The sequence below is a fragment of the Narcine bancroftii genome, chromosome 6 (assembly GCF_036971445.1).
Source record: "Narcine bancroftii isolate sNarBan1 chromosome 6, sNarBan1.hap1, whole genome shotgun sequence".
NCBI classification, from domain to species: Eukaryota; Metazoa; Chordata; class Chondrichthyes; order Torpediniformes; family Narcinidae; genus Narcine; species Narcine bancroftii.
Window position 1 is genome coordinate 2,706,938 of NC_091474.1, and position 576,716 is coordinate 3,283,653.

The 576,716-nt window shown below is 40.5% G+C and overlaps 7 protein-coding genes and 3 long non-coding RNA genes across 19 annotated transcripts; 4 read left to right on the plus strand and 6 right to left on the minus strand.

The window, feature by feature from the left end:
- Window positions 1–5,615: 5,615 nt before the first annotated feature.
- Window positions 5,616–27,166, plus strand: LOC138737404 (uncharacterized). Its single transcript, XR_011340885.1, has 3 exons — window positions 5,616–5,847; window positions 5,986–6,317; window positions 26,483–27,166. It is a non-coding gene; the product is annotated as an uncharacterized lncRNA (long non-coding RNA).
- Window positions 27,167–49,834: 22,668 nt separating this feature from the next.
- LOC138735609 (protein snail homolog Sna-like) lies at window positions 49,835–53,941 on the minus strand. The gene is made up of 3 exons (XM_069883673.1): window positions 53,036–53,941; window positions 52,382–52,894; window positions 49,835–50,765 (listed from the first exon to the last, which is right to left on the minus strand). Exons 1-3 carry the CDS (start codon window positions 53,112–53,114, stop codon window positions 50,584–50,586), a joined length of 774 nt encoding a protein of 257 aa, XP_069739774.1. The 5' UTR covers window positions 53,115–53,941; the 3' UTR covers window positions 49,835–50,583.
- Window positions 53,942–66,311: 12,370 nt separating this feature from the next.
- rnf114 (ring finger protein 114) lies at window positions 66,312–81,646 on the minus strand. Of its 2 annotated transcripts, none has more exons than XM_069883674.1 (6): window positions 81,440–81,637; window positions 77,401–77,551; window positions 76,303–76,409; window positions 74,579–74,690; window positions 71,793–71,900; window positions 66,312–69,149 (listed from the first exon to the last, which is right to left on the minus strand). In XM_069883674.1, exons 1-6 carry the CDS (start codon window positions 81,565–81,567, stop codon window positions 69,072–69,074), a joined length of 684 nt encoding a protein of 227 aa, XP_069739775.1. In that variant the 5' UTR covers window positions 81,568–81,637; the 3' UTR covers window positions 66,312–69,071. The 2 variants fall into 2 exon arrangements, with proteins under 2 accessions (XP_069739775.1, XP_069739776.1); XM_069883675.1 differs by lacking the exon at window positions 66,312–69,149 and adding an exon at window positions 69,156–70,623 and having other exon boundaries at window positions 81,440–81,646.
- A 4,070-nt stretch (window positions 81,647–85,716) lies between these two features.
- Window positions 85,717–100,713, plus strand: spata2 (spermatogenesis associated 2). 2 transcript variants are annotated; one of them, XM_069883676.1, is made up of 3 exons: window positions 85,717–85,869; window positions 93,822–94,251; window positions 98,944–100,713. In XM_069883676.1, exons 2-3 carry the CDS (start codon window positions 93,940–93,942, stop codon window positions 100,189–100,191), a joined length of 1,560 nt encoding a protein of 519 aa, XP_069739777.1. In that variant the 5' UTR covers window positions 85,717–85,869; window positions 93,822–93,939; the 3' UTR covers window positions 100,192–100,713. The 2 variants fall into 2 exon arrangements, with proteins under 2 accessions (XP_069739777.1, XP_069739778.1); XM_069883677.1 differs by lacking the exon at window positions 85,717–85,869 and adding an exon at window positions 85,936–86,158.
- Window positions 100,714–102,597: 1,884 nt separating this feature from the next.
- Window positions 102,598–108,203, minus strand: LOC138737405 (uncharacterized). The gene is made up of 3 exons (XR_011340886.1): window positions 108,023–108,203; window positions 104,554–104,619; window positions 102,598–103,031 (listed from the first exon to the last, which is right to left on the minus strand). It is a non-coding gene; the product is annotated as an uncharacterized lncRNA (long non-coding RNA).
- A 2,451-nt stretch (window positions 108,204–110,654) lies between these two features.
- Window positions 110,655–156,827, minus strand: slc9a8 (solute carrier family 9 member 8). Its single transcript, XM_069883678.1, has 16 exons — window positions 156,586–156,827; window positions 149,433–149,623; window positions 147,915–147,995; window positions 146,113–146,171; window positions 145,071–145,154; window positions 141,823–141,924; window positions 140,936–140,970; window positions 138,535–138,678; window positions 135,216–135,354; window positions 130,889–130,994; window positions 124,294–124,410; window positions 122,607–122,689; window positions 120,599–120,710; window positions 117,789–118,009; window positions 115,691–115,837; window positions 110,655–114,695 (listed from the first exon to the last, which is right to left on the minus strand). Exons 1-16 carry the CDS (start codon window positions 156,750–156,752, stop codon window positions 114,588–114,590), a joined length of 1,896 nt encoding a protein of 631 aa, XP_069739779.1. The 5' UTR covers window positions 156,753–156,827; the 3' UTR covers window positions 110,655–114,587.
- Window positions 156,828–163,847: 7,020 nt separating this feature from the next.
- Window positions 163,848–231,882, plus strand: LOC138735613 (beta-1,4-galactosyltransferase 5-like). Of its 3 annotated transcripts, none has more exons than XM_069883679.1 (9): window positions 163,848–164,151; window positions 188,477–188,611; window positions 192,837–192,950; window positions 201,862–201,986; window positions 207,689–207,805; window positions 218,269–218,456; window positions 218,742–218,864; window positions 223,568–223,669; window positions 229,069–231,882. In XM_069883679.1, exons 1-9 carry the CDS (start codon window positions 164,049–164,051, stop codon window positions 229,214–229,216), a joined length of 1,155 nt encoding a protein of 384 aa, XP_069739780.1. In that variant the 5' UTR covers window positions 163,848–164,048; the 3' UTR covers window positions 229,217–231,882. The 3 variants fall into 3 exon arrangements, with proteins under 3 accessions (XP_069739780.1, XP_069739782.1, XP_069739781.1); XM_069883680.1 differs by having other exon boundaries at window positions 163,849–164,151; window positions 188,477–188,605; XM_069883681.1 differs by lacking the exon at window positions 192,837–192,950 and having other exon boundaries at window positions 188,477–188,605.
- A 3,373-nt stretch (window positions 231,883–235,255) lies between these two features.
- On the plus strand, window positions 235,256–329,429 carry LOC138735615 (cadherin-like protein 26). Of its 6 annotated transcripts, none has more exons than XM_069883683.1 (16): window positions 235,256–235,468; window positions 245,237–245,364; window positions 248,743–248,865; window positions 249,815–249,973; window positions 253,629–253,776; window positions 254,975–255,141; window positions 255,461–255,589; window positions 256,862–257,047; window positions 257,918–258,186; window positions 260,702–260,844; window positions 261,076–261,309; window positions 263,780–264,001; window positions 267,742–267,857; window positions 269,355–269,465; window positions 272,277–272,360; window positions 279,564–280,217. In XM_069883683.1, exons 2-16 carry the CDS (start codon window positions 245,323–245,325, stop codon window positions 279,753–279,755), a joined length of 2,325 nt encoding a protein of 774 aa, XP_069739784.1. In that variant the 5' UTR covers window positions 235,256–235,468; window positions 245,237–245,322; the 3' UTR covers window positions 279,756–280,217. The 6 variants fall into 6 exon arrangements, 5 of the variants coding, with proteins under 5 accessions (XP_069739784.1, XP_069739785.1, XP_069739787.1 ...); XM_069883684.1 differs by lacking the exon at window positions 235,256–235,468 and adding an exon at window positions 244,691–244,775; XR_011339822.1 differs by lacking the exons at window positions 235,256–235,468; window positions 279,564–280,217 and adding exons at window positions 299,597–299,828; window positions 328,849–329,429 and having other exon boundaries at window positions 244,849–245,364.
- LOC138735616 (uncharacterized) lies at window positions 297,952–299,494 on the minus strand. Its single transcript, XR_011339823.1, has 3 exons — window positions 299,435–299,494; window positions 299,182–299,352; window positions 297,952–298,039 (listed from the first exon to the last, which is right to left on the minus strand). It is a non-coding gene; the product is annotated as an uncharacterized lncRNA (long non-coding RNA).
- Window positions 300,849–342,816, minus strand: LOC138737175 (sodium- and chloride-dependent neutral and basic amino acid transporter B(0+)-like). The gene is made up of 11 exons (XM_069887784.1): window positions 342,760–342,816; window positions 342,315–342,459; window positions 341,392–341,523; window positions 333,929–334,096; window positions 332,431–332,548; window positions 329,661–329,793; window positions 322,353–322,493; window positions 319,309–319,528; window positions 314,133–314,258; window positions 308,172–308,287; window positions 300,849–300,956 (listed from the first exon to the last, which is right to left on the minus strand). Exons 1-11 carry the CDS (start codon window positions 342,814–342,816, stop codon window positions 300,849–300,851), a joined length of 1,464 nt encoding a protein of 487 aa, XP_069743885.1.
- Window positions 342,817–576,716: the final 233,900 nt, after the last annotated feature.

The following is a 576,716-nucleotide window of genomic DNA, read 5'->3' on the forward strand; positions in this document are numbered from 1 at the left end:
ACCAGCAGCGCACATGACACAATGGCTTTTAATGCAGAGTATTAGAATAATAGCGGAAATGTTTTCAACATTTACAAGTTTGGTGGAGGAACTGAGGCATCAGCCATTAACAGTCATTAACTCGAGCTGCTGCAGTGAGTTTGACATTTTAACGACTGTTTCTTTTAAGCAGACCACATTATTTGCAAGTCTGCAGCCACCCAAAACAGGCACCTTGGAAGAAGTTAGCTGGCAAACTGAGGATATCAGGTTCATAGATGTTCTCAAAGCTATCTCCAAAATATACAGCATTCCTACTGAGTCCTGGAATCCTTGACCTCCTGATAAGTTGAAAGTTCAAATTAATGGTCAGAGTACATACATAACTTCACGCACAACCTTGAGATTCTTTTCCCGGCGGGCCAGGCCGAATTCTACTTATCATGTCATTAGCTGTAAAGTGTGCACAAGGAGAAAGTTATGGATACAAAAGAGAGAAATGAAAACAAACTGACTGTGCAGAAAAAATATATATTTTGAATATTTATTCAACAGTCTCTGATTGAGTCTGTTGTTTTGGAGTCTGATGATGTAGGGGTAGCAACTGTTCCTGAACCTGGTGGTATGTGTCTTACAGCACCTACACCTCTTTCCTGATGGGAACAGTGAGAACAGAGTGTGTGCTGGGTGCTGTGAATCCTTGATGATTGCTGCTCGGTGCATGTAGAAGCCCTCGATGGTGGGGAGAGATGTGCCTGTGATGTTCTGGGCTGTGTCCACTATCTTTTGGAGGGATTTCCACTCAGAGGTCTTGGTTCTCAAATACCAGGCGGTGATGCAGCTGGTCAGCACACTTTCGATTGCACATTTTTAGAACTTTGCCAGGGTTTCTGATGTCATACCAAACTTTCACAATCTCCTGAGGAAGTGGAGATGCTGACGTGCTTTCTTCATAATGACATTAATATGTTGGGTCCAGGAAAGATCCTCTGAGATAGTGACTCCCAGAAATTTAAATTTGCTTACCCTCTCTGATTGCCCCCCCTCTTAAAGTCTACAACCTTGGTTTTGGTGACATTGAGGGGGAGGTTGTTGTTAGTACTCTGTTTAACCAAGTTTTCAATCTCCTTCATGCATGCTGACTTATCATCCCTTACTGTTGTCATACCGAGACACGCAGTCGAAGGTGTAAAGTGAGTAGAGAAGTGGCCTATGGATGGTGGTGCTTTGATGCTGATGGAGATTATGGAGGAGATGTTCTTGTCAACCTATTCTAATTGGGGTCTGTAGGTGATGAAATCCAGAACCCAATTATACAGTGGGGGGATGAAAGCGCAGGTCTTGGAGTTTGCTGTTTACTTTTGAGGGTTTGATGATGTTGAATGCTGAACTATAGAAGCAACATTTGACATGATTCTGAGAAACTCATTCATTTAAAACATAAGCAGTAAAAAGATCACACCTTTCCTTCCTTCCTTCCTTTGGCTTGGCTTCGCGGACGAAGATTTATGGAGGGGGTAAAAAGTCCACGTCAGCTGCAGGCTCATTTGTGGCTGACAAGTCCGATGTGGGACAGGCAGACACGGTTGCAACGATTGCAAGGGAAAATTGGTGGGTTGGGGTTGGGTGTTGGGTTTTTCCTCCTTTGTCTTTTGTCAGTGAGGTGGGCTCTGCAGTCTTCTTCAAAGGAGGTTGCTGCCCACCGAACTGTGAGGTGCCAAGATGCACGGTTTGAGGCGATATCAGCCCACTGGTGATGGTCAATGTGGCAGGCACCAAGAGATTTCTTTAGGCAGTCCTTGTACCTCTTCTTTGGTGCACCTCTGTCTCGGTGGCCAGTGGAGAGCTCGCCATAGAACACGATCTTGGGAAGGCGATGGTCCTCCATTCTGGAGACATGACCTACCCAGCGCAGTTGGATCTTCAGCAGCGTGGATTCGATGCTGTCGACCTCTGCCATCTCGAGTACTTCGATGTTGGTGATGAAATCGCTCCAATGAATGTTGAGGATGGAGCAGAGACAACGCTGGTGGAAGCGTTCTAGGAGCCATAGATGATGCCGGTAGAGGACCCATGATTCGGAGCCGAACAGGAGTGTGGGTATGACAATGGCTCTGTATACGGTAATCTTTGTGAGGTTTTTCAGTTGGTTGTTTTTCCAGACTCTTTTGTGTAGTCTTTCAAAGGCACTATTTGCCTTGGCGAGTCTGTTGTCTATCTCGTTGTTGATCCTTGCATCCGATGAAATGGTGCAGCCGAGATAGGTAAACTGGTTGACCGTTTTGAGTTCTGTGTGCCAGATGGAAATGTGGGGGGGCTGTTGGTCATGGTGGGGAGCTGGCTGATGGAGGACCTCAGTTTTCTTCAGGCTGACTTCCAAGCCAAACATTTTGAAAAAGATCACACCACCTCACAAATATATAACCCTCCTCCCTGTTCCATCAAACATCTCTGATCTCATCTATAAAAGAGTCTGTTATTCTTATATCAACTTTAACAGTGAATTCAGATTCTGCAAGGCTGGAGAACAAATGAGTTATCCTTGATTCCAAAGAACTGTCTGAGTAGAATTTGGGTTCCATTCCTTCACTGTGTCTGGTACAGTAAGTTCTCCAAGTCCACATTTAACTGATGTAATGAACACTTTCTATTTAAACTGAAAAGAATGCAGCAAAAGGAAACAGAAGGGATTTTTATTATTTCTCTCTCTCTCTCTCTCTCTCTCTCTCTCTCTCTCTCTCTCTGTTACTGATCTGTTAACGAAGTAGAGACTACTTTTCATTAGTTCACTGGTGAAGTTTGTAGAATTTTCAGGACTGGGTAAACCATTATCTAAGAGAATTTGCAGAGTGATGATTTCATGTAATATCAAGGATCTGAAATTAGCTGGCAAGTAGCAGATATATTTTACATTATATTTTAAGGATTTGCAGCAATATGGAGATCAATTACAAATAACTCCAGTATTTTCTTTGTGAGTTTTTGAAGCCGTCACCTGATTGTAGAAGGTCAATCCAATGAAATACCGTTCTCCGGTCCTTGGTTGAAAACACCCAGACACACAACCAGATACAAGGTACATGTGGACAAACTATGCATATATAGTATTATATATACAAATAAATAAATATTGTTTCATAATTATGGAATCTCAGCTGATTAGTGTGAGGAGTTCCTTTGCTCATTTAGCGTTCTCACTGCCTGTGGGAAGAAGCTGTTCCTCAGCCTGGTGGTGCTGGCTCTGATGCTCCTGTATCTCTTCCCGAACAGGAGAAGCCAGAAGATGTTGTGTATGGGGCGGAAGGGGTCCTCAATGTTTTTGCGCACCCTCTTCAGACAGTGATCTCAGTAGATCAAGTTTTTTTTTGCCATACACTTCACTTTGGAGTGTTTTATCTGCTCTATCACTGGTCAACTGACCTTCCATGTTGGCCAATCAGTGGAGATCCAGTTCAAGCACTCAACGGGTATAGGGTTTCTCCATGTGGTGATCTCCGCGCTCCTAATCCACCGATGAAGCTGGCTAATACTAAGGTTATAAGGAATCCAGTCGGTGTGTCAGACCACAATGTTGTGTTTTCTGAAGTTCTCCTGCCTGGAAACACACTACTTTCTTAACCCAGAGGAAAACGTTCAGCAAAATATTCAACAAAGCAACGTTCCCCTGGAGTTAAACAAGAAAACCTGCAGATGCTGGGGTTGAGGGCACTTCACCAAAGTGCTGGAGAAACTCAGCAGGTCACGCAGCATCTACAGGAAGTAAAAGCTGAACCACGTTACGGGCCTGAGCCCTTTGTCACGAATCTGCACAAACAGGGAAAGGCTTGAATAAAAAGGCGGGGGGAGGAGCACAGGATAAAATGTCAGGGGTAATAGGTGGATCCACGTGGAAGGGGAGAAGAGAAAGAAGCTGAGAAGTGATGGGGCGAGGACAGAGGGACCAAGGAAGGTAGAGCTGACAGGAGACGAGAGGGAAGGGGCTGGGGAGTCGGAGGGAAAGAGAGAGAATGTTCCGGGACGTCAGTTCCCTTCACTCCCTCTGGATGCTGCGTGAGTTTCTACGGCGTTTCAGGTTCCAGCGGCTGCAGCTGCTTGGTAGATCAAGTTGATGGGGAGACGAGGAAGACTTCACTGATCCTCTCTGTCTCTCCTATGGTCCTGTGGATTTACTTCAGGTCCATTTCTCTGCAGCAACTGTACCACACTGTGCCGCCAGGACACTCTCGATATAACTCCTGTAGAAGGTTGACACAATGGTGCCCAGTAGCCTTTCCCACTTCAGTCTTTTCAGGAAGTCCAGTTGCTGTTGTGTCTTCCTGACAAGTGAGGAGATGTGAAATCCAAGGAACTTGGTGCCCTCCACTGCAGGGTTGTTGATGTGTAGAGGAGAGGTGGCCATTTCAGGTCCTCCTGAAGTCCATGATCATCTCCTTCATCTTGTCCATATTGAGACTCAGGTTATTACTCTTGCACCAGTCCACAAGATTTTCCACCTCTTCTCCATAGTGCAGCTCATCGTTGTTGCTGATGAGGCCAACTACTGTTGTGTCGTCTGCAAACTTGATGACACTGTTGGAGCTGGATCTGGTGATGCAGTCGCGAGTCAGTAGCGTGAACAGACGTGGGCTGAGCACATGGCCCTGAAGTGTGCCAGTGCTCAGCATGGAAGTGCTCAATGTTCTGCTACCAACCCAGACAGACCACAGTCTTTCCATTAGGAAGTCTAGAATCCTGTTACAGAGAGGGGTATTGAATTCCAGCAAGGACAGCTACTGCACTAGCCTCTGTGGAATGTTCGTATCAAACCACCAAGCTGTAGTTGATGAACATCAGCCCAGCATTTGAGGCATGGCATCATTCACTAGGTGAGTCAGGACGGAGTGAAGGGACAAGACTATGGCATCGTCTATGGAACAGTTTCTTCCGTAAGAAAATTAAAATGGGTCTGGCATCTCTGGGAGGTGTGCTTTAATGCATTCCATTGTGGTGGTCAGTGACATAGGGCAGTAGTTACTGAGGTTTGTTATCGTTACTCTGGTATCATCACCCTCCTACATTCCAGGATAATGTTGGCTGTCTTGTACTTGGCGGGAGTGGTGTACTGCTGCAGTGGTGTTGAAGATGTCTGTGAAGACCTCCGTCAATTTGTCTGCACAGCCCTTCAGTACCCAACCAAGTATGTTGTTTAGTCCTTATAGATGACACTTTCTTTATTCTATCCTAATTTCAAAGTATCATCTTCCAAAAGCATGAGCCACAATATTCTGAATTTCGATCTCTTTAATCCAATAAATCCAACTCTGTGACTGCTGCTTTACGTAGCTTTAACCCGATAATAAAACAGATAAACATTTTGTGTAGCTCCACATTAAGACTTTCATAATGATGAATAACAAAACATTTACTGTATAATAAAGATAAACAAATTTTAAAGAAATACCAAAGATACAGATAAACAAATTTAAAGAGACAAAAAAATTCAAAGAAAAATTTCTCATGCTCACGCTTCCTTCACATGTCATCGAATAATGAGCAAGTCATCAGTCTGGGGGATATTATGACCTATTATAGTCACTATGGTAACATTGCAAACAATAGCTCTCTTAAAGAGACAGACACAAAATTAACTAAGAGTTAAAAAACACATGGTTTTAACCTTTACAGTCCTGCCACCATGTGTGGATTCACCTTTAATAGGATTCTCCTCAGCTCGGTCACTGCTCTGCAGGGGGACACAGCTTTTCTCAGCGTTGTCATGTTCTTCTCATCAAACCATGCATTGAAGACGTTCAGTCTGTTTGGGAAGGAGGCTTTGTTGTCTTTACTTGGGATTTAATTAGAAAATGCCAGAAACTCTCAGCAGATCAGGTAACATCTGTGGAAAGACAGTTAACATTTCAAGTCAAAGATCTTTCATTAATTCAACTGTTCATTCAATTTATTTTTTTGCTCAGATGCTACCCAGCCTGTCCAAAGTGTCCAACATTTGCTTTTTTTTAATTTCAGATTTCAAGCAACTATATCTTTTTTGCATTTGGAGTATGGTTTCTCCCTGACTTCCGACGTCCATCTGCACATAAGAGTGAATTTTTTTCATGACCGCCATGTTGGCTGGTGGCTAACCTCTGATGAGAGCTGGCCTTGGTCGCCACCAAGTTGAGATATTTCTCTGGATTTTAACTCCTTGTGTCCTGTTATTTCTGATTCTGTTACTCAATATTCTGATAATCAGACAGATTTTAGAGGTCACTAGTGTGCACAGGGGGCTCAGGATCCACAGAAACAGAGAGAATGAGAAGGATTCAAAGAGAGAGAGATCAGAAGGACATCGATCACAGGTAGGGCAATTCCAACATAAACCCATTCCGAAGTATGACTGGTCATCCAGAATGGAGCACGGACATATGTTGGGGATTACTTATAGTCGCTATTATTTTTCTGCCTTGAGTATCTAATTTAACCATACCTGGCTTATGAACGAAACTTGATTCTCTTTTTATTTTGCAATATTTTACCCAAACTGGGAGTAACAAAATAATGTCAATTTTCACATAAATGCTGTTGACATCCAGATCTCTCTCACTGCCATTGTTTTCAATCCCTTCACTGCCTCTGGAGTATCATGTTACTTGACTGACATCCAGTTTTCATTGTTGAGTCTGGAGGGCTGTAATATACCTGATTGGAAGATTGACTATATCTTATTCTAAGTACTTCCAGCCTCTGCCTTTCTCTCCCCTTTAAACTACTGATAAAACAGCATTATAGAATGACAAAATAGTTACAGCATGCAGAAAAGCCATGTGGCCCGTTTATTCCATACTGGCTCAATCTAAGAGCAATTCAGCTAATTCCAGACCAACATCCTCTTCCCATAGAACTACACGTTCCTGCTTTCCAGTTGTCATTTGAAGACTGGTTGAACTTACTTCAGATCCTAACTACTTGCTGAATAGATCTCTCTTGGTCATATTTGATTTTTGTTAACCTTTCTTCCTTGTCCCTCATTCCTGACCCTCCTCCCTCCTTCTATCTATCTATCTTCCATGATTTTAAATAACTTTTTTGGACCCCCTTGCTACTTTGTTTGTTCCATTGAAAACAACCTATGCTATCCATTCTATCTAGAGTATTGTGTTCAGCTCTGGTCACCTCATTACAGGAAGGTTATGGAAGCTATGGAAAGAATACAGAGGAGATTTACCAGGACATTGCCTGGATTGGAGAATAAGTCTTATGAGGAAAGCAGAGCTAGGACATTTCTCTTTAGAGCAAAGAAGGATGAGAAGAGACTTACTAGAGGTCTATAAGATTATGAGAGGCATAGATAGGGTGGACATGCAGCACCTTTTTCCCAGGGCAGGATCAGCAAACACCAGAGGACATCTGTACAAAGCGAAAGGAGGAAGGTTTAGGGGAGACATCAGAGGTAAGTTTTTTTTTTACACAGAGAGTTGGGGGGTACCTGGAATGCCATGCCGGAGGCTGAAGCATTTGGCATTTTTACACAGAAACTGAAATTATTCCGAAAAAAACTAGCAAACTTACCTCCGGCGTGTCCCAACGTGGCTGTTTGCACAGGGGCACTTTTAGGGCACTTTTACACAACCTTCTTATATTGCAGAATATGTCAGAGAGGGAAAGTCGTATTCATTATGCCTCTTACTTATGGAGTGGTTGTGGTCATTTCACAGAGCTCCTGCTCCATAAAAATGTGTAGGGGTCCCAGTGGAAAGATTTCCTGAAATGTTCTGCTCTTCAGCGCCAATTAGGGGAATTAAGAGACTCTTAGACACGTAGATGAATGAAAAATAGAGGGTTACGAGGTAGGAAATTTTTATTTTTTTTGGTAGGAATATATCAGTCGGCAAAACATCAAGGGCCAAAGGGCCTGTACCGCACTCTAATGTTCTATGTTCTATCCACACAACTAAAGTCCTTCATTCTTGAACTCATGTTGGTTAATTACTTCTGCAAACTCTTCAGAGCCTTCATAATTTTCTTAAAATGTACCAACCTGATTTGATTTGTTTTGTTAATGTTCATCATGAATTCCTGCTCTTTGTAATATTTGCTTCTATTTATAAAGACTAGGCTTTGTCAACCACTTCCTCAACTTGCTCTAATACTTTCAATTAACTATGTCATTTGCCACCATCCACAATATCAGTTGTTCTGATCCCTGAGAAACTCTATGTTACACTTCCCTCTAATCCAAATGCAACAAGTCACTATTAGTCTCTGTTTCCTGTGACTTAGCATCTTTATCCATGATGTTACTGGCTTCTTTATTCCTTATACTTTAATATTTAGGACAGGCTCATTATTTAGATCCATCAAATGCTTTTTTTTTGAAATCCATAAATACAACAATTACATTTCACTCATCAAATTTTCTGCAACTTCGCTTGCGAGTGGATTCGCAAATCCAAATGGAGAGGGGAGATGTGGTTGTCCGACAAGGGATAAAGGACAACTCAGGAGGGGAAGGGGAGATTGGGGATAAAGAAGATAGAAATAGGAGAATAAGGAAAATGTTGGATGTTGTAGGAATGTTGTCTTATAAAGAGTTGAAAATAAGAAAACAGAAATGGAAAAGGAGGAAAGGTAATGATGGAAAAACGGAAAGAGAAGATAAACAAAATATAAAAGGGCTACGCTGAACTATATGACTTTAAATATTAATGGAATACATAACCAAATTAAAAGGAAGAAACTACTAAATTTAAATGAATAAATGTATTCCATTAGAAAAAATAACATATAGGTTAAGAAATAATATTGAAATATTCGAACAAGTATAGGAGCCTTACATTAAATACAATAGCGAAAACCTACCGGGGTCAAACATTACCTAAGTTGATGGAAGGAGAAGGAAAGAAAAGAATGGACTCAGTAGAATTTCTGGTGTATTTTTGTTGAATGACAACATTGTCTGACTGGCTTAATGCAACCTAGATTGTATACCTAAAATGGATGAGAGAGGGGGGTGGGGGAGTGGTTTGGGAGGAAAGGGGGGGGGGGAGAAAAAGTCACTGTATATGTGTGAAAAAGAAATAGTGTATATCATGGCTAATGTGATTTATGGTGTGAAAAAAAAAAAAAAAAATTTCTACAACTTCACAAAAAAGTATCTGTTAAGTTAAACATATTTTACCTCTTGATCTTCCCAGATCAATCACACTTAGTCATAGAGTCGTCGAGCTTTACAGCTTTGGCCCAACTTGTCCATGCTGACCACATTGTCTACCCAAGTTAATCCCAGTTGTCTGTATTCAGCCCATATTCCCCTAAATTTTCCTATCCATGTACTTGTCAAAATGTCTTTTAAATCTTAAAATTGAGCCTGCCTCTATCACTTTCTCTGGCAGTTCCATGTAAAATGTTCTCCTCTGGTCTCTATTAAATCTTGTTCCTCTCAGCTTGAATCTATGCCCTCGAGTTTTTAATTCCCCTACCCTGGGAACAAAAAGGCTATGACTTTATCTATGCCCCACATGATTTCATTAAGCACTACCATGATTTGGTTATAAGAATTGGGTTTATCCCTGCACTCTTTTGATACAGGGGTACATTTTTTACAGTCTTCAGGAATCTATGGTTGTTTGGAAGATTTTGAACAGGTCCCCTGCAATTCCTCCCATCCCTCATCCAAATTCCCACAGCATCCTCAATGTTTTCAGTCTGGAATAGATTTTAAAAAAAGGAATAAGGTAACAGGATAAGGTGGGGAATGTGAATACAGATAATGGACCTAGCACAGACGACGCACTTTTCCTTTCAGGTTTTTGCTTCTTTTCTCTTTTGAGTTTTATTTTATTCAGTTTTTTTTCTCTCTCTTTTTAGAGGCATTTTCATCGTTATTTATTTTTCTTTTTTGTGTTTTTGTCGGGGTTGTAGATAAACTTTTGTAGCGATGGGCGAGGGGGGGGGATAAATACAGACTCTGTGTGTGTGTGTGTGTGTGTGTGTGTGTGTGTGTGTGTGTGTGTGTGTGTGTGTGTGTGTGTGTTTATTCCAAGAATAAGAGCAATTCACAGAAACATTGTGAAAGGCAGAGGCTGGAATTACTTAAGGAAAGATTGAACTATTTGTTGAATTCTGTGAGTCTATAAAAAATTCAAAAATTAAATATTCAAAAAGCGTTTTCAGTCTGGGTGAGGCACATTATCACTTTTTGTGCAAATAGCTTTTCTGCCACCTCCTCTTTATTCATTTTAGTTCATTCAGAATCTCCCTTGTTGAAACTGCAGCATTATCTTCTTTATCAGTAAGAACTGATGTAAAGTCCTTCGGCCCCATGAGTACATTTCCTTTCTTGACCTCTTGACCTCTTTTTCCTGTTCACTTCTACAGAATATTCTCAGAGCACTTACATTTGTACTCAGTCTTTTCTTATGCACCCTCTTTGCCTTCTTCAATACTTGTCTTTTACCTTCCTTCTGAACAGTTATCTTTACTTGTCTTATGGCTTGGTATCAAACATGAATTGATACCTGGTGCAGGGACATAGCACTATGTCAAAGCTGCAAGTTGTAGCATCTCCATTGCCAATCTGGGAAGGAACAAAAATGGCCAAGAAAGGTTCAATCCACCAGAAATATGCACACCTCCTGAGAGCAGAATAATGATTGGTATGAAGGAATGCTTGGGACTGAAAGAACCAATTTGAATGAAAGTGGTTTTGGAATTGGTAAGAACAAGGGAAGCAAAACAAGCATAATTCATTCACTAAAACAGATCATAGGACTGTTCTTGCATTTGTAAATATTAAAGTACAGAACAAACAAAGGAAAAACAAATTTTATATTACTCTATAAAGAAATCTTGAAGTAAATGAAAAATGGAAAATTTGAGTTCAATTAATCTGCTGCAGGGCGGTCAAATGCTAAATGATATAGAGAGTGACGATCTAGTTCCATACCTTTATTGAAACTGGTGCTATTTTGTGGAAAGTAATGGCAATTAGACAATGACTTCCCATTCAACCTCCCCTATGTCAGGGATCATTTTCTCCAGTGTTTTGAGTGAAATCATGTAAGGTGTTGGAAAGACTTCTGAACTATTTTAAGGTAAACTTTAAATCTCAAGGGATGTAATGAACATCTGTGGTAAAAATCTGAATATTTTTAGCAGTTCGACAAGGTACCACTTAATCAGGAGGATAAATTTTAAAACATTGTGAACAATTATTTGATAAAAAACTATTTGATATACTAATTCCTGAACAATATTCTCTGGTTTCATGAGAATAATCTTACTTAGTCCACTTTTGCACATCTTATTGCACCCAGAACAAATTTTATTCATGTTTTTGGTCTCATACAGGGGTTCTCAACCTTTTTCTTTCCACTCACATCCCACTTAAAGTAATCCCTATGCCATCGGTGCTCTGTGATTGTAAGGGATTGCTTAAGGTGGCTGGGAAGGGAAGGTTGAGAATCACTGCTCTAGACCCAATTTTTGCTGTAATATTTTTCTTGAGAAAAATTGTCATTGGCCCATTTCCTTTGGAGTTATGAAACTGTGCACATAACGAGTTAATTAAGGACCATTAAAACACTGGTTTTCAAACTTTTTCTTTCCACCCACATATCACCTTAAGCAATCCCTTACTAATCACAGAGCACCAATGGCAGAGGGATTACTTAAAGTGGTATCTGAATGGAAAGAAAAAAGTTGAGAACCACTGTATTAGAACATCGCTGACAAGTCCAACATTCATTGTCCATCCTTAATCCCCTTGAAGAAGATGGTGGTGAACAGTCTTCTTCAACTTCTGCCGTCCTTCTTCTGAAGGTGGTCCCACACTGCTATAAGTAGGCTGAACCAGGATGAAGGTCAAGCAACAATGGTGATGTATTCCCCAATCAGGATGGTGTGAGATTTGGAGATAGAAACCGATAAGGACCAATGTTTCCCTGCACAGGTTGTACTTATCCTTCTTAGTGGTAGACATTTGGAGGTGATGTCAGAATAGCTGAAGTGAGCAACTGCAGGTTTTTGCAAGTGTTACAGCCACTGTATTGGCAGGAATTAATGTTTGGGGTTGTTAACAGTGTGTCAATGAATGGTGACTTGGTCCTTCTCTGACAATCCCCCATGAACATTCTGATGGATGTGATGCACTGACAAGCCCTTCTCTCCCTCCACCTCCTTCTCTTGTTTCCTGCAGTCTGCCCTGTTCACCCTTCTCCCTGCTTATTTTTCCAAGTTTGCTCTACTCCCATGTATGGAATTGATACTTTTGCAGTACGCTGAATCAGCAAAAGGTATATCAGCACTTACCAAACTATTCTCTGCAGACATAAAACACCAAGATATGTATGATCACATCAGCAGGCATAAAATATACAATTATTGACTGACCTTTAATTCGTGGATGACCTTTTCACATAGAACTGGCTCTGACTACAGGCTCAGCTGTGTCTATTCAAGGGAGGACATTAGCTGGATCAGTGTACTTCTAAATGAGAGCATAGCATCAAATCAGCCTTACATACCAACATCAAATCATTACCTTCCTACACACCATGATTTCAGGAAGCATTCAACAGAAATGTCCCTCAGCAAAATGGCTTGTGAACACTGTGGTCATTTTGATATCCAAAAGGCATCTATCATCCGTAAAATAGAGAATGCTGTAAGTTCTCAATAAACATGTAATACATATCAAACACCTAATTAAAAATAATTGGTCAATTCAAACCCAGCCTAATCGCAATACACCCCAACATTACAGGGGGACTGCATTCCTAGAAAGACCATCCACATCTTGATTTTTTGTAATACGAACCCTATAGAGGAAAATATGTCCTGGGTGGGGTAGGTCCTTTCATGCATTTGCAGCTCTTCTCAGTCTGCCGGAGGTATAGACAGAACTCATGGAGGGCAAGTTAGTTTGCGTGATGGCCTGAGCTGTGTTCACAACTCTCCGCAGTCGGGGATGTCAATACCTGTTCCAAATTGTGATGCATCTGGTCAGGATACTTTCTATGGTTCATCTATAAATATTAGTTAAAGAAAACTTTGGTGGCGGTAATGGGGTAGGTGAGGGGGGGGGGGGATATTTCCTTAGGCTTTATGGAAGTAAAATCTTTGATGTGCTTTCTTGGCCATCGCGTCACTGTGGTTAGTCCAGGGCAGGTTGTTGGTGACGTTTGCACTAAGGAACTTGAAGTGCTGCACCTAAGCAATGGTGAAGGAGGCAGAGACTTGAAACACTTGCCCTCCTCCTTAGCAAAGTCAATGGCTATTGCCTTCATACTGCTGTCATTGAGGGACAGATTGGTGTCCTAAAGCCTTGCCCCCAGACTCTCTATTTCTCCCTGTATTCCATCTCATTGTTGGTTGAAGTCCAACCTATGACAAAGTAAACATTTGGAATTTTATTTGGCCACTGCCATATGATTATAGGGAATGTGGATGGGGGATGAGTCTATTCAGGATTATTGTGGGGTAGATGTTGTCACCAATCCTATGATTGTGGCCTGCATCTCAGGAAGGTGAGGATCTATTTGCTTTGACCTTGGTCTTGAGTTTGAAAATTAACTTGTTTGGGACCATCAGCCAGCTCCCCACCATGACTACCAGCCCCCCCACATCTCCATCGGGCACACAAAACTCAAAACGGTCAACCAGTTTACCTATCTCGGCTGCACCATTTCATCAGATGCAAGGATCGACAATGAGATAGACAACAGACTCGCCAAGGCAAATAGCGCCTTTGGAAGACTACACAAAAGAGTCTGGAAAAACAACCACCTGAAAAACCTCACAAAGATAAGCGTATACAGAGCCGTTGTCATACCCACACTCCTGTTCGGCTCCGAATCATGGGTCCTCTACCGGCACCACCTACGGCTCCTAGAACGCTTCCACCAGCGTTGTCTCCGCTCCATCCTCAACATCCATTGGAGCGCTTACATCCCTAACGTCGAAGTACTCGAGATGGCAGAGGTCGACAGCATCGAGTCCACGCTGCTGAAGATCCAGCTGCGCTGGATGGGTCACGTCTCCAGAATGGAGGACCATCGCCTTCCCAAGATCGTGTTATATGGCGAGCTCTCCACTGGCCACCGTGACAGAGGTGCACCAAAGAAAAGGTACAAGGACTGCCTAAAGAAATCTCTTGGTGCCTGCCACATTGACCACCGCCAGTGGGCTGATATCGCCTCAAACCGTGCATCTTGGCGCCTCACAGTTTGGCGGGCAGCAACCTCCTTTGAAGAAGACCGCAGAGCCTACCTCACTGACAAAAGGCAAAGGAGGAAAAACCCAACACCCAACCCCAACCCACCAATTTTCCCCTGCAACCGCTGCAATCGTGTCTGCCTGTCCCGCATCGGACTTGTCAGCCACAAACGAGCCTGCAGCTGACGTGGACTTTTTACCCCCTCCATAAATCTTCGTCCGCGAAGCCAAGCCAAAGAAAAAAGATAATAAATAGGAGTCTGACATAGTGAAAACTCAATGTTGAACAAACTCAGCATTTATAGAGCAAAGATTTTTTTTAAATGTAGGCCATTTTGCTCATATCTTGAAGGGTTCAAGCCCTAAACGTTGGTTATGTATATTTTTTTAAATTGGATCTTTACTTCAATCATGGTGTCTGCAGACTTTCATGCATCCTTGCATTCTCCTGGCTGAGTGCAGGACCAGGGAGATTGCATCTGCCATGGATGTGCTGCCATAATAGGTGAATTATAGTGGATTGTTGCAATGAGAGAAATCAATGCTGATGTGAGCGCAGTCAGTGTCTTAAAAGCTCAAGCTCAACTATGATTCGCTTTCAATAATATTACCCATTATTAACCAAATATTAAAATACTGAAAGAAGATGTAATGCAAGAAACTGTTGTATTCAAAGGCAATGTTTTGAAGAAATGAGAGAAACAAGTCAGTTTACAAACTGCATGGCACCTGGTTTACAGGTGAACAGTGGGGCCTTCAGGAACCATGCATGGGACTTATCTCTCAAGCGGCAACGAATCACCTGAAGACTCCAAGATCAATTGTTTTGACTAATCAGTAGCCAAAACCAATTTCTAAATTTGTTCAGTTAGAAGTTTCCTCAGTGTGCTTGGCGAGTGTACTGGAGACTGTAACTGTAAATATAAGTTTGAAGAATTTTATTTATCAAAATTTGGAGCCAAGAAGATCTGGTGTGCCACTCTCCCTTCCCCATCAAAACTGGAGGCACTCTGATCATGATTCACTCTGGCTTTTTTGTACAGTGTATTTTATACCCTAACAATGAATCGTAGTTCTGCAGCACCCGCAGGAAAAAGGAATCTCAGGGTTGTATGTGATGTAATGTATGTTCCCTGACCATAAATCAGAAATCAACCTCTTTACTCCTATCACCCCCCATGTTCAATATTTTGTTTCATGTAGCAGGGTGTAATGATAGAGGTTGTTTTGTGAGCAGAAATGTAGACATCTCATTTACCACAAATAAGACAATTGACAGAGCATAAAAATGCAGAATTAAAGAGAGAAATCAGTTGGAATGGAGCATAATTCTATGATTTTAGGGTTTGGTTAATAGCAAGAAAAAAACTATCCTTTTGCCTGGTACTCATGCTCATGAATCTCTTCCTGTTGGGAGGGAGTGAAGAGAGTATGGTTGGGATGGGATGAGTCTTTTAATGTGGTGGCTACTTTTCCAAGGCAGGGGAGTTATAGATGGAGTCCATGGAGATGCGGGGGTTTTGTTTGATGGCCTGAGCTATGTTCACAACCCTCTGGATATTTGCATTCTTGGGCCATACAAGTTCCCAAACCACAAAGTGATATGATGATTTCAATTGTGCACCTGTGGTAGTTGTTAAGGAATGCTGGTGAAGTGCCAAATTACCTCAGGCTTTGGAGGAAGTAGAGGCGTAGGTGTGCTTTTTTGGCCGAAGTCACTGTAGATATTTACTCCTTGGAACTTAAAGCTGTCTATTATATATCCACCTCAGCATTGTTGTTGAGGACTAGAGAGTGAGCTCCATCCTTCCTCTGGATGTCAGTAACCAACTCCTTCATCTGGGTGACATCGAGGGAAAGATTGTTGTCCAAGAGCCAAGCTCCATCCCTCTATCTCTCTTCTGTACTCTGCTCCGATGTTAGATGGTGGCATCCTAGGTAGATGGAGCTGCGTTTGGCCACACAGTCATGGATGTATAGGGATTACAGTAGAGGAATCTGGACGCAGCCTTCTCTTCAATGCTTTGATTGCAGACTTGCACCTGTGATCCAGACATTACTAGTACTCTAGTAACAAAGCCAAGTAACTAACTGCTATTGTCCTTTAATCTGTCTCAATAGGAATAAATTGATGGAGCAATCCTGGGTCTTGATCCATTTAGCATAATCAATTTTCCAGGCTAAGTCCCCCCAAGGAAACAATCATGTGTGTCCTGTATTCACTGGAATCTTCCTCCACCACAACAGTTGGCTAACCGCAGTTGTTACACATGCTCATACAATGTTTAGTTTGAACAACTCTCAATTTCCAGCCTGTGTTCTGGATCTCAAAGATATGAAGATTGAATGTAATGCTTCCTGGAGCCCTCCATCACTAACATCTGAAAAAGTAAGGTGGCAGCAAGTGGGAAGTATCATGCGGCCAAGCGAACATCTGTATCAACAGAAGCCAAAATGTCACCAAAGATCATAGCAGCTGCAGTAATCAGACGGAGAATACCACAGCTCAAACAGCAGTACTCATGGTGGATGAAGTACATTAAGTAACATATGAGTCAGGTGATTAACAGGTTCAAACCCAAGCTAGTTTTCCCAAAATTTGAATTAAAATGTAATTGAAGCTTAAGGCGAGGAATAGCAGGATAGTTTCTCCTAGATTCCCAGCTGAATTAGTGAGAATCTCCTCTGACCATTACCTTTGTGTATTCCTGGAAACAAATCTAAGAGATCATTTTTAATATTGCCAGAGTAGAACATTTTTCACTTGTAAAATAGTCTTTGTTTGTGTAATGGAGTTCATTGTGTTGCAAATAATGATTAAGGTGACTTTTGCTGATATCCTACTCTCTCCTGTACTGTTTCGGAAATAGTAAGTGGAGCCACATGTGGACTATCCTTTATAGACCTCTGCTGGTGCAACCCACACAATCTGGAGAAACTAGCTTTGTGAAACAGAACGCACAGTTAAAGCCTTTAAATTTTCCTTTGAGAGCATGCAACAATTTGGACTATTCACCTTGCATTGAGGTTGGAGATCTTTGGTTCCAGTTTGGGAGAGTCTGCTCATGGTGCGGAGATGAAAACACCGCATTACTTTTTCTTCTCCTTTATATCTTGGAACTGTGTTTCATATCATTGTCCTTTTTGGGGGGGGTCAAATGGAAACCGAAGCGCAACCATTTAAAAATGATCTAGACATAAGCTTAACGCCTACTGGTATATAAATTAAAATTTTTAATTTAGACATACAGCACAGTAACAGGCCCACAAGTTCATGCTGCCCAGTTACACCCAATTACACCCTGGTACATTTCAAACAGTGGGAGGAAACCGGAACCCCTGGGGAAAACCCACACAAACACGGGGAGAATGTACAAACTCCTTATAGACAGCGCGGGATTTGAACCCAGGTCTTGATCGCTGGCGCGGTAACAGCATTGCGTTGACCACTAGGCTAATTGTGCTGCCCTATAGTTAGGAAAATCCTTGAAATTATCGTTAAGGAAGGAATAGTGAGACACCTGGATAGAAATAGTTCCATCAGGCAGAAACAGCATGGATTCAGGAAGGGCAGGTCATATTTAACAATTTTACCGGAGCTTTTGAGGATATATTGAGTGCAGTGGATTGAGGGGGAACAGGTGGATGTCGAATACTTGAATTATTCAATAAAATGCTGCAGAAAAAGAACTTCTGCATAAGGATGCATGGAGTTAAGGGGAATGTGCTGACATAGACAGAAGACAGGAAAACCAATAGAAGACAGGGAATTGGCATAAACAGGTGTTTCTCTGGTGTGCAGAGTATGGCATAGGTCACTACTGGGCCCGCAACTGTTCACAAAAATCAGAAATACTTGGAGGATGCGACCAATCATATCATATCCAAGTTTCCAATGACACTAAATTAAGTTGAAAAGAAAATTGTATTGAGGTCTCAGAGTGTCATTACAGAGATCTAGATAGTGTGTAAATGAGTGGGCAAGGATCCAGCAGATGGATTATAATGTTGGTAAATGCAAGATCATCTACTTTGGAAGAAAAAAATAGCAGATTGGATTATTATTTAAATGGTGAAGGCTGTAGCATGCTTTTGTGCAGAGAGACTTGGATCTGTTTGCACATAAATCACAAAAGGTTGTTTTGCAGGTGCAATGGGTAAAGGAGGCATATAGAATGTTGGCTCTCATTGCTAGAGATTAAATTCAAGAGCAGGGCAGTTCTGCTGGAACTAGTGAGGTTGCACCTGGAGAACTGTGTGCAGTTCTGGTCTCCTCGCTTGAGAAAGGCTTTGGAAGCAGACCAGAGGAAGAGGAAGTTCACCAGGTTGAATCCGGAGGTGAGGGGGTTGCCTGTAAGAGAGGTTAAGTCATTGAGACTATACTCAATGGAGTTTAGAGGAATGAGAGGGGTCTTGCAGAAATTTTAAATAGAGATAAGATAGAGGCAGGAAAGTTATTTCCACTGGTAGGTGAGACGAGAGCTAGGGGCACAGTGTCAAGAGTAGACTTAAGATGGAGATGAGGAGGAATTGTTTTTCTCCAGGAGTAATGAACCTGTGGAACTTTCTGTCAAAGGTGGGGGTCGAGGCTGCTTCATTGAATGTTATTGACATACGTAGATAGTTTTTTGCATAGGAGGGGAATGAAAAGTTTTGGGGTAAAGGTAAGTTGGTGAAGTTGATACCACTTTCAGATCAGCCGTCGTCTTGTTCAACGGCAGAGCCAGATGGCCACTTCTGCTCCAACTTCTCAGGTTCTTATGTAAACCGTAGCTGCTGAACAACTAAGATTCTGCAATTGATGGCGACCTCTTATTTTCACAAAAACTGTTGAATGGATATTTTTAGTCCACTTTAAACTACATGAAGGTGTAAAGAAAGTCATAGCAAATCAGGAAAGTTAATTTCACCAACACTAAATGTTTAGCTCATGTACCCCCATATATAGTAATGTGAAAAACTCCATAGACCACTATCTTTCTTAGTTCAAATTCAAGTTTATTGTCATCTGACTGTACATTTACAATGTGTCTATGTAAAAAATAATTTATGGGTTTCTAGGATGGTTCAGCAGTCTGGCTGCCTTGAGGAAGAAACTGTTTCCCAGCCTGGCAGCCCCGGTTTTTATGGTCCTGTTCCTCTTACTTGAAGATAGTGCCTCAAAGATACTGCGGTCTGGCAAGGAAAGGTCCTTGATGATTCTCTGAGCCCTCCTCAAGCACCGCTCCCTGCAGATGTTGTCGATAGAGGGAAGGGTGACCCCAGTGATCTTCTCAGCAGTTTTAATCTGTTTTACATTAGTAATGTAAAATAATATTTAAATGGTGATTTGAGTTACATTCTCTATCCTTGCTTTCAGATCACCTGCAGCATTCCAATCCTCCAGGATGTATATTTTCCTAAAATTCTGTCTCCTTGAGTATCCCAGATTTAACTGCTCCACCTCTACAATATCATTCCTTACACGAATGAAGATCCACTTTCTGAATTGCTTCCACAAAACATTTTGCATATCTACTCTTTTAAAGCATTTAAATTCTAGAGGGTAGTTAACACGACCGGCGACAGCACAGGCACCAGACCTCACTCCATCGAGGACATCTACACGAGGCGGTGTCTTAAGAATGCAGCCTCTATCCTCAAAAGACCCCCACCACCCAGGCCATGCCCTCTTCACTCTGCAACCATTAGGAAAAAGGTACTGGAGCCTAAAGACGAGCCCTCAGCGGCACAAGGACAGCTTCTTCCCCGCTGCCATCAGATTCCTGAATGATCAATGAATCAATGACACGGCCTTACTTTTCGTGCGCTCTCATTTTAATTTTTTTAAGGTAATATCATAAGATAGTTTTAATAGGAATATTTTCACGCTGACGCTGCCGCTAAACACTGAATTTCATGACTTGTTCGAGACAATAAAATCTGATTCTGATTTTGAAAGCCTATCTCTTTGACCTGGCATTGATATTTTGATTGATTTTACAGTTGTGGAGTAATTTGGGATGTTTTACAATATTATCAAATTTAAATGCTGATTTCATAAATTTCACCCAGAAATTATGAAAATCCTCAATCTTTACAACACAATTAATAGTTAATGATCTGGTCTCTTCACTCATTCTTTTCTCTTTACATCTCCTGACTCATGTTGTTCGCACCACTTTTCAATCTAATTAACTTCTCTCTCAACATGTGGAACTTCATTCTCTGAAGACTCACCCTGATAGTGTTAATAAACGCTGATGAATGGTGAAATAGTTATCATCATCTGGAACTCAATGTGTGAGAATGTATGTTTTGATGAAGGATCTGGCCTGAAACATTGACCATCTTTTTCTCCCAACGATCTGCTCGACCTGCTGAGTTCCTCCAGCAGATTATGTTTATCTTAACTTTAATTCGAGTACACTAGGAGTACTATATGCAGTTCTGAACACTTTATCTTAATAAAATGTGGAGATGTCGGAGAAGGTGCAGATTCAGAAATGTGAGGGCATATATTGGGGGGAAAAAAATGACACACGGAGTGAGCTTATTTTCACTTGAGAAAGGAATAATGAGGGCTACTCTATAGATGTGTTTAAAATTATTAAAGATTTTAGTAGAGTTAAGAAAGATAATCTCTCCACCTTGCATTGCCTCCCCATTCCATGTCTCCCCAACCCAATCTCCATTATTCGTTTGATGGACTTTGATAGAACCTTGCGGTGACTGTGTGGTTGACAAATGAGATTTGATTTATTTAACTATTTCTTTTTATTTAATGATATAGCCCTTCCGGCCCACAAGCCCAAGCCACCCCAATTAACAGACAAACCCTGTGCACTTCTGGAGGAACCCACGCAGTCACAGGAGAACATACATACTCCTTATGGACATCACCTGATTCGAATCCCCCCTGGTCGCTGGCGCTGTAATAATGTTACACTAACTGCTACACTAACCATGTCCCTGCACATAATATGAATCTTATTTATTATATAGCTTGCTTACAAAGGACAAAAATCAATTAAAGAGTTATATTTATATTTCACACCCCTTTCAGGATATCCCACAGTAGGTTCTTTTGAAGTGCAGTCATTCTTGTATTGTGGGAAAAACAGCTGCCAACTGCACACAGCATGCTCCCAACATCCAACATCCTGCAAAGATGGTTCACTGATTATTCAATACACAGATAATTATTTAAATAATAACATTTGGATCATTGCCACGTAGAGTCATCGAAAGATACAGCTTGGAAGATGGTCCTGCATCCCACCGAGTTGGCTCGCAAGCAGCTATTTTTACATAACTCTGCTCTAGGCCATTTTATTCGCCACACATCACATTCTCATCACTACCCACCCCCAGACTCTACCATTCACCAAAACACTAGGGACAATTTACATGTCAACTTGCATATTTTTGGCATGAGTTTAATTCTCTGGAGTAGTTATTGAATACAAAGCTTTCTGACTCAGATTCAAGAGGCCTGATAACTGAGCCAGGTAGAATTGTATCATTGTTCATGAGATTTAGAGACACATTTTCTGGGCAGCTAAAGATGTTTCTGTCTATTTATTTATGATTATAATTAAAGAGAGTCCCTTGAGAAGGAATGGAGTACTGCAGAGAACACTTTGGATTGCTTGGCTGGTGAAATTTATAGAATTAACAATGTAATTTTGTGAGTTTTCTCCCTGAATACTGAAAAGTAATATCACAAGGTATATGCATTTTATATTTAATCTTAAAGAATAAAATCCACTTAAACTAATTGATATGATATATTGTGAGTTCCAACATGCTTATTGAATAATGGGCAGCTTGGAATATCACACGGAGTACCCCGAGGCCATTCTAAGGAACTGAATCTGCTTCCTGCGTTAATACACCCAAAGTGTAATTTAACAATTCTCACTTTGCGGTGTTACATGCATTTTCAAACAGTCAAACAGCATTTCTTTCCTGATAGTTGTCTCAGTGCCATTCATTCTCTTAACTTCATTGACAGATCTGTCAAAATACACACAATGTTAAAGAAAGCTGGCAAATTGTATAAATCAGATCATATCACTCCGAACCAAAATTAACCTATTCAAAGCTGCTTCGTCAGGTGCACTTTGCAGGGCTAATTTTAGGGGTTCTGAAAACATCTTAGCATAATGTGAATTCACCTTTTGAAAAAAGAGCTGGCAACAGTAGGTGACTATGAAGTTGTCTGTCACAAATATTCATGTAGGAAGGAAATTGGGTCCTAACGCAGTTTGGCCCATGCATGAATGGATCCCACAGAAATGATTTCACTCTTAACAGCCTGGAGTTAAATTGTATCCGATCTGGACAACCAGGCACATGCAACAAATGTAAGTCTTGCCAATAACATTGATCTCAAGAATGAATAAGAAATGTAGGGCTAATAATAGACTAATGTCTAACGATGATATTTTCATCTACTGTGAGATACATTTCATTGTTGTAATTCAGTCTATCGATCACAGGGTTTCTTTAGCGGCTTGACTCCTTACAGCTCACTGGTTGTTCTGTTTTCTATATATAAAATGAACAAATGGGCTATAGCAATTGGAGACCGCAGCTTCAAACACTTACGGCTTCTTTCTCGACCTGTGTCCTCTATATTTTTGAGGACTGTCTTAGGAGACAATATCTATTTTCCGAAGTGACACTTGGGTCACTACTACCTTCTTTCTGAGGTTTTCTGATATTCATGCTCTACATTTTTTTAAAACAGCCCAGAGACATGCAAATCTCAAGTTGACAATGAGTGTACTGGTAAAATTGACAAGTACATACTTTCTGGAAAGGAATACTGGGACCTAAATCAAAGACAGCAGAATATGGTTAAAAACTCACCTAAGGTCATGGTCTTTTGCAGTTAAACACTTCTTCTGTTCAAATCCTCTTTGGGGAGTTAAGAAAGCTAAGTTGATTGAATTCTTTCTTTTATTAGGAGTGACAATCTAATCTTTAACAGATGTTTCCACAAGGTGGTCACAAAATGGGTCCCTTTGCTATTTACTAATCATGGGCTTACTCACAAATGGAAAACTCCTTTTACTTGAAGTAAAATGCAAGATATCAAAGGATCTCGATCATCTTTCAAGCTATTAAAATGACCTACAACGAAACATCAACCTTTTTCTCCTTTAAGTTGCAGTTCCCAACAAAACATTGCTGGTGCAGTCTATAGGTGAAGAGTGCATGATAGGTTTAATGTGAAACTTTATGCTCTAGCCAAGTAGGAGTGCTTATAAATGTAGTGGATTTGTTATCTTAAAGTCCAATATGTGCACATGTTAAGTCACATGAATAAACTACAAGTAAATACCTTTACCATTTCCATTCTCTGAATTCTCAGATTCCCATTGGGGAGCCGCTGTGGTTTTGCTTCTATTTAAATTTTAAATGTGATTTGCCTCCTTTGCTAATGTTAAAGTTAAAAGCTACCACTGTTAGTGCTTTCCTTGTACTTATTTTTGTTTGTGGATCCAAAATGGTGCAAGAGTGTGGTGACTTTTAACAAGCTGCCTGCAGTTTTTCACTATATCTTACTGTATGTGACAATAAACAATTCAATTCAAAACAAATGCCAGCAATTACAATCAAAAATTTCACAAGATAGACAATACTGCAGAACACAAAGCATGTGGATTGGGAGCAGAGGGGCTGACCACGTGTACTGTGTAATCGTCAAATATTTTGGACCATTTTTTCGGATTAAATTTGGGTGGGGGGGAGGTTGACTTTTATATGGGTCATATCTTTAACTCAGTAAATTGTTCAAGGCATCGGAAGCTCAGATGCCCGGGATCGGGTGGTGAGTCCGCGTTTGAGGCGTTGGGAACTTGGATGGGAGGGCAGCCAGAGTGAGGGTCTGTGGTCAGGAGCTCCAATGGATGGGAAGGTGGGCAAGGGTCTGTGATTGAGTTGTCAGGAGCTCTGGTGTGTGAGTGGCCAGGGTGAAGATCTGTGGTCAGAGCCTTGGGAACTCAAATGGATGGGCAGTTGTTGTGTTGGGAAGAGTATCAAGTTCGGTGGCTTCACAGAGAGACGAGTCTGGACTCAAGTGTTACAATCACAGGTAACTTTTATCAACACATGGGAAACAAACAAGGGAGAACATTAAACAGTGCTCGATCACTATTTCACTTAAGCGACGATATAGACATTCACCTAGGACTTCGGTTGCACTCTGACAGCAGTAAACCTATACTTGACCCACTCACACACTACAAACAGGGACTTTTACAACACAACTGGTTCGCTGAACCAACACCTTACCTGCAACATTTCCAGTGATGTCCACATTTCCTGGAGTGATGTCTGGGCCTTGGACCATAAGGCAGAGAGAAGGAACATGCTATGCATTGGTGTTATATACAGTGCTAATCTGTGCTGCTAGCCAATAATGACCCTAGACAATTTAAATTAGTCAGTGCCAAGGTGTTCTACGCTAATGACGCCCCGCCACCCCCCTCCCCCAATCTTTCAGTTGGACGTCTTACAATCTTCAAGTCTCAACTCAGCCATTTACCATGTATTCAGCTTTCAGGTTCAATCTTCTATTTGTGTGTGTGTGTGTGTGTGTGTGTGTGTGTGTGTGTGTGTGTGTGTGTGTGTGTGTGTGTGTGTGTGTGTGTGTGTGTGTGTGTGTGTGTGTGTGTGTGTGTGTGTGGGTGCGTGCATGCGTGTGTGTGTGTGTGTATGTGTGTGTGTGTGTGTGCGTGCGTGTGTGTGTGTGCGTGCATGCGCGTGTGTGTGTGTGCGTGCGTGCGTGCGTGTGTGTGTGTGCGTGTGTGTGTGTGTGTGTGTGTGTGTATGTGTGTGTGTGGGTGCGGTATCTGTAAGGAAATTGTATGTTGTCCTGTGTCTGCGTGGGGTTCCTCCAGGTGCTCCAGTTTCCTCCCACCTTTCAAATTGTACTGGGGTTGTTGGTCAAATAAATAATGTTAAATAAGCAGTGCAGAAGCTCTTCAGCACATTCTCAGAGCCTGTGGGTAAAAGCTGTTCCTCCGCCTGGTGTCTCAGGCTCTGATATGCCTGTTTTCCTTTCCTGATGGGAGTAGTTGGAAGATGTGTGCGAGGTGATGGGGTCCTCAATGATTTTGCGAGCCCTCTTCAGACCACAGTCCCAGTAGACCACGTTGATGGGGGATAGGAATGAGGGAGTCCCCATTGATCCTCTCTGCCACTCTGATGGTCCTGTGGATTGGCCTCCAGTCCAATTCTCTGCAGCAACCGTACCACAGTGTGATGCAGCCGGCCGGGATGCTCGCGATAGAGCTCCTGTAGAAGGTTGACGGGATGGTGCCCGGTTGCCTTTCCTGCCTCAGTCTTCTCAAGAAGTGGCAGTCGCTGTGGCGGCTTCCTGACAAGTTAAATTTATAAACTTCTAATTTAATTCAGCCTATCATATTCCGGAGAAAACAACACAAATTTGCATAGCGTATACACTCTCATCTGTTCAACATTGTGGTAAATTTCTTTTGTACCCTTTCCAAGACTCCCACACCCTTCCTGCAATGGACCAGCTCGAATTCCACACAAGGCACCAAGTGCAGCCGTACCACATTTTACACAGCTGCAACCTGCCTTCCTTACTCTGATGCACAATGTGGCGACTATTGAAGGCAAGTGTTCCATGCGCCTTCTTTATCTCCCTAGCTGCTCACATAGTTTCTTTCCAGGTCTTATGGACCTGGACTCCCAGATCTCTCTGCACATCGATGCTTTAGGGGATCCATCATTAAATACGTACTTTTCCCTTACATTTGACCTCCTAAGACTCTAAAGTTCAACACCTCAAACTTGACTGGATTAAATGTTAACAGTCATTTCTCTGCTCATTCCTGTAATTGATCGATGTCCGACTGTACTCTTTGCTAGTTCGTTTATCATCATCCAATTGTTCAAGTACAACCTGATGAAACAACGTTCTCCGGTCCTTGGTTCAAAATATGCAAACACACACACGGACAAATGATACATAAGCAGGATTAAGTATTCAAACATAAAAATAAATAAATAAATGTTGTTCCATAAATTTTAGAGTCTCGGATAGTTAGTGTGAGCAGATTCTTTATTCGTGGGAAGAAGCTGTTTCTCACCCTGGTGGTTTTGGCTCTGATTCTCCTGTATCTCTTTCCCAACAGGAATAGCTGTAAGATGCTGTGTGCAGGGTATATAATCAACGATATATAGCCCTCTATACCACCCACAAATGCATTAATCCTTGCATCATCTGCAACTTGCTAGCAAACCCACCTACTTTTTCTTCCAAGTAATTGATAACTATAACTTTCAACAGGAGTCTTCACACCAATCCCTGCAGAACAGGACTGGTTACCAACGGTCACAGACCTCCAGCCAGAATAAGACCCTTCCATCATGACTCTGTCTTCAATGGACAAACCAATTCCAAACCCTAACTGTCAACTCACCGTGGAGCTCATGCATCTGTATCTTCTGGGCAGCCTGAAGGACCTTCACAAACCCTTGGTAACTGCTGGAAGACTTATTGGATAGACTGATCATTTCCCCAACGGGAATGCATTAGAATCATGTAACCAATAGCTTTTCTTGTAATAGTAGTTATACTAATAATCAGTGATGGCTAAGATTGACAGAAATCTGGGCTGTGGAGTTAAAAGCACACTTGTTATATTACTGTGCATTCAAACAGGAAAGCAGAACTGGCACCTACGGGGGGATTTAAGAAGATAAACCCCGTGAAAAGAAAGACTTTAATAACAATTATTCTTGAAATTGTTTTATGGGGTCAGGAAATGGGTTTAACAAGAACAGAAGTGGAAGTCTTGTTTCTGTTAGCAGTCTAGATGCAGTGTGTATAATATAGATATTATATTTAAGGAAAAGTTAGTATCAACTCATTGCAATGTGGAGTATATAAACATGCTTTGGCATATATACACTCAGCTTGGGATCATAACCAGAGTGAGAGAGGGTGGAGCATTATAAGTGGTTACAGTAAGTGAGAATAAAAGCTGACTGTGATTATATGTTATGACTACTGCTGGTTCCAGTTGCATTTTTGGTGGTAATTGGATTGTAAGTTGACATTTCTGGGGAGAAAGATATTCCATTCCCCATGGGTGGTCTGAAAAGTCGAAGCAAAGTAACAGGCCACCCTTGGACTGGTCTTCAGTAGAAGCACCAGAGATGGAAGCACTGGCTCAGCTGCCTGCAGTTATTTTCAAAGATGAGTTCACTTCCAGATTTTCCAGAATCTCCACGTCCTTTGTTCGAGGGAGACAAACATCTCAAAAATGTCAATGAGAGTTCAAATTGCTAACTTGCATTTTGAAATCAACTGATTTTATTTTTAACTGCACTGAAGATCAAACAAGGTTTATAAATGTCAGTCAACATTTCAGGTACAAACACCTTTACGAGGGATGGATTTACATTGGTTGTCAGGCTTGCTCAGAGCAACATGCCCATTGCAAGTGAAGCACAGGGACGGTGGGAACCTGCCCACTGCAAGTGCAGCACAGGGACGGTGTGAACAGAGAATATGGAAGAGGAATGAAAGTTGAACACAAAAACTTTGTCACATTGAAGACCGATTTTCTGAATCTGTGCTCATATGGTCTTTAAAACTGCTGGAAGGAATTTTCTGGGATAAATTCCTGTTATTCTTTTTAATGGACCTCAGCATCATGAATGCACAATGGGCCTACATTTCAGGAAAACAAGCTGAATAAAATGTTTTGACCCTCAGGATAGCACCAAGTTGGGAGTTGGCTGCAACGAGGAAAATGCCACCCTCTCAAAATGTGAACAACATTGCACTGTGTTTGTTTACAAGGTGCCTGCAGCTGAATTTCAATGTTTTCAATTCAAGAAACATGACACAGGATTTCTAATTGAAGTACATACTTCATACTTCTGAGATTTGGCACATTGGTGGTGTGCTGAGTCAGGCTACACATCATGTTATGCTCATTTGGAGCCTGGCCAGTTGGAATTGGGACTGACAGGGTACTGCAAACCTGTGCCAACCAATCAGCTGGTGCGTCACGGACATTATCAATTCCTCATGGCTGCAGGCAGAGGGCATCAAAAGGGTATCAATCATCCCGGTGCCCAAGATGAGTAGGGTGAGCTGCCTCAATGACTATCACCCAGTAGCACTCACATCTATGCTTTGAGAGATTGGTCGTGGCCACGGAGGACCAGTGAGAGGCTTTGCAGGTGAAGAATACAAAGACATCGGGCTATTGGCGACTCGAGGCAAAGAAGCCATGCAGGCTGCAGGTTGCTGGCGACTGCAGTCAAAGGACTCTCACCAGGCTGGCCTGTAAGGGAGTGCTGGGGGTGATGAAGGCTTCCTGATTGTGGCAGACATTCGGATCTGGAGCTTGGGCTGCTGATGGTTTAGACTGGAGTCGGTGTGGCTGCGGAGGCAGATCCAAGGCCACTCTGGGGAGAGGGCCTCTCTTTTGCTTCTCTTTTTCTGAGAATAAGAGCTGCGAGGTAATTTCTGCTGATGGTGACTCGGGTTGCCTTACAGCTGACTAAAGCAATATGTAACATTACACCTGTTTTATTACTTGACCATAAAATAATCTTGAATCTTGAATTAATTCGTACCTAAGGAAAGCCCTGGGCCCCGCTGAAATTCACTAACTGCCACAAATGCCCTGCAGCACATCCATTCGCACGGGCTCTCCACTCAGCTCTGGATCACCCGGACAACAGTAACATGTACATCAGGCTGCTTTTCATTGGTTGCGGCTCAGCTTTCAACACCATCATCCCCCTCAGTACTGGCCAGCAAGCTTCAGACTCTAGGCCTCTGCAACTGGATCTTTGACTTCCTCGTCGGAAGACCACACTACCAGGGTGGCCACTGCTCGCTAATCATAATCTCATCGTCCTTCAGCAGATGCCATCAAGCTGAGCAGGGAGGTAGACTGATGAGGTTTGTAGCCTACACTTGAATAGAGACACCAAGGAGACTGCAGATGCTGGAATATGAAGCCATAAACGATCTGCCAGAAGAACCCGAGTTGAAATGTCCTTTTCCTCTATGAATGTTACTTAACTCACTGAAATATTCCACTCAAAATTACGCATTAACATTTTCTCCTTGATTGGTATCCATCTATGACCTGCCCCAGCATCTCTCAAAGAGGACTCAACAAATACTGAGTATCCCTGTTCAGGAATGTTCCAATTTCTATGTATTCTGCTGACCCCCTACATGGTTAACATAGCGGCATGGTTAACATAGCCAGCCACCGAGGCTCGAATCCAGCGCTATCTGTAAGGAATTTGTATGTTCTCCTGTGTCTGCGTGGGGTTCCTCTGGGTGCTCCAGTTTCCTCCCACCTTTCAAATTGTACTGGGGTTGTTGGTCAATTGGGTGTAATTGGGCGGCACGGGATCATGGGCTGAAAGGGCCTGTTACTGTGCTGTATGTCAAAATTTAAAAGGTTTTAAAAATTAAAATATATTCTCCAGATGAGGCAGCATCAATTTTCTTCCCAGACATTTTGTTCATTTTGGGTGCAAAACTACTATCAAAAAAGATGTAATGATGGAGGTTTGTCATTACCCAATTTTAGACTCTGTTATTGGGCAATAACTATAAGAAATAGGTTACAATTTGATAAAATAGCTGACCGCCCAAGAATATGGGTTCAATTCAGGATTCTTGGAATTTTTATTCACTAATCCGATTCCGTCTAATCATCTATTTCATCCCTCCATTTTAGATGCATTTAATGAAGATTGGAATCAGCTAGGAATTCAAAGTTTTAAAGATCTTTTTATTTAACAAATATTTTTTGCATCTTTACAACAATTGATGGCGGAATTTGCCAAATAGGCATTCTTTTGGGTATTAGCAAATGAAGCATTTTATTCAATCTAAACTTCCAGAATTTCCATGACTTGTCTGATTTAAATTTTATAGACGAACAATTTCAACTATATTATGTACATAATGGTATAATATCTGCTTTATACTATAAAATATTAAATATAAAGGCACTTTCCTTAATTGAGATCAAAACAATGGGAGAACCTTAATTTATCCTTCTCAGTGTTCACAATCCTAGACCTTATTAATAATTCTTCTCTATGTGTTGGACACAGTTTGATTCAATTTGAAGTGGTACATAGAGTGCATTTTCTAAAGTTAAACTATTTTAAATTTATCCTGATATCAATCCATTCGATGATAAATGGTAAGCCTCTTTGATACACATTTTGGTTATGTCCCAAATTAGGAAAATTTTGGACAGATATTATTAAAACCTTTTCGGATAGCTTCAGGATCAGTCTTGAACCCTGTCCATTTATAGCAATATTTGGTTTCTCCAGTGATGTGAATATAAATTTAAAGTCAAATCAAAGACAGTTTTAGCATTTCCTACAATGCTGGCCAGAAGAGAAGACATGCTGAAATGGAAAGATGATTTTCCACCTACCCGCATCCAATGGTTACCGAATACCATATCCTTTTTGAGTCTAGAGAATATTAGACAGAATGTCAGTGAAATTAAGGTCACATTTGATGAGACACATTTATGGCCATTTATGGTTTCTTACCACAATTTGAATAATTAAGGTACATGGATGTGGTAGATGGGTGGGCTTTGCTGGACCTCCAGAGGTCATCGCCTGGTTCCAAGGCTACTAATAATATTAATTCAACTTTGTTTAGTAGGAGGGGTTAGACCAACAGGTTTTTTTAATTTCTTCTCTTTTTCTTTTTTTTAGGACAATAAATATTTAAGGGGTTGATTGTGATTTCACGTATTATCATTAATGTTAATCGTTATCAATATATACTGGACAATATTGGACAATGTATATTGTATTTGATTCTTCAAGAATCTATTATGTTCTTGATGAAACTCAATAAAAGTATTTTAAAAATGAAAATGAAAACCTGAGTAGTTTAATTTCAAATCTGACCTTGTCTGCGAAAGTTATGGGGCCTCTGCATTTTGCTTTCACCTGAGACAAAAGAGAAGTCTTTGTGAGAATAATATGGATGCATCCCTTTCCCACTGGTACAGCAACATTCTGCACTACTGTGACTGAACAAAGAAGAGTCGATGTTATCAAAATAACAGGAAATACAGAAACAGCCTGACATGTAAGTTAAAAAGAGGACACGTTATTTACAGTTTGGAAACCAACTCAAGAGCATAGTTCAAGAAGATGACTTTGAGATTTCCACAATGAAAAAATATAATTTGAGGTCCAGTAGTTTAAAATCAATTACCTGGCTCTTGTGAAGTTAATCCATTCTCAGCTGAGGTGTGGATTGGCAGCGAAGTTTTCTCCCTGGAGGGAAGGTTTTGCTCTGTGTTTATGAAACAGGACAAGATTTTTTTTTTTTTAAATTTTTTTTTCACACTATGAACCATACCGACCAAAATACACACAAACATTTCCCTCTTGGATATACACAGTGTCTACCCTTTTCCCCCCTCCCTTCCCTTCCTCCTTAGGACAAGATTATTTTTCATGTAAGAATATACTTCCCCCTATCAGGGGAAAAGCTCATAATAAGGGGAGCAAAAACCAAGAAGAGAAAAGATCATGATGAAAAAAATTGAGAAATGTCAAATTAAAGTAAATAAATTAACAATTTAGGACATTGCCCCTGAATTGCTTGGCACAACAAGGAATGCTACTATTCTAATAATCAGTCCACAAGTTGAGGGATTGCTGGTTGGACCAGTTATTAATGAATTTCTATCTTATTTCATCCTCTTTAGCAGCGAAAGTCAAAATTATATCGGTCATACATTAAATCATTGAAAAGTTTTTAGTAATTATAGAATTGATAACATTGGACAATGAAGTTTCTCCTTCCTGAACACTTTTTTGTGTATTTTATGGATTTTGGGCTGCTGATCTCAAATCACCTTAAAATTTTCCTATCACCTACCTTTTGTTTGGATATAACTTATTTTTGTGATTTCCTGTCATACTTTGATGCTACTTCAAGCAGACAAAACCATGAATTGCAACATCATCGAAAATTCATTTTCTGCATTTCCATTTCCATTTGCAGTTATTGATGACCACGGTGAAAATTTGCAAACCCAGAAAAGTGGTATCAGGGCCACTGGAATCCATCAATGCCGGCTGACTATTGTTGGACACTGACACGAGAGGCATCAGATGCTGAGTACAAACGAAAATCCGCAGCAAAACATTTTTACATCAGCTGAACTAACCCAATGTGTCGGCATCATTATGCGATTAAACAGGCTAAATTCAATAAAAGTTAATTTAATATTTCTCTAACCTCCTACATGATTCAGCAATTCTGAAATTATCTTTGTGTTTAACTTGAAGTTGTCTATCGTAATCCCCAAGTTTTTTTCAGGAAGAAAACCCTTTGAAAATATTTGCTGTCCTGTGCAATGACATTAATAGTCAACATAAAATACATAGTACAACATTGGTGTCATCTTGGAAAAAGTGGGATAAATGGGTTAAATGTGCACACGTGGGTAACATTATCTGTGAAGAGAAAGACTGAACATTTCCAATCTGTAATAAATGTGTAATAGGTCTTCATTCTACATGGCTGGTAGTTTGTACTGATGTTGAACAAAGCATTCCAGTGTAGCCTGGAGCTTACATAGTTGAAATAGATTGATACCACAGACTAACAACTAATATGTTTTTCTGAGGATGGATCCAAAGAGCTGCCATGATTCTTTCATCCTGTTTTGTCAAAGATGTATCCCTCCATACGCCTCCAAACATCAAGGACTGGACACATCTGCCAGGGAAGACACTGATGCTTCAGACGAGAACCTGGGAGAAGCAGCAGATTTGTATAGCAATGATTTTGGTCCCTCTCTCGTTCAGATGCAAAGTAGACGAATATAGTGCAATAAGTGCTGAAGGAGTTGCTCCTCCAAGTTGCTCCCCTGATGTCTGGGGGTTTACTTGCCAGCTAGCAAAGGCTATTGTAGATGGAAGCCCCTTTAAACAACAAAAGAAAGCCTCCAGAAACCTAGCCTTGATTTATTCAAACTCCACACAATGGCTACTTGCCTTTCAATAAACATAATTATTGCATTCGGAACGTGGAGTCAAAAACATCTTTAATGAGTACAAACAACCAAAACAATAGCCTTAGAATTTTGTAAAATACTGACATGACTATTTCTTTGCCCTTCTTCACTACAAGGTCCAACACTTATGACTTCACCAAAGAATAAAAGAAGCTGCTCAGGTCTAACGTCTGGGAACTGAATTGTTCTAAACTCCATTCCTCTGGGTTATGCAGCTCACAAGAGTCCTTTCAATTGGAAAGAGGTACACCAGACCATCAAGACATTGGGAACCATACAGTATGTGGTTCAGGACTTTCAACTGTGCTCACTCGTGAATATTTTCTCATCATTATTACATTCCTGCACCATTGTCACATTGAGTTTTTTTAGCACCTTGTTTCTGGTTAGTGGGGGAAAAAGTGACCAACATCATGGTCTCTATCATCCTATTAAATGTGCATCTCATCATGTCCAAACCCTTTGTGATAGGTACATCATTCCAATAATTATCACATTGCTACTAAAAAGTGTAGCCACTCTCTCCATGGATCAAACATCACTGGAAAGCTCTGTGTTAAAGATCCGCCATTCATTCTGCAAGAGCAGCTGGGAGACCCACCAGCATCTCATACATTCATTGTTACTGCTTTAGAAGTACGGTGTCTATTGAAGACCTTTAAGATGCAACATCTGCACCCAGATGAGCCAAGATCGAAGGGCCCTCCAGCCTCTGATGTGGACTTGCTGCTGTTGTTCCCGTCGGCACATATGTGTAAAACCAACTTTCTGGTTTACTATGGAGATCAATATAAATGGGTGAGAGGCATAAGCTTTGTGAGGATACACCTTGCTGGAAACAGAAAGCACAAATTAAAACCATGTAGTAACAATTCCTGGAAATACAGCCCTGACCAGTAGAAAAATGCATGATCTCAACCCTGCCTCTAAAATGGCTTCCAGTTGAATAGATTCCATAGACAAATTTTTACTGAATGGTCCCTTTAATGATGGGTTGTGACAATAGTCACTTCATGTAACTGGAACCCAGACCAGATGAGGTGTTTAAACCTCAACTCCATGTCTTGAAAGCATATAAAATTCCATCATCAGTGGGGGAAGGAGCCCACCGCCTTACTCTGCCCATCTGCCTTTCCTACAAGACTCCTTACATTGAAATAAATGCAACTCAGAACAGAAAGATCTTGGGGTCCATGTCCATGTGACACTCAAAGATGCTGTGCAGGTTGATAGTGTTGTTGAGAAGGCCTATGGTGTCATTAACCATGGGATCAAGTTCAAGAGCCGTGAGGTAATGTTACGACTATCTAAAACCTTGGTTAGACCCCACTTGGAATATTGTGTTACCTCACCACAGGAATGATGTGGATGTGGAGAAGGTGCAGAGGAAAATTACAAGGATGTTGACTGGATTGGAGAACATGCCTTATGAGGGTAAGTAAGTGAACTTGGTCTTTTCTCCGTGGAGTGACAGAGGATGAGGAGTGATCTGATAGTGTGGTGCACAAGATGAGGCAGTGATCACGTGGATGGCCAGAAATTTTTTCCAAGGACTGAGAAGACTCGCATGAGGGGGCGTAGCTTTAAGGTGCTTGGGAGTAAGTGCGGGGGGTGGGTGCATGGAATGCACTGCTGGCAACAGTGGTGGAGGTAGGTACAATAGGATATTTTAAGAGACTATTAGATAAATACATGGAGGAGAGAAAAAGGAAAGGTTATGCAGAAAGTAAATTCCAGGCAGTTGGGAAAAGTAGGTTGTTATGTTGTCACAACACTCTGGGCTGAAGGGCCTGTACTGTGCTGTAGATTTCTGTGTTCCATGTCCCACCGTGCTCAACCTTGTTATTTCTGACTTTGTATGCAGGCTAAACATCGTCCTTTCCCACAAGCACTCCACTTTCTGCTCTGTAACTATGTTTCCCACCCTGCTGCATCAATCATTTAAAATTCATGGAGCAGGCACTAACAAACTTTCTGGTAAGGATTTTGGTCCCTCTATAGTTCAGGTGCGAACCATCCCACCGCTACAGGCCCACCTTCCCTGGATGAGAGGCCTATGATCTAAAGCTCTCCACACCTTCACCTTATCCATGCATTAAGCTGCATTATCCTCCTATTTCTAGACTTATTAGCATTCCTGAGATCATAACCCTGTTGATCCTTTCCTTTAACCTAGCACCTAATTTGCCGAACTCACTTTGCAGGTCTTCGTCACCAGGGAAGATGCTTGTGCATACTTATTTGCCCCATTGTGGCATGATGTCTAGCAAGTTGTCAGTGAATCGGATAGCTGATTTTTGCATATCTGCAGTGTGTTTCTCTCTTACCACTGACGTGACAGGCAACAAACGTCAGGCTTCCGGGATCCCTTAGGTAGGCATGCTGAAATTGATGCAGATACAGGCCATCATTCCTGCTCTTTCTGATTGGTTGAAGAAAGTGTTAAAGGATGTCTGTGTTAAAGTTGGTGCTGAAAAAAAGCGTTGGGACTTTTGACTGCTCCAGACACCCCCCTCTCTCAATGCATCTGGAAGTTAAATTTCCCCTTTTGACATCACTAAAGAAAGCAATGCAAAATGTCACAGTGATTAGAGAGCAGCAATTTTCAAAGGTAAGAGTAAAATTTCCTACTTTCCCATTAGTATATTTAAAGTGGATGTAATAAAAGAGTTAAGTACTGCACACAATCTGTCTTCAGTCTGAATGTAATTTTAAGGCACCATGCCCTTGCTTTAAAAGAGGTTATTTCCTTTTGCAGGTCATGCTTCTCAGAGTTCGCAATGAAGCCAAATTTTAGATTTATGTGTCTTCCATTCAGTTTGAATTTCCAAACATAGAGCTAAACTGTAAACAACAGCAGGGAGATGGTTTGCAGCTGATATGCAATGCACATGTGAATGAAACTAACGGGATGTTTCATTTATTTTGTACTAAACAGACTTGGAATAGAATTTTTATTTAAAGTTTTAAAAACCCTCAGGAATCTATTTAACTATTTTAATAATTGATTTAAATGGAGTAGACAGGTTTTCACTGACATTTTTAGGGAACAAATCGCTCTTTAGCCTTACACAGAGAGCCAAACATATCCTTCTGGCAACTTTGTTGAACTATTCAGATATTATTCTATCAAGAATATGTATTTTTTAAAATACACACAGTATTACAAAATATACAGATATCTAAATGATACATACACGGTGATCATGAACAAAGTTCTCAGTTCTCCCTTTCTCTTCTCTGAGTGCAACTTCACAGATCTGCAAAATTTGGTGTTACAAGCAACCAAATGATCAGTATCATTTGGGAGGCATTATTATTGGGATCATGCTTAACATCTCCACATCTTGACTCTTCAACTGTCATTAATGGATAGCAATGCAGAGTGGGATCCTGGCTGAGGTTCACCAAATCCCCACTCAGCCAGAATTCAGCTCAAACTCAGCATCTATGTCGAATTTGTTCGTTTCACTCCTGCAGAACACACTCCATAATTCATCCGCAACCTACTGGATAGAAGAGAGAGCATCAGTAGTCTTGATGCTACAGATGAGTAAATCCTAAATGATTTAATTGGGCAGCAACTTATTCCATGGAAGTGACAGCTATTGCAATTAAGAGAAACAAATCAATATGCTAATCGTTAAATAAATGAAAAAGAGTGGGGTCAACTGTTTTTATTTCCAGTTTTGCAAGAAATTGCATTTTTAAAAATGCAAACGTAGGTGATAAAAATGAAGTGAGTTCAAAGTAAGCTCATCCTCACACAGAACACGCATGGGATTGGATAATTGGTTCAAACCCAATCTCATCATGCATCTCCCCTTTGCTTGTAAACATGTGCAGATTTATTTGTGAAACAGACAAAAAGCATACTGTATAATGATTGTTTTGTTTTTCACAGTCGAACAGCAGGAATTCTTTGAGTCTGAGCCTTAGATTTAACCCCATTTAACTCTTCATTATGAACAGAATATTACTTTGTTTAGAACAGAGAAACATATTTCACAAACTTATTAACAGGTCAGCAGATTATTTTGAAGAATACCAATATTGTATCTCAAAACATTTTTCTGGAATTATTCTCTTTGTTGTTTAAGAAGAGGTGGTCAACTCATTTAAAATAAATGAATCAACATCTCAGTTAACAGGAAGGCAACAGGATGTTAAAAAAAAAAATCTTAGGCCAAAGACATCAGAACAAAAGAAAATATTGATCATATTGGAAAAAAATTTAAGTATTTTTGAAGGAAATCTTCAAAGGTGTAATTGTAAAATCCTCCAAGGTCCAAGTAGTTCTGTGTATCAATGGTCAAACCTAAATATGCATTTAAAAGCTATCAGAAGCCACACAGATTATATTTATTGGAAATTTAAAATTGGAATCTTAAATTATATGCTTCTATGCAAAGTTGGAAATTACAATTCCTTCCTTCCTGTGGTTTTGTAAATCAGTATCTGATGGCATTCAAATTCCTATCAATATACAGCATTTAAACATTAAAAAGAAATGTAAATGATTTGTAGGATGACAGAAGATTAATCCATCATACATCTTAGAATCTTTACAATGATTTATAACAGACCCAACTTATACTAAAAAACAAACAGAAGCATTTTCAATGCATTAATGTAAATTCATTTTTTGTTCCATTAAGCACCTCCTTGATGTGAGATGGAAAGTTTTTTGCAGTTCTTTATTCTCCTCCAGGTCAATTGCGTTATCCAAACATTCATCGCTCTGCCTTGGGTGGCACCAACTGCATTTGTGGCCCCTGAGGAACTCGGTCTCTCGCTATCACAGGCACTTCCTTTACTCTTTTCATGCTTTCTCTTCTCATCATTTTAAAACACAAGTTTTTATAACTTCTCCAGATGGAATGAACCAAAACATTGTCTTTGTTTCTTTCTCTACAGATACTACCTGAATTTTTCAATAGCTCCGGTAACTCCTGTGCTTATTTTAGAAATCCAGCATCTGCATTTCTGTTTTCACTTAGTAGATCTGCGGTCAAACAGGACAATCTGCAGATGCTGTGACTGTAGGGCGCACACAAAAGTGCTGGAGAAACTCATCAGGTCAAACAGTGTCTACAGGAAGGGAAGGAATAGAACCAGCTTTTCGGGCTTGAGCCCTTCGTCAAGGTAGGTAAACGTAAGCAGCACTTCGTCTTCAGTCTTCACCACAAAACTCAATATTGAATTAATAGGTACAGATTACTAGTGTCAGAATGGGCCAGTTCTGATGTTGTTATTTACCCTTAAAACTATCTGTTTTCTTCATGAATACGAGTTGATCTGCTGAGTACTTTTGGCATTCTCTTTTACTCCACATTATAACGGTGTCTGTGTTTTCATCGCAGTTTTAGCTTGTCTTCTTCTCTCTCTCTCTACTTACCTCATTTATCTCTCCCCCCACCTCCCCCCCCCCCCCCCCCCCCCCCCCCCCCGCTCCCGTGTATATACCTCAACAGACCTGCTGCAATTAGCAAGTACTCAGCACCCTCTCACCAGGCCCTTTCATGCCAGGCCTCTGCCTGGAGGCCGGCTGTAAGCGCGAAGGGAAAAATATAAACACCTTTCATGGAGCAGCCCTAAAAGGCTGCTCTTGCATCACATTCATGTCGAGTGGCATCTCATAGCGCCCTCCAGAGCCGATGGAGGCGGGACAACTGGTGCTGTAGTACTGCCAGTCAGAAACACACCGCAGAGCAATGGCCGAATATCCTACCCCTAATCAACACCAGTTGTTTCACCTGAGCACCTTGGATTTGACCCTATCCGAGTCATTGGCCGTTTCTTCCCTCCCCCGAACTTAAAACGTGCTTGCATTTCACTTTACCAGATCTGGTGGAGGATCATGTGACTGTTTCTCTCCACTAAATGTGCACATCCCCTTTTCAGTCGCTGTAGATTTATTTTCTTTTGGATCACAATTCTTTCCATTGCGCAACCTTTGTAAAATAATATTAATAAAAATACACCACCTGTGAATTGAGGACCAACACCTAATTTTCCATCTGGGCACTCTCCACCCAATGGCATTAGCATTGACTTCTCCAGTTTCTGTTAGCCCACTCCCCATTCATCCTCTCATTTCTCCATCCCTCTGTCTTCTTTCCTCCAGCTCTCCACCCCCTTTCTTCTACATTCACAGAGCCGTCCCTCCTCCCCTTGTTTGCTGGTGTGTCCTCCCTCCCTCATCCACCTGTTGAATAGAACATAGAACACTACAACACAGTGCAGGCCCTTCTGCCCTTGATGTTGTGGCAAACCATATATTCTGAAAAAAATACTAAATGCTCCATACCCTGTAACCCTCTATTTTTCTTCTATCCATGAGGCTGTCTCTTTTAAATGCCCCTAATGTCTCATCCTCCACCACCATCCCTGACAAGGCATTTCAGGCACACACCATTCTCTGTGTAAAACTTACCCCTGATGTCTCCCCTTAACTTTCCACTTTGTACACATGTCCTCTGGTATTTGCTGATCCTGCCCTAGGAAAAAGGTGCTGACTGTCCACCCTATCTATACCTCTCAGAATCTATCAAGTTTCCTCTCATCCTTCCACGCTCCAAAGAGAAGAGTCCCAGCTCTGTTAACCTTGCTTGCCTCATAGGATGTGTTTCCCAATCCAGGCAACATCCTGGTAAATCTCCTCTGCACTCTCTCCATAGCTTCCAAATCCTTCCTATAATGAAGTGACCAGAACTGAACACAATACTCTAAGTGTGGTCTCACCAGAGATTTGCAACGTGACCTCTCGACTCCTGAACTCAAACCCCCTATTAATGAAGCCCAACATCCCATAAGCCTTCTCAACTATCTTTTCAGCCTATGGATATATGGATTTGGACACCAAGGTCCCTCTGTTCCCAGTTTATTCATTTTTGATCCTAACATTGCAACTTTGACATAACAACAGCTATTCATACACATTGAGATTTTTCTTTGAATTCCTGGGATCTTTTTGAATTGTTCCAGTTTGGGTTCAATTGTGAAATACATAAAGCTGCAATAGTAAATATTGTTAATCAATCTGCTCTATGTAATTCCTAAAATTCCTAACTAAATTTCATTTTTTAACAGGGTAAGCAATTCTTGATTAAAATTAAATAGACTTATGTAATGATGCCATTTATCATTAAAGATGTCTTGTCCTCTTTATCGTTACCTGAGAATCACCATCTTAGTCAAGTACAGAATTTTTTTTATGGACAGGGAGATTCAGCAAAACTGAAACATTCTTCTAATACTGAAAATAAAGGAAAACTGCAGATGCTGAAAATTGGAAATGAAAACAGAAACTGCTGGAAACGCTCATCTGGTCAGGGAGCACCTATGGAAAGAGAAACAGTATGATCTCGGGCTTCAGCCCGAGACGTTGGTTTTGTATTTTTATCTTTGCTAGAAAAGGTACGCTGTTTGACCTGCTGTGTTTCTCCAACGTTGTGTTTTTACTTCAACCATGGTATCAACAGACTTCTGTGTTTTACTTTTTAGTAAGATTTCAGGTCAGGGATACTGTACTGCTAAACTGTTAACTTGACTTAGCCACTGAACAGCTGAAAATTTCTGCTCTGGAGGCCGTATAAAAATGTCGGGACGGAATTTTTTAAACAAATTCCATCCCGTAATTTTTTCCACTGGGACCCCAACACATTTTTACGGAATGGCTGCAGTCTAAATTCGCCGCAGCCACTCCGTAAGAAACAGGCCTAATGAATGTGACTTTCCCCCTCTGACAAACTCCGCAACACAGTAAGGCTATGTAAAAGTGCTCTAAACGTGCCCCTGTGTTAATGACCACATCGGGGCACACCGGAGGTACGTCTGCTCATTTTTCTCAGAATAACTCCTAAGTTTCTGTGTAAAAAAAGCCATTTGTCAGAAAGAGACGTGCTAATGACACTGAATCTGACCCAGTGAAAGAGGTAAAATATTATCAGGAGATATGTACGTCCATCAAGATGCTTCAGTCTTTGTTTTCTCAGCTGTGCATATTAATTCAGCTTTCTTACAGTGCCAAAGGGATGATGATGAGAGGTTATTGTCATATGGAAATGTACGGTCTACAGATACACCTGAATGTGTTCTTCCTGCAGCCAAGCAGGTGCAGGGATGCACCAGCTACAGTACAATAGTATTAATTAAATTAATATAACATGTTGCGACAGAAGAAGAAACAATAAATACAAAAGGACAGATAGATCAATATTCAAAGTCACAGTTAGTGCAAAGAAAAAGTGACATTTCAGTGGTGCAGGAAAATGTAATTAAAATTGAATGACAAATGGATTAATTTGCCTCTCTACTTCCATTGGCCTCTACGCACCTGCATGTGCTGATCACATGGTTTTACTTAGATTGACTTGACAGTGTTCCCAACTACTGCAAGTAACCCAATTAAGGGAAGATAAACCTGTCCTACAATCATATTAGCTCAATTCTACATTAATGTGCATTGTCTTATACCACGAATGATGGTCATTTTAACAAAGTCAGTTCCTTTGTTGGCAATTATTTTAACAGAAGAATTTAATTCCAACCGTAGACTCCAGAAATTCCAGGGACTTCCTGTTATCTGGGACAGGAAATTTCAAGTTTTCATCCCATACACCACTGTATTAAAATAAGCTATTATATTTACAGTATGAAACAAATATCAGAATTAATCTTCTTTGTACAGTATTCGTAGAGCAAAATACAATCCTTAAAGGCTTACCTGTTTTCTCAAGTCCCCAAGCTTTCATCACGTATCCGGCATCAGGGACTATGCCAATCAACTGAAAATGGTCTCTGAAAATTGGTGTGTAAATGAATAAAAGCTTAAATTCCACCACACATGCATTTTTGCTGTTACGACACGTTAAAAAATCTTCTTGAATTACCATAACGGGAACGACCAAAGCCAGGGCTCTTTGGATGACCAATGATATACAGATTAAAACATTAAACAAGGCTTACAAATACAGCCCAGCTCATAGCTCAGTGGAGATTAAACCTACAAATAGACCTGCTGAGAATTGAAGCAGGATAGAAAGAGTGTTTACAAGAATAGATTAAATGATGATTTAAACGGGAAACAACTTTTTAAAAGTGAATGTCAAATTGTGCGAGGAACGGGATAAGGTCAATAAGGAGTTTCATTTTGAAGTGGTTGTACTTCTAGGGATTACTAAGTGCTAAAGTAAAAAGTGAAATTTCAATTAATTTGGTTAGGTTAATAAGATAAAGATTAATTAAGTTAGAAATTGGCAATCTCCAAAGGAAACCAAGTCAGAAAGAATGCACCTTTGCTTCATGAGGGAAGTAATGATGGAGAAACTACCTATAGTCTTCCAAAGAATAGATTGTAGATTTCAGATTTATTGTCAGAGAATATATGTGACATCACACACAAACCTCAGATACTTTTTTCCTGTGGGTGAATTACCCCTTAGTGCAAAAAAAACTGTATTCAACGTATACATGTAAACAAATAAATAAATTATATACAACCTGATTCTGCGATACAGAAAAAAATCAATAAAGATTGAGTCTATAGGACTCAATAGAGTCCTAAAATCGGTCTCTGATTGAGTGCGTTGTTGAGGACTCTGATGGACCGAAAAACACTGTTTCAATGGGTTGTATTTGTGCAGAACAGAGGGTTGGTGCGAGAACACAGCCTTGCTTCACGCCATTGTTAATGGAGAAGGGTTCAGAGAGCTCATTGCTGTATCTGACCCGACCTTGTTGGTTTTCGTGCAGTTGGATAATCATGTTGAGGAACTTTGGGGGACATCCGATGCGCTCTAGTATTTGCCAAAGCCCTTTCCTGCTCACGGTGTCGAAGGCTTTGGTGAGGTCAACAAAGGTGATGTAGAGTCCTTTGTTTTGTTCTCTGCACTTTTCTTGGAGCTGTCTGAGGGCAAAGACCATGTCAGTGGTTCCTCTGTTTGCGCGAAAGCCGCACTGTGATTCTGGGAGAATATTCTCAGCGACACTAGGTATTATTCTATTTAGTAGAATCCTAGCGAAGATTTTGCCTGCAATGGAGAGCAACGTGATTCCCCTGTAGTTTGAGCAGTCTGATTTCTCGCCTTTGTTTTTGTACAGGGTGATGATGGTGGCATCACGAAGATCCTGAGGCAGTTTACCTTGGTCCCAACAAAGCTTGAAAAACTCATGCAGTTTGGCATGCAGAGTTTTGCCGCCAGCCTTCCAGACTTCTGGGGGGATTCCATGGCGAGCTCTCCACTGGCCACCGTGACAGAGGTGCACCAAAGAAAAGGTACAAGGACTGCCTAAAGAAATCTCTTGGTGCCTGCCACATTGACCACCGCCAGTGGGCTGATAACGCCTCAAACCGTGCATCTTGGCGCCTCACAGTTTGGCGGGCAGCAGCCTCCTTTGAAGAAGACCGCAGAGCCCACCTCACTGACAAAAGGCAAAGGAGGAAAAACCCAACACCCAACCCCAACCCACCAATTTTCCCTTGCAACCGCTGCAATCGTGTCTGCCTGTCCCGCATCGGACTGGTCAGCCACAAACGAGCCTGCAGCTGACGTGGACTTTTTACCCCCTCCATAAATCTTCGTCCGCGAAGCCAAGCCAAAGAAAAGATTTGTGCAACCAGATGACAATAAACTTGACGACTTTATGCTGATACAGCGCCCTTTTTTAGATACAACCCACAACTATGGTATCATCAGAAAATTTGTAGATAGTGTTGTTGTCATACCGAGCCACACAGTGTCTAACGAGTAGAGCAGGATACTAAGAACACAGCCCTGTGGTGCTTCCGAACTGATAGAGATTGTGAAGGAGATGTTCTTACCAAACCCCACTGATTGTGGACTGGAGGTGAATGGGATGTTGAGACCCAGGTCTTGGAGTTTGCTAATCAATTTTGAGGGGATGATGGAAGTAGTATTTACATCACCAGTGATGAAGTATTTTGAGAGGCTGGTGATGAAGCGTATCATCTCCTGTCTGAGTGGTGACATGGATACATTTCATTTCATCTATCGTAGTAACAGGTCTATGGTGGACGCCGTCTCACCGGCTCTATACAACCCCTGGAACACCTGGACAGCAAAGATGCATACATCAGGATGCTCTTTATCAACTACAGTTCGGCATTTAACGCCATCATCCCCTCAAAACTGATCAGCAAACTCCAAGACCTAGGAGTCAACACCCCACTGTGTAATTGGATCATGGATTTCCCCACCTCCAGACCACAATCAGTGAGGGTTGGTAAGAACCTCTCCTCCACAATCTCCATCAGTACCAGAGCACAACAGGGCTCTTCAATTTACACCTCGGTTCAATTTATAGCTCGGTACGACAATAACACCATCTACAAATTTACCGACGATACCACGGCGGTGGGTTGTATAAAGGAAGGGGATGAGTCAGCCTACAGGATGGAGATTGAAAACTTGGATGAATGGTGCAACAACAACCTCACACTCAATGTCACCAAAACCAAAGAGTTGATTGTTGACTTCAGGAAGAGAAAGCCAGAGGTTTAAAATCCAGTGATCATCGGGGGATCAGAGGTGGAGAACGTGGGCAAATTTAAGTTCTTGGGAGTCACTCTCTCAGAGGATCTTTCCTGGACCGAACCCACCAATGGCATCGTGAAGAAAGCACGTCAGCAACGCTACTTCCTCAGGAGTTTGCGGAGGTTTAATCTGACACCAGAAACCCTGGAAAATTTCTACAGATGTGCAGGAGAAAGTGTTCTGACCAGCTGCATCACAGTCTGGCATGGAAACACCAATACCCCTGAGCATAAAGCCCTCCAATAGGTAGTGGACATAGCCCAGGATAACAGGCAAAATCCTCCCCGCTATTAAGTGCATCTGCAGGGAATGCTGCAGGGAATGCTGCCATCAGAGAGCAGCAGCAATCATCCAAGACCCTCACCACCCAGCACACACTCTGTTTTCGCTGCTGCCATCTGGAAAGAGGTATAGGTGCCACAAGACTCGCCACCAGGTTCAGAAACAGCTGCTACCCCTCCAACATCAGACTCAACAACAAACTCAATCGGGCTCATTTACTTGTGCACTTTATTGACTTTCTTTGCTCCCCCTGTATTGCAGAGTCAGTTTGTTATGTTTACAGTTCTTTATTTGTCTGTACGCTGTACAGTTTATTTTTGCACTACCAATTAGAGGTCATTCTGCCACGCCTGCAGGGACAAGGAATCTCAGGGTTGCATGTGATGTCATGTATGCACTCTGGCAATAAATCTGAAATCTATATCTAGAGTAAGTCTCCAAGAATATCCTCTATTACTAAATCATACAGTTAATCAATGTAAGGTATTATCATTCACTGAACCAATTATGTCATTTGTTTCCATCCTATTCATTCTGTCAGTGAAAATCTGAGAGGTTATTGTACAGAGCCCAGCCACTCAAGTGTCCAGTGATGAGAGAACCATATACTATGCAAGTTTAGAAAAATGGATCAAGAGATAAACTGGAACCTCTAGGTCAGTCAATATTACGACGACGGTCAGTAGATTCTTGGAGGCAATAATAGAAATTAAAATTCAATTTTCACTTGAACATGATTGAAGTACTTTATGAAGTGATTGAGATTTTATTAAGGTGTTTAATGTTGTGTATACGCATTTTCAAAAGTCATATGGTAATCATTTGAATCACCCGGGAGAACCTGGAGCAATAGTGGCAGCACGGTTGGTGTGGCGGTCAGCGTAACGCTTTTCCAGCGCCAACAATCGGGACCAGACCAGGGTTCAAATCCCATGCTGTCTGTAAGAAGTTGGTACGTTCTCCCCATGTCTACGTGGGTTTTCTCCAGGGACTCCGGTTACCTTCCATCATTCAAAATCATACCGGGGGGTGTACGTTTAATTGGGAGGCACAGACTTGTGGGTCGAAATGGCCTGTTACCATCAAAGTAAAATTTGGAAAATTAAAATAAACAGCAAGAAATGTCCAGTAAAATTTCAGATGCAAGAGAAATCTAAAAGAACTGCTGAAAGTAGAGCAAACACAATCAATATCAATTCCCGTGTGCTGATGGATATTGTACTAGTGAAGGGAAACTTTTTGATCATATGAACAAACAAATGGGGACCAGGATCATCAAGTGAGATTTTCGGAACGTGGAGTAAATACTGGGAAGACTGATGCTTAATGCCAGGGTACCACGATGGTACAAATAGTGCCAGAACTGGTGTCTTTTTGTGACCAACTGTCCTAACATAACATCGTGAAGTTCATCAGAGAAGTTGGTTTAGAACAAATGTATGTACATTTTATTTGGTTAGGAGATTTGTATTAAAGTATACAGTAAAAGTCCAAAAATCCAGATGCCAGAAATCAGGACCACCTGAGAATGTGGACTTCTCCAAAACTCCCAAACTTTTTAAATTCAGCGGGCTTTTGTGTGCGTGCATACGTCAGCGCCACAGATGCATAGCAGCCACGCGGCAATCACGGAAATGTAAGAAAAAAATACTACTTGTACTTTGTGTTTTATATGTAAGAATGCTTCTTTAATAAACTATCAAAATTTACCTATTTATCTCTTCTTTATTCTCTCTAAATTTAAATTTTAAAAGTACTGCCCAAGAATCCGAAAACCCGGACTGACCCAATCCCCAAATATTCTGGGTTATAGGAGTGATGTACGATATATGTACATTTGGAGCACGATTTGGAAATTCTCAAGCCATGGATTTGGTTTCCATGGTGTTATTTTGCATGAATAGTGAAATCAAAGAAAAAAAATCAGCCGGGTGAACCCAATTGCTCATTTATCACTGCCCAATTTTGCTTGTTTTCTGCCCACCTCTCATAGACATAGCGTACAAAACTGCTCACAGAGAAGTCAAATCTTGTCACTTTGGAACGTGAAGAGACGACAATCGTTCTGAGCTCCATTCCGCAGCCCGCCTCCTTGGGCGGAGAAGGACCAGCAGGGAAGATCACAATTTTCACTTTTGAACTGAACTTATAAAACAATGGCTCCATGCTCTCTCCGATGGACATATTTCAATAATTTGGGCAACTTTAATCCTTAAAATAGATTTTATGGCTATTCACCTCATTGATACTTTTGAAATAACACTGGGGAAATGGACCAGACAATGTCACTTCAACAATACACCATTCCCAATGAGTTTGTTTGCAACGAATATACGCACAAATATCAAACGGATATTTTCTTCCAACATGAAAGAGGGCCATTCAGTCCATCAAGCCTATGCCATCTTTCAGAGCAATTCCATCAGTCCAATCTCCCATTTATTTCCTGTATCACAGGCCCATCAGCTCCATCCTGATTCTCCTTCCACCCACCTACATTTGGTCGATTAATTGACCGCTCAGCATGTCTTTGGGACGTAAGAGAAAACCAGAGCATCTTGAATGCCTTGGCGAAACCCATCGTCACAGGAAGAAGCTGGACAGATTATACTCACAATGTCCTCTGACATACAAACTGCAAAGGGCATGAAAATGAACACTTCGCCTCAACCTCACTTGTGCCTTTCAGTCACCCAAGATGTGCACCCATGCCAGGCAACTGGGACACAGAAAGAGGGAGTGGATGACAAAGACAGAGTGATGCATAATTCCATGGGCACAGCCTTCAGTTCAACTGCTACTACTCTGTGGTGAAGTCAGCATCTGCCCACACTGAAACCCTGGGCTGGTAACTTGCAGACAGTGCAGGTGGCAAGAACAACACTTGCAGCAGGCCACCCTATGTTCAAGTGCTAGCGTGCGCAAGCTCAGACTTCTGTCTCAGAAACTTGGATGCACATCGTCTATGGGCTTGGTGCCATGCAATCCTGGACTGCTGCCATTATGGCTGCACCTTTCAATGTTGTACGTGATTGGCAGTCTCTCTCAGCATTCCACAGGGCTACACTGCAAAGGTTTACCAGGATTTCTGGGGCAGTGGCTCCATGGAGCTCAGATGTGCTGTTCTCTCTCAGGAAGCAGCACTTATCCTCCAATCGTCGCCGATCCATCAATGCCCTGCCTGTTGTCAGCCAAGTAATGCAAGCTACTACTGCCCATGCTGAGATCATACAGTCTCGTACTGGGGCTCTAGTCTTCAAGCCATCTGAGGTCATTCTCCAAGGCTATTTATAGCATTCTAACTTTGAGGAATCAAAGCACAGACATCAGGCTTGAGCAAAGGTCAAGGTAATTAGTTGATTTATCTCGGCCAAAAAGCATGCTTTAATCAATTTGGTTTTGGAATGTGTGTGCTGTGGTGGCTGTTATTATTGTATTGAGGCCAAGCACACGCAATGATGGTGAGTGACAGAGTGAATAACTTGGTGAATGAGGAGTCAACAAATCTTCATGGGCTATCCAGGCTGAAATTGTCTATTCAGATTGCTTCTCCTCTAACCTCCTCTTTTACCACCTTCACTTCATATTCCTGGTCACCTAATATTCATTGTCAAGCAAATGGCAAGAACTCTCCCATCTAGAGAGTGAGGTTATGCAGCATGCAAAAGGCTCTCAAGTGATTGGGTTTTGTGCCCTGTGAACCCCATGATACCAGAGACGAAATTTGCCCGCAAATACCAGCACCTGGCGATCCTTTTCATTAGTGGCGAGTGCTCAGCTAGAAAACTAGCGGATGGTTATGGGCGGGAGTTACAGCTTTGTATTGGGCATCACGTCCAACCTGATAATCGTCCGGGGCGGCAACACTGTTACAGCAGCAGCAACTGGGGTTCGAATCCAGCACTGGCTGTAAAGAGTTTGCACGTTCTCCCCTTATCCGTGTGGGTTTCCTCTGGGTGCTCCTCTCCTCCCAACGTTCAAAATGTACGAGTTGTATGTTAATTGGGTGTAATTGTGCCACGTGGGCCGAAAGGGTCTGTATGTCTAGATTTGAAGAATTTAGTATTAAAAAATCAGTTGGCCATTCTTGATGTTTCTGGTGGATGTGTGTACAATCTCAGTCACGGAATGATAGGTTCATCAATTGCTGCAGGGAATAGATGGTTCTAATGGGATCTGTAGGGCCTATGGAAACAGGCACCAAAATCCCATTGGAGTTTTGATCTTCAATCAAGCCATGGGCAAAATTGGAAACAGCTTGTGCATTTTATAGTTCCAAGGCACTTCGAAGAGGTGAGAGAGAAGCAGCTGAAGAAAGAATGAGATTAAATGTACTGACGGACTAAAAGATCACCAGGAGAGCAAAGATAGGATTTGGGGGTCAGAGTTCCTGAGAATGGATGGTTTAAATCACAGCTCCCAGTGGCCAAGAAAAGAGATGCTTCAAGAGGACGGAGCCAAGATCTCCTGATGCTGGAGAAAGGGGAAGGCATGAAAGGATACAAATGTGAGCATTTCCTTTAATTTTTCTCAGTGAAACCTATTGAAATTAATGTCTTTTTCCAAGAAGCCATTTTGCTTTTTAATCAGTAAAATACTTGAATCCACAATGTCGAAAGCTTAATAACATAACACTAAAATATTATTTGGGTTGTTTCTAGCTTGGCTATGGCTTTATCCAAATTTAGCAGAAAGAGCGCCTACTGAATTACTTTTTTAATCAATGAATTACTTCACATTCCGTTGAATGTAAAAAATTTTATTATTCTTTATATAATGTACATGTTAAAGTCTTAGCAATACAAAACTGTCACGTGAAAAAATTACAGTATACAAAGAGCAATACCAGTGTACCCTTGTAATGTAAACAAATATATATGTGACAATTTGTGTACACTGTATAGAAAAAAAGATGCATTCACCAGGCACCTGTCAATAGCCATAAAAAGTCTTTTGGCACACACCTGTCAATAGTCAGGCATTGATCTAAGCCCTGCATTGTAGCATGTGACAACTGCTTGCCATTCGTTACACTTCCACTGAAAAGCAGTTGTTAAGGTTCCTATTAACAGGTGCTTCAGCACACAGCTCGCCTGTAAACAGGAATTTTGTTTCAAATAGCAAGCCGTGTCTGTTAAGCCCATTGCACAAATCATTGCAAGGCTTCATTGTTCCACTGAGAACATTTTATGTCAGCGGCCCTCATTTACCATTTTATTGCATAGTTACACCATAAAAACAGTCTCCCTGTTTGGTGGTTTAGACTGAAATGTTCTTGACATCGCTTAAGGTACCCCTAAAAGAGCCAGCCTGTTCTGTCCTCCCTCCCCAAAAGGTGGTAACTTTGATTTGTAAAACTGGAATGTTCATATCGATGTTGTAATCATAATAAATAAAAATCAGCACGAGAAGGCCAACATAAAAAGATTCAGTCTTTGACCAATGGGCCGAAATGCCACACAGAACATGTGGTTTTGAACGAGCCATCTTTCTCAGCGAGCTGCACAGCATCCTGTTTCTTCGTGTTTGTGAAGAAGGGACATTCTGGAGAAAGTCTTGGAGCAGTTTTTGCATTGGTACTTCTTCACATCTGAATGGGTCTGCAGATGGGCTCTGAGGTTGGATCGGTCTGCAAATGCTCTGTTGCAGTGAGGACAGGAAAAGGGCTTCTCTCCTTTTAATGTGGAAAAGACAACTGCGTGAGTTTTCAGAGAAAATTGGTGCTTCCAAGTGTTTCTTAACTTTATAACAATCTACTTGAAAAGCTCATTAATGACCTATCCCTTCTATTTTACTCATGATAAGTAATTCTTTTTTTTCAAAATGACAGGTGGCTGAAAGAGCAAAGAGGTCACGGAGTAGACACACAGTCTAAGAAGCACAGAACAGACTCCAAGAGTCCTGGGCTCAGCACATCCGGATTGTGGGGCACGTTGGACAATTTAACAGCACTTTGGCGAACCCACACTCAATGTTAAATCTACAAGCAACTTTCCTCAAGTAAGAAAAATGTTGGAACCAAACTAAGGGACTGACGAGGGAACCATTGACAAGCAAACGGGGGGGGGGGGGGGGGAGTGTTCTGTAATTCCTTTGAGGGTATTTGGCGTTCGTTAAGAAGGTGTGAAATCAACAACAAAAGTAGAAACGAACCGATGCCAAAGGCTGATCAATAGACGTGGAGAGGCTGCATTGTGAACAGTGATCCTTCTTGCATTTCAAACTGATGGCCCCGAAAGGTGACAGCTGGAGTCTGTCGCTGGGTCGTCTGCAATGCACTGTAACAGGTGCACTGGACAGAGCGCAGAGCTTCGTCAATGCACCTGCCCCGTCTCTGTCAGTCATTCACATGGCAGGACAACACCACCACTCAGAAAGAATTAAGTGGTGAAACGAAGATTCACAACAGGGTCTTTTTGTTTCCCACTAACAACATCCTCTTTGAGCTGGTGGGGAGGGGGGAGGGATGGGGGGGAGAGGGGAGGGGAGGGGGGTGGGGGGGAGGGATGGGGGGGGTGGGGGTGGGGGAGGGGTGGGGGGAGGGGGGAGGGGAGGGGAGGGGGTGGGGGGGAGGGGAGGGGGTGGGGGGGAGGGGAGGGGGTGGGGGGGAGGGGAGGGGGTGGGGGGGAGGGGAGAGGGGAGGGGGTGGTGGGGGGGAGGGATGGGGGGTGGAGGTGGGGAAGGAGAGGGGAGGGGGGTGGGGGTGGGGGAGGGTTGGGGGGTGGGGGGGAGGGGGTGGGGGGAGGGGAGGGGAGAGGGGAGGGGGTGGTGGGGGGAGGGGGTGGGGGGAGGGGAGGGGAGAGGGGAGGGGGTGGTGGGGGGAGGGGGTGGGGGGAGGGATGGGGGGGTGGGGGTGGGGAAGGAGAGGGGAGGGGGGTGGGGGTGGGGGAGGGTTGGGGGGTGGGGGGAGGGGAGGGGAGAGGGGAGGGGGTGGTGGGGGGAGGGGGTGGGGGGGAGGGATGGGGGGGTGGGGGTGGGGAAGGAGAGGGGATGGGGGGTGGGGGGGAGGTGGGGGGGTGGGGGGGGACACAGTCTGGGAAGCCACCAACCATGGAGGGCTTTTGTCCGGAATCAAGTTACCGACCAGAGCAAGTTTCCTTCACTTATGAGATTGGCCAATCTGACTTAAGCAGAGGGATGTTTCCCATCTATTATGAAAGATCCCCGAGACGTGGCGAAGATGAGCAGAGATTGGGAACATGCTGCCGGCTGGAGTGGTGCTGGTGCCCCCCCCCCCCCCCCCCCCCACCCCGCCCGCCCGCGCCGGTGCCCTCCTCGCCCTCCACTCACCGGTGTGGGTGCGGATGTGCCCCTGGAGCAGCCACGGCCTGGAGAAAGCCTTGCCGCAGATCTTGCAGACGCAGGGCAGCGTGTGACTCCTGATGTGCATCTTCAGCGCTCCCAGGCTGACATACTCCTTGTCGCAGTACTTGCAGTTGAAGGACTTCCTGGCCTGGAGGTCGCAGTGCAGCTGCTTGTGCTTGGACAGGCCGGCGAAAGTCGAGTAGGACTTGGTGCACTGGTGACACTGGAATTTCTCCGCCTCCGTGGCCGACGAGTCGGGGCTCGGAGGGTCCGAGGTCTTGCCGTCCTCCTCCTCGCTCGATAAGGATGCCAGGTCGTGAGGCTGGCGCCGTTTCGCGTTGTCCGCCGCCGGGGAATCGAGCTTCTCGCCCTGGATGCCAGCCGAGCAGAAGCCGGGGTCCCAGACGAGGGCGGGGTAATAGGCGGCGGAGCGGAGGATCTCGGGCTGAGGGATGGCGGGGACCGGGTACCTCTCATCCAGGAAGGGGGAGATGAGCACTGAAAGAAAGGGCAGAGTCGTTACGGAGACGAGCTGGTGCAGCGCCAGAGTGGGGAAAGGGACGCGTGCACGGTGGACCCCCCCCCCCCAACCCCGGCCGGACGTCCCGTCCCCGCCCCCCCGGCCGGGCGCTCCCTTACCTGTCTGGCTGTCCAGCTCGCCGTAATTGGGCTTCTTACTGGTGGAAAAATGCTTCTTGATCAGAAAGGACCGCGGCATCTTGACCGTCCGGCTGCCTGAAGACCCCCAAGTGCCGGCGGAGAGCGGAGTGTCCCTCCTCACGCAGGGAGTTCACGAGTGGAAAGGCTGCGCGATCTGGTGTAAATATTGGGGGCTGGAGCCGCTCGGAGGAGGAGGGCGAGCTCATGTCGGTCCCACCGCCGTCCAATCGGATCGAGGCACTGGGGAAGCGAGAGACGAGGAGGGGCTTCGGCGTCAGGCTCGGCTCCCCCCAGGGGTCTGCACAAAGCCGCCGAGCCCAGGACGGCGGTGGAGCCCGACGGGCCGAGCGAAGCCCACGGTTCTGCACCCGGGCCACGGGGCGAGAGTGAGAAGGAACTGCCCGCCACCTCAGCGAGGCCAAACCACGCGGAGCGGAGCTGAAAAGACCCCAAACCCCGCTGGGCTGGACTTTCTTTTGACATGGGAAGCGGTTAATGCGACCGGAAGGCTGCGGGCGAGCTGGAGCTCCGGGGATGAAGCAGCGCTCTTGTCTTGACCCGAGCCCCAGTTCGGCGGATCTCCCGGCCGGTCGGTCGTCCCTCGGGCTCCCACCGATGGCTGGGCGCCTCCAGCCTCGGTCCATGTCGGGGTGCAGGGCGCGACTTCAGCTGCCAATTCCCTCCTCTTCAAAGTGAGAGATTCTTCTCCAAGTGCTTCTTTTCGTTGCCTCTCAAACACGCGCAGCCACCAAACGGTCCGCGCTGGGGACAGAATCGCTCTCTTAACCAGGGCTCGGGACATGCAGTGACGGGACATGAAGGGCTCGGGACATGAAGGGCTCGGGACATGAACGGCTCAGGACATGAAGGGCTCGGGACATGAAGGGCTCGGGACATGAAGGGCTCGGGACATGCAGTGACGGGACATGAAGGGCTCGGGACATGAAGGGCTCAGGACATGCAGTGACGGGACATGCAGTGACGGGACATGAAGGGCTCGGGACATGAAGGGCTCAGGACATGCAGTGACGGGACATGCAGTGACGGGACATGAAGGGCTCGGGACATGAAGGGCTCAGGACATGCAGTGACGGGACATGCAGTGACGGGACATGAAGGGCTCGGGACATGCAGTGACGGGACATGAAGGGCTCGGGACATGAAGGGCTCAGGACATGCAGTGACGGGACATGAAGGGCTCGGGACATGAAGGGCTCGGGACATGCAGTGACGGGACATGAAGGGCTCGGGACATGAAGGGCTCGGGACATGCAGTGACGGGACATGCAGTGACGGGACATGAAGGGCTCGGGACATGAAGGGCTCAGGACATGCAGTGACGGGACATGAAGGGCTCGGGACATGAAGGGCTCGGGACATGCAGTGACGGGACATGAAGGGCTCGGGACATGAAGGGCTCAGGACATGCAGTGACGGGACATGAAGGGCTCGGGACATGAAGGGCTCAGGACATGCAGTGACGGGACATGAAGGGCTCGGGACATGAAGGGCTCGGGACATGCAGTGACGGGACATGAAGGGCTCGGGACATGAAGGGCTCGGGACATGAAGGGCTCGGGACATGCAGTGACGGGACATGCAGTGACGGGACATGAAGGGCTCGGGACATGAAGGGCTCAGGACATGCAGTGACGGGACATGAAGGGCTCGGGACATGAAGGGCTCGGGACATGCAGTGACGGGACATGAAGGGCTCGGGACATGAAGGGCTCAGGACATGCAGTGACGGGACATGAAGGGCTCGGGACATGAAGGGCTCAGGACATGCAGTGACGGGACATGAAGGGCTCGGGACATGAAGGGCTCGGGACATGCAGTGACGGGACATGAAGGGCTCGGGACATGAAGGGCTCAGGACATGCAGTGACGGGACATGAAGGGCTCGGGACATGAAGGGCTCGGGACATGCAGTGACGGGACATGAAGGGCTCGGGACATGAAGGGCTCGGGACATGAAGGGCTCGGGACATGCAGTGACGGGACATGAAGGGCTCGGGACATGAAGGGCTCGGGACATGCAGTGACGGGACATGAAGGGCTCGGGACATGAAGGGCTCGGGACATGAAGGGCTCAGGACATGCAGTGACGGGACATGAAGGGCTCGGGACATGAAGGGCTCGGGACATGCAGTGACGGGACATGAAGGGCTCGGGACATGAAGGGCTCAGGACATGCAGTAACGGGACATGAAGGGCTCGGGACATGAAGGGCTCAGGACATGCAGTGACGGGACATGAAGGGCTCGGGACATGAAGGGCTCAGGACATGCAGTGACGGGACATGAAGGGCTCGGGACATGAAGGGCTCGGGACATGCAGTGACGGGACATGAAGGGCTCGGGACATGCAGTGACGGGACATGAAGGGCTCGGGACATGAAGGGCTCAGGACATGCAGTGACGGGACATGAAGGGCTCGGGACATGAAGGGCTCGGGACATGCAGTGACGGGACATGAAGGGCTCGGGACATGAAGGGCTCGGGACATGGAGGGCTCGGGACATGCAGTGACGGGACATGAAGGGCTCGGGACATGGAGGGCTCGGGCCCGACGCGGGATCTTTATCTTTGCTGCGGAGTTTCTCCAGCATTGTTTCATCCCCCCCTTCCCTTTTTCCGCTCCATTGGGATGAGGCCAGTTTGCTCAAAGTCTCACATCAGATGAATTCGTTGTCAAATTGAAGGGGTCACGAATCCGACTTTTTGAGCATCGGTGTCCAAACTTTATAGATGATTTGGCTTGTTCTCTCTCTGCGCTTGCAGAGCGAATTCAAAGAGCAAAAGTGTGCCTCATACCAGGGATTCCATGCAAGTCGCTTCTTGCTCGTTTCAAGACCGTTTGGAGTCGTTGGCACGTCAAAAAAAGCCATGCAAAACAAAACATTGGTTTCTGACTCAGACATGGTCCCCTCCGGCTGCAAGGCACGTGTCAGGACAGGATGCACCTGCCTGGCGTTCTGCTGCCGTCGTCATCCAGGTGTGGTAGTGGTGGGGGGGGGGGGGGGGGGGGCAGATGTTTCAGCACAGGTGCAGACGGGGGACTTGGAGTGGAGTTCGGTCAATGCAAGTGCACAGGCAGTTCCTGCCTCCAGGGCAGATGGTTGAAGAGATTGCCCATTGATTCACGCCTCGCAAATGGTCGGCATGAAAGCACCTTCTTGCTTTTCATTCGTCTCGTCACAGAGGTTGATGCTCTGGCAGCGTCCAACAAAACACATCCACTCACTCACTCGTCATCTTGCTCACATTTGGAGCGTCCGCCTGTTCACGCGTCCACTTATTATTATTGACTGGTTGCAATAACATGGGGTGAAATTCTCCAAATATCGAACAGAGTACCAATAAAGATCATCGTTAAAAGGGAACCAGTTCCACGAAGTTACTTCATTCTGTAAAGATCAAGGTAATAGTCGCAATATCTAAACTACGACCAACTCCCTTCCACACCAACACACTTCAGTACCATCACTACTGTCTGTCACATAACCACACGACTATCTGCTTTATTCATTTCTTTGGCTAAAATACTGTCAATGTGTCATTAGGTTTCTATGAACCTTGCATCAACTTGATTGGAGAAGAGAGTTCCAATTTTTAACAATCAAGATGAACTTCTGAAAGGCTTGGCTTAACTTTTTTCAACCCACAATTCCTTATTTTAACTCCTCAATCAATCCTCTATCTTTTTGTTGAAATTGGTTCTCCCTGATATTTTGAAGAACTTACAGCCAATATCCTAAATTCCAAGTTCACGGCGTCACTTCTTATAATTGGACCAAGGTACCAAGTCATTGCACACTTCAAATCAGTGGCATGAGGCTTCGAACTGCTCACAGAATTGTGGTGTCATCTCACAAGGGAATTGATACGGTTCAGCTTTTCTTTACCCGAAGTGTCGAGAAATAAAACCAGAATTTCATCAGACCTTTCAACGATTTTTTGGGTACAATATGATATTTTAAGGATCTCCGGCTCTCTTTGGCAATTCTTGCTAGTTTCGCAAATTATTAAGTACATTTATTGAACTATTCTGTTTAATGAACATGATCTTATTTGCTTTGAAATCAATTTACCCCAATCACAAATTAATTAATACCTCTTTGTAATTGAATAATTTCATATATTTGTAATACAATTTATCTTTACTAATTGTTTCAAACCCGTATGTGGTCTGTCAGACTGGTAAAAAGCTGTGAAGAAGAAACTGGTGGTGAAAAGGAGGTGAAGTGGAGATTTTCCATATCCAATTAATCTCAGAACAGGATAAGAAGTCAGGGGAAGAACAGGTAGGTCACTGAGAATTCATTGTTCAGGCTGACAATGTTAAGACTGACCATTCATCGGGAGTATCCAAGGCTGGTCCCCAAGATTGGGCCTGAGCATCAATTTCATTGTTAAAGTGGATCAGGATTTCAAGTTACTCAGAGCTGGTTTCTTGCTATGAAGGAGACTTGGTTTCATTTTCATCTGACATTATACGATGAGACTTCCTCAGAAGAGTCTGAAATATGATCTGTGAATGCCATTTACAGGAATACTTGATACTGAAATGAATGGATCAATTGAATAACAATATTGCAGAATTTTATTCATAATTATGGTTCCAGATTCAGAGATTTTAAAATTGTAATAGTGGAAAATTCATAGAATAAATAAATTGATGAATGACTTGTTGTGCAAACAAAATAAATGTGTATTAACAGTGATTATTTAATGAATTTATGAAGGACGGGTTTTCAGTCGACACTGTAGAACACACATGTCAAACTCAGGCCCGCGGGCTAAATTTGGCCCGTGATATAATTATATTTGCCCCGCAAGATCATATCAAATATGTATTAGAGCTGGCCCGCTGGCCGCCGCGCCAGTATAACTCATGCACAGCTAATACTACAAATCCCAGAATACTTTGCAAATGCGTTGGCGCCGGCCCGTCAGCCCGCTAATCGCCCCACCTCCTCTCTTTACTTTTATAGCATCTGCGACCTGCCGCCTAACTCACATGTAATAAACCCCTTACGAAAAATGGCCAAACGAAAGACAGAAAACAGGACCTTTCAAGACAGGTGGGAGGCAAACTCTGACCCCAGAGTTTGATGAACTTGCATCTAAGAAGAGATGCCAAGTATCTGGTTTAGACCCAGGTGCATCAGAGTAAATCACAGTGGAGCAAGCTAAGCTTGGATTCATATTTTCTTTGGTTAACTTTGGACTGTTCCTAGTTGAAAGATTGGATTTTCATTGAAGCAAGTTGTTATTTTTTTGACTTGTTGGCTTGTGAAAAAAAAAACATTTAAAAGGAGCTTAAAGGCTAGAGAGAAATATTATTTATTGAATATTTTATTTCTCATTTGTTAATGCTTCTTCTGGAAAGAGTTTAACCAAAACTACTATTAAACATTTATTTTAATAAGAAAAAGTCTAACATTACATATGTTGAAAGAAGAGAAAACATGCAGATGTTGTTGAAAATTTTCAATAAATATTTAGTTTGGCCCACGACTTAGTCCAAGTTTTTAATTTTGGCCCTCTGTGAATTTGAGTTGGACACCCCTGTGCAAGTGTCGAGTATCTGGAATACTGGCAAGGGTGACGCCTGCTGGTTACATGTGGTATCACGTCTCTCCGTTAAATCTCAGTTTGAAATCTTGCAGTTCATGTTCCCCATAGTAAAATGAAATCATATATCTCATGAAATATGATGCTGTTTCTATATTATCATGCAGCAAACTTTCAAGACAGCACAGGCATATTACTGGTATCTAAAAGGATTTTAACACTTTTATACAAGTTTTATTTGCCACATTGTACCTAATAACAGTGCGAAGGTTTCTTCCACGAGCTGTCTTACACCTCCATTCTAACATTAATACAGTCGTACATAGAACAAGAATGCCATAATGGAGTATCGGGTTGTAATGGAAAAAGGATCAATTAGGATGAACTCTGGCAAATTTCGACAGAGGTGTGGTGGAAAGTGTGCTGACCAGCTCCATTGCGGTCGGGTATGGGGTCGCCAATACCCCTGAGCATAAAGCCCTCCAAAAGGTAATGGACTCAACCCAGGACATCACAGGCAAAACCCTTCTTGCCATCCAGAACATCTATGGGGAACACTGCCTTTGGAGAGCAGCAGAATACACACCACCCAGCACACGCTCTGTTCTCATTGTTGCCATCAAGAGGTCTAGGTGCCACAAGACTTGTGGCACCAGGTTCAGGAACAGCTGCTCCCCCCTCCACCATCAGACTCCACAACAACAAACTCAATCAGGGATTCATTTAAGGACTCTTACTTGTGACCTTTATTGAATAAGAATCAGATCAGAATTTAATGTCATGAACAAGTCGTGAAATTCGTTGTTTTGCAGCAGCGTCAGAGAGAAAACATTCATATTATAACCTTCTTACAACAATAAATATTAAAAATTAGTAGTGCACAAAAAGTAAGGACATGTCTTTGGTTCAAAGGTTATTCAAGAATCAGATGGCAGCGGGGAAGAAGCTGTCCTTGTGCCGCTGAGTACCTTTTCCCCAATGATAGCAGTGAAGAGAGCATGGCCTGGGTGGTGAGGATCTTTGAGGATAGTGGCTGATTTTTGTTTTAAGATGCCATCTCGTGTAGATGTCCTCAATGGAGTGAAGTTTGGTGCCTGTGATGTCGCCGGCCAAGTTAATAACCCTCTGGAGTTTATTCTAGTCCTGAGAATGGTCTCCATGGTACACCTATAGAAGTTTCCAAAAGTCTTCTGATCTCCCTCCTGTACATTTCCACAATGTCTGTCTGTAATTCTGCTGACAACCATGGTGTCATCAACAAATTTGTTGATGGCATTTCAATTGTGCCTGGTGCCACAGTCATGGGTGTAAAGGGAGTAGAGCAGCATCTGTACTACATTGCAAAGTACTTAGCAAATATGCTTTGGATGGTCATCTGTTGAAAGTGTTGTGGATTTTGGGTGACATACTGAATTTCCCCCAGTTCCCTATGAAAGTGGAGGCATTGGTGTGCTTTCTTGACCATTAAGGCCAGATCAGGTCAGAGGAGATGTATACTCCTTTTTTTTTAAACTTTATTTATTCGTTCAAAAAACAAATAATATGAATACACCAATTAAACTTGATCATGAACTTTTTTTATATAAAAGAAAAGACCCCCCCCCCCTTCATCCAACCCTCCCAAGGAGAGCCATAAAAAAGGAAAAAGAATATTAAAAAAAGGTTAAATATACATATTAAAATCTAATCAATATAAATTGAAAGGTAAATATTCTGAGTATAACAGCCACATTAATAAAAAAATTATAATTATCACATGAAACATATGTAATTTTTTCCATGATTAAACAATATTTCATCTCATTATGCCATCTATTAATATCAATCATATTTGTATCTTTCCACGTACTAGCAATACATTTTTTCGCTACGGATGAAGCTAAATATACAAAAGCAAGCTGGAACTTATCTAATCCCAAGCCTTTCAGAGGTTGCAAACTACCCAATAAAAATACTGTTGGATCTAAAACTATTTTAATATACAGGTATTCTAAAAACGATTGAATATTCTTCCAAAAAGATTGTATATGTATACATGACCAAACAGCATGAAAAAAAGTTCCAACCGTATCACCACATCTAAAAACACAAATCTGATTGATTAAAACCGTATTTTTTTAATTTTTCAGGTGTCAAATATAATTGATGTAAAAAATTGTAATTAATCATTGCATAGCGTACATTTATCAATCTAGTTACATTATCATAGATGTTTACTCCTTAAGAGATTGAAGCCATCTTCTCTTTCCAATTCATTGCCATTGATATAGACAGGGGTGTGGTCTTTGTCCCCTCCCAAAGTCAACGATCATTTTATTTAATTGATATTAAGAGACCGTTACCATGCCACAAGATTTTGAATCTCTTTCCTGTCTACTCTCGTCATTATTTGAATGCAGGACCAAAACTCGAGTTACGCTTACTTCCTGAATCCTTGGGATTCTTACTTGGGATCTTCCTCCAGTTAGACAAGTATGGAGATGCTGGAATCGAGTGTCAGTACAAACTGGCGCGCAGGGGAAACTGAGCAGGTCTTGCAATGGCCTTCCTTTTCTTCAACCTCCCCTCTTTTCTAATTTATCCAAATTCTGAGGAAAGCCCATAATGGGCTTTTCTCACCATAAATGTGGCTTGTGTGCATGGTATTTCCAGTCTTCTGTTTTTAAATCATTTTCAAGACTTCTTGCAGCTGGCAAACCAGAAAGAAAAATATACACATTTTAATTATTTTAACTATTTAATGTCAAATAATGATAATAAAGTTGAAATATCGCATTTAATTTAAAAGCTGTTTTAATTAATTATATTTGATGAAAATGTTAAAATCCACAATATTTGTGTGTGGTAATGTACTACACATTAAATTAGGGGAACCAAACACAACTGTTGTGAAGGGCACCTCCATTCAATCTGCAGGCATGACCTCAAGATTCCAATATGTTTTTACATATAACTTGTGGGTTTTTTTTCTCCCATTCAGTATTGTCTCACCTAACATCTAGAGTGACCATTCACACAAGAACGACCAAAACTCCAAATATCCGGATAGCACCGCGAGTTTAGAATGAATTCCTGAAGCGAGCTATTTGCGTAGGCTGGACATGGGACGCCACTGTGTCTGTGTCGATAGGAATAGGAATGGCGGTTTGGCCTTTCATACTAGACCACTCCTAACTGGGACCCTGAACGCTCGCACACTTGCAAGGATTTATCCCCGGTGTTTGTCTGTTCTACCTTTAAGAGGAAGTGCATGCAATGTTGCTGCCTGCTTCACTCTTGCCAGATGCTGGGGATTGTACTCGGGGTCGAGGCCAGCAATCCCCGGCGTGAGATGACATCATCTGATGCCAGTGTTGAGCAGATTTTGCTTTCACACTTGCCACTTTAAAGGCCGATTGGCATTCGATTCCTGGGATCACTGGCAAATATGAAAGGGGCTTATGTTTAAAGTAATAGGGACTAGTGCCTGAGATTTAACCTGCTCCCCTCTCCAACATCAGTGCTGCTCGGCCTGCCAGACTTCAGAAAATCCCCCGGTAATTCCCGGTATGTCGCAGTTGATGTCGACGCAGTGGCATTGCATATCCCGCCTCTTTACATAGTGCAATGTCGGTATGCTGTCTAAAATCGTGGACCAAAATGGACATTTGCAATTTTGCTGGAACATCAGAGACTCTGCGAAATCTCTGTAAAATATCATAAATGGTGGCCCTCTGAACTCCAAGATTTCACAATATCAGCATTCCAGCCTTTTTTTCTCAAAATTCCAGTTTTCTTCGTTTGTTTTGATTTCAGTTAATTAACCTCCATTTTCACCTCTTCTAAACTTGTTATCTTGCTCTATCACTACTGTTCTCATGATCTCCTTAATCTCTTCTGCCTTTCACCCTGTCACAGACTATGTCTTTTGTTCCCTCTGCCCTTCCAACTTTTCTTTGCTTCTTTACACTTGATTATTTTTTTAACTATTTCCAGTTCTGTTGAAAATTCACAATTTAAATTCTGTCTCACTTGCTGAGTATTTCCAGATTATTCTGTTTCTGTTCCCATTCTCCGTCTTCTACATTATTTTACTTGCATCCACGGAGAATTAATAATTTGGAGGATCTAATTATGATTCAGTACCTCACTAAAAGTCATCTTACAACTCCACCAAAGTTTAAGATTTGCAATGTAATTTACAGGATTAGCTCATAAAAAGCTGAAGTTCTTCCAGCAGTTTACATTTGTTGCAGAGATTGCCCGGTCACAAATGTGAGCCAGTAAATGGAGCATAATGTGGGAAAATGTTTTGTATTCGAATCAAAAACTAAAGAAAACAGAATTATTAAAACATTCCAGAAAGCTACATCACAACAGCGTTTGAGATTCTTATGCATGAAACATCGAACATTACAGCACAGTACAGGATTTTGGCCCTTTTATTATACTGACCGATAGAAACCTACTCAACAAACTAAACCTTCTCTTCCTTACACCCTTAACCCTCTGCTTCTTGTATTAATGTGCCTATTGTACCAGCCTCTACCACCCCCCTGGCAATGCATTCCAAGTGCCCACTAAAAAAAAAATCTTACCCCTGAAGTCTCCCTTAAACTTTACTCCCCTCACCTCGTACAGATGTCCTCTGGTGTTTGCTCTCTCACCCAGGAAAAAGGTGCTTGCTCTCCATCCTATCTATGCCTCTCATCATGAGTCATCTAGAAAAGTAGAAAGCTAACAAGTTCAGTGGGGAAATGTGAAGGTGAATTAAATGTTAACTCTTATTTCAAGGGGGTTGGAATACAAAAGTACACAAATCTTACTGCAAGTCTACACGGCACTAGTGATATCACACTAGAAGTATCGAGAACAATTTTAATCTCCATATTCAAGATCTCATTGAAGATAATTTGGGGAAGGTTCAGTTGGATGATTGTAGTTAGAGAGATGTCCCATGACAAAAGCTTCAATAGGTTGGGATCCTACTCATTGCAATTTGAAAGTATAGTAAAAGCTGAGTAGATGATTTCTCCAATAAAAGAATCTGGAGAAAGGAATGGTCCCAGAATAAGGGATGGCTAGTGGAGACTCACTGAGGAGCAACAGTTCATTCTAAAAATTATATGAAGCTCTTTGTCATGGGGAGCTGCAGTAGCAGTCATCGGGTTTTGTTAAGACTGTGATTGATTTCTGATCAGTAAGGGAATGAGGTATGAGGAGGAAAGGACATACAAGTGGAGTTGTTGGATCAGTCACGATTCTATTGAATAGTGGAGCAGATTCAGGGGCTGATAGAAGTACAAGTACACACAAACCTGGGCAAACTCAGCAGGTTAAACAGTATACTTCATATAGCAAAGAAAAAGATATTACCAACGACTTCAATGAAGGGCTTGACCCTGAAACGTTCGTTATGTATCTTTCTTTGCTGTATAAAGTTTGACCTGCTGAGATTCCCACCTCTGTGTTGTTAGATCCAGGGGCTGAATGGCCTATTTCTCTTCTTACCTCTTACAGTCTTCAAACAGGGAACTGGTGTTTTAAAACACCAGTTATCAACATTTCTATCTATAATTTATAAGAGTGAGGCATGATGAGCATAGGTGGCTGGCATAAAGTTATTACAGCACCAGTGACTGGGGTTGGAATCTGGTGTTGCTTCTAAAGAGTTTGTACATTCTTCCCATTGACCTGCATGGGTTTTCCCCGGGCGCTCCACCCTCCAAAAGGTGCGGGGTTGGAGGTTAATTGGGTGGGTTTCGAGGGCTAGAATTGGTTCCTACCATGTTGTAAATAAAATGCAAATTTAAAAATCTAAACTTGTGAAACAGTACAACTTAAGCCATCCTATTTAATACCAGTTTGACTAGTTGTATATTTTGCAGGAATATTCACTGTAACAAAACCCATTCAAGGATAATCTTAAATTTTAACTGATTTGCCACATTTGAAAAAAAAAAGAAGCACATAGAGTTCTTGGTGTTCAATGAAAGGCAGTGTAGACTGATTTTTATCGTTCACACTTGTCCCAATACACACTAATTTTCCATCTTGTTCATCAGTCCAAAGTGGGAAGGGAGAATATAAAGCACAGGTTATTTATCAATTGGATCTCACTGCATGCAGAGCTGGACGGAGTCTGTCCCTCTAGTGGGAGGCTGCAAGCAACGACATTCAGTTTAAAACGTGGCTTTTGGGGGAGAAAGCCTTTCTCAGATTCCTCCTCAATCAGCAGATTTCCACCATTTTCCACCTATTCTTTGTCACTCAGTCTATCTAACCTGATAACTCTGTCTATGCGGAGATAAATGTTTTAACTCTTCCATAATAAGAGCTGTCACCCACTCTATTCCACGGTTTGCTTTTATCCTACCTTCCTGACCACAATCCTCTCAGACCCTCATCAGGTCTAGTCTCTCACTGCTGTCCAGTACAGAGCACAGTCGAGGACTTTGGCCCTGACCGAGAGAAACCTACTCAACTCATAACCTCGGTGCATTCCTTTTTCTTCTGCACCCTTATCCCCGACGAACCTAACAGGCAGAATCCCCAGTGACACAGAGAACATGTGAAAAATACACCAAGTGACTGAAGACAACGGAGGCCACATAAAAGGTAAAACAAAGGTACAAGGCTTCTTTAAAATGGTCGTGGAAATGTTCAATGTGTTAACATAGTCATAAAAATGTCCTATCACAGGAAATTTCTTTTCACCTGATTGGCCACCAGCAGAAATCTGAGAGAACAGAAGAGTCCCGGAGATTCAGCTCCTGAACTTCCAATTCAAATCACTGACAACCTGAGCCTCCAACGTGGTCACGGCCCCTTCAGCCCCTCCTCGCATCCCGGTTCCGATCCCTAGAAGCACTCCCAGCCACTCAGCCTCCTGCCGTCTGCAGCCCACAGCTCCCGTGGGTTCCACGCCTGCACCGATCCCTAAGCCGCGGGGCGTCTCCTCCGCTTCTCCCCCTCAAACCGTGTCCTCAGCCGATTCAGACCCGCGGTCTCGGGATTTCAACTCGAACCACTGCTGGCTCTCTCAACGGGCCATTCAGTGCCAATGGCAGTCAACTGGGCGGCTGGAGCCCGCAGGAATGCCGGATCTCCGCTCCCTCGCTGCGGGTCCGCCCGCACCACCACCTTCAGTCTGAGCATCCAAAGGGTGGGCAAATCCAGACACTGCAGCAACTCGGCAGGTCAGGCTCCTTCGTGGAGGAAAAGGGCGTCTCCCTTCAAGGGCAGTAAATCACAAGGAAGGCAAAGGGTCTGCTGTCCTTTATTAGACTGGGATTTGACAAATGGAAAGAACTCATTCAAAGTGATATAAAACAGAGCACCCAAGGTATTGGGTCGAATACGCATCTTTTTTTCCCCAAATCAATGAACTCGAAGAAGCCATTCCCATGGGAATGACACATGTAAACATTCCTTTTGAACCACAGCTATTGATCAGCAATACAGATTAGAACACAATTTACACCTGATGACATTCGTTATATTTATTTCCAAAAACGAAACGAATTGATGTATTCTCTAAGCTCTCATCATTTCGATTTCTGCAGAAATGGAAGAATCTGCAACAGAGCAGGCCACACTGGTTGCAACTTTGGGAGTTTTCACTTGATGTGCTCCCAACCTAGTTCACTCTGTTCAGTGTCACCCATCCAACATTTGAGCGGTTCACATCATTCGAATGAGCTTGTAAATACACTTTATTGCCTTCATTTGACTTGTACAAGAGTGACCATACAGAACACTATCGTTTATTACATACACAACACAGAAATATTTCGATAATCCATTATCTTGTGGCTTTTCAAGATCAAAGGTAGCCTCGACGTGCAGCAATTACAAAACAGGAAATAACTACTATTGTAAAAAGATGCAATTTCATAATTTTCAATTTTTTTTTGCCTTTTTAAATTTATTTAGAAAAAATACTATACTTTGAGAGCAGTGTTTAATAGATCAATGAAGCAAAATAGATATTTATTGTTAGGGTTAATAGTTCTTTGATGAGAGTGTACGTATATCAGCATATGCAGTAACTCCTACATTATAAAAATCAATCTTCGTCTCTCTTCTTGTTCCTTACTTTTCCTCTATTGAATTAAGGAAATAACCTATATAGGGATAATATTCCTAAACATTGAACTCGAAAGCAACTGGGTCTCTTGAGCTGCCTGTAAACCAACAGAGGCCTTTAATTTCCTTCATTATTCCTAATTCTCTCCCATTCTGTCCTTAAACCCACGGGATCTCAATTTCCTGTCTTCCAATTAGGCTTCTGTCTCTTTAACTGTCCCTACACCCACGTCGTCTCCATTTTCTCCACTGCCTTTAAAGTTGTGGGGTTTTTTTTAGCAGTACTGAAACTCCTACCAGCAGCAACAAGCTACTGTAGCTCCCCAGTTGTGGTGTGAATCATATTCATCTTGATGCACAATGGCATAGCTTGATTGTGCACGATCTCAACAAAAATTCCATTTTGAATCCAGAGAAGCTTCTACCTTCATCAATCAAGTTGGGCTGTGGAGCATTCTTGTCCAATTGAGCTGCTTCTCCACCTTATACCTGGTGCATGAGTTTGCTCTGAATCACTGGCTTACAACAGAACCAATCTCACTGCAAAATTATGACAAGCAAGATTATGTCATTGCCCCAATCTTTCCTCAAGATTCTGCAATTTTAGTCACTGCAATGCTTCATAAAACAGATCCACCAGGATTCTTGCTGATCGACAGGATAAATTATGAAGGGACTAGATAGAGCTGATGTGAATAGACTTTCCCCTGAGGGTAGGGCAGATTGGAACAAGGGTTAAGGGGCAAAACTTTAGGAGTAATACAAGAGGATGCTTCTTCACTCAGAGAATGGTAGCTGAGTGGAATGACCTTCTGGAAGTAGTAGTTGTGGCAGGGTCAGTTTTGTCATTTAAGAGGTGAGGGGGTTGGAGGATTATGGACAAAGGAGTGGTTAGGTGGAACTAGTGGAGTTTCACATAAATCGGTGCGGACTCGAATGGCCGATATGGCCTGTTTCCATACTGTAAATTATTATATGGTTATATGGTTAAATGGAAATGGCTCAGCCTACATCACATTCACTCCAAACTACCTTCAATCAACAAGTTGCAGCACACGGATGATACATGGATATGCACATGATTGGGGACTGAGGACTCAGTTGAGGGAGAGAATAAAAAATGTGTGCTGCTAGATCCAGACAGACATGCAGAGAGCGAAGAAATTTCAAGTACTCCAAGACTTACGACCGTAAGCGGGACTGGAGGATCAGTCGTATCTTGAACTGGATGCAAGTCGGAATTTTGCCCACGTGTGGAGTGCTGAAGTCTTATAGCAAACTTTTTAATCAAAAGTTGTATTTGAGAAACTGCAACAGGGATACATGTAAGAGCCAAGATGTGCCTACTTACTTTTTTGTCTGTGTCCTGGGGTCCATAGGCTGGGCACGACCATCTTGATTCCTCTGCACATCCACAAATATTTGGTTGGCACGTGCACGGTGGATTTGTGTACTGGAGTTCGGTTGGCGCATGCACAAAAGATATTGAATTTGCACCCATAAATCTCGTACATGCGCCAACCGAACTCCAATATGTGGGCCCACCGCATGTGAATCAAGATGGCCACACTCAGCCTATGGACCCCAGGACGCCAACTAACAAAGTAACTACGTATATTTTGGCTCCTACATACCCTGCATTCCTGTTAAAGTTTGTCAAATATAACATAAACACATGTAAATAGATTTTTTCTTATATATTTTTAAAATGTGCGAATGGACACAAGCTGCATAGGTCGCAAGTCGGGGAGTACCTGTAGTGTGTAAATCCCAGCATGGTTTGGCTGGGAGACCAGAAGTTGTCATTGTTTATTCCCATGGAAATGTTCAGGTCAAGAGATAGTACCATAAATTTCTTTCCACTCAGAATCTGAGAAGGTCCAGTGAAGACGGCCATAATTCAGGATTTATAAAAATACTGATAAAATTATGGGAAAGTGCAACTTCTGTACATACAAACAGGAAGAATATGATTTTATTAGTAGCAATGAAGAAGCATTTGGCTAAATCATTACATACCTGAAATCAAACCAATAGTCTTTGAAAAGATTAATAAAATATTTTAAGCTGGCCATTAATACCATTTAAAAGGCTGGATAATTGGAATTTAATCAAAAGTAAACATACCCATTACCAAACATCAAGATTAAAGTGCTGTAATAACCTTCGGATAGATATTTATTCTATATAATGTTACCCTAGATTGTTAAGATTTATGATTCTGTAAATTTTTTTCTCATCTGGGCAAGTGTACCTCAAGAATCAACAAAAGTGCACAGGATAGATTGAAGCACATAGAAAACCTCTACATTAGCAGTATTCAGGGAATGAACTTCAGTGGTTGCCTTTGTGTGAGAAAAATTATTACTCTAAGATCTCACACTTCTATCTTGGAGTGAAAGTTCAATGGCTTCCTGAAGCATTTCATCTTCATCTACATTATAATCCTGTAAAACAAAAGTGCACTTTTATGTACAATCATTTCCTCAGCAACTTGGTAAAGATGAATGTTTCAGTCTGAGGAATTTGTTGGAAGAAAGATTACAAACAGATCCAGCAAAGCTGATGAACATTTTGAAGTTCATCAAAAGTAGCTCAGAAAACCAAACCTAATTAAAGAACAAACTTACAAACAGTGCCATTCAAATCAGGACACTCCCACATAGTTTACACCTCTTTTCAATTGCAATTGAAATAGCAAATTGCACATAAGAAGATAACAATATCATCAGATTTAGACTGCTGATTAAGGGCTAAATGCTGGCAAGATATCTGTCTCAGCTATCTTAATGTTCATTGAAGAAGCAGGCAGAGGTTCAGTCTTACATTTCATCTGAAAAGATGGTCTCCCTTTTCACACTGGCTAACTTGTAAATTGGCTGATCAATGAACCAGTTAAAGAAGCCCTTTTTGCCATTCACTCTGAACTGGTTCTCTGTGTCCTTTCACATTCACCACCAGGCATCCAAGGGGCGAGAAGACCTACCAGTGACATCTGAGTGATGCATCGAGTAATGGCGGACCTGCCCTTCCAGAATTCAGTGCAGCAGAGAAACCCCTCCATGAGTGCTCCATACATACAGCGCTTTCTCTCCCTTCCCTCTGTCTATTACAGACATATCTATCTATCCTTTGATTTTTGTTTGTACCCACTTCGTTAAGTGTGTGTGCTCGTGTATTTCATCCCCGCTGCAACTTGCCCACGATCTTTATAAATTGTGCATCTATGTGTTTAATTGCCTCTACCACTTTCCCATGGTCCTTTATAAATTTATAAAGGCTGAAATAGGTCGGCACAACAACAGGGGCTGAAGGGCTCATACTGTGCTTTACATAAAGCTTAATTATGTTATGTTAGGAATCCACGCTGCTGAAGATCCAACTGCGCTGGGTAGGTCACGTCTCCAGAATGGAGGACCGTCGCCTTCCCAAGATCGTGTTATATGGCGAGCTCTCCACTGGCCACCGTGACAGAGGTGCACCAAAGAAGAGGTACAAGGACTGCCTAAAGAAATCTTTTGGTGCCTGCCCCATTGACCACCGCCAGTGGGCTGATATCGCCTCAAACCGTGCATCTTGGCGCCTCACAGTTCGGCGGGCAGCAACCTCCTTTGAAGACGACCGCAGAGCCCACCTCACTGACAAAAGACAAAGGAGGAAAAACCCAACACCCAACCCCAACCAACCAATTTTCCCCGATGCCTGTCCCGCATCGGACTTGTCAGCCACAAATGAGCCTGCAGCTGACGTGGACATTTACCCCTCCATAAATCTTCGTCCGCGAAGCAAAGCCAAAGAAAATTATGTTATAATTAGGCATGAATCATTTTGTTTAAATACAAGATCATAATACATTGATCAGGATTTAATAAATTGAATACAACATTTTTACCTTTTTAATCTTTTGCTTCCTTCATGTTCCTGCACTCACACAAAACATCATCAATGCATCACTACTTGGTCCGTAATCGCCACGCAGACATCAGATGACCCTGGAAATGATGCACCCTACCAATGTGGTCCATCCCAGTGGTGATGTGATGCCTATGTGCCGATTCGCAAGTATTCATCCTGGCCCGTTACCCAGTATACTGGTCGTTAATTACTAGGATAAGATGCCAATGTGAAAGGAGCTCTACAGTGAAGCAATAGGCCCTGTCAGGTGGACCCTCCGCCTTGAAGGTGGCAGCAGGAGCGGATCTTAACCGGTAGTCTCACCTTTCAGGTGGCAACCCGAAAAGGCTGCTTGCAGCATTGCCTGGTCCAGCTGAAAGGGCTTATTCGTATCCAGAGGCACCTTAGAGCACCTCCGGATCTGATGGAGGCAAGGTGACTGGTGCCACAGTGCCACCTGTCATAAATATGCGGCATAGCAATGGCTGTCTTCCCTACCTATAATCCCCCAAGCAGCTGGAACCTGGGCCAGGGGTATTATGGGTAGGGAACACTGCCATTACTATGCCGCATTTTGAGCAGCAGAGAGTGGCCCCAGTGCAGGAGCGGCCAGCTGGGCTGTGACAGCCCACAGCGGCCGACGCCCCACCCAGTAGGATGGGGGGCTGTCAGGCACTTACAGCGGCTGCACATTCAGGTGCCTCGGCGGAGCCTGGCCCTCCGCCAATTATCTTTCCCAGAGGATTGGTGTCGGCACCTCGGAGGCACATTCGGAGCATTCAGGTGAGTACTTCCTTAGCCACATGGGGGGAGGATAAGCAGCTTTACAATGGTATGTTCAGGCCACCCGAAAGGGCCTAATGTTAAGCAGCATTGTAAGTGTGCTTGTTGTTCTTATAAGTTACATTGTGGTGAGAAACGAGTGTTCCCTGATCTCGAGGGGGAAGGGAAGAACCAACATTGTCATCATTCTGGTTTTCAATTTTCCATTAGATTTTACAGCCTCACTAACACGACCAACCTCCCAGATGCACCCCTGGATGGCATGAGTACCATCTAAACAGAGACCCTCACAACCAGGACATTTCACTAGAGTTGGAGTCTGGCATTCTTCTAGGTGTGGTCCACTGTAAGGGAGCTTTTCCTTCTTCTTTAATTAAACTGCAGTTTCCTGAAGCTAAAAAGTACATACATACCACAAAAGTATCATATGAAAATCTGTGACGAATTTTCAAATGTTGTATCAAGTCTGCACTTCTGAAGTTTGGGTCACCCCACGGCATGGAGGAACAAATTGGGCAAACCTGGTAAGGAACAGATTACAAAAGTAACTTGAAAGACCAAAGGCACAGGAGCTGCACAAAGCCTATATGAATGCGATCTTATCAAAAATTGTTTTCATAGTCCTTTAAAAGTCCATGGCAAAGGATCAGATTTACAGTAGTTCTAATACACTGATGTTATTACCTTCCAGAAATCTCCGCAAAACCCTGCTGCCACAGTAGCAAGGATATTTTTTCCAACACTGAGGTGTTCCCTGATAAAAAAATTGATTTGATCATGGCTGAGATTAATCTCTACCTATTTTTCTGTTGTCATTGAAGTTATTCCCAAATACCTAGCACTGACAACATTGAACAAAAAGGGTAAACCTACTTATGGTTTCCCCCCCCCCCCCCCCAAAATCAATTCTTTGATGGAACAGGTGCTCTGATTAGGCAGTTGTGACCCAAATATGTCTCCAGTCACCTCCTTTAACAATGCATCTTGGAAGGAAATTCAATTCCAGGTAATTCCAGATTTAATGAACCTGTTCCTGACTATACTACCCACTAATTATATGTGCTCAGTGCATAATGGAAACTGGTGGAAGAGCAATAGATATGGTTCATCTTGGAAAGTTAGTTACTTTGGGGGGGAGGCAGTTGTAAAATTCTCCACTTGACACCAACCAGGCCATTGGCATTTAGTCAGGATGGCACATACCCAGTAGATTCACATGGGGAATTTGCATAAACACAAGAACTTAGGAGCAGGAGTGGACCATCAGACTCATTAAACCATTTAATATGATCATGGCTAATCCATGCTGGCCTCAACACCTCTTCTCTGTCATTTCTCCTTCCCTTTTGTTCCTTGATCTATCAAATATTTATCCACTACCACTTTAAATATCTGTTATGATCTAGTTAACCTCACCCGCTGGAGCAGAAAATCACCATCCTATGCAAGAAGAAATTTGTATGTACTTCAATTTTAAGTGACTGGCACATTTCCTTGTAATTATGTCTCCTCGTTTGAGACTTTCCCACTGGTGAAAAATGACTAAACATCTACGTTGTAAAGTCCTCTCAAGATCTTGTACAGACTGTCGCTGGGTAACAAATGGATTCCATCTTTACAGATGTCCGCAAGTTGGATAATGCACAAAAACAGTAGTATGTTAACCATACTTCCACAGTATGCCAATGAATGTAATGAATGCCATTAAACACACACACACAGACAAGACTGATTGGGGTATTGCATGCATTAGTCCTGAGGGATTAAGACTAATTTCAAATAGATTACATAATGTTCATTCATTAATATGAATAAATTATTCTATCCTCATATCTGAGAAATGTTACCCTCTAACATTTATCAATTCTTCTTTGAAAATTGTTATTGCGTTTTCTACCTTTTCAAGTATGCATTTCTGATAACAACTGCTGGGTTGTTATCATTTCTTCCCCTTCAGCTTTACATAAATTGTGTCCTTCAGTTATCATCCCACTGCCTCCAGAGTTTCTCCTTCTTTATTCTAATAAAACCCTCTTTTTTTAAAAAATTTATCCTTCTCTGGGATATGGAAAACTAACTCCGCTACTTAGGTTTTTCCCCATAGAAATTTAAGAAATTCCTGGCACTGTGGTGCTATGTCTTGCAGTGGCCAATGTGAAGAGAGAGTTAGGCAAGATCAACCCACAGAAAGCTGCTGGACCGGATATCAATTCCCGGCAGAGTGTTCAGGGGATGTGCAGCTCAGCTAGATGTTCTCACCAACAAGCTAGGGATGCATCCCCTTCAGGCTAGCTATTAATTCTCATTTGAGCAATGTCAGTCGCTTTAAGTCCTTTTCACCTATTAACAATCTTCCTCTACTGTGACATTAACAGCAACCTGTGCTTTGCAGAAGACGGATAAAAAATGGCTTTCCCTTGCAGTATGCCTTCCAAATACCTTTCTTTTTTTGGGTCAACCCTTCCTACAAATACCCTTCTCTAAATATGATCATTACAAATTCTGTGAAGTAAAAAGAATCTATTTGTTTCCTGACTCTATTTAAGGTTTTGCAAAATATTAAAGAGGAAGAAAATAGAAGGTTCTGATTTTTTTTTTCCAAAATAACCTTCGTAACATAAATGCTTGAGAAGATTTTGGTCTGCAAGTTATAAATTTGCAAATTAAAATGTAACGGATAACAGAAGGTTGCAAATCGAATATCAACATTTAACAGTCAGTGAATTGCAGTAAATAGAAGGGAGGCACAGTTGAAATAATAATCTTGTCCACATTTAGGCAGAGAAAAATTCATCTGAATAATTGTATGAAAAAGATCAAATTTATTCTTATGCTCCCAGTGGAAAAGAGCATGGATCAAAAACAGTACCTTCAGCTGGCAATTCAAGGACAGGAAGAATGCTCTAAGTGAAGTAATCATAAATTTTCAAAAAAAGACTTAACATTTATTAAATAAATTAATAATGATTAATAATTACACAAGACTACTAAAATGTAGTTCATCTGATCACGGTGACTTAAAAGTATGTGGCCACAAATTACATCACCACAAGCGAAGGATATTTTCAATGTTCAATTTGACCATTGCAATTAAACTATATGTTCTAAAATAAGTTGGTGCTTTGTGGAAAAGGAATGCCATATTAGTGAAATATTGGGATTGGCCGACTCTATGCAATTTTTTTTTGTTAAATCTTACCTTTTTTGCATACTCTCCAGTGTGGCTTGAAATACAATGCTCAACCAAGCCATCCTGGTCCAGGTTTTTTGCATTGCAGAATGGACAAGTAAAAGTAAAGCGATTAGGCATGCTACAAAAAAAAAAGGCATAATATAAAATTTATTTTCATATTTGAAAAAGTATGCAATTTCAGAAAGGCATTCAGTAAAATCGTCAAGAGGAAAAGTACAAAGTAGTTTCCATTTGTCCAGCATTAAAAGATCTATGCAGAAACTGGATTGCTAGGTATTTTTATGATCTGAAGGAGTACAGTGTCTTATGCTACTTAACAACTCTTGAGCAATTGCTATTGCATCCAATTGGCTCCAATTCTGCCTGGTTTATGATCATTATAGCTGTATTTCTGAACTTTAATTTCCAGTGTGTTCTAAGCATTTAGTGAAATTTCAGAATTATTTTCCGTGGCATAATTTCCAGTTCAACTTCATTGCAATTTGCACAAATAACAATGCGCTATCCTCAATAACTCCATGTGGCATAGACAGCCCAATGTTCATACGAGTTACTCAACACAACTTCCAGGAGCTTTACATTTTTAAAAAAGCGCTCTACGCTTGAATGCAATTTCCATAGTTTTCTTCCCATTCCTGTGGTGCACAAGGCAATGCAGGCAATATGAAGAGCATGATGTAGTGCAATCAAAACCTGTTTTGAATTAAATTCATTTATTTAATTAAAGAGAAGTTCCGATGCATATATCTATCCTGTTCTGTGAATGGTTAAGACCATTTCAGCTCTGTGCTATTTAAATTACATTTTTAAACCTTGCAACAGCTCCCCCTCAGCACCACATACTGCATCTACATTCCAACTTGATCTGCAAGATCCATTTCTCCTCATGCATACTGAACGCCAAACCACAACTATCACCATGCCCCTTTATCCTTACCCAATTTTACTGTACCTCTCCCACCATTGTGGAATCCATGAAAGAAAAGTCTTTCAGAACCAATTTAAAGCCTACAATGCTTTGGGCTTCATAAACTAAAGAATTTGCAGCATTGAAATTTCAGCAAATTGTTTGACCATTCAAAAGTGATTTAAAATACTTTTCTAGGGGGTCAAACAGTTTCCAGCCCTACGTTTCTAAAAATCATGTAACGGAAATAAGAATTACATCGCAAAACCCTGTGTTGAACTTAATGTCATATTTTCACATCCCAGCTTTGATGCATTTTCTTTTCTTGCATTGATCTTTTCTCTTAAAGAACCTTGACCACAGCATTCCTGATTGAAGCAATATCCATGTGCACCATGTAAAATAAATATTTAAACTATTTCCTGAGCAATTTTAAATAATGTAATACACTAGAGACTTAGAAATCTTTGTTCCACAGCTATTTCCAGTACTAAAGTATACATTAACTGTAGATTCATAAAAGCCTGGAATGGCAACTGCACAGCCACAGAAAGAGATCTTGATTTGGGGCAATTGTAAAACAGGCAAGTCTTATGACACACAAGATGAACCGTTTATCTTCTTTACAAATGTAAGAAGAACAGTTGGCTCTTTCAAATAATGAAAGGACAAGTGCCCCCCAGTCAGAGAACATACATAAATGAATTAGATACCATTAAAAAGCATAACTGAAAGGGCAGAATAGAATACCAATGACCCAGATTATAATTTCATAGCTGTGACTTACAGAGATAAGGAAATCATACTTTAAAAAAAATGTCACCTAAGGCTAGGATGCTGATCCTTCATTGAAGCTTTCACCCCCTCAGAAATAAACTCTTGATATTTTGCACATGTTGCATTATGGGATCGCAATTTATTCATACATATCTGGAATAATATGAAACATTACAGTATTATAAATGGAAAATAATTGCTGAATTAAACTACAAGATATCAAAATTCATGCAAGTATTCTATTTCATTTTTGTTCTATATCTTTGACTATTTGCAAAGCTAAATTGCAAATTTACAAAAAAAAACAACTTTACAGTAAATACAAAGAAAGTTATGCAAGTTAGAGAAGCACTGGTTGGAGAACCATTTTATTGGTTGATGATACCAAAGATATTCAAGGCATTTTATGAATGCAAATGCACTCAAAATACTTATTTAAAAAACTATCAGAAGAGACAAGTGGTTGTCAACATGAATTGTTCATCTATGACATACATTGAAAAACTGTTTTGCGTGCTATCCAGGCAGGTCAACCTAACCTTCAGCACAATGGATGAAAATCACAACAGCTCAATGGCTTTGATATTTAGCAACATTTTCTGTTTGGTTGGAAAATAAAGGGTGCAGGACTTGAACAAAATTATACTTCTGTCGTCTTTCCATTGAAAGTTACATCTCTCCAATGTCCGCTGCAATATGGATAAAAGGAGTGGTGTGTTTAGCAGAGTGTTCTCATAATCTGCAACATGGAACAGACTAAGCCGTTCTTTATCGGATTTAAACAGATATTTATTTTTGCATTAAGGTTTGTTGCATGAGATGGTGGATGTGGATGTCCACAAACAGCAAATGTTAGGTTGCTAATCTCTTTAAAAGTGCTTTGAGTGCATTTGCATTCACGTAGTGCCTTTTTTTTTAAACAATCTGCCAGCCCTTTCTTTGATACAATGATTAGGAGATTCAGACATGTCTGTTTTCTGAAAATAACCTGACGAAATGAGCCCACATCCTGGGTTCAAAATAGAAGACCATCATCTTGTAACCCATTGAAATTCAACTTTGCTTCAAAGGTACGAACTATAAAAATAAAGTGGAACAGAATCATCAAATCTTTTAGTATTTATGCCAAGCAAGCACTACTGACCTGAGTTCCACAACCACTGCAGCTTGATGGAGTTACTTCTAATTTCTTCTCAATATCAATAGCTCTAATTGCACCTTTCAGAGGAAAGCGACAGACAGCACAAATCGGCTTTTTTGGCTTCTGTAGAGCAAGCAGGCAGCTACTGCAAAATCTGTTCAAAAAAGCTTAGATGTTATTCGAGTTTAAATATTGACGCAAGGTCAGAACCAGTTCTTCAATAAAGGTACTAAAACGTTGATAATGATAGATAATATTTATATCTTTAGAAAAACTAAATAGTGCAATTACCGGACATGGATCTAAAGTGATCCTAAATATGGTTACAAAAATTATCAAAATGTCAGTCTAATATTTTTGCAAATTAGGGGAAATCCAAAGCATATGGCAACAAAGAGCCATCAAATATTTTACATTTTCTAGTGTATGTGTTGCCGAAGCGAGCACAAATATTTTACATTTGTCACAAAGTGACGAATATCAGAATAAATTCTAGCAAGTTTGACTTTGGAGAAATGTACACGATGTAGCACTTTGTATTGAATATGCCTAGCCCACGAGGAATCGAAAATCAGGCCTAAAATTGAAGTCCATTCTTCTTCTGGGAAAGAGATATTCACATCATTCTCCCATTCAGTTTTAATTCCACTTAAAGAAATATAAAGAAGATGCCATGCCTTTATAACTAAATTGTAACTCGAAGTGTTCATCAATAAAATGTGGGTCAGAGTAGGAAATGTTAAAAGCTTTGAGCGAACAAAATGTTGAATTTGATAGGATCTGAAATAATATCTATTTCATAGGTTAAATATCAAGCCCAATTATTTTATCTTCTAATCAAAGACAGGTTATAGCATTCCCACTTTATTAGCAAAAAAGATAAATTCTGTTAAAATGGAAAGATGAGTTCCCACCTACACTTCATCAATGACAATATTATCTCCTTTTTAAATCTGGAGAAAATTAGGCATCACGTCACAAAAATCAAGATTTCTTTTGATAAGACTTGGAGCCCATTTATAGCTCACTTCCATCATTGGGTGAGAAGATGAATGTCGCTGGGCGTGCTGGTTTGGATCCCTTGAGGGCATTTGTTCAGATTTAACACGACATACAATGTGAATTTTAACCTTGATCACTGTGGGTTTTTAATTTTTTTTCTTACTTCTTTCTTACAATATTATATGTATTATTATTTATTGGATTCAGAATTAAATAGAAATGCTACTCTACCATACATTATTAGTTGTGAATCTGCAAAGGTTTCATTGCAATCGATTTACTGCTTTTTGTTTTTCTGATAAAACTCAATAAAAATTTTAAAAGAAAAAATTTATAGAATGCTAACAATCTTTGTTTTAAATGTAGATTATGAACAAGCAAACACAATTGTTGACAATTAAAGTCTAAGATCTTCACATTAAAAGGTCAACAAATTAAAAAGGGACAGTAGACAGCAGTAGTAGTTGTATAACAGCAAATATGAGGAAGACACACATGGTGGAAGGAGGGGCAAGAAGTAAAGTGTGGACAAGAAAGGGGAATGGCCCTGAATTCAGATAGGGGAGTGGAGAGCTGGAGGAATTGAGAGGGAGAGAGAATAGAGAGCAGGGAGAAATCCATGTTAATACCATCTGGTTGGAGAGTGCAGAGACAGAAAATTAAGTGTTGCTCCTCCAATTTACAGGTGGTCTTCGTAGGAGAGTACAAGGCCATGGACAGAATGTCACCGTGGATGTGGAGCACAGAATTTAAATAAGTCTTTCATGTTTTCCCAAACTGGAATGGTTAGCTACTGGGAGATATCTGTCACTGATGCAAACAGAGCGAAGATGCTCAGTGAAGCACTCTCCCAGTTTGCATCCAATCTCTCCAATGTAGAAAAGACCACAACGGGAGCACCGGATGCAGTAGATGGCTCCTGCGGATACACAAGTGTTGCTTCACTTGAAAGGGCTGTTTGGGGTCCGAATGGTGGTGAAGGAGGTGGTGTGGGCACAAGTGTGGCCCTTCCTGCAGCTGCAGGGGAAGGTGCCAAATAATAGGAAGGGATGAGTGGATAAGGGAGATACGGATGGAGCAGTCCCTATGGTAGGAGGAAAGGGGAAGATGTGTCTGAAGATGTGGTGGGATCATGTTGTAGCTGGCAGAAATTACAGAGTATAATGTGTTGAATGCAGAGGCTAGTAGGTGAGAACAAGGGGAATCCTGTATTTGTTATGTCTGAGGGCAGAGAGGGCCAGGGCAGGCGAGCAGGAAATGGAGGAGATGCGGGTAAAGGCTGAGTTGATGGTAGTGGAGAAGAAGCCATGCTTTGGAAGGAGGAGGACATTTTGGATTATCTGGACTGGAAGACCTGGCGACAGAAAGATCAAGAGATCAGCAACAAACATTTACTAGCCTTTATCATATTCATGCGATCATCAATTGAGGGTGATGTGTTTGTGATACAATCGTTGAAGAATAATAAAAACAATGTTTTCCCGTAGCACCAAGAATATTCAAGGAAGGTATAAAGGGAGTAAAAAAACATCCATGGGCCATCAATCAAGGGCAGTCTTGCAAATTTCCTTAAAATTTTAAAGAGAAGGAATAATTTCAAGAAACAAAAAATGTGGAGAAAATTACATTTAATTTTATTTTGATCACCCCCAGTTTTTTTCATTTTAGTTTTAAACTAGAACAGCAAAAAAGATACAAAAACCAAAATGCATAGAGAAATTTTCTTTTAAATACCCACACACCAGTAAACAGTTGGCAATATATTTTACAATGTCAATGAGGTGTTGATTTCAGAAAATAATTTGCATTGTGTGCAAACAATTTTATCTTATTTATTTGGACCAGCAATAGTATATAGATCAGTGAAGTGACAGGGTGTATTTAACACAGACTGGTACTTGATTAGTCAGGGCATCGAGGGTTACGGGAGAAAGCCAGGAAGTGAGGTTGAGCAGGTGTATGGATTGGCTCATGATTAGAATGGTGGAGCAGACTCGATGTGCCAATGGGCCTACTTCTGTTCCTGTACCTTGTGGTCAATCTTTTCTGGTGGTCAGGGATTTCTGGAGGAGGGAGTAAAAGCATGGGCGACAACAACTTGAATGCTTGGATTTTAAATGACCAAGTCATCCAGACTGTGCATTCTCAGAAAAACAAGTCCTTGAGTTGAGAGCTACTGTAATTTTAAGGCATCCTAATTGACATCTGTCCATCCAGTTGATTCTGCTGCCATGTATGGATTGCTGCAATCCTCAGCATCACATTGAAACACTGATCTTCCATCAACCTGGAGTGGTGAGTGATCAAAATCACATTAATCACCGCTTTGAAATACTGTATCGCAGTTTAGTTTAAGGTTGGTGTTGATAGGTTTTAATGAATAACTACTTGGTTTGGTAAGTTTTTTGATGATTTGCAACTTTAAAAGTTGACTTTAAATAGTTCTAAACAGGATTTTTGAAACGCGAATTGGCTGCACTGGTAGTGACAAAGTTCTACTTCCTGTAAAAAAGTTGTCAGGGCGTCCTGGATGTGAGCTTGTCTTCATACATCTTGGAGGCACAGTGCAGCCAATCCATGATCTCCCAGGCAAGGGAATCGAGCCAAATTCTGCCCCATCCGTGCCTGACATTATCACCCAGTTGGCTCCAATCATCGAAAACAAGTGGCACATTTTTAAACTAAAAGTAGCCCGGAATTTTCCAAACAGAGAAAGAATCCGGAATTGAAGGTCCACACACAGCACCCCAAATAATCCCCCCCCCCACCCACCCCCCCCACCGAGAAGTCCAGACGTTGGTGGAAAGGGGACCAACTTTTCACGGCCTCAAGTAACTAATTAATCCGGCCGCAGCCCCCAAGCCTCAGTGGTGGGGGGGGGGGGGAAAGAACACCAGCCCGTGACTGCAGGGCTCAGCGCCTTCGCTCTGGATTTCCCCTCACGACACAGGCCCGGGCCGGGTCGGGTCGGGTCGGGTCGGGTCGGGTCGGGTCGGGCCCACACACACACACACAGAGTAATGAAAACATCGCTTCTTACATATGGCTACATTCGATTCGCATTGGGTTCTCGTAAATTTCTAAGCAAACAGGGCAGGTTAAAGAGTCTTTGTCATCCCCTTCGGGATGGTGATAGCGTGAGACATTCTCCCCGAACTGCATCGCCATTGCTGCTGCTCCGTCTTCCCGAAAGTCGCCAACGTCACGGAGGTGGAGCCACTCCTGGTCACGTGAGGCCAAGAGCCGGCGCTGCTGACGTCATCGGCCGGGCTGAGGGGAGACGGCGCTGCTGACGTCGTCGGCCGGGCTGAGGGGAGAGACGGCGCTGCTGACGTCGTCGGCCGGGCTGAGGGGAGAGACGGCGCTGCTGACGTCGTCGGCCGGGCTGAGGGGAGACGGCGCTGCTGACGTCGTCGGCCGGGCTGAGGGGAGAGACGGCGCTGCTGACGTCGTCGGCCGGGCTGAGGGGAGACGGCGCTGCTGACGTCGTCGGCCGGGCTGAGGGGAGACGGCGCTGCTGACGTCGTCGGCCGGGCTGAGGGGAGACGGTCCCCAGGGTCCGGGCTGACGTCATCTCTCCTCGCCGACTGAAGACCAAGCATTTCAACCTCAATCCCAGCCTGACTTTACTCCCTGAATGCAATGGATGGCCCACTTGAACTAAAGCAAAGAATGTGATTAAACCAATCAGATCAGCAAACACTGGATGGCTGAAATTTAAAAAAAAGACACAGTAAATGGTGGTCCTGAAAAGTTAACAGTTTCTCAGGCCTGACCTGCCGAGTATTTCCAGCATTTATCCAAGAAATAAATGCACCTTTTTCGTAAAATCTGGAAAGGTGCTGGCTGATGAAACTTGGTGCCAAATAAAATGAAATAGCTGCATACCAGTCAGTAGCCTTTTGGTATGTCAGGGACATCAAGAACAAGCCAATTCCAGCCCCTTTTCAGGACTGTAGGCATACAATAATCCAGATTTATCTGTAGAATTATTAAATGCAGGTAGCTCTGTATCTCGGTCTGGTGTTACATAGTCCATAGCCTTTGCACAATAATGAAATCAGCCTACACCTTCATCAGAGCAACAGCGTCAGTGGATGGTTTTTTAAATACGGCAGCACGGGAGAAAGCCCTTCCTGCCTGTGAAACCTGAGCTGCCTGACTGCACCCAATTAACCTACCAACCCTGGACTCTTCGGAAGATTTATTCAAGAATTGCAATTCAGTTGCAATGACTGAATAATTCTACTTTTGGCTCGTCTTCAGCAACCTCTGGCGCACAGCAACATTGATGTTAACCTGATCAATCACACAGGATAGACGCTGACAGAAAGGTTGCAGAATCAGAATTTATTGGCATGAAGAGGTCAGAAAATATGTTGCTTTGCAGCAGCGTCACAGTTCAAACATTGAGATCAACTATAACCATAGAACCATCTACGGAGTGGAAACAGGCCATGTCGGCCTTTCGAGTCCGCAACGGTTCACTCGAACAACTCCACTAGCTCAAACCACCAGCTCACCGCCAATAACTCTCCAACCCCCTCACCTCCATGTGCACATCCAACCTTCTCTTAAATGACAGAAGGGACCCTGACGCAACCTTACAAAATAAATAAAAATAGGGCAAGAAAAAGATAAGGTGAGACAGTGTCTGTGATTCATTGTTCATTTAGGATTGGCAGAAGGAAAGAACTGTCCTTGTGCCGCTGAGTGCTTATCTTCAGGCTCCTGTTCCTTTTTCCTGATGGTAGCAGATTGAAGAGAGCATGCCCTGGGTGGGTGGTGGGGGTCAATGAAGATAGAGGCTAATTGCTTAAGACACTGTCTCTGGGAGATGTCCTCAATGGAGTGAAAACTGGTGCCTGTGATGTCACAGGCCGAGTTAACAGCCCTCTGGAGTTTTTTCTTGTCATGAGCATTGGCACCTCCATTCCAGATAGTGATGCAACCAGCTAAATGCTCTCCATGGTACACTTGTCGAAGTTTTTGAGTCTTTGGTGACCTACCAAATGTCCTCAAACTCCTCATAAAGTATAACCCTATGGTGAGCCTTCTTCACGATTGCATCAACGTGGAGACTCCAGCACAGATTCCTAGAGATGCTGACACCCAGGAATCTGAAGATCTTGACCCTCTCCACTGCTGAGCCCTCAGTGAGGACTGGCTGTGTTCCATCTCCTTGGTTTTGCTGTCGTTGAGTTCAAGCTTGTTGGTGTGACACCATTCAATGAGCTGATCTATCTCCCTCCCTTATATTTCCTCATTGCTGTTTGTGATTCTGCTGACAATTGTGGTGTCATCGGCATATTTGTAGATAGCATTGGAATTGTCCCTGGCCACACAGTCAAATTTTACAATAGGAAATAAAAATTGGGACATTCAATTAAGTAGAAGTTAAACAATAATAAACTAATACATATTTGTTTTAAAAAATGCAGTCCAACAAAGCTGCTCACTGTACCCTGTCTTGTTTAGATGTTGCATCAAACCTTTTGACAAAATTTTCTCCCAAAATAGACTTTATTCTCAATGAAATTATTCACAAAAAAAAGTTCAAATTCTTTTCCCCTCAAATCAATGTTTTAAATTTTACGATAATAAAGATTGGGACTTACAATTAAGGTAGAAGTTAAACAATATTTAAACTAATATTTTTAAATGTAAATATTTTATTTTGAAAGTTCTATGAGGAAATTATAACCTGTAAACATAGACTGTAATATCTTGTTTATATGTTCCGATGAGCTTTTGCCATTTTTTTCAAATATTCGCTATAAAATTGTTTACAAAATAAGCATTTAGTCTTGTCACATCATAATGTCAATCATTTATTTAAATTCCCATCAATATTCATTATTATTACATTTGTTCTCTAAATACACCATTTTCTTCCCTGTGGCACCTTGTTGCTTCTCTCTCTGGTGTTGATTGAAGGAATTCCCCTCAGTCTCAGCTCTTCATGCCCGGTAATGGAAGGACTTGAAGCTAGACTGTGGTCCTTCTCCACAGCGCCCTTGCAATAGTGTCCCTTATCACATACTCCAACAGCCTGGAATGTGCTAGTCAGCACCATTCCCTCACTGATATTTCTAAATCCATCATTAAGTGAGAACTACTGTTCGATTTCATCTTGAGATCCAAATGTTAGGGAGTGGTGTGCAGAGAAAGGGAGTAAAAACATACCTAATGTCACTTTCATTCTGAAGGTCACATTGGTATGAGGCTGCACCAAGCCGTTCTGAGATGCATTCACCAAGGGCTATCACATGCTGAGGTTCAACTGAAGTTCCCTGGCAGTGCAAAGGATTAGCTTGGCCTCCTTCTGGTGGGTCATTCTGTTTAGTTGACCTGTCCTTGTAAAGTTTCTTCCAAAAAAAAACACCTTTGACTTCAGGTTAATCAGGCAATGATTAACAAACTATGATCTGGAGGCTCTGTGGAAGAAGACAGGAGATCCTGTGGGATGGATCTCGAGTAGATGGTCAAAATAATGTGACAGAATACTGCCAAAGCTTGGTTGATGATGAGAAGGGCTTTCCCAGTCAGATCCTTTAGGTAGGAGTTTCAATTGCATCACAGGCTGCCTTCAAGGTGGCTGTAACGCACACAGGCCAACTGCCTCTTTGACAAGGTGCGGTCGGCTGCAGCTCAGGAATCTGTGCTCTACAAGATGCAAACTGAGATAAACATTGATTTCTGCTCCGAGACCATCATCTCACTGGAAGATGCATTTTGGGCTGCCTGAGACTTGGGCAAGAATGCTGCAGACCCGTATATTCCAAGGTGCTTGTCCAGAGAAGCACTGAAGGTTGGTGTGATCACCACAAAGGCTCACAGGAGAAGACCATATTCCTGGACACGAGGGGTTGGGCTCCTGATAACAGGGACATTAAATGTTTGGCTAACGTCAGGTTTAAAGAGGAAGCATTGGTGACATGGTTTGATTGCAATGGAAGTCCGCGGTACATTTGATGAAAAATGTACATGTTTGGGAGATGATTTGCGTTTTAATTTAAAAGAGGCATCTTCAGAAACCATCTGCTGGCGGCATGAAACGTCCATTAAAACGCTGCCCTTGATCAAATCGCGCGAAGATGCACGTTTTAAACTGAAGAAGACGCTGCGCAGTTGGACCTGGGGGAGCCCGTGGATGGAGCAGAACCCGACGGGGCTGGAGACGCTGTGTCCTTGATGCAGCCTCACGGAGCCTGAGCCCCGTTCATCAGCGCGTGAGGAAATGCCGCAGGCGTCGGTGAGGTCGGCCTCAAACCCTTCGGCCCCTTCCCCTGCAGCAGCCAGCACAGCGCAGGCGCGCAGCCTGGGCCGGCACATGCGCATTGGGCGCCGTCTGCCCTTCCCGGAGCTCGCGGCGGAGACGGAAATGGGCCGCAGCCAATGAGCGGCGAGCGGGTGCCGGTCGGTTGTTGGTGGCCTTGGCCGCGGTGACCCGATGGACGTGATGGAAGGGTGAGTGTGAGCTGCACCGGCTCGGATCGCTGCTGCTGCATGGCCGCAGGCGGGCAGGGCGAGGGGTCGGCCAGCAGAAGGGAGGAGCGAGGGATGAGGGCAAGATGGCGCCGTCACGGTGGAGGGCAGCCGGCCTCGCCCACGTCCCCGGGCCCGGGCCCCTGCAGCCGCGGTGTTGGGGGCCGGAGATCCCCACTTGCAGAATGGGCAAGGCGAGATGGCCAGACCTCCGCCAGTCGCCCAAAGCGTTCACCTCCGTGGAGGCTGCGGCTTCCTCGTCATGATCTTGGTGGGTAGGGGGGCTGTGAATCTGGTCAAAGCACCAAACTGCTGGGGGGGGGGGGGCTGGGGGAGGGGGGGGATCTGGGAGGGGGGGGATCTGGGAGGGGGGGGGCTGGGAGGGGGGCTGGGAGGGGGGGGGGCTGGGAGGGGGGGGGGCTGGGAGGAGGGGGGGCTGGGAGGGGGGGGGCGGGGGGGGGGGCGGGGGGGGGGGCGGGGGGGGGGGGGCGGGGAGGGGGGGCTGGTCACAAAGATCCAGACCAACATTTCGGGCCTGAGCAAAGAGCACAAAGTAGGTGGAAAGAGAGCCGATTTTTGCAGTGAGCATCACTCATTGCAACACTTGTTCTGTGTTGGTCCTTAAATGAAGGGGAAGACGTAGTACATGTCAACAAACGACCTTCTGGGACCCCCAAACCAACAGTTCATGACTTTAATTTTTAAAGGATAAGTAAAGAATGCAAAATGTCCTTTAACACGACAGTACTGTTAACTTCACTTCTCCAGATTTGGGAGATGTGCACAGTTGAACTGAATACCATCTATGTTTAAAGCAAACTCAAGGTTCAAAACAAAAGGAGAAAAGGACATGTAATTCATACATATTGTCTGGATAAGAATTGCAATGTAAAAATATCGATTTCAAGTTGCATGAGTTGGACTTTCATAGCTCATTTCTGATTTTACTTTCCAATGTGAGGAATTTTGTATTTTAAAATATTAGTTGATGTTTCTTGTCAGTTGTGATGGTTTTTGTTTGGCGTTTGTTAATAAAATGTTCAGTATCATTTACGTTGGTTACGACAAAAGTGAATATTGTGGTTTTGTGATGGGGAAACTACAGTGGTGACTAATCGTTGCTCGAGTTTTTTTTTTCGTGCACTATTATTTTTATTTTTTATAGTAATGTTATAAGATGATTATAATATGGAAGGTTGCACTGTGATGCTGTTTCCCAGCTTGGCTGGCCTGATTTTGATGCTTCTGTTCCTCTTTTTAAAATTTTTTTTATTTTTCACACTATAAACCATATTGATCAAGATACATACATTTTCCTTTTCAAATATATACAGTGTTGTTTTCTCCCCCCCTCCCTCTTCCCATCCCACCCTCCCTACCTCCCCTCCCATTCATTTAAAGTTCAGAATCTAAGATACATTAAACCTGTCAGACAATGCTGTCATTCAATAAAAATAAACAAGAAATTCCACTGAGTCAATTCTTTTCATTCCCTTCTCCTTCTGTCATTTTAGGTGGTAGATGTCCCCGGTAGGTTTTCTCTATTATGTTTCATGTATGGCTCCCATATTTGTTCAAATATTGTAATGTTATTTCTTAAATTATATGTTATTTTTTCTAATAGAATACATTTATTCATTTCTATATACCATTGTTGTATTCTCAAGTTATCTTCTAATTTCCAGGCTGACAAAATACATTTTTTGTTACAGCTAGGGCTATCCTAACAAATCTTTTTTGTGCCCCATCCAAATCAAGTCCAAATTCTTTGTTTTTTTTATGTTACTTAGGAGGAAGATCTCTGGGTTTTTTGGTATATTGCTTTTTGTGATTTTATTTAATATCTGGTTTAGATCTTCCCGAAATTTTTTCACTTTCTCACATGTCCAGATTGCATGAATTGTTGTTCCCATTTCCTTTTTACAGCGAAAACATCTGTCAGATACTGTTGGGTCCCATTTATTTAACTTTTGAGGTGTAATATATTGCTTGTGTATCCAGTTATATTGTATCATACGTAACCTCGTATTTATTGTATTTCTCATAGTTCCTGAGCATAACTTCTCCCATGTTTCCATCTTTATCTTTATGTTTAGATCTTGTTCCCATTTTTGTTTAGTTTTACCATTTGTTTCCTCATTCTCCTTTTCTTGTAGTTTAATATACATGTTTGTTATAAATTTTTTAATTATCATTGTGTCTGTAATCACATATTCAAAATTACTTCCCTCTGGTAACCTCAGATTGCTTCCCAATTTGTCCTTCAAGTAGGATTTCAGTTGGTAGTATGCCAACACTGTATCATGAGTTATATTTATCCTTCATTTGTTCAAAGGATAATAATTTATTTCCTGAAAAGCAATTTTCTATTTTTTTGATTCCTTTTTTCTCCCATTCTCTAAAGGAAAGGTTATCTATTGTAAAAGGGATTAACTGATTTTGCGTCAGTATTAGTTTTGGTAGTTGGTAATTTGTTTTATTCCTTTCTACATGAATCTTCTTCCAGTTATTGAGAAGATGATGTAATACTGGAGAATTCCTACGTTGTACCAATTTTTCATCCCATTTATATATGTTCAGGTATCTTCTCCCCCATTTTATCTAGTTCTAATCTAGTCCACTCTGGTTTTTCCCTTGTTTGATAAAAATCTGATAGGTATCTTAATTGTGCGGCTCTATAATAATTTTTAAAGTTTGGTAGTTGTAAGCCTCCTTGTTTATACCATTCTGTTAATTTATCTAGTGCTATCCTCAGTTTGCCCCCTTTCCATAAAAATTTCCTTATTATTTTCTTTAACTCCTTGAAGAATTTCTCCGTCAAGTGTATTGGCAATGCCTGAAATAGGTATTGTATCTTTGGGAAAATGTTCATTTTAATACAGTTTATCCTTCCTATTAGTGTTAGTGGTAAGTCTTTCCAATGCTCTAAGTCGTCCTGTAATTTTTTCATTAGTGGATAATAATTGAGTTTATATAGATGGCCGAGGTTTTTATTTATTTGTATATCTAGGTATCGTATTGCTTGCGTTTGCCATCTGAATGGTGATTCTTTCTTAAATTTTGAAAAATCCGCATTATTCATTGGCATTGCTTCACTTTTATTTGCGTTAATCTTGTATCCCGACACTTCTCCATATTCCTTCAATTTCTTATGTAATTCTTTGATTGATATTTCTGGTTCTGTTAAGTATACTATAACGTCATCTGCAAATAAACTGATTTTATATTCCTTGTCTTTTATTTTTATCCCTTTTATTTTATTTTCTGTTCTTACCAGTTCTGCTAGTGGTTCTATGGCTAACGCGAACAACAAGGGCGATAATGGGCATCCCTGCCTTGTTGATCTGCTTAAGTTAAATTGTTTTGATATATATCCATTTACTGTCACTTTCATCAATGGCCCCTTATATAATGCTTTAATCCAATTAATATATTTCTCTGGTAAACTGAATTTTTGTAGTACTTTGAATAAATAATTCCATTCTACTCTGTCAAAGGCCTTCTCTGCGTCTAAAGCAACCGCTACTGTTGGAGCTTTATTTCCTTCTACTGCATGAATTAAGTTAATAAATTTACAAATATTGTCTGTTGTTCGTCTTTTTTTAATAAATCCACTTTGGTCTAGATTTAGTATTTTTGGTACATAGTCGGCTAATCTGTTTGCTAATAGTTTAGCTATTATCTTATAATCTGTGTTAAGTAAAGATATTGGTCTATATGACGCTGGTGCGAGTGGATCTTTCCCTGTCTTTGGTATTACTGTAATTATTGCTGTTTTGCATGAATCTGGTAAGCTTTGTGTTTTATCAGTCTGGTTGATTACTTCCAGGAGGGGAGGAATTAATAAATCTTTAAATGTTTTATAGAATTCTATTGGAAATCCATCCTCTCCAGGTGTTTTATTATTCGGTAGTTTTTTTATTATCTCTTGTATTTCTACTATTTCAAATGGTTCTTTTAATTTATTTTGTTCTTCTATTTGTAATTTCGGTAGTTCAATTTTTGTTAAAAATTCATCTATTTTGTCTTCTTTCCCTTTGTTTTCAGTTTGGTATAATTGTTCGTAGAATTCTCTGAAGTTTTCATTAATCTCCATTGGATTATATGTGATTTGTTTGTCTTTTTTCCTTGATGCCAATAGCATTCTCTTAGTTTGTTCTGTCTTAAGCTGCCATGCTAGAATTTTGTGCGTTTTTTTCTCCTAGTTCATATTTCTGTTTTGTCTTCATTATGTTCTTTTTTATCTGCCAATTCTCTTCTTTTAGTTGTGTCTTCCTTCATTGCTAATTCTTTTTCTATATTTGCTATTTCCCTTTCCAACTGATCTGTTTCCTGATTGTAGTCCTTCTTCATCTTGGTTACATAACTTATTATTTGCCCTCTGATGAACGCTTTCATTGCGTCCCATAGTATAAACTTATCTTTCACTGATTCCGTATTTATTTCAAAGTACATTTTAATTTGTCTTTCAATTAATTCTCTAAAATCCTGCCTTTTAAGTAGCATGGAGTTTAATCTCCATCTATACATTCTTGGAGGGATGTCCTCTAACTCTATTGTCCATATCAGGGGTGAGTGGTCCGATAATATTCTAGCTTTTTATTCTGTTTTTCTAACTCTGTCTTGCATGCGAGCTGATAACAGGAATAGGTCTATTCTTGAATATGTTTTATGTCTACCCGAATAATATGAATATTCCTTTTCCTTTGGGTGTTGTTTCCTCCATATATCCAAAAGTTGCATTTCTTGCATCGATTTAATTATAAATTTGGTTACTTTGTTCTTTCTGTTGATTTTTTTTCCCAGTTTTATCCATGTTTGAATCCAAATTAAGGTTGAAATCCCCTCCTATTAGTATGTTCCCTTGCGTGTCTGCTATCTTCAAAAAAATATCTTGCATAAATTTTTGATCTTCTTCGTTAGGTGAATATACATTGAGTAAATTCCAAAACTCCGAATATATCTGACATTTTATCATTACATATCTCCCTGCTGGATCTATTATTTCTTCTTCTGTTTTAATTGGTACATTTTTACTGATTAATATAGCTACTCCTCTAGCTTTTGAATTATATGACGCTGCTGTTACATGTCCTATCCAATCTCTCTTTAATTTCTTGTGCTCCATTTCAGTTAAGTGTGTTTCTTGCACAAATGCTATATCAATTTTTTCTTTTTTTCAGTAAATTTAGCAGTTTCTTCCTTTTGATTTGGTTATGTATTCCGTTAATATTTAAAGTCATATAGTTCAACATAGCCATTTCATACTTTGCTTACCTTTCCTTTCCGTTTCCTCATCATCACCTTTCCTTCTTATCCATTTCTGCTTTCTTGTTTTGAACACTTTATAAGACAACATTTCTAAAACATCAAACATTTCCCTTATTCTCCTATCTAAAATTTCTTTAACCCCACTATCCCCTCCCCTTCCTGAATTGCCCTTTATCCCTTGTCGGGCAACCACATCTCCCCTCTCCATTTGGATTTGCGAATTCACTCGCAAGCGTCAACTGATTTCGCAGTGACCGTAACTCCTCCCCACCCAGCCCCCCCCAGAAGAGATTTTAATTTTCATATATAACAAAGGTCACTCTCTTAATTCCTTCCTTACTTCCTCTCTTCCCTTTCTTTCCCTTATTAATTCTTATCTATACTCTATATATTTTCTTTTAAATATGGATACACTCATGTACACACACACATATATATAGTTCGTGGTTATTTTTACTCTCGTTACATGTCTTCATCTCTCTGTCTATTTTGTAGTTGTTCTGCAAATTTTCGTGCTTCCTCCGGATCCGAGAATAGTCTGTTTTGCTGCCCTGGAATAACTATTTTAAGTACCGCTGGGTACTTTAGCATAAATTTATATCCTTTTTTCCATGGGATTGCTTTTGCAGTATTAAACTCCTTTCTCTTCTTCAGAAGTTCAAAACTTATGTCTGGATAGAAAAAAAATTTTTGACCTTTGTATTCCAGTGGCTTTTTGTCTTTAATTTTCTTCATTGCTTTCTCCAATATATTTTCTCTTGTTGTATATCTTAGGAATTTTACTAAAATGGATCTTGGTTTTTGTTGTGGCTGTGGTTTAGGGGCTAATGTTCTATGTGCCCTTTCTATTTCCATTTCTTCCTGTAATTCTGGTCTTCCTAGGTCCCTGGGGATCCAATCTTTTATAAATTCTCTCACATTCTTGCCTTCTTCATCTTCCTTAAGGCCCACTATCTTTATATTATTTCTTCTATTATAATTTTCCATTATATCTATCTTCTGAGCTAACAGCTCTTGTGTCTCTTTAACTTTTTTATTAGATTCTTCTAATTTCTTTTTTAAGTCCTCTACTTCCATTTCTACGGCTGTTTCTCGTTCTTCCACCTTGTCCACTCTTTTTCCTATATCTGACATGACCATCTCTAATCTATTCATTTTTTCTGCTGTACTTTTAATTCTTCTTTTTATTTCACTAAATTCTTGTGATTGCCATTCTTTTACTGATTCCATATATTCTTTAAAAAAAAATATATCCATTGTCTTGCCCTTCCCTTCTTCTTCCATTTCTCTATGTTCTTCTTCTTCTTCTTCCTCTGGGTTGGTCATCTGTTGTTTCCTTGATTTCTTTTTACTCTCTTCTTTCTTGTTCTCGTTGTTTTCTATGTTCTCTTCTTGTTGTTGTGCTGTGGCTGTCATTCTCAGCTGTGGAGATCGACTCCTCAGCTGGTCCCCCCTCCCGTCAGTGTTTTTTTTTGTCATGTGCATCGCACATATGCGACTCCTCGCGCATGTGCGGTTGCGCACTTTTGCTTCACTCCGCGAGCCATTTTTGTAGTCCCGAGCTCTGGACTTCGACTGACCTGAGAGAGCGGGCTTCTCTCTCCGCGGCGGACCTCCTTGGAGAGGTAAGGCCTTCACCTTCTTCCGATGTCTTTTCTTCTTCTCTTCTTCCCATTACTTTCGACTTTTCTTTCTTCGCTGCCATTTTCTTCCCACCTTTACTTTCACTTTATTTTAATTTTTGTGTTTGTGCCTTTGTGTTTTCTGTGTTTTAAAAACTTTTCCGGAGAGGGCTGGAGTTCCCCGACCGGCCACTACTCCGTCACGTGACTCCTCCGTTGCTCTAATGAGTTGATGTGTATAGTTAGGATTGGCATAGAATAACATTTTGTTTTCAACATTCCAAAATATGATTAACCAACAGTAGAAATTAAAACCTAAATTATAAATAGTGGGCTATTAGAGCTACATCTTATTACCTTTAGTGTATTGAAATTCTTTAAAATAAAATTAAAATGACTTATTTTGAGCAAAACATTAAATGACCAAAACAATATAATTTATAATTTTTGAATAGTTTCTAAACTTTAGAAAAAGAACTGGAACATTTTGACATGAGATTTGTGGCTTTTTTTGTGTTAGAGGTGAAAATTTTGGCAACTGAATTGTTGATTTTTGAGTATCCCTTGAGTATCCACTTTAGGAAATATGAAATGGTTTTGATTAAGAGTTAGGATTTGTTTTGTATAGAAAAATGTTGGCAAATCTCTGACTTTGTTTTCAATAAAATTGCATTTCAAATGGCATGGCATAAATGTTTGTAAGTACAAGGCTTGGGTTTTCCTCAAAATTGAATAGGAGCACCTGACTTTAATATTTGTCAAGAGTTGCTTCAAAGATTATCTGCAAGGTTAAGAATCATTTGAGTACTCTTTTATCCCAAAATAGTTTGGAAATTCTGTTGTAAATTGTCCAATTTCTTTATAAAAAAAATGAATTTTTTGTCATTTTACCCTGTAATGAAATCATATACTTATTGAGTTTAAAATGTATCTTGGCCTATTTTTGGTAATTTTCTGATTTTAAACAATTTCTGAAAACAAGATTTTTGTTATAAATTTCTTTTAATTTAATTTTTAAATCATCATCCTTCTGTCTTGCAGGTAGATCCATCACTATACTTTGAATCACAGTTATAATTTTGAACTCGCTCCTTATCTGAAAATCACACGAAAGCCATGGAAGAATTGTAGAAAACTTAATTCTCCACAACGGTTCCTAATGGATCCAAGTAAAATTAGAGACACTCTGTTTCGGAAATATGTTCAGATTTGTGAATTGAAATTGAGTGCTAAAGATCTCGTGTTGGAAGATGCAAGCCTTAAGAAGATGGCTATGTCCTTACTTGATTTGTATCGCCAAGAACCATTTGAAAGATTCAAGTTGTTCAGATTTTATGATATTGTGGAGAATTCTTTGAAGACGCTTAAAACATCAAGCTTAAATGCACTTCTTAATGCCTTTGGAATTCTGGAAACTTTCTGCATTAACCTATTTCTATATCCCTGGAAAAAAGAATTCAAAACTATAAAGGTATTGTATTAAATTCATAGCAACAAATTGATTGACAGAGAAGTAACACATTTTGTAGTTGTAAAGTTGAAATATTTTTGGCTACCTATCTTTTATAAGGGGAAGGAAAACTGCATCCAAACTGCATACAGGTTGATGTATGACTCCAGCTTATACCAGTGTAGCTGACTCCCTTGAAATGCCTGCAAAAGCCACCTGCTACGTGGGCGATTAGGAATTCATCATGTCTACATCTGTGAATGAATTAAGAAAATATATATTTATGCAATTCTCCATTCCTGAAGTATTATGTCTGTACAGAAAAACTGTGCTGAATTGCTGTTCGATGCAAACTGTTGCCATAGATCAGCTTTTTGCCCAGTCATTGAAACCTAATGTTGCCTCTAATATCCACAACATTATTTCTTGTGAGCTTTTGTTTGGAAACTCTGGAATGTCCTGATCTCTGGTAAAGGTCTGGAATTGTGTAAAGGTGACCTTTGTGTGCATGGTGTATTTGTCTCCTTGATTCCTCTGTTGCCTTTGACATTGCCTCCAATGCTATGCTCCATTGTCCATTTGGTGGAACTGCCTTCTATTGCTTTCACTCTGTATGATATTTACAATCATAATGAGGTCATCAGGCAGTAATTCTCTTCCAACCTTAATGATATTCCCCGGTTATCCCTTCTCCCTGTGATTTCTGTGTGCTAGCCCTTGTTAATATGATTTGAAAACCTAAGGTAAAGCTTCACATGTACAAATATCTGTGTAGTCTGACTACCCCTTCATTGCTTTTGTTCTGTAATTATTTGACATTTGAAACTTACACCTGTTAAATAATGGAGATTAGCAGCAAAGCAAATTGCGTAAGGAACTAATTTGATCAAGCAGGATCTGGGTGGGGTGCCTGGGAAAGAGCGAGAAATTGTTGGTGTTTCTGGTTGAAACCCTGCGTCAGTTTAAAAGGAAGATCGCATAATGAGGAGACGTGTCAGCAGGTGGTGGGTGGGCTGAGGAAAATGGACAAATGGAATTGGGTTGGGGAAGTTCAAGGAGTCAAGTTGAGAAATTGGCAAATGTGTACATTAAGGGAAGTTGTCTTTACTCAACCTTGCTACGAATTGAATTTCTTCTTGTTTCATGATCTGGGCATCACTGTTTGCAACCTCATCAACTTACTGGGCCATAAGCTAACCACTAATTAATTTTCTTAATCTCTAAATTTTGTTCCCTTTACTCTTCAACTCTTATCATCCAACCTTTGTCACCGACCAGCTCAAGCATTCCAGTGTTTCACTGGATTGATCTTGTTGACATTGATTTGTATAATTATAAACTTTATAATCTATGAAATTTCATTACTAACACCTTTGTTTTCTTAATTGGCCACCCATTAATTCAACTCAAATTTTAAGTTCTTTTTTATTCTCTCTCTCTCTCTCTCTCTCTCTCTCTCTCTCTCTCTCTCTCTCTGTATCTGCACCATTATAAATAGATTCTGCATTATTCGACTCCATTTGAAGAGCAAGTCAAATTGAGTGAAGAATCAGTGTTCCTGCAAAACTCTTAGAATCCAGTACCATTTGGAAGTTCATGGTCCTGGACTGATCAGTTTTCTGAATTTTTAGTTATTAGTTCTTTTGAAAACACTAGCACATTTTAATTTTTTAAAAAACGTTAGACAATGATAAATTTGTCTGCTTCATTGTAAAATGTAAAAGGAGAGCAGGAAAGGGTACTGGTGAATTGAAAAGCAGAAAGGGGTGGGGACTCTGTTTAAAGGGAATTTAAATGATTTTTTTCCTGCAATCTCACAAAATTCTCAAGCACATCTTTCTCCCTTTACATTGTCTTTGTAATTCATGTCCATCATCACCTCAGACAACATTCCAAATCCAACCCACTTCTAAGTCCAGTCCAACGAACTGCCAATTAAAGTTATTTAAGTTCTTCTCTTCAGAATGTGCAAGCACAGTTATCACCATACGTGTAGAGTGTTAGTAGAAGCTGAATTTGGGTGGAAGTGGACATTTAGACTCGTTTCCTTCTTCCCTTTTACCATCATTATAATCATCTGAAGATCATTAATGATTTTAATACTGCTACAATTTATTTAAAAACCATAGAACATTACAGCACAGAAAACTGGCCAGCCTGCTAGACTGTGCCAAACTATTATTGTCTAGTCTCACTGACCTCCACCCACTCCATATTTCTCCCATGCATGTACCTGTCCAAATTTTTTTAATGTTAAAATTGAGCCCACATCACCACTTCATTTGGCAGCTAGACACAATCTCCGTGTGAAGAAATTCCCCCTAATGTTCCTCCTAAACCTCTCCCCTATCACTCTTAACCCATGTCCTGTGTAACCCATGTATTTCTCATAACCTCCATTGAAAAACCTACTTGCATTTACTCTATCTATACCTTTCATAATTTTGTATACCTCTATCAAATCTCCCCTCATTCTTCTATGGTCTATGGAATAGTCCTAACCTATTTAATCTTTTCCTGTAACTCCATTCCTCAAGTCCTGGCAACATCATACTAAATTTTATCTGCACTCTTTCAATCTTAGTGATATCTTTCCTATAATTAGGTGATGAAAACTGCACAGTACTCCAAATTTGGCCTCACCAATGTCTTGTACAACTCTACAACAATATCTCAAATTGGTCAATGTACCATCAACTCTCTTTACGACCATGTCAATCTCTGACACCATTTTCAGGGAACTGTGTAATCTGTATTCCCAGATCCCCTACCTTTTCATGAGTATGTCCTACTTTGATTTGTTCTTTGAAAATCCAACCTCTCATACTTGTCTGCATTAAATTCCATCTGCCATTTTGCAGCCCATTTTTCCAGCTGCTCTAGATCCCTGTGCAAGCTTTGAAAGACTTTCTCGCTGTTCACTACACCTCCAAACTTTGTGACACCCGCAAACTTTGCTGATCCAATTGACCACATTATCTAGATAATTGATATAGATGATGATTTAGACCCAGTACCAATCCTTGAGGCATGCCACTAGTCACAGGCCTCCAGTCAGGGAGGCAATTATCCACTACCACTCTCTGTCTTCTCCCAGAAAGCCAAGGTCAAATCCAGTTTACCACCTCGCCAAGAATACTGAGCAACTGAATCTTCCTGACTAACCTGTGTGTAATCTTGTCAAAGGCCTTACTAATGTCTATGTAGACAACATCCACAGCCTTTCCTTCATCAACTTTCCTGGTAATCGCCACAGAAAAACCTACCACACACAGGGATGTTGTCTATCCCTAATCAGTTCCTGACAATCCAAATATTTTATATGATCCCTTAAAATCTTCCATTAACTTCTGATGTCAGGGTCACTGCCCTATTATTTCCTGAGTTATTTTTGGAGCCTTTTGAAGCAACAGAACAAAATGAGCTATCCTCTAATCTTCTGGGACCTCACATTTTAAATGTATCTGTCAGGGCCTCTGCAATTTCTACACTAACCTCCCTAAAGGTCCGAATGAATACCTTGTCAGGCCTGGGGATTTATCCACCTTTATTTGCTTTAAAACAGCAAGTGCCTCCTTATTAAATCTGTATGGGTTCCATGGCCTTGCTGCTTGTTTACCTCACTTGCCTAGACTCTGTGCCAGTTTCCTGAGTAAATACAGATGCAAAAAAAAGACATTTAAGATCTTCTCTTCCCCCCCCCCCCCCCCATCTCTTCTGGCTCCATACATAGCGAACACTGAGCATTTTAAGAGCAGAAGGAGAGATCACAAAATGACTATTCAAACCATCTACTTTGAAAACTTGCCACAACAATTTTATTAAATCTCAGCAGTTGTAATTGGAGTATATTCCTGTGTTATCAAAGTTCTTTATGGTATTTGACATTCTTAATCAAATTATCCTCTCCGACCTCGTAAGTTTTGCAAATTGATGTTGTATGTCTTCACTCTCCAAGTAGTTCCTCACCCATTCGTCGCACAAGAAAGTTACCTGAAAAGTTGTTCAAATGTACCTTTGCTTTCTTAGTTAAATAAAATCTTTTTGGGTATGTTATTCTTTAAACATAAGGTATGATATTCTGCAAGCCTGCAGTTTCTGTACAGATACTGATGATTCTCAACATCTTTTGATTCTCTACTTGTTTGCACATTGCCAAAATAATTACCAATAATTTTCAATCAGTCACAACATAGTATGACACAAAAACAAGTCCTTAAGCTGACTGCCTCCATGCCAACCCTCAAATATCCATTGTATTACTCTTGCACCTTCATTAAATTTCTTTGATTCTTTTATTACCCACCACCCACCTAAACTAGGGCTAGTAAATCCCAATATTGTGGGAGAAAACCAGAGAGGTAGGGGAAACGATGCATTCATAGAAAAATATGCAAACTCTGTGCAGACTTCTTTCCTTTTAGAGTTAACTGGTTATTTGAATATTTGTGCTTTGGGGACAAGATGTCCAAAATGTAGAAAAGGAATTGCCTAATTTGTTTTTATTGACTATAAAAATTGTTATTAGCTTACCAAATCTTCAAGTTCATAGTTGAATTTGTTTGATCCTGTACCCATCTAGTACCAGTGTGCAACTTTTATCAATTTATTCTTCTAATTAACTAAAGCTACAGGAAAATGAAAGATTACAGATGATGTTAACAATTATAAGGAGTTAAGAATATGATTCATCAACTTTTTTTCTGTTTATAGACTTTTACAGGACATTTTGTCTACTATATCAAATCTGCATTATGTGAAGATGACGTCTGGAATATCCTATATTTTATAGGATATCACTATGAAAAGGAAACCTATCAAATGAAAAACAAAGTAAACACTAATCATGTCAAATTTATTTCTTTTGAGCTTTTCTTGGCTGGAATGGAGTGTGAGAATTTACTTGAAATTTATTCACAAATTAAAGTTAAGGGTTATTCGGAGCTCAATGTAGTGCAAGAACGAAAGAACAGCACGGATGATGTGAAAGGCTGCATTGATGCCATGAAAAGGCAACGAAGGTCAGTGGAAGGCTTGCACACGTCAGTGGCTCAAATGGACTTCTGCCGAGCAGACAGCGAGCGGTTAACAAACAGTTTTGTGAAGCACTTGATGTACAAACATTCACCTGTAGATACTGATGAAACTTGTTTGGAAAAACAGCTAAATAAAGTGCATTTGACACCTGGACATTGTAAAAAGGAAGTGGTTTATGGCTCTTTTGAGGATATAGCTGATGAGATTTTTCGTCCTACACCTTCACTTCTTGCTATGTCAAGTTCCCCACGTGGAGGGTCAGAAGAATACTTGCAGAGTCCCAATGGAAGCTGGAGAGCAGAAACCAATCTTAACACTTCCTTCCATGCACTTGATAATTTGGATATTTATACAGCTGAGGATCCTAGAAGCATTTCATCACCGAGATGGACAGAAGCAACAAGCAGTCACAGTACAAGACAGACAAAAAGTAATGACATAAGAGCTTTGTACCATGAGACTCCACGTATTACCAAAGAAACTATATCAAGCACAGTTGCATTGAAGTGCCAGATGTGTGGGATATCCAGTGGAACCTCAAGTTGCCAAAAATGTGACAGTGTTCTTTGCAATCAGTGCCCGTGTAGACATGAATATCCAAGAGCAGTGAGTATCTTAACTCGTTCTGCATCTGTTCAAAATGATCTTTCTCCATGTTCTACTCCAAAAGAGAAATGTGCATATGCTACCACATCACAGTATCAAGAGCATTTGCCTGGTTCCAAGAGCACCAGTATACTACGCTGTGGATTTTGTGACAAAGCTGGTGCAAGGTTCACTTGTGTGAACTGTTCAAAGGTCTCCTGTAATGATTGTAAGAGTGATTATCATTTGGATCTGTGCAACAAGAATAAATATCACAGTTTCTTTCCAAACAGCCAGATCAATTTCAAATCTAGTAAAAATTATACTGTATACAAATAAATTGTGTAATCTGGGAAAATGATGCATGATCAGCCCTGGAAAAATCAATGCAAGGAATGTTTTGAAGGCTGGCAGATTGTAGATTGCTCACTGTGATCTTTTGTATTACAATATGCACCTTAAGGTATTTAATTTGCTGCTATATTTTTCAAGGGCTGATATATGTAAGTTAGAAGCTGCTTTAATCTATAGTTCATATCAGAGATGCAGAGGGGATACTTTTGAACATGGAGCAAATAAATTTATAACTACATGTGAATGGGAGAAAACCATTTGTTACAGTTGACGTTAAAAGGGTTTAATGGAAAGCTGACAAATGTTTATATACACAAGCCTTGGTATTGATGTGCAATTTTTCTCATTTTTTGAAAGTGGTTGTGTTTCTTAATTATTTTTTACTTGCAATGGGTGAGCAAGTGTGTTTTCAGAAGGAAATCCTGATCTTTTTGTTTATTCATGCCTTTTTGTTGAAAATGCAAATAATTTTGTTTGCTTGTATGAATAAAATACTGAACCGGTTAATGCTGAAGTCTGACTGTTTATTTCAGCCCAGGATACAATTGTGTGAGTTTGGTTTGAACACATACACTGAACTATTCTTTTGTGTTTTTGCAACATTGAGAGCTCTCTTTTCAGACAAGTTGTGAAATTTATGGATTTCCTGAGTTCTGGGCTAGAATCTTCTGGCACGGTGCTAAATGTAGTTAAACATAAAGTCTGCAGATGGTTGGGTTCAGGCCTGAAATGTTGGTTACCCATTACTTGGTCACCTTTTACTTCCTGTGGATTCTGTGTGAGCTCCTGAATTTCTCCAGCACACTTGTGTATTGGACTGTACTAAATAACACGCAGTTATAGGGCCTTCTGGCCCACAAGCCCATGTTGCCCAATTTACACCCAATTGACTTACAACCCATGGTATGTTTTGAACAGTGGGAGGAAACCAGAGTGCCAGAAGAAACTTGAGCAGACATGGTGGGGGGGGGGGGGGAAAGATATACAAACTCCTTACAGACAGCAACAGATTCAAACCCTAGTTGCTGGCACTATAACAGCATTATGCTAACTATGCCACCCACGTGTATTGTAATGTTTTCTATTTTGTACTGGTTCAATATGTCAAAATAAAAATTTGCCATTTAAGTTTTAAACCTTTTATCTACTAACCTGACTGTCAGGTCAATTTCTCAAGGATCAGTTGATCCACCATTTTCTGCTTTTATGTCTCTTATTGCATCTCATCTTTAAGATATTTGTAAAACTTATTTCTCTACTTTGAAAACCAGTGATTCCTCTTCAGGAAATCTTTGTCATTAATGGGAGTTTATACACAAATGATCCTGAGATTCATTAACACTTATTTGCATTATCTACAACATGACATTTGGATGTAATTAGTAGAATTGATAGGATGAATGGGCAATATTTGAATGTTATTTGGATGAGGGAATTAAATGTAACATTTACAAATTTGCTGGGGCCAAATGTGAGTTGTGAGGAGGGAGCAATTACGCTCCATTACGGGAACTTGAAGGGACAAATGCAGAGAGGTCAGAGTTTGAGGGGGAAAGAGTTAAAGTGACAGGCATCTGGAAACATCTCAGGATGTTACCGTGTAACTTGCAGTTGCAACACCAATTCTTTGCCTTGTGCCATCCAAGGGCCCAAACAGTTCTTCCAGGTGAAACAAAAATTGACTTGCATTTCTTTCAACTTCGAAACCAAACACAGATTGGTTGCTCACTTTGCAAAACATCTATTCAATCCACAGTAGCAGTTCTGAGCTTCCAGTTGCTTTCAACTTTGATTCTCCATCCCACCCTCACTCCAATGCCTCCATATTCAGGTTTTTACATTGCTCCAAAGAAGGCCACTCAGCAAAGTCAACTTTATTCATCTTGTTCTCTTAACATTACATACTATCATGTGATAGTATATTGTGCAGATTTTTGTATTTAAGCCATTTGTATAAAAATATAATTGGCAACCTAACAGTAGTTCTTCAGATTAAAACTTTCCCACACTACAATCTTTGATTTAGCATGGAATTAAATAGCTGTCAAAAATTCTCTTTTTTGTGTAACTGTGGATAAAATTTTCCAGTCATATTTAGATTGTACACTGACAGAAAATCTAAGAAATGAACATGGTAGCTTACCAGCATAACTCTTTTCTACTGCAATAGATTCTATAATGGTTAATACAAGACAGACACCCATTAATTTGGCCCGTCATTTATTATCAGGAAGGACCAATTCTGTACCAACATCTACAGCTGACATTGTTGAGGAAATGGCTTGAAGCAGTCAGATTGGTGTCACCCAGTGTGCTAACTCAGGGAGTCACCACCCCACACCTCAATCTCTCTTCCCCCCCCCTCCCCCCCACTATGGACCTCCTCCCATACCAGACCATAAAGAATCTTTAGTAATGTTTTTTGTAATAATGTTACTCGTAAATCATAATTTCCGAACATCACTGAATGTAGCGGCAATAGTAGTGAGATAAACAACTAGCAAAATTAAAATGACACCTTTAAATTACAATATCATACACACAGCCTCAATGTATTTACATTTACATAGTTTCATGTGGTTAAAGTGAAAATTCAGTAGGAAAACAATAGAATTTGAAATAAAAATGTTTAAAATCTACATCGAAATTATGTTGATTTTAACATTAAACTTTATTATGACATGAGATAAATTAATGGATTGGAAGTCCACAATCATCTTGGTTTTGTTGATGTTGAACGCAAGGTTGTTGTCATTACACCATTCAACGAGCTGATCCATCTCCCTCCTGTACACTTCCTCATCACTGCTTGTTTCTGCCAACACCTGTGATGTCATTGGCAAATGCATATAGAAATAGACTCATAAATGAAGTAATCCCATAAAAATCAATGGGAACAAATGCACAGGCAAATATAAAACTGAAGATTTGAAAACACTATTGATGGGCAAACCTGAGGAGCTGCAGAAAGGATGCTGAAAGGGAAATTCTTCACCAACCAGAACCAAAAATTTTATTTGCTGATAATTCATCAATATTAAATTAATCCTTGAAATTCAGTTGATCAGATCACCTTAAACAGTTGGGAATGATCTGAAAACATTCATTTCTTTAAAACTGCTGAGATTCTCTAATAAACAGAATAAATTGATTGCTGGGCAATGCTTGACACAGCTGAAAAATGTCTGAATACTGCCCTCTACTGGGTGCAGGATATAGCACCGTCAAAAACCATGCCTGACCTTTTCATGGAGACTGGACTCATCATAATACAACGATGCAAGCGCAATAATTTATCTGATCGCTAGTTCTGCAAAAGGTTAGACGTACAGCAGGGTGACAAACCCTTCTGGCCCACGAGCCGGTGCCCTTGCGTTGTGCGATTACTTTTTTAAAAGCAAATCTGACATGAAGGTTGGAGGATTTGTGGATGGAGCTGAAGGTTGCAAGAGGATGCAGAGTGGGCCAGAAAAGTGGCAGATGGATTTCAATCCAGATAAGTGTGAGGTGATGCACTTTGGAAGGATTAACGAGAAGGCTGAGTGTTGGGTTTATGGTCATAACTTTCCCCTGATGGGAAGCATTTGGACTTCTGGAGATCCCGGGAAGTCGTCAGTGCATATTCAGGAAGATCAGAGCACGTGACGTGTTTCTGAACTGTATTTTTGTTTTGAAGGGCAATTGCTCCCAGCAAAGTCTCACAGTCACTTCTGATCAATGCCAAGAGCATCCACTGCAGGCCTCTCCTGCTCTTCGGGTGTCACTTCAAGCCTTGGTATGTATATTAGACAGCAATACCCCTGGCATCCAGCACCTTTGGGGATGGGAGGATGCCGGATAAGTGAATTTGCAGGTTTCTTGAGATTGCGTAATTGGGGAACGAACCTTCATATTTTTCTCCCCATTTATTTTCTGCCGTTTTTTTGGCCGCTGCTCGAGGCTACAGGTTGCTTGAATTCTGGATAACAGGGATTTTACTGTCCTTGCGCTGAGTGACCAACAAAAGGATCCATGTGATCACATATCATGAATGCACAAGATGTAAAAATCCCAATGTAAATGGTATCACAAGCTCCTCGCGCATGCGCTAACCCAAACCCTCGCGCATGCGCCGACCCAAACTCTCGCGTGTCCGCCCACCCAAACCCTCGCGCATGCGCCGACCCAAACTCTCGCGTGTCCGCCCACCCAGGCCCTGGCGCGTGCGTACTGGACACGGCGGACTCCCTGCGGCTGAAGCGGCCACAATAAAGCGAGGAGCCTTTGGCTCTTCCACACGTCCGACTTGGGCATTATATATCGACGTGGGCCCTGTCAGCTTCCAGAATTGTGCTAATTGCAACTCACCTTTGGCCTGGGTCCATCTGATTATTTACCACGACGTCCATTGATGAGTCTTGTTGAAAACAGCACCTGACAATCAGAGAGTAAACAATCGGCTGATAAAGCTGCGACACCAGACTGTCAACGCAAAGCAACGAGCCCTAGTTATTATCTCATCAAATACAGTAAATTCCAATGTAGGCCAGAGGTTACCAGCACATAGCCTTGAAAAAAATGATCCTTACCACCATTCTGGACCATTAAAGTCTGTAACCTGTGTAGTGGGGAAGGGAAAGGTCCAAAAGCAACAAAAACAAAGTCCGCCACCTTTTGGGTTTCTTCCACCATCACATCGCAGAAGGACATTCGAATGCCACCAACAGACCTGTGGCCCTTTAACGGTATCATGTTATTCAAACAACTTTGTCAACTTTGGAAGTTGGTGACGACTGGAGCGCCACTTGGATCTGCTTTGGCACCTCTGCTCTTGGTGATTTTTTATAAATGACCTGGATGCAGGACCGGAGGGATAGGTCAGTAAGTTTGCAGATGACATGAAGGTTGGAGGATTTGTGGATGGAGCTGAAGGTTGCAAGAGGATGCAGAGTGGGCCAGAAAAGTGGCAGATGGATTTCAATCCAGATAAGTGTGAGGTGATGCACTTTGGAAGGATTAACGAGAAGGCTGAGTGTTGGGTTTATCGTCATTACTTAACAGTGTGGATGAACAGAGGGATCTTGGGGTTCAAATCCGTACATCCCTCAAAGTCGTCGCACAGGTTGATAGGAGGGTTAAGAAGGCCTACGGGATGCTGGGCTTCATGAATAGGAGGATTGAATTCAGAGGTCATGTTGAAACTCGACAAATTTGTTCAGTTCTGATCACCTCATTATCGGAAGGATGTGGAAGCTGTGGAGAGGGTGCAGAGGAGATTGATCAGAATGTTGCCTCGATTGGGAAACAAGTCTTTATGAGGCAAGGTTAGCAGAGCTGGGACTTGTCTCTTTGGAGCGTAGAAGGATGAGAGGAGACTTGATAGAGATCTATAAGACTGAGAGGCATAGCCAGTGCAGAATCAGCCAGAGGACCTATGTACAAAGTTAATGTAGGTTTAGGGGAGACATCAGGGGTGAGTTTTTTTTTACACAGATAGTGTGGGTGCCTGGAATGCCTTGCCGGATGGAGATAGTGATGGAGGCTGAAACATTGGGAGCGTTTAAGAGAATCTTAGATTCATGGATGAAAGAAAAATAGAGGGTTACAGGGTAGGGAGGGTTAAGAACTTTTTTTTGGAAGGAATATATGAGTTGGCACAATATCGAGGGCCGAAGAGCCTGTATTGTGCTGTTGTGTTCTAAGAAACTCTGTTTCAAGAACACTCTCTATTTGCATTCTAAATGTGTATTGGAATACTCATTGTGCTTCTGCAGGCTGAGACAGGCAGACACACAGAGAATCCAGCACTGTTCTGGCACAATGCTTCATTACCCCCAGAATTTTTGATCCACTGCAAGCCCAATCCCATAATGTAAATACAGTAGGTTGCCGGAGTGTTGTGCAGAGAACTGCAACTCTCTTGCACTTTATGGTCTAAAATGACTGGACATTCTTTCAGTGAATATCCCAGAAGATCCTCTTTGATTATTACCACAGTCACCCCAGCACATCCAATATTTTTCATACCACCAGCAAAATGCAAGCCAAACTTGTTTACATGCACTACCTTTGAAAGAAAAGTTGAGGATATGTCACAGACCAGAATAGTTCCCTTTATGTCTGGGATAAAGGGAAATTCCACACCAGACAAAAGGAAGAAGACTGAGAAACTCTTGACCTCCTGGAAAGACAGGACTTGTATGATCCCTATTATAGGAGATACACAACATAAGTGGCTTTTAAATAAGTAAGACCACTTCTGATTGTTCTTTTAAGAAAAGAGAGGCAGCCTCATTTGTACCCGGAAGATGGCCACTTCTGTTTAAGAAATAACTCATTGTGAGGATCACAGTTCTGCAAGCCTAACAAGATTGAGGGAAACTTGTGAAAACACGTGTGAAGAATATCTCTCTGAAAGACAGCTCATCAAGAGACGTGAGATCTGAAAATATAATGTTTAAAAGTACTTCATAATTACTTCTGAACTGTGATTTAAAAGGATCCTGAAGTCAACAAGATGTTTGAAACTGGACTTTAAAATCGTCTTTTTCAGAATCAAGCTTAAATTGTAATTATTGGTTGTCCTTTGGTTCAAAGAAGCATGCTGTTGTGCAGTCATCTGTGGACATGAAGGTCACTTTGCAGTCTCAATCTGGAAGCGCAAAGTCTAGCACAATGGGGGCATTGGAAGTCCATTTTTGTAATAACTGTTGCTGCTGCTTTGTTACGCTGTTCTTGATTTCCCATCAGTTTTTTGGCAGTGCCCGTCTTCAAAATGAGTGTAGGCTTCATAGCTAACTGGACCTGTCAGCAGCCACAGCTTCTAGCTCTCTTGGCAGGATGCCACAGAAGTGTAGGGTTTCCTTCACAGCATCTTCATTGCGGTTGAGTGGATGACCTTAGGTCTCCTACCGGTCTTCACTATAGAACAGCTGGCGAGGCATACAGTGGTCGTCCATTCTGATGATGTGTTCCCACCCACTGCATCTGGGCTCTGATGATCAGGGACTTCGTGTGACCCAAAATCCCAGGTTGGAGATATGGTCTTGCCAAAAGATGTCAAAGATGGAACGGGTGGCACACATGGAATTTCTCCAGTTGTTTGATGTGACGTCAGTACAGAGACCAGGTCTCACATCCATATAGGAGGGAAGGGACAACCACAGCTCTGTAGACTTTCAGCTTTGTGGAGATGTGGATGTTGGTTTGAATGAGCACTCTGGTACGCAGCCTCCCCAGAGCCTGGCTGGCCTTGCTGATTCTGGAGTTAATTTCTTTGTCCAAAGATCCATCACTGAAGATTATGCTCCCCAAATATTTGAAGCTGTTTACTTTTGTCAGCTGGGTGTTGTCAACAGTGATTCTTGGTGCTATGGTGTTGGTGTTTGGCACGGACTGATGGAATACTTCATTCATGTTTAGTTAATGGTCAGGCCAAAGAGCTTAGCAGCGTCTGAGAATTTGTTCAGCAGAGGTGCACCAAAGAAGAGGTACAAGGACTGCCTAAAAAAAGCTCTTGGTGCCTGCCCCATTGACCACCACCAGTGGGCTGATATCGCCTCAAACCGTGCATCTTGGCGCCTCACAGTTCGGCGGGCAGCAACCTCCTTTGAAGAAGACCGCAGAGCCCACCTCACTGACAAAAGACAAAGGAGGAAAGACCCAACACCCAACCCAACCCACCAATTTTCCCCTGCAACCGCTACAACTGTGTCTGCCTGTCCCACATTGGACTTGTCAGCCACAAACGAGCCTGCAGCTGACGTGGACATTACCCCTCCATAAATCTTCATCCGCGAAGCCAAGCCAAAGAAAGAAGAGAATTGTAAATCATTACCTTTGTGCGCCAAGAACAAAAAGGATTTATTGTAGAGGCACTTTGTCCGTGTATTCAAGCAGCGAAGGTCAAAGAGCCATCCAGTTGGGATGTGATGTACATTCCCTCCTCCAGACTTTGGACAGCATGTGACAACATGCAGGTGAAGAACAGGCTGAACAAGACTGGGGCTCGTACACAGCCCTGCTTCACCCCAGCAGAAATGGCAAATCCAGTTGATGTGTCACCACTGCAGAGGACCTGTCCTGTCATTCCATCGTGGAGCAGCTGAATCATATATGCAAATTTCCTTGGGCATCTGTAATGATTCAGGATCACCCAGAGAGCCTCCCTGTTTACAGTGTCAAATGTCTTTGTCAGGTCAATTAAGACAGAGTAAAGGGACTTGTTCTGCTCGATAAACTTCTGCCAAACTTGTCTCAGGGCAAATATCATGTCAATTGGACTCTGTTCTGGCTGAAAGCCACACTGTGCCTCCAGGAGATTCCTTTCCGAGACAGTGACATGTCTGTTCAGGAGGATGCGGCAAAATTCTTGCCTGCGAAGGTCAGCAGTGAGATACCCCTGTAGTTTCCAGTTTGATTTGCTTCCCTTATTTTTGTAGAGAGTCACGACGAGGGCATCATGGAAGTTGTCAGGCATCTCCTCTGTGATCCAGATGTCTTGGAATGTCAGTAGTACATTTAGGCTTAGAGCTTTATAGGTCTTGGCAGGAATACCATCCTACCCTGTTGCTTTATTTGAATTCATTGAATTCACCTGCGAGATCGCTTTATTGATCTCATCAGTAGAGGGCGACAGGTCTAGATCATCCAGGACTGGCTGCTGAGGGAATGTTTTGTAAGATATCAGGATCAACTGTGGACGGCCTATTGAATAGGTTGTAAAAATATTCAACCCTGCTGTTTTCCATTCCTTCTTGGTCTTTGATGAGCCTCGACCTATCTGATGACAGCAAGGGGTGGGGGTGGGGGGAGGAATCCTGACTTAGAAGGACCATAAACTGACTTTATGGCACTGAAAAACTCTCTGGTGGCATGGAAATCTGCATAGCGTTCCATCTGCTGTTTTTCTCTGCCACCACTTGTCCCTCATTTCTTGCAATTCTGCTGTACTTTGGATTGCACATGTTAGAACTCATGTTTCTTTGAGACAGATGACGAGTTATTTTGCTAATCTTTGCAAAGGCCTTGTCTTGGCCCTAAGGGCTTGCTGAAATTGTCTCGTGGTTTTCTCAAACCAATCTTGATGCACTCGGGTTTTCATTCAATTACAATGGTTTTGGATTTTAACACACACATATTTGCGCATTAAGTAAGAAATGTTATGTTATTAATAGTTTAATAAAAACTATTATTTTGAATTTACCACTGTCTGGTGAATTTTCCATTGCTGTTCCTTTGATTGTACTAATAAGGTTTGTTTGTTCATAACACATAAAAGACAAGGTAAAACTTCAGAGTGGCCAAAAACAAATATACCAGTCTTCCACCAAACATCTCCATTTATCTAGAGGTTCTGGAAAATTGATTAACAAAAAAATGTTCCAGTCACCAATCTGCTTCACCAATTCAAAAGCCCTTTCATGCAGAAAGTAGCAAATCTAGCAAAGTCCATCACAGGCCCTGACCTCCCACCCACTGAAAACATCTAACATGCAGCTTCAAGAAGGCAGCTCATCACCATCACCCTGGTCACAACCTCTTCTCTCTGCTAACTTTGGACCGAGGATACATAATCCAGAGACCATCACGACTAGGTTCAAGAATAGTTTCTTTTCAATGGCTATTGGACTCCCCCCTTATTACATGGATCATAGACTGCTCTAACACCACAATTGAAATGCCATGATTTTTTTGTCTTGCACTACTGTAACTGTGAATATTATCAATCTTCATCTCTTTAATTTAGTCTTTTTTTTAAATGGTGTACCTGTTTTTCTGCAACAAGCAAGAATTTCAGTGCACAGATATATTGTTAGTATTATCTAATTACAATTTCAGTGTATACAAGTATCGAGGGTTTCTCTCAATACAGCACCCCCCCCCCCCCCCTCAATCTTCTTCCAGGTCTGGCGTGATGCACTTCTTTCAGCAAGTGCAACAAAAGGAATGGAGGACTCAGAGGTTTGTTTCCTGTAACGTTTTTGCCCTCAAGCTTGGTGTGAAGTCAGACACCTCCATCGAGGATCAAGGAGGTTTGTTAGTGTATACTCCAATGCTACCCGATATAAAGCACTCACAAGAGTCTCCTCCTTTGTGGAAAACATGATCTCATCAGCATTAAGCTGCACCAGATCAGTCTTCACGTTGCACCATATTTTGGACCAATCACAGAGATGTAACCCTCTCCCCTTGGGTATCTTGGTTTTGTTTTGCCTAGTTCTTGAAAGTCACATGTTTTTAGAGAAATCAGCAGGGCTTGTGGAAATTTATCAGCTAAGCTAATAATGCCAGACATTTCATGTCATGGGGCCCTGGGACTGCCCCAGCAGGAGTTGTAGATAGAAAGAATTAATGTCACAGGAGGAAACCATAGAAAGTTGCATTTCTCTTTGAATCAAAAGTATTAAGAGTTTTGGATGGACCCATTTGGAGAAACCGGCAAATTTTCCAAAGTGAACCACACAGTCTTCATTATTAATTAAGCTTTTATTACACGAGACCCTGACTTAAACATCAGTCTCCTCTTTTTTTGCAAAAATAGCTCAATGTACATCACAGCACGACTGAGCTTTCAGGAAATGAGATAGTAAACAATGAGAAAATATTTGATTTTTCTTTAAATGGACCTTGAACTGAGAACGAGGTTGGATGATAATAAAGACTTTAAAAAAAAAGCAATACATTTCTGCCTGATACGGAACATTTAAATGTTCCGTACATCTTCAAAAATGACAAGATTTTTAAATCCACTTTATTTGGAAAATGTTTATGAATTTTACGTTGGGGATTCCCTATGGAATTGCTCATAGACCATTCTTCTTTCTGACAAATACTGTCCATTTAAGGTTTACTGCAAACAGACAGATCCAAGTGAATTTACTGGTTAAGATCAAAAATTAGATCTGTTCTAAAATATCATTCTCCAGATTATGATCCATAACAAAAAAGGTGTGCCATTTTCACAGACTTGATTTTATCAAAAAGAATTTAATATTTTAAACTGCTGTGGACACACATTAGTTGAATTAGTAATCAATTTAAAACTAACAGGTTTCTCATGGCATTACTCTCCCCAAGTCAAACACTTTGTCATGTTATAAATCAACAATTGTTTACCGTGCATTACATAGTGTATCTTCAATGATTAGATTGTTCTCCAGCTAAAACAGATGATGGAGGTAAAATAGTTTAATAATTTGACCATGCTGGAACGGTTTATTGAAATCCACAATGCCAATTTTAAAACTATTCTTTTTTTAATGATAAGTCAATGACCAAAAGCAATTCATTTCAAGTGAGCTAGCGAGTCATGAAAAATTAATCAAATAGTTATCACACAATTTTAAAATGAGCTCAAATTTCAAAATAGCAAACTGGAATTGTTTAATTTTTCCAATGTTTTTCAGGATTTAGATGAAACACAAAGATCTATGGAGAATATTATGATTCAGCAAACTAGCACCATCGAGGATAACTTTGAACCCAATGAGAATTTACTTCAAGATCTGTTTGAGGTGAAAATACTGACTCAGGTAAAATCTTCAAATCATGACAAAGTAATCATCCATCTTGCTGGATAATTTGTGGCCTTTCGTGATGCGCACCGTCACTAATTAGCCTGATAAGAGAAACTCCCTGTCGGGCGCCATCGCCACCTGCCCTCCCAGTTGGAACCCTCTGTGAAGCCTATGAACATGGCAAAGAGAGCTGCAGAGTCCCCTTTGGGTAGAAAAGGAGATTCAGAAAAGGAAGAGTTTTTCATTATCAATTGTGCAGAAGGTGGGAGTTATTGTGGAAGCTTGATAATGGCGTATTTGTGCGTCGTCTAACAGAAGATATATGATTTGAGGAAACAAAAATAACAGATGTTGAAGTTTAACAGTGAGAGTGATGTCCACCGACACGGCATAGGGCAAAAAGAACCAAAGATATAGACCAAGTGCTTACTGAGTGGATGCGAGAACAAAAAAGTGAACGCATGCCACTGACTGGTCTGCTTGTAATGAAACCAGCTTGAAAATTCCACAAAGAACTGAACCTTGAGGATGAATGTGAAAATTCACTTGGTTGGCTGCAAAAATTGAACAAGTGCCACGGAATAAAATATCTTAAAATCTGTGGTGAAAAAGCTGCAGATTATGGAACATTATATAGATGAATTTACCTAAATGATACATGATCAAAACCTTAGCCCAAAGCAAATTTACAATGCAGATGAAACAGCTGGCGTTACCTTCCAAGAAAGACATTAACAACCACTGATGAAAAAGCACCATCAGGTTTCAAGGATGCTAAGGACAGGGTGACTGTTCTTGGGTGTGCAAATGCTGCAGGCACACACAGGTTAAGGCAGTGGTTCTCAATCTTTTTCTTCCCACTCACATACCACTTTAAGTGTTCCCTATGTTGTAGGTGCTCTGTGATGAGTAAGGGATTGCTTAAGATGGTATGTGGGTGGAAATAAAAAGTTTGAAAACCATTATTTTTAATCATCCCTAATTGTCTCATTATGTGCACAGTTTCATAACTCCAAAGGAAATAAGCCAATGACAATTTTTCTCAAGCAAAATATTTCAGTGCCAATTGGGTCTAGAGCAGTGATTCTTAACCTTTCCTTCCCACTCACATCCCACCTTAAGTTATCCCTTACTAATCACTGAGCACTTATGGCATAGGGAATACTTAAAGTGGTGTGGGAGTGGAAAGAAAAAGATTGAGTACCACTGGGTTAAAGTTAGCAGCGTTTGGAAGAAGCCAACATTCTCGCTGCTTTAAGGTGTTACAAGGTTAACTCTGCATTATTATGCCAATAGGAAAGCATACATTTCGTGAGAAATTTTTACTGATTGCTTCAATAACCACTTCGTACTAACTGCACATGCACATGATAGAGGCTGGCCTGGAAGAAAACTGAAAAGTTTTATTGCTCCTGGACGATTGCTCTGCACATCCCCCTGCTGAAGTTCTTGTGAGAAATAATGTGTTCGGCATTTACCTTCCCCCTAATGTTACATCGTTAATACCGCCTTGAGACCAAGGAATTTTATGCTCAATGAAGAGCAACTACAAGGACATTTTTTCTGTGCGCTTGATGCAGTCAACAGAGGTATATGATTACAGACTTCTTGAAAACTTTCAGACTAAAGGATGGAATTTATACACGTTAATACATGGAGAAATCTAATTAAAGCAACATTAAAACATGCTTGGCATAGACTTTGGCCGTCAACAACGTTCGATGAAAGTGAGCCTACAGGTGAAAGACTTTGAAGGTTTTCATGTCAGTCATGAGAGAAGGATGATTGCTAACCTCTGCCTATGCCAGTGTGTTGCAGCAGAAAATGTAAACCCATCAGAGGCAGGTGACATTGAAGAAATGCTGAAGATTGACAATGATGCACTCCCGTTGTGTTTTCCTTGAGTGATGGGGAAATTGATGAAATGGTGTGACACACGGATAAGCATGAGGAGAGTAATGAGGGGGACGAAGACATGCCCATTGATGATATGGTTAAAAAATGTGAGATCAGTTAATTGGTGAAATGGAACTAGGTTCATTTATCAGTGAACATGGGATTATGACTTTTTCCAGTTCAAGAGAGACTGCTTAGACAGAAACCACTTAATGAAACACATGACACTGGAAGAAGAGTTAATTCTGACGCAATGTTTGAGCTGTTAAGTGGGTTTACTGCATTTGCACCGTTTGAGATATCTGCGATGTCTGAGCCAGTTTTATTTTGAAGTTTTACTTTAAAAGACAAAACTTGCAAGTGATATTATGGTTTTTTTTTATTTAAACCTCTGCACCCCCTGTTTAGTGAGATTTTGAAACTTTGCATTTGCTTAGAGGGACCACCATTTTAAAACGATTCTGAAAGATTCTGAACGACAGCAGAAAAGTTAGTCACCTGTATACTGTTCCAGCCTGGTCAAATATTTATTAAACTACTTTACCTCCATCTGTTTTAGCTTGAGAACAATCTAATCAAAGAGAGAATTCAAGAAAAGGCTACACCAAAGTAGTTTTCAGTAGCTACACAATAAATCAATGGCAAGTTTAAATCTCAGAGAAAGTGAATAGAATATAAAACTGTAATCTTGTTGACAAGAATGTAAAGTGCATAACCTAGTTTAATACAAGTCTTATCTACTTAAAAAAATAGATATTCCTTCAGTGTTAATTGGCCACTTTTATAATCACCTGAACATGCAAAATATTTTCACACAGATCATATACATTTTTTAAATATCAGAATATCCTGCAAATGCCACAAAGTGCACTTTAAGAACCTCAGAATGCAATGTCATGGATAAATGGAGTCTAACTTGTGTTAGCCCTTGTTCTTAATCTTCATGAGACCTCAAGCTGTGATGCAACATCTGCACAAATGCAAGTGCTAAAGCAGCTCTTGTTCATCATCTTCTGAGCCTGATGGTCCTTGACGCACTTCCTCGTACCATTTGTTGGTTAATGTTTTCATCTGTATTCTCCCATGATGGAGGTCCTAAAAAATTTAAGTAAAAGTCTAAGAAGAGGAAAACAGCATTCTATGTGTCTCTTTATAAACTTTGAATGAGTCTTGTTGCTAAGTGTTCCTGTCATTGTGATTTACAATTTATTATTATTAAAAAATAACATCTACTGTATTTGGATTTTTCTATATTTATGGTGAATTTATAAGGCAAGGGCACAATTGTATGAAAATGCACATTTTCCTCATTTAAATATGATACTACCTGACCATTAGCCTAAATATTTTATTTTTGCTGTTCACTCAAATGAACTTTGGAAAATATACTAAATTTTCCCTTCGAGCATCTACTTAATAGTTGATGACATCAACTTGCTACCCAAAAGTTTAAACGTGCAAATAACCACATGGGATTTGTGTGTGGAATTTTTGTGGCAACTGAAAAATGCAAAACAAGAATATGTCCTCCATTAAACATTGCCACAGAAGCATAGTAACTAAAATAACCTTATTCAAATAATCTTTCTTACAAAACTTAAATGTTCATTTTGGATCTCCCCTGCACAAAGCGACGCCATTTCTGATATTCCATGCTTTTTAAGAAATGTATGAATCCTATCCCCAAGAACCTTCCTCAATCATTTTACTACCACTGATGTAAAGTTCACCAGTTATAAATTCAATTCATTGATGTGCTAGAATGAGATAAGGAGGCCATAATGGATACAAAATTTCTCATAAGGTTCAAAAGGGATGTGATTTCACAGAGATATTAAAATGAGATGATTATAATTTAACCATACTGAGTTAATGATACAAATACAGGAATGTTGCTTCAGAATAAAAAAATAGATACAAGCATTAATGATCCTCATTAATTTACTAGGTTATGATGCAAGATATTATTATTTTTAACCTCCTGCAGGTTTAAAAAAGATATAGATACAGTAAACTTAATGTTGATAGGACCTACGATATATGCAAAGAAATACCGTAGCTTATTTCAATGTAAAATTAAAATGGCCAACCTCAGGAGTGAGTCTTCGTGTGAAGAACGGGTTAAAATATTTAGCGTCCAACCACATGAAACCTTTAAGGTCATGTCGTTTGATGTACTGGGCCTCATACTCCTCCTCTGTTAATTCTGATAAATGCTCAGATTCTATGGTGTTACCCTGGAAACAACAGAAACCAACGAGAATGACCAATCTTGGAAAACAGCAATACTATTTTCATTTCCAAATTGTATTATTTTTGAGTTAAATTTATGTAAAAAAAATACTGAATTCTGATAATTTCAGAAATTAGTTCATTCCAAATAGCCAAGGAAATTTTGAATTCCACATAGTTGCAAGCCTCACACATATAGCACTCACCATGATGTTTAGGACAAAGACACATTTTTCCTTTATTTGCCCACATGCTCCAGTTTAAATTTGTAATCAATCAATTCACAATTAACGTGCACATTCCAGATTTTATTCAAGCTTATTTGTATACATTTTGGACCATGTAGAAATTACAGCACTTTTTATACATCCATTCCTCATTTCAAGGCACCATCATATTTGGGACATAGGGTTACGGTTAAGGGTTAGGGTTAGGGTTTGGGTTTGGGTTTGGGTTAGGGTTAGGGCATATTAGTCATGTTGAGCATTCTGTTGCATATCCAGTGCATGGAATGACTGCTTGAAGTCTGATTCATCAACATCACCAGGTACTGAGCATCTTCTCTGGTGATGCTCTGCCAGGCCTCAAATGTAGTCAGCTTCAGCTCTTGCTTGTTCCTGCAGGTTTCTCTTCAGCATATGGAACGCACGCTCAATTGGATTTAGATCAAGTGACTGACTTGGCCATTCAAGGATTTTCCAGTTTTTACGCTTTGAAAATTTCCTTTGTTGCTTTAGCAGTATGTTTGGGATCATTGTCTTGCTGTAGGATGAAGCACCGACCAATTAATTTGATCTTGAGCAGATGTTTCTATACACTTCAGAATTCATTTTGCTACTGCCATCAGCATTTACATCATCAATGAAGATCAGTGCGTCAGTCCTAGCTGTACATGCCCAGGCCATAACACCCTCACCACCATATTTCACAGGTGAGGTGGGATGCTTTGGATCTTAGGCAGTTCCTTTATATCTCCACACTTTGCCCTCTGATACAGGTTAATCTTGGTCTCATCTGTCCACAAGACTTTTTTTTCCAGAATTCTGCAGGCTCTTTTAAATACTTCTTGGCAAACTGTAATCTGGCCATCCTGTTTCTGTGCTAACTAGTGGTTTGCATCTTGCAGCATAGCCTCTATATTTCTATTCATGAAGTCTTCTGCAGACAGGAGTCATAAGTCATTGACACATCCACACCTGCCTCCTGAAAAGTGTTTCTGATCTGTCGGACAAGCATTTGGGGATTTCTTCTTTATGATGAGAATTCTTCTGTCATCAGTAATGGAGTCTTCCTTGGGCTACCAGTCCCTTTGTGATTACTGAACTCACCAGTACACTCTTTCTTCTTAATGATGTTCTGAACAGTTGATTTTGGTAATTCTAAGGTTTGGGTGATGTCTCGGACTGTTTTATTCTTGTTTTTCAGCCTCGTAATGGGTTCTTTGACTTTCATTGGCGCCACTCTGGTCGTCAGGTTGAAAAATGATAATTACAAACTCCAAAGGTGATTAAAAGCTTAGAAGCAGCCTAGCTCTCTTATCCCTGCACCAATGAAGCAATTAAACATTCCCGAGTAATCACAAACACATATAAAGCTAAAGGTCCCAAACATTATGGTGCCTTGAAATGGGGGAACAATGTATAAAAACTGCTGTAGTTTCTACATGGTCAAATCAAAAATATATACAAATAACCTTGAATAAAATCTGGAATGTACACTTTAATCCCATGTGAATTGTTTGATTACAATTTTAAAACTGTGGAGCACAGGGGCAAATAAAGGAACAAAGTGTCTTTATCCCAAACAATATGGAGGGCACTGTACGTGTTCATGTACATTTTTATTAACTGTGCTCTTCTATTTGACCTTGGGCTGCCTCTAGCTTTCTGATCAAGGATTCCATCTCAAGACAGTGAGCACCATGGGATAGAAAGAGAAATAAGGCCATTCAAATACCATTTTTTCAGTTTTGCTGAGTGTAATATCTTTCTTATTTCTTCGACGGGTTTTGGGATCCTCAATATCCATCAGTCTGATCAGAGGCATTGTCCCGCCACCCAAAACCAGGATTGTGAAAAGCACAATGATTATGGTGGTTGTTCCAATCAACTGGCGCTTTGCGATTGGCTCCATCTCCAAATGCAGACTCAAAGCATAAGGAATGGCGCCACGAAGACCTAATAGGTTAAGAAAAAGTAAATTAAACACAAGTTTTTACACAGGAATCAAATCAGTGGTTACTGTATCTTTCAATTTTAAATGGAACTATTCAGAACAAATGAGAAATTAATCAGAATGGGAAAAAGGAGAACTTTACTTTGGCTTGAAAATTTTAGAACTTGAAAATTGCAATACAAACCCACACGAGTTCAAGTTTAGAAAATGCTCACATTAAAATCTTTGTCGAGAGTTATCAATATATAATGTACTTAATTAAGGTCTAATTGTTTGCTTTTGTTTCCACTTATATTGAAATCCAAGAATCAGCAAAATTGTGTTATTGGTGGGACATCTGAAGTTTACATAAGTAATGGTAAATTAACTGGGACTGGACCGGGGTTCGAGTCCCACGCTGTCTGTAAGAGGTTTGTATGTTCTCCGTGTCTATGTGGGTTTTATCTGGGGGCTCTGGTTTCCTCCCACCGTTCCAAACACACCAGAGGTGTAGGATAAACGGTCAAAATTGGGTGACACAGACCTGTGGACCAAAATGGCCTATTACTATGTTGTATGTATGTTTAAATTAATAGATGAAGTAATTCCACTCATCACAGGAAAGGATGAGTGTGGAATTTATACAGTACATCTTTCAACACATCATTGAATCCCAGAGCACTTTTCAATCATTTAGAAACATAGAAGATAGGAGCAGGACTAGGTCATCCAGCCCTTCGAGCCTGCTCAGCCATTCAATGAGATCATGGCTGATCTTAAAGTTCAGTACCCCATCCCTGCCTTCTCTCCGTAACCCCTAATTCCCTTATACTGAATAAATAGATCTAATTCCCTCTTAAATATATTCAATGAACCTGCCTCTACTGCCCTCTGTGGCAATGAATTCCACAGATTCACCACCCTCTGGGTAAATACTTATGAAAATTACTTAGATGTATCACAAGAAATACTAAAAATATTGGCACAGTCCCACTCATGGCAGTGAAGTAACTGCCCAAGAATTGTTTTAAAATGTTTAGGTTGAGGGATAAATGTACTTTGACAGCATTCCCGAACCGCTGTGGAATTTCTATTCCTCTTCTTAGAGTGCCAGGGAATCTTTCATGTTTACCCCACAGATAATCCAAAATAAAACACTTCCAACACTGTACAATGCATTAAGATATCTGGCGAGATTACCTGCTCAATTCTCTGGAGTGGACCTTGAATCCACAAAAAGCATTAATTTCAAACTGTCTGGTCTGATGAATTGCGCCCCCACCCACCCCAGGTGCTCATTCAAGACCTGATATTAATGAGTGTAGCTAAGCCATTTTAACTGCATTTTATTTGTAAGGTGAATAGGTAGAAGAACTATTCTTCTCAATCTGTTTCTTCTCTTCATTTAAAAACTTTCTCATACCCATTCAATTTGTCATGAATTTGGTTATCCTTCTTAATATTACCTCAATCTTTGTCCAAATGTATTTCTGTGAAACACCCCAAGATATTATATAAATGGCCTGAAACATTAATTTTGTGATCAATCTTGCTACTGTTTAGCGTAATAAAGCAAAAATGTTTGGAACTGACACTTTTCATAAGAACATCACCTATTCCTGCTCTTACGTTCTTGGATAAACATTCTAGCACTATCAAGCCATCTGCATCTGATGCTTCATGTTTGTATACTCTCCCTGTGTGCCTTAATACTCCAACAACACAGCAAAATCCCCATTATATGGAATTCAATCAACCTGAATCTCAAACAACCAGCAAAAAAAGGAAATAAATAACATTTCAAATAAACAGGACTAGGTGGATGGAAAAGGTGAGACATTGTTTGACATTTGCAGATTTTCCTTGATGAACAGCAATGTCCCTCAGTGAGCACCCATTCATTTCGCAGTCACCACTTGCATGGAGGTGAGTCGGGTTGTCAGTGTGAGGAAGGTGCATGGTGGGCCTGACCAGGAAATTTGTGTGGAGGTGAGTGGGGTTGCCAGTTTAACCAGGACATTAGCATGGAGATGAGTCAGATTGCCAGCGGTCAGAAGGTGCACCAAGAGCCTGACTGGGAAACTTGAGTGGAGGTGAGTCAAGTTGTCAGAACAAGGAAGGTGGGAAAGTTTCAATAAAGTTGCGTTGGAATGAAATGGCAGCACCCAGGATGAAGAGCCAGCTAATGTTGCTCGCAGCTGGGGAAACTCTTCCAAAGTGCCTTTCTATTTGTGCCCAGTAAGAGTCTTTATTAATATTATGTATGCTAGTAAGGCTTTATCTGTAAACTTGTGGACGGGTTCATTATGACGACGGCACAGTTAGCACGACCCTGTTACAGTGCTAGCGACTGGGGTTCGAATTTAAATTTTGTATGTTACAGGAATTACTTAACTTTACATAATTAAAGACGACATGCTGATTTTTTTTCAAATTACTTGACATTTTGCACTGTCTTTTGTCTTTTAAACAATGTATTGTTAATGCAGGTGCATTAGCTAGGCATTGGAAGAGTAAGTCTCAGTCAACTGGAAAATTTGCATATCCATCACCCGTGATCCCTCTGTGTTATATTTCAATTTTAATTAAAAATAATTTTGAAATCTACTTACCACTAAACCACATAACAAACATCATTTTAGGTGTAATTTTATGATCTCGAAAGAAGTTCAGAAGGAAGGAGAGGGGAAATATATTTACTGCTCGGCCAAATAAGACAAGAACCTGTAAATCAAATTTTTCATGGTGAAATTAACTATGGATAAGGAACAGTATTCTTTGCAAAAAAAAATAGTTCAATTCATTACCAAAATAGCTTTTGCATCCATTACAAAATTGATTAGTTTTGTTTTGGCACTTACAACTTTCTAATCAAAGTTTTAATTAAAGATCAAATAATGTTTAGTTTTGCAGTAGCAAGGACAGTTTTCCTTTATCCTAGATACACCAATTGGTAGGTTAATTAGCCCTGGTTCATCAATTATAGAATCTGGACCAACTGATGGGGAGTGGGAGAATAAAATGGGTATTTGCAACTTTATAAGTGCAGGATCTGCTCATAAATATAAAGAATCATGAATGGTTAATCTCACATGATTGAAATTGTTGCTTTCTTATAAAGAACCTGCAGTCCTGAACCATACTCATAGCGGGTGAATTTATGTTTCATCTAAAAGACATAGTATCCCTTCACTTCAATGCCATCAAAAATTGTGACCAATCTCTGAGGAATTTGAATTGCCATGCATGAGCACAGCTTGTGAATTAAACAACAATATTTGTAAAAAAAAGGAGTGATGTCTTGATTTGTGCACAGATCTGACAAATTGAAAGACTTGTTCATTCTGTCTTTAATTGACAGAGGGAAGTGAAGAGAGAATGTTTATTTAGAACCTAATGCTGCAGTGGAAAGTTGAGGGCACCGAGTGAAACAAGTCCAAATCGAATGTGCATCTTGAAATAGATTTGGGAGGAGACAATAAAGACATTAAATGCATCATGTTGAAAATCTGAAAATAGAATGTGCAAAATATTTAATGATGACAAATATTACAACCTTGCTCAAATAAAATAAAACAATAAGCCAGGTCATAGGTTTCTTCAATTATTTTAAAACTAAACACAGATGTTGAAAGGTAAGTGAATATTTAACAAGATCATTTGATTAAACATTTTTTAGAGTATCATATAAAAAATATAGGTCATATAATATTTATGGCACAATCATTTTGTGTCGATCCGATCAAGCAAATTGGTTCTTCTCACAAATGGATCAGATTGCAAAGACACTTCTCTTTTACTCTGAATTACTCAGATTTCTTTATTTACCCTGCCTTTATAATATTTTGACAATCACATTGGACAACAATTTTTTTCAAAAGGGTTACTTCCTGAAAAAAAGTTGATGAGCATCATAGCCAACTACAAGCTGAACACAAAGATAGTTTCAGATTTGCTGCATCAAGTAGGAAGGAGAAAAAACAATAAATTAACTTTTATTGAACTTAGCATGTTTAATCATATTTGATGCTGACACATTATGTTAGTTCAACTGACTTAAAAATGTTTTGCTGGTAGGAAAGCAGTTTTCATACAAGACAGAAACATTTGTACCTGGTGATAGCAAACCCTATCCTTGCAATATTGAACCAAGTAGTTCTGCTTTGGTTTTGACAAACCCAAGTCCCTGAATAGGTCATTTAATTCTGGCTGTGTTATCAGATGAGGATAACCAGGCATAAATGGTTCAACATCTGGATCAGTACCATTTTTCCACATCTGGTTCATGCATTGTGGCATCTTCATCTGCCTCATCTAGGCTCCACGTCTCTGGTGGCTTCCAAATAGCAAACTGTTGCATTGCGGCACTGGTCTCATGGCTGAAGGCAGATTGGGGTATCTTACAGAATGGCTTGCAATAGGAAAATTTTAAGGTGATTTTTGTGATCAGCAACCTAAATTTCACCTAAAATACACCCCAAAGTGTTCAGGAAGCAAAACCTTCATTGTCGAGTGCAATCCATTCTGTTCCAGTAAAACATCAAATAATTTCGTGAATAAGAAATTGTACTAAAATTAAGATTATTTTATCAAAAAGGGATATAAATATGATATACTCACAATGCACCAGATAACAAAGGAGATCTCAAATCTGTGAGGAAAACTGAATATTGCCAGCCCAATATAAGCAAAAACACAAGTTTCTGTAAAAACAAAGACTGGTTTTAGGACAATATAAAAAAGGATCCAAACATTAAGTTGGAGGCAATGAAATGCTCTTATGAATACAGTATACTTAATTTTTAACCATCTAATATCCAGTTCTATATCCACAAACCAGACAAATTAGTTTCTATAAATCTAGTTCTTAAAATCCAGATACATAATTTTTATACTTAAACTTTTTAATCCCAGGGAATAAAAGGATAATTTATGTAGCTCTCCTTGTGTCTTAACCTTGGAGCTTGAGAATCACACTGGTAAGTGTGCCCTGTGCTCCTCCATTATATGCAAAATGGTCAATGACTTGCAATGAAACAAAATTAATTAGACATTACAAACGTAAAATGACATTGTCATATTTGTTCCAGAAACTCTAGGACACCTATGGAAACTTAAATTTGAAATTTTGCACAATTTTATGATTTCCCATAAATTATGATTTAAAACTTTTAAAAAAAAATCATGGAAGTTAATGGGAAAGAAGAATTTTATTGGTAACAATACAAATCTCAGAATTTACAATCTACGTTTTAGTTTAGAATATATAGGAAAATCACTGCACATTGCTTAGGTATGCATTTTCGTGTGGCAAATGAGAATTTTCGGTCACTTCAAATTGCCAAACTTCCTCCACTATGGAGAATGGCCATCAGAGCTTCAAATAAGCAGTCAATCAAAAACTAGACTGGGTTTGTTCATTTAAGACTTCAAATTATTATCCACTTTATAAAAGCATCTCAAAAGATGAGCATGGGCAGCACCAATGGATTAGGATTGTGGACCATCGCTTTGAAGCTCAATGACTACACTTTCATTATTTGTAAAACCATTCCTATCACCACAGGTAGTCCCTGACTTATGATCGTAATCGGAACAGAGGGATCAGTCACATCTTGGAATAGAGGAAGTTGGAATTTTGCCCGTGTGTGTGGAATACCAGTCTTAAAGCAAACTCTTTCATCAAATCTTTTTTCATCTTAGATTTTTATTGTATTTGACCAACTGCAAGAGGGATATAATATTGGAGTTCGGTTGTCGCGAGTATGAGAGTTAAATGGCCTGACGATATTAAGTCTCACACGTACGTGAACCCACCGTGCATGCACACAGGAATCAACATGGCCTCGCCCAGCCTATGGACCCCGGGATGCTTATTAATAAGGCAAGTACACACATTTTGGCTCTTACATCCCTGTATCCCTATTATAGTTTGTCAAATACAACATAAACAGCATATATTTTATATTTTTTCCGATATATTGAAATAAACTTGGTTGTATGTGTGGATGGACGCAAGTCAAGTATGTCATAAGTCAGGGAGTACCTGTACTATCACTTTTGCAAATCAACTACATCTTTCTTTGAGAATTTTGAATGATATGCTGTCATTTTCCAAATTATACTAACCCTAAATGTTAATTCACTTTTCATGTTAGTTCTTTGACCTGAAACATTAACTGCATAGAAAGGCTGTTAATCTATTTCAGCACTTTTATTTTATTTTAGGTTTGCAGTATCTGGAACTTTGTTTTTCAAATTCAGGTTGTTTGTAATTTAAAAAGCTACACCCACGAAGAGTACATACCGCACATAAAGGCAACTGTTCGCAATGTCTGCTGCATAAGGATTTGAGTCACTGGGGAAAGGTTATGGTGAGCATAGTGTGACATTACTATGCCAGAAAACAGAATAGCCATGATTCCTGTAAAAAAAAGAGCAAATAAATGTTTGACATAGGAAGCTGTATGCATTAGTAACACTCTAAAATGACAGTCACTCAAGGTGGGGCAGGAATGGAATGATACATGTGGAGGAGAACATAACATTGCATCGATCAGATCCAATTATTCAGTTGTTGTGGCTGAGTGAAAAACAGTACAGGCACTCTTTCACTGGGATTTCATCACTGGGTATTTTGACAGGGCCCGAAATTAACGTCAATTGAGATCTCAAGGGATTTTCTGATTCGGAATGGTGACTTGAAGAGTTTGACATACCACTTCTATGCATTACCATTCCCACTAAATGCCAATCTGATCAGTATTGTTACACATCATTCTCAGCAATGTGGCATAATGCTGAGAGGCCCACAATTCTGAAAAAAACCCACACACGATGCTGGAGAAGCTCAGCAGGTCAAACCGTGTCCTTTATGCAGCGACGGTAAAGATACAGAACCGACGTTTCGGGCTTGAGTCCTTCAAAGTAGGAGAAAATGCCAGCATGCATCTGAACAACAGAGTGGCAGGGGGAGGGGGGAGTGGCAAAGGCAGGAGATGATAGGTGGAGAAAGGAGGGAGTAGACAGCAGGAATGAGGGGGAGGGGGATGACTGGGTGGTTAGAGGAACTGGAAAGACAGGAAAAGGGGAGGGGAAAAGAAAAGGCAAGCAGGTTTAGTGGAAGGCAGTGAAGTCAATGTTAATGCCATCTGGCTGGAGGGTGCCCAGATGGAAAACAAGGTGTTCAGTGGCCCGCAATGCTGAGCAGTTATCCACACAGATCACATTCATAAACAACATCTGGCCATGCAGACTGGAGCTATTTAGAGGAGAATGTCTCTTCTCTTTGGCTTGGCTTCGCAGACGAAGATTAATGGAGGGGTATGTCCACGTCTGCTGCAGGCTCATTGGTGACTGACAAGTCCGATGCGGGACAGGCAGGCACGGTTGCAGCGGTTGCAGGGGAAAATTGGTGGGTTGGGTGTTGGGTTTTTCCTCCTTTGTCTTTTGTCAGTGAGGTGGGCTCTGCAGTCTTCTTCAAAAGAGGTTGCTGCCCGCCGAACTGTGAGGCGCCAAGATGCACTGTAGGAGGCGAGATCAGCCCACTGGCGGTGGTCAATGGGGCAGGCACTACGAGATTTCTTTAAGCAGTCCATGTACCTCTTCTTTGGTGCACCTCTGTCTCGGTGGCCAGTGGAGAGCTCGCCATAAAACACGATATTGGGAAGGTGATGGTCCTCCATACTGGAGACGTGACCCACCCAGCGCAGTTGGGAGAATGTATATTGTGCAGAATTCATCATAACCCCCCCCCCCCTCCCCCAAGAGCAAGTTCGTGAAGATTTTAGATTCTGAAAAACTGAGGCTCAACTGCAACTTGTTGGTGCAGACCATCAGCACCCAGTGCCACACTTCTCACTTCTTCACATACTGATCTCTCCTTACTCCCACACACAAATCTCACTGTTCCAGTTTCATGCTCCAGATAGGAGGTAATTCTGAGGCAGTGGCTCCCATGGTCGCAGAGTGGGAAGGAAGACTGAAGCATTCTAGCAGAGGTCAGGGGCCAGCAACATAGCAGGTGAAACACTGGACATAACTCCAAGTCAGGGCAAACCTGTTAGAGATGGGCAGTCAGTGAGAGAGTACAACCTGTACCCAGTTCTGCTACAGGGAGGGTTGTGGAAAGAAACAAAGCAACCCCAACCATCACATCACTAGTATCCTGTGTAACCAATCCTTTTTAAATCTCTGGAGAAGGAATGCAGAGGGAGGACATTAACTCATTCTCAGAAAAGGTTTCAGGTCTAAATAGAATGTGTGTTCAGATAGTTTAAACCATTTCTCCTGTCCCAAAGAAATTAATGCACCTCTTGATTTTTGAAATTATCACTTAATAAAAGAGTCAGTGTTAGTTTTGTGTTCTTTTGTCTAAACTCAGTCACATAGGTTTGAAGATAATGCCATCCATTAAGGCTTTAGTAATAGGTTTATTGGTGACTTTTCACTAAAACAAACCAAAATAAAATGGACAGCATTCCTATTAAATCATTCTAGTTAATAGTCCCATCAAGTGTCACATTCAGTGCAGGAGATAAGGCAATTTCATGCAGCTTCTGGCTTTTTGGAGGCTTGTGCGGACTCAAAAGGCCAACGTGGCCTGTTTCCGCTCCGTAAATGGTTATATGGTAACTCGTGGTGTATTATTGTTGATGTAAGGAACTGCATACTCAGTGTGCATCAGACTTTATACACCATCCTGATCAAAACAGTTGAAACTCTGATCAGTCATTCTGTGGTACGGAAACTCTTATGGTCCTGCACTTTAAACTTGACTGACAGTGACTTCAGCTGACATTTCTAACTTATGAAAAATTTCTGACATGGAGAGTTCTTTAAACCCACGTGTACACTGAGGAGTATCTACACCGGGGAAGGTAATTCAGGGCAATTTCTGTGGTCCAGGTGGTTTGTGGTCAAGGTTGCTGGACTTGAGAGTTAACCTGCATAGCCTTTCTTAAAAGTCGTTAATATTTCACAGTCAATGACTGCCTCCTCAGCTCATAGGGAAGCTGTGGTTATGGGTCAAGAAACTCACTTCCTGGATAACTACATTTCCCTTATCTCTTCTTTCTTGTGCTGTTCTCCAGGATCATTCAGGCTCTGGACTTTCTTGCTGTTTTCCCCCTCTGCAGCAGTGAGCTGTCTTGGATTGATAGGCTGTGTCACCAACAGTGGACAGTTGAACATTTCTTTGGCACGTTTTTATCTTCAACCCCAAACTGATGCAGACATCAGTACCACATCTTTGGGGAACTTTGGCATTCTCTATTAGGAGATCTATTCATGTTCAGCTAGCTGGAGAATGAATTGGTGTTGTGCCAGGGAAATGGAGGATAGCCTTTGTTGCCTACAACTCAACCATTTGAAAATTGCTGGTTGTTGAAATTTCCAGCAATGTTTACTTCCTCAGGACCAATTGTTTGCATCAAACATAATATTAGTCATGTCCAAATTCTTGTCATAACCTACAATGAGGGAATTGAAAATTTCTTGGTGATGAAGAGTTCCAAGTTATTAAGGTGAGGGAGCTCTTATTGACAGGAATGCAGTCAGCAGCTACTAACACGGTTTTTTAAAAAAAAGGCAGCGCTATCACTGGTATGGACCTGTGGAGAGCAGGGTGCAGCGACACAACATTCCTCCGCAGGGTACTACCACCCAGTCCAACTAGGATTTAAACTGTGTGTAAATGGAGCCAATGGTGTTTTAAAATGGGTCCAAGACTTTGGCACCTGTGCTGGCTGCAGCCTCGAGGGGTTGCAGACTTTGGGGAAGCAGAGGACTGGCTAAGGGCACCATAAAATGGGGAGAACCCCCCCCGCCCCATTTTAGAAGGAGAAGCAGAGGAGATGATCCTATGGGACAGGACCTCAGCAGCAGACCAGTGAGGTGCTCTGTGGCTGAGGAGCACACAGGTGGTGGGCTGTTGGCGATTTGAGGCAAGGAACCCATACTGGCTACTGGCGACTCATGGTCAAAGGACTCACACCAGGCTGTGGACTGCTGGAGACTGGCTGAAAGGTACCAGATACCAGAACTGGGATGCGAGATGTTGCTGAGGGCAGGAGGGACTCCCAAAGGATCTCTGATGCTGAGGGCTTTCAGATCACGTCTGAGGTTTGGATATGGAGCTCAGGTTGCTAAATAATTTAACTAACTAGTTTTAAACCAATGAAGGCCTGAAAATTCATGCCGTTTTGGACTGAGAGGCAGGGAGGTGGTCAATCTTTACTTGCAAATGTTGATGGCAGGCACAGTCCCAATATTAATTTTTTGAGTCAGTCAATAGAGTTATTGTGCATAAGATAAGTGGTCCGTTGCTGGCACTGTAGGCATCGAGTGGGTGGAGCGTTATGGAGAGTGTAGGCATCGAGTGGGTGGAGCGTTATGGAGAGTGTAGGCATCGAGTGGGTGGAGCGTTATGGAGAGTGGCATCTTGCACTTGCAAACATGTATTTTAAAAAAATGTTTGGAAATTGTCACCAAACGGTCCCTTTGCTGACCAATTGTTTCCAAATGGTATCCTTTCATGCCACTGGTGGTGGCTGTATGGCCAATAATTGTCAAGTGTGCTAAGTGGTTGTTGGAACAAGCTTTGTAATCACGATCAAGTAACTTAAATGTTTGATCATTCACCTGCACTTTATTTTATAATACTTACCAAGCACTATTCTCATTTGTATTACCGTTGCTTTGTTAACCAATTGTTAGTCAGATGTATGAGACAGTCAGAAAACAATATGTATGAAGGGGTTCTTCTCAGATTGGCAGTCTATCATTTTAGTCCCACAGAACCATAGAATATTACAGCATAGAAAACAGCTCTTTGGCCGTTGTGGTCTCTCTCTCTATCTCGAATCTCCCTTCATTCTTCTATGGTCCAGGGAATAAACACGCTAGTAAATCTTGTCTGCACTCCTCCAGTTTTATCTTTCCACTAGCTCAGGGACCAAAACTACACAGTACTCTAAATTTGGCCTCACCAGTGTATCTGGATTCCTCTGCTCTAGAATACTCATCAATGCCCTACCATTTACTCTGCATATCTTACCTTGATCTATTCTTCCAAAATGCAACACCTAACACTTGTATGCGATAAATTCCATATTCCCGCAAGGATATTAGTTCCCTTCCAGTTCAGGTGCAGACCATCCTGTCGGAAAAGATCCCACCTTCCCTGGAAGAGAGCCAAATGATCCAGAAACTTGAAGCGTTCCCTCCTGCACCATGTCTTCAACCACATGTTAAGCTGGATCATCCTCCTATTTCTAACCTCTATAGAATGTGGTACAGGCAGCAATCTGGAGATCACAACTCTGAAGGTCCTTCAACTTCACACCTAAATCCCTGAACTCGCTTTGCAGGTCCTTATCACTCAGCTCCTCTCAGACTCCGCAGAAGGCCCACATTCATTTCAGAGTTTACTAATGAACAAAACTAGGCAAATGTAAGTGGTGATAATGATGCAAAAAGGCCCCAAGGAGATAACACGGCATGTAGAGTACAAAATGGAAACTTGTAAGGCTTTTGGTTCAAAGAATAGAAAGGCCAAATTTTTTTTTTGGCAAGAGCCTGGAAAACATTGATTCTCAAAACTGTACAAGCGTTCTTGTACAGAAAATACTCAGCAGTAACAGCTGGTAAATAATACAGAAATGTGTACATTGGCTAATATTACAAAAAGATTTGAGTACAATGGTAAGGATGTCTCAATGCATTTGCAAGGATTTACTGAAATCTGGAGTACTGTGTTCAGTTTTGGTCCCCTGAGAAAGCATAAAACTACTTTAGAGTGAGTACACAAAATATTCACCAGACTGTTGCCTGGGTGGCAGGTCTGTCATACAAGAAGAAATAGAGTAGAGTAGGCTTCTATTCTCTACATTTTAGAAGATCAAGAGGGGATCCATTTGAAACATCAAGATTCTCACTGCAGGATAGTTAGGGGAATAATATTTCCTCTGGCTACAGATCATAGACTCAAAATAAGGAGGACATTTAGGACTAAAAGAAGGAGAAACTCAGAGTAGAGCACCTTGAACCTCTACCCTGGTGTGTGATGGAGGCTCAGGATCCATTACAATGAAGACATTTCTACATATTAAGAAATCAGGGTATGGGAAATGGTGTTAAATCAAAAGATCAACATGATCTGCCTGAATTATGGAAGAGGCTGATGGGACTTAAAGATGAGTTCTTTTTCTTATATTATCTCCTTGTGCTCCAATTATTTGCATTGCAACCCAAAAGTTGCTTTATTAAAAATCTGTACCAAAACATACCATTGCAGTATTTTCATGGCAGTTATAATTTAGGTTCTAACTATGCAAACAAAGCTAATTCTCACTGAAAAGCAACATACCTGTACTATCCTACACATCTTTGTTAATCACTAAATTTCACAACCCGATTTTCAACTCTTTCATTCAACTTATTTACACTAAAACCTCTGGTATCCATCACCTATGAGGATTGATAATGCCGTATAAGTGAATTTTCCAGCTGCTTGAGACTGTGTGTTGCATGAATGGAGAACTAACAGCAAGGCACACCAATTTTAAACTTCCATATTTTTTTAGCCATTTATTTCCTATGAATTTTTTTTGCCAGTTGCCTGAATTCTGGAAACAGGGATTTCACTGTACAATAAAAAATTCAGAACTACATAGTTGATCAGACTATACACTAAGCTTACAAAATACAGAGGGAAATTTACATAATTGGAATAGTGACAAGGTTTATCTAAATATATGGATTTCAAAGTGCAGTCAAATTTAAACTAAACTTAATTCTTTAAAATAAACAAACTATGGAAATAAATTTACCTATCTTTTACAATATACTCATATTACTGGTATTAAGAAACATCCCAGAATACCAATTAAAAAACTACTTACCAGATAGCTTTATGCCCTCTGCAAGGCCATAAGGAAGATAGGCAAAGATTATCAACATTCCAAATTCAAGTGATGGTGTCTTTCTGAGGTCAATGTGCTTTAGCAGGTAAATACTTGTATGTTAAGAATAAATGCACGTTGGTACAAAATAATTCTTGCAAATTAATTCATTGTTCAGTTCTACACACCTGAAATGATCATTTCAAAAGTGAACAAGAGGGCAAAGGCAGAAGACAGTGGGGTGAAAAAACCCTCAATCTAATTTAGTGAAAGAAGCAGTCTGAGGTTACCAGAGGGAAGTAACTTTGAATATGTGATTACAGATACAATGATAATCAAAAGATTTATAACAAATATGTATATTAAACTGCAAGAAAAGGAGAATGAGGAAACAAATGGTAAAACTAAACAAAAATGGGAACAAGATTTAAATATAAAGATAAAAAGGGAAACAAGGGAGAAGTTATGTTCTGGAACGATGAGAAATACAATAAATACGAGGTTATGTATGATACAATATAACTGGATACACAGGCTATACATTACACCTCAAAAGTTAAATAAATGGGACCCAACAGTATCTGACAGATGTTTTCGATGTAAAAAAGAAAGGGGAACAACAATTCATGCAATCTGGACATGTAAGAAAGTAGAAAAATTTTGGGAAGATCTAAACCAAATATTAAATAAAATTACAGAAAACAATATACCAAAGAATCCAGAGATCTTTCTCCTAAGTAACATAAAAAACAAAGAATTTGGAATTGATTTGGAGGATGCACAAAAAAGATTTGTTAAGATAGCTCTAGCCGTAGCAAAAAAATGTATTATGTCAACCTGGAAATTGGAAGATAATTTGAAAATACAACAATGGTATATAGAAATGAATAAATGTATTCCATTAGAAAAAATAACATATAGTTTAAGAAATAATATTGAAAAATTTGAACAAATATGGGAGCCTTACATGAAACACAATAGTGAAAACCTACCGGGGACATTCACTACCTAAATTAATGAATGGAGAAGGAAATGAAAAGAATTGACTCAGTGGAATTTCTTGTTTATTTTTATTGAATGACAACATTGTTTGACTGGTTTAATGTATCCTAGATTTTGTACTTTAAATGGACGGGAGGGGGGAGGTAGGGAGGGTGGGATGGGAGGAGGGGGGGGGGGGGGGGAGAAAATGGCACTGTATATATTTGAAAAGGAAAAAGTATGTATCATGGTTAATGTGGTTTATGGTGTGAAAAATAAATAATTTTAAAAAAAATCTTATTTAGTGAAAGTATTACATTTTCATTTGACATCTGAGCAGATTTTCAGATGTCCCAAAATCACAAGTCTCCTGCTCTAGATTTTGGCATTAATTCCAGAGAAGATTCTGGACACAGCCTTCTGCCAGGAGGTTTATTGTCAACTCATTTGTTTAGACCAGAGCAGTGTAGTCCAGCACAGCACAGAGCCTCTCTCAGTTCAAGGACCCAAAACAGCTTTGATTACTGGGAAGGGCCTGTCAATATAGTGACCAGCTGTCAAAAGTTGCTAATGCCATAGAGCACACATGTCAAACTCTGGCCCGCGGGCCAAATTTGGCCCGCGATATAATTATATTTGGCCCGCAAGATCATATCAAAAATGTACTAGAGGTGGCCCGCTGGCCGCTGCGCCAGTATAGCGCATGCACAGTAACCGCTGTGTCCCAGGGTGAGAGAGAGAAAAATCCTGGTCCTTGAAAAGTAGTGGTGGGTGGTTTTATAAACACGCTGTCGTGTCCCCCCGCCCACTCCCCCACCGCAGCGCGGCCTGGCCTGGCCGGTGTCAGGGGAAGCCAAGGCCGCTTCTCAGCGCCCAGAACCCCAGTGGCACAGCGTTTCTTGGAGCTGCAGATGGAGTCGGGTCGCCGGAGGGAAGATTGGGGCTCCCCGCCGGGCGATGGGGGCGCCGGCCGCCCTGCGCCTTCCCACCGGACCAGCGGCGGGTGCCCGGAGTACACGTGGAGAGCGAGGCTGGTCGGGCAGGTAGGGTGGAATTCCCCGCCAATCTTCTCCACCGCTGACCGGGATCCCAGCGCGGTCCTGAGCGCGGAGACTGCCCTGGAAAGGTCCTGGGACACCGGCACGGAAAGAAGAGCAGGGTCCGTAGAACATTACAGATCAGAAACAGGCCCTTCGGCCCTTTGACTCTACCTCGTGAAAACCCAACACTGGAGAAACTCAGCGGGTTAAACCGTATCCTTTATCCAGCAGAGAGGTACCTGACAATGTTTGGCCCTTGATCCCCCTCATCAATGTATGAGCGAAAGTCTGTGGTTCTCGTAAAAACAACAGAAGGGAGAAACTCAGCAGGTCAAAGGGGGTCCGGGAGAAACTCAGCAGGTCAAGGGGGGTCCGGGAGAAATTCAGCAGGTCAAGGGGGGTCCGGGAGAAACTCAGCAGGTCAAGGGGGGTCCAGCAGAAACTCAGCAGGTCAAGGGGGGTCCGGGAGAAACTCAGCAGGTCAAGGGGGGTCCGGGAGAAACTCAGCAGGTCAAGGGGGGTCCGGGAGAAACTCAGCAGGTCAAGGGGGGTTCGGGAGAAACTCAGCAGGTCAAGGGGGGTCCGGCAGAAACTCAGCAGGTCAAGGGGGGTCCAGGAGAAACTCAGCAGGTCAAGGGGCGTCCGGCAGAAACTCAGGGGGGGCCTGACCTCGCCAGGACCGTTGCCCACTCCCCCTCCCTGCCGCAGGCCGACCCGCGACTCATGGTCACTCATGGTGACGGGGCCGCTGATCCGCCGAGATGCCGCCCTGCAGCAGGAGCTGATGCCCCCGCACTGTCATTGTCCAACCCGATCGCCCGCAAACCCCGCCCTCCCGCACACAGGCCTGAGTAAGGATTATGAACTTTAATCTCAGGATAAAACGATCTTCCAATAGTTTCATGTCACAGTGATCATTAGGCATAAAACTGGAAAAGTGTGTAAATCAAAGGATATCTGTATCAATGGAAAAAGGGCATGGCAAATAACCCTGCTAGAGTTCATGCCCACAATCAGTCACCCATTGGATTGTTTCAGGAATCATGTTATTCTCCCACATTCTCAATAGCCCTCAGATTTTACTATTCGACAGCACACTAGCAACATTTGACACATCCTCTATAGAGAAATATTATTGATTGAATATTTTATTTCTCATTTGTTAATGCTTCTGGAAAGAGTTTATCCAAAACTATTATTGATCATTTATTTTAATAAGAAAAAGTTTAACATTACATATGTTGAAGGAAGGAAACATGCAGATGTTGTTGAAAATTTTCAATAAATATTTAGTTCGGCCCTCGACTTAGTCGAAGTTTTTAATTTTGGCCCTCCGTGAATTTGAGTTTGACACCCCTGCCATAGAGTTTTCGATTTTCCCTGATATCCTGAAACATCCAAATCACTCAATAACTATTAAAAATAAAAGCATTATTAAAAATTAACTTAATCAAATCCAAAACACAAAACTCAATATATATTTCTCCTACTCAGTTCAATACATTATTAATGGCATCATTACCACATGCATTATCTGCTACCATCAGGGTAAAGGTACAGGAGCCTAAAGACGAGCACAAGGACAGCTTCTTCCCCTCCGCCATCAGATTCCTGAATAATCAATGAACCAAAGACACGGCCTCACTTTTCGTGCACTACTTTAAATAAAAATAACAATGTTGTAAGATGTTTATAACAGGAATATTTACAACTGTGATGCTGATGCAAAAAAATGTCATGACAGTAAATTCTGATCATGTTCACCATGGAGATTTCCCAGGCTGAGAGCCAAGAAATCTGTGGAAGCTCATCGTGTTCCATTGGAACTGTACAAAGGCAATACAGCTGCCTCAGAGCTAATGTTCCGCAGAGAAAAGAACGACTCTGTAGTAATAATTTAGTTATGGTTGATATGCAGATGGCTCTGTTTTGTTATGTGAAACCAACAAAATATGGTAAATGGAGATGGGTAGATTTATATTTTTGATATAGAGATTATTTGTACCAAATGTGCAAGTACTTAAATCTTATTGAAACTGCTTGGCAATTTTTGAGATAGAGTTTCGATTTATCCAGTTGAAGTGAGCTGAAGCCTGCAGTGAAAGATTTGAAAGTGGAACTTTGAGCAAACATTTAATTGATCCTACTTAAATATGTTAGAACTTTGAGGTGGATACTCTGTTACTCAAGATAACCCAACAGCAATATGTACCACAGATTTTCATTTCTATCAACATTCCTAAAATTTTGAGCACAAATAATAAAATTATATGAATTAGATCATATTCTCAGACCAAAAAAGATATCAAAGCAGAGATGAGACCAGTGAGCGTTCCAAGGGCAGCAGATCCAAAAAACATCTTGAGGAAGTAGCCGAGAGCCTGCAGAAACGTCTGCCATCCACTCACATCGGTCGCGTTCTCTCTGGCTAATCCTTCAGCTGTGCTAGAGTACAGCATTTGAACATGCAGTCACCACACATGAACTGGTTCATTAGTTGCACAATGTTGTCTGCTGAACAATCGGGAATCATAATCAATGGTAACACATTATTGATCAGGATCAGATTCAGGGAGAAATTAGCAGAGACAGTCCCTTTGCCCCCACGGATCTATGCCCATCATCAAACATCCATTTCTACATTTATCCTAACCTAACTCACATCCCAGTCACACATTCCACTCCACCCCCCACCCCCACCTAATTCTATCACTGTACACTCAGGCAATTTACAGCGGTCATTTAATGTACCAATTAACACATTGTTGGTTTTCTGGTGGAGAGTTAAGCACCTGGAGGAAACTCACATAATCATAGTGAGAAAATGCAAACTCGAAATAGCACGAAAGGGCAGGTTTGAGCCTCTGTAGATAGTTATGAGGCAACAGCTTTATAAACCAGGTCACTGTGCCACCAGTTACACCACTGTGCCAATTATATACAAAATGCAAACTGTAAATAGCATGAACAGAAATAGGATAATGGACAAATATCTAGTCAATGAAGACCAGTCAAATAGCTTATAGTATTATATGATTAAAAATTCTTAAAATTTACGAGAATTACTGTACGTTAAAAAATAACTGAACTGCTAAGTGAAATGATACACAATAGTACAGCACAGTAGGGGTCCCTTTGACCCATGAAATTGTGCTGAACTACGGTACCTAAACTTACTCCACATCAATCGAACCCTTCTTTGTCTCAGTCCATGATCCTCCATTTTTGTTACATTCATGTGACGATCTAAGAATCTTTTAAATGTCCCAATTATATCAGCCTCCACCACCACATCCAGCAATGTATTCCAGGTACAGACCACTCTCTGTATAAGAACCCTGTCTCTAACATTTGCTCTAAACTTTCCTCCACTCATCTTAAACAGATGTCCTCTGGTATTGGCTACTGCTGCCTTGGGAACAAGGCACTCTCTGTCTACCCTTTCTCCCACATTCTTGTACATCTCTATTAAATGGCCTAACATCCTCCATTACTCCAAAAAGAAAAGCCCTAGCTTCTGAGCCAAGGGGGGGCATCCATGGGAACCGCCCTCGCAAATGAGGTGCTGTGCCCCCCCCCATACGGTCACGGTCATTGCCAGCCGTCAGACCCGCCCTCACCCGCATCAATAGTGTCTAGGTTGGTGCATGCTAGCGACTCTCCACCCACCCCCAGCTGCGTCACTAGCGTACGTCAAACATCAGTAGCATCTAGTGACACTTGACACAATAAAAGAAGTGCTTTTGTCTCTTGTCAGAGGGGCAGATAGGTCCCTGCTAGCACCCCCTCACAACACCCCCCCCTCCCCAGGCAACAGGTAGGTCCTGGCTAGCATCCCCCTCCTCCCCTCTGCCAATCGAGCCGCCTCTAACATTTGTTCTGGTGCCGATCCTGCTTCTGAAGACATTCTCCAATCCAGGCAGCATTCTGGTAAATTTCCTCAGCATCCTCTCTAAAGCTTCCAGATCCTTCCTATAATGAGATGACCAGAACTGAACACAATACTCTAAGTATAGTTTAACAAGAGTTTGATGGAGCTGCAACATTACATTGTGGCTCTTGAACTCATTCCCTGAACTCATGAGGGCCAGCAACCCCACCCCCCACCTTTCTCATTTAAGCATCTGCCTGTTTTTCAGCACTCCTGAAAAAGGGCTCAGGCCTGAAATGTCAGCTGCCTTTTACTTTCCATGGATGCTGCATGCTGAATTTCTCCAGCATACCACACACCTTCGTAACTACTCTATCAACTTGTGAAGGATCTATGCACTTGGACCTCAAGATTCCTTGGTTCCGCCACACATCTTGTCATTAACCAGGCACTCTGTCTTCAAGTACGATCGACCAAAGTATACTACCTCATACTTTTCCCGAATAAACTCCATCTGCCACATTTCTGCTCAAGTCTGCATCCTGTCTTTGTCCTGTTATAACCTACGACAACCTTCTACACTATCCCTTTCTTTGGCTTGGCTTCGCGGACGAAGATTTATGGAGGGGTAATGTCCACGTCAGCTGCAGGCTCGTTTGCGGCTGACAAGTCCGATGCGGGACAGGCAGACACGGTTGCAAGAGAAAATTGGTGGGTTGAGGTTGGGTGTTGGGTTTTTCCTCCTTTGTCTTGTCAGTGAGGTGGTGAACCTCCACTTCAAAGGAGGTTGCTGCCTGCCGAACTGTGAGGCGCCAAGATGCACGGTTTGAGGCGATAGCAGCCCACTGGCGGTAGTCAGTGTGGCAGGCACCAAGAGATTTCTTTAGGCAGTCCTTGTACCTCTTCTTTGGTGCACCTCTGTCTCGGTGGCCAGTGGAGAGCTTGCCATGGAACACGATCTTGGGAAGGCGATGGTCCTCCATTCTGGAGACGTGACCTACCCAGCGCAGTTGGATCTTCAGCAGCGTGGATTAGATGCTGTCGGCCTCTGCCATCTCGAGTACTTCGATGTTGGAGATGAAGTCGCTCCAATGAATGTTGAGGATGGAGCGGAGACAACGCTGGTGGAAGCGTTCTAGGAGCCGTAGGTGATGCCGGTAGAGGACCCATGATTTGGAGCCGAACAAAAGAGTCTGGAAAAACAACCAACTGAAAAACCTCACAAAGATTAGCGTATACAGAGCCGTTGTCATACCCACACTCCTGTTCGGCTCCGAATCATGGGTCCTCTACCGGCATCACCTACGGCTCCTAGAACGCTTCCACCAGCGTTGTCTACACTATCCAGAACAGCCTTAACCGTCATGCAAACTTATTGACCTACACTTCCACTTCTGCAACAAGTCACTTGTGAAGATAACAAATTACAGGGGTTCCCAAACCAATCCCTGCAGAACATCACTAGTCACCCATCTCGCAGGCAGAATACACAGCCTCTACTACCACCAGCTAGCTTCTGAATCCCTGCAGCCAAGTTTCCATGGATCCTATGCCTCATGAATTTCTGCATGAGCCTACCATGGAGAACCTTGTCAAATGCCTTACTAAACTCTATGTACACATCCTTCAACTTCTTTTGTCACTCAATTACCATGCTTCTTCAAATACTAGTAAATCATGTCCATAAACATCTTCTCTAATAGAAGGGTTAGGGTTAAAATACATTAAGGAAGTGCATATAAAAGAAAGCTTACTTTGTAAGGACTATAGAAACTGCATCATTAAGAATGCTCTCTCCAAATACCAACATATTCAGAACAGGATCCACGTTCAGAGCATTAAAAATGGCAATCGTTGCTACTGGGTCAACAGCTGAGATAAGAGAGCCAAATGCGAAACTGCAAAATAAGACCAGTGGAGAACCATAGGTAAGATTCCACAAAATGCTTTAATTATTATCAATCACTTCAGATTTATTGTCAGAATACATACATGACATCACATACAACTTTGTCCTATGGGCAAGGCAGAAATTCTACTTAATGGTAGTGCAAAAAACTGTACTCAACGTACACATGTTAACAACTACAGAAATGTAAACAAACTGTGTGCACAAAAAAAATCACTAACGTACAAAACTCCTTAAATGAGTTCCGATTGAGTTTGTTGTTGAGGAGTCTGATGGTGGAGGGGGAGCAGCTGTTCCTGAACCTGGTGGTGCGAGTCTTGTGGCACCGATAACTTTTTTAAAAATAGTAGCTGCGAGAACAGAGCACGTGCTGGATGATGTGTATCCTTGATCATTGCTGATGCTCTCCTTGTATAGAACTTTTCATTCAATGGAGACACAAGGAGACTGCAGATGCTCAAATTTTGAGCAAAAGGAAGCAAACTACTGGAGAAACTCAGCAGATCATGCAGCATCCATGGAGGGAAAGTCGGTGTTGAGTCAATATCCTGATTTATGACGTAAAAAAGGAGAGGGAAGATAGACCATGATAAAAGGGTCAGTGGATGACTGGTGCACAGAGGAAGGATAGAGCCAGGTGGAACAGTTCAGACAATGATAGAAACAAAAAAAATGGAGGTGTGGGCAGATGGAGTCAGGAGGAGATTGGGGAGAGTGAAAGTGAATATAGTTGCTGAAGGAAGGAGATAATCAGAATGAAGCAATTCTAGCCTGAGGAGAACAGTGGAAAAGGGGAATATGGTAGGACAGGTGTGGAGAGATGGAGTAGGATCTGGGTAACAGATCTGGGTGAAAGTGTTTATGAGAGGACCTACGTAAATGAGAAGCAGAGAAAGATTAAGGGGGAGTGAGTTACTTGAAATTGGGGAAATTCAAGTTCTTACCATTGCATTGAAGACTAACCAGGCAAAATGGGAGTCTAGTTTTCAACCATCTTTCACACAATCTTTATTTTTGATCCTTGAAGGAAACATGTTGGTATTAACAGGCACCTTTCTTTTGCTTCACCACCCCATACCCCACTGGGAAAGGGAATTCCACAGATCTGCAAATATTCCTAGAATCTGATAATATTTTCCAGACATGGTACAAAAACATTCAGCCTTGACAATTCTATTGGCTGATTTTCAAGATTTTCTTAGACTGGCTGATTAAATATTCAAGAAACCTCTGCCTCAAGTTAGCCAGTCTGTGAAAATGGCATAATTTTAGAATTCCTGAACCATCAACCAAAAACTAGTTTAACAGTGGGCAGAAATGGAAAGTGGCTGCCAGAAAGCACAAGATAATTGTTGGGTGAAAGCCTCAGACACTCCTTGGAAAATATCTATGAAGGAAGGCCTCCCACTTTATCACCACATCACCATACTCTTAGAAACATATTAGTTGTCATCAGGAGATTCACATCAGAGTAAATGATATTCGAATATACAGAAGATCAGGGGACAAAGATTTACCAACAAACATAGAATTGCTTGAAGAACTCAGTAGGTCAGACAACAACCACAGGTAGAAGTGGTCAGTTCAGTTTGTTTGCTCAGAATTCCAACATCTGTAGCTTTTGTGTTGCTCTAAAGTTTTACCAATCATCCAAGATGGGATTGGCCAGCATAATTTCACATAAGCAAATGAATACCTTTCTAAAACTTGACCATGGCTGTGCATGGAACAGTCCTGTATTCTGTGCACACAAAGTGCAATTAAACTGCATTAACAATTGTATTTTCATTCAGTGGGAGATCTACAGCTGGACAACATGAGCCTCGTGAATTAGGCAGTTTTCTGCTTCAATTGCTGATTCAGATCGAATTGCCTTTTTGTACGTGGCTCTACTCTAGAGTGGCGACCCCTTAATGCTCATGTACATCAAAAGCAAAGTGCTTCGATGCAGTTGCAGTCAAAACATTTGACTACAATATATGGGCCTCACGCAAATTAGATAACGAACAAGCTGTGGGAGAGGAACAAGCTATGGGAGAGTAATAACAGTCTCAAACAAGATGAAGAAGAACATGAAAAAACTTTGTTAACAAGATCTGTGATAGGATGTACTTTGTTCATAGAATCTTTCATACAGGAATTATGTGGTCAAGAAACTGAGGATCATCAAATATGATTTTTGTTTCTGCAGAAACTATTAGAAAATCCCACATGTATTGAATTATGAATCATGTTGAAATAATCACCTGTCTGTCACTGTGAGTTTATGGATAACTTCAGCCTACAATGAGAAGCAAAAGAAACCCCATAAATATTAAAATAAATACAGGTCAACTTCAGAAGCATACTGACTTGTTAAAGCCAAACAACATAGGGAAATAGTGCAGTTAATATCTTAAATGAAGACTATTACATTTAATTTTTAGGTTTAGAAAAAAAAAAATCGCTGGAAAGCAATCCTGGATGATGACAATTAAATTGAGATGATGCATTTATCTGTGGCTCTCAAAGTAATTGTTAACTTGGCTTAGTAATGACATTCACTTCTAATTACATTCTGTCCCACAATGTTTATCAACATTTCTCCAATACAAAGTTCCATTTGTCCTGGAGCAGATGAAGCATCTTTGAGACCAAACATTACAGGGTTGAAAATAACTTGAGGACAGTTTCCTGATGGACTACAATTATGAACTGTTGTCTTTGAGTACTTGGCAAGTACCAATTCAATGCTGCATTTGTCAACATAATAATAATGGCAATATTTAAAACAGTTCACTGGTTTTAAAGCAGATTTAAAGCTGTGAAAGGGACCCTACACATTCAAGCATTCTTTCATTACACTCAAGGTTCAAAGGTGGAACATGAATACATAGACAAGAAGCTAAGGTCAAAAACCTATTTCCTCCATTTTCTCTTAATGGTCCATTGTTAATTGAACAAGATAGGCAAGAAATAACTCATGCCATAAATATCAACTTTGAACAATTGTAGTTTCCAGTTCCTCTGGTAATGTATAAGCATACAAAATAAATCAAGTCAACTCCGATGCATTTCTGGTCCATTTAAAGGACCAAGACCAAATAGACTGAGACATAATCAAGATCAAATATTTACATTGTGGTCAACTCACCTTACCAAGAAAGTACACTCCACCACCAACAATGAAAGCTGAAATTGCTGTGCCAAATACAGCAAAGAGGGTAATGGAGCCAATATTCTGGAAGAAATTGCCCTGAAATAAAAAAATAACCTTAAGATAATAAGCTGGACAGAAATAGAATTTCTGATGGAAAAATTCTACTTTCAAGCCGAATACTCAAAAATAAAGTAGAAAGAAAAGAGGAAAATCACATGCAGGAAGGTTTAGCTGGAAGCAAAAGAACAATTTCACCTTGTGCTTTGAATATTGCTTGCATTTTCAAGTTTTATATTTTTGTAAGGAGTAGAAATTTAGGCCTACCAACATTTCCTTGGAACAGAAAAAGAGCCATTCAGTACATGCTGGTTCACTGAGCAATTTAACTCCCCCAATACTATATTAAGTTCACCCAGATTTTGCTTCTTACCAACTTAATAAGGGCAATTTAGGCAATCCCTTTATATACATACAAATACACTTATCTTTGGGATGTAGGAAGAAACTAGGGCACCTGTATGGGCAAACAAGAACCTACAAAATTCAGTCTGCAAAATTATCTGTTTAAATTGAATTCTGCAGGTAATAGCCTTATTTTTTTCTTAAAATTAATCCAAAAAGCTAAAATGTTTAAAATGCAGTCAGTCTAAATCTACACTTTAAAGAACTTATAAAAAAAATTCTTCAAAAATCGTTTTGGGACGAAAAACATACACCCGTAATTTTAGTTATGTGCAATTCATCATCAAGAATTCTGTGAAAGTTTGAAGTGCTAGCACTTAAAGTTCCATCTGAAATTCAGATTTCATGACTCACATTACATTTCTTTCATAGATTGTTAACTCACTGATACAAAAAGGATCAAAAGTTGTAAGGGAAAGAATTGGTCCACTTGAAGATCAGGGATCACCTCTGCATGGAGCTCTATTTCTATTTACTTGGGAGACAGATACACGCTAATAAAGAGGGCCAAAACAGCAGTGAGATCACATACCCTACAGAGATTATAAAAGAAGACATGCTTGCTTTGTTGAGGCAAATATGGCTGACAAGATATTCCCTTAGACCTTGAGGGAGGCTTGTGCAGAAATTATAGGGGCTCTAGTAGAGATATTTAAGACATCCTGAGCCTAGGGTGAAATGCTGGATAGCTCACGGTGTTCTTTTGTTTAAAAAAAGGCTCTGAGAATAATCCAGGAAATTATAGTCTGGTGAGTTTGACATCAGTATTGGGCAAATTGTTTGGAAGGTATCCAAAGAGACCGGAATTCTAAGTAATTATATAGACAGGGACCGATTTGTGGTAGGTTATGTCTGACCAATCTTGTAGAGTTTTCAAAGAGGTAAATATGAAAGTTGATGATGGAAAAGCAATTAATCTTATCATACATGGATGTTAGTATGGCCTTTGACATGGGAGGTTGTCAAGAAGGTTCAATCGTTTGGCATTCAGGGAGAGGTAGTAAATTGGGTTTACAGAAGAAGCCAGAGAGGGGTCGAAAATGACTGCCTCTCTGACTAGAGGCCTGTAACTAGCGGTGTGCTTCAGCAATTAGTGCTGGGCCCACTGTGGTTTGTCATCTACATCAACGATCTGGATCGTGTAGTAAATTGGATCAACAAATTTGCAGATGACTCAGAGATGTGGGTGGGGGGGGGGGGATAGTGACAAAGCTCTCAAAACTTGCAGCGTGATCTGGGCCAGCTGGAAAAATGAGCTGTAAGGTGGCAGATGGAATTTAATGCAAATGTGTGAGGTGTTGTAGTTTAAGAAGATGAACCAAGGTAGGGGTTTCATATTAAATTCAAGGGACTTTGCTAATTTACGTGTTATGCCTTTGCAGACAGACAATATTGACAGAGAATACAGGATCCATACACTACATATCACAATCTATGGCTCACAATGGTCACTGTGGCAGTGGCTAGATCCCAGTCCTATTGTACAGATACCTTTATTACACAATAGATCATTTAACAACCCATCAATTTCCTTACTCTTCATGGCAGACCATATTGCCGTCATAGTGAATTAATTTTAACAATCTGCTTCCCAAAGCACGGTTAAAATATCAGTGGTGAACCCAGTTAACAGTTATGTTTTGGCATGTGGAAATCAGCTTCTCAAATTAGCAACAACCAATTGGCAATACAGCAAAATTTAGGTGCCTTTAGCACATCAGACATCATCGAATTCTACAGTAGTTGTGTAACTTCAAATCCAGGAGATTTGGTATGTCACCAAAGATTCTCATAAACTTCTACAGGTGTACCGTGGAGAGCATTCTGGCTGGTTGCATCACTGCCTGGTATGGAAGCACCAACTCTCAGGACAAGAATAAAATCCAGAGGGTTGTTACCTCTGCCTGCGACATCACAGGCACCAGACTTCACTCCATCGAGGACATCTACATGAGGCAGTGTCTTAAAAAAAAAAGCAGCTTCTGTCCTCAAAGAAAATCCCCACCATCCAGGCCATGCCCTCTTCACTCTGATACCATCAAGAAAAAGGTACAGGAGCCTAAAGAAGAGCACACAACAACACAAGGACAGCTTTTTCCCTGCTACTATCAGATAATCAATGAAGCAAAGACACGGCCTTACTTTTTGTGTACTATTATTGGTTTTTACTATATAAATAATAATGTTATAAGATGGTTATGATATGAATGTTTGCACGATGATCTGCAACAGACACCGAATTTCATGACTTGTTCATGATGGCATATTCAATCGATTCACAGGTTAACTAATAAACTAATTCTTTTCCTCCATTGAAAGACTCAGCTATCTTGCAAATGTTTTCCAGCTAACACGTAGGAAGTTTGTTCATGAAAACAAATGGTGACATTTAAAATTAACAAAAATAAATTGTTACTTTGACCGGTTCTCACTTTCTTTACATGTTCAAATCAAATCTAATGGCAACCATAAAGGTTCTACTGTTTTCTCCGAACCAGAACATTGGTTAAGGAATGAAGTCAGTCAAAATTACCATACACAATTATACTGGAGGAAAAAGTGCACAAGTAGGATGAAAACTACAATGCCCCAAAATCAAATATTAAACTTCACAAAGCGTCCTCCCGAACAATCACCATTATCAAATGATGCCAAAGTCCTTTTAAACAAGTTAAGATAAAGATTTTAAATCTAGCTGAAGGAAGAAATAATTACAAAGCAAAATACAATTTAAACAATTTGCCTTTCCATTCTTTAACCTCCTTCACTGCCCCACTTACCTTGTGTAGTGAGTAGCCAGACTCAAATATAATGGGTGGGAGTAACAAAAGAAAAAACATGTTTGGCCGAAACATTTCCTCTTCCTGTGGAATAAATAATATTTAGCTTTATTTTAAATGTTTGGCGCATGCAAGTTAACTTTTCATTAAATAAAACTGGGCATTACAAACTTCAATCTTAAATTTATCTTCAGCAGTTTTCCCATTTTACCAATTATAATTAAGAAAGATGCAATAACGACATTTTAAATAACCCACTACATAATGTAGGAGGGCACATGCTATTATACCTTCTAATTTAACCCCTCATTTTCTTTTGGGGAGCAAATAGAAAGCTTCCCAATGGGTAACAATTAAAAAAGAGCACTACTTTAGACTAAAATACCATTTTCAAGAAAGTTAATATAAAGGAGTGCACAGAATAGAAACGAAATAAATGTTACAACAAAATTAAAATTCTTCATTTAAAAAATTAGCAAACGTAAAATTTAAATATCAGGCAAGATCAATAATAAAAGTTTTTAGAACATTTAATGATCTGGGTAGAATTGTAGCAATGGGAGGTATCAAATAATATGATTGAAATTCAGTTTCTAAAATAAAAGGTTCAGGTGAAGCAAATAATATATTTAAAAAAATTTTTACTTTCAACCTTAAAGGGTTCTCATGAAAGAGTTCATAGGAATCTGTTTCCATGAGCAAAACCAAGAACTTGTACCTACAAAAATACATTCACTCCATTTTTGATTCATTCCATGACTTTGTGTGTATACAGTAATGCAAATTATATTTTTGTACCATTTATAGAATACTTTGAAATTTTTGAAGCTTGACAAAGAATAGATTGCCAAGGCATATTCACTGAACTCTAATACAAAAGTTAAAAACTAGAATATGAAAAGTTTGCTTAGTTTTGTTGTCACTACTGGTTCAGACTTTTATCATCTTTATAAAAAGGGGTTGAAGATCGATTGAAAACATGTTTTTCAGGGGAAGATATCAGGCTACGAAAGATATTCCTAATAGCATCTTGAAGACCTACCTTCCAGTTAGCCCAATGTTGCGATTCTATAATTTTTATTACAGCACCCATTAAAATTCCTATGAGAATAAAATGGAAAGAAAGGAATACATCAACAAAAAGTAAATGGAATTCTATACTCCCTTTATTTCATCCAAAATCTTAAGGTATGTCATGTGTGCATCATGCAAAAAAAGTCACCGAGCATTACAATCTCCTTTTGGTCTCCTTAGAAAATTCAAAAAGCTTTATGGTACAGTGTATTCCTAAAGGCAGAGATTGATGCAGTGTTGATGTATCAATAAATTCACTACATCTATGAATACCTGAAGATGGAATTATTAAATTTGGCATAATTAGACTAGAATTGAGACAGCAAAGGTATCTCCCAAAGATAAGAAACTAAAGCAATGAAAACAAGAAAGATAATTTTTAAAATGTGTTGTTGAAACTAGGAACTGGGGTAACTTGGGAGGCATAGAATGGGAAACCGGTCGGACTTAGTGAGAGTTAACAATCATTGATCAATTTTGTAAACCTTGGCTGAATGCTGTGCTGATAACAACCTCACACTGAACGTCACCAAAACCAAGGAGCTGTGGCAGACTTTAGGAAGGGAACCCACAGGTGTACAATCCAGTGATCATTGGGGGATTTCAGGTGGAGAGAGTGAGCAAGTTTAAATTCATAGGATTCACTAATTTGAAGGACCTTTCCTGGACCCAACATGCTAATGTCATCATGAAGAAAGCAGGTCAGCGCCTCAACTTCCTCAGGAATTTGCTAATGTTTGGCATGACATTGGAAACTTGGTAAACTTCTACAAATGTGTAGTGGAAAGTGTGCTGACTGGCTGCATCACAGCATTGTCTGAACAGAAGCCCTGCAAAAGGTAGTGAACACAGCTCAGTACATCACTGGCAAAACTCTCCCATGTCGAGAAAATCTACATGGAACGCTGCTGTAGGAGAGCAGCAGTGATCATCAAGGATCCACACCACCCAGGTCATACTCAGTTCTCACTGCTTTCCATACCAGGAAAGAGATATAGGTGCCACAAGACTAGCTGCTAATCCTCCACCATCAGCCTCCTAAACAACAAACTCAGACTCATTGAAGGACTCTGATTTTGTACATTTATTACCGATTTGCAGTTTGTTTGCTGAGATTTTTATCTCTCGTATACATATCTTTTTTTGAGTACAGTTGTTTTTGCACTCACGATAAGTATATATTCTGACTGGGCTGCAGGAAAAAGAATCTCAGGGTTCTATGTGATGTCATACATGGACTCTGACAATAAATATGATCTTTGAACTATGAGACTGACATTTCTGATTGAATGAGTTTTTATAAAAAAAAGCAAGTTACACATTTTTCCATTAGCATTTGTTTTAACATGGAAGGTTGTTAGCCTGAACATTCAATTGAGAAAGGTAATAGGGTCATTGTTCTACAGTCACAACATGGGTACAAATACAGTACTACAGAATCAATCACATTCACAAAATCTATAGTTTTATAATCAAGAAATATTTCACCCCCTAAAAAAAAGCTTAAAAATGCTCTTGAGTTCTGTTTGGTATGATGCCCGTTTCAGTGAATCAATTAGATTCCTCTACACCAAGAACACTGGCTCCAGCTGTGCACAGCATGTCGGTTCCAAAATGAATGAACCTTGATGCACCATCACATGATTGATTCTGACCTCTAGTTGCCAAGAAATGTGAACAGTAAATAAATTATGCCAACAGAAGTGTGGAAATGAAAACACGTCCCCAGAGCCAGAAAGACATACTAAATACAATTAATAGCAAGCTTACCTAAAGATACAACTGCCACACTTTCTGGAAGGAAATGCAGTTTATATTTAATTAACAGCCGTACCAATATGATGCAAATAGCTGAAAAATGGAAAAACAAAACAGGTTAAATGACATTGGTAGAAAATGAGGCAAAGATCAACTTCGGCATTTAAAAATCTGTGTGCAAAATCCCAATGCAACTTCCTTTCAATTATTTAAAACAGACATTCTAGACATTTTAAGACCTTGATCTAGTTTTCAGATTTGGGCAGTTTTGCAAATCATCCACAGTCGTGGTCAAATGTGCAATTACAATTTGTGTTCAACCACAAGCACACTACCACCATACATTAAACAAAAAGTGTAAAACACAAAATGGAGAAAAAATACTGCAGCAAATTTGGCACAATCAGTCAATTTATTTAAATTTCAAAGTTTGCAGTGGAAATTTTATTAAACTTGGATGCCAAACAAAAGACACATTTTAAACAAAGGAAACAACCCAGAGAAGTTGAGGATTTTAACATTAAAAAAATCAAGTAAATTGTTATGAACCAGATGGTGGCATTTGAAAATGCATCAGATACAGATTCAACTGCTGTTAAAAACTACATGTAAACCTAGGAAACATGAACACAAAATATTCACAAGGCAAAGAGCAGAGGGGAAATGAGAGAACTGGTTTACAAAGAGTCAGCACAGTTTTAATACATCAAATGGTCTCTTTCCATCTTGTGCAAATTCTGTTTTTTTGTGTATGAAACAAGCTTTTTCATAAAATTGAAGTGTTTATAGCCTATGCAATTTTTTAAAAAAAAGGTTAAGTATTTGGCACTACATTAATTTTACTAATATCTGAAAATAAATGATCTTCTTTGAGGGCAGTTAATGAAACTCAAAATGTGTTTGAGATGAAAAGTTTTGCTACACCATATTTATTCAGACAAATATTATTTCTGCATTAAACACAAACAAGAATTTCAGTCACAAATGTGCCCTCAAAGATGGCTAATGAAACAAAATTGGCCTGGTAACATATGAACTCGAGCCATTATTTTAACAGTTGAAGCTTTATGATGATGTAGAAAATAGCATTTTCAAATAAACTGCATGCAATATTTCATAAACAAGGTTGTCACCCAAAATGACACGTATGAACTGATGTTAGTTTGTGCATACATGAGTTTGACTTTTATACACATTCCGTGTCTGAAAAGCCTTTTGGTGAAATCTATTCCTTCTTTCTATAGCACAATAACTTTCTTTTAAAAAGGAAAGAGGAAAAGTTCAAAGAAGATAAATATTTTAAAAGTGAACAATCTTGGCTAATAAGAGAGAATGTACAAAAATCTCAAGTTAAATACTGTATTAAGCAGTTCCTATTATGGAAACTATGGAAATAAAATCACTTCAATCAGATGAAGCCATCTTATTAAACATCAACATTTAATTTTAATATTACATCTGAGAACAAAAATGGTAACTGTGAACCAGACTAAATAAGACTTGAAAATCAAGACTGCACTAATGGCTTACCTAATATAAGCAAACTGAAGAAGATAGTCATTCCACTTGATTGTTCTTCTTCTTGGGCTTCAACCCCCGTCTGTAGTGGCAGGATGGGTTTTGGTGGAGTTTCTGGAACTGGTACTGGAGTAGTGACTTTAATAATAGGGGTGGGGCTGGCTTGCAAAGTGCCATTTTGCTCCACAGTATTATTTGACAATCTGAAATGAATAAGACAGAAGACTACTGGTAAATGAATGATTCCTTATTTCTTAAGTTGATTGCCAAACAGTTTTATTATTCTTTGACCTCAACTTATTTAAATTAATTGGATGATCCATCAACATAATACAGTAAAACCCCTGGTATCTAGAATTCAAGTGCAGCCGGCAACCTCAAGCAGCCCGAAAAAAAATCAAACAGAAGGAATAAAAACATTAAAATAAATAAGAAATAGGTAAAAAGTGTGTTTAAAATGTGAAAAATTAAATGTTCTCTGAAGTAACACATAAATCTTTGTTGAAGATGGGAGCAAATATTCAGCCAGCGGAGGGAGGGCCTTGGTCGTGCTTTGCTCGTAGCAGCTGTTTGAATAAAGTTCTGTGAAACAGCAATGGTGTTGCCCAGGATGAAGAGCTGGTTGATACCACTCGCTGTTGGGGTGACTCTCTTAAAAGTGTCTCCTCATCCCTGCTTAGTAGAGACCATCCAGGTCAGAAGCAATATCTATAAACTTTGGTGGGGGGTGTAATTATCTTTCATGCTACTGCTAATCTTTCGTGAGAGTGGTAGGAACCTGCAATTGCAGCGACGGTTCATTGTTTTCAAAGAATGTGACTGAAAATAAACTAAAATGCTTCAAGATTTATATATTTATGCAAGCAAATTTTGTTCAGTGCAAGTATAGTATTTTTGTCTTTTAAACTGGTTACTAGTTACTATATAGTTTACTCTAATTACTAGTTACTATATAGTTACTATGAACCATTTTCACTTTCATGATCATCATTTTCCTTTTCTATTTTGTGATTGATTTTATTGCCTTTTTTACAAATAAATGTATTCACACATCATGACTTTGAAACTATTTTGTTACATGCAGCTTGATTATTAATTTTATTGTTGACTCTTACTAGGAAAAAGTCAGAAAGTTATGTTAGAGCCTAATGTGCTCTTCAAAGAACGTCAGAGTGTTCATGAATGGTAAAAATGAGATTGTCAACACAATTGAAAAGAAACTTCAGAAAATTACCTAATTCTACAAGCTTAGAAAAAGTTTTCATAACACCTTAATGTATAAGTAAATGGACACGAGAGTAATTTAACATATAATGTTTCCAACTAATCAAGATCAACACAAAGTTACCAGAGTGAAGCGTCAACGTGTGCTTGTTCTGAGTACTTTGCATCCATTTTCACAGAAAATAAAGAACATTTAATACAAGAAAGCCAAGTTATTAAGATAGGAGCTTCGTGGAGTTAACATGATGAAAAAAAAACTTTCACACAATGATTTAACGTCAACAATGAATCTGATGTTTCCATCTCTACAGACAAAAGTGACGTTTAAGGAAAGTGCCTATTCAAGTGGAAATACAAGTTTTTTTTAATATAACTGAAAAATTAAACCCAAGGCTTGCAAAATAACAGGAGGTGGAAGAAGAAAACATCCATCAACCTTGCATCAATGGTGGGGGAAAATCTATTTTTTAAAAAATCTATCAGACACAAAATGAATGCTTTTTGATGAATGCAAGCTATGAAATCAGATTGCAGGCAGGCTCTTCTTGACTATGGATGGGGGAACCAATAATAGATGCTGTCTAAACTTAAAAGCTATAATTAACAAAAATAAGTGTGCACAATAACAACCCAAACCAGAGCATGTTTAAATTTAGAAAAAAATTAGAAGTGGTACTGTTGACCCTTCAGTTAAATTTGAAGAAACATGGAGGCCATTTATTTAACATTTTCATATGATGTAAGTTGATCTTTTCCAAATCCTTTTCAACATTTTTTAAATAATTGGTCGCCCAGCTTTTGTTTTCTTTCGTGTTTCTTAATTTGGGGGATATTTTTTGTAATAAAATTTGATTCTGTTTCATGCTTGACCTTTAGGAGATTGGGAGGCTCAGTTTATACATGTTGCTCGATGTCTGTGTTTATATATTTTAATTGTTGTTAATGTATTATTCTTATGTTTATTAATCTGAAACTTAGATTGAAAAAGAGAATAACAACCTCAATCTATGCAATGCCTCATTTATTTTTAAATAGTAAGAAACTAGAAGTAGAACTATTGAAAATTAACATACAAATTCAACATGAGGAAGACAAATGATACAATGGCTTTATTGTAGGAGACAATAAGGAAAACAATAGAATTATTTTGCTCATTATGAAATTTTAATTTAAAAGGCATACAGCAGGGTAACAAACCATTTCGACTCACAAGTCCATGCGACTTGTGCTCTTGGGGGAAAACTCACACAGACACGGGGAGCATGTACAAACTCTTTACAGACAGCACAGAATTCGAACCCTGGTCCCGATTGCTGGCACTGTAAAGGTGCTGCACTAGCCGCTACACCAACCAGGTTGCCCCTGCCAAGGTGGTAGCTGGAACAGTGAGCACAGTTGTAATATCCCTTATCGAGCAAGGTTTTTCCTCTGAAGGGAGATTAAGCCAATATGGGTTGCTTTTTGGGGCAAAGGCAACTTGAATTTCTTATTGGGTCATATTGTGAAAAAGAATTACTTTGCTAGCAGTTCACCACAGTGGTTTCCTGTCACTTCTTCCTATACTGCCTCAAGTCTAGAAGAACGAAAGATCATCTTACTCCATCAGATCCTTAAAAAACTCGATAGAGCAAATGTGGAATTGATGTTTTTTCCTGGCTGGGATCTCTGAAACTAGGGACTAGGCTAGTTATTCAGAAAAGAGATAACAGGGAATTTCTGCATCCAGGGATAATGAATCTTTGGAACTTCTTAAGAAGCTAGCATCGGCTCAGCCACCCAGCAAATCCACACACACAGAGCAACAGATCTTTAGATATAAAAGGAACTAAGTGATTTGGGGTTAATGGAGCAAAGTGATGCAAAGCTAAAATTAAAGATAACCGAGGCAATAAGGGGCTGAATGGCCCACCCGTGTTCTTATCCTAATTTTCTTTGAAGGTACTCTTAAAAAAAAGCAGGATCAGAGAGAAGTATTGTGACAAGTGAATAAAAGCTTTTTTAAAAATACAAAGCTCGAAGTGTCTAAAATGGAGAAAAGCAAGGGAGATGCTGAGGAACATGAGAGCCCTGGGCCTTGACAGGCATGTCCACCAATGGAGTAGCAATTTAATTTTAGATGAAGGCTCGAATGAGAAATTTGCACATATTTGGAATGTAATTGGAGTGAAGGGAATCAGAAAGAAGGTGGAATAGGTGCATACAGGATTTCAAAATGAGAAAGATAAATTTAAATTTGATGGATTGTTTTTTATAAGAGAGCTAATATGGATCAGGAAAAAAGGTTTTAGTGATTGAAACAACAATGTAGATTTGTGGATGGCCTCGAGTTTGCGAACAGTAGAACAAGGAGAGCCAAACTGAATGGAGCTAAAATTGTTTAATACAGAATGACAAAGACATTTTTTGTAATAAAATTTGATTCTGTTTCATGCTTGACCTTTAGGAGATTGGAAGGCTCAGTTTATACATGTTGCTCGATGTCTGTGTTTATATATTTTAATTGTTGTTAATGTATTATTCTTATGTTTATTAATCTGAAACTTAGATTAAAAAAGAGAATAACAACTTCAATCTATGCAATGCCTCATTTATTTTTAAATAGTAAGAAACTAGAAGTAGAACTATTGAAAATTAACATACAAATTCAACATGAGGAAGACAAATGATACAATGGCTTTATTGTAGGAGACAATAAGGAAAACAATAGAACTATTTTGCTCATTATGAAATTTTAATTTAAAAGGCATACAGCAGGGTAACAAACCATTTCGACTCACAAGTGCAACCTAAGAATGGTGTTTCATTGGTTATGTGGAACTGTGATGTTAGGTCAAATACTAATGTTCAGACAAATGTGGCAGAACAGGAGCAGGGCAAAGAAATATGGAAGTAACCTCAATCCTTAAAGGCCCCCACCACCCAGGCCATGTCTTCTTCAATCTGCTACCATTGAGAAAAAGGTACAGGAGCCTGAAAACGAGCACTCAGTGGCATAAAGATCGCTTCTTCCCCGCTACCATCAGATTCATGAATGAACCATCTCACTTTGTTTTTTTCCTGCACTGTTTTTTTTAAAAAGGTTGTTTATAGAAATGTTTGCACTCTGACGCTGCCACAAAATAATGAATTTCGTGACATGTTCATGACAATAAATTCTAATTCTGAATAGAGGATACATTTCATCAAAAGAAATTACTTGTAAATGGAAACAAAATTTAGGACCATTAGAAGAACTGAGAGACAATAGTGGGGGCCACTTATCATGAAGGTAGCTATCCAATAAAAGTAGAACAATTCAACATCCAATTGTTTGGAAATCCTGACAATTGGAATGTGGGCCAGGAATTCAACTGGTATGGTGTGCATCCAAATCGGGGGATGATGTGCAGTTGGAGAAGTTGGAGTATGTGCACTAGGGATCCAGGTTGTGGGCGCATTTGTAGCTGCAGATATGGGATCTATCCCAAGTTATTAAGAGAAGCAATCAAGGAGATTGCCATGGGCTATTTAAAATTTTTCCCCCCAAAAAATATACATAATAAAATTTAATATCACATTATATTAATTTTTTTCTTACAGACAACAAACAAAAACAGTCCCTTCCCTCCTCCCTTCCGTACATGCGAATCTGCACATCATTAGAGCTTACATATCTTTTAAATATATAGAATAAAATTGGGGAAACCACATTTAAATATATATACAAGTTGCATTTATAGTCCTTTCCTATTTGGGCCCCTTTGTGATCCAGGTATGGCTGCCAGATCTTTACAAAAGTGTCACATTTATTCTTTAATTATATGTGAATTTTTCCATCGCTGTTCATTTCTACAGTCTATTGTGCTATGAGTCGAGGGGAGTCAGCCTTCCAAGTGATTGCAATACATTTTTTTGCTATAGCCAAATTAGGTTTGGCATTTATTCAATTTGTTGCTTCTTTCCATATAATTGCCTAGTAGCTATAGCTCTGAGTCGACTGTGAAGGTCAGAGATTGCCGTGGGCTTAACTGAACTTGAACAGGCTAGATCCCAGAGGACAGAATAGCCAATTTAGATCCTGTTTAAGGGAAGTGCAATACACTGATGAGGCTTACATCACTGGTAGGGAAATTATTGACATATTATCTAGGATAGGACTTACTCCTATCTGGAAAAATTATTTATTTGGGATAGTCAACATGGCTTCATGCATTGGAGGTGGTCTTACAGTCATTTTTTGAAGAGGTAGGGACAATGATTGATGATGGTTGAACAATCATAGGAGGGCAGAAATACAAAAATGTGTAAAACATTATGTGATCTCGACTCATAGCACAATAGACTGTAGAAATGAACAGCAATGGAAAAATTCACATATAATTAAAGAATAAATGTGACACTTTTGTAAAGATCTGGCAGCCATACCTGGATCACAAAGGGGCCCAAATAGGAAAGGACTATAAATGCAACTTATTTAAGTCAATGTTATTATTATCTGATTATACAAGTACAATGTGATGAAACAGCATTCTCCAGTTCTTGGGCTAAAACATGCAGACAATACACATGCAGGACAAGTATTCATATCTCCAAATTAATATTATTTTGTTAATAAGAGAGTATCGGAGGGTGAGAGTGAGCAGTTCTTTTGGTCGTTCAGCATTCTCACTGTCCTGTTTCTCAGCCTGGTCGGGCTGGGTCTGATCCTCCTGGATCTACACCAATCCCCAAGTAATTAAATAGTTTGAGATTGATTTGAATTTAGCAGCATGCAAAGTTTGATGACTATACTCTGTGATTGTGTGTTGTCAAAAAAGCATGGATCACTTTTTTTCTTTTCTTTGGCTTGGCTTCGCGGACGAAGATTTATGGAGGGGTAACGTCCACGTCAGCTGCAGGCTCGTTAGTGACTGACAAGTCCGATGCGGGACAGGCAGACACGGTTGCAGGGGAAAATTGGTGGGTTGGGGTTGGGTGATGGGTTTTTCCTCCTTTGTCTTTTGTCAGTGAGGTGGGCTCTGCGGTCTTCTTCAAAGGATGTTGCTGCCCGCCGAACTGTGAGGCGCCAAGATGCACGGTTGGAGGCGACATCAGCCCACTGGCGGTGGTCAATGTGGCAGGCCCCAAGAGGTCCTTGTACCTCTTCTTTGGTGCACCTCTGTCTCGGTGGCCAGTGGAGAGCTCGCCACTGCGCTGGATGGGCCACGTCTCCAGAATGGAGGACCATCGCCTTCCCAAGATCGTGTTATATGGCGAGCTCTCCTATGACATTAGTGCTCTGTGATTAGTAAGGGATTACTTAAGGTAGTACGTGAGTGGGAAGGGAAGGTGGACAATGGGGCAGGCACGTTAAATAACTACCCAACTTCAGCGACAAATGAAAGTTCTCTTTCAGATCAGCAGAAGAGAGAATGCAGGCGGACTGGAGAGTGGGACTGGAGCTCGGCAATGCAAAAGCCCCCTCACCTGCACGGTTTAAAGGGGCTGCATCGTCAGCAGGGACCTTGAAGAAGAGTTCCACGGCGTTCGCCGCCTTCCGAACCGCTTCCTAACATTCTCAATGCGGACACTCCCGAGGGCGCGGCCCCCCGGCCCCGCGGCCCCCCGGCCCCGCGGCCCCCCGGCCCCGCGGCCCCCCGGCCCCGCGGCCCCCCGGCCCCGCGGCCCCCCGGCCCCGCGGCCCCCCGGCCCCGCGGCCCCCCGGCCCCGCGGCCCCCCGGCCCCGCGGCCCCCCGGCCCCGCGGCCCCCCGGCCCCGCGGCCCCCCGGCCCCGCGGCCCCCCGGCCCCGCGGCCCCCCGGCCCCGCGGCCCCCCGGCCCCGCGGCCCCCCGGCCCCGCGGCCCCCCGGCCCCGCGGCCCCCCGGCCCCGCGGCCCCCCGGCCCCGCGGCCCCCCGGCCCCGCGGCCCCCCGGCCCCCCGGCCCCCCGGCCCCGCCATTTGGAGGTGGGCACCTTTCACCCACCTGCCGCGCTCCCCTTTGGCCACGTCACCTCCCCCAGCTTCGGAGTCGCCGTCCGCGCCCTCACTCGCCGCCGGGATGTGCTGGCAAAGCCCGCAGCCACCGAGCAGCAACAGGGTGAGCGCCGCGATCTCAGGGCACCACCTCGGCACGAAGACGCCGGGCCTCATCACCGGCTGCTCCGCGTTCGGGTGCGGAAACCACCGTCGCTCATCCCGGCGCGTCCCTTCCGGCGCGTCCCTTCCGGCGCGTCGGCCGCACTGCACGCTGGGTGATGGAGTTCACCGGGGGGGAGGAGGCGACGCCGACTCGCACTCCCAGCGCACATCGCGGCTCCTCGATGGCGGTCCTTGCAGTGGATGAGCCTGGAGCTCAGACAAATGCAATATTCCACCTCTCAGCCCCGTGCATCCATCATTTGGATTTGATGGAGCTTTTTCCCAATTGGTTCGTTCCAGTTTCTTTCAGAAAGGATGAATTGTGCTCTTTGTTGCTGTTGCCTCCCAATCAATCACCCACTTCCATTCCTCAGCCCTCTGACAGATGCCTCAAGCCTTGCTGGTGGAAGTGGTGGTCCATTTCAATTGGGCTGACCGTTCAATACCTTCTTTAACTGCTCCAGGTCAGTATTTTAGATTCCCATTCTCAGGTGGAATCTCCCACAACCAAAACTCTGGTGGTAACAGGAGCAAGGGAAAGTTCCATGCCAGTTAAAATGCAGAATATAAGCTGAAATTTGAAAGAAACAACCTTCTGGGAGAAACTCAGCAGGCCACAAATGCCTGCCTGTCCCGCTTCGGACTTGTCAGACACCAACGAGCCTGCAGCAGACGTGGACGTTACCCCTCCACGAATCTTTGTCCGCGAAGCCAAGCCAAAGAAGAAGAAGTGAAGATACATAACCAATGCTTCGGGCTTGAGCTTAGCAAAGTTAAGGGCTCATCAAGGAATCATTTTGTACCTTGATGAAGGCCTCAAGCCTGAAACGTTACTTCTGTATCGTTAACTTTTCCACATAAAGCACACCGTGTGTCCTGCTGAGTTTCTCCAGCATTGAGTTTTTACATCACTCAGTGTCGGCAGTCCTTCATGTTTGAATCCCATGAGAGATCCCTAAGTCATATGAAAATAATCGAATTGTGCATTTTTCTAAGGCCATACCAAACTATATATTAAAAATAGCTAGACAGCATGAGATCTGCAATTCCTTAATTTCTGAATGACCTTTTCAGTTGACAACTATAACTTTGTGAAATCATCTTTAATGCTATGAAGCATCCCAAAGCACTTTACAGAAGCTTGGTTTTTAGATTCCAGCAATGGTACCCTTTGTAGTTCTGCTTACACCTTCCAGCAGGTGATTCCACCTCGACCCTCCCTTTCATCTGCTTCTCTGTGACCTAACTCCACCCCTTCCCACCTTGATCCATCTGCCCATTACCTTTCATCCTCAGTCCTCCTCTCACCTCCTGGCTCCTGTTGCACCTCTTCTCTTTCGACTGGCTGTCATTTCTCTCAGTCCTAATGCAGGGTCTCAATAAAACATTGATAATTTCTCCCCCTTCCCCTCCCCCCAATCACTTTTATTTGATCCTCTCCACAAGTCAAGAAGTAAAGAAATATGGGAGCATGTGTGAAGGCAGAAATTGGAGAAAGAACAGTGATCTTAGTGAAAAATTATAACTAAAAACAGTGAATGGATGTTCCATGGAGGAACTAGAAAAAACTATTGAGAATTTCAAAATTGATGCATTGCAGCTTATTGAGCTTGTTCTGAACTAATTGGCTACTATACTTTCTATTTTAAAATAGTGACTACTTTATGAAACATACTTTATTGGCACTAATACACTTAATGTGCTTTCCATAAACATTAGACTGAGGTCCTCCATCAGCCAGCTCCCCACCATGACTACCAGCCCCCCCACATCTCCATCGGGCACACAAAACTCAAAACGGTCAACCAGTTTACCTATCTCGGCTGCACCATTTCATCAGATGCAAGGATCGACAATGAGATAGACAACAGACTCGCCAAGGCAAATAGCGCCTTTGGAAGACTACACAAAAGAGTCTGGAAAAACAACCAACTGAAAAACCTCACAAAGATAAGCGTATACAGAGCCGTTGTCATATCCACACTCCTGTTCGGCTCCGAATCATGGGTCCTCTACCGGCACCACCTACGGCTCCTAGAACGCTTCCACCAGCGTTGTCTCCGCTCCATCCTCAACATCCATTGAGCGCTTTCATCGCTAACGTCGAAGTACTCGAGATGGCAGAGGTCGACAGCATCGAGTCCACGCTGCTGAAGATCCAGCTGCGCTGGGTGGGTCACGTCTCCAGAATGGAGGACCATCGCCTTCCCAAGATCGTGTTATATGGCGAGCTCTCCACTGGCCACCGTGACAGAGGTGCACCAAAGAAAAGGTACAAGGACTGCCTAAAGAAATCTCTTGGTGCCTGCCACATTGACCACCGCCAGTGGGCTGATATCGCCTCAAACCGTGCATCTTGGCGCCTCACAGTTTGGCGGGCAGCAACCTCCTTTGAAGAAGACCGCAGAGCCCACCTCACTGACAAAAGGCAAAGGAGGAAAAACCCAACACCCAACCCCAACCAACCAATTTTCCCCTGCAGCCGCTGCAACCGTGCCTGCCTGTCCCGCATCGGACTTGTCAGCCACAAACGAGCCTGCAGCAGACGTGGATTTTTACCCCCTCCATAAATCTTCGTCCGCGAAGCCAAGCCAAATAAGAAGAAGACATTGGAGCAACCTTGAATAAATTAACTTCAGACATGGCCATAAAAATTAGAAGTTCATGGCAATATGTGATCTTTGGAGCAGCACTGCTCAGATCAAAATAAAGTTAGGATTGTTTCATCTTCTGTTTGAGAACTCATGGTCAATTGTTTTATATTTGGTATCTCATTAATCCAACATTTTCTACAGGTGTGCTAACATTGCTGGATGCTTAGTTTCTTGAAGTGTTGAATGTGGAATGCAGATGAATGTGAGTACCATCTTGATACACTTGCATCTGAGAATGGCAGTCTTTAATTAGTGATCTTGGGTCCAAGCAAGGAAATGGCTTGATGACAAAGACGCTGTGATGTTGCTCATAAGAGTGAAAGATATCTGATATAAATAAGGGATCTGAATCAGAATCTATTGTCATGAACACGGCACAAAAATTCATTGATTTGTGACAGCATCACAAATCAATGAAATAAACCACCTATCAAAATAAAATAGTGCAAGAAAAAGAAAAAAATCCAAGTAAGGCAGTGTCTGTGGTTCATTGATCATTCAGGAATCTGATGGCAGAGGGGAAGAAGCCGTCCTTGTGCTGCTTAATCTTCGTCTTCAGGCTCCTAATGGTAGCAGAGAGTGAAGAGGGCATGTTGGGGGACCTTGAGGACAGAGGCTGGTGTCTTAATATACCTCCTCTTGTAGACGTCCTCAATTGAGTGAAGATTACTGCCCGTGATATCGCAGGCTGAGTTAACAACCCTCTGGTTGATCTGGTCCTTTAACTGAGACAAAGTGTGGTGAGATGGCAAGAAATGAAGGTATGTGATCCATCAGGAAGCTGAAGTATGGAAGCACAATCATTTATGTGTATTATGTGGAGTTGTTCCTTTAAGCAAATCACATTGTTGACGTCCAAGAAAAAGACAAAGGGAGGACACGACAGCCAGTGAGGAGAGGAAGGTTCATTACAACAACAGTAGTGATAGATATCTGAGACATTAATGAGTCTACAGGTTCTGTAAATTCTTGACATGGTAATCACATGACCAATTGACATCATCCTAATATGTTGAGAGTATTGAGTAGACTCAATTAGCGTGTTTGATAGAACTTTCAATGTGGCATTACCTTGAAAAGGCATGTAGCCTGTGAGAGTGTGAGGTAGCTTAAGTCAAAGCACTCTTCTGGTTTGCAAGCAAGGAAAAGGCTCACTGAGTTGTGGCATGGTCTCCTTCAAGGCTAAGTCATATGAATGTTAGAAGTGTATTCAATTGACTGCTAAAGTTGGGGGGATGATGAATGGGTTATGTGGGTGCAAAAAAGAAGAGATCTTTGGCAATGGGAGATGTCTGCATTAGAAATCCCATGAAAAATGTCTTGAGTTTATGGTCACCTTTAAATTGAGAGCACTGTACAAAGGTGCATGTCGTTGAAGAAGCTAACCATTGTTAGAGAAAGTAGTCCCCAGACCCTTCACAGTTGGGGTGAGAGAAAATGGAGCATGCATGGTGAGATTCTATATATTCAGTGGAGACATGTTAAGGACAAAGAAATAGGAATGCTCAATGGTATTTATTGCATAGCTGAAAAAAATGATTAAAAGAAGCTAGGGGCCTCCAGTTTAATTTAGTAACAAACTCTAAATAGATATGCATGACAAATAATTCTCTGGTTGGATGTGTACTTGGATGATTTCCACTGCCTTTCTCTGAGGCAGACCAAGAAAATTTGCACATTGACTTGTGAGATTCCTTTGAAGCCATGGAATGTAGATTATTGGGCCCTGGGAATTACTCCAGCTCAAAGCCTCATTCCTATCCCTTGCACCATTTCTTTCTTGATATAAATTTCCATCATTCCAGAAATTTAGTCTCCTAACATATCCTTTTCAAAGATAGTTCCAAAATACGTTTAAGTTTTCTGCCATTTCTCTGTTCCCCATTATTTCTCCTGAATTTTTGACAGTTGGAAAGTTGATTTTTAAAAATTCCCAACTTTTCACTCTTCACATTTCATGGAAGCTTTTCAAAGCTATTATATTCACTGCAAGTCCACTCTTACACTCAGTCTTCATAAGATTCCTTTCTTGTCATGCACCTATTTAAAATTTGTCCTAAAGGTGCAGAAAGAGGCACCACCCATTCCATGCTCTCACCAAAGAGAGTCTTTTCAGAAACAGTCTTCACCCATACAGGTTCCAGCAGTGAACCCAAGCTCCTAGTTCTGATCCTCTGAGATCATGACCTCTTCTTGGCATCATCACCCTCACAGATCCTGGTCCCAGTACTTACTTAGCTTTCATGAGGCTGCCTCCAGCAGCCCCCAGCCTGCTTGGAGTCCCTCTCCGGTCCACTGATCCCTTGGAGTCTGCAACCCTCCCAAGTCTCTGACAAGCATCGCCATGGTTTGGCTAAGGTTAAAAAAATGCTGCAGACCCCTTTTTTCAGACTGTTGGCATATTGACCAGGCAGTAGGACCTCTCAGAGGAGCCCGAGGTCTTCCTCCCTGTGGTTCTGGGAAAACTTCCGGGACTTGGGCTTCCTCGAACAAGTCCTTTAAAGCATTGTAAAGCTTTCTACACAGAATACTCCAAATGACGAACCACAAGCCATCAGAAGGAGAACATTCAGCCCATCGAATCTGCTCCACCAATCAAATCACGCTTTCCCCTCTCGCCTCCGATCTGTGCGTTCCAGGGGAAGACTGGCCCGCCGGAGGCGAGGGACTGACTCGGGCGGGAATCGCTGGGCCAGCGAGGAGGAGGAACATTGGGTGTGGTTCTCAAGCAGCGCACGGAAACCGGTCCATTCTCCTCGAGCCCAATCAGGCTCAGCAGTTGCTTCAGAATCCCTCCCCAAACCCGAGGGGCTGCAGAAGCCTTTGCACTTCTGATTGGCCGAGTTAAAACTGCTGTGAGGAAATTTCAGCGCCGCCCGGTTCTCTGACTCATTTAATCCCACGGTTACTGTATTCCTCACCCCTTTTTAAATACCCTCAGGCAGATTTTCTCCGGGCTCCCTCGAGGGGGGGGGGGGGTGGGAGAGGGAGGGAGAGAGAGGGAGGGAGACCCCGGCCGTGGGGGAGGGAGGGAGGGAGGGAGACCCCGGCCGTGGGGGAGGGAGGGAGGGAGGGAGACCCCGGCCGTGGGGGAGGGAGGGAGGGAGGGAGACCCCGGCCGTGGGGGAGGGAGGGAGGGAGACCCCGGCCGTGGGGGAGGGAGGGAGACCCCGGCCGTGGGGGAGGGAGGGAGGGAGGGAGACCCCGGCCGTGGGGGAGGGAGGGAGACCCCGGCCGTGGGGGAGGGAGGGAGACCCCGGCCGTGGGGGAGGGAGGGAGACCCCGGCCGTGGGGGAGGGAGGGAGGGAGACCCCGGCCGTGGGGGGAGGGAGGGAGGGAGACCCCGGCCGTGGGGGAGGGAGGGAGGGAGGGAGGGAGGGAGACCCCGGCCGTGGGGGAGGGAGGGAGACCCCGGCCGTGGGGGAGGGAGGGAGACCCCGGCCGTGGGGGAGGGAGGGAGACCCCGGCCGTGGGGGAGGGAGGGAGACCCCGGCCGTGGGGGAGGGAGGGAGACCCCGGCCGTGGGGGAGGGAGGGAGACCCCGGCCGTGGGGAGGGAGGGAGGGAGGGAGGGAGGGAGGGAGGGAGGGAGGGAGACCCCGGCCGTGGGGGAGGGAGGGAGGGAGGGAGGGAGGGAGGGAGGGAGGGAGGGAGACAGGGAGACCCCGGCCGTGGGGGAGGGAGGGAGACCCCGGCCGTGGGGGAGGGAGGGAGACCCCGGCCGTGGGGGAGGGAGGGAGACCCCGGCCGTGGGGGAGGGAGGGAGACCCCGGCCGTGGGGGAGGGAGGGAGGGAGGGAGGGAGGGAGGGAGGGAGGGAGGGAGGGAGGGAGGGAGACCCCGGCCGTGGGGGGGGAGGGAGGGAGACCCCGGCCGTGGGGGGGGGAGGGAGGGAGACCCCGGCCGTGGGGGGGGAGGGAGGGAGACCCCGGCCGTGGGGGAGGGAGGGAGACCCCGGCCGTGGGGGAGGGAGGGAGACCCCGGCCGTGGGGGGGGGAGGGAGGGAGACCCCGGCCGTGGGGGGGGGAGGGAGGGAGACCCCGGCCGTGGGGGGGGGAGGGAGGGAGACCCCGGCCGTGGGGGGGGGAGGGAGGGAGACCCCGGCCGTGGGGGGGGAGGGAGACCCCGGCCGTGGGGGAGGGAGACCCCGGCCGTGGGGGAGGGCGACCCCGGCCGTGGGGGAGGGCGGGAGGGAGACCCCGGTGGGGACACCGGGATCCGCCCTGGGTTGGGCACCATGAGGCTTCCAGGGAAGCGGGCGCCTGATCCCCGGGAAGGTGGGGACGGACTGTCGAGCCCCGCCGGGCAGGGAGGCGCGAACGCAAAGACAGAGTCGGCCTCTGGGGGACTAATTTTGCGGGGCTTCGCCCTCCCGGCGAACGCAGGAGCGCGGCGGAATGGGGAGGGGAGGGGAGGGGAGGGGAGGGCGGCGGAGAACTCCCTCCCCCCCCCCCCCGTGAGAGGGCGGGTCTGCAGCCGGAAGCTGCCCCCTCTTTCCCCAGCCGAACTCTTCCGCGTTCATCAATGTGCTGCCCTTGGTCGCCGCTCATTCCTCCCCCCTCCTCCCGTCTCTGTCGGCACCCCTGACCGCAGCCTCTCTTCCCTCCAGCTGGCTCGGCCGCACATTTCTTCTCTCCATCAAGCCGAGGGCGTAATATGCGAAGTTTCCGCATCCCGAACCGCTCAGTGTTTGCGCTGCTCTTCCTCTTCTCCTTGTCGTCCTCGTTCCTCTACTTCATCTATGTAGCGCCTGGATTAGGTGAGTGCCACATGGTCGTGCTGGTCCCGCGAGGTGGGGCAGGGTCGCGTTGTCATTGCGGGGACACCATGGGACGCGGCTGCGGGAGTCGCCGGGCTTCCCGACAGCGAGTGGATGCTCGACGAGCGGAAGCGCTGCTCAGCCTGGCCGCGGGGGCCAGGAGAGACGCCCAAAGAAAATGCTTTGGATGTCCGGGGTGGATGCTTTGGCACACGATCCCCCCCCCACCCCCACCCCTTTCCTTTGCTCCTCGCCTTCATGTTGAGCGGGCGTGATTCCGGTTGGAGATGTTTCATCGTATCTCGAATCAAGACCCGGTGGCAACTCCAGCCACTTGGTGAATGTAACTTTTCCGTGAGTGGGAACGTGGACGTGAAACTCCTTCCACCCGACCTTCTGCAGCCCTTCATGTTCCCTGCAGTGGCAGAAAGTTGGCCAGTTCCATATTATAGGGTTGGCCAGGTCCATCATCTCCAAATGACTCTTGCAAATGGTAATTTCTCTCCAGGCTTGGGAATGAGGGACCAACTGGACAAGTCTTGGATGAGCATCGTTCCAACCTTCTTCACCAAGTTGGATCTTGTTCACCAAGTTATTCAACTCTTGGTTGCCCCAACCTGCAACCTTTTATCTCAGAGGGTTGCCTGTCCCTTCCAACCCTTGCAATCTCATCAAAATTTGACGGGAGTCCTTTTTTAAACAATAAATGGAGATGACTTTTAACCTTGACAAATAGGAAAGGAAACCTTTTCCATGATGTTATAGATAGAGAATTTGGGTTAAAAAGGGTTTAAGTTAAAATTCGTCATAAAAGGGGGCGAACCACTGGAGTTTAGCTGGAAAATGTTACAACAGACTTGCAACAGATTTAACGACAGGAGCCCAAGATTGATAAAGAGTGAAAAACAGGATTTGGTGTGAGCAGAGGTCACGAGGGATCGTGGCGTGCGTGACGAACAGTAATCAGGATGATTCTGCAAAAACGAACCAATTAAAGCAGCGTAGTGGAGATGCCGAAGGACAAGCAAATTGTATAAAAAAACAACGCACTGTATGTATCGGGGCTCGACTTGGCGAGAAGCCGGTTGAGTCCAACTCTGCAGACTTGTGAATAAAGCTTGTCGTGTCACCGATCTTAAAGAGACTCATTTGTGAGAATTTGTGTTTCTGACACATAATAGTGCAAAATGAGACTTGGAGCAGCCATTCTCAACTGAAATCATCAACCATTTTTATGTCGGGGAGAAGTTTGGAAGAAACCGACTAAATTTGACTGCTTCACTGGGAAGGGGACCAATAAAGTCTGAGCAGAATCCTGAGCAAAAAAAAACCTATTGAGAATGGCTGACTTAGAGGGTTATGAATGTTTAATCTTGTGACTAAAAGATACATAACTCAAAACCTATTTGGATAAGTATCCCAAAAGAAAGTACAGGATACAGAGAACGGGGACTGGATTAGTTGATCAAAGTTGCCTCGTTTAGTTCCGGCTGTGTGCCAGATGTTCACCACACTCTGTATGGGTTGCAAAAGGTGCTCTCCAGAACTTCACAAAGATGTGGTAGGAAACTGAACGCTTCACAAATTGTATTTTAATGTTTTCCTATTGTTGGCAGAATTCACAGAGAAATTGCCATCTGCTCCTAGTTCCAAGTTTCCTGTCAACAGTGGATCTGACAGAGTGATGGCACGTCATACACTTTTTATATTGGTTTTGTGAGCCTCAATCTTTATTCACCATGTATTTGGTGTTGGGGTAGCATGATTTAACCTTGTCATTGCCTCAGCATCACAGGCAAGTTCCACCATTACATATGGATCATTGTTTCACTTTTCTCAATTTTAATAGTTGAACTCCCATACACGTACAAAGAATCTCAGGGTTGTATGTGTCATGGATGTACTCTGACAATTTGAAATCTGAACTGTTATCCATACTTCAGTTGTTATCCAGCAAAACTGGGATTACTTTTTAAAGCTGTTAATTAAGATTGGCACCCCCCACTTAACAACTGTGGTATTATGCTTCCGAGGACATTTGCGAACTTGAGGAGTATTTTTCATGTTCCAGCTTTGGGACTGTTGGTGGTTAAGTTTAAAACCCCAAATATTGATTCATTGTTATTTGGATGAAAAGACTTGGCAATTAATTGTGTAGTTTTAATTAAATACTGTAGCGGCAGTAACACTGCTACTGAAAGAACACACAACCAGACGGGTTGAACTCAGTGAGCAGAAAACTGGTTTATTGCCGGCTGCCGGGCTGAACTTGTACTCTCAGCCCGGACCTGGCTGAGAACCATGCTGGGGGGGGGGGGGCAATGTCACTCGGGTCCCCCAGCGCAGGTTTCTGAGCCCAGTGCTGAGAAGAAGGGCCCCCGACGGCGTCATTTTGCCCGGCTGCCCCGCCACATGGATTACAAGTGGCATGCCGCTACAGTACTTATTTTTTTAGAAAGATCTGATATAATGGTTCATATTTTGCTTTCCTTCAGTCTTGATTAAACTTCATTCAGTTTAAATCTATTTGCCTTTGTTATTATGCTTGTGATGGGAAGCAAGTTCCATTTGAGTGTCTGTTGAAGCATGTTGAACCCAGTGATCCGTTAGATCACCAGTAATTTTAGTGTAGTTAATGGTTTGCTGTGTACTGGCAGCTCCATTTGGCATGCAATTTAATTTTAGAAAGATATGTTTGAAATTGGGTTGAGAACAGAAGAATTAGACAGTTTAAATGGTGCTTTTTATTTCACTTTCACCTCTACTCCTGGTCACATTTTTTCCAGACAAGATGACTAATGTGTGCAAATCTTTGCTCAGGTAAATTGCTTATGTTAGGTTATTTGTTTGCCAGTCTGGATATTGTGAAATTTTGCCTGTCTACAAACAACTCACCTTCTACCCTTTTCCTCTTCAAAGCCTTTTTTTTTGTTCCGTTAAAGGGAAATTTGGTAATTAAGAGCTGTGATGACTTGAACTCGTTGAATGATCAAGTACATGAAAGATTTTACTCACTGCAAATTAGGAGGATGGAACCCCAATTCAAGATGCTATTGTTAACATTTTACCATCTCCTCCCATCCACTGCAGATTTCATGTGAGGTACTGCCTTAAGGCAGCCAAAATCATAAAGGACCTCCACCACCCTGGTCATACCCTCTTCTCACTGGTACTTTTGGGCCTACAGATCTTTACAGAAGCTGAAAGATCAGCACATAGGCTCAAGAGCAGTTTATTTCCAACAGCTATCAGATGCTTGAACCTCCCCTGGACACTCCACAATGACTTGTTTGATCTTGTACTTAGCGTGAACCCATCCATTACCTCAAGGCTCCTTGCTTTTAAGCAAGTGGATGCTGGGTTGAAATATGAATTCCTCTGTAATTATTAGAAATTGGAAGTTTGAGGTTTTCTGTAAGAGATGAGAATCTTGCATGGATTGCATTTAATTAAAGAAAAATAATTCAACTGAAAACTCTAATTTATGAGAGATTAAATATTCCAAGGAACACTATAATATGCATCTGAGCTTGAAATTATATTTTTTAGGTTGATCTTAAAATAATATTCAGTGGGTGCTTTTGAGAAATTGATATTGAACTATGTTTGAATCAGTAGTTGAACTATTTTTCTGTTCTCTTGAACTGAACAGCCTTTTTGTTTCTGAGATGAATATAAAGCGATAAAAGTTTGATCCTGAGTTTCAAATGCTTTTGCACAATATTTCCCCAAGGAGCACATTTTAATAATTAACAGAATACAAGTTAAAGCATGAATGCAGGTTCTGGGATAAGTCAATAAAATGAATGGTACTTAAAATGGTTACAGAGTTCACAGATTAATGTGGTTTTTCTAGCCTTATAATCCTACACTTGTTGAGAAAATGTTGGAATTTGTTTTGAAATAGATTTAATGTTGAATTAAGGAAGGTTGAAGATGAGAATTCTGTTATTTTGGGAAAACTGGAAAGAAATTTCAACATGCCTAACTGGCTTACTCCATTATTAGAAGTTGCATTGTGTATTGTACAATGGTTTGAATTCAGTTATGACCCTCTCTACTGACACTGCAAAACCCTTTTTAAGCCTGAGAAACTCCTTTTTTTTTAAATTCCATTCACTTTCAAGAAATGAAAGGCCCTGCCAGATGTACTCACCTGGACCTGAGTTACACTTGTCATTTTGTTGGCAACCGGAACCTATTCTGGCTTTACTCGCAACTCTTTCTCTGTGTATAAATACCTTGCTGCACTTGTGGAGACATGACCAGTTTTATCCATGTCTTATCCAACAATCGGGATTACAGTGGTTGAATGATTAAACCATTTCCATCATCTGGATTCACGATGAAGATCGATGTCCAGCTTTGCACAGGGAGTCATTAAGATTTCAGCACCTTTATTTTTTTTTAAAAAAAAAAGGAAATTGGTGTGAAAATATGATCAAAGAAAATCTAGTTAATGTTCTTGATCTCCTGTTATTTCTAGTCCAGCAGGAATGAAAAATCTGTCCCTTGGTTGTGGCATCTATCTTTCAACTTTTTTTACTTGAATCTGAGGACTGAAACTAATTTAGGGATATGGTGGGGGGGGGGGGGGGGTGGTGGTCAAAGAGAAGCTCAACAGAGATTGAATGACTGAGATTAAATCTGTGTGGTTAGTTTCTCAGTGAAGGCCAGGGAACATTGGCACAGAAGCATTTAATCAAACACGTAACAACTGAGATCATTTATTTTATCCAGTCCTTTCCCACTGGGACATCACTCCCACTCTCCATCACCACTAAGAATTCTGGATCCCACCACCTTCTCTTCAGCAGGGTTGTACAATCCCTTTACATATCTAATCCCTATCAAGAAGACTTCAGGATTCTCTGCTTAACTGAATGCAGAGCCATTCAGTCCCCATTAAATAATGCTCTTCTCCACTCCACAAATTCAAGTCAAGTTTATTGTCTTCTGACTGTACAAGTATAACCTAACAAAACAGTGTTCTCCTGTCCTTGGTGCAAAACATGCAGACGCACAACCAGACATAACTCACATAAAGACACATATTACATATGCAGGACAAGGACTAGATCTTAAAAAATAAATAAATATTGTTTTGTACAAATGAGACTCTCGGATGGTTAGTGTGAGCTGTTCCTTTGGTCGTTCAGCGTTCTCACTGACAGTGGGAAGAAGCTATTTCTCAGCCTGGCGATGCTGGCGCTGATGCTCCTGTATCTCTTTCCCAATGGGAACAGCTGAAAGATGCTGTGTGTGGGGTGGAAGGGGTCTTCAGTGATTTTGCCCGCCCTCTTCAGACAATGATCCGAGTAGATCACATCAATAGAGGGAGGGAGATTTCATTAATCCTCTCCGCCTCTCTTCTGGTCCTGTGGATTGGCCTCCGATCTATTTCACCGCAGCGACCGTATCGCACTGTGATGCAGCCGGCTAGGACGTTCTTGATAGAGCTCCTATTGAAATTTGATATAATGGTGACTGTCTCCTTTAACTCTCCCAAGGTATTATGTACAAGATTTGTTTATTTTTGTTTGCCATAAAGACACAAAAAGAAGTGCCCCTAGCAAGAGAAAGAGAAGAGTCCCTGCAGAGACAGCGTCTGTGAATTCACCTCTTGTACTCCAGTAACCTCTGCAGTTGCACGGCCTCCTGAGGTCCTCGTTCCAAACCTCTGGTACAATCAGAAAGCTATCACACCCGAGGTCCTACAGGAGCCCTTCTCGCTCTCAGCACCTGCACAAATCACGGTCCTGATATCTGGCTACCATGAGCCGGACTCCAGATCCACGTTCATGTGTATGGGCCCCAGCTACATCTGCCCTTTTGCTGGGTATGTGGATCAGTCACTATTCCAATCCTATTCTGATACGACTCCTCAACTCATCCTCTGCTTCATTGATGACTGCATCTGTGCTGTTTCCTGTATCCCTACAGAAAATTTGACAATTTCATGAATTCCACTGTCAACTTCCATCCGGCTCTTAAAATTTACCTGAACTATTTCTGACAACTTTTCCCTACTTTGATCTCCATGTCTCCATCTTAGGGGGCAAACTATTTAGGACATCTATTACAAACCCACAGCCTCTCTGGGCTACCTGGATTATGCCTCTTCCCATCTTGTCCCTTGTAAGAACACCATCCAATGAGATTGAACACCTAAATTTTGATTATGGATCTAAATCTGATCTTCCTGTAGCTGACCATTTTAACTCTTTCCCCCGCCCCCCCCCTCCCACCCATTCCTACAAGGATGGGCATGTTCTTGGTATCATTCAATGTCAGGGCGAGGCCAAACGTAAACTTGACTGGACAGTCTTGAATGGTATGAATAGGGATTTTTCTAATTTTGGGTAACTCCCACCTGATCTGATTCCACCTTTTATTTTTAACTTACTCTTGTAGTTGGTCACCTCTAATGTTTCTTTTACACCCCCCCCCTTCCCCCTTCTAATGGTCCTTCTATCTGTCTCTCCACTCTCACTCTTTTTCCTTCTGTCCTGTCACCTCTGGGGCCTTTCCTCAGCTTCTTTCCCCCCCTTTGTATATGTTAATTCACCCAATTCTCTTTAGTCTTGATATAGGGCCCAGACCCACACTGTTGACTGACCAATAGACAATAGGAGCTGGAGTAGGCCATTTGGCCCGTCGGGCCAGCACCGCCATTTTAGATCATGGCTGATCATTACCATCAGCCATTTGTATCCCTGGATGCTGTCTTACTGTTGAGTTCATCCAGCAATTCTTTGCTGCTTTATTGTCTTCCCTGTTGGGGTTATTGCATGTTATTTAGTCATTGGTTTCTTTTTGTGTGCAGAAAAAAATGTACTTGAGAAATACTTGTAAGATGGGGTCAATCAAAAAATATAAGGAGTTTATTGAACCTTTTATGATCTTGAATGATTAATAGCTAATAAGTATCTTTCAGCCACTATTTTAATTAAGATCTAAGTTCAGATTTATTGTCAGAGGACAGTTTCTTTTATCTGTGGGCCAGGCAGAATTTCTATCTATCGATAGTGTAAGCTGTACTCAAGAGAAAGATGAGCACACAGAAAGAAACATAAACAAATTTGCGATCCAGAAAAACTATTTTGTAATAAATAATGTGCAAAATAAGAATCTTTAAATGAGTCTCTGAGTTGTTTTGGAGTTTGATAGTGGAGGGGCAGCAACTGTTTCTGAACATCTTGTGCACCTTTTCTGACTGCAGTTGCAAGAACAGATCATGTACTAGGTGGTGTGGATCCTTGATGATTGCTGCTGATCTCCCTCTTTCTTTTTTATTCTGTTTGTTGAAGAGGAGAATTGCATTACATTCATGGATTTACAAGTGTATAAGAAAAATAACATATTAATATTTAACAAATATAATTTAACCATAAATTTCTTCTCTTGTAAAACCAAAAGAAAAAGAGAGAAAAAAAGTTTTTATTACAAAATCCCCTCTAACTAATCAAACAAAAAGAGGGACAGGGCCATCCATTCCGCGAGTAAAGTAGGAAACCAAATTTACCAAAAGGAACTAGGAGAGAAACCAGTGTAAAATTATGATTCTTAAACTATATGAAAAAATTGAATAAACAGTCGCCAGACTTCTTCAAATTTAAAAGATGTGTCAAATGTCCAACTCCTGATTTTCTCCAAACTTAAACATGACATGACAGCAGAGGGCCATTGAAGTAGAGTTGGTGGGTTAGGATCATTCCATTTAAGTAATAGGGCTTTTCTAGCCAATAATGTTAAAAAGGTGATTATTTGCTGTGTGAACACAGGCACATGCCCAGTCTCTGCTGGTATTATTCCAAAAATTTGGTTGTAATTCTAATCCTAGAACTTTTGTTAGGGTTTCAAAGACACCTTTCCAGAAATGATCAAGTTTTGAACATGACCAGAACATAGGAGTTAAAGTGGCTATTTCAACTTTGCACCTCTCAAGTAGGGTTTGCATTGGGAAAAATATGGGCCAACTTTATCTTTTGACGTATGTGCCCGATGTACCACCATGAATTGATTCAAGGAATGACTGGCACAAATTGATAAAGTATTTACTAGTCGAAAAATATGATCCCATTGATCGTCTGGAAGGAATTCTTGGAATTCTGATTCCCAAGAACCTTTAATTTTATCATTGGATATCAGTCACAAATTAAGTCCTGATTATATATTGTAGCTATTAATCCTTTCTGAAGTGGAACACCTGAAAAAGATTGTCCATCATATTAGATGGGTAAGCAGAAGGATAGTTTGGAAGTAAAGCACACAGAAAGTCCCTTATTTGCAAATACCTAAAAAATGGTGCCTTTCTCAAATCCTATGTCTGCTTACTGATTGAAAGACATTAAGCAGTCTCCAGCAAAGAGGTCTGAAAACATTATTACTCCTTTAGTTTTCCATATTGAAAATGTCTGATCAAACAATGATTCTTCAAAAAAGAAATTAAGATGTATTTTTACTACATAAAACAAAATGATTAATCCCCAAAAAATTTACAAAACTGGAACCAAATCCTTATTATATGCTAAAGAGCTGGGTTAAGGTCTCGTCTATTAATTTTGGATAACGCAAAGGGTAGAGGAGCTCCCAGCAATGAGGCCAACGAGTACCCCCAACTGAATTCCTCTCCAAATCTCCCCGTAAAGAACATTCATATACATCTGAATAATAAATCCTAAAGGTAATATATTGGATATTAATAACCCATAGTAAAATCTAAAATTAAGGTGAGACATTCCTCCGTCTTTTGTTTTTGCAACGAAGGGTTGCTCAATTTAGGATTTTTATTTTTCCATATGTAAGAAGATAGTCTACCTTGTCAAAAAAATTTTTTAGGATTGAAGGAAGGTACTGCTTGAAAAGTATATAAAAACTTTGGTTAAATTATAATTTAACCAAATTATAATTCAACTTTAAAGGGTATTTGATCATGTAAATATTCCTGATTATTAATAGGAAAAAGTTCATTCTTATAAAGATTGAATTTGTATCCTGAAAAACTACTGAATTCAGAAAGTAGGGACAGAATAAAAGGAATAGATTTCTTGTGATCAGAAATATAAACTAATACATTGTCCAAGTTTAATGAAACCTTATCTATCGTTTCAGCCTTCTTGATATCTTGAATGTCATTGGACTCTCAAAGGGCAATAGCTAAAGGCCCAAGAGCCAAATGAAATACCAAAGGACAAAGAGGGCAGTCCTGCCAAGTGCCCCTAAACAGCCTAAAATAAATTTTTTATATCAAAACTACATGGGTTTATATGGGCCATTGACATTGCCAGTGTTGTTTTTATGTAGCTAGGATCCTTTGTTCCCTCTTTAGAACCTGTAATAGTGAAATCTGTGGCTGGAGTTCCTAACCAGCCCAAAATTTGGTTGTGTCTAAAAGTTAGCACTTGAACAACTGATAACTGTTAAGTAAAGCTGCCTTGTACAAATAAAAAGGGCTTATCTCAAAAAAAAATGCAGTCATGTTTCTTTAACATGCAAGTAAATATTGGAAAACGAAAGTTGCATCAGTGGAAGAGAAACGGCTAACTTTTTAAGTTGAAGGCATTCAAATAGGATTATCAATGTCGTATCATCTAACATCTGCATCTTATGGGTTACCATTGCATGGACACTTGCACAAATCCTTGATCTACAAGAAAAATAGCAAGCGATTCCTGATTTTTCCACTTCCTAGAAGATGCCCTATAGGAACACCACCGCTCTTTCCACTTCCTATAAGATGCCCTATAGGAACACCACCGCTCTTTTTGCTTGAATGAACGTAGAGACACTTGAAACTGAATGGGCATTCATGGCATATCATTTAGCATCTGAAATATTCACTCCGAAACTGCACAACTAATGAAATTGGAGCACAGTTTAATTAATTGAAAAATTTGAAGGATCACTGTATTTCCAGTGACCGACATCTGTATTAAATGCAGACACATTTGCGGCGTGTATATTCTGTGATCAGTGCTGCATCTGTCCTATTAAGTTTTGTATGATTAATTAAAATGTGCTTTTATGGAATGAATGCAGCAGAATGAGAACATTGCTTGTCATTTCTAAAATTTCACAACTGCTTCATTGCCCAAAGACTTTGTTTCTTTAATCTTTTGGGGAGCGTTGGGGGTGGGGTGGGGGGGGGGAGGCAGGGCACAGCAGAGTGTGTTTGAACAGTTGTGGATAATTTTATATGCTGCCCGTCGATTCTCAGATGTTTGACCAAATTTACTGAAAAGTTCAAGTAAGCAACCTTCCCATTTTAAAATATACATCCTTAAATTCAAAAATGTTCCCCAATTCTGGATATTCCTGCAATATTAAGGCATCTCGAGCAGTCTAATTTTTGAGCTCTCCATCGTGACTAGTTATGCCTCAGTAGCTAAAGTCCTAACGTTTGGGATACCCTTCCTGAAACCTTTCAGCCATCCCTGAAAACTTCTTTTGAGTTTGTTACACAGTGACACAAGTTTTATTCTTCTAATCATAACTAATAATAATTAGTAATCAGACAATATCTTTATGGCAGAAAATGAAACTTTATTTGTTTTATATTTAATAAATACGTTTCCTGTCAAGCACTGTGTAATGTTAACCTGATTGAGCTATTTCTTTCTTGGAAACTTGCTTTCAACTCTTATTTGCTTTACCTCCTGGACCTTCCCTGTTCTCAATAATATGCAAATAATATGCATTCTGCTGAATGATTTTGTGGTGCCATTTGTGATTCATACCAATCAATCTGCAGAGTAGATCATTCAATCTAGTGTGAAGCCACTTTATTTGTTATCAATTCCTTTATCCATATACATAATGTTTACTCCCACATAAAGTTATCACTGGATTACAACATTCTCTTTCTATTTCAGGTGATGTCTTCTTCACCCCCAACACCCCCTCACCCATCTTCCCACTATAATTTGGATTAGAAATGCAAAATAAATAAAAATTCAGTCCTCTATTTCGCACACTGTTAATTGAGGCTCTTGTTTCAGAGGATTTTTAAAATTTCAGCTCAATGAATGCTAAATAAAAATTAGTTGGGAGAACATTGTGGAAAATTACATTTGATCTTGAAGCAGATGAGTGCTTTTTTACCAATCTGTGCTGATCTTTGGTGAGTCGATACATTCTCAAAATAAACTTGATATCCTATGTTCAAGAACCACGCACTCTTTTAACTAATGCAAACTTCTGTATATTACTACTGATATCTGCTGTAACCAAGCCTCAGATGGAGCACAATTTTTCAAAAACAGTGGGCAAAATTTGTTCTCTTTTTGCAATTAATTTATTATCTCAATGATGGGTCTGTTCAAAGAACTGGAAAATGATTCAGGTGATCATAATTTTGAAAAGGAAATAAAACCTGTTGGCATACGCTGCTTATCCAGAAATGAAATGATCTGAAAAGTCAAAAACATTCCCAAGTTCCATGTTACAGAACTTATTAGAATGACCTTTTCCTTTCTTACTCTGCTCTAACACCTATCTGTCATTTTCATTCTTCCAAAGAAAAGTGCTGCTCTTGACGTTTCTGATAAGCACATGGTAAAACTGACTATGAAATGTAGATCTTTTGTACTTCCTCCAGAAATAGTTTTTGACAATTTAGCACAGATTTGCAGGATATCAGATTTGAGGGTATCAGTTGTGTTTCATGTGAATGACTATAGGAGAGAGGACCTTCCATAAATACTGTGCGAAAGATCAGACTTTGCATAATGTGCAATTGTTCTATTTGTCAGATCTTTCATTGTTGTTGCTTCATCGGTTTTCCTTTCAGGTCTTCCTTCCACATTGCCCATTTTGTTTCCCAAATCTTCCCTTTTCTATTAACTAGGATCAATCCACATTGCCATTTCATCAATTCCTGTCAAATGTTCATGCTTGGCCAGTTATTCTGCTTTCTTTTTTGTGTTCACACTTTTTTTCCGGCATGTTTAACATTTCTTTTTTTTTTAAACTTTATTTAAGATTTTATAACAATGATAACATATAGGATTACATTTAAAAAATAATTAAGAATAAAATAATAAAATTACAATACAGTATCAGTAATCTAAATAAACTATACCCTCCCCAATAATTATTACACATTAATAACCCAACTCAAATTAGTCCAACCCCCCTTTCCCCCCAAAATAAAAAGTGAAGAATTAATAAAGTTAATAATATATGTGAGAAAAATAACCCACTTACAAAAAAAAACAAAAACATAACCGATTAAAATACTAACAGAAAGAAAAGTAATTAATACTAAGATATCAGACTTAAAAAACATATTTAAATCAAACTTAAATGCATATATTTAACAAACGGAGTTAAGATGAAACATATATTTAACTCAAACTAAATATAAAAAATTAGTAAAGTTAGTAACATTATCTATCAAAAATTCTTAAACAATAATCAATTCTTAAAAAAAATTGTAGCATGAAAAAAAAGATTTAAAAAAATCTTTCTCTATAGAGATAAACCTTCACCAAATATCAACTAACTTCACATCTATCATCATATTAGTTACATAAACCACCATCTTAAAACAAAATTCAAACCTCATTAAACATTGTACAATTCAATTTTAGTACTCTTCCACCATTTTTCCCTTTTACTCTTGAATAGTTATCCAAATAAAAGCTCCAATACCACATTTAAATATCCCCAATCATTTCGTGAAAATTCAGATATCCAAATAATAAAAACACATCTACAACGAAATCTATATCTTCAACAAATGGAGCATAAACCACAAACAAAATTCAAGCCTCATTAAGAATTGTACAATTCAATTTATAACTTTCACCATTATTCCCTTAGGTCTATAACTAAAATAGCAAAATAATATACACCAGAATTACCACTCCTTTCACCTTAAAGTTAAAGAAAAAATATTAAAGAAAACTTATCCATCGCATTCACATTTAAATTTCAGATATTCCTTATCTACTGAATAAACTTTACAAAAAAAACCACATCAATTTTTAGTTTTTTTAAACAATCAAATACTTTCTTATGCTTTTTTTTAATATTTAAAAACAAAAAAACCCTTCACTCTTTAATCTAATAATACAAAAAAAAGGAAAAAAAACAGGTAGGAGGTTAAAAATACCCCCTTCCGTCTAAACCGTGCAATGCGGTAACTCCCAAAAAAAAGGGTGTGAGATAACTCACACGTAGCAGATGACTTTCAAGAAATAGTGCCTATCCAGTTCTCTCCCCCAACTCTCACTTCATCTTAAACTAACATCATCATTATTTAATATCCCTTTTTTTTTAAAAAAAAACATGAGAAAAAAAAAGGACAACTCTTCTTTTAATCAGCTCCAACTTCCGAGTCACCATTACAACCATTTCTTCTTGGAACACGGCTCTTTTCTTCCATCTCTTGTCTCCTTAGAGATCGCAGCAGACTATGTCTCTGTTGAAACTGAGTAATTGGCAGCTCTTGAGCAAATGCTATAGATTCCTTTGGAGAATCAAAGAACTTTAGTTGGCAACCATCTTGGAAAACCTTCAAAACAGCTGGATATCTAAAGGTTGCCTTGTAACCTTTCTTCCACAACAACTCTTTAGCAGGATTGAATTCCCGTCGTTGGAACATAACTTCTTGACTCAAATCCGCATAGAAGAAAACTCGATTATTTTGAATCATCAAGGGTGATTTTCTCTGTTGTGCATTTCTAATAGCCACTCGTAAAATTATTTCTCTGTCGTAATAGTTCAAGCAACGAACCAAAACAGGTCTTGGACTTTGACCTGAAATAGGTCTTCTACGCAAGGCTCTGTGAGCACGTTCCAGTATTATACCTTCCGGGAAATGTTCTTGACCCAGCACCTGCGGAATCCATTCAGTAAAAAATTTTCTTGGGTCCGGTCCCTCCATACCTTCCGGCAAACCAATAATCTTTATATTGTTCCGTCTGGATTGGTTTTCCAAATCTTTTTCACCAAATTTTTATTTTGAGTTTGTAAGTCTTCGACCATTTTGGTCACATCAAAAACTTGATCCCGTATTTCGTCTATATCTTCTTCTCACGAATTAAATTTATCTCTCACTTCAAGCTTAAAAGCTCCAAACTCAGCCATCTGTTGAGAATGTATTTTCACCAGAGTATTAAACCTAGTACCAAGTTCAGTCATAATCTTGGATAATCCCTGCATTGTATAAGATAATTTAGATTCAAGATTCACAAAAATCTTTTCAATTGGAAGAGATTTTGGCTCAACAGATTCCTGCTTCTTCTGCATAACCAAAGGATCTTCTGTTCCTTCCTTCATTCTGGTTGCCTTCCTTGTAGTATGACTGCGTGTGGAAACCCCAGCCACAGCCTCTCCAGCAATGACTGGAGGACGCTGGCCGGGGTTTTCTCCAGTCCATAATGTATTAAGTTCTCCCAGTACATCAAGTTGTATAGGTTCTTCTATCTCAAGAGATGCAGTTTGCAGCGCCACCTCTGCAGTTGACAAATGCCTTTGAGTAACTCTTTGTTCTAAAGGCTGTTTGGCGCCCTCTTTAGGGGGCTCTACCGATGTAACATAGAGCTCTACATCCGAACACTGTACCTCTCTCCTGGGATCCATTTCACGCTGAGTCCCGGTGTCTTTCCTGTAGGTAGGCTCCAAAACTTGAACTTTTGGAAAATGTAGTTTTTTGATGATCTGTTGTCAGGAGGTACTACGGACTTGTTTGGCGGGCAAGGAATGTCACATGGAATGTTCTGGTTATGATGGTCATAATTTATGGTGCTCCCCCAGAATACTATAACTGGATACAGATGATTATTTGATGTGTAACTGGATCTGCCAGTGGATTTACGTACATTTTGGGAGACTCCATGGAGAATTGATCCAGTTTCCAGTATTGCAAATTTTGTTCAATTTTTCCAGTCATGTAATTTTAAAAAACAAAATGCAGTTAATAATTGTGTGCAGATGATGGGAGATGAATAATTTATTTAAGGAACACTTTTTTTAACAGGCCATAATACAAGATTACACAATTGCAGAGGGAGATTACTGCTTTCTGGCATCTTTTTACAGGAAAGAAGAGAATATGGTTAGGATTTTCATTGTTTGCCTCATTCTGGATTTTATGTTATTTGGGATTTGAAAGCTGGTGTAAAATTATTTATTTAAAACTAGATTTATTTCCTTTCACAAAAACAATATTTTCCATGTTGCATTCCTTTTTAAATGACTTTTGGATAATATCTGATGCTGTCTGTAAGGAGTTTGTGTGTTCTCACGTCTGCGTGGGTTTCCTCCGGGTGCTCCGGTTTCCTCCCACCTTTCAATGCATACAGGGGTTGTAGGTTAATTGGGCAGCATGGGCTCGTGGGGTGGAAGGGCCTGTTACCATTGCTGTATGTCTAAATTTAAAATTAGAATATATTTGGTTATTTTATTTTAATGTCGTGTTTCCTCAGAGAGAAAATATTGTGCTTTATCATATCCCAATAGAGATGTGATGTTGAGGTTTTAAAAGGTACTTTGCTTCATTTCACAGAAGTTTTTTTAAATTGATGCAGTTTGCCAAAACCTTTTTGCTTTCTTGGCACCATTTTGGCATGAGTTTGTGTGAATAAGAAATCAATGTTGCTGAGCTCTTAAGTGAAGCATTCTAATTGGAAATTAGTAGGTAATGTTTTGAATTGCTTATGTATTTTTTGAAGTCTTAAATGTATCTCCCAGTTTCAATAATTTGTCTGTCTTAGCCTGCAACCATATTTTTTTTAAAAGATGCAATTGATTAGCTCCTCTGAATTTTTTTTGAGACAAATCAGATTCCCAAAATAGTTTGTGGAGCAGATTTTTACTTCACCTTGGATTGATCACTAGCTCAAATAAAGTAGCAATGCACAGTAGAACTTTGAAATAGGCTTCAGTGATATCAGCAAATAAATGTTATACTTTTTTTAGCACTAATTATACTGTCAGTTGTGAACTTAGTCATTATGTTTCGTTTCCATTGAAAACTCCGATTGAAGAAAAATCTTGTTCCTTCACATATCTCTCAAGTAGCATTCATTTGGAGCCCCAAGTGAAACACGAGCACTGCACATGCTGGATCCTTAAGCAAACAAAAGCCTCTTTCACACTTGCAAGTGATCCCAGGAATTAAACACCAATCGGCCTTTAAAGTGGCAAGTGTAAAAGCAAAATCAGCTCAACGCTGGTGTCAGATGAAGTCCTCTCACACCGGGGATTGATGGCCTTGACCCCTAATACAATCCTGGGCGTCTGCAGATGCCAGCGTTGCAGTCAGGCAAGTGTGAAAGGGGTAATTGCATTGTGGGATTGAAATGGAAGAAAAGATTAAAATGAAGATGTAAACTTTGCCGAGAGAAATTCGCAGTGAGAGAGAGAGGAAATAAATAACAATAGCGGACAATTTTTAAACAATGTGGAAAAATTGGTAGCTCAATAGTGCACAATTTATAAAGACTGGGGGGTGGGGGGGAAGCAGTGGTGGGCCTGACTTCCCAGAATGCTGTGTTGCAGAGAAACCCCTCTATGAATGCTTCATGTATGCAGCTATGAATACAGCCCTTTCTCTGCCACATGGAATTCTGGGGCAAAAGGTCTGCCATCTCTTTTTCCCCATGGTATTTATAAACTGTACGCGATAGCACTACCAACTTTCCCACACTGTATAAGTTGAGCACTATAGCGCAAGCAACTTTCTCACCCTGTTTAAAAATTATCTGCTATTTATTGCTTGCACTTTCCCTTATAAAGGTTTATACAGGATGACACAACAACAACAGGGGCTGAAGGGCTCCTACTGTGCTGTACATAAAGTTTAATTGTGTTATAATTAGGCATGATTAATTTTGTTCAAGTATAAGATCATAATACATTGATCAGGATTTAGGGCAGGTCCACCATCGCTCGATGTGTCATGACGTCACCCAGGAGAAAGTAGAACAGTCCTAACCCCACCCCAGGGATGGCTCCTTACAAGTGTGGAAGCATTCAGTGTCCCAGTTAGGAATGGTCTAGTGTGAAAAGCCAAACCCCCCCCCCCCCACCCTGCCCCAATTCATATCCCAGGTCACTGAAGGGCCAATTTAGTGGGATGCAAGTGTGAAAGGGGCTGGAGAGAAGCTGGAGGGACTCAGTAGGTCAGTCAGAAATACAGTCAAGTGGGTAGGAGAGTTAACAAGCTTTAAAAGGGAGGCTGGTGAAGGGTTGGGGGGGGGCAAGAAGGAATAGGACTTCAGACAGGTATTTCACTTTCTCACTTTAGCTTTGAAAAAGGGTCCTAACCTGAACCATTCTCCATTAATGCTGCCTGACCTGCTTTGCAGGAGGTTTGCTTATCTGTCCAATATGTCAACTTGTTCTTGACTTTTTGAGATATTAAGATGTTAATTTTTTTAAAAATGTATCCACTTCAGAAACTATTATAATTTGATTTTGCTACTGCTCTTGGTAGAACATGAAATTGAATCAAGATGTCAGAGCTGATTGCCTTTGGTTGTTTGAATTGGTCAGTGTTGGATTGTTCTATGAATCTTATCAAGGCTGCATCTTTTGCTAACCATCTTGTTGTCCAAGCTTGTCACTGGCCTCTCTTTGAACCACACTTTTTCTTCATTTGGTCCTGTATTCCATTTTCCTCTGCAAAGCCAGCTGGGATTTCCATTGGATGATGGGGCCCAGTGTAGTGTAATGTGAGCTGTACCAAGTGCATGTGGTAGTCTGCACAATTTTGAAGCTAGTGAGAACATGTCCTTGAGCTCACCAGGTGTCAAAGCTACCACTGTTTCTGGAATGTTTTTAGAATTTGCAAGTAAAAAATAAAGATGAACTATATTTTATTTCATTCTACACCAGTGTGGACAAGGTGGTCAAATTCTTGAGCTGTTATCCAGAGGTCCAGGAGACTGGTAGAAATCCCATCTTAGCAACATGGGAATTCAAATTCAAGTAATTAAACAAAAAGGGAGATATTAACTGATTATCAATAATGCTGACCATAAAACTAATGAATTATTGTAAAATTGCATCTGCATTGTCTGAGAGGGGGGAAAAAATTCCATTCCACTCTGGAGCTCTGCATCCAAGAACATGTATGATTTTACTCAGCTTTCTGAAGCTGAGCATTAACTGATGTGACTGTAAACAAATAAAGAAAAAAAACTCCCACCCTCTTTAACACAGTAGCTATATATAACCAGATAACAATTACAGCATGGAAACAGGCAAATTTGGCCCTTCTAGGCCGCACTGATCCAAGTACCCTCCTCTAATCCCACTTACCAGCACTCTGCCCATATCCCTCCATCCCCCTCCCATCCATATACTTATCCAACTCTTTATTAAATGACAACATTGACCCTGCTTCCACCACCTTTCCCGGAAGCCCATTCCACACAGTAACCACTCTCTGAGTAAAGAAGTTCCCCCTCATGTTACCCCTAAACCTTTGCCTGTCAACTCTCAATCCATGACCTCTTGTATCCATCTCTCCTACTCTCAATGGGAAAAGCCTTTCCACATCAACTCTATCTATCCCTCTCATCTTAATTACCTCGAACAAATCCCCTCTCAGCCTTCTACGTTCCAAGGAATAAAGACCTAATTTGCTGAATGAAATCAAATTTAAAGGTCCAATTGTACATCTATTTGTTTCTTCCCTTCTTAAGGAGCTGCTGTACCAGCATATTTTCCATGGTGATTACATTGGCGTAAAGGTATGTAATACCACATTTAGAATGTAACTTTCTCTATCATAAGGAAGACACAGATTCGCCACTTTGTTGTCAAGCCCCCCTCACAGAAATGAGGCCCCACTGAGGAACGAACTTGTGTCCCATGGTTTACAAGACCAGTGCTCTATCTGCTGAGCTATCGGAGACTCTAAGGGTGTTTTTCTATAGAGTGCCTCCATTTCGAGGCCAGCTCCATCTGTGGAGAAAACTCTGAACTTACTATTTTTATAGAGCAGCCCTAAAAGGCTGCTCCAGCATTACTTTTATGTGGCGCAGCGCCTCGGTGTGTCCTCCAGAGGGGTGGGGCGACTTGCCGTGGTGCTGCTGTCAATATGATGGCATAAATTCGTGGGAAGTAATGGCTGTTTTCATTACCCATAATGCCCCTCGCAACTGGAAGCGCCATTGATCATTCTGCCTGACCAAATCTCCAGCAGGGAATGGAGGAAGGGGTCGTTAGAGACCAGGACTGTGGGAGAGGTGAACTAGCACACCCTCTCACCGACCCCTTTGGAGACAGAATGACTGGTGGGAGAAGGAGCAAGGCACCCCCAACAAGATTTAGGCTGGTTGGTTGGTGGGTGGAAGCAGATTCATCTAAGAGCAAGGGAAGGCCATTTACCGCACCTCACCTTCCTCCTACCGCACCCCACCTTCCTCCTACCGCACCCCACCTTCCTCCTACCGCACCCCACCTTCCTCCTACCGCACCCCACCTTCCTCCTACCGCACCCCACCTTCCTCCTACCGCACCCCACCTTCCTCCTACCGCACCCCACCTTCCTCCTACCGCACCCCACCTTCCTCCTACCGCACCCCACCTTCCTCCTACCGCACCCCACCTTCCTCCTACCGCACCCCACCTTCCTCCTACCGCACCCCACCTTCCTCCTACCGCACCCCACCTTCCTCCTACCGCACCCCACCTTCCTCCTACCGCACCCCACCTTCCTCCTACCGCACCCCACCTTCCTCCTACCGCACCCCACCTTCCTCCTACCGCACCCCACCTTCCTCCTACCGCACCCCACCTTCCTCCTTCCGCACCCCACCTTCCTCCTACCGCACCCCACCTTCCTCCTACCGCACCCCACCTTCCTCCTACCGCACCCCACCTTCCTCCTACCGCACCCCACCTTCCTCCTACCGCACCCCACCTTCCTCCTACCGCACCCCACCTTCCTCCTACCGCACCCCACCTTCCTCCTACCGCACCCCACCTTCCTCCTACCGCACCCCACCTTCCTCCTACCGCACCCCACCTTCCTCCTACCGCACCCCACCTTCCTCCTACCGCACCCCACCTTCCTCCTACCGCACCCCACCTTCCTCCTACCGCACCCCACCTTCCTCCTACCGCACCCCACTTCCTCCTACCGCACCCCACTTCCTCCTACCGCACCCCACTTCCTCCTACCGCACCCCACTTCCTCCTACCGCACCCCACTTCCTCCTACCGCACCCCACTTCCTCCTACCGCACCCCACTTCCTCCTACCGCACCCCACTTCCTCCTACCGCACCCCACTTCCTCCTACCGCACCCCACCTTCCTCCTACCGCACCCCACCTTCCTCCTACCGCACCCCACCTTCCTCCTACCGCACCCCACCTTCCTCCTACCGCACCCCACCTTCCTCCTACCGCACCCCACCTTCCTCCTACCGCACCCCACCTTCCTCCTACCGCACCCCACCTTCCTCCTACCGCACCCCACCTTCCTCCTACCGCACCCCACCTTCCTCCTACCGCACCCCACCTTCCTCCTACCGCACCCCACCTTCCTCCTACCGCACCCCACCTTCCTCCTACCGCACCCCACCTTCCTCCTACCGCACCCCACCTTCCTCCTACCGCACCCCACCTTCCTCCTATCGCACCCCACCTTCCTCCTACCGCACCCCACCTTCCTCCTACCGCACCCCACCTTCCTCCTACCGCACCCCACCTTCCTCCTACCGCACCCCACCTTCCACCTTCCGCACCCCACTTCCTCCTACCGCACCCCACCTTCCTCCTACCGCACCCCAGCCCACAGGTGAAATGTTGCTGATGGGGGTGATGAAAATCCTGACCACGCGATTTTGGATGGTTGGGTTGGGGAAGGGGGGAGCAGATTCATACTTCAAGAACCACCAGCCAGAGCAGGAGAGTGGAGTGCTTGTGGTCCCTGAGGATATGTGCCAACTCCACCCTGTGTCCAGCACACCCTCTCAGGACCACCTCTCCAGCATGTGAAGCGGACAGGGTGGTCCTTCTCGGGCTTGCCTTCCATTTCCTCCTCTGACCCCCGACTGCAGAGTTCTCTCTTGGGGTGATTGGTGGGGAAGGGAGAGAATAGGGGAAGGAGAATCAGGAGGTGAACTTCCCTGTGTGCACGGTGTGGGGGGGGGGGGGGGTGGCAGGTGGGGCAAGGGGGGAGAACTCGCACAGGCAGCCGAGCGAGCAATGACCTCTGGGGAGGCTCATTATACAAATGTCTGCAGGAATTACCCAGGGTTCTGCCTGACACAAACTGTTTAGCGCAGATTCGCTAAATGGGTTTGTAGGTCGTGGAATGTGGGCTGATGGTGTCATTGCGATATCATCATCCTGGCCCTATTCAGCCACTTGCAGTAGCTGTACATTTATGAAGCAAGGTGGAGCACTCTGCTCTTGTTGGGACGACCCCCGGTAGGATAGGAGTCGGCATCTTGGAGCCGCTTCTGGAGCATTTATGAAGGTAGGGTCAGCGACGTGAAGGAGGAGAATCTCTACCTTTACAGTCGAATTTGGGCCTTCAGATGCTCTGTAGCTCAAGTGTCACAGGGCCAGGCTCAATAGAGCAGAGGATTTCACTTCAGTCTGTGCACAAAGTTCCTAAATTTCCACTTCAGTAGATCTGTGATTTGTGACAGTGCATGTTGCAATGAATGGACTGATCATACATCACACTGTCCAGCTGGAAGTCCGTATCTATCACTGTGGTTTGAGTCATAACCAGACTCAAAATTAGAAGCTCTTTCAATGATCTTATGTTCTCAATAATTTCTCTCATCTTTGGCATTTTATATCTGATGCATTTTATATCCTTGTATTTAAGACACTTGTCCTTTCTATTTATTGTAAATGTACTGCATCTTTGGTATTTTCTATTTGCTCCTGAAGTGTTTTTTTTTGTTGAAAATGTTATTTATAATTTGCATCAATACAGAACATTAATTCAATGAAATAATAGTTTGCAACAAAATACAAAAGAATACAATATTTTTTCTTCCATTTTCTTCCCAACCCACAAAGGAAGAAAAAAGAGGAAATGTAGAAAGAAGGAAAGAGCACCTAACTCTATATATTTAATATTATTGGTATATACTGTATTTATTGACTATTTTTCATAATTATTAACTGAGAGGAGTAGGTAAGGTGGAGGATGTGGATGGACTTACGTTCACAAAATCCATATCCAGCTCCCAAATTTTATAAAAACTCTGTTTGATTTCTTTGACTGTAATTTTTTTCTAAAGGTGTACACTTTTGCATTTCAATATGCATTTTTCAATATGCATTTTCTATCTATTTTTACATGATTCTCTGTTTTCCATGTTATTGCTACACATTTATTTGCTGGTTGCTATATCTAGACTCAGAAATTTTTCTTTATCCAATTCCAATTCATATTTGCTTCATATATATTTCCAAGTAAATATATTCTCAGATCTTTTTATCTTCATAATTTGGTTTAATAATACACTCAAATCCATCCAGAATTCTTCCATTTTTACACAGGCCCATACTGAATGTAAAAATGTCCCCATTTCCTGATTACACTGGAAACATTTATCTGAATAATTGGAGTTAAGTCTATTTAATTTAAATTGGAGTATAACATAATTGATTAGGAAAATTATATTGAACCATTTGGTATCGAACATTAACCATACTTGTAACACTCTCCCGACACAATTTAGACCATACTTCCTCTTGAATTTGTATATTTAAATCTTTTTCCCATTGTGCTTTTGATTTATAGAAATCCTTTTTTTAGTTAGTTTCTTGTAATTTTATATACATATTAGTAATAAATTTCTTAATAATAAAATATCTTACTCTATATTCAAATTGACTTTGTTCCAGGAGTCTCAAATTTGCTCCCAATTTTTTTTAAAATTGGATTTTAATTGCTAGTATGCAAAAATTGTATTATTTTGTTTGTTATATTTATCTTTTAATTGTTCAAAAGTCAAAAAAAAATCCTAAAAGGTCTTTTATCCTCTGCATGCCTTTACTGTACCCATTAAAATAAAGAATTGTTCAAAGTGAACGGAATAAGTTGATTTTGTTTTAACAACATTTTAGGTAATTGATAGTTTTTGATTCCTCTCTCCACGTTGATCCCATTCCATATTTTCAATAACTGCTTTAAAATTGGTATTCCCACTTTCCCGTTAAATAATTCACTGTTCCATTGAGACAAAATTGGTTCTGGGGTAGTTTCCCCAATCTTATTCATTTCAATCTGAACCCAAGCTGTTTTCTCATCAGTTTGAAAGTAGGAGGGACAAGAATCTTAATTCTGGAAGCTTGGTCTTTCCATTTATTCCAAATGTGGAAAAAAAATGTTGTTTCTTTAACCCTAATTTATGTATGTTCATGGTACAGTTTTCAATGTGTAATGTTACTCCTGCTTGTATTTTTTGTGAAAGCAAAGCCCATGGATTTGAACTTGAAAATGTGTCGTGTGGGCTTTGTACTGTGGAGTAATGCTTCATACACTTGTGGCAAAGAGCATCATGAAAAACTTTTATTTATTACAATAATTGGTATCCTTCTGTTAGAAGTCCAATCTAGGCAGTATTTAAATTGAGATTCATGTGGTTTAATGTAGTTATGACACCACCAACTTTAAAATGGCAATTAAACTTGGTGTTACCAGACAAATCCAATCTAAATATTTGATCTCTTAAAATGTCCTGGAAAGATTGGGAGTGAGGTATGACTGCTGCAGAGAAATGGATCAGAGGTCAATCCACAAGACCTTAACAGTGGCAAAGAGGATCACTGGAGTTTCTCTTTCTTCCCTCCCCACCGCACCAATCGACATGATCTAGCAGGATCGTTATTTGAAGAGGGCATGCAAAATCATTGAGAATCCCTTCCATCCTGCACACTGCATCTTTCAACTGCTCCAGTCAAGGAAGAGCCAGGCTGAGGAATAGCTTCTTCCCACAGGCAGTGATAATATTGAACGACCAAAAGAACTGCTCACACTAACCATCTGAGATGTTCATTTGTACAAAAAAACATTTGTTTATTTATTTTTGTAGCTGTAATACTTGTCCTGCATATGTATTATTTGTCTGTATGTGTGTTATGTCTGGTTGTGTGTCGCACTGAGAACCGGAGAACACTGTTTCGTTGAGTTGTACTTGTACAATCAGTGACAATAAACTTGATAAGTGAACCAGCGTGATCTGATAGACCTCAGCATTATCGGGAGAATAGGGACTTGGATCTTACTGATAAAGAATGTCAATACATTTCTGAGTCAGAATGGCGTGCGACTTAAAGGAAAATGTTCAGTTCACTTTTGAAGCATTTTTTAATTGTGCCTTTTTCTTTTCAGTAAACACTTACTTATTTATGGTGCAAGCCCAAGGCATCATGATCAGAGAGAGTGTGAAAACGATGGGATCCCAAATGTATGAGCAAGTGGTTCGAGGCACTTATGCCAAAATGAACAACAGTCTTAATGGTACAGGTATTTATACAGTCAACATGGTACCACTATTATATGAATATGTCTATTCTATAAGTACAGTAATGGGCTTCAGTGTAAAGTAAATAAACCTTGTATATTTATGAAAGTGAATACCTTTGCATAAAATTTCTATGTGCATATATTTTGAATATATCATCACCTTAAAATTTTTATTTTGTTCCAAAGTTCTCTGGAGATAATGCATTGATTCTGTGTTCATTTGTGCCATTCGAGAACCCTGTCTCTCCTTACTTTCACTTCTGTTTAATATTCTGGCATAATTCTCGTCTTCTGTTTTGAACCCTTGGGTACTCAGCCAGTCTCAAGTTCCTCCCTCAGATCTTCACTAGACATTGACCTTCCTTCCGGCAGTCCTGCATTTGCTTCAGGCTTGCCTCGTTGCTTTTATATTCTCATAACTTGAGTAATATCCTTCATTTAGGAACTCATTGCAGCTGCTTTGTAAGTGCCATCCCCATATATCTTGTCTTTCTTGCGTTTCCCTCGATATGGCTCACCCAGGGATGAATCTTCTTATCTTTTTTGTATCCTATTTCCCACACAGTGGATAATATATCATAGTCATTTATTACATTTCCCTGTTCACTTCAGTTCTTTGGGAGATAGGGATGGGATGTGGGAATTATGGTGGAACATTGCCTTCAAAGGATATTCTGGATGTTTGCATTCTTAAGTAGTTTTCTAATGGTAAGAGTGCAACCTCCTTCCAGTCCATTGTGGAGTTCTGAAGTAGATTGAGGCCAAAGGGAAAATGGTAGACTCTTCTCGAGATAGGGAAAGCTGTGGTTGATGGGATAAGTGACATTATTTCTCTGGTGCCTACCCAGGATCTCCCAGTATTCCTGATTGTGGACGAGATGTTCCCAGGGGTCACTGGGATGTTGTACTTCTTCAAAGAGGCATTGAGGATTTCCTTGAATCTTTTCCTTTTCCTGGTGATAGTTCCTCTTGACAGCTTTGGAAAGAATGGGCAACTGAATAAGTATTGTAAGAACCTGAATGACAGATGGTATCTTACACTTTTGCAAAATGATCTCCTCCCACCACACCAGCTATACATTCTAACCTCTTCCTTTCCAGGCCATTTTTGGTTCCTTATCAGCGGATAACACAGCTCAGTTGCTTGCTCCTCTGCTAATTTTTAACGACAGCTCCTCTCAGTCAAGAAAATTTAAGTTTGCAATTTTGAATATTTACTGATTTATTATTTCACTAATTGGAATGATTAGTTGTGTTTTTTGTAAATTTTGATTTAAAAATATTCACATGATCCAATTCTGTTTCATATCAAATTCCTTTATTCGTATTTTTTTTGGTGGATTCTACCTCAGCAGAAAATTTGTTGGTTGGAATATAAGAATTACCCCAGAATTTTTAAAAAAGTCTTAATTTATGAGAAAGTCAATTTGAGCAGCAAGAATGAACACTTGCTCCTTGTCTCGAGAAAGAGGACTTAAAATGCCAACAATGTCACAGTGAAATTTTGTCATGGCTTGAAATCTGCATTTTTTTTTTACATTTTAGTACATCAGATTGTTCCTCATCTTTAGTTCTGCAAGTTACAGATTATGTACTTTGTATTCAACTTTAAAAAAAAGATTATGTATTTTGCCTTTTACTTGGTGGGTGGGTGGTGTGTGGGATGGGAATCCCCAAACTAATTCACAGGATTATTGTAAAACAATTTGTTGCCAACTTAGAAAGCAAAACTAGAAATGGAGGTGACAAATTTAGGATACTAATGGAGAAGAATGTGAGACATATAGCGAAGGCATTTCCCACTGTATGACCTTGGCAACTGAAGGCATTGCTGACGATTGATGCCAACAAAGAGACTAGCATTTAAGGGCTCTGAATACAATGCATTGAAATATTCAAACTGGAGAGGTAGTATGGGAGGAGTTTTGGCAGTCGAGTGGATCAGTTGGGCAATGTAAGGAAAATGTTTTCTTTTGTCATAATGCTACTTTCTGATTGAAAGATTAGGTCAAGATTAACTCTGATGCAAAGGCCAAATGTCACATTTAGCCTCACAGATATAAGGGTAGACAATAGAAGATTGTTTAAGGATGTGTGGTTATGAAAGGTCACATAGAAGCAAATAAATGTATTGAGTCAGATTTTACACTTTAGTTTAACTCGTTTGAATCGGGAGTTGTTTCTTGATGAAGTTTCATGATGAGCTGGTTTCCCCTTAGTTATGTGTCTGGGTTTATTTTTATACCAGCAAGAATAACGCAATAAAAGATTTTCTTTTATTGCTTGAGTATTTGCGATTTGTTTTTGTGCACTGAGTTGTTCATTCTGGAACTGACTTATTTTTATTGTTCATCAAATTCCTTTTGGACCATTGAACGGGAAATTTGGTCAGAAGTATGTTGCTTTGAGTGGGCTGTAAATTAATAAAAGTAAATCGCTTTTTGCCTATAGGTCCTTTTATAGGAGGCTTAATTATTGGAATGTCAAACTAATCTTTTATTCCTATTTGTTGGTTTATTCCAAATTAGCTCACATACCAAATAAAATGGATTGACCACATACCAGTGGTTCTCAACCTTTTACTTTCCACTCACATCCCACTTCAAGTAAACCTTATGTGATTAGTAAGGGATTGCTTAAGGTGGGTAGGAAGGGAAGGTTGAGAATCACTGCTCTAGACCCAATTGTTACTGAAATATTTTGCTTGAGAAAAATTCATTGGTCTATTTCCTTTGCAGTTATGAAACTGTGAACTTAATGAGGTATGATTTTTAAAAAATGGTTTTCAACCTTTTTCTTCCCTCCCACATCCCACCTTAAGTAATCCCTGACTAATCACAGAGCACCAATGGCATAAGGATTACTTAAAGTGGAATGTGAGTGGAAAGAAAAAGGTTGAAAACCACTGCCATATATAGTCCCATGAACTGGAAACACCATTCATTTGATTCACAGGTTATCTGTTAGCTCTTTCATGCCAAGCCTCCAGCCTGGAGGCCGACAATAAGTGTGGAGGGAAAAATATAAACTTGCCTTTCATGGAGTAACCCTAAAGGCTGCTCGTGTTGCATTCATGTTGAGCGGTGCCTCATAGCGCCCTCCAGTGCTGATGGAGGTAGGGCAACTGGTGACTTAGTGCCACCCACAGGGCATCATTCATACGCGCCAAATTATCGCCATTTTAAAAATCTCATTCCTGCATCTCAGGTTGATGACATCACCACAACATCATCAGCCCGCCCCTAGCTGGCTGCTGGCAGCGGCAATAAGTTCATGCTAAGCTGCGGAGTGCAGCGCTCCGCTGCTGACCCTTCCCCCAAGAGGGATTGCAGTCGGCGCCTTGGAGCCGGCCATGACACATTCATGGGGGTAAGTCTCCCAATGCAAGGGTGGAGAATCTCCACCTTTACACAGGCTTTTTGACTGCCTTTTGCCTCATCCCATTTATCTGGCCACGATTCATGCACTTTGAAACTGTTAACAAAAAAAAATGACTATTGGTGTCTGTGTTATATTTTGGAGATTCGTCTATCAGATTTTTATTAGACTATGTATAAAATGCTTCCCATTCACCCTCTTGAATTACTTGGCTCAAAGTTTGATTATACTCTTGATTCTATCACAAAAAGAAAATAATTATATTTATCTCTTATGAACCCTTTGAGCCTTTTAAGCTATCTCGTGTTTGGCCTTCTGAATTACAGAGCAGAAACCAAGGTTGTGCAACTCTTGCATACTTTGTAATAAATCTATGCAATTTCCGGTTCAGTCCTTTGGTCTGGTGACCAAACTAAGTCAGGGTTTGACAAATGCTCTGCACAAATTAAATAAACCTTTTTTCTCATTCTAAACTTTGAATAATTAAACTTTTTGATTGCCTTGTGTCTTGTAGTATAAATTAATCTGTAAATGATCTTGTAGCTTTTTGTGGCACTATAATTTCTGGGTTCCCATTTGGAAAAAAACTTTGAATCTAAAGTGGATGATTTTTGCACTTTCTGATAATTGACTTCATTTGCTTCTGTTAGTCCACTCAATAACTTGCCTTTAATTTCTCGGTAATGTTCCTTTTTAATTTTACTTCGGCAACCCGTTTTGCAAAATGAGAAAGTTATTTTTAAACATAAAATCAAATAAAGGATTGAAATTTAGGAAGTCAGAATTTCATTCATGTGGATAACCTTTTGTAATCCACTCCCTTAAAGTGCTCTCACATCTCTCTCAGATTATCCAGATGATTTAAATCATAGCGAATCTTATCTGCAAGCTACAACGTTTCTTCCAGAAGATTTTACCTATCATGCAAATCTCGCTTGTCCTGAAAGGCTTCCTTCTATGAGTGAGTATATCACAGGTCAAATTTCGATAAATCCATTGAATGTTATTTAATATAATGCTTGAGCTAGATTTTCCACAATTAAAGATGTTCTACAGTTGTAGAATGGATTATACATTTTGAGTTTACAAATATGCAAGTCAATCTGCATATTGGACATTACCATTAGACAGGAATGGAATTGATTTGTCTCATTGCTTGTGTTGCCAGTGAACTGGAAATGGCAAATGTATGTGGTTCTTTGACGTATTCTGCATTTCCCGTTGTATAGGGGTGGCATGGTTGGCAACACCTTTACAGTGCCAGTGACCAGAATTTGAATCCTGCACTGTCTTTAAGAAGTTTGTACGTTCTCCCTGTGTCTGCGTGGGTTTTTCCACAGAGCCTCCAGTTTCCTTCCACCATTCCAAAACAAATCAGGGGTGTTGGCCAATCAGTGTTATTGGAAGGCATGGGATCATGGGCTGAAATGGCTTGTAACAGTGCTCTATGACTAAATTTTTCAAAAAAAATTAAATAATGGAGTATAAAATCAGTCTATTTGCAGATGACATCGTCGTATACTTAACAGAGCCAGAAATATCAATAAAAAAAACTACATAAGAAATTGAAGGAGTATGGAGAAATATCGAAGTACAAGATCAACAGAAATAAAAGTGAAGTGGTGCGAATGAGTAATGCGGATTATACAGAATTTTAAAAAGAATCACCATTTAAATGGCAAACAAAGCAATCCGATCCCTCAGTATTAGGTTAGATAATAACTTAAGCCACCTGTACAAATTAAATTATCAGCCACTAATAAAAAAATTGCAGGAAGACTTAGGACATTGGAAAGAATTACCGTAACTTTGATAGGGAGGGTAAATTGCATTAAAATGAACGTGTTCCCAAGGATACAATACTTATTTCAATTGTTACCAATTCCCTTAACAGAGAAATTCTTTAATGAACTAAAGAGAATAATAAGGAAATTCTTGTGGAAAGGGAGGAAGCCAAGGATAGCGTTAGATAAATTAACAGAGAGATACAACCAAGGTGATTTGCAGTTACCAAACTTTAAAAATTATTATAGAGCAGCACAATTAAGGTATTTATCAGATTTTTACCAGACAAGGGAAAAACTGGACTGGACTAAGATAGAACTAGATAAAATAGGGGAGAAGGTACCAGAACATATACTTTATAAGTGGGATGAAAAGCTGGTACAATATAAAAGCTCACTAGTACTGCATCATTTACTCAATATATGGAAGAAAATGAATTGCTAAATACCAAAATTACTATTGACGCAAAATCCGCTAATCCCTTTTACAATAGATAACCTTTCCTTTAGAGAATGGGAAAGAAAAGGAATAAAAAGAATAGAAAATTGTTTTTTGGGAAATAATTTATTAACATTTGAACAGTTGAAGTACAAATAGGGAATAACTCATGGTACAATGTTTACATATCATCAGCTGAAAGCTTATTTAAAGGATAAATTGGGAAACAGACTAAGATTACCAGAAGGAAGCAGCTTTGAATATGTGATTACAGACACAATGATAATTAAAAGATTTATAACGAACATGTACATTAAGCTGCAAGATGAGGAATGATGAAATGCTATAAACCCAAACAAAAGTGGGAAAAGGATTTAAACATAAAGATAAAAAAATGAAACATGGGAAAAGTTATGTTCTGGAACTATGAAGAATATAATAAACACGAGGTTACGCATGATGCAGTATAATTGGTTACACAGGGTATATATCCGCCCCAAAAGTTTAAAAAAAAAATGGGATCCAACATTATCAGATAGATATTTTTGCTGTAAGAAGGAAATGGGAACAACAGTACATGCAATTTGGGCATGTGAGAAAGTGAAAATGTTTTGGGAAGATCTAAATCAGATATTAAATAAAATCATAAAAAATAACACACCAAAAAATCCAGAAATCTTTCTTCTAAGTAATATAAGAAGTAAGGAGTTAGGCCTCAAATTGGATAAAGTGCAAAAAAGATTTATTATGATAGCCTTAGCAGTAGCAAAAAAATGTATGATGTCAACTTGGAAAATGGAAGAGAGCATGAGAATACAGCAATGGTGCATGGAAATGAATAATGTATTCCATTGGAAAAAGTAACTTATAATTTAAAAAATAAAGTTGCATAACTTGAACAAATTTGGGAACCATACATGGAACACAACAGAAAGAGCCTACCGCGGACCTCCACCCCCTAAAATGATAAGAAGACAAAACGACTTGATCCAGTGTGTAAAAGTGATGACACATTTTTCTTGTTTATTTCTCATTGTGTGATGACATTGTTTAATGGGTTTATTGAATTGTACAAGTTGAATATTTATTGGTTTTGGAGGGGGGTGGGAAGTGGGGGGGGGGGGGGCGGGAAGGTAGGAGGGAAAAAAGGGAGAAAATGCCACTGTGTATATTTAATGAGAAACGTTTGTATATATTTTGGTTGATATGGTTCACAGTATGAAAAATAAAAAAAAATGAAATAAAAATGAAATAAAGTGCAGGACAAGAAGAGGACTATTCCAAAGTTTAGGTAGTCTCAAATAAATTTGTGCTGCACTTTCTCAGTCAGTCTGTTGAAAAAGCTAGGAAAATCAAAACATACAGATGCTTCCACATAGCTACCTCAAAGTCCTTGAATTCTTGCATAGATGAGATGCCATAGAAGTTGGCCAAGTAGAAAGGTATAGTTGCTACATACTAATTTTCTGTGATTTTATTCTGAGGACAGAAAAATATTTGTTTTTCTCTCATTAAAAATACTGCTTGTATGTTCTTCTAACCACAAATTATTAACATGTTTGCCCACATTTTAATTCCATCTGAAAACTGTTTCCCTATGCATCTTTCTCTTGTCTCTTCTTGGATACGTGATCGTCATTAATGATTTTGTTGCAAATGTCTACGACTCATCCTTGTCTTTGAGGCATTTTACTAATTAAAGGTTGCCAACCTGAAAATGGTTCTGTTTACTCCCTTTATGCCTATGTGTCATCATGTGGGTCCTTCAATTATCTTTTAAAAAAAATCTGGGAATCACAAGATCACTAGATAAAGGAACAGAAGTAGGCCATTTGGCTTATCTAGTCTGTTCCACAACTCCACCCTGGGCTAAACCCTTCTCACATCTAGTTGCAAATTCTGGCCTTTCCTCCATATCCCTTGATACCCTGAATAATTAGATACCTCTCAATAATTGGGCCTTCACAGCTGTATGTGGCAACGAATTCCATAAATCCACTACCTTTTCGCAAAAGAAATTTCTCCTCATCTCTGTTTTAAATGGATCCCTTCTAATTCTAAGACCATGCCCTCTTGTCCTGGATTCACTCACCAAGGGAAACACCCTATTCACACCTACTCTGTCCAAATTCTTTCAGCATTCAAAATGTTTCTCGTGAGATCCCCTCTCATTCTTCTAGACTCTAATGAATAGAGTCCAAGAGCATCGTATGTTAGTCCTTGCATTCCAAAAATCATCCTGATACATTGTCTCTGTACTCTCTCCAACATCATTACATTCATTCTAAGATAAGGGGCCCAAAACTGCACACAGTTCTCCAGATGAGGTTTCACCAGTGCCCCAAAGAGCCTCATCAACACTTCTTTACTCTTGTACACTATTCCTCTTGAAATGAATGCCAATATAGCATTCACTTTCTTTACAGTTAAAGGGTATCCTTTAGGGTATCCTGCACAAGAACTCCCAAGTCCCTTTGCACTTCCTAATTTTGAATGTTCTCGCCATCCAAATAATAATCTGCCTGTTTATTTCTACTTCCTAAATGTTCAACCGTACATTTCTCAACATTGTATCTCATCTGCCATTTCTAAGCTGTCCAAGTCACTCTGCAACCTATCGGTTTCTTTAACATTTCCTGCTCCATCACCTATCTTGGTGTCATCTACAAACTTAGTCACAAACCCATTCAATTCATTATCTAAATCATCAATATACAATATCAAAAAGAAGCAGCCCCAACACTAACCCCTGCAGAACACCACTAGTAACTGGCAACCAACCAGAACAGGTTTACTTTCTGCTTATCAACCAATGCTCCACACAATCTAATATCTTTCCTGTAATTCCATGAGCTCTCATCTTATGAAGCAGCTTCTTCTGTGGCACCTTATCAAAGGCCTTTTGAAAATCGAAATACACAACATCCACAGCCTCTCCCTTGTCCATCCTACTTGAAATTACTACAAAAATTCTAATAGTTTGGTCAGGCAAGGTCTTCTCTTGAAACAATGCTGGCTTGGAGTTATCATGTCATGTACCTCGAGATATTTTATAACCTCGTCCTTGAGGATTGACTCCAATAACTTCCCATCAACAATGTCTGACTAATAGGCCTATAATTTCCTTTTTTTGCCTCCCTCCTTTCTAAAACAGCAGAATTGTTTAGTAGTTGCAACCTCTGGAACCATGCCAGAGTCTATTGATTTCTGGAAAATCCAATGCTTCCTCAATTGCCAAAGCTACCTCCTTCAGAACCCATGGTGCACCTCATCTGGTGTGGGAGACATCATCTTTAGTCCATTTAGCTTATTAAGCACAATCTCTCTAGTAATCTTCACTGTACTTAATTCTATTCCCTGAGACCTCTTACTATCAGGTATGTTGCAATTGTCTTCCTTAATGAAGACTGATGCAAAATATTCATTTAGTTCCTCTGCCATCTGTTACCCATTATAATTTTTCCAGCATCATTTTCAATCAGTCCTATATCTGTCTCTCTTTTACTCTTCATCTATTTAAAAAAATTCTAAGTATCCTTTTGTTAGTAATTTGCCAACTTCCTTTTGTAATTCACCTTTTCTTTTCTAATGACTTGTCTCTTTCTGTAAGTTTTTAAGTTTCCCAGTTCTGTGTTTCCACTAATTTTTGCTTCCTTGTCTGCCTTCCCTTTTGCTTTCATTTAAGCCTTGATCTCTCTTGTCAGCCGCATTTGTGCCATTTTTCCATAAGTTTTTTTTCTTGGAATATATCAAATTTTCTTTCATAATTTTCTTTGTTCTTGGAATATATCATTCCTGCACTTTATTTCTTGTAGAAATGCCATCCAATTCTGCTCTGCCATTCCTCCATCTAACTTACTTTTCCAGTCAATTTGGGCCAGTTCCCCTCTCATCCCACTGTAATTTCCTTTGTTCCACTGAAATAATGACACATCTGATAACAGGTTTTCCTTTTGCAAATTTGAAACTGAACTCAATTATGTTGTGATTATCACTTGCTAAGGGTTCCATTACCTTTAGTTTCCTAATCTCCTCAGGTTCATTACACATCACCCAATCCAAAACTGCCGATCCCTGGTGGGCTTATCACCAAGCTGTTCCAAAAAGCCTTCCCGTAGGCATTCTACAAACTCTCTCTCCGAAGATCCAGTACCTTCCTGACTTTCCCAATCCCCTTTTATGTTAAAACCCCCCCACAATTATTTTGACATTTTCCTTCTGACACGCTTTTTCTATTTCCAGCTGTAACTTGTAGTTCACTTCCCAGCTGCTGTTTGGGGGCCTGTATTGTTACAAACCACGCGTAACGAGCAGGAGTAGACAATGAACCAGATAGAGTTTAATTTTAAACCACTAATTTTATTTCTTACCCTAAGCTATAGTCTTAACTTCTAAACACTAAATCTATCTGCGTGTGTATGTCCCAAACCATTACAGTCCAGACCCAAATCTTCAAAGTTCACTGTTTTAAATTCAGTGTTGAAGTGTAGGCCTTGGAAATTTGATGCTCAGAATTAACGTTGAACTGATGGAAAGATTGGAGCCGTGGCTGCTACGGACTTACGAATTCTTCTTTGAAGCTATGTCCATCCACACGAGTTGTGGTCATAACACTCCTAGTCCTTTTGTAGGTAAGACTCAAAACGGGCGACCTCCACGAAGCTTCCAAGACCCTGGCACCAGTATCTCCAAGTAACATTCACTGTTAGTCACACTTAAAATGAAGCATTTTGCTTCCCTAAAGCTCCTCCTGGCACAGGTCAATCCACCAAAAAGGCCCAGTCATTCACAGGGCATGCTTTACCCTGAACTCCACAAAATGGCTGGCCACGAGCTACTTCAAAAAGCTGCTTTCTCTTCAGCCGTCAGAATGGTTCTCCCAAGCAAAATCACAATGTCTTTCCAAATGTATTGAATCTGGAACTGACTATGACAAACTTTCCCTCAATGGATTGAATTATCGCTAGGCTGTGACTTGTGATGGTGCTTGTGTGAAATGTTAGCTGTGACTATTCAGTCCCTCATGTCTATACTATCCCTTACTGTGATAATCCCATTTTACTAAAACGGGAGCTTGTAATAGTATATAACTGCTATCAGAGACCTTTTTCCTTTGCTTAACTCATTCCATAAGAATTCTACCACTTCTGATCCTATGTCCCTTCTTTCTAGTGTTTAATATCATTGCTTATCTTCAGGACCATGCCACCCCCTCTACCTACCTGCCTATCTTTCCTACACACTGTGTACCCTTGGACATTCAGCTCCCAATCACATCCATCATTAAGTCATGTCTTGGTGATGGCCACAATGTCATATCTTTTAATCTGTAGCTGTACAACAAAGTTATCTACTTTATCCCTAATGTTACGTGCATTTAAGTATAGTATCTACCCGTAGAGACCATTATCTGTACTGATTTTGCTGTATTTCTATTTTACAGAAAATTATTCTGTCTTTCCACCTGTCTGTCCTTTTTGTCAACTTTGCTGCACATTATCTTTGACTTCAACTCTAATCTCTGCATTCATATTCTGATTCCCACCCCCTCTGCCAAACTAGTTTAAACCCTCCCCAACAGCTCTACAAACCTGCCTGCCAGGATATTGGTCCCCCTCCAGTTCAGGTGCAGCCCACAATTTTTGTAGACGTTAGACCTTTCCCAGAAGACATCTCAAAGATCCAGCAATCTGTATTCTACCACCAGTACCAACTCTTCAGCTATGCATTCATCTGGCACAACTTCCTGTTCCTACCCTCTATGGCACCTGGCACAGGTAGCAATCCTGAGGTTATCACCCTTGCGGTCCTGCTTTTTAACTTTCCTAACTCTCAGTATTCCTTCTTCAGGACCTCATCCCTACTCCTATCTATGTTATTGGTCCCCACATGGACCACGACACCCAGCTGCTCACCCTCCCCTTCCAGAATGCTGTGAACTTGATCAGAGACATCCCTGACCCTGACACCTGTGAGGCAACATACCATCCAGGAGTCTCTATCTTGTTTATGGAGCCCCTATCCACTTGCCTAACCACTGAGACCCCAATCACCATCACTCTCTTCTTCTTCCCTCTGAGCCTGTGGGCCAGCCTATGTGCTGGAAATGTGATCACCTGGACGTCCCTGGTAGGTCGTTCCCACCAACAGTATTCAAAATGGTATATCTGATGTTGATGGGAACGGTCACAGGGGTATTCTGCACAATCTTTCATTTCCCTCTCCTGACAGTCACCCAGTTACCTGTTTCCTGCCTTTTAGGGGGTGACTGAAACTCCTCTACAACTGCCTCTGCCTCCCTCATCCAACACCAGCTCCAGTTCCCTAACAAGGTTTGTAAGGAGCTGTAGCTGGATGCACCTTCTGCAGCTGTAGTCTTCAGGGACAAGTACGCTGTCCTGGATTTCCCACATCCCATAACTGGAGCAATCCGCTGCCCGAGCTGACTCCATTATCTAAATTTAATTAAAGGATTTAAACTCCCTCACCTGGCCTTACCCCCCGTAGCAAGCAGGCTCTTTCCTCAGCCTCTGCTCTCTGAATCCTCAGAGCTCCGCTCTTTTCCTGTGCCACTCCTCGCTGGCCTGCTCCTTTAGCTACCCCTCCCTTTATTTGTCCTTGCCATTAATCTTAATTACTCAATTACTCACTCCCACAAATCAACACTCTGCTTAACCCTTCAGTTGCCTTTGACACTTTAAACGCTAACTTGGCTCACATCTCTCTCTCTCTGCCATTTGTAGCTCCTTCCTGCAACTCTGCTTGCTGCAAGTCAAATGGCACTAAGCCTTGTTTCTGACTCAACTTATTCCATTTATCTTTGCAAGCATTTGGACCTTCATATTTCAAAGAGCTAGTCATGGCAGGTTTGTGAGGTGTGGTTTGAAACAGCTGATGAGTTAACTGCAGTGCACATTGTTGAACAAATGGAGTGAGTGAATGAATGTTGAGGGTGATGAATAGGTGGATAATCAAGCAGGCTGCTTTGTTCTAGATGGTGTTATTTGCCATACCTGTAACCTGCTTTGGAGATGGTGGAAAGTCATTGGGAGTCAGGCACCAACTGCAGAACTTCCTGCCTCTGATCTCTTCTCTCAGCATTTCAGCATTAACATGGCTATTCCAAATAACAATCTTGTTAAAATTGCCAGGATGTTGAAGGGGTGGGGGGGGGGGGGAATACAAATTAATATCAATGGATGGAGATTTTGTCCTTAAAATTATTATTTGCTCTGCAGTCTACGTCAACATCTGGATTGCATGAGCATGATCTTTGGCTTCAGTGACCATTATTTTCCTCACTTAACATTTTATTAACAGCAAGAGGCATAGAGCCAGGGGAACTGGTGATGCTGATGGTTAGTGGATGTGTTTCTTTCTTTCATTGTAAAAACTATTTCCTATCCATTATGTGGCATGAACGTTGGCAGCCTCTTTCCAAGTTTTGTCAGACGCAAGCCTGACTGCTGGCTGATGCAGCTTCCATCCTCTGGGTGGAATTATAAATGAAGCTTAAAGTTTGTAGAGTTATCAATGAACTGTACCATTTCTAGGTGGAAGAGATGCTACTAACATGGTTGAAGATGGTTGGACCATTGTTGCATTTTCCTTTCCTTTGGAAATTAACTGTTTCCAATGTTCTCACACAGAGGGGCCAATAGATGTAAACATGACTGAAATTTCAATGGAAGAAATCCAGAAAATATTTAGGAAGGACCCTTACATGCAGATTGGTGGACATTGGAAACCAAGAGATTGCATACCACGTTGGAAGGTAAGCAACTAATTTGATTCAGCAATTATGAAGTTTTAAAATAAAAATAAAAAATCAATGCTGGAGAAACTCGGTAGGTCAAAATTTACTTGCATAATACAGCAAATTTTTTGCTGTATAAAGTACACTGTTCTCCAGAATTGGTTTTACTTCAATCACAGTGTCTGTAGACTTTTGTGTTTTACTTCTAATTATAAAGTTTTGCCTTGTTCATAGAAGCTCTCTTCCCAGACATTAGTAGAAGTAGCAGTAAAACCACTTGGACCGATCGCCTGATGAACAAGTTACTGTCAGGGCTCATCTTCGACTTCGTCTTTCCTTTGCTGAATGATGGTTATTGACACCATCCAAAAAATGTGTTGATCTATGACTTGAATGTACCAAAAGATGGAATATCCACAAGTCTGTTTTACACAGATTCAAAACCATCTGATCAAATTTGTTTTTTGTCACATATACCAAGATACTGTGAGAAAGTTTGTTTTAAATTTAGGTGTTCAGCACAGTTACAGGTCATTTCAGCCCATGAGCCCGTGCTACTGAATTACACCCAATTAACGTACAACCCCTAGTCCATTTTGAACAATGGAGCCCTCAAGGGGAAAACCCATGAATCCTTGTGCAGACGTGAGGAGAATGTACCAACAGCGTGGTATTCGCATTCCGATCACTGGTGTTGAGCTAACCACTACACTAACTGTGTCACCGCATTTCTGAGCAGTCCATCTGGACATCCAGTATATAATGGAACAAATAAGACACAGTCCAGAAGTGCAGAGATACAAGAGAAGTTCATTGTTACAGAGCAAATACCATATCATTTTACCGGTGAGGCTCATTGAGCATTCTCTGGTGGTGCAAAAAGCAGGACTGAAGAGAGTTTGGTCAGGTTATGATGAGTCTTTTAATTTGATTGCTTTTCTCAGACAGTGGGAAGTGTTGATGGAGGAGGGAGTTATGTGGTGGTTAAAGACATGTTCACTGTTCTCTGCAGTTTCTTGCATTCTCATGAAGGGCAGTTCCTGTACCACATCTAAACAGGATACTTCCAATAGAGCATCTGTAGTTATTAAGGAATACAGGTGACAAGTCAGGGTTCTGAGGAAGTAGAGGTGTTGGTGCACTTTCTTGGCCATTACATTAATGTGGGAGGTTTGGGACAGGTCACTGGGAATGTCTCCATTCTCCACCTTGGCACAAATGAGGTGGACTGTGAGTGAGCTCCACCCCACTTTCAGAAGTCTAGGGCCAGCTCCTTAGTCTTGCTAACATTGAGGGGGAAGTTATTTCCCTGTCAACAAGTCATTGGTCCCTCTTTCCCACCTATATTCCAATGTCATTTTTAGAGATTCTGCCGTCAAAAGTGAGGACAAAACTAAGGAACTGATGAATCAGTTGTAGAACTTGACCATGCCCGTCAAAAGTGAGGACAAAAGTAAGGAACTGATGAACCAGTTGTAGAACTTGACCATACCCGTGAACTCCTGCAGCCCTTTGAGATTGTCCGGATGTGGGAACTCCTTGATAGCGGTGACCTTTATAGTGGCGGGCATGGCTCCCTTGGCCGTATGGCGCAGGAACTTCATGGAGTCTTTCCCAAACTGGCACTTGGCTAGGTTGATGGTGAGGCCGAAGTCGGTCAGCCGTGAGAATAGGGTGCGCAGGTGGGCCTTGGGTGGTGCCTGATCCCTGCTGGCAATGAGGATGTCGTCTAAGTAAATGAAGACGAAATCCTGGTCCCTGCCCAAGTCCATGAGGTGCTGGAAGGTCTGAGTGGCGTTCTTTAGCCTGAATGGCATGCGAAGGAATTCAAACAAGCCTAAAGGGGTGATGAAGGCAGTCTTGGGTAATTCCTCAGGGTGCACCGGGATTTGGTGATACCCGCGCACCAGGTCAACCTTGGAGAAAACCCTCACTCCATGCAGGTTGGCCGTAAAGTCCTGGATGTGCGGAATGGGGTAACAGTCAGGAACTGTTGCCTCATTGAGCCGTCGATAATCTCTGCAGGGACGCCAGCCGCTGAGGCTTTCGGGACCAGGTGGAACAGCAAGGCCCACGGGCTGTCAGACTGCCGAATGATCTCCAGCTCCAAAAGATGCAAAAACTCCTCCTTCGCCATCTGGAGCTCGTCAGGCGGGAGCTGGCGATCCTTGGCGTGAACCGGAAGACCCTGGGTGGGGATGTGGTGGAACACCCTGTGGCGCGGCGAGGCAGCAGAGGACTGTGGCTTGAGGAGGGTTGGAAACTCATCCAGGACTCACTAGAACTAGTCTCTGGGCGTGCTAATTGTGGCCATATGTGGCTACTCTGTGCGGGAGGCGTCGAGGCGAACGGCCTGGAAAGTACGGGCGTCCACGAGGCGCCTACCCCGAATGTCCACCAGAAGCCCATGGGCGAGGAGGAAGTCGGCACCCAGGATGGCGGTCGGAAGGGACAAGACGGTGAACCTCAACTAGAACTTTCATCGGCCAATCTGGAAGTGGAATGTCTTGTCTCCATACGTCCGGATCTCTGATGCGTTGGCCGCACAGAGGGGAGGTCCTCGAGATCGGTTCCTGGACTCGATGGCCGCGGACAGGATGATGCTGATTTGGACCCCAATGTCGATGAGGAAGCGTCGGCCGCTGACTGAGTCCCACAGGTAGAGGAGGCTGTGTCCTTGGCCACCTGCCACAGCCATTAACAGTGGCCGGCCTGCTCGTTTCCCTGGAACGAGCAGGACTGATGACACTTCCGAGTCTTGGCTCCCCAGCGCTGGTGGTAGAAGCAGAGGCCTGGAGCGGATGCCGTGCCCCTGGTTATGCTCTTGGTGGCCCCTCCATGGGCTGGATGCTCTACCGCAGCGCTAGGGGCATGCTTGGCGTGGTCATGTCCGTGCCTCGTGACCTGCTGGACCGCCGAGCCCTCTGGGATTCACTCGAGCCATAGCCCTTGGGTCTCGGATCGGTAAAGCTCTCTTGGGCCAATAATGGCCAGATGTCCTTGGGCAGATGGTTGAGGTAAATGCGCTCAAAGAGTGGGCAGTTGGTGTGATCACCCATGAGCGCGAGCATCTCGTCCATCAGCTCCATCAGGGTCTTGATCCCAGGGCGTTGAGGTGCAGCATCCGAGCGGCACGCTGGCGCCTGGATAGTCCGAGGGATCTGGTGTGCACTCATTTGATGGTCTCTTATTTTTCTTCGGTGGGTGGGTGCTGAACAAGGTGTAGCGCGCACTTGGAGGTGGCCTGGTCCAGGGCGGTGACCACATGGTAGAATTTGGTCATGTCGGATGAAATCTGGCAGAGTTGAAACTGAGTCTCTGCGTGGCCGAACCAGATCTCCGGTTCCTGAACCCAGAATTCCGGCAGCTTGACAGCTATAACACTGATCCCAGGTTCGCTCATGATGGGTTCAAAGACGCTTGAACCATTCGGGGATACCAATTGTAGCGGCAGCTACACTGCTACTGAAAGAACACACAACCAGATGGGTTGAGCTCAGTGAGCAGAACTGATTGATTGCAGGCTGCTGGGCTGGACATACTCCCAGCCCGGACCTGGCTGAGAATCGTGCTGAGGGGGCGCTGACGACACCCGGGTGTCAGCGTGGGCTTTTGAGCCCCGTGCTGAGAAGGAGAAACCCCCCGACGGCGCCATTTTGGCTGGCTGCCCCACTGCGTGGATTACAAGTGGGGCCCGTTCGCCTGCCTGGTGGTGTGCCGCCACAAGTAAATGTATTAACTATCCCCACTAACTTAACATAAAATTAAAGTGACTAGTATTGACAAACAAACACTACTTCAGAACTTTACCCGCTAAAATAATGTAGATCTCTTTTGATCCATGTGTACACTTATTAATTCCCAATAGGACAGTTAATATGTGGAAGAGTTATTTTGGAGGTTATTATAGTTTGTGGAACAGTAATTTGAGCTTTATCTTTGATAAATCTGGAGCTTCTATTTGGAAATACTTGTGCAACATGGGAACTTTTCCTGCGGGCTAAATCAGATAGAAGCTTGATTACAAGCAAGTTCTTCTGCTTCACATTATGATGTAAATTTTTAACTCAGTTTTGTACAGCTTCTCTCTGCTCCTTCATATCCAGTCATGGCAAATCAATGTTGTGGATATTGCACAAGGGATCATATTGGGCTCTGCTCGTCTGCTGAAGCTGAGTCAGACAGAAGAATAACTGGTGATTCACGTTTGGGTTTAAAGAAATCAGATTATCACGGAGGATCATTCTATCTGGAATTTACTTTGCTACCATAGCAACAATTTTTTCAAAAAAAAGTACGATACCTCAGATTTATTTCCCATACTTGTTCTGAACAAATATGGGGTGGGATCTCTATTCTAATCTCACTTAAACCATTTTTCCTAAAATGGTGGAGACCCATTTTTAATGTATGTGCTCATAACCTCTGATTCGTGACTGTCAGCAAAAGATTGGCAATGGCTTAATTCATTTACTTTTGTTCAAGTCCTTTGTCTATTTTCATGTGCATGAATGTCATTTCCATTTATTTGAGGAGTGATTAATATCCAGTTTGGCTTTAGGCAGGATCCTTTTTTCCATGTTTTGTACACAAATATTTCTGCTTCATATGTCACAACAACCTTGCATTCAATGTAAGCAAAACTAAGGAACTGATTGTGAAGGGGAAACCAGAGAGTGCATTGAGACCTCAGAGAGGAGAGGTCAAATTCCTGTGTCAGCATCTCTGAAGATTTATCTGGGGGCCAAAATGTCAAAGCAATCATGAAGAAGGCTCTCCATCAGTTATATTTCATGTGAGTTTGAGGAGATTTGGTAGGTCACCAAAGAGATCATTCTGACTGGTTGCATCACGATCTGGTACAATGCACAGGACAGGAAAAGGCTACGGAGGGTTGTAAATGGTGGCAAATGCCATCATGGGCATTAGTCTACTCCATTAAGGACACCTTTAAGAGGAAATATCTCAAGAAAGCAGCCTCTATCATCTAAGGCCCTAACCACCCAGGCCATGCCCTCTTCTCACTGCTACCATCAGGAAGGAGGTACCAGAGCCTGAAGATGAACACCCCAACATTTGAAAAACAGCTTCTTCCCCTCTGCCATTTTGCAATCATTATTAATATTTAGTTAGTGTATTTAAGAAAATGTAATTCATAGCAATTTTTGTACCTGTAATGCACAATATCCCTGCTGAAAAACAAATTTTATGACAATAAACCTGATTCTGATTCTATTATTTTTAAAACTTAGATTTATTTTGGCTTCCAACTCTTGAATTTGATAGTGGGTCACAAAGTTTAGTCCTGGAGATTAAATTTCAGACAGTTTTCACAATCTGAAAAATACAAAACTATGATTTAAAAAGATTGGTGAAAAAAATATCTGGCATGTGATAATTTTAAGCACCTTTTAATCTTTTATTTTTTTCTGTTCTAATACACAAAGGTATTCCAAATTACTGTTTAACTTGCACTGTATGAAGGATAGTTCTTCATGGAAAGCACAGATGCTTGGCAGGCAACATATTTTAGATAGTTTACATTAGTTTTGATGTATACTTACAATTGTTCACTCCTTGGATTTACACCAGTTGCAGAATTATGTTCGAAGAACAACATGAAGCAATTTGTTTTCAGAATACTTGAAATCTAAATAAATTAACAATTATTAATCTTGCCTAATGACTATAATGTCGTAACCTGAATTGTCATGTTTCAGGTGGCTATTTTGATCCCTTTTCGTAATCGACATGAGCATCTCCCTATCCTCCTAAGGCATCTGATTCCATTGCTGCAGCATCAGCGTTTGCAGTTTGCTTTTTACGTCATCGAGCAGGTAAGTGTTAAAAAATAAAAATAAGGCTCATATTGAAAAGGCCAAGAAACTTTCAAAATGCACCTTCAAACATATTCATAGTCATAGCCCTGAATGGATAGAACATGGTTCATTCTTGCGGAGTGCGGGGGGAAGGTGGGTGGAAACATGGACAATCAAAAGTATTTATAGACACAATGCATACATTGTGTGAAGAGTTGTGGGCCTAGCACCGATCCATCCATTCCTCCACTTACCACTGCCAACTTGAGAAACACAACTTATCTCCAATCTCTTCCTTCAGTTAATCAACTCATCTTCTATCTATGCCAACACATTACCTCCAACGTCATGCATCCTTATGGAGGTCCTTTGTGTGACACCTTACTGAACATATTCTAGGAATCCAAGTGTACCACGTCCACCCGTGCCTCTTTATCCACTGCATTCATTGAACTCGGTAGGTTAGTGAACATGACCTGTCCTTCCTGAATCCATGCTGTACCTGCCTGATGGAACAATTTCTTTCCAGACATCCTTATTTCTTCCTTCATAATAGCTTCAAGTATTTCTTCAAGCGAACTGACCCATTGTTACCTGCCTTTTATTTACATCATTATTTTTTTAAAAATCTACAATCTGTCAGGATCTACCCAGAGTCTTGAGAATTATGGTAAATTAGCATAAATGCATCTGTGTTAACTTTCCCCATTTCTTTCAGTCCAAAATGTCCAGGGAACTTGTCTGTCTTTAGACCTATTAGTTTGCTTAGCAGTACCTCTTTAGTGATTGTGTCGTGATCCTCTCCTCCCATTGCTTCATTAACATCAATCTTTACCTTGCCTTCCATTGTGAAGGCAGACACAAAATAGTTGTTCATGGCTTTGGCCATTTCTGGACTACCCTCTGTCTGTAAGGAGATTCTACGTTGTACTAAGCGCGTAGCCAGGTTTTAAAGTTAGGGGGAGCGAGCACATTAAAAAAAAGGCACCATAACCACTGTTCCCTCAAAGCTGCGCGTGTGTTCACTCGTTTTACAACCAATGCGCAAAGGAAATTAATGTGGGCACATCCACGAAGCATACCAAATAATTTTAAATTCATTATACATTTTTATTTTGTATTTAACATGAAAATACAAGGAAATTAAGGAAAACACAGTTTTAAAGGAAGTACATAATTGTTATTTGAATTTCAAATCAAAATATAATAAAAATGTGTTATTTATCTATTTTACATTTTAAACGTAAAATGAAAACAAAACGAAGCAATATGAAAAATGTATGAATCAACTACAACAGCCTCTTTCGATTTGACTTCATTCTAGCAAATCTATTACTTTATTTATAATCAACCTCAGTAGCCAACTCTCTTTCAATGGAAACCAAAACTAACCCAGACAAGCTATCCTCGTCCATTGTAGAATGAAGGTAGGACTTTGTGTTTGATTTGGCTAAAGAATCATTCTGGAATCACGTTAATTATTGGTAAGGTCAGAAAAATGTGGTACAATATGGACAGGTTAGGATAAATGGAATACATGTCATTGGTCATCATGAATTTTAGAATATTCTTGATGGTCATTTTCTTGACACTTGAATTTATTATATCCTTGTAAATTTCTTTGAATGAAAGAATCTCTTAGACAATTTCAGTTTGACTCTTGATGATGTCTGAGTACATGTCTGCTAAAAATTCTAATTTCTTCATATTATCTGCATATTATATTGTCAAAATGCTTTGGATCGAAACCTCTAAATTTGGAAGCCATATTTTTAAGATGCTCAAATCTTGTGCTATTTATAACAGAATCTAAGGACACTATGTAGGATTCAACTAGGAATTGCTTTTGGGCATCAAATATTCCTTCGTCCTCTGCAATTTCTTCATGGAATCTTTTATGTTCTCTGTGCTGCTTGTATTCCATATTAATATCTTATTTTCCTCACCAACTTGGTTGCTTCATTCTCAATCTGTTTAAATTGAGATTCATTCTCATTTTGCATGTTTTTCATATCTTTTTCAAAAAGCTGAATCAAATGAGAAACCTTTACCAGATCTAGGCTACTTTTCTTTAAATAGATGGATAAATTGAAAGTCTTGTCTAGCACTTTACTCCAGAATTTAAGAACAACTAAGAACTTGTAAGTCCTTGAGTGTTTCAGTTTATCCTTTTCCTCAACGAGCTGTTTCGGAGTACAGTTTTTCATCTCGTCATCCAGAATTCTTTGCAGAGCAACTGCTAGTGCTCTACATTGGCCTTCTCTACATTGGAGACACTGGTCACAAACTGGGAGATCGCTTCACTCAGCATCTCTGCTCCATTTGCAACCACAGTATCCCCCCCACAACATGGCCAACCATTTCAATTCTGGATCTCACTCCTGTGCTCACATGTCTGCCCATGGCCTTGTGTACTGTCCCACCCTGACCACCTGCAGATTGGAGGAACAACACCTTATTTTCTGTCAAGGCACCCTCCAGCCAGATGACATGAACATTGACTTTACTGCTTTCCATTAAACCTGCTTGCCTTTTCTTTCCTTTTTCCCCATTTCCTGCCTTTCCAGTTTTCACCTACATAGCCCTGCTTTCCTTTCCTCCCCCCACCCCCCTCTCCCCCCATGCTCAGTGCTGCTGACCCCTCCCTCTCTTCATCTCCTGCCCTGTCACCCCCCCACTCTTGTTCGGATGCTTGCCGGCATTTTCTCATATCTTGGTGAAGGGCTCAAACGTCAGTTCTGTATCTCTTCCTTTGCTACCTAAAGGACACTGTTTGACCTTGGAGTCTCTCCAGCATTTTGTAATTTTACTTCAACCACGGTGTCCACAGAATTCTGTGATTTACTACTAGTGCTGGTAAATTCTCCAAGACTGTCTCTTCTTCTGTCTTAATGGACGCCTGTGAAATATTTGTTCTTCTTTGAGTACTGAAAGATGAGGTAAACTGCAAGAAAACAAAGGTCTCGGCAGTTTCTAGAGTTTAAAAAAAAACCTGGTTTGAATATTGGCACTTACTGCACCAATTTGAACCACATATAAATTCTGTGCACGGCAGGGTGTGAAGTGTGCATTTGGGGCAACTTCCCTCATCTTTGTTTGGAGATGAGATATTTCACCCGACATGGTGCTTGCTCCATCATGAGACTGACTGTAACACAGTTATTGACAGCCCTAAATTTTTGATTGGTGGAAGAAGAATATTGAAAAAATCTTCAGCCCTTGCTCCAGGTAATTCGCAGAATTGTATAAATCGTTCCACTGCTTCACTGTTTACTGTAACATATCATAAGGGTAAATAAAATTGATCAGTTCTGCTGATATCAATAGTAGAGTCAACAATTTGTCGCAAAGTCAACAATTATTACAAAGTACTTAGCCACCTTGATTTCGGCTATTTGAAAGAACCTGGATCGATAGGACTGTATCAGATCATTTTGTCTGTCAGGGCTGATATGTTGCATTTTGATCACTCAGTAATAAATGTTGGTCCAGTAAATGTATCATTTCTGGCAAACACCTTAATAAGTTCCAAAAAGTTGCCTTCATTTGGACTTGGGGAACATAAGCCTCGATACTAGCAATGACCACAGAACGCCAATCCCTATTTTCCCAAATAGAGAGATGCTTCTATAACACAGATTCTACATTTCTCCATCTCTTTCCTTTCTGACATTACAAGGCCAGCAAAGACCGTTCTGTTGTTGAACAAACAAAATTTGGTAAGGAAAAGAGTTTTCTCTGATCTGTTCCCCCTCCACCCCCACCCTTCCTTTCTCTTGCCTTTGCCTGTCTCCTACTCGTTTGTTCGAACGCTCTCTTGGGTAAACTTGTAGCTCTCACTTTGTTCGTTTTAGATTGGTCACAGTGTTCGAACTACCGAAAGAAAATAGACACACACGCCGAGAGCAGTTCAGTTTATACAAGTCTTTATTGCTAAATCTAAAGCTGAATTCACACTACAATATGCAAGTCCTTCCCAATTATACTTATCAACGCCTGGACTGGTCCCAACTGCCGAAGCGAGGCAACGACTGCACACTTGTAGTAGGTTGTCGGGGCGCAGGTAGCAGCTTCCCTACCTCCCTCGACCGGGACGTTAGCTGGACTCTTGAAGTTCTTCTTCTTGCTGAGAGATATAGCCACCTCTTCCAGAGTCTCTTCAGCAGTGGGACCAGGGCTTATATTACCTAAAAGTTGTTTACTTCAGATCCTATCTCTTTGAACAAATGGTTTATTATCTTCCTCTTGCTGAGAGATGTTGCCACCTCTTGGAGAGTCTCTCACTTCAGCAGTGGGACCATGGCTCATATCACCCCAAAAGTTGTTTACCTCAAATCCTATCTCTTTGAACAAATGGCTTAATTATCTTCGAGGTCTCCTGACAGTCTGCGACCAACAAATGTAAACTGCCCTGGGCCTCCTAAGTGTAAATTAGATAATGTCTTCCTATTCAACTGCACCCTGGGCCCCATGGTGGGTGTTTACTAAATATGCATCCTGGGCTCATGGTGGAATTTCGATTATGTCTGCTGATTCCAAACAGGTTCTCAGCCTTACAGAATCAAACACTGCAAAAGACACAGTTTAAATCTTCCATTACAGACACTTTCCGGCATTTTCTCATCCTTTGATGAAGGGTTCAAGCCCGAAACGTCAGTTCTGTATCTTTGCCTTTGCTACATGAAGGACACTGTTTGACCTGCTGAGGCTCTCCAGCACCTTGTGTTTTTACTTTGTTGTGGCTTTCATTTTTTCATGTTTTTCAATTTTATGTGTAACTTTAACAAAAATCTTGCAGCCAGTTTTTTTTGGATCTCTCCAACCATCTGACCAATTTTCAAAAATCCAACAAGCAAAACAAAGCATAGTGTTTGCTCTTGGTGTGTAAACCAGCCAGTGCCCATCTATTTCACAACTACTTTTAAATTATTCCTTGTACCAAGTTGCACTGAAATGACACCCAGTTTCATCTTTTGGAAAACTGTCAAAATTATCTTTAAGACCTGGCTGACAAAGGCCTAACTCAAGAAGAGCACAGACTAGATCAGGTGTTACAGATGTTTCACAAAACAGGTGTGGATCTGTTGGGTATTCTGAATGTGCGTCCATGATTGCACATAGTCTTAGGGGGTCATCTTTGTCCTCTGGACAAGAGTCCGCTGAAATGGTCATGTTTTTTCAGGGCCTACTTCCACCACCTGTGCAACTGCAGCAGCCAGGGCGCTGTCACCAGCCCTGAGGTTGAAAGAAGGTACCAGCGAGTCTTTAGAGGGTTTCACCTCTGGTGCAATCACAACGGCCTGGGCACCGTCTCCATCCCCTGGGCTGAAGGTAGATAGCAAGTCTTCAGAGGATTCCACCTCTGGCACAGTGGACGCTGTGCAATTGCCAAATGAAAAAAAGTTGTCCAATCTCTGACATTTTGACGATTCTTTTTCTTGATTTTCAATTTCTTTCTGTCTCACCCAGATAGTTTCTCTTCATAGTATTTTTCTCCTTGGCATTCCTCATCAGGAAAAAAAATCTATGATGATAACAGAGCAAGGAAAGTGCATTGGCTAGGGTAGGGGTGCCAAAGTGTTTTGGCTTGTAAACAACACAAAATTCACAGGTAGCCTAACTATAATTTGATGTTCTTTTCACTCTTCCAACATTGTATTATTTTTATTGCACTTGCTCCTTTTATTACTAACTTATAATTTTGAAAACCAAAGAGAAATACGTTTGGAGCTGTTCCTCTCCAGATGCTAGCGGCCAGACTGCTCCCCCAGACTGAGCACATTTGTTCAAAAGTGGCGCCGTTTTAAACTCTGCTCCCTACTGTGGGCCACCAGCGCACCACAGGAGACTCTGAGCAGCAGTGAACACTAGTGGTGGATTAACTACCACCTGGGCCCATAGGCTCTCCCTGACCTTTCCCACCTGCACCACCCTCCGTTGAATAGAATAAAGTGATGTTAAGTCTGTTAAATAATTTGTATCATTGTACTATGTATAATATCAGTTATATGAATCAATTCCAGCCCTTGTATTCATTTAATTTACATTTTCTTTACATTTGTACTTAAACAACTTCCATGTTTTTTTGGTTTACAAAAGTGTCAATAACAGTATGTAAATCAACAGATCGAAGCATTTCTGATTCAATTTGCATGAGTGCCAGATGACTGAGTTTCTCATCGCTCATTGTTGAGTGCAAATGGATCTTGATCTTCAGTGACGAAAATTAACGCTCACCTGAACAGTTAGTGATCCTTAAGGATAGATATATTCTAAAGCAAATGTATCTATTTGGATAGACCTCATGCAGTTGCTCTCTTGCCAGAGCTCAACACATCCCAGTTACCCACAAGTATTTCCCACCATTGGGTTGAAGCACTGAAGAGATTGTGCGATGCCCGACTCCGAACCCTCCCCTTGGCCTTGCACACCGGAGCTCCTGACTCTGAGCCCTCCGCTCAGGCTACCTGAACTGTGGGGCCCAATTTGCATCTAATGAATTCAGTTTTCAAATAAAGCATTTTACTCACAGCTCTCTGATTTACTTCGAACATAAATTGAATATCGTTTCACACCTTGGGTTCGCATGCTAATACCAAAACATGGTGATGTGGAAATGCTGATTCACAATAGACATATAAAGAAATTTATTTTGTCTACGTACACTTTATTCCAGAAGGTGGCTCCCAAATACGGAATACATAGGTCCAGACAGCGAAGGGAGACTGATTTAAATATTAACACCGATGAACAAAATTAATCAATTATGTTGTGATTGTATGACAGACAGATCTGAGGCATAAGGATATATTGAACTGAAGTTAAATAGATTGAAATCAGACTTTTATCAGACCAGTTTTTAAAATTCTACTTAGTCCTGTCCTAAAGTGAGACCCTGTTGGATAAATTTAGCAAATTTTTAAAAAACCGGTTACAGGAATTAAATTCCCACAAAACCCAGTGTTGTTTTTATTTGGTAATATTGAAGGGATAAGACCAAAATTGGAATATCTCAAAAAAAAATTGTAAAGATTGCCTTGGCAGTAGCAAGAAGACACTGGTATTCTTGATCAGAATTGCAATGCACAAATAGTCTGGAGGTACTCAGCAGGTCCTGCAACATCCACGGGAAGTGAAGGGAAACCAATTTTTCACATTCAGTTTCTCCAGCACATTTGACCTCAGAATCAACACTTCCTTGTTTAACTGTATGCTCAGTAAAATTTGGAGCTTTAAGTTGCTTATCTTGCTCCAGTCGTCCTATCTGAATTCCCCATGTGAATCACAATGCAATCCAATCATTTTGATGGATTTGCATTGTATTTCAAATAATGTTTACTCTGTTCTTAGCGGTACTGCCACTCCTTTTGTCACCTTTCCTGTTCTATTATTTTATACTTTTTTTGATACACCATTCTCTAGTCATTGGAATTCTGTTCCTTCCACTCTATCAGATATTCCCCTTTCTCCTCTTCTCTCTGCTGCAGAGTTGCTTTAAAATATTTTATCTCTGAACTTTTTCCATTTCTGCACTCTTTCCACTGCTGCCCCCTGAACTGACTAATTTTTTTGCATTTTCTGTTTTCCATCCAACATAATCTTTGTGTAATGATTCATTTGCTTCACTATCTGTAAAAATTGCCTCTTGCAGTATTTTTCTCATTTGCGAAGTAAACTTTGTAACCATTGTAAAGTAACTGCAATTTTCAAAGGATGAATCAAAATGTATGACATTGTTTTTTTTAAAAAAAATCCCATTACACGAGGAACTGAAGTACAAATAAAACAAAAATGATGCTCAAGGAATTGAGATTAAAAGATGATCAAGTTCAAAATTGCAGACCTGGAATTTTGTTTCCATTTGCAGGAAGAAAGGAGAACAAAAAGGGGGAACCTCAGACCTGTCAGTTGAACAACAGAGTAGGGAAATGGTTGGAATCAGAAACGAAGGATGGAATTACCAAACACCTAGAAAAATTAGATGATATTTAGAGAAGGAAATAACTTTTGCCCAATCTGTTGAAGTTCATTTAAGGATGTTAATAGTGGTAAGGATAAAGGGCAAAAAGTGGATATTGGGCATTAAAGTTTGCAGAGGCTTTTTGGAAGTCCCATATGGAATTGGGGCTAACAGGCTGACATGGATTGAAAGGTGGTTACAGACAGAAAACAAAGAATGGGAATAAAAGGATCTTTGGCAGACTGCAATGTAAATAATAAAGTACAAGAACTGCAGATGCTGAAACCTTCAGTGAGCAGGAGAAACTGGGAGATTTGGTGGACCAGGCAGTATTCATTGAGAGAAATAGCCAATATTTTTGGCCAGGACCCTTTGAGACTGATGGGGTTCCACAGGGATCATGCCCGAGTCTCATCTGTTCGTAACCTATAACAGTGGTTGGGCTGAAGAGATCAAATTTCATCTTTTCAGGCTTGCTGTTGATAAGAAACCAAGTGGCATGAGATGCAAGGAGGCTAAATAAAAAGCTTCAAGAGCACATTGATAAGTGACAGAGCTAGAAAACCACCTGTAATATGAGGAAAAATGAAGTCACCCACAAAGAGCACAATATAGACCAGCCATCCTTCAACTGTTTTTGGCTATGGCCCCCTTAGGACTCTGCTCAAAGTTTATACACCCCCCCCGCCCCCTCGCCTTCCCTGTGAAGCAGTCATTTTGGTTTATTTTTTTCTACTCTCCTACCAACTACATTTAAAAACAAATTGAGCAGTTACATGAGGTGAAAAGAAAACGAGGCTTTTATTTAAATGTGCTGTGGCCACTGGTGAGAGTGGGGGATTGCGGGAGGGTGTTGTAGGGCCCCTGGTGGGAGTGGGGGGTCGGGGAAGAGTGTCGTAGGGCCCCTGTTGAGAATGGCTGATATTGACAAGCAGAGTAGTTCTGAAATTTGGACATTCAAGTAGTCTACACAAATCAGAAGTGATTAGGAAGGTAAATGATTTGTAAAGGTGCCGTCCTTCAATCATGTAGGTATTTTGTGAGAACTGACCTGGAGTTTTGGTTTTTTTTGTACAGTTTTGGTCTTTGTTTTTTTTTAAAGTTGCACTTCCCTGTGAGGGAGTACAAGAATACAGGATTCTGGGAGGGCAGGTTTGCTGCATGAAGTAAAATTAGGTGGGATAGATCAGTATTCTCTAGGATTTGATAAGATGAGAAATTATCTCTTTTTGAAACTTAAATTTCTTACAGTGGATCCAGGCATTTCTCCAGTGTGGAGTCTAATGCCAGTAACTGTTGATACATTCTACGATGTTAAACAAAACCAATCTTACTTTGCAGTGAAATCTCTCTTGCCGTTCTGCGTAGGCAACAATGACTCTCCATCCATCACGGTCTTTGATCCTCCAAATTGTAGTTGTTGCCTCCTTCTGTTTCTAACCATGATGATAATCCACCTCACATTTTAATTCTCTGCCTGCCTCTGATTCATTTTCCTTCCAGTTTTCCAATTGTAACTAAATGTTCTAATGTATCTCTCTGCAAGATGTGTCCAAAGAATTTTGATTGCTATTTTCTGATTCTTTTAGGTAATGTACATTTTGTTTTCATTCTTTGTAGAACTTTGTTTATTATCCTGTCCATAGATGATATGCACAACATTCTTCTGAGAAACCACATCTCTACTGTTTGATTCCATTGCATTTGTGATGGTTCATGACTCACAGCCATACATCAATATAGGAAGAATATTAGCAGCTGAGAGTTTGAAGGCAGATGTCAATTGCAATTTTTTTGTTTGTTAGGATATTTCTCATTTCTACAAATGCTGTTCTTACCATTGCTATTCTTGCTTTTATGTCTATTTCGCATTTGCCATCAGATGTTCCCCATGATCCAAGGTACTTGAAGTTGTGAACTTGCTTCAGGATTTCATTTCCCAATACAATCCAAAAATTTGGAATATCTGGTTTCCTCGGTATTACCATTGCTTCAGTTTTCTTTTTGTTTAAAGTCAGGCCAAGTCTTTCTCCCTCTGTGTTGACAGCAGATACTAATTTTTGGAAATTTACTTCTCTGTTTGATATCAGTATTGTATCATGCGGTGAAATACTGTGGTTTTTTATTTTCTTATCAACGTCATAAAACAACGTTATTCAAGGACTTACTGTAGTCACAACCTCAATAAAATGTTGGATGTTTTGAAATGGGCTGAGAAATGTATTCACTCTCTCAAGTTTTTGAATCTTTGGCGTTTGTTAGTCTGGAAGATTTTGTGCGCTCAGTGATTTGTCTTCCTTTAAAATAAGGGATGGATTGATTTTTGAATATTGAGAAAATTAAAACGCATGGGGTGCGTGCTGGAAGATGGATACCAAGTAGTAGATCAACAATGACAATAAATCATGGAGCAGTCTTAAAGGCTCTGCCTTTAATCCTTGAATTTTTGTGTTAAAGGTATTGTGTGTTTGTTTCTCGCAAACAAAAGCTCATTCAAGACTGATTTTTTTTTAAAAATTAGGCTGGGTACCATCCATTTAACCGTGCAATGCTCTTCAATGTTGGATTCATGGAAGCTTTGAAAGATATGGACTGGGATTGCGTAGTTTTTCACGACGTGGATCATATACCTGAAAATGACCGCAACTATTATGGTTGTGGGGAGATGCCAAGACACTTTGCAGCCAAGTTAGATAAATACATGTACCTGTAAGTTCTGTGATTAATCTTTAATAGAAATGTTGAAGGCATTTGGGCAAATTTTTTTGTTAAATGAAATTTATAATTTTTTTGCTTCATCCCTCTTTGAGTTGTTCTCTGCTGCACTTTTCAGTCAAACCTCCAATCCAATTGTCCTGAAATAATTAGATTATTTCAGTATATAAAGTAGTTTGAAAATGTTTGTCAAACCTGATTAATTTTCTTCTTTAAAAATATATCTTTCTCACTGATCATAAAAGCCATTTTAGGTTATAGTTCATTTTCTTTTTGTAGGCTTCCTTACAATGAATTTTTTGGAGGAGTGAGTGGATTAACAGTAGAACAATTTAAGAAAATCAATGGATTCCCAAATGCGTTTTGGGGTTGGGGAGGTGAAGATGATGATCTCTGGAACAGGTTGGTTGAGTTTATGATGATGCAATTAGAATATATTAATGATTTTAATTTTATTTCGAGGTAGGGTGTGTACACTATACCTTCTAGCCCCGAGCCTGTGCTGTGCAAATACACCCATGTCACTAATTAACCTACTAAACCCCCTCATCTTTGAAATGCTTGAGGAAATTGTTCCTCACCCATTCAGACACAGGGGAAATGAACAAGCTCCATACAGACAGTAGTGGATTCGAACTTTACATTTTGCACTCAGTTCCTAGATTTTGCCACCATTGAGAACGAGTTTCCATACCACCCACCCGTCCTCTTCCTCTCAGTTTATTTAAGCAGTATCACTTGGATTGGGTGGAATTAATACAAATGTTTAGGTTTCTCATTAATCATTAAGGCTGAAAAATTCTGTTGGTCTGCTTTGCTAGTAGAAATGTAGTGACTAAAATTTCAAAAGCTAGCGGAGGACATTTAGAATGTCCTACATGGCACCCTGGAAGTCGATGCAAATTGTCTAAAGCATGTTGCAACAGGACAAATATTCTTTGCCCGTTAGCCTGCTGTGTGTAATTAAACTTGCAGGCTTCGAGGTGTAGATAATAATCAAGAGGGACTGTAGTTAGTAAATATTGCAATGGTAGCCACGCGCTACTCGAAAGGAGACACACACACATAGTGTAGTCAGGTTAAGCTCTGTGTTTAATTAGGGGCTCCGACCTGACTTTTATACTCTCACCATTCCCCCCGTTGCCCCCCTTCACTCATGTCATGACCCGCTTAACAAAAGTGCATTTCCCACGCGCGGTACTCTCCTCCATAACAATTTCCTTTCCTGCGCCCAGTCCCTGTCATCTGACTGTGCAGCAAGGCCAGTGCCATTTTGGGGTCGCTGGCCTTTAAGCTATCCTTGCCATTCACCCGCTGGTTCATTTGTTGGGGCCAATGTCGCTGCGTGGGCTACTGGCCTTTGGTTGCACTTGTGGAGTGCCAGCTTGATCACCGTGGCATGACCCCCACCCACCCAGAACCAGTGGTATTGTCCTTGGTGCCTAGAGGCAAAGTCTCTCCAGGCTTCGGTGGCCTGACTCTCCAACATGGTGCTGGTGTCTCAAAGGGGGCGCCGGGTCCAGGTGTGCTGGCTTTAGCCTGTCCATGGTGAAAACCACCTTCTTGCCTCCGACCTCCAGCTTGAATGTGGCTCTATTGTTACCGATGACCCAGAACGGACCCTCGTATGGCCTCTTCAGTGGTGGATGATGTGGATCCCTGAGAATGAAAACATACTCACAGTCTTGTTGGCCTTTGGGTATGTTGGTCCTCGCATATCTGTGCCTGGAAGGTGGGGTCGGGGTCAGGTTGCCGACTCTTTTCCTCAGCTTTCAGAAGAAAGCTGCCGAGTCGTCCTGCTGTTCTCCTGGGGACGGTACAAAAACTTCCGGGACCACTAGTGGAGCTCCATAGACAAGTTAGGCCGAAGAGGTTTTGAGGTCCTGGGTGGCTTGTCTACCCAGTTAGGTCCTTGGAGTCTGGTCATGAGTGCAGCCTTGAGGTGCCTGTGTAAGCACTCCACCAACCCATTTGACTGTGAGTGGTAGGCTGTTGTGTGATGCAACTGGGCACCCCACAGGCTGGTGAGGTCGGACCACAGACTGGAAGTTGACTGGGACCCTGTTGGATGTTATGTGGGACAATAACCCAAACCATGCCACCCAGGACGAGATGAGGGCCTTGGCGCACAAGGTCGTGGGTGTATCTACCAGCGTGACTGCTTCTGGCCACCTGGTAAAGTAGTGGACCATCGTGAACAGATAGCGGAAACCCTGGAATACAGGGAAGGGTCCTACTATGTCCATATGGATGTGGTTGAACCTTTGTTCTGCTAGCTCGAATTGCTGAGGTGGGGTTTTGGTATGCTGCTGTACCTTGGTTGTTTGGCACTGCATGCACGCCTTCACCCATCTGCTGACCTGCTTCCGCAATCCACACGACACGTATTTGCTGGCCCCCAGCCGGACCGTGGTCCTGATGGATGGGTGAGCCAGTCTATGGATGGAATCAAAAACCTGCCGTTTCCAAGCTGTCGGGACGATAGGTCTGACCTGGCCAGTGACCAGGTGCACAGGAGGATGGTGTTACCTGTGCCGACTGGGATATACTGGATGGCTGTACAATGCTGAGCTCCTCCAGTTTCCCGAATTCCTCCTTCGCCACTGGAGCTTCTCTGGAGAAAGGTGCCTTCTCGCGTGGAGTGGTGGGCCCTGGGTCATTATGTGATGCTGTACTCCATGTTGGGGCATCGCCGTGATGAATTGGGGGGGGTGAGCATTGCAGGGAACTTGGCCAGGACCCTGGCGTACTCCTTGTCTGATTTCTGTAAGGAGTCCAGGTGGAGTGCTGGGAGCTTGGCGTCTTTGAGGTGGAAGGTTTGAAAAGTTTTGGAGTGGACCAATCTCTGTCCCTTGAGGTCCCTTGCGCATACCCAAAAGCCTACAAGACTGTGAGTATGTTTTCATTCGCAGGGGTCCACATCATCCACCACTGAAGAGGCCATACGAGGGTCCATTCTGGGTCATCGGTAACAATGGAGCCACCTTCAAGCTGGAGGTCGGAGGCAAGAAGGTTTTCACCATGGACAGGCTAAAGCCCGCACACCTGGACCCAGCGCCCCCATTGAGACACCAGCACCATGCAGGAGAGGCAGGCCACCGAAGCCTGCATAGACTTTGCCTCTGGGCACCAAGGACAATACCACTGGTTCTGGGTGGGTGGGGGGAGGTCATGCCGCGGTGATCAAGCTGGCACTCCACAAGTGCAACCAAAGACCAGAAGCCCACACAGCGACATTGGCCCCAACAAACGAACCAGCGGGCGAACAGCAGGGGCAGGCTGTGGGTGAACAGGAAGTCAGCCCCGAGGAGGGGCTGTTCCACTGCGGCTAGCGTGAACATCCACGAGGAGAGGCTGCCTCAAAACTGCAATTGGGATACCATAGGTCCAGATCATGCTGTTGTTGGCAGCCCTCAGCGTGGGACCCGACTGCCTATTCCTGGTATCCTGTTCCGACGAGGGCAGGACGCTGACCTCTGCTCCTGTGTCCACAAGGAAGCATCGTCTGGCTTGGCGGTCCCAAACATATGACGGCGGACCCCAGCATTTCCTGAAACATGCATGGCGACCTGCACCGGCGGGCTCCGGTACCCCATCTCAGTAGAAACACCACTGTTTGTTGGGATCACCTCCTCTTTTGGGCTGCTGTTCCTTTGGCAGGTCTGCACAGGTCTGGCTTGTGCTGTGACTTTCCAGGGGTCACTGAAGTCTGCATCAACCAGGAGCAGTTGGATGACCTTGGGCAGTTGCTCCAGGAATGCCTGTTTGAACATGATGCAGGGCTCATGTTTGCCCGTGAGAGCCCAAAGGTCTTGATCAGCAAGTCCTTGAAGGCAGAGTATGCGCCTTCCAAAGGGAGTCCTGGATGAAGTTGGCCACTCGGCTCGCTATGTCCTGGTCCAGGGTGCTCACCACATGGTAGTACTGGGTGCATTCTGCTGTGATTTGCTGGATCTGGAACTGTGCCTGGTCAAACCACACAAGTAGTTGATTCGTTCAGAAGGTCGGTAGCTTGAGAGTGACTGCATGGATTGCTGCCTGTTCACTCATCGTTGGGTTTAGATGCTGTCTAAACGGTTAGGGTCACCAATTAAGCCATGCACTCCTCGAAAGAAGGCACACACACAGAGTCAGGTTAAGTTCTGTATTTTGTTAGGGGCTAAGGCCCGACTTTTATACTTGTGCCATTCCCGCTGTTTCCCCCCTTTACTGAAATCACGCCCACATAACAAAAGCGCATTTTCCACATATGGGTACTCTCCTGCATAACAATTCCCTTCCCCACGTGCTGTCTGTTGGTTGTGCAGCAAGGCCAGCCCCATTCTGGGGTTGCTGGCCTTTAAGCTGGCCTTTAAGCTGCCCTTGCCATTTGCCCACGATTCGTTTGTTGGGGCCAGTGTCACTGCGTGGGCTTCTGGCCTTTGGTTGCACTTGCCGTACGGAGCGGCGGCTCGATCGCCACCGTGGCAGGCCGCCACACAATAAGTATATTTGGTCTGGTTTAATATCTTTTTTTTAAAAAAAGAACTAGTTCAAAACATTTGATTTTGATGATGGGGAAAATGTCTCTCATTTGGTAATGTCAGTACAGTGGATACTATTATTAGATCACTGGGTGAATTTAGGTTTTCGTTTTGAAGCTTTGTATTGTTGCTTTGTGTAACATTTCCTTTTAATTATCTGTAACAGTCTTGCAAGTGTGTTACTGTACAGTAATTTTTGACTGAAGTTTCTTTCAAAAGTAGGACATGATATTTATAGCCATTTCAAGTCTGAGAAGAGGGAATCATGCTTATCTGGTTAGCAAACAATTTTAGATAATTTCTTTAACTGTTCTTCTCCCTTTCATTAAATTGGAGATATAAAGAGGATACTTTAATTTGATGAATTAGCAACTGTCTATGGTGAGTAACTAATTTTACTAATCTAGCCTTGAGATAAATTCAGCTGGCAAATTTGTTGAACAATGTTCATCACAACAAAACACTTCCCGAAGGTATATATTTTTTCAACTTTTGACGTAATGTCTAAATTTGCTCTTAATCAAAGACAACAATTTACATTGGGGTAAAATCTGAGTAAACCATTTTCTTTATTTTTTTTAGGGTGCAGTTTACAGGCCTTGCAGTAACAAGACCAGAGGGTGAATTGGGGAAATACAAATCTGTACCTCATCACCATCGGGGGGAAGTACAATTTCTCGGACGGTAAATACAAGTTTTGCATTTCTGCATGTGCTCGAATTTTGTATTTTGGAAAAGAAGATAGAAAATATTCTTGAATAGCGCATGTAATATATTTCAATTGAGTGAAACAATAATGAATTTTATGATGACTGGTTACGACTTTAGATGGCTTGTTAAGTAAAAATAAAAAGCATGACAATTTCTTGAGCTGTATGTACAATATTTGGCTGGCAGAAGAATGATATTCATAAAATTAAAAATATACTTGAAGATAGCACATATAAATACAAAATATTTTAATTACCATAGCAAATTGTATAGGAAAGAAAACTGCCCCTTTTAAAGTAATTTAATTTCAGGTATAGATTGAGTAATTCCAATATCTGAGCCACACTTTATTTGACTTGTGAAATTCCACAGAGCATGAATTTTGAAATATAAAGGCAAACTGCTCAAAGTCTAACTAAATTGCAGTAGTGAGAAAACAATTTGTATTGGGACTGATTTGTTTTTTAAATAAAGAGGGTATTAATGATCAATTTAAATAATTGTATTCAATTGTTTCAAAATTCACATCGATATGCAAACTGGAATTGGATTTGGTGTGTAGAAATCGTTCACTCCTAAAGCATTGCAACACGTAATGATCCATCAGAATTTAAAAGTTAGAGATATAAAGTTTTAAGTTTAATGGAGGATAGGTGGGGGGGGGGGGGTGTGGAAGAGAAGCAAAATAAGGGAACTTGAATGAAATTTTGAACAGTGTTCCATTTCCATATACAGCATTTGGTTTCCTTTAACACTGGGGGAAAATGCAGTGCCAATTGTTTGGCTGCTTTGCATAATACCCTAATGTAGTTGGAAGGCTGACTGACTTTCTGTTTCACGTCTTCACCCCCACTCTGAGTTCTGTTTTTTTGCTTACTACACTATGCAACAGGTGAAGGAACTACACTTTGTTGTCCAACGATTACAACTTTTAGGAATAAACATTGCACTTGCCAGAAATTCTGCCGTTTTTTGTACAGCATTTTTAAAAATTTCAGCCTCTATTAATTTTAAATGGCGTTGTCTCCACTGTAGATGTGCATTGTTTTTCATGGTCCTTCTTGATGCTATTACAGCTGAAACTTTCAAAATAAAAATAATTCATTTCTCAACCTCACACTATGACTGACTCTACTTTTAATGTTTTCTGCTCTTTTTTGAAACTTAAAACTTTTAGCTGACTTTATAGTAATGAAGTATCTTGATGGGCAATATGTATTGCTTCTCTCGTGCTGACCAGCATTTTCAATTTGTATTTCCTATTTTTAGTTTCTGTAGGATTTTATCTTTGAACAGTCCTAAATATTTTTCTTAACCAGCAATTGACAATACACAACAAAATACTCAATATGATTCAATTGATTATCACATCAGCATGAATGATAATTTCATATATGTGCAATGCAGTTCCATACCTGTTATAAGATGCTTTAAGAAAACACAATTTTTAGGTAACCTACCTCCAAGCAGTTTATCACCAGAAAAATTGCAGTGTGCTACATGTGCGAGCCCATATAACCCCAAAACCCAGCAGCAATAGATATTCACCAAGACAAATGGTTACATAAACAAAGGTAGCTTTTAATTATCTTTAAACATGAAAACAGGATCAAACTTTAACTTATCACTATTGTCTTAACTAACCTAACTTAACTCCCTTCTAATTCTAAGTACACGTGTATGTAATGAGTGTGTAAGTTCAGAAAAGTTCTTTGATTCACAATCCAATCTCACTTCTCATTCCTCTAAGTTTACTGGTTACAGGCAATTCTTGTACTGTGCACAGAATTTAACATTTATAAATTTCACCAGGCTCTGGTGCTTGAAAGGTAAATGGTTACCGCTCAGGAAGGTTCTTGTCGGTTTTCAGAGAGAGATTTGTTGTATGCTGGACACCCACAATTGATTCCTTTTTAATCTGTCACATCAGTGTCTTGCCGAAGAAACTTCCCTCATCAGGGTAATCCAGATGATAATCTCTTTCTTTCAGGTCACCAGAGTTCCTTTTTGTTTCTCATATTTCAAGTGAAACATTAGACAGCCAGACTTCTCCTCATGCATGAACCACAAGGGCTTTGACCAGGCTGAACTAAGCAGTCACAACTTGTCTTCAAATATGGTTTTCCACAAGCTTGCCTCCTTGTCCTGTTCCAGTCTCTGCTGCTGCTGTCTGTAAAACTGCAGAACTGAATTCTCTCTCTCTCTCTCTCTCTCTCTCTCTCTCTCTGCTTGCAAAACCACATGACCACAAGTTCCACTCCAGATGGCCTGCAGCTCCGATGAGTTCTTTCATCTGTTGCCTTTTTGTAAACAACAATTGATTAGTGAGGTCTCTTGGGCGCTCTCCAAAGCTTTTGCAAAGGCTCTTGGCGCCGGCCTGTCTAGCATGAGCTCCAGTATTTTCAATAAGATATGTTTTTAAATATTTGTATGTGACCCACACTAAAAAAACCCTGCCCCAATTTATCTCCCAAAGACATACCTATAATAAATACAAACACAACGTGTCACATACATCTTTTATTGTACTGGATAATGGCTATCACAAATAGAGCTTTCAGTGAACTTGAAGCAGTGGGTTTTATGTTTTGGAGTTGTTCTCAGCCAATTAACTAAAATGCAAATAGCAATTATTCATTTATGAAATATTGTCTGGGTTTTTAAAAATGGACTCTATGCAAACACTGATTGAGGCCAAAATACTTGTAACCTTGTGATTTTCTGCTGACTTCAGACTTGTTTCTACATTAAATGTGTTTAATATGTGTGGTTGATGGTTTAGTTTTTTTTAAATTTAATTTGAAATACATTTAATATCTGATCATCTGCTTTGTACCATTTGCTATGTGCACAATGTACTGTGCCTTCCATGCTTGGGACAAAGACACTTTGTTCCTTTATTTGTCCATGTGCTCCACAGTTTTAAATTTGTAATCAAACAATTCACACATGATTACTGTGCACAGTCCAGATTTTGTTCAAGGTTATTTGTGTACATTTTGGTTTGACCATGTAGCAATTATAGCACTTTCTAGATATTGTTCCGCCATTTCAGGGCACCATAATGTTTGGGACATATGGCTTTACAGGTGTTTGTGATCACATAGGTAGGTTTAATGACTTCTTTGGTGCAGGTATAAGAGAGCTAGGTAAAAACACAATGCTGGAGAAACTCAGCAGGTCAAACAGTGTCATTTACATAGCAAAGATAAATATACATAACCGACGTTTTGAGCTTGAGCCCTTCATCATTGTGTTTTTACTTCAACCAGGATATCTGCAGACTTTCGTGTTTTACTTCCTGAAGAGAGCTAGGCTTGCATCTAAGCTTTTGATTACCTTTGGAGTCTGTAGTTGCCATATTTCATGGACCAGAGTGACGCCAATAAAAGTCAAACAAGCCAATATGACGCTGAAAAGCAAGAAGAAAACAGTAAGTGACATCACCCAAACCTTAGAATTACCCTAATCAACTGTTTGGAACATCATGAAGCAGGAGTGTACTGGTGAGCTGTGATCGCAAAGCAACTAGTAGCCCGAGGAGGACCTCCACTGCTGACAAAAGAAGAATTCTCATCATAATGAAGAAAAATCCCCAAACGTCTGTCTAACAGATCGGAACCACTTTTTAGGAGGCAGGCGTGGATGTGTCAATACTACTGTCTGCAGAAGGCATCACGAACAGAAATACAGAGGCTGCACTGCAAGGTGCAAACCACTAGTTAGCACAGAAACTGGATGGCCAGATTACAGTTTGACAAGCAGCATTTAGAAGAGCCTGCAGAATTCTGGAAAAAGGTCTTGTGGACAGATGAGACCAAGATTAACCTGTAACAGAGTGATGGCAAGAGCAAAGTGGGGAGGAATAAAGGAACTGCCACCTCATCTGTGAAACGTGGTGGGGGTGTAATGGCCTGGGCATGTGTGGCTGCCACTGGTACTGGCGCACTTATATTTGTTTATTATGTAACTGCTGATGGGAGCAGTGAAATGAATTCTGAGGTTACAGAAACATCTGCTCAAGTTCGAGCAAATGCCTCCAAACTTATTGGACGGTGCTACAGCAAGAGAATGATCCCAAACATACTGCGAATGCAACAAAGGAGTTTTTCAAAGCTAAAAACTGGAATATTTTTGAATGGCGAAGTCAGTCACCTGATCTAAATCCAATTGAACAGACATTCCATATGCTGATGAGAAAACGTAAGGGGACAAACCCACAAAGAAGCAGGAGCTGAAGATGGCTGCATAACCAAGATGATTCTCAGCACCTGGTGATGTCTCTTATTCACAGACTTCAAACAGTCATTGCATGCAAGGGATATGCAATAAAGTACTAATCAAGATAAGTGTGGCAGCCATATGTGCCCAGGCCATAACACTCCCACCATCATGTTTCACAGAGGAGGTGGGATGCTTTGGATCTTGGGCAGTTCCTTTACACTTCCACACTTTGCTTTTACCGTCACTCGGATACAGGTTCATTTTGGTCTCATCTGTCCACAAGATCTTTTTTTAGAATTCTGCAGGCTTTACTAAATGCTTCTTGTCAAACTGTAATCTGATATAATATACATTCCATTGCTATGTTCCAAACATTATGGCATCCTGAAATGAGGGGCCTATGTATAAAAAATGCTGTAATTTCTACATGGTCAAAGCAAATGTATACAAAGGGAACTCCGGTTTCCTCCCACTTTTCCAAACGTACCAGTGGTGTAGGTTAATTGGGTGGCACAGACTCATGGGCCGAAATGGCCTGTTACAGTGTTGTATGTCTCCAAACAGAACGTTGAATAAAATGTGGAATGTGCACTTTAATTTGATTTGTTTGATTACAAATTTAAAACTGTGGAACACATGGAGAAATAAAGAAAAAAAAGTTTCTTTGTCCCAAACATTTTGGAGGGCTCTATAATTCCTCTTCAGAATGTTTTCTGAGCAATGTTTTGGGGATATGTTTTGAATTAAAATAAAACTTTTGGAAGTAGTCATTAAAAATTGACCAGACATTTTCTGGTCAATTATTAATTCAGACAAATTAAAGGTAAATTTAAAGCTGTGAAGACTGGATTAAACTTAGTTACTTTCATGTCATTGAAATGAGTTGATTTGACCAAAGTACCATCATTTATAAAGCACGATGTCCACTGAACAAATGAATATTTGGAATGTAATCCAGAAATTATTTATTGGAATCAACTTCACCTCTTTGAGCTGTCACTCTTTGAACCAAAATTTGCAAGAAAACCACATTTGGAATATCAGCAAATGGAATTGGTTATTAAGTGAGAAGGTTTGTTAGTTTTTTTTGGTGTACATGGGCAATAAAAGATTTGATGATGTACCATGATCCTTTTTTTGTTTTGCAGATATGCCCTCTTGAGACATTCAAAAGAAAGGCAGCAACTTGATGGTCTACACAACTTGAAGTACTTTCCAAATATCACAGTTGAAGTCTTGTATAAAAACATAACTGTAAACCTGACGCCGGAGCTGGCTCCAGTGATCGACCTTTAAAGTAATAACAGTCATAGCTGTTTGGTGAGGGTTAGGGTCCTTTTTCAAGAAAAAAATTACAATAAACTACAATAACAAAAAAACTACAATAACACAACACAGCACTGTGATCTTGAAGAACACATCAAAAGTTGGTTACAAAGAGATTGGTTCCCATTCAATAATAATGCAGAATGAGTTGATGGATATGAAACATCAAATTTGAAATTCATTATATCATGGACTCCAATGTAACCTCTTATTCTAATTTTTCCAATTGGATCAAAGGGGTCCGACCAGCCACTTTAGAAAAGTAGGATGATCTTTCCAAGTAACAGTTTAACAGTAATGAATCAAACTGAATTTTAAGACTGCAGAACTAGATGAAAACTATGGCATTGCAATGAGCAATGCAATCACTTTTCCAATCACTTGATTAAATTAGCTGGAAATCATATTCTTAGCATTTTTTTTATTCGCTAGCAGTTGTTACTTTACTTCTAGTGAGTGAAATTTGTGTAAATAAGCTGTGAATTGCCAGATATTTTTTTATTTATAGTCTACTAAACCACAAAGTTTACATGTTGAGATCAATGAATAAGTGTCTGATGCTGTTGTACAATTACGTACAGGATACTCTGGACATTTTCCCTTTAATTTTTAATGGAAGGGAATTTGATTCGTACCTGTTCATGTACATAGGATTGAAAGTGTTTTATCTCAATGGTCTTTATTGCTACACATTCACACTTGCTGAAATCCATGGATTGTTCTAAGAAAGCTTTTCTTTCCATAACATTATGTTTTGAGGGTCCAAATATCTTCTCTGATACCTGGCAGCTGATCACTTAGGTTTATCTGACTGACCAAATCAGGGATTTCGTTTGTCCCTTTTCCCAACTTCCCAACCACCATGTTTATGAAAGTCGGTTTGTCAAGTGGCAGCTAAAGTCTATTTAAATTAATAGGTTTATATTTGAAACACTTGTAGTATTAGATGTTGTAGCACAATGCTTTAGGGTATGGGAAGATATGGAGTTATAACTAAGATTCTCAAGTTGTGCCAAGGATAAATGAGCCATTTCTCCGTTTTGGTACAAATGATGAGTCTGTCTTTAGTGTTTGAACTCCTGCTGAAGGTCTTTTATACACACCAAGAGAAAGGATGAGGAAAAGAGAATGATTTTTTTTTTAAAGTGGAAAGTGAATATATCTGTATATTTTTCTATCCATCTTTGGTTTGCATCTTTTGTGGTTCATGACCTCATCCACCAATGAATGGTTGTGGCATAATAGAGACTCCATCCTCTACGATAAAGAACAATCCACATGAATTTACTTCTGCTCTTTTGTAAGGTCATGATCAGTCAATATGAGAGGACGTCTAGTGATGAAATTTTCCCTTTGTTTTTTTTTAAAACTAAAGATTGGTTTGAGTACATTTTTTTTGTATTCAGCTTTTTTTTGTTAACCTATCCAAGATAGAATTTCATTCAATTAGACTTCTGTCCTTGAAAGGCTGTTAGCCTTATTCACTTTGTTTGCATTTAAAGCTGATGTTTCACAGAGGAATACAAGCTTGAAAAAAATGATGTAGGTGGAGCGTGTGGCAATAAAGAGAAGGCTGACTGTTGTTGATAGTAGTTTAAAATGATAATGTATTGCTATTTCAGAATCCAGTTTATTGCTTTGAAGCAGAAAATAACCTTAAAGTTGTATTTCATTTTGATTATTGCTATATATATAACTATAATTCTCTCACCCAACCAAAATCATCCCTTCCAAATGGCTTTGAAGAAGCACTTAAATGTATACAGTTCATGTTTTGGTGTTTTCTCTGCTATATTTTTATGTATTTCTGAAAGAAGAAAATTTATTTGCATAACCCAACCTACTACAAAAAGCATCTTAAAAATGCAGTTACAGGTTGTGTGTTGGGAATGTGTAGTATGCCAGAGCACCCTCTAAACCAAGGGTGGCCAACCTTTTCATTTTCGATTTAGACTTGCATCACGGTAACAGGCTACTTTGGCCCACGAGTATGTACCAGGGATGTAGGTTAATTGGGCGGCATGGACTCCTAGGCCGAAATGACCTGTAACTGTGCTGTATGTCTAAATTAAAAATTAAAAGGTTGGTCCCCCCGCTCTAAACCATTGCTTGTGGTAATTTACAATTTTCATCATTCATGTGAATATAAAGTAATATGAACCATATAAAATTTTAGAGGTTAAACATTTCCATATATTTTATCTAAGAATCCATTTCCACAACAACCTTGGCACATCTTAGTTTGACAATTTAATCACTTTTATTGGTACACCACCTCAACTGTATGCCAATATCTGCTACAAATTTTCCTGGATAGAAAGTTGGCAAAAGGAAGCCAGGACTCAAATTTCGATAGAACACTGCAGGCGGTTGTACTAAACACCGATCAATGCAATCTTTTCTCTAATGTTGGCATGAATTCTTCATAAATTACTGTTTAAATTTGTGTTGAATCATCTAGTAATGCATGTTTCCAGGTAGAGCTGTAAAAATCAAAGTTCTCAACCTGTGCACTGAAATGTGTTTAAGTATTATTCACCTCAAAGCCTTCTGTCTTATTGTTCACATGTTTGATCATTGGTTTATACATTTTTGTATTAATTTATGGATGATTTTCAATAAAAAGTGACACATGTGATGAGTTTGTTTAGAATATCTAATTTATAATCGAATATTCAAAATAAGCAAACCAATATGTTCTCAGATTAAATTGTACTAAGAATAATAGTTTCTACAGAATGTAACAGAGGGTGAACCAGGTGAGCCATGTTTAATTGTAGGATCATGAACACTCAGATATAGTTTCCTTAGCAGCAATACAGAATCAAGGATTCATGTTGAGCCATTTTTGTCTGAAGCCACTTTGAACTGACTGACATCCTATTAAAGTCTGCCACAACCACACATCATCTAAAGAGGAATAATTGCACTGCAGCAAAATTATATTGGACTTGGATTGATAATTTAGGTGCATGGCTGTTTAGGAACTTGAGGTGAGAGACACGAGATTACAGATGCTGGAATGTGCAGTAAGAACATTGCTGGAAGTACACGGCATGTTAAGCAGCATCTGGCGGGACAAAGAGGTGATCAGCCTTTCAGATGAATACTGTGCATCCCAAATGTCGATCGTTCCTTTAGATGCTGCTTCACTCGCTGAGTATTTCTAGGTAGGAGCAGGTGTGTGCGTGTGTGTTTGTGTTTTCCCACCCACTGATTAAATAAGTTTCCTTTCTCCATTGTAATATATGGTCATCTCTCTCAAATCTGACATGAATCGACTTTTAAGGTAGATTATGCAGAGTATTGGGTTTTCCCCACAGAGATTTGGGGGCTAATAGATTTGTCAGGAAGTCTGAGAGTATCCACTTAAATTCCTTTCTTTCCTGCTGTGAGGCTTGTTTCATTCATTCCTGAGCTTCGAGTTAAGGTAGTTTTACACCAGTCCTTCCTTTTTTTTAGACTCTGCCTGTGCTCTTGATCCTGTTCCACAAAATTGCTGACATTCCACCTCCCTTTCTGCCCCTTTGACAGCTGACAAAGTGAATAGTTATTTTGTTACTTCATTTTGAATCCCATTTCCCAAAACTCTCTTTTGCTTCTGTTTCTCTGACTGTAAGAGACACTTTAGCCAATTTCTACCGATGGCAAAACAATTTTGTGTAATATGACACTTTTTAAATTACATGACAATATATTCAATCTTGAATCAAAAATCCAGCACTGATCCTTTGACTAAACTCTTGATTGTTCCTTCAAATGTCTGGTTTTCAATTGAACTCCAATTCTTTGGTGTATTTTCAAGAAACTCCAATGGGAATCTGTTATGAGGACGAATAAAGCAACTGAGTGGAGTGTTATGGACGTGGTTTTAAATAATTTGAATTTAATGTAGTCCTTGGTCCTCTGGCTGGCAATTCTACCATTTTAATTACAGAATTTAGGGAAGTACATTGATATCTAATAACAGGAATTGTACCATGGATAAAGTTCATTGATCATGTAAAATATTTAATAATACGTATGAGATTTAGTTAGTCCTTTTACTCATGTAAGACTGCTATTGTTTACATTTTACTGACCCAATTCTTTCTGAAACTTTTCAACATATTAAAATTGTTGTATCTCAAATTAGTATGAATTGTTAAAGCCTGTTAAATCCTTCAAATGTATAGGTGGGAAGTACTGAATTAAAGAATGCTCAATGGTCTAATCTAACCACTGAGAAAAAGGTGACAGACGTGGTGGGATGCAGAAGTTAACAATACTGGTGAGTTCTGGAACAAAAATGTAAAAGAGGATGAAAATGTTTCAATCTGCATGGACACCGACATTTGCTGATGTTGGTTTAAAGAGCCATTAATTCAGATTGAAGATAGCACAGTTAAATGTATTGCTAAGAGACTAGCGCAGGAGGGAGAACTTCAGATTCTTGGCCATTAGGCTCTCTTCTAGCAAAGGCAAGATTTGTACAAGGACAAATATCCTGGCGGGGAGATTTGGTAGTGTTAATTGAGGGGTTAGAAGCTAGTCTGACACAGGGGTGGGATCCAAAGCATTGATAAAAGCAGGTGCGAATTCAGTAGACTGTACGGACACAAGTCAGTCAAAGGATGTCTGACCGCATTTAATGGAAGAAATCTGACAGACAAGGTTGGCAAGGTTAGGTACATGGGACTGGAATATTATGGCTATGATATGAATGTGGCTGACGAGAGGTGGGGAGGTCAATGTTCCAGGCAAGATGGACATGGAGGGAGGAGAGTTGGGGTATTGAGTTTTTGATAAGCAGATCAAGCCAGTACTGAGAGAATATTCTTGGGCTATCATCTGGGAGGCTTGAGTGGAGTTTGGAAATATAGGGATAATTACTAACAATTATTCAAAAAATATTTTGTAAACATTTTTAATTGACAGAGGATTGAATAATCCATGACAACGCTGGCAGTGAACTCTGTCTTGTCGTATCTGTTCTCCAGTCACCCACTGATTTGTAAAATGTTTAGATGATTAAAAAATAGTATTGTTTTAGTGCCAGGTAGATTGTGGGATCTTGCTGTGCCAGAATTTTTCAGCAGTATTTCGGGTTAGTACAAGGGTCTGCAAATGTAGGAAGCTGGATAAAAAAAAACTAAACTGCTGGAATAATGCTGCAGCTTTCCGTGGAGAGAAATGGACACTTTAGTTTGCAACCCTTCTCTGGGTGGAAAGAGTAGAGGGGACAACAGAGGGAGATGAGGGGCTCAGATAGGGTGGACAGCCAGCATCCTTTCCCTGGGGCAATAATAGCAGATACTGGAGGACATCTATTTAAAGGCAGTGCTTCGCAACCTTTTTTTTTCACTCGTGATCCCTTTTGAGCCACGGAGCACCTATGGCATTCTATGCTGTGGGTGCTCTGTGGTTGGCGGGGGATTGCTTGGGGTGGTGTGTGAGTGGGGGAAAAGAACGACTTTTATTAAAGTTTAAGGAGATTCAGAGGTAAGTTTTTTTTACTCAGAATGGGGTTGGTGGTGGAGTCTGGTGCAATAGAGAATCAAAAGAACCTTGGATAGGCATATTGATACAATAAAAATAGAGGGTTATGGGAATGAGGTAGGGAAGGGTTAGATTATTGTGAAGTAGATTTCATAGCACAACATTGTGGGCTAAAGGGTCTGTACTGTGTTGTAATGTTCTAAGTTCCAAGGGTTTGGGAAGTTGTAACATGATGGCTATTAAGTCTTCATTGATAATTGGGGCTGCCAATGGTTTTAAATTCACATCCTGGATCTGGATGTTGCAAGCAAGATCAATGTTTATTGCAACTTCGCCAACTCCAAGGTCTTCCCCCTAACCCACCGCACCCCCCCCCCCACCATTCCTCTTTCAGCATTCATGATTCCTCGGTTCAAGCTACTCATTATCTTGTGGACACTTGCCCATAGATTTGCAACATTCTTTTCACTTCTTCCCAATGTGTGGGAGACACAGATTTCACAGTGAGCTAGTGATTCACTTGGACCTCGAGTCTAGGGATTATAATGTCGTCTACCTAGGAGGATCCAATTGAAGCTTCGATTAATGCTTTATGGAGCAGACATGCTCATCCTGTAGAAATGACAATGATCTAATTACATTAATTCTCCGTTCCTCTCTCAGCTTCTTGTCCGTGGTCCAATGCAAACTTAAGCAGTGACAATTCAGAATACCCAGCCTCCAACCTGCTCTCTCATTTATGTGGTGAGTTTCCAGTCATTGCAGTTCCCAGGATATTTATAGTGAGCTACTTAATTATAGTGACTTTAAATGTTAAAGGTATGTCAAAGATTAGACATTTTGCAATACAGTATATGTTGCTTGGCTCTTTTCTGACTCAATGTTAACCGTCGTGTATTCTGTACCTTGCTAAAATGGTGGAGTTTCTATTCAGATGGAGAAAATTATGTCATACAAAAATCAGAATTCCCTTTCTACTGCTGAGCTAATTTGTCCCCAACGTATGGATAAGAACAAACTCATTATTGGGGGAAGAAAACAGATTACTGCCTCTTTGCAACCATTTTGTGATCAACACTGAGTGACCAGTTCTTAAGATGCTGATGGGTCTTCACAGATTCTTGAAGAGTAGCATTCCATGTTTGCCTACGTATGCATAAACTCCGGAATGTCAATCTAATGCGCAATCTGAGAGGCTACCTGCTGTTCTCAATGCAACATCTGGCTGAATGTAGAACCCAAAAACGCCTGCATGCGATGTTGGCCACCCTTTACTTTCTATTGATGCTGAGTGACCTGTTGAGTTTCCCCAGCACTTTTTTGTATTGCAATGACAATCGCAGCATCTGCAGAGGGACAGGGATTACACCAGCTCCTCCAACACAGTCACCTCCCACCACCCCTGGATGCAGAGCTTGAGGCACTGTACCTGTATCAAGCTGCCAGTTCAGCCTATTTCCCAGGCAAGTGATATTTCATGATCGATTGATATCTGTTTATAATTTAGAAAATTTCCCATTGCTGGGAATTTGGACAACCAATGAAAACAGGGTCAAATTCTCCAGTAATTCCACTGAGACTCGCTTGGCATGCATTCTCATCTGAAATACTGACATGCAGTGCCCAAACGCTATTCTCCCCACCGGATCCAGAATTTCTTGTGTACCCTTTTAACTTCACAGCAAATATGCATCAAGGCTACGAGCCTAGTGGCTTATGGAGACAGCAGAATCCAGACCAGTGGTGCGGCCACAGTGTTTCGTACAAGGACGGCTCCATGTGTTAACCTTCTTCGTGGTCCGCAAGGACGTCATGCCTCTGCTCGGCCCCAGTGTGTGCATGGACATGGACATGGACATGGGCATGGACATGGGGCTTGTCTCATTCGGCACATCTGAGGATGATTTCTCACAGAAGATCTTTTCTGAGTCTGGTAACTTTTCAAAGAAGAGTTGGGGAGGCTGTCGGTGACGCACTCCATGTGGTTTGACCCAGTAAGACCCATTGTCTGGCCAGCGCACCGCATTTCAGTAGCAATAAAGGATAAAGTCAAGGCCGAGCTGGTCAGAATGCAGGACCTGGGCCTCATCACTCCAGTCTCAGAACCAACTGAATGGGCGTCCTTCATGGTGGCCACCAAGAAAAAAGATGGACAGGAAACTGAATTTGTATAAATCCGTGAGACCTCAATGCAGCCCTGAAAAGACCTCATTGCCCCATGCGCATCATGGAGGAAGATGTTGCACAAATGGTTGGTGCAACGGTGTTTTCAACCCTGGATGTGAAGAACTCATTCTTCTCTCTCGACTTCTGCTCACTGCTACTGACCACTTTCAGTACTATATTTGGTCAGTACAGGTTCCTGAAGATGCCATTTGGCATCAATTCAACCAGCGAGATATTCCAAAGGTCTATGGAACAAATTTTCATGGGGTACCCCTGTGCCATCATAGTCGATAACATACTAGTAGGTGACAGGACATTAGAAGAGCATGATGCCAACCTAAAGAAGGTCCTCGACCAGGCACAGAAGGTAAACATGTGGCTCAAACCCCGCAAGTGCTGGTTCCGTCTGAGTTGTCAGTTATGTGGACCACGTGATCACCAGCACGGGCCTAAAGACAGACCTGTCCAGAATGAGGGCCATCAGTGAAATGCTGTTGCCAGCCGATGTGGCTGTCCTGCAAAGGTTCCTGGGCATGGTGAATTATGTGGGCAAGTTCATCCCCATCTCCAGTGAACTGACAGCCCTGCTCAGACAGTTGACCCACAGGTGTTGAATGGACGGCACGAACAACAAAATGCCTTTGATGTCCTAAAGAAACACGTCTTGCCCACCATGACATATGTAGACCAGTGATACTGACCTGCAACACCTCACAGTACGACGGAGGGGCAGAATGCTTGCAGGACGGAAGACCAGTGGCGAACGCTTCCAGGTCACTTACAGACATGGAAACGATGTACATTCAGATTTGAAAAGAGCTGCTGGTGGTGGTTTTCACCTGCTTGAAATTCAATGTCTATGTCAAATGGCAGGCTGGTCACCATAGAAACCGACACATCCTCCCAGTAAGAGAGCCACCCCCATCTCAAACCAACCCAGACAAAATGGCATTTTTGGATTTGGAACATGAGCCCAGGGTCGACATGAGCCCCCCAGTAACCACAGGAGAGGCGATGGACAGTAGAGACAAAGAGGACTATTACAAAACGCGCACTGGGCATGTCTGTAAGCCAAACCCAAGATACCGGACTGAACTGGGTTGAATGTATACGTTGTTGTACCAGTGAAAGTTATAAATGTTGCTCAAGAAAAGGAATGTAGACAGCCACTGCCATCGGCTGTTCTGCACTCCCACTACAATAGCAGCCACAGTGATCTCAGCAGCGCGCAGCACCTGCACGAGTACTAGCAGGGGGCTCTCTCTCCCGACACTGTTTATCATATTTGGTTGTGGTCAGTAAAGTCTTTCATTTGGTTGACCTTCCCCGCCAACTCAACTCATTATTAAGCGCGCAATAACGAACACTGCTGTCCATGGCCTGTTGTTCAGCGCCTCTTGCGCATTGTTGTTGCAGGTGATGACGTCAGAACCACACGATGAAGCTTTCTCCCAGCCAGCACAGTCCCCCATAGTCTGCCCATATTGATTGGTATTACCATCTTCATTGCAAAGTACTTAAAAAATGTGAATGAATATTTTAATAATCGATCTGAGTTCTTATCAAAGGTGGGCTTATAGCTGTTGGAAAGGTTCTTATTTATTGCTTTCATACCTGATATACATGCTGAACTAAGTGCTCCCCCTTTGGACAGGCCAGGGCAGGGATCTTTGTCCATAAGCCCTTTCATACAGCCAAAAAGTTTCAATGTAAAGGCGGCGATTCTCCACCCTTGCATTGGGAGACTTACTTCCATGAATGAGCCATGGCCGGCTCCAAGGCGCCGACTGCAATCGCTCTCGGGGGAAGGGTCAGTGGCCGAGTGCTGTGCACCATTGCCCAGCACAAACGTAATGCCGCTGCAAGCGGCTAGCTCGGGGGCAGGCTGATGACATCACAGTGATATCATCAATCTGCGACCTATCTCATTCACCCCTCTCCCTCCGTGACCCCATCAGGGCAGAGGTGGCCAGCGGGCACCATCAGGAGGTGGCCATTGTGGGCTGCGTCGGCTCCGCTGGCCACTCCTGCACCTCACCGGGCCGCTTCGGTCTTCAGGGCTGCTCATCAGCGCTAGCGGCTTCATACACGGCAGACCAATGGCTGTCTTGACTCCCATAATCCCCCATGCAGCTGGAACTGTTCTGGGAAACACAGAGCGGTTCCAGCTGTGTGGTGGATTATGGGTAGTGAAGATGGCCATTGCTCTGCCGTGTATTCATGACGGGTGGCACCACAGGAACAGGCACTCTCCCCCCCCCCCCCCACCTCCATAGCAGCTCTGGACGATGCAGTGAGGTGTCATTCTGCATAAAAGCAGCACTGGAGCAGCCTTTTAGGGAGGCTCCATAAACAGGTAAGTTTTAAATTTTTAACTGCCTCTGCAGCCGGCCTCAAAGCAGAGGCCCAGCATGAAATCACCTCATGTTTTTCGCATTTCATCATTCTGCCCTGGAACACATGCACCATGTGTTCAGACGGCTGCAACTGGCTGGCATGTTTCACTCTATAAAATCATGTAAACCAATCCCGTGACCATGTTCTCTTTGCTTCAGGCATTGTTTTTGCACGCCACCTGAATGGGGAAGCTCCAGGCTGGTAGAAACTTCCAAGTTTGATATTTGTTGCTGGTGTTGCCCAGCATCAAATATCAAACCATTATCGCATGGCTCAGATTACAATCTTTTTTTAATTTTTAAAATATTTTTCACACTATGAACCATATTAACCAAAATACACAAACATTTCCCTCTTGAATATACACAGTGTCATTTTCTCCCCTTTTCCCCCCTTCCTCCTTCCCACCCCCCTCCAAATCCATTAAACGTTCAACATATACAATACAATAAACCCATTAAACAATGTCATCACACAATGAAAATAAACAAGAAATTTGTGTGATCTACTTTTACACACCGGGTCAGTTCATTTCGTCTTCTTCTCATTCTGTCATTTTAAGGGATGGAGGTCCGCAGTAGGACTTCTCTGTTGTGTTCCATGTACGGTTCCCAAATTTGTTCGAATACTGTGATGTTCTTTTTTAAATTACATGTTATTTTTTCCAATGGAATACATTTATTCATTTCTAGGTACCATTGCTGTATTCTCAGGCTATCTTCTGATTTCTAGGTTGACATTATACATTTTTTTGCGACAGCTAAGGCTATCGTAATAAATCTTTTTTGTGCTTCATCCAAATTGAGGTCTAGTTCTTTACTTCTTGATGACATTCCATTGTTCAGGCTCTTTTTTCTATAGCGTATCAGAGCCAGCCTCACCAAGCTGAGGAACGGCATCTTCCCACAGGCTGAGAGAATGCTGAACGACTGAAGGAACTGCTCACACTGACCCTCTGAGACTTGTTTCACAAAGATCACTAGATAAATGAACAAAGTAGGCCATTCAGCCTATTGAGTCTTCTCTGCAAATCCACCCTGGGCCAAACTGTTCTCACCTCTAGTTCCAAATTGTGGCCTTTTCCCCCATATCCCTTGATACACTAACTAATTAGATACCTGGCAATAATTGGGCTTCCACACCTGTATGTGGCAATGAATTCCACAAATCCACTACCTTCTCTAAAAAGAAATTTCTCCTCATCTCTGTTTTAAATGGGTCCCTTCTAATTCTAAGACCATGCCCTCTTGTCCTGGATTCACCTGCCAAGGGAAACATCTTATTCACCTCTACTCTGTTAAATCCTTTAAGCATTCAAAATGTTTCTATGAGATCTCCTCTCATTCTTCTTTACTTCAATGAATACAGTCCAAGAGCCGATGAACGTTCCTCATATGTTAGCCCTTGCATTCCAGGAATCAACTTGGTAAATCTTCTCTGAACTCTCTCCAACATCATTACACCCCTTCTAAGATAAGGGGCCCAAAATTGCACACAGTTCTCCAAATGAGGTCTCACCAGTGCCCCATAGAGCCTCATCAACACCTCTTTACTCTTATACGCTATTTCCCTTGAAATGATGCCAGTATAGCATTCACTTTCTTTACTGCCGATCCAACCTGGTGGGTATCCTGTACAAGGACCCCCAAGTCCTTTTGCACTTCCAAATTTTGAATTTTCTTCCCATCCAAATAATAATCTGCCTGTTTATTTCCACTTCCTAAATGTTCAACCGTACATTTCTCAACATTGTATCTCATCTGCCATTTCCTTGCCCTCTCTCCTAAACTGTCCAAGTCTCTCTGCCACCTATCGGTTTCTTCAACACTTCCCACTCCACTTCCTACTTGGTGTCTTCTGCAAACTTGGCCACAAACAATTCAATCCATAATTTAAATCATCAATATATATTGTAAAAAGTAGCAACCCCAACACCGACCCCTGCGGAACAGCACTAGTCACCGGCAACCAACCAGAACAGGATCCCTTTTCCCACCCTTTGCTTTCTGCCTATCAGCCAATGCTCCACCTAATCTAATATCTTTCCTGAAATTCCACGGGCTCTCATCCCGTTAAGCAGCCTCTTATGCAGCAAATTATCGAAGGACTTTTGAAAATCCAAATACACAACATCCACAATCTCTCCCTTGTCCATCCTCAAAGAATTCCAATAGGTTGGTCAGGCAGGATCTTCCCTTCATGAACCCGTACTGGCTTGGACCTATCATGTCATTCACCTCTGGGTATTTCGTTACCTCATCTTTGAGGATCGACTCCAATAACTTCCCATCGACAATGTCTGACTGATAGGCCTATAATTTCCTTTTTTTTTTGCCTCCCTCCTTTCTTAAACAGTGGAACTACATTTGTGACCTTCCAATCCTCCGGAACCATTGATTTCTGGAAAATTAATTCCAATGCCTCCACAATGTCCAAAGCCACCTCCTTCAGAATCTGTAGGTGCATCTCATCTGGTCCAGGGCACTTATCTATCTTTAGTCCATTCATCTTACTGAGCACTTTCTCTCTAGTAATCCTGACTGTACTTAATTCTATTCCCTGAGACCTCTGACTATCAGGTATATTGCGATTGTTTTCCACAGTGAAGACTGATGCAAAATGCTCATTTAGTTCCTCTTTCATCTCTTTGTTTCCCATTATAATTTCTTCAGCATCATTTTCAATCAGTTCTATATCTACCCGTGTCTCTCTTTTACCCTTTATATATTTAAAAAACCATTAGTATCCTTTTGTATGTTATTTGCCTTTCCTTTCATAATTCGTCTTTCCTAATAACTTAGTTTATTTCTGAAAGTTTTTAAAGGTTTCCCAGTTCTCTGTTTTTCGACTAATTTTTGCTTCCTTGTCTTCTCTCCCTTTTGTCTTCATTTAAGCCTTAAGCTCTCTTGTCAGCCACATTTGTGCCATTTTTCCATTCATAATTTTCTTTGTTCTTGGAATATATCATTCCTGCACTTTATTTCTTGTAGAAATGCCATCCAATTCTGCTCTGCCTTCCCTCCATCTAGCTTACTTTTCCAGTCAACTTGGGCCAGTTCCTGTCTCATCCCACTGTAATTTCCTTTGTTCCACTGAAATGTTGACGCATCTGATATCAGCTTCTCCTTTTCAAATTTGAAACTGAACTCAATCATATTATGGTCACTGCTTCCTAAGGGTTCCATTGCCTTTAATTCCCTAATCACCTCAGGTTCATTACACATCACTCAATCCAAAACCACTGGTCCCCTGGTGAGCTTATCCCCAAGCTATTCCAAAAAGCCTTCCCGTAGGCATTCTACAAACTCTCTCTCCGAAGATCCAGAACCTTTCTGGTTTTCCCCAATCCCCTTTCATGTTAAAATCCCCATAATTATTTTGACGTTTTCCTTCTGACATGCTTTTTCTATTTCCACCTGTTGTGGGCCGGAAGGACTGGCTACCATGCTGTGCCTCCTGTAACTTGTAGTCCACCTCCTGGCTGATGTTTTGGGGGCCTGTACTTACTTTGGCTTGGCTTCGCGGACGAAGATTTATGGAGGGGGTAAAAAGTCCACGTCAGCTGCAGGCTCGTTTGTGGCTGACCAGTCCGATGCGGGACAGGCAGACACGATTGCAGCGGTTGCAAGGGAAAATTGGTTGGTTGGGGTTGGGTGTTGGGTTTTTCCTCCTTTGCCTTTTGTCAGTGAGGTGGGCTCTGCGGTCTTCTTCAAAGGAGGCTGCTGCCCGCCAAACTGTGAGGCGCCAAGATGCACGGTTTGAGGCGTTATCAGCCCACTGGCGGTGGTCAATGTGGCAGGCACCAAGAGATTTCTTTAGGCAGTCCTTGTACCTTTTCTTTGGTGCACCTCTGTCACGGTGGCCAGTGGAGAGCTCGCCATATAATACGATCTTGGGAAGGCGATGGTCCTCCATTCTGAAGACGGGCCTGTATATAACTGCTAATAGGGTCCTTTTAGCCTTGCCATTTCTTAACTAAACACATAAAAATTCCACCACTTCTGACCCTATATTTACGAAATAATGTTTGTTTGTTTTTCTGTATGTGTGTAACGTCTAGTTGTGTGTCTGCATGTTTTGCACCAAAGAATGGAGAACATTATTTTCTTGGGTTGTACTTGTGCAATCAGATGACAGTAAACTTGACTGGACTTGACTTGAGTTCCTGAGAAGTGCAGAGTAATAAAGGAATTTGGAAAGCTTGTTAGCACATTCCTGATGGAGGCAGGACAATAAGGCCATAAAATAGCCCCACAGTATTGAAAATTAAAAAATAATGCTGGAAATCTGAATAAAAACAACTTGCAGGAAATACTCAGCAGGTCAACCAACCTTGATCAAAGAAGAGACACAATTGAAGTCCACTACCCTTGAGGATTGGCTGAAGAACAGAACACCTGAGCAGGGAAGTATTGTGAAGCTGCTCCCTTCCAGAGCTCGCTCTCCCAGACTACTCTTGCGTGGAAGCAAATCATTTTAATGTCTTTAAAGGACAACAAAGTTATGGCAGAACAGTAGCAAAGTATCCAACAACCCCCACGAACCCAGGCAATCTCCAAATCAACCAGACAAAATGCAACTCTCACAGGCATTGTTTGATCCCTTGAAATAGCACTTTACTCAAAGGAACTTGACTTCAGCTGTGTAAAGGAAAGGCAGTGAGGATCTCGAAAAAGTATCCTGCAGTGGAAAAATGGGCGATTTTTATTGACCCTCATTTAACTTTGCCAACTTTAGTTTTATCAAGGGATATCATTAATAGTATATGATGCAGTATTGTGGCTGTCTCCACCCACAATCAGAGTTGATAACGTGGAATAAGCAAGTTTATTCTAATTAGAAAACTTTCTTTGTTTTGCATATTAATCTTTGATCAAACCTTGCTATTCAGTTTTGTATTTAATGTACCAATGCAAATTGGCCTCACTATGGCTCACCACTTTTTAAACACGTGGCAAATAATTAATATTTATAGCCACACCAAGAAAGCAGCCCGAAAACGAAGCATTATTACTCGACATGATTGTGAAGTTTCATCAGATGATTGAAATGCATTTGTAATTGGCTACCAAGTAGGCTGAACTTTGAGTTTACTGTCTTTAGAGTCACATATAACTTTTTTTTAAACCCTGAGAACTACTTTTGATTGCTACAGTTGTTAGCAGAGTTCCAAATCAAAACCTTATCATTAAAAACAGGAATTTCAATTTGTCATTCAATCTGACTGTGATAGTACATAGTGTATATAGTTACTAGACTGTGCTTACAGCGATTGGCTGAGAGCTAAGCCACGCCTATTGTCTGGGCCTTAAAGGGTTGTGTCCCTAGCCAGGCCGGATCATTCCGGACTGGTCGGCCACCTGTGAAGAGCTCTGGTCTTTTGCTAATAAAAGCCTTGGTTTGGATCAACAAGTCTTTGGTTCTTTCGATGAGCTCTACACTGACACAAAAGCTTATCTAAGTAAAATCACAATTCTGGAGAAACACAGTAGGTCAAACAGTGTATCAAAGATAAAGATACATAATCAACAGTTTCATGCTTGAGCCCTTCTTCATAGTATGAAAAAAAATACAGATGCCTAAATAAAATGATTTGCGGGGGGAGGGTCAGACCACCTGCCGTTCTCCCTCTCTTCCCCATCCCTCTGTCTCCTTTCCACCAGCCGTCCACCCCCTTCCCTCTCCATTGACAGAGCCAACCGCCCTCCCCATTCTCGGTTGTGCTCTCCCTCCCTTATCCACCTATTACCTCTCGCCTTTGGAACCGCGCTCCTCCCCCTGCCCCTCCTCTCCCCGCCCCTCCTCCCCCAGTCATTTTACTCATACCCCGATGAAGGGCTCGAGCCTGAAACATTGGTTACGAAATGTTTATCTTTACTATGTAAATTACAGTTTGTCTTTCTGAATTTCTCCAGATTTGTGTTTTTACTTCCATCATTGCTTCTGCAGACTTTGGAGTTTTACTACAAAACTTGATCTAATTCACCCACAACAGTGAATGCAAACAGATTCAGTGTTTTCCTGGAATCAGCAGTATGGGGGTAGGAATATATCCACTTGTACTTTTCTTCATAACTGTAAGTATATTTTCCTTATTTTTTCTTGCTGAATGTTGATTGTTGAGTCAACCTTTACCCCATCTCAATGAATTACTTTGCCAAAATAGACATGAATTCTAAGCAGTGTAATTATTTCTAATCAGTAAATAAGTATCAATTTCACATTGACTCAAATTGTTAGCAAGAATATTTGTTTCAAATATGCTTTATCATTAAATTTTAACTGAGGCGTTACACTGTAGCAAAGTATTGCTTTTTATGAGAAGTATTTGTCCAAAAAGCTCAAGGATTACATGTGGTGTTTGCAGGAAGTTGGCAGTGAACCTGGCAAGGGAGCCAGATGTTATCGAATTTCACCTTTCCTTCTCCTTCATGTTCTACAGTGCAAAATCCTCCTCCTCAGAATCATTAGGAACAGTTCACTGGCCACATTATTGTCAATGAATTTCAATTACACCCACTCAAAATGCCTAACACAAAAGGAACAAAATAAGCTCTGCACTGAACCACATTTAATTTTTCAGATTTGAGTTGCTTAGTGATATCAAAAGATCTATTTGCAAGTACATAGTTTAGAAAAAAAATCATAGTTGTGGTCTGTCTGTGGTTCATGCATTTATTCAAACATTTAAATAATCTAATAGGTTTGCATATGATATTAATTTAATTTAGAGGCACAGCCTCTAAGTGAAAGCCAGTCCTTCCGGCCCACATACCTGTGTTGCCCAAATACCCATTGTGACCAAGTAACCTACCAACCTTGTACACCTTTGAAAAGAAGGTGGAAACTGGAGCACCCTGAGGAAGTCCGTGCAGATATGGGGAGAATGTACAAACTCCTTACAGTTGGCACCAGATTTGAACTCGGGTTGTACCGCTGTAATAGTTTTGTGCTGACCGCCACATATTTATTTCCATTTAAAATTCTCTGGTTGCTAGTTAAACATTTCCAGATTGAATTGTAGGTTTCTGAACATGAACGGCGTTGTGAAGTAAATAACTGTAGTATTGAATTTGTTTTGCAAAACATTACGTTGTCATGAACATGTCACAAGATTTGTTATTTGGAAGCAGTATCACAGGGCAAACATTCATATAAACAACCTTACAAAAATAAATAACAATAGTGCGCAAAAAGATAAAGTCAGGCAGTGTTTTTGGTTCATGATCATTTGGGAATCTGATGGCAGCCGGGAAGAAGCTGTCCTTGTGGCAGCGGGGAAGAAGCTGTCCTTGTGGCAGCGGGGAAGAAGCTGTCCTTGTGGCAGCGGGGAAGAAGCTGTCCTTGTGGCAGCGGGGAAGAAGCTGTCCTTGTGGCAGCGGGGAAGAAGCTGTCCTTGTGGCAGCGGGGAAGAAGCTGTCCTTGTGGCAGCGGGGAGGAAGCTGTCCTTGTGGCACTTCGTGCTCATTTTGAGGCTCTTGTACCTTATTTCCCAATAGTAGCAGATTGAAGAGGGCATGGCCTGGGTGGTGGGAGTCCTTGATGATAGAGGCTGCTTTCTTAAGACACCGCCTCATGGAGATGTCCCCAATGGAATGGTCTGGTGCCTGTGATGACGCAGGCTGAGTTAACAACCCTCTGGAATTTATTCTTGTCCTGGGCATTGGCAACTCCATACCAGGCAGTGATGCAACCAGACAGAACGCTCTCCACAGTTCTGTGGTGCACTGTTAGCCAGAATCAGACACACACAAGGTAAAGACTGTACAACAGGCGTTAATCCACAAAGACTTCCACAGAGCCAAGCTGGCTGTAGCTGCAGTAACTACAGTGAGCTTCGGGAGGCTGGCACAGGCTTATATCCCGGAGGGTAATTGACACCCGATCGGGTGGGGCCTGCTCCCTTCAGGCCGACTGATTGACAGCCCAGCCAGGTGTTGTCCTGTCCCCTTACACTCCTACAGGTACAGAGGTTGTCCCCTGCAGTAGACCGGCGGTACATTCCTGCAGGAACAGGTGTTTCCCCCTGCAGTAGGCCGGTGGTGTACCACCACAGGTTCACCTGTAGAAGTTTTCAAGAGTCTTTGATAACATACCGAATCTTCTCAAACCCCTCACAAAGTATAGCCGCTGGCAAGCCTTCTTTATGATTGCACCAAAGTGAAGGCTCCAGGACAGATCCTCGGAGGTGTTGACATGCAGGAACATGAAGTTCTTGACCCTCTCCACCACTGAACACACACTGGGTCGTGTTCCCCTGACTTCCTCCTGAAGTTCACAATCATCTCCTTGGTTTTGCTAAAAGTGAAAGCTAAATTTTTAGTGTGTCAGGAGTGTTCTTCCAATTGTTCAATATACATCTTCCACATCTGTGTTACATGAGTATATTGTCATGCTGAGGAAGGTCAAAGTGAAAGGGTTGAGTTAGCTTTGCATTACGTCTAGGCCTCAAACATTCTCTGGGCCAATGACATGACAGACTGACATATGTAACAGCCCCCAGAGAGGTTTCTTTGAATTCTATTTGATGGTGGAGGATGGGAATAAGTTTGGAAGTCCTCCCATATTTCTCCATCTCTCAGACTTCCACACATGCCCATCCTCCACCATCAAATGGAATTCAAAGGAACCTCTCTGGGGGCAGTTCGATATGTCATTCTGTCATGTCATTGCCAAACTCTGAAATGTCTCCATTGATCACAGTAGCTGTACTGCTTAAAAATATGAAGTCATTTCAGATGTCCTCCAGTGGAAGGCTTCATCTTGACAGCGTGTGTGCCAAGGCTGAGAAAGTGGGGGAATGGGATTGCCTTCTCACAGGAGACTGGTTGGGATTAAGTTCATTGGCACCCAATGGAACGTTGGCTTGGTCGCGACTCAGCTGGTGCCTAAACATCTCAGCTTCCAGCTCGCATGCTCACTACCTCACTAGACACATAGTGAGCTGAACTCTTCCCTCCCTCCACCCCACTCAGAAAGCCAGGACCAATCAAGATGAGGACCCACATTTCCATCAATCTTGCACCCTAATCGTATATGCTGAGTTATGAAATGAAATTTTAAATGATACGAGCAAGGACATGAAAGCATAAACTCAAAGAGTGAATCAAAAGATTTTTAGAATCTGATGCTATTCGGGAAAACTGATTTCTTTGGGGAGGATCTGTTACTAATGGATTATGGCAGTGGTTCTCAACCTTTTTCTTTCCACTTGCATATCACCTTAAATAATTCCTTACGAACCGCAGAGCGTCTGTGCCATCCTATGCCAGAGGAGCTCTGCGGTTCGTAAGGGATTACGTAAAGTGGTATGTGAGGGGGGGAGAAAAGGTTGAGAACCACTGGATTAGGGGAACCACTTCATCAGAATGGAGCTCAAGGATGGCATCCTTTAACAAAGGTTGGATGTGAATCTTGGGTACTTTGGTATTAAAAATGGAAATGCTTAAATTCAGGACTTGTGCCTAATCGAAGGGCAGCGATCGATTGTACTGCACCGGGAAAAGAGAAGATGGATTACTGGTGTTTTTAAACTGGTAGAAGAAGATCCAGGACCTTACCCCAAAAAGACTGCAAAAGTAAGCACTCAAATGGGAGAACAAGATAATAGCACGATATCCTTTTCAACTTAGGAATGAATTAGCATAAAATTTGTCTGATACCCCTTGGTAAATGCTAATCACATTTGCACTGGCATGTCCGACTGATGTAGACAGTAAGAAGTTTCATTATAGATTCCAGCTCAACTTAGAACTATAATCTAAAACCAAAAGGATATTTAGTAAAGATGAGCTTCATAAATGTTTATAATTGGTATTTCATGGAGCAAATTTAAACCCAAATGTTTTGAATGGAATCATCTGCTTTTTTTTAGATCAGTACAGCACACTGTCCTCTCTTCCACGATATCTCTGATTATTATTCCAAGATGAATCTCTTCTGCATCCAGATAATCCTCCATTCCCTACATATTGATTTGTCTCTTGAAAAGCTTTTAAACGCTCGCATCATATCTGCTTCTCCTGCTAACCTATGCACGTTCCATTCTGTTTAAAAAAAAACTTGCCCTGCACACCTCCTTAAACTAACTACCTCTCACCTTCCATGCATGCCTTCTTGTGTTTGACATTTTTACCCTGGGAGAAAGATTTTGACTGTCCTCTCTGTCTATTTCTTTCATAATTTTATAAACTTCTATTAGGTCTTCTCTCAGCCTCTGACACTCCACAGAAAACCAGTCAAGTTTGTCCAAATTCTCTTTAGAGGTCACATTCTCTATTCCACGCACCAGCCTGGTAAATCTCTTCTGTATTCTTTCCAAAACCTTTACATCCTTCCTACAATGGGTCAACCAGAATCACACACATCAAATGCAGCCAAACTGAAGTTTTATGAATGAATGATTTAAATTTGAAAGTTAAAAGCTGAGAACAAGAGTTATGTTTTAATGAAATGCTCTTACAAGGTCATCCTGACTAATTCTCTTGGATAAATATTTCTAAAAGTAACAGTTTTCTTCTCTTACAGGTTTCCAATATCCTGTCACAAAATTATTCACTGGTATATTCACTCTCGGGTGAAGGAGTGGACCAGGATCCTGAGAAAAACTTATTCACAATTAACAAAGTGACTGGAGAAATATTTGTTAATCGCAAGGTTGATCGGGAGAAAACAAAAATTTTTAAGGTACATGATTTCTTCCTTTCATTCTCTTTGCTAAGTATTTATAAGCACACAGACATGATCCTGTTTTCATGCGCCTGTTCTGTGCCCATGGGATTTCAGAGTTTGGCAATCATTGTGGTACTAGGAAGTGCTTTGGCATGGGTCAGGGGTCAGGGACAGTTAAAATGGTTCACATGCATAATTGTCAAAGCCAGTTAAATATGCTCGTTTTGTTTGAGTTCAGAAGCTGCTTCTCCTTTTTGTAATTTCAGGCAATCAAACCAGCTTGGAATAATTGTGTTGTGATTAGAGGTATTGTAATTGCTTTCAGTGACATTATGGGAGGTCTGAAACCAGGGACGGGCTTGCAAGGAAAATCATACGGTTTTAGGTATTTATGACTTAATGGCAATTGTGCAGGAGAAAACTCAATGTCTGCATCTTTTGTGTGGTACCTGAAGAAGAATGCTGCTTCATTATTTCTTTCTATTGTGTGCATATTAACCTCAGTATTGTGTTTTAAAAGGTGCCTAGAATGACTACTGAATTTTATGTGATCAATGTGATCAATTCCTTCTCTCGCATAAACCTAACACCATTACTTCCACTCCTAAAACCTATCATCCACATTTCTAATGGCATCTCCATTAATTTCCCCTGATAAATTCAGTTCCACACCCTGGTATCGTTACAGATTGCATCAAATTACTGAAATGATCTTGCTCTTTGTCAAAGGGCTGCAATTGTCCCTTGCTAGATGACCTCCTCAGTTGAGTAGGATTTCACCAAATCTCCACCCTCCCTTATCCACGTACAAGGAATGTGTCAAGAATTTGCAGTGAAACATCCTGACCTCGTGCTGGCATATTGCTGGGGGTCTGAAGAAGTTGATGTAGCAATTTGGTATTAATACCTGATCTCATCACTTGATGAGAACGACAGGTAGCCTTTAAAAAAAGAAAAAGATTCACAATTATGTAGCCATGTTTATCAGATATTTGAAGATCATTGACCAGATTGTTCTCAATCCGACTCACCAGCTGCATATGGTCACCAGGTTAATTCAAAGGTTGCTTTAGCATGCTGACAACCCCTGAATTTGGCCATATCTGAGGCCTCCTATTTTAGGACACTGCTCCATGCTGTCAAAGTCTCCTTCCACTGTGTTCATTCCCAATGGAGTGTAGGTGACTGAGGGGAAACCTTAAGGTGTCTATCGAAATGATAAGGGGCCTGGGTAATGATGTCACAGGTTTTTTTTGCCTATGGTAGAGGATCTCAAGCTAGAGGAAACAGGTTTAAGGTGAGAGGGGAGAAATTTGAAGTTGATCTGAGAAGTATGTTTTCACGCACAGTCATGAGTGTTTGGAACAAACTGCCAGAGGAGATAATGGAGGAGATATTGTTATAGAGTTAAAAAGATAGTTGGATAGGTACGTAAAGAAAAGCCTAGAGGGACGCAGGCCCTAATACAGGCATGTGGGATAGGTGCAGAAAGGCAGCAAAGCTGACATGAATAAAGACAGCTGGTTCCTGGGCTGTGAATTTCTCATTCGGTAATACATTTATGATGCACTATTTAGTGTGTTATGGGGCATGTATTTTATATTATACATTAATATGTCTTTAAAAGAGATAGATTGTGGGGGTTTAGTGTTGGTCACTTCACAAACAGATACTTTTCACATCTCATTTAAAATACAAGAGCTTTGCTGAAAGTGAGACATTGAGGCACCAGTGCCTTTGTAAAGACAATTAAATTGTTTTGGAAAGAATTTCAAAAAGCAGGTAAAAATGGATTGAAGCTCCAGGCTCAAAGGCTGATAAGATCTTTCAAAGATTGGGTTTGGAGCCCTGCAAGGAGTTCTGGTTTTGCAAGCAGAGAGAAAGAGAGGAAAGAAAAAATAGGATTTCTTTGAGAGAGAGAGAGAGAGAAAGGGAACTACATTCTTTTGGGAGGCTGCAACATGGCATGCTGGCAGCTTGTTGAAAACCCCATTTTGAAGACTGGTTGTGAGGTCTTAGTTCAGCCGGTTGAAAACCCTTGCAGTCCTTACAGGAGGAAATGGCTGGCTAGAGTGTTTCACCTGAAATCAGGGAAACGGAGGAACTCAGGTGACCTGGAAGAAGAGGTCATCATTTGGAAATCCCATGATGGGGCAAGTTTCTTCGGCAAAACACTGAAGTGGCTGATAAGAGGGAATTAGTTTGCATGTCCAATGAGCAATAAATATCTTTCTGAAATCAAAAAGAACCTTCCTGAACGGTAACTATTTAAACACCAGAGCTTGGTGAAAATTCATAAATGTTAAATTCTGTGCACAGTACAAGAATTGCCTGATACCAGTGAACTTGGAGAAGAGAGATTGGACTGTGAATCAAAGAACTTTCCTGTGTTACGAGCCCAGAGGAGCCCAAAACCCAGCAGCAATAGATATTCGCCAAGACAAATGGTTACGTAAACAAATGTTGCTTTTAATTATCTTTAAACATGAAAACAGAATCACACTTTAACATATCATTATTGACTTAACTAACCTAATTTAACCCCCTTCTAATTCTAAGAGCATGTGTATGTAATGAGTGTGTAAGTTCAGAAAAGTTCTTTGATTCACAGTCCAATCTCACTTCTCACTCCTCCAAGTTCACTGGTTGCAGGCAATTCTTATACTGTGCACAGAATTTAACATTTATAAATTTCACCAGGCTCTGGTGCTTGAAAGGTAAATGGTTACTGCTCAGGAAGGTTCTTGTCAGTTTTCAGAGAGAGATTTGTTGTACCCTGGACACCTACAATTGATTCCTTTTTAATCTGCCACTTCAGTGTCTTTCTGAAGAAACTTGCCCCTCAGGGTTCTTCAGATGATGACTTCTTTCTTTCAGGTCACAACAGAGTTCCTTTTTGTTTCTCTTATTTCAAGTGAAACATTAGACAGCCAGTCCTTTCCTCTTGCATGAACCACAAGGGCTTTGACAAGCACTGACAACCTGTCTTTCAAATGGGGTTTTCCACAAGCTTGCCAGCTTGTCCTGTTCCAGTCCCAGTTGCTGTTGCTGACTGTAAAACTGCAGAACTGATCTCTCTCTCTCTCTCTCTCTTTCTCTCTGCTTGCAAAACCACATGACCCTGTTCTAGGAGTTCCACTTCAGACAGCTAGTGGCTCTGACGAGTTCTTTCATCTGTTGCCTTTTGTAAACAACAATCCATTAGTGAAGTCTCTTTGGCACTTTCCAAAGCTTTTGCAAAGGCTCTGGGCCGACATGTCTAGCATGAGAAAAGCTCCAGTATTTTAAATAAGATCTGTTTTAAAGTGTTTGTTTGTGACCTACACTTAAAAAATCTGCCCTAATTTATCTCCCAAAAACATATCTATATTCTGTCCACCTGAACATTACATACACGTGTGCTTAGAATTAGAAGAGGGTTAAGTTAAAAGTCATAAGTTAAAGTTTGATCCTGTTTTTTATGTTCATAGAAAATTAGAAGCAACCTTTGTTTAAGTCACCATTTGTCTTGGTAAATTTCTATTGCTGCTGGGGTTTGGGGCCCTCTGGACTCCTAACAAGTGGTATTACATTTTGATGGTAAACCGAACTAATAAAAATGCATTGATATTTGTGAATGTGTAACTAATTTTTGATTAATACCAATTTCTACCTTTTTTGACTTATTTAGTTTCAAGCCAATGCTTTAAGCAGAGATACTTTGAAGGAAGTGGATGATCACATGCTATATAAAATTGTTGTGATTGACGTCAATGACAATGCCCCTAAGTTCAAACAAACTGAGTATAATGTTGATGTGTTGGAAAGCACACTTCCAGGTCAGATTTTCTTCCAAAATGATATGTTTCATTTATTCAAAACTAAGTGCTATTGTTTAGAAAGAAAGAAAGAACGAATTTCGGCTTAAATAAGGTTGAGAGGAACTTTAAAAATTAAAATACTTGGGCTGGACTCCATGTGGAGATGTGAGACAGGATGCCAACCCAAAAATATCTTCTACTTCTACCTGTGGACGCTGCCTGACCTGTTTAGTTTCTCCAGCAGCTCATTGTGTGCGTATTGTTAAATGTTTATTTGCATTCAGCAAATGAAGTGGTCCATGTCTGCTTGACAATGAGATAGAGACAATGTTGTGGGAAGAACTGATAAGCAGCAAGCATCATTAAAATGCTGAACAATTATCACTTTTATCGAGCACTGTGGTTAGTGTAGGAGTGAGTGAGTGAGATGCTATGACTGTGCCAGTAACCTGGGTTCACTGTCTGCAAGGAGTTTGTAGATTCTCTCCATCACCTGTGTGGGTTTTCCCCAGGTGCTCCAAAAATTTCAGACAGTAGAGGGTGAGATCATATTGGTATTAACCAGTGGATCCAATCAGAACCAAGGGCATTCAACCAATGAGACAGAAATATCTTCTGCAACTGTGAAAGGGCGAAGAGCTGAGTCCAGGGAAATTCCCGTTGCCACTTGGATCATGGTACTGAAGCTCAATTCATTGCAAGGACAAAGATTTAGGAAGCAGAGAGAATCTCTTGGGCCTTTAAAATATATATTTTACTTTAGTTTATTATTTTTTCATGTTATTGTTTTTAAAAAACCTGTTTTGTAATTATGCTTTTAAATAGTTGTGCAAATTTTAAGGGATTTTAAATGTTAATTGATTTTGTAGACCCTGAAGTCTATTAAAATAGTTAGAACTGGTTTGTTTCCATCGGGTGACAAAGGCAGTAAAGCATGTTTATGGGGTAGAGCCTCCTCTGAGGCCAGCAGCAGCTCACTAGGGGCTACCAAAGAAAACCACTGCCTTTGCTATCTTCTCCATCCAAAAGCTCCTGCATTGAGGGTCCTTGCTTGATGATTCCAAGCCATTAAGCAGTGAATTCCTGTTATACTTTCAAGCTTGTCTTGCATTGTATATTTTCAATGAATAAATTGCTCATCCAAAGTGAACACCCCAGAACTGTTGTCTGCAAAGTTAATGCATGCTTACTGAGTTATTCATGTTCAATGTTTTAGGGACAGAAATAATCAGAATTGAAGCTGAAGATCCTGATGATAAAACCAATGGTAATGGAGTGGTTTCTTACTTTATCGATTCCCAACATCCTGCAAAACCATCAAACATATTTCACATTAATTTAAACAATGGCTCCATTCTCCTTCAAAAATGCTTGAACTATGAGGTATGTATCTGCAAATTTAATACATGCTTGAACTGACCATGTGCCAGTGACAGGACTGACACTTTTCAATATTTATTAACTTTTTTTAAGAGAATACTGTCATGATAATGAATATGTATGAGATGTACCGGAAATCACGTGGTATGAGAGAGAGAGATAAGAACACAAGCAGGAGAACAAAGGAAACGGGAAAATAAAGCCACTGAGAAGTTTACCTGATAAAACTTGTGTTCAATGTTTTATTAACTTCACATTTCGGGCCACAAATGTGACAAATACTTTTGAGAAAATGGAGATCTGATGGTTATTTGTATTTCAGGCCATCAAATCTTATGATTTAGACATTAAAGCAAAAGACAACGGACTGAATGTGTTGTCCTCTTCTGTAAAAGTCAAGATCAATGTGATAGATTCCAATAACAATCCCCCTATTTTCACCCAGAAAAATGTAAGTACTTTTATTGATACTTCAAGGGGACCATAAAACACAAAGAATGAAAGGAGTGGGGGGTTCAATGGGCTTACTTTTTTTTAATCAACATGGCAACCATGCGTCCATGCCCTGTTGTCTGCATTTAACACCTTTGTATTTGGACACTGTTCAGCGGGGTGTGTAATTTTTTTAAATAAAACTATTTTGGAAAAGCATGACATGCACATGAAATACAAATGTGCACATCTGGGCATCTATATTTTTCCTCATGAAAACTGGGAGAGGTGGTCTGTGCCTGGATGTTATTCATACATACTAAAAGGAATAAAATGAACTACTGTATTAGCCTGAGAACTTTCAGATGGAGTCTTGCTGGAAGGGATGAGGCCATTTTTGTCTCTTCCCCCCCCCCCACCCCCGTGTTCTTTCCTTGTGAAAAAATAATATTCAAATCAGTCAATTTTTCCTGCTTTGCTTTCTGTCCATAGTTTTATCCAAGTCCATTTTGAAAACAAATTTTCAATCTGCTTCCATTATCCTTGATAAAAATTCTTGATGATTTAAAAAAAAGCTCAATTTGTTCTTTCTTCCAAGATTTAGCAAAACTTTCCTGTGTTTGCTTCTGTTTAACTAACATGCTTATCTAACAGCCTCATATCTTGCTCTCTTGTGACCATCAAACCAGCTCCTGCAAATTGTCTAACGATCATATGTCTTAGTATGAGAATACTTCACAGTGCAAGATGTAGAGTATAATTGACTTTTCATATTTAATTGTAATTATAATTCATTTTTGGGTTAATATTTAAAGGCTTAAATATCATAAGAAATATTGTTTTAAAAGTACTTCTTTGTATTCAATTACCTGTCTAATTATTCTCGACCAGTAGTTTTCAAACTTTTTCCACTTTAAATATTCCCTATGCCATCGGTGCTCTGTGATTAGTAAAGGCTTAAGGTGGGATGTGGGTGGAGAAAAAGCTTGATAACCACTGAACTACACGGATTTTGCTAAGTTTCTATTGGGTAGAGGTGCTGTTTTTCTTTGTTAGCGAACACAACATTACTGAAAACTCAGATGAACGACGAACGCAGGCACATTTTTATTTATTGCTCAAAGAGCAAAGTGTATGAATGGAAGAATTTTGGCACATGAACTTATATAATTATTTAAGTTTTAACTTTAAAATGTACATGAATCCAAATCATCATTCTGTAATTACATGGCTTGGCATACTTAAATTCCAAAGTCTTTTTTCTGCTACTTTCCAATTTTCTTTTCCTTAGGTGACAGGAAGCATTGAAGAGTTTGACAAAGGTGTGGTTATATTACAAGTAAGCGTTACTGACAAAGACACTCCCAACACCCCAGCCTGGAGGGCAAAGTACAAAGTAATAGAAGGCAATGAAAATGGAAATTATAAGATGGAAACAGATCCAAAAACAAATGATGGACAACTGATTCTTATAAAGGTACGATACTGTAATGTGAAAATATTGCATGAACTTTGTTGTAAGAAAAAGAAGCACATTACCTTCATTTGTATCCATCCTATTACAAATATTTATATTTTAAACTTTTATATTGCAGCTGAAATTCAAATTTCACCATTTTCTTTGAATATTACGTGTATTTTTGTAATAATTGAATCAAGTTTCTGTTCTGACCTTGTGGATTTAGTGAGCAGTGGTGAAAATTACAACTCGGCGGTGAGATTTGGGTCACGTGACGAAATCTCAACTGCTCCTTCTGCATCCATGTGCACTGACTCTTTCTGTCATGCAATCAGAAACAGGAAATCAGTCACGCTGGTGTCCTTTCTGTTTCAACAGTTGCAGAGGCAACTGGCTTCCCAGAGCATGTGAGTCAAATGTGAAACCTCAGCTCCCAATAGCAAGCATTATCAGTCAGACCTGGGGCACAAAATCTGAAACCAAGAATTGAATTTCTAGCAAACTTGTATCACAAGATATATGATTACATTTTAACAATATCACATCTATATGTTTGGGAAGAAATCTAATTATTAGCATGTTCTGGATTAAAATATAATGATCTTCCTTGAAGGTGTCTCTTTAACTCTCTCATAAAATCTTATCCTTGTTTATGGTCCACGCTTCACAGAAATTCCATCAATTTTAGTTCAACGATCTTGCAGACTTTATTTATTTGGTGTCCATCAAGGTGAGGAATGGATACTTACGACTTTCAGAATTCATGCAAACCTGATTCAAGAATGCAAAAGTAGGAGCTCATTATTATCTGCTCTATTAGAAGAAGGAAAAGCTCCCCAAGATATTTAGATAATAATTAAAGTAAACAAACTTTTTTTTCTATTTCAGTCTTTGGATTATGAGGTTGGTCCTGTAAGGAATATTAAAATAACTGTGGAGAATGAAGAACCACTTTTTGTATGTCCGGGAATGAAAGACAACATTCACGTAGAATCACAAAAGTTAACAGCTGTTATTACTGTGAAGGACACCAATGACCCTCCAGTGTTTACCCCTCCTGTACTCCTCGTTTATGAATATGAAGGTCAAAAGCCTGGAAAAGTTCTGGGAAGATTCAATGCGACTGATACTGATAAATTTTATAAACATTCCATCAGGTAAGATAGTGGTAATATTAGAAAATAAATGTGAAAAATCTTGAAATTTGATTCTACTTCTGCAATTTGAGATATTGTTTCACTTCTTTGATCACGTCGTGACAACTTGGGGCACCGTGAACTCCTGCCGTGCATCAACCAGATAATGCAGTGATGTGATTTCACCACTATACATGTGAAATAAGTCTGTCAATAAATGGTGAGCTCTTAGAGGGGTCAATCAGAGACTTTGAAGTGAGAAATAGTTTTATTAAACCCACCAATTCCTCTCACAATCAGCTTTGTGAGAAGTTATTGATGGTAAAGCACCTCGTAAAACAGGCTGTTTATTTTGCTGCTACACTCAAACAACTCAATCAATTGCCATCTACTGCGCCTCTGAAGAATACACAGATCTAGCCAATATTTGTGTAAATTGTGTAAATTTATCTGGCCACATTATTACAGATTTATTAAAGATTTACCTGAGAAATTAGATGTATTTGACTAGAGCTGAAGTTGCAAACTTCTCGAAGATCAGGGTGAAGACGCAAGATTGTGAAGGCACTCCCACGGGTGAGAGGCAGTTTCTTTCCTTCAGTCAACAGATGAAGCTCTCAACAGGGCTTTGCACTCATTGTAATAGCATACTCTGATATTATGCTCTCGTTCGACTTTTTACAGTTTGAATGTTAGGGATAACTGTTAGACTGCTCACAGAAGAACCCTTCTTACTGGACCAGGGTCAATGTGACAAATAAACAGAATTTTTAAAAAAATATTTCTATTGAGTTCAATATAATAATCTCATATACATGTTACATTGACATAACAGAAGGAAATATCAAAATGTGTACAGAATATATAATTTGCAAAAATGCTCTGATTTCCATTTTCATTATAATTAATATTATTAGATTAAAAATGAAAATCGCATGAATTATTTGATAAGCAATCTGCTCATAACTTGGTAAAATATAAATTACTATGATAGTCTAGGTCCCTCATATATCAACTCCAACTAATCAACTTGTATTATAAAACAAAAATAAAAAAGAGAAAAAACAAAACACTAAGTTTAACACTAATCCGACCCATCCCTCTAATCAAGGTTACTTACATAAAAAAAGAGAATAAAGAGAATAACGAAACTGGATCGGGTTGCTACCTCCAGAAGCCAGAGAAGGTTTCTCTGGAGCAGCCCAACAGCCTAAAACTGCCCACCATGAGAATATTCGAGGAATGAACCCCACATCTTTTCAAATTGGAACTTTTTTGTCTTTGATGTATCTAATTTTTTCCAGATTTAAATATGTTATTATGTCATGTAACCACTGCCCATGAGTTGGTGAGAGTTCATTTTTCCACTTCATTAATCCCCTCGTCTGGCTATCAGCATACTAAAAGCTAAAACCTTCTCGAGATACAGACAAAGGTATAGTCGGATCGTGGATCAAGCCAAACAAGACAATTAAAGGCCATGAATATATTTCAGTCTTAAAAATTGTTCATAAAGATTGAAAAAGGTTTCCCCAAAATCTTCCAAATTTGGGACATTCCCAGAATACACAGGGTAGTGGGGGCTTTGTGGTTTTTACACCTTCCACGTCGTGGGTCAATATCTACATAAAAACAAGATCATTTCAATTTAGACGTTTGAACTCTGTGAAACACTTTAAATTGTAATAAACAGGGTCTAGTACAAAATGACAAATCACTAAACAAGCTAGGGGCAGAATGCCAGTCCTCATCCGAAAAGGTTTTATTATGATCCTGTTCCCAATAGTTTTTAATCTTAACCATTGAGGTTAGTCTTGAATCCAATAAATTATTATAAATATGTGATATTAACTCACTGTGAACAAACTACAAATTAAAAAAATATATCAAGAGTATTTGAGTCTGTGATTCAAGGAAAATCTTGTAGCTTAGATTGGTTAAAAAGTCTAACTTGCAAATATCTAAAAAAATGTATAACCGAAAGCTTAAATTTAACTGACAATTGTTCAAAAAAAGCAAAGTTCTTATGGATAAATAAATCTCTAACCTACATGTGATTTCAGACTGACCTTTCAAAATATCACACCAAGGCACTTTGTTCAGAGCAATTGGTCACCAGCAATAAAAGGGCTGCACGATTTGCATAGATGTTAGCGCAACATCTTTACAGCGCCAGTGATTGGAACAGGGTTTCAAATCACGTGCTGTCTGTAAGGAGTTTGTACATTCACCCCATGTCATTGTGGGGTTTCCCTGGGCACTCCAGTTTCCTCCCATCGGACTCGTGGGCCAAAGTGGTCTGTTACCGTGCTGTATGTCTAAATTTAGATCAAGCCCGCATCCTGTGAGTGAGCAAAGAGAAAAAGTCCAGGGATGAAGAGTGGAAATGCCTCTCTGACTTCCTCAGATAATTGAAATCAGTCAAGAAGTTGATGCAGACATCCAGTTGAGATATGTATAAAACTTCGTTATACGTTGCACAGTGTTCAATGATCTGAATCCTGGAATAACCTAACGAGTCTTTTTGTTTATCGAGGTACTATCGAGGTCATGAACCAGCTGAATGGGTGACTGTAGATTCAGAAACTGGTGTTGTGACAACACTGAAAGAAATGGATCGAGAATCCCTTTATGTGAAAAAGAATGTCTACACGTTTACAGTACATGCAGTCGAAGACAGTAAGCTTCCAATATTTATTTTTATAGGCAACTTATTAAATGCGCACCTGTCTAGAGCGTGGCTTTGAAATTGATTGGCACTTGTTTATACTCATTGACACTTTGAAATGTTGCTGTGTGGCAGGCTATCTCTCAAGCATTTAAAGTGCTACGGAACACATTATCCCAAGATAAATTCGTTTAAGTAATATCATTTTGTTTTGATGTTGACTGCGTCTTTTGCTACTCTAGGTATTATTCCTGTGACAGGAACTGGTACAATGTCCATTATTCTGTCTGACGTTAATGACAACCTACCGTATCTTAAGACTACATATGAAGAGATGTGTGATGATGGTAAAATCCCATTTATAACCGTTGCAGCAAGTGACGCTGACCTCGAGCCCTTTGGTGGTCCCTTTGCCTTTGAATTGTTGGACAATGAACAAAATGTAAAGGAAAACTGGAAATTATGCAAAGCAACAGGTAGATAAAATGGTGTATTTTCCGTGAACAAGATGAATGAAAAAAATCTATTTAAAAACAAAAATAAACGAGACACACTCAACAGCTCAGGTACGATGTGAATTGAATTGATTTGTCATCTCATGCACTGAGATATCGTGAGAAACTTGGATTTATGTGGCCATGCAAGCAACTTGCAAAAAGTTACCATGCTCTGCCCTTCAGTTTAGCTCTCCAAAAATAGTGACTTTTTGCATACTGCTTGTATGGCACATCAAAGTAAGTTTCCTAATGTATCTCAGTTATAGGAGGAAACCAAATTAGTCATGGCAAAGGTATTATTCAACTTGAACAGAACAGTCATTAATGTGTGAACTGGAAAATAGATATTTCAGCTTTTTGGCAGGTATGTGGCTGTCACAATATTTTATTCAGCATCCAATGTCGAGACACACCAGTCTTGTATAAATACAATTTAAAAAAATTTAAATTAAAAATTAATTTAGATATACAGCACTCTTACAAACCAATTCAGCCCTGCAAGTCCATGCTGCTCAATTTACACCCTATTAACCTACACATGGTACTTTTTTTTAAGGGTGGGAGGAAACCAGAGTCCTCGGATAAAACCCACATAGACATAGGGAGAACATACACGGTCCTTACAGCGTGAGACTTGAACACTGGTCCGGTCCCGATTTGCAGGTGCTGTAAAACCATTGTGCTAACCGCTATGCCAACCGCGCTGTGCAAGACTATGCTCCTCCCCCTCACCATTTTATGCCTACATTTACCTCATACTTTGAGGGTCTCAAGCCTGAAATGTTGGTTATGTATCTTAATCTATGTCATATAAAGTCCAATGACCCTAGAACCATAACAAAATTACAGCACAGAAACAGGCCTCTTCAGCCCATCTAGTCTGTACTGAACCTCTTTCTTGTCTAGTCCCACTGACCTGCACCAAATCCATAGCCCTCCATACCTCTCCCACCCTAGTACTTGTCCAAATTCTTCTTAAATGTTAAAATTGAGCTGGTAGCTCATTCCACACTCCCACCACACTCTGTGTGAAGAAAATCCCCCTAAACTTTTTTCCTTTCACCCTCGACCCACGTCTTCTTGTTTGAATCTCACCTACCCTCAATAGAAAAAGCTTATCTACATTTACTCTGTCTTTCCCCTCATAATTTTAAATACCTCTATCAAATCACCCCTCATTCTTCTAGGCTCTAGGGAATAAAGTCTTAACCTGTTTAACCATTCCCTGTAACTCAGTTCCTGAAATCTGGGCAACATCCTAGTAAATCTTCTCTGCCCTCTCTATTTTACTGTTATCCTTCCTGTAGTTAGGGGACCTAAACTGCACACCATACTCCAAATTTAGCCTCACCAATGTCTCATCCCAACTCCTGTACCTAATACTTTCATTTGTGAAGGCCAATATGCCAAACGCTCTCTTTACAACTCTATCCATCTGTGGCACTACTTTCAGGGAATTATGTATTTGTATTCCCAGGTCCCTATGTCTTACCACACTCCTCAGTGCCCTACTGTCCACATCATAGGTCCTTTCTTGCTTTGTCCTCCAAAATGCAACACCTCATACTTATCTGCTTTAAATTCCATCTGCCATTATTCAGCGCACTTTACCAACTGGTCCAGTTCCCTCTGCAAGCTTTGAAAACCTCCTTCGCTGTCCACAACATCTCCAATCTCAGTGCCACCTGAAAACTTGCTGACTTACTTTACCACATTATCATCCAGATCATTGATATAGGCAACAAACAACAATGGTCCCAGCACCGACCCCTGAGGCATCACTCGACACAGGCCTCCAGTCTGAGAAGCATCATCCACCACTACTCTCTGGCTTCTCCCGTCCAGCCATTGTCAAATCCAGTTCACTACTTCGCCATGAATACCTAGCATTTGAACCTTCCTGATTAACCTCCCGTGCTGGATCTTGTTAAAGGCCTTACTAAAGCCTTGTAAGCAACATCCACGGCCTTTTCATCAGCTTTCCTTAAAAAACTCTATAAGGTAGGTTAAGCATCATCTACCATTCATAAAGCCATGTTGAAAATTCTCTAATCAGTCCCTGGATATCCAAATAATTGTATATCCGATCTCTTAGAACACCTTCCAATAATTTACCTACTACTGATGTCAGGCTCAGCGGCCTATAATTTCCAGGGTTACTTTTGGAGCCTGACTTACTTGTGTAATTACACTTTGTTGGTCTGCTTTGGCGACATTAATTAGGAAACTTAACCTCTAAAGCAAAGGATAGATTCTTCAAAGTGAATGTTGGCTATCAGTGAAAAAGGCAGAACCTCTAATGTGAATGGACAATTTGATTCACTCTGTGACATTTCTCCACATGGGATAGACTTTATTCTCTGATCTCTTGTGAAACAACTGTGCAGTAATAATAGCGAACACTTATTATCTTGTCAGTTTCCTAATTTGCTTTCGTATGTTCTGTCAGATAACACTGTTCAACTTGAGAGAATAAGGCAAGTTCCTGTTGGATATTACAGCATACCTTTCAAAATCCGAGATAGGCAGGGAATTACCCAGGAATGTACATTGAATTTGCGTGTTTGCCACTGCACTGATGGGAAAACATGTCCTGTTCCAAGGCCTACAACGGCCTTCTTGGGTGGAGCTGCAGTAGGACTTCTCTTTGTTGGTTTATTATTCTTGATTCGTAAGTATACATTGACCCTAATCATTTGTATCACCTGTGAAATATTTTAACTTTCAGATTAACAATGTTGTATGATTTCAGAGTTCCATGTGACTTTGTTGGTTTTAAAATGTAGTACCTTCAAGATTAAGCCAGGGTAATTTAATTTTACATTCAAAACCAATACAGTTAAAGTCCAAAAATCTGGATGCCAGAGATCTGGATCACTCGAGAATCCAGACTTCCCAAAAGCTCTTGGCTTAAATTCGGACCACCTGAGAATCTGGACTTCTCAACAACTCTCCGCTTGTGTGTGTGTGTGGTGTGTGTGTGTGTGTGTGTGTGTGATTTCCATAAGCGCCACAGATGTATTTCCTGAGAATCTGGAAAATCCAGACCGTCCCAATTCCCGAGCAGTATGGAATTTAGGACATTTTCTGTATTGTTGAAATATTTGAATGCATTGCATTTTATAAGACACTTGTACCAATGTTGAGTTTGGAATTTTGGGTAAAGTAGATAAACCCTCCCATCCCCTCAATAGAGCATGTTGGAAGCACTGAGCAGATCAAGGAATATCTGTAGGGAGAGAAACAGATCAATGACCTTTCATCACAACTGGAAAAGTGAGAATTAAAGCATATTTTAAATTGTGGGGAGGGTTGAGAGTCAAAGGAATGTGTGTGAAAGGAGAAGACCAAGATTTACTGAAAGCTGTTGATGTCAAAGCTGGAAACAGTTGCTGAAGAAAGTGACGCTCAAGGACATTTTAAAAGGAAGAAGAGAGACACAAACCATTGAAAACTAAAAGGAACAAATAGAAATGTCATCAGGAATAAAATTAGAGCATCTTCAAGGATGAATAACATCAGAATTATATGTTTTTATTTCATATTTCCAGCAGCTTAAGTTGTCTTTGTGGTTGTGCGTTGCTGGGTAGGCAGGTGGGAGTTTGAGGTTAGAATTACTTGTGATGAATTCAGTTGCAAGTAACATGAGGGGGAACTTCTTTACTCAGAGAGTGGTAGCTGTGTGGAATCATCTTCCGGGAGAAATAGTGGCGGCGGAGTCAATTGTATTATTTAAGAAAAGGTTGGACAGGTCTATGGATGAGAAGAAGATGGAGGGTTATGGGCATTGTGCAGGGAGGTGGGACTAGAAAGGGGTGTTTGGTTCGGTGCGGACTAGAAGGGCCTAATGGCCTGTTTCCGTGCTGTAATTGTTATGTTTATTTTTTTTATGTTTGCAAGACTCAGGCAATGAATGTTTGTGAGTCACTTTTCACCCCTTGGTTATCAGGTTAAATGTGCCTGATAGGGGTAAGGACTTGCTGAGTCCCTTGATGTCCAAGAATCTGCATCATGCTTTGCAAGGAGGAAAAGAGCATTTATTGGCCCAATAACGTCAAAGCCACTGAGCCTCATGATGGCATCCCCCTCGCAGGAACCCTTGCTTCCTGGTCACATAAATGTGAAAGCCAAAATGCTGCAAGTCTTGAAACCAGCACTGATATTGGCAAGTAGCAGGTACAATACCATCTGTTCCATATTAACAGGAAACTTTGCTGAAGCAAAATGGCGAGGAATCACTTTATTAATGAATTCTCATCGTGGCTTCTTCAATGAAAGACTTGCAATTATTGTCAACTTCAGTGCAATATAACTATTTTTTAAATGATGCAAAAAATCACAGACTCTGCTCAGAGCCAAAGATAGAAAACCAATAGAGATTGATTTATTGCCATGTGAAGCAAGATACATTTGGATTTAAAAACACGGTAAAAGCAAACTAACAAGATGAATGATGACATTGGGTTTTAACATAATAGACAAATCAGATTCATTCACAATGGCTTCCTACTATTCCAGAAGCTGCTTGATCAACTTGTTGATCAACACATCCAGTCAGAAGAGAAACAGAGTTAATGCTTTTGGTCAAAGATCTTTTGTCAGAGCTGGTAGAGCAAGAAAACAAGTCAGTTTTAAGTTGCAGAGAAGGTGGGGGAGGATGGTTAGCTCTCACAGGGGAAGGGCAAATGGTCTTGGTGCTAATGGAGCCAGGCAGATCTCCATTTCAAAAAACACATGGCAGTATGCAACAGTTTCTGTCACCTCCGTGTGCCTTCTGAGTACAGGTATACTTGCACTGTTGAGTCACTCCTGTAGTATCATTCACGTGACCTTTGAGTGAATGCTCAGATTTTATAAATAGCAATGCTGAAATGATCATGTATTCTGTGTTTGGCATTTTGATTGGAGTGAATATTGGGCAGAAAATTGTTTTTTTTTGTTTGAAATAGTATCATGAATGCTCATTTGTCCATCTAAGAGAGCAATTGAATTCTTAGTTCAAAATCCTATCTTTGCCAGTGCTATGAGACTTAAAAATAAATGGGTAGAAGCAATTAGTTTTCTTTTAAGAGATCTTTATTGAGTGTAATAAAAAAAACATACACTCATATTAATCCAATACATGGGTTAAAATATGAGAAAAGGCAGCTAATTTGTACTTCTCAAATCATGCATAGTGTAAGTTAAACCTATTTTATCAAAATAACAACAAAAAAGGAAAAAAGGGGTAGAAGCAATTCAAGGAGTGGTGGGAGTCCAGAGAGATCGGAGGCATGGGTTTGGGTGTTTGACCTGTGTTCAGGCTTGTATGCAATGTCAAATTTCAGCTGGTGTCGAAAACTTGAAAGCAAGACTTTCAACTCTCCAAGCATTTGAATTAAGGTCTGTAGTTTTGACGCTAATTTTCATCTAGCTTTGAACTGACCTTTTCATGCATAATCAAACAGAACTAACAAAGGAGTAGTCGCTCTTTGGAGTTTCACTGCACTTCAATCTGATGTAAAGTTTGAACTTGAAGTTTGGAATGTTAGCAGTTAGGTGAAGCAAATTCGGCATAAAATATAGTCTCTGTCAAGGCTTAAGGAAAGAGTATGTTTTAGAACATTTATTGTTTGTAAAAGCATTAAAAAAAGTTAGGCACATTAACAAAGAAAATAATAGTTGAACTGAGTTCTGCTGTTCCTAAATAACCTGCAATTAGTTTCTCCAGTGTCGAGGAGACAATAGGTATTTTTAAACTGCAGCACCTGGGAAACCCTCCTGGGACCCATGTGTGATTAGTGGGGCAAAGGTGCTTCAAGCACCTTTTAAGCTGTAGGGGGATCAACCCATTAAATCACCAACCCAGCGATTTAAGGGGGACACTGCCCCCCCCTCCACGATGATACATTGAATGACGCGCCACGCTCTTACTGGGGACGATCTTCAGGTGCTGGCTAATCAACTCCGCTGTGCCAACAGGCACCTGTTGTGACTACCACTGTCGGGTGAATACTGCAGTCATTAGAACAGCAGGATGTAAACACTGCGCATTTCAGTCGATACAGCCCGGTCACGCATGCAGGTGCCGACGCCAGGTCGGCCAATTTGGTTTTCAAGCTGCTGGTGGATGTGACCTAGGTAAGTTTAACTGGATGCCGTGACTAGTTCTGAGGTAGGGCAGGGTCCCAGTTACATTTGGACCACGCTGACCAGGTCGGACCCTTTCAAGCTGCCATGTGAGTGGGGCACTAACCGGGCAAATTGCCCAGTTAACCCAGCAGCTTGAAAGGGCCTTATGTCATAACACTGAGTGCAGTGTATGAGATTGAAAGATGTGAGTTAAGAGAACTTATAACTGTTAACTTGAAGAGATGAAACTGGAGGTCAAATGGATTTTGACTGATTAAATAATGTTTTAATTTGTTGCAGTGGGATTATGTTTACTTCCCTTTTGCACATTTAAAAAAAGGTTAACAAAACCTTACAATGAACCTATGTGGAGCTTGATTAAATACAATGACGAAGGGAATGTTGTGGAAAATCCGGTGAGTAACCAAAATGTATTTTAAATCTCCGTGCATTGCAGTTTGATGATAACATCATTTCATTTATTGGTAATTGTGCTGAGGAAATAGAAATCGATTACCAAATGAAAATCACAAATTTAGATGTTGTATTATGTATTGGGGCAGAGCCATGTAGCCCATTAAGTACCTATCTCGACTAATCCCATTTCCACCACTTTGGCTGCACCCTTCTGCGTAATGGGATTTCAAATGCTCATCGAAAGACCACTTAATTGTCATGTGAATAGAGATTAGGTGCTCCATCACCCCAACATAAAACTCCTTGTAGCTAAAAACTGGGCACTGGAGACACTCAGTGGGCCAAGCAGCGTCAGTGGGAGAAAAAGAATGGTTAATATGGTGGGTCATTAAGACTCAGAGTGCAGTGGGGAGATGACCACTGTAATGAGGACATGGTGGGAGGGATTGGACTCTGGCCCGTATAAGATTGGTGAACCAAAGAGGGGTAAAGAATGATGGATGGATTTGGAGGTAGAGGCCAGAGGAAGAGAGAAGCAAGAGAAAAAGCAAGGGAATGGCTAGAGGAAGATGAGTCTTGCAGGTGGGGTTGGAGATGTCAAGAGGGGAATGCTAAGTGAACACATAGGCTTCCAGTGCTGGAATCTGATGGAAGGAGGGTGTTACTTGGAGCTTTTAGGTGAAGGGCAAAGACAAACTGAATCAGGTGGAACTGAAAGATGGATGGGTGGGAATCCTAGAACATTAAATGTGAGTGGAGGAGGTTGAGAATGGGTGGGGTGCGGGGTGAGAGATGTGTGGGGGAGGGGGAAAAAGACCAAAAATGGGGCAGTTGGCAAAGAACAGAAGTAGCTTGGAAGAAGGGGGTGAAACACAAAAGTCTGCAGATGCTCTGATTGTAGTAAAAACACAAAAACTCTGGAGAAACTCAGCAGATCTCGCAGGGTCCACAGGAGATAAACCTGTATAATGAACGTTTTGGGCCTGAGCCCTTCTTCATTGTACCCTTTTTTAGTTTAGAACCGAGAAGTTCTGAGTGTGCGTGAGACAGTGGTTTAATGAGTCAGCTCGGAGTAAGAGAGAGGGGACATGTTATGTGAAATTGGAAAATGTAATATTAATTCCATTTGGTCTGACAGAACACGAGGTGTTGTTTCTAGTTTACATTGGGCCTCACCCTGCCACTCGTATTAATCCTTCAAAAACACATCAACTGATATTTTTCGAGGTTAAATTTCATCTATGATTATTATGCCAATTCGTTATCATTATTCTGTAGTTGAAGACAACTCTTTATTGTGAATAACATCAGTCACTTTTGTGTCTTCTGTGAACTTACTAATCACATGTTCATACCTGGTTCATTGATGTGTTGTTTACAGATTAATGCAACATCTTGGTGAAACTACGTTAGTTAAAATTGCAGTTGAAAGGTTGATTGCAATTCATCCATTTTCATCATGTATTACATTTGAAACGTTTTTTTTTCCACTTCAGATGCCAGCAAGAGTTCATTCATTACAAATAGTTTCTAATGAAATTGGGCTGGGTCATGAACAAAAGCAGTCAAGAAATTTCAGCATTCAAGAAAATGTTCATGGAAAAGAAGTAATGAACTTAATTTAAAGATACATTGATGGCTGTTTTAGTTCTTTAGTTGAGAATGTATTTGACAAAAAGTAGACATTTTTACAGGAAGCATTGAAAAGAATTGAATCATGCACTTAAGCTTTCTGTACATTATTGGGGAAGAAGTTTTGGGTTGGGGTCATCAACCGTGAAATGTGGTATTGTAAATATATACAAATATTTCTTCTGATTTCCTTCAATATTGTAAACTTTAATGGTAGGTAAGGAATGTCTAACCTAGCTCAAATCGAACAATGTTACACTTTCATGCTTTGATCTCCACCTGCAATTTTGCCCACTTCAAGTTTCTGTCTGCCTTGACACCATGATTGTGCATTCTTGAATTTTAATAATATCGACAAAAAAGTCTTCTTTTCAATTATCCATAGCCGTGGCGGGGCCAGATTAAGCCTGTGTGGGGCCTGTAGCATATGTTATAAAGGGGCCCTAAATTAAAAAATACACATAAATATTAAAACATCTAGTGGTTTAAAAGAGAGAATGAAAGGGACAAGTAGGACACCAAATGCCAGGGGAAGGTAAATTCCGAGGAGAGAGACAGACGAACTCAGAACGATAAATCATTGCAAATGCAGCCTCGTGCATTTTACGAATGGATACAAGTTTACATGGGTGAATTGAGGAAATAGGTCCTCCAGGTTTCAGGTGACTCGGAGGAAGTCTGCCACGGTCAATTCTAAACACAGCAGCGGAACAAACCGTATGCTATTGTTTTTTTTTCGGAATGGCGGAGTGAGGGGATGAGCTTTACATTTATCAGCGAGCAGGCGGATAAATTGTTTTCCCTTAAGGGGATTGCATAATTTTTAGTTGCTTCGAAACAAGGGAGGGGAGAGGGAGATAATTAGAATGAGACTCATCCAATTAAATTCTGATTTTTTCTTTGTAAGTTTTCATTTGTATGGAATCTCAATTATTTTTATTTCGAGTCAACATTGATAACATTTTTAACTCCCCCAACCTTACTGACCTCATTTATTATGTATTCACAACAATTGAACTTATTCTTAACAAAATGATGCTAGCTTTCTCAGATCTCTATATATTCAGTGATTACATCCTTGATGAAAGGTTATAATAATTTTTGCTACCACCCCTTTAAGCTTTCATATTTCCCACCAACCCCCCCCCCCCACCAACCAACTATTATATAACACTGATAGAATTACCGTTTAAGGTTGGTGATTTTCGCCAATTGTCACCTTTAATCAGGGTTTTGTACACAGTAATTAATGGGAGTGTGCTACCTCATAGCTGCTACACAAAGTTGAAAATGGAAATGTTTAAGTTAAACACCCAGTCGTTGATAAAGGTTGAAGGCAGAATAGCACATAAATAACAGGGTGTAGCGGGCCGAGTGACCACACGGTTAGATGGGCCGAATCGCCACCCCATTTGGTTGAGGCAAGATGGCACAGGCCTCCCTTCCCTTCTCAGGAGAAGCCCATGTTTGGTGACACACGTTGCCCTGGTTGTGCGTTGCTGGGTAGGCAGTGATTCCACAACACGCTGATGTCACTCCCTTAGACCCCAGGCAGGTGGTGGCTCATCCTCTTAAAACAGTGCGAGAGAGTCAAATAAAGTTCAGATACTGGTTCACCCTTGTGTTGTGTGAATGTGCTTCATTTCAGTAGCGCTGCTGTTAACAGCCACTACAAGGGCAACCATTTAGCTTGGGGTCCTTGAAAATGCAGGGCCTGTAGCATTTGCTACTACATTAATCTGGCCCTGAGGTGCGGCTCCAGCACAAATTCTTGAGAAACATTACGAGGTGTGACAAAATTTGATAATGTTCCTATGATTACTTGTCAGTTACTTGTCACGCCTTCTCAACTTTTTTTCTTCAGTGAGGGAAATCAAGGATGAAACTGTGTAGCAAATCAAGAATAGGATGAAGGGATCCTCATTTGTGTGAGATTAGGGTGAATTTCTTCCTTCAGTGGACCATGAATCTTTGGAGTCCTTTATGCTAGAGACTTATTGGTGCCAAGGTATTAACTATATTTTGAACTCCTGTTTTCCCCACAAACTCTCAATCACTCCTGATTCCTGAATGTGAACTTGTCATGTTGAAAATGTGAAAACAACAGTCTGGTGGTGAAAAGAGACCCAGTTAACATTTCAGTTCGAAGACTCATCACTAACCTGAGATGATCTCAAATATAATTCACCCTGGCAATTGGTCAGTGAAGCATCTTCCCATTTGACTCTGTGATCAATCCTGTCTGTGGCTTCTTGCCTTCTGTCAAATGTTGTTCAGTCCACTATTGTTTCAAGTACATAGTTCACGCCTATGATCATTTGAGTTTGCTCCATCCCACCAACACTTTGATCATCTTTAGCTTGTCTCTATTGCTGAGTCCGCTAAATGGCAAGAAAATGTAAACAGTTTTTCTTGGCTATTGGCAACTTTGCAATCAGAAGTTTGGATGACAGCAGCTAATTTTAGTGAAGCAACAAAATTTAATTTACAATTTTGAATTTAAAACAGTCTACATTTAATCAGAATACAGTAAAATCCCCCAGTATCTAGCACTTAGGAGAATAAGTGAATTTTATGGTTGCTTGAGACTGTATGTTTGGTGAACTAGGGGGCGGCAATTTTAAACTTTTATATATTTTTATCTATTTATTTTACACAATTTTTTTTTGCTGATTGCTTGAGGCTGCCTGGTTGTTCAAAATTCAGGGTAATGGAGATTTTACTGCACTTTCAATTTATGATGAAGTTCTAGTCATTTTGACTTATTAATTTTTCCATTTACTCAGCAGATGTTTCCATATGGACATGACAGTTTAATACATAAGACACGAAGACATAACATATATGGTTGGGCTAATGGGCACAACTTGGTAAGTACAAATTATCCTGATGTTCAAACTTTTACCGCTAATATATTGTACATAAGCTGTAAATTGTGGAGAGTAGGTCTTTTGATCTCTATCTATTTCATTGGGCTCTTTAACCAGAATGAATATGTTTCTATTGGTTATACCTCACAAAGATAAGCATATACAGAGCCGTTGTCATACCCACACTCCTGTTCGGCTCCGAATCATGGGTCCTCTACCGGCATCACCTACGGCTCCTAGAACGCTTCCACCAGCGTTGTCTCCGCTCCATCCTTAACATTCACTGGAGCGCTTTCATCCCTAACGTCGAAGTACTCGAGATGGCAGAGGTCGACAGCATCGAGTCCACGCTGCTGAAGATCCAGCTGCGCTGGGTGGGTCACGTCTCCAGAATGGAGGACCATCGCCTTCCCAAGATCGTGTTATATGGCGAGCTCTCCACTGGCCACCGTGACAGAGGTGCACCAAAGAAAAGGTACAAGGACTGCCTAAAGAAATCTCTTGGTGCCTGCCACATTGACCACCGCCAGTGGGCTGATATCGCCTCAAACCGTGCATCTTGGTGCCTCACAGTTCGGCGGGCAGCAACCTCCTTTGAAGAAGACCGCAGAGCCCACCTCACTGACAAAAGGCAAAGGAGGAAAAACCCAACACCCAACCCCAACCAACCAATTTTCCCCTGCAACCGTGTCTGCCTGTCCCGCATCGGACTTGTCAGCCACAAACGAGCCTGCATCTGACGTGGACATTTACCCCTCCATAAATCTTCGTCCGCGAAGCCAAGCCAAAGAGAAGATACCTAAAGATAATATTATGAGCTCCTGTTTTAGTAAGATGGGATTATTACTGTAAGGGCTAGTATAGACAGGAGGGACTGCATAGACACAGTTAACATTTCACACAAGCACCATCACAAGTCACAGCCCAGCGATAATTCAATACATTAAGGGAAAATTTGTCACAGTCTCTTCCAGATTCAATACACTTGCAAAGATGATTGAAGAGAAAACAGTCTTTTGAAGTAGCTCGTGGCCAGCCATTTTGTGGAATTCAGAGTAAAACATGCCCTGTGAATGACTGCGCGTTTTTGGTGGATTGACCTGTGCAAGGAGGGGCTTTAGGGAAGCAAAATGCTTCATTTTAAGTGTGACTAACAGTGAATGTTACTTGGAGATACTGGTGCCAGGGTCTTGGAAGCTTCGTGGAGGTCGCCCATTTTGAGTCTTGCCTACAAAAGGACCATTAGTGTTATGACCACAACTCGTGTGGATGGACATTTCTTCAAAGAAGAACATGCGAGTCCGTAGCAGCCACAATTCCCGTCGTCCCATCAGTTCAACATTAATTCTGGGCCTCAAATTTCGAAGGCCTACACTTCAACACTGAATTTAAAAGACTGAACTTTGAAGTAACTTTTTAGATTTAGTGAAGGGGAATAATCTGTTCTTATCTATCAAGGAGTCCATTCAACCCATTGGGTCAATTCTGGCTCCCACAGAAATATCTCTACAATCTATTTACTCTTCTCCTGCAGCCATACATGTCCATCAGCTCCAGTTTGGGTTATTTTTGCCATTATTCAACAGGGAGGGGAAATTCCAATGAATTATTCTGATGTGGGTGGAAACTTGTGCTGTCATGGAAGGAATATACACACCTCCTGTACTGACAGCACTCAAGGTCAGGAACAAACCCAAGTTACTCACGAGACCTGTGAGGCAGTGGCATTTACTGCTGATCCACCACTTCACCCTGGCTGGCCTCTCGCAAGTCCATGCCAGTTCCCAGCAGAGAAATGATATTAGTCCCATTCCTTTTCTTTTCCCTGCAACTAATTCTCTAATGCTCATCAATTTCCTGCCCCGTTTGATTTTCTGAACTACACTGAAAGGATAATTTGGAAATAGTCAATGAACTGAATGGCATATTTTTGGTGCGTGAGAAGAAACGAACACCCAGAGGAAATCCGTACAGTCATGGAAAGATGTACAAACTGCCCGTGTGGTGCTGAAGGCCATAACTGAATGATTGCCACCCATTTATTTTCAAGAATTAATCTAATAATGATCACAAAGGGCAAATTCATCTAAAGTGCTCCTGCCGAATCAGACAGCCTCAAATTTGGTCACTGAGCATTCATGGATTCCCCTCCAGTGCTCCCACACAGAATCCTGTTCCATTCATCAGCTCCAGATTCAAACCTCTGACATGATCAGGAAGCCTTCAGTCCCCGAGGTCCTTCAGGAGCTCTTCTTGCACTCACCACGCTCTCGAATCCTGGCTCCAATACCTGGTTCCCACGAGCTAGTCCCCAGCAGTAATGTTAACGGTGCAATTTTCTTTGAAGTAATAAGAATGCAAGAAATAGAAACAGGAGTTGGCCATCCAGCCCAACAAGCCTATTCTACCATTCAATGAGATCATGGCTGATTGATGGTAGGCTTATCTCAACCTACCTGCATTTTCCCCATATCCTTTATCCTAAATATAATATTTACTGAGGTCACCTCCACTGCTTCAATGTGCAGAGAATTCCACTGATTCACCACCATCTGGGACAAGCTATTCCTTCCTATCTCCATCCGAAGTCTACTACCCAGAGGCTATGACGCTTTGTCCTAGTCTCCCCACCAAAGGGAACAACTTTCCTACCTCTAACATATTTATGATTTTCATAATTTAATACAATTCTATAAGATCCCCTCTCATTCTTCTTAATTCCACCAAGTATAGTCCCACATGATGCAATCTCTCCTCATAGGCTAACTCCCTCATCCCTGGAATCAACCTGGTGATCCTCCTCTGCACCACCTCCAAAGCCAATACACCATTCCTCAAGTAAGGAGCCCAGAACTGCACGTAGTTTTCCAGATGTGGTCTCACCAGGACCTTGTACAGTTGCAGCATAACCTCGTGCTTCTAAATTCAATCCCTTCAGCAATGAAGGCCAACATTCCATGACAGCCATGTCAGTTCTTGACAGCCTTCTTCTCCTGCAAACCAACCTTTTTCAATTCAGCATGAGCATTCCCAAGTCTTTCGGCCCATCAGCATGCTGCAATTGTTTGCCATTAAATAATAATCTAATCTTCCACATTTCCTTCCAAAGTGGATAACCTCACATTTACCCACATTGTATTCCATCTGCCAGACCCTTGCCCATTCATTTAATCTATCTATATCTCTCTCCGTATCCTTTGAACAATTTGTTTTTCTATTCAATCTAGTGTCATCAGCAAACTTAGATACACGACCCTCTATCCCCTCTTCCAGATCGTTCATGTATATCGTGAGCCCAGCACCAACCCCTGCTGCACCCCACTCATCACTACCTGTCAACCAGTAAATATCCCTGTATCCCAACTCTCTGCTTTCTATTGGTTAACCAATCCTCTATCCATGCGAATACATCATCCCCAACTCTTGGCGTTTTTATCTTCTGTACAAGCCTTTTATGTGGCACCGTCTCAAATGCCTTCTGGTAGTCCAGGTAAACAACATTCATCTGCTCCACACCGTGTCTGCCCGATGAATCCATTTCGCTCCAGATGCCTTGCTATTTAGTCTTCAATGATAGCTTCAAGTATTTTCCCAACTATAAATGTTAAACTAACTGGCCTACAGTTCCCTGAATTTTACCTACATCCCTTTTGCCGGCTTCCAATCTGCTGGGACCTGCTCAAAGTCCAGAGAATTTTGGTAAATCATTCACCAAAACCTCTCGTCTTCTGCCATTTCTTTCAGTACCTGGATGCATTCCATCAGGACCAGGGGACTATTGATCTTTGGACCCTCACGTTTACTCAGCACTAGACCAGGGGACTATCGATCTTTGGACCCTCACGTTTTCTCAGCATTGCCTCTTTAGTGATACCTATTTCATCCAGGACTTCACCCCCCATCACATCCATAACATCTGTCTGAAATGCTAGACATTTTCTCCACCATGAAGATTGACACCAAATAGTCATTCAATGCCTCAGCTATTTTCTCATTACCCAATTCCCCCTTCACATCTTCCAAAGGATCACCCTTTTGAGCTTTATATTATTATAAAAACATTTACTGTCCATTTTTATATTTATTGATAAATTCTGATCCATGACTAATTTTTCAAAAGCATTATTATTCTGTATTACTGTGTCCATAGGTTCATTTTGAACTGGCAAAAATTATAATCACCACTGTAGCGAAGTCCTGTGAAGATATTATCAATTATTGTATGAAAACTTTTGATTTCACATTGAACTTGTTGACTAAATAATATTTGTTATTTTGTGACCAGATGTTGTTTTGCACCAAGAACTTTCTCAGCCATCCACCAGTCATAGTTGGAGTTGTCTTCTTCTCTCTTTGGCTTGGCTTCGCGGACGAAGATTTATGGAGGGGGTAAAAAGTCCACGTCAGCTGCAGGCTCGTTTGTGGCTGACCAGTCCGATGCGGGACAGGCAGACACGATTGCAGCGGTTGCAAGGGAAAATTGGTTGGTTGGGGTTGGGTGTTGGGTTTTTCCTCCTTTGCCTTTTGTCAGTGAGGTGGGCTCTGCGGTCTTCTTCAAAGGAGGCTGCTGCCCGCCAAACTGTGAGGCGCCAAGATGCACGGTTTGAGGCGTTATCAGCCCACTGGCGGTGGTCAATGTGGCAGGCACCAAGAGATTTCTTTAGGCAGTCCTTGTACCTTTTTGGAGTTGTACTGCATAGAAATTGACCTTTCAAATCCTAACCAACATCACTGCTTCATTATCCAAATAAAAGTGGGATGGGTCATTTCTGAGAATTCAGTTTAACAGATAACAAGCCAAAGTAATTTGCTTACTTACACAAGTACTGGCAACTTTGATTATGATGTTATTTCCAGATTACACATATAACCATATAACCATTTACGGAGTGGAAACAGGCCATGTTGGCCTCTCGAGTCCGCACCGGTTCACTGATTTTGTGCGCCCTCTTCAGGCAATAGTCCCGTCCTTCTTCTTCTTAACCAGGGTGAATGGGCCTTCTAAAATTTGATGACCAATATTTTGTAATGTGATTTTAATGTGGCTCACTTGGGACTGAGTTGAAAAGTTCTAGATTCAAGTCACACTCCAAAACATTTGGCAAAACAATAAATGTTGTTATATCCTGATGGAAAATCCACACATTTTATTTCTCTCTCTCTCTCTCTCTCTCTCTCTCTCTCTCGATGTAGTTTTAGATTTTTTTTTGTTTGTTTTTTTAATTTAGTTTAACTTAGAAAACCTGGGTTAAAATTGGTTATTGTACATTAATTTCATTTGCTTTTTTCTATGTTGATCAAGGAATTGTTGATGCAGCTTCATTTTTCCCCTTTTCTGTGTACACAAGATGATTTGTTACGTGCTTTCCTTAAAAAAATTTATAAGTTCACGTACGGCATGGATTAGTAAGGCCGACCTGGCCTGTTCTATGCTGTAAGTGGTTTTATGGTTATATGGTTATGGTTGAACTCAATAAAAAAAATTTCAAAAAGAAAATAATAGACACTGATAGTTACTGCAGCTGCTTCTATACAATGGGAGGGTGTGCACAGAACCACCAACTCGACAGTTTTCCAACTTCCATGTCATGTACTGGGATCTCGACAACCATGTGGAATGTGGCTGGTCATGAGCCAAGATGAAGACTGACATTATCTGCATAAATTATGACCATTGTTCTTATCAGTCATTTGCCAAGTGTTAAGAGCCCAGAGGACCCCAAATACCCAGCAGCAATAGATATTCACCAAGACAAAGGGTTAATTAAACAAAAGTTGCTTTTAATTATCTTTAAACATGGAAACAGAACCACACTTCAACTTATCATTATCAACTTAACAAACCTAACTTAACCCCCTTGTAATTCTAAGTGCATTTAATGAGTGTGTAAGTTCAGAAAAGTTCTTTGATTCACAGTCCAATCTCACTTCTCATTCCTCCAAGTTCACTGGTTGCAGGCAATTCTTATACTGTGCACAGAATTTAACATTTATAAAGTTCACCAGGCTTTGGTAATTGAAAGGTAAATGGTTACCGCTGCTCAGGAAGGTTCTTGTCGGTTTTCAGAGAGATTTGTTGTTCTAGGACACCCACAACTGATTTACTTCCATCAGCCACTTCAGTATCTTTGTTGATGAAACTTTCCCCCCTCAGGGTTCTTCAGATGATAACCTCAGAGTGCCTTTTCTTTTTCTCTTACTTCAAGTGAAACATTAGACAGCCAGTCTCCTCTTGCATGAACCACAAGAGCTTTGACCAGGCTGAACTAAGCACTTACAACCATCTTCCAAATGGGGGTTTCCACAAGCTTGCCAGTTGTCCTGTTCCAGTTCTAGTTGCTGCTGCTAACTGTTAAACTATAGAACTGATCTCTGTGTCTGTCTGTCTGTCTCTCTCTCATACACAGAGGAAGTCTGTTTTACTCTCTCTGCTTGAAAAACCACATGACCGTCTTAGAACAGATTACTGTCTGCAGCTCTGACAAGCTCTTTCATCTGTTGCCTTTTGTAAACAACAATCCATTAGTGAAGTCTCTTGGGCACTCTCCAAAGCTTTTTCAAAAGCTCTGAGGCCCCGACATGTCAAGCTTAGCAGAGCTCCAGTATTTTAAATAAGATCTGTTTTAAAGTGTTTGTATGTGACCTACACTAACAAACCCTGCCCCAATGTATCTCCCAAAAACATAAGGGACATATATATTGTACTTTTCTAGTCTGCTGTAAACATGCTCTGTGTAGCATTAACACCCAGTGAGATTGCTGTGACTACCTGCAATGGCCCACTCTATTCCAAACAAGAAGCAATTTCCAGTCAATGCCTTTTTTCCAAGTTTTCTGCTGATCTCCAACTTCCTAAGAGGGATCTGCCATGCAATTTTCATCTTTTAGACATCTGCAGGATCCTTACCCTTTGCTTCATTGGAAACTAATTTTATTTTCCTGCTCCTTTACCAACATTGACCTGTCAAGAAAAGGGATAAATTGGTCTTGATCTTCTGAAGAAAAACTGGTGAAGCCCATTTCTAGGCACAACCTATCCTGGGAAATGAAAAATCAACACATTAAATTTGGGCTCTCTGTGCTGCTCATAATAAATGATATTTTAATTTTTAAAAGTAGATATTAATTTTAAAACAATTTTAACAGAAATCATGAAAATCTATGAACAATTGTAATTTGCTTATCACCAATTGATGTTTTTAGAAACTGGACACAGACGATTCAGAGTCTGTCTGTCAGCCTCGTATATACAGCTATGAGGGAGAAGAAGAAAGTGGGCTAACTCTTGATTCCATCTGCAAATTTGAAGACAACATCAGCTTTAATTTTTTGGATGATTTGGAACCAAACTTTAAAGGATTGGCAAAAATATGTCAGGAAAGGAATCTGGAATAAGTCCAGTTGTCAAAAATGTGCCATCAATGGCAGCTGTTGACATAACCGGGTAACTTGCAGAGTTGCTATTTGTGACCATCTGAACTGTGAACAATTGAATTTTAATCGAAGTGCTGGGAATGAAACATTTTGTAACTAGATTGCATAAGGAACGAAAAACAATTTCCTGATGACTTTTAAACAAGCTTTTCTCCTAAATAGTACATGTGAAACATTCAGACAACAAAGAAATGGAATTTCTGTTGGCTTTTTCGTCATCATCTAGCAGTCTATTACCAGTTAATCTTGAAAATTTCGGATATCATGGAGTAAAGAAACACAAAAGGGAATCTTCAATGAGTAACCTGAACTATATTTAGCCTAAGATTTGGGGGTTCTATGAAGAAGGCCACAGAAATCGGTAGACTCGACATGGAAATTAAATTCCATTAATCATATTTTAAAATAAAAATTGAAACTACAGAGGTTTTGAGTATTTTTTGTAAAATCTTAACATCTCCTGGCTCCAAAGCCAATAACACAGTTAAATGATTGCATTCAGGTTTCTATCTTGTTTTTTTTTAAGTATTTCACTGTTTGAAAAAGCCATACATAAATTAATATAGCAAGTAGAGTTCATATTACATGTAAATATAAAAGGAGCATTTTATATTAACATTGTTGTCTTCTGGGAATTCTCAGCATTGAAAAAGCGAGTTAAATTATCCTCTGGCATTTTGAGAGCAAAGTCGGTTCAAATTCCAGACCTAATCGCGATTCCTATCCCTTCGACTTGTCTTGGGCTAGTTATCAATTGCATGTTCATGGGATAAACATTTGAGGGGACAAAACAGCTCATGTGAACCACTTAATTTCCTTGCCGGTAACTTTAGAAAACATCAAGTAAAAGGTCCTGTTACCTTCTGACAAATCAATTTTACTTGATGAAATCATTTAGGGTCAACCTGCTGGGTGAAGGTGCTGACCAAATCCTACAAAACCAGCAGGAAAGTAATCAAGTCCAGAATTTCTGTGGCTGAATTAGAATGTAAAGAAATTCTATGTTATTCTTTATTTGCTTTTCTTTAATTTTATACGGGTACTGTGGGCTGACTTTCATTTGTTGCATAAATATTGTGCAGTTTGAAAATGTACAATCTGGAGAACAGATTTTTTGAAATGTGATGGGTTTTGAGAATTGGTGATTAGTTTTGATTTTTTTAAAATATGCGACTTTGAACATTTTGTATTAACATTTATAACCAATTGTTTTATGTGGAATTTGTGGAAATGATATTTTGTAGATTTAAGCATTAAGTTATTTGTCAACTACAGAACAATAGCCATACTTCATTTTAAGCCTATATCTCCAGTTCATTTGTAACCACATCAATACTGGGACTAACTGAACAGTGGTCAGCACAGACGAGAAGGGCTGAATGGCCTGTTTTCCATGCTTTGGTTCTGGGAGGAATGACACTTGCAAATTGTTTGCAGAGACAAACCCGACATTTGCACCTTGCAGCATTCATTATGACGTTTAACAACCTTACTGCAATATTCTTTAAGGTTGTGTTAATTTTCTTTTTGAATATTTTGTTTTTCATTTTTCATCAATAAAAAAGAAACAACATTACGCATTTCTTCAATATGTACAAATATTCACCAACTAATTACAAACATGTGATGATTTTCCCCCTCTCCACCCTCCTCCCCCCCCACCAAGGAAAACATTTAAATGAACCACTGATCTGGCCCTGTATGATTGGACCGGCCACACCATTAAAAAAAAACAATTAGATGCAGTGCTTCCAATGGACTCCCTTATATAATTTCTTTATTAATCCACCTATTGGTATTTTTGTCAGGGTGTGGCTACAGTTTAATTGGGTTCTCTAACTACCTCTGAGGTAGGTCAGACGGCAAAGTCCTCCTCAGCGACAAGATCTCCATCCTCAACCGATGGTCAGAACACTTCCAATCTCTTTTCAGTGCCAACCGCTCAGTCCAAGAATCCGCCCTGCTCCAGCTCCCTCAACAGCCCTTGAGGCTAGAGCTGGATGAGGTCCTCACCCGGGAAGAGACATATAAGGCAATTGAACAACTGAAAAGTGGCAAAGCAGCAGGTATGGATGGAATCCCCCCAGAGGTCTGGAAGGCTGGCAGCAAAACTCTGCATGCCAAACTGCATGAGTTTTTCAAGCTCTGCTGGGACCAAGGAAAGCTGCCTCAGGACCTTCATGATGCCATCATCATCACCCTGTACAAAAACAAAGGCGAGAAATCAGACTGCTCAAACTACAGGGGAATCACGTTGCTCTCCATTGCAGGCAAAATCTTCGCTAGGATTCTCCTAAATAGAATAATACCTAGTGTCGCCGAAAATGTTCTCCCAGAATCACAGTGCGGCTTTCACGCAAACAGAGGAACTGCTGACATGGTCTTTGCCCTCAGACAGCTCCAAGAAAAGTGCAGAGAACAAAACAAAAGACTCTACATCACCTTTGTTGACCTCACCAAAGCCTTCGACACCGTGAGTAGGAAAGGGCTTTGGCAAATACTAGAGCGCCTCGGATGCCCCCCAAAGTTCCTCAACATGGTTATCCAACTGCACAAAAACCAACAAGGTCAGGTCAGATACAACAATGAGCTCTCTGAACCCTTCTCCATTAACAATGGCGTGAAGCAAGGCTGAGTTCTCGCACCAACCCTCTTTTCAATCTTCTTCAGCATGATGCTGAAACAAGCCACGAAAGACCTCAACAATGAAGATGCTGTTTACATCCGGTAATCTGAGGCGCCTGCAAGCTCATACCAAGACACAAGAGCAAGAGCAACTTGTCCGTGAACTACTCTTTGCAGACGATGCTGCTTTAGTTGCACGTTCAGAGCCAGCTCTTCAGCGCTTGACGTCCTGTTTTGCGGAAACTGCCAAAATGTTTGGCCTGGAAGTCAGCTTGAAGAAAACTGAGGTCCTCCATCAGCCAGCTCCCCACCATGATTACCAGCCCCCCCACATCTCCATCGGGCACACAAATCTCAAAACGGTCAACCAGTTTACCTATCTCGGCTGCACCATTTCATCGGATGCAAGGATCGACAACGAGATAGACAACAGACTCGCCAAGGCAAATAGCACCTTTGGAAGACTACACAAAAGAGTCTGGAAAAACAACCAACTGAAATACCTCACAAAGATTAGCGTATACAGAGCCGTTGTCATACCCACACTCCTGTTCGGCTCTGAATCATGGGTCCTTTACCGGCATCACCTACGGCTCCTAGAACGCTTCCACCAGCGTTGTCTCCGCTCGATCCTCAACATTCATTGGAGCGACTTCATCTCCAACATCGAAGTACTCGAGATGGCAGAGACCGACAGCATCGAATCCACACTGCTGAAGATCAAACTGCGCTGGGTAAGACACGTCTCCAGAATGGAGGACCATCGCCTTCCCAAGATCGTGTTATATGGCGAGCTCTCCACTGGCCACCGAGACAGAGGTGCACCAAAGAAGAGGTACAAGGACTAGCTAAAGAAAGCTCTTGGTGCCTGCCACATTGACCACCGCCAGTGGGCTGATATCGCCTCAAACCGTGCATCTTGGCGCCTCACAGTTCGGCGGGCAGCAACCTCCTTTGAAGAAGACTGCAGAGCCCACCTCACTGTCAAAAGACAAAGGAGGAAAAACCCAACACCCAACCCCAACCAACCAATTTTCCCTTGCAACCGTGCGCCTGCAGTTGACGTGGACTTTACCCCTCCATAAATCTTTGTCCGCGAAGCCAAGCCAAAGGCTACAGTTGCACATCTCTCACACCTCCGGTTTTTTTGTGGTGTGAGGTAGAGCTGGTGCAAGAAGCTGTATAGAACCAATCTGTATCTAGAATCTATTAATTACTGTTGGTGATTTGATTGCCATATTCAAACAAAGGTGCTGAGTCAGTTTCTCAGATTACATGTGACTTTTTTTCTATGGGAATACAGCTATGTATCTCTCTAGAATTAATCACTGCTGTCACACTGTTTCTACACCAGTCCGACCAACATCTCTCACTAATTGTGATGCCCAAGTCTGACTCACATCTCTCTTGATCGGTGTAGCCCCTGCTTGGGGCTCTCACCTTGGAGTACAGAGTACACTTTCAAAATAACTTTAGGTGCATTTTCCAGTCACAGCATCCCTCCCTGCCTCATTAGGTGTAGGAAAGGTTATTGTGGGACCCCACCTCTCCCTTAGGAATGATCCTCACTGGAGAAAGCAGTGAAAGGTCCCATAAGACAAATTGTATTTACCTTTAAGCTGCTTGAAGGATATAAGCTGTTTCCTCTCGTAGCACTCCTCATTGTATCAGATTCCCTGCTGATGCCACATCTCTTAAGATTTTATTGCCCAAATTCATGGGCATCATTTCATGATGGGTCAGTGGTGCCTTTGGCGATATTCCCACTTTCTCTCCAACACTCATTGATTGGGTGCCAAATTTTAATCATATGTCTTAATATGGGGTTTTCAATTTTATCTGCTATTAACTTGGCATCCACATAAAATTAGCCTCTTGCCATTGCTCTCATACTGGTTAATCTTGGTCTCATCTGTCCACAAGACCTTCTTTCAGAATTTTGCAGGCTCTTTTAAATACTCCTTATCAAACTGTAATCTGGCTGTGCTGTTTCTGTGGTGAACTATTGGTTTGCATCTTGCAATGTTGCCTGTGTATTTCTGTTCATGAAGTCTCCTGTGGACAGTAGACATTAATGTACCCACACGTCCCCTGAAGAGTGTTTCTGATCTGTCAGGGATTTTCTTCATTATGATGAGAATTATTCTATCATCAGTAGTGGAATCTTCCTTGGAATACCAGTCCCTTTGTGATTACTGAGCTTACCAGTACGCTCTTTCTTCTTAAAAATGATGTTCAAACAGTTGATTTTGTAATCCTAACATCTGGGTGACGTCTCTGACTGTTTTATTCTTGTTTTTCATCCTCATAATGGCTTCTTTGGCTTTAATTGGCACAATTCTGGTCGTTATGTTGAAAAATGGCAACTGCAGACTTTAAAAGGAGATCAAAAGCTTAAAAGCAACCTAGCTCTCTTATACCTGCACCAAAGAAGATGTTAAACATACCTGAGTACTCACAAACACCTGTGAAGCCAACTGTCCCAACAATATGGTGCCCTGAAATGGAAAAATTATCTATAAAAAGTGTGTAATTTTCACATGTACAAACCAAAATGTACACAAATAATCTTAAATAAAATCTGGAATGTGCATTGCAATGATATGTGAATTGTTTGATTATTTGCCCCTGTGCTCCACAGTTTTAAATTTATAAAGGGGAAAAAGTTTTAATCTTGGCACTAGTCTTGTGGCATCAAATGGCTTCTGGAAATGCAAATATACCAACTCTATAAATTTTCCTGTGTTGACCCTGCTTTATTACATCCTTACAGAATTTCAGCAAATGTCAAAAATATTTTCCCTTTCATCAAACCATGTTGATTTAGTTTGATGGCATTAAACCATTTTTTTGGCAAAACCTGTTAGACAACCCATCGAGTCTGCTCCACCAACTGACTAGTCATTTCTTCTTTGATTACAGACTCCCAATAACAGATGCGAAGCGCTTTTTGAATAACAGTACAATAGGTAGCTCAATAATAAAAACCAAACATGAGGGGATTGTGTTACAATAAAATAGAAGCACAAGGTAGAGAAAAGTGCAGTGAAACGGCATCATCTTTTACCAATGAGAGGTCAAGGATCTAATGACAATAGGAAAAAGAACTTTCCGATGAGAGACAGTGGGAGATGATGACGAAGGGGAGGTTGGTCTGTGTGGTGGGTTGTGAACAGGGTTCACATCTCTGTATGTTCACAATTTTCTGAAGAATGGTATCCTCCTGGAACTTGAGTTTTGAATAATTTTAACCACTTGCTTTAAAACCCTTAGAAGCAGGCCATAAATTCCTAGTGATATGTTTATCCTTAATCCCATTTGTTATTTCATTACTTTCTCCAAATTGCTATGTTCTTCCCTTAAATTCAAAACTGGGCCTTCTGCTATCTTTTGGCTGGTTGTAGGACTCCACTTTGAAGACAAAAGATTAGTTTAAGTTATCTTCATCTTCCTTGTTTCCCCTAATTAATTATCCACTCTCAGTCTCCATTGGCCCCACACTGAGCCCACCCCTTCCTTTTTTAAATATTCGCAAGAACTCTTGCTGTTTGCTCAAAAGTTACTTGTCAAATATCCGTTTGTTTTTGCCATTGCTGGTTCCTAATTAATTCTCAATTCTCTGGTTAAGTTTTACCACCATGTATAATTTATTTCATGGCAAAATATTTTCCTTGACCTCCTCTGTTCTTCTCTAACTTTCTCTTTGAGTCCCTCTTTTTGATTGGGTAAATTTCTGCAGAACGTGATGAAATTGCTGCTTAAATATCCCCCTTGTTCATACACTGACCTTTAATTTAAATTTATATCCCTCGCCACCTGGAACGATTCTTCCTTCATTTCTCTCATTGTCGCTGGTTTTGGACCAGAAGCATTTTTCCTCCATCTATATCTTGAATTCTACAGTGATGTAATCATTATTCCTTCAAGGATCTTTAACCTCAAGATCTCTTATTAATTGCACCTCATGTTACAATACAAACCTAAAATAGTTTACCCAAGAATGTTCCATCTGTACATTGCTCATTCGGGGAAAAATGCTAGGGGTGGGAGTGTCCAAGAAGTGCTAATGTATTGGATAGAAGGTGGGAGTGATGGAGAGCCAGGAAGAGTGAGAGACCACTAGGAAGAGTGGGGGTGGGGGAGGGAAGATTAGAGAGAAAAGTAAGTACAGGACTAGGCGAAGAAAGATGGAAAGATTGGAACTGGTTGGAACCGTGCTTCACCTAAAATGGGAATAATTGATGTTCCTGCCATTAGGTTTAAGACTGTTAACTTTTGGCGCAATCCCCTGCCTCTTTCCTTTATATATGTAATCTCATCTCCCTTTTATATTAGGCTTGATAAACAGTGCTGACCTGAAATGTAATGCATTGTGTTGGAGGAACTCAGCAGACCAAACACCACCAGTGAGAGGAAAAGAATGGTTGACATTTCAAACCAAAACTCTTTATCGAGCCCTGAAACATTGACTGTCCATTCCTATCCATAACCTCCTGCAGCTCATTGTTTGCACAAGTTCCAGTCGTCTTTGTGTTTCTTGAATGTTGCAAGGCTGCTGCAAAATGAGGAGATGGAGGAATGGAACTAATGGGATTGTTCTGCCAGGAGTCATCATGGCCTGATGTGTCAAATGGCCTCCTCCTGTGTATGTAGAACATGGAACAGTATTGCACAGGAGCAAGCCCATAAGGTCTGTGCTCTCCAAACCACATTTAGGCTGATCAATCAGTTGAAACTCGTTTTTAGGATGTTATTGTTAGCAGTCAGTGCTCCACTGAAATATTATAACTAAAATATAATTCATCACTACCCTTTCTCTGCAACTCCCTAACTCAGAAAGTAATCAATAAACCAGATGATAGTTACGGGGAAATTCTCAACTGCAATAGGAATACTGACCTTGGAAGAAATACATTGCAAAAATCTGTAGACAGCGTGGTTGAAGAAAAAGCACAAAATGCTGGAGAAACTCAGCAGGCCAAACAGTGTCCTTTATGTAGCAAAGGGAAAGATCAAGACCAAAACATCAGTTCTGTATCTTTCCCTTTGCTACATGAAGGCCACTGTTTGACCTGCAGAACTTCTCCAGCATTTTGTTTTTACTGATCTTGCAATATTGTTTCTCAGTGCATCTCCAGAACTACTGAGCAACATTGCCACCTTCTGTTAGAAATGGAGTGAGTACAATCTGCTTATTCAATATTTGCTTATTGATTGTAGAAATGTATTCAAAAATGCAAGCCAGTATTGCAGGTGTGAAGGGAATAAAGACATGGATTAGATTTTTGGGTTAATTTAATCATACAATGCTAGAGAAACTCTGTAGGTCAGTAAGTGTACTTTATGCAGTAAAGATAAGGATACTAAACTAACTTTCTGGGCTTGAGCCCTTAATACCTTGATGAAGGCCTCATGCCTGAAATGTTGGTTATGTAACTTTATCTTTGCTATATCTTTGATTTCTACATGGGCCATACTTAAGACTGCATTAAGTACCTGTATCATTCAAGGTGTTGGGAGCTTGGATGGGTGAGCAGCCAGGGCCCAGGAGAGAGTCTGTAGCTGGGGGGTCGGGAACTCAGATGGGGTGGGCAACCGAAACCAGGGCTCACTGTTAGGGCATCAGGAGTTCGGATGGACAGACGGCAGAGGAAAGTGTTCACAGTTGGGGCATCGAGAGCTCGGATGGGCGGGCGGCTGGAGCAAGAAATGGAGGGGGGTGGGGGGTGGTGTCGACTTTTACAGAGCCCATATAGAAAATGTGATTTTTGGGCCAAAATCAGGGAGAGGGGATTGACTATTACACAAATATATATAGTAATATATCATGCATATTCCATTTTTAATGTATTTTTACTTAATAATAAAAGGAACCTTTGAAATTTTGGTGAGTGAAAGAGGGAAAATGCTTCGACAGGGAGTGGAGTGTATCTCATAACTCCATCTTCCATTATTCTGAACACTTACATAAAGTGATATTCTTTCCCGATCCACACAGCTCCCTCCAAATAAAAACAATTGCATTTGATTTAACAACTTGTACATTTATAAAATTATGTTTTGTTTCTTAAATCAAGACATGGAATAATGAACATTTATTGTGACTTACAAAAGTACCATGTGCAGATCCTTGTTGCAGCCGGTTAGGTATGTATGATACACAAGAGCTCAATAACAGAGTATAGATTTGCTGAATTTGCCAACATGTGTGTAAATAAATTTACCTACTGGATCAGTATTAGTTTATAATTGATACAGGAACAGTTTGAGGAACGTCTGCTCATGAGAAAGGTTGTAACAGAATCAGAATTTATTGTCATGAACAAGTCATGAAATTCGGTGTTTTGTGGAAGCGTCATCGTGCAAACATTCACATTATAACCATCTTACAATGTTACTATAAAAATAAACAATTATAAGGCAGTGTCTCTCGTTCATTGATTATATAGGGATCTGATTGCAGAGGGGAAGGAGCTGTCCTTGCGCTGCTGAGTGCTCGCCTTTAGGCTCCTGTACCTTTACCCTGATGGTAGCAGAGTAAAGAGGCCTGGGTGGTGGGGGTCTTTGAGGATAGAGGCTGCTTTTTTTTAAGTCACCGCCTCATGTTGATGTCCTTGATGGAGTGCCTGCGATGTCGTAACCTTTTGGAGTTTTTTCTTCTTTTGAATATTTTATTTTGGATTTTTTAAAAAAAATACATCATAAAATCATCAAAATCACAATATATTAATTTTACAAACAACAGAAATGAAACAGTCCCTCCCTCCCTCCATACATATGGATCTGCTCACATCTTTTAAATATATAGAATAAAATTGGGGAACTCACATTTGGATGTGTAACATTTATAGTCCTTTATTTTGTCACTGCATTTGGGTCCCTATGTGATCCAGGTATGGCTGCCAAATCTTTACAAAAGTGGCATATTTATTCTTTAAGTTATATGTGTTCATTTCCGCAGCCCTACGTGCTCTAAGTAGAGGGGAGTTGGATTTCCAAGAGATCCCAGTACATTTTTTGCTTCTGCTAGTGCTATTTTTATATGTGAGATTTTATATTTATTCAATGTGTTGCTTATTTCTATAAAAATACCTAGTAGATATAGCTCTGGATCACCCGAAAAGGCCACTCCTGTTATCCTGGTTAATTTTTCCGCGATTTCTCGCCAGAATGGCCTCACCTTCTCGCACACCACATGCCATGTAGAAAAGTTCCTGTCTCAGTCCCACATCTGACAAACATCTCTGAAATTTCTGCTTTTGATCTATGTAGCATCTGTGAGGTAAGATGTAATTAGTGTAAAAAAAAATTCTATTGAACCAACCCATATCTTGCATCTATAACTGACGTCGACCTTTCCCTCAAATTGTCATTGGGGGAACTACAGACGGTAACCACGAGCTTCTTCAAACGTTTGAATCATCTGCAGCAGCAGGTGTGGATGGTGAGTTCTGGTCCACTATTTCTGTCCTTTAAATTGAGTGGTTGTTTGATTGAATATTAAGGTTGCCATGTTATGCTCATCAAAAGAATTGTGAATTTGGCCAAAGATTTTTTCCCTCTTTCGTAAAGCAACCATTCCTCACCAAACTGTCCAGGCAGGCATTTGTTGGATATTGGGTACATACTTGGCTGTTCATCAACATTCTTTACTAATAACTGTAGCAATATCATAACATTTAATATATGGATTTTAGAAAGGCATTTGACAAGGTCACCCACGGGAGAAGGGTCGTTTAGAAAGCTATGAGGCATAGGATCCACGGAACTATGGCTGTGTGGATTCAGAATCGGCTTGCCTGCAGAGAGCAGAGTAGTAGTAGGTGGAATGTTTTCTGCCCAGAGGTCAGTGACTAGTGGAGTTCGGTAGGGATCTATTCTGGGACCTCTGCTTTTATTGAATTTTATAAATGATCTAAATGAGAAAGTGGAAGAATGGGCTAGTAAGTTCAGTAGGGATCTATTCTGGGACCTCTGCTTTTATTGAATTTTATAAATGATCTAAATGAGAAAGTGGAAGGATGGGCTAGTAAGTTTGCAGATGATATGAATGTTGGAGGAAATGTGGATACTGAAATTTGTTGTAGGTTACAAAAGGATATAGACAGAATGCAGAAATGGACAGAAAAGTGTCAGATGGAGTTATATCCTGATAAGTGTGAGGTGATGCATTTTGGAAGGTCAAACCTGAAGGCAGAGTATATGGTTAATGGTAGGATACTTGACAGGGTTGAAGAATAGAGGGACCTTGGGTCCAAAATCCATACATCTCTCAAGGTTGCCATATAGGTTGATAGGATATTTAAGAAGGTCTTTTGGATGCTGTGCTTCATTAGTCAGGGAATTTGAGATCGAGAGTCGAGAAGTCATGTTGCAGCTCTATAAATCTCTAGGGAGACCATATTTAGAATATTGTGTTCAGTTCTAAGTCAGTGATGAGATTTAAAAAAAATGTTCAGGGTTACTTGCATCCAGCAATAAATATCTTGGCCCTTTTCCTGTTTGTTAGAAGTACTTTGGTCTAGTTCCAGTGGAAATAATCTATCATGTGATTGTCTGTTTGTCATGGCCCAATCATCATTCTCCCAGTTTAGGTTCTGACAGAATGTTTTTGGGGAGATTGAACTGAAACTAGTCCAATCTTTTTTTTGAATATTTTATTAAAGCATTTTTAAACCAGAATAATAATTACATTCCATTAAATTCAAAAATTATTTTAGAAGTTTTACGTGGTAAATAAGAACCACTCTTTCCCCTCTCACATCCCTCCCCTCAAAATGCCTAGACAAAAAAAAAGAAAAGCAAGAAAAAGAGATTAAAGAAAGAGAATAGATTGTTTATATCATAAAGTCTAATACTGGAGTTTACCAAGAAATGAGTCCTTCAGAGAGTTTATCAAACATACAAACCCACATTTTGTAAATATGGGTGCCAGATTTTCCAAACCAAATATTTCATAAACTATAAGTAATCTTCACTAAGGGTAAGTATGAAGTTCTGCATGCCATCTTTCCATATCTAGATTTTATAACCTTAATTCTTTGGCTTGACTTTGCGGATGAAGATTTATGGAGGGGTATGTCCACGTCTGCTGCAGGCTCGTTGGTGACTGACAAGTCCGATGCGGGACAAGCAGGCACGGTTGCAGCGGTTACAAAGGAAAATTGGTGGGTTGGGGTTGGGTGTTGGGTTTTTCCTCCTTTGTCTTTTGTCAGTGAGGTGGGCTCTGCGGTCTTCTTCAAAGGAGGTTGCAGCCCGCCGAACTATGAGGCGCCAAGATGCACGGTTGGAGGCGAGATCAGCCCACTGGTGGTGGTCAATGGGGCAGGCACCAAGAGATTTCTTTAAGCAGTCCTTGTACCTCTTCTTTGGTGCACCTCTGTCTCGGTGGCCAGTGGAGAGCTCACCATATAACACGATCTTGGGAAGGCGATGGTCCTTCATTCTGGAGACGTGACCCACCCAGCGCAGTTGGGTCTTCAGCAGCGTGGATTCGATGCTTGCGGACTCTGTCAGCTCGAGTACTTCGATGTTGGTGATGAAGTCATTCCAATGAATGTTGAGGATGGAGCGGAGACAGCGCTGGTGGAAGCGTTCTAGGAGCCGTAGGTGATGCCGGTAGAGGACCCATGATTCGGAGCCGAACAGGAGCATGGGTATGACAACGGCTATGTACATGCTGATCTTTGTGTGTTTCTTCAAGTGATTGTTTTTCCTGATTCTTTTGTGTAGTCTTCCAAAGGCGCTATTTGCCTTGGCGAGTCTGTTGTCTATCTCTTTGTCGATCCTTGCATCAGATGAAATGGTCCAGCCTTAATATTACTCAATAAAAATGACATAGGATCCTCTGGGAACTTAACCCCTGTAATCCATTCCAAAAAGTTACTGACTTCCAGCCAAAAATATTTAACTTTAGGACACTGCCATGTAGAATGTAAAAAAAGTTCCAATCTCACATTCACACCTAAAACATAAATCTGATATAGCAGGATTCAGTCTATTTAATTTTTGTGGAGTCAAATATAACTGATGCAAAAATTATATTGAACTAACCTATACCTAAGATTTATAATTTTAAACTAGACCAGTCTTGATTACATCCCTTTTATGTTGCTGAAACAATACATCTTGCCTTCATCGGATATGGCACCATATTTAACATGGCACATTGAAGGAAAATACATTTTTCATGTAATGGATGTTGAAGCCTCTTGTTGGCACTGGAATTATTACAACAAAATTTCTTGTCTAGAAATTGCTTATATTTTAATGAGGCAGCTACAGTCCATCTTGAAATTGTGCATTAATATTTATCTGGGAGAGTGCAAAGATTAATTTTCAGCTAAGAAATCAATTGGTTTGGTGCTGGAGTGTGTGAATGGTCTAATGTAGTATAACAGATTAGTGTTAATCTTTCTTTTTAAAATATTTTTATTGAGTTTAACATAATAATCCTCCATACAAAGTCTACTAATATAGCAAAAACTCATTATATACATATCACAAATGATTATAAATGTAATTCAAATACATCCATATTGCTGATTAAACATTATTTATTAAAAGTATTACTGGATAGAAATCAAATGAGTTACAATATAGCAAGCCTTGGCCATAACACAGTATATGTAACACATAACCAACATAATATGCAGCCTTGACTGCTGTAGGGACCAAGTTGAGGCTCCAGCTTTCGGCATCGCTTGTTGACTGTGGCCAAGTTGGGGACATTGTGGCGTGTTCTGTGGAGGGTGTGTCATGGTGCCTGGAGCGGCTGCATTGTGTGCCTGGTTCAGGGGTTCTGGAGGTTGATCTTAGATTGCAGGGCCCTGTGGCGGAGGGTGTTGAAGTTTTTGGGCTCCTAGTGGATTGTGAACTGTGTGGCAGTTTTTTCACTCAAGCTACCAGATTTTTAACATCCAGAGTCTATTGTAACTTGTCTTTACTGTGCCTATTGTCTAGTTTTTATTAACTACTGAATTGTTTGCACTGTTTTATTCACTTTATGTAGCTTCGTGTAGGTTGTCGTCTAGAACAGGTTTTTTGTTTGTCTTGCATATTAGTAGTGTAGTCTAGTGTTGTCTAATGCTGTTTTTGTGTAGTCTTGTGTCGTTTTATAAAGCATCATGGTTTGGAGAGATGTTCTCTCATTTTTTTTTACTGTCCACTGCATTTGCAGTTTGGTTTTAAAATGACAAAGGCTACTTGATACTTGACATGGAACACCGAATAATATCTGTCTAATGTGATAATATGATCTAGGACAATCAGAATTAAACCCGTATATAATCAATTAATTTAAAAAAAGGAATAAAAAGTAAAAAAAGAAAAAAAACCCCAAAATCTAAAACTAAATCTGATCTACCACCTCACTCTAATCAAGGTTACTTATAGAAAAAAAATTAAAGACATGGGTCGAACAGTGACCTTTAGAAACTAGACAGAAAATCGCTGGAGCATCCAAATTACTTAAATTTGCCAATCCTGATAGTTTTATATGAATGGGCCCATGTCTTTTCAAATTGAAACTTTCTATCTATAATGTTGTATCTAATTTTCCATAATCTTAAATATGACATTACATCGTGTAATCACTGTGTAGGTGAAGATTCATCTTTCCATTTCATTAAAATTGTTCGTCTGGCTATCAACATGATAAAAGCTAAAACTTTCTCTTGAGTTGCAGACACATGTGTATCCGGTTCATGAGATAAAATAAACAAGGCAATTAAAGGGCATCGTTCTATTTTGATCTTAAAAATTGTTGATAAAGATTGAAAATTATTTTCCAAAAATCTTCCTAAATTGGGACACTCCTAAAACATAGAGATCAATTATGCTTAAAACATTTTGCACTTCTCACATAATGGATAAACATCTGCATAAAAACAAGATCATTTAAGTTTGAACATATGTATTCCATGTACCATCTTAAAGTGTAATAAACAATGCTTTCACAAAATGAAGTATCATGAATCAAATTAAGAGCAGAGAACCAGACTTCATCTGAAAATCTTATATGGAGATCTACAGGGAGATTGTTCTAGACCAACTCCTGAGTAGTCAAGCCTTGTCTGCCTTTTTCACTTCTTAAATTAACTCAAATACTTTCCTCCAGAGGTAATGCACACTCGGCATTTACCTCTAATTGCTGATGTATGAAAAATGTTGTACTGGAAATTACGGCAATTCTCCTAAATACTGTTGTGATAGCTCAGGACAATGACCTTTGAGGTTACTTGTGAACTTTCCTTCCTCGGCCTCCCATTCCTATCTAAGAAACATGCAACACTGAAGGAAGAACCATGCATGCAACCTTGTAATTGCCAATTGCAGGATCCCATTGACTTGGCACAGTAAGAGCAGTGGAAGATCAATTCTTTGACTCGGATTGCCACTTGCTCGATATACTGTACCATGACAATGGTGCGGTGGTGGAGAATTTATCACCTAGTTAGTCGTATCATAATATGATGGAATTCAGTTTGCAAAAGGAAGATGGATCCATGATATGAAACAAATAAAAGCATTTATTAAGGTGAGAAAGCTGAGTGAAATGGAAAATCTGGTCAATCATTGGTATTTGGGTAGGCATTTTTTCCACTGATCTTTGTGCACTGATAATATTGTGCTCACCGATAATTACCCAAATACATTTCAGAAAGCAATAGGATCAGATTATTAATCAATTATTTGCTTCAACTAATTTCTAATTTTGATACTCCAATTAAAAGATCACTCAGAAAATGAGTTCTCCTTTGCAGTGTTGCATTTTTCTCACTGGCATTGCCTTTTGAGAACCTGAAATGAAAGTCATTAATGTCGCTGGATAGAAATAATTTGGCATTATTGACTTCCATGTTAAAATTCATAATGGGACACATACAGTTGTTCTCTTCTTCTTTTGAGAGGTTTAATACTCCTTTGAACATTGTGCTGTCTGGAATAAATTCAAGTTAATATGTGCAATAATCCTGAATCACTCATCCATAAAATATGCCCAATAAAGTGTTAATTCGGTTCCCAACAATTTCTAATCCTTTTCGAGCAAGATTTTCAGGGCCTTTTGAGATAGAATCAAAGGTAAGCACAGCCAATTATGTGGTTAAAACTCCTGATAGGAGTTGTAAAACACAAAATTGCCATGTTAATATGTTAAAATCTTATTTTGAGAATGTGAATGTTGGCCAGACACTTATACACAGAGCAGTACAGTATATACGTATCACCACAGCATTTAAACTGGAGGGGACCCAATATCCTGGCTGAATCTATTGGACAGGGAGATGGGAAACATAATGCTAGGGAAGAGCATTAAAGTAGATGGTGAAAAGGTTGATGCATAGTGAGACAGTGAGGAGGTACAAGCAGTGAAGGGACCATAAATGCAATCAGATGGAGATTAATTAATTTCAATGCAATAAATATTAGGAATAAAAAAGATGAACTTAGAGCATGGATCAGTACTTTAAATTAAGATACTGTGGCTGTTTCAGAAATCTGGGGAGGAGCCAAGGGAGGGGTTTGGGAAGGTCAGGAAGGTTCGGACTGGCCAGTCCATAAATCTATGCAAATGTCTTTCAGCACAGAGATGTGCAGAGTTTAACAGCACCGAAACAAGGTCCTTCAGCTGCACTTGTTCATGGCAACAAATCCAGCCCCATTTGCTTGCATTCAGCCCATAGCCCTCTAAACGTTTTGGATACATAGATGGCTGTGTAAGTGCACTTTGAATGTTGCAATTGTCCCCACTTCATCCAGTTCCTCTGGTATCTTGTACCATATACCTTCCACTCTGTGTGAAGAAGGTGTCACTCAAGTCCTTTTTATATCTTTCCCAGCTAACCTTCAATATATGCTCTCTAGTTTTACAGTATATTCTCCTAACCTGGGAGAAAGGCTATGATTGTTTACACTATGTATATTTTCATGATTTTATAAATATCAATAAGCTCCCAATTAGCCCACGCTCCAAGAAGAAAAGTTCTAACAGAATCATTTAAAAGACTCTTAGGTACGTAGATGCAAGAAAAAGAGGGTTATTGGATGTGAGGGAAGGTTTAGTTTGTTGAGTAGGTTGATGTACATTGGCATTTCATCCATGGGCCAAAAGGCCTGTGCTAACAGCCTCAATGTTCTATGTTCTAACTGTTCCCTAGACCTTGCAATTCCATGGTTAGAAGGATATATTCTGAAATTATATCTAAAATATTCCCTAAAATATATATTTTTAGAACCAGATGACTTCAAATTAGCCCACATGCAAATTATCTAGTGTTTATTCAGATTAAGGCACGATATACTTTTGCCCTCTCTTGATTAAAGGAAATAATATTAGTTTCCATTTTATCTTTGCTAGACAGTGTGCGGTCTGGGATCGTCTTGTAGCAGAGATCTGTTTCATCACAGTTATACACTTGTTCTTTGATGTAGCCACCTTCTTCTAAGAGAGTTTTTAGTTCTGCCAGGTATTTGGTGGCAGCGGCAGTCAGTTGAGTGATTTTCTCCAGACACTAACATTGAGAAATCCCTGACGGTGTTTAAACCAGACTAGCCATCTATTACTAGCTTTGAACTGTAAGGTTTCTCTGTTGATCAGCTGATCAAATTTCTCACCTTGAGCTTTGAGAATAGGTCCAGTAATTGGAAGGCCTTCTGAGTGTGCTCCAATGAACCACCGATACAGGGAGTCATCAAGGCTGACATCTTTGCTGTTTCCATGCATTTAGCCTTGAGTTCCGCCTCTTCTTCAACTTTGCAAAGCGATGCGTGTAACTTATCTTCCTGAGATTTCCAGCCACGATTCAGGTATGCTGAGGTCATGTGCAACTTTTATTTTTGATTGCGTCAATTGCGTGAAGAAGCTTATCTCTTTCAATAATAAAGGTTTTCATGTGTTCTGTTTTGATCTGAAAACAATTTCAATTCTGGAAAGAGGGGGAAAAAGGGGTATCCTGGCTGATTGCATTATATCCGGGTTCATGTTAAATCAGGATTCCACTGTACTTTCATACAAATATACTTGTTGGGGGTGAAAAGCACCATAAAATGGAGACCTTGAGCATTGTTGCAAATTCAGAGTGTGACTGTTGGATTGTAAGATGATTGTAAGATGGAGAAAATGAAGAAATACTGGTCAATGCTTGAACATAAGAACAAACCCAAGACTGTTTTATTCTTAACGTGCAAATATATGTTTATTGGTACGAAAAGAAATCCATATTCTGATATTTGCCTGGAAATACTGATGTTGTCTTACACAAACAAATGGCCATCTACTGAGTTGAAATAAAGAATAGTTGTGAAAATCAAGTCAACTTTATAGTTTTTTTGAATAAACATTTTTGTCAATGTTTTAAGCTGATGTAATGTTAACTGAATAATTTCACCAAATAAATAGAATTAGTTAGAACACTTCCCTTTCCAAAATTCAGTCTGCAAAATAATTAAAAGAATTGAAGCGATTTAAATACAACTTTCTTAAATGTTGATTTTTCTCGCTTGATTATAAAAGAATGTAGTTTTTATTTACTGTCAATTTGATTTTTGTATCTTTCCCCTCTGTTCACTTTCAAGAGAGGACCCCAGTCAGGAGTTGGTTTGCAGGTGGCAACAAATTTCTGCAAAAAAAAAGGAAAACGTTTGATGATTTGTGCTTGATACCCCTCAAAGCATCCCAACAAAGTAAAAAAATTGATATCTTTTTATTCCAAATGATTTCTCATGCACTATTCAAGAACAAATATCCATAAATGGAAATTATTTTGGGACTATTTACTCTAAAGCAGAGGAGGATGCTATGTGACCTTGTGGAGACATAAAATCAAGAGGGCCAGAAATAAGGTGGGTGGTCACCATCTTTTCCCCAAAGGAGGGAAATCAGATGTGAGAGGGTTTAAGGTGAGTGAGGAAAGATTAAAAGTGAAACTTTTTTTCATTTGGAGGGTGGTGAATGAGCTACTTGAGCAAGGCGTAGAGGCAAGTACAATTATCATGCTTTGAAGATATTTGGTCAGGTACATGGATAGGAAATGTTTGGGGGTTATGGGTCACATACAGGGAATTGGACAAGCTCAGGGAAGCATCTCGGTTGGCTTGAACGTTGAGCGCAGGGACCATTTCTGTGCTGCATGACCAGATGTTTAATGATCTATAAATACTTTCGAAGGTGATTTAATAAAAACTGTCAAAGGTCTGGGGTTATAAGAGAGAAGCAGGGAGATTGTTTTCATTGGCAGGTGATACTAAGACTAGGGGACATAGCTTCAAGATTCAACTGCTTCTCCAAGAAATGAATAAATCTGTCAAATTCCATCCAGTGAAGCAGTAGAAACTGCCACATTAAATGTATTTAAGACCTATTTTGAATAAAAGGAGAATTAAGGGGTATGGGGAATAGGCGGGTAAGTAGAGCAGGCCATGGTGAAATCAGCCATAAACTAATTGGATGGTGGAGCAGGCTCAATGATCCAGTTGGGCCTACTCATCCTCCTATTTTTTTTAACCTTGTTTATAGTTTTGAAATTGCTGCCGTATTGTGGTGGATCTTGTATTCAATTCTACATTTTCCATGAACGTTGTTTGAAATTCCAAGAAATGAAGACATTTACAAAAATAATACATCTGAGAGTAACTGATTGATGCTTTCAAAAGTATATTCTATTACACGTCATCAAATAAGCTTACTAACAAAGATATCTACTCAATAAGCATAGAAAGAATATTTTAAGCAGACATTAATTTACACAGACGTATGTCCTACCATGTACAGATTGGAACCCTTGGCATGGAAAATTTTCACTGTTGCTATGATAGGAATCCAAATCATAGAAAAGATCATTATTAACCATCCAATTATTATTGACCATGTTGGGAACACCATGTTTCCATGTTGTGGTGGCTGAAATGTTGCCAGAGTCCATAATATGATTGCCTGTTTAAAATAATTTCACATAAATCAGAAGAAAATATAGAATTTTCATAATTTTAATTAAGTAAATGAAACTTACTCTTACCAGTAACATTATAGGAGAAACATAAAACCAACAAAGTCTCCACCATGACCAAAAGAGCCAATTCTTTTTACCAATCATCATTTCAATGTCCTTGATGAATTGGTTCCCCCCTGAGAATAACAAGAAAGCAATAAAAATTACTTTTCATTATTTTTTTTACAGGTGGCTTGCATGCTGTGGATTTTATTATTACCGGGGCTCAGGCCGAGTGGTTCGGGCGAGTAGTCGATGGTGTCGGAGTTCAGGGACGTCAAGTGGAGAAGGGATGAAGAGAGAGTGACGGGGTTAATTGGAGGGGAAGGCAAAGAAACTGCCAGCAAGGAGTGACACAGAGGAGTGGGACTTCGTCTCTGGCTCACGACGCTTCAGCAAGCAGAGGCTTGTTCGCATTAAGGTAAGGCTGGTTAGTTGTTTACTTGTTTCTTTAAGATTATTTTTTCTTTCCACTGCATTTGAGGAAAGGGAGAGAGAAAAAGGATGAGTGTGGGAGCAGTTTGCTGATCTCAGTGTCAGATGTGGGAGGTCCTGGAGTCTTCTAGCCTCCTGGACGTCCATATCTGCACCAGGTGTACTGAGCTATGGCTTTTCAGGGAATGTTTGAGGGAAATGGAACTGCAGCTCGACGACCTCGCTCTGGTCAGGGAAAATGAGGATGTCACAGACAGGAGTTGCAGCCAAGTGGTCACCCCAGGGCCACAGGAGGAGGATAAATGGGTCACAGTTAGGAGAGGGAAGGGGAAGGGGAAGATGCTAGAGAGGACCCCTGTGGCTATAACCCTCAATAATAAGTACTCCTCTTTGAGTGATGTTGGGGGAGGGGGGACAGCCTAGCTGGGGAAGGCAGCAGTGGTTGTGCCTCTGGCACAGGGTTGGCCCCTGTGGCTCAGAAGAATAGGGAAAGGAGGAGGAAGACAGTATTCATAGGGGACTCAATAGTTAGGAGGACAAATAGGGGATTCTATTGATTCAGTAAGGAGAACCAGATGGTGGTTTGCCTCCCTGGTGCCAGGGATGTTGCTGCTTGTGTCCAAGATATCCTAAAGTTGGAGAGGGATGAGCCAGAGGTCGTGGTACATGTCACCTAGAGGTTAATAATTCTTTGCAATTTCCTATTCGAGAGGTTTGAAGAAGCAGTTGCTGAGTTCGTTCATGACAGGAAATGATTTTTTTCTTAGAAATTTTGGAAGGAAACCAGTGAGATTAAAGTGCCATTGAGGTAACCATTCAAGACTATTCAATTAAGGATGTAATGAGCTGTTCCACATTAGCCACATCTTGTATGTATTTTAATAATGAGTAAATTAATACTTGAATTTGCATTTGCTTCTACTTTCTTAGAATAGACCCGATGATGCATGCAAATTAATCTTTTGCATTAAAATATGCTTAAAAAAACCTTGAAACTATTGTATTATTACTTCCCATAGATCCAGATTATACCAACGAGTTCCAGAAATCCAACAAGAAGTATATTCCAACCAGTAGAAAAAGTATCAATTAATTCTATCCAGTAAATTCCAGCCTAAAAAATAGCAAACATGTTTGCAAAATTTTCAGATACAATAATTTATATAATTTAATAATCAATTTTTATTAAAATACAGCTGATCCTTAATGGGCCATGATATGGAATTTGTTCATGTGGGGAGAAATAGAACAGAATTGAAAATTCTCCATGAGGGAATTACACATTATGATTAACATGCCAGTATGATTATTGTAAATTGGACAAACATTTTCTGTCCACCAGCCAGCTGTTACATCAGCCAGCACAAACCACGTTATTTATTGGTTTCGTTTAAATTCAAGGAGGACTGTGTCAACCTATTATTCTGCCTTGTCACATTGACCTGTACATGGATCATAAACCCTTCATAACTCTCCCATTCATGTACTTATCCAAATTTTTCTTAACTCAAAGTCAAGCCCACATTCACCAATTCAGCCCGCTCACCACTCTCTGCATAAAAACTTCCCTTTAATATTCCCCAAAATATTTCACCTTCACACTCAACTCGTCCTCTACTTCGTCTCATCTAACCTCAGTGGAAAAACCTGCTTACATTTACTCTCTCCCTACCTCTCATAATTTTATACATCTCTATCAAAGTTCCCCTCATTCTTCCATGCTCCAACGAGTAAAGTTCTAACCCATTTAACCTTCCTCTGTAACTCGGTTCTTCAAGTTATGGGCCACTATTAACCGTTTCTCTGCATCCTTTCACACTCATCACCAGGCATCCCCAGGGATAGGAGATTCTATCCTCCACTGGTAACTTCTGAGTGATGCATCGAGTGATGGTGGACCTGCCTTAAATCCTGACCAATGTATTATGTTCTTGTATTTAAACAAAATTAATCATGCCTAATTATAACATAATTAAGCTTTATGTTCAGCACAGTATGAGCCCTTCAGCCCCTGTTGTTGAGCCGACCTATTTCAACCATTATAAATTTATAAAAGTCTGTGGGAAAGTATAGCTGCACAATTTATAAACACCATGGGAAAGTTCTAGTGGCAATAGTGCACAAATTATAAAGATCATGGGAAAGAGTGATGATGGACCTACCCTCCTAGAATTCCATCCAGAAGAGAAAGAGCACTCTTGGAGCATTCATGGAGGGGTTTCTCTTCCACATGGAATTCTGGGAGGGCAGATCCACTATCTATCTCTCCCACTGCGACTTTCCCATGGTCCTTTAGACATTTATAAAGGTTTTTCGGTTGGCAAAATTTGTACCTCTTTAATCTTTTGTTTCCTTCACGTTCCTGCACTCGCCCAAAAACATAATCAATGTGTTATTACTTTATCCCAGGATACCCTATGTCCCTTTCACACTGGGCTAATAGGTAGTATTATCCCCAGAGTCTAATGATGCATGGGGGCCAATTAAAGAGCTTTCACACTGGACACTTAGCTGGTAGATTGGCCATCAATTACTGGGACAAGGTGTTAGTATGAACTTGATTTCTTCCACAAAGCTCAAGCTTAATCTAATTTACCATCTCATCTTGAATACTGAGATAGTGAACCTTCCTGACCAATCTCCCATGCGGGACCTTATCAAACCTCTTGATGAAGTGTAAACAACACCCATTGCCTTTTCTTTATCAACTTACCTGAAAACATCCTCTATAAACTCTACAAGATTGGTTTAATGTGATCTACAACACACAAAGTCTAGTTAGTGAAGTATGCTTTTCTCAGATTACCTTCCTGCTTTTATATTTTATATCTTAGCTGAGAGAGGAAAATGTCTTGCATGTATTTTAACCACCTTTATCACCTATCTCCAAACATGTACTCCTTATCCTCCAGCCTACTTAGTGCCCTCTCATTTATGTATTCCATTGATTTATTGCACTTAACCAAATACATTACTTTGTACTTGTATGGATTGTATACAGCCATCTAAAGCTTTCCCTCTCACTGTCAATCACAGTCAATTTTTGTACCATCTACAGACCTATTTATCCTGACTCTTTCATTTTCCAAATGGTTTATATTGAACAAAAAATACAAGCATGAACCCCAATCTTAACAAAACACTGATAACTGTCAACCACTCGTGAAAACATTTTGATTTTCCACTTTTCTTTGGATTCTATTAGCCTCTTTTCTTCCCTTTGACTAACTTGCATTGTTAACTTCTTCAAAAGCATTGGATAAAATCCACATACCGAGCCCTCCATAATGTTTGGGACAAAGATACTTTTTTCCTTTATATGCCACTGTGCTCCACAGTTTTAAATTTGTAATCAAACAATTTACATGTAATTGAAGTGCACATTCCACCGTTTATTCAAAGTTATTTGTATACATTTTGATTTGACTATGTAGAAATCACAGCATTTTGTATAATCCCCTCATTTCATAAAGTTTGAAATATCAATCTTCACAGGTGTTTGTGAGTACTCAAGTATGTTTAATTGCTTCATTGGTGCAGGTATAAGAGAGAATGGCTTGCTTCTAAGCTTTTGATCACCTTTGGAGTCTGTTGTTACCATTTTTCAACAAGAGGACCAGAGTTGTGCCAAAGAAGCCATTATGAGGCTGAAAAACAAGAATAAAACAGCAAGAGACATCACCCAAACCTCAGGGTTACAAAATCAACTGTTTGGATCATCATTAAGAAGAAAAAGCATACTGGTGAGCTCAATAATTGCAAAGGGACTGGTAGGCCAAGGAAGATCTCCACTGTTAATGACAGAAGAAATCCCATCATAACGTACGTCCGATAGATCAGAAACAATCTTCAGGAGGCAGGTGTGGATATGTCAACAGGAGACTTCATGAACAGAAATATAGAGGCTACACAGCAAGATGCAAACCACTAGTTAGCCATAGAAAGGATGGCCATGTTACAGTTGCTGAAAAGTATTTAAAAGAGTCAGAATTCCGGAAAAAGGTCTTGCGGACAGATGAAACTAAGTTGAACCTGTATCAGAGTGATGGCAAGAGCAAGGTGTGGAGGCGTAAAGGAACTGTCCAAGATCCAAAACATCCCATCTTTGTCATGGTTTGTATCTTGCAGTGTAACCTCAGTATTTCTGTTCATGAAGTGTTCTGCGGACAGTAGTCATTGACATATTCACACCCGCCTCTTGAGGAGTGTGTCTGTTCTGTCGGACATACATTTGAGAAATATTTTTCAATATGATGAGAATTTTTCTGTCACAAGCAATGGAGGTCTTCCTTGGAATAACAGCCCCTTTGCAATTACTGAGCTCACTAGCATGTTCTTTCTTCTTAATGATGCTCCAAAGTGTTGATATTTGTTATCCTAAGGTTTGGGGAATGTCTCTTACTGTTTTATTCTTGCTTTCAGCCTCATAATGGCTTCTTTGACTTTCATGGCACAACTCTAGTCCTCATTTTGAAAAATGGCAATTACGGACTCCAAAGGTGATCAAAAGCTTCAAAACAATCCTAGCTCTTTTATACCAGCATCAACAAAGCAATTTAAATATACCTGAGTCCTCACAAACACCTAAGAAGCTCAATGTCCCAAACATTATGGTGCCCTGAAATGTAAGGACTATGTAAAAAAAAAATGCTATAATTTCTACATGGTGAAACCAAAATGTCTACAAATAACCTTGAATAAACTGTGGAGCATGGCAAATTAAGGAAAAAAAAGTGTCTTTGTCCCAAACATTATAGAGGGTACTGTAGATTACTGCAAACACATTGATACTCCTGGTTAATTCCTCAAATTCCAAGTTTGTCAGACCTGACCTTCAACCTAAATTCACATTGATTAATCTGTGCCATTCCAGTAATTTGCCCACCATTGAAGTTAGATTTAATGCCATACATTGAACCAGTTTCTCTCCCTCTTTTTAAGCAGAATACAAAGTTGGTAACAGCCTACCCCACAACCACATGTGGCCATAGAGAAATAGAAAATTATAATTCCTCCTTTGCATCCATAAACAATGTGGAATATCTTGAATTTGAGTTTGCTTCTTATTCACTTGATATGGGCCAAGACCCTTTTCGCTTCCTGTCTTACTGTATTTTTCCTTTTTGTCAAGGGATATTACGAATGCTACCCACATATTCTGCCTCCATACTGAGCTTAACCTTTTGATCCAAAATGGTCTTTTGCTATTTTTTCACTTATTGCCTTGCTCATTGAGAACTTAAAAGACCTTCAGATTTTTATTGTCTTAACCAATATTTTTGCATGCTCACTTTATTTCACAATCATCCATCTATGCACCAGATAGGATTCCAATTTTTTTTTCTACCTACTTTATTTTGACTTTGGTTATATTATAGATTGTAAGATATAGGAATAGAATTAGACTATTCGGTCGATTAAGTCTGCTCTGCCTTTCAACCATGAGCTGATTCATTCTCCACTCAGCCCCACTCCCCGGCCTTCTCCCCATAACCATCGATACTCTGACTACTCCAGATACCTATCGATCTCTCCATTAAATACACCCAACGATATGGCTTCCACAGCTGCCTGTAGTAACAAATTCCAGAAGGTCACCACTCTCTTGCTAAAGAAATTCCTCCACATTTCTGTTATAAATGGTGCCCTCTTGCTCAAGATTCCCCTACCACAGGAAACAACTTTCCCATAACTACTTTATCCAGGTCTTTCAATATTCAAAATACTTCTAGGAGGTTCCTCCCTCACTTTCCAAACTTCAAGGATTACAGTCCAAGAGCCATCAAATGTTCCTCATGTGTTCCTTTAATTCCAGGAATCATTCTTGTGAATCTTCTCTGAAGCCTCTCCAATGTCAGTGCATCCTTTTTTAAATAAGGAGCCCAAAACTGTACCCTATAGTACCAGTAAGGCTTCACCAGTGCCTTATAAAGCATCAACATCACATCCCTGCTCTTATCTCCTACTCCTCAAGATATGAATGCCAACATTGCAATCATCTTCTTCAACACTGACTCAACCTGGAGGTTAACCTTTAGGGTATCCTTCATGAGGACGCCCAAGTCCCTTTGCACCTCAGAATTTTGAATTTCTCCCTTTCCAAATAAGGGTTGACCAAAGTACATGACCATACACTTTCCAAAATTGTAATTCATTTGCCACCTCTTTGCACATTCTCTCTGCAGTCTATTATTTCCTCATCATGACCTGTGCCTCCACCTATCTTTGTATCAGCTGTGAACTAAGCCACAAAGCCAATTGTTCTGCAATCTAAATCATTAATATTCAATGTAAAAAGAAATTGCTCTAACCACACCCCCTGCGTAACGTAACTGGTAGCCAACCAGAGCAGGATCCCATAAAGGAGATTCCCACTCTGTTCTGCTGATCAGCCAATGCTCTACCCATTCTAGTATCTTTCCTGCAATCTTTTTAAGTAGTCTCATGGGCAACACCTTGTCAAAGGCCTTCTGATAATCCAAAACTACAATACTCACTGCATCTCCTTTATCTAGCCTTCTTGTATTTTCCTTCTTGTGTTTTCCTTATCTAGCCTTCTTGTGTTTTCTTTATCTAACCTTCTTGTGTTTTCTTTATCTAGCCTTCCTGAGTTTTCCTTCTTGTGTTTTCTTTATCTAGCCTTCTTGTATTTTCCTTCTTGTGTTTTCCTTATCAAGCCTTCTTGTGTTTTCTTTATCTAACCTTGTGTTTTCTTTATCTAGCCTTCATGTGTTTTCCTTCGTGTGTTTTCTTTATCTAGCCTCCTTGTGTTTTCTTTATCTAGCCTTCTTGTGTTTTCCTTCTTGTATTTTCTTTATCTAGCCTCCTTGTGTTTTCTTTATCTAACCTTCTTGTGTTTTCTTTATCTAGCCTCCTTGTGTTTTCTTTATCTAACCTTCTTGTGTTTTCCTTCTTGTGTTTTCCTTCTTGTGTTTTCTTTATCTAGCCTTCTTGTGTTTTCTTTATCTAGCCTCCTTGTGTTTTCTTTATCTAGCCTTCTTGTTTTTTTTCTTTATCTAGCCTTCTTGTGTTTTCTTTATCTAGCCTTCTTGTGTTTTCTTTATCTAGCTTTCTTGTGTTTTCCTTCTTGTGTTTTCTTTATCTAGCCTCCTTGTGTTTTCTTTATCTAATCTTCTTGTGTTTTCCTTCTTGTGTTTTCTTTATTTAGCTATCTTGAGTTTTCCTTCTTGTGTTTTCTTTATCTAGCCTTCTTGTGTTTTCTTTATCTAGCCTTCTGTTTTTTTTCCTCAAAAAATTGTAGTAGGTTTGTCAAGTAAGATTTTCTTTCAGGGCACCATGCTTACTTTGGCCTATCTTGTCATGCATCTCCCTGTACTCCATAACCTCATCTTTGACAATTGTCTACAATAACTTCCCACTGAATCCCTTCTTTTTTAAATAGCAGAAGGACCTTTGCAATTTCCAGTCCTCTAGAACCATGCCAGAATCTATTGATTCTTGGAAGATCATAACCAATCAAAACACAGAAGGTTTGGAGCATCCATAGGAGGTAAAGATACATTACCAAGGTAAATTTTGGACCTGAGCCTTCCTCCAGGTGTGAGTGAATATAGTTAAGCCTCTGAATTAAAGGCTGGGGAAAGTGAGAAGAATGGGAGTGAAAGGAATACAGACCAACAATAGGTGTAAATTGGATATCATATCTGATCCAATGTCTCCAAAGAATTGATTCCATTTTTAACCAGCAGAACCACCCCATCCCCCTACCTGTTCTTCAGATACACTGTGTATCCATGGATATTTAGTTCTCAGCTCTGGTCTTCTTTCCTCTATCTGCATTCAGTGTGGCAGAGGCAGCAATCCATAGATTACCACCCTTGAGGACCTACTTTTTAGCTTCCTCCCTAACTCCCCATATTTCCTCATCCTTTTTCCTATTTATGCCATTGGTACCAATGTGGACCATGACATATGGCTGCGCACCCTCCTCTCTGAGAATGCTGAGGACTCCATTGGACTAATCTTGACAATGGTACCTGGGAGGTAACATACCATCCGTAAGCCTCTCCTATCTGTTCCCCTATCGAATCCACAATGAATACAGCTCTCCTTCTGACCATTAGAACTCATTATTACCACACTTTGTTAAATGCTGCTTTGATTTAATGGGTATTCACCCTCAATTTATCCATGCAATTGGATTTTTTGGTCTTATTTGGATCAACAATGCAATTCATATTCCAAAAACAAAATTTTCTTAAAATTTTTATCAATATTATTATGAATTAACATCGAGGAAATGTTGATATTGAATGGAGTTTTGTAGCACATGATAGACAATATGTATAAAAATGAATAATTTTCTTACCTTTGTTATAAGTAAAAGACCAAATAAGTAGAGTGAGACACAAATGATGATTAACACATGAAGGAACTTGAATTTCATTTGAGGAAGCTCTTCTTTTATGGTTGCTACAATTGTTTCTGGTGAAAACAAGATATTAAATGACATATACAATTTCTCATTTTTCATTCCAGATATTGTCCAAATCTATTATTTTCTTCAACCAGCAACTAATAAATAGCAAAACTGAAAGGTTGATATAATAGGTAAATGCAGTGAAATAGTTCTACTAAGCTTCAGATTTTGCTTTCTTTATTGATAGACCATCAACTCATCCATATCTTTTTCACCATCACCTTCTCAATTATCCTTGCAGGTTCCACACTGCCTGATTGTTAGTCTGATTCATGCTTTGGCATGATCTATAACCTCGCCTGCTCCAACCATCACTTCACTACTATCTCTTACCAAATCTCTCAAATCTATCTATCCTCAAGGACCTTGCTTCACTCATTATTGGTGTTTCATTGCATAATCCAATAACAAAACTAAGATGAACCTTTGCAAATGCTATACAATTTCAAGGCCACAAACTATAAACTGTGCATGCAGTTAAGGTACAATTTTTTTTTTTTTTTTTTTTCACACCATAAATCACAATAGCCATGATATACACTTTTTCTTTTCCACACATTTACAGTGACTTTTTCTCCCTCCCCCCTCCCTCCTCCCAAGCCACCCCCCCATCCCCCCCCCTCTCATCCATTTTAGTTATACAATCTAGGTTGCATTAATTCAGTTAGACAATGTTGTCATTCAACAAAAATACACCAGAAATTCTACTGAGTCCATTCTTTTCTTTTCTTCTCCTTCCATCAACTTAGGTAATGTTTGTTCCCGGTAGGTTTTCGCTATTGTATTTAATGTAAGGCTCCCATACTTGTTCGAATATTTCAATATTATTTCTTAAACTATATGTTATTTTTTCTAATGGAATACATTTATTCATTTCTATATACCATTGTTGTATTTTCAAATTATCTTCCAATTTCCAGGTTGACATAATACATTTTTTTGCTACGGCTAGGGCTATCTTAACAAATCTTTTTTGTGCATCCTCCAAGTCAATTCCAAATTCTTTATTTTTTATGTTACTTAGGAGAAAGATCTCTGGATTCTTTGGTATATTGTTTTCTGTTATTTTATTTAATATCTGATTGAGATCATCCCAAAATTTTTCTACTCTCTCACATGTCCAGATTGCATGAATTGTTGTTCCCCTTTCTTTTTTACATCGAAAACATCTATCAGATACTGTTGGGTCCCATTTATTTAACTTTTGCGGTGTAATGTATAGTCTGTGTAACCAATTATATTGTATCATACGCAGCCTCGTATTTATTGTATTTCTCATCGTTCCAGAGCATAACTTCTCCCATGTTTCCTTTTTTATCTTTATATTTAAATCTTGTTCCCATTTTTGTTTAGTTTTACCATTTGTTTCCTCATTTTCCTTTTCTTGCAGTTTAATATACATATTTTTTATAAATCTTTTGATTAACATTGTATCTGTAATCACATATTCAAGGTTACTTCCCTCTGGTAAACTCAAGTTGCTTCCTAATTTATCTTTCAAGTAGGATCTCAGTTGGTAATATGCCAGCGCTGTATCTCCCGTTATATTGTACTTATCTCTCATTTGTTCAAAGGATAAGAATCTACCTCCTGAAAAACAATTTTCTATTCTTTTAATCCCTTTTTTTTCCCATTTTCTAAAGGCAAGGTTGTCTATTGTAAAAGGGAGTAGCTTATTTTGCGTCAATATTAGTTTTGGTATTTGGTAATTTATTTTATTTCTTTCTACATGAATCTTCTTCCATATATTGAGGAGATGGTGTAATACTGGAGAAGTTCTATGTTGTACCAATTTTTCGTCCCATTTATATAATATGTGTTCAGGTATCTTTTCCCCTATTTTATCTAATTCTAGTCTCGTCCAGTCTGGTTTTTCCCTTGTTTGATAAAAATCTGATAGGTACCTTAATTGTGCGGCTCTATAATAATTTTTGAAGTTTGGCAATTGTAAGCCTCCTTGTTTATACCATTCTGTTAATTTGTCTAGTGCTATCCTCGGTTTCCCCCCTCTCCATAAAAATCTCCTTATTATTTTCTTTAACTCTTTGAAGAATTTTTCTGTCAGTTGTATTGGCAATGCCTGAAATAAGTATAGTATCCTTGGAAAAATGTTCATTTTAATACAGTTTATCCTTCCTATCAGTGTTAGTGGTAGCTCTTTCCAATGCTCTAAATCGTCCTGTAATTTTTTCATTAGTGGATTGTAATTGAGTTTATATAATTGGCCTAGATTTTTGTTTATTTGCACACCTAGGTATCTTATTGCCTGCGTTTGCCATCTGAATGGGGATTCCTCCTTAAATTTTGAGAAATCCGCGTTATTCATAGGCATTGCTTCACTTTTATTTACGTTTATCTTGTATCCCGACACTTCTCCATATTCCTTCAATTTCTTATATAGTTCTTTTATTAATAGTTCTGGTTCTGTTAAGTACACTATCACATCATCCGCAAACAGACTGATTTTATATTCCCTGTCTTTTATTTTTATTCCTTTTATATTATTATCTCTTCTTATCGATTCTGCTAGTGGTTCTATAGCTAGCGCAAACAATAATGGTGATAGTGGGCATCCCTGCCGCGTTGACCTGCTTAAGTTAAATTGCTTTGATACATGTCCATTTACTGTCACTTTCGCTAACGGTCCCTTATATAATGCTTTAATCCAATTAATATACTTCTCCGGTAAACTGAATTTTTGCAATACTTTGAACAAGTAATTCCATTCTACTCTGTCGAAGGCCTTCTCTGCGTCTAAAGCAACTGCTACTGCCGGTGCTTTATTTCCTTCTACTGCATGAATTAAGTTAATAAATTTACAAATATTGTCTGTTGTGCGTCTTTTTTTGATAAATCCAGTTTGGTCTAAATTTACCATTTTCGGTACCTGTTCTGCTAATCTGTTCGCTAATAGTTTAGCTATTATCTTATAATCTGTGTTTAGCAGAGATATTGGTCTATATGACGCTGGTGAGAGTGGATCTTTCCCTTGTTTTAGTATCACTGTAATTATTGCTGTTTTACATGAATCTGGTAAGTTTTGTGTCTCATCAATCTGGTTGATTACGTCCAGGAGGGGCGGTATTATTAGGTCTTTAAATGTTTTGTAGAATTCTATTGGGAGTCCATCCTCTCCTGGTGTCTTATTATTTGGTAAATTTTTTATTATCTCTTGTATTTCTACTGTTCCAAATGGTTCTGTTAATTTATTTTGTTCCTCTATTTGTAGTTTTGGTAGTTCAATTTTAGTCAAAAATTCATCTATTTTCCCTTCTTTCCCTTCGTTTTCGGTTCGGTATAATTGTTCATAGAATTCTCTGAAGTTTTCCTTAATTTCTTTTGGATTATATGTAATTTGTTTGTCTTTTTTCCTTGTTGCCAATACCATTTTCTTAGTTTGCTCTGTCTTAAGCTGCCATGCTAGGATTTTGTGTGTTTTTTCCCCTAGTTCATAATATTTCTGTTTTGTCTTCATTATATTCTTCTCCACCTTATATGTTTGTAATGTTTCATATTTTATTTTTTTATCCGCCAATTCTCTTCTTTTGGTTGTATCTTCCTTTATTGCTAATTTTTTTTCTATGTTTATTATTTCCCTTTCCAACTGCTCTGTTTCCTGATTATAGTAGTTAAGGTACAATTCTTGAGAGATAGATAACAACTGAAGAAAGTTACATGCCAAAATTGGAAGAACTTGTTTGTAACTCTAACTTGTTGATGGCAAAGCACGAGGCCCCTTCCTTGAATCACTTGCATCAAATTATGAGCTACTTAACAATAAATTATCTGCAATTTTCATATGCCTATTGACCTTTACAAGAAGCGGGTATTCTTCCAGAAACTCAAAGAAGAATTGCTCTTCACTAATCGCACAATTAATTATCCTACATTTTAGGCTTAGCTTAGTTCAGGCTTTCTGTATGTGCCTAATGGAAGACAAGGAAGGTAAAGGTATACAGACAAAGTTCAAAGTAAACAGGGCTTCCTGATGATCAGCAAAGTGAAACTGTTATGGATGGGATGGGCCATTTAGTCAAAACCATACTGCATCTCTTTAAAGGAAGGAATGCTGAGGCACCAAGATGTAGCAAAAATCCACATGAGGGTAACTGAGACGTTCCAAAAGTCAACATGGGAAGACTGTAGATGCCACCATTTTATAATAGTGCAATGACTTTCTTGTTAGTGGAGGTGGAGAGATAGGAAGCTAGAATATCTGAATTCCTTCAAGAAAACGTGCGGCTATTCATTGAGTGAACCCTGTATGACCATGAAGCTTGCTTGTCTTTCCCAAGAGTAAATTCCACACACCATACAAATCACATTTAATATGCACAGAAAGCCATGTTATTAGGTCTTCCATGGAGTGTTAAAGGCATATTCTCTAAAACAATTTATTAAACTTTACAGACAAAGGTTGACACCTAAAATCTCTATTATGAATTACTGGAATAAAAGTATACAAATAATATGCAAGACCAAAAATTATTTTAATTGATTGGAGTCTTGGAAATTTAAGACTGAAAAACATGAAACATAAAAAACTGTTATACGTTTTACATTCCCAATTCACTATTAACTCTATACAATTTATGTTTGAAATAAACATGCCTTTAGAATTGGATTATTTCTTTGTTTCTTTAAATTTTTTTTGGGTAGATCTAATTATTAGGCCAGTTTATGCTTGGTCTGATCTGCCACCCAAGCCAGCTCCACATCTGTACTGATCTTTGGTGGGGATGCAGTCCCTAAAAATCTCCAGACCCAAGTCCAAAAGCCTTATTAGTCTTAACCTGGCCTGAAGATGTACTTTTTTTCTAGTCCAACACCAAAATAATTTTTAGTTCCATTTTTATTATTTGCTATTGAAACTCAGTGTTTGGGTACTTCTGAATTCAGTTTCAATAATTGTAGAGGGTTATGGGAATGAAGTGGGGAAGGATTAATGTGGAGTGTTTACATGGGTCAGTATAACATTGTAGGCTAATTTTTCAGTGTCATCAGGGAAGGGGCAAGGTGAGAAAAGGCTCAAAATTTACAGTAGGGTGGAATATTTTGATATGCTCAATGATGGTGGAAATTAAACTAAAAGGTTCAGAGCTTTTTCACTGCCACCAATATTTTATTGTATCAAATTAATGGCTCAAGCTTCAACTTTATGATTATTTTTCTCCCAGATTTCCTAGTGCAACCCCCAAGATAACAATTCAATGAAAACATTCATGTCCACATAGAAATGAGTAATCTCAATAATTACCGGTAATCCTCTCCAAGAAATTTGACTGCATAATTACTACTTTCAAATTCCACAGCATGTTGCTGCACAGCATATGTCAGGCCTTCAAAAGATTAGTTCAGCTGCAGGGCTGGCAGAGGTGAGGAGAGTGGGGAGTGAGCCAGACCAAGTACAATCTGACCCAAGAATTTTTACAATATTTTAATCTTGCCCATGCCCTCTACTCTCACAAAACAATGGAAATCTTTTGCAATGGCAGTTTTAATTATTTGGGGGATTAACCCAAATCAAAAGATTGTAAATATTGATTTCAATGATCAACTTACACCTGACTTGAAAATTCACACTGCACTGCAAAACAAAGGCCGAGTACTAGTTGGGTAATAGGAACTGTTATTAAGATTGGTTGATTATTATGCTTTCACTGTTCCATGTTGAACTCCAATCTCAGAAATCTCCTCTGCTTTCAATCTCATGACCATCCCCAGACATGCTTCTAATTCACTGAGGACAATTCAAAAAGATAAAGACTTTATTTATTATCAAACATAAACAATTACATACTTTCATAAATAATGAGACAAGTGCACCAAATCAAGCAAAATTTCTCTTACCAATCATTACAAATTGACTATTAATTCCCAGAGTGATGAGCATGAAGAAAAAGAATACGGACCAAAATGATGATATTGGTAGAAGGGCAAGGCCATTGGGATAGGCTATAAAAATTAGTCCTAAACCTAAAACAGAAATCAAACTGACATGTATCATTGGACAATCCCTAAATATACTGTAAACCAATATTTAGAAATGATCACATCAAAAATTGTGAAACGTGTTTAGAGCTGAAGAAAAGTCTTGGCAAACAACACGATTTCGATCAGATTAATCTCAAAAGACTCCTGGTTGTATGTGTATATTTGGATATACATGAAAATCCCAAGATTGATCCCCACTTTGTATTATTGTTTAGTTAATCTGACAGAAACTATTTCAAACTAATTTATATCCCCACTGTCTTAAATGGCAGCAATTAAAAGAAAGCAAACACAAAATTCATCAAATCAGTAGATTGTTACTCTTCAATTGTGAACAGCTATGAATACCTGCCGATGGTCATAGAGAAAGAACTGCAGAGGAAACAACCAGAAATCAGTTAGTTCAACAAAAAGAACAATGTTAGGCTGTGTTATTCATAATTCCATGTAATAACTACCATCATTAATATACTGTTCATTATACAACATAACCAATATTACTCAGTAAAGAAATTCTCCACTGCTAGTCCAAATCCATAATTTTGAGCACAAGGGAGATAAGACTGAGCGGAATATAAAGAGAAAAAAAAACTATTAGAATGAAAAGAGCAAGTTATGATGAAATGGCCATGAAACTAAATACAGTCATGTAATCTTGGAGAAAATCTAATAAAACTGAAAAACAGTGGAATATATCATATTTTCAAGATAAACCAATTTCACCAAAAGCCCAAAGTAAGAAAGGTGGATGAATTTGGGCATTGTGGATGAATAATGAAATAAATAGAAAATGCATTTAAAAATATAGAAAAGCAAACAAAATGTTATAAATCCAAATTATATGGCAATATAAAAATATTTTCTGGACAGAAATAGCAAAAGAAAATTAATTTTATAACCATTAAAATTTAGTGAAAGAGAAAAAGAAAAACTATCGTGCAGTTGCTGTGCCTCAAAATGATCACTTAAAAATAATACAAATACAACGTGTAATATTTTCTGGAAGACGAGTAATGCTGAAAAAAGAGAAACGACTGACAGCAAGTGGATAAGCGTGACTTCATTTGTCTGTTCCATAGGAGTAGGAATATCTGAAATAAATCTTAAAATCAATGGAAGAAATTTGAATTTTAAAAGTAGTGAAAATGGATCAGATAGGTGTTAGTCATATTTTCCCATTGGAGAACTCTGAAATGGTTATGGAAAAAGTTGACAATCCATTTTCACACACCCAGTTTTAACTGTATTGCCATTTGTGGCATGCATTTAGCTATGTAGACACTTCAAACTTTACTCTTTAGTAACCTTTTCATTGTCTTCTCTGTTGCATTTTTATCACATTTACTTTAATTCCCTTGAAAGGAATTAGTGTCCTAGAGATTTTTATGTTTGCTGCAATGCAGATTACAACATTTGGATCTTCAAAAGACCTTCAATATTGTACATCACAGTTGGCTGTGTAGTAAAATTAGGGCCTGTAATATCAGAGAATAAATTGCAGGATTGATAACAAACCCGTAAAATAAAGGAAAAAAAGTGATCAAGAGTGAAAGGTTTCTGAATGCAAACAAATGTACAAAAAGATGTTCCACAACAATTCATTGCTGGATCACTGTAATTCTTACTGTTATTTACATTAATTATTTGAATTTAGGAAAACTTAATTCAAATGAATATTTGCAACAAAATTGGATTTATATCTTTAATATTGAGGAACAATTCAAGCATGTAAAATATAATTAAAATATCTAGTTAAGTGGCAAGAGATTCTTTCACATTACTAAAAATAAAAAAAATACTATGAATGAAGTGGAAAACAAAAGCATAGTGTCTAGAAGCCTGCTTTTTAAAATATACTTGCTGATGTTCACCAGGTGAACGGCACTTGGCTTTTTTCTGATTTACAGATTTTCATTTCAACGTTGTGGCGTAGTTCTGCTTATGTTTTTGGAACTTGATAAATTCAAACGATTTAATTACATGCTTACATCAAATAAAAGCTATCACCCTAGTTCATATTAGGTTGAACCTCGAGAGTATGCGATCTCTAAATGAAACCCCCTCATCGCCATAACTACTTTATCTCATCCTATGCCATTTGGCCTTGTGTTATTGAGTCACAGAGCACAGGAACAGGTTCTGTGGCCCACCATACCATACCATCATTAAGTATTCAGGTCATATAAAAATGTCATCCGGCATCTGATGGAGCACAGGCACTTGCCAATGGCCACTGTTGCGTTTTCTTGGCCATTGTGCAACATGGTTCAACCAGAACAGATCACTGGAGATGTTTACCCCTACGAAATTAATACTGTTGACCATCTCCACCTCAGTGCCGTTGTTGCAGACATGGAAATGAACTCCACCCCTCTTCTGGAAGTTCGTATCAAAATTTTTTGCTTTGTTTTAGCCCCAACCCACTTGTTCCTCTATACATTCTGATACACCATTGTTTAAGATCCACCCTATAAAGGTGGTGTTATTACAAATTTAGAGAAGGAATTAGTGTGGTGTTTGGCCATGCAGCCATAGGTCTACAGGGAGCTGCTACATACAAAAGTAAGATGTTTAAAGGTGGTCCAAGAAATATTTTTTTTTTCACAAGAGGAGTGAAATCTGGAACTTACTGCCTGAGTAGGTGGTGGAATCAGGCAGTCTGACAACCTGTAAGAGGTAAGTATAAGTGTACTTGTTAGGCTTGATGATGGGCAGAAAGGCCTGATTCTGTGCTAGACAACTTTGATTTTCAGCCAATTCCTAATGGGAAACATCTGTTTTCACAAATGTTATACATGAGCTTCTGGACAGGCCTTGAGCAAAGTAATGTAGGTGGAGGCCAAAATTTATCTTGTGATTTTATTGATAATTTTTCTAACTTCTAGCCCATCTTAATTCATCCTGATGTTTGGCTATTATACACAAGCTGAAGGCTTAGATTTTCATATAAAGTATTCCAGATTGGATTGTAACAGACAGCAGACAATAATTTGCAGTGGTTGAATTGGCAACTTTTGTGGCTAAGTTGCCATTTGGTCACACAATATTGTTAGCACCCAATCCTAGAAAAAGGCATTCAAAATGGCTCTAAGAGGTGTTTCCACCCCCCCCTCCCCATTCTTCTGTGTACCAATGAGTACAGTCCAACAACCAACAATTATTCCTCTTCTGCTAACCCTGGTATCATTCTGGTTAATCTTCAATGTACCTTCTCCACTGCCAGTACGTCTTTTCTCAAATAAGGTGTGAAAACTGTATACAGTACTTCAAGTGGGGTCTCACAGTGATTTATTTTGTCTAAAACATTACATTCCTGCTCTAGTATGTTATTCCTCTAGAAATTAATCGCAACATTGCATTTGCCGCCTTCACCACCTACTCAACCTGGAGGTCAACCTTTCGGGTATCTTGCACGATGACTCCCAAGTCCATTTCCACATCCAAATTTTGAATTTTCTCCCCATCCAAATAACAGTCGGCCTGTCTATTCCTTCTTCTAAAGTGCATGGCCAGACACTTTCCAACATTGTATTTCATCTGCCATCTCTTTGCCCCTTCTCATCTATCCAAGTCTCTCTGCAGCCTCCTCAGCACCACCTTCCCCATCATCTCTTTTGGTATCATCTGTAAATTGACCACAAAGCCATCTATTCCATAATCCAAATTATTATATACAATGTAAAAAGAAGAGCCCCCAATACTGACCCCTGCTGAACATTTTTGGTAACCAATAGTCATCCAGAATAGTATCCCTTTATTCCCATGCTAGCCCATGCTAGTATCCTTTCTGTAATTCCATGGGCTTTCATCTTGTTTAGCAGCCTTATGTATGGCACCTTGTCGAAGGCCTTTTGAAATCCAAATAAACAACATCCACCGCATCTCCCCTACTTGTGATCTCTTCAAAAAATTGCAATAGGTTTGTCAGGCATGATTTTCCTTAAGGAAACCATGCTGACTTGTGGCTATCTTTTCATGCACCTCCAGGTTTTCTGCAACATCATCCATGACGAGGGACTCCAATAGCTTCCCAACCACTGACATCAGGCTAATATCTCTAGAATTACCTTTCTGCTGCATTGCTCCCTTCTTAAACAGTGGAGTGACATTCACAATCCTCCAGTACACTTAACCCCAACCAGAAACTTGCCAGACTCCATTGATTCCAGGAAGGACATTACCAATGCCTCCAAAATCTCTACAGCTACCTGCTTCAGAACCCAAAGGTGCATTCTATCTGATCCTGGAGACATATCTACCCTTAGACCATTTTACTTCCCAAGTACTTCACTGGACTCGCATCTCTTCCGAGAGAGCCATGAGAGCTGGTATGCTACGAATGCCTTCCACATTGAGGACACAGTCACATAAACACCTACCCCGACCTGTACTCAGTCATTAATTGTATTGTTTCATTCCTATAATTCTCCTTGAATGATTTCAAACTTCTTCAAGCCCCAGTCTCTGCAGTGTTCAAATTATTTCCAGGTCCTAGATTAGAATCTCAGATCACATCTTTCTTCCACCCATCTATTTCTCTGCTCATTCCCTCTCATCTCCCATCCATATATATGTTTTACTGAGATAAGGTTTAATACTTCTATAACAATTTAAATTATTTAATAAATTCTTACATTATTTGTGGTGGCACGGTGGCATAGCTGTTAGTGCAACACCTTTACAGTGCCAGCGATTGGGACTGGGGTTCAAATCCCACATTGTCTATCAGGAGTTTGTAAGTCCTGTCTGGGTTTCCTCCAGGGACTTGGGTTCCCTCCCACCGTTCAAAACACACTGGGGGATGCAGGTTGATTGGGTGCAAATTGGGTAGCACGGTCTCGTGGGCCGAAATGGCCTGTTACCCTGCTGTATGTCTAAATTTAAATTTATAAGTTATTTGTAATTGTGTCCCTTATAATGACAGGGTGTCAGGACGAGACAACTCAAGGTATCAGATCGTTATGGCAGTGAGATCTCAAGGTTTTTGGGAACTGTACATTCAGAAAAAAGTTAGTGTACTTGATGTTTATACCTGACTCTGCAACTTGCTTGACAGTCTTTTGTTGTTGAAAAGCCATGTGCCCGAGGATAGCAAAATTAGCAAATCCAGCAAGTAAACTTGTAATACTGTTCACAGAGGTGATAATAATCGCATCTCTGTAACAGTTGTTGTTGAATTTGTTGAAAGATGATAATGATGTTAAATCTCCCAAAGCTACTGAAGTATTTGTGCAGCAGGCATCTTTCCAAACCTGGTGAATACAAGTGAAATAAATTAGAAGAGTGCTCCATAAACCTTAATCATATATTTTCTTTCATATATATAGTCAAATTATTTTAACAGTGACTAATAAAAAGAATGATTGATAGTATCGATCAGTGGTTTTCAATTTTTTTCTTTCCACTCACACATCCCTAACATCGAAGTACTCGAGATGGCAGAGGCCGACAGCATCGAGTCCACGCTACTGAAGATCCAGCTGCGCTGGGTGGGTCACGTCTCCAGAATGGAGGACCATCGCCTTCCCAAGATCGTGTTCTATGGCGAGCTCTCTACTGGCCACCGAGACAGAGGTGCACCAAAGAAGAGGTACAAGGACTGCCTAAAGAAATCTCTTGGTGCCTGCCCCATTGACCACCGCCAGTGGGCTGATCTCGCCTCCAAACGTGCACCTTGGCGCCTCACAGTTCGGCGGGCAGCAACCTCCTTGGAAGAAGACCGCAGAGCCCACCTCACTGACAAAAGACAAAGGAGGAAAAACCCAACACCCAACCCCAACCCACCAATTTTCCCTTGCAACCGCTGCAACCGTGTCTGCCTGTCCCGCATCGGACTCGTCAGCCACAAACGAGCCTGCAGCTGACGTGGACATTACCCCTCCATAAATCTTCGTCCACGAAGCCAAACCAAAGACTCACACACCACTTTAAGTAATTCCTATGCCATGGGTGCTCTGTGATCAGTAAGGGATTGCTTAAAGTGGTAAGTGAGCGGAAAGAAAAGGCTTGAAAACCACTGTTTTAATTGTCCCTAAATGACTTGTTATGTGCACGGTTTCATAACTCCAAAGGAAATTGGCCAATGACAGTAGGGTCTAGAGCAGTGGTTCTTAACCTTCCCTTCCCACTCACATACAACCTTAAGCAATCCCTTACTAATCACAGAGCATGTATGGCATAGGGATCACTTAGGGTGGTATGTGAGTGGAAAGAAAACATTTGAAAACCACTGGCACAGATCAATCACTAAGAATTAAATGATATTTAGTCATTAATAACTTTCTTTAGCAACAGGTTATAATTTCTTCAGTTTCAGTTTTTGGGATATTTTAAATGTGGTTCTATTTCTTAATTATAAAAGAAATGTTAATAAATAGAATGATAGAGAAAAAAAGACCCTTACTCACATTCCCCACCTTCCACCCCACCTCCCTGTACTCAGTCATTCATTATATTGTTTCATTCCTATGATTCTCCCTGAATGATTTCAAACTTCGAGCCCCAGTCTCTCCAGTGTTCAAATTATTTCCAGGTCCTAGATTAGAATCTCAGATCACATCTTTCTTCCACCCATCTATTTCTCTGCTCATTCTCTCTCATCTCCCATCCATATATATTTGATTGAGTTGACATATCACTGAAGCACATGTGGATCATCACACATCTAAAGCAGGCAGTTCAAGCACCAATGCAAAGGAAGATGTTTGGACCTTGTACTCTAATCTACCTCCTATAAATTATTCTGTCCATGACACTGCTAGATTTCCGATTTATCGTCAGAGTACATGCATGACATCGCATACAAACGTGAGGATCCTTTTACCTGCGGGCACGGCAGAATTACCACTAATTGGTAGTGCAAAATATAAACTGTACACAGTGTAAAACATGTAAACAAACAAAGAACTGTAAACAGAAAATGAAATGTAGATAAACTATGCAATACAGAGAGAACAAAAAAAATCAATAAAGTGCACAAGTAAGAGTCCTTAAATGAGACTCTGATTGAGTTTGTCGTTGAGGAGACTGATGGTGGAGGGGGAGCAGCTGTTTATTATCTGGTGGTGCAAGTCTTGAGGTGCTTAAACCTCTTTCCTGATGGCAGCAGCGAGAAAAGTCTTCAGTCAGAGGATGGAGAATTTTGTGTTTTTTTTTACTTCAAAAGATGTGGAGGCTGAGTCATTATGTTCTCAAGAGAGTGATAATTTCTGTTTGTTACAGGAATCATGGGTCATGGGGATAGAGAAGAGAGGTAATGATGACACTGGCTTAAGGGAGAAAAATACCCTTATACCCTCGCTCTTATATCGATGTTTTTATGGATGTGAAATTTGAATTTCTGGCAGAGCTTCTCTAGTAATTTACTGATTCCACTGAAATTATCTTGTGGCATTTTGTGAAAACTGTAATTCCCCCATAATTCTTCTTTTCTTTGGCTTGGCTTCGCAGACGAAGATTTATGGAGGGGGTAAAAAGTCCACGTCAGCTGCAGGCTCGTTTGTGGCTGACAAGTCCGATGCGGGACAGGCAGACACGATTGCAGCGGTTGCAAGGGAAAATTGGTTGGTTGGGGTTGGGTGTTGGGTTTTTCCTCCTTTGCCTTTTGTCAGTGAGGTGGGCTCTGCGGTCTTCTTCAAAGGAGGTTGCTGCCCGCCAAACTGTGAGGCGCCAAGATGCACGGTTTGAGGCGTTATCAGCCTCAAATTACTACTTATTTAAATGATGAAGAATCACTACGAGAGACTCGAATTTAAATATTTTAATTGTGTTTGCCTTGATGCTTTCGATTTTTATATGTACTAAGTTTAAGTTCCTTTGTCTGAAGCTAAAATTCTTCATGTGGAAATATAGTTCAGATCAATGGGGCATTTAACAGCATTAGGATAATGGGGTCGGTAAATTAGTACATCAGTTAGAGGAGAGGATGAATAATCATGTGCCTTAATATTGTGTTGTCATTTTTTATGGGGCTCAAAATAAAAAATATTTCTGAGGTAAATTAGAATAACAATATGCAATAGAAGACACAGGAAAATAAAATGAAACAATTTTTGAAAAGTATGGGTCAATGTTTACCTCAGCTTGAGTTAATTTTGAGAAATCAGACTCCTTTCCAATGTAGAAGTCAATTCCACTTCGGGCTCCCTCCAGAGTAACTCCTCGAACAAGTAGGATGAGTAGAATCAGATAAGGAAATGTTGCTGTGAAATAAGCAACCTAACCGAAGAAAGTAAGCTATTAAGTTTTACCTACACCTGATTATTTAAAAGAAATAACATTTATAATTTAACGGAATAAAATTAAATCCAATTGATTTAAAATTAATATTAATGTAACCGAAAGTGGAAAAAATAAAAACGTCAAAATAAAAACTCAATATGAAGAGAAGTGCCAGACTTAAGATGAACATTATAACCCTAAATATCATTTCAATGCATGTGCCTCCCATATTCAGAAATGTAACATCAAAAAATAACAAAACTTCAAATAAACATTTTTAAACACAGTTGAAATCAAGGTAACATCCTTTATTTGTTCTTCAATTAATAACTGCAAATTACTGCAACATTGATATTGTTTATGTCTACCAGCCAATATAAATCTTATATGATTCATCTAACACCTTCAAACCAATATGATTACCTATTTTCATCCATAGCAAGGTAAGTTAGATCAAATTGAGCTAGATTTTGTCTGTCACCCAAACGAAACATTTGTAGCTTCTACCCGCTCATATTTATCTTGGCCAATGTGGAGGGGAAAAGAGGTTGATTGTGGATTTTTTTTGTGAGGCAATGGTCAGGCTATTCAGTGGCTTTGAAGACTGAATTGACATACCATTGACAACCCTTATAGACTTTCAGGGAGGTAAGGCTGGCAACTAGCCAGACTCTGTGAGGCTTTTAAAGTTTTAAATGTGACTGATTTTTTAAGATTTTTAAAAATTCTTACAAAATGATTTTCTTTCTTTTTTTCTTTCTTTGGCTTGGCTTTGCGAACGAAGATTTATGGAGGGGTATGTCCACGTCTGCTGCAGGCTCGTTGGTGACTGACAAGTCCGATGTGGGACAGGCAGGCACGGTTGCAGCGGTTGCAAGGGAAAATTGGTGGGTTGGGGTTGGGTGTTGGGTTTTTCCTCCTTTGTCTTTTGTCAGTGAGGTGGGCTCTGCGGTCTTCTTCAAAGGAGGTTGCTGCCCGCCGAACTGTGAGGCGCCAAGATGCACGGTTGGAGGTGAGATCAGCCCACTGGCGGTGGTCAATGGGGCAGGCACCAAAAGATTTCTTTAAGCAGTCCTTGTACCTCTTCTTTGGTGCATCTCTGTCTCGGTGGCGAGTGGAGAGCTCGCCATAGAACACGATCTTGGGAAGGCGAGGGTTCTCCATTCTGGAGACGTGACCCACCCAGCGCAGTTGGGTCTTCAGCAGTGTAGATTCGAGGCTTGCGGACTCTGCCAGCTCGAGTACTTCGATGTTGGTGATGAAATCATTCCAATGAATGTTGAGGATGGAGCGGAGACAGCGCTGATGGAAGTGTTCTAGGAGCCATAAGTGATGCCGGTAGAGGACCCATGATTCAGAGCCGAACAGGAGCATGGGTACGACAATGGCTCTGTACACGCTGATCATTGTGTGTTTCTTCAGGTGGTTGTTTTTCCAGACTCTTTTGTGTAGTCTTCCAAAGGCGCTATTTGCCTTGGCGAGTCTGTTGTCTATCTCTTTGTCAATCCTTGCATCCGATGAAATGGTGCAGCCGAGGTAGGTAAACTGGTTGACCGTTTTGAGTTCTGTGTGCCCGATGGAGATGTGGGGGGGGTGGGGGGGGGGGCTGATGGAGGACCTCAGTTTTCTTCGGGCTGACTTCCAGGCCAAACATTTTGGCAGTTTCCACAAAACAGGACGTCATGCGCTGGAGAGCTGGCTCTGAATGGGCAACTAAAGCGGCATCGTCTGCAAGGAGTAGTTCACAGACAAGTTGCTCTTGTGTCTTGGTGTGAGCTTGCAGGTGCCTCAGATTGAAGAGACTGTCATCATGATTTAAAATGATTTAAGTCATCAAAAAAGTACAGAAATATAAATTTAAAATCTGTACAAATGATACCAACAGATTAATGCACTCATAAATAACTAAAGTTTTTAAGCAAGAACTCAATACACAACAGCGCTAGAGAAACTCACAGGTCAGACAGCATCCAGAGGAAGAAAAGGGAAACCACCATTTTGGGTTTGTGAATTGAATGCAGCCCCAGCAGATGCAGACTTTCTTGTTTAATGTTAAAAAAGATCTGCTTACTTTTTACCTGGGAGCAGCCACAGGCAGCATTATTTGTCACTACTGTACATTTTATATAGATTCTAAAATGTTCAACTTTTAATCTAGAAGGGATGATTGCAAGGTTAAGAAATTAGTGATGTGTGAATGATTATACGAAAAGTCGAGCAATCTTTTTATTGAGCAATCGTGGGCATTTCCCCCCCCCCCCATTTTTAATGTTACGATGGAACAAAGGACTTTGATGATGCAATTTAAAGTGTTTGGACTAAACTATAACATCAATGTGGACAGGTTGTGGTAGATAGCTGCTCCAAAGAACTTCAAGTTCTCCACTCACCACCATTAATAGAGATAATTTTAATTTAATTTAGACAGACAGCACAGTTACAGGATCTTCCAGCTCTCAAGTTCATGCTGCCCAATTACCCAACAATCTCTGTCCATTTTGAAGAGTGGGAAGAAACCCAAGCAGACACAGGGAGAATGTGGCCTGTACTGGATTGGAACCCAGGTTGCTGGTGCTGCAGTAGTGTTATGGTAACTGCTACAGTAATCACAATGATATCCTGGTGCTAGTGAATTCATATTCAGTGAATCCTGGTGCTAGTGAATTCATATTCAGTGAATCCTGGTGCTAGTGAATTCATATTCAGTGAATTCATATTCAGTGAATCCTGGTGCTAGTGAATTCATATTCAGTGAATCCTGGTGCTAGTGAATTCATATTCAGTGAATCCTGGTGCTAGTGAATTCATATTCAGTGAATTCATATTCAGTGAATTCATATTCAGTGAGTCCTGGTGCTAGTGAATTCATATTCAGTGAATTCATATTCAGTGAATCCTGGTGCTAGTGAATTCATATTCAGTGAATTCATATTCAGTGAATCCTGGTGCTAGTGAATTCATATTCAGTGAATCCTGGTGCTAGTGAATTCATATTCAGTGAATTCATATTCAGTGAATCCTGGTGCTAGTGAATTCATATTCAGTGAATTCATATTCAGTGAATCCTGGTGCTAGTGAATTCATATTCAGTGAATCCTGGTGCTAGTGAATTCATATTCAGTGAATTCATATTCAGTGAATCCTGGTGCTAGTGAATTCATATTCAGTACTCACAACCATCTTCCTGCAGATATACAAGATTTAACTTCTGAATGTTTTGCTTACTGACTTAAGTTTTACTCGATACCTTTGATGCCACATTTGGTCAATTGCTGTTTGATGTTAAGTATAATCACTGCCACTTTGGCCCTGGAATTCATGTTTTATTCAGTTTTAAATGCTGCTGATGTTTTGAGATATTTAAAAATTCTTACAAAATGAATTAAGTCATCAAAAAAGTACAAAAATATATTTTAAAAATCTGTACAAATGGTACCAAGGCTCTGATGAGATAATAGAGTCAAGCAAACCTCAAAAAATCTCAGTGTGATGGTTCTGGGTAAGTAGGTGGGAGCTTGTATCACAGCTGATGACTATCAACGTTTGATAACAGAGGAACTAGATGGTATATTGTAAGACTGAATTAGTCCTGAAAGTTCCTCCAGCATGATCTCTTGGTTTGTCCTATCTCCATGGCAGGATATGCAGGTGAGAAGAAATATGTCTATGAATATGTCTATGAATCACTAACATGGACTCCAGGTCAAGCCAAGGAAATCACCTGATTATCACCCTCAGCCAATTAATCAATGCATCCTCTATGTTGAACAATACCTGGAAGAAGGGCATAGTTGGGGAATATTCCACATTATTGGGTTGATAACCACATTATAACTATTGGAACTGATTGGTCAGAGGCACAGCTGAAACTTGAGCACTAACTGTGAGATGCTGTCTGATAACATAGACTTTGCTTTATTTAGTTCTCTGAATCATTTGTTGATATCCAGGATTCTCTTCCTCTCATTAGCTACTTAATTGTATATTTTCCTCCATCACCAGATGTGGGAAGACTGGAGACAACTTGATTGGGGCAGGATGTAATCAGGAATTGAAGTTTTGCAATATTGTCTTTTCTGCAAGGACAACCCAACCTTTGGATGACTCATCTGTGGGACAACTTCTTCAATTTAGATACCAGTTCTCAGATGTCTCTGAGGAGGATTTTACAAAGTCGGATGGGCTGGAAGTTAAAATTTGGTGGTCAGGATGATGTCAGGTGGTTCACTTGGCTTCTCCCTTTCTATTTCAATGGACGAGATATGCTACAAACGAATGGGTTGTTAGGCTATTTCAGAAGGATTTGAATATCTCTTAGTGCCAAGCCACCTTCTAGTCTAATGAAAACCAAATAAACTACAGATGCTGGTAATTAAAATAAAAGCAGAAAATGTTGTATATGCTCAGCAAACCAGGCTGAATCCATTGAAGGAAAAAAAGTCGGCATTTTGTTGGATGCTTCCAACATCAACACTGTCTCTTCCTACAGATATAGCCTGACCTGTTCAGTATTTCTAGAAGGTTCTATTCTTGTTCCAGTCTGATAAAATTTCACTAATCTAAAGTAAGAATTAAATCAACTTTGCAGACTAAACTCCACACAACCCAGTAGATACTTTAATATCAATTGGGAAGGATACAATTCCTTTTAATACACACAACAGCAGATTCTCACAGAATCAAGATTTAACCGAAGCAAAAATGCAAGCAATGAGATTTTTAAATCAGAATGTTGTGTATTACTTCATGGTAAGTCTGGGAGCTGGAGGTTTTCCCATAATCTTGTCCTTCTAGGTAGCAATGGACCTGGATCAAGGCAGTACTGTCAAAGTTGCCTCATTGAGTCATTGCTATGCATCACAAAGAAGGTGCATGAATGCTGAAGGGAATAAATGTTTTAATGAAGGATGGAGAGGGATGATTTGTCCCAGATGGTGTTGAACATTTTTGGTGTTTAAATTGCATTCACCTAGTCAGTGCAGATTGGAGAGAAAAGGAAAAGCTGCAGATGCTGGAATCTTGAACAAAGAATGTTGAGAGGAACTCACCAGGTCAGTCAGCATCAATGAGTAGAAATAGTCAGTCTTTTTAGATTTCAGATTTATTGTCAGAGTACATACATAATATCACAGAGCCCTGATATTCTTCTTCTGCAGGCAAGGCAGAATTACCATTTACTGGCAGTTCAAAATATAAAAAAAAAAATGACTTCACATAAACATATCAACAAACTGACTCTGTAATACATAGAGAACAAAAAGATCAATAAAGTGCACAAGTAAGAGTCCCTGATTGAGTTTGTGGTTGATGAGTCTGATGGTGCAAGGTTGCAGCTGTTCCTGAACATGTTGGTGCAAGTGGTACCTATACCTCTTTCCTGATGGCAGCAGCGAGAACAGAGGATGTGCTGGGTGGTATCAGGCATGTGAGCAAGGTAAAAAAAAAAGGAAAAGTTCTGAGTGCTTGTGCAAGGTGTACAGTGGGGGGTCAAGGGGGTCCAGTGGCCCTTGCGGAGGGTTTGGAGTGGCCTTGACCCTAACTTGGAAAATTTTAAACACTGAATTACTGGTTTCAAGCCTCTTTTATTGCATTTCAAAGCAAAATCGGATTTTACAAAATAATGTGAATATGTCACTGTCGACTAATAACATTTTTATTATTTTTGTTGACTTTGAAAATGTTTATCCTTACAGTAATTTGTAAATTCATGCTTTTCCTTCTCCATGTCTTTTGTTATCTTCATGGTATTTTTTTTTTCTTTGGCTTGGCTTCGCGGACGAAGATTTATGGAGGGGGTAAAAAGTCCACGTCAGCTGCAGGCTCGTTTGTGGCTGACCAGTCCGATGCGGGACAGGCAGACACGATTGCAGCGGTTGCAAGGGAAAATTGGTTGGTTGGGGTTGGGGTTGGGTTTTTCCTCCTTTGCCTTTTGTCAGTGAGGTGGGCTCTGCGGTCTTCTTCAAAGGAGGCTGCTGCCCGCCAAACTGTGAGGCGCCAAGATGCACGGTTTGAGGCGTTATCAGCCCACTGGCGGTGGTCAATGTGGCAGGCACCAAGAGATTTCTTTAGGCAGTCCTTGTACCTTTTCTTTGGTGCACCTCTGTCACGGTGGCCAGTGGAGAGCTCGCCATATAATACGATCTTGGGAAGGCGATGGTCCTCCATTCTGGAGACGTGACCCATCCAGCGCAGCTGGATCTTCAGCAGCGTGGACTCGATGCTTCATGGTATACTTGCTGCTTTATTCCATCTTGTTCTCGGTTACAGTGAACATTTCGTTGGTTTATTCCACCTTGTTCCCGGTTACAATGAACACTTCACTGGTTTATTCCTCCTTATTTTTGACTTTCAGAAAATAGCCGGCCGCCGCTGCTCACCCACACCTCCCCATTGAGCCTCCACTTCTGCTGCCAGGAGCCTGAGGTCCATTGCACTTCTGCTTGAAGGTAGCAGTGAAAAGACTGATGGGCCCCAATCCGAGCTCCTGAATGCGGAAATCATTCAAAAACACCGAAAATGGATTTTAAAAACATGGAGAAACGTGGAAAATTCACATGCCTAGTGGTATGGATCTTTGATGATTGCTGCTGCTCTTTGACTGCAGCGTTGTCTGGTAGATGTTCTTGAAGGATTTTACCCGTGATGTTCTGGGCTGTGTCCACTACCTTTTGCACTCGGGAATATTTCAAGACTTTACATATGCAAAGGGGGAAAAGCTAGAAGAGGGGCTCAGCCTGACCTGCTGATTTCCTCGTCTAATTCTTTGAGTGCAAAATGTTATCTTGACTTCTGTTTTTAAGTGGTGGAAATGTTTTAGGGAACTGAATTTTTTTGTGTAGAATGACCACCTTTTGATCTGCTCTAATGGTTATAGTGGTTGTTAATTCATGGAAATAAATGCTGACTGTAAGAACGTTGATGGTGATTTGTAGGTAAATGGCAGTGTTAATGACATCAGGCAGTGATGGCCAGTCTCTCTATTGTGGGAGACATTCATTGTCTACTGCATGCATGATGTAAATAATGTAAACAACATACTCAAGCCTCAGTGTTGAACAATGTGTGGGCATATATGTGAAAAAAACACTTTTTAAATTTATAAACTGGATGTATTGCTCCAAGAACTTTAATATCCTAACTTTCTATTTTACTGAACATTTTCACCTTTCCTGAAGATTTGATTCCTTTACATAGTATCAGCAAAACTATTAACCATGCCAACAGCAGGCAAAGGGCTAAATCCCAAATGATCCCACCAGTCTCATTAATTGAATTTGAACGTTGCAAAACGATCTGACTAAATAAAATGGAGAAAACAAATCTGATTAAAGACAGCATTCATAACTTAGTTATTAGTAAATACAATGTGTACTATCAATAACCATGATTGCAAGCTAAATACAAAGGGATTTAAAGGATCCAAGTCATTAATAATGTTTTCAAAATTTAAACACAAATAATTCAATGTGTAAAGTTGACATGATTTTGATTTTCTGTTCATTGTTTTTAATTAAATGAATAGAAAATATATTTGTTAAAACTAGATTTAAGGAAGGCTTGACTTGAGTCTAGCTTATTTCATATTTCAGCCTGCTGAGGCATGAATTTCTAATTTTGGGGATTTTATGACCATGCATTTTCCTCCCTCTCCAATATATCTTTTTTTTGTGACACAAATACCAGCCCCCCCACATCTCCATCGGGCACACAAAACTCAAAACGGTCAACCAGTTTACCTATCTCGGCTGCACCATTTCATCAGATGCAAGGATCGACAATGAAATAGACAACAGACTCACCAAGGCAAATAGCGCCTTTGGAAGACTACACAAAAGAGTCTGGAAAAACAACCAACTGAAAAACCTCACAAAGATAAGCGTATACAGAGCCGTTGTCATACCCACACTCCTGTTCGGCTCCGAATCATGGGTCCTCTACCGGCATCACCTACGGCTCCTAGAACGCTTCCACCAGCGTTGTCTCCGCTCCATCCTCAACATCCATTGGAGCGCTTTCATCCCTAACGTCGAAGTACTCGAGATGGCAGAGGTCGACAGCATAGAGTCCACGCTGCTGAAGATCCAGCTGCGCTGGGTGGGTCACGTCTCCAGAATGGAGGACCATCGCCTTCCCAAGATCGTGTTATATGGCGAGCTCTCCACTGGCCACCATGACAGAGGTGCACCAAAGAAAAGGTACAAGGACTGCCTAAAGAAATCTCTTGGTGCCTGCCACATTGACCACCGCCAGTGGGCTGATATCGCCTCAAACCGTGCATCTTGGCGCCTCAGTTTGCGGGCAGCAACCTCCTTTGAAGAAGACCGCAGAGCCCACCTCACTGACAAAAGGCAAAGGAGGAAAAACCCAACCCCAACCAACCAATTTTCCCCTGCAGCCGCTGCAACCGTGTCTGCCTGTCCCGCATCGGACTTGTCAGCCACAAACGAGCCTGCAGCTGACGTGGACTTTTACCCCCTCCATAAATCTTCGTCCGCGAAGCCAAGGCAAAGACAGAACAGAAACAGACTATTTGGTCTACTCAATTTGTAGAAATCATGAATCATTATTTTTTTTTAAATTCTCCCCACATTCTCATAATTTTCCTTCAAATTCTATTCTTATCTGCACACAGGTCTCTGACATCTTGAGGGAATGCTCTACTAATTGTGTCACTGTGTGGGAGACAAATGTTACTTCAAACCACAATTTTCTGCTCCAGAGACTTTTGATCAACCTTAAGCTTAATTAATCCAATTAATTAATTAAGTACTTCCTCTGTTCGGACTAATTGGACTGGGAATTATATTCAATGGCCTTCTTTATTTCAGTGTTCGATGCAATTATGTGAAATTATGATACTGATCTCTTCTGGGTTGTTAAGCAAAATTTGACCTGGCAAATCCTTGCATGAGCCACCTTCCCAAGTCTGAAACATCTGAAATTAACATTCAAAATAGTCTCAAAAGTTATCATTTTTGACACTCTTGGGGACACTGCTTTTCTCTCTCCACAGATGCCTCCCGATATGCTGAAAATGTCCAGCTTTTAATGTTTTTTTTTCAGATTTCTGATATTGGGCATCTCCCGCACCCTCATGACTCTCCCTCCTCCCTCACCATTCTAGATCTTCAAATTCTTCAATAATCTACTCACTGAGGGTCCAACCTACGCTCACTTCACATTCCAGATGTTAGTGATAACCAACATGGTCTTTCTGCCCACCTCACATTTATTGTTAACCAATGCAACCATGTGCTTTGATTGGGCCAAACTGTCCCTAGGTTATCTTCCTCTTTGCAACCCTACATATTGTATTCCCCTGAGCATCCTCCCACCTTAAAACCAACAGCACATCTGTGTGGAATTGGCAAGAATATTCAGTGCCAATTCAGTAGTATCCAAAACCCATCTCTTGAGTTTGCAATAACAGGTGCATGACCAGACACTGTTATTTCAATCATTACAAATTATATTTGTTAAGAATCACTAGAATTTCTCATCAATGCAAGCTATCAACTTGCTGTGAAAGGGTATTTTCTCCCTGCGACAATGGTTCTACATTGGTAGAAATATAATGTTCAACTGGAAGAAATCATTAATTATCTGATAGCTAATCTAAATGTGTCTGATTGAAGGATGTGATAATTTTATCCTGGCAAATTTTCTTCTAATTTGTACAGTGCTATTACTTCAAATGTGAGGTTCAAAATTAATCCAACTTTTTTTTCTACATTTAATGTTCAATAGTTGCAATAGTCTATGAAAATATAATATGATGTTTCACTGGATAGGTAAACATTAAGTATCCATGTATTTTAATGTTTTCATTATGTTAAGGCATTAACTTTATTTTATAATGTAATATTTAAATTTATAAACATATTAATATATGAATATGACAAAATACAAACATTCTTAATTCTATTTGACTTACTTCCAATAATATTCAGCTGAGCTGTACTGAGTTAATTGGACTTCGGTTCCATTTATGCAAGTTGCATTTTGAATTAATTTATGTGAACTATTATCCAATGTAATATTGTAGATTACACCTGAAAATGTCTGATAAGTGAATTTAAGATTAAAAAGCCATAAAATAAGATATAAACACGAGCTATGGGTTAAAAAGTTTCAAAAGACTCATATCTCATGTAACCCTCTAACTTTCTTATTTTCAATAAAATATATTAGCTTGCTTTGAATACTACTATGCAATTATGATTACTTTGGACTTGTTTTTAATACTTCTAATATTTTTAATTTCTATCCAAGATGAGACATGAATTTATACTTTTTCCCCCCAAAAGGTATCACTGTGAGTCTCCCTCAATAAGAAATCAAATGAAAATGTACAATCGTGCTCAATATTTAGACTTAAGTTTAAACTCAAGGCCTTCTAAGATAAATATGAAAATATTGCCAAATCCCACAATTGATAGCAGTTATGTTTTGAAACATTATTGTTATTTTCTACTCTGCACAAGTTTGCAGATTCAGTGTTCACTGTACTCCTTTGCAATATGCAATCAGTAAACTTCATTATTATTTTCAGATTTAAAAAGTACAACAGTCAGCTCAAAAATTGGACAAGCTCAAAAGTAAACTGGCAAACTAACGTGACAGCAATAACACTGCCAAGTGGCAATAAAGCTTCTTGCTGCAGGAAAATGAAAAATCAGAAATATTCTTATGATGAACTTGTTTGATGATAAACATCTAACATAAATTAAGACGGGTAAGCCTGGATTGAAAAGATGTCTAATATATTTTTGGTTCAGAGTACAAAGGTAACAATCATAACTATCTGCATGTCAAAGAGACAATTCATTTGTCCCCATTCTTTTCTCAGTTCTGTTCTTGGACTGTACATATAATTGTCCCAAAATTTAATAGATGGTAATTCAAGTAATCAGATGAGGAATCTCCTTTCTTTATGTGGTGGAGGTATCAGTTCCTTGCTATTTTACTGACATAATCTGTACTGCTGAAGGCCATTAAATCCAACAATTAATCTAAAGTGCATCGCTATAAAATGGAATGTACATTATTCAATAGGTGTGCAGTTCTAAAACTAATGTCAGAATTTTAAAAAAAATCTGTAAATTGCTTCATCTCATCAGAAATGAGACTACAAAGCAAAAGATTCACCGAACAACTTGCTTCTAAATGTTAGTCTTTATTAATCTAACAGTTTACCGACATAAACAATTATGATTAGAATTTGCCTAAATATTCATCCCCAATGAACAGAGCATGATACTCAAATTCAGAAAATAAAACTTGAAGCTAGAATACATTGTACAATTACTGTTAGAGATCAGGGATAAAGCCTTAGGCATATATTTTCCTTCCTCATTGAAATAAACATAAAAATAATGGTTAGTGGTTAAATAGCTATTTGTAGTTTTCAAACAAAAGAACTGACAAAATACCTTTCAAGTTGTTGCTGCACGTCTCTTCTGCATTCCACCAATCAAAGCATTTTGACCACGGCAAGGGAAATTGTAACGAAGCAAAAAAATAGTATATACTATAGGCTATGATGCAGTTGTAGTACAGGGTCACAAATGCTGAGACTATGATCTTACTGACACCTACACCTTAAAATCCAGGAGAAAAAGCTTAAGTAATCAGAAGTAAATTAGTCAACCATAATTTTTTTTCACATGCATTTATATAGTCAACAACGATTATTACCATTTAAGAGATGGGAACTACAATTAGGTATGGACTCAATTGGAAACAAAGCCTCTGCTGGTACGGTAGGTACATTAAGATACGAGTTGTGAGGTAACAGTAAAAAAAAAAGACCAGGCTCAAAATGGAAAACAATCTATAAATTCACAAAAGATGAGGATGGGAGAAATGAGGTAGGACAGGATCAGTATAATGTAAAAGCAATAGAAAATTAGGATAAATCTGAGAGTTCATCTGTACTTTTTTAATGTAAAAATCAAGGTTCAAAGAAGGAATTACACAACTCAGCAAATACCATAATATATTCAAATAGCAAGCCGAAGGCATTTGTGGCTCTGTCTCAGAGAGAAGCAAGAGTTTCATACTAATATTAAAAGATGGCCTGTTTAACTTAATAAAGGTTGTGAAAGTCATGCATAGGATCCTCAGTGGATTGATAGTTTGTGTACACAATAGGTGGACCAGCAAAAAAATGGTAGTGGTGAAAGGATGTTATTCATGACCAGTAGTATTCCACAGGGATCGGTATCGGGGCATCTGTGGTGATTTATTTAAATGTCTTGAATGAAAAATGAAGTAGATGGATTTGTGGTAAGATTGATGGACCTGTGGATAGTGTAGATGGCTATCAAATAATACAAAAGGATATTGATTAGTTACAGATATGGGTAGAGAAATAAAAGATGGAGTTCAATCCTAACAAGATTGAGGTGTTGCAATTAGAGAGGGCAAATGTAGGGAATGTGTACAGTTACTGGAAGAACTCTTTAAAAACTATTAATGTACACATGAGACAACACATTGGGGATTCAATTCCAAAGATCCTTGAAAGTGGCCATGCAAGAAGATTGGGGGTAAAAGTAACATTTGTTATACTTGCCTTCATTGGGTGGGCATCGAGTATAAAAGGAAGTCATGTTGCAGTTTCATAAAACTTTGGAAAGGCAGCATTTTAAATAGTGTTTAATTCTGGTTGCCCCATTACACAAGGGGGCTTTGGAAATAGTATAGAAAAGATTTACCAGTATATTGCCTGGATTCAAGGGTATGAGCTCTAAAAAGAAGTTGGACAAATTTGCGCAGTTTTCTCTGTAGTGAGCAGTGCCCTGAAAACAATTTATAAAATTATGACGGGCATTGAAAGGGTAGATCGTCAGAATCTTTTTCATAAGATAAATGTGTCATATACGAGAGGACATGTGTTTAAGGTGGGGGAGGGGGAAACCATCTTAAAGGAGTTGTACAGGTTAATCTATTTATTTATTTTACACAGAAAGTGGTAGGTGCCCAGAACGGGCTGCTGGAGCTGTGGTGGAAGCAAAAAAAAAAGTAATGTTTAAGAGACTTCTGGATAAGTATATTGATATGCAGGGAATAAAGGGAAATATATCATGTGCAAGTAGCATAAATTGACATCATTTTCAGCCATAGGGCCTGTTACTGTGTTGTACTGTTCTATATTCTGAGGGGAAAGAGCAATAATGAGCCCAAGAAAAATGTATTGATCGAAATATATTGACCCAAATAAAAAAGGAAAATTGCTAGATCTGGACTGGGAGAATGGAGTGAACAAAATGTGAACATTTAGGCAATTGCATCCAAATTATCATTATGTTTATTGTGATGGAATTGTGCTATTATTAATCTTTATACAATATATTAATTTTAGTAAAGTTATTTTTGTGGGTTTGGAAATGGGGAAAGACACACAGACATATCACACATTTGCGTTAACAGATAAGAGAGGTTTTCTAGAGACAAAGTATCTCTTCATTCAAAGTTAAAAGTCAGAAGAGATTCTACATTGAAATTAAAGACAATGGTGTTTTCTGAGATGTTCAAACACGCTGGCTTTTGCTTCAATGATGTGTGTACACACAGAGAGATCTGCTTGTGATCTGAGCAGACAAGTCATACTTTTGGAAGAGATGAGACTTCAAACAGAACCAGGAATGATGTCATGTCAAGCGATTATGCTTCCAAGAAGACATCTTTAGTATTGCACCAGTCATCATCTGAAGTCAGAAAATGCAGAGACGTACTCAGAAGGCTTCCTGTGGTGTTCTCCTTATCATGGGAGATGTACAAAATCAGTGGCCGTGAAAGATCCACTTCACTGTCTCTTTGTCAAAAGGGCACTTCTCTTGTATCCATTTTTAAATGGTCACTTCATGTAACCCTTGCCTGGGTTTGTTGAAATCAATGTGTAAAACATTACAAGAGATGAGGATTTGTTGAAAATCATTCGTATGATGAGACATTTCTCTGAAAGCAACTCTTCAAGAATTCTGTGAGTTTTGAGAAGTCCGATGCCTCACTCCTAATTACATAATTTCTTTTGAACAGTAAAGGTTTTGAGTTTCAACGCAAAAGATTTCTGAGACTGAACTTTAAAAAATGACTTTTCACAATCATGTCTAAACTGTAATGGTTTTGGATCTGCACCCCCCCCCCCCACACAAATACATACATTTGCGCATAGTGGGATTAAGTTAGAGTTAAGTAAGGTGTTGTTATTAATAATAAACATTATTATTACTTTTAAAATACCATTGTCTTGGTGAATTTCTATTGCTGCTGGTCTAGGTCGTAACACTTACGAAGAGAAGAAAAATAAAATGTAAAAAGGCTAATCAGGAAGTGGGTTAATTTCAGTGAGTTTTGAAGAAATTCAACCTAATAGATTGGAATAAAAGATTGGCAAGTAAAACAGTAATTGAGTGACAGGAGGTTTCAAAAAGATTATATGAGCTGTTTAGATGCAAACTTACAAGATAGGAGAAAAGCTGTCCAATTTTTAAGTTTCTGTTTAAAATGTGAAAATAGTATCAATTTTATTTACATAAAAAGCACATATAATGGCTATTTAATATGATTCAATGCCTTCACCCTTTATGATGGAAGTTTTAGCTTATTGATTTTTCCCACTGGAATTTTCACCAATTTTTCAGGGGAGTTGTTTACCTCAAAGGGAATAGTAGATTGATTTCTCTTTTACAGCATGTTGTGATTTCTATCCAACTTATACTACTTATCTTTTGGTAATTGACACCAGAGTTCCTGCATCTGAAGGTTTCTGATTGCTATTTACTATGGATTCTCAGTTGGATAGGGAAGAAGCCCCATGTTTACTGACAACAATCTTTCAATATCAAGAGCATAAGGTCAGTAACAGGAATAAGTTTTACATCATGCATACCAGTAAGCCAGCCTTTTGCAAAATGTTGTGGCATTCAAAGGATATGATCAGAGTGAGTCGGATGCTACTATACTTAATATTTTATTAGAAGAATGAAAAGTGCTGACAATCATGGGCTTTGGTGCTACAGAGTCTGTCACATGAACAGGACCAGAATGGTGCATGGCAACATGCAAGTTTCAGCACTGGAAAAGCTTTCAATTTCTGTGGCAACACATGCAGAATTCTTCTGAAATCTACAGGCATTAAGGAAAGAAAGCTCAGTCTACCTGCAAAGCTCTTCTTAATAGATTTGTATGGCCAGAATAACTGTTGGCATGGGATCAGTGGCATTGATGTCAGTGCACTGCATCCACCAGATTGCATGACCATTTAATGTTCTGGTCTGGGAGAGTGCCAATAGTTTCATGAATCTGTTATCTGTTAGAATTAAACAATTTTCATTCTCATCACCAGCACTGCCCAATTAACACAAATTACTGCCACACAGTGATAAGGAACAATCAAATGAATCTATCTCCTGAACTAATCATGGATGACATTCACAGCTTTCTATAGCCTCCTTTACTGCAAGTCATCAATGTTCCACCAACATAGCTGAAATCATGGATTATGTCGGCGGGGGGGGTGGGGTGGGGGGGGCGGGTCATATTTAGAAATACATCAGTTAAAATAACTTAAGTGCAATTAATCAATACTAGAATTGAAGAATGCATTCATTTCTGTTGATTTAAATATCATCTGTTTTAATCTGTGGAACTGCAGAGTATGCAATTTATTGGCTGTAGGAGTAAAGAAAGTGCCCATTAAAGGAAAGAACACAACACAGTAATGTTATATCTCTGTGCATCATGCTTCCCCTTTAATTCTAGAGCTGTGTTTGATGCTGACTGGACCAGGGATCTGACCCTCCTGGGATTATGTTGAAATCAATATGATGTTACCCTTTGTCCCCTTCCATATCTATTTAGTTCTTGGACAAAAGGAAAGACAAATTATATGATAATACTGTAATACAAGATTTCACAATGGAAAAATGTGTCCTGACACCTGCATTACCTCATGTAGATCTAATCTGTACCCAAATATTTAGCCAAATGATTCATTATTTTAAAATTCAGAAAGCTGCTTGTGGTGTAGATATGATACCGTGATGTTACTCAATCTTATCAAATTCCTTATCTTCTGAAGCACTGGAGTATAATGCAAGTGATATTAAAATTATACTTGGTGCATACTATCTTGGCAATGTGATGTCACTGGCAATGCAAAGAAGTTGAATGTCAACAGCCAGTGTTGCAAATGGACACAGGTTACATGATGTAAATGATCACAATAGTATTTAGTGAAATGCAAAAGTCTGCAGATGCTGTGTTTGTAGTAAAAACACAAAAATGCTTGTGGAACTTAGCAGGTCTTGCAACATCAATAGAAGGTAAAGATATATAACCAACGTTTTGGGCCTGGACCCTTCTTCCAAGAAAGCAATAGGAAAAAGATGGTGGCACACGAGGTTGCAGCGGCTCCTCACAAATGTGAAATCCCAACCCACTACGTTGTGCAGTATGTTTCTGATTAACTGAAAACAGATCAACCAAAATTCCAAATATCCATATGTTTTTTCGGGTGAGACATGACATTACATTTTGAAAATAAATTACCCATCTTGCTCAAGTGGGGTGACAAGGGATCAGTTTTACAAAGCAGAGATTTATAGCACTGATTATTTAGTTATAAATTGTCTTTTTTTTTTGCCATGAGTTCCTGCAACTGTTTGATAAATTGCATTGTGGCATTCTCAGAATTGGAATTGAATACTGCGCTCTCTCTCCCCATTCGCCTACCCGAGCCGCGCTCTCTCCACGACCACCCATGTGAACAGTATGTAATTATAATAGAGTCCAGCAGGTAAATATGTATCAACAGTTAAGAGGCAGACAAGTGGGAAAGCTATGTTGTTGCAGAGGTGACTATAGGATGTGGAGTAGGATCAGCATATATAAACATGCATTTAATATTGCAGCTAAGAACCTAATAATTTACTGAGCCATAAATAGACAAATTCACAAAGGGTAATGGAATTGTGCAAGGGAGCAAGTAGAGATTAACGATGTATATGGCATGGAACCACTGGCATTCTTTTGTTATTTCATCTCTCCCATCTTCCAAGCTACAACATTCAATTTTACTTTCTACCCCTTGCTCCCTTTCTATCTAATATCTCCAATATGCTTTTCTGAAATATAGAAAGTATGTTATTTTTGTTTTGATTTATAACACAGGTTTTTGCTTTCTGGTTTTATTTGTTTTTCTGAAGTTATTGGCACTAGAGTAGTGAAAGGCTGAAAGCATTTACTCTTTTAAACTGCTGGGTTAAGAATAAAATCAGTAACTGCATGTCAATAACCTAATATAGACTCTAGCCTGGGTCAAAATTAATCTATACTTGAAAAAATAATAATATTGTTCACAGAAAATAGTTTACACTTGCTTGAATTCTTGGATGTAGTAATAGGTGATTGCTATGTGTCTGATATTGCTTAGATGGTCCGCTGGCCTTGTTTGCAAAATTTAAATCCATGGGCTTAAAGGGTTACTTGTTTGCTGCAAGAAGCAATTCAAGACAGAAGGGAAATGATGAATGGAAAACCAAAGGAGCAAGTTTACAATCAAGTTATGAAGTGAATTTGACCAAACAATAAATATTTTTTAATAGATTGCACAGAACTTAAAATAATGAAAAGCATATTTCATCACAACATACAGAGATTAATGAAAATCTGTAAGTATGAAATCATTTAGTTTGGGGGGGGGGGAGAGGTGTGGAAAGGAATTTAAAAAAATGTATACATTCAGTTAATGAGCATTTCAAGCATTTTTATTGACTTTCTATTTTATAAATAAAATTTTAAAAATTACTATTTTGAAATTTTAGATAATTATTCAGCATTTTATATTCCCTAAATGTTTGTTGCTTTGCACAATCACAACTTTTGTCATTTAATTCCTCCAATCTTCTAAAATGCAACATTCGCTTTGCTTTCATTTTTCTTCCTCTTTCTGTACCTTGAAAATGTTTTAATCTCTAACAATATTATTATAACAGGGCATCAACCTGAAACATCAGTACTTTTATCTCTTCATGGATTCACCTAGGATTTCTATCTTAGGTTTGCTGACATGCCAGGGCACAGGACAAGAACAGGCTACAGAGGGTTGTCAATTGGGCCAGAGCCAACATATGCATTAGTCTTCCCTCCATTAAGGACATCTACAAGAGGCAGTGCCTCAAGAGAGCACCCTCTCTCATCAAGGACCTTCACCACGCAGGCCATGCCCTTTTTACTCACATCAGTAAGCAGGTCTGGGACCCTGAAGACACACTATTAACGTTACAAAAACAGCTTCTTCCCCTCAGCCATCAGATTTCTGAACTGACAATGAACCTATGGATACTACCTCACTGTTTCTCTTTTTAACACTAATTATTTATTTTTTTTAAATCTTGTATTTTATGAAATTATATAGTAATTTTGCACCTGGTTCTGCACAATACTGCTACCACAAAATAACAAATTTGGTGACATGTTTATGACAATAAACATGATTCTAATTAAATGTCATTATTTTGGGATCTGCAGCATTTTATCTTTTTTTTTAATTTCAGATTTTCATACCCATGAATCCGTAGATCAGAACATTATTTATGGGTACGCTGGTAAGTTGGATATGAATGTTCTTTCCTGAATATAAATTTCCCAGAATTTCCTGCAAGCCAGATCTAAATCAATGTCCTACCCAATGACTACATTTGATTTATAATTGTTAACATTAATAAAAATGCAAAATGATAAACAGAGGACAAATCAGGTTTAGTCCAATTTAAAAATCTGATCAAGAAAAAATCAATGAGTTGTTCTCATTGAAACTAAAGCCAGCAAAAGTTAGCATATTCATAAAAGTACAAATATCCTTCAGAGTTGGAATATAAATACCAACCTTGTAGAAGTGGCACAGCTTTCCACGCTGAAATGGGTCCTGAGCTAGAAAATTGGCCTCGCGAACATTCTAAGAAAAATAATGGCATTCCGACAATTGCCAACATGATAACATATGGAATGACAAAAGCACCTGTACATTATAAAACATATCAAAGAAATATTATGTCATTGGTTTACCAATGCTATTTCATAACAGAAATTAGAAAGGATGTTACTATATCATTAACAATAATTTTACACCTCAAACCAAACAGTACAAATCTATATTGAAAGTTTATTCAGCACAGAGATGATGTTCTCATTAGAAAAGGAAACAAAGAGAGAAAATGCTGTTAATACTCAATAGATCTATCCACATCCATGGGAAGTGAAATAAAATTTCTGTTTTTCTTCCCACATATGTGGCCTGACCTGCTAAGTACATTCAGCATTTTGTTTTGTTTTAGATTTCTAGTATCTGCAGTTCTATTTCCCCCCCCCCCCCCCCCCACTAGAAATTAACTGATACTAACATTTTACAATCTGGTTATGAAGTTTTGCATCTATCTTAACACTGAAAAATTTTTAATATGCTGTCAGCCCCAATAAAAGACTCTGTTCAACCAGAAGCTATGTGATTTATACAGAATTAATTATGGGTTGTTTCTGGAGATCAAAGCATAATAATAATTCCAAATCATTATATAAAAATGACACTAAATACAGCATTTATTAAAGTAAGGCTACACAGTTCAGGGTGGGAGTCATCAGTAGGGGGGGGGAATTGGCAGGTATGAAAGGAAATGCAAGAGGGGTCAGCAAGAGTTTGGAATGCCAAGGAACAGTGAGAGATCAAAAATCCTTTCGAAATATTTTTTCTGAATTCTTAATTGGAACATAATTTTCTATGCTCTTCTTTATATATCAGCTAAATTACAGTACCTCCTCCATTTTTGTAAACCAGGTAGGGGAATCGCCAAAAGTTGCCTAGCCCCACAGCATAGCCAATTATTGAAAGCAAGTAGTCAGCTTTTGAGCTCCATTGATCACGGGAAGGCACCCAAAGGTCTTCAAACTCAGATGAACTCTAGAGAAAGATAAAAATAAAATTCAGGCTGTGCAAATAACCTCTTCTAAATAACAGCCTTTTTTTTTTGCACAACCCCCACCCCCTGCAAAAAAGAAGACAGTGAAGTTGAAAACTGATTAAATCTGTAAAGCAATGCAAAACACATTTCTGGAGCATGGGACTTATTGGATATTCAACTCTCTTTTTGGCAGAACTTTCATTTTCCCTACAATCTTTTCCAATGAACAACATCCCCAAATAACATCAATATTAATTCATACTTAAAGCTTGTTTTTTCAATGTTACAGCAGTTCTTACTTGCACACAGAAAACATAATTCTCTTGAATCCTTTGCTGTTTAACGGAATCAGACATTTTGGCGTCCAGTTTGGCGCCAGATATTTTGGTGCTTGAATTTGGTAACAGACATGGAAATTAATTTATTATATTTTAATTAAACATTATGAATATAACATTATTTATTATAATTTTGGTTAGGGTTAACTCCTGTGTCCCTGTGGTGACATCTACATACTCCTGGTGACATCTCAGCACTCCCCTCTCCCCACGGTGACATCTGCACACTCCTTTCACCCCGTGGTGAAATCCACCTGTTAGCATCAAAATGTCCAGCACCAAACTATGGGCGGCAAAATGTCTGGCAACAAATTGCAGATGCCAAACAGTGTAGGCCAAAATGTCTTAGACCAACTGTTGAAGGAGCATTCTCTGACCGCACTGAAATCTGTGATCGTAAATATAATCTTGGATTTTTGTCTGAACTTTTTCTGTGGAGATCTACGTCACACCATTTTCTTTTCTTGCTATGACCACAGGCTTTTGCTGTTGCTCACGTCTGCCATATTGTGCTGTTGGACTCACCCAAAGTGTTCTCACAAAGAGAAAAAAAATTCATCTAATTTTATTTCAGCCCACAGAAATTGTCAGAGCTTTCATCAATCAGGCATTCATGTAAAGTGCAGTAGGCAAAAGTGTAAGGGAAACACATCAGGTCATGCAGCATGGCTAGGAAGTCCAGGCAGATGACGTTTCGAGTCCTTCATCAGGAATGCCAAAAATTAGGCAGACATCTAAATAGAAAATGTGAGATGGGGTGGGGGGGGGGGGGAAGAAGGTTGAAGGGGAAGAATGACAGGTAAGATGCAATAAGTGGCTACAGATGGAAGCTGAGAAGTGATGGGAGAGAGGACAGAGGGCTAAGAAAAAATAGCTCTGTTGAGTGGAAACAAAGGGGAAGTGAGACAAAGGGGTATCAAAGTCAAAGTACAAATTTATTGTCAGAGCACATACATGACATCACGTGCACTGAAATTATCTTCTCCTAGGGGCCAGGCAAAATTTCTACTTACTGGTATCTGTAAACTGTAGTTGAGAAGAAATATGAAGAGAGAGAGAGATGTACACAAACTATGTAAATACAGGCAAAAAAGAAATATAATGTACAAAGAGTCCTCAAATATGTGTCTGATGAGTTTATTTACAAGTCTGATGGTTGAGGAGTGCCCACTGTTCCTGAACCTGGTGGAAGGAGTCCTGTCGCACGAACACCTCTTTTCTGATGGCAGCAGCAAGAACAGAGCACGTCCTGGGTGTTGTGCCTCCTTGACGATTGCTGATGCTCTCCAACAGTGGGCTTCCAAGTGGATGATCTCAATGGTGGGGAGAGTGTGATGTCCTGGGCTGTGTCCATGATCTTTGACAGGGTGGGAGGGTTTGATCAGAAATTTTAGGTCAATACTGATGCCCTCTGGTTGGAGACTGCCTCGAGGCATTATTCCTCCAATTTGGAGTGGGTGGCCTCAATTTGACAGTCCATGGGGGTGCAATAATGTGTGGAGTTAAAGTGATCTCTTGTCCACTCACCTCAATCCTGCAGTGTTTAGTTGAGTAAGTTAGTTAAAAAGAAAATCACATTTATGGAGGGGGTAAATGTCCACGTCAGCTGCAGGCTCGTTGGTGACTGACAAGTCCGATGCGGGACAGGCAGACACGGTTGCAGCGGTTGCAAGGGAAAATTGGTGGGTTGGGTGTTGGGTTTTTCCTCCTTTGTCTTTTTAGTTAAAAAGAAAATCACATTTTTGAAAACAAAAAAAAGTGAACAGAAACTCAGAACCAATGCAGTAAAATGAAGGGGGGATTGAACTCGAGTGAGGGGTGCATGCAGAGTGGAGCAGTCAGGGTTGGGGCTTCTCCAGCTTGGCTCCCTCCTTGACATGTTTTGGATGTGACCTCCAGCCACCTGCAGGGGGCGATCTCTGAACCCCCCCCCCCCCCCCCCACCGACCCGCCTCCCCGGGGCCCCGACCGCCTGACACACACTCGCTTCAGGAGGGACCAGCCCATCGTCACGGGAGCTCACAGTCACTCTCTTCATCATGTTGCTCCACGTTCGTTTCCAGGAGGAAACAACGGCCCGGGGGAGGGGAGCCTGGCAACGGCGTCGCCGAGCCGCGGCCGAGGGAAGGGACGAGGCACGTGGGCGAAAGGGGGCGGGGCGAGGAGTGCGGGAGGAAAGGGGCGGGGCGGGCGCCGGGCGGGGCGGGTGCCGGGCAGGGCGGGGCGGGGCGGGTGCCGGGCGGGGCGGGGCGGTTGAAGCGTCGGTCATGGAGGCTCCTCTCGAACGAGAAGCGGCGTTTCGAAGTAAGTTTGAACACTTGGTTTTCCCGCGGTTGCATCTCTGACTGTTTGTCTGCAGGCCAGAAACACTCAGCCTTGCTCCTTGGTCAATGATGGGGGGAGGGGGAGGGGGGGATGAGGGATGAGGATGGGGGATGAGGAGGGGGATAGGGAGGGCGAGGGGGACGGGGAGGGGGGGATGGGGATGGGGATAGGGGAGGGGGATAGTGGAGGGGGATGGGGAGGGCGAGGGGGATGGGGAGGGGGATGGGGATAGGGGAGGGGGATAGGGGAGGGGGGGGGCACGGTTCTGTATCCTTATCTTAGCCATATTAAGAACACTGTGAGTTTCTCCTGCGTTGAGTTTTTACTTTTGCCTTGGTTTAATCCATGAGTAAGAATGTGGGTACAAGACAATGCCAGATAAAGGGTGGGGGGGGGGCACTAAGACAATAGACTTCCCGTACCATGGAGGTCACCATATCTGCAACCACTTTGAGTTGGCAGCAGGGCCCAACTTGCACCTGATGGTGCTGGGGAGAACCCGGTTTGGAGGAGTCAAAGTACAGAACAAAAATTGGCTGGAAATCAAAGGTCAACAAAAAAGGACAGGGATGAGTAGCGCTCCATTTCAATGACTGCCAAAAACCTGGTCACCGGCTGCAAGATGCACTCATTGTTGCTGGAATTTGCTCTTTTCCCATGATAGGCACCTGATCCAATTTCCATTTCATCCAAAATGGAATGCTTCCAGTTAATTGCGATTCATGAGTCCTCAGACAAAGAGGGGGTAAAGTCCTAATGGCCACTTTTGTGTGTAGTGGCAATGAGCTGTACAAAGAACTTGTGTATACTAGCTCCATTTGTCACTTCGTGATGAGGTTTAAATGTCCCTGGTGTTGAAAGTTTGGGCCTGGCTACACTGCCATGCAGTTTTCCATTCAGTTGGACAGTACTACACTAGTTAGCTTTCATGGAAAAGATCTTTCATGAAAAAACCTATGACCAGAAATCCATCAGGCAGTGATCAGCACGAAACATCCTACAGACTTTTTAAGCGAAGGGCATGAGGGATCCTGTGCAGACTTTCAAAACCTGTTGACAGAACTATCCAAAAAGCACAAGTACTCGAATGGCTGGCAATGAAAGGGGTTGTCCCTGTTGTATATTCCTGCCACTGTAGAACACACTCATATGAGATGTGTTCTTTATTTAATCTAAAATGGTTCTACTGTGTCCCAGAATACAAAGCTGTTATCTGATGTAACACATATGTTCCATAATACTTCCTCCCAAAAAAAACAAACCTAAAGAACCGAAAAGTAAACTAAGAATGCCAACAATATGTCAGTGAGTATAAGTAAATTACTAAGCACGGTACTTATCGATAAATAATGGGACATAGTCCTTCTAATGTAACGGAGGATGATTCTCGTGTTTAGATCTCCTCAGCGATGGAATATTTGGAGGACTTTTTGACTTCTCAGGTCTTTCTGGGAAACTTTTGGTCTCGCAGGAGAAAGTACCATTTCCTCATTGGCTGATCCTAGAGATTGGGAAGTTACTGTTGGGACATCTGGTGGAGGCTCATCACTCTCGCGTGTACCTAGTGGCGAGGGTATCTCTGGAACCGATAACAGGATCAGATCCAACAAGTCCTTGTTGGCATAAACCCACTCTGGATCTGGTGTGTCAAAGAGATCATGCACCCCAGAAATAGACTCTGGAGTATCTATTGCTCTCAATTGGCCGATGTGTGATTTCCATATCATTTCTCCCATCAGTAGAGAATATGAACATTGGGTCAATTTTTTCAGAAGCACTCCTCTTATCCATTTTTCTTTATTCTCTCGGTAATTTCTCACCAATACTTGTCCATCTTCTAGAGTTCTAAACATCCTTCTGCTATTTTTGGCTTCTCCTTTGTTGCACTGTGAATGAGCTTTGGCAGCTCAAGATTGTTGTAATTTCAGTTTAAAATCTTCTGTTCTCCTCCGCCATTTGGAGTGTGGGATAACATTTATTTGTTATATCTTCCTCCCACTGTAGAACATGAGACGTTAATCCTTTGTGTTCTTAATCTAAAATGGTTCTACTGTGTCCCACAATACAAAGCTGTTATCTGACATCACATGCATGCGTGTTCCAGTCAAGTCCTCATCCAGAGTTGGAGTTTCACTCACAATGGACACCTAACCCTAATGTGGACTATATACCTTTGCAAAGTAGGACTGGAAAAGAATGAAATGGTCCTTCTTGTGTTTTGGACTGACCAGCTGCATAACAGAAGACTATCTGATTTACAGGTTCAACACATGGCATGCTGGAATAACTCAGCAGGTCAAACAGCATCCATGAAAAGCAGTGGATATTTTAATGGTTCAGGCTGCTGGACTGATCCACTGATCCCATGGAAGTACACTGAGACATAGCATTCTGCTGGGAGATGATCACGGTGTGCTTTGCACTGGCCATCTTCATGGGTAATGGCATTAAGCAGTGAGTGGAATTGATGCATACAAGTTCCAAGTATCATTACACCCATCTCCATTGCTGTGAAGGATGGTCCTGGCCTTGTAGTTGCACAATGTTCCATTCAGTTGGACCTTGCCACATTGTGTGCCCTTTGTGGAAAATTCTTTTGACTACAAGTCCATTGGGGAGTGACCACCAGGGAATGTCTTGCAGGCCTTGAAGAAGAAGGACAGGATGGATGCTATGGGATAGTTTCCCAAGCAAACTGTCCAAATCATTTGGCAGGATGCCTCATCATCAAATCTCCTACAAGCTTCAAGACCCATCTTGGCTGGCAGAGAAAGCAGACCTCCCCTTCAGATCTTTCCCACACTGTTGCCACCTCACTTGCAGTGCATGTGGTCCTCAGAAACCAAAGGAGTACACCAGAAGCTAATTATTGTGAGAAACACTAGTCGGTTTTTGTTTCACAAGCACCTGCAAGCATTCTGATAAATAGTTTTTTTAAAGCAATGTTGAATGAGAAATACATATTGGTCAGGACACTAGGAATATTTCAACAGTTCATCCATAAAATAGCACAATTGTAGCCTTTTCACCTGAGAAAACAGACATGTCCTCAATTTAACTCTCCGCTTGACACTATAATGCCAACCTGTATTTTTATGTTCAATTTTCTTGAGTGGGACTGGAGCTTGTAAACTAAATCATAGATGAGAATGATATTAAGCTACCAATGGTGCTTATAACAAGAATAATATGGTTTTCTGTATTAACAAAAGAGTGCTTAAATATTTTATTTTGGAATACCTAATTTAAAAATGGACATCTCATGAGCAAAAGGTTTATTAATCTTTATTAATCTCTAAAATGAGTGGCACGGTTAGTGTAGCGACCCAGGTTTGAATATGGCACTGTCTGTAAGGAATTTGTATATTCTCCCTGTGACCTATGTGTGTTTTCCCTGCATATTCTGGTTTCTTCCCACCCTCCAGAAACATACAGAAAAATATTGAGGGGTATACTTTAGGAACATGATCATTATCTAAAATGTCTGGTTAAATGATGCATGTCAGTGGGGATACACAACAAGTATGTTCAATATAAAACTATCAAGTGAAAAAAAGGAACATTTTTAAAACCTGTGTTAGAAAGAGCGAGGAAGACAATAGTTTGTATATACTGGAGCATAATCCGTATCATACCAATCCTGCAAAGACTGTACAGTTATTTAACTTTATTGTTTTTCCCGTAACAAGAGTTTTCCATTGATTTACATTTAATTTGTGCCTTTTTATCTGTTGGCATAGAATCCCATTCATAAACATGAGCTGAATCTTTTCTTTCCAAATGTAATATAAATATCCTTTAAAATAAATGAGAGCAGTCCTAAACTGCCATCAAATTGACCATACTGCAAAAGATCTTTCATATTGAGGATAGATGGTACTAATTTATCAAGCCTGATAAGGCCTATGGAAATGTACTTGGGAAATTAAAGTTAGCTCGTAAATGGAGGGTGACCTTCAGTGATACGGTTTAATTAAATTGTAAGATTCATGTTGTCATGGATTCTCTGATGTCTTCGAGTTCAAAGTGGAAGTATACTGCCTGTTCTGATATTCTTTCTTTTTAAATATTTTAATTGAGTTTAAGATAAAAGCTTACATACAGAGTTTTAGAAAAGAAAACATGTAAGTATACATGTAAGTGGCCCCACAAAACATGAAACTAAGTTGAGAATTCCTTAATAAACATAAGAAACAATAATTTGTATTGATGACAGACTGAGTGACCAGGCGAGTAAACAGGCCGAATCGCTGCAACGTGCGGCCGGTCCAAGATGGCGCGGGCTCCTTCTCGGCAGTGAAGGGGAGCCCGTGCCTAGCGCCACGTGTGGGCTAAGTAGCCCTCCACTTATGTGTAGTGGCCAGCTGGCCGGAAAGTGACACATTGACATGATGACGCCAGTTCCAGAAGTTGGAGGGTACGTCACCAGAAGTGGCCGGGCCAGCACGGACATGTGGGGAATTCAAACCAGTAAAGTCAGTCTTTGTTTTACACTCAATTTGCACGGATGTCTCTTTATTAGGTAGCGCTGCCACAGCAGACGCTACAGTAGTGACCCCGATAGCCCAGGAACTGCCTACAGTTTGGCTGAGTCACAGTTCCACATCAGGCGAATCATTTCAGAGGACACTGAGTTCTGGCAAGTTGTCAGTGCCCTGGATGCCGCCACAGCTGCCAAAGTAAGCTCCTTCATAGAAAACCCATTGATGGAGCGTAAGTATGAGCAGTTCCGACGTTTCCTCCTTGACACCCTAAAGCCATTAGAATGCTCAACATGAAGTGCCTGGGTGACAGAAACCCCTCGAGCTAATGCATGAGATGGTGGCCATGGCAGATGGGCACACAAACTGTTTCCTGTTCGAGGCCCTATTCCTCTCTAAACTTCCAGTGCACATATCCTCGGCAGTTTCGAACATGGATTTCAGCGCCCCACACCTCGTAGCTAAAGAAGCAGACAAGTTTTTCTGCATGCCATAGCAGAACTCCCTCCACATGCAACCAGTCTACGCGATCGGCGTCGTCACCCTGTCCAACCCACCAGGAACACCAGTGATAGCTGCTGCACAGCAGCAATGCGAAGGGCGCACAGAGCAGAACAGCGAGTACTGTTTCTACCAGCATCCATGGGCAAGAACACCCGGCAGTGCACACACACCCCCCCCACCCCCAACCACCATGCTTGTACCTTCAAAACCAACACAGCAATGGGAAACAGGCAAATGACAGTGGCCTTGGCAGTTGGCACACAGAAAGACCTACTCTATCTCAGACCAGAGGACCAAGAGGGATTTCCTCGTTGACACAGGTGTAAAGATTAGCCTTATCCCGCCCATGCACTTTAAAGCAAGAAATAACATCAAAGGCTTTTCCCTGCAAGCGACCAATGGTCCTCCATTCCCAGCTATGGCACCCTCCTGGTTTAACAGTGGGAGAGCACCATAGCGGCTGTGAGACAGGCACTTTTCGGAACAGATTTCCTCTGGGCTCATGAACTGCTGGTTAGTAAATGCCACAACATGCCAGTCTTTCCCCCTCACCCTAAGGAGACGCTCTTTCCTGCCACTGGGAATCTACACCCTGAGCCAAGACAAGTATGCCTCCCTTGCTGGCCAAATACCCTGCTCTATTGGCACCGAACTTCCACAACTTCAACTTGCCACATGGCTTAGAGCATCACATAGAGTCCACCGCCCTCTCGCCCGGTGCACGTACAAGCCTGGCGCCTCCCTCCAGACAAGTTCCAACAAGCCAAGGTCAAGTTTTCCATCGTGGAGGAAAACAGCCCATGGGTCTCCATGGTGCAGAAGAGCTCCGGTGGTTGGTATCCGTGCGGCGACTACTAACAATCTAAATGAGGTGATGGTCCTGGGCAGGTACCCCATCCCACACGCCCAGGATTTTGTCACGAGACTACAGGGCTGCATGGTATTTTCCAAAGTGGACCTCGTGAAGGGGTACTACCAGATCCTGGTACACCTCAGTGATGTCCAGAAGATGGCCATCATCATACCTTTCGGCGTTTTTGAATTCCTAAGAATGCCTTTCGGACTCAAAAATGCAGCCCAGATGTTCCAATGACTAATGGAAATGATCGGCAGGGATCTCAACTTTATTTTTGTTTATCTCAATGACATCCTCATTGGCAGCTCCGATGCCAGCATCCATACGATGCACCTTCCCCACTGTTTAACAGATTGTAGCAGTTCAGGCTCACAGTGAACCTGGCCAAGTGCCAGTTCGACCTGAAAACAATAGACCCTGGGGCACCACATCACCCCAGAGGGCCCCATGCCTCTACCCAACAAAGTGGAGGCTATTCAGAATTTTCCGAAGCCAATCATGACCAAAGGACTACAGGAGTTCCTGGGGATGGTCAACTTCTACCATTGCTTCCTCTCGGGAGCTGCCACCCCCATGCAGCCCCTGTTCAGCCTCATCAAACTCAACAACAAGATGCCACAATGGACGCCGGAGGCCACGGAGGCTTTCCACGCCACCAAGGTAGCACTAGCAAAGGCCATGGCACTGGCACATCAGGATCTCACCTCCCCCCAGCCCTCCAACAGATGCTTCAGACAGAGCGGTGGGCTTGGTGCTAGAACAATGGGTTGACAAACACTGGCGACCTTTCTCCTTTAGTAAGCACCTCCGAACACCACAGTTCAAATACAGTGTATTTGACCGCAAACTGCTGGTCTTGTACCTGGAGATATGGCACTTCCACTACATGCTAGAGGGGAGAGTGTTCACTGCCTACACAGACCGCAAACTGTTGACCGATGCGCTCAACAAGGACTCAGATCCATGGTTGGCAAGACAACAATGGCAATTCTACTTATTGGAATTTCCCACAGACATCTGCAATGTCGCTGGCAAAGCCAACATAGTAGCCAATGCGATGGCCCGGCCCACTATCGCCACAACCTCAGGAGAGCTCGACATCGCCCAGCTCACCAAGGACCAGAGGGAGAACACAGACATCCAGGCATACTGGATGGCCATCACCAGCCTGAATATCAGAGACTTCTGCCCCACACCAGGAGAACTGACCCTGCTGTGCGACATCTCCACTGGATCCCCAAGGCTGATCCTACCTACAACTGGGTGACGGCGGGTTTTCGACCAGATACATGGTTTATCGCACCCCTCCAAAAGGTCCATGGTCCACCTGCTTTTGGACAAATTCGTGTGACATGGGCTCCGCTGAGATATTACCCTGTGGGGTCAAACTTGCCTGCAATGCCAGTGAGCCAAGGTGCACCAGCACTCCAAAACCTCCCTGCAGACTTTTGAGTCGGTGCAACGCAGGTTCAAATAGGTCCACGTCGACATCGTTGGGCCCTGCTCAGTGAGCCAGGGTATGAGGTATCTGTTTACGATCATCAACAGGTTCACCTGCTGACCAGAGATGATACCCATGGCTGCGTGCGACACAGAGACATGTGCCCGGGCTTTTCTCACCACCTGGGTCGTGTGTTTTGGAGCCCCGACCCACATCACGTCAGTCCAGGAGTGCACTTCACCTCCTCCCTCTGGTCCAACCTGGCGAAATACTGCAGCAGCCTGGTCCACCATACGACAGCCTACCATCCACAAGCAACAGAATGGTCAAATGGTTCCACCACCACAAGAAGGCCACGTTGAAAGCCCGACTCTCTGGGCCGAACTGGATGGACGAGCTCCCGTAGGTACTGCTCGGGATCCACAAGGCACCGAAGGAGGACCTACTGGCATTGTCCACAGAGATGGTGTACGGTGCACTCCTTACCATCCCGGGGGACCTACACTTCAACCCCCCCGACCCGCACACCAGGGTGTTAGACGTCCTGCACAGGCTGCAAGTGGGTGGACGACTCCCCCCTGCCACCGTCCAGACATGGCTCGCTATCCAGTCACATTCCAGCGGGACTGCAGTCCGCACACTAGGTTTTTGTACGCAGAGGACAGCAAGGCCCCCCCCCCCCACAGTGCCCGTACGAAGGCTCCTTAAAGGTACTGAGGTGAGACGGTGTGGTGTTCACATTGGACGTTGGCTGCTGACAGGACAGATTCACAGTCAACCACCTCAAAGTCGCACACCTGGACACCGACCTGCTGGCCCCAGACTGCAGCTCAAGTGCAGAGGGAGACCGCCCAGAGAGCAGTGGTGATTCTGTGGGGGGTGGAGGGGGTGGTGTAGCAGGACAAGCGACTGCGTGAGTGAACGGACTGAATCGCCGCAGCATGTGGCCTGTCCAAGATGGTGCGGGCTCCCCTTCACTAAGGAGCTCTCCACTTCCGTGTAGCAGCCAGCCGGCTGAAGAGTAACACTGCAACACTATGACGTCACTTCCGGAAGTTGGAGAGTACGTCACCGGAAGTAGGCGGGCCAGCGCGGACACTTGGGGAGTTCAAACAAGTCCGCCTTTGTTTTACATTCACCTTGTGTGAACGTCTCTATTCAGTAGCCCGGCCGCATCAGACACTACAAAACCATATTAAACCTGTTTGCTGAAGCCAAATAAAAAAAGAAGTGAAAATATAGAAAAAATTAAAAAAAAACTAAAAACTACATGTAATCTACCTCTCCCTCTAATCAAGCTTACCTTATATAATAAATAAAAACTAAAATGTGGATCAATGGTGACCTAGACATCGGACAGTGAATATCCAGAGCACACTATAATTCTTAATTCTTCCAATTATAGTAAAATTCTAAGAATGGGCCCCACAACATTATAAATTTTAGCTTTCTATATTGTAGTGGCCTGCTACCTGGCATGCGAACCGGCACTCAAAATGGTGGACTAATGCGGCAAATGCGGAAAGCCCATGCACACTAATGGCCTTCATTGGCCAGGAGCCTGCACGGTGGGAACCATGGCCAATCAAAGGCCGGCTTGTCGATGACCCCACAGCAGCGGGAATATCAGGGCCAGTGGCGGGAAGCTGGGTCTATAAAAGCAGGGCTGGGGAGATCAATAAATCAATCTTGACTTTACTTATACCCGTGAGTCAACCTTGATGCAGCTGGTCAGGTCAATTTCCACCATGCGTCTGTAGAAATTTGCCAGGCTTTCTGACGTCATTCCAAACCTTCACAAACTCCTGAGGAAGTAGAGGCGCTGATGTTATTTCTTTACAATGGCATTAATGAGTTGGCTCCAGGAAAGATTCTCTGAGATGGTGACTCCCAAGAACTTAAATTTGCTCACCCTCTGCACCTCTGATCCCCCAATAATCACTGAATCATATACATCAAGTTTTCCCTTACTGAAGTCAGCAATCAGCTCCTTGGTTTTGGTGACATTGAGTGTGAGGTTATTGTTGGTGCCCCATTCAGCCAAGTTTTCAATCTCCATCCTGAATGGTGACTCATCTCCTTCCTTTAGACAACCCACTACCATGAATGAACACAGCAACAATTGTGAAAGACCAACTTTTATGAATAATAAAATCTTGTAGTGGTAGCTGAAAAGAGTCGAGAAGAACGAAACCAGTAACCAGTGGGCTCGTTTGCACTCAAGTTATTTATTGAACTTCCCGTGCTGTGCCTTATGAGGCCACGGGTAAGTCCCGCCATCGTGCCGGAAACAACGTCATGACATTACCTCACGCGCATGTGAACCTAACCCTGCTGGTGGAAAAGATTACCCTGGCGGCTCCATCTTGATGCAGCTGCTCTGGTGCTGTGACCGTAACACGTGGAGCCAGTTCGCCTGCTGTCAGTGATGTGCACCGCGCCACAATCTATTTATTCATTTGTTGGTATGGTTGGTAAGGAAAGCTCTTGTTACCCAAAGCCAATTATCCTTGAGAAAGTGGGAATGAATCATATTTTTCAAGTACTTATGTTCGTATTGTGATGGTAATACATGGGGTGGTTGGTAAGGAACTTCTGTAATTTGATTTAGAAGCAAAGAAGAAACAGAAATACATTTTCTATGAATTGGAATGAAACAAGATTTTAAGATGTTCCCCTTTGCTTATGTTAGTTTTTTTCAAACTTTTAAAAACAGTGTCATTTAATTTTATAAACTGCACACTGCAGTCGTGGTGCAACCCACACAACATGCCTGTGGGGTTCACCTAATGCTAGGTCCAAGGCCTATTTAATACCCAGGAATTAGAGACTCGGGCATTATATTTAGCTGGGCCTGGATCCAGATTCAGCTCAAGATATTAATGTACAGAATAGGTGGCAGATGTGTGATAGGGTATAGCTATAATTATCCCTGACCTTGCTTACACCTGTAGTTCTCAAGTATTCTTGCTTAAATAAATGTGACAGAATACCAGGACCTTGAACAAATATAGTTCTTGTTATTCGAACAACAGAGAACTTGGATTTTCCCGTGCAGTACCCAAAGGCGCTGGAGAAGTTCAGCAGATCATGTAGCATCCGTAGAAAATTAAGTGATTGTATACTAATGATCAAAAATTTTAATCAAATGAGGGAAGATTTTGGTATTAATGAGAATTCTTTATTCGTTTATTATCAACTTCGATCCCTAGTCAAACAAATATTTGGTAGAGATATGATTTTACCTAAATTGACTAAATTTGAATCTTTTCTTGTGATTTCATTGATGTACCAAATACTACAGGAGAGTATGGAAAAAAAGGGATGGGATAGATCTAAGATTAAATGAGAAAGGGATATCAACTTTACTTTTTCTGAGGATGACTGGTTAGATATCTGTCATGATAGTGTTACTAGATTGATAAATGTTCGTTATGCAATGGTTAATTACAATTTTTTACATCAATTGTATTTAACACCTGAAAAGTTAAAAAAAATATGGTTTTAGTGAATCAGACTCTTGTTTTAGATGTGGTAATTTGGTTGGAACTTTTTTTCATGCTGTTTGGTTATGTGTACATATACAATCTTTTTGGAAAGCAATTCAATAGTTTTTGGAACATTTGTATAAGATCAAAATACCTCTGGACCCGACAATATTTTTGTTGGGTGAGTTGAATCCTTTGAAAGATTTGGGATTAGACAAATTTCAGACTGCTTTTGTATATTTACCTTTATCTGTAGCAAAATAATGTATAGCAAGTACATGGAAAAATGCTAATGTGATTGATATAAATAGATGGCATAATGAGATGAAAACTTGTTTGGTAATGGAAAAAAATCACGTATGTTTTACATGATAATTATTCTTTTTTTCTTAATAAGTGGTCTTTATATTCAGAATATTTACATTTAGATTTACCTTGATTAGATTTTAGTAAATATAATTCTCAATAATACTGAAAACAAGTGATCTATCTATAAAACAAAATAAATCCCCCATTTCTTCAGTTTAAAAAGTGACCAATGGAACAGCGCTAACAAGATCAGCTCTATAGGTAGCAGCCATGGAGTCAATTTCAAACCTTTGTAGGCATGGTAGTGGCAAACTAACAATGAGCACAGCTTTGCTTCACATCTCTTTTCAACTTAAGTTCAGTGCTGACATCCAGTGTTATCTAGTTTCCTCCCAAGTTCCAAAGACGTACATGTTTTAGGTTAATTGAACACTGCAAATTGTTTCCAGTTTAGTGAAGGATGATGGAATTTGTGGGACTGTGGGGAGAATAGTTCATAAGGAAAAGTAATGGGGAAATTAGATAGTCTGAGCTAAAATAACTCGTGTCTTAAAAAGTATGGAAATATGTTTCAAATGGTGGTCAAGCAACTTGTACTGAATTTCCATAGCCAAAATGAGCAGGCAGGAATTATATTTGGGGCCTATAACAACACCACTGTTGTGGTGGTACACCACCGGCCTACTGCAGGGGGCAACCTCTGAACCTGCAGAAGTGTAAGGGGACAGGACAACACCTGGCCGGCTGTCAATCAGATGGCCTGAATGGATCAAGCCCCACCCGGTTGAGTGTCAATCACCCTCGGGGATATAAGCCTGCGGCGGCCTCCCAAGGCCTCACACAGAGTTGCTGCAGCCACAGCCAGCCTGGCTCTATGGAAGTCTTTGTGGATTAAAGCCTGTTGTACAGTCTTTACCATGTGTGTGTCTGATTCTGTCTAACAGTGCACCACAATTTAATCCACAAACTTTTCCCACGGCTGCCATGGAAAAACTCCTGAGTGCATGGAGCCTCGAGGTTTTACCACGCCACCCGGAAGCCCAGACACACTTCGGGATCTGGCAGTACGCGGTCAAGGCAATCAACGAGGAACACGAGGGCGACATCCTGGACTCCGATCGGAAGAGGTTGGTCCTAATCTGGTCAAACCTTGGACCCCGCACCTTCCAGGTAACCAAAGGCTACTCCAGGTACAAGAGCGCAATGGACACTCTTGAGAACTTGTACAAGCCCCCCATGAATGTGGTCTGTGCAAGGTACCTCCTCAACACCCGAGCCCAGCAACCCGGGGAGATGGCTGAGTCTTACCTGGGACACTGTGAGAGTTGGCCCGACTGTGTCTGGCTGAACCCGGGGTAGATGTAGAGGAGGTCAAGAGGGTGATCCAGGATGCCTTCGTCTGAGGGCTACGCTTGAGTGCCATCCGGCAGAAGCTGCTGGAAGACAACATCTATGCCCTAACCAGGACTTTGGAAATGGTCCAAACCCTGGAGGCAGCAGCCCTGCACGTCAAAGCCTTCGATTCCAGGTTTCCTCAGGCTCCCTCATGGCCCTCTCACACTGCAGCTGCAGCCCCAGGCCGAGCTGGGGAGGAGAACGTCACTGCAGCAGGCGTCTGGCACCCCTGTAAGTACTGTGGGTCCTGATGTTGGTCAGATTGACGATCGCGCCAAAACTGCCCAGCTAGGAATTAGTATTTTTCCCGATGCGGCAAGAAAGGCCACTTTGCAAAAGTGTGCTTCTCTAAACCTGCCAACAGCTCAGCGGCCCTCCATGACCTCCCTACCTCCCCCGTGGACCCTACGTGCACGTGCCGGGCGGCACCATTGTCCCCACAATGACTTCCCCCTTCCCTGACTTTGACCGCGCAACATCCGGCCCCGCCAGCGACTGTCACAGCATGTGCCACAAGCATCTGCACCAGCCCCCACCCTCGCTGGAGGCGCTCACTGAGAACTACAGCGACGTCACTTCCGGCTCATGGCGGGACGTCACTTCTGGCCAACGTAACAATGTCACTGCCATCGGCCATGATGACGTCACTTCCCCCGGCGCAGCGGATACAGGTGGGGAAGGAGGCCAGCCATGCAGTGGCTCCCCACATGCCGCCGCCATCTTGGGCCAGGCAGCGCCCGACACGGAGGGCCCCCAATGACGTTGAGAACAATGTGGTCAACATGGGTGATGACCAGGCCACCCTACCGACGCTCCCCACGCCTCCGGAGGCCATCGGCTACTGCATGCTGCACCTCACGACCAATGTTGATGTGGTCAACACAGGCGATGACCAGGCTGCCCTATTGATGCTCCCCATCCCTCTGGAGAGCGACGACTCTGACTCTGAGATGGTCCTGGCCGCCACCATGCTGACCAAGGACATCCCCCACGATCTTGGGCACTCGATGATGGATGTGTGAGTCAACGGGCAGGTAACAAAGTGCCTGTTGGACAATGGCAGCACCGAGAACTTAATTCAACCAAGAATGGCCCACTCCCTCAGGTTAAAGGTCCACCCCACCACCTGCTCGATCGCCCTCGCCACCAAGGATAAGACTGTTGGTACCCTCGGGCGCTGTTCGGTCGATATAATGGTGGGAGGGGAGACTTACACAGGATTCAGGCTCCTGGTCATGCCCAAACTCTGTGCATCACTCCTCCTGGGCCTGGATTTCCAGTGGCACCTGCAGAGTGTCACCCTTGTCTTCGGAGGCCCCCAACCTCCATTCACATTGCACAGCACGCCAACTTACCTGCCCTGGACAACTTGCGGCCTCTCCACACTACCCATCACCCCACTGGCGCTCTTTCCACATCTTGCGCTAGATCGCAAGCATATCGCCGCCAGAAGTAGGCACTATTGCGCTATAGACAGGGACTTCATAAAGGCAGAGGTGCGGCGACTCCTGACGGAAGGTGTTATAGAGCCCAGTAACAGCCCTTGGAAGCCCAAGTCCTGGTGGTCAAAGGGGGAAGTAAGCCGAGGATGGTTGTGGATTACAGCCAGACCATTAATTGGTACACCCAGCTGGATGCCTACACCCTGTCGAGGATCGCTGACATGGAAAATGAGATAGTCCGCTACCGGGTTTTCTTCTCGATTGACCTGAAGTCAGCGTATCACCAAATCCCTATCCACCCAAAGGAAAGCCCTACACTACCTTTGAGGTGGACGGGCGCCTGTACCAGTTCCGCCGGGTTCCTTTTGGGGTCACGAACGGGGTTTCCATCTTCCATCAGGAGATGGATCACATACGGGCACAAGCTGAAGGCGACGTTCCCATATCTGGATAACGTCACAGGAGGATCACGATGCTAACCTGGAAAAATTCCTCCAGACAGCCACAGAGCTGAACCTCACTTACAACACCACCCACCTTGCCATCCTGGGGTACATCGTGGCCCATGAAGTCGGCCCAGATCCGGAAAGGAAGCACCCATTAATGGAGTTCCCCCCACGCTAAAGGCCCTCTGCAGGTGCCTGGGCCTGTTCTCTTATTACTCGCAGTGGGTCCCACGCTTCTTGGACAAGGTCCGCCCACTGGCCCAAGCCACAACTTTTCCCCTCCCACCTGAGGCACAGGCAGCCTTCACCCGCCTCAGGCAAGACATCGCGGATGCCATGGTGCAGGCTGTGGATGAGGACTCCCCCTTCCAGGTGGAAAGCAATGCCTCCGAGCTGGCCCTCGCTGCAACCCTCAACCGTCATCTTTTTCTCCAGGACCCTCCACGGCTCCGAGCTAGGGCACTCCGCCATTGAAAATGAGGCCCAGGCGATTGTGGAAGCGGTCCGCCACTGGTGCCACTACCTGGCTGGCAGGAGATTCACGCTCCTCACGGACCATTCATGTTTAACATCACCCACAAGAGCAAGATGAAGAACGACAAGATCCTGCGCTGGAGAGACAAGCTGGCAACCTACAGCTATGACATCCAGTACCGCCCCAGGAAGTTTAACGACTCCCCTGATGCCCTCTCTTGCACCTGTGCGTCTATGCATGATGCCAGATTGCAGGCATTGCATGAGTCTCTCTGCCATCCGGGCGTCACCCGGTTGTACCATTTTGTTAAGTCCCGAGATCTGCCGTACACCGTTAGGGACATGACCGAGGCCTGTCGGGTCTGTGCGGAGTGTAAACCCCACTTCGTCTGCCTCCCCGCCCCCCCCCCCCCCCCAGGCCCACATTGTAAAGGCTACTTGGTCTTTTGAGCGTCTCGGCATGGACTTCAAAGGGCCCCTGTCTTCCACGAAACGAAACGTCTACTTCCTCACAGTAGTGGATAAGTACTCACGCTTCTCTTTCGCCATCCCTTGTCCGGACACCTCCGTGGCCACCGTCATCAGGGCCTTGGGGCAGATTTTCACCATGTTTGGCTACCCCGCCTTCATCCACAGCGACTGAGGGTCTAGTTTCATGAGCACCAAGCTGCGCCAGTACCTGACGGCAAGGGGCATCGCAACCAGTCGCATGACAAGCTATAACCTGAGAGGCAATGTGAGAATGGGGTGGTCTGGAAAGCAGTCCTCTTGACTCTCAGGTCAAAAGGGTGGGCCGTTGAGTATGGCAGCACACTCTGCCCGAGGTGCTCCATGCCCGAGGTGCTGTGCACGGCTACCAACGAGACCCCTCACGAACGTCTGTTCTCATTCCCCAGGAGGTCGGCGACTGAAATGTCCCTTCCAGCATGGCTCACGTCCCCGGGTCTGGTGCTTCTGCGTAAACATGTACGGACACCCAAGGCCGAAGCCCTGGTGGAGCAAGCTTTCCTCCTTCATGCAAACCATAACTACGCTTATGTTAGGTTCAGCTGTGGCAGGGAGGACACCGTCTCAACCAGGGACCTGGCATCAGCAGGAGCACCCACCACACCATGCCACCCTCCAACCCAGGACAACGCTGACCGGGCACACATTCTCTCCTCGGGCAGCTATGGTGCACCCAGGGCCTCCTTGACTACCAGGGGCCCGCTTCAGCATTTGGAGTCAAATTCACCCCCCCACCCATCCAATACGACTCGCATACCTCGACCCCGGCCCCCCTGGCCACCCCTCCGCGCGACACCACATCAGCCACACAGACCCCTGCCGCCAGCCCCCCCACTTCCCCCTGTCCAATAACCAGGAGCCAGTACTATGACGGTCACAGAGACCCTGGTGGCCGCCGAATCGTCTCAACCTGTAAATATTGTATGTACATAGTGGGTGCGATTCCTTGTTACTCCCCCCCCCCGACCCGGGACAATTTTAAAGAAGGGCGTGATTGTGGTGGTACACCACTGGCCTACTGCAGGGGGCAACCTCTGTACCTGCAGGAGTGTAAGGGGACAGGACAACACAGGCTGTCAATTAGTCGGCCTGAATGGATCAAGCCCCACCTGGTCGGGTGTCAATCACCCTCCGGGATGTAAGCTTACGCTAGCCTCCTGAGGCCTCATTCAGAGTTGCTGGAGCTACAGCCAGCCTGGCTCTGTGGAAGTCTTTGTGGATTAAAGCCTGTTGTACAGTCTTTACCTTGTGTGTGTCTGATTCTGTCTAACAGCGCACTACAACTATATAAACACCTGTTTCATTCAGGTGATGTGCATAACATATATTGCTCAAATGGGAAGTTAATATGAGAGATACACAAGATGTACGTAAGAGCAGAAGTAGGCCAATTGGCCCATCTGATCCAGTTCATGAGATCAAATAGAGTAAAAATAAAAATGAACAGTTAGAATTGCAACAGATGGGATTTTTTATAAAAGAAAATGCAATAGACGTAAAACTTGAGGCAGAATTTCTACTGGTGCCTAATCCCATCGTATGCCCTTCATGAGTGCAGAGGTTCTTTATAGTTACTGAGCATGAGATTCCCCAGTGCTCTAATTTCACTTTCCTTTTTCAACAATGTATGGAAATTTGAAAAGGATGAAAAGACTGTTTTTTCATGCCATTATATTGAGATTTTTTTCTTAGAATGGCTATTTCTAAATAATTTCTTAATTTAGAAATTTGTACAGGCCTTTCCAGTCACTCTTGTATCCTGACAATATTTTTGCATCACTCACAATCAGGCAACATCTTTGAACAATTTTTCAACATGCAACACTTGGACTTATTTATCAGGGAGTTACAAATGATGGTTACCTATTGGGCAATCATGTACTTATTATGAAAGTAGTTCTGGGATTCTTGTAATCTGCCTTTTGAAACCACTCCACCCATTTCATCAAATTAGCAGTCATGTTCCTGACACTCAAAGACCCAGCCATAAACTTTCAGAATTTTCTAATCTCCAAGACCTTGTCTTAAAGGAGTTTCTTCAATCCTCCTGGATCCCAAAGCTTCTCAAATTTCCTAAGCCCTCACACTACACTTCACCCTGTAACTAACTCTTAGTTATCTGATTGCATTCCTTAGCCACAAATCCAATCATTCCTGACTTGTAACAAGCCTCATCACAGACTATCCTTTACTTCCAGGATCCATTCCCAATCCTTGAAGTTCCCTTGCTAACCTTGTCCAATCACAGGCTATAATCCTTTTTGCCATTCCACATCATAACCCCACAAGCTCTAATTCACTTCCAACTCCCAATAACAGGACTTAATCTTTTCAGACTATAACATGTCCCCAGTCACACGTTCTGATCATTTGAGATGGTCTTATTCCACCCCAATGTGCTTTATCATGTTTTAAGGTTATCTTACCCAGAATTTCCAGAGTGTACCAAAAATATTTTTTTTCTCATGTTGGGACCTGGTCTTTGGACATTGATGTCGCTGATATCATTGATATCCTTCCATCAATTCTTCACCCTAGTTCTTGCTTTCCTGGTCCCCCTGGTACTTTACCGGCTTTTCCCATCCCATCTTCATCAAAAATACCAGAATCCATGAGTGAAATGATGTGTTAGTGTCTGATTCTGTCATCATCCAAGTTTTCCATGATCCCAAGTCAATATCATGACTTCCTATTGTGGTTAGAATCAATTTTTACTTGCAATGACCTGCTCTTTAAGAGCTAGAAGATGAGCTCAATTAAGTTTCAATTCAATTAAGTATCAACATGAACATGGAAGTTTTTGGATTTACAGCTGCACTGGAATCATGGACTAAGGCACAAAGGCCTTCACACAACACCATTTTAATACATGTTTTCAGGGTGATCGAATTTCTTAGCTGACCAGAGAACTGCAGAACATTACAGCACAGAAACAGGCCCTTCGGCCCTTCCTGTCTGTGCCAAACCTTTTCTTGCCTAGTCGCACTAATCTGCACCCAGTCCATAGTCTCCATACCTCTCCCACTTCAGCTGGCAGCTCATATCACACTCTGACCACTCACTGTGTGAAGAATCTCCCCCCCCAAACTTTTCCCCTTTCACTCTTAACCCAGATCCTCTGGTTTGTATCTCACCCTCAGTGGGAAAAGCCTGTCTACATTTATTTTGTCTATCCCCCCCTCATAATTTTAAATACCTCTGTCTAATCTCCCCTCATTCTTCTTAACCTTTCCCTGTAACTCAGTTCCTGACGTCTGGGCAACTTCCTAGTAAATCTCTGCGCTCTTTCAATCTTATTGATATATTTTCTGTTGTTAGGTGACCAAAACTGCACAAAATACTCCAAATTTGGTCTTGCACAACTTTGCCATAACATCCCAATTCCTAGACTCAATACTTTGATTTATGAAGGCCAATATGCCAAAAGCTTTCTTTACAACCCTATCCACCTATGACACCACTTTCAGGGAATAATGTATCTGTATTCCCAGATCCCCCTGTTCTATAGCACTCCTCAGTGTCCTGCCATTTACCATGTATGTCCCTTCTTGGTTTGTCCTTGCAAAATGCAACACCTCACACTTGTCTGCATTCCATTGCCATTTTTCAGCCCATTTTTCCAGCTGGTCCAGATCCCTCTGCAAGCTTTGAAAACCTTCTTTGCTGTCCACAAAGCCTCCAATCTTAGTGTCATCAGCAAATTTGCTGAACCAGTTTACCACATTATCATCCAGATCATTGATATAGAGAACAAACAATTTGTTCCCCTTAAAGATATTTCTTCAGTGTGGTCAAATGAATATTCCTTTTTAGAACGTGTTATTCTTTTTGATCAGTTGGAAATGTTGAATGGATAATTAAATAATTTAGTCTCAAGAATTATAATGGGAATTATTTACAGTTTGAAGAAATCTTGCAGCAAGCAATCTTGTTAAACCATTAACATGTTTATTGGGACTCAAACTGCAAAAATGCAATATTGACTGAAACATAACATAACAATTTACAGCACGGAAACAGGCCATTAGGCCCTTCTAGTCCGCACCGAACCAAACACCCCTCTCTAGTCCCACCTCCCTGCACAATGCCCATAACCCTCCATCTTCTTCTCATCCATATACCTGTCCAACCTTTTCTTAAATAATACAATTGACTCCGTCACCACTATTTCTCCCGGAAGATCATTCCACACGGCTACCACTCTCTGAGTCAAGAAGTTCCCCCTCATGTTACCTCTAAACCTCTGCCCCTTAATTCTTAACTCATGTCCTCTTGTTTTAATCTTTCCTCCTTTTAACGGAAATAGTCTATCCACATCCACTCTGTCTATCCCTTTCATAATCTTAAATACTTTTATCAAATCCCCTCTCAACCTTCTACGCTCCAAAGAATAAAGACCTAATCTGTCCAATCTCTCCCTATACTCTAGGAGCTGGAATATGTAGCATATGTTGCACTGTTACCCATTGTCAACTGGACCTCCAAGGCATTATTAAATGCATTGGTTAAAATGACAGATTTATGATTATTTCGGATAGTAATAATGAAACAATATCAACCCTTCTGATTCCCCTGGAGGCATTTTTGAAACAAAGTGATTACAAATGCTAATGAGGTGTTTTTCTCTTGGAGCTAATCAAAAGTTAAAGCATGACAATTTCCACAGATTTTTGTTGACTTCACAATCACCCAAATTGTTATTGCTTTAGAATATCATTTGAAAATCTTTATCATCAATTTTTATTTTCCCCCAAGGACATTATCAATGTGGCTCAACTTGAAGAAATTTTGCCTTTGTAGCAGACTACATTGGGTCCAAGTCTCTCTCCATAGATGAATATAAGCTAAGAGAGTGCTGCCCCTGTGGATTTGCTGATGTGATGTTAAACCAAGATTATATCTACCTTCTCAGGTGAAAAGATGGAACTTTATTGAAGTAGATCAGGGGAGTGTTCCTGGTGTCCTGACCAATATTTTCCCCTTATTCACCATTACTATAAAACAGATCTTTAAAAACCTATCATTTTACTTCTGTGGAAACCTGAATAAAATAATTGTTGCTGCAATTCTGCATTAAAATTGTGACTATTTAATAAATATTTAATTGTGTGACCACTTTTTATAATATATTATAAAAAGTTATATTTTATAATAGGCATAAAAATTAATCATTAAATATGCTTTTTACACAGCCACTTCATTCCGGGATATTTGTGGCTTTTTCACGCCACGCCTGCTGTGAAAAGAGCACCGACAAGGAATTGGGGGGAGAGGGGGTGTAATTCCAGTTGAGGCTTTTTGTCTGGCAGCATACGTAGTAACAGCCCCGGAATGACATCTGTGTAAAATGCGAATCCGACATTCTGGATCCAATTCGGGTAAGGATGTGTATGTGTACCATACTTTTTTTCTTGGTATTTACGGGTAAGCATTTAAAACTTGGACAAAAACTTGCGAGTTCTCTGGGGAATACCTGACCGGCAGGCACATGGGGTTTAGCCCATCTTGGATGTCCACATGCTCCCATAAATACAGAAGTCTGAAATGAACTAAAGATGGAGCTGGAGATGAAATAATAGTGATGGCTCCTCAACTAGATTCACCCTTTTGTTAGGTGGGTGGAGCGCTGATGGGTTGCTGGGAGGAGAATGATATGATTTAATTCATAAGTACATAATTCCTGGTTTTGATAGGACAGATGTGGGGTGGTTGTTGGTCTTTTAAAATAGGGATTAATCATTCATAAGTAAGATAAAAAGTATGTATCAAAGGGTACTGAATCTGGAACTCTACAGAAGAAGGGTGTGAATGCTCAGTTACTGAATTTATTCAAGACATTCACTGACAAACCTTCAAATATTAAGGGAGAGAAGATTAGTGTTAGGGAATGGCATTATGATAAAAGACCAGTCCCCACAATGACCTCACTGCCGCACTCTCAGGTGTCTCTAGTCACATTGTGCTGTGAGCAAGCTGATCTATGGGTATGTCCTCAGTTTGAACAGTTTGAAGCCGCCCCTCTTCTCCATGTGCCCCCCCCCCCGTGACAGTCCACCCCCAGTCCCCAATTATAGTTAGTGGTGATTAGTAAGGGATTACTTAAGGTGGTACATGAGTGGAAAAAGTTTGAAATCCACTGCTATAGATCAATACTTGAAGCAGATTTTCTCATGCTCTTATAAATTGTGTGTGTATGTTTTATTAAATTGTGCCTGTATTTTCCCACACTCTTTTATACATTGTGCATGTATGTATTATTAAATTGTGCCTGTATTTTCCCACACTCTTTTATACATTGTGCATGTATGTATTATTAAATTGTGCCTGTGTTTTCCCACACTCTTTTATACATTGTGCATGTATGTATTATTAAATTGTGCCTGTATTTTCCCATGCTCTTTATAAATAGTGCCTGTATGTCTTAGTAAATTGTGTGTGTATTTTTCCACGCTCTTCTATTAATTGTATGTTAATTAAAGTAATGATTGGTTTCAAATCCTTGTGTCTAGACTCATCTCTCTTGAACCTGACACTTTTTCAATACAATGACCCGTGCAGGGATTGACTGCAAACCGCCGAAGAGTCTCCTGACAGCCCGCCATCAGCCCCCAACGATAGATTGCAGTGATGCTTATGAGCCACGCAGTGACAATGATCACTGTTGGCATAACTCACCATTATCATCCTAATTTTAACTTTGACTATAAGACTGGGGGAATATTTTTGAGCCCATTTTTGGGAAAAAATGGATCTAACATGCTGTAAAATATGGTATATTACATATGACACTAGACACTGATGCCGTTGTGTTACATATCTTGCGTCTTTTGCTCCTGGAATGCCGGTTGGCTGTGTAAAAAGACACACTGACCCGGCATTATGCCAGCTTTGTTCAGTTCAATGTTTAAATGACCAAAGCCGGCTTCATGCCGGGTCTTCCTTGCGGCAATATCAGAATTTACTGTCATGAACAAGTCATGAAATTCAGAGCTTTGCGGCAGCGTCATAGAGCAAACATTCACATTATAAGCATCTTACAACATTACTATAAATAAAAAAATAATAGTGCACGAAAAGTAAGGCCATGTCTTGATTATTCAAGAATCTGATGGCAGTGGGGAAGATGGTGTCCTTATGCTGTTGAATGTTTATCTTTAGCTCCTGTCCTTTTTTCCTGATGGTGGCAGAGTGAAGAGGGCATAGCCTGGCTGGTAGGGTCTTTGAGGATAGAGGCTGCTTTTTTAAGACATCGCCTCATGTACATGTCCTCAATGGAGTGAAGTCTGGTCCCTGTGTCACAGGCTGAGTTAACAACCCTCTGGAGTTTATTCTTGTCCTGAGAGTTAGCGCCTCTGTACCAGGCAATGATTCAACTCGTCAGAATGCTCTCTCTCCATGGTACACCTGTAGAGGTTTTTGAGAGGTTTTGGTGACATACCGAATCTCCTCAAACACCCCACGTTATATCCACTGGTGAGCCTTCTTTGTGATTGCACCAACAATTTTGATGACATATTTTAAATTTTTAAGTTTTTCTTAATTTAAATTTTTTAATTTAAATTTCCAAAATAGAAATTAAAAAAATTAGGACAGGACAGTTCTGCAGGATTTCGGTCTAAAAAACATAAAATTGATTATCTGGATGCTTCAAAAGAACTAAATTCTTACTGTAGTCAAATTGCTGTTTCAAGATAAGGTGGCAAAGGAAGCAATAAAATATTTTAGAAAATGTGCTCATTACTCAAATGCCCCAATTTCAGACAGTAGGTTAAAGAGCAAGAATTAGGATGAGAATTAACTTTGTGCAAAAAAATTATTAAAATTTGGCAGGCACTGCCTGAAAATCCAGTGCAAGTAAATGCAACAGTGAGCATTTAAATTGAAATTAGGTATATAAATGAAGAGGAGAAATATGCAGGATAACAGATAATAGAAGATTTGGAAGCCCAGAAGGATTTGAAAGATTTCAAATTTAATCCTTGGCTTATCATGAATTGTCCAATATGTGTTTTTGAATGATGCTCAAATATTCAATGGATATCTGATCGTGTGCTTAAAGTTTGATCCTATGGAATCACCATCAATCGCTGAAACAGAAATCCGAACCAATAGCAGTTAGAACAATGGAATAACAGTGCCAGTACTTTGGGTTTGAGTTGGCGCTGTCTGTAAAGAGTTTTTACCTTCTCCCTGTGTCTGAATGTGTTGTCCTTGGGTGCTCCAGTTCCTCCCACCTTCCAAAAATGTACGGGGTTTGTATTTTAATTGGGTGTAATTGGGTGGTGTCTTGGTGTGAGCTTGCAGGTGCCTCAGACTGAAGAGACTGCCATCCGTGCGGTACCGGATGTAAACAGCGTCTTCATTGTTGAGGTCTTTCATGGCTTGGTTCAGCATCATGCTGAAGAAGATAGTAAAGAGGGTTGGTGCGAGGACGCAGCCTTGCTTCACGCCGTTGTCAATGGAGAAGGGTTCGGAGAGCTCATTGCTGTATCTGACCCGACCTTGTTGGTTTTCATGCAGTTGGATAACCATGTTGAGGAACTTGGGGGGGCATCCGAGGCGCTCTAGTATTTGCCAAAGCCCTTTCCTGCTCACGGTGTCGAAGGCTTTGGTGAGGTCAACAAAGGTGATGCAGAGTTCTTTGTTTTGATCTCTGCACTTTTCTTGGAGCTGTCTGAGGGCAAAGACCATGTCAGTAGTTCCTCTGTTTGTGCGAAAGCCGCACTGTGATTCTGGGAGGACATTTTCGGTGACATTAGGTCTATTAAGGAGAATCCTAGCGAAGATTTTGCCTGCAATGAAGAGCAGCGTGACTCCCCTGTAGTTTGAGCAGTCAAATTTCTCACCTTTGTTTTTGTACAGGGTGATGATGATGGCATCACAAAGAGCAACTTGTCCATGAACTACTCTTTGCAGACGATGCCGCTTTAGATGCCCATTCAGAGCCAGCTCTCCAGCGCATGACGTCCTATTTTGCGGAAACTGCCAAAATGTTTGGCCTGGAAGTCAGCCTGAAGAAAACTGAGGTCCTCCATCAGCCAGCTCCCCACCATGACCACCAGCCCCCCCACATTCCATCTGGCACGCATAACTCAAAACGGTCAACCAGTTTACCTACCTCGGCTGCACCATTTCATCTGATGCAAGGATCGACAAAGAGATAGACAACAGACTCGCCTTTGGAAGACTACACAAAAGAGTCCGGAGAAACAACCACAAAGATCAGCGTGTACAGAGCCGTTGTCATACCCACGCTCCTGTTCAGCTCTGAATCACGGGTCCTCTACCGACATCACCTACGGCTCCTAGAACGCTTCCATCAGCGCTGTCTCCGCTCCATCCTCAACATTCATTAGAATGACTTCATCACAAACATCGAAGTACTTGAGCTGGCAGAGTTCGCAAGTATCGAAACCATGCTGCTGAAGACCCAACTGCGCTGGGTGAGTCACGTCTCCAGAATGGAGGACCATCGCCTTCCCAAGATCGTGTTATATGGCGAGCTCTGCATTGGCCACCGAGACAGGTGCACCAAAGAAGAGGTACAAGGACTGCTTAAAGAAATCTCTTGGTGCCTGCCACATTGACTCCCGTCAGTGGGCTGATCTCGCCTCCAACTGTGCATCTTGGCGCCTCACAGTTTGGCGGGCAGCAACCTCCTTTGAAGAAGACCGCAGAGCCCACCTCACTGACAAAAGACAAAGGAGGAAAAACCCAACACCCAACCCACCAATTTTCCCTTGCAACTGCTGCAACCGTGCCTGCCTGTCCCGCTCGGACTTGTCAGTCACCAATGAGCCCGCAGCAGACGTGGACATACCCCTTCATAAATCTTCGTCCGCGAAGCCAAGCCAAAGAAAAGAAGAAGAAGAGTTGGGTGGTACAGTTCGTGGGCCTGTTACTCTACCTTTAAATGTAAAAAAGTTAAATTGGAAAATGTGCAGTAATATGTACCTAAACTGAAAATCTGCTTAGCTCCCAATACTTTGTGCAAAATGGCAGTTGAATTAAATTTTTGTTTGGCAATCATTAGGCACTTTCTGGTGGCCAAAATACCCCAATGTAAAGCCGCATATTTTACCCCTGCGTGGCTGTCGGGAGACTTCCTGAAAGAGCAGGAGGTGCCTCTGAGGCACACTTTCCAACCTTCCTCCGAGGGATAATCGTCGGAGCACTGAAGTCCCCCTAGGCACCTGAATGCAGCCATCTGAAAGCGGCTGCGAAGGGGATGACAATCAGCTGGTAAGTGCCTTACAGCCCTCCTCCCCGCTGCCCCTGCCCCCTGGCGCAGGATGTCAGGGCTGGGGCAGCCGGTGCGGGATGTTAGGGCTGGAGTGGCCAGCACGGGACGTCAGGGCTGGAGTGGCCAGCGCAGGACTCAAGGCTGGGGTGGCTGGCACGGGACGTCAGGGCTGGAACATTTGGCGCGGACACCCCAGCCTTGATATCCCGAAGGATCAGGAGATGGAGTGTGCTCCCGTGCAGCTGCCCCTTTCAGGTGGCCAGCACTGCACTTTTAGTGCTGCCAACCTGAACGACCATTCCACAGGTCTGAATCTGCTTCTGCAGGCGTATTCTTGGTGGAGAATGCACCTGAAAATGGCTAGTAAAGATGCAAATGAGTTGTTTCGATTCCAATCAATGAGTTCTGGAGTGTATAGTGAGGATGATGTATGGTCTTCAGATACTGCAACTTGAATTCTGAATGGATAGGAATCACTCAAGGAAAATATTTGAAGACCAGCATATCTGCCTATTTATGGTCAGAATTATAATTTGTAATGCAAATAATTTTCTACCTTTTAACAATCAGCTTTGTCCATTAACTTTAATATCATTGGGCTCAAAGGTGATAGATACGACCAGATGTTTTTACCTCAACATCTTTTAGTGCATATTTGGCAACAGTATATGTATCATAAAATCTCTACTAAATATGACTGGGAACACCATATGCAGAACAGTCGTGTAGCATAACTTCTGCTTGTGTGATGCACATGTATATTACCATGCTCAGTGACATCGCTCAGCTTGCAGCACAAAAATCACCCCATTGTTTGATTTTCTGTCATAAAAGTTTGGTCACAAGTAGTATTCAAAGATGAAGGTTCGTAAAAGGGCCTTGACCTTGCTTAGGCTGCTACCAGAGGTTCAATATTAAATGAAGACATCCTTCTTCAAGATAACTTATATTTTCCAAGTTTCCCAGGTTCTACAATCCTTGGTCTGGGTATGCTTGGAGATGGGCAAAACCCATCCATACACAAATATCACTTGAGGCTAGATCTAGTGGAAAGTGGATCCCGAAATTCACACAGCAATTTCCAGTTGAACCTTTGTTTCAATAAAGATGGTACGTTACAGAGGCAAGTTATTAACTTGTAATAATTTGGGTCTACTTTAAATTTTTGTGATTAGAGAAACACAGAAGGCCCAGGATTTTTTATTCTCATATGCAAAATGTATTAAAGCATTGCTCACTTGGGGCTTAAATTGATAAGATTGATATAATGCAATATTTAATTTGTTGAAGAATCTCAAGGTTGAAACTTTAAAGAATATTTGGTAACATTGCTGTTTAGTAACAAAAACTGATGAATACCTTATTCTGAGAGGATTTTTTTTCCATTTTGAAGCAAGAAAGGGCAATCTATTGAAGATTATGTGAAGATTTTCAATGATATAGGCTTTAATTTTGGGAGTTATTTTCTAGGAAGCAATAGAACTATTTTTCAATTAAATCTGCATAAGATGAACATCAGAAATTATGGATTCAAGTTCAACACCAGGAGTTTCACGATATATTATAGTTTAACAATAACTGTATACTACATTTCATTTTCTCAGCATAAATATTATAATAAGGGATTTCCTGTGACGTGGGACAAGACAAAGGAGTTGATTGTGGACTTTAGGAGGACCAGGGATGATCACCCCCCCACTACATATTAATAGCTTGGTTGTGGAGAAAGTGGAGAGCATCATATTTCTTGGTGTCCACTTAAGATGACCTATCCTGGACACATAACATCTCCCACTAGTCAGGAGGGCACAACAGTGACTGGCTTTCCTTGGAAGGCTGAGGAGGGCAAGGCTACCAGCCACTGTTCCGTCAACTTTCTACAGGAGCTCTATCGAGAGCATCCTGGCTGGCTGCATCACAATGTGGTACAGTTGTTAGAACATCAGATGAGAGGTAAATCCACAGGACCATAAGAGTGGCAGAGAGGATCATTGGGGACACTCTGCCCCCCCACCCCCAATCGATGGGATTTACTGGAATATTATTTAAAGAGGGCTCACAAAATCAAGGAGGACCCTACTCCTTTGCCCACAGCATCTTCCAGCTTCTCCCATTGGGAAAAAAATATACAGAAGTAGAGGAGCCAGAACTATCAGCCTGAGTAACAGCTTCTATCTATGGGCAGTGAGACTTCTGAATGACTGTTAAAATTACTTCATGAATGTTTGTATGTGGTTTGGATGTTCTGCACTGTTAACTGGAGATCACTGTTTCGTTGGGTTGTATTGATACAATTGGATGACCAATAAACACATTTGAACTTGAAATAGTTTGCTATGCTAATCAGAAAAGATTGGAACATTCTCAACCAATACCTCAGAGTTATTACTAAGTAATTTATTTTATTGATATCTTCTTCCTTCCTTCTTCTGGCTCTCCACCCCATAGGATGATGATGGTTCCTTTCAGCCAGTTTGTGGGGTTTGATATGAGGAATCCCCATTCCTTTTTTTTTAAATTTTTTATTTTTCACCCCATAAATCACATTAGCCATGATGTACACTTTTTCTTTTTCACACATATACAGTGACTTTTTCTCCCCCCCCCCCCCTCCTCCCAAGCCACCCCCCCCCACCCCCCCCCCTCTCATCCATTTTAGGTATATAATCTAGGTTGCATTAAACCAGTCAGACAATGTTGTCATTCAACAAAAATACACCAGAAATTCTACTGAGTCCATTCTTTTCTTTCCTTCTCCTTCCATCAACTTAGGTAATGTTTGTCCCCGGTAGGTTTTCGCTATTGTATTTAATGTAAGGCTCCCATATTTGTTCGAATATTTCAATATTATTTCTTAAACTATATGTTATTTTTTCTAATGGAATACATTTATTCATTTCTATATACCATTGTTGTATTTTCAAATTATCTTCCAATTTCCAGGTTGACATAATACATTTTTTTGCTACGGCTAGGGCTATCTTAACAAATCTTTTTTGTGCATCCTCCAAATCAATTCCAAATTCTTTGTTTTTTATGTTACTTAGGAGAAAGATCTCTGGAGGAATCCCCATTCCTGAGAAAGGAACAGCGTGTGCGTGAATGGATTTAGGTGAGTAGGTTTTGCACATGTCCGGACCCACCCTCTCAACATCCCCTCCTGGATCTAGTGGCATGATGAGGTCCAAATCAGCTGGGGGGAAGTTCTGCTGCAGTGAATGGCCAAACCAATGCAAGGTATGCCCTTTCACAATACATCCTTTCAAGATGGCCATTGACCCTACAAGAGGGTTTGTCTGCCTTTGATAGGTCTTGTTTTTCATCCTGCAGGGTGTCTAGCCACCCTCTGCATCAGGCAAGCCTGGCAGGGGAGTCGGTTTAGTCGCCAACTACCCAACCATACAACAGGTAGTACTGGGTTACATGGTACCAGTAGCACTCAGACGAGTGACCTGACACTCATTGATATATTAAAGGCCTTGTTGTGCACAATTGACCGCCGTGTTTCGGGCAAATACGTCTATGCACCCACGTGAATCCTAACCAGCAATAATGTATCGATAACAAAATTAATCCAACAGGTGGCAGTGGCGGACCATGTGATGATTCTTCTGTAGGTCTGTGTCGATTCATAGTTTTATTGTTAAATTGTTTTTGAATCCTCTTCCATTGCATTTTTGGCATCTTGCCATTAATGATGGCAAGATTATTATTAGTTTATTTAAGCAATAAAATACAACGTGAGTGTTAAAAGTATTACATTCCCTAGAGTTTATTGCAATAACGTAGCTAGTTTAATTTTTTTTCTGAGAGTAATTAATTTTAAACTTGTACCTATTAATATGATTTTCTGTAAACTGTGGGCACCCGAATAACAAATGTTGATAATTATATTTTCCACAAGAAAGGTGTGACAAATTTCTTTAGATTGTGATTTCAATAGAGATGGACAGATTTGTTCCAGTTTATATTAATTTCATCTGACAATTGAGGACAATGCAAGAATTTAGCAGAAATTGTTGAGATCTAGCCTTGCCTCCCTGGAGATAAAGTATCTTCATGGTCAATAGAAAATTTGTTCTGCAGTATTATCGATAGCCAATTGGTTTTAAGGGAGTAATTCAGGATGCTTTCAAATTGAAAATTAAATAATGGAGAGCTGACTGATATTTTTATTACTTCAGGGTTTTGCTTTTGTACGAGATAACAAGATCTTGCCCCTCTTTTTGCTAATAAAGGTTCTAAATTAAATGATGTGGTGATTCTCATTTGAATTCACAGGTTATGTAAAATAGTATTCAAAATGTTCCCAAGAAAACGTGCTGTTCACAGGCTATAATTCAGTGAAAAGGAATGCATAATGTCACAGTAGGAAGAGTTACACTACATACTAAAATGAATCTGTTAGAAGCTGCTTGGGAGTACCCAATTAAGAAATGCTAGTAATCATTTAGCATCAGCTAATTTAGAAGAACCCAATTTCCCTCAGCAAATAGCACCCTATACAGTTTTTCAGCATCTTCCACATTGCCCAGACTAAGTCAGGATTTTATCTTGAAAGTTAGCTCCCCCTCCCCACAAGCACATACTTAGTAAAAGATTAGATGTAATAAATAGATTTGAAACTGGACAGCCAACCTTTAAAAAAAATCTCTTGGCTCTCGGCTCTTAACTGGCACCACTTTTGCTTATTTTTCTGCTTGCTAAGCAATTTTAACGCAAGTTTACTGTAACAGAATATACTTTTATTTGTTGATTGATCCATTCCTTTAACTGAAGTTTGCAAGAACACTGCCTGCTAAAAATTGCTGGAATATCTTGCATACCTGCAAAAGTAAAATTCTAGGAAGTTATTTGATCTATTAAGTGAAAGCTATACTTTGGTACATTGGACATTTAAAACCAGTTATTATACAAATCATTCTTACGATAAAATTAATTTTGAATTGAGATTTCATGATTGTGATGTTGGTTTCTGGTCTTTGATGCTATCATAATGTGCAAGAACCAATGTTCTTATTCAGATTTTCAATTTGAGAACAGATGGGTTTCTTTTTGAAACAGTATTGCAGCTCTCAGGTGTTGTTTCTGAATGGGCTAAATATATATTCACGGATGCCTGCATTCCAGGGCAGTGCATATATAATAATTCGCTTCCTAACTTGAGTAGAATGCTCAATGATGTGGTTGGTCCACAAGTATTTACAGTACGTGAGTGATGGAATTCCATTCAGTGATAGATTTCTGAAACAGATGGATGCTGTCGCTTAAATTGTGAAATTGTCTGACATGTTATTGAAAAGCCATGAACATGTGAGCAGATTCAGTGCTTTACTAAAAGAACCACATTGATTGAATTTGAAGGGCTGGCTGAGAATGGCAGATGGCCAAAATGGTGAGATACAAATGTAATGGAATGATTATTCTTCAAAGAATATGAAGCATCCTGATTGTGACATTGCGATAAGAAAGAAGGGAATAGCCAAAGAAATACATTTATTTGAAATATTTTGAACTTTTGTGTTTGCATTCCAACATCTTAGTGAGGGTTGTGAAGTTTGATTGGTTGCCTTGCATTTCCTGTTCAGGGACTCCCTTGGTTAAAGCACTGAACTGGTGGAAAACCTCTTGACAAGTCTGTAGGAATTCTGAAAAATTGTACAAACTAAATGGAAAATACTGCTTGTTCAGCAGCTGCAACAAAAGGTGAATCTATTTGATCCATTCTACAACTATTTTATAAACATTCATGTGGTTTGTAGTCCATTTTTCCTTTTATCAAAATTCTGATTTTTGCAGTGCAGAACTATTTTTGTATTTGGCATATTTTTGACTGCAGCTTTAATTTTTAGAGTGATCCTTGTTTGGCATAGAACAACCAACGTCACTGCTCATGGGGTGGCGTAGGATTATGACAAATAGCTATGGCTATGGTTCTGCTGGTCAAAATTGTTGGGTGAACATTTCCATTCAATTAGAACAATGAGCTTGTCCAATAATATCACAGTTCTCAGATGCACATAGTAAGAATGAATGACAAACTTTGCATTTATGTAATGCCTTTCACAAACTCAGGTTTTTCCAACATGATTCATAACTCATGAAGTACCTTTCAATTATCAATGGTGTAATGGATCATAGAGGACATAGTTTTTCTCAGAGAATGTCCCAATTGGTTTTATAAATTGGGACTTTGTTCTGTTTATCAGCAGCCCTAATATATTTAACAACTCTGTTTTTCCTCTATCATTTCTAATTGCCTGTTTATTCAGACATAATTAAAGAAATACAATAAGGGAGTTGAGTAGCTGAGTGGGCAGTTGATGAAATTGTATCCTCATTTTACATCCCACTCAAATTTATAATCATTATGACGAAGTAGGCCATTCATTATACAATGAATACCTGCAGCAAAATAGGTTTCCCTACAAAGTCAATAGATGAATATAAACTTCACTGTTCTAACCAATTTATGATAATTATTTTTTATAACAATGTGTCATCTCATGTGGATTCTTCAGACAGTAACAGTCTGAAACTGTTTGACTCTTATCTTTTATGACTGCACAAAGGAGTACAATTCATTTGTCAAAGATGTATCTGTATCATCAAACTTGTCATGAAAATAAATCAAGGAGTTATATTTCAACTCTGCAAGTTTCAACAGTAACATGTTGCAATACAGAAACTGATGAGCTCACTTCTTAGATGTGAGCATCCATAGCATTTCATTTAAAAAAAAGCTCAAATCATATTAAAAGGCAATCAAAAAAAATTGGAGAAAAATCAAACAGATGCTGACTCCTTTAAACATTGTCTCTTCCAATTCAAAGTGGTACTTAGAGCACATTTGTCTAAGGCTAAATTGTCTCGCTTTTATCCGATATGACTCCCTGGTGTGACAGGTGAAGTGTCAGAGAAGTGTCATTAATTCATATGTTCTGGACTTGTCCTTGTCTAGAAAAATACTAGAGAGAGGTTTCCATACTCTTATCAAACATTTTTCAATATAGATTTAACACTGAACCCTTTGGTGGTTGTAGAGCTCGTTGAAAGAATCAAAGACTTGTTGAACCAAACCAAGGCTTTTATTAGCAAAAGACAGGAGCTCTTCACAGGTGGCCGACCAGTCCGGAATGATCCAACCTGGCTAGGGACACAACCCTTTAAGGCCCAGACAGTAGGCGTGGCTAAACTCTCAGCCAATCGCTGTAAGCACAGTCTAGATACAGTAACTATATACACTATGTACATTGGTGATAGATCTGTACGATCACAATGGTCCTCTTTATTTCTGGTTCAGAGTCATGCTATTTCTTTTGTCTCTCTTTTGGCGAGGTGTGCAATTTTACTTGAATGGAAGGATGCTGCCCCACCGACTCATGATCAGTGGTTGTGTGACATGTCCTATTTGAATATGGAAAAGATTCGTTATTCAATTAATAGTTCAGATAGTTATGGGGGTTATTTATGACTCACGATCTTACTTTAATAATTTTACTCCAATGTAATTAAATTGTCTGATTTGTATCTTTTTTACATTCTTTATATTAATATTTTTTAACCTTAATTTTTCTTTCAATACCAGTCATATATAGTATCTGGTAATGTGGTTAGGTAAGGGGTTGGAGTTTTTCTCCTTTACTATTTTCTTCTTTCCTTTTTTCTGCATTATTAGTTTTTTTTTCTAAAAATTAGATATACTATTTAGAATAAAAATTATGGATATGATTTACAATTTATAAATGTTAGTGATATACGGAATATCTTATTTAGTTTGTGTAACTGTCCATATCGTCTTATTGAATTGTACCTTTTTGTTTGTGTGTTTTGTATTAAAATCAATAAAAATAAAAATAACCAAAAAAATTATTAAACTTCATAGATTTATCTTCTAATGTTACACTCCATATTTTATGGTTTCCTTCTGCATTTGATGTGATGGTGTGATTGATGTTGATGGAATAGTACAATATAGGCAGAATATTTAGATGTTCATAGATGCCATTATTCCAATGCTCTTTGACAAAGCTGACCACACCTTGCTATTCTTTTAGACCTTCAATGCCATCTTTGTCACCCTGTTCTTTGTCACCATCATTCTCCCCCTTGCCCATTCACCTTCTACCCAATTTCTTCTTGTGCTCTCATTCTGATTGCTTTTCTGCATCATTTGGAACAATTTCTTACATCAAGGTGAAAAAATTTCAGTTATTGAAGGACCAATAACACAAATTCACATAATCTGAAGCAATGTGAAAAACATTATTTGCACAAGGGGCTATCGTCATCAAAAATGTACTGCTTGGAAGGGCTGGAAATTCAATTTTTATTTAAGACCTAATTTACTGAACACTTAAAGGAAAAATCTTGATGGTGCTACAGGAGAGGAGAAGGGGATACAGAATTAATGGATCGTTCTACCAAGAAGTCATGATGGACTGAATAATGCACTTTGGTGAATATTGTTCAATGATGCCATGACAATACCAGATAAGCATAACATTTTTATTAAACCAATGTTTAATCTAATTATTATATTCTGTGAAAGGTTCATATATAGGATTAGGTGTTACAATCCCTGACATTTCAGTATTGGTTCGATTGATCCTCTCTTATTTAGTTAGTACGGTCGGTTACATTTCTGTGAAAGAACATTAAGTCTGTGAATAACCTTGGAATTATTTTCAAAGCTTTGACAATCTTTCATTGTAAACAGGAATTTTCTTTAATTTGCAATTAACATGCAGTTTGTCCTTGCTCATTAGCCAGTAATGCATCATGCCCATGTTTTACTCTGTTTTGAAAGGTTGGTTCCATTGAAGTTAAACAAACAGATTATTGTCTCTGGTTGATGGCAAACAGATATTTATATCAACTGGAATTTGTTATATTCCATTAATTCATGTCTGAATCACAAGATGAGATGCCAATAACGCATTGGGAACTACCAAGATGTGTTTAAATGACATAATTTCAATATCAAGTTAATTTTATTTCAGGAAGCAGAGAAGAGCCGGCCGGCCCTTAGGCGATAAATGATACTCTCTTTGAACTTGGTTCTTGTCACATGTGAGGGTTCTTATTATGATACACAGAACCCTAATTAGAAAAACTGAACATTATGAAGGACATCCCTTTTGCGCTGGAGAAGAACTTGCAATGGGAAGGGAAGAATCCAGTTAACATGATATATGCAGGAACTAATGGTGTAGATAGGACTAGGAAAGGGGTCCTAGTCATTAGTACCTGCATGGACCATGATGGGCAAAAATGCAAACCAAAATCACAAGGATTATAATCATGATCTGAACCATGTGCAAATTTCAGATTTCAGAATTATTGTCAGAGTACATAAGTGACATCACATACAACCCTGAGATTCCTTTTTCTTGCAGTAGGCACGGCAGAATTACCACTGATTGGTAGTGGAAAAAATAAACTGCACATAGCATAAATGTGTAAACATATAAAAGAACTGTATAGAGGTAATGAATGTAAACAAACTGACTGTTCAATACAGAGAGAACAAAGAAGATCAGTAAATGCACAAGAAAGAGTCCTTAAATGGGTCTCTGATTGACTTTGTAGTTGAGCATTATGATGGTGGAGGGGTAGCAGCTGTTCCTGAATGTGGTGGTGTGAGTGTTAAGGCATCTATCCTTTTCCCTGATGGTAGCAGCAAGAACAGAGTGGGTGCTGGCTGTTGTGGGTCTTTGATGATTGTTGCTGCCCTCCAACAGTAGTGTTCCCTGTAGATATACTCAATAGTGGGAAGGGTTTTGCCTATGATGTCCTGGGCTGTGTCCACTACCTTTTGAAGGGCTTTATGCTTAGGAGTATTGGTGTTCCCTACCAGACCTTGATGCAGCCGGTCGGCACACTTTCCACCACACCTCTGTAGAAATTTGCCAGGTTTTCTAGTGTCAAAGCAAACCTCTACAAACTCCTGAGGAATTAGAGGCACTGGTGTGCTTTCTTCACGACGCCTTTAGTTTGTTGAGTCCAGGAATGATCTTCCGAGATAATGACTCTCAAGAACTTAAATTTGCTCACCCTCTCCACCTCTGATTCCCAACGATCACTGGATTGTACATCTCTGGCTTTCCCTTCCTGAAGTCAACTAGCAGCTCCTTATTTTTGGTGACATTGAGTGGAAGGTTGTTGTTGGTGCATCATAAAGCTGTTTTCAATTTCATCCCCTTCCTTTATGCAACCCACAATCGTGGTTTAGTCGGCAAATTTGTAGATGGTGTTATTGTCATACTGAGCTACACAGTTGTAGGTGTAAAATGAGTAGAGAAGGGGGCTAAGAACACAGTCCTGTCAGGGTCCACACCAAATGAGGGCATCCGTGGGCCTGGCTCCCCCCCACCCCCGGCGAGGTGCTGTGTCCCCAAATACTCGTGGCCATTGCTCGCCATAAGACCCACCCCTGCCCGGATCACTAGTGTGTGTCATGTGTCACTAGCATCTAGCTTGACGCACGCTATTGACTCTGCATTCAATAAAAGCATCGCTTCCTGCTGCAATGTCAGAGAGACTGAGAAGTTTTCGTCCGTTCGGTCGGTAGGTCGCCACCAGCACCCCCCCCACACCGCTGCTGAGTGAGTTTACGACTGTCGGGCTGAGCTCCCCTCCCCTCCCCAATTATCATAATTCCCCCCTCTAACACTCATTCTGGCACCGACCCTGCCTGTGGTGCTCTGGTACTGATGGAGATTGTGGAGAAGTTCTTACTAATCTTCACTGATTGTGTTCTGGAGGTGAGGAAATTCATGATCCAACTACACAGTGGGGTGTTAACTCCCATGTCTTGGAATGTGCTGCTCAGTTTTGAGGGGATGATGGTGTTGACAAATTGGCAAAAGGATCATAGGATTAGAGAAGTAAATGTGTGTTTTTAAAGTGTGACGTAAAAATAGGTGATGATTCGTGGGACACTGGCATCAAGACCTGTGAAAGAGAGGGCTGTTTCTTTGGGGTGGACTTCACCTGAATTATGCTGGGACCAGTATTCTGACAAATTCCTTAAAAAAAATAGTGGGCAGGTCTTCAAACTAAATGATATTGGGGAGAATTTCAAGATCGGGCTGTTGAATAAATCAAGAGAAAATGAGAGAGCAGTGAAAGGAAAATAGACCAGTAAAGTGTGACATGCTGGAGCAGAAAATGTCAGAAAAGTGAGGAGGAAGGCAAACATACAGTAAGGGAGACAAAAAAAAGCAGATCAGGATTGTCTTGATGTGAATAAGTCTTTGTATGAATTGCATGCAACATTTGCAAAAAGTTATTCGAGTTGACAGCACAGATAATCAACCGATGCATATCATTTAATAGCTATTGTGAAGACATGATTGTGGAGTGATCCAACACTGGGTGCTCAATGTTCCAAGTTGTAGTCAGTTTCCAAAAAAAAAAACATTGCAAGCAATATTGAATCAAGATGTTCATTCATTCAATTCATTCGAGGTTAAAATCAATAATCAGAAAAAAACCCCACTGGTGTCATGTTTTGGCCCTCAAAAGCTGACTCCTAAGTCGAGCACAGCATGAATGGGAAATATCTAGGGCATAGTTGAAGGAACAACAATGGTCATGAGAGATTGTTACCAGCATATTGACTGGAGAACCAAATTGGCAAGGTGATTGCAGAGAAACATTTGTGGAGAGCACCAGGATTCGCTTCTCAGGAAAAGTATGTCATGGATTGAAGATCCTCAAAAAGGTAGTAACAATAATATGATGGTATTCCAGTTTGAGGGTGAAAACACTTGAGGGCAATTATCATGGGATGAAGGTAGAGCTGTCTAAGGTAGATGAGGAAAAGAAGTGAAGGTTGCATTTTTTCAAACAGCCAGCCCATGACAGCAAGAAAGTAGGATTCAATAAAAAAAAGAGGCTCAATCTGTAGGTAGTAAAGGAGATCAAAGGTAATGTTAAATTATAATGATATTGACACATAAGAACATTATACATATGCACCAAAATTCTCATTTGCCAAACAGATACTCTTGTGGAAAAAAAAAGCTACAATGGTCATTAAATTACCTCCATATAAAAAGAGATGGTATATACTGTATAAAGGATAGATAGATAAATATTCACATTTGCAGTTATTGCAAGATTTAAAAATAAGAGGTATTTCAATAGTGCAGGAAGGTTTTTTTGTGATTGTGTAGTAGTATATAGTTTGGGAAGTAAAGAGGGGTTCAAAGCATGATAGTTGTAGGATAAAAACTGTTCTTGAACTGAGACATGCTGGACTTCTGGCTTCAGTATCTTCTTCCCAAAGGTATGGCCAGAAGAGGCTGTGATCAGGATGATGGCGTACCTTTATGTTGTTGGCTGCTTCTTGAGGCAGCATGTCACATAGATACCCTCAGTGGATGGGATTTAAAGTGGCAAGCGCTAGTGGTAGTCTAGAGGTTTAAATAGCGGCTCTGCTGGAGCTGCTGTGGACCTGGGAGAGCAGAGTGGAGATACAGTCCCACTCTGAAAGATTAATCTACCTGGTCCCAATGGCAGTGGCTCTGTACAGGCATTTAAATGGCTTGTTAGAGGAGCTAATGGTATTTTTTAAATCAAATTCCTTGCAATTATAGGCCCATGCCCAAGATGGTGTTGGCTTTGCTCAACAGCAGCCATGACTCTGGAGAGCAGCAGACTGGCTCAGGACATTAGAAACAGGAAGAACACCCCCCCCCCTCCCCCTATGGAGAAGGAAAAGCAGAGATGACAACCGAACAGGATGGTGACCATGGTGGAGAACCAGCAAGGTGGTCAGTGGCTGAGGGACCCACACAGGTTGTGGGCGACGTGGTAGGGGGACCTGCATGGACTATTGGAGACTGGCTCATGGGAACTAGATATCAGAGCCTGGATTTGAGAGGGTTCTGAGGGCAAGAAGGGATCCTGAAGGGCTTCAGTGGGCGACATGGTAGGGGGACCTACATGGACTACTGGAGACTGGCTCATGGGAACTAGATATCAGAGCCTGAATTTGAGAGTGTTCTGAGGGCAAGAAGGGATCCTGAAGGGCTTCAGGCACTGAAGAGTTCCTAATCGCATTGGAGGTTCGGATCTGGGTTGCCAGTGGATTGAACACGAATCTGTACAGCTGCAGAAGCTGTGAGGGCTCTGGAGATGAATTCTTGGACTCTCCGTGACTTTGAAGGAACTCATTTGCTTCTCTTTCTCTCATACTGTAAGGATGATGGACATCACTAATAGCAACTCTTTGCCTTGCATCAGGCAGAATACAATTTTTTGTAATATTGCATGTTCTGAACTATTACATGATAATAGAAGGAATCTTGATGATTGGGAAGATCAGAAAAAGACCAAATAGCTCATAAAAGAGAAAACTGATTGAGAGTAAGCTTGTATGTAATATCAAAACATAAGCATTTCCATTGATATATACATTGGAAGAAGGGTAAAGTTGGCTTGGGGGTTCTAGAGAAGGAAGTTAGTGAATTATATCAAGAAATACATAAATAGCAGATTTTAAATCAATTTTTTATGTCAGCCTTCATGAAGAATCCTGTAAATAACAGATAAGCCCGTTTCAAACAACAGGGAGGAACTTTTAAAAATCCCAATCACAAGGGATGATTAGAGAAACTCACTGGGGAAAAAAACAGGAAAAATCTGCACCAAAGGGTCTTGAAGGAAGTGGCTGCAGTCATTGAATCTATGCTTTGATAATTTTTGGAACTTTCTGAATTCAGTTGGTTACCAGAAGATTGAAAAATATTAATCCTTTGTTCAAAAGGGTAGAAAAGGAAAAGACAGGGAATCGTGAACCAGATGGTAATGTGCTTGAGTCAGTTCTTAGAGGAAATAAGGGTGGCATGGTCTGTAAGAGTTTGTTACGTTCTTCCTGCATCGGCATGGGTTTCATCTGGGTGCTCTGGTTTTATCCCACCCTTCAAAAAAAAAATACATACCACGTTGTAGGTCATTTGGGTGCAATTAGGTGGCACAGGCTCATGGACTGAAAGGGCCAGTTATTGCGTTGTATGACTAAACAAAACCTCAAACTTTAAGAAAGCTGAATATAATCAAACCAAGTCAACATGAGGAAAGTTCAGAGGTATTTAGATGCTCTAGTGTATGAATCACAACAAGTCTAACAAGTAGTTAAGAAGGCAAAAGATATGTTGATCTTCATTGGAAAGGAATTGGAGTTTAAGGAGGCTTTATTCAGCAGTTATGAGATTAGAGATCTGCGTGAGCACATTCACCCTGTCGAAACCTTCCTCAGCTCAACACTACTTATTTGGTTTTCTGCAAGACCTCACATCCACTTTTATTACTGTGACCAATACCACTTCTCACCTGCCCTATCCCACCATTCCTCCAACCCCATCTTCACCATTCTATTGATCCCCTAAAGTTCACTCTGACTTCACATGATCCCTCTATTGACAACACAAATAAAACCAGATCACCAGCTCAATGCCTCAGTCAATCACGTGCCCAGGCCCTCCAAAAACCAACCTGGCCTTTTCTATTCATGTCCCAATGATCCCTCTCTTCCTTCCTCCAGTTGTACCAATCTCCCATTTTCCCCTGCCCTCTCATATCACTTCAATCCTGTTTTCTCCTGAGACCCACATGAAATCTGACTTTAAATGAACCAATTTCCTCTTGCAAGCCTCATGTTGCCAAAATATCCAATAATTATGTGGCTTACCATGCAAGGTTAACTTATTTGAGCAGAGTGTCTTGGACCTTGCATACAGTGCAAAACATTAGTCTAATATCTTCAAAGTGTTCACTGGTTGGCTGCACACCTATAGGTTAATATTACTTAAAAAAGCATTCAACTTTTCCATTTTATTCTCCACTCAGCGCTCATGAAAAACTTGCAAAAATGTATTTTAATTCTATTGAATTTAAGATCCATAATGTTTATGTATAATTCTGTGTAAATGTGATAGTGTAAGATCCCATTTTGTAGAATGTCAAAAGCTGATAATCTAGTTTTGTTCATCAAGTTGAGTGACAGCTGCAGAATGCAGAAATATTCTTCTTATGAAACAAAGGCACCTGAAATGAACACTTCATTATTAATGTGTAAATCAGCCATTAACAAGCTGTGTGGAAGAGATAGCCATTGCTACTGACAATTTAATCCCTGCATTAACAGTCATTGTTCAACACAATTACATGATTTGTTCAATACTCACACAAGTACCACCATTTAACTCTTAATCTAACATCTGAGAAATCCCACTGCAGCCAATTCATGATGAAGTCTTGAAGCTTGTAGCAAGCTCTTCAACAGGTGAGATAGCACATTGGAACCTTTTATGGAGGGCATTAAACTATTACATCATCTACAGAAAATGTGTCGCATGCACATTTTACTCAATGATGGAGTGCACCTAAAATATGCCATAACATTGGCGTAGCTACTTGAATTTGTCAGCAACTGTAAATGTCTGTCCATGGCCTTGTGTATTATCCCACCCTATTTTCCCTCTGGGCACTCTCCAGCCAGATGGCATTAACATTGAATGGCTTTTCATTAAACCTGATTGCCTTTTTTTTCCACCTTCCACTTTTCCTGTCTTTCCAGTTCTTCTAACCACCCAGCCGTCCCTCCTCACCCTCATTGCTGCTGTTCCCCCCCCCCCCACCTCCTATCTCCATCTATCATCTCCTTCCTTTGCCACCCCCCTCCACTCTTTTGTTGGATGCCTGCAGGCATTTTCTCATAAATAGATTCAACAGTAATCTGCAGAATTTTGTGATTTACTTTTTTTTCCCATTAAGAAAGTAAAAGCTTATATCATTATATAAAGCGATAAATGATGGCTGAAGTAAACATAGGTCTCTTTGAAGATGAGAAGGGGGAGTTAATTTTAGGTAATGTGGAAATAGTTGAGACTTTGAATGTCTAATTTGTGTAATTCTTCACAATGGAGGTTATGTGGAACATGTTATCGATTAGATGGGAGATCAGGACCTTGATACCATCGCTGTCACTATAGCGCTGAGCCAAATAGAAGGCCTAAAGACCTCTAGTTGGAATACTTCGCAGGATACTGAAAGAAATGGTGGAAATTATAGCAGAGCTGTATGTGATAATGTGGATTCTGGGTAGGTGCCAACGGATTGGAAGACTGAATGTCACACCACTGTTTTAAAGAGGATATAGACAAAAGGCAGGTAACTATAAACTAGTTACTGCATAATATCTGCAGTTGGGAAAATCCTTGAAGCTATTATTAAGGAAAGTATACCATGATACCTGATAGAAATCGTTCCATCAGGCAGGTGCAGCATGAACAACAATTCATGCAATCTGGACATGTGAGAGAGTAGAAAAATTTTGGGATGATCTCAATCAGATATTAAATAAAATAACAGAAAACAATATACCAAAGAATCCAGAGATCTTTCTCCTAAGTAACATAAAAAATAAAGAATTTGGAATTGACTTGGAGGATGCACAAAAAAGATTTGTTAAGATAGCCCTAGCTGTAGCAAAAAAATGTATTATGTCAACCTGGAAATTGGAAGATAATTTGAAAATACAACAATGGTATATAGAAATGAATAAATGTATTCCATTAGAAAAAATAACATATAGTTTAAGAAATAATATTGAAATATTCGAACAAGTATGGGAGCCTTACATTAAATACAATAGCGAAAACCTACCGGGAACAAACATTACCTAAGTTGATGGAAGGAGAAGAAAAGAAAAGAATGGACTCAGTAGAATTTCTGGTGTATTTTTGTTGAATGACAACATTGTCTAACTGAATTAATGCAACCTAGATTGTATAACTAAAATGGATGAGAGGGGGGGGGGGATGGGGGGGTGGCTTGGGAGGAGGGAGGGGGGAGGGAGAAAAAGTCACTGTAAATGTGTGGAAAAGAAAAAGTGTATATCATGGCTATTGTGATTTATGGTGTGAAAAATAAAAAATTTAAAAAAAAAAAAAAAAGGCAGGTGCAGCATGGATTCAGAAAGGGAAGGTAATGTTTGACAAATTTACTGGCATTCTTTGAGGATACAACAAGCACAGTGGATAGAGGGGGATGTTGTATAGTTGGATTTCCAGAAGGCTTTCAATAAAACCTATCCATAAGAAAAGGATGCAAGGAGTTAGCAGTGAAGTATTAGCATGGGTAGGGGATTGGTTCACCAACAGAAGGTAGTAAGTTGTGATAAATGGGTGTTTTTGGTCAGTGGGCTGCTGCAGGGGTTGATGTTGACCCTGCAACTGGTCACAAAATACATTCACGATTTGTAAGAGGGGATAAAAAACATTGCTTATCTATGTTTGGTGATGACACTAAATTGAGAAGAAAAGCAAATTGTTCAGAGGAAGTTGAGTGTTTGCCAGGTGATATCGATAGGTTAAGCAAGGGTCTGGCAGATGGAGTACAACATTGGTAAATATGAGGTCATCCAATTTGGAAGGAAAAGTAGATTAGATTATTATTTAAAGGGTAAAATATTGGTGAATGCTGTTGTACAGAGGGGCTTGGGAGTGCTTGTGAATGATTGGCCAAAAATTGGTTTGCAAGTGCAATAGGTGCAAATGAAATGTTGGCCTTCATTGATAGAGGGAAGGAATTTATAATACAGGGAACTGATGCGGCCTCACCTTGAGTACTGCATGTAGTTCTGGTTTTCTTACTTGAGAAAATATATACTGGGTATGGTGGAAGTGCAGAGTAGGTTCACCTGGTTAATTCTGGAGATTTGGGGATTAGACAATGGGGTGAGATTGAGTTGCTTGCGATTCTATTCAATGGAATTCAGAAAAATATGCTGGGATCTTATAGAAATGTAAGATTATGGAAGGGATAAATGAGATAGAGACAGGGAAGTTGTTTCCATTTGTAGGTGAGACTAGAATTAGGGAACATTGGCTCAAGATTCAGGGAGTAGATGGATGGAGATGAGGTAGAATTGCTTTTCCCACAGAGCAGTGAATCTGTGGAATTCTCTGTCCAATGAAGCAAGAAAGGCTCCTTCATTAAATATACTTAAGGCTCAGATAGATTTTGGCATAGCAGGGGAATGAAGAGTTAAGAGGAAAAAGCAGGGCGGTGGAGCTGAGTCCATGGCCAGATCACCGATGATCTTATGAATGGGAAAGCAGGCTTGACAGGCCAAATAATCCACTTCTATGCCTTATGTTCTTCTGTCAGTTGACAAGGAGCACGATTTGTAGAGCAGTATTCCCTTTGAGAGTTACTCACAATACATCTCAATACACAATACATAAGAAGATAGGTCAGGGCCAGATGTGGGAATTCTGCCCAAAAGTGCTTAATTTCTTCAGTAGGACACAGGTGTTGATCTTGATGGGTTGGAAATGGGATGGGCAGAATTGTTAGAAAGGAGAATGTTAAAGATGCAAAAGCATCTTTATGAGGAAGTGGCTGGTGAAGAAAATGGAAGAGACTGTTGGAAAATGTATTTTTTTCAATGGTCCAACCTAGCGTGAGAGTGCCTGCATGGAAAGAATAGCTGACATTATGGAACTCGAGCATTGCTTTCAAATGAGTTTATGCAAGCAATGACCATGACCAAACAAACTGTGGAAGACAACATATCTGCTTCCTTAAACAGACTGACATATCATCATGCTCCATGGAAACAGGCTTTACTGCCCACCAAGTCAACATCAAGCATGATTTTACATTAATCACAATCTTGTCCCTCTTTATTCTTGCTACATTCCATTCAACTTATTCAGATTCTATCAATGACAGTAGAAACGTGATGGAAAGCTATCTTACCAATCTGCCTATCTTTTGGGTATAGAAAGAAACCAGAATGCCCAGAGGAAAACCACATGGTCCCAGGGAGAACGTGCAAGCTCCATGCAGGTCGGGATTGAATCTGGATCACTAGAGCTGAGAGGCACCAGTTTTATTAGCTAGGGCACTCTACAGCCCCAATATGTCATTGATCTACAACAAACTGAAGGTTTCGGATATCAAAAGGGATAACAAAATGAAAATTCTATCTAAGCTCTGTGATCTTGCCTCCTGCCACAGCTAATTCACCTCTCGCAACCCTTTCTGACCTCATTTGTTCACTAGTATCTAATGCCTGAAGATGGCATTGTTAATAGTAGAGATGGAGGAGATGAGTGGGAATAAAGGTCACACTAATTACTTCAATCATAATCCACATGAATCTTCTTCCAAATGTTGAGCAGATGGTGCAGTACTGGTGAATTCCTATGTTGCACCAGCTTTTCATCCCACTTATATAGTAAATGTTCAGGTACCTTCTCCCTTATTTTATCAAGCTCTAATCTGGTCCAGTCTGGTTTTTCCCTTGTTTGATAAAAATCTGATAGGTATCTTAATTGTGCTGCTCTATAATAATTCTTAAAGTTTGGTAGCTGTAAGCCCCCTTGTTTCTACCATTCTGTTAATTTATCTAGCACTATCCTCGGTTCCCCCCCCCCCCCCCCCAATTTCCATAAGAATTTCCTTATTATTTTCTTTAGCTCCTTGAAGAATTTCTCTGTTAGGTGAATTGGTAATGATTGAAATAGGTATTGTATCCTTGCGAAGATATTCATTTTAATACAATTTACCCTTCCTATTAGTGTTAGTGGTAAGTCTTTCCAATGTTCTAAGTCGTCTTGTAATTTCTTCATTAATGGCTGATAATTTAGTTTGTACAGATGGCCTAGATTATTATCTAGTTGTATACCTAGATTGCTTGTGTTTGCCATCTAAATGGTGATTCTTTCTTAAACTTTGTGAAATCCGCATTATTCATTGGCATTGCTTAACTTTTATTTGCGTTGATCTTGTACCCGATGTTTTTGCTGTAAGAAGGAAACAGGAACAACAGTACATGCAATTTGGGCACGTGAGAAAGTGGAAAAGTTTTGGGAAGATCTAAACCAGGTATTAAATAAAATCACAAAAAGCAACATACCAAAAAATCCAGAGATCTTTCTTCTAAGTAATATATGAAGTAAAGAACTTGGACTCAATTTGGATGGAGCACAAAAAAGATTTATTATGATAGCCTTTGCTGTAGCAAAAAAATGTATTATGTCAGCCTGAGAGTACAGCAATGGTACATAGAAATGAATAAATGTATTCCATTGGAAAAAATAACATAATTTAAGAAATAATATCACAGTATTCGAACAAATTTGGGAACCGTACATGGAACACAACAGAGAAGTCCTACCGTGGACCTCCACCGTCTAAAATGACAGAAGGAGAAGAAGATGAAATTAACTGACCCAGTATGTAAAAGTAGATGACACAAATTTCTTGTTTATTTTCATTGTGTGATGACATTGTTTAAAGGGTTTAATTTATCATACATGTTGAATGTTGAGTGAGTGGGGGGGGGGGAATGAAGGAGGGAGGGAAGGGAGGGGGGGAAAAAGGGGAGAAAATGACACTGTGTATATTCAAGGGAAATGTTTGTATGTATTTTGGTCAGTATGGTTCATAGTGTAAAAAATTCAAAAACATTATAATCCAGGTGAGTGTTAACAAAATGTTAAATAGCTATAATTCCTGTGTAACTCCACAAAATATATTGATGATACCTCTTTAAAGCCATGCGTATTGCAAAGGGTGGTTCACGTAATGTTATTACAGTCCTAGGTTCCAAACTGATGCTGTCTATAAGGAGTTTGTACATTTTCCCCATGTCTGCTCCGGTTTCCTCTTTTCCTTCAAAATGTACTAAGATCATAGCTTAATTGGGGTATTTGGTGGCCAGAAGGGCCTGTTATCCTGCTGCATGTCGAAATTAAAAATTAATTAAAAAAATAATAATTAATTTCCACTTTTAAATTATATCTATTTAGGTTTAATTACCAAGCACATTAGGCTACAGGCTAAGTTTGAAAAATAGGATTGGGGCAACAATGTGGGCCATGTACATGTAAATTAAAATTTCTCAATCTGCATTAAACGTTATTGATTATTACTGGACATGTTTAAGCTTTAGTATGCCATACACATGGGAGATCTAATGGGAATAGTCATGAACTTATTTTAGTTGCATCATCCATGAATTTCTTTATTGTTTTGTTGGAATTCAGTAGTGGAGAAAGTAGGGGTACAAAGAATTGATCGTAGTCTTGTGTTGTTCAATTTCTTGGCACTACAATTTTAATGTTTAGTTAATTCAGTAGAAGAATGTGTTATCAATCCTTGTTGTCATTTGGAGGAGTCACGTGATGGAGTAGTGGCCGGACGGTGAACTCCAGCCCTCTCCAGAAAAGTCGGGAAAAACAAGTGAAAACACAAAGGCACAGAAATAAAAGTTACAGAAAAGTGAGTATAAAGGTGGAAAGAAGATGGCGACAAAAAAAGAAAAATCGAAAGCAACGGTAAGAAGAGAGGAAGAGAAGACAAAGGAGGAAAAAGGTGAGGCCTTACCTGTCCGAAGAGGCCCGCTGCGGAGAGAAAAACCCGCTCCCTCAGGTCGGTAAATAATGGACTACAAAAATGGCTCGCAGAGCCGAGTAAAAGTGCGCAATGCGAATGAAAAAAAACACACCGACGGGAGGGGGGACCAGCTGGGGAGTCGATCTCCACAGCCAGCAACGACAGCTGCAGAACACCTGCAGCAAGAAGAGACCACAGAAGACAATAGAAACAAGAAAGAAGAGGAGGAAAGGGCAACAAAGAAACAACAGATGGTCAACCCAGAGGAAGAAGAAGAGGAAGAGTATGGTGAAATAGAAGAAGAAAAGAAAGGCAAGGTAAAGGATATACTTGCTCTTATTAAAGGATACATGGAGTCATTTAAAGAATGGCAAACACAGGAATTTAAGGATTTAAGAAAAAGAATAAACAACACAGAAGAGAAAATAAATAAAATGGAGATGACCTTAACAGAAATGGGAAAGAAAATGGACAAGATGGAAGAGCGGGCAGTAGCAGCAGAAATGGAGGTAGAAGACTTAAAAAAGAAATTGGAGAAATCTAATAAAAAAAAACTAAAGAGACACAAGAACTACTAGCTCAAAAAATAGATACAATGGAAAACCATAACAGAAGAAATAACATAAAGATAGTGGGCCTTAAGGAAGATGAAGAAGGCAAGAATATGAGGGAGTTTATAAAAGAGTGGATCCCTAAGACCCTAGGATGTCCAGAACTACAGCAAGAATTGGAAATAGAAAGGGCACATAGAGTATTGGCCTCTAAACCACAACCACAACAAAAACCATGATCTATTGTAGTAAAATTCCTAAGATATACTACAAGAGAAAAGGTACTGGAGAAGACAATGGAAAAAGTAAGAGAGGGCAACAAACCACTGGAGTATAAACGGCAAAAAATCTTCATTTATCCAGATATAAGTTTTGAACTCCTAAAGAAGAGAAAAGAGTTCAATACAGCAAAGGCGATTTTATGGAAGAAAGGGTATAAATTTATACTAAAGCATCCAGCGGTATTGAAAATATTTATTCCAGGACAACAAAACAGACTATTCTCGGATCCAGAAGAAGCACAAAAATTTGCAGAACAATTACAAAAATAGACTGAGGGAGGAAGACGGGTAATGAGAGTTAAAATGATCACGATTGATATGTATGTGGGTAAAGACAAAAATAGACTGAGGGATGAAGACGGGTAATGAGAGTAAAAATGATCACGATTGATATGTATGCGGGTAAAGAGGTATAAGAGTGAATAGAGACAATGTGCATACGTGAATGTATCTGTACTTAGAGGAAAATATAGATAGTATAGACAAGAATTAATAAGGGAAGGTAATGGAATAGAGAGAATAAGGAGGGAATTAAAAGAGTGACCTTTGTGACATATGAAAAGTGAAATCTTTTCTGGGGGAGGCGGGGTGGGGGGAAATAGCGGTCACTGCAAAATCAGTTGACGCTTGCGAGTGGATTCGCAAATCCAAATGGAGAGGGGAGATGTGGTTGTCCGACAAGGGATAAAGGACAACTCAGGAGGTGAAGGGGAGATTGGGGATAAATATGATAGAAATAGGAGAATAAGGAAAATGTTGGATGTTGTAGGAATGTTGTCTTATAAAGAGTTGAAAATAAGAAAACAGAAATGGAAAAGGAGGAAAGGTAATGATGGAAAAACGGAAAGAGAAGATAAACAAAATATAAAAGGGCTACGCTGAACTATATGTCTTTAAATATAAATGGAATACATAACCAAATTAAAAGGAAGAAACTACCAAATTTAAATGAATAAATGTATTCCATTAGAAAAAATAACATATTGGTTAAGAAATAATATTGAAATATTCGAACAAGTATAGGAGCCTTACATTAAATACAATAGCGAAAACCTACCGGGGACAAACATTACCTAAGTTGATGGAAGGAGAAGGAAAGAAAAGAATGGACTCAGTAGAATTTCTGGTGTAATTTTGTTGAATGACAACATTGTCTGACTGGCTTAATGCAACCTAGATTGTATACCTAAAATGGATGAGAGGGGTGGGGGGTGGGGGGGTGGTTTGGGAGGAAAGGGGGGGGGGGGAGAAAAAGTCACTGTATATGTGTGAAAAAGAAATAGTGTATATCATGGCTAATGTGATTTATGGTGTGAAAAAAAAAATTAAAAAAATAAAATCCTTGTTGTCATTTGAATAGTTCTATGAGGTCTGACCTACAACAGCATCAGTTGAATAGGTTTCAAGGAGTCTGGTTGTGATGAGATAAAATATATTGAAAGAACATTTACAGTGAAATTGACCTCCAGTGCTTCATCTGTCATCCTTCCTCTGAAGATTTAACTCTTTTGTATATTTTTTAATGTGGTTACCGTGATTAGGAATTTCAACTCTTAAGGTTAGACCACAGAAGTTGATCTCCTTGTCGTACAGGCAGTTGAAGGGAGATTCATTGGATGAGATCATGTTGGACTTGCATGGGGTAAATGGAAAAAATCTGTTCCAATTGGAGATGTTTTACCCCTAATTCATAAGCTTTGATCTACATTTTTACATGGTTGGCAATCCTTGAATAAACTTGAGATGTGGCTTGCTATGTCATCATTGAACAATCTGAAAAATAGTCATTATTCTATCTTTGAAAAAAACAACTCAATTAAAAGTAATTTTATATTTTACAATTACATTTTTGTTAACAGATACTTTACAATAAATAAATTCATTGATGTATAACCTCATTTTGAGAACATCAACATTCTACTTTTGTTTTAAATATTAGTAATTTAAAAAAATTAAATTTAGACAGGGCATTTTGGCCCACAAGTCATTGGCACCCAATTAACCTCCAACTCCGGGTTAGTTTCAAACAGTGGGAGGAAATCAGAGTCCCTGGGGAAAACCCACACAGACATGGGGAGAATGTACCAACTCCTTACAGATAGCATGGTATTTGAACCCCAGTCCCAATCGCTGGTTCTGTAACAAAGTTGCACTAATATCTTTGTTCAATATCATTGTTGTTCTTTTTTGTACATAAAACAAGTTAGTTTAATTAAATGGATTTTTAAAATTAATGGATTCAACTGAAAGGAAAGATGTTAATTTTTTTTTAGCTTTGTTAAGTATAACATATTGCACACCATTTTAATTACTTTGGAGAGGAGCATTCTGCCCAAATCAAAATGAATGATGTTGAAAACATTTTTGTGTTGTTTTAAAAAAAATGGCTGGTTAACAGGTAACAGAATGTAGGCAGAAATGGCTCTTTTTCTGATTTACATATGGTGTGCCATGGGGATTTAAGCTGATGCCTTAGTGTTTTATAATTTAATATAAGGGATCTGGATGAACACAAATATATGATTGATAAATATGTTGGTGATACAAACATAAGTAGGAATGTAAATAGTAAAGATAATTAAGGAGGTTAAAAGGAATTGTAGTTTGTTTAAATGCGTGATTGGCAAAAGTCTGGTCAATGAAGTACAAAGGCTAATTAGGAAATCTAACAAAATGGGTGAAACACATTGTTCCCCAATAGCTACATTATTTCACTGCATGAGAGAAATGTCCATTTGCCCTCTTCTTATCCGCTCTGCTACCTTGTCAAACTTGTTTCTCTTTTTCACATTTTTGAACGATCTCAGGCTTGAAACATCAGCTATTTCTCAATGCACAAATGCTACCTGATTGACTAGGTTTTTCCTTTATTTTCCATTTTTATTTCAGATTTCTTGGATCTGGAGATTTAAAAAAAATGTTCATATGTGATTCATATTATCTAGATATAGCACAGGAACTTTTTTTGAGGGGCATAATGAGCATTTTAACACCTATATACAAATTCATGGCTTTACAAATCAGCATTTGGCTAACTACTGCACCTCTGGCATGAAGTAAATTTTATGAAGTTGGATTTGTGCAGTAAAGATTAAGTACACCTAACATAGATATTTTGGGGATAATAATTACAAGCGTAATGCTCTTTATTGATGAGGTGCATGGTAATAGCTGTCAAATAAACCTCCAAGTACAGAAAATTAATTATAACCACCGTACAAGAATCTTTGAGGTTCTGAATTGAATTTGGAGATGTCATGTCAATTAAAAAAAAAATTCTTAACCATATCATTTTTATTTTATCTTCTTTCTTTGGCTTGGCTTCGCGGACGAAGATTTATGGAGGGGGTAAAAAGTCCACGTCAGCTGCAGGCTCGTTTGTGGCTGACCAGTCCGATGCGGGACAGGCAGACACAATTGCAGCGGTTGCAAGGGAAAATTGGTTGGTTGGGGTTGGGTGTTGGGTTTTTCCTCCTTTGCCTTTTGTCAGTGAGGTGGGCTCTGCGGTCTTCTTCAAAGGAGGCTGCTGCCCGCCAAACTGTGAGGCGCCAAGATGCACGGTTTGAGGCGTTATCAGCCCACTGGCGGTGGTCAATGTGGCAGGCACCAAGAGATTTCTTTAGGCAGTCCTTGTACCTTTTCTTTGGTGCACCTCTGTCACGGTGGCCAGTGGAGAGCTCGCCATATAATACGATCTTGGGAAGGCGATGGTCCTCCATTCTGGAGACGTGACCCATCCAGCGCAGCTGGATCTTCAGCAGCGTGGACTCGATGCTGTCGACCTCTGCCATCTCGAGTACCTCGACGTTAGGGGTGTGAGCGCTCCAATGGATGTTGAGGATGGAGCGGAGACAACGCTGGTGGAAGCGTTCTAGGAGCCGTAGGTGGTGCCGGTAGAGGACCCATGATTCGGAGCCGAACAGGAGTGTGGGTATGACAACGGCTCTGTATACGCTTATCTTTGTGAGGTTTTTCAGTTGGTTGTTTTTCCAGACTCTTTTGTGTAGTCTTCCAAAGGCGCTATTTGCCTTGGCGAGTCTGTTGTCTATCTCATTGTCGATCCTTGCATCCGATGAAATGGTGCAGCCGAGATAGGTAAACTGGTTGACCGTTTTGAGTTTTGTGTGCCCGATGGAGATGTGGGGGGGCTGGTAGTCATGGTGGGGAGCTGGCTGATGGAGGACCTCAGTTTTCTTCAGGCTGACTTCCAGGCCAAACATTTTGGCAGTTTCCGCAAAGCAGGACGTCAAGCGCTGAAGAGCTGGCTCTGAATGGGCAACTAAAGCGGCATCATCTGCAAAGAGTAGTTCACGGACAAGTTTCTCACACCAAGATTTTTATTTTATAATCTTTATTTTTCCTCAATCTGGTTTGAAATTAAATTTAACAGCTTTAATTCACTTAACACCTCAGCCCATTGGCTGTTGGTTTCCCTCTTTTTATTGAATATTGCTGAAATATTTTAGCATAGCAGAAATCCTTTTGGTCGTCCTATTCACTTGAGATCAAGGTAGCCTGCTTCCCTTATTGTTCCACGGGCCTCAGTGTCCTGTTAGCAGCATGCATTATCAATGTGAGAAACAGCAGTATCTTCACAGAATTTGCTCGAGACAAAAATTGAGAACAAAGAATATTTATTATACAACAATACAAAGTTGGGTGCTTCCCTGGGAATACACACACATACTGGGGCTCACCCAACTTTTATACAGTTCATTTCAGTGTAGAGGTACCCTCCCCCCCACCCCTCTAACATTCTTCTGCCTCCTGGATAAGTTTGGCATTAGGCAATCCTGTCTGCCTACGTGCTGTTTCTGTGAACTTGGAGGACCAGGGGGTATCCTGTCGGTGTCCCATCATGTCATTGTCCTTATTCACAAACCTGCCTTTGTTCTAATTCACACCTTCCCCCCTCTCAGGGCTACAACCTTCTTATATGCAGAACTTGCTAATTCTGTCTAAGGCTAGAAGACCCTTATCTTATTCAAACTAACTTTACTTCCTACATTCTATTATCTATCCTTATCCTATTCATACTGGCTTTATTCATTACACATATATCCATACTAGTTTCCTCATCTTCATATTTTTATATCAGTTTTACTCATTTCTCACATCAATAATTTTCCCACCTCACTGACAAAAGGCAAAGGAGGAAAAACCCAACACCCAACCCCAACCAACCATTTTTCCCCTGCAGCCGCTGCAACCGTGTCTGCCTGTCCCGCATCGGACTTGTCAGCCACAAACGAGCCTGCAGCTGACGTGGACTTTTACCCCCTCCATAAATCTTCGTCCGCGAAGCCAAGCCAAAGAAATGTAGGAAGTACAATTTTAAATTGCTACAACTAGCTTTATGTTTAAATTATGACATACATTGTGAAGCTACTTGTGCAAAGGAAGCAAAGCTATGAAAGAAAAAATATAAAATGGAAAAAAAAAGGAAGGCTTGGAAAATGTAAGAAATAGGTGAGGTGGAAAACCTGAATGTTAAAAATAAAATAAAACGTGTTTGTAGATTTAGTTGAGTGAGTAAATTAACAGGTTTCATGTATTTTCAAACAAAAGCTACTTTTTCGATAGTTAATCCACCTCTCAATGGATTCTGAGGCTTGACCATTATTTATCAACCATTCTTTTTTGTCAAGCACACAGGTTGACCAGTTGGGAGAATAATTTGGATATATCACCTGCACATGGCACTCTTAGTTCCACAGAGGCTAATGCCTGCAGAATAACTGTTGTATGAGAAGAGTCAGAAAGAAAAATGTAGTTGCAAAACTTGTCTAAAGCTTAACATGAAAAACAGGGAGTTATCTTGGTAATATTTCTTTTCTTTTGTCATTAATAGTCTCCAAATGCTTCTTTGTTTGAAATATAACAAAATATTGGAATTTCTTCCAACCAGAAATATGTTTTGTCAGAAATTTCTTTCAGAAGTCTAGATGATGTATCACAAGAATTATGTTTTAATATAATAACACTTTCTTTTTTTGATAGAGTGGTTGAATTTTATTTTTTTATTGTGATTTATTAATAGGCTTGTTTTGTATTATCCTCATAGTCTGTGAAGAATTGGGAAATACCTTTTGAACCACAGAACCTTACAGGTGGAGAATTGAGTGAATAATTTCAAGTGTCATTTGCTTCATTCTCACCACAACAGAAGCCGGTGATTTTCTTTCTTTTTCTCTCTTTGTCAATATCGGCAAGAGAAAAATCAGTCCATTTCCTCACATAAAATACTTTTAATTTTCGCCTCTTAAGAAGTTCTTAACTTCAATTTTAAAAGCTTGATTTTCTTACTTGTGTAGATCATTGTGTTGTGTGCATGGTGTACGGTAAACTACCAGAGTGTTCTTGAACTCATTTTTCTCTTGTTGAGAATAGGAAGATTAAAGAATAACAATGGCATGTTATTTAAAAAAAATAATTTGACTAGAGATATCAAAAAAGGAAATATATTCATTAATTGTTCTATTACATACAACTTTAGATAAATAATTGATGTGTTTTTTATATTGCAAGAAATTAAAAGGCTTCTCTCCAATGCTGTCTTTTCCAGATGTTGCATACGATTCTCCTGTAAACCCTCAGAAAAACATTAGCACTGTTCCTGGGTATGTCATTGAACAACAGATCTGAAACATGCATGTAAATCAAGTTCAAATTTATTTATCAGTTGATTGTACTCAATGCAATCCAATGAAATACAGTTCTCTGGTCCTCAGTGTAAAATACTACAAACACACATGGAGTTTTAACACATATACAGAAAAATGATGCATATGAACAGTAAGTATGTACAAATATTAAAATTAATAAATATTATTATTAAATCAATAGTAGAGTCATGGAGGGTTTGTATGAACAGTTCATTAACATTCAACTGTCTCATTGCCTGTGGGGAAAAAGCTGTTTCTTTTTAGCCTGGTCATTCTGGCTGTGATACCTCTGAATGTTTTTCCCAACAGGAGAACCTGGAAGGTGCTGTGTGTGGGCTGGTAGAGGTCCTCACTGATTTTTCAAGCCCTCTCTCCACTACTAAGCCACTAATGTGTAGTGGAGGGTGGTTGTCCTTGGTCTTCCTGAAATCCACTGTCATCTCCTTTGTCTTGTCTTGTCCATGTAAAACTCAGGTAAAAGCTTGCAAGAGCATCTCTTTCCCAGAGCATGAAATTTTGTTGTAAGTCTGCCGAGAAAACAGAGAGAAAGACTTGAAAACAGCATAAAACATACAAAACAATTTGTAACAAGCAAATTTTGCTAAAACATGCCTTGGTTTCGTTCCCTCACTTACGCGCTAAGATCCTGGAAGCTGGCTGGCTATTTGGAATAACTGAAGGTACAACATATGTAAAAGCACTTGCATTTTGTAAAGCAGCATTTCCTGATTTAATGTCTATTACTAATTCTCCCAAATCAGATAAAGTCTCTGGCATATTATACAGTACAACTGTGATTATCCAAAATGGTTGGGACTGGGCCTATTTCAGATAAACAATATTTTCGGAGAACTGGTCATTTTTTAAAAACAGCTCAGTAGCAACAGCAAATCACTTGTAACAGTGTTTGAATAACCACAAATGAAGGCTTTTAAAGCATTAAATAAAGAGCAACCTGAACAAAATAAGATAAATCCAACACCAAAAACACAGAGGTTTTTCCTAAATTTTTTTCAACCTGTGATGTCATTTCCGGCTCTGAAAATATTTTGGATAACAGGATTTCTGATCGTCTCGGATAATCTTCATTTATCTGAAAAATTCCAGAGGCAGAAATCACATAATTTCAGCTTTGAAATTTTTCAGATAAATGAGGACCTTGAAGATGATTACAATATATACACAGAAAGCTGATGATTGTGTTGTGCAATCACCAACATAAGTATTATGCAAAAAGAAACCTACCACGATCGCTGAAATCCAGTTAAGGGTCTGCTTCTGGGTTGTGTGATGTTCGAATAATGTTGCACAGAAATGGCCTTTAGCCCTGTCAGTCTGACCATCGATTCTAATCCTAGTTTCCAGCACTTCATTTATAGCTTTTTGTGCCTTGGCAATTCAAGTGCTTGTCATGCTACTACTACCATCTCCTCAGGAAGTGCATTCCAGATTCCATCCATCTGTAGATGAAAAATAAATCTTGAAATAGATACCACAGCAGTTATACAGTTGATGAACTGAAATGGGTTTTTGTGTTGTATGGCACACCTGAGCAGTCAGTGGGACGTGGCTCACATCATACTAGTTGAACACTTCATGAGGTGCATTTTGAAGATGTGGACAGGGATGTTGCATGAATTCCAAAACACTCTTTAATTAAAAAAAAAACCTGTCACAATTTAGCTAATTTGTAACTCTTGGGATTGAAGACAATTTGTTGATCTTGTTAGGAAATTGGCTATGTTTGTCGAGATAAGGAATAATAAATAATCTGTGGGGTTCTATAAAATCTGTTTTGTGATCACAAGTATTCAAAATCAGAATCAGGATTTGTTGTCATGAACAAGTCATGAAATTTGGTATTTTGTGGCAGCGTCATAGTGAAAATGTACATATTTCTAACCATCTTACGATATTACTATTAAAAAAAAATGCATAAAAAGTAAGGCATTGTCTTTGATTCATTCAAGAATCTGACGGCAGCAGGGAGGAAGCTGTCCTTGTGCTGTTGAGTGCTCGTCTTTAGGCTCCTGCACCTTTTTCCTGATGGTAGCAGAGTGAAGAGGTCATGGCCTGGGTGGTGGGGGTCTTTGAAGATAGAGGTTTTTTTTAAGATATTGCCTCATGCACATGTCAATGGAATGAAGTCTGGTGCCTGTGATGTCGCAGGTAGAGTTAATGACCCTCTGGAATTTATTCTTGTCCTGAGAATTGGTGCCTCCATACCAGGGAGTGATGCAACCAGCCAGAATGCTCTCCACAGTACACCTATAGAAGTTTACAAGAGTCTTCAGTGACATACCGAATCTCCTCAGACACTTTGTAAAATATAGCCATGGCAAGCCTTTATGATTGCATCAACTTGAAGGCTCTAGGACAGATCCTCAGAGATGATGACATCCAGGAATTTCAAGTTCTTTGAGGTTTAGATTAGCAGGGGAGTAGCTATGTCATATATCCTCGACTGTCAGAGTAGACCTCTTCTAAGGGGCAATCCTCTGTGACTGAGCGCTGATGGATGCACATAGAGCTGTGAGGGAAGGGTAACATCCACCTAGCCAGCTAGATCAGCCGAATCATCCCAAGGAATTTGAAGTTCTTGACCCTCTCCACTACTGAGTCCTTGATGAGGACTGGGTTGTGTTCCCCTGACTTCCTCCTGAAGTCCACAATCATCTCTTTGGTTTTGCTGATGTTTAATGCAAGGTTGTTGTCATTACACCATTCAATGAGCTGATTTCTATCTCTCCTGTTCGCTTCCTCATTGCCATTTGTAATCCTGCCAACAACCATGGTGTCATCAGCAAACTTGTAGATGGCATTGGAATTGTGCCTGGCCACAGAGACATGGGTGTATAGCGAGTAAAGCAGTGGGCTAAGCACACATCCTTGGGGTGCACCTGTGTTGATGACCAGTGAGGAGGAGACATTGTTTCTAATTCATACTGACTCTGACAATGAGAAAATCAAGGATCCAGTTCCAGAATGGGGTGCAGAGGCCTAGAGTTTGTAGCTTTTTGACCAGCATTGAGGGAATAATGGTATTGAAGGCTGAGCTGTAGTCGATGAAGAGCAGCCACATGTATGAATTGCTGTCTTCAAGATGATGCATCTGCTGTGGAGTGATTGTGACGAGAGGTGAATTGCAGTGGGTCCAGATCTTTACTTAGGTACCTGTTAATTCTGGCTATTTCATCATAGTAGAAGTTAGTGCTACTGGATGGTAGTCATTGAGGCCTTCCATGCTACTCTTCTTGGGTACCGCTATGATTGATGGCCTTTTGAAGCTGGTGGGAACCTCTGACTGCGGCAATGAGAGGTTGAAAATATCCACGAACACTCCGGCTAGTTGGTTGGCACAGATTTTCAGTACCCTGCTGGCTATTTTGCCAGGGCCTGACTCCTTGTTAGGGTTCACCCGCTTGAATGATATTCTGGCGTTGCCTCTGAGACAAATATCGCAGGGTCTTCAGCCTTTTCAGGGATTCTAGAAGGCATTGCTTGATTCTTCTCAAAGTGAGCATAGAAGATGTTTGGCTCATTGGGTAGTGAAGCATCGCAGCATCTATAGTGTTTTTTGGCTGTAATGGCCTGCACTCTCTTCCAAGGCTGGGTATGCAGGACCCTCTGGCTAAAGAAATTTCTCCTCATCTCTGTTGAACATAGATACCTTCTAGGTACCTTCTAATTCTAAGACTGTTCCCTTTTGTCCTGGACTCACCCACCAAGGGAAACATCTTATTCACATCTACTCTGTCTAATCGTTTCAACATTCAAAATGTTTCTATGAGATCCCCTCTCATTCTTCTTTACCCCAATGAATACAGTCCAAGAGCTGATGAACGTTCCTCATATGTTAGCCTTTGCATTCCAGGAATCATCCTCATAAATCTTCTCTGAACTCTCTCCAGCATTAGTACATCCCTTCTAAGATAAGGGGCCCAAAACTTCATGTAGTACTCCAAATGAAGTCTCACCAGTGGCCCATAGATCCTCAACAGCTCCTTACACTATTCCTCTTGAAATGAATGCCAACATTATATTCGCTTTCTTTAATACTGATCAAACCTGGTGGTTAAACTTTAGGGTATCCTGCACGAGGACCCCCAAGTCCCTATGCACATTCTAAGTTTGAATTTTCTCCTCATCTAAATAATAATCTGCCTGTTTATTTCTTCTGCCAAAATGTACAACCGTATATTTCTCAAAATTGTATCTCATCTGCCATTTCTTTGCCCACTAAGCTGCCCAAGTCTCTCTGCAACCTTTTGGTTTCTTCAACAATTCCTGCTCCTCCACCCATCTTGGCATCATCTGCAAACTTAGCCGCAAATACATAATCTAAATCATCTATATACCTTGTAAAAAGAAGCAGCCCCAACACCGATCCCTGCGGAACACCACTAGTCACCAGCAACCAACCAGAACAGGATCCCTTTATTCACACTCTTTGCTTTCTGCCTATCACCCAATACTCCACCCAATCTAATATCTTTCCTATAATTCCATGAGCTCTTATTAACCAGCATCTTGTGCAGCACCTTATCGAAGGCCTTTTGAAAATCAAAATGTACAACATCCACAGCCTCTCCCTTGTCCATCCTACTTGAAATTACCTCAAACAATTCCAATAGTTTGGTCAGGCAGGATCTTCCCTTCATGAAACCATGTTATTTATTTTGAGGTATTTCATAACCTCGTCCTTGAGGATTGACTCCAATTACTTTCCAACTACCAATGTCAGACTAATAGGCCTGCAATTTTATTTTTTCTGTCTCCCTTCTTCCGTAACGGCAGAACTACATTTGTGACCTTCCAGTTCTCTGAAATCATGCCAGAGTCTATTGATTCCTGGAAAATTATTTCCAATGCCTCCACAATGTCCAAAACCACCTCCTTCAGAATCTGTAGATGCACCTCATGCATTGTGGGAGACTTATCTATCTTTAGTCCATTCATCTCACTTTCTCTCTAGTAATCTTGACTGTACTTAATTCTATTCCCTGAGACCTCTGACTATCAGGTATATTGCGATTGTTTTCCACAGTGAAGACTGATGCAAAATGCTCATTTAGTTCCTCTTCCATTTCTTTGTTTCCCATTATAATTTCTTTAGCATCATTTTCAATCAGTTCTATATCTACCCGTGTCTCTCTTTTACCCTTTATATATTTAAAAAAACCATTAGTATCCTTTTGTATGTTATTTGCCTTTCCCTTCATAATTCGACTTTCCTAATGACTTTGTTTATTTTTGTAAGTTTTAAAAGTTTTGCAAGGTTCCCAGTTCTGTTTTTTGACTAATTTTTGCTACCTTGTCTGCCCTCCCTTTTGCTTTCATTTAAGCCGTAACCTCTCTTGGTGGCCACATTTGTGTCATTTTTCCATTCATAATTTTCTTTGTTCTTGGAATATATCATTCCTGCACTTTCTTTATTTCTTGTAGAAATGTCATCCAATTCTGCTCTGCTGTCCCTCCATCTGGCTTACTTTTCCAATCAACTTGGGCCAGTTCCTGTCTCATTCCACTGTAATTTCCTACCCTGTCTGCCCTCCCTTTTGATTTTATTTTAGCCTTAACCTCTTTTGTTAGCCATATTTGTGCCATTTTTCTATTCATAATTTTCTTTTTTCTTGGAATATATCATTCCTGCACGTCAAGAATCTTGGAGGGGAGAAACTAACTGTTTCACATTTCACTGATGCTGCCTGTCCAACTGAGTGTTTCCAGCATTTTTCTGTTTGATTAAATATGCTGGATCTGAAAAGGTCATACAATCCATGATGGATATTTTGAAATGGGCATGAAGGCCCAAAAGGGTAAATTTTTAAAATGTCATGGACAAGTATAGAAAGTGAAAGTTATGGAAAACTACCTTTTATATTCAGTGAAGAGGCATACAAAGGGCTGGCTGCATCAAATCCAATTTGACCATATGTCTAAGGTGCTTGGTAACCATGGTTAAAGAAGGAGGTAATGACCTTTGTTGGAGTGCAGGTTGATCTCCTCGTTACTTGGATTCCATGGATTAATTCTCACGAGAGAATAGAAAAACTAGAGTAATATCTCATGGATTTAGAAACCACGCTCATGTTCCTTGGAATTGGCAAGTTCAGTGTGATTTTAATTGAAGTGTTCAAAATATTAAGAATAACTGATATGATAGATCATAAGGAGCCACTTGTGTTGGCTGGGAAATTAGGACTAAGGTAAAGAGCTTAAAAGTCAGGCTTTTGATTTGCAATGAAAGCTTCGCCTGCAAGCATAAATGATTGATGCTGTCAGTGTTAATTTTAAATCTGAGACGGATATATATTTGATAACAAAATATATTGAAGAATATGAGAAACAAAAGTTTATGAATCATGGGGGAGGCTTGAGGAACTAAATAATGTACACCTCTTCCTTTCTAAAGTCCAGTCAGCTGATCTCTGATGCTTTCATTTGTTACAGCAGAAAATGGGACCATTAAGGAAGTTTTGCAGCTTATGTAATAAACATAATACTAGGATTGTACTATAAAAAGGTTTTGTAGAGAAATAATTTCTAAACAAAAGCAATGTTTATAATATATATTACTTTACAAAATGAGTGGTGGACTAACCTCGCCAAACGAACCCAGCTTAGCGCCAAGATTGGCGACTTCAGGGGTTTTTACGAGGCTCTAAAGGCTGTGTACAGCCCCTCACCCCAAGTCCAAAGCCCTCTGCACAGCTCAGATGGCGAAGTCCTCCTCAGCGACAAGATCTCCATCCTCAATCGATGGTCAGAACACTTCCAATCCCTTTTCAGTGCCAACCGCTCAGTCCAAGAATCCGCCCTGCTCCAGCTCCCTCAACAACCCTTGAGGCTAGAGCTGGATGAGGTCCTTACCCGGGAAGAGACATATAAGGCAATCGAACAACTGTAAAGTGGCAAAGCAGAAGGTATGGATGGAATCCCCCACAGAGGTCTGGAAGGCTGGCGGCAAAGCTCTGCATAGCAAACTGCATGAGTTTTTCATGCTCTGTTGGGACCAAGGAAAGCTGCCTCAGGACCTTCGTGATGCCATCATCATCACCCTGTACAAAAACAAAGGCGAGAAATCAGACTGGTCAAACTACAGGGGAATCACGCTGCTCTCCATTGCAGGCAAAATCTTCACTAGGATACTCCTAAATAGACTAATACCTAGTGTCGCCGCAAATGACCTCCCAGAATCACAGTGTGGCTTTTGTGCAAACAGAGGAACTACTGACATGGTCTTTGCCCTCAGACAGCACCAAGAAAAGTGCAGAACAAAACAAAGGACTCTACATCACCTTTGTTGACCTCACCAAAGCCTTTGACACCGTGAGCAGGAAAGGGCTTTGGCAAATACGAGAGCGCCTCGGATGCCCCCGCCAAGTTCCTCAACATGGTTATCCAACTGCACTAAAACCAACAAGGTCAGGTCAGATACAGCAATGAGCTCTCTGAACCCTTCTCCATTGACAACGGCGTGAAGCAAGGCTGCGTCCTCGCACTAACCCTCTTTACTATCTTCTTCAGCATGATGCTGAAACAAGCCTTGAAAGACCTCAACAATGAAGACGGTGTTTACATCCGGTACCGCACAGATGGCAGTCTCTTCAATCTGAGGCGCCTGCAAGCACACACCAAGACACAAGAGCAACTTGTCCGTGAACTACTCTTTGCAGACGATGCCGCTTTAGTTGCCCATTCAGAGCCAGCTCTCCAGCGCATGACGTCCTGTTTTGCGGAAACTGCCAAAATGTTTGGCCTGGAAGTCAGCCTGAAGAAAACTGAGGTCCTCCATCAGCCAGCTCCCCACCATGACCACCAGCCCACCCACATCTCCATCGGGCACACAGACCTCAAAACGGTCAACCAATTTACCTACCTCGGCTGCACCATTTCATCTGATGCAAGGATCGACAAAGAGATAGACAACAGACTCACCAAGGCAAATAGCGCCTTTGAAAGACTACACAAAAGAGTCTGGAAAAACAACCACCTGAAGAAACACAAAAAGATCAGCGTGTACAGAGCCATTGTTATACCCATGCTCCTGTTCGGCTCCGAATCATGGGTCCTCTACCGGCATCATCTACGGCTCCTAGAACGCTTCCATCAGCACTGTCTCTGCACAATCCTCAACATTCATTGGAATGACTTCATCACCAACATCGAAGTACTCGAGCTGGCAGAGTCCGCAAGCGTCGAATCCACGCTGCTGAAGACCCAACTGCGCTGGGTGGGTCATGTCTCCAGAATGGAGGACCATCGCTTTCACAAGATCGTGTTTTATGGCGAGCTCTCCACTGGCCACCGAGACAGAGGTGCACCAAAGAAGAGTTACATGGACTGCTTAAAGAAATCTCGTAGTGCCTGCCCCATTGACCACAGCCAGAGGGCTGATCTCACCTCCAACAGTGCATCTTGCCACCTCACAGTTTGGTGGGCAGCAAATTCTTTTGAAGAAGACTGCAGAGCCCACCTCTCTGACAAAAGACAAAGGAGGAAAAACCCAACACTCAACCCCAACCCACCAATTTTCCCTTGCAACCGCTGCAACCGTGCCTGCCTGTCCCGCATCGGACTTGTCAGTCACCAACGAGCCTGCAGCAGACGTGGACATACCCCTCCATAAATCTTTGTCTGCGAAGCCAAGCCAAAGAAGAAAAATTTGGCAAAAGATGCAATTTTACCTGCTGGGGGCATGTGAAGCTTTCTTCAGTAACAAGGTCAGGGAATTTCCAGCATAAGTATAGAATTCCCTAATGGCAATTTTTACCTGAGATGAGCGTTAGAGATAGAATTAAAAATCTTCTGCAGACTTGGTTACATTTAGCTCATGGCCTAAGGATGTGCGAGTTCGAAAAAATATATCATTTTGAGTCTTTCCCTGGAGTACTCATTTAAGTTAGAAATGATGGTTAATATTATACATTTAAATGTACGATAATCACCCGAGTTCTGAATTATATTTCAAGCTTGTACACAGGATGCCATATACTTTCTCTAACATTGTTTGTAGAATATCATACATTGCTATCTTAGAGGTTTAATAAAATAGAATAGTTTCTTCTTAAATGTATTTGATTTTATTTGTTCTTGATTGGGACCAGATCTGCAACCCCCCCCCCCCCCCCTCCCCTTCCCCTTCCCCCAGCTCCCCCTAAGCCTCTGTTGAACCACAAAATAAGCTTTCACAGGTTGCCCTAACTTTCAGGGCTCAGGATATCACAAAAAATATTCTCCACTGCTCTGTTGCTCATGCACATGCTTCCTGATGACCTGGGGCTGTTGTTTCTCCTCCTCTTAATCATAGGTGATTGCATTGCCTCTAGGCCTGCCACTTAGTGTCACCCACAAAGTACATGCTTTGGGCTTGTCTCGACAAAACCTTTTACAACAAGGCTAAAACCCATAAAGAAATTTGTCATCCAAACACATAATAATTTGAAAACAGAAATAACATTCTGGCCAAAAGTTGACTACGTCACTGATGTGAAATAACATATAATTATGGTATTCCCACTGTTTAATGCTACACATATAGCTCAAACAACTTTAGCTCAATCATTCATTCCATGCAAAAGTTACCTAGTAGTTTAAAAACTTTTAGTGCATTAAGGAACAGAAATCGTATCCTTCTGTTTCCAATACAAGAATATCAGACCTACGGACTGCATTTGGGCAGCAAAATGACTCCTTTCATTCCATCACACAGAAAATAGACAGCATAGACACAAAAGCAAAGTGCTTATTTTTGTCATATCCATCTCTGAGCACTTCATTTGATTTGAATTCAATTGCCTCTGTAGCACAATCCAGCTGTTTCAGACAAAGTGGAAAAAATTGTCTCCAGCTTTAGAAGCTTAAATCTACAGGGCACAACAGGGCCAAATCCTGCAGTCTCTGAGTAAATCTATGTAAATGCATCCATCAGCTCTCCTTCTCTGAAAGTGACAGCTCCTTTATCTGCTTTCATAAAGTTGGGAAATACTGTGAAAGTGCAATTAGCATTTTTAACATTCAGTAAGTAGCAGCCTTGATTTTTAAATAAATTTCTTTTATAATCACCATGAAAAAGGAAGAAAAAAAATCATCTTGATTCTAGTTCATCTCAACCACAAACCTGGATCGTTTTCCCTTTCCATAACTGCCAATCTCAAATATTTAGTCTAAGAGAACTCCATTCCCTTCATTTTAAAAATCCTCTCTTAGTTTTGACGATCCAAACTGAGGCCAAGTTAACCTTTCATTCCTTTTGGCTTTAGCTGTTTCACCCAGACTGCAACACCCACACCTTTTACACCCTGTTACCACCATCGGATGCAAGGATCGACAACGAGATAGACGACAGACTCGCCAAGGCAAATAGCGCCTTTGGAAGACTACACAAAAAAGTCTGGAAAAACAACCAACTGAAAAACCTCACAAAGATTAGCATATACAGAGCCGTTGTCATACCCACACTCCTGTTTGGCTCCGAATAATGGGTCCTCTACCGGCATCACCTACGGCTCCTAGAACGCTTCCACCAGCATTGTCTCCGCTCCATCCTCAACATTCATTGGAGCGATTTCATCCCTAACATCAAAGTATTCGAGATGGCAGAGGCCGACAGCATCGAATCCACGCTGTTGAAGATCCAACGACGCTGTGTAGGTCACGTCTCCAGAATGGAGGACCATCGCCTCCCCAAGATTGTGTTATATGGCGAGCTCTCCACTGGCCATCGTGTCAGAGGTGCACCAAAGAAGAGGTACAAGGACGGCCTAAAGAAATCTCTTGGTGCCTGCCACATTGACCACCGCCAGTGGGCTGATATCGCCTCAAACCGTACATTTTGGCGCCTCACAGTTCGGCGGGCAGCAACCTCCTTTGAAGAAGACCGCAGAGCCCACCTCACTGACAAAAGACAATGGAGGAAAAGCCCAACACCCAACCCCAACCAACCAATTTTCCCCTGCAACCGCTGCAACCGTGTCTGCCTGTCCCGCATCGGACTTGTCAGCCACAAACGAGCCTGCAGCTGATGTGGACATTTACCCCTCCATAAATCTTCGTCCGCCAAGCCAAGAATACCACCATCCCAGCATTTTAAGGGGCACCTTTTTTCCAGTTTACTCCATCTTCTACTCTTTCCAGAACTAGCCATTGGCAATTCAATGTCTGGAGGCAGCAGGACCAAAACTTCCTGAGATGAATGACTTTTTCATTTTTGTGAAATTGTTGATATGGAAAAGCTATTTTCATCTGTTTTGCATCAATTTGTCAAGTGTTTTGAAACAAAAAATATGCCCCTGATTCTTGTCGATGATCTACTTTACTTTTTGCATAATTACAAACTGTGCACCTGGTACCACATTTGCTACACTGACCCCTTTCTATTATTCCTTCACTTTGAAACAACATTTTCCTCATTTTATAATTCTAAATGCAATACTGTAGTTTCTGTGACCTTTCCTTTACTCAATATTCACTCCCTCCTGATTTTCCTTTCTTTGATTTATCTTTGCTTCTTTATTCTCATCCCCTCATTATGCTTCCTCTTTTCCCCAACCCACCATTTCCTTCATTCCCATGGTAGTTTCTGTGGCTGCTTCAGAGAAATCTTGAGCAAAGCTGACATGCTTCCCAGCAGACTTGAGCAGAATGATACTACAGCTGTGAACAGATGCAGAAGCCATCATCTGTGCATACACAGGTTGGATTTGAAAGATTTTAAATATGAAGTAAATAACACTGTGCTAATTTTGTAAAGCTACGATATGTTAATTTAACAACTCTTTTGATGACTCCTGATTTGATACTGGGACAAATATCACACCTAATTAACACAGTTATAATTGGCGAACTCACATTACTAGATGACTATATTTAAATGTTTATAAAACATGTGGAATCTTTCAGAACAAGCAATAACGAACTGGGAATTATCCTCCATATTCAAATTATGTTCACCAGGGCAAAATTCGAAGTTGCTGAAGAAATGTTTATTTAAAGCAGCAATACCACAACTTTTACATCACTGCACTCCACTCTGAAAAGGGAGAATGGTAAAAGACAAGAATTTATACGCCGGTTAGCCTAGCTTCAGTGGCTGGCAAGATTCTCTAATCCATTATTAAGGATAATGGATAATGTTTTCGGAGTACTGGAAGCACAAGATAAAATAGCATGGTTTTCCTTCAAGCGAGGTCTTGCCTGACAAATAAGGAAGCAGTGAGTTGACAGAGGACAGGTTGGAAGAATGCGCAAAGAAGTGGCAGATGGAATACAGTGTAGGGATGTGTATTGCCATGCACTTTGGTAGGAGTAAAGAAGTAAACTATTTTCCAAATGGGGATGGAATTCAGAAAACAAAGGTCCAAAGTGACTTAGAAGTCCTCATATAGGATTTCCTAAAGGTTAACTTGTAGGTTGAGTTGGTAGTAAGAAAAGCAATGTTAGAATTCCTTTTTGAGAGGTCTAGAATATAAATACAAAGTGCATCATTGAAGCTTTATAAGGCAAGGTCACACCACATTTCCAGTATTTGTGAGCAGATTTTGGCCCCAGATCTAAGGAAAGATGTGTTGGTGTTGGAGAAGATCCAGAGGAGGCTTACAAGAATGGTCCCAGGGGTGATAAGCTCATTGTTTGAGGAGCATTTGATGGCCCTGGGCCTGTACTCTCTGGAGTTTAGAACAACAAGGAAGAATCTCATCGAAACAAACATGGAGAAAATGTTTCCTGTAGTGGTAGAGTCTAGGACTAGAGGGTTCAGCCTCAGAGTAAAAGCTCTTCCCTTTAGAACAGAGATGAGGAGAAACTTCTACAGCCAGAGTGCAATGAATCTGTGGAATTCATTGACACAGAGAGCTGTGGATCCCAAGTCATTGGGTATATTTAAATCTGAGGTTGATTAGTAAAGACATCAAAAGTTATGGATGGTGAAGGCAGGAGAATGGGGTTGAAAGGAAATAAGACAGCCATGATTTGAATGGCAGAGCTGACTTGATGGTCCAAATGGCCTAATTCTTCTCCTATGTCTCATGGTCTCAATTTAGCAACATTTTTTATGATTCCTGATTTGGCATTGGATAAAACATAACATCTATTTAGTTCATCAAATAAAATACAAAATTCACCACAGTACATACTGCTGCTATAAGTGAAAGTCAAATTAAGGATGGCAAAGATCCTTGGAAAATCAAGTGCTCCTATTTGATGCCAGCGTTACTCAGTACCTGAGCTCAGAGCAATATAATTGACAGGAAATCATCAAAGCCTAATTGAAGATGAAAATTGGTCTGTTTCAATACAATTTTACTTCTTTCGACAAAAGAACCAAAAAGACACATTTGTTCTACGTTGTACAATGGTTTCTGATTGATTCCCTTTTGTTCAGAATGACAAAATGACCTGATTAAAATCAATTCGCAGTTAGAGTATTTTACGCATTACTGCTCTCTTATAATAAGAACATGAGTAAAAGATTCACCGCTACAGGACGAAGTGCAAGAAGAAAAGTAATTAAGTGCATATTAACTTCACTGAAATGATCTCCTGTGACTCGGAAGGTATTTTTGTTACGTTCAGCTGCCTCCTGGAATGAGAAGCAGGCAAATAATTTTTTCTTAAACTTTTGAATGTTCTTATTTTTCACATGTAAAAGAACCAAATTAGTTTCAAAATGAACTGGAAAAGGTTTTCAAACAGGACCAAACCAAATAATATGATCCTGTTAACTACCACCCAGGCCCCTAAGCTGAGATTTGGTAAGGCGCCCCCCCCCCCCCCCCCCCCTCCCAGGCCTCCTGAACTTGCCCCCTGCCTTATGGATTCCGCCCTTTGTTGAAGTGAAATTGTTCAATGCCCTCGCATATTCTAAATTTATCTGCCAGGTATTTGCTGGGAATACACCAGTTGATGTTTGGTTGAGGAATCAAACATTTTGGCGCCCACAGTTTGGCACCGGCTCTCGAATTTGGCGAAGGACATGGCATGTAATTTATAATAATTTTCATTCAATATAATAAATGTTAAGCGTTGATTAAAATAGTTTTTGGGCTGCAACAATTTATTCACTTATAATATTTATTATGAAGCAAGCAGTGGCACTTGGACTATCGTGCGGGACCCTGCACTTGGGCCAGTGGCTGTTGCTCTATCACATCAAACTGACTGACACAGTACTACAGGCTCTGGAGGTTTACCAGCAATGACTGAGTTAATGAGTCAACAGGACCAGGCAACAGGTGGGAATCGGGTGAGGTGGGTGGAGGGGGCTTGGTATAGAGGGTGATCAGGGATCATGAGGGGATTGATATCCAGTCCAGGTCCCAGGACAACCTGCTTCCCTGAAAGGGCTCAGCAACAGGTTCTCTCCCACCGTCCACCTCCAACATTTCAGGAGGCAGCTGAACGTAACAAAAATACCTTCTGAATCACAGGAGATCATTTCAATGAAGTTAATATCCACTTAATTACTTTTCTTCTTGCACTTCGTCCTGTAGCGGTGAATCTTTTACTCATGTTCTTATTATAAGAGAGCAGTAATGCGTAAAATACTCTAACTGCGAATTGATTTTAATCAGGTCATTTTGTCATTGCCAAGTGCTGTTAGCCTCCGGAACCCATAGGGTCACGGTCCGCTTGACATGATAGACTGTCTCGAGTGCAGGGTCCCACACAACGGCCGAAAATGCCACTCCTTGCTTCATAATAAGTATAATAAGTGAATAAATTGTTGTAGCACCAAAATATCCAGCACCAAACTTCATTAAATTCAATAAAATTTTACCTTACCTGTCTGCTAACCCCAAATAATTTGAAAAGTCTGTTAGTTACAACAGGATAAATAAAATCAGTTCTAAAAAAGTCTTGATACAAAGAACACTGGAGAAGGGAGACTCTTTTTGAAAAAAGTAAACCTCAGCTCCACAGAAATATAGTGATAGTTCAGGGTCTTTATCTCCTGTGGACGCTGCGAGTCCTGCTGAGTTCCTCCAGCATTTCTAGGTGCAAGGGAGCATGATTGACAGTTTTCATTGTCAAATCCGATGAGGAGAATGGGACATGTGGTGGTGATTGGCCTGGAGGCAGGTCCAAGAAAGTGACAGATTTCCAAAGTCAACCATTGGTGGAAGATGGGGAGCGGGGATAAGTGGGTGAACTCTGTGCGTGATTCTTTTTAAGGCGAGCGAGATGGAACAGTTTCTGCTCCGCTATGCATTGTGGGTGAAAACAGTGATCTTGCTCACGCTGTGCCCCACGTTAAGAATTCTGCACCGGCAGTACTTCACTCCTGTTGTGGTTGTGATAGGCTGCTTTACCTTCTGGGCCCCGAGGCTTCAGCCTACTCAGCCTAATGGATAATCTGCCACTGCTGACCTCCCATTCCTTTTAAAACACTTAAACCCCAGTGCCGACAACAGCTAATCTTGCCCTTCCTCCAGCTACAACATTGTAGTTCCACGTATTGATCAATGCTCTGTTCATCTCCTTTATTCCTAACACTCCTAGCATTGAAATAGACACATTTCAAACCCTCTAACTGACTACATTTATGTTTCATCCCCTGTCGGTCCTTCCTCACAAATTCAGAACAACTAAGCATCATGCTTTTGATCTTCTGCCCTATTGTTTGCATTCACATTCTGGCTCTCACCCCCCTCCGCGAAACAAGTTTAAAACTTCCCCAACAGCTCCAGCAAACCTGGATGCCAGGATATTGGTCTTTTTCCAGTTCAGGTGCAGCCTGTCCTATTTGTACAGGTCAGACATTCCCCAGAAGATCCAGAAATCTGAAACCCCTGCCCCTTGCACAACTCTTCATTTATGCATTCATCTGCCACAAATTCCATTCCCACCCTCTCTGGCTTGTGGTACAGACAGCAATCCTAAGATTATCACTCTTGAAGTCCTGCTTTTTAACTTCCTTCCTAGCACCCTATATTCCCTCATCAGGACCTAATCCCGACTCCTCTCTATGTCATAGGTCCCCACGTGGACCACAACATCTGATTGTTATTTTTATATTGAATAAAGGATAAATCTAGTACACGATCTGTGAGATATTTGCTAAAGTTTAATTAATTTTATTTTAGTATGACAAGGTACCTGCTCAATTCTGATTTAAATTTAATTTAATGCTTCCTAAAAAATCAAATATGCAAAAGTAATTTTGTAGTTTCTACCCAATGAATATTTGATAATAACAGCTCACTCAGTTAAGTCAAATCAAGTTTATTGTCATCTGATTTTACAAGTACAACTTGATGAAACAGTATTCTCTGATCCTCAGTGCAAAACGTGCAGACACACAACCAGATATAACACACATACAAACAATACATATGCAGAACAAGTATTCATATATACAAATGAATAAATATAGCTTCAAGAATATGAGAGTCTCGAAAACCATACTATGGGGAAACCCTTGACTATGTGGGTGAATCTAGGCACTTTTAGTGAGAAATGTCCTTTCCAAATTAATCTTAACAATGATTTTTTGCATAATTTTGTTGCTACAAATCGAAAATTTGCAGTGAAAATATACGGGCCTGAGGGAACAGGAAAGAACTATATCATTGGAGCCAAATAATTGTATAATGGCTGACTAAATCATAGATAAGTTTAAGTTTGTCATGTTGTATCTGATACTGTTGCAAGGATTCTCCCATGTGCTTTCTCACAAGTTGTTATATGTGAATTGTGGAGAAACACATCGCCACCCTGCCTGTCTGGGATATGTGAATTGTGGATGGTCACGTTTCTCCCTGTCTGAAACTTATTTAGAAATCACAACACCTGCCAATTAAGGTTGGACCCTGGCCATGGATTAGGCATCACCTTGCTGTTGGCTCATTTTAATGACCTCGTGATTGGCTTGGCACCCAGATCAGAAGTGTATATGACATCAACACATAGCATATTTTTTCTCTCTGCCTCATGGTCCAAGCCCTGGACATTGCTCTTCTGTCGACGACGCTGGAAGTGTCGTGGGTAAGCTGTGCACTACACTAAAGCTGAGCCGTAGAGCTGCGATGGATAAGTGCTTGCAGAGAGCCACACCTCTGTTAGTACAGGGAACCAGGAGTGTGTGTGAAAGTACCTATCTTTAGAGTGTGTTCAGGGTGTCCACTGGTATCAGAGTCCAACCTGGACCCGATGTGAATGTCTATATAGTTGTTTAATAATACTATATAGGAATTGAGTATCATTTGATGTTCTCCCTGTTTGTCTCCTGTGTGTTCATTAAAGTTACCTGTGATTGTAACATTTGTGTCCAGACTTGTCTCTCTGTGAACCCACCGAACCTTATACTCTTCCAAACACAACACAAGTCAACTCCAATATTCATACAGTCATATAAAGTAGAAGGGCCTCAGCACACTTACAGAGTATGAGATAAAATTAAAAAAATAGATAATACAAATCAAAGACAGCACGAGACGACTGCTGTAGGCTCCACTCAGGATCCTGATAGGTGTGGGAAAGAAATTGTCATTAAACCTGTTGCTGTGCAATTTCACACTCTTGTGTCTTCCCTCTAATGGGAGGAGGGAAAAGAAAGTGTGCTTGGGGTGTGGTATGTCCTTCAGTATGTTGCTTGCCTTTCTAACCCAGTGGGAGATGTAGATCGAATCCATGGAAGGGAGAGAAGTTTCCATTATGTTCTGAACTGTATTCATTACCTTCTGATATTGAGCAGCTCCTACATCATGGTGTGATGCAACCAGCATGCGTGGTTTTAATGGTTTATCTGCAGACATTATTGAGGGAAATGGGGAACAAGCAAAACTCCCTTTGTCTTCTAAGAAAGTAGAGGCATTGGTGTTCTTAAATGACCATCACATCAGCGTAGTCGTTTTCCAGATCAAATCATTGGAAATGTTTAATTCCTTGATTATCTTCTCTCTCCATTTCTCTCCCCTCGATTGGAGTCTACAATCATCTCCTTCATATTATTGACATTGAGAGAAAGGTTGTTATCAAGTTTTCTTTCTCTATTCTATCTTTTTGTTTTTTGATTCCAGCCACATTTCCAAACTGCCTTTGACACCGTGAGCAGGAAAGGGCTTTGGCAAATACTAGAGCGCCTCGGATGCCCCCCCGAGTTCCTCAGCATGGTTATTCAACTGCACGAAAACCAACAAGGTCGGGTCAGATACAGCAATGAGCTCTCCGATCCCTTCTCCATTGACAACGGCGTGAAGCAAGGCTGCGTCCTCGGACCAACCCTCTTTACTATCTTCTTCAGCATGATGCTGAAACAAGCCATGAAAGACCTCAAAAATGAAGACGGTGTTTACATCCGGTACTGCACGGATGGCAGTCTGTTCAGTCTGAGGCGCCTGCAAACTCACACCAAGACACAAGAGCAACTTGTCCGTGAACTACTCCTTGCAGACGATGCCGCTTTAGTTGTCCATTCAGAGCCAGCTCTTCAGCGGATGACGTCCTGTTTTGCGGAAACTGCCAAAATGTTTGGCCTGGAGGTCAGCCTGAAGAAAACATCAGCCAGCTCCCCACCATGACCACCAGCCCCCCCACATCTCCATCGGGCACACTGAACTCAAAACGGTCAACCAGTTTACCTACCTCGGCTGCACCATTTCATCTGATGCAAGGATCGACAAAGAGATAGACAACAGACTCGCCAAGGCAAATAGCGCCTTTGGAAGACTACACAAAAGAGTCTGGAAAAACAACCACCTGAAGAAACACAAAAAGATCAGCGTGTACAGAGCCGTTGTCATACCCACGCTCCTGTTCGGCTCCGAATCATGGGTCCTCTACCGGCATCACCTACGGCTCCTAGAACGCTTCCATCAGCGCTGTTTCTGCTCCATCCTCAACATTCATTGGAATGACTTCATCACCAACATCGAAGTACTCGAGCTGGAAGAGTCCGCAAGTGTTGAATCCATGCTGCTGAAGACCAAACTGCGCTGGGTGGGTCACGTCTCCAGAATGGAGGACCATCGCCTTTCCAAGATCGTGTTCTATGGCAAGCTCTCCACTGGACACCGAGACAGAGATGCACCAAAGAAGAGGTACAAGGACTGCTTAAAGAAATCACTTGGTGCCTGCCACATTGACCACCGCCAGTGGGCTGATCTCGCCTCAAACCGTGCATCTTGCCACCTCACAGTTTGGTGGGCAGCAAATTCTTTTGAAGAAGACCGCAGAGCCCACCTCACTGACAAAAGACAAAGGAGGAAAAACCCAACACCCAACCCCAGACGTGGACATACCCCTCCATAAATCTTCGTCCGCGAAGCCAAGCCAAAGAAAGAAAGTAGAGGACTGTACACATCTTTGAGGAGTGGCGGTATGTAATGGGATGGTCACGTGACCTTACCAGAAAGCAAGAGATTGGCAGTGGTCTCATCTCCCAATTAAGGGTTAGATTTTCCCACCTGTGAGGCTGATGTGTGATTGGTCCTACATGTGCTAATCAATGGTTAGATCTGCCTTCAAGTGAGGGTGACGCAGGTCACGTGGACAGGCCCTACATTGAAAAAGCCCAGCATGTACTCACACCTGTGAGTGGTGGGCACTGTGCATTTAACCCTCATTTCATAATTGGGAGATGAGATTGTTTAGCAGTTATTTACTTGCACCCAATGTGTAGTTATTTGTGTACTATTGCTGTGTATGTGTTTGTGTGTGCCCCTTTTGTGAATTCTCTTGTGCGTAAATAAAGACTACAGTTGAATATTAATACATGTCCAGCCTTGATTCTCTTTGAATCCGTAGAACCTATTCTGAACACAACAGGGTTTTGGATGTGATCACAAAGGAGATGTTGCTATCTAGCTTCACTGATTGCAGTCTGTTATAGAGTGAGTCAAGAATTCATTTGCATCGGAGGGATTTGTTGGGAATTTCAGGTACAAGACCTCAATGGAGGTCTTGTTCCCGAACATTAGAAATGAATTTTTTAGGGACTGTTGTACTGAAGGTGGAGCTGTGTTTGATGACCTGCAGCCTTACATGGGTGTCCTTGATGTCCAGGTGTTCCAGCACCAAATGGAAAGCCAGTAACATGGCATTAGCTGTTGATCTGTTTGGAGAATTGGCAATTTGTAGTGGGTCATCTCTTTTTGGGAGGCTCAAAATGATTTGTGCCGTGAGCAGCCTCACAAATGAATTCATGATGGTGAATGGGCATTCAGGCCCATTATTGTACCTTTTTTCAGTACTGGTGTGTAATGGTGACTTTTTTTGAATAAAATGAGAAAAGATTTAAAAAAACTGTAAAAGAAACAGAAAAACTGCAATATTAGCAGAATAAAAAGATAGTAAGGGAATGTAAAAGAAAGTTAATTTTAATTTGTATAATTTTTAATATGTATCCCTTGGAACTGCTGAAGTTTAATTAGAGTGTGTTGCAGCGTCGTCTCCATAACCACCTTCTCAAGCCCAAAGAATGAGAAAAATGACCAATTAAAATCTGAAAGAATGGGAGTACACACTTGCAGAGTTAATTTTCACATATGTTCATTGGCAGTAACGTATTAACGTAGTATATTATAAAAAATTTCAAGACTAGTTTTTTTCAGATTAAATTAAACATGGAAGGATCTCGCATGGTTTCAAGAACCGTGCCTTGCATTATTTATCGTAGTTTTGATTTTATGCATTGAGATTCCTTGTATTTGCTAGGTACAGCAACATTCATTTCTGAAGTCAGTACCAGCGTGAGAAAAGGGATGTGGAGAAGATATTTCCAGCAGAGGAAGAGTCTTGGACCAGAGGTCACAGCCTCAGAATAAAATAACAGAGATGAGGAGAAATCCCATCAGCCAGAGGGTGCTGAATCTGTGCAATTCATTGCCACAGACGGCTGCAGAGACCTTCATTAACAGAGATTGTTGATTAGTCTAGGTGAGAAAGGAAAAATACATCACCAATGATATGAATGGTGGAATAGACTCAATGGGCCAGCTGGGCCATTGGAAGTTCCTGTGATATTTGCCCATATAAATTCTATCTTCCTATTCCTACCCTCACTGTCATGGGTCATTGTAGAAGAAATTTCATGCAGAGAGGTAGATACTAACAAACCGGGTAAATACCCCTCTTTAATACAGCATCTGGACCTGATCATTTGTGTTCAGCAAGACATATTATTTGGAAGATAAGTTGTAAAAATTATAATAAATGATTGGATATAGTTCATAACAGTTTTATTCCTTAATGTGACATAATTTCTGTAAAAGCTTGTTTGACTCTCTTTAAATACAAGTGCTTGTCGAGATAGAGTTGAGAGTTGGCAAGCAGTGGAAATAACTGCCTCCTCTCTATGATATATCACATGAAATAAAGTCTGTGAAATGATACTCGAGTTCTTCGAGAGGTTAATTTCATTGACATTCGCTGGGAGTTATCTAGAGATGACTTGCCTCAAAGTCCTGTGTTTCATTCTCTTTCTTAGCTCCTTGAATTCACTCCACAGGACCTCAATCCCTTTTTCTCTTGATGTCATTGATGCCAATGTACAGAACAACCTTTGCTGTTCACCTTGCACCTTGAGAATGTTCAACAGCCAGGTACAGATGTCCTTGACCCTGGCATTTGGGGGGACACCCAACATTCTGGTGCCTAGCTTGTGGCCACAGAGGCTTCTGACGTAGCAAAGCCTTTCCACCATTAATAAGGCTCAAGTCAAGAGTGTGATAGAATACCTTCTACTTGGCGAATACTACCACAGTAGCAATTAAGAAGCTTGATCTCATCAAAGAAATCAGCTCTCTTGACTGGCACTGAAATAAGTAACAGAATTAAGTATTAGCCTTCTCCAAAATCAGTACATTGTGGCGACAGCGAGCCACATTTAAACAGCAAATCAAAAAAAAAACCCTATAGATGCCACAAATTTGAAATAAAAACAGAAAATGCTGTTTAAACTGCACCTCCCAAACCTATGGTTTCCACAACTAAGAAGGACAAGAGCATAAAACTTGGATTTCTACAAGCTCCCCTCCCATTTGTATGTCCTTCTGACTTTGAATATATCACTGTTCCTTCATCATTGCTGGATTGAAATCCTGGAACTCCCCACCTAGCAACGTTGGAGAGATATTTCTCGTTCAGAGAATAGGAAGAGGATTTTGGAATTTGGTGTTTTGAGGTTGTTCCTGCATTCAATGTGATCATTCAAATTGCTGCTTTCTACATAGGCTGGTGGATGTGATGCCAATCAAGAGAGGCGTTTCTTAAGTGAATTTTACCTTTTTGTATATTATTGGAGCTGCACTCAAACAGGCAAGAGGAAACTGATGCACAGACAACTTCCCAAGGCAATTAGGCCTGGGCAATAATTCTGAGCTTCGCCAGAATCACTGTCATCCTGTAAATTATTTTAAAAAAAATGTAATGGATAACTTAACAAAGCCAGACATGAAGTGGAAGTAAAACTATTGCCTTCAGAAATAAAACAAATGCAGATTTTTACTTTTTGCTTATCACCAGTCACTCGTTATTGTTCGTGTTTCAGAATTCAGCTGCTGCATTTTCTCAGAGTGGTAGCTCATGCCAGATGTGTTGCACTGCAGCACGTTAAACTCTCAGGAAAGCTTTTCACTGATTTGGAAAAAAAAGTAGTTGATTTTCTGACGTTATCAGACAATAACCAGCCGTATTGACTAAGAATTACACTCAGATTTGGTTATTCATTGAATTAATTTATTTCAAAACAATAAATGACATTTTTTGCTTATAATCGTTCAAACTAAACTTGGTTATATTCTCAGTGTTTGTCTTTTTTTGAAGTGGTAATTTTTAATTTACAACTATATATTGATTCTACAATAAGATATGAAACGGCAACATAAAAATGTATTTATAAGGTAAAGTATTACTTCTTTGGGTCTGAGAATTATATTGTGTAAGCTGTGGAAACACCCTGAAATCTGAACTGTTCCCATGGCAATATCAAGACATAATTTGCAGCAGCGACAGAAAGGAAAGGACTTAAATTTATACAGCTACTTTTGAACCCTTTGTGGGATTAGAGAATGCATTATGACCAATTAACCATTTCATTGGAGAGGCACCATGAATGAAAACAATGTTTGAAAAGTTTGAACATCACATATTGAAAAAATATAGCATAAATAATAGTGGATGACATCAGCTAATTTATCCAATCAAATCTTTATAGTCAGTAGCACTGAGCTTCCAAATTCCCAATATTTGGCACTTGAAGACAGTCAATAACATCTGGAAAGATACAAACAAAAATCCAGGCCAAATCTGTGAAGAAAAAAAGTGAGACTTCACTGGAGAGTAATAACTGGTAGTATTTTTCAAACATTATGCTGACTAATGACACTTTAATAACAAGTTCTCTGTTTACATTGACATGCAGATATTTTAAATATCTTAAGACATATGATCAGAAATAGGCTATTCAGCCCATGGACCCATTGAGTGTGTCTTGCCATTTAATCCATTTTCCAACTCTGACCACTGCCTGGGTTTCCCTTGTTGTCACCTTGATTTTCTTACAGTCGGGCTAATCCACCTGTAGTTTCCCAGATCCATCGAGGAGTAAGAAATTCAAAGAGTTCATGAACTTCTTTGTCACTAAGATTGAGACCATTTGGTCTGCAATCTCCTTCCCTCCCTTAGCAAATTGGATCTAATATGCCTCCGTATCGTAATTGCAAACATATATTTCCTTGGTTTGTCACTTATCTCTCCTTAGGCCTCCTTCAAAATTACATTGTTCAATCTTCTGTTTTCTTAACTCCATTCATCATGAATCACTGGTAATTATATTGATTGATTCAGTTCTCTCTCCCCTGAGACCTTCACCTGCTTCTTCAAATATGTCATTTCCCATCTCACTTCTCCAAAATAGCAATTTTGAATCCTAAATCTTTTCAAACTGCTACCCCATCAAATTCCCTCCTTTCTCTCCAAACCGCAGAAAATGGAATCAATACCCCACCCCCCACATCCAAATTAATGACTATCTGAACTGAATTGAATCCTTTCACTTGGATAACTGTAGATCTCAAAGTATCGAGCATAGTTAGCTCAGCAGTTAGCGCCACACTATTGCGAAGTCAGCAAACCTTGGTTTGAATCTGACACTGCTTGTGAGGAGTTTGTATATTCTCTCCGTGTCTGTGTGGGTTTCCTCTGGGTCCTCTGGTTTCCTCCCACCATTCAAAATGTACTAGGGTCATAGGTTAATTGGGGTATTATGGGTGGTACAGGCTCATGGGCCAGAAGGGCCAATTACTGTGCTGTAGGTGTAGATTAAAATTAAAAAAAAAAATTAAGTCACAAATGATATTCAGTGTGATTGTGTTAACATATTGTTTTCTTATTCTTCTGAACTTGTCTGCATTCTTGGCATAGTTGACCACATCATCTTTCTCCAAAATCTGTCCACCTGATGTTAAGGTTGAGCCAACTATTCTTGCCTGGTTCCAACCTTATCTGTTGATTTGTAGCCATTGACTCAAGTTATTGTCAGGGTGCATATATGACATCACAAGCAACCCTGAGATTCTTTTTCCGGCAGGTGAGGCAGAATCACCACTTATTGGTCATGCAAAATAAACTGTACACGTTAAAGAAATGCAAACTAACTGCAAAACAGAGAGGAAAAAAACAATAAAGTGCACAAGTAAGAGTCCTTAAATGAGTTTGTTGTTGAGGAGTCTGATGGTGGAGGGGTAGCAGCTGTTCCTGCACCTGGTGGTGAAAGTCTTATGGCACCTAGACCTCTTCCCGATGGCAGCAATGAGAACAGAATGTGTGCTGAGTGGTGTCTTCTTCTTTGGCTTGGCTTCGCGGACGAAGATTTATGGAGGGGATAATTGCTGCTGCTCTCCGACGACAGCGTTTCCTGTGAATGTTCTCGGTGGTGGGGAGGATTTTGCCTATGATGTCCTGGGCTGTGTCCAGTACCTTTTGGAGGGCCACACGTTCAGGGATATCGGTGTCCCCATACCAGACCGTGATGCAGCTGGTCAGCACACTTTCCACCACACCTCTGTAGAAATTGCCAGGGTTTCCAATGTCATACCAAACCTCTGGAAATTCTTGAGGAAGTAGAGGTGCTGAAGTGCATTCTTTACCATGCCATTAGTGTGTGGGGTACAGGAAAGATCCTCTCAGATTGTGACTCCCAAGAAATTAAATACCAATAATATGCTTCCTCGACACCATTATCCAATATCATTGTGTCAATCTCCTAAAGCACCATCACTTTACCATCACTTCACTTGACCTGTCCATCATCTGATTATTTGCCTAATGAGGAAGAATTTTCAACAACGAAACATTAGGAAGAGAGATTCCACAGTCCTTTGTGCCCATAATAAAAATTGTTCCCTCACTACTGATTGAAACCGACCCAGATTGTTCAAACAGTCACATTTGACCTCAAATTGGGTTTCAGATTCATGGGTGTTTTATGGCAAATATTATCAGTTTCTATTTCAGATTGTTTCCTGAATACACTCCTCCCTCAGCTCATTTTGCAGAAAATCTGACTCATGTCTTTTTGAGCAGATTCATCTGTACAATATTCTTTCATGTTCTGCTCATGTCAAGTCTCATTTTTCCTCCGTGTTTAATGATCTACGCTAGTTCTGCATTAAAAGACATTCTGTTTATAACATTATTGTCCTGTATTCAAATTATTCAATAATCTTGCTTTTTTAAATTCTGTAAGTGCTATAATGGCACACTATTTGTATTTATCTTTTTCAGTCCTCTGAATTTTACCACACGGTAAAATTTTTTGTGGCTTTGATTTCAGCTGTTTTTGTCCTTAACACTTCCCTTTTGAAGTCATACAGTCTTATTATCACTCTTTCCTCATTCAAGGCACAATGTAAAGTCGACCTTCGATGAAGCAGTTTCTTCAATATCTCTTGGTTCAGTTCAAATCCTGTATTTTATGATGGTTCTATTAATTTTTCCCCCCATTTTAGAGGTGATATAGAATGGAAGTAGATTTTGTTGCTTTTCTTTTTTGTATAAAGACAACATGAACCTCCTTCAGTACTGCCGAACAATTCCAGATCCAGTCAGCTGATTCTTTTCTCTAAGAATGTAATGGGTACTATTTTTCCACCTGTCTTATTCTCTATTCTTTTAGTTTTACATGGAATGTATTCAAATGTTTTGATTTTAAAATGCAACACTGTTGAATTCAGCAGCCAGTTGAATTACATTGGTATTTTGAAGGTCTTTTTCATTGAACTTGAAATTGCTGATGCTGTTCAGGAACTTATCAATGAAATTGTGCCACAGTTTTCCATTTACTATGGCCAAGAAACCCTTTTTTTAATCATTTGAGAATGGATGGTACTCAATGGAGAAAATTTAATTTCGAATAAAAACTATGTCAAGTTTATAAGGAAAATTTTCATTGTTGATCTTTGGTTCCCTGCCAATAGCAGTTTTAATTTTTAGCCCAGTTAGCACAAATATTATCTGAAATTTCCGATCCACTTTCGTCCCATTAGCAATGAGACGCAATGGAGGTAGACAATGTCATAAATTTGGAAGAATGGACCACTTGATTGGAAAAATAGGCCATGGGAAATTTTAGAGCTCCAATACTAAATGCACCAACTAATTGGGAAAATAGAAGAGTCTAAATATTGAATCATTATATATGCTTTATAATGGAACTGTTTGAGCCTATCTCAGGTTATGATATTTTTATTTAGTTGACTGGCCTATACTACACTCCTATTTTGTACAATAAATATATCATATTGATTATGAATATAAATCTAAGGGAATGAAGATAGGCAAGTGATAGAAGTGTCTGTTCAGGAACCCTTTGGGAATTGTATCCAAAGTTTGGTAAGCTTCAATGTAGTCATGCAAAAATATAAGTTTGGTCATTGAGATAGGGATGTAAAGTGGATGGAGGCAGATCTCCTTTGTGTAAGACAGGGCTGGCAGCAGCAGGGAGGTGTTTTAAAATGAGATGGCAAGAGTTCAGAGTCATCATGTCCCTCTAAGGATTAGAAATAAAGATGACAAGATTAGGGAACCTTGGTTAACAAAGATAATGAAGGTTTGATCAGGGAAAAAAGGGCACAGTTGTCACCTAGGAAATTGATATTGAATGAGTTATTTATAACAGATATAGGTCACACCAACCCTCTTTTCAATCTTCTTCAGCATGATGCTGAAACAAGCTATGAAAGACCTCAACAATGAAGACGCTGTTTACATCCGGTACCGCACGGATGGCAGTCTCTTCAATCTGAGGCGCCTGCAAGCACACACCAAGACACGAGCAACTTGTCCGTGAACTACTCTTTGTCAGCTTTGTATTTACTCAGGAGAGGGGCACAGAGTCATGGAAGTAAGTAAAACAAGAAGTGAGATTATGGAACATCTACAAATCAAAGAGGAGGAAGTGCTTGCTGTGTTTCAGCGATTAATGGTTGATAAATCCCAGGTCTTGACAAAATCTTGAGGGAGGCTAGTGTAGAAATTGTAGGGCCTCTGGAAGAAATATTTAAAATGTCCTTAGCCTCAGGTATAGTGCCGGAGGATTGGAGGGTAGCTCATGTTGTTTCATTGTTTAAAAAGGCTCCAAAAGTAACCCTGGAAATTATAGGCCAGTGAGCTTGATGTCAATAGTAGGTAAATTATTGGGAGGTGTTCTAAGAGATCAGATATGCAAGTTTTTCGATAGCCAGGAACTAATTAACATGGCTTTGTGCATGATAGATCATGTTTAACCAATATTACAGGGTTTTTTGAGGAGATTACCAGAAAGTTGATGAAGGAAAGGCTGTGTATGTTGTCTACATGGCTTTAGTAAGGCCTTTGACAAGACCATCCTCAACCGATGGTCAGAACACTTCCAATCTCTTTTCAGTACCAACCGCTCAGTCCAAGATTCCGCCCTGCTCCAGCTCCCTCAACAGCCCCTAAGGCTAGAGCTGGATGAGGTTCCCACCCTGGATGAGACATATAAGGCAATCGAACAACTGAAAAGTGGCAAAGCAGCAGGTATGGATGGAATCCCCCCAGAAGTCTGGAAGGCTGGCGGCAAAACTCTGCATGCCAAACTGCATGAGTTTTTCAAGCTTTGTTGGGACCAAGGTAAACTGCCTCAGGATCTTCGTGATGCCACCATCATCACCCTGTACAAAAACAAAGGCGAGAAATCAGACTGCTCAAACTACAGGGGAATCACGTTGCTCTCCATTGCAGGCAAAATCTTCGCTAGGATTCTACGAAATAGAATAATACCTAGTGTCGCCGAGAATATTCTCCCAGAATCACAGTGCGGCTTTCGCGCAAACAGAGGAACCACTGACATGGTCTTTGCCCTCAGACAGCTCCAAGAAAAGTGCAGAGAACAAAACAAAGGACTCTACATCACCTTTGTTGACCTCACCAAAGCCTTCGACACCGTGAGCAGGAAAGGGCTTTGGCAAATACTAGAGCGCATCGGATGTCCCCCAAAGTTCCTCAACATGATTATCCAACTGCACGAAAACCAACAAGGTCGGGTCAGATACAGCAATGAGCTCTCTGAACCCTTCTCCATTAACAATGGCGTGAAGCAAGGCTGTGTTCTCGCACCAACCCTCTTTTCAATCTTCTTCAGCATGATGCTGAACCAAGCCATGAAAGACCCCAACAATGAAGACGCTGTTTACATCTGGTACCGCACGGATGGCAGTCTCTTCAATCTGAGGCGCCTGCAAGCTCACACCAAGACACAAGAGAAACTTGTCCGTGAACTACTCTTTGCAGATGATGCCGCTTTAGTTGCCCATTCAGAGCCAGCTCTTCAGCGCTTGACGTCCTGCTTTGCGGAAACTGCCAAAGTGTTTGGCCTGGAAGTCAGCCTGAAGAAAACTGAGGTCCTCCATCAGCCAGCTCCCCACCATGACTACCAGCCCCCCCACATCTCCATCGGGCACACAAAACTCAAAACGGTCAACCAGTTTACCTATCTCGGCTGCACCATTTCATCAGATGCAAGGATCGACAATGAGATAGACAACAGACTCGCCAAGGCAAATAGCGCCTTTGGAAGACTACATAAAAGAGTCTGGAAAAACAACCAACTGAAAAACCTCACAAAGATAAGCGTATACAGAGCCGTTGTCATACCCACACTCCTGTTCGGCTCCGAATCATGGGTCCTCTACCGGCACCACCTACGGCTCCTAGAACGCTTCCACCAGCGTTGTCTCCGCTCCATCCTCAACATCCATTGGAGCGCTCACACCCCTAACGTCGAGGTACTCGAGATGGCAGAGGTCGACAGCATCGAGTCCACGCTGCTGAAGATCCAGCTGCGCTGGATGGGTCACGTCTCCAGAATGGAGGACCATCGCCTTCCCAAGATCGTATTATATGGCGAGCTCTCCACTGGCCACCGTGACAGAGGTGCACCAAAGAAAAGGTACAAGGACTGCCTAAAGAAATCTCTTGGTGCCTGCCACATTGACCACCGCCAGTGGGCTGATAACGCCTCAAACCGTGCATCTTGGCGCCTCACAGTTTGGCGGGCAGCAGCCTCCTTTGAAGAAGACCGCAGAGCCCACCTCACTGACAAAAGGCAAAGGAGGAAAAACCCAACACCCAACCCCAACCAACCAATTTTCCCTTGCAACCGCTGCAATCGTGTCTGCCTGTCCCGCATCGGACTGGTCAGCCACAAACGAGCCTGCAGCTGACGTGGACTTTTTACCCCCTCCATAAATCTTCGTCCGCGAAGCCAAGCCAAAGAAAAAAAAAACATGGGAGGTTAGTCAGGAAGATTCAGATGCTAGGTATTCATGATGAAATAGTTTTTTTTTAAGCTCTATTTAAGATTTTATAACATGAATAACATATAGGATTACATTAAAAAAAATTAAGAATAAAATAATAAAATTACAATACAGTATCAGTAATCTAAATAAACTATACCCTCCCCAATAATTATTACACATTAATAACCCAACTCAAATTAGTCCAACCCCCCCTTTCACCCCTAAAAATAAAGAGTGAAGAATTAATAAAGTTAATAATATATGTGAGAAAAAAACCCACTTACAAAAAAATCAAAAACATAATCGATTAAAATACTAACAAAAAGAAAAGTAATTAATACTAAGATATCAGACTTAAAAAACATATTTAAATCAAACCTAAATGCATATATTTAACAAACGGAGTTAAGATGAAACATATATTTAACTCAAACTTAATATAAAAAATTAGTAAAGTTAGTAACATTATCTATCAAAAATTCTTAAAACAATAATCAATTCTTAAAAAAATTGTAGCATGAAAAAAAAGATAAAAAAAAAACTTTCTCTATAGAGATAAACCTTCACCAAATATCAACTAACTTCACATCTATCATCATATTAGTCACATAAACCACCATCTTAAAACAAAATTTAAACCTCATTAAGCATTGTACAATTCAATTTTAGTACTCTTCCACCATTTTTCCCTTTTACTCTTGAATAGTTATCCAATAAAAGCTCCAATACCACATTTAAATATCCCCAATCATTACGTTAAAATTCAGATATCCAAATAATAAAAACACATCTACAACGAAATCTATATCTTCAACAAATGGAGCATAAACCACAAACAAAATTCAAGCCTCATTAAGAATTGTACAATTCAATTTATAACTTTCACCATTATTCCCTTCGTTCTATAACTAAAATAGCAAAATAATATACACCAGAATTACCACTCCTTTCACCTTAAAGTTAAAGAAAAAAATTTAAAAAAACTTATCCATCCCATTCACATTTAAATTTCAGATATTCCTTATCTACTGAATAAACTTTACAAAAAAAACCACATCAATTTAAATTTTTTTAAACAATCAAATACTTTCTTATGCTTTTTTTAAAATATTTAAACAAAAAAATCCCCTTCACTCTTTAATCTAATAATACAAAAAAAAGGGAAAAAAACGGGTAGGAGGTTAAAAGTACCCCCTCCCGTCTAAACCACGCAATCTGGTAACTCCCAAAAAAAAATGGGTGTGAGATAACTCACTCGTAGCAGATGACTTTCAGGAAATAGTGCCTATCCAGTTCTCTCCCCCAACTCTCACTTCATCTTAAACTAACATCATCATTATTTAATATCCCTTTTTTAAAAAAAACAGAAAAAAAAAGGACAACTCTTCTTTTAATCAGCTCCAACTGCCGAGTCACCATTACAACCATTCCTTCTTGGAGCACGGCTCTTTTCTTCCATCTCTTGTCTCCTTAGAGATCGCGGCGGACTATGTCTCTGTTGAAACTGAGTAATTGGCAGCTCTTGAGCAAATGCTATAGCTTCCTTTGGAGAATCAAAGAACTTTGGTTGGCAACCATCTTGAAAAACCTTCAAAACAGCTGGATATCTAAAGGTTGCCTTGTAACCTTTCTTCCACAACAACTCTTTAGCAGGATTGAATTCCCGTCGTTGGAACATAACTTCTTGACTCAAATCCGCATAGAAGAAAACTCGATTATTTTGAATCATCAAGGGTGATTTTCTCTGTTGTGCATTTCTAATAGCCACTCATAAAATTATTTCTCTGTCGTAATAATTCAAGCAACGAACCAAAACAGGTCTTGGACTTTGACCTTAAATAGGTCTTCTACGCAAGGCTCTGTGAGCACGTTCCAGTATTATACCTTCCGGGAAATGTTCTTGACCCAGCACCTGCGGAATCCATTCAGTAAAAAATTTTCTTGGGTCTGGTCCCTCCATACCTTCCGGCAAACCAATAATCTTTATATTGTTCCGTCTGGATTGGTTTTCCAAATAATCAATCTTTTTCACAAAATTTTTATTTTGAGTTTGTAAGTCTTCGACCATTTTGGTCACATCAAAAACTTGATCCCGTACTTCGTCTATATCTTCTTCACACGAATTAAATTTATCTCTCACTTCAAGCTTAAAAGCTCCAAACTTAGCCATCTGTTGAGAATGCATTTTCACCAGAGTATTAAACCTAGTACCAAGTTCAGTCATAATCTTGGATAATCCCTGCATTGTATAAGATAATTTAGATTCAATATTCACAAAAATCTTTTCAATTGGAAGAGATTTTGGCTCAACAGATTCCTGCTTCTTCTGCATAACCAAAGGATCTTCTGTTCCTTCCTTCATTCTGGTTGCCTTCCTTGTAGTATGACTGCGTGTGGAAAACCCAGCCACAGCCTCTCCAGCAATGAATGGAGGACGCTGGCCGGGGTTTTCCCCAGTCCATAATGTATTAAGTTTTCCCAGTACATCAAGTTGTATAGGTTTTTCTATCTCAAGAGATGCAGTTTGCAGCACCACCTCTACAGTTGACAAATGCCTTTGAGTAACTCTTTGTTCTACAGGTTGTTTGGCACTCTCTGTAGGGGGTTCTACCGATGTAACATAGAGCTCTACATCCGAACACTGTACCTCTCTCCTGGGATCCATTTCACGCTGAGTCCCGGTGTCTTTCCTGTAGGTAGGCTTCAAAACTTGAACTTTTGGAAAATGTAGTTTTTTGATGATCTTTTGTTGTTTTTTTTTGCTCTTTTCCACCAATTGTACCATCATAAGTTAAATTAACAGCACTGAAATTATCTAAACTTTTAAAGAATTTTAACGGGCATTTCTAGACAAAACAATAAGATAGAGTCAGGAGAGAACTGGAAGGCACGTCTGATCCTTACGCCATCTTGCCACGCCCCCCTCATGATGAAATAGTAAACTGGATTTGACAATGGCTGGATAGGAGAAGCCAGAGAGTAGTGGTGGATGATGCTTCTCAGAATGGAGGCCTGTGACTAGTAGTGTTCCTCAGGGATCGGTGCTGGGACTATTGTTCTTTGTCATCTATTATCAATGATCTGAATGATAATGTGGTCAATTGGATCAGCAAGTTTGCAGACGACACTAAGATTGGAGGCGTTGTGGACAGTGAAGAAGGTTTTCAAAGCTTGCAGAGGGATCTGGACCAGCTGGAAAAATAGGCTGAAAATGGCAGATGGAATTTAATGCAGACAAGTGTGAGGTGTTGCATTTTGGAAGGACAACCAAGAAAGGACTAACATGGTAATGGTACGACCCTGAGGAGTGCTGTAGAACAGAGGGATCTGGGAATACAGATAGAGAAATCCCTGAAAGTGGCATCACAGGTGGATAGGGTGGCAAAGAGAGTTTTTGGAACATGGCCTTCATAAATCAAAGTATTGAGTATAGGAGTGGGGATGTTATGGTAAAGTTGTATAAGACATTGATGAGGCCAAATTTGGAGTATTGTGTGCAGTTTTGGTCACTTAACTACAGCAAAGATAGTTACTATAGATAGAAAGATAGAAAGAGTACAGAGAATATTTACTACGATGTTGCCCTGATTTCAGGAACTGAGTTATAGAAAAAAGTTAAACAGGTTAGGACTTTATTCCCTGGAGCGTAGAAGAATGAAAGGTGATTTGATAAAGATATTTAAAATTATGAGAGGGAGAAACAGTGTAAATGTAGATAGGCATTTTCCACTGAGGGTAGGTGGAACAAACCAGAGGAGATGGGTTAAGGGTGAAAAGGGAAAACTCAGGGGGAACATGAGGGGGAACGGCTTCACACAGAGAGTGGTGGGAGTGTGGAATGAGCAGCCAGCTGAAGTGGCAAATGCGGGCTCAATGTTAACATTTAAGAAGAATTTGAACAGGTATGTGGATGGGAGAGGCATGGAGGGCTATGGAGTGGGTGCAGGTCAGTGTAACTAGGCAAAACAAATGGTTTGGCACAGACTAGAAAGGCTGAAATGTAATGTTCTATGAATGAATACATATGTGGAGTGATAAGAGATTTTTCATCAGTATTCATCAGGAAAAGCATGTAGGAGCTGGAGAGTTTAATGTTATGAACCATGGCTTATCAGGGTGGAAGAAATGTAAGAAACATTGATGGATTAAAGTGGTTAAATACCCAGTGTCTTATAATGTCTATCTCAAAATGTCAAAAAAATGAGGTAGGAGATTGCAAGAGCTCTGATGGAAGTTTTTTCATCTTTATTAGACATGGATGAGCTGCCAGGAAGCTAGGCAAAAACTAATGTTGCCCCCTGGTTCGAAATGACTTCAGGGATAAGCCTAGATAAAACAGGTCCATGAGCCTTGCATCAGTTTTGACTGTGAGCTTTACATTGTCGGAGAAGGTTCTGAGAGGCAGCATTTACGTTGAGTTTGAAATGCAGGGTTAATTAGAAAGATCTAATAGGGCATGTCGGGAGGTCATAACTCATAAGTCTGATTTGGAAGAGGAAACTAATCAAGTAAAGAAAAGCAGTTTGGTAGATGTGGTTAACATGGACTTCAGTAAGGCTTTTGGCAAGATCCCAAATAGTGAGCTGATTTGCAGGTTGAGGCCAGGGGTGAAGTGCTGCTGGAGAACTGCTCTGGTACCTTATAGGGCCGCTCCAGCACCTCATGGGGCGACAACTCCGGGTATGTGCTATTCTGGACATAAAAGGAACCCGTCTTCCACGACCGGTCGTCCTCCTTCCTCATCCTACTGTTGGCTCTCAATTATGCAACCCCAAATGCAACATGATGGCCACTAAGTCCAGGTCTTGCAAGAGCTCCTTGTTGCCATTTCTGGTGAGCTCTGGCACCTAAAAAATTAGCACTGCTTCCTTGGTTACAGCACAAGAGGCCTGTGGCATGTTGACAAATTGGATCCAGAATTGTCTGAGTGATAGAAACCAGAGTAGAACAGAAATTGTAGATGTTTGAAATAGAGCTTGTAGCTTCGTATATAAAAGGATGAGAATATAGGTTATCTGATTAGTAAGTTTGCAGACAACATGAAAATTGGTAGGCTCATAAATGGCAAAGAAGTTTGTTTAAATTTATTGCAGGTTATAATTCAGCTGTAAAGTTGAGTGGAATGCAAATGCATTTTAATCCAGAGAAGTGAGAATTAATGCAATGTCAAATTTTAATACGACATATAAATGATGGAGACCTCAGGAGCATTGACATGCAAAGGGATTTTGGGGTGGAAAGTACATGCAGTTTCAATAGAGAAAATGCAGAAAAGATTCACCAGGATGTTGTTAGCAATAGAGAATGGAGTGTGGGAGGCTCAAATAAAATTGATCAGATATACCTGTATAACCCCTTTGTAATTTATAATTTAGTATTTTTTGTGGCTGCATTGTAATAAACCACATTTGAGCAACTTATGCAATTTATTCATCTTATTTTTGTACCTTTTGAATATTACAATACAAACATTATTATTGTTGCCTTAACACTTTGCAGTTCAGTAAATTGCTGTGTAAAATGTTTTACAACTTTTTAGATTTTATTCAGTGGTAATGTAAGATTAAAAAAAAGATGAAATAGATTACATTGCATAATTCCACCCAAATTACTTATCAATGTTTATAAATTGATCAACGTGTGCACTTTCTTTGCGAGGCTGATAGTTCAGTAGCTGATGGTTACATTTAACCCCTGACTTTCCATGTGGAATTCAATATGTAATTGGTATGAATTAGATAGCTTGCTCACAAGATGCAGTGCTGACTTTTCCAAAAATTAACATGCAATTATTTCAACTTGTCATGCAATTTTTGTAGTAATTTTATGTCTCCTTTAAAATTTATCTGCTCATTTAGCTACTGTGTTCTAAGCCCTTTCTGCCTGAGGGCTTTCACCATCACTCTTTTAATTGTCCGTCAAATTCCTGTTAGGAGTGAATGATAAAGCAATTTAAAATAAACATAAAAGGAGCTAGTGCTTAAAAAAACAATTAAATTGGTTTCATTTGAAAATGGGAATATGGAATTTCAGACTACAGGAACAAGGTTGAAAATAGGAATGAGAATTCAATGCCCATCCCTCCCTCATTTACCTTCTGCTACTCCATTGGGCTTCTCCATGGATTTTCACCTTGTTGTGGTGGAGAAGCTTATGTGGTCATGAGATTCCAAGAGCGATGCCATCTGGAACGATGCTCCTGATAGGGCCACTCATGGCAGTAAAAGGTCAAGGGTGAGGTCCCTGACAAAGAACAGACCAACCAAGACCTCAGTGGTGGAACCAGGTGGATGAAGTTACTTCAAACTCAAAGGCTGAGAAGGTGGGCAAAAGCTGCAACAAATCTATCAGCTCCGATCATCGTAGCTTCCATGCCATTGGAATTAGTTGGTTGATTTGTGAAATATCATGTGCTTCTTGGAGTGCGACATTAGAACAGGTTAAACAAATACATGCACAGGCGTCTTTGCTCTGTGGATCAACAGAACGAAGTCCTTCATCCTTGAGGGATAGCCACAACTGATCAACTCCATTGGGAGCACTTGCTACTTGAGCCCTCTCATTAATAAAACCAGCATTTGAAAAACAATACAGAGTTAGTATCTCATGACGCTGCTGTTAGGGGAGCCAGAATTTTATTTTATTTCCACATTCCAATACAAAATGATGGCAATACATTTTAAATAGGATGCTACAGCTGTTGCTGTGGTAGTAACATGTAAATTTACAATATAATGTCTTTAATGAGCCTGTAGAAAATTAAATTCACAAACACCAACACAAACTGGATGCATTACCGCTTACTGACATGCACCACAGGACAGCAATAAGCACTGCAGCAAAAGCAAGTTGCTACCAGTGAATCAAAGTAATGAAGAGAGCCATAGAAACCCTCAGATTAATAGATGATCTTCCTCAGTGGGTAGCATCAGTTAACAAATTAATACTAGCAGCATGCATTAAATAGGAAAGAGGGGAGTAGTAACTTCCTAATTTCATCCAGAATTGAATGCCACACGATGTTAATAGATCAATGCAATAGTGGGTACACAAGCAAATCCATAAGGGGACAGAACAATTCAAAAACCAATGCAGTTGCATCCATCAGAATAAATTCCTCTGGGACGATTGTAACTCCAGTGATTCGTTGGGTATGTGTCAGCTGGGTGATAAACATCGTCATAGGCTACTTACCACTTAACTTCACGTGTTCTTTCTGCTTTATATTTTTAATGCACTGTTTTCAGTTGGGCTGATGCATAGACCATAGATGAACAGAGTCATTTAGTAATGAATGTAAATCATCGCTTAAGTTGGACTTTGACCAGTCCTCCACCATTCAGTAAATGACTAGCTGATTTATGAGGGATTCTATAAAAGATGATCTACCAAGATAAATGGACTGAGCATTCTTGTGCAGTTTGAAATTCCATGAAACTTCTCACCTTCCATAATGCTTCACAATATTCTTTTGGCATTGCTTAGTCTCAGTAAACCTAACTGCAGATCTTAGGTTCTACTTGTTGATAGAATCTGTTGGATGGAAGAATTGGTGGAGAAAGAGAAGTGAGAATACAGTTAAATGTTTAGTTCTTCTCTCCATTTGATTTCCCCTTTTCTGAAAATTTGCACAAAGCTCCTCTGCTTCATGAGCAGAATTGATCCTAACTTTAATCTTTCCTTCACCCCATACTTAGAAAAAAATAAACCTTTTAAAGTAAAAGACAAACTGACAAGGCTGATTTAAATCCTGCTATAAAACTAAAATACAGTGCATTGCTGAATTGAATTCATGAACATGTCACAGAATTTGTTGTTTTGCGGCAGCTGATGGCAGAGGGGAAGAAGTTATTTCTGCACCATTCAGGTACTCAATGAAAGTCTCTTACTTGTGCACTTGATTGATTTAAAAAAAAATCTCTCTGTATTGCACAGTCGATTTGTTTACCTTCACTATTTGTTTACAGTTCTTTATTTGTTTGCATGTGTTACGCTGTGAACAATTTTTTTTGCACTTTGTTAATTCTGCCTCATCTGGAGAAAAAGAATCTCAGGGTTGTATGTGATATCATGTATACACTCTGACAATAAATCTGAAATATGAAATCTGTATATATTTAAAACATATGAGACTGCAGATACTAGAATCGAGATTTAAAAAAATGTTGTGGGAAGTTAATGGGTTGGAGTACAGAAGGATGGGGGGATGGGGGAACACTTCATAGAAGCATTCCAAATCTGAAAGGCCAGATCAGAGTAAATGTGGCAAAGGTATTTCCTGTGGTAAGGGATTCTAGGTCAAGAGGGCATAATTCAAGATAAAATTCTGCATCAATTTAAAACAGAGATGCAGAAAAATTTCTTTAGTCAAAGGGTCGTGATTGTGTTGAACTTGTTGCCACAGGTGGCTGTGGATATGAGGTCGTTGGGTGTATTTAAGGCAGAGATTGACAGGTATTTGATTAGTCAGGGCATAAAGGGTTATGGGGAGAAAATTGGGGAGTGGGAGGATGGATCAGCTCATGATTAGAATGGCGGAGTAAACTCAATGGGCCAATAGGCCTACTTCTGCTCCTATATCTTGTAATCTCGTGATCAATGAAATTTTCTTGGGGTAGCTCCCATTCCACTGTTATCAGCTAGTGATTAAAGAGCCTGGATGATATAAGGCAGAAGAGAAGATTAGTGAAGGATTAATGAATTATTTTACTGCTATGAAACCAGGCACAGATCTGTATAGTTCATTGTTAGTCTTTACAAACGGACGAAACAATGAGGGATTGGAATCTCTTTTATTTGACAGAGATCCCAGTTAATTATGCAGATTATGTGTGGCACATTGGAAAAAGTGACGTGAAACCTAATGTGTCCTCACTCTGCTTCACTCTGTGTCCATTGTAAATATTATTCCCTCAACTTTAAAGATCCTTGATAACTCCCTAATTCCATTGACCTGTTCTTGCAATGGAGGGAGTGCAGAGGCGATTCACCAGGCTGATACCTGGAATGGCAGGAATGACTTATGAGGAAAGATTGTGCAAATTGGGATTGTATTCACTGGAATTTAGAAGATTGAGAGGGGATCTCATAGAGACATATAAAATTCTGGCAGGACTGGACAGAATGGATGCAGATGGGACGTTTCCAATGATGGGAAAATCCAGAACCCGGGGCCATGGTTTGAGGATAATAGGCAAACCATTTAGGACCGAGATGAGGAGGAATTTCTTTACCCAGAGGGTGGTGCATCTGTGGAATTCATTGCCACAGACGGCAGTAGAGGCAGGTTCATTAAATCTATTTAAGAGGGAATTAGATATATTTCTTCAGTATAAGGGTATTAAAGGTTACGGAGAGAAGGCGGGGACGGGGTACTGAACTTTAAGGTCAGCCATGATCTCGTTGAATGGCGGAGCAGGCTCGAAGGGTCGAATGACCTACTCCTGCTCCTATCTTCTATGTTTCTATGTTTCTATGAACAAGGGACACAAAAAGAAAGGCCGGTAGATAATGTAATTTATATCATGTTCTGAAAATTGAGCAAATTTACACCACAAGTGAAATAGCTGAATTAAATAGAAGTAGTTTTGCCCGAGACATTGCTTCTTGGAAGAGTTCATATTGGAATAGTGTTCCTGAGGACCTGTTGCAAGTACATTTCCTACCTCCAGCAAACTTCATGTTCCCTACTTTCTTTTCCTTGTACCTTCTCCTCCAGTTTCAATACCAGGTCAATCAGACTATTCCTGATACACCGGTGGTCAGAAAAAGCAAAACTGATGTGATAAACTGCATGACCAAAATCAAGTTTACAGCGGTCATATTCAAGATCACAGTCAAAAACAGGATGAAAACACCATGTGTTTCCCTGGGCAGGCACATGAGTGAGGAAACGGAAAGCAGTGGATGAGTCTTTTACTTGTTGCTCCAAGAGGGATATTTCTGTTCTTTAACCCCACAGTTGCTGGATAAATTGATCTCTTGGAAAGTTACTATTCAGGTGGACTGATATGAGAAGATGAGCTTACCAAATTCTAATTTGATTATCTCATTGATCATTTCATACTTGACTTGTAAGTGTCATGGACTTCAGTGCAGGAGCTATTGAAATATAATAGACCATTTGTTCAATGAGAGAGAATGGATGCCCACCCACTCCATCATACATCAGGGACTTGGACCTCTATTTTGCACATCTGTGTGCATTGCCCAGTGAATTTCTGGGAGAAAGAGATATGCAGCTATCACTTTGATAAAACTTCAGATCACATTGTAAAAAAAAAACCATATAATTTTTCAAGCATTATTTTTAAAAATCTGTAAATTTCATTTGTTAGAAAAAAATTGAATGCAGAGGTTGTAGCTTTCAAACTGTGGAGCTGAATTTAGCAAAACGAGTAAAATATTTGCTTATTTATAGAAAGTGGTGGAATACAAATATTTTGCTTGTGAACTAAAAGTGCAGAAAAAACTGTTGAGAGATACATATATAAGTTCATTTTTATTTGCTAAATTACTTTGGATCTTCTGTAACATTTTTCAGTTGCTGAGTTCAAAGCAAAGTCCGAAATGGTTAACCATAGGGTAAGAATTAATTGAATATTAAAAGTAGTAGGGAGTGCATCGATATTATTTCATATTAAGCTTAGCGGTAATGTATTGAACTATAAAATATGACTATTATTCAATGGTTCTTGACTATGTTACACAATGCTTTGAATAATGAGTGCTGTTATTATTTGATCGACTATAAATTAACTTAATATTTATGCATTATTTATCATGAGTCTTGCACTGTGCCATATTTATGTGGAAATATTATCTTTGCCATTGTAATGTGGAGAATGCCATCTGTCACGTGACTCTACTGACGAATACCTAATCGGAAGTTGCTTTACCTAGCAATCAAGGTTGGACTCTGCCCTTCCATTGGTGCACACCTGATCATTGACCCCTTTAATAACCTAGTGATTATATGGGCCGGGCCCTCCAGCTTACTGTACTATAAAGTCTACCAAGTGGAGGAGCTCTTCCTGTTTTGCTCTTCAGCCCTGAGACAAACCCCACTCCACTTCAGGTCATGAACTGTGGATGATGCTGGAGGATGTGCACCAATGTGACAGGGTGTGCACTACACAGGGATTGGGGCTGTTGTATCTGTTGTATATTGTTATAGATAGGATCTGAGCCATGTCCTCATTAGACAAGGGTAGCATATTTTAATCCTTGGTTGTTTATATACACAGTTGCTAGTATTGGTAAAAGTTGTATTCAATGTGACTGGGTTGTACTGTGCTTGTATGAGTGTAAGCAGTTGCTGGTATGGGTAGCGTTGAGTCTAATATGAACTGATTGAACTATATTGTGTGATTCAGAGTATGAGCACATATTATACATGTTGCGATCCCCTTACATGTGTTTCAATAAAGATCATTCGTGTTCAGCTTGTGTCCAGACTCGTTGCTCCTTGAACCTATCAAACTTCTTTCCCTCTCACACAACAGCCATACATTATTTATGATAGAATTCACTTACATTATCTCTACATTATACTATCTCATATATATCCATCAAACTTCCTATAGGGGGGGAAAAAACTCAATTCCAGTGGAAGTATACGCTTAAAAGGTTACTAACTTTTAATCATTAAAACAAGCTTTCTGAAGTTGAAAAATAGATTTAAATCTTATGAGTCTCATTTCTTCAGATGCCCTGGGGAAGTTGTTAGAAGAGGGACACCTGAACCAGGGAAAGTAAGTGAGCTAAAATGACCAGCCTCTCCTGAGATAGACAACATTTATGGGAAGACAAGAACTCATGGGTTTATCTCCAAAATTAATTTCTCACTGCAGAATGTAGGGAGAATTGAAAGGTATTTTGAATACAAGAGGTCAATCGATGGAATGTGACAAGGTATAATAGATATACTGGATGCAAATGGGCTCCAGACACATGTGGATAATGACAAAAGCTGAGACCATTCAGTGCTGACAAGAGGCAGAGCTCTTCTTCAAAGGAGGCTGCTGCCCGCCAAACTGTGAGGCGCCAAGATGCACGGTTTGAGGCGTTATCAGCCCACTGGCGGTGGTCAATGTGGCAGGCACCAAGAGATTTCTTTAGGCAGTCCTTGTACCTTTTCTTTGGTGCACCTCTGTCACGGTGGCCAGTGGAGAGCTCGCCATATAATACGATCTTGGGAAGGCGATGGTCCTCCATTCTGGAGACGTGACCCATCCAGCGCAGCTGGATCTTCAGCAGCGTGGACTCGATGCTGTCGACCTCTGCCATCTCGAGTACTTCGACCTTAGGGATGAAAGCGCTCCAATGGATGTTGAGGATGGAGCGGAGACAACGCTGGTGGAAGCGTTCTAGGAGCCGTAGGTGATGCCGGTAGAGGACCCATGATTCGGAGCCGAACAGGAGTGTGGGTATGACAACGGCTCTGTATACGCTTATCTTTGTGAGGTTTTTCAGTTGGTTGTTTTTCCAGACTCTTTTGTGTAGTCTTCCAAAGGCGCTATTTGCCTTGGCGAGTCTGTTGTCTATCTCATTGTCGATCCTTGCATCTGATGGAATGGTGCAGCCGAGATAGGTAAACTGGTTGACCGTTTTGAGTTTTGTGTGCCCGATGGAGATGTGGGGGGGCTGGTAGTCATGGTGGGGAGCTGGCTGATGGAGGACCTCAGTTTTCTTTGGGCTGACTTCCAGGCCAAACATTTTGGCAGTTTCCGCAAAGCAGGACGTCAAGCGCTGAAGAGCTGGCTCTGAATGGGCAACTAAAGCGGCATCGTCTGCAAAGAGTAGTTTAGTTGAACTAAAGTAAGCTGTACTATCAGCAAAACATCACTGATGCTTTCCTCCACAAAACCCTTCTAATGTACGTATTTGCCCTTTCCTGCTTATTCCTCTCACCTTTCGTTTTAAGTAGGTACTTTTGTTCAGAAGAATTTATGGAAGGTTACAATTATTTTTTTCTTTAAGCACGTTTTTCACCCTAATATTTTTTGGTAAAAAGATTGGAATGAACAATGACAGAAGAAAATATTGAAGTATGGTGAAGTTGTGTGCCTTTTTGTTCTCCATTTTGCAAAGGGTAATTTAAAATTGAATGGCGACATTGTGCTTGTGTTCTTGTGTGCAAACTTTGATGTGAGACAGTGAAGGATGATAAATGTGGCAAAGGTATGAGGCAAGAATGCAAAGTGTGATGATCTTACAAATCACCAGAGAGCAGGTGAGAAGGTGGCTTAATAAAAAAATCCCACTTATGCTGCCATCTTCAGCACAGGTTGGTTGAAAACCATGATAATCTTAGAAGAAAATAGGTTCACCTAGGTACAGACTTCAACAACCTTTCAACTACAGGAATAAAATATTAAGGCCCCAAAATGAAATTTATAGAAGATGGATGACCAGTAACATTGGCAAGCAGAGTAAGAGAGACAGATTCAGAAACCCACATCATTAAGAATGGATGTAAACAAAATGTTTTGCCCCACCTAAATTGTTAAACCCAACTTGGGTTTGAAGAAACATTGAAAAAAAGAAATGAGTGCCGATGTAAGGGAACACTTGAGATTGAAGGAATTGATCACTTTTTTTGACTCTAAATGGCTCGTTTTTACGTATTAGGCTTAGTTTTGCACAGTTGGTTGTAATTATTTTGTCACCATCAGTAAAAAGAGGGACTGTTTGTAATTCTTTATGTTAATCAGCTGAAAAAACTGTGTTTTCAACTAATTTTCTTACTATGTTCAGCAGATCGTTTCAAATAGTTAATAGAAAACTCCAACATGAACATTTTGTTCTATTTTAGAACATAGAATATTCCAGCACAGTGCAGGCTCTTCTACCCACTATGTTGTGCGCCGAGCTAAATAAACCTACTCAACAATATAAACCTTCCATACTTCACACCCATTACCTTCTATTTTTCTTGCATCCGTGTGCCAGTTCAAATTCTTTAAAATATCCACATTGTACTCACCTCAATCACCACCCCGGCAATGCATTCCATGCAATCACTACCTCTGTGTAAAAATATTTACCCATGACGTCCTCCTTAAATTTTCCTCCCCTCACCTTTGGTATTTGCTACTTTTCCTCTGGGGAAAAAGGTGCTTGCTAGCTATCTATCCTATCAAAACTTCTCATAATCTTATCGACCTCTATTAAGTCACCTCTCATCCTTATTCAATCCAAAGAGAAAATCATTAGCTCTATTAACCTTGCTTCATAAGACATTCTCCAATCCAGGCAACATCCAGGTGAATCTCCTCTACACCTTCTCTAAATCTTCCACATCCTTCCTGTAATGAGACAACCAGAACTGAACACAATTAATCCAAGTGTGATCTAACCAGAGTTTTATAAATCTGCAACATTACCTCTTAAACTCAATCTCCCTACTAATGCTTCTCGAGCATTTTGTATTTTTACTTCAACCATGGTGTCTGCAGAATTTGGTGATTTACTTTCCTGTACTAATGAAGTCCAGCATTTCATAAGCCTTCTTAACTACCCTGCATGGCAACCTTGAGAGATCTAGGGATTCGAACCCCAAGGTCCCTCTGTTCTTCCACACTATTAAGAATTCTGCCATTACCCAAATACTCTGCCTTCAATTTTGACCTTCCAAAAGTTTATCTGGATGAACTCCATCTCCCACTTTTCCACCCAACTCTGCATCCTGTCTATATCCTGTTATAATCTACTGCAACCTTCTGCACTATCCACAACACCTCCACCCTTGTGTTATCTGCAAACTTACTGACTCATCCTTCTAATAATTCATCCAGGTAATTTATAAATATCACAAAGAGCAGGTGTCCCAGAGCAGATCCCTGTGGAACTTCAGTTGTCACTGACCTCCAGGCAGAATATGTCCAATCCATTATTACCCTCTGTTTTCTGCAAGCAAGCCAATTCTGATTCCACATAGCTAAGGTCCCGTGGATCCCGTGCCTCATGACTTTCTGAATGAGTGTACCATGAGGAACCTTGTCAAAATGGTGTACTAAAATCCACATGCACCACATCTACTGCCACCTTCATCAATTTCTTTTGTTATTTCCTCACAAAACTCAATTAAGCTCATGAGGCAGACCTGCCCTTCACAAAGCCACGCTGACTATTTCTGAGCAAACTATACTTCTCTAAATGCTTGGAAAGCCTGTCTCTAAGAATACTCTCAATAGTTTGCCCACCACTAATGTAACACTCACTGGTCTATAATTCCCAAGCTTCTTGCTATAAACAAGGGGACTGTGGTGATATGTAATTACACCACTAGGTCACCAGGGGTCATCCCGGTGACCTTGTCTATAAAGCAGTCCAGAGCGACAGTCTAGTCAAGACATGTCTCTCTGCAAGACAAACCTGGAAGGCTAGACTGTCGCTCAGGACTGCTTTATAGACAAAGTCACCGGGATGACCCCTGGTGACCTAGTGGTGTAATTACATATCACCACAGGGACTACATTTGTCATTTCCCAATCCTCCAGTAACCCCCCCCCCCCCCCTCCCGGTGGCCAGAGAGGACCCAAAGCGACCAAAGTGGCTATACTTTGTGAAGTGTCTGAGGAGATTCGGTACGTCACTGAAGACTCTCGTCAGCTTCTACAGGTGTACCATGGAGAGCATTCTGGCTGGTTGCATCACTGCCTGGTATGGCGGCACCTGCTGTCAGAACATGAATAAACTCCAGAGGGTTCTGTAATGCTGCCGCAAATCAATGATTTCGATGACATGTTCATGTCAATAAATTCTGATTCTGAATCCCTCCACATTGTCTTCCCTTTCTATAACAGTGATATTATATCTGATTAGTAATGCTATTCCCCACTCTTTTACCTTCCTTTCTATCCCTTTTGAAACATTAAAACATCTAAACCCAGGTACTTGCATCAGCCAATCTTGTCCTTGTGTCAGTCAAGTCTCTGTAACAGCCACAACATCTGATCCATGTACTGCTCCAGGCTCTGTTCTCTCCCTTATTCCTAATAGTTTTAGCAATGGAAAAAAAACCTACATTTCAAACCTTCCAACCAATTGCATTTATGCTTCCTCCACCTGGCTGCCCTTCCTCACCATCTCAAACTTTCCACCATCTGCCCTATTGCTCTGTTTCCCATCCCCTTGCAAAGAAGTTTAAACCCTCCCCAACAGCTCGAGTAAACCTCTCCGCCAGGATATTGGTCAGCTTCCAGTTTAGGTGTAACCCATCCTTTTTGTATAGATCGTATAGAAGAGATCTCAAGATCTAGAAATTTGAACACCCGTCCCCTGCACCAATTCTTCAGGCATGTATTCATCTACCATATTATCCTATTCTTACCCAAAAAATGGAAAAAATCTTTATTCAAATTTTAACTTACTTAATTCTTCCTTATCTTGAAAACAATCTGCAGGATACTAAGAAATACTTTGAAATCTTCCTTGGCTCTTCATCCCTGGAAACATTAAAATAATCTTTCTCCATTTTCTTTATCGGTTTCTTCATATTTATTTATAAAACTAACCAATGCATCAGCAAGGACATAAACTAATCTGTAAGTTCACAAATAAACATTGTTTTGCCTTCAGGAATGGACTCTTTTTTGTTCGTTGATGTTGTAAGGTTCTTTGACAAGGTACTGATAATTCTTTTAATTAATTACATGCTATCAGTTCCCTCCTCAGAAAACAAATCCAATTGTTGCAAACGACTGACTGTTCCAATCCCTAATTCCCCCTTCTTCTCCAAAGTCCTTCAATATGTGCTCATCACTTAAACCAAAGTCATCTTTTCCAGTACTCCCAGTTGATACTCACTGCCACAGTATCACCTGATTGTTATCAAAAATACCACTGACAATATGTTTTTGTGTCTGTGACAGATATTATCTAAAGATAAGTGTCCTTGTTTGTCTCATCCTATCTGCAGCCTTTGACGCAATTCATCATCTGTTCCTCTTCCAAAGCATTAATGCTGTTTGATGATCAGAAGAAGTAGCTGCAGTGACTTCATATTCTGAGTCAGTTTCCCTGCTATTCCCAACAATGCATTCCTGGATTCCCAAAATGTTTTCTTTGCATGCCACCCTCTAAATAACATTACCCAAAATTATAGTAGCAGTTTCCAGATGCATGCCGATTACCCGACTTTACCTCTGAATCATTTCTCTCAACCCCATTTCATCTCTTAGTTTCTCGCTTGTATGTTCAGCAACCAATATTAGAAATTTTATCAGCTCCCGACACAATTTAATGCTCTGGCACATACATCATCACTCTCTCAATTTTGCCCAACTCATCCTTATCTCTGTTTTGTGCTGCGGAAACAATTATGAATACCTTCACCTCTCTTATATGACCATTCCAATGAACTCACATTCTCAATCTGCACACCGTGATTCTAAGATGATCTGAAACTCTCATGTTTGTGTCTAAACTTCACCCGATTTATCTCACAATAACAATATATTTGCTTTAAAATGATTGAGCTAGGTTATTCTATTAGCTCAGAATTATTGGCATTCCACTCCATTGTGGGGCTCAGTGGTGGTTCCAAAGGCAGAGCTCAGGCGCGAGATGCACTTTGCATCCAAACCCATCTCTCATTATCCCGGCGAAGACTAGCTTATGTAATGTGACTCTATTCATTTGGATGGGGTTGCTGATCTTTACTGAAGAGGTAAGATGAGGTATATTGTTGCTTTTTTTCCACGTGAAAATTCCTACAGCCACTTTCATGCTGAGGTGGAGGTCAAAACGTAAACGTGTTTAAGTCAGTTAGCTGTGCAGCTATTAAAAATATTTTGCTGGGAAGTGTGAGGTGATGAACCATATTATTACAATTTTAAACATCCTTATTGCAATGGATTCATTAGAGCATTGGAGAAATGCGTTTACAGATGGAAATCAACAGAAACCAGTCCCTATGGTAAAGGTAGTCAAGTCTTGTGATTATTGGAAATTAAACCAATGAAAAATGGCTACTTACACTTGGCATTGGATGTTTGGAGGGAGTGTTTGGCTTGTGGGGTCAAGAATCAGAATGAAAAGAGCAGTGTCAGAGGAAGGAAGGTGATTGGCAATATAATTTGGTGGCATGATTCCAAGGGGAGATTCATCCTGAGCAAATGAAATGTGTTGAGGGTAATTCATGCCCCACTAAAAAATGCGGCAAGGGTTGGTGAAATGAGAAAATGTGTGGCGGCGGTGACTGAAGTTGACATAATTCTAAATCTGATGCTTGGACTTTGGAATAAATTAAATTTCTAAATCAATTTTAACATGCTCGTGAGCAATTCTGAAAATAATAATTTTCAAATGTCTACTCTTAATAAAACTGCTCATATTCCATTATTATAAAAAGGAAATGCTAATATTCTTCACAATACCATTTAAATATTTTGGAAGTCACAGTCAAAAAAAGTATTCTTAGGTACAGGCGTTTATTAAGCCAGATTATAAATAATTTTCCTTGAACAGTTCCATCCATTTTCAGGCATGTTGTCTGCTTTGTGTTATGTAATAAAACAATCCTTAGTTGATTTGCAATCTTCTCACCTCCATTCTCCCAGAGGGTCCAAGCCCTTTCTCCTCATTGCATTACATGATCATCTTGCTCATTTTTAGTCATCCCTCACGCACTACTGCAGAAGAAACTTCCAAACTCACCAGGACTGCTGGTGACCAACAATGTTCCTGACTGAGTAAATATAAAGACCTGGTATGGCACCTGAGTCAGGTCATCCTCCATGCCCCTGAGAGTTAGGGTGGCCATTCCAAAGGAGGGCATGGTCATAGGTTACCACATATTACAGTATATCCGGTAATATGTGGTAACCTCTGACCTTGTCCTCCTTTGGAATGGCCACCTTAAATCTAAGCAAATAGTCGTATTCAGAAATAAAAAAAAGAAATAAAACATAGGAAGTAATGGGAAGTATTTGAGGAATCCATAAAACAACTGGGAGAAATAAGAAAAAAATAAGTAAAGGTTTGAAGCAAGAAAGGCAAGGAAGCTTACAATAGAAAGTGTAGCTTAGTTTTCATGGACAGCAAAATGACATAGACTTCACACTCACATATTATTTAAAATGATTTCCAATTTCAAAACAATTACCATAGCAGCTTTTCAAAAAATGCACAACTGTTTTGTTGTTCACCTCTGCACTTATTCACTGTGATTTTCCAGGCAACGTCGTTAAAATTTGGATATGTATTTCTTTGTGAGTACTTTGTAACTGCTTTTTCTGAAATATATATGAATAAAATCATCATTGTTGTATTCTCCATGGTAACATCCTTGAAAGGAAAAACTAAATTATCAAATGTGTGTCTAAGCTTGTGCATATATGTGTGTGTCTATAACTATGTGTGTGTATGTATGTATTGAATATATGTTTCTATATATTCTGAAAAACCTCACAAAGATAAGCGTATACAGAGCCGTTGTCATACCCACACTCCTGTTCGGCTCCGAATCATGGGTCCTCTACCGGCACCACCTACGGCTCCTAGAACGCTTCCACCAGCGTTGTCTCCGCTCCATCCTCAACATCCATTGGAGCGCTTACACCCCTAACGTCGAAGTACTCGAGATGGCAGAGGTCGACAGCATCGAGTCCACGCTGCTGAAGATCCAGCTGCGCTGGATGGGTCACGTCTCCAGAATGGAGGACCATCGCCTTCCCAAGATCGTGTTATATGGCGAGCTCTCCATTGGCCACCGTGACAGAGGTGCACCAAAGAAAAGGTACAAGGACTGCCTAAAGAAATCTCTTGGTGCCTGCCCCATTGACCACCGCCAGTGGGCTGATAACGCCTCAAACCGTGCATCTTGGCGCCTCACAGTTTGGCGGGCAGCAACCTCCTTTGAAGAAGACCGCAGAGCCCACCTCACTGACAAAAGGCAAAGGAGGAAAAACCCAACACCCAACCCCAACCAACCAATTTTCCCTTGCAACCGCTGCAATCGTGTCTGCCTGTCCCGCATCGGACTTGTCAGCCACAAACGAGCCTGCAGCTGACGTGGACTTTTTACCCCCTCCATAAATCTTCGTCCGCGAAGCCAAGCCAAAGAAAAGAAAAGTATATGTATATATAGTATATATGGGATATATGTTTATGTGTATATATATATATATATATATATATATATAGACACATATACACCATATATTTTGGCAATAAGTCGAGTCGTAAAACCCCAAAAAATCTCTCAAAAAATGGGGTCAACTTATATGCCGGATTTGCTTTTGAGTCCTTAAGTTCAGCTCAAAATCCAATCTGCGCTGATCTGGCATATGTCGACCCTTGAAAAACAAATTTGGCATATAAGTTGACCCTTGAGAAAACAAAAACACCTCAATGGTGAGATTTCCATTGAGATTTTATTGAAAACAACAGCATAATTAGCACCCTTCAAAATCACTATCATTATCTGGAAACAACAACATATTTAGAAGGCTTCAAAATCACTCTCAATATCATTGTCTGAAGTAAAGATGGTGCCAAGCACATCCATCCTCTCACTGTTTAAACAGTCATTATACGGGTCCCAGTCTGGATCTGAGGAGGAGGTTTCAGCTTCGTCATCAGTGTCCCACAATAAATCATCTTCCGTGGCATCAATTGCACAAGAGATACCACAATTTTTAAATGAGTTTATCACAGTCTCTACTTGAACTTTGTCCCATGCCTTGAGCACGAAGATACACAGCACATCAAGTGATGCACCACACGTTGCCCCAACTTTTGTAAATTACTTTTCTGCACTCGATTCCATGGATTCCATTCCTCGCGCACATGGTCTTTGAATGGCTTGTTCAAGCAAACATTGAGAGGTTGCAATAGAGATGTCAAACCACCCGGGATAACTGCCATGTAAGTATTATGTAGCGCTAATCTACTTTTAGTGTTTTCAGTTAAGTGGCTATGAAACATATCCCAGACCAGCAAACTCTGTTCTTTGTGTAAACTTCCTGTTCCACACATTGTCTATCTATAGTTTAACACCATTTTCATCTATCCATCCTTTTTCATGAAAATGTACAAAAATACCTGCAAGGAATTTCATTTTTGGTTTAATTTTTCATTTGATGATAACCATGGGGCTTAGTCTGGTCCTTTCATGGCCTGTACTTCTGGTTTGTACAGTTTTAATTCCATTCCACTGTTCTTTTGCCTGTCATGTCGAAATTCATGGGCATTTCGTCCATGTTTCCAATATTTGCCAATGTAAACTTGTGTTTCTGCTGGTTACATATAATAAACTGGAGAAAACTTACAACTTTATGATCAAGATTTTTGGGTAGCGTCTGTGCAATTTTTATTTTTTGGCATAATACCAGATTTTCCCAGTTCAAGAAATGATTCCACCAGCTGACTGTAACCTCAAAATCATTACTGAGGTCTGGGTACAACTTGGCCCACTGCAGTACAAATGTTCTTATTTTATTTTAGATGACTATCAATTTCACCTCTGTTCATGTACTCATTCTGTGATTTTCCAACTCTGTCCAACGAATGATTCCTTTTGTCAAAGAACATTGCCTTTTTGGTATGTTTTTTAAAGTGTCTTCCACTAGTCACTTACCAACTTCTCATTCACATCTAATGTTCTAGCAGCAGAGCACTGGATGGTTTTCTTGGCCACTTCTGTCACTTCCAACTTAAAGCTCGCTTGATATTTTTGTCATGTGCAGTGTTGTGTCGATGGACCCTCCATGATAGCAATCACCTGCAGCCAACACCCAGCAAATCAATCCACGTGATCTATGGAGGGGGGAGGGGGGGGTCAATGTATACGCTGGTCAATGGCTCATCTCAGGCATCGCAAACTTTGGGAGTTGACTTATATGCCTATCAACGGGGCACCTCAGGCAGCCAGAAAATGGAGGTCGACTTATACGCGGATATACCATAAGACCCTTACAATGAGGCAGAAAATGAGATGGGGGGGGGGGTAGAAATACACCAAAATATGTGGTATATATAGAGAGAGATTGTTTTGATTCACATTTGATTGACAGTTCTTTTTGAAATGAGAGTGTAGTACTGCTTTAAATTTGGGACGTCAGGTATAACTCAACTGGGAATATTTTTGCCTCAGAATTTGAAGACTCAGTTTAAGTGCCTTGTCCAAAAGATTGAGCACAGGAATCTAGCTGGAGTTTCCCAAGTATTACAAAGGACGGTGCTTAGAAATTGTTCTTTCATGCTGAGGAAAGAAAGCATCCTGGCCAACAAATGAACACAGATGATCTGCTTAAAATCATCTTGCAACAGCATGAAGTTGGGAAGATCTATCTTTTCAGGACATCAAGAAATGCATTCTCGCCCATCGATGAAAATGAAAGAACATGAAGAGATAAAATAGTTCAACAATCCTTGGGAAAATTAGTTCTTGAAAACATACCAAGTTGCTTAAAATTCAGGAGATAAATTGATTTTAAATGTCCCTGAATGATTGATAGCTTGTGCATTTAAACCTATTAAAAACGGTTTAAATTAGATCTTACAGCTGTAATGGTCTTTTGTATTTTGCCTGGAAGGGAGAAGAGGAAATCATAATTATGTCACTGTAAATTAATATTGTTATAGTCTTTGTAATAGATTTTAGTCATGTATAGGTCTGCCATGAAATTAGCAGGCTCTTGAAGACAATGGAAATAAAGCATTGTCCTTAGCAGGCATTCCACCTGCAACAATAGCTTCTCATACATCAAAGTGTTAAAAATAGATTTCAATTCCAGATAATGGGAATAAGATGACCATCTCTAGAAAACAGTGGAGTAAATGTAATATGAGAGAACAAGGTGTCGAAATAAAAGGGAGATGTAAGAAAGATGCTCACACACGCACACTTCAAGAGAGAAATAAGGAAGCGAGGGGAATAAAAATTGCCAAGATTATGTTTTCATTAAAATTCCAACTGGAATCTGTCTTCAGCTGAAAATACCTAATCTTATGAAGCAACAGCTTTTCACATCAAAGCCGAAAGATGGCAGCAGTGGGAAAGAAAATTCATGCTCCATTGGTGGGAGATGTTACAAGGGTGGGACTGAGTCATCTTTGCAGATGAAAAGTAAGGACTCCTAAATGTGTACGTTTCTGAAAGGGATAAACCGTCGATGCAGGTGGACTTTTCCCTTTAGCTGGAAGATTTAGTCTTGGAAATATTTGTCTCAGAATTTCTTATTAAAACGTCTTGAGACTGAGTGATGAGAAATATATTTTTGGAGGAAACATTTACCTCAAGAACTTTGGAAAAATTTAAGTGAAATCATTAAAGTTTGTTTTACATCAAGGGAGGCACAGAAGACAGGAAGCCGATGGCCAAATGAATGAAAGGCCCAGGTCCAGCTCTGATTTTTATGAATGCTGGGAAAGACTCAAAAAGCCACATGGCCGTCTTTGCAGCTATTGAGTGTGTTCCTTTATTCTTTGCCCTGTATCGAACTTCCTTTATTCCTAATTTAAGACATTAGAAGAACGTGAAGCAATATTCCATTCTACCATTCCACAACACTAATAGGTACACCATTTGTAAGCAAAACCCCATATACTTAATAGATAAAAAAAGACAAACAAACTGTGGCAACATAAATTGTAAACACATGTTTAGGATTATTCTTTGCATTAAGAAAATTTAAAGTATCTGGTCAATAATAAAAGGAAAGAAAAACTTTTAATAAACTCATGCAAGACATCTAAATCATTCTTTTGAATTATGGACAGGATGGAGAAATTCTGTCCATCATTCACTATTTATTTGAAATAATAATCCAACTCCCGTTCTTCTACTCTTCATTCTTTCATCATTAAATTCACTCCACAATTTATTGTATTTTTTTTCTCATGGGCAAGGATATGTTTCCATTGTGTTTATTTATCTAATGATTATTTTGAATTTTTTTAAATCTGATTTCGTTGGTATTTCAACAAGAGCTTTCCCAGTTACAATAATTTTTTTGCATTAAAACAATCTCATCTGGCTTTTTTGCCACTTCTGCTGGAAACAAGGTGAAATTCGGTAAATTCAGGCGTTTGATACTTCCTCTAATCTAATCCCCAAGCTATGTGACCTTGGTCTCAGCACATCTCTCTGCAAACTGGATGCATGACTTGCCATCCCACAAGCAGCATCAGTGAGAGTTGGTGATAGCACCTCCTCCACAATCAATACTGAGCATCTCAAGGATGTGCCTTCAGTTCTCTACTATACCCCATGGGGACCCATTGCTGTGTGGCCAAACACAGCTCCTTGCCAGGCAGTGATTTCTCCAATGTCAGGAAGATGAAAGAGTGACTACTGGAGGAGGGTAGAGCTCACCCCTTGGTCTGCATCAAAGAGACTGAGGTTGAGATAGCGGTCATTCCTTGCAGTAAACATCCCCAGTAATGTCTGTATCTCGCCACAATGATGCAATAGCCAAAAAAATGGACAAGAGCCTCTACTTCCACAGAAGTCTGAAGTACTGTGGCATATCACCAAAATCACAACTTCTACGAATGTACCTTTGAAAGCATGCTATCAACGTATATCACGGATACAGAAACTGCTTTACCCATGACAACAAGAAACACATCTCCCTCTCCACCATTAAATCCATCAAGATTCAAGTTCAAGATTCTTTTATTGTCATGTAATAAAAACAGTGCAACAGTACATGATATTTGCTTTAGTCTTCCGCAAGGCAGATTAACCATCAGCAAAAATTACCGAGAGTGGCTCTTACAGTCAGAGAAAGAGAAGCAAAATAGAGTCGCTTCAGTGTTACTGAATGTCCGTGGATTTGTCTCCAGCGTTGCCTCAGTCCAAACCATCAGCAATCCGAGATCCAGATCCATATTACAAGCAAAACCTTCCTCCCTATATTACAGGCAAAACCCTCCCCACTATTGAGTACATCTATAGGGAACGCAGCTGTCGGAGGGCAGCAGCAATCATCAAAGACCCACACTTCCCAGCACACGCTCTGTTCTCGTTGCTACCATCAGGAAAGAGGTCTAGGTGCCACAGGACTCACACCACTAGGTTCAGGAACAGTTGCTACTCCTCCACCATCAGACTCCTCAACGTCAAACTCAATTAGGGACTCATTTAAGGACTCCTACTTGTGCACTTTATTAATTTTGCTTTGTTCTCTCTGTATTGCAGTTTGTTTACATTCGTTACCTGTTGACAGTTCTTTTGATTGTTTACATGTTTACGCTGTGTAGTTTACTATTTGCACTACCGATTAGTGGTAATTCTGCCACACCCATGGGAAAAAGGAATGTGAGGTCATGTATGTACTCTGATATAAACCTGAAATCAGAACCTTCTACACCTCCACCTCTGTGTATCGATTCTAATACCTGGTACCCCTTCAGCCTGTCTGAAGTAAATCCTGCTCCCATTGAAAAATAGCCAACATATTATAAGTCTGATTCCACCCCTGCTAAGCCCTCTTCATTTGCCTCCAAGGAAGAGCACTCACCACCAGATTCAAGGACAGTTTCTTTCCTGCTGTTATCAGATTCCTGAATAAACCCCCAAATAGTAAAATGATATTGCTTTTACTCTGTACCAACTCTGTAACTCTGTGTTTTTGTACTGTGCCTTTCTTGTTTGTACAAGATATCTATTGGACTTCTTGGGGAAACAATCTCTATCGGTGCCTTTTCCTTGCATGACAATGAATTTAAAGTAGAACCTAAGACCCAAATTAAGTGCTTTCTGTGGTATGCACTCAACTATATCTTTGTTGAAAAATCCTTTGCAGAAAGGATACCCCAATGGGGCCAGGAGCAACCTTGAATCTGGTAATTGACCATTATATAGGAGACATCTTCTGCATTTTTAACACTTCATTGTTGGAGGCATTCTCCATTCTACCAACCCTGTCTCCAAATCATTACTGTTTAACTTGGAAATTACCCATCCCTGCACCCTACATGCCCCCTCATGGAAGATTCCTTCTAGCCATTTAACAAAGTTTAGGGAAGCAAGGTAGCATTTATCACTCTATAAAGAACAAGTCAACTGGCTGTTCTTCATGGGACCTTGACAGGCTGCTACATTTACCTGTAAAGCAATGTTGACTTGTCTGAAAAGCTAAAGACTATTATAAATCTCTTGGGATTGCATTGGAGTATGAAACATCTTCAAATGAAAATGGAAGGCTTTTGCCTGGCCATTGAAAATAGAGCCTCTTGTTATTGATTTATGTTTTTTGAATATTTATTTTTGAAGGTGGACAAAGTCAAAGTGAAAACTGAAATTGCTTACAAACAGATCACCCTTGGCAAGCACGGCAGGAACTCTTGGATCATTGTGACATTTTACCAAGTGCAGACTGCCGTGGTAGTTAGTAGAAATAACTCAATTAGTTCTGCATTCCTGCTGTGTGAGGAAGATTAGGGATACCATATGGTATGCATAATTTAAAAGTATAGGGAGAGCCATTTAGCATTTTTAACAAAGAAGTAAATTGACAAAAGGCAAAGGAGGAAAAACCCAACACCCAACCCCAACCCACCAATTTTCCCCTGCAACCGCTGCAACCGTGTCTGCCTGTCCCGCATCGGACTTGTCAGCCACAAACGAGCCTGCAGCTGACGTGGACATTTACCCCCTCCATAAATCTTCGTCCGCGAAGCCAAGCCAAAGAAGAAGAAGAAGAAATTGAGGTGATAGTATAAGCAATCTCCTGTAATAACTATCCTACATGCATGAGTAAACCAGGCATTAAAAAGTGACAGTGAAACAACCAATGGGAAAGAATTTTTCTGAAACAAAATCAGAATAAGCCCCTCCCCCCGGAAGTGCTTGTACAAATGAAAGGTGACATGAAATTAAAATTTGTATTCAATTTATCTTTTTTTTTACAATGTTTCATGCTGCATTATAACAATGCGATGTGCATTGTGACAGTACAAGCAGAAGCGGTTAGATTTAGAGTTGCAGGCTTTCCTGCAAGTGAAAATACTAACATGGTTCCACTTTATAAGAGTCATTGCGGAAAGATAAACGGAAAATAACAGGAGCTGAATTTTTTTTTGAAAAGTTATTTGTCTGTTTTATTGCTATTTTGTATGAATCCCAATGTGTGTTCCAACAGACCAGAGGGACAATAAAGAGAAACATAACAAATCTAGCGCAATGCCTTTATGGCACCAGCGATTGGAACCGGGGTTCGAATCCCATGCTGTCTATAAGTAGTTCATATGTTCTCCCTGTGTCTGTGTGGATTTTCCACAGGGGGCTCTGGTTTCCTCAAGGGGATGTAGGTTAACTGGGTGTGAATTGGGCGGCACGGACTTGTGGGACAAAATGGTCTGTTACCATGCTGAATATCTAAATTTAAAATTGAATCAGTGAGGGCAATAATAAGTGAATGTTCCGTATAAAAATATTATGACGCTATCAGATATTGCAATTACCTGTGCAGATAATTCACATAAAAAATGTGAATTAATAATATTTACTGTTCTGCAATAGTCAAAAATGGAAATATTTAACATTTTAATCAGTTTCCTATATTTAATTTTGGACTTCAACACATAAAATATGCTTATAATCCCATGAAGTAGTTTAACTATTATCTTTTTAATATCACCCCATTGTAAAACATCATGATTAATATGTCGTGTCTGGTGCTGCCCGATCAATTTTTGAATCATTCCTTTTAAAACATGAGTGCTAATCCTCCAATATTTTTGGTTTGATTTAGCCTTGTAGTCTCTCAGTAACTTTCTCATCATGGTATTCCACATGATACATTAGAACATTAAACATAAAGAAGAATTTGCTTCAGGTATATTGAGAACAAAGAAACAAAATATTGTTCCAGATTCCATTCTTAGACTGACCTCCTGACTTCTGTGCTTGCAGTATGTAAGCTTGGAATGTACTGGATGCATGCTATTCCCTATTTAACTTTCGGTTGAATAGGGTTTTGACCTTTTAAGAAAGGTAAGTGAAGATAAGTGCTTTGATTATTTTCCTATTTAAAATGAAATTAACTTTTTAAATGAAGTTACACAAATTAAAAGTATTTTAAATACATTTATAGTTATATTTCTTTATTTTTAATCACTAGATATTACTGAACAAGAACTGTCAGGGCAGATTTGAGGGCACACTCTCAGAATCCACTGACAGGTCTGGACATGGCTTGAGGAGACTGTGGCCTGTCGGATGGTGGGAGTTCCATGGCTAATCCAGCCCATTTTGTTTTTTTGTTTTTTAAGGGATTGTCTCATTGTCAACACAGCTGGTATTTACTGCTAATCTCTAATTGTCCTTGAGAAGTCATCAGTGAGCTTCCTTGACCATCGTGGTGCTCTGGGAAGAGAGTTTCAAGATTTGCATTCTACTATGTTAAAGGATGATCATAATATTTCTAAGCCTGGAGGCTTGTGCAATTAGTCGGGCGATTTGGATATGGTGATGTTCCTTGGACCTCCTGTCCTTAACTTATTGGTCGTAGAACTTGTGGGATTGGGAGGTTAAGTGCAGGGCATTTTATATATGGTCTAGAGTGCAGACAATGTTGGGCAGTTTCATTTGATGAGGAATTCTGAATGAAATTGAAAATTGTGCAATCATCACCAAACATCCTAATTTCTGGTCTTACGATCTCTTAATATTCTTGACAAGAGATGAACTACTGAAGAAAATGGGTTTCTTGAGAAAACACCTGGAAAAAACAAAGAGAAAACTTAAAAAGCCATTGTGAAACAACATTACATTATATAACTGAGCACATCTTTGGATTTCCATGCATGTACAAGCATAAAGACAAAGATTCTGGAAATGCTGTCCATATTTCTCAGCTGGAGAATGTAGACTGTGATTTTATTCAGGAATTCAGTGAGGAAATGGCAAATTGTAATTGTCTACATTTAACTATGACATTCTATACACAGTCCCAAACACCTTTTTAGTGTTTTCAGCGTGTGTGGCACTGGGAGGTCTAGGAGAGGGCGCATACGGGCTGAGTCTGGCCTGATTTCCCCGTTCTGCACTATGTAGCCCAGGATTGGCAACTTCCTGGCGCTAAAGACGCATTTGTCTCTGTTGTATGTTAGGTTCCTTTCCTCGGCTGCCTGGAAGAAGCATTTTCATTCAGAATTCCTCATCAAATGTGCGAGTATAAGACCGATTTAATAAACTAATATGGACACTAAGAGGTCTTGTCTCTCTGCAAGGCGAACCTGGAAGGCTAGACTGTAGCTCTGGACTGCTTTCTATACAAGGTCACCGGGATGACCCCTGGTGACCTAGTGGTGTAATTACATATCACCACAGTAATGATTTCCCAAGACCCACTCATTTGACATCTGCCTGGAGTTATCATGTCAGGTCTGAGGAACATTGTATTTTGATGTTGTATTCTATGTCTCTCAATGCACCTACTTCCCTTTGCTATGTTTTTAATTGTTGTTGTAGTATTCTATAATTGCGCCAGTGACTGGGGTTTGAATCTGGCGTTGTCTTTAAGGAGTTTGTACGCTCTCCCCGTGACCTGTGTTGAATTTATCTGGGTTCGCTGGTTTCCTCCCACCTTCTAAAACATATGGGTTTGTAGGTTAATTGGTTGTAATTGGGTAGCACATGTCTCAATAGCTGGAATAATCTACCATGTTATAAATAAGATTTAATTAAAAAAAAAATTACCTTCTCTCCTCTCCTTTCTTCACTTTCTGTAAGAATGTTATCATTTAAGTAGTTGGGGGAAATCTGCTGAGTGTTCTTCACCTTGGATGAAGTTTTCTCTCTGAGTGCAGCTTGGGTGACCTAATGCAGCGGTAATATCAAACTGACAAAGAGAAAGGGAGCAGCGATGAAACTGTCAGTGGCTTGAATGCAATCTCCATGGGAAAAACAGCAAGGAACACCATTTGTGACGGAAGGAGTTTGCAACTGTTAGCGAGGGCAAAGGGTGAAGTTTGATGTTGGATCTTTAAGTAGGACCATTTCCAGTGACATATAGTTGGCAAACACCAACTGTTCTATAAGTAATGAACAACCTCATGCCCAGAAAATGGACTCATTTAATCAAATATTTAAGCAAAAGTTGCAATGGAAAGTAATTTTATTTTCCACAAGTTTGATTATGCGAATGATTTGCCAATCAGAAAATGTGCTCTGGTACTTCTGACCAACATTTCCTCTGACCACAGTCACACTTTGTATGGCCTCGGTCATATGTCTAATCATAGAATCATTTGCACAGCTGTCATTTCTGTGAGAACCGAACCTATATAGCTACACAAGGTGTAATCCAAAACTAATTTTTTATCCACACACTAAAACAGGAGCAAACCACACAGCAGACTCGTGAAGTAAACAGTCTTCTGTGTGATATTAAATATCGGCACAGTTGACATACAACACCGTTACAGTGCCAGCAATTGGGACTGGGATTTGAATCCTGCGCTGTGTGTAAGTATGTTCTCCCTGTGTCTGTGTGGGTTTCCCAGGGGGCTCTGGTTTCCTCCCTCTATTCAAAACTGACTGGGAGTTGTAGGTAAATTGGATGGCATAGACTCAAGGGCCAAAAATGGCCTGTTACTGTGCTGTATGTCTGTATGTCTAAATTTAATATCAGAGAATCTACCAGATTCATTTATCAGTGCTCAGTTCATTCATGGAAGCATCACTGCAAGTTCCTTCAGAAAGTGAAGTATTTCTATGTGATACACGTTAGCTCCAGTTGCTGTGATGTCTGCCATGCAGTGGCAAGATGGCTAATCAAGTTGCAGGACTCAATCGGTGTGTATCCGTATTCCCAGATTGTCCTACTTTGATTTGCTCTTCCAAAATGCAACACTTCACACTTGTAACTCCATCTGCCATTTATTCTCCCAGTTGGTCTACTGCAAGTGTTTAGAATCTTCTCACGGTCATTGGCAAACTTGCTGATCTAATTCACATTATCATACAGATATGAAGGAAAGAGGAGGGCTGCATTCTTCTCTTGTAGTCAGCTTGGGAGCTGATAAGAGCTCCTTGTTTTGTTGGGTGGCATGAGACTAATGAATCCCAAGAGGACTTTGGGGTGGGGGAGGGGGGAGGTGTGCTTGTATGGAGGAATTATTTTCAATGTTCCAGAAAACTAGAGATTAAAAAAGTATAAATAAAGTGATACTTTAAGTCACGAGCCAGTCTCCTTTGTAGTAAGTTAGCTGCTTGTGGCAGTCCTTTTTGCTGTAACGGAGTGCTCATGCTTTTCAAAATGATTAAAAGAATATTTTGCAGCTGTACTCATGGTAGATTTGGAGCAACCTCAGATTCACTATAAACACTTCTACCCCACAGAATACAATGTTATTTTAATTGAGTGATATTAAGACTATTGAACCTAATTTGAAATTGAATATGTATCAAAAGAAGTTTGTTCAAATTGCTTTAGCAATAACAAGAAAATATATTGCCATAACTTGGAAGTCTGATATGGATCTGGGTATAGAAAGTACAGAATTGTATACCACTTGAGAAAATTACATAATTTAAGAGACAAATATATATTTTGGAAGATATGGACCCCTTATTTACAAAATATGAGTGTTAATATTTAAATGAAGCTCCCTTTCCCCTTAAGGTCTCAGTATACTCTAAGAAACTTTAAAGTAATGGTTCTCAACCTTTTTGTTTCCACTCACATATCACTTTAAGTCACACATGTCAAACTCTGGCACGCGGGCCAAATTTGGCCCGCGATATAATTATGTTTGGCCCGCAAGATCATTTCAAAAATGTATTGGGGGGCCCGCTGGCCGCCGCGCCAGTATAGCGCATGCACAGTAATACAACAAATCCCAGAATGCATTGGCGTTAGCCCGCTAATCGCCCCCACCTCCTCTGTTTACGTTGCAGGGTCTCACCGTGGACTCTGGTTTTGGGGCCTGGCCAGTGTCAGGGGAAGCCAAGGTCGCTTCCCAGCGCCCGGAACCGGAGGCCTTGGGCCTGACCTCGCCAGGACCGTTGCCCACTCCCCCTCCCTTCTGCAGGCCGACCCGCGACTCACGGTGACGGGGCCGCTGATCCGCCAAGATGCCGCCCTGCAGCGAGAGCCGATGCCCCCCGCACTGTCGTTGTTCAACCCAATCACCCGTAAACCCCGCCCTCCCGCACACAGGCCTGAGTAAGGATTATGAACTTTAATCTCAGGATAAAACGATCTTCCAATAGTTTCATGTCACAGTGATCAATATATTCCTGGTTAAAAATGGTCCTGGATACAAGCTCATTAGGCATAAAACTTGAAAAGTGTGTAAATCAAAGGATATCTGTACCAATGGAAAAAGGGCATGGCAAATAACCCTGCTAGAGTTCATGCCCACAATCAGTCACCCATTGGATTGTTTCAGGAATCGTTATTCTCCCACATTCTCAATAGCCCTCAGATTTTACTATTCGACAGCACACTAGCAACATTTGACAAATCCTCTATAGAGAAATATTATTTATTGAATATTTTATTTCTCATTTGTTAATGCTTCTGGAAAGAGTTTATCCAAAACTATTATTAAACATTTATTTTAATAAGAAAAAGTTTAACGTTACATATGTTGAAAGAAGAGAAAACATGCAGATGTTGTTGAAAATTTTCAATAAATATTTAGTTCGGCCCTCGACTTAGTCCAAGTTTTTAATTTTGGCCCTCCGTGAATTTGAGTTTGACACCCCTGCTTTAAGTAATCCCAATGCCATCAGTGCTCTGTGATTAGTAAGGGATTGCTTAAGGTGGGAAAGGAAGGTTAAGAACCACTGCTCTACACCCAATTGTTACTGAAATATTTTGTTTGAGAAAAATTGTCATTCGCCCATTTCCTTTGGAGTTCTGAAACCATGCACATAACGAGTCAATTAGGTATGATTAAAACAGTGGTTTTCAACCTTTTTCTTCCCATCCACATACCACTCAAGCAATCTCTTACTAATCACAGAGCAACTATGGCAGAGGGAATACTTCGAGTGGTATGTGAGTGAAAAGAAAAAGGTTGAGAACCACTGGTTTAAAGTAATAGGCACCCCTGTTGAGGGTTTCTTGTCCCTTTTTTACTCTTCTATTTCTCTTTCTCTTCTATTCTTTGTAGGGAGAGGGGGTGGTATATAGGGAGATTTTCTTATTTTTTTCTTTTTATACACCACATGTATTTGCAATGATTTGAATTATTTTTCATTATGTGTTTTATTTGTGTGGTTCTAAATTTAATAAATCAAATTTATTTAAAAAAAAACTCCTGCCTCCTCCCTGACAGTATGTTCCAGGCCCCTACCACTCTGTGGACAATCTTGCTTCACATACTTCATTTAAATATTCCCCTTCTCACCTTAAGCCTGCATCTTATAGAATTTGACATACCCTCCCCGAAGGAAAAAGACTGACTGTCTTTAGAATCTGTAAGTGATCACAAACAATTCAGTTTTAATCTCACATTCAACAATCCAATCACAAATGAGCTCAATCTCTCCTTATGCCACCTATCTCATCACAAGTCACAAACTTCTCTTCTATTAGAAATTAAATGCATGCCAAAATGATCATGAACAAGCTCTAACATGCTTGGGCACCCACGAAGCTAGGTTGGCTGTTATGAAGGCCATCTTGCCATCTTTCATCTATCGAATGTCTTACTTGCTACAACCATACGTAAGATACATTGATAGTAAAATTTTTAAAAACCACAAATGCAAGATAGAAAGTTTAATCTTAAGCCTATTTTGGTTGCAATTTCTTAATTGCTTCCACAGTGGAAATTCTACCCTACGAATTAGATGACATCAGAAGAGAAAAATAAAACATAATCTCTTCAAATTACCTTTGAAGGACTGAAGAGGAAGAGTAAAGGAGAAAAATTGGGAGCATGAAGCTTTTCAGATCTTATACACATAAAAATATACAGTATATATCTTCTTTCTTTGGCTTGGCTTCGCGGACGAAGATTTATGGAGGGGGTAAATGTCCACGTCAGCTGCAGGCTCGTTTGTGGCTGACAAGTCCGATGCGGGACAGGCAGACACGGTTGCAAGGGAAAATTGGTGGGTTGGGGTTGGGTTTTTCCTCCTTTGCCTTTTGTCAGTGAGGTGGGCTCTGCGGTCTTCTTCAAAGGAGGTTGCTGCCCGCCAAACTGTGAGGCGCCAAGATGCACGGTTTGAGGCGAGATCAGCCCACTGGCAGTGGTCAATGTGGCAGGCACCAAGAGCTTTCTTTAGGCACAGTATATATAAAAATATACTATATATATATATATATATATAGAGAGAGAGAGAGAGAGAGAGAGAGAGAAAGACATACAAAGAGAGAGAGGGAGAGAGGGAGAGACAAAGAGAGAGAGAGTTGCTTATTTGCAAGTGCTGACATTGACTATGCTCTTGATATTATTGAACCTTGTGGGCTTGTACCAGATACATGGACTTTAGCAGAAAACAATTTTAGTAAGGCCTTTAACAAGGCCTTGTATGTTCAGAAGGAGGAAGGGAACAGTCTTCATTATTTCCTAGATTAAATTCACTCCTGCATTCCTCTCAGCACCTGGTAAAGCTGCAGGGCACTCCTCCTTTCAGGGAGTTGGGAGAGTTCCATTTGCGCTTGACCGTTATGATGTTGTTTCCCTGCTAACTCATCCAGACAGTTATCGTTGATAGGATGAAGAATTTATTCAAATGATCAGGCAGCATGGATTCAGAATTCTGTCTGTATTAGGGCATCATGATGCCTCTATCTGTTTTGGACCCTATTGAATTTAGTCCCTTGTGGTTTTCAATCTCAGGGTAATATTATTTTGAGATCTGCTCCCTGAAGCCTTATGGTGAGGCCCTGCCTACTTCAGTTTTCATGTAGCTTTGAAGTGCTCACTGGAAATTTGAGAGAATTAAACATGATTAATGAAGAGTTTGTGTTGGGAGAGAGAAGGGGAGATCTATTGCAGGGAGTTTCTGAAATTATGTGGCAGAAATGCAGTTTAAAACAGTAGTAAGAGCGAATTATCTTCGAATATTTGCATTTAATTTGCCACAATGCTTTAAAATCAGCTCACCATTATCAGATTCAGCATGCAGAGAATGATTTTCATTGTGAGGAATCACGACAACATTTCACAAAGAAAACAGCCATGTATAAATTAGTTGAGATATGGGCCAAGAAGAGGTGTGTTTTGCTGTTGCCTGGATAAGAGGACATTGGCTATAAGATAATTTGCCAAAGCCTTAAAAGATTGGATAAACTTAAATCATTTTGTCTGGAGTGTCAGAGGCTGAGGTGAGACTTCATGGAATTTTATAAAATTATGAGAGGTGTGAATAGTCAGAATTTTTTCCCCGAGGATGTTAAATATTCTTCTTTGCCTTGGCTTCGCGGACTAAGATTTATGGAGGGGTAAATGTCCACGTCAGCTGTAGGCTCGTTTGTGGCTGACAAGTCCGATGCGGGACAGGCAGACACGGTTGCAGCGGTTGCAGGGGAAAATTGGTGGGTTGGGGTTGGGTGTTGGGTTTTTCCTCCTTTGTCTTTTGTCAGTGAGGTGGGCTCTGCAGTCTTCTTCAAAGGAGGTTGCTGCCCGCCGAACTGTGAGGCGCCAAGATGCATGGTTTGAGGCGAGATCAGCCCACCGGCGGTGGTCAATGGGGCAGGCACCAAGAGATTTCTTTAGGCAGTCCTTGTACCTCTTCTTTGGTGCACCTTTGTCACGGTGGCCAGTGGAGAGCTCGCCATATAACACGATCTTGGGAAGGCGATGGTCCTCCATTCTGGAGACGTGACCTACCCAGCGCAGTTGGATCTTCAGCAGCATGGATTCGATGCTGTCGGCCTCTGCCATCTCGAGTACTTCGATGTTAGGGATGCTTTAAGGGGAGTATGGGGAAGAAAGTTTCAAGATGTGCGAGGCAAACCTTTTCACAAAGAGTGATAGGTTGCAGAGTGGGTGGGGTTGGGAATTGGGTGGTGGAAACTGACACAATAGTGAGATTTATGACACATTTAGATGGAGGCATGAACATTTAGGGAATGGATGGACATGGATCATTTGCAGGCAGGTGGATTTAGTTTAATTTGGCATCAGATGTTGCCTGTTCCTGTGCTCCACTGTACTGTTCTAAGAATAACCATTGCATAACAGGATAATAATCAACATCACTGACACAGAAGCTGCAATACATTCAGAATTTACAGTTAACATTTCTGTCAACATTGCAAAGTGCCTTGATGTGATAAATGGCAGGAAGCAAACCAGGTATCAAATTGGAGATGAAGCTTTGTAAATGTTTAAATGCAGTGGGGGATGAAGAAAGAACTCCACCAAGAGCAGGTAACTACTCTCAATGTGGAATTGTAGACACGTCAAAAAGACAAACTTCGCAGCAATGTAAATTCCAAGAAATATAATTAATTGTGGAATTTTGAAATGATCTGTCACATTAAAGCAGTGATCAGTAACAATAAATCATGGGTGTAGGAGTCATATTTCTATGGTCCATTAAATGTTAAGGTGACAGATAAGTTCTCACAGATATATCTGAAGATAAATGTCAAGATCATAAGTTTTAATAATGATACCAATGTAGACATTACTGTATGTCACTTCATAGACACAGCAATTTCCCACACACCCCTGTAGAGTCATCTTCTATTATTTAGAAGTGCCGAGCAAGAAAGCAGGTTCACAAGAGACCATAAACGAATGCACTTTACATAAAAGGAAGTTTATATTTTCCTAAACTATGGATCACATGTTATCATAAACTCTGGGCAGGTGGAGATATATTTAAAAACATAAGCTAATAAAGTGATTAAGATGATGAAGTAATTTTTAACATCAGAGCCAGGAGACATATTATAACTTTGAATTGCATTCTTTCTCATTACAAGGCATTGTGACTGGAGATTGTATTGCATTTAAAAGGCACATCAGAGCAATGATGCAAGCTTGCCAATTTCACAAGTATTGAAATTTTAAAAATGTACAATTTGCAGAAAAATTCTATCATGCATGAGGATGTTTGTTTGTCATCTATATCAATAATCTGGATGACAATGTGGTAATTGGATCAGCTAGTTTGCTAACTTGTCTAAGTTTCTCTAACTTTAGCTCTAGCTGCCTTTGTCTTCTCAACCTGCCTTTACCTTTTCACTTCCTCCCTTTGTTTTTCTGCTGCCTTCACCTCAAATCTACTTCTTTCGAACCCTATCTCCAGTGCATGTAGCTCAAGCATCTTTTGTTCTCCCTCAAGCTCAAATTTACATCTTTCTATCTCAACTGCTGCTGCTGCTCAAGGGTTTTACTTGCAAGGATTTGTTTTAACTCGTCCAAGTGTTTCCTCTTTGTCATAGGGTTCAGCTATAATTCTTTGGATCTCAATTTTTTTTAATCATTGGTTTTACCTTCGCAAGTTCCAACTTTTGGGCGTTAGTCACTGACTCACTCTTTCCCCTCTCTGCAAATCTTCAGAGGTTGGCGATGCCAAAAACTTATCAAAATCCATTGCTGCTGTTTTTCCACATACACAAGCCTTTTAATTGGCTTTCAAAAAGGAATTTAACCAAACTAATCAATCCATAAGCTCCAATTTTGGTTATATTCTAGATAAGCCCCCAATTTGTTATGACAGACCAACAGCAATAGAAATTCACCAAGACAATGGTTTCTTCAAAACAATAATTTTTATTAACAACTATTAATGATATAAAATCTTACTCAACCCCAAACTTTGCACAAATGTGTGTGTGTGTGTGTGTGTGTGTGTGTGTGTGTGTGTGTGTGTGTGAGATCCCAAACCATTGCAGCTTAGGCACAATTTGAAAAGTCAATTTCAAAGCTCAGTCTTAGAAATCTTTTTTGTTGAAAATCAGAATCTTTAAACTGTTGTTCAAACATAATTATGAAGTAATTATGAAGTAGATGAGGCACCAAGTCATCAGACTTCTCAAAACTCATGAATTCTTGTAGAGTTTCTTTCAGAGAAATGTTTCTTCATTCAAATGATTTTTCCACATTTCCCCTCTCTTGCGTGGAGGTTAGAGAACTTATGATTTCCATGATGACTTCACAAGCCCAGGCAAGGGTTTCAGATGAAATAATCATCAGAATGGCTATGATCCAAGTGCAAGAATGATCCTGGTTTCTTTTACCCAGATATGGGTTAGTTAAAAGTGACCATTATAATAGCCACAGCAGCACTGCTCTCTCTCTTGACAAGTAAAAACAGTCAAAGTGGCCATTCTCACCAAAGCCACACCAATATTGTGTCCCTCCCCTGACAATGATAACACAACGGCCGCCCTTCTCATAAAATGTTACTGCATTTAAGACTTCAGATGAAACTGGTTCATAATACTAAAGATGCTTTCTTGAAGTATTGTAATCACAATTTGCTTTGATCACTACTAGTTCTTTTTAGTTTCAATCCCAAAAACATGTCTAAACAACCAGGTGGTCTCCTGTTTGACCAGGTGTCTTTTTTTGAGTAAACATTCATTGTTTCAAACTTTCAATGGAACAATCACTCTGGTTTTTATGGCTTTCAACTGAACAACAATAACCTGTTCACAATTTCTATTTGATGGACCCTCAATGTCTGCCAACACAAAGTTTTATGTATTAGTGCCTTTTCCTATTTCCAGTTCCCCACACTAACTTTACCAAAAACATATATTTTAATAATATATTCTGTAACAGGCAGAGACTAGAATGGCTGAATGGCCTATTTTCTGTGCTGTCGTGTTCTAGAGTTCTATGATTCTGTGATGATGAGGTTGCTTGAAATGAAGGTACTGGTGGAGAGAATCATTTGTGAGAGGGAGAAATAATGATGAAAGGAAGTGGAAAGATTCGGCTGCGATCAGGGCAGGGGGCACAGATGAGTTGGGAAAAATATCAGGCAAAAAGAAAAAAGTGAAGGATGACCTAAAAAGAAGATGAACACCTCTCCAGACTCTCCAGCAGAGGTCCTGACAAAGCTGGGGTCAATGCAGTTAATACTGAAAACCTGTCCCAGTCCTCTTTTTAAGGCCTATTTATAAATTCACCTTCTCACACCTTCCAGATAGTAATTATTCATGCCCCATCAAGATGCAAAGTAGGACGGCCATTCCAAGGGAGGACATGGTCATAGGTTACCATATATTTAAATTTAAGTGGTCTTGAAAAACAGCAAATGCAAATACACTGTATTAAAGCTTTATTTTGAAAACAATTCAAATCTCTTGGCCTTAAATAAAGATAGAAATGCTTTGGTTACCAACAGGTCATGCAGCAACAGTACAGAGAAGCAGTTACCTTTTCAGGTCAATGGTATTTTAACAGGACTCGGAAAGTTAGAAATGAAACATTTGGGGAAGGAGGATTGGGAGCAGAGGTGGTGAGGATCATAAAGTAAAGGAAAATATTAACATCTGGGATTGACGACCTTCAAGAAATCAAATGTTGGTAGTGCTGGGGGAGAGAGAGAGAGTGAGACAAGTAAAGACGTTAATTGCAGCTGATCTGTATGATTCTGTACTATATTGTAAAACCCCTGGAATCCGGCACCTATGGAGATTGGAAGATGCTGGATAAGTATTTTTACCGGTTGCTTGAGATCGTGTTTTGCATGATTGGTGAAGTGACCACTAGGGATGCCAATTTTAAACTTTTTATTTTGTACCTATTTATTTTCTGCAATTTATTTGCCAGTTCCTTGAGGCTGCCAGTTGCTTGAATTCCGGATAACAGGAATTTTACTGTAGAAGAAAATGAATGAGGACAGAGGAAAGAGCAAACTAATATTGAAATGGTGTGATATAAAACACTCCCATTATTGGAAGTCTGAAATAAAAGAAGATGCCAGAAACACTCAGTAAGTCAGGCAGGATCTGTGAGAGAGAATGGTGAGTTCCAGTTACAGGGTGATGAACATTCGTTAGAACCAATCAGTACTAAAATTGTTGAATTTATTGGTGAGTCCCAAAGCTTCCGATATGTTGAGTGGAAAGATGAGAATTTCATCTGCAAACTTATTTTGGCCTTTGTTCCCATTGTGGAAGAAACTAAAGTGGAAAGGAGATTTAATGCATCAGAAAATTGGAATTTATGGTCACCCTCGCAGTACGAACCGAGTTGTTTTGGTTTCTACAGGGTAGAGGAAGCCATTTCATGAGCACCAAATAACCTTACAGCGACCTGAAATGCTACATTCAAATGCTTCTTGACTTGTTGAGTTTGCTAGCATTTTCAGTCTTTCTTTTCGATGCCTGGTATCTGCAGGTTTTTTTTTCACTTTTTGAAATCTCTTTCTTAGCCTTTCTGCTCCTGTGAAAATAGTCTTAGTATCTCTAATCCTCACCCTAATAAATCCATTCATCTTTGATTTAATGTTTGTTCTATTCCCAAAAACCTCAAATTGCATACATAACTGTGGGTAATCTAGGCCAAGACACCTTTTGTACTCCACTTGCTTTCATAATCTTTCAGTGGTATATTGGGAAGGGTTGTGGCTTCGTGTGACAGCACTGCCCCCTACCTAATCGGAGGGCACACCAACTGCCCATCAAGGTTTGGTTCCGCCCCACCCATTTGTGCACATCTTGCTGTTGGCTCCATGCAAATTGACTGGACTCTCCAGCCTGCCTGGACTTGGCCTTGGGCCATTGGCTGTTGTAATTGAATTAACCCTCCTGGCACTGAGCCATTGGTCCCTGCTAACGAGCTGGGCTGGAACCTCTAGCACTATAAAGCTGACATGTGTTATTTTGTTCTTTCTCTTTGCCACCTTGGGACCATTCTGTTTCACTCCAGGCCTAGAAATGTGGAAGGGTGCTGGAGAAACTGTTGGTAAGTGTCGAGAATGTTTAATTAGTGTCCTTTGTAGCATAGAGTCATGCCTGCACTGAGTTAGTGTGTGTGTGTGTGTGTGTGTGTTGTTTCCATGCTATTTTTCCCATGTTAGGTATTAATTGTGTACTATTGCTTTCCCACGATTGCTATTAATTGTGTGTGTTCTTTTTTTTTTAAATTTTTTTATTTTTCACACCATAAATCACATTAGCCATGATATACACTATTTCTTTTTCACACATATACAGTGACTTTTTCTCCCCCCCCCCTTTTCCTCCCAAACCACCCCCCCACCCCCCCCCCCCATCCATTTTAGGTATACAATCTAGGTTGCATTAAGCCAGTCAGACAATGTTGTCATTCAACAAAATTACACCAGAAATTCTACTGAGTCCATTCTTTTCTTTCCTTCTCCTTCCATCAACTTAGGTAATGTTTGTCCCCGGTAGGTTTTCGCTATTGTATTTAATGTAAGGCTCCTATACTTGTTCGAATATTTCAATATTATTTCTTAACCAATATGTTATTTTTTCTAATGGAATACATTTATTCATTTAAATTTGGTAGTTTCTTCCTTTTAATTTGGTTATGTATTCCATTAATATTTAAAGACATATAGTTCAGCGTAGCCCTTTTATATTTTGTTTATCTTCTCTTTCCGTTTTTCCATCATTACCTTTCCTCCTTTTCCATTTCTGTTTTCTTATTTTCAACTCTTTATAAGACAACATTCCTACAACATCCAACATTTTCCTTATTCTCCTATTTCTATCTTATTTATCCCCAATCTCCCCTTCACCTCCTGAGTTGTCCTTTATCCCTTGTCGGACAACCACATCTCCCCTCTCCATTTGGATTTGCGAATCCACTGGCAAGCGTCAACTGATTTTGCAGTGACCGCTATTTCCCCCCACCCCGCCTCCCCCAGAAAAGATTTCACTTTTCATATGTCACAAAGGTCACTCTTTTAATTCCCTCCTTATTCTCTCTATTCCATTACCTTCCCTTATTAATTCTTGTCTATACTATCTATATTTTCCTCTAAGTACAGATACATTCATGTATGCTCATTGTCTCTATTCACTCTTATACCTCTTTACCCGCATACATATCAATCGTGATCATTTTTACTCTCATTACCCGTCTTCATCCCTCAGTCTACTTTTGTCTTTACCCACATACATATCAATCGTGATCATTTTAACTCTCATTACCCGTCTTCCTCCCTCAGTCAATTTTTGTAATTGTTCTGCAAATTTTTGTGCTTCTTCTGGATCCGAGAATAGTCTGTTTTGTTGTCCTGGAATAAATATTTTCAATACCGCTGGATGCTTTAGTATAAATTTATACCCTTTCTTCCATAAAATCACCTTTGCTGTATTGAACTCTTTTCTCTTCTTTAGGAGTTCAAAACTTATATCTGGATAAATGAAGATTTTTTGCCCTTTATACTCCAGTGGTTTGTTGCCCTCTCTTACTTTTTCCATTGTCTTCTCCAGTACCTTTTCTCTTGTAGTATATCTTAGGAATTTTACTACAATAGATCTTGGTTTTTGTTGTGGTTGTGGTTTAGAGGCCAATACTCTATGTGCCCTTTCTATTTCCAATTCTTGCTGTAGTTCTGGACATCCTAGGGTCTTAGGGATCCACTCTTTTATAAACTCCCTCATATTCTTGCCTTCTTCATCTTCCTTAAGGCCCACTATCTTTATGTTATTTCTTCTGTTATGGTTTTCCATTGTATCTATTTTTTGAGCTAGTAGTTCTTGTGTCTCTTTAGTTTTTTTATTAGATTTCTCCAATTTCTTTTTTAAGTCTTCTACCTCCATTTCTGCTGCTACTGCCCGCTCTTCCATCTTGTCCATTTTCTTTCCCATTTCTGTTAAGGTCATCTCCATTTTATTTATTTTCTCTTCTGTGTTGTTTATTCTTTTTCTTAAATCCTTAAATTCCTGTGTTTGCCATTCTTTAAATGACTCCATGTATCCTTTAATAAGAGCAAGTATATCCTTTACCTTGCCTTTCTTTCTTCTTCTATTTCACCATACTCTTCCTCTTCTTCTTCCTCTGGGTTGACCATCTGTTGTTTCTTTGATGCCCTTTCCTCCTCTTCTTTCTTGTTTCTATTGTCTTCTGTGGTCTCTTCTTGCTGCAGGTGTTCTGCAGCTGTCGTTGCCGGCTGTGGAGATCGACTCCCCAGCTGGTCCCCCCTCCCGTCGGTGTGTTTTTTTTCATTCGCATCGCGCATGCGCGAAGTATCGCGCATGCATGGTTGCGTACTTTTACTCGGCTCTGCGAGCCATTTTTGTAGTCCATTATTTACCGACCTGAGGGAGCGGGTTTCTCTCTCCGCAGCGGGCCTCTTCGGACAGGTAAGGCCTTCACCTTTTTCCTCCTTTGTCTTCTCTTCCTCTCTTCTTACCGTTGCTTTCGATTTTTCTTTTTTTGTCGCCATCTTCTTTCCACCTTTATACTCACTTTTCTGTAACTTTTATTTTTGTGCCTTTGTGTTTTCCTTTGTTTTTCCCGACTTTTCTGGAGAGGGCTGGAGTTCACCGTCCGGCCACTACTCCATCACGTGACTCCTCTAATTGTGTGTGTTCCATCAGTTACCATTTCCCACACTTGCCTTCTGTAAATTAAATCCTTCCCCATCAAAACTGTGTTCAGCATCCTTGCCTTTGGGACTTACCTCGCAAGTGGTATGATACTAATTTCCAAATCTGTGTTTATTGATAAGACCAGATGATATATCATGAATGTGGATTTAATGAGCTCAGCAACAATCCCCAGTCTGAACAACTTTTAATATTTCAAATGTCAATCATCCTAAATCACTTCCTCTTGTGCAATCTCCAACACCAAATCCTTGCTTTGACAATTTATCAATGTCATTTTTTCATGGGTAAGAAATTTGAGAGTCTCCTTACAAAACACTGTCAGAAATTATTTATTCCTGACAGCCACTGCTGTCATCTTATCTATCCAGTTGGCTACTTCAAATATCTGCAATAAGTTTTTTAAACATAATTGTCTTCAGCAAATATCCACAAGCTGTTCCAATCAACACAAATACATTGAAAGCTATTTCATTTGGATTTATAGTTTGGGGAGATTATTCAGAATGAAAGTTAAACTTGATGGCTCCCTTTTCTTGAAATATATAGTCCCATACCACAAATTCCATTTAAAAATGATTAAAGCAAATAAATAGAATCTTTCATCTTTTTAATTGCACCTCCTGTTGGACTTTTATGGTTCCATGAGCTTTTCTTTAGTATAGCAAGCTATCTGTTTGCCAAATGACTTTCTTTCAAATTTCACTTTTTCAGTGATAAATGAAACTATTATTTAATTCACTGGCTTTTCTGCTGTGTAGATTGGATAAACCTGTATGTATTTATATCATGCTTTTCACACTAATTAGACATGGCAAAGTCTTTTTCAGGCAATTAAATGTTTTTGAAACATCAATGTAGTCAATTCAGAAATGTAGCAGCCAAATTTGTGCAAAGCAAATTCCATGACAAGTCCCGTGGTAATAATTAGATGATGTTGAAATCACGGATTTTAATGACAGGCCAAAATATTTGAGTAAATTGAAAGATGCCAATTTCATAAGTGAAAAATTCTTACTGTTGATTGTACAGTTTTTGTGAAATTATGGCCTAATTAATCTACAACAGTTTTTATTTTAATTTCTTCAGGATGTAAATATTACTATAAATACACTAGACAATGAAGATTTTGATCCTGAACACTTTTGGGTGTGTTTTATGGATTTTGGGTGGCTTTAATTGAAAATCACCTCAACATTTTCCCATTATGTACTTTTTTTTTAGATGCAAGTTTTTGTGATTTCCTGTCATATTTTAAGTCTACAAGTATATTACCCACAAAGCAAGCTGTTTTGGTCAGTCCAAGCACGTCTGGGCAGGCACTTAGTGCAGGTGCTGTGTCTTTGGCCTGGGTATGCTTAGTCAGGATAGATGCAGACAGGCTATAAAAGCAGCTCACATACACAGATATTGTGCATTAAATTGATACAGATTGAATGCAGAATGTTCTTCATGAAATGGCATAGTGAGTGATTTCAGATTTATTATCAAAGTACATACATGGCATCACATACAACCCTGAGATTCTTTTTCCTGTGGGTGAGGCAGAATTACCACATTGGAAGGGCAAAAAAATCTGCACCATTTACACTGGTAAACAAAGAAATGTAAACAAACTGTGCAATATAGAGAGGGAAAAAAATCAATTAAGTTCAAAAGTAAGGGTCTTTAAATGATTGAGGTTATTGTTAAGTCTGATGGTGGAGAGGCAGCAGCTGTTCCTATACCTGGTGATGTGTGTCTTGTAGCACCTCTACCTCTTTCCTGATGGTCACAGTGAGAATGGAGTGTATACTGGCTGGAGTGGATTCTTGATGATTGCTGCTGCTCTCCCTGGTGATGGTTCTTGATTCTGGGGAGGGTTTTGCTTGCAAAGCCCTCAGCTGTGTCCACTACCTTTTGCAGGGCTTTTCATTCAGGGGTATTGGTGTTCCCATACAAGAATGTGATGCAGCCAGTCAGCACACTTTCCACCACACCTCTGTGGAAATTTACCAGGGTTTCCTATGTCATACCAAACCTCTGCAAACTCCTGAGGAAGTTGAGGTGCTGATGTGCTTTTTTTGATTCTATTAGTGTGTTGGGTCCAGGAAAGATCCTTCAAGATCGTGACTGCCAAGTACTTAAATTGTCCACCATCTCCACCTCTGATCCCCCAATGATCACTGGATTGTAACGTTTGGTTTTCCCTTCCTGAAGTCAACAATCAGCTCCTTAATTTTGGTGACATTCAATGTGGTGTTGGTGTTGTACTATTCTGCCAATCCTGTATGCTGATTCATCCCCTTCCTTTAGACAACCGATTACCTTGGTATCATCAGTGAATTGGTAGATGGTGTCGTCGTCGTACCGACCCACACAATTATAGGTGTAAAGCCAACTCCCCCACCTTGCCACCTGCCACACTCTTATTCCACCTTAAGTAATCTTTATGCCATAAGTGATCTGTGATTAGTAAGGGATTACTTAAGGTGGGATGCAAGTGGAAAGAAAAATGTTTGAGAACAACTTTTTTAAAATCATGTGCACGGTTTCATAACTCTAAAAGAAATGGGCTAATGACAATTTTTATTTCCGAAACAACTGGGTCCAGAGCAATGATTCTCAACCTTCCCTTTCCACCCACATCCCACCTTAAGCAATCCCTTGCTAATCACAGAGCTCTTATGCCATGGAGATTATTTAAGGTGGAATGTGAGTTTAAGGGGGCAGTTTGAAAACCACTGCTATAAAATGAGTAGAGCAGGGGGCTAAAAACACAGCCTGTGGTGCTCTGGATTGATGGAAATGGTGAAGGAAAATTTCTTACCAATTCTCAGTAATTGTGTGTGATAGTACAGATCTATTACCAATGTATATAGTGTATATAGTTACAGTATCTAGACTGTGCTTACAGCGATTGGCTGAGAGCTAAGCCATGCCTACTGTCTGGGCCTTGAAGGGTTGAGTCCCTAGCCAGATCGGATCATTCTGGACTGGTCGGCCACCTGTGAAGAGCTCCTGTCTTTTGCTAATAAAAGCCTTGGTTTGGATCAACAAGTCTTTGGTTCTTTCAATGAGCTCTACATTGTGGTCTGGAGGTGAGGAAATAAAAGATTCAATTACATTGTTGGAGTTTGCTGATTAGTTTTGAGGGGATGATGGTGTTGAAGGCCACACTGCAGCTGATAAAGAGCATGCTGATGCATGGATCTTTGCTGTTCGGGTGTTCCAGGGTTTTGTGTAAAGCCAGTAAGATGACATCTGCTGTAGACCTGTTACTTCAATAGGCGAATTGGAACAGATCCACGTCGCCACTCAGACAGGAGCTGATGTGCTTCAACACCAACCTTTCAAAACACTTCATCACTGTTGATGCGAGTTCCACTGCTTGATAGGCATTTAGGCAGGTTACCACACTCTTCTTGGGCACTGGTAAGATTAACAGGTACCATGCCCTGCTGGAGTGAGATGTTGAAGATATCTGTGATTACATTTGTAAGTTGGTCAGCACAGATTTTTAATACTCTGCCAGATCCACCATCCAGACCGAATGCTTTCTTCAGTCTGCACATCATCTTCGGATATGGATACTTAACAATAGCATTTATTGTCTTCAGGAGGTTTAAATACAGAAGAAATGTGGTGCAGTTCAGTGCTGAAAATGGTGAAAAAATGGTATCAGGCAACTGGAATCCAGCGATGCTGGCCAACTATTGTTGGACACTGACACAAGAGGCATCAGATGCTGAGTACAAACGAAAATCAGCGGCATTTGAACTAACTCAAAGTGTCAGCATCATTATGCGATTCAACATGCTCAATTCAATCAAAGTTAATTTAATGTTTCTCCAACTTTCTACGTGATACAGCAAATCTGAAATTACCTTTGTGCTCAGGTTGAAGTTGTCTATTGTAATCTTTTTTTGTCAGGAAGCAAACCTTTTGGGGGGAAAAATGATTGTTCAGTGATATTTATCAGATATTGGTTTTATTTGTTGCTGATTTATTAAAGGTTTGCTGAACACCTTTGCTCCGTTTGCACCTGCGACAGTCCTCCCAGTAGCCAACTTTTCAGTTCTGTGTCACACTCCCACATTCACTTGTCTGTCCATGGCCTTGTGCTCTGTCCCAGCAAGACCATCTGCAAATTGGAGCAACAACACCTGATTTTCTGTTTGGGCCCTCTCCTGCCTAATGGCATTAACATTAACTTCTCTGGTTTCTGCTCACCTGCTCTTCTCCTCCCTTCCATCTCCCTTCACTGAGCTATCCCTCTTCCCCTTGATCGCTGTTGCCCTCCCATCTCCACCTATCACCTTTGCGACCATCCCTGCCCCTACTCTCTTTTGTTCGGACCCCTGCCGACATTTTTCCATACTTTGATGAAATGTCCGTTACACCTTTGCTGTATAAAGGACACTGCTTGACCTGCTGAGTTTCTCCAGCACTGTGTTTTTACTTCAACCACAGTGTCTGCAGATATTTGTTTTACTTGTTTTCTTCTTGTTTTGGTTCTATGTAAAACAACTGAAATAAATGTTTATTCTACAGAAAACATTGATAGAATTCTGAAATGCATGCATGCATAGCTTCAATTCACTTGTATTTTTATTAACAAAATGTTAATAAACAAATAAAAAACACATTTCTAGTCATGAATCAATTTTTAGACTAAAATCCCTGGAATCTGGGATTCAAGCAACCGGCAAAAAAGATCAAGGAAAATAAATTTAAAAATTAAAATAAAGAAGAAAGAATAATAGGTAAAAATTGTGTTTAAAAATTGTAAAAGTGAATGTTCTCTGAAGTAACACATAAACCTTTGATGAAAATGGGAGCAGATATTCAGCCAGCGGTGGAGGGAGGGCCTTAGTCATGCTTTGCTCGTACCAGCTGTTTCAATAAAATGGCCTCATCCAGGATGAGGAGCTGGTTGATGCCGCTTGCCATTGGGGTGATTCTCTTAGTGTCTCCTTAACCCTGCTTAGTAAGAGTCACCCTGGTCAAGAGGCTTTATCTGTAAACTTGGGGGAGGGATATTAATTATTGTTCATCTTTCAAGCAGCTCCATGGAGAGGGATGAACCTGCAGATACCATGATGGTGTCTGAAGACTTTTGAGTTTTACCAATGTTTTCAAAGAATGAGACTGAAAATAAAGTTCACGTATTCATGCAAATAATGCAGCGTAAGTACAGTATTTTTGCCTTATAAACTATTTATTCTTAATGCAGGTGTATTAGGGCAATGTAAGAGTAAGTCTCATGCAATTAGAAAATACACTTAACCGGCATCTACCAATTCCCATAGGTTCCGGATACCAGGTGTATATCTTTTCAACACTGCATTTTCTAGGTCGGTTTTAAAACCGTCACCATAGTTTCTTGACCACAGCATTTTAAACCAAATTAAAAAGCTGTATGGTGTAATAATGTTCTTTAAGATCCATTGACTGATCATACCAAGGAATAGTTAAGAAACAGTTAAGGAAAAATATTCAGTTTTTGTCAGCAGGAGCTCCTTTGAGCATATAATCTTGCTGGCTTCATTAACACAGTCTGAAAGTCAATGTTATCAAATTAGTCAAATAATAACTTGTATTTATCTGAGTATTAGAATGGAATAACTTGGCAGAACCATGAAAAATATCAAAGGATCAAGTAGAAATGAGAAGGCTGTCGAAACAAAGAAAATTGTACTTTAATATTGCATTGGGTAAATAAATGTATGCAAAGGAAGCTCATTACTATTAAATATGGTGTGTGGCAAATGATTCATCTTATTAAGGATTAATCTCACCAAAGTTCTGTCTCCTTTTCTGCCCTATTAAAGGCAGCAGCAGGCCATGACCAATTATTTAAAAAAAACTAACTTTTAAACTAAAATTGTTATCAATGAGATTTGACTCTGTAAATTTATTGCTTTTCATTTGAGAAAGATTGTACTAATTATATTCGCATCAGAATATCACGAGAGACTTATTATGACAGTTGTTTTGTTGAACAATCCATCTTGGTTTTATTCTTATCTGCATTCATAATCACCTGCGGTTGCTTTGGTTCTGTGACTCAACTGTTATCTCTAGTGTTCTTCAAAGGTCTTTTTTTTAATTCATTCCTTATTTTTAGACATCACGGGCCAGGTCACTATTTATTCTTGCAGCCACTGAATTTAGTCATTTCTTGAAATCCCATGGTGTGAATCAATTTAGTCTGGAGTCTGGCTTCTGTGATGTCCAGGGGTTTCAGAAGGAAGCTGAGCTGAATCTTCTATTTGGCTGTTCTGGTTGAATCTGGCTCCAATAGTTTCAGCCTTGTCATGTGTATTCACACACAGGACCTTAACGTGATTTAGAATGGGGATATTCAAGGACCTTCCTTCTCCCATTAGCTGTTTTATTGACGACTGAATGAGGAAAGACGACAGATTTATACTGGTTTGTCCAATGTAAGAAGGCTTTGCCCTGCATTGCAGTTTCAGTAGTCAAGTACCTCAGCCTTTTTGGGTATGCCTGATGCTGGTCCTTAGATGTCACACTACATTCCTCACAGAGATAGGGTCGACTGAAGGTTATGGTGGGCCATGAGATTACAGATTGAGTGGTATTTAATTGTGCTGCTTGTTTCAGTGTTTCAGCTTTGAGGTAGCAGCTTGTTTCGGAATCGTTCCTATTTAACACAAATTGAGGGAAATTATAGTGAGAATGTATAGCGGTTACTTCTACAATGCTCTTATGGACAGATGCATCTCCCACGGATACATTTATCCCTTGTGTTGGTTTATTTGATACTTACTGCACAAATTGTCTGGTGGATATATTTCTCTGAATATGTTCTTCAGCTTGGTCAGTATTGGTGCTACCAAGCCTTTGTAATTGACGTCAAAGTCTTCTCATTTATCCCTTCCTATTTTCAATGCTTCTTGAAAGTGTTGCTCAATTATGGAGGTCATTCATTCTTCTGCACCATGAGGACATTGGATTCCTTCCCTGCATCTGTCCTCCTACGCTGGGGCTTCAAGGGATATAGATTCAATGTTGGGGAATCCACAAAATACTCTCTCCCACAGATATGCCACATTGCTGTGACTTACGGTTGATTTCCCCTGCTATCACTAAAATTTTTGCTTTTCAAATTTCGTATTATTAATCTGGATTTAAATTCCTCATTACTTGTCGGATTTGAACATAGGACTAGGTCATTAATCTATGTCCATGAATTACCAGTCTGGGAATTTAACCATGATGCATTTGGTTATCACATCCCTTGATAATTTCAACCTCCCATATTTTGCCTTGTATTTGACATGAGATCATCTAGTTCATGCTAATTCTGTTTACCCTATTGATCTAGATTGGTTATGATTAAGTAATATCTTGCTGTCCTTGCTTGGTATTAATTGATCTTTTAGTTGTGAGTCTATACTTTGTAATGTGCTCTTTGCATGGAATGTTGGAGACGACCTGGAACACTGCTTGCAGAACTCCTCATTGTATGAAGAACAATGTGACAAATCAACTTAAATTTATCTTTGTTTTTAAAATCACTGTAGGAATTTGCTTGTCTTTAACTGAATTACTTCCTCCAGATCATCAATCTCCCACATATCTGTGATTTGTGTTAAAGGAGCCAACTATGGCTTCTTAAAATTCTGTGACTCCAGGATCTGGGGCTAAGATGACTGTACCTATGATTGGCAGTGGCCACGTGGGGTTACAGGTGCCAAGGGAGTAGGGCACCATAAAGACGACCCACGGGACAGTGCCTATTGGGCCAGACCAGTGAGGTGACTGAGACTGAATAACACAAAGGCGATAGGCTGTTGGTGATTCAAGGAGAGGAACCCACATAGGCTGCGGAATGCTGGTGACTGTGGTCAAGGGACTCTCACCAGGCTGCAGACTGGCTGAAGAGGTACCAAGATGTGTGAGGGTGCTGAAGGTCTCCTGCTCGTGTCAGAGGTATGCATCTGCGGCTTGGTTTGCTGATGGTTTGGACTGAGGTTGTATTGCTGTGGAGGCTGCAGGAGCACTGGAAGCAAAGTTATGGGCATTCAGTTACCCTTGGGGACTCGCTTTGCTTCTCTTCCTCTGGCTTTAAGGGGCAATGAGCAATTTCTGCTGCTTGTGAATCTTTGTCTGCCTTGTGGTAGACTAAAGGAAATTTTGTGTAATATCATTTTTGTTTTATTACGTAACAATAAAATAGTCCTGAATACAAACCACACCTTTCTTTAAGACATTCCTTGGACCTATATTTTTGACAAACTAAACACCCTGATGTGTCTTCGCATGATTTCTTCTATGAAGCACCGTGTGATGCTTTCCTAAGTTCAAGATGCTGTATTTATGCAAATTATTGTTTTTATTCAGGTTAAGCATTCATGATCACAACTCAGCATGTGAGAAAAATACTTATTTTAATTCTGGTTCTTTGCCAATTATGTTAAGTTTCTCTTCAATGAAACATTAGTTTCATTGGGACAATCTGCTATTTGGGGATTTGTCTTATCTGAAATTGTATGCCTCAGTCATAAATATTCATCAAAAATAGCAATGTTAGTACCATTCCCTGGAAAACACAACATTTGACATTCTCTAAGGGTTGCCAATAGTTCTATGTTAAACAAACTCTGTCTCTGTGAAAGGAAAATTGACTGCCATATATGATTTGGTTATAAGATGTCAATTTCCTCATAAACTAGCATAGAGGCTATGAGCTGTGTTTGAGGATCCAGCTCTAACCACTTACAAAGAGAGGCGAGTGACCCCAGAACCACAGAAATGTTACTCAGTGGAGGCCACTTGTACCAGGTTTTAGCAAGCAGCTTGTCCTAATCCTGGCATCTGCTGATAGCCTTTCAAATACTTTTTATTTTGGATACTTGTCCAGCTGTCTTTTGAACTGTGCACTTGCATCTGCTTCCTCTTCTAGCTTTTGTAGATTCAACTGTACTGTTCAACTTAGAGCTTTACATTTGCTGTGTTTTCACACTTGGTTCTTTTGATGCTGCTTCCTTGAAGGGATCAATGGCCCATGAACGTTCAAAATCCAGGAGAAGCATTCGGGATTGTATTGAGAGCCTCGTAGCCAGGCATCTGGAGCACTGCCGATCCAACTGCTATGCTAGCCATCACTCCCTCAGTCTCTAAAGGAGTCTGTGGTTTCTATGTTGGGTTCATTTGAATTTTTAAGTCTAAATCCATCAAACCACATTGGAAAGCAAGGCACGCTCAATCCTATGAAGAAATCCCTCAGTTTTTGAGCCTTCCTCCAAAGGGACTTTTTCTCTCTGCTTTTTCTGCCAATACCTTTTATGCTTTCAGATCCCTTTGCTTAATCCTGTTTCAAAGAGAACAGCTCAAATCTATTCACAGCAAAAAAAAAATTGAATTCTTGGTCACTTCTGCACCCTCTCTAAAACCTTCACATCTTTCCCAAAGTACATCAGCAGAACCACAAGGTTCGTTATGATTTTATTACTACCATGTCACCATTGGCACTTATACAGGCTCCTGGTGCCTTTTTAATAAATTTCTCAATCTCCCCGATTTGTTCGGAAAAGGTATGTGTAAATGGGCAGCAGCATTAGTGCTGTTAGAGTGAACCACTGGGGTTCAACTCTGGAGCTGTCTATAAGGAGTTTGTACATTCTTCCCATCTCTGTGTGGGTTTCATCCGGGTGCTTCTGTTTCCTCCAAAATTCTACCGGGATGGTAGGCCCATTGGGTGTAATTGGGCGGCATGTCCTTGTGGGCTGGAGGGGCTTATTACCATGCTGCATTTCTACATTGTTTTTTTGAAAGACATTTTTATTAAAGCAAAATAGCCAAAATTTTCATAAACAGACACAAGAGAGGAAAAAAACCTAACAAAACAATGTTCCCTCCCACCCCGCCCACCCAGAACAAAAATTTCTCCCTTGTTCACAATTGAAAAATAGCAAACATAAAATTCGATCAGGTGAGAAATGAGGTCGTATTGAATATTAATAAAGTATATATTACTACAACAGTTAATAGGGGCATGGGAGGACAGGTATCCTTACTAATTCAGTAGCTGAGGAGGTGTGTAATGATGTTAATAAGGCTAGAAAAAGCTCAATATTTTTTTCATATGTTGCTGGTTTCCTCCTCACCGTATACAAGATCTTTTCAGGTGCACTATTGGATGTGAACTTGTTTAAGAATGGCCTCTATGAAGGAGAAATTCAGATTTCCAGTTTTGTAGGATACAATTTTCCCAGCTGTGGCCTCGAGCGCTATAAAGTATTTTATTTATTGTGGTTCACATTAAGAGCTTGTAGATCTCCCAAAATCTAGACTGAGGTTATTCTAATGGATACATTTCCAAAAGTCTTCCAGATAAAAGTAATTTCAAAGCATATGAAGTACATCTCTGTCACAGATTTTGCAACTCTGACAATTAGAAGAAGTGTTGTGATACATTTATACAGAATATGCATAAATCTCCTAAGATTATACCGTTCCAAGCAGCACGAGCAAGTGAGGCTTGTTCTAAAAGTTTTAGGAATGTGGTTTTGACAATAAGATAGCTAAATAAAGTTAACTGTTGAGGTGCTCCCAAGAAGCTCACATTTGCATGTCCTTCCTTGTCATTGCCTCATGTGATCTCCCTGTATGTCGAAATTTAAATTCTAAGATGTTTGTCCTGCTGTATTTCATTTTGAATAGTGCTATTTAGTTTTTATTACTTCCTAAAGAAATGTATTCTGATGTTATCAAAACATCTCCAAATTTGGTGCCTTGTATTTTCAAGTCCAAGTCATTAATGTATATTATGAAAAGCACTGTTCCTGATGTGCATGCGCGAGTCTTCGGTTGGCGCATGCATGGGGGTCTTGCGTGTTAGAGTTCAATTGGTGCATGCGTAAGGGTTAAGGATGACAATTCAATATTGTCATGGCGCTCATCTGTTCCTCTGGTCCACTCATATAGCCTCAGTAGACGAGCTCTCTGGTCTGTCCTGCCTGAGCACAGCTGTGATATTTTCTCTTGACGAGCAATGCCACTCCTCCCCCTTTCATTCCCCCTCCATTCTATCATGTTTAAAGCAACAGAAGCTTGGAACATTGAGCTCCCTCACCTTCCCCTCCTGCAACCAAGTGTCATAATTCCACATATATATTACTAAATGTCATAATTCCACATATGTTACTAAATGAATAATCTAGAAGGCTGGGTAAGAGATTAGAAGAATTTAACATCATTATTTAATTGTTTTGGGCAAGATAAAGAGCCAATCTGATTTGTGCTGCCAATACCTTATAATGGTGGTTGGATTCATTGTATTTGACAGCTTGTGTGTTCAAGTGCTCACAAATCTATCCATTAATGAAACAGCAGCGAAGAGGATGTGCAAAATTGTCAATCCTAACACTATTTGGGGAAACCTGTCTGTGAATTGCAATGTTCAGATGTGTGCAGATAAGGAGTGAGCTATTTCTCATCAATGATTGCCAGGAAATGTCCATCTCCCCTTCATATTCAAAGCCATTAATTACCATGACAGATTTCCATCTGTAAACATTTTGGAGATTGCAATTGACCAGGACTTTAACTTGAACCAGCCACACGGTAAATAATGCGGCTACAAAAGCCGGGTAGAGAATTGGAACTCTGCAATAACTGACTTGCCCACTAACACCCAAGATCTTTTCACCATCTGCAAGCATCAATTCTTTGGCTTGGCTTCGTGGACCAAGATTTATGGAGGGGTAATGTCCACGTCAGCTGCAGGCTCATTTGTGGCTGACAAGTCTGATGCGGGACAGGCAGACACGGTTGCAGCGGTTGCAAGGGAAAATTGGTGGGTTGGGGTTGGGTGTTGGGTTTTTCCTCCTTTGTCTTTTGTCAGTGAGGTGGGCTCTGCGGTCTTCTTCAAAGGAGGTTGCTGCCCGCCGAACTGTGAGGCGCCAAGATGCACGGTTTGAGGCGTTATCAGCCCACTGGCGGTGGTCAATGTGGCAGGCACCAGGAGATTTCTTTAGGCAGTCCTTGTACCTCTTTTTTGGTGCACCTGTCTCGGTGGCCAGTGGAAAGCTCGCCATAGAACACTATCTTGGGAAGGCGATGGTCCTCCATTCTGGAGATGTGACCTACCCAGCGCAGTTTGATCTTCAGCAGTGTGGATTCGATGCTGTCGGCCTCTGCCATCTCGAGTACTTCGATGTTGGAGATGAAGTCGCTCCAATGAATGTTGAGGATGGAGCAGAGACGACGCTGGTGGAAGCGTTCTAGGAGCTGTAGGTGATGCCGGTAGAGGACCCATGATTTGGAGCGGAACAGGAGCGTGGGTATGACAATGGCTCTGTATACGCTAATCTTTGTGAGGTTTTTCAGTTGATTGTTTTTCCAGACTCTTTTGTGTAGTCTTCCAAGGCGCTGTTTGCCTTGGTGAGTCTGTTGTCTATCTCGTTGTCAATCCTTGCATCTGATGAAATGGTGCAGCCGAGATAGATAAACTGGTTGACCGTTTTGAGTTTTGTGTGCCCGATGGAGATGTGGGGGTGCTGGTAGTCATGGTGGGGAGCTGGCTGTTGGAGGACCTCAGTTTTCTTCAGGCTGACTTCCAGGCCAAACATTTTGGCAGTTTCCGCAAAACAGTGCTGAAGAGCTGGCTCTGAATGGGAAACTAGAGCAGCATCGTCTGCAAAGAGTAGTTCACGGACAAGTTGCTCTTGTGTCTTGGTGTGAGCTTGCAGGCGCCTCAGATTGAAGAGACTGCCATCCGTGCGGTACCAGATGTAAACAGCATCTTCATTGTTGAGGTCTTTCATGGCTTGTTTCAGCATCGTGCTGAAGAAGATTGAAAAGAGGGTTGGTGCGAGAACGCAGCCTTGCTTCACGCCATTGTTAATGGAGAAGGGTTGAGAGAGCTCATTGCTGTATCTGACCCGACCTTGTTGTTTTTTGTGCAGTTGGATAACCATGTTGAGGAACTTTGGGGGGCATCTGAGGCTCTCTAGTATTTGCCAAAGCCCTTTCCTACTCACGGTGTCAAAGGGTTTGGTGAGGTCAACAAAGGTGATGTTGAGTCCTTTGTTCTCTGCACTTTTCTTGGAGCTGTCTGAGGGCAAAGACCATGTTTTTGCAAGCATCAATTAATAGCTGATTAAATAGTCTCCACTTGGATGAATGAAGCTCTGGCAATGCTCAAGAATCATAACACACAGGATAAAATAAGTTGGTTAATCGGTGCCAACCACAACCCGAAACATTCATTCCTTGCTATGCACACTAACCAGTGAGATACTCGTGCACTTCTCTGCATAATGAAATAGAGAAAACTTCACAGTGGTCCATTACAGCAAGCTTCACACAGGGAAAAGTATTGATCTTGTTCTTTGTAAATGCCAGCTGCTTGCTATCAATATTTAGTTTTCTTTGGTTCAAAGAATATTTAAAAAAAAACTAAACCTTTGAAATTAAAGAGAATTATCAAGAGGAAAAAAGACCAAAAATTTAACTTAATCCACAAATCAACCAATAATAATTCCTCCTTTTAACACGTTATTTATGTAATAATTTTGTCGTCCACGGTTAATATTTTATATTTGATAGTTAAATGAACAATGATTAAATACTAATTTTTCTTTATTCAATACAAACCATAAATGTATGCATAAACATAACATTTTAAATATTGTTTTGTATAAATTCCTGATTAACTGTGTCACCAATGTAGAAAGGAAATATGTATATGAAAGAAATTGATTCACTTGCAAGACATGAGTAGTACACATTTTGCTGTGTTCAGCTACTTTGATATCCTCATTAGTGATGTACAACATTAAGAATATAACCCAATGCTTGATCTATACTGTGTCATAACTCATCCTAAACCAGTTTAATTAGTGGAACTGTGTGCAGCCTCGCCGTGAGTTCAGAATTATATGATAACCAGTCTGCAAGTTTTAATGAACCTCTGTTGGACTTTTTGACAATTTCCAAAGTAAAATATATTTTTCTTATTTGCCTTTGGGTTATGAAGAACTTATTTTTCCTCATTAATCTTTCATCCTTTGGCTCATGGGTGGCATCTGCGTCTTCCAGCCTTCTCAACTTCAATGAATGATGTCAAACTGTACATCTGCCATTCTCTTGTGAGCTGGGACGATTCATTTGCACCTTGCTTTTTCACTTTGCCTTTTAACAAATCTAATTATAATGCACCTTGAAGCATATTTCTACAGTACTTCTTTCAATGTTATGGCAAGTTGCTGTCCTAATTAGAAAAGTCATATACTTTGATTCACAACTATTGTTTGGCACTCAACTTCAAAATAAAAAGGGAAGATGTCATAATAACAACAGATTGGCATTAAGGGTTTTCAAAGTGCTAATTATGAACAATCTCACATCCTTGGGGTACATGTGTAGGAGAGGCCATTCAGCACCCCAAGCATATTCTATTATCCATTTACATAATGGGTGATTTTCCCCTCAGTTCTATTTGTATGTCTTTGTTTTGTATCCTTTGATTCCCTTTCTTAACAAAGTAAAATAGCAGTTCTTGGAATTTAAATTTGAAATAGCATAGTTAGTCTTTCATGATGTAAAATGCTTCCTAATTTCACAGCTAAATGGCAGAGTTCTGATTCCTTGTTCTGCCTTCACTCCATCTGAGGAAATTGCAATTCTGCATTGACATTTATAATTTCAAAGATCTTGATTGTCACCTTGCAAACTTTTCAACTCCAGTGAATGCAACCCAATTCTATACAATCACCGCTCAGAATGTAATCCATTAGCCAAGATCTATCCACTGCTTTTATTCAAGTTGAACCATCTTAACTAATTTTACATTCCATCCAAAGGGGTAATTCTCCCAGAAAATGGATTGGGATTGAATCAGATGTACACATTAAAAAAAATTTAAGTCAATTTGCCTTTTGTTTTATTGCAAGAAGCCAGGATATGGGCAGAGTTGTACCTCCCGTTGAGATCCTTATCTTAAATGCATTTCACAGGTTTAATTATGGCTGTAAAATTCCCCAAAGACCAGCTTGGGGGAGGTGAGGAAATTTCAGAGATGTCCAACCTTATGACTCCAACTCTACTTCATTGCTCCCAAATTCTATTTAGCACAATGCTCACCAACACACTAAAGATGATTTATGACCATAAGATATAGGAGCAGAAATGGGCTATTCAGCCCATCAAGGCTCTCCTGTCATTTAATAATTAACTCATCCATTTTCCCACTTAGCCTTGCTGCTTGGCCTTCTCCTCATTGATACTGTGGCTAATCAAGAACCTAACCAATGACATGGCCTCCACATCTGCCTATGGCAAATTTCACAGATTTACCACCTTCTGTATGAAGAAATTTCGACACATCTCCGTTCAAAATGGACACCTTTCAATCCTGAAGTTGTGCCCTCTTGTCCTAGACTCTCCCACATGGGAAGCAACCTTTCTACATCTACTCTGTCCATGCCTTTCAGTATTCGAAATGTTTCAATGAGATCCACTGAAAAGAAAGAGAAAAAAAAACATTATGTCTATGCTATGTCCTATTTCTTTAGTCACACTCATTTTCCTGCTGGAGACAGATTATTACAGTACCTTTGGGCAGGGGGTGAATCTACCTGAGTGCCAATATATTTCAAGTAAGGTTGCCAGATTCTAATGAATGTGTTGTGTTTTTTCCTTAGTTTTAAGTGATTTATCTCCAGGGTAATGCAACTCTGCATTTCCATATCCCATTGTGTGGTATTTAATTGGAGGTCAGAATTCCATGAAACTATTAAACACATCCTGGCTACAGCTAAGGCGACCTTCACAAATGAAATTTGATATTTGGACATTCTAAAACTCACATTACCATAATGTATCCCAGAAGGTACAACTCTGGATCCTGTGGAAAATCCACTTTTGTAATTTGTTTCAGAATGTTCCCCCAGGTCTTCCCAGAAGGATCTCACCCTTGTACATAGCCAGATGGAGTGGACAAAAGTTCCAACCTCCACACCACACCCAAAGAACATTTCTGAAATTTCTGGCTTTGATTTATGTAATTTTTGTGATGTGAGGTACAGCTGGTGCAAGAAATGATATTGCACCAACCTGTATCTGGCATTGATGACCCCACTACACTGCACAAAATATTATCTTGAAGGATATGCATTACTTCACCAAATAAGCCAAATACCCTTTATGCAAAATATACATGGTGACAAATTATATCAAAAAGGCAAACTTATTTGATCTTTGGATTAAAGAATGCAGTCTCATCTTTCAGCAAATGAACCAAGGAATTCAAATTAATAATATCATTCTGACAAATTAAGTTCAGTTTAATTCATCTCAGCCAGCCTACAGGATCCAATATTTGATGGCACAGCATGCATTGTAATTACACTAGAAACCTGTTTTGAAATCCTGGTATACAAACCCAGTTTCAATCATATAATCAATCCTAAAGAGTCAGACAAGCATGTAATGCAGGCCTGTGAAGACATGGGAGAACAGAACAGATAGAAAGTATTTCAATCGCCAGAAGCAGTGTGTAATTGGTGCTTAGGAATAACTCCCCTGTTGATGCAAGTCGAGGAGAACTGCAGTGTTGTTTTTTAAAAAAAAAGCAGAGACCAAATTCTCAGAAATATGTAAATTATTGAAGAGTAAAAATAAATTGGAGTGGAAGGAGTCCTTCCCTGCTTAATGGTCTTTACTTTAATTCATAATCCAAGCTCTTTCAAACTAGGAAAGTGGAAAAATAACCTGCAGCATTTTGTAAACAAAACTATAGAATGTTACCTATTTAGAATGGTGGTAAAAACTCAAAATCATTTTGGAGAATAGCACATAAAATGCATTAGTAAGCCTCAACATGTTTTTGAGCAATATTTGAATCCAGATGAGAGAATGCCAGGATATTTTCAATCAAGGGCATACTTTTTATATGACTGTGCCATTTTCTTGATATCACCTTTTTATATGCTAGTCTGAACACACTACAAGGATGAGCAGACATGACACTTGAGAAAGAATATTGCAAATGACTGGGATGTTTGATTTTATATGCTTCAAAAACTTTCATATTTTGAGTTTTTTTTTTAAAGATGCACAGTAATGTCAAAGACTGAGATGTCAATTAAAAAAAAAGCTGAGGAATATCCATGAACTGAGTTCAAATTAGCAAAAGCAAAATCTAGGAAAGTGTTATTTAGCCAATGAGTAAGTGTTCAGAGACATGTCTGTCAACTCCATTGAAACTTTCACATTAATTGTTTTGACTTTGGCTACTTCAATAGCAAGGATAGAGTTTCCTTGAAGGTCCTGTGGCATTTTTTCATGTGTCCATCTACATCACAGTTTGGGGGGGGGTTTCTTTGCCTGAGCATGGTGACCTTGGGTGCTTAGTACTAAAAGTTAACTTTTAATATTTCACATAGTTCCTAAAATATGCAATTTATTTGGAGTTGGTTTATGGGTGGAAATTATTAAATTAGTAAATTGATATTGTATAGTGCAAGGATAGTCAGTGTTTGTCTCTGAATTTTACAGCAAATCAAATGTGGAACAAGGGAAAAAGGAATAGTGTGACAGATTATGTTGTGTTTGTACTGTATATAGATGTGTTTTTTGGAGATAAATTGGGGCAGAGTTTGTTAGTGTAGGTCAGTTACCAATACTTTAATATACTGGATCTCTGCTAATGCTAGACATATTGGCTCTGGAGCCTTTGGAAAGTGGAAAGTGCCCAAGAGACTTCACTAATGGATTGTTGTTAATAAAAAGGCAACAGATGAAAGAACTTGTCAGAGCCACAGACTGTCTGGAGTGGAACTAAGAGGGTCATGTGGTTTTGCAAGCAGAAAGAGTCACAGTTTTCTCTCAGGGTGGAGAGGGAGAGATCAGTTTTACAGTCAGCAGCTGGGACTGGAACAGGACAAGCTGGAAAGCTTGTGAGAAAAACCCCATTTGGAAGATGGGTTGTGAGTGCCTAGTTCAGCCTGGTCAAAGCCCTTGTGGTTCATGCAAGAGGAGAGGACTGGCTGTCTAATTTTTCACTTGAAAAAAGAGAAACAAAGAGGCACTCTTTGGTGACCTGAAAGAGGTTATCTGGATAACCCCAAGGGGGCAAGTTTCTTTGGCAAGACACTGAAGTGGCTGATTTAAAAGGAATCAGTTGTGGATGTCCAGCGAACAAAAAAAATCTCTGATGAACAAGAACCTTCCTGAGTGGTAACCATTTACCTTTCAAGCAATAAAGTCTGGTGAACTTTATAAATGTTAAATTCTGCTGTGCACAGTCTAAGAATTGCCTGCAACCAGTGAACTTGGAGGAATGAGAAGTGAGATTGGACTGTGAACGAAAGAACTTTTCTGAACTTGCACACACTACATACACATGCACTTAGAATTAGAAGGGGGTCAAGTTAGTGTGATTCTGTTTTCATGTTTAAAGAGAATTAAAAGCAACATTTGTTTAAGTAACCATTTATCTTGGTGAATATCTATTGCTGCTGGGTTTTGGGGTCCTCTGGGCTTGTAACAATAGAAAGTTAAACCATAGTGTTAAAGTTGAATAGGAGGAATGTGTTGAACATAAATACAGGAGGGATGAATTGAATCAAATGCTTAATTTTATGCCATATTTTTGATATCAATTTCTAATTAAATTCTATCAATGTTGATGAGAAATGACAGCCCCTTTGTGTTCTGAGTTGGAAAGAGGATCTCGGCAGGCTTGATGGTGGCAGGATAGAAAGTGCATGTCTGTGAACCAGTGCTGGCATCTTTTAAAGCAGCTATTCTTAATCTATTTATAGCTTTCTCTCTGAGGACTCTGCTCAAAGTTTATGGACTTCTTTCCCTGTGAAGTTTAGTTGGATTCTTCTAGATCATCCTCCCTGCCCCCACTTTATTGACGTTTTCAGTCTGTGCCCCCTCCTTTAAAGTGCTGTGCCCCAAGGGAGATGGGTGGGGGGAGGAATATGGAACCCATTCAGAATGGCTGCTTTAAAGTATAGAATTCAGAAAAGTTGGAGGCTTAATTTTGTGAAGCCTGGTTAAACTACGTCTGCAACCCCAGCCCATATGGCTATCAACCATAATAGTGTCGGCCAAAGATGAGAAGAGTGACACAATATTGTACTAAAAATGCACCAGGCGAAGAGCAACTTTACACATTTGATTCCACATTGTTACATTTCTCCCTCACTTCCTCCTTAAGACCATTCCACATTATTTAACAAAATCTTTCAAATCCCCTGGTGATCTCTCTCTGATAGATGGCTCACCTCTACTTGAGGACTATTTGCTCCCAACTGCCTGATATACACTGTACTCATGAACTCTTGGCCATCACTTCAACAGCAGTTTTTTTTCTCTCTGACACTGGAAGGTCACCATGATTACATACATTTCAATATTCTTAGCTTTGAAATCAGTAGTTTGTGAATATACTCTAAGTCAAAGCCCAACTTGAACTTATGGAGTGAGACACTGGCTTAATTTCAATGAACAGGAAATAAAGGGCTTTAATCTGCGTAAGTGATGAAATAATGCCTCTAAATGGACTGCTGAGCTCCTGCACTCCCTCCAGGATCATCCAGTTGAGACCATTTGTTCTCCGCTACAGTCAATATCTTGGACACAAGTTCTCTTGACTTTTCAGAAACATCTTTAATTACATCAGACACCAGCACACCACCTGATGACGAGCAACAAAATAATATTAACGCTCTCCTTGTTGAGTATTGGGCCAGCACATCGACAGATTGCAGCAATTCTTTGGAATGCTCTGGAGACTTAATTCTTGAGTTTTGTCCATCGACATGTTCTTGAACAACAATTGGATCAGTGGAGTTGGTAGTGATGCTGGATTGAGCAGGAATTTACTGTAATGCAACAAACCCTGGTGGTACATTCTTGTTTCAGTTACAATACATGAGGCAGAAGCATTGATAATGCCTTCATTCAGATTCCCATTTACTCTTCTTCAACCACCAAGGAAGTGACCTACCTCCTTTAAATATAGCCCCACTTCTTGTCTGGATGACTTTAGGTGCTGCAAGTGTTTATCTCGGAAAGATAGCATTAATCAGATATTATCCAAATACGTACTGATCCTGAGGATACCATGTGGGAATCTCTCCGGGGCTCTACGAAAGATGGTAGGTGCAGACAATACTCGGGGGTAATTGTTATTTTCGAAGCCCTTGATTTTCTCCAACCACTATCTCTTAATTATTCATGACTCCAATCCATCTTCATGAATCATTGCCTAGAAAATGTGAGAAAGCACATATATGACCATTCTCTCTGCTGAACTAGCATTTTGATGGCATGTCATAGTAAACAATCTTTGGCTAGCTTTATTTTGCCTTGTGTGCTATTACATGAAACAGTTGGACTGTATGCTTACTTTTCAATTTGACTGCTTGACCATTTTTTAAAGTATTCTGAAAGGTCGGATTTACCTTTAATGACACTACCTCTGAATCAGGTTGTCGTTGATCCCTCATACTTATCTGCTCATGAGCATCTGCAAGAAGGCATTTTCATTATTATACTCTTGTGTTAACTTCCTCAGTTCTGGTATATATTCAGCCATTGTTTAGGTTTCCTTAACAAATCTCTGCAGGATATCAGTAAAACATGTAGGACCTCACACTGTGATTGAAGTAAAAACAAAATGCTGGAAAAACTCAGCAGGCCAAACAGTACCCTTTATATCTTCTTTGGCTTGGCTTCGCGGACGAAGATTTATGGAGAGGGTAAAAGTCCACGTCAGCTGCAGGCTCGTTTGTGGCTGACAAGTCCGATGCGGGACAGGCAGACACGGTTGCAGCGGCTGCAGGGGAAAATTGGTGGGTTGGGGTTGGGTATTGGGTTTTTCCTCCTCCCTTTATATAGCAAAGGTAAAAATACATAACTGATGTGTCGGGTTTGAGCCCTTTATCAAGGTATGGAAAAGTGTAGGCAGATGCCTGAAGAAAACAGTGAGGGGAAGGGGAAAGAACACAGTCCCACAGGCAGGAGGTAATAGGTGGACAAGGGAGGGTGAGCACACTAGCAAACTGGGGATGGCTCTATGAATGGAGATGGAAGGGGGCAGAGAGATGGAGGAAAGAAGAAAGGGGGGAGAACCAGGAGTGGGGTAGCAGAAACTGTAGGTCGAAGTTGATGCCATTCTGTTGGAGAGTTCCCAGATGGAATATTAGGTGTTGTTCCTCCAATTTACAGGTGGTCTTGATTTGATAGTACATGAGGCCATGGACAGATATGTCAGTGTGGGAGTGGTGCACAGAATTGAAATTGTCAGTCACTGAGAGATCCCTGTCATTGACGTGGACAGAATGAAGATACTCGGCGATCTCCCAGTCTGCATCCAGTCTCTCTGATGGTCAGAAGGCAATAACGGGAGCACCAGATGCAGTATATCACTCCTGCAGATCCCACAGTTTTTTTGCATGATATCACTTAGTTTGGGTTGAAGTAATTCTTCAAGAGATCCTGTTTTTTGCAATACTAGACTTCCTGAGCTCAAGTTTCTCATTTACATATATTTGAGTTTCCACTACTGTAAATAGGGCAGACCCCTCATTATTTTCATTATCAATATTTTTGCATAAAGAAAAGCAACAATGGCTCTCAGCCTTCCTCCATATCTGATTTTTGAACCCCAAATGCTGCTGCCATCTACAGCATCTGGTGCTCCCATTGTGGCCTTCTCTACATCAGAGAGACTGGATGCAGACTGGGAGATCACTTTGCTGACCACCTTCGCTCTCCATCAGGCCTATTGCACTTTTGTGGCTACTTCCCTTTCTTTATTTTTACTTGTAAATTTTAGATTTATTGTCCGAGTACATGCATGACATCCCATACAAACCTGAGGTTCCTTTTCTGCAGCCAAGGCAGAATTGCAACTTATTGGTAATGCAAAAAAAACTGTACATATCGTATATATGTAAACAAATAAAGAACTGTAAGCAGATAATGAATGTTTAAAAAAAACTGCAAAAACAGAAAAAACAATCCATAGAGAGGACAAACTGAGCAGTGATATGGATACATTACCAGTTCACCAATTGTAGTAACAGGTTGACGGCGGATCCATCTTTCTGGCTCCGCACAAGGCCCTGGAATCCCTCGACATCCAAGATGCATACATCAGGGTGCTCTTTATCTTTTTCCAATATTTTTATTAACATTGAAATTTCACATCCAAAAATACAGAGTACAGAGATGTTAAAATTCAAAAAGATATGTTACCCTTAAATCACATAATTTCATCCAAGATGCCCTATATTTTAATCAAACAGATAATATTGTATTGATCTTTTATTATTAAAAACAGTAAAATCTAAACCCACTATCAACAAATAAGCTTTTTGGCCAAAAGAAGAGAGAATTCTTATTAGAGTGATAAATTACCTCATTAGTCAACATTTCTACCTTCATTACAAATCAAAGATTATAAAAGTAAAATGGGTCTCCAGCATGTTTGAAAATTTAAATTCAAATCAGAAATTGAGTATCTAAATCCTCTAAATTAAAAAAAAATGATGACATCACAAAGCCATTGAGCATGAGAAGGTGGGGTAATGTCCCTCCATCTGAGTAACATCCAGGTGATTAGCAGCCAAGGTGATTGGGTGGGGTAATGTCCCTCTATCTGAGTAACACTGCCCATCAATCCAGAAGAGAAATAAAGCTATGACATGAAGCTCAGATGTCGTTAATGTTGTGTGTCTCTCTCTCTCCAACAACGCCAAATAAAACAGTTGGGGGATTTGGTTTAAAATTAACTTTAAAAAGTGCAGAGAAAGTTTTAAATATTTATTCCAATATTTTTCAAGACTCTGCCATGTCTAGAACATATGGATTAATGAAGCATCTCCATTATTCCATTTATCACAACAAGGGGATACATCTGCATAAAAGCAAGATAGTTTTACGTTGGACATGTGAGCCCTATGGGCTACTTTAAATTGTAGGAGAGAGTGGTGAACACATAAAGAAGAGGTATTAACTAATTTGAAAATTATATTATTTTCTTCAGGAATTAAAAGCTGTAGATCCTGTTCCAGGCTTTTAAAAATTTTATCTGAGGGAGCCTCTCTTATTCCCAACAACATATCATAAATTATAGATATTGAACCATTATAGAAAGGTTGTAAATTAAAAATTACATCAATTAAAATTAAAATTTTAATTAAAATTAAAATTACGCCATTAACAATGGCGCGAAGCAAGGCTGTGTTCTCGCACCAACCCTCTTTTCAATCTTCTTCAGCATGATGCTGAACCAAGCCATGAAAGACCCCAACAATGAAGACGCTGTTTACATCCGGTACCGCACGGATGGCAGTCTCTTCAATCTGAGGCGCCTGCAAGCTCACACCAAGACACAAGAGAAACTTGTCCGTGAACTACTCTTTGCAGATGATGCCGCTTTAGTTGCCCATTCAGAGCCAGCTCTTCAGCGCTTGACGTCCTGCTTTGCGGAAACTGCCAAAATGTTTGGCCTGGAAGTCAGCCTGAAGAAAACTGAGGTCCTCCATCAGCCAGCTCCCCACCATGACTACCAGCCCCCCACATCTCCATCGGGCACACAAAACTCAAAACGGTCAACCAGTTTACCTATCTCGGCTGCACCATTTCATCAGATGCAAGGATCGACAATGAGATAGACAACAGACTCGCCAAGGCAAATAGCGCCTTTGGAAGACTACACAAAAGAGTCTGGAAAAACAACCAACTGAAAAACCTCACAAAGATAAGCGTATACAGAGCCGTTGTCATACCCACACTCCTGTTCGGCTCCGAATCATGGGTCCTCTACCGGCACCACCTACGGCTCCTAGAACGCTTCCACCAGCGTTGTCTCCGCTCCATCCTCAACATCCATTGGAGCGCTCACACCCCTAACGTCGAGGTACTCGAGATGGCAGAGGTTGACAGCATCGAGTCCACGCTGCTGAAGATCCAGCTGCGCTGGATGGGTCACGTCTCCAGAATGGAGGACCATCGCCTTCCCAAGATCGTATTATATGGCGAGCTCTCCACTGGCCACCGTGACAGAGGTGCACCAAAGAAAAGGTACAAGGACTGCCTAAAGAAATCTCTTGGTGCCTGCCACATTGACCACCGCCAGTGGGCTGATAACGCCTCAAACCGTGCATCTTGGTGCCTCACAGTTTGGCGGGCAGCAGCCTCCTTTGAAGAAGACCGCAGAGCCCACCTCACTGACAAAAGGCAAAGGAGGAAAAACCCAACCCCAACCAACCAATTTTCCCTTGCAACCACTGCAATCGTGTCTGCCTGTCCCGCATCGGACTTGTCAGCCACAAACGAGCCTGCAGCTGACATGGACTTTTTACCCCCTCCATAAATCTTCGTCCGCGAAGCCAAGCCAAAGAAAAAAAAAAAGAAAAAAAAAAAAAAGACATCAATTAAATTCTTATGTCCTCTTAGGAAATGTATGTAATTGAGATCATAAAAATTTTCTGATCTGTAGATATCAAAAATGAGTATTTGGTAGATTATTCTAACTGAAAATTGTTCAAAGGAATCAGGATTTCTCTCGACAAATAAATCTTTAAAACATTTAATACCCAATATCTACCATTCTTAAAAAATTACATCAATCATGGAAGGTTTAAAGAAATAATTAGAAAAATTTGAACTAGAAAGAAAATTTCAATAAACCAAAATATTTTCTAAACTGTATCCAGATCCTCGAAGTATGTTTGACCACCGGATTATTAGTTAATTTATTTAAAGATAAATTAAATGAGGTTCTTCGATGAGAGAAAATTTTATAGCATAATTAAATTCCAGAGAGAACCATAATGGACAGTATTTATGGTTATTATAATATAACCAAAATGCAAGGTTCCATATATTGACTGCCCAGTAATAAAACCTAAAGTTTGGTAAGGTTAAACCTCCATTCTTTTCAAGTTTTTTTTAAAAGGACTGTATTTAGGCGAATATATTTCTTCTTCCATTTCTAAGATAAGATCGTGTCAAGGGAATAAAACCAATGATAAAGAAAGGGGTGACCAATTTGATAGTTGCCCCTTTCAGATGTTTGATTAGGATGAGAACATTTTCTCTGAATAAGTTTTTATGGTTTTTAGTAATTGTTACACCTAAATAGGTAAATAGATTTCTTACAATTTTAAAAGGAAGGTTAGAATTTATCGATGCCACATTATTCAAAGGAAAAAGATCACTCTTATGAAGATTTAACTTGTAACCTGAAAATGGGAAGACTGTTGGTTGAAAAATCTTAGAAATCCATAAATTATTTCTATACAAGTATACAGTATATATAAATTGCTCTGTTTATATGCCTTTTGTGTGTAGGCTATATTGTGTCTGTCTCCGGGCGTATGTTTCATCATGTGTGTATATGTATGTGCAATCAGATGACAATAAACTTGAATGTGAACTACAAATGACCCACACATTACGATTTAGAATGCCTTTTTCACACTGCAAAGCAATGACAGCTATAAAGAATGTATCTGCTAGGCAAGTCCTTATGCTTTGTAAGTTATTTTGGCAGGTAGAGTAGAGCTAGTGTGGTAAATATGGAGTACCATAGATGCCTTGGAGACAGAAATCAGCATGACTGAAGAAGACACAGTGATTACTGAAGAAAATCAGCCTGAGGAGCTCAACTGCGATATTAATATTGATGTTATCCCTGCGTGTTCACAGGGCAGACTTAACACTAGTTAATATTTTATGTTTAGCTTGCATGCTTTTTTAAGTAAGTTGCATTTGCTTCGTTATTCTGCATCTTGATCCAGATATTGGATGCAAATTGTAGAGAAAAAAATATAAGAAATAGTCACATTTGTGGACATTGAATGAACCAATGTTATCACAGGAAATTCCTGCCTGGTGGGACTGTGCTCCACCCTCTTCCCCTCCCCACCACCATTTTGTCTCGGTGCCTGCCAACATTTTGCTCATGCCTTGATGAAGCGGTCAAGCCCAAATTGTTGGTTATGTATCTTTGCTACATAAAATTGTTTAATATTTTTAATATCACTAACTATGCAATGAAATAATGACTAATGATGACTCCCAAGATATAAAATGAAAATGAAAGGAGGTGAGATTAAATGTTACGAGATATAATCGGGTTTCTGAACATCTAACAAGCTGTGAAGCATATTTTATTCATCTCCGTGAAAGACGCACTTTGGTCTGCCCCTAATTTGTTGGTCTTTTAGTGAGTGAAATGCTGAAAGGGGAAGTTGCTGACTTGAATATTCTGGGCTGCAGGAATATATGCAGAGCATCACATTGAAGCATGCTTCAGCCAAAGCAAAGGCTCTATGTATGAGGTAGGACGACAGTCTATGGACCTTCTGCCATCAGCTGTTGAGGGTCCCAACCTTGTGGAAAAACCTGTGGGGGGACCATATTAGACAGATTATGATATCTACAGAACTGATAACCCTCTGAAATCCATGCATTGATTTTTGATATATATTTTTATGAACATAGTTTAATTTGAATAAAAATTGATTATTTTTAAATGATACAGAGAGTGCTCACAAGGACAGCCTTGAATATTAATTCATAATTACTCTTGCAAAACCTGGAGTATACCTTTTTCTTCAATTCTTGCAACCTTTCTTGTGATAGACACAAAATATTAAGTAGAGGCCTCCACGAACAGAAATCCTCCTGTAAGGTGGTATACCTCCAAGTCAGGAAGCTTGGGGAGAAACTGTAGCTGTTAACTTGTCAACCTCTGAGCAGAGATGCAGAAAATGCTGGAGGAATTCACCGCGCCAGACACCATCCATGGGAGGCAAAAGATGGTCAACTCTTTGGAACCCTCAGTAAATTGTCCACGCCTACATTTCTCCATCTATCCTAATGTACCTTTAAAACTAGGAGGTGAGTATGAATGAAAGTCCAGCATGCTCATTGGCAACTCTGAACAACATTGTCACAAACAATACAAGATGCAAATATTTGGTGGCTGAATGAAAGACAAAAAGCTCTTCACGAGGCAATGTAATCGCACATAACAAGCCATGGGACAAGTAATAACTCTTCGCTTGATCTACAGATATGAAAATATTGCCACAATTACCTGGCTAAAAAGAAAGTTATAATTGTGATTGATGAAACCACTGGCGATTGAAGCTGGTGTATGCAAAAGGTCCTTGTTTATCATGACAAACTGACCTTCTCTTGGAGCCCCTGTCAGTTGAGTCGCCCCAAACTCAAAGAACACTGGGCTTTTATGCTCTTAAGAACAAAAATAACATGGATGATTCAATACAATTTCAATAACTTCAATGACTTTATTTACTTTGATATCTTCAGTCTGAAAGATGGTTTCATTGAATTACTTATTTACAGTGAAAGCACACAGTAGCTGCCAAGCAATTTAAGAATATTCAGACCCTTGGTGAGACAATTTATGTGGATGGACTGAAAGCTTCTGTGAACAGAGAACTGAAGCACCCAAAATTAATGCCGTGAGGCCTGCCCCTTGGGGTATACAAATATTTCAATATTGATAGATGGAGCCAATATGTAAACCATCATGTCTGAGATGCTGAGTGAAAAAATATCTGTTGTGAAACCTTCCATGATCTCATTCACAATGGTGCAAAATTACTGATGTCTACAGAACTGACTCATATTTCTTGTACATAGTAATTCCATGTTGCTGTTCTATTTCTACATTTGCTGTACGTGACAATGAAAATTAAACTAATTTTCAAAGTTGGAGGAGCAGAAGGTGCAAGATCCCAACCTTTGAATGCCAAGCAATGATATCGATCGATTGCTGCTAGGGCTCGTCTTCGAGAGGCTTCATGTTGGCATCACATCTTTCTTACTTCATTGCAGAAGCTTCAAACAATTTCTTTCTCTGCTTTTTACTCTGAGTCGTACTCCATCGGTCTGAAGTATCCCAAAGCACAAAAAGAATGTCTTTGAAATGATATTGCTACTTAGGCCAATGCAACAATATTAATGTGGTCTTGTTTTCATTTTTGTGGGGATGGTGATGAAGACTCAGCCAAGGATTCTTAATGTGATTTATCCAAAGAAAATTGAGGAGATCCTCAAAGATGTAAAGCTTTGTTAACCCAAAAATAATGATTCCTTCACACTCATCCTTTGATTTTAAAACATTACTAAAAGAATGAGGAAGCATGTTAGATGAAATTGATTTGATTTGTTACACCACAAAATCTTTTGCCACGGGCCAAGCAGATTAATGGCATCTTTAAAGGTAAGAACTGTTTGAAGTAAGGGATTATGCAGAGGTATAGGGGCATCTGGGTTCTTAGTCAGTGGCCACTGCAATTTTTGCCCTTGCTCAGCTGTCAACAACATTGAGAACTTGACACCTCAATGGCTGTCCTGTGAGAAGATGACACTGTAAATTGTGCATTGATACTGATGGATACATTCGGAATTCAACCTTCAGAAGCATCCAAATGGCATGTTAGCAGTTGAAATCAAAGTTGTGCTTCACTTTTTACTAGCACTTATCCAAATAAACTAAAAATAAAACTTAGTCAAGATAAACAGATGAATATATTAAACCATTGTTAATTAATTAAAAACATAAATGTGCAATGAAATTGAGAAAAATAAACAAAAGGTTGATTCCAATGAGTAGACTGGATCTGTTGCACAAATTTTAGTTGGCAGAAAGCTAAGAGGAAAGATATGGAGTGTGTTCATTTCTCAGCTCAGCAACTTACAGGATGATAACAAAAGAAATAGAAACAGGAGTAGGCTATTCAGCCCATCAAGCCAGCTCCACCATTCAATTAGATCATGGCTAATCTGCTAGTTTTTGCCACTTACCTGCCTTTTACCCATATCCCTTAATCCCCTACTTTGTAAAAATCTATCCAACATTGTCTTAAATATATTTACTGAGGTCGCCTCCATTATGTCAATGGGCAGATTCACCATCCTCTGAGAAAAGCAGCTCCACTTAATCTCCATCCTAAATCTACTCCCTGAATCTTTTTTTGAATATTTTTAGTTTTTACATACATGTAATTAGTAAATTATTATACAATACAACGAGTGCATTATATAAGTCGGTGTTTAAATTGAGAATTTCATTCATGATGGTTATATCCCCTCCCCTTCCATCCCTATCCCAATCCCCACCCTTATATAAAGAATACATATTCAAAGGATTATATATACTAAAAAAAAATTTAAAGAAAGCATTATGCTACCTTGGATTACAACACATTGGAATCAAACAGATCTTATATAGTCATTTCATTTTAAGGAAGCCTGTTAACTCAGGACTGAGGAGGTTGGAAGAACATTTCTACATATTTTTTCATAATTGCATATTTATTTCTCAAATTATATGTAATTTTCTCTAAAGGGATACAACTTTATATTACTGCATATTAATGCGAATCTGATTTCCATGTCATTGCAATGCATGTCCTTGCTCCTGCTAAAGCTACTTTAACAATTTTCATTTCGTGAATTGATAACTTCACCTTGGTTCTTATTCCTTCTATATTCCCCATTAAGAATAAATCTTGGTTTAATGGGAATACTATACCTGTAACTTGTTCTAAAAAAAATTCCCCAAGTCTACCCAAAAGACTTAGAACATTACCAAGTTGAGTGTTTTAAAAAAAAAAGTATGTATCTTTTCACCACACCTAAAACATTAATCTGATAAATCTGATTTCATTCTATTCAATTTTTGTGGTTTTAAATATAATGTAAGAAATTGTATTGAACCAATCAATATCTTACATTAATAGTATTTGTCAGACTGTCTTGACAGCGATCAGGCCATCTTTGCTCAAGTGTGATCTTCAAGTCCAACTCCCATGTCTGCCTATTTTTATGCAGTCCTTGCTTAATAGTTCCTTTTTGCAGTAAAAGAAATATTACTGATGTAAATTTCTTAGTGTTTCCTCTCCTAATGAGTGCTTCAACCTCGCTACAAATAGGTAACCGCATCTCTGAACCTAATCTTTCCTTAAGCATGCTCTCAGTTGGAAAAAACAAAATAAAATCTTGTTGAAAAATATAAAAATCAAAGGCAATTTAGGTGATATATTTGCTCTTATTGCAATTTCATTATTTACCTTATTCCAAATAGTAATCAAATGTTTCAACAATGGTGTCTCTTTTGGCCCAATTAATAATTTTGAATCCCATTTTTATATGAATTCCTCTGCCAACCTCTCTCTTATTTTATCTAGTTCTATTTTAATTCATGCCGGCTTTTCTCTTTCTTCAAAGAAAGATGCAAGGAATCTCATTTGAGCTGCTTGATAATAATTCTTAAAGTTAGGGAGCTATAAACCTCCCTGTTCACATTTACATGTTTTTTTTTCTATAAAGATTCTTGACATTTTACCTTTCCAAAGAAATTTCCTTACATGTTTAATTCTTGAAAAAACTTTTGTGGTATTAATAGGTAAAGTTTGAAAAAGATATTGAATTCTAGAACATATATTCATCTTTATACAATTAACTATGCAAAATCTTGAGGCTATGTACCCAGTTCTGGTCTCCCCACCAATGAAAACAAGTTACCAACCTTTATCTTATCCATGCCTTTCATTCTTCTATGATATGAAGTCCAGAACTATTTGCTTACCTACAATGCCATCTAACTCGTTATAATATTATCGGAGACCAGGTGTACAGTGATGATTTGTGATGCAAATTCCTTGGCTCCATATATTTTCTTCTTGGGAATGTAATACATTATTTGGGTATTAACATTTTACATTACGGAAAGAACCTTGGATACATTGAATTCTCAAGAATGGAACTGGCATTTCAGCCCAATGTGTATTCACTATAAGTTCAAAAGAATATTTAGGTCAGGCAGCATCTGAAGAGAAAACAAAAAGTAATGCTTGTGGTAACACTAAAAGATAGACTGGAACCTTGTGGATATATTATTTTTGAACTACATTGAAATGAAAAAGTGAATTGAAGTGGGTGGCATGGTTACAATGCCAGCGATCAGGTCCAGGGTTCAAATCCCACGCTACCTGTAAGGAGTTTGTACATTCTCCCTGTCTGTGTGGGTTTTCTCTGGGGGCTCCAGTTTCCTTCTACTATTCGAAACATACCAGGGTTGTAGGGTGTATTTAGGTGGCATGGACTCGTGGGCCAAAAGGGCCTGTTAGATTCAGATTTCTGATTTATTGTCTGAGTACATACATGACATCACGTACAACACTGAGGTTCTTTTTTCCTGTGGGCATGGCCAAATTATCACCTATTTGGTAGTGCAAAATAACTTTACAGATAAAGAACTGTAAACAGGTAACACATGTAAACAAACTGTGCAATATAGAGAGAACAAAGATCAATAAAGTGCACATACAAGAGTCCCTGTGAGTTTGTTGTTGAGTCTGATGGTCTATGTTATGTCTAATTAAAAATTTGAATTAAAAAATTTTTATAATAGAAATATTTTTTATCTTTGGTTGTTTTAACATTGTAATCACTCCACCTTTTCTGCAAATAGTGAATCATCTCATTGAATGTCTTCTTCCAGATAACATAAACCTTGTATTGCTGCAGGAAAACAGTAGGAAAATGAAACCTACCTATGGTGTGTGATTTAAGTTTTTGCAAATGTTTAGCGATTCAGGTACTCAGTTGTGTGTGAAATTGTGTGCTTCTTTATTAGTACTGTTCCCAATGATCCAGTTGTTTATTTTTTAGATCTTTTATTGGTGCTGCTGTTCAGTAACACTAAAGGCAAATTTCTGGGAATGCTTAGAAGCGTAGATTATTAATAACTAAGAGGACCAGTGAGGGGCACAGCAACACAGACTGACGCAGACTCCAGGTGACTTGCCACACAGGGTATGGGCTGCCAGAGACTGGCTCATGGAAACCAGCTATCAGAGTTGGGATTTGAGACAGCACTGAGAGCAAAAAGGGCTCCCGAAGGGCCACAGGTGCTGAAGGCTTCCCGATCGTATCGAAGATTTGGATCTGGAGCTTGGGTTACCGATGGATCAAACGGGAATCCATGCAGCTGCAGAGGTTGCGGGAGCACTGGAGGCAAATCCATGGACACTCTGTAGGGACTTCCTTTGCTGCTTTCTGCTTGCACTGTAAGGGGTGTTGGGCATCACTAATGGCAACTCTGTCTGCCTTATGGCAGGCATAAGGCAATTCTGTATAATATTACATGTTCTTTGTTACTGCCTGACAATAAAGGAATTCTGAATCTTGAGCTTTCCCTGAGGTGTGAAGACAATAGGTCAGTGATAAATTGATCCTTGATATATAATAGAACTTCATGTACTAAGGTAAGAAGTCCAGTAATAGCATATTGAATTTGTGGACCTTAACCTAGCAAACATATGTAAATACAAAACTGAACATGCTTCATAAATGTTTATCAAAAGCGGCATATTTTAAATCTGTCTTTGCCACTTTGATACAACAATGTGGGCCAAACATCTTGTGTTCAGAGGAAGTGTATCTGTTCGACATTGATAGTATAATCCTTGAGTGTAATAATTGAACTCCCCAGTGAGCCAGATATCATGTAATTTGCTTCAGGCCTGACAAAGATTATCTTTTTGCAGGTGGACTGATGTATTTGGTAAGACGAGATCAGATGTGAAATCTTCAAATGTGTGATTTCACAGACATTGTAAACGTACTGAGTAGCAGTCAAAACAGATTATACTCACTCTAACTGTTACACAAAAACTAATAAATCAAATGCCTAAATCCTTAATTGAGCTGACTTGCCTCTTTTAGCTGAACTTGCTTTCAATGAATGATAATTAGTCTCTTTGGGTTGCAAAACCATTCTACAAAGCCTCACGTTGACAAGATACAGAACATCTCAGCTCCAAGTTGCAGGATAATACTTTTTTTTGCTTCCTGTTTTGTGCTCCGATTACTTGGAAAATTTGGCTGAGGATTTAACTTGGTTCTTCTCTAGTGAGATAAAAGACCTGTTATGACACACTGGATATGGAATAAGCTGAATGGATAATTGATGCTTTTTTCTTGAATGTCATTGATGACATATATGTTGCTTTAAAGAAAACGCACTGCTTTCAAATTGAATAGGAAACTTTAATATTCTGTTTTTTTTTAAAAAAAAAAACATCTTTTCTGCTCAATTCAAAATATTCCATTTAAAGCAATCTTAATAATATTTTCCTAATCAAAACTACTGACAATGAATCACCTCCAACCCAAGGGAAATGCCTACCTGACTTGAATGTCGTTGTTTTCTTTAATTTCTGCAATCTTGAACTGCCCAGATGAGATTAACATTACAATTCTACAAAAAGGGTTATTTTTCTGTTTTTCACTTTTATCCCCTTGACATTTCAATGAAGGGCCTATACAGAAGTGGTGTAAATTTTAAGAATTGATTCTCTTGTGTCATTCTGCCTCTATTCTCTTGACTCCTGTAATAGAGGTGGCTGCAGATGTATAATCAAACCAACACATTCTTATCAATGAAATCTGCGGTAAAAATCCATGCACAAAGGTACCATAGAGATGCCAGGTTTGGGAGGTCACTATCTGCCATTTAGACATGTCAATGTTATGGACTGCTTGGTATAAGACCCAAGTAATAATGCTGAATCTTAACTTTTAAATCGCAAGAGCATTATCAAATTATATTTCTATTTATTTATTGAACACAATGTAGATTATTTTTCTAGTTTTGGACCAACCATATCTCAAGTTGAAAATCATTAATATAGATACTGATTGGGGGACAGAATGCAAACTGGGAGAAATCTAGGTTTTGATTAGTGTTCAATCCATTTTTTCTGCATTGCAGATCAGTAGTAAAAGTCCTTTTTTAAGAGACAAATATTTGCATAATTTGTGATTAAATGGGCAGTAGATGAAAAAGTTAGTCTGATTATCTTTTTTTCAACAATATTTATTATGTATGAGAATGGCATCATTCTTACTTGGCAAAGATCTACAATAAAGATTACGGGATTCTTCTACAAACACTAATCTGGTTATGGGTTTAAAAAAAAAAATGATACAGCAAGAGAACTGTCTGAATCCCTTCAGTTATTGATATACTCAGTAAGCCTCAGCACAAAATTCTGAGAGTAAATCAGGAGAAATAACTATTATTTGCAATCACTAAGAGATTATGAAAGTTTCTGTCTACTTACATCGCTGTAGACCTCTGAGATAACAGATAAACACATAAGACTAATAGGAACAGCTTCCTTTGAAATGCCTGTGGATCAATCTGTGAAATCTATAGAACTATTAGAAATGCTATGCGCCTGAAACCTATCATCAATATGGATAGAAAACATAGAATTCTGTGGACACTGTGGTTGAAGTAACAACTCACGATGCTGGAGAGACTCAGCAGGTCAGACAGTGTCCTTTATGTAGCAAAGGGAAAGATACAGAACTGATGTTTCAGGCTTGAGCCCTTCATCAAAGGATGAGAAAATGGTGGTGAGCGTTAGAATAAGAGTGTGGGGGGGAGGAGGTGGCGGGGCGGGGGATAATAGGTGAACAAGGGGGGGGCGGGGCGGAGCGGGGGATAATAGGTGAACAAGGGGGGGCGGGGCGGGGGATAATAGGTGAACAAGGGGGGGCGGGGCGGGGGATAATAGGTGAACAAGGGGGGGCGGGGCGGGGGATAATAGGTGAACAAGGGGGGCGGGGCGGGGGATAATAGGTGAACAAGGGGGGCGGGGCGGGGGATAATAGGTGAACAAGGGGGGGCGGGCGGGGGATAATAGGTGAACAAGGGGGGGCGGGGCGGGGGATAATAGGTGAACAAGGGGGGGCGGGGCGGGGGATAATAGGTGAACAAGGGGGGCGGGGCGGGGGATAATAGGTGAACAAGGGGGGAGGAGAGGACAGCTGTACTGAGGGGTGGAAAACTGAATTTTCTCAAGCAGGTGTAATGCAGATAATTTTGCACTGTAGAGTAAGTGCATTGATTTCTTCATTGGTCTTTTGAAAGTTGAGAAAACGTTGCAGCTGTTCCAAATTATTCTCTTGTAGTAAGTGCAATAAAAATCAAGGTGAGCTATTTTCTCTGAGATGTTAATTTTATCTACACATTGCTTGAAATCTATGACAGAGCTATTGAATGAAATTTGCTGTTGAAACAACTCTGAAAGACATGTAGAAGAACACAACTCTTCAATCAATACTCAAGTTTCCATGGACAAGATTCAGATAGCATTTCCAGTTTAACTTTCAGGCTACAGTACTAAGTGGCAAGTAATGGACCATTGTCAATGAAAGAAATTGTAGCCACCTATCTTTGATGTTCAGGGGTATCACGATCATCAGTCTCCACATCCTCTACATCTCAATTGACCAGGACTTGATCAGTCACATGAGGGGAAGTTGGGAAAACTACCTGTATCATAATTTGCAAAATGTAAAGCCACATTGCCTATGTATGCTTCAAGAAACGTGAGCTGAAAATAAAATACAGATTTACAAATAAATTTGTGAGCAAATTTTGTCCACATCTCAATTTATTTTGGTTATGACGTGATTTCTGCCTGAAATGCTGTAACGTTGGGGTGGGGGAGGAGGGGAGTGTTGTGGCTGCGAAAGCAACTGAGAGGCTTAGTATCTTGACAGGCTAACACTTATCTACAAAGCATGTCAGCAATGTGCCTAAGCTCTGGATTAGTGCAGATCCAACAAGTTTACAGATGATGAAAATTATCCAAGATGCAAGAGCCTATTTGATTGGCACCCGCTCTGCTCTCTAAATGTTCACGCCTCTAATACAGACACATTGTGGCTTCAGGCGGCACCATCTACTGGATACTGTACCTTCCATGCCATTTCCTTATTCTATATTAACTTCTTAGTCATCTGAAAATCACCACAAACATATCAGCTGATGTTTCACTTTTTCACCTCTATAGAACTTCTTTTAATCTGTTTTGATATTTCTTGCAAACTTGTTCTTCCAGGTTCATTATCATCTGATTGTATAAGTACAACTGGATAAAGCAACGTTCTTCGGTCATCGGTGCATAAACATGTAAATACACATGCAAACATAGCACAAATACACACAAATGATTCCTATGCAGTACATAATCATATACTGTATAAAATAAATAAATATTGTTAAATAAAGAGTAGATTCTCAGGGTTTTTTTAAATGAGCAGTTCATTGGTCATTCATCTGTCTGACTGCCCGGGGGAATAAGCTGTTTCTCAGCCTGGTGGTTCTGGCTCTGATACTTCAGTATCATTTTTCTGATATGAAAGGCTGGAAGATGCTCTGTGCAGGGTGGTAAGGGTCCTTAATAATTTTGCAAGCCCCTCTTCAGACAATGATCCTGGGGCAGGGTGGAGGGAGCCACCAGTGATCCTCTCTACCACTTTTATGGTCCTGTAGATTGACCTATGATCCAATGCTCTATAGTCTACAGCAATCATTCCACACAGTGATGCAGCCAGCCTGGGTGCTCTTAATAGAACTTCTGTAGAAAGTAGACAGGATGGCCTTGCCCACCTCCGTCTTCTCAGGAAGTGGAGTTGCTGTTGCTTCTTCCTGGTAAGTGAGGAAATGTGTGACCAGGTTAGGTCACCTCTTATGGGTATTCCAAGACACTTGGAGCTCTCTATTCCCTCCAATACAAATCTATTAATGTGTAGTGAAGGGTGATCGTTCATGGTCCTCCAGAAGTCCATGATCATCTCTTTTGTCTTGTCCACATTGAAACTTAAGTTGCTTTCATCCCATTCTTTAATATCAAGGCTATTTTTTGATTTTGATGTTCTCTTTCCTAAATTAAGTCTTCTGGAATGTTTAAATCCTAACCTTGGTGACTTTTCAACTACAGATCTAATTATTATTCGATTTTACATATTTACTTAATTCTATCCCATTAATTCCTTTATATTGTAACAAATGTGACATGTATTATGGTAGAAAGCTTTTCAGATTTTACCTTTGCACCATATTCTTCCTACACTGACTCCAATTGGTAGGTGCAAGAGAGAGTCTTGACCTGACAAATGATGGATATCATTACCCATTTTCCTACTTTGCTCTTTTATTTTAATTTCCTAAATTTTGCTGAGGAACAACATATACCCCACATTTGTTCAATAACTTTAGTTATTTGATTGGCTGGTACACTTGTCAGTCTGATTTGATCCAATGGACATCTCCCTCTTTTTTTCAAAGTCGCCTGAATTGATATCCATTTCCCCTACACTAATATTTGAGCCATACATCCAATAATTTAAATTTTATACCATATGCTCATTTTTATTGCAGTTGGTAACTCAGAGTTATCTTAGAAATGTAGCTGGAAACGTGCTTTCATCGTGATCTCAATCAGATATATTGTAAGAAGTACAGCTTTTATTTTTACTGGAATTGCGAGCACCCGCAGGATTGCTTCATTCTCTCCCTGTTATTTTATTTACTCGTGAATTTGCTTGTTCGAAGGAAAACTGTTGTAATTTCAAAGCAGGAAATGACAAAGGATCAACATTTTCTATTTTCAATGGCAATTTGCACATTAGTTCCATGCTTTGTTCAGCATTCTGAATAATTGTGAAAACCATTCTTCTAGACAAAATACATGACAGTTTTAAAAAACTGTGAACTTCTCAATTAACTGTTGGTGTAGAAAGCAGAGATGTTCATAATGTTGAGGCTGGTATCAGTGATGTTTTGGTAAAATTAATCAATGATGATGTTTTCCATAGTTTCTGGATCTCTCTGAAGACATATATTCTGTATTTGGCTAAGCAGGTAGCGTCTATATTTGCAGACTTGCTTTTGCTAGTAACCTTTATTTTTCATAAAATTGGCCCACATTGATCATCTTTGAACATTGAGAGAAACACCATAGACTAAAGTGCAAATCATGATTTGTGACTTTCAGGTAAATAGTCTACAAACATTTTTTAAAATCTGGATAGTTGGCTGTTACTTTAGATGGTGTGAAATAGATCTTTCAATTAAAATCTATAAATCTATTTTCAAATCAAAGCATCTTATTCCAAAGATGTTAATCTCTGGCAATTGCAAAACCATTTCTGCTTGAACAGTGCTGAAATATAAAGGGGTATTTAGTCTTGTTTCATTAAATGAGAAGTCAATAACAGAATCAAAATTGATAGAAAATTGTCATTGGTGTCAATTTCAAAAGAATCCATTGGAATTTAGTACCAATTTGAATGGGTAAAGGTTGTCTCGCATTTTGCTTCCAAGTATATATTAATTTTGGTTGTTCTGACCAATTAGTTCCTTAATATCCTCAGAAAGATTAGTAAGAACATAAAAATTAGGAGTAGGGCTTGGTCATCTGGCTCATTGAACCTGCTCCACCCTTCAATGAGATCAAGACTGATCTGATGATAAGCTTATTTCTGCCTACCTGCCTTTTCCCCATAATCCCTTAATTCCCTAAAGATGTAAAAATCTATCCAATCTTAAATATACTTACTGAGGTCACCTCCACTGCTTCAATTGGCAGCAAATTCCATAGATTCACCATCCTCTGGGAAAAACAGTTCCTCCTCATCTCCATCTTAAATCTTGAGGCTATGTCACCTCGTTCTAGTCACCCCCCCCCATGGAAACTATCTATGCCTTTCATATTTTTAGACATTTCTATAAGATCCCCTCTCGTTCTTCTAAGTCAGCATCAAAACACCCAAAATAAGAAACCAGTGATATTGCTTATTTTGACACCTGATCCAAAGATGTGCAATTTTAATTTGATTTTACAGACCCGCTTATTGAAGAAGGTATGGGTATGTCAAACTCAAGGATGGCACTCTGTTTCTCCCTTTATAAATGAATCCTTGATTTCCTCATCTGTAGATCCTAATTAGTGCGGATTAGCAACATCACCTCCTACTTAATGCCCATCAACACAGAGGCCCCTGAAAGCTGCATGCTTAATTCCCTGCTCCATTCCCTCTGCACCTACAATTACCTAGTCAAGTTTGGCTCCAATGCAATCTATAAATCTGTCGATGGCATCACCATTGTCGGCTGAATAATGGGTACAAATGAGGCAGAACGTCGAATGGAGATCAAGAATCTGCTTGCCTGGTGCCAGAACAGCAAGCTTTATCTCAAGGGTAAAATCTGCAGACACTGTGGTTGAAGTAAAAACATGGTGCTGGAGAAACTCAGCAGGTCAAGAAGTAAAAACTCGGTGCTGGAGAAACTCAGCAGGTCAAGCAGTGTCCTTTATACAGCAAAGGTAAAAATACATAACAGACGTTTCGAGCTTGAGCCCTTCATCAAGGTATGGAAAAATGTTGGCAGGGGTCTGAAAAAAAGAGTAGGGGGCGGTGTGGTCGCAAAGACAGGAGGTGATAGGTGGAGAAGGGAGGGGGGGACAACCGTGATCAAGGGGAGGAGGGATGGCTTGGTGAAGGGAGAGGGAAGGGAGGGAGGAGAACTGGAAAAGGGAAGAGAAGGGGGAGGGGGAAAAGGAGAGAAGTTTAGCAGAAACCAGAAAAGTCGATGTTAATGCCATCTGGCTGGAGAGGGCCCAGATGGAAAATCAGGTGTTTTTCTTCCAATTTGTCAGTGGTCAAGGTGGAACAGGACATAAGGCCATGGACAGACAGATGAGTGTGGGAGTGGAACACAGAACTGAAATATTAATTACATGTTTGTTGGGTTCTGAACAATCTAATTTTCTTCATGATGTTTACTTCTGATCTTCTCAGAAATCATAAAGGTACATGTTCAGAACAGATGTATGTAAAACTTTAGAGAAGCCACGTTTGGAGTATTGTGGGCAGTTCTGGTCACTTTGTTTCACAAAGGATATTGAGGCTAACAGAGATGGTGCAGATGATGTTCACCTTCATGTTGTCCATACTGGAGAGTACCAGCTCCAGGGAGATTTTGAAACTGTGTTTATTGGAGCATTGAAGGCTAAGGGGCAACGTTATATAAAATTATGAGAGGTGGTGGATAGGGTAGATAGAGCCATTTTCCAAGGATAGAATTGACAACTAATGTAGGGGATAGCCTTAACGTGAGAGAGGAAAGTCAAAGGATATTCAAAAGGGAAAAAAATATTTAATTTTTTTTTTTACACAGGTAGCTGCTTGGATAATGCTGTCAGAAAAGGTGATAGAAACAGATAATATAGCAATGTTTAAGAAACATTTGGACAGACACATGACCTGGCAAGGCATAAGGGGGTTATGGACTTTGTGGTAGGTTTAGTTCCGATGGGCATCAAGGTCGGTTGAAATATCATGGGCTAAATATTACTATGTTCTATAAAGCAGAAAAAATAGCAGAAAACTCTATAAAACAATTATGATCCTTTGGGTGACTTCTTGAAATAGCATACTTTGTTTAATTCTGATTAGTATTGCTTGACTAACTGTGTCGTGTGTGGTGTAATATGATAACACTGACTGGTATAATTTGAAATAGAGCAGTGGCAGTATGTCTGTTTAAAAAATTATCTTGTCCTGTTCTATGTTCGTCAGAATTCAAATGCTAATTTATCCCTCAGTGGAATTTCATCGATCTGTTTTCATGGCCCTAACTAACTGCAGGAAGCAGAATGGAGAAAAAAGTATTATGAAAAAAATTAAAATTCTAATAATTATAGTAATATATCAGATTTTTGGTCCTGCAATAGAATTTATTTAACACTATATTTTATGGCCAATAATTATTGCAGTTCTCCCTCCAAATCAGTACACCAAGTGTTGCAGAGCTGTTATTTTGTTGGCATGGTGATGCCAGACAATATGACATAAAAGAGGCAAACTTCCTTGGACCTACTAAACATAATGTTAGATGGAAACTGAAGGGCTTGGAGCAATGTGCTGCAAATGCCAATGGAAAACTGGAAATATTATTGAGTTACGTTGAGACAATGACAGTCTTACGATCGACTGAGCCAATTACCAGAATCCAATTGGTTGATTTTTCACACGCTTTTTGTAATTTTACTTTTTGAAAATATTAATAATGCTTTCAACTATAAATGCTCAAATTCCTTCATTTTATCATATTCTAACCATCACATTCTAATCCTAAACAGTGTATGATCACATTACAATCTCACATTGGCTCATGCATTGTGCCTGAAGTAGCTGTCATTTATGTCTTGTCCCTCGGATGATTGTAGACAATTAAGTCAATGTCCTGTTGCATTGTGCAATACCAAGTTCTATTTAAGGTTTATTATCACATGCACCAGAATCATCTAACAAAATTGAGTTAAATATGATGATGGAAAATTGGATGAATCCATATGTCATCAGTTACCATTTTAATGTTGTGCATGTCATCTTTTCATAATACTTTGGTTTGGATTAAGGTTTTATGAAGAATGGCAAATGGAGGCTTGCATCAATGACCCTAAAGAAAGTTACTTTTTCATAAAAATTTAATGTTCTCTGGATGTGATTTTTATCTTATCCTTTCAATCTGGAGCAATCCTTGCGGATCTTGGGCTAATGGGACAAGGTAGAAGGTGAAATATCATAAATCAATTATAACATTTTGAAAGGCAACCAATTTTAAATATTATTCTGAGAGAATAGAACTCCACATGTACTAAAAATCTAATTATTTCAGGCCCGAACTGGAAATTACAGCTGGACACCATCAACAACTCAATTTGGGAATTATTTTGTTTGTTACCTCAAATAAGATAACCATTTGACACATCAGGCCTGTACTGGCAATTTGCACCAGGAATTCTTTAGTTACCCCACTTTTAACCCTGCAGTTATTTTTACTCAGTTATGAACAAATATGTTGTCCATGAATGTTTGAGTTACATTCTAGAATCAAGTCCCCTGTTGCCTAATAGCCCCCCTTTAGTTTGTTGTCGTAGCTTAGATGCAGAAAGCTGAGGGATTGCAGCAGAATGAATGAATCACCACTGGTGAGAGGACACCAGGCACTGATCTCCACAGGATTATGCGATATTCATGAGCTGGACTATGAAGCAACGTAGTTTTCACAAGTTGCTTCAAAACATTAAGATAATATACAACATCTACCATCAAGGCACACTGCACCATATTAATCCTGTCGGCCAAGAGAAAAGGAAATCTATTTCCTTCTCTTTGAGCAAAGATCAGTTCCCTACGTTATGCACAGGACATTATGCAAGTTGTGTTATTTTGCAGATACCTCAAGCTTCGGCCCTAAAAGATTACAAAGTTTAAAAGTTCTAGGGCATAGTGACCTCATTAGCAACTGAGAAAAAAGACATCAAATAAATAAAATATTAAAAAAGAGAAATAAGATGTCAACCTATTCTGATGGAATTATGGCTGGAGTTTTTTTGCTTACTTCAGTGAAGTCATCATGCAGATCTCTCATGTTAAGGATAAGGCTCATGTTGGAGAGTTCTTCCCAAATGCTCTGGATTGATACGATCTCTGATGGATCCTTTTATCTAGTCTTCTTCCTTCTTCCTTTTGTTAATCTATTCATCTTATCTGCCCCTCACCTCCCATCACCCCGCTAAGATGCTCTTGCTGAGGGCCTCCATTGTTTGCACATGCACTCACATGTGTCACTTCTGAGCTCTTCTTGGATGCCATCTCCCCGTGGCTATGGGAGAGCAACTTTGAAAGAAGGCCCTATACATGGATCACTCACCAATGGTGGGCCTTGCTTCCCTTCTCATCCTTTCATCGCGTTGGGCTCCAGCAGCAGCAGGAGCTTTTTGTTTTTTTAGAAGAAATATTTAAATATGTTGTGTACATGTTCAAGTATATTTCAACAACTTTTAATCAATCAAAACATTACTTAACCTAACTTTTTTAACAGGAGGTTTAGACTCCACGTCCTAATCCCAGAGCATCATGTGCTGTCTCCCCTTTTATGAGCAGATTAATAGAAACATTCCAAACTATGTACCTCAATTCAATTTTGATTTTTTAAAATGTTTGTTGCTTTGATCACTTTTGTTCTTTAATTTTTGCAAAGGTCAATGACTGGAATCAAAGGGTTAATTTGCTCTGATGGTTGGAGCTGCAGCATTGTTTCAAATGCAGTAAATTCATAAAATTGCTCAAGTGTAAACTGGCATACTACACCTGAATGCACTGAGTAAATGTTAATAGATTTTTGTTTAGGCCTTTATTAGTAGCTATTAATAAAGAATGTGTAGATTTATTAGTTTACTGCGGTGCTGGTGAATTTAATTGTTTGTGATTTAAGATGGTTTAAATTACCTGAGAGCATTGGCAGAGATTGAAGGGTAAATTGAGGAGAATTAATGATGTGCGGGAAATGGCCATGAACTGATCAAAATTGTGATGACAAAATGTTACTTTTTAACTGGATGTTTTCTTTGTTGATGAAAATGCATTAAAAACGCCTCAGCTTATGCGGAACAAGATATAAAATGCGAGTCCACAATGTTAAGGATTTAAAGTTGATCAAATGGAAATGATTGGAAATGAGCTCACGCTGGGCATACGATTATGAAGCTTTTATGACAAACTCTAATTTTGCTGATATTTTTATTCTCTGATTTTCCACATCAATTATTTTTCAGGTCCCACAGAACTATTTCTATGGGTGTGTTCTCCTGTACTCTCTCCTCTTCAAGGAACTTCTGGGTTTGACCTTTGCACCAGGCCTCTGAACCTGAACAGCAGTCTTCTGATGCTCCAAAATTATCTCCACCTTCATCAAATTTATCCATCGTAGATCTAATTTATACCCCTTGTTTCATCTTTACTCCCATCACATCAGTTTCAGAGAAGGTAAACGTTCCTCTCTTTTGAGAGGAAAAATCATTTGGGTGGTCAGTCCATTGGATTCCACCTTCCTGGTTATTTCACTATTGGCCCTGGGATTAAAAATCTCCATGCTGAGTCACTTGCATTTGCTTTTCCAAATTCTCGGCCTTCTGGCAGTTACTGAACTCCTCAACCACATTCTCCCATTTCCTTTCATTTTAAAATTGTGCTTACGTGCCTATTTAGAGCCTTTATTTCTGATCTCTCAAGGGTTACGAGCCCAAAAGACCCCAAAACTCAGCAGCAATAGACATTCACCAAGACCAGTGGTTTTTAAAACAAAAGTTATTTTTAATCAACTTTAAATATGAAAATAGAATCAAACTTTAACTTATCTCTACACTTAACAAACCCAAATTAACCCCCTTCTAATTCTAAGCGCATGTATATGTAATGTGTATAAATTTAACAAAAGTTCTTTGGTTCACAGTTCAATCTCACTTCTCCTTCTTCCAAGTTCTCTGGATGCAGGCAGTTCTTATACTGTGCACAGAATTTAACATGTATAAAGTTCACCAGGCTTTGGTGCTCAAAAGGTAAATGTTTACCGCTCAGGAAGGTTCTTGTAGGGTTTGCAGAGAGAGATTTGTTGTTCCAGGATTTCCACAACTGAGGTACCACCACTAGTCACCTCAATGTCTCACTGATGAAACTTGCCCCATCAGGGTTTTCCAGATGGTAACCTCTTTCTTCAGGCTACCACAGAGATCCTTTCTATTCCTCTTGTTCCAAGAGAAACATTACACAGATAGCACTTCCAGCCATCCACTGCTCTGGAACTTTCTATCTGTTTCAACCAGCTTCCTGGCTTTCACTATTCAGCTGCTTTTCGGTGTCACACACACACACTAGCTGAGAGATCTTGTTAACTTGTCACTCTCTTCCTCCAACTAAGACACCAGAAAGTCCATGTGACTCTCACTTGCAAAACCCCCACCTTCTTCAGCAAACAACAGGAGTTCTCCTCCTTGGTCAAGATGTTGTCTTGGATAAACAAAGCCCAGGAGTGACCTTTCTGTAAGCACACTATAAGTACTTTTTAACACCTAGTTTGTCTCCTACATACAATGGTCTTTCATTTCAATTAGCACCTACTTGTGAAATGTGCATCACATTCTCCAGAGATCCTGCAATGTTATTGAGAATATGAATTCTTCAGTCTTTTAAATAAGATCTGTTTTAAAATGTGTGTATGTATGTAACCCACTAATTTTACAAATTCCTCCCAATATTTATCCATTACACAAGTGATGGACAACTTGTTTATCTATTTGTTAGAGCACAAATTGATAATTCCAGAATTATCTGGTAAATCTGCCATTTCTTTACTGAAGATTGCTTATTAAATCTGCCCTCTGCTTTGTGTTTCACCTCTACCTGGTTCACCAATCCCATATTGACTTTGCCTGGTTCCTTTCTTATTTTCCAATCAGCACCAGTGACTTATTAGGCATTGGCTGTTCTTCTTGCTCTCAGATATCCCTTGATCCCCTTCTGCTTGTATCCCCTTCATTTACACACACTCCCTCAATGAATTCACTCCAGCACAGTGCCAAGATTTCCACAAATGCTGATAACATCCATCTGTAACTTCCCACCACCATCTTGCTCCTCCAGAGTTTTAAATTTATCTTTTTGCTTGTCCAAGATGCAGTACTAACTGATCAGAAAATTTCTACAAATATTGAAAAAAAGGTTGTTTTCAAATCTCTGTGACAACCTTCCTTCTCCAAAAAAAATCCCTCTTGAGACATAAAAGACTGCAGAGGATGGAATCTGGAGCAACATAAACTGCTGAAGGAAGTCAGCAGGTCTCAGAACCACTGCACCGTCCCATTTGAAAACATGCCTTTTGCCTCCCCAGATGCTTCTTTCAGCAGTTTATTTTTTTTAAACTCCAGCCACTGTTAACATTACATTTAAAATATCAACTTTTATTTGTCCACCTATGATCAAAGAATTCATTATTCCACAATTTCTTATATTATTTCTGACTTTCCTTCCAGTTAATTACAAGAGGATGATATCATTCTCTATGCAACACCTTGTTTGAAACATTGATGTATATCTTAAACCAAGCTGTAATAGGAAAAACTACAGGTCATTTTTTAAGTTTTACTAAAGAATTGGTTGTTTGGAAACCCTGTTAAGACAAGACCTAATTACTTTTACATTCTACATCACTCCCGTGGTCTAGGTCCTGCCTCCATCCCTTCTTGGTCAAAAAGCTCCAATCCCACAATCCTGGTCACCCTGACTTCATGGATTCTAATCACTCAAGCCTCTATAACCCCATTTCTCAATGATACAGACCCCAACATTCTTTTACTTTATTGGGTGGTACAGTTAATGTAACAGTTAGCACAATCCTATAACAGGGCCAATGGCCTGGGTTCAAATCTGGCGCATGTCTGCATCTGAGTAGGTTTCCTCCAACTGCTCCAGTTTTCTTCCACCTTTCAAAACATACAGGTGTTAAAGCAAGGTGAATACATGACAAACAGACACAACTATAGCTGCCAATCTTACTTTGCTTTATTATTGATTTGCAAAGCATGAGAAATCCGTTAAAACAAGAAGTACTGCCACAAGCAGCTAATCTCATGACAAGAGAATCTGCCATGTTGCCTATTTATACAGAGAAATTTCCAGAACATTTGAACAGATTTTCACAGTCCTTTTTCCATACAAGTACATGTCTCTTTAGATTTGTTACATCGGGTCACGTCCCTTAGCCAATAGTTAATAGTCTTTTACTGTCTTTGCCAAATAAGGAGTTGTTATTCATAATCAGAGTTGGCCTTGCTGAATCATCCGTATACTCAAAGGAGTGTGATCTCCTTCTCTCTTTTGTCAATATTTTAAGACTTATTCTCATGGAGGTTGCAGATTAATTTGGGGAATTGTGCGACGTGGGCTCATGGGTTGGAAGGGCTTGTATGTCTGATGTATATCTCAATGTACATATTTTTAAATTTTAAAACTATAAAAACATTTTACTTAACTGATCATCAGCTTTGATTCCTCTTTGTAATACTAGCACCTGTCGCTAATTTTAACTTTTCTCTCTGACTCAACTGCTAGAATTATTTCCAGGCCTACTGCAACCCAATGTGCTAACCTGATCAGCACACATACTGTTGAAGGAAAGTGCAGCATATCAGGGCCACATGCTCAGCCTGCTACTGTCAACACGTACTGCCAGGTTCAGATGCAACAGAAACAAGTTTACGGATGACACAACAGTATTTGGTCTCTTTGTCAATGGAGGAGAGATTGAAAGGCTTGTACAGTGGTGCAAGAGCAACAATCGAGCGTCAACGTGGACAAGACAAAAGAGATGATTGTGGACCCGGAGGATGAAGGGCATCTCCCCTCTGCATATCAATGGCTCTGTCATAAAGAGAGTGGAGATCACAAAGTTCCTTGGTGCCAATTTAAAGGACAACCTATCCTGGACCCACAACACCTCCTTATGTTAGGAAGGAACAGCAGTGCCTACAGTTCCTAAGGAGTTTTAGGAGGGCATAGCCACCAGCTACCATCCTGACAATGTTCCCTAGGAGCATCATAGTATGGTAGCTGCAAAGCATCAGATCAGAGATCAGTACAGAGGGTGATAAAACTGCTGAGAAGATCGCCAGGGTCTCCCTTTCTTTTATTGTCAATATCTATAGGAAGCAATGCTCAGAGAATCATTGAGGACCCTTACCATCCAGTACGCAGCATCTTTGAGATACGACTTGCCAGGATGAGGTTGTGCAGGAGTATAAAAAACAGGACTGCCAGGTTGGGAAAGAGCTTCTCACCACAGGTGAGAACAATCCAAAAATCCGTAAATTCTTTGTATATATATTCACACAGAATGTCATTTGTGTGTGTGGTTTCCTATGGTCTGAAGTTGTGTACTATGTGTCTGTGTGTGTACACTGCTTCATTTGGTTGCATATGTATATGTACAAAAAAGTTTAACAAGAAAGTATGAGAAAAAGTATAATTTGACATTGGATTTAATTCGATTCCATAAAATTTAAAGACTGAAAATTAAATGATAAGGACTGATATGCTGAATCAAGGCAATGGAGCATGAGAAGTTTAAAAAAATCATTTGTTGAATAAATCCTTACCCAAGGCAAAACCAAAACAAAAGTTAAAGCTTTTTGTGAAATTCTCATTTAAAATGAGATTTTAGAAATGATGAGAACAAAGAACATCTGCTATGTAGACCAAACTTGGAAATGCAACAATGGAAACATGATATACTTTCTGGTTTTAATTGAAAGAACCATTTATTTAGTCAGCGAAGAAGGAAGAGAAGCAAAGTAATAGGAAATTAAAGAATAGAGATATATAATAGAGATTCACATCATCATCGCCTTGTTGTCCATTCTATTAGTATTCAGTTGCGCACAAGACCAAAAACTTTTTTCATTCCCTTGATTTTTGCTTCACCCTTGACTTGAAAATCTTTAGTGCAACACTCTTGCTTGATTTTGTACGTGTGCCATCCAATCTTAAGAAGGGATTGTGTCTTTCACATGCATGCCATCTAATATTTAAAATTTGATACTGGTCATCCATTCATGTCATCTTTGGCCTGGAGAGTGGCATCACTTGGCTTGGTTTCATCAAGGAATGTTAATTTGTGAATCCAGGAGAGCACAAATAAAGTGAGTCACTCACACAGAACCCACAGACCGGTTGTTACAGCTTTGTATGCTGAAAGGAAACTACCCTTTGGAACATTGGATACCAATCTTTGGTCAGCTAGGTAATGTTGTAAGATTTTTTGGGGAGTTCACTTAAATTTCATCCCTTCCCTTTTGAAATGGCATCTCTGAATGGGATCTCTGATCCCTTCTCTCCTAATTCAACGGTTCTACTTAAACCAGGCTCGTTCCAATCACACCCCCGGCCCTATTGAACCTCCCCATAATTTGCAACCCAACTTTCTAACTTGCCTTGATCTGCCTCTCAATAATGTTTAGGCCTAAAAATATTTCTACTTTCAAATCCTGTGATTATATATGAAGTTTAATGATTTACTCATCAAACAATTTAGGAAAATTGCTTTTTTTTTCTGATCCAGGATGTGAAAAGAATCAAGATCAATTTCTATTAATTCTGAACAACATATTGACAGTAACTTAATTTATTTGTGCACTTTCTAATGAAAGTCATGTGACAAAAGTGGCAAAGTAATGACTTCCAAGTAAGTGCATTCTTCCAAATAAATATATCAGTTGACAAGTATCAGGATATTTGAGGGATAAAAGCTGATAAAAGTGAGTATATTCTGTTAATGACAGTGGAGACATCCAAAAATAATTGATTCAACATGATCTGAAAGAAATTATTAACAACCCAAATGTAGTATGTGGAAGCCTGATTTTTACTGTACAACTTGTAGATATGAATCTTGGCATTCTTATACTGTCCAAGTTTAGGGGAAATCAACACAAACCAAAATAATGGATCCACAAAATAACATCAGGATCTTATTTTTGGAAGATTGTATCAGATGAGAATCAAGTCAAGATGAAAGATTGACAACCTGATCTATTGCGTTGACTGATAGAGAGCAGTTCCCTTCATAATCACAGACTACTGGCTGGATGGGAAGTTCTGAAAATAAATGGAAACAAATGGAGTCAGTAGCCCCGCAGTTAAAAAAAACCAATTCTTCTGCTTAAAGCAAATTAAAATGCTAGATTTGATGTGCTTTAATTTAAAAAAATAAATGAAATCTATGTGAATGATTTCTAAATTTTACTACCCAAGATATTTCAATACAGAAATTTAACCAATCAAGTCACCTTCAAGCCTTCTGCACCTGTAAAGCTTTGGCTTAGAAAAACAGATTGAGGAACAGAAAAAAACCTTCGGATTTAATACCTACCTCTCTGAACCTGCACTGCTTAGCCAGACAAGAAAGAGAAGGAGATCTGGTTCAGCAACAGGGAAGTGCAGGTGGCCCAATCATTTTACTTCAGTATTCAAAGATGTTGTCTGTCCAATTGGCTACTTCTGACTGTATTTCAGATTTCAAGCATTTAAGATATTTTCAGCATGGATTGCCTAATTGGAGAATTTATGGCAAAGAAAAATATATAGTTAATTTACCAGAGAGAAAGATGAAAGTCATTTGACAGAAGAAATGGTGGAATATAGATTTGCTTGGTCATAGGATGACAAATGAACATAAATGTTCAATGTGTCCAATAATAAATGGAAAGAAAAGCATTTACTTTTGATGAAATAATCAGGACATAGCTGCGAAATGTTACCAATAGTGGTAATTCTGCCTTGCCCACAGGGAAAAGAATCTCAGTTATGGACCATGGACTGACCTTTTGGACTGTGGACTGACACTTTAAAGGCTAGATTTCTACTAAGAACTGTGCAACTCAGTGTTGGGTTGCCAAGGTCGAGCTGTGCAGATAAGAATAAGAGAGAGATAGAGAGGGAGAATCGGGCTGGCTGAGACAGAGATAGAGAGTTCAGTGGAGAAGCCAGAAGGATACACAGAGACACCACTTGCTCTGTGTTGAGAACAGTTCTGGCTGACTGCATTCGAGTGTGACTCAGAGGTCACTTTGAATCTGCAGTTAAAGAAGGAAATTGTGAAGAAGCTGTTAAAGGCACAGGCTTCATCAGTGAGGCTTCTAAAATAAAAAAAAACAACCTTGAAGAACCAAGGAAAGTTCATGATGAAGAAACCTGTTAACGATTAGTAAGTTTACTGCCAAGCAACATCAGTCATCTCTCTCTCCAATGTTGATTCAGAGTCCTTTTGTTGTCAGTTGAATTTGGGCATTGAACTCCAAGAGTGAATTCTGGGGACTGTATTTTTGGACTGACTTACTTGACTGGACTGACCTGGGGTTTGGGGGATTTTTTTTCCTTTTTATGTTTTTGATTAATGGGCACAGACTGAAATGGTCTAGGTTTTTTTCACGTACACACTTTTGATAAATAATCTCTGCATATTTACTATTAGAGGCATAGAGTGCGGTTAATTTGGGTAAGATATTTTATTGTTAATATTTATTAATAAATGTAGAGATAAAATTTAACTCTTTTGTATTGTGACCTCTATTGTTGCTGGTTTAGGGCGTAACAAATGTATGTGCTCTGACAATAAATCTGAACTTTAAACTTTGAACTAAAACTGGTTTCAGCAATAACTTGATGTAAACAAGAGAGACTGTATATTCTGGAAAACTGAAGCAACACACAGTGGATCAGGGAGCACTCATGGAAGGCAATAGATAGTCAATGTTTTAGACAAAATCCTTCATCAGGAATTCCTTCCGTGGATACTGCCTGATCTGCTGAGTTCCTCCAGCATTTTGTGTGTCCAACATTAACTTGATTGGTTTCATTTTGTAACGAAAAAACAAAACAAAGTTCAAAGTACAAATTTATAATCACAGAACATACATGACATTACATCCAATTCTGAGATTCTTTTTAATGCAGAACAGGCAGAATTTCCACTTATTAGTAGCGCATACTAATGCGAATGCAAAAGAGAGAAATGTAAACAAAAATAAATGCGATCAAACTGACTGTGCAAATACAGAAAAAATAAATATTCAGTAATAAATGATGTGCAAAGTAAGAAACATAAAATGAGTCTCTGAGTTTGTTGTACTCGAGATGGCTGAGGCCGACAGCATCGAATCCACGCTGCTGAATATCCAACTGCGCTGGGTAGGTCACGTCTCCAGAATGGAGGACCATCGCCTTCCCAAGATCGTGTTATATGGCGAGCTCTCCACTGGCCATCGTGTCAGAGGTGCACCAAAGAAGAGGTACAAGGACTGCCTAAAGAAATCTCTTGGTGTCTGCCCCATTGACCACCGCCAGTGGGCTGATATCGCCTCAAACCGTGCATCTTGGCGCCTCACAGTTTGGCGGGCAGCAACCTCCTTTGAAGAAGACCGCAGAGCCCACCTCACTGACAAAAGGCAAAGGAGGAAAAACCCAACACCCAACCCCAACCAACCAATTTTCCCCTGCAGCCGCTGCAACCGTGTCTGCCTGTCCCGCATCGGACTTGTCAGCCACAAACGAGCCTGCAGTTGACGTGGACATTTACCCCCCTCCATAAATCTTCGTTCGCGAAGCCAAGCCAAAGAAGGTGGAGAGATAGCAATTGTTCCAGAACTTGATGGTGCGAGTCTTGTGGCACCTATATCTCTTTCCTGATGGCAGCAGTGAGAAAGGACCATGTCCTGGTTGGCGTGGATCCTTCATGATTCCTGTGGCTCTCGAACAGCAGCTTTCCCTGTAGATTTTCTTGATGGTGTAAAACTTTTGCATGTGATGTTCTGGGCTGTGTCCACTAACTTTGACAGGGCTTTCCAATCAGAAATGTTGGTGCCCCATACCAGGCTTTACACTTTACACTACAGGTATGCCAAAGTTTTGATGCCATATGGATCCTCCACAAACTCCTGAGGAAGTAGAGGCCCAGGATGCTTTCTTCATGATGACATTAGTATGTTGTGTCCAGGTAAGGTTCTTTGAGATAGTGACTCCCAGGAATTTAAATTTGCTCAACCTCTCCACCTCTGATCCTCCTCTGGTTTTCCTCTTCTGAAGTCCACAATCTGCTCCTGGATTTTGGGACATTGAGTGCGAGGTTGTTGTTGGTGCACCATTCACCCCTTTTTATGCTGACTCATCACCCATTTTTTTACAGCCCACTACTGTGGTACCATCAACAAATTAGTAAATGGTGTTGTCGTCATCGTACCGAGCCATATAACTATGGGTGTAAAGCAATTAGAGCTTGTGGCGCCTCAGTGCTAATGAGATTGTGGAGGAGATATTCTTGCCAATCTGCACTGATTGGGATCTGGAGATGAGGAACTCCAGGATCCAGTTACACAGTAAGGTATTGAAGCCTAGATTTTGGAATAGGCTGATTAATTTTGAGTGCGTGATGGTGTTAAATGCTGAACTGTAGTCAATAAAGAGCATCCTAATGTATGCATCTTTGCTGTCCAGGTGTCCCAGGGTTTTGTGTAGACGCAGTGGGATGGCATCTGTAGTCTGTCACTTTTTTGTCCTCCTTGTTGAATGTAGAAATGTTCTGCTATGAAAGCTGAAATAGGTTTGAGTAATGTTCTATTTTAATATAGGAGCATGAAATGTCTTCACTCCCTCTCCTTACCCTATTTCTATCACATTTTCTGACACACAAGGATGAAATAAGGTTGAATTACTGTGTGTCGAACCATTTGAATTCCACTGAATGAACAAAGCATTTATCAAATGTGGTTATTAAGTTTAGGTGGCTTGGTCAAGAAAATGCAATATGAACTGAATTTCTATAGACAACAAGAAGTCTAGTCAGTTTGCTGAGTTTTTTTCTGTACTGATTTAAATAATTAACCCTCCTTTATTTCACTTGCTTTTTAATGCAGTCACAAGAAAACAAATTCACTCAGGCATTTTCGCTGAGCTTGGGTGCAAGAAACCCAATCTACAAGCCAGCAATCAAAATATCTGATAGAATAGTGATATATCTCTATAAGTAATGCAAAATCCATTACTTCAGTTGGAAATTACACCAAACCCAGCAGTGATTATTTGGGTAAATAACGTTAACTATGCAAAAATTGTATGAGGATATTGAAATACCTTAGTCTCAAGGTAGCAATGAGCTGGTTGAAGGATTTCAATGGCAAATGAGCTGGACTAGATTAAAGTTCCAAAGTTAAATCAGAGTTTAAAAAATGTTGTAGGAATGAAGCATTCTTGGTACTGGAATTGTAAAGTGCCCAGTTAAATTTTCCAAGATAATGCAAAATGACACAAAACATCTTTGCATGAAATTTCACTCTGGGCGAAGGCAATTTCCAATTGATTGATGCTGAACTACAGCATGGTAAACAGGCCCATCTGCCCATGAACTCATGCCGCCCAAATACACCCATTTACTTACAACTCCCCGCATATTTTTGAAGGGTGGGAGGAAGCTGGAGGGTCTGGAAGAAACCTATGCAGACATGGGGAGAACATACAAACCATTGCAGACAGTGCTGGGTTCAAACTTATTTTGCTGGCTCTGTAATAGCTTTTTGCTAACCGCTACACTAACCGTGCTGCCCCAAATAAAAGAAAAAATTATATATTTTGAATTTCTAAACCCTTGTACTTTAAATGGATTCATGTGATAAAGAATTAAACCCAATAATTGAGCAAGGGTGAAAATGTACATCTCTTTTTCAGCTCTTCTTAATAAGTTGTTCAGTTGAAGATTTCACACCTTAAAGATCTGGTAATAATACTCAGAAAAGGATGGGTACATCTGCTTGAATATTAAAATAACAAGAATATTGTTAATCTAATTAAAGTTTGATATGCGGATAGGGGGCTCTACAAGAGCAACCTTTGGGCTGTATGGCACCAGCCTGTTTGCAAACTGGTGAGAATGTTGTTTTATTTTTAAGCACTGAATTCTCATCAGTTCTTGAAGGTTAATATTGGTTTAATACTAAGGCAATGATAGAATAAATTTCAATAAGTGAGTTTAATGTCAAGTCTGAACCATTAATTTTGTTTTTGATACCAAGGTAAAATAAATTCAAATGACATCTGCTAGAGGCTAAGCGTGAATGGTTTTTATTGCACATAATTTTCTAATCTAGAATAGCCTCACAACAACTTTCCTCCTCCATCTCCGTGCTTGCAAATAGAAACTACTCTCATACCTTACTTCAATAAACTGTGAATGATTCATTCAAGAATAAATAATAACCAGTTGCCTTAGATATTTCATCAGTTACACATCTTCCAGATAAGGGGCTTTAATTCCTTTGCATTAATGTCACCTTGGATTGCTGTTAAAATGACTTTGAACCTGCCTTAGAGCAAGATTATTTGATAAATAAAGTATTGTGATAGAGCATGAAATCTTGCAATCCAAGCAGCATTCAACTTAGGGAGAAGGAAAATTTGAAATGGTGATAATTCAAATATGCAAATCCAAATTCTTATTCATTTTGCTTCACACGGACATTATTATAAGCTGAGCAATGATTAGCAAAGCATAGGGATCTACCCGCAAACTCTACAGAGGTCAGAAAGCTAATTAACCTCTACCTTCATTTCAGAATTCACTGCCAGTAAAGGAAACTCGTTTCATAAATGCCAGGTGACAACATTCATCTGGTGGGTTTATCTGATCATTGATGAAAGTAGTTAAACCAAAAATGCTTGGAAAGAACAGTATGGCCCTTTTCTTCTCGTGTCTTAAAGCAAATATCTTATTAAACTGAGACATGCACTATTGGTCTAAGATTACATAAATGCTGTTAAAGGCATTTATAGCAGAGTTAATTTTTTTTACATTTTAAATCTGCTGCTATTCTATTTAATGGTGTGATTTTTAAAAATTGGAACTTGTGTCGCACCTCGTCATTGGGAGCCTCAGCATTGGTTTTGCACTCTTTTAATGCAAGTGTTTGTATATCACTGCAGCCAGCAGGCTCACTTCTCACTTTTTGCTTTGGCATCATTGTCACTTGGCAACTTTATCTGGTTCTTTGCTTCAATATTTTATCCCATGAGTCACCAATCATTCTTCCCATGAAAATCAGGGGAATCCATCCAATCAGTCACTCAACCTACTTATTTAGTCTGCTGGACAGAAGGAAGTGCTTCCCTGATATTACTAGTAATTATCTCCACATGCCCTCAAATTGATCAAATCTATTTGGGTATCATCAGGTTCAGATTTATTGTCACGTTATATCTGGTACAGTTAGAAGGGTTCTTCTACGAGCAATCACACACCAACAACATTTATACAGCTATACAACGTAGTGGAGCAAGAGCAGAATTACAGGAGTATAACGTTTCAATGGCCGTGTTTCTACTGAGCGATGAAAATTCGGGGTGATGCGAGGTAACACCTCGAATTTTTCCACAGTAGAAACACATCGGGTAGTGGCCGATGCGCGGTGACGCGAGGTGCTCCGTCATCCACCTTTTGAGGTGGTCGATGTGCGGTGATGCAAGGGACGATTTTTCAGTAGAAACACAGCGAGTAACGAATTCGCGGTGTACCGGATGTCTCGATTTTTCGCCCGCGCTTTTCAATTGATCATCGCATGCACGCACCAGCATGGCGCATTATCTTATTGTGTATATATTCTGCACAAGCTACCTGCTAGCTATACTGTGTTCATATCACCTCCGCTGTTCCTTTGTGTATTGTTAAATTGGAGTAATTTCCCTGGACAAATATCAAGCTTGTCTGTCGTTATAATAACTTTTTCATTTCTTCGTTGGAATATGTCGGACAGTGTCAACTGGACATTTGATCTTCAGTGATTCTTGATCACAAAATGGCAGGAAATGATGAAGGGCATTTTGGTTGGGAAAACGAAACGACCTGATATGTGACCTTAAAATATACGACTTCCTGGTCACCTCGCATCGCCCTGCATCGCCCCGCATCACCGCGTATTTATCGCTCAGTAGAAACAGTTCGGGTAGTCGTAAAATACGCAGTGATGCGGGGTGATACGAGGTGTCCCAGTAGAAACACGCACAATGAGAGATCAATCTGTACTTTGCAAGAGTAGCTTGAGAACACTGTTGTGGGTTAATTCATTAGCCTGATGTCTTTAAGCCCATTGGTGCACCATTTCTCACTCTTGAAGGTTGTCGAAGGTTACAAGAGGATATAGACGGGATGTAGAGTTGGGCAGAAAAGTGGCAGATGGAGTTCAATCTGTTTAAGTGTGAGGTGATGCATTTTGGAAGGCCAAACCAGAAGGCTGATTAGAGGGTTAATGCTCGGTTACTTAAGAGTGTGGATGAACAGAGGGACCTTGGAGTTCAAATCCATACATCGCTCAAGGTCACCACACTGGTTGATAGGATAATTAAGAAGATCTATGGGATGCTGGGATTCATTAATAGGGGGATTGAATTAAGGAGTAGAGAGGTCATGTTACAACTCTACAAATCTTTGGTAAGACCACACTTAGAGAATTGTGTTCAGTTCTGGTCACCTCATTATAGGAAGTGTTACGAACTAACAACCCTTTTAATTTTTTTTGTTTGCAACTAAAGGGACTTTGTTAGCACTAACGCAGGAACAGCAATAGAAAATTCACCAGACAATAGTAAATAAAATAAAATAGCTTTTATTAAACTATTAATAACATAACATTTCTTACTTATCTCTAAACTTAACTCTAAATTTAACCCCAGTATGCACAAACATGTTTGTGTGTGTGTGTGTGGTGTGTAATTAAAGTCCCACTCTGAAAAGTCAAATTCTAAAACTTCAGTATCATTTTAGTTTTGCTTGAATTCTCAGTTCAGAAATAACCATAAAGTGCTTTTAAACATCATATCTTGAGGCCTCCTTACTCACAATTCTTTTGATGAGATGTCTTGAGAGATATCTTTTAAAGAGAAGTGACTATGTTTTGAGCCACCAATATAGCTCCTGTGAAAAGGAGAATACAATTCCTGTCTTCCCAGGATCAAATCTTTTTACTGAAGATTTTGGAATCTGTTTTCCACATATAGAATCTGCCTTCTTTTCAAAGACACTGTGAATGTGGTTATTTTATTCCACAATAAACTCACAAATCCAGATAAGGGTTAAATGAAGTAGCCATACAAAAATAGACCTAGTAGAATTCTGTCTTCTTTTACAAAGAGACAGTGAAGCGGTCTTCCTTATTTCAAAAGCCACTTATTCTCCCCTTTTCCCAGGAGTAACACACAACAGTACCTATTCTGGTTACTGTAATTCAACCCTGTTTTTCAGAAGGTTCCAACCCTTGTGTTTCAAAGGGTTTTGACTTCTGTACTCTCCAAACAGAACTGATCCAAATTGTCTGAATTTGATAATATATTTCTCTAAACCATGTGACAGTTACATCATCAATGAAGTCAGTCCAAATTCTTGTAAACCACATGACTATCAGTTTTATTTCTTGAAAAATTCTGTTCCTTGCCAAAACCACTCCATATCTATAACAACCTCTAACCTCAATCTCTGTTCAAGAGGCTTAAGTGGTTTTGTTTAAAAACAGATCGCTTCCTCAGCAATTCTTATTGAATACTTGAATACTTCAGTTTTTAATAAAGCAAACACTCGATTGTTCTTGAATAATTAAGAACCACTTCAGATCTATTAGCTCTCTCTTTCCAAGACACTGCGACTCCGAGAATGAGCTCTCTTCTCTGCATACAGTGTTTCTCTCTAAATATGCTGTGACCTGTGTGTGACCCTGTACTAGCCCACAACTAACTTACTAAGAATACAAAATTTTAACTATAATGTACTTTACGAAGACATTTTTAAAATAAATATAACTTAACCTTACCCTAAATATTACAATGAACACAGATCCATAACAGAGGGATGTGGAAGCAATGGTGAGGGTGCAAGAGATTTACCAGGATTTTTCCTCGAGTGGGAAACAAGTCTTATGAGGCAAGGTTAGCAAAACAGAGACTTTTCACTTCGGAGTGTAGAAGGATGAGAGGAGACTTGATAGAGGTCTATAAGATTATGAGAGGCATAGATAGGGTGGACAGCCAGCACCTGTTTCCCAGGGCAGGATCAGCAAACACCAGAGGATATCTGTACAAAGTTAAGGGAGGGAAGTTTAGGGAGACATCAGGAGTAAGATTATTACACAGAGTTGTGGGTGCCTGAAATGCCTTGCCAGAGATGGTGGTGGAAGTTGAAACATTGGGGACATTTAAGAGACTTAGGCGGACACATGAATGAAAGATAAATAGAGGGTTACAGGGTAGGGAGTGTTTAGTACTTTTTTTGGAAGAAATATATGGGTTGAGACAACATTGTGGGCTATGTTCTTATGGGAGGAGAGAAGAAATATTGGTTCCAGTGTAGGATGATTCTTCAGTGTGTTTCCTGCCTTACTGAGTGAGTTATAAATGGGGAGGAAGGTTTGTGTGATGTACTGAGCTACATGAATCACTTTCAATCTCGGACAGAGCAACTCCAATACCATACCGTGATGCATCCACCAAGTATGCTTTCAATGGTGCTGTTGAAGATGTTTCTTGACATGGGGGATATGCTAAACATTTTAAATATTATAAGAAAGTAGAGTAATTGTAGTCCTTTCCAGACCATTGCATTAATGTGGTTGGTTGAGGTCAGGTCGTTGGAATTGTTTACTCTCAGGAACTTGAAGCTATCTATTGCCTCACTTTAGCATCACTGATGAACACAGGGTGTGAGATTTATCTCTTCTGCTGAAATCTTACTGATGATACCAGTTTACAGATTTATTGTCAGAGCACATACATGACATCACATACAACCCTGAGGTTCTTTTTCTGTGGGTGAGGCAGAATTACCACTTATTTGCAGTGCAAAAAAAACTGAACACAATGTACAGGTGAACAAATAAAGAAATGTAAACAAACTGTGTCATACAGAGAGGAAAAAAAATCAATAAAGTGTGTGACAGAGTATTTAGAGGTGGTTTGGGTGGAATTGTTAGAGCAGTTTTCACACACACATTTTAAAACACAGAATATTTGCAGGACTTTTGCAGAATGCTTTTTGCAGGAGGCAACAAAGTATCGACAGCAGCTTGCCTGGGAGAGCATGTGATCTTTGCAGGCAGAGGAGAACTGTTTTGCTCTCAGAGAGGGAGGGAGTGAAACAGAGAGGAGAGAGACAGAAATCATTCTAGAAGGACAAAGCTGGCAAATTTTGGAAGGCTACCTGGTCAAAGGAGAAGACTGGTGGTGTGAAAGGTGACCTGAAAGAAAGAGGATCATCTGGAGAACCATGAAGGGGGAAAGTTTCGTCAGCAAGACTGATTGAGAAGGAATCAGTTGCGGATGTCCTGGAAAAAGAATCTCTCTCTGAAAACCAACAAGAACCCTCCTGAGTGGTAATCATTTGCCTGTTAAGCACCAAAGCCTGGTGAACTTTGTTAATGCTAACTTCTATGCACAGTCCAAGAATTACCTGCAACCAGTGAGATTGGTCTGTGATCCAAAGAACTTTTCTAATCTTAAATATACATTACACACACCTGCGCGTAGTATTAGAGGGGGATTAAGTAGTTAGGTAGGTTAAGTAATACGTTAAAGTTTAATTATGTTCTCTTGTTCAAATATAATTAAAAACTACTTTTGTTTAACCCTGTGTTGTGGTTCATATCTATTGCTGTTGGTTTTTAGGGTCGTCTGGACTCCATAACAAGTGCAAAAGTAAGAGTCCTTAAATATGTCCCTGATTGAGTTTGTTGTTGAGGAGTCTGATAGTGGAGGGGCAGCAGCTTTTCCTGATCCTGGTGGTGTGAGCCTTGTGTCTCCTCTACCACTGATTAAGACAGAGAGACTGTTATCTTGGCACCATACACTAGACTGTGTCTCTTTTCTTGACCTACAACTCTGGTGTCCAGTTATCCTATACAATAGTCAACATTATTTGTCCAGGTCCACTCTGTCCACATTTTCTCTCCATAAACAGATCTTTCTGATCTTTCCTTAATCTTTTGCACTCCATAAAATTGCTGCCATAATTCAAATTGGTGCAATTTCAGTACATTCACCTTAGCTATCTTGATGGGCGGCTGTGTGAAGATGGAGCTGTAATTACTCCCACATGATTAAATGGTATGAGAGAGCTTAAATGTAACGTTAAGATGAAATTGTGGAGTTGTTTCATTGCTACGACATATTATTCATGTTTGCACAATCTTTGGAATTAAGTGAAAACTCATTATCTGATGCTTGAGTAGATGGATACGAATAATGGTGAAGGAAAAACCTAATTACTTTCTATTACCCAAGCAAGTCCTGGCATAGCAACCGAGCATAAACGCGAGGAGAAATGGACAGGACGTCTCTTCTCAGTAGAATCAATTCACTCTTTATGTTAAGCAATCATCATTGCTGTGACTGATGCCAGATAATGTAGCCTCTCATTTTGTCTTTTATGAATCCACCCTTTCCTAATTCTGTAACCTCACCGAGATATCCAAATCAGAATAGCCACAAGTCAAAGCCCTCTCTACATTTACCCTGCACTTGTGTCAGAATTACATAACCAAAGACCCAGTCAACTATTTTTGAGAACAAATGCAAAATATTGTGGATGTTAGAAATTTTAGGAAATTGAACCTTTTTTTTTTACTCTCTCCATAAATGTTGCCTGATCATCTGAATATTTCCAATATTTTCTGTTATTTTGTTTTAAAATATTTAGGCAAATAGCATATGTTTTAGATTTTTTTTTAGCCATACAGCACAGTAACAGGCCATTTCAACCCACAAGCCCGTGCCACCCAATTACACCCAATTGACCTACAACCCTGGTATATTTCAAGCGATAGGAGGAAACCGGAGCACCCAGTGTGAACCCATGCAGACACGGGGAGAATGTAGAATCTCTTTAAAGAATGTGCTGGATTCGAGCCCTGGTCTTTGGCACTATAACCCCCAGTACTAACCATAAGTAAGTGAAGAAAGGAAGACTGTTGCTTGGTGCCTACATGAGACCATTGCATGGTCTGAAAATGCTCAACTTTGTCTTTTCTTCAGGCAGGGGCATAGCCAGGTTCTAAAGGTAGGGGGAGCGAACATATAAAAAAGGTGCCACGATGCATACCAAATAATTTTAAATTCATTATACATTTTTATTTTGTATTTATCATCAAAACACAAGGAAGATACATTTTTCTCCAAGAAGCCTTTCCCCATGGAAAGAGTACATCTTTCAATGACCTTTTGGAATAAAATGTCACAAACTAACAGACATGTGGACATTGTGAAGGGAGTGAGTGGGAGAGACGAGGAGAAGTGAGAAGCTGTGGGTCAAGCACCCTCATCATTGGAGCCATGGCCCGAGAAGTGCCCATTGCCCAGTGAGTGAGCTGTCCCTATCAGCAGCTCAGCCTGGCTTCGGGATTGGTTAGCACACACGTGGCTGGAGATGGGACCCTGGCCGCACCACCATGCACGGAGCCATGGTCCCTGGCTGAGCCACTCACATGACAGCACGATACTGCTGTTGGTGAAGGACGGTATTCAAGCCAAGTAATAAATCCTGTCAGAAATGACATGCCTCTCCGTTAGCCCAAGGCAAATGCCGTCGATGGCAGTGATGACCCTTCCTCACAGGTCGCCATGGTGACAACCACATGCTTCATGCTCATGCCACAGACCACCCTGAATGACTCCAGGCACCACTCACCGCGCCTAGACGTCCATCAGCTGCGAGGAGTGCAGCACGTGGGAAGGGGCAGGTTTGGCGGGGAGCAGGGAAACGAGTTAAAAAGTTGTTGGAAAGGTGCCACTTTTGAAGAATGTGCTCGGGGACAGGCGGAGGGGTTGGGAGGGGGGCGGGCGGGCAGGGAGAATCATCATTCAGTTGGATTCCAAGCTTAGGGGCAGAATTTGAATCTACCTTGAATGATATTTTTCCTTGTCTCCTGGACAGGAAATATAACAAACGAATAAGGGACAGGAAAGATAAACATGAAAGTAATTAGAGAGCTTGTAAGAAGCCGGATCTGAGATGAGCAACAAATCCTGGTAGCAAATCAGTCACATTTCAGAACTCGTTCTTATGTAACAAAATGTCTTGTCCACTTTAAAGTATTGTTTTAGGACTTTGTTGAATTTTTTTTCAATATATAAAAATTGACTTCAGTGCCTTAAAAAATTTCATTCAAAACTTTCTTGATTATAATGTTAGCTCCCTTTCTAAGATTGATGTGAGCATTTCTCTACTTATGCTTTCCAATGACATGTTGTCTCTTGGGGACGAGTGCTGATTCAAGTGGTATTCTAATTATACAGTTGAATTTACATAGCTTCTATCTCAATATAGTTCTTGGAGAATATCACCGCATAATGTCGCGACAGAATATTTTTTCGCCATGGTGCTTATCAGGTGAATGGTAGGTTCTGTCATTCCTGTGTGCGCAGTGAACTCATTCTATTCATTATGTTACCAGCTGCTGGAAGGAATTGGATGATTGATGAGGAAGACACAGATCATCCTGCTCCCAAAAGAATACGCTTCCTTCTGGACAATTACATCCTTCACAGAAGCTCATGATATGTCAATGTTCGATGCACTTCCCTATTTTTACTTTGTTTGTATTTGTAGTTTAAAGTTATATTTATTACTATTGTTGTAGTGATATCCCAAGCCTCATTGACACACAGTTCACATTTCAGTGTGCATTTAGGAAGTGAGTTATGGGAGTGGGCCTGTTCACTGAGGGTTTGATTATTGCCACATCTCTGCTGATGCAAGTCAAATACGAGAGAAGAACATTACCTGCACTCTGCCATTTTGGATGAAACATCGATATTGTAGGGTCAAAGCTTGGAGTTGAAGGATCTTTACAACATTGTCTTAATTCACTTTTAATTAATTCTGCTTTATTTGTAAAAGTCATACAAATATGGCAACAAACTAGAGACGATATGTGTAGAGATTAAAATTAAGAAAGGTGCTATTGCTCTGTTGAGGCCGACCAATAGCCAATGAGAGATAGAAGAACAGATATGTGGACAGATTAGAGAAAGCTGTGGAAGCAGCAGGATTATCATATTGGGAGATTTTAATTTTCTCAATATTGACTGGGGCAACTTTTGTGCCAGTCTTAGATGGGGAAGAATTTTTTAAGGGCTTGCAGGAGGGTTTATGTAGATCATCTGACAAGGGAAGGGGCCAGTCCACTCCTTGTATGGGAAATGAGCCTGGTCAGATGATTGAAATTTCAGTTATCATAATTCCTTAAGATTCAAGATCTCTCTCCAGCAGGATGTGGTACCCACCTGTTCTGTTTCAAAAAGGCATCAGTCATACCGGTGCCCAAGAAGAGTGTAGGAACTTAATGACTATCAACCTGTAGCATTTACATCAACAGTGATGAAGCATTTTGAAAGGTGGTGATGAAGCAAATCAGCTCCTGTCTGAGCAGTAACATGGATGCGTTCCAATTTGCCTCAAGTAGAAACAGGTCTATGGTTGGTGCCATCTCACTGGGTCTACACAAAGCCCTGGAACACCTGGTCAATAAAGATGCATACATCAGGATGCTCTTGACTACAGTTCAGCATTTAAACCAATCATCCTTTCAGTACCAGAGCACTACGGGGCTACGTTCTTCGCCCTCTACTCAGTTTACACCTATGACTGCATGGTTTGGTACGACAATAACACCATCTACACATTTGCTGAAGATCCCACGGTGGTGGGTTGTATAAAGGAAGGGGATGAGTCAGTCTACAGGATGGAGATTGAAAACTTGGCTGAATGGTGCAACAACAACCTCACACTCAATGTCACCAAAACTAAGAAGCTGATTGTTGACTTCAGGAAAGGAAGCCACAGATGTACGATCCAGAGATCATTGGGGGATCAGAGGTGGAGAGGATGAGTAAATTTAGGTTCTTAAGAGTCACTATCTCAGAGGATCTTTTCTGGACCCAATACACCAATGGCATCATGAAGAAAGCACGTCAGCACCTCTACTTCCTCAGGAGTTTATGGAAGTTTGGTATGACGTCAGAAACCCTGGCAATTTTCTACAGAGGTGTGATGGAAAGTGTACTGATCGGATGCATCATGGTCTGGTAAGGGAAAACTAATACCCCTGAGTGTAAATCCCTCCAAAAGGTAGTGGACACAGACCAGGACATCACAGGCAAAACCCTCCCCACTATTGAGTACATCTGCAGGGAATGCTGCAGTTGGAGAGCAGCAGCAATCAGTAAAGACCCTCACCACTGTAAGGTAAAAACATCATGAGATGGGACCGGAGAAGGAGTCACCCAGTACTAAGGAGTAACAGAATGCAGATGTGACCTTGTACACTCAAGATAAGCTTGGCACTAACAAGAATGATGTGCAGCAGACTAACAGAGAAGGGTAGCAACAGCTTATTCATTGGACAATGTAATGGTATGATAATTTACTAAGTGCGTGTCCTGGGGTATAAAAAAAACACCACTTGCTGATATCGTGAGAATGCGCCTTCTCCAACTAACACTGTTAGTTGTAAGTGTTACAATCCGGTAATAAAGAACCTTGATTTCGACTCAGTCTGGTGTCTGACTCACTCATTCTTGAACAAAGCAGACCTAACACCACCCAGTACACGCTCTCTTCTCACTGCTGACATGGGCAAAGAGGTCTAGGTGCCACAAGACTCGCACCACCAGGTTCAGGAACAGCTGCTCCCCCTCCACCATCAGACTCCTCAACAACAAACTCAATCAGAGACTCACTTAAGGACTCCTACTTGTGCACTTTATTGATTTTTTAAAATTCCCTCTGTATTGCACAATCAGTTTGTTTACATTCATTATCTGTTTGCATTTATTTGTTTATTTTTAAGCTGTGTAGTTTTTTCCCCCCTCTACCAATCAGTGGTAAATCTGCAGGAAAGGAATCTCAGGGTTGTATGTGATGTCATGAATGTACTCTGACAATAAATCGGAAATCGGCATAAGCCTGGATCTCAAGGAAAATAATAAATTAGGGAGGGAAAATCATGATCATTATTCATGAGCAAGAGGGAATGAATTGGAGCATCTGGTATCAGATATATCTATACCTGACAACTGGTTATGTCCTGCACTCCCAGACAAATAAACAATGGGAGAAAATCTGAGCTAATATTGCAGATGGATGACTGAGAAATCAAGATAGTTAATGAACAAGGATAAGCTTCGGCCTTGCAAAGAAGTACTCAATTGGGGAAGAGCAAATTATCAGTTGATTTGGAGCTTGGGGAAGTTAATTAGAAACACCTGTTGCTGATAAATCTACAAATGATGTTTCAGGGCCCAGAGCCCAGTATCGGCATGTCACAGCAAACATAGGAATGACAAGAGAGGTTCTGATTTAGTCAAAAAGGAAAAAGAACCATACAGTATTAAATGTTTAGGAAGTAAAATCAGACAGGACTCTGGAAGAATAGAACTATTTCAGGAAAGAGCTCTATCTGGACATCAGGAAGGCTAAAAGGGGCCATAATGTTTCATCAGTGAGCAAGATGAAAGGAAATCTGAAGCCATTTTGGAATTTCATTAAAAACAAGAGAATGACGAGGGAAAGGATTGGACAATGCAAGGACAAATGAGTAAATTCATGTCCGAGGAGGTGGATGATGTCCTATTCTACTGCCTTGTATCAGTAGGTACAACCTACTGAAGAACCTGAAGGATATCAGAAGCATAGTGTGGAGAATGTTCATATCTTAGCACAGTTTCAGATGAGGAAAGTGTCTCTCGACATTCTTGACCTGATGGGAAATATCCCAAGCTGACGAAAAAGTAAAGTGAGGATATTGCTGGAGACGTGATGAAGATCTTTGTATTCTCACGAACAACAGGTGAGGTCTGGAGGCCTGGTGAGTAGACATTGTTGTACCTTTGTTCAAGGAGGAAAGTAGGGATTATGGTAAATTTTAGGCCAGTGAGCTTTACATTTCTGATAGGGAAGCTATTGGAGAAATGGAGAGGAATGATGTACATATGGAAAATCAAGGCCAGATTTGAGACAGTCAGCATGGCATTTGTGTGGGGCAGGTCATGTCTTAAAAACTTGATAAAATTATTTTGAGGTGGTGATAAAGGTGGTTGATGAGGGTAGGATGGTGGATATTATCCATGTGGACCTTAGTAAAGGATTGACAAGGTTCTTCGTGGTAAGTTGATCCAGAAGGCTTCATGGTTAATATTTTGGATTTGGAACTGGGAGGTCCATATAAGGTGGAGGGTAGTGCCTGGATGGGCAGTCAGATCGGGGGGGGGGGGGGGGCTTAGATCCATAGCTTCTTGAAAGTGATTATCAAGACAATTGAATTGTAAAGAAGGTATATGGTTCACTTGCCTTCATTGGGTGTAGCATTGAGTGCAAGGATAAGGAAGTCATGTTGCATGTCTATTTGCCTAACCAAATGTTTCGTCTGTATAAAACTTACCTCATGATCACAAGTTTGCTGGAGAAACTCGGCAAAACAAGCAGCATCTGTAAGGAGTAAAGAGTAACCAACGTTTCAAGTCTCATAGCTTGTACCATTTTTATGCAGTTTCTTTAACTTTTTTTAGAAAACTATTATGCATTATCTTTCTCATCAACAAATGGATGGAATTGTAAATGCTTGTGGAGCTGAAAGATTACAAAGATCGCAGAGAGATTCACACCATCTATTCAGTAAAAATGAGACTCCAATTTAATCTGTCATCTGCAATGTCCTTTATAGCTGGATTTGTCTTCATTTTCCAGCATGCTCTCAATGACATGGCTGAACATAGGATACCCTCAAACGCAAGTTTGAGCAAGTTTGCTCAATGTCAAATACGCAAAATGATCCCCAGGATTACAACTCGAGAAGATTGCATCCTGTGACGGAATTGCAGCGTGTGATCTTGGTGGTGGGATTGGGTCTAATGAAGACCAACTGCATTTGAAAATCATGCACAATAAATGAGCAACTTGGAACAAATTAATGCTGGAGATGACAAACTTCTGTGCTGCCTCGTTGCAAGAGGAGGGATGTAATCTAATATTGTGTCTGTCTCATCGTGGAAATAACTTGAATGAAGGGATCAGACTGATAATATTGTTTGATTGCAAGTTAAGTTTTGTCTACTGGTATCTTTCTTTAACTGAAATCCCTGACTTAACAATTTTAAAAGGTCGAAGTAGCAGATTTACAAAATTTAAGCCACAAAAATGTAATGAGAGTAAAGGCGCATTTTCAGGGAATGCAACGTGCAGAATTTTACTGTATTCATAGGAGGGACAGTATTCTAGTTGTTTTGTATGACTGCAGATAAATCTTATCTTGTTTCACTTTAATACCTGCCAAGTATTGTGTGATATTTGATGGTTATGAGGAAACCAATGTTGTCAATGGCAGTGGAGAAAAAAAGCACAAGTATTTACTTCCAAATTTACTGCAGTTAACAGTCCAAAGTTGTGAAAATTGCTGAAAATCACAGGGGATTCAAATGGGAGTGCAAAAAAACTGAAACATGCATTTGAAAAACTGAATATGTACACCTGTCGGTTGTAATGTTAGTTTGAATGCAAGACTCTCTCCTAGAAAATTGAATGACTGGAATAATGATCCTCCTGGGTTGGTATGGAGAGAATACTAAATACAAAGCAAATTGTTCAAAGAGGAATAGAAACTATGAATTTGTGTAATTACTCCACGAAATGGAGTAATTACTTCATCCGATTATCTATTCTCTGTCCATTTCTCTTTGGATTATTAACTACAGCAGGTTTTGTTGGATGAATGACTTAATGTCTTGGAGTCTGTATGATTTCTTTCCCCCACACCCGCCCCCAAACAATGAAGTAGCTTTTTGGTGAGGATTGATAAGAGTTCATTGTTGATTGATCAATGGTATATTCCAAATTAGTTCATAAAATATGAACAAGTTTTTATATATGCTTGTGTGTGTATAATATATGTAAACGTGTGTATAATATATATAAGTACACGTGTGTATAATATATTTAGGTACATGTGTGTATAATATATATAAGTACATGTGTGTATATAATATATATAAGTACACGTGTGTATAATATGTGTGTGTAATATGTAAGTACGTATGTGTGTATAATATATAAGTACACACGTGCGTATAATATATAAGTACACGCGTGCGTATAATATATAAGTACACGCGTGCGTATAATATATAAGTACACGCGTGCGTATAATATATAAGTACACGCGTGCGTATAATATATAAGTACACGCGTGCGTATAATATATAAGTACACGCGTGCGTATAATATATAAGTACACGCGCGCGTATAATATATAAGTACACGCGCGCGTATAATATATAAGTACACGCGCGCGTATAATGCACACAAGTACACGCGCGCGTATAATAAGCACGTGTACTTGTGTGTATGATACACACTCACGTGTACTTGTGTGTATCATACACACGCATGTGTACTTGTGTGTATCATACACACGCACGTGTACTTGTGTACTTGTATACGTGTGTGCATAATATAAGTATACGTGTGTGTATTATATATAAGTACACATGTGTGTACAATATAAGTATACATTTGTGTATTATATATATGTGTGTGTGTTATGTATACATGTGTGTATAATATATATACATGTGTATAAGTATACGTGTGTGTATAATATAAGTATACATGTGTGTATAGTATATATGTGTGTAATATATATATACACACAAGTGTACATGTGTGAAATATATACACAACGTGTGTGTAATATTAACACAGGTGTACGTGTGTGCAATATATACACAGGTGTACGTGTGTTTAATATATACACAGGTGTACGTGTGTGTAATATATACACAGGTCTACGTGTGTGTAATATGTACACAGGTGTATGTGTGTAATATGTACACAGGTGTACTTGTGTGTAATATGTACACAGGTGCACGTGTGTGTAATATGTACACAGGTGCACGTGTGTGTAATATGTACACAGGTGCACGTGTGTGTAATATGTACACAGGTGCACGTGTGTGTAATATGTACACAGGTGCACGTGTGTGTAATATGTACACAGGTGCACGTGTGTGTAATATGTACACAGGTGCACGTGTGTGTAATATGTACACAGGTGCACGTGTGTGTAATATGTACACAGGTGCACGTGTGTGTAATATGTACACAGGTGCACGTGTGTGTAATATGTACACAGGTGCACGTGTGTGTAATATGTACACAGGTGCACGTGTGTGTAATATGTACACAGGTGCACGTGTGTGAAATATGTACACAGGTGCACGTGTGTGAAATATGTACACAGGTGCACGTGTGTGAAATATGTACACAGGTGCACGTGTGTGAAATATGTACACAGGTGCACGTGTGTGAAATATGTACACAGGTGCACGTGTGTGAAATATGTACACAGGTGCACGTGTGTGAAATATGTACACAGGTGCACGTGTGTGTAATATGTACACAGGTGCACGTGTGTGTAATATGTACACAGGTGCACGTGTGTGTAATATGTACACAGGTGCACGTGTGTGTAATATGTACACAGGTGCACGTGTGTGTAATATGTACACAGGTGCACGTGTGTGTAATATGTACACAGGTGCACGTGTGTGTAATATGTACACAGGTGCACGTGTGTGTAATATGTACACAGGTGCACGTGTGTGTAATATGTACACAGGTGCACGTGTGTGTAATATGTACACAGGTGCACGTGTGTGTAATATGTACACAGGTGCACGTGTGTGTAATATGTACACAGGTGCACGTGTGTGTAATATGTACACAGGTGCACGTGTGTGTAATATGTACACAGGTGCACGTGTGTGTAATATGTACACAGGTGCACGTGTGTGTAATATGTACACAGGTGCACGTGTGTGTAATATGTACACAGGTGCACGTGTGTGTAATATGTACACAGGTGCACGTGTGTGTAATATGTACACAGGTGCACGTGTGTGTAATATGTACACAGGTGCACGTGTGTGTAATATGTACACAGGTGCACGTGTGTGTAATATGTACACAGGTGCACGTGTGTGTATAATATGTATGCAAATATACGTCTGTGTGTATAACCTATACAAGTATAAATGTGTACATAACCTATATGTATATGTGTGTGTATAATATAAGTATACATGTGTGTATAACATATATAGGTGACCTGTGTGTATAATACAAGTATATGTGTGTGTATAACATAATATATACAGCAATGAGCTCTCTGAACCCTTCTCCATTAACAATGGCGTGAAGCAAGGCTGCGTTCTTGCACCAACCCTCTTTTCAATCTTCTTCAGCATGATGCTGAACCAAGCCATGAAAGACCTCAACAATGAAGACGCTGTTTACATCCGGTACCGCACGGATGGCAGTCTCTTCAATCTGAGGCGCCTACAAGCTCACACCAAGACACAAGAGCGACTTGTCCGTGAACTACTCTTTGCAGATGATGCCGCTTTAGTTGCCCATTCAGAGCCAGCTCTTCAGCGCTTGACGTCCTGTTTTGCGGAAATTGCCAAAATGTTTGGCCTGGAAGTCAGCCTGAAGAAAACTGAGGTCCTCCATCAGCCAGCTCCCCACCATGACTATCAGCCCCCCCCACATCTCCATCGGGCACACAAAACTCAAAACGGTCAACCAGTTTACCTATCTCGGCTGCACCATTTCATCAGATGCAAGGATCGACAACGAGATAGACAACAGACTCGCCAAGGCAAATAGCGCCTTTGTAGACTACACAAAAGAGTCTGGAAAAACAACCATCTGAAAAACCTCACAGAGATAAGTGTATACAGAGCCGTTGTCATACCCACACTCCTGTTCGGATCCGAATCATGGGTCCTCTACCGGCATCATCTACGGCTGCTAGAACGCTTCCACCAGTGTTGTCTCCACTCCATCCTCAACATTAATTGAAGCGACTTCATCCCTAACATCGAAGAACTCGAGATGGCAGAGGCCGACAGCATCGAATCCACGCTGTTGAAGATCCAACTGCGCTGGGTAGGTCACGTCTCCAGAATGGAGGACCATCGCTTTCCCAAGATCGTATTATATGGCGAGCTCTCCACTGGCCATCGTGTCAGAGGTGCACCAAAGAAGAGGTACAAGGACTGCCTAAAGAAATCTCTTGGTGCCTGCCCCATTGACCACCGCCAGTGGGCTGATATCGCCTCAAACCGTGCATCTTGGCGCCTCACAGTTCGGCGGGCAGCAACCTCCTTTGAAGAAGACCGCAGAGCCCTCCTCACTGACAAAAGACAAAGGAGGAAAAACCCAACACCCAACCCCAACCCACCAATTTTCCCCTGCAACCGCTGCAACCGTGTCTGCCTGTCCCGCATCAGACTTGTCAGCCACAAATGAGCCTGCAGCTGACGTGGACATTTACCCCCTCCTTAAATCTTCGTCCGCGAAGCCAAGCCAAAGAAAAATAATATATACAAGTATACGTGTGTGTATAACATATACAAGTATATGTCTGTGTATAATATATATACAAGTATACGTCTATGTATAATATATACACAAGTATACGTCTATGTATAATATATACACAAGTATATGTCTGTGTGTATAATATATACACAAGTATACGTCTGTGTGTATAATCTATATAAGTATACGTGTGTGTATAATCTATACAAGTATAAATGTGTGTATAATCTATACAAGTATGTGTGTGTAATCTATACAAATATAAGTGTGTGTAATCTATACAAGTATACACGTGTCTGTGTGTAATCTATACAAGTATACACAAGTGTGTGTAATCTATACAAGTATACACAAGTGTGTGTAATCTATACAAGTATACGCACATGTGTGTGTAATATATGTGTGTGTGTGTGTGTGTGTGTGTGTGTCCGCATGTATATGATATAAAAGTGTGCGCGTAATGTATATAAGTGTGCGGACACACACAACTGTAACTATATTTACATGTGTGTGCATACATCTACATCTATCATGTGATAGTCATAGCTGAGATTATTACAGACTATAAAACTACAGAAAAAAAGGTGTAAGAAGAAAAAGACATCCTAGCAAACATGCTGAGATGTAACTGTCTGGAAACATGAGCGACAGTTCCGTAATCACCAATCCAATAAGTAGGTTTATGACTAGAAATAGAACAGGCATTCATTTTGCGTGGTGATTATTTATTTATGGAAGATGAGAGCTCAGCTATTTGATGGTATAAAAACCTCTTACCCTTGAAGAATAGCAACAATATCCTGATTGCCATTCACAGACTGGATCAGAACACAGATTCTGGCAAAGAGAAGGCGGCAGGTGTGCTTTTAGTTAATACCGGCTGGTGTATGGACATTGGGGGTCATGTTATCCCATGCTCATCTGCCTTAGAAAAAAATATCAATCAAATGCAAACCCTCTATCCAGCCAAGAGTTCTCATCAGTGATTCTCACTGGAGTTTATATTCCTTCTGATGTCATTTACAATCAGGCACTTGCAGAGTTGTATGATGTGGTCAGTAAGCAAAGGATGTGCCACACCAAGCACTACAAATCTTTGTTGGTGATTTTAACCAAGCCTATCTCAAGAGAACCTTGCCCAACTACCACCAGCATGTAACCTCTGTGCCAGAGGGCCCAGCACACTTGATCACTGCTATACCAAGATGGCCTACTGTTCTTTCCTGAGACCGTGTTTTGGCAGAATGGATCACCTGGCTGTGCTCCTTCTGCCTTTGTACAGGCAGTGTTTAAAAAGCCAGAAGGTGGTCAAAGGAGGCCGATAAACAGTTACAGGACTGCCTCAAATTAGTGGATTTGGAAGTGTTCAAGAATTCAACTGAGGATCTGAATGATTGCTCGAGGATCATTACAGGGTCAAAACAGCTATGCATGAGTGTGTCCCCAATAAATCATTCAGGGTTTTCCCTAACCAGAAACCCTGGTTGAACAATGAAGTCCAGAATCAGCTGAGAGCCAGATCACAGAATTTAAATCTGGGGATCCAGAACAATGAAGTCCAGAATCAGCTGAGAGCCAAATCACAGGAATTTAAATCTTGGGATCCAGAACACTACATAAGTAGCAGATAAGATCTACGAAAAGCTAGCTCTTGGGCAAAGTGTAGATTCTGGTCAAGAATGGAAATAACAAAGGATACCTGACAACTGTACAAGGACATAAATGATATAACCTGCTAATAAAACCAAATCTGGTGCAGAGATAGACAGCAAAGTTTAACTCCCAGATGACGTCAATGCCTTCCATTCCTAATTTGACCACCAGCACATGAAAGAGCCACTGTGCAACCCCATAACCCCCATGCCCCCTGATGATCCTTTATGGTCTGTATCCGAGGATAACGTGGACTGCCTTCAGGAAAGTGAATCTGATGAAAGCATGTGGAGTGCTTGGCTGAGTACAAAAACATGCTAACTAAATTTTCAATGTATTCCCAGATAGCTGCTTCATCTCATTCCACCGGGGCTATTACCCACCTGTTTCAAACAGGCCTCAATCATACTTGTGCCCAAGAAGAGTGTGGTAACCTGCATAAATGACTACTGACCAGTGGCACTTACAGCTATGGTGATGAAATGTTTTGAGAGGCTGGTGTTGAAGCCTATCAGCTCCTGTCCGAGAGGTGATGTGGATTCATTCTAATTTGTCTACCTCAGCAACTGTCTATGGCAAATGCCATCTCACTGGCTCTACACAAAGCCCGGGAATACCTGGACAGCAAAGACATTCATTGGATATGCTTTATTGAATACAGTTCTGGATTCAACACCATCATCCCTGAACCCAACACACAAATGTCATTGTGAGGAAAACATATAAGTGGCTCTATTTTCTCAGAAGTTTGCAGAGGTTCTGTATGACATTGAAAACCTTTGAAAATTTCTACAGATGTATAGTGGAATGTGTGTTGACTGGCTGTATCACGGGCTTATTATGGGGGGCACCGATATCTCTGAGCGGAAAGACCTGACTCAACCCAGTACATCACAGGCTAAACTTTCCCCACCACTGAGAAAATCTTCATGGAATGCTGCCATTGGAGAGTAGCAGCAATCATCAAGGATCCAATACCCAGAACATGCTCTGTTCTTGCTGCTGACAACAGCAAAGAGGTATCAGTGCTACAAGACTCGCATGACCAGGTTTAGGAACAGTTGCTACCCCTCCACCATCAGACTCCTCAACAACAAACTCAATCAGGGACTCATTTAAGGAATCTTGCTTTGCACATTATTTATTATTGAATATTTATTTTCTGTATTGCTCAGTTTGTCTGCACTTTGTTTTCATTTCTCTCTTTTATACAGGTATCTTTCATTGAGTATAGTTTTTTTTGCACTACTGATAAGTGGTAATTCTGCCTGGCCCACAGTGAAAAGAACCTTAGTGTTGTGTGATCTCATGGATGGACTCTGATAATAAATCTGAACTTTGAAACAATGTTTTTATGGTACTAAATTTCATCATGTGCCTATAGCTTCTACTGTATAACTCTCCAGAAATGCACTCTCCATTGTTCCACTCCTTTGGGACAACTCTTCAGCATTATTCAACTGAGCTTCTTTTCCACCCAGAATGATATTGCCTCCAGATATTTTAATTGAAACTATTTTTTGTAATGGCCAATTAATGTTCGCTTTGCATATCGAGTGGTTCTCAACCTTTTTCTTTCCACTCACATACCACGAAGTATTCCCTATGCCATAGGTGATCTGTGATTAGTAAGAGATTGCTTAAGGTGGTATGTGGGTGGAAAAAAAAAAGTTTGAAAACTAGTTTTAATCCTACCTCATTGACTCAATATGCGCACAGTTTCATAACTCTAAAGGAAATGGGCCAATGACAATTTTTCCCAAGCAAAATATTTCAGTTACAATTGGGTCTAGAGTGGTGATTCTCAACCTTCTGTTCCCACTCTTACTAATCACAGAGCACCGATGGCATAGTGATGACCTTAAGTAGTATGTGAGTGGAAAGAAAAAGGTTGAAAACCACTGCTTTAAATAAAGAGAAAAGAGTTTATCTTCTCCAACAAAGCCATCATCGAGTCTTTATCATTTCAAACAGTACTATCATTTTTCTTTTTGACACATGCTTCCACCATTTAGACCTGGAAATTCTTCTAACTTTAAAATGCATTAATCTGCACGAGAATTTTTCTAGCAGGCAACATGTTCTATGGTTCATGTACATTATTATTACAAACCTATGACCTTCTCAGAGTTCATGTACAGAAAATTTGTTGGTAAATTTCCTCCATGGTTGGAAGTTCAAGTATTGTAGTCACGTTGGAACAGATTAAACTTGGCCACTGGCTCAATTATAGAAGGTACCATCAGAAGTGCACACCTGGGGAAGGATTGTAATGGTCAGGTTTCTCCACACTGAAGGAAGAAGAACTTGCCCAGGAAGTGAAGATATTAGGACCATGGCAGATCGTTCACAAATTGGTGGATGAGTGTCTGCGCACTCCACCAAAGAGGAATTCCTGTGTTTGAGGCCCCAACCTTTTTCTTAATGTGTATTTGCAATAGAATGTTAAAGTAACATACGATAAAGAGATTGTGGTGCATCACAAAGGCCACAAAAGCATTGGGCTGGATTGCCTCTTTTACACAAATTCTATGTCATTAGACATTCCTACTTGCAGCATTGATTTATTTCCTGTTGCTTATTCCTTCTTCTCCAACATAGACACAGATTGCACCCATCCTAGTTCTCCTGCAAACTTCTATTTACCTGAATGGATCCTTTTAAAAACAATATCTCTTTTCTTGTCGATTGGTTCTATCAATCCTCAACCTACACTTTTTATTGGTGGACATTGGCTGTATAATCTTTTAATATATTTTGAAGTGTTTCCACTAGTTGGCGCTGTCTAGCTGAGTCTCATCAATGAAAAGGTCAAGTTAACTTCATGAATGGTGGCTTTGCAAGTCGACCATATTCTACAAATAAAGTTGGTCCTCTTTGCCAACAAAGTCTTAATTATTTCAAGCGAGACCATGTGGATATAGAAGAGAAAAGGATTCCAGAGACAATGTGGTGGAGGTGGTGAGACTGCGACAGCCCTGTTTTATAATGGAATTCACATATCTAATGGGACTAAAACCCTCCTAAGGGAAGAAATTATGAAAGCTGCACTGAAGATCTTCTATTGTTCCACGCATTCTGAAAAAAAATCTCACTGGTCCAAAAAAGTTAAGAATTTGGTGACTTGTTCAGAAAGGAGGGAGACTGAAAGCACAACACTGAGGTTCAGAGGGAAAAATGTGCTAGAGATTATGCTGTAAAAACTGCTAAATACATGCTGCATGGACAATAAAGAGGGACAATGCAACAATCCTTAGCAAAGAAGCTGTGACGACATTTTATTTCTTCCAGCCCGCCCTGTCTTCCTCCCAGCTACCTTCCCTCGACACGCCTGCATTTTATGATTTGCTACTTTCTCGCAAGTGACCGCAACACTGTTTCTGTTCCTCCTCCCAGCCCCGCACAAGGTGTTAACCACGTCGCTCTTCCTGTCTCCCGTTCTGGCCTTCGCAAGTGTGTTAACATTTCGCAAGCGTGGCCACTGATCCATCACCTGCGATGACTGGCCCTAAGTAAGGCCCGCACAAGAGTGAGGCAGCGACAATTCATCACCGGTGGGTGTGGCTGGCCCTTGAGAATGCATAGCACAGTGAGACAGAATTGGCATAATTTGATGCAAGGAAGATAACAGAATGTGTAAGGAGCTGTATTCAGATTTCCAGAAGGCAGTTTCAAAAGATTGCAGCGTAAATTTAGAGCAATGAGGACAATCTAATTACATGAATGAAGGATTGGATATAAATAATAGAAGAGAGAGTCAGGATAAAAGATCATTTTTGAGTGAGCCAACTGCAACCACTAGAGTGTCACCCTGATACATCTTAACGGTTTACAATCAAAATTAATGATTTAGAAGTAGAAATAAAGTACCCTTTTTATTCAGGAACCTTGATGAAGAGCTCAGTCCTGAAATTATGGTTACCCTTTACTTCTTCTGTTTGCTGTTTGACCTGTTGAGTTTCTCCGACACATTTGTCCATTGCACTCAACCCCAGTTTTTGCAGACTTTCTTGTTTAACTACATTTGCTGGTGTTAGTATACTAGCATGTGGAAATCCTTGGTATAGGTGGAGTATAATCCAGGTTGAGTACCTCTTATCCAAAATGTTTGGGACCAGGCGTTCTTTGGTTTTTGGAACAATGGAACTAAGCAGTCCAGCAGCGACAGCAGGATTACCTGTATCAGCGGTTAAACAGCATTAACAAACAACGGCAGGCACCACAGTGGAAAATTCACATGAAATAATGTTTAGTACTTACCAAAAAAAAGCTTGATCTCTTGCTTACAACAGAAGACCACCTCCCCACTGCTACTGCCGGTTTCCGACACCTCCCTGCTGCTGCAGCCTGTCCCTGCCCGGGGTCCTTGCTCCTGCTCGGGAGCCCAAGGTGACTTCTTCGATGTGGACGGCACACTTTGGTGAAGTTAATGCTGAAGACTTGGACCCAGCTCCATTTACCTCTTCCCAGCCAGAAGCAAAGATATTGTTTTTTTTACTGTTCTTCTAATCAAACTGGCGCCAACTGAGTGTCAGAGCCCCACGTGGGCAAGTCAGATGTTGAATATTTTTCCACTTTCCACTCCATGTTGGTGCTTAAAAAATTTTTTTTAATTGGTTTTTGTAGGAATGGGAATGTTGCCTCCCTGTTTTATATTTACCTGGATCATCTTCTTCTTTGGCTTGGCTTCGCGGACGAAGATTTATGGAGGGGTAAATAATCCACTTATAAAGTACACGTTTTTCACAAAGAGTGAGGCATTGTTTAATCTGACTTTAATCCTGCCTAAATGAACAATGTCACTAATGGGTATTTCTGATCCTGCGTTGATTTCTCAATGAGCACAACTAGCGCCACATTTTTTTATTTTCATTGTCTTCTTTCACCCAGGCTTTCTGATAAACGTGAATCGCTGAAATGGAACTTTGCATCAGATTGCTTCTATTGTGCAAAACACTGATTAGCAACTTCTAAATTTTATGTGTGATCATTTTGGTGTAATTATTCTTGGAACGTGGTTGAGAATTTTCATCTATGAAATGACAAATACTCTCTGAAATACAGATATTCCATTGTAAATACTGTGATGTTTTTGTTCTTTCCCTGGTTTACAGTATTTAAAGGGATTCCAATCACAATTGAAAAAAAATCTGAGTTGGGGCCAAGAGCTTTTGTGTAACTTCTGAATGATGCTAAGGTTCTAAATATGAATATTTTCTCACAGTGAACGTTTAATAATTCTCCACAACATGTTTCTGTTGGAGAAATCTGAGAAATACTAAGATTCTGCTTCTACGTTACAATGTTATGTTATCGTTCAAGGGTCACAGAATCTGAGATGAAAACAAGGTGTTGAGCACGTGAGATCAGAATGTTTTGGTGACGGGAGCAACTCTTTTCAGGAGTTCCCACTGGTTGCCCTTATTAATACAAAATTCACCTCAAGGAAAGTAACAAGGAAGATGATTACAAAATCATGCCCAAATTAACATCAGGGTGAGGTTGACTATGTAAATGTTTCCTCTGTTTGATAAAAAGAGGGGGATGGAGGAATTGAATGCTTCAAGATTTCAAAAACTCAACAGCTCAAGGAAAAAAGAACTGTTTTGGCCAGATATGATACTCCAACTTCCTTCCTATTCATTTATATAATCGCTTGAAGGCTAAATTAAGGGTTTGTTTGCCACACATTTCTTGCATAAATCAGTAATGAAGTCCAGTTGAATTTTCTCACGCAATCTTTAATATTAAACACAAAAGGGCTAATGTCTATACAAAACTGATTTATCGTAACAAGTAACTTTCCATTATAATGTCCCTATAACGTTCTATTTAATGGTCCATATAGAGTAATTTAATGTTGCATAGCCAGACAGTCCACAGAAACTGTTAACCCATAACTCGCCCATTCTCCTGGTTTTCAACTGCCCACGCTGGCTGTAAAACCTCCTTTTAAACACATAAAGATTCTATCTGTGCATGCTCACTTGTGCATGCGCCGGCCCTAGCTCCAAACACCGTGCCCACCGGGCCAAGCCAACGATGCATGTGGCGGCCGTGCTCCAGGTCTCTAAGCGGAGCTGACCTTCTCGGATGCGTTATGCAGAAAGAGGCTTACGGACCTTGGGACACCGCAGGCACCCGCAGCCCAAAGAGCAGGTAAGTAATGAGCCTATGGCTCTTATTCTTAAGCTTGATTTGTGTTTGGAAGAGCAAGAGAGATGTCATTCAGTGGCCCAAGAGATTGTCCTCAAAATAGACCCTCATGTTTGGTATTCTGTCTTTCACCTTAAATACTTGTTCTGCAGCTATTGGCTCACAATGACTTAAATGTGTCCATCTACAAAATGTATTTATTTCACTAGGCTGCAGTAGCCACACCTCCCATACGGACAGATTTCCGATTTACTGTCAAGGTACATGAATGACATCATTAACAACCCTGAGATTCCTTTTTTTTGCAAGTGCGGCAGAATTACCACTAATTGGTAGTGGAAAAAGTAAACTGTACACAGTGTAAAATGTAAGCAAATAAAAGAACTGTAAACAGATAATGAAGGTAAACAGTGTGCAATACAGGGAGAACAAAAAGAAAATCAATAAAGTGCACGTCAGAGTCCTTAAATGAGTTTTTGAGTTTGTTGTTGAGGAGTCTGACGGTGGAGGGGGAGCAGCTGTTCCTGAACCTGGTGGTGTGAGTCTTGTGGCACCTACACCTCTTTCCTGATGGTAGCAGCGAGAACAGAGCATGTGCTGGATGGTGTGGGTCTTTGATGATTGCCGCTGTCTTCCGATGAGGGTTTTGCCTGTGATGTCCTGGGCTGTGTCCACTACCTTTTGGAGGGCTTTACACTCAGGGGTATTGGTGTTTTCATACCAGACCGTGATGCAGCCAGTCAGCACACTTTCCATCACACCTCTGTAGAAATTTCCCAGGGTTTTTGGTGTCAGACCAAACCTCCACAAACTCGAGGAAGTAGAGGTGTTGACGTGCTTTCTTCATGATGCCATTGGTGTGTTAAGTCCAGGAAAGATCCTCTGAGATAGTGACTCCTAAGAACCTAAATTTGCTCCACCCTCTCCACCTCTGATTTCCCCCAGTGATGACTGGATCGTACATCTCTGGCTTCCTCTTCTGAAGTCAATAATCAGCTCCTTGGTTTTGGTGACATTGAGTGTGGGGTTGTTGTTGGTGCCCCATTCAGCCAAGTTTTCAATTTCCATTCTGAATGCTGAATCATCCCCTTCCTTTATACAACCCACTACCATGGTATAATCAGCAAATGTGTAGATGGTGTTATTGTCGTACCAAACCATGCAGTCGTAGGTGTAAACTGAGTAGAGGGCGAAGAATGTAGCCCTGTGGTGCTCTGGTACTGATGGAGATTGTAGAGGAGAAGTTCTTACCAACCCTCACTGATTGTGGTCTGGAAGTGAGGAAATCCATGATCCAATTACACAGTGGGGTGATAACCCCCAGGTCCTGGAGTTTGCTGATCACTTTTGAGGGGACGATTGGTTTAAATGCTGAACTGTAGTCGATAAAGAGCATCCTGATGTATGCATCTTTATTGACCAGGTGTTCCAGGGCTTTGTGTAGAGCCAGTGAGATGGCATCAACCATAGACCTGTTTCTACTTGAGGCAAATTGGAATGGATCCATGTCACTGTTCATCACTAACCTTTCAAAATACTTCATCACTCCTCGTGTAAGTGCTACTGGTCCTAAGACCAAGAAGAACTAGGACAGCAGGTTCTGTTGAGTCATAACATTTTAATATAAGCTGCTTTCAGGTGCTCTGACTTAGATAATGTGTCGGCAAACCCGGCTGGGGGAATGCAGCTGAGATGTTCAGGTGGCCGCGAAGAAGGCGCCTTTCTGTCACCTGAATGCGCAAGCTGAAGGAGAGCCACGTCCAAGTGAATGCTGGCTCCTGTGGACTGTGGCCGTAGTCCCACTGCTGCTTTTGGGTGCAACGGGGGATTCTCTGAGCTGGAGATTATACCTACAGGAGGAGGGTTAGGTAAGTGCTCCTCCTGGCCGGCTTCTACACTTTTAGCCACATTGGGATAGATTAGGCAGTTTTACAGTCAGGTATTCTGACCACCTGAAAGCAGCTTTAGATATATTCTGGCATCCCTTCATTGTTTCTGAAATCATGGAACTTCCTCCAAAGCAGCAGTCAGGGTGTACCTTCACCAGAACGACTAACGGTTTAAATAGTTTCTTCGCACCATTTTCTCAAACTTTTTGAAATAAACTCAGGGCGCTCTGCATGCTAATTCTTTACTGGTTCCTTGGGTGATTCAAGTATATTATTGATGCAGATGAGCTGACAAACCATCTGCTAGGAGACTCAATGGGTTGAACTGTACTTGGACGAAAAGAATGGTTGGTGTTTTGGGCCAGAATCTTCCATGATATTATTGTGATACTGTCTGAGTCAATATCATGGAAAAACTTACCTTTTAATGGAGATATGGCACACGGGACAAATCAAACTGACCACTATATCTCAACATTGCTCACTCTAATTTTCTTGGACAATGTGAATTTGACGTGTTTAAACGTAAACTTAACAATTGCTCCTCAACATAAACTAAGCTGCTGTTTTCCCTAACCTTATAGTTAGAAAACTCAGAACGTAATTGGAATGTATCCTAACCCACTCAATAGAAAAGGAAATGATTTAAACACTTTACGGCTATGCTTTATGATACTCAAATATGTTTAGGAGTTATGAGAGGGACGGAATGGGTAGTGAGGATAGCTGGTTAGCAGACTGCAAATACAGGTGTGCCCTGAGGAGGGGGCAGAATCACTTTCCTGTGGGCAAGTGCGATAGGATTGGATAAATCAGCCTGATTAACCAGGCTGTTTAGAGATGAATGCAAACAGGACAAAATTTGGCCTGCCTGCTTATTGTGATTTCAAGACCCCCACTAATGGTGAAATTGATTGTCTTAGCATGACTCCACAGGGTTTGCAGGTAATTAATTATCTCTTTTAATGGTGCAGATGTCGGTGGCTCTTCCCGCTGCTGAATGCTAAATTCACTTTGAGGTTTGAACACAGTATGTTAACTGCATTCTCGATTTGGTGTCAAATCCTTGTTACTCAGAGCTGACATTGTAATCTGTTTACGCTGCACAGTTCCTGTGTGCAGCAACATTGGAAGCAATAATATTCCTTCCAATATGATGACTGGTTTGATTTCCTGGTTAAAGAGGTTGCCATGGGTACCCACATGGGCCCCAACTATGCCTGCCTTTTCATTGGCTATATGGACCAATCCACGCTACAAGTCCACACAGGAAAGGCCCCTCAAATCTTCCTCCATCTCATCGATGACTACTTTGGTGCTGCCTCATGTACCCTTGATGATCTCGTTGACATCATCCACTTGCTTGCTAACTGCATCTCTAGCAGCACCCTTCCTTTCCTCGATCTCTCTGTCTCCATCTCAGGAGACAAACCCTCAATGAACCCACCAACTCCCACAAATGGACCTCAACTACAGCTCTTCCTACCCTGTCCCCTGTAAGGATTCCATTCCATTCTCTCAATTCCTCTATCTCTGTCACATCTACACCCAGGATGAGGACTTCCATGCCAGATCCTCAGAGATGTCATCAAACAATGTGGCTTTCCCTTTACTACCATCAACTCAGCACTCATCTGCATATCCTCCATTATCTTCACATCTACTCAGGCCCCTCCATCCCCACACACACAAAGGACAGGTTTCCTCTTGTCCTTACCCACCAGCCTCCGCATTCAATACATTCTCCTCTGCCATTACCACCACCTACTACGTGATCCCACCACTGGACACATATTCACCTCTTCACTTCCACACGGATCACTCCCTCCGTGTCTCCCTTGTCCACTCCTTCCTCCCCTCCAATTGTTCCCTTGGGACCTACCCCTGTGACCTTAGGAGATGCTCCATTTGCATCCACACCTCCTCCCTCACCATCATTCAGGACCCCAAAAAGTCCTTCCAAATGAAGCAACATTTCAGGGGTCATTTACTGCATCTGGTGCTCCAAATGTGGACTCCTCTACATAGGAGAGACTAGGCACAGACTAGGAGATTGTTTTGTTGAGCACCTCAGCTTTGTCCACCGTAATAGCGTGGATCTCCCAGTGGCCACCCATTTCAGTTCTCCATCCCATTCTGTTGCCTACATGTCTGTCCATGGTCTCATGCATTACTAGACTGAGACCACCTGTAAATTGGAGGAACAACACCTCATCTTCTGACTGGGCAGTCTCCAACCGGATGGCATTAATATTGACTTCTCTGTCTTTCATTTAAACACCCCACACCTGTCTGCCCGTCATCTCTCCATTCCCTGTCTCCTTTTGGACAGACATGATAAATTCTACTTATCACATCCAATTAACACCTTTTGTTGGTCTGGATTCCTTCCCATTGTTTGAATTCTGATATATCCTATTTCAGCCTTTACTGATTTTTTTAAATTGAAGGGCCCAGGCCTGAAATGTTGGCGATTATACCTTTGTCTCCTCTAGTTGCTGGAAAGACCAGCTGCGTTTTGATGTTTTTACTGCAATCACAGCATCTGCATGTGGATCAGGCAATTTAGCTGAACCAAATAGATGTTGCATATACAAGAGTTGAGGCCATTCCAATACAAAAGTAACTCCCCCTATTGTTACAGGACTATGTACCAGATAAGTATGCCTTTCAAACAATAAATAATATAGGAAATTCAAGTAAGCTGAATTTTAAAAATGAAACTAAATAATCAGAATGTTAAACCTTCTTGAAAACAAAGATCAAGATGTTATTAATCATTTGTAAAGACATGTCCAGATTCATGGATATTACACAGAAGACATCTCAATCACAAATAGTTCCAGAGAGCAAAAATATAGGTACATTTGTCAAGGTAATCTTCCAAAAAAATGAATGTTGTGGCAATGAAATGAAACATTTCTGGCCAAGTTATTTTGGATTCCAATCTTTTGTGTCTTAGATGGTAACTCATGGCTTATGTAATATTTCAACCTGGCCACAAATGGATATTTCTGAACATGTACTTGCAATGGTATTTCTGTATTTCCATCAGCCTGAAGTCAACAGTGTGCCCTGTGCCTTTTTCTTTCTCAATTATTTCTCTAACTTTCAACTCCATTCTTTAAAAGTAATAATTGCCTCTTTTATTGGAAGTAAAATCCTTGAATTCATTTGTCATCTCAATAAAGGAAATGGTAACCTTTAATTCAATTTATCAACCTCTTTTTATGCAGCCAATTAAGTAGCTTGAATTTGTCGGAGACTCTAATACATTGACCTTTAACATTTTTAAATAAATAAAACTGCAATTTTATCATTATTTTATAACAAAGCTAAGTTTTAGAATATTTTTTTCTCTTTATTTTCCTCGAATCTTTTGCACTGCATCTGGTTTTACTGTGGTAAAAATGTAACTCCTATTATGTGAGCAGAATCTTTTCAGAAGAGACCTTGAAAATTAGCTGCAAATTATCCATTGGCTATTTTTATGCTGGACCATGATCACATACTGGAATTATTGCCTAGAGATTCCAGACCCCACCCCAACCCTAGGGGAGATGTAGAGGGGTTCACCCACTGGCCTTCATCCTGGGGTTCAGCTGCAAACAAAGGATGAGGATTAGATTGTAGTTTGTTGTATGGAGTCCCCTCTCACTTGGACTACCTTGGATGCTCTAAGTCAAAGTTGGTAGCCAATTTTTTTTCATCATAAGTTTCACTGATTTTAACACTTTTAAACATCTCTCTTGTTTCAAGATACTCAAATCTCTAAGTAAAAATTTAAAAACAATTTAAAACAATTAGAAATAGTTTATAAATTCAAGTAAAATAAAGGAACAGCAGACCTTTGTATCATTCCTCACCTAGCCCAGTATCCAGTCCTCAGTGTACTACACCCATGTTGGACTCCATGTGGAGTGCACTACATGGTGACAAATGCAGCTCCCAGATCTGTCCAACCTAAGCTCACAGTACATGCTCAGAAATTTGACATTTGAGTCGCTCACTGCCAAAGTGACATGATTCACTGATTCACACAATGCTGGGAAATAAGTTTCACATGTGGTCTGGGGTTGATTAATTTCCTGAAATGAGAGAGATATTGCTGCCATCAAACAAAGCAGTTTACTTGACCTCCGAACATGAGGCTTTTCATATTTAAAGTGAAATGATCTGAAGAAGGAATTGGCTTCATTTTCAGCTGAAGCGATCTCTGATCCATCGACCACCAGACAGCCTTCACATACAATACCTCCCAAAGATGATACTAAAAGTAACAGTATTCCTTCTTCAAGTGTGTCTCCTGCAGCACTGGGTACATTAATGATATTCAGACACACGATGGGTCTGCAGTCTGATCATCGTCCGTTGAAAGTCTGAGTTGACATTAGGCATTGGGTGGTGTGGAAAAAGGATGAAGCAATGCTCTTCGTTATCCCCTTCACACTGAGATCTGACTACCTGAACGTGCTAGGGATCTGGTTCAGAGGGGCCGAGACTTGCAGCAAAAATTGGTTGGAGCAGATCACAAAGGTCCACCAGAAATTGGGTCTATGGGAGCAGCAATCCCACTCAATAACTGAGAAGAATCTGGTTATCCAGTATGAGGTGCTCTCGGTACTGTTCTCAGTGACCCATCCCCCACACCTCTGCCCTGGCGGTCACTAGAGCAGACTTCCGGTTCATTTGAAGATCCAAAATGAAAGGGTTTGAAGGCTCATCATGCACAAGTCATCTCAAGGATGAGCCTGGCTCCTTTGCAATGTAATGATCTAGTCAGGTGGACTTTTGCACACTTCCTATACTTCATGGAAAAGGTTTTCCAAATACCTTTGACTGCAGTAAAAACAGAATGCTGGAGAAACTCAGCAGGTCAAACAGTGTCCTTTTTAAAGCAAAGATTAAAAATACATAACTGGAGTTTCGGGCTTAAGGCCTTCTTTCCCCGTGTCAATTCTCCATCCCCTTCCCTCTCTATTCACTCACCCATCCCTCCTCCCCTTGCTGGTATGCCCTCCCTCCCTTCTCCACCTGTTATCTCCTGCCTTTGCAACCATGCCTCCACCCGCTGACATTTTCCATCCCTTCATGAAGGCTCAGGCCTGAAACATCGGTTCTGTATCTTTGCTCTATAAAGGACACTGTTTTACCTGCTGAGTTTCTCCAGCATTCTGTTTTTACTCCAACCACAGTGTCTGCAGACTTTCATGTTTGACCTTGACTACAGATCCATCAGGCAGTGGTCGGCACGGAAAGTCCCGCAGACACTGAGAGACAAAGACTTGATGGATACTGTGGGTAGTTCCCTGAGCAGAGCCTCTGGGTCATCTGGCAGAATGCCTCATCGCCGGAGCTCTCTGATAAGCACCAGAACTTAGCTTGGCTGGGGGTGAGAGGAGTCCTCCTGGTCAGATATTTCCTCTGCCACTGGGATATCACCCACAATGCATGTTGTCCCCAAAATGACTGTGGTGGAGTGGTGACAGCTGCCCACCTCTTTGCAGAATGTGGACTTGTTCAGAGTGCGTAGAGAGGGTCCTTGAAACAGTTCATCCCCAGCAGCAGCGTAACAGAGGACTCTGGCTTGACATAGGTAGATCAGGAGATGTTTACACCTAAGAAATTAAAGCTGTCGACTGGTGCTGAGGATGATCATGGGGAGATATTGTCAACTATTCTCACTCATTGCTGTTTGTAGGACAGAAAGTCATGGGTCCAGGGTGGTGGCTGTAAGGGAGGGAGCCTTGAGACCAAGGTCAGGGAGTCTGAGGATGTTTATTTGGCATCATTGTGTTGAAGGTGAACCTGTAATAAATGAGTTGTAGTCTGATGTAAGTGCTCCTGTTATCTAGATGTTCCAGAGATAAGTGTAGTTCCAGGGATAAGTGTCGTGCCAGGGAGATGGTATCTGCTACGGAACTGTGTAGAGGCAGGTAAGCTGAAGTGGGTCAAGGCTGGCCATGTGTCTGGAGTTGATGTGAGCCATAACCAAGCCTCTCAAAGCACATCACTCTGATGGATGTCAGAGGCACAGTGTGTAAGTCAGTTAGGCTCATTACTATGTCCATCTTCAGTACTGGATTGATAGTGGCCTTCTTGATGTGTGTTGTTATTTCTATTGTGACGAGGCCAGAGGACCCCAAAACCCAGCAGCAATAGAAATTCACCAAGACAAATGGTTACTTAAACAAAAATCACTTTTAATTTTCTTTAAACATAAAAGAATCACACTTTAACTTTTTACTATTAACTTAACCTCTTCTAATTCTAAGCGCACATGCATGTAATGTGTGTATAAGTTCAGAAAAGTTCTTTGATTCACAGTCCAATCTCACTTCTCACTCCTCCAAGTTCACTGGTATCAGGCAATTCTTATACTGTGAACAGAATTTAACATTTATGAGTCTTCACAGGGCTTTGGTCTTTGAAAGTTAGTTACAGCTCAGGAAGGTTCTTGTTGGTTTCCAGAGAGAGATTTGTGGCTCCTTGGACACCCACAAGCTGATTCCTTCCGATCAGCCACTTCATTGTCTTGCCAAAGAAACTTGCCCTATCAGGGTTTTCCAGATGATAACCTCTTTCTTTCAGGTCACCATAGAGTTCCTTCTCTGTTTCCTTTACCTCAGGTAAAACAATATACAGCCAGCCATCTTCCCTTGTATGAGCACAAGGGCTTTGAACAGGGTGAACTCAGAACTCACAACCTGTCTTCAAAATGGGGTTTCAAACAAGCTTCCAAAAGCCACTGCAGAAAACCCGCGCTCTCTCTTGCACGCACTTTCTCCCTCTTCCTAAAACAACACACCCACCAAAACAGCTTGCTGTTTCCCAAAATCAATTAATGAGGAATCTTGTCAGTTTTCATTTGCACCTCGTTGTGAAAATCTCCAGCACAGGAGTCTATTGTCTTTTCAGATTTGTGGGCACCACCTTATGCATAACTCTTGCATTTTAAAATGAGATCTGTTTTAAAGTGTTTGTATCTGTTTGTGACCTCAGTAAAACCCCACAATCTATCTTCCAAAAACATATCTATGCATAATATAAAATATAACATAATTTGTCACACTATCCATCTCAGGGATATGTTGAAGATGGCTATGCATACTCCCCAACTGATCTGTGCAGTCTTGAAGGAAGGAACTCTAGACAAATTGCTTTCCATGGGTTCATCCTCAAGGAGGCCAATCTGATGTCCGTGGCAGTGGTTATGCATGCAGGTATTTCCATTTGAAATAGTCTGTACCACTAGCTCACTAGCCTCCTGTAAGGAATGAGCATAGAATGCATTGAGATCACTGGGGAGCAATGTACAGTTTCTTGCTGTTCTTTTAATTTTGACTTTACAGGCATAACTTGTCACCTGTCCCTGGTGTCTGAGAGGTTTGTCTGGCACTTGGGTTTGGTTTGTTTGGTACTGCTCCTTCATGTCTCTGGGATTTCTTGACTGATCTTTAATAGTGAGGGGTCCTCCCAATTCAGCCGTGGTTTCCAGTTAGGAACACACAGGTTATTCTCATTGGCATAAAGTCCTGCATGCACTTACTGAAGAAGTCCCATATCATGCATTGACTCGATAAAGATAAATTGAATTTTGCTTATCTGCATCTGTCTGGTAAGTGGAAATAAAGGTACTTTCACACAAGTGATTTGCCTTTCCCATTTGTTGGAATGTGCAGCATAGCCCTGAACATAATTCATTTCCATAGCAATGTACAATGCTGAAAGTAATCTGGTAAAGACAAATCCAAAAGAAAAATGTTTTTCACTTTTTATTATATTCTGAGTTTCATTGTACTTTCTTGCTCAAAAATTGTTGAAATTATATTACTAATGTAGAATCTATTTTGAATTACAAACATCATATTCATATTCTGGATATTTAATTTTTGAGACAATCAATCCCATAAAATCCAGTTTGTTGGTAAAGCTAGTGAGTCAAGGGTCCTTAAGGCATCACCATCATCATGGCCCATCCCTTCGCAAGCAAAGATGAACACGGTGCCTTCTGTCCTCACGAACTTTGGTTCTGTTTTTCATGGAGCTTTAGGACCAACGCCTCCCTCTGGGTCCCACACCATTGGACCCGGCGGAGTGCGAGGCATGACAGCCAGAATGACGCGGGATTGCCCCACAGTGGTCTGTTCCAAGACCGCGCTTGCTGGCCGTTATCCTTACGGATCCTTCGCCCACCGAGTTTGCTGCTGCAGACCGCTATGGAAACTGTTTCCCGTGCTCTGTTACAGTTGCCAGCCCCCGCTGCCAGACTGACCTGACCTATTTGCCCATAGCTGGGGCCCTTTTCAGGTACTGACGGCTGGGCGAGCCGAGCCCGGGGATTTGAAGTCAGAGTTACCTGATGAGGCAAACCCTGCAAGGCAGCAGGTGGAAGGGGTAGAAAATGGCTAACATACAGCGTTAACTGTGGTGGTTTCACAGAGATCATCCGCTAAATAAATCTACAAACCTATGATGAATCTACAATTCATTGTTTCTTTTCAGTTCAGTTTAGTACAGGTATACTATTTTAGCATTTTTAGTTATTTAATGAATTACCTGTTTGACTGCAGCAAGTAAGAATTTTGGGGCATTTGTACATTGTGAAGAGCCTGTGACAAGAAACTCATCAGCATTCTTTACTCTTGCATTTCATTTTCCAACGTTTGTATCAGTCATAATCAAAATTCTGTGAAACAATTTAGTATCAATGATTTCTGAAGTCGATGCTGAGCCAATTAACTTACTGTATTTAGTCATACAGAAAATAATGAATATTGTTAATTTATCTTTAATTTAGTTCATGTATAGCTGTGCGCATTAAGTCCTTGTTATCTAGATGAAATACCAGGAAGTATATGTAAAAGATTCTATTTTTGAGTCATCCAGAAGCAACAATTATAAAGATAAAGCTTGTCTTTATAAGGGTAATTCCAGGATTTCAAAGGAGTCACAGTTATGTATATTGGAGACAGGTCCACAGACTTCACCCATCCCTGGACTAGTTTGGATTATATTGGCTTTTTGACTGCCCATTCAAAGACACTCTGAAATGAATTGTTTAACAGGCTTCCAAGCAAGATAGCATATCAAATGCATAGGTCTCAAAAATAATGTTTTCTCTTTGCTGTCAACCTTAATCTAAAGTTCCTTTTCCTTTGTGTTTTAATTAAATCTTGAAACTCCCATGCATCGGACACAGATGTTAAGGTATATTAGTGACAAAACCTTCGAGATCTGGTTTGTAAGATGTGAAATTTCAGCAGATTTGACTGTACATGTGAATAGCTGATTGACGTCAATCATTTATATTTCTTAAGAAAGGACACAATCATCAATGTTACAAGGAACTGTAACAAAATACTTCAAATGAAGTTAAAGGGATGCTTATCAACTTGGAAGGGATCTGCTTTCAAAATATGACATAAATATTGTGCCATTTCACCATGATCTTTGAATGAGGTTTGATATTGACAAACATTCATTGGAGCGACTTCATCACCAACATCGAAGTACTCGAGCCGGCAGAGTCCGCAAGCATCGAATCCACGCTGCTGAAGACCCAACTGTGCTGGTTGGGTCACGTCTCCAGAATGGAGGACCCTCGCCTTCCCAAGATCGTGTTCTATGGCGAGCTCTCCACTGGCCACCGAGACAGAGGTGCACCCAAGAAGAGGTACAAGGGCTGCTTAAAGAAATCTCTTGGTGCCTGCCCCATTGACCACCGCCAGTGGGTTGATCTTGCCTCCAACCGTGCATCTTGGCGCCTCACAGTTCGGCAGGCAGCAACCTCCTTTGAAGAAGCCCACCTCACTGACAAAAGACAAAGGAGGAAAAACCCAACACCCAACCCCAACCCACCAATTTTCCCCTGCAACCGCTGCAACCGTGTCTGCCTGTCCCGCATCGGACTTGTCAGTCACCAACGAGCCTGCAGCAGGCGTGGACATTACCCCTCCATAAATCTTCGTCCGCGAAGCCAAGCCAAAGAAAGAAAGAAGAACATTTTCTACCTGACATTAATATTGCTCGTTTCCGCTAGCGTGATTTAATAAATGTGTCTCGTATGCTCTATGGTTCTGTTGTATATTTTTCTATTTTGACAGTGCAGACTATTACATATATCCACCCAAATGATTGTATACTAAAACTGTTCATTTCAAACTTTGGACTTGAACTGAGAGGATAGGATTCCTAACCAAAATATCATTGATGTTTAATTGTGGATAATGATTGAATTAAAAGTTCCATGTGATTGTGAGTTGTTTTAATTTTGCCTCGTTCCTGGAACATCAGAGCTCCATCTGCTCCCTTGGCAGGATTATAAGCTGCAATTCAAACAGCTTAAAGAGATTATACAATCTCTTTAACACAGCAAAACATCCAAAGAAACTTGAGAAAGTTTAACCAAGACACATCTGACAGTATTTCACACTTGGGATAAACTGGCACAAATCTGGATGTGGGGAACTGAATCAATTGGTTTAGTTCTTCCCATAGCTGCTGCTCTGCTAACCTACCAAACACAGCAAATGCATGTACAATCATCTACTGATGAAATAATTAAATTATAGCTTTGGTTGATATGCGTAAGGTGTAATTTAATGGAGAGGTGAGGTTTTATTTCACCTTGTGGTGCATGATGCCCCGTAGCCTAGGACTGATGGTAAGATGTCTCCAAAGAATGAAAGTGAGTTGGAGAATGTAATGTGCTTGCCAAGCTCAGAAAAGTTAGCCTGAAGGAAAAATAGATGTCATCAGAGAATTACAAAGTCAGTGATTTCAAAAAGGCAGACTGGAATAATCACCTACTTTGAGAATGGGCCTCGTATGAGTGGCACAATTAGTCTAGCAGTTCGTGTCATGCTATTACAGCACCAGACACCTGGGTTTGAATCCAGGGATGAACTGTAAGGAGTTGGTATGTTCTCATCATGAGAATGTGGTTTTCTTCCAGGTTCTCTAGTTTCCTCCCACTCTAATGGATCTGTTTTAATATTAATCCTTAGTTTAGTGTTAAAACTATATTTCATCTAGATATGGTTTAATAAGATAGTTTTGGGTGGTTGCAGGGGCACAAAGACAATACATTGGCATTTAAAACACACATGGTTCTTTGCAGCTGGTCGTTGGTTTCAGCATCAACAAATCCATTTGCATTTTTAACATTATTGACCATAGAAACCAGTTTGAAAGCAGAAGAGTCTGCTGTTCCATTGCAAGGAGAAGAGATGAAAAATTTTTATAATGGTTCCTGAGAGAAGTAGGATGATGGATTGTTTGCTTGAGTATACAAGAAATCATTTTGTTAGTAAATTCCAGACAGCCCGTAACCAGGAGAGAACCATCAAACAAAGTTGATAACTTTGATTCTGTGAATAAGTGGACAGAGATGTTTTAGCACGAGGTTCAAGAGACATTATGAACTTTAAAGACAGAAATGATACCTCGTGACGTGGGAGATTTGGAGAAATATGTTATCAAATTCAGTTATTTTTGGATCAGTTCAAAAGTCAAGGCCCTGTGACCCACTCACATGAAAGACAGAGTTGAATTACAGTAACCAAATAGGCGCTGTTATGTGTTACTCCTAATAAAACTGGAATACCGGAAATAAGTGGATTTCAAAAGGGAAACCTTTTAAATTATAGCTTTGGTTGATATGTGTAAGGTGTAATTTAATGGAGAGGTGAGGTTTTATTTCACCTTGTGGTGCATGATGCACCGTAGCCGACTGCCCTTTTGAAAATAAAGTGTGCAGCCTCATCATGGAAAAAAACTCCATGACTCTTAAGAAGAAAACTGAAGAAGAAGAAAATTTGACCTCCTGGAAAGACGGGGACTTGCATTATCCTATTCACAGGAAATTCAACATAAATTGGCAAGACCACTTCTCATTTGTGCCCAGAAAATGGTCCCTCCTGTTTGAGGAATATTTCTATGAAAGACAGTTCATGAAGAGAATCGTGAGTGGAAAGGGATCTGAAGTGTGTGTTAGTTAAAGTCCCAAACTCTGAAAAGTCCATTTTAAAACTTCACCATCATTTTGATCTTGCTTGAAAGTCTCAAATTTTCAGTTCAGAAATAATTATGAAACACTTTTAAGCAATCATATCTTCAGATCCCTTTCCACTCACGATTCTCTTCATGAACTGTCTTTCATAGAAATATTCCTCAAAATTGAGAGGTTGTGAGTTTATAATGCCACCCTCAAAAAATGTACAGAACTTGTAGGTTTATTAGTGTGTTTGGGTGGTATGGGCTTGTGAGCTGGAGGGGCTGTTACTGTATTGATTCTCTAAATGAAATGAAAATACAATGGCATATAAGATTTTGCATGTGTGTGTGTAATGCAGATATTTGAATAGAGTATAATGCAATAGGTCTACAAAATTATGGGCCCAGTTCTCTGATCTGTGCTTCCTTATTGAACAGAGGATTATGGACTAATTACACATGCTCATCCAGACTTGGATGGATTTCCCATCCATGTGTTTCCCTGCTGAATAATGGGCAGCCATAATTGAAAGCTAAGGGAAGAGGTCTCTCTTGGTCATCACAGGCCTACCACATATATGGTGGCTAGCAATTGACTGACAAGAATCAGGTTGTTTTCCATGGCCCAGAAGGTGGTTTTACATGCACTGAAAGTTTTTTTTTCTCTCTCTCTCTCCCTCTCTAACCACCCTCATTCATCTATTAGAGTACAAAAGTCTGCAGACACCATGACTGAAGAAAAAACACAATTCTCAAGATACTCAGCAGTCCAAACAGTGTTCTTTAAACTATGCTGTTTGACCTGCTTAGTTTCTCCAGCATTGTTTTTTTTTAACCTCATTCTACCTTCTCCCACAAATTAAAGCCCATGGCCTTCTCACTTTTCTGCTCTGATGGTTTTATTGCCCTTGTGTGTTTTTCTCTTTACAGATGCTGCCAGACCTACTGACAATCTCCAGTACTTTCAATTTTCATTTCATTTCTGTCTCTGCAGTGTTTTGATTCACAATTAAAAGGAAACGGGACAAGCATATGGACTGGAATAATAGATTTAGAGGACTGAAATAAAATAAAAAGACGGAGAAAATAAATAATGGGTTGGAGTGATTGAGCTTAATGACCTGTTTCTGTGAAACACAATGCAGCTTCAGACACAAGCAATTCTAACATGATTTGTCTTTTCTCTCTTTTCCCTGAGTAATTTGCTAACACCTGCCTCTATATATATTAATCTTCTCCTATTTAAACTACCTGCCAGTCTTATCTTTTTGTGATTTACAATTCCCGTCATCTCTGATTTTTTTTTAGTGATTAAACAAAATCCCCTTGTATTTTCTGACAGAGAAGACAACTATTCAGCCCATTGAAATTATGTCAGTTCTCAGAACACTCCCACCAGTCCGATTCTTCCATGTATTAGCCTGTAACCTATTCTCTCTCACATGTCCCTCAAAGCCACCCTCATTCCCCCTCACCTACACCAGGGTAATTTAGAATGCTCAATCGACCTATCAAGTTGCAAATTATTAGATGTGTGAGAAAATCTGAGCACCCAGGGGCTGAGCATCCATTCATTGGGAGAAGTTACACACCATGTGATTGAATGTCCACGGTCAGTTGTTGGAGTAGTGCAGTAGCAGGGACTGCCGTCTCACTGCAACATGCCGGCTTCACAACCAATCACTGACACTTTCATTTTCTTTCCCACATCTTCCCCCACAACATAAAATAATTTTACTGCTAAACTTTCTTGACTCCTGATGAAAGATCATGGCAGTGAATCACCCAATCTAATTCACTCTCTATGAACGCTGCCCAATCTGCAGAGTTTGTTAAGCATTTTATTTTTAAAATTTGTGGTAATAATGATGAGTTGATTGTCCTGTACATTGCACAATACACAAGAATTCCTACTTGCAACAGTCAAATAGGTACTTGTGAAATAAACTATAATTGTAAACATATTTGAATTAATAAAGGCAAATACATGAAATTGGTAGAAATAAATATTCAAATGATCCTGGTGAACAAAAAAGCATTTTGCAATAGTGCAGATGGTTCTTTTTTTTTATGTGGACAGTACTGAACAGAAAGAGGAAAAGAAGAGAAAAATTCCTGTCTTTTATCAAAACTGACACAATTCTATATATATATATAGATTTTTTTTTTCTAATTTTTGTAATTAGTGATGACCTCTTTATGTTGTATTAATATTTCATCTGGACAGGCTATGCATTGACATTTAATGAATCTAAGTTAACCAAACCTAAATTATAATTGGGCTGATTATACTTGTCTTGATACTTGGTAACTGATGACGTGCAAATGCAATGAGTCAAAACTAAATTCAAAATCTTTGGTTCATAATATAAATCATGTCTTCATTTATTTATTCTTTGGGGTGCGGACCTCACTGGTAAACCCATGTTTCTTAGTCACCCTTAATTGTCCTTGAGAAGGGATTAGCAAGTCACCTTCCCAATTACCAACTGGTTTGACGTGATAGGGGAGAAATTTAAGGATGATTTGAGGGTTAGGTTTTTCACATAGAATGTGACGAATATTGGTAATGATCGTGGAAGCAGATACAATTGTAACACATAAAAGGCATTTGGATGGGTACTTGGATTAGAAACAAGCAGAGGAATATGAACCTAATGCAGACAAATGGGATAACATACATAGGCACCATTTCTATGCTGTGATTTTCTTGAAGTTCTATGACATGGAAACAATCCCTTTTGCCATGTTGTTCTTGCTGACCAAGTTGGTCCTTTTTGTCTGCATTCAGTCCATATCCTTCTAAACCTTTCCTGTTCATATCCAGTAGTTGTCCAAATGTCTTTTAAATATTTCAAATGTATCCATCCCAATCATTTCCTCTGGCAGCTCATTTCATATACCCACCACCTCTATGAAGAAGGTGACTTAAGTCATTACCCTCTCCCTCTTGGTTGGCCCAGTTAGCTTAGGTTCTCAACTAGTGGGTCTTAAAAAAAAATTAACTAAGACGTGTTTCTTGAACTTGTCTTGAACTTAAAAATATTGCTCGTGGGCCATGGCATGTTAGGCTGGAAGCCAGTTTGGCCATAGTCCAATAAAGATAGAGATCCACTGTCTTAGCCTTTCACACAATGCTATTGCAGGACCAGGCAACCCAGGGTTGAATCCAATGCTGTCTGTAAGGCACTTTATATGTTCTCCCCATGTCAACTTGAGTTTCCTCTGGGTGCCCCGGTTTCCTCCCACCCTTAAAACATTTGGGGATCAGAGGTTAATTGGAGTATTCAGGGGGCATGGGTTCATGGGCTGGATGGGCTTGTGTCTAAATTTTAAAAATAATCTCATGTTCTCTAATTTTTGATTCTTGTACCCAGGAGAAAATATGATGACTATTTCCCTATGCCCTTGATGACTTGATAAACCTTTATATGGTCCATCCTGAGCCTCCTGTACTCAAGGGAGAAAGGTCCAAGTATGTCCAACCTATCGTTATAATTCAAGCCCCTGCTATTTCCCCCTCACCCCTCCCAACGATCACCCTTCCCGCCCCCTCCCATCCCAGTAACATTCTTGTGAATCTTTTCTGCATCCTTTCCAACTTTATGATTTCTTTCTAATAGCTGGGTGACGAGAACTACATACAATAGGAAAATAACTCATGGAAAGTCCAAATTTAAAATAAAAAATACAATTGGAAGCCAATTTCATCAATAGCTGGATGTGTGGAGGTTGGTGTATTTAATTGTGTGAATTCACAGTTACCTTCTCTTATATCGCCACAAAGTTTAATCACATGACTCCAAAAGTTCGAATGAATCCATTGTTTTCACATTTTACAGTAGCTTTATCTTCAATTTTTTGTTTTTCTCAGAAACCTTTAATCACAACCAAAAGGTTAGCTCTAAGATAACGTAAAAATTATAGTTTTTCAATTGTTCTACTGAATTATTTGCAAATCATCTTCATTCTTGAGCAGTGACTTCTTTAGATAGTGTAGAGAACATTTAAAAAAAGTCTGAATTAATATTTATTAATGCTTATTTAGCAATGTAAATTTTTATCAGAAATTAACATCTGAATCTTTTAGCAAAACAGGAAAATTGTACAATTTATGATTTTTCTCTCCCCTTAAACTGTATATATATTTTTACTGATTTCTTCTTCAGCTTTTGAAAGACCTAGAATTTTTAACTATGTAGAGTCTGATCTTCACAAATACAATTTGTTCAAAGTCTCAAACCAACGTTTCAAATGGACAATATTTCAATATTGAGTTAGGTTCTGAAGAGCTATGAAACAGTTTCTTTTATCCAATGTACTTTCTTCACGATTCTTGTATTTCCCTAGAGAATTTCTTTGATGGCAATCACATTCTTTGAGGTTTCTTTAAAGTATTACATAACTCTACTTGTAACATATCTTTCTCCCAAGTTTATGTTGAAGGCGTCTATGGGAAATGAATCATATTCTTTTGAATTAATTGGATCACATAACTCAGAATATTTTGTGAAATTAATGTTAACACTTGAATTAACTTGATTTCAAAACATGAATTACATTTGAACAGCAAAATTCATCAGCTTATTTACCCCAATAACCAAAATATTAAAAGACAAAGGAGGAAAAACCCAACACCCAACCCCAACCCACCAATTTTCCCTTGCAACCGCTGCAACCGTGTCTGCCTGTCCCGCATCGGACTTGTCAGCCACAAACGAGCCTGCAGCTGACGTGGACATTCAAGCCAAAGATAGAAGAATCTCCAAAGTATTTTGTTTGGAATTCCTGGGAATGTATTACGAATTAAAAATAACACTGGCTCCAATCAATGATAAAAAAAATAGAAACTTTATACCTATTCCAAACTATTGAACATAAAATCCAACAATTCACAGGATAACAATTTTCTAGTTGTTCCACATTTACTTTCATTGACTTGGATCAATCAATATTGATTCTATTGACTCACATTCTTTCTTTGGCTTGGCTTCACGGATGAAGATTTATGGAGGGGGTAAATGTCCACGTCAGCTGCAGGCTCGTTTGTGGCTGACAAGTCCGATGCGGGACAAGCAGACACGGTTGCAGCGGAAAATTGGTTGGTTGGGGTTGGGTGTTGGGCTTTTCCTCCATTGTCTTTTGTCAGTGAGGTGTGCTCTGCGGTCTTCTTCAAAGGAGGTTGCTGCCCGCCGAACTGTGAGGCGCCAAGATTAATAATATACATTTAAGTATCAATTTTTCTTATGGTAGTGAACACAAAGCTATCAACCCCTTGATCTTCTCCCGAAACAAGTCGGGGCATTTTTTGGTGAGCAGAATGCATAATGACTCTGTAGAAATGAGTTTGATGGCCAGTTGCATGTTGAATCTTGACTCTGATACTGAATGAAGATTGAAGAGAATGTTCATTTTCTGAAACAGCCACTCTCAATAAGGGGCTATACGGCTCCACTTGTGCCCACAGCTCATTTAAAGTGGGGTGGTGGGGGGGATGGACTGAAATCATAAAGTAGATTTTGTGTTTTTTATGCAGGTGGTAGAAGTACAGAACTAAACTTGACTGTTTCGTAGGGCAGGGGGCTCATAAACTTTGAGCAGAATCATAGGGGTGTCAGAGCCAAAAAAGAAGATTGAAAATGGCTGGTCTAAACTGACGATAACCACAAAGCAGTGCGAGTATAAGACCGCTTTAATAAACTAATCTGTACACTAAGTGGTCTTGTCTCTCTGCAAGACAAACCTGGAAGGCTAGACTGTAGCTCTGGACTGCTTTATAGACAAGGTCACCGGGATGACCCCTGGTGACCTAGTGGTGTAATTACAAGAGGTCTTGTCTCTCTGCAAGACAAACCTGGAAGGCTAGACTGTAGCTCTGGACTGCTTTATAGACAAGGTCACCGGGGTGACCCCTGGTGACCTAGTGGTGTAATTACAAGAGGTCTTGTCTCTCTGCAAGACAAACCTGGAAGGCTAGACTGTAGCTCTGGACTGCTTTATAGACAAGGTCACCGGGATGACCCCTGGTGACCTAGTGGTGTAATTACAAGAGGTCTTGTCTCTCTGCAAGACAAACCTGGAAGGCTAGACTGTAGCTCTGGACTGCTTTATAGACAAGGTCACCGGGATGACCCCTGGTGACCTAGTGGTGTAATTACAAGAGGTCTTGTCTCTCTGCAAGACAAACCTGGAAGGCTAGACTGTAACTCTGGACTGCTTTATAGACAAGGTCACCGGGATGACCCCTGGTGACCTAGTGGTGTAATTACAAGAGGTCTTGTCTCTCTGCAAGACAAACCTGGAAGGCTAGACTGTAGCTCTGGACTGCTTTATAGACAAGGTCACCGGGATGACCCCTGGTGACCTAGTGGTGTAATTACAAGAGGTCTTGTCTCTCTGCAGGACAAACCTGGAAGGCTAGACTGTAGCTCTGGACTGCTTTATGGACAAGGTCACCAGGATGACCCCTGGTGACCTAGTGGTGTAATTACATATCACCACATAAAGTATCTAGACTGGGTGGCCTATATAATGTGATTACATCCCTTTCTGCACTATTAATTCTTGTGATGGTACGGGTTATATACCCTCTGCTGCTTCTTGCATTGCCTTTAGAGAATAACACTGCATTGAAGGAGCCCATCCAGTCCTTCACGGCTGTTCTATTTCATTGAAGAGATACCTTGGTATCAGTCTCCTGCTTTTTCTTCATAGCCCTGACTTTTATGTTGATTTTTCCCCTTTTGAATGGTGCTATTAGATTTGCTCATCAACTGACCTTGCAACAAATGTGCTCCTTGCTTTGTTTGTTCTCATTAGGCTTCCCGCTCTGTGACCCACAAATCTGCCACTCCTGGTCTTCATCAATGACCCCTCTTCCAGCAATATAAGAACTTCTCAGTCTTCCAGGAGTTTATGATTCTCTGACTGCATTTGTTCCCAAAATGAGATTACTGTAACACTAGGCAGAAACTTTGCTCCTCTTTTTTTCACCCTGCTGATCAGATGTTTTTTTCCCTGCAGCAATGTTGTCAAATCAGGGCCTGGGAGGAAACTGCAGCAGATTAGTAGTCCCACCAGTCAGCAGTATTCGCTGACTGTTTCTAACATGTCTAGCCTCTTACTGTGCTAACGACTGTGCATGTGTTTAATCAGGAATGGCAATTCATCCCAATATTTATAGCATTATCAATTGTTTATCATAGAATAGTGAACCAGTTTGCCAAAAACGAAGTTGTTTGAATTCCCAGTAGTATTCCTAGAAAAATGTTATTAGGAATAAAATAAATAAAATTATCTATAGTGTACTAATTACATTTATTTTCTCAATCTTATGTTATTCTAATCCATATATTAGCTTTCAAGAATGGATCACAAATTGCATTTACATGTGAGTTCTGTAGAAGTTAGTACCTGCTAAACTCGATTTATATAAAAAAAATTGAATTCCATTTTTATGTTCAATATTGAGAGGCACAGATAAGGTCGAAATCCAGCACTTGTTCCCCAGGGCGGGTGTAGCAAACACTGAGGAGACCAGTACAAAGTGAAGGGAGGAAAGTTTAGGGGAGACAACAGGGGTAAGTTTTTTTTTACACACAAACTTGTGGGTGCCTGGAATGCCTTGCCAGGCAGGGGTGGAGATGAAAACTGGAACATTAGTGGCACATGGATGGAAGAAAAATAGAAGATTATAAGGTAGGAAGGGTTTAGTTTTTTTTGGTAGGAATATATAGGTCGGCACAACATGAGGGCCAGAGGGGCTGCACTGTGCTGTAGTGATCTACGTTATATCTAATGCTGGTGCCTTAGTCTTTGCTGCCAAGTACTGTAAATTGTGCAGGAAGATCAGTGCTGACTGGTGAAAATGGAATGTTAACTATGGTCCAAATATTTTGTTTTCATTCATTTTTGGGTTCAGGCTTCATTTATAGCTCATTCCTTATTTGAGGGCAATGGAATTCTATGTCAGTAACATTTGACATGATGGGCCAAATGGCCTCCTAAGAGAAGCCTGGGAGTTGAGATACTGTTCCACATTCATGGGTCAATTTTCTCTCAGCTCTATCCATCATATTACCAATTCACCCTGCCAGAGTGCTGGAGATGCCATGGACATTCAGTGTCTCTGAGCGGACTCTTTGCTTCCCTTTCTCTGGATGTAAGGGGAGCTGGGTATTTTTGCTGATAGCGAATCTTTGACTGCCTTACGTAGACTAAAGGAAATTTTGTGTAATATCACATTTTCTATTTTATTACATGACAATAAAAGGATACATCTGCACGGTAAACTCAGCTTCCACCCTTTCAGGTTCGCTCGAGCACCAGGCTTTGAGTTCCTTCCAGGTCTGCCTTCGTTCTACACTGTGGATCTTTCTAAAGTTTGATTAAACCCTGGCCATCCTGTTCACCTTGAGCTGAGGTGTTGACTCCTGATCCAGTCTTGTCATTCTAGTGGAACCTAACCAAGGAATGCACAGCAGTAATCAATTGTTGGGTGAGGCAGACTGAGGCAGCTCCCTAGCTGCTTAGTGATCGATGCATTATGCAGACCCAGTGTGTCTGGTGTGCTTGAGCTGACACAGGATGATAGGGTCCTGACAGGGAGACATAGTGTTAAGTTCAGATAGACCTCCTCACTGATTATCAACTCAGGCCCATCCCGAGGATGCGTGCTTAGCCGACTGCTCAACTCATTATACACCCATGACTATGTGGCCAGGCACAATTCCAATGTCATCTACAGGTTTGCCGATGACACCACAGTCGTCGGCAGAATCACAAACGACAAGAGGGAGATCGATCAGCTCATTGAGCGGCAACTTTACGCTCAACGTCAGCAAAACCATGGAGCTGATTGTGGACTTCAAGAGGGAGTCAGGAGAACACGAACTAGTCCTCATTAAGGGCTCAGTAGTGGAGAGGATCAAGAATTTCAAATTCCTGGGTGTCAACATCTCCAAAGATCTCTCCTGGAGCCTCCACATTGATGCAATCACAAAGAATACTTACCAGCAGCTAACCTTTGTGAGGTGTCTGAGGTGGTTTGGTATGTCACCGAAGACTCTTGTAAACTTCTACAGGTGTACAGTGGAGAGCATTCTGGTTGGTTGCATCACTGCCTGGTATGGAGGCGCCAACTTTCAGAACAGGAATAAATTCCAGAGGGTGTTAACTCGGCCTGCGACATCACAGGCACCAGATTTCACTCCATCGAGGACATCAACATGAGGCATTGTCTTAAAAAAGCAGCCTCTATCCTCAAAGATCCCAACCACCCAGGCCATGCCCTCTTCACTCTGCTACCATCGGGGAAAAGGTTAGGAGCCTAAAGACGAGCCCTCAGCAGCACAAGGGCAGCTTCTTTACTGCTGCCATCAGATTCCTGAATAAAGTTCACCAGGCTTTGGTGCTTGAAAGGAAAATGGTTATCGCTCAGGAAGGATCTTGTCAGTTTTCAGAGAGAGATTTATTGTTCAGGGATATGCACAACTGATGTACTTCCATCAGTCACTTCAATGTCTTGCTGACGAAACTTGCCCCTTCAGGGTTCTCTAGATTATAACCTTTTTTTTTCAGGTCACCACAGGGTTCCTTTTTGTTTTCCTTATTCCAAGTGAAACATTAGACAGCCAATCCTCTCCTCTTGCATGAACCACAAGGGCTTTGACCAGGCCATCTTCCAAATGGGGGTTTCCAGCTTGTCCTGTTCCAGTCCCAGCTTCTCTTGCTAGCTGTAACACTGTTGAAGTGATCTGTGTGTGTGTGTGTGTGTGTGTGTGTGTGTGTGTCTCTCTCTCTCTCTCTCTCTCTCTCTCTCTCTCTCTCTCTCTGAGAGAAAGCCTGTTTGACTCTCTGCTTGCAAAACCACATGGTCCTCTTAGAACAACAAGTACTCTTTAAGACAATCTACAGCACCAACAAGATCTTTCATCTGTTGCCTTTTGGAAACAACAATCCATTAGTGATGTCTCTTAAGCACTCTTCAAAGCTCTTGCAAAAGCTCTGAGGCCTGATATATCTAGCATTAGCAGAGCTCTAGTATTTAAGATCTGTTTTCAAGTGTTTGTATGTAACTTACTTAACAAACCTTTCCCAATTTATTTCCCCAAAACATTTCTATATACTCTGTCACACTTTCCCCCTTTAAAGGAATTTTAACTTTTGAGTTAAAAATCAGTTATAACTAAACTGTCTTTAAAATCATTAAAGAGATTACAATAGAGAGTAGAGTCTCTGATGTATCTCGTCACCCTTTGTCTGCAGGTCCACAGCTGGTGCATTTGCTCTTCGCCCTTGCTCTCCACACTGTGCATCTCTCACTTTGATTGAGCATTGCCCACCCTCTCTCTTACAAGTCTGTTTGTGCACAAAGCAGCCAAGTCCATTTCTGGTTCTTGTTACCAGTGTCTGCAGAAGTATAGCTGCTCTGCTGGTCCTGCACTTTGTTACGTTCCTCAGTCTGTCACTAA

Excerpts from the sequence above, each read along its gene's own strand:
- LOC138735609 (XM_069883673.1), bottom strand. The coding sequence starts at position 53,114 with ATGCCGCGGTCCTTTCTGATCAAGAAGCATTTTTCCACCAGTAAGAAG. Across the intron at positions 52,895-53,035 it reads CGAGCTGGACAGCCAGACAG|TGCTCATCTCCCCCTTCCTG; the intron begins GTAAGGGAGCGC and ends CCTTTCTTTCAG. Across the intron at positions 50,766-52,381 it reads GCACATCCGCACCCACACCG|GAGAGAAGCCCTTTTCCTGT; the intron begins GTGAGTGGAGGG and ends CCACATTAAAAG.
- rnf114 (XM_069883674.1), bottom strand. The coding sequence starts at position 81,567 with ATGGCGATGCAGTTCGGGGAGAATGTCTCACGCTATCACCATCCCGAA. Across the intron at positions 76,410-77,400 it reads GCAGTGGTTGTGGAACTCAG|ATATGTATGAATAAATTGCG; the intron begins GTCAGTAGTGCT and ends ATATTATTCCAG. Across the intron at positions 71,901-74,578 it reads CTGGAGAGTATGCAAAAAAG|GTTTGCCCAATTTGTTCCTC; the intron begins GTAAGATTTAAC and ends GTTCCTTACCAG.
- spata2 (XM_069883676.1), top strand. The coding sequence starts at position 93,940 with ATGGATCCAAGTAAAATTAGAGACACTCTGTTTCGGAAATATGTTCAG. Across the intron at positions 94,252-98,943 it reads AAGAATTCAAAACTATAAAG|ACTTTTACAGGACATTTTGT; the intron begins GTATTGTATTAA and ends TTCTGTTTATAG.
- slc9a8 (XM_069883678.1), bottom strand. The coding sequence starts at position 156,752 with ATGAGGCCCGGCGTCTTCGTGCCGAGGTGGTGCCCTGAGATCGCGGCG. Across the intron at positions 147,996-149,432 it reads CTTCAGTTTGCTTATATTAG|CTATTTGCATCATATTGGTA; the intron begins GTAAGCCATTAG and ends TCCATTTTTCAG. Across the intron at positions 118,010-120,598 it reads GTTTGTTATGTGGTTTAGTG|GTCTTCGTGGCGCCATTCCT; the intron begins GTAAGTAGATTT and ends TTAACCTATTAG.
- LOC138735613 (XM_069883679.1), top strand. The coding sequence starts at position 164,049 with ATGCGAAGTTTCCGCATCCCGAACCGCTCAGTGTTTGCGCTGCTCTTC. Across the intron at positions 188,612-192,836 it reads CAACAGTCTTAATGGTACAG|ATTATCCAGATGATTTAAAT; the intron begins GTATTTATACAG and ends CATCTCTCTCAG. Across the intron at positions 192,951-201,861 it reads TGAAAGGCTTCCTTCTATGA|AGGGGCCAATAGATGTAAAC; the intron begins GTGAGTATATCA and ends GTTCTCACACAG.
- LOC138735615 (XM_069883683.1), top strand. The coding sequence starts at position 245,323 with ATGGGGGTAGGAATATATCCACTTGTACTTTTCTTCATAACT. Across the intron at positions 257,048-257,917 it reads GACAACTGATTCTTATAAAG|TCTTTGGATTATGAGGTTGG; the intron begins GTACGATACTGT and ends TTTCTATTTCAG. Across the intron at positions 267,858-269,354 it reads GGAATGTTGTGGAAAATCCG|ATGCCAGCAAGAGTTCATTC; the intron begins GTGAGTAACCAA and ends TTTCCACTTCAG.
- LOC138737175 (XM_069887784.1), bottom strand. The coding sequence starts at position 342,816 with ATGTCTGATTCCGTTAAACAGCAAAGGATTCAAGAGAATTATGTTTTC. Across the intron at positions 341,524-342,314 it reads GGTTTACAAAAATGGAGGAG|GTGCTTTTGTCATTCCATAT; the intron begins GTACTGTAATTT and ends TATAATGTACAG. Across the intron at positions 329,794-332,430 it reads TCAGCTGAATATTATTGGAA|TCAGATCGTTTTGCAACGTT; the intron begins GTAAGTCAAATA and ends CATTTTATTTAG.